General features: G+C 47.5%; 1 protein-coding gene across 9 annotated transcripts; it reads left to right on the forward strand.

The window, feature by feature from the left end:
* The first annotated feature begins 126,160 nt into the window (after positions 1-126,160).
* On the forward strand, positions 126,161-486,039 carry LOC138467448 (zinc finger protein 567-like). 9 transcript variants are annotated; one of them, XM_069607441.1, is made up of 9 exons: positions 126,161-126,277; positions 237,768-237,894; positions 288,864-288,977; positions 289,142-289,258; positions 329,789-329,896; positions 378,010-378,108; positions 435,339-435,434; positions 445,556-445,651; positions 482,437-486,039. In XM_069607441.1, exons 1-9 carry the CDS (start codon positions 126,248-126,250, stop codon positions 483,423-483,425), a joined length of 1,776 nt encoding a protein of 591 aa, XP_069463542.1. In that variant the 5' UTR covers positions 126,161-126,247; the 3' UTR covers positions 483,426-486,039. The 9 variants fall into 9 exon arrangements, with proteins under 9 accessions (XP_069463542.1, XP_069463543.1, XP_069463545.1 ...); XM_069607442.1 differs by having other exon boundaries at positions 378,013-378,108; XM_069607444.1 differs by having other exon boundaries at positions 329,789-329,878.
* The last annotated feature ends 74,077 nt before the right edge of the window (positions 486,040-560,116 follow it).

Here is a 560,116-nt window from a genome sequence, read left to right on the forward strand (position 1 = left end):
TCATATCTCTAGTCGGTTGCAAACATCCTAGAGAGACCATCAGCATTTTGGTGGTGACTTCCTGCTCTGTGCTCAATGGAAAAATCAAATCCTTGCAGGCAGATTGACCATCTGAGTAATTTTGGGTTTTCCTCTTTTATTTGCATCAGCCATCTCAAGGGTTGGTGGTCAGTCTGAATAGTGACGGTAGATCCATACAGCTATGGTCTAAACCTCTTCAGTGCCCACACAATAGCAAAGCATTCTCTTTCTATTGTTGCCCACCCTGTCTCAGGATCCTTTAACTTCCTGCTGGTGAAACAAATGGGGTGTCCCCTACCTTTCTCATCCAGTTGACTAAGGACTGCACCTATACCTACATTAGAAGCATCCGTTTGTACAGTGAAGGGTTGGTGATAGTCAGGAGCTCTTAGGACTGGAGCTTGACAAAGGGCTTTCTTTAGACCTTCAAAGGCTTGATTGCACTCCTCATTCCACCTGACCTTTTTAGGAAATTTGGGAGAGGAGATGACATTCAAAGGAGAAGCTTTGGTCCCATAGTTCTCTGTGAAGTTCCTATAATACCCAGTGAGACATAGGAAGGCTCTCACTTGGGTTTGAGTAGTAGGGGTGGCCCAGATTTGTACAGCTTGTACTTTGCTAGGCAATGGCCTTATTTCACCTCCTCCTACCTCATGTCCAAGGTAGACCCTCTGAACTCTGACCAATTTGACATTTGCTTGCCTTTATGGTCAGATGGGCCTGTTCAAGAGCCTGCAATACATAACCTAGATCATGGGTGCACAACATACGGCCCGCGGGCCAGTTGCGGCCCGCCATGCCCTTTTGACCGGCCCGCGAGGCACAAAGACTTTCCTATTGGAGGGAGGCCCGCGCGGCCGCCCTCCATTAGGAAAGTCTTTGTTGACTTCCGGGCCGGTGAAAACACTGGCCCTCATTGGCTCAGCACACACACGCATCACGTCGCTACTACGAGCCACGTAATGCGTGTGTGCTGCACCAATGGAGGGCCAGCACTACGGCTGGCGTGGTCCACAAGGCTTGATGCCGGAAGGCATTTCAGCCTTGGACCACGCCAGTCGTAGTGCGATTCCAGCGTTCCAGCTTACCTGCCTGCCTTCCAGCACGTCTCCGGTAAGTGGTCTGTTTGTGTTTGTGTGTCCGGTTTGTTTTGCTTCATGTTTGTGTGTGTATGTTGCGGGGGGGGGGTGTCGGATGTGTATGAATGTTTGTGTTTGAATGTATTTTGTGTGTATGTTGAGATGCGGGGGTGGGGGATGTGTCGGATGTGTATGAATGTTTGTGTTTGAATGTATTTTGTGTGTATGTTGAGGTGCGGGGGTGGGGGGTGTGTCGGATGTGTATGAATGTTTGTGTTTGAATGTATTTTGTGTGTATGTTGAGGTGCGGGGGTGGGGGGGTGTGTCGGATGTGTATGAATGTTTGTGTTTGAATGTATTTTGTGTGTATGTTGAGATGCAGGGGTGGGGGGTGTCGGATGTGTATGAATGTTTGTGTTTGAATGTATTTTGAGTGTATGTTGAGATGCGGGGGTGTGTCGGATGTGTATGAATGTTTGTGTTTGAATGTATTTTGTGTGTATGTTGAGATGCGAGGGTGGGGGGGTGCGTCGGATGTGTATGAATGTTTGTATTTGAATGTATTTTGTGTGTATGTTGAGATGCGGGGGTGGGGGGGTGTGTCGGATGTGTATGAATGTTTGAATGTATTTTGTGTGTATGTTGAGATGCGGGGGTGGGGGGTGTCGGATGTGTATGAATGTTTGTGTTTGAATGTATTTTGTGTGTATGTTGAGATGTGGGGGGGTGTGTGAATGTTTGTATTTGAATGTATTTTGTGTGTATGTTGAGATGTGGGGGGGTGTGTTAATGTTTGTATTTGAATGTATTTTGTGTGTATGTTGAGATGCGGGGGTGGAGGGGTGTCGGATGTGTGTCGGATGTGTATGAATGTTTTGATTTGAATGTTTTTTGTGTGCTGAGTTGGGGGGTGGGGGTTCGGGTCTGTATGGGTGCTTGTTTGAGAGTTTGCTGATTTGGGGGTGGGGGGTTCGGGTCTGTATGGGTGCATGTTTGTGTGTGTGCTGATTTCGGGGGTGGGGGGTTCGGGTCTGTATGGGAGCATGCTTGAGTGTGTGTGTGCTGAGTTGGGGGTGGGGGTTTGGAGTTGGGGTGGGGGGTTCGGGTCTGTATGGGTGCATGTTTGTGTGTGTGCTGATTTGGGGGGTGGGGGGTTCGGGTCTGTATGGGTGCATGTTTGTGTGTGTGCTGATTTGGGGGGTGGGGGTTCGGGTCTGTATGGGTGCATGTTTGTGTGTGTGCTGATTTCGGGGGTGGGGGGTTCGGGTCTGTATGGGTGCATGTTTGTGTGTGTGCGCTGAGTTGGGGGGTGGGGGGTTCGGGTCTGTATGGGTGCATGTTTGTGTGTGTGCTGAGTTGGGGGGTGGGGGGTTCGGGTCTGTATGGGTGCATGTTTGTGTGTGTGCTGAGTTGGGGGGTGGGGGTTCGGGTCTGTATGGGTGCATGTTTGTGTGCTGGGGTGGGGGGTTCGGGTCTGTATGGGTGCATGTTTGTGTGTGTGCTGAGTTGGGGGTGGGGGTTCGGGTCTGTATGGGTGCATGTTTGTGTGCTGGGGTGGGGGGTTCGGGTCTGTATGGGTGCATGTTTCTGTGTGTGCTGAGTTGGGGGGTGGGGGTTCGGGTCTGTATGGGTGCATGTTTGTGTGTGTGCGCTGAGTTGGGGGGTAGGGGGTTCGGGTCTGTATGGGTGCATGTTTGTGTGTGTGCTGAGTTGGCGGGTGGGGGGGTTCGGGTCTGTATGGGTGCATGTTTGTGTGTGTGCTGAGTTGGGGGGTGGGGGGTTCCAGTCTGTATGGGTGCATGTTTGTGTGCTGGGGTGGGGGGTTCGGGTCTGTATGGGTGCATGTTTGTGTGTGTGCTGAGTTGGGGGGTGGGGGTTCGGGTCTGTATTGGTGCATGTTTGTGTGTGTGCTGAGTTGGGGGGTTTGGTTGGGGGTGAGGGGGCCATGGGGCATAGTGTTTGTTTGGGGGTGAGGAGGCCATGGGGCATAGTGTTTGGTTGGGGGTGAGGGACATGGGGCTTAATGTTTGGTTGGGGGTGAGGGGGACATGGGACATAGTGTTTGGTTGGGGATGAGGGGGACATGGGGCATGGGGCATAGTGTTTGGTTGGGGGTGAGGGGGACATGGGGCATAGTGTTTGGTTGGGGGTGAGGGGGACATGGGGCATAGTGTTTGGTTGAGGGTGAGGGGGACATGGGGCATAGTGTTTGGTTGGGGGTGAGGGGGCCATGGGGCATAGTGTTTGGTTGGGGTGAGGGGGCCATGGGGCATAGTGTATCTAGGGTCAATAAAATATATATAAGATAATTAAACAGGCGAGATACAATAACTAAATAGAAATAAATTATAACAATGGAAAATGTGTAGTTTCAAATGCAAATAAAAATCGTTACCCCTCAAAAACATTTTTTTCCATGTGTTTAGTACAAATTGGGGGTTTAAAAAGCCTCCTGCCACGCCCCGCCAACCGCCCCGCCCACATTTACTTTTCGGCCCACTATAACCCTCATGTAAGGTACTTTCGGCCCTCTGTCAAAATCAGTTGTGCACCCCTGACCTAGATGTTCAACATGTTCTTTCCATGTAGGGCTGAACACAGCAATGTCATCCAAGTATGCCATGCAGAAGTCCTCCATCCGATTCAGAACTTGGTTGAACATCCTCCGAAATGTAGCAGGTGCATTCTTTAGTCCAAAAGGCATCACCTTGAATTGGTAGAGGCCAGCTGGGGTAGAAAATGTAGTTTTCTCCTTGGCATGGTCTGTCAGGGCTATTTGCCAATAGCCTGATGTTAGGTCAAATGTGCTGAGGTACTTGGCCGCACCAAGTTTGTCCACCAGCTCATCTGTCCTAGGCAAAGAATTGGCATCAGTCGTGGTAACTGCATTTAGAGCTCTATAGTCCACGCAGAATCTCAACTCCTTGGATCCTGCCTTTGGTACAAGCACAACTGGGATAGACCATGGGCTAGTAGAGGGCTCTATTACCCCGAGTTCAAGCATCTTGTTGACCTCATTCCTTATGTGGGATCTGACATTGTCTGACATTCTATACCCCCCCATTTTCGACAGGCAGTCACCAGTGTGTATGCCATGCTGGCCCCAAGGGGTCAAGCCTGGTGAAAGTGAGAACAGGCAGGCAAACTGATTTAACAGTAACTTGCACTCATCCTGCTGGTCAGATGTGAGACTGGAAGAGAGATTAACTCCTTCCACTTGCTCATCTAAAGGTAAGCCTCGGAGGAGGTCAGGTAGAGGTTCACTGTTCTCCTCCTCCCGAGCTGAAGCTAGAAGCAAAGCTCCTATGTCAGGTCTAGAGACATAAGCCTTTAAACGGTTGGTGTGAAAGACTCTGGGAGCCTCCTTAAGATTGCCTAAGTCCACCAGATAGTTCACCTCTCCAAGTTTACCCACAACCTTGAAGGGTCCTATCCATTTGTCCTGCAAGGCCCTCTGCCTTGTGGGGACCATAACAAGAACAAGCTGGTCTTGAGTAAACTCAACCATGTTAGCCTTCTGGTCATGCCAATGTTTGACCAAAGTTTGACCAGCCTTCAAGTTATCACTTGCTTTTGCCATCATGTGTGACATTCTCCTCCGGAGACCTATCATATAGTCAGTCACCTCTGACTGGATGGCCATAGCGAAGTTCGAAGGGACTGAATCCTACTCCCTCCTGAGGGACTTCTCTATATGCAAAGAGAAGGCATAGCAGTAGAAAGTCCCATTTTCTTCCAAGGGGTTCTTCTAAAGCACCTATCATGCCCTTCATTGTTCTGTTAAACCTCTCTACCAGCCCATTGGTTTGGGGGTGGTAGGCAGTTGAGAACTTGTAGGTGACTCCACAGGTTTTCCACATGGTTTGCATGTAGTGGGACATAAAATGTGATCCCCTGTCAGATATTACCTCCTTAGGAAAACCTACTCTGGTAAAAATACCCAGTAGGGCCTTAGCCACAGCCGGAGCCGTAACAGTCCTCATAGGTATGGCTTCAGGAAATCTAGTGGCATGGTCCACTACAATCAGGATAAACCTGTTGCCTGAAGTTGTGGGAGGGTCAAGAGGACCAACAATGTCAATCCCAACCCTCTCAAAAGGAATTCCCACCACTGGGAGAGGCACTAAGGGTGTCACATTATTGGATCCACTCTTGCCAGAGGTTTGGCAAGTGTGGCAGCTTCTGCAGAATTTGTCTACTTCTGTACCCATCTTAGTCCAGTAGAAGTGCAGAGATAGCCTTTCTTTGGTCTTCTTAAAACTTAAGTGATCAGCCAAAGGTACCTCATGGGCTAACTGCAGAAACTGGAGTCGGTTCACTAGGGGTGCTTCAAGTCTTTTGTAGTCTCCAAGGGTCGACTCAGTTGGTTCACTGTAGAAGAGGCCATCTTCCCAGTGCAACCTATACTTCCCAGGCTCAGTCCCATTGAGCTGAGAAGCTGCCTGTTGGCGAAGACCTTCCAAGGTAGGACACTCTCTTTCTTTGTCCCTTACTGAAATCTTCCCTGTTGGGTCCACCTTCTGCCAGTAAGGACTGCAGCTCAGATGGTCAACAGGGTCAAGATCTCCTACCAAGGTAGGATCCTCTTCCAGATCTGATTCCTCAGTATCTAGTTTGACCATACAGGGTTGAACCTCACACTCAGCCTCAGCTGGTGTGGGAGTAACAGGTGTGACTTTGGACAGTCTCGGAGTTGTCCTTCTGGGCAAAGGAGTGCTTGCTGGTTTTTTGCTGGCAGACTTAGGTTTCCCCTTTGTCTTTTCTTGTCCTACAATGGAAGTAAGTAAGTCCTGTGGACTTGGGGTGATAGCTTCCTCTATCATGTCCCCAGGAGAGCCTCTTAAGGTTCTCTCCCTTGCAGACCTTGTGACCTCCTGCTTCCTTCTGCTGGGGGGCGCGGGGTTCTAGACACAACTCCAAGAGTTTTAAGGTCATTACCCAACAGGACCCTCCCAGGTAAGTTATTTTGCACACTTAGAGGTATTCTGACAGTAATGTCATTACACTGGATGAGAGCTGGTAACTGGGGAACCATTTGCACAGTGTTTGGGTGCCTTAGCAACATCCTCCACTTTAAAAAAACATTCATCAACCACAGTTATGCTGGCTCCAGTGTCTCTGATGGCAGGGTCTCCTGACCATTCACAAGAACACTATAATTATAATACTCTTTAGTATTATCTGGGATTCAGTTATAGACATCTAAGTTCTTTTGTTCTGAAAGACCCAAGGACACTAGAGAAACACTAGCTAAGACTCTCATGGGCTCATCAGCTAGTAGCTGAAAGTTTCCACTGGTCATAGGTACTTCATCCACCTGGGAGAAGGCTAAGGAGACAGTGTTGATCCCTGAAGGTTTACCCTTACACTTGGGATCTCCTTCCACATGGCCAGGCAACCCACAAACAAAGCATTTTCCAAATGCTCTCTGGAATGGGGGATTGCCCAGCCCTCCATCTGATATGTAACCAGGTGGTACACTAGCCTGATTCGGTTTACCTTGTGGCTTACCCTGGTTATGTTTGGGGCCCTCTTTTGGATTGGAAGTATTGGAATTCTCTTTGTTGTCTTTCTTTGGCTGCTTCCCCTTATCCTTCTTCTGAGTAGCCCCAGAATCCTTGTGAGTGGCCCTGTTGGCAACCCAGAAGTCAGCAGCCTTAGCTAGCTTCTTAGGATCTATCTCCTTTGAATCAGCCAAGTGCTGTCTCAGCTCAGGAGAGCAGACATCAAAAATAGACTCCAACATTACAAGATTCCTCAAACCTTCATAAGTGTTCACTTTGTAACCCTTAACCCAACCATCTAAGTTTTTCAAACATTCACACACCCAGGTAGCCCAAGGGGTACCATCATGCTTTTTGAGTGTTCTAAACCTCTTAACATACTGGGAAGGGGTCTTCCCAAACCTAGCTATTAATGTTAGTTTCACACACTCATAATCCTGTTTATCCTCCTCCAACTCCATTACAGCATCACTTGCAACAGGGGGGAGCCTAGAGAAAAGCCAAGGAATCAACGGATTCCCTGAGATACCTTGAATCCCATGATTGTACTCAAACATTGCTAACCAATCCAAAATATCAAGTTTAGTCTCATACATACCAATCATTTCCTTTGGCATACGGGGTCTCTTAGGGCTGGAAGACCTAGAGGACTCTAGGAGAGAAGCATTTTCTAGAGACAGTTTCTTCATTTCTAGTTCCTGGTTCGGCTCCATTTCTCTGAGCCTTAACTCTTGATGTTTCATGGCAGTTTGTGCATCAATACGTTTCACTTCCAATTCAAGTCTCATTTTCTCAAGTGCAATAAACTCAGGAGTAAGTTGAGGGCCTGTGGGGGTCCCTGTGGACAGAGGTTGTGCATTCTGAGCAGGCAAGGGAGTTGCAGGGTTTCCTAGCAAGGACTCATCTACTTCTTCATAATTAACACTCTCAGAATCAGAAACATCAAAATCCACATCCTTCTGACCCACTCTCCAGGCTTTTTCTCCATTAACTTTGCAACCAGTTCAGATTTCTTTCCTTTACCAGAGATATTCTTATCCCTACACATGGTTCTCAGAACCTCAGCAGTATAGAGTAAAATACTCTTCAGTGTAGCTTTCCATATTTGACATGATTTCTTAGTTAAATAGAATTAGTGATGTTATCCTTGTGGTTAGTTGAACTCAAGCAATAGCAGCACTCTAAGTGTAATCACTTTACTTCCAAATCCTCACCGCTGTACACCAGTGTTAGGCAGAATCCTGTGCAGTGCCCTTAGGGACCACTACACACAATTAAGACTACAGGTGGCAATACAAGATTTACCTTTGGTACAAGCCTGTACTACTATGTCAGAGTGGTAGCAGTGGCTGAGCAGCCAGGTTTATCTCAAGAGTATATGAGCAGTAGCAGAGATTACACAAAGGGACCACAATTACTGTGACTCAAGCAAACATTGACTCAAGGTTTCAGGTAGAAAAATATAAGTGCATTTATTTTTAAACCATTCCTTATAAACACAACACTTCTATTAAACTTCAATAAAAACCACACATTAAATATACTACAACTAACCAATTCACTTTGTACAGTAAGTCTCAAGGTAAGTACCCTGTGTTTGAATGAACTGGTGTTATGAACAAAACACATTACCGCAAATACAATTGCAATCACTTTTTGACAGTTCGGTCTACTAAATAAATGCGTATCTGTGACATAAAATGCTACCGGGGAAAAACACACTTAGCACCTGAGATACCCAGAGGGAGTCGGAGGCAGAAATCACATGCAATATTTTAGTTAGGCAGGCAGAATCAAGAAAGACTCAGAGACAGGAGTTCGAAAGTCAAAGGGCCGGAGCCGGGGTCGAAAGACACCGGGGCCTGTTGCCGAAGATCACACAGTCAGTTCACGATTCAACATAGCCAAAAGTACTTCGATATTGTCAATGTTCGGAAGCAATAGTTATAAGAAGGAGGGAAAACAAGGGCAAGCCTTGGAAATTAAGAAAAAGGGATTCACCCAGTTTCATCAAGCAGAACACAGTACCTTGTTTCAATGGTACAGCTGGTGCCCTGGCAGTTGTTGCTGTTGGTTTCCCGCAGACCCACGATTCCTGGAGCTTTGTTGTGAAGGAGGATGTCTGAAGGGGGTCTGCACCACACGGGGATGAAGTCGGCAGCAGCAACGAGGAATAAAAGGGTTGCTCCTTAAAGACAGGAGAGGATCTTCAGGTGGCTATCGGGACCACTACAGCAGCGTGCAGCGATTTCGACCAAGGAAGAGGATCCTCTGGCTGTAGAAGATGAGCTGGTTATCCCCACCAAGCTCAAGGGAAGAAGACTCCGGACTAGATCTTCTCTAAGTCGTTGGAAGGGCAGATAGCTCAGGACTGCAACAGTGTCAGGATTAGTCAGGCGAGTACAAAGGCAGCGAATATGGCAAGGGAAATGTGCACCCAGGAACTACGACTCAGGTATGCTAGAACCCAGGAGTGCAAATAGAGTGTGACATCAAAACCAATATATGAAAAGGGATGTGGGGTAAGCACCTGACCGCGAGGAAAGTCGGCAAGCGCCTTACCCCAAATTGCTGTTACAGGTACTGACAGCGCTAAACCCACGTGGAGGGCAAGCAATGACAGGATCTGTGTACTAACACTCTTGATGGTATTACATAAGGGAACTTAAGAACTGTACTCACGAGGACGAGATAAACCTCTTGAATGTCAGCTAGCCCACGAATCCTGTTGAAGAAACTGGGACCCCGAAAGGCTAGAACAGCAATGGAAGGAAAACTAAATACCTAAATGGGAATAGTGTTTGCAAAATAGTGAGGAAAACATAAGCATTCACACAGGAGCTAGCTACTACCGCACACCACACCTAATAATCAAAGGGAAAATAAATGCAGAAGTGCAGTGGAAAACATGGAATGGATCCTCTAGGAAGTAAGGATCAGGAGCAGGGAAAAACGAAATAACCTATGCAAACTTCTCCCTACCCCTCCAAGGAAAAGACAGGAAACTAAACTAAGAGGAAGGCTAAGGCAAATGGGTAACAGCAGCAAAGGACAGAGTCAAAGAAATATAGAACACAGACAAACTGGGCTGCATCTAAAAGGGGAAAGCACTGAAAATTGCTGCCTGCAAACAGAGGAAGACAAAAAGGGAAATCAAGGGAGCAGAAATCAATTAGCGCATGAATCCGAAATTCAGGGCGGAGGAAACAAGAAAACAGGAACAAGGAAGTAGGTACAAAGGCAAGGAACCAGGAACCAGGGACTAGTCAAAAACAGGAACACTGCAATCGATGACCAGCGCTGGACTGAAGTAAGACTGAGGCTTTTAAAGCTGCTTAACGAGCACACGCCTCGGGTGTGCTGATTGCTGCACCTGCCGCCACAGCTGTACCTATCCTCCACCCAACCTTGTGTTGCAAGGGTGGAGGTGGAGCAGTGGGCCAGGCATTCTGGGAAGCATAGTCATTTGGTTAAAGAAGCATGCTGGCTGCCAAAAACCTGGAATGGATCCGGAAGGGAAGTAGCTGGGAAAATAGGGATTTAGCGCTCCCAAATCATCACAGCACTGTAGCATAAGGTTTGGAGGAAAGGTCCAGTAGGGAATAAACCCCAAATCATGCCCCGAAGTGGTGGGAACGGGAGCGAAGGGAGCGAGTCGTGACAGTATACCCCCTCCTACGGCCGGCTTCGGGTGCCCGCCACCCGCACGAGACATCTTCTTTCCATGATGGGAGTGCTTTTTCTTTGGAGGTGGCACTGATGGAAATGGTGGCCTGTGGGCAAAGGCAGATGGACTTCCATGATAGGAGTGCTTTGTCTTTGGAGGTGGTGCTGATGGAAACGGTGGCTTCTGGTGAGGAAGAGACTCATGGTTCGAAGAAAGGCATGAAGGACTTGCAGGACCAGAAGCAGAGTTGGAAGGTCCAGGAAGCTCAGTCACTGGGAGTGGACCCTTATAAGTCTTTGAGGAGGGAGGCAGGCTGGTGCAACATGCCTTAGGCAATGGGAGAAGCTCTGTTAGCCTTTCTGCCGAGAGTGGACATGCGGGAGGTGTGGAAAATGCTGGCTTCAGGAAAGGTTTATGCTCAGCCATTAGAGAAGGTGGTGGCTGAGGTAGAGGTTCAGATTTCCTTCTGTCATCCATCTGGGAAAAGGCTTTTGGTTGAAAGTGACTTAGGTTTGACTGCACATGTTCTACGCCTTGGAGACCTGAAAGTCCAATGGGTTGTACAAGGCTAGTACTCCTGGTGACAGTCGTGTAGCCACTTTGTTTCACGTGGGATACCACAGCAGGGATGTTTGGCATCCTGATAGGAGTGATAGACGCAGTACTTGGTATTTCAGGCAGACTCACAGAAGGAGCAATAACAGACACATCTTGAACTGCAGCAGTCATTCCCTTCCTTTGGCTACTAGCACCCGACTGGTGCTTCTTGGCGGAATTCTGTTGCACAAGTCCTGTAGGTAATACGCCGGTCTGCACCACCCCTTGTGCACACCCAAGTGAGTGGTTCTGACTCACCACTTGGTCCAGCTTGATGACTCTGAAGCGGGAGCTGTCAAGTCTCAAACTCTGATGCTGCATCTTTAGGAGGCTCTGATGCTAAAGTGAAGCAGTTGGGAGAATCGTCTTGTGGAAAAGGCAGGCATTCTGGTGCTCCTCCTGAAGCAAAAGAAAGGCAGGCTAGACGTTCATCGACTGTAAATGGTTGGGATTCAGGAGGAATCGCTGGAGCAGAAGAAAATACAGCAGAATCTGATGGTGTAGACAGGTATACCTCTGATATTGGCAGCGAGGTTATGCAGGATACAGGCGTCTCATGAACTGAAGGCAAATACTCAGTATACTCCGGGACTGAAGACATGCTCTTTTGATGGACTTCCGGAGGCTCTAAAGCTGAAGGATGATCTGCAGGATGAGTCACTGTAGCTGAAGACAGGCAGGTCAGGGGAAACCTTGAGGCTGAAGGCATGCAAGCTGGAGCAATCTTGGTTGCTGGATACAAGCATGTCCAGGTCTTTGGGACTGGCTCTTGAGTAAATGGCAGACATGGCAGCGGTTCATTGGTTGAAGACAGGTGTGCCAAAGATGACTGCAGGGCTGTGGATTGAATCATAGAAGAGTCAATGGTTGTAGGAGGACAGACAGAAGTCTCAGAAGTTGACAGACCCATCGGTGGCTCAGGAATGAAGGGCACCTTTAGGGCAGTAGACTCCTTGGCACCAGTAACCAAAGACTGAGCTGTACCCTTGCAGTCCCTTTCTTTAGTGGGTGACACAGAGTCTTTTTCTTTGTAGAAGTCAAAATCAATCAGTGGAATCACCATAGTAAAGTCTCTGTTAATCAGGATTTCGTCTATTGTCCATTCCTCTGTTTTAGCTTCTGAAAGAGGTAGATTAACAATCAACAGTTCAGGAACCGCCTGACGGTTCTTTGGTTCAGTATACTGTGGAATGAGTCCATCAGAACATGAAATCTGTACTGTCTCTGACTGTTCGTATTGATCAGAAGTGGCAGAAGGAAGAGTGAACCCAGAGGTAACATTGTTTTCCACATCAGCTTTAACATCTACTTCAGTCTCAGCAGCTGTATCAAGAGCAGGGCCTAAGCCTACGGTAGTGACTGAATCTGTGTATGCCACCATTGTGGATTGTGTTTGGAAATCAGAAGTTTGTATGTGTGCTAGCTCAGAATTATGACAAACTGCTACACAGGGTATTTTTGGTAAAGGAGTGGCTTGTAACTCTTCAGCTAACTGCAATCCCTGATAAACAGCAGAACAATGGTTAGAACCTGTGCCTAGATTAAGCGCTGTGCTAGACGTAAGACCTTCACTCCCAATAGATCTAACATATCGACAAATATCATGGTTTACCAAAGTCTCTGCACTCAGGGGCTGAACAGTGTTCACATCCTCCACATCAACAGATAAAGTCTGAGGTGTATTCAATAAAGAGTGTAAGGTTTTATTTTCCTCTTGTGCAGAAATGAGTTCTTGTCTTAACTCCTCAAGTTTAGCTCTTAGCATGCCCTGCATTAACTGTAAATCACTATCAGTAGACACAGGGGGAAGCATAGTGGCATCAGGGCTGGATCCTGCACTAGCAATCTGGATGTGCATCGATTGTACATTGTCCTCTACTGCTTGCAGGTTCTGTGATTTATAGTTTATCTTTCCAACTTGGTCTGTGTTTCCCTTAAACAAACTATTGACATTAGACCTCTTGGCATTAGGGACTACAGTATGTACCTGTGCAACGGAGTATGCGTTAGACTGAGGGTAGAAAACAGAAGTTATGTAAGAAACCCCTCCATTCTTTATGTTGGTATCATGAAACTGTTCTATCTGAGGTGAAGCACAACTGGAATCATGGGGTTCAACAACAGAGGTACTCTCGTATAATAAGTCTAACAGTGTGTTGTTTTCTGCGGCTAAGGCTTGTGCTGACATAGAATCGGGATCAAAACCAAAGATAGAACTAGGATCAGGCCATGTAGGATGTGCCATCCTATGGCAAAAATATTTTGCACGTAAATGCCCATTCGTGACAAGGAGTTCATTGGAGTCAGGACTAGTGATTTGATTGTCACAGGTAAATGTAGGGGAAGCTTTCTGTACAAACTTGTTAGAGGCCTTGCTGCCTTTCTTTCTTAAACTTGCCATATTCAATGGGAATTTTGGGCTGGTCATACTGTCAGGATTAGTCAGGCGAGTACAAAGGCAGCGAATATGGCAAGGGAAATGTGCACCCAGGAACTACGACTCAGGTATGCTAGAACCCAGGAGTGCAAATAGAGTGTGACATCAAAACCAATATATGAAAAGGGATGTGGGGTAAGCACCTGACCGCGAGGAAAGTCGGCAAGCGCCTTACCCCCAATTGCTGTTACAGGTACTGACAGCGCTAAACGCACGTGGAGGGCAAGCAATGACAGGATCTGTGTACTAACACTCTTGATGGTATTACATAAGGGAACTTAAGAACTGTACTCACGAGGACGAGATAAACCTCTTGAATGTCAGCTAGCCCACGAATCCTGTTGAAGAAACTGGGACCCCGAAAGGCTAGAACAGCAATGGAAGGAAAACTAAATACCTAAATGGGAATAGTGTTTGCAAAATAGTGAGGAAAACATAAGCATTCACACAGGAGCTAGCTACTACCGCACACCACACCTAATAATCAAAGGGAAAATAAATGCAGAAGTGCAGTGGAAAACATGGAATGGATCCTCTAGGAAGTAAGGATCAGGAGCAGGGAAAAACGAAATAACCTATGCAAACTTCTCCCTACCCCTCCAAGGAAAAGACAGGAAACTAAACTAAGAGGAAGGCTAAGGCAAATGGGTAACAGCAGCAAAGGACAGAGTCAAAGAAATATAGAACACAGACAAACTGGGCTGCATCTAAAAGGGGAAAGCACTGAAAATTGCTGCCTGCAAACAGAGGAAGACAAAAAGGGAAATCAAGGGAGCAGAAATCAATTAGCGCATGAATCCGAAATTCAGGGCGGAGGAAACAAGAAAACAGGAACAAGGAAGTAGGTACAAAGGCAAGGAACCAGGAACCAGGGACTAGTCAAAAACAGGAACACTGCAATCGATGACCAGCGCTGGACTGAAGTAAGACTGAGGCTTTTAAAGCTGCTTAACGAGCACACGCCTCGGGTGTGCTGATTGCTGCACCTGCCGCCACAGCTGTACCTATCCTCCACCCAACCTTGTGTTGCAAGGGTGGAGGTGGAGCAGTGGGCCAGGCTTTCTGGGAAGCATAGTCATTTGGTTAAAGAAGCATGCTGGCTGCCAAAAACCTGGAATGGATCCGGAAGGGAAGTAGCTGGGAAAATAGGGATTTAGCGCTCCCAAATCATCACAGCACTGTAGCATAAGGTTCGGAGGAAAGGTCCAGTAGGGAATAAACCCCAAATCATGCCCCCAAGTGGTGGGAACGGGAGCGAAGGGAGCGAGTCGTGACAAACAGGGCTTCACTGGGACGGGGTAGTTGCAGCAGCCGTCATTCGCTCCGCTTCTCTTTGGTTCCTTGTAGTTCCAGAGGCAACTCTGACTTCTAGCCCAAGAGACCTGCCTTTTATGTGAAAACCCCCCATTCACACAGCCTGGCTGTCAATCACCCAGCACGGGGGTTGTCCAGCCCGGACAACTACCCTGGCCAATCATGACAAAGTGCGACTTGGGTTTCCTAGGATACCCGGTGCAGGGGGTGACGACACCCCTCCCTCACATTCAGCCCACCCACACACCCAGGCGCCTTGAGGAGGGCTTCTGAGCAGAAGCCCGCCAAAAGACAGTGAACAAAGAAGGCAAACCTAGTTTGCCGCGCAAAGTAAAACACAAGAAGGACTTTAACACAAAGAAATGGCGAATAAACCCAACCGGAGCCAAAAGAAAGACGATTTGGTCAAGCGGGTTTATGTTCGAGGCTAATATAATAACCAAGAACAGTAGCACGTTTATCTAATATAATCACGGTAGAAAGGTTAGGGTAGATACCACTGCCACCAGCTAAGTCTAAATGTTAAAAGAGCGAAACAATGCTCTAGGAGGTACAGATAAAAAGGGATACAAGTTAACCCTTTCCAGTACTCCAGGGCAGATGGGGTGTACTGGATCTGTGGTAGATTGACTAAGTAAAGTTAATGGTAACTTTACCCTTTTCTGGGGGGCTGTAGTCGCCTCAGAAATGAAGTCAAGGGAAGTCTCAAAGACAACCCTGTGCCACGACACTGAAGGTGCTGTGTGACACACAAAAAGAAGGGGGCTACTGAAGTGGTGTACTTCAGAGTCCACAATCACTAAAACAGATAGCAACACATAGCAAAACACAGGTAAGAGTGGGGGAAAAGCATTCACTCTTACCAAGTGGAAGAAAATAAACTCCAGAAGTCCAGTAAAAGTGCTGGGTGACTCACTAGGTGAAGGAAATTAGCCATAGATGAGAATTCTCCCTAACGGTCTGTCCCTGCAAGCTGTTCTTGTGGGGGGGTAGTATGAACCTGGCGGGGGATCCGCAGTGCTGTCCTGTGATGGCATGGCTGAAGTCTGGATGTTAGGCCCCATCTGACACTCTGTGGCGCTGGGCTTAGACCCTGCTTATTTTTCCCCCATGCTGTGCAGTCTGACCTGCGTAGGTGCAGCTGTTGTAGGGCGACTCGTCTGTTCTTGGCTGGTGCGCCCGGGAGTGCGGTCTCTTTAATGTGCACTGCGTTCCTCTTTGGCTTGCCGTCTGTTGGGGTAGTCCCCACCTTTGTCTGTGTGTGTTGCCCCTCACTGGGTGTTGGGGCGATGCAACGAGGTTCCTGGCGGCTGTTGTGCCCAAGCTGTGACTTTTCTATGCTGCCATAAAGGGGTGCGTCTGTGTGTTGGGTTCCAGGCCCCCCAGGCACTCTGCGAGTACTGTTGTTCACCCAGGTTGGGTTGCTTCCTATGACACGGTCTCGCTGAGAAGTCTGTGCAGTCCTACAAGGCTATCCCTCCTGTCCCAGGTACCACGCCGGGGTATGCCTGCTGCTCCTGTGTGCTGGGGATTCTTCTTGAAATCAATGACTGTAGTGGCAAGCCCCGTAGCGCTAGTGATTGGGCCTTTCCCCTTGCGTCCATGCATGGGGGCGCCGCTGGATGGTTCCCGGGGGGGCTCGTGTGTGCTGCACCCCTCAGATCATGGGGCTCCCCACCCCCGTACGGGAGCACAGTGTATTAATTCCAATCACCTGGGGCGGGGCTATGTTGCTGAGGTGGCGTTCTCGGTGCTCGAGCCTCAGAGCTTCCTTTCGTCAGTGTTCTGTCCACCCGTGCTTATCCCCTATCTTGGCTTCGGAGAGACTCTGCCACACCTGCCGGTGTATCGTCGAAATCTGCTCAGCGTCGAAAAATGCTTAGGGTGCTTACTGCGCATGCGTTGTGTTGGTGCGCATGCGCAGTAACAAACTGACAGGAAAGCATTTTTCGACGGGCAATTTGACATAATTTCGCCAAGGATAGCGCATTTTCCGACGTTACACCGGCCTGTGAAGAGATCTCCCTCCCTCCCAGGGAGATGCAGGGCCTGTGAAGAGATCTCCCTCCCTCCCAGGGAGATGCAGAGTGAGAGGGAGGGAAATTCGAGGGGAAGCGAACTGGCAGATAGCGGTGTAACGTCAAAATCTGCTCAGCGTTGAAAAATGCTCAGGGTGCTTACTGCGCATGCGTTGTATTGGTGCACGTGCGCAGTAACAAACTGACAGGAAAACATTTTTCAACGGGCAATTTGACATAATTTCGCCAAGGGTCTAGATGCTGTTGGTCATGGGACCCCGCCGCCTCTCCTCTGTGCCACGGGACCCCTATGCTCGTGGGTCCCAGCCATCTGTCGACTCGCTCTGCCTCCGCTGCCGGTGGGGATGTGTGCCTTAGCGTGGAGCATTTATAGTACGCGTTTCCCCTGCGAACAGACTCCTGCTGCATTGTTGGCGTCCTCGCTCCAAACACATGAGAGAGTGCCTGTGTTTTTGCTCATGTTTGAGTTCAGTTCCCCAATTGCATATCCAACTCAGCAGCATGTGATCACTGCGGCGTTAGATTTGTGGGAGATAACACTACAAAGTGGCCAGAGTCCATGGCTTATGAATATGTAACCCAAACAGGATTCTGGCTTTCCATTGGTCCAAGTAGTTTTTAACGGCACACCAGAGTCCTTTTTGAGTTACAACATACTAAATCGTAAGCTTCTAGGCAATTACCCCATCCAATCGTCTTTTTCCTGGTTGCTACGTGATCTGTTTTATATCTGGAGATATTTATATCAAAATCGTCCTCGTCATCATTATCCATTCTAACCGCTATTTGCACATTAAAATCCCTAGTCAGGCGTTTATTATGCCATGATTCCATGATTTCATCCACCCTGCATCTCAATATTGATGTAATTTCAGCTTACTGGGGATCATAGATATTTACAATTAGTATACAATGATCCTTATATTCAGGATGAGTAATGACAGCAGGTAGGATGCAAGATGAAACCACCTCTGTATTAAATGGGGCAAGTAGTATGCTAGTTCTAGCCCTTATAGCCAAACCACGCATTGGGTGCCCTCTGGATCCACGCTTGGCAAAATTGCATAATTTTGTTTATTTTGTTTTTATTGAGTTTTATTCAGGCCTTTCTGAATTTTATCAAGATTTCGAACAAAGCTTTGTTTCTACACTTCACACCCCCCACCCCAGTCCACTGTCGAGTCCCTCTGAATTATCTTTGATGGTCAGAAAATTCCCTCTTCACCAAGGTCCATTCGGTGAGTCTCAGTTTGACTGGGGAATCGATGAAATCGATGCCTGGTTGATCTGCTGGAATGCTAGTTCTATTAATTTGACCATGGCCACTGTCCATCTGGTAGTTTCTCCTGAGATTAGTCTGTTCCACAGATCATCTTCTTGTATCATCCAAGGGTTAGTTATCAACGGTAGGAGATATGTACTTCTGTTTTGTTTGGTTTTAGGGCAATCTATTACCAGATGTTTCAGAGTTTCTATCACTTCTGCCTTTTTACATAGGCGACAGCAGTTTTCACTCTTCGATCCCCAGCTGGTTATAATTTCCTGTGTTAGCAGCAAATTTAATCTAGCTTTCATGAAGAGATTTCTCTTCCTTTTTTCCGGAAATTTGGCACAATAGTTTTGTGGTCTTTTCAACTTGTTAAAGGTCGGAGGAAGATGCGTTAAAAGTTTGTTCCCTGCTGCTTTTTCAACCGTGTTGATCCAGTCCATCTCCTTCATTTTTGTTTAATTCTATCCGGATTTTCTTTTAGCTCCTTTTCTGTGCAGGCTATTTCGATTAGCTTCTCTTTTCTGTTATCTACCCATTTTTTTAGGGCTTCACATTTTCCGAATTCGATTTCTGCCATAATGATGTTATATGCGGGTAATGTGTCTGCCATGATGATTTTCCTGTACAGTCTCATGGCACTTTGATCGACCATGGATACTAGTGAGAGTAGGCCTGATTCCTGTCTGATGGCCTGCATGGAGGTCGACTTTGCCAAGCCTAAAACTGCTTTCCAAACAAGACCCTCCAGTTTGTTCCAGAGCGGACGTGGGATATTCAGAAAGGCTTCCATTCCATACGTCAGTGCAGGAACAACTTTGGTCTTGTAAAAGTTTAAAGCAGGGATTAGTGAGAACTTCCCAAACTTGTTGTCAACTGCTCTCGTTTGCGAAGTTAGTCGTTTGGCTTTGTCCCACAGCATATCTTGCATAGACTGAGCTGTCAATTTGAACTCCGAGATATTTGATGTTTTTTACCATTTCTATTTTGGTATTGTCAAGAAACCAATTCAGCTGTTTGGTTAGTTTATTTGGTACTTTCTCGATTGCCAAGATTTTCATTTTCGTTTTGTTTATCTCTAGATGATTATTACCAATATATTTCGCCAGGTTTGATAGTTTGCGTTGCAGCCCAATTATCGTCTGGTCTATAAGGATAACATCATCTGCGTACAAAGGTCTTGGGATGAATGTTTGACCAATTTTCGACGGGAATGTCCTAATTTTTGCTTCAGAATGCTGGTAATCTCCTAAGAACGCAATAAATAGGGCCGGGGCCAGAGGGCATCCTTGTTTGACACCTCTGTTTACCATGATCTCATCCGATAGTATGCCTTGGTGGTTTAACTTGACTCTTATCTTAGTTTGCGAGTGGAGAGCTTTTATTGGATTGAGCACCTTTGTTGGGCAGTTCCAACCGTGTAATTTCGACCACAGCTTATTTCGATCTATCTTGTCGAAGGCTTTCGAGAGATCCACGAAAGCCAAATACACCTTGGGCGCTCCTTCCTTCACTTTCGCTTTCAGGATGTTAATTAGCATGATGTTAATCGTTGTGCTGCCATTTTTCTGAAAGCCCGTTTGTAGGTTGTCTTTTGATGGGCCATTTCTTTCCCAGGTCCTGAAGTGTTCGAGCAGGTGTGTTGCGTATATTTTACCTATGATATCCAGCAGCGCTATCGGCCTGTAACTCTGGGGGTCATCTCTACTTCCCTTCTTATACACCGGTACTATGACTGCTTTCTGCCATGTTTCTGGAATCAGTTTTTTTTGCTACATTCTGCGAAGATCTTAACTATCACTTCCGACCACTCTTTAGGAAACTGTTTGAGATCCACATTCGTCAGTCCATCGGGACCCGGAGCTCTAGATGTTTTCAGCTTCCTAATTGTCGTTTCAATGTCCTCAGAGTTGGATACATCAGCCCAAGTTGATTTGAGATCGCGCTCCATCACCGGTGTGGTTGGCTTTGGACCGTCAAATTCTGTCGTTAGGTAGTTTATCCATTTTGGTTCCGATACTGCATTGCTCTGCGTCACAATAGGTGTGTTATTCATGGTTTTTATCAGTGCCCAGAATTCACTAGATTTTTTTGTCGATATTCTTTTCATCATCTCTTCTGCGTCGTTTTCGTATTGGGCTGCTCTATGTTGTTTCCGCCAGCTGTTGTACCTTTTCACTTCTAACTGCCATTTAACCCAATCTTCTTTGGCGTTCGTTTTCTTAGCTATTCTTCTCAATCTCCGCCCCACTCTTCTTTGTTCCACTACTGCTTTGTCATACGTGTGCTTTGAGTGATTTGGTTTAGTGGTTTTTCCTGACCCTGGCTTTTGATATGCCAGTAATAATGGTAGATAGTTTGGTCTTTCGTCAGCCTTGTTAGACAAATTGCTAGCGACTCTCCTGACCCAAGACTTTTTCATTTTCTGAATGTCCGCTTCTGTTAAACTGAGCCGTGTTTGTTGGGTGTTAACTTCAGTGACCACATGATAATTCAGTTTTTCAGGTCTCTTTCCTTGCCAGGTACAGGACAGTAAGTTGTGGTCACTGTGTATTGTTCTTTGAACTTTAAAGCTCGCAGTACTTGTTATTAGACCTTCTGTGATGACAATGTAATCTAAAGTTGCTTTTGAGGACATTCGTTCCCAAGTCGGGATGTTATTTTGCTCCGGGAACAGCGAGTCTATGTTTAGGATGTTTCTTGCTCTGATAACTTCTTTCCATGCTTTTCCTTGGTCCTTAGCTGCTTCCGTTCCACCGTTCCGCTGGTCTTCACTCGGCTTCACCTCAAATGAATCATTGCATTTCGCATTGAAGTCTACACATATGATGATTTCATTATTGTTGAAATCTTCGTACAGCTGATCAATCGTTGCTCCCATGTTGGAGCAAAAGGTTTTTGTTAACATGCGTTGCGGGTTCCAATAGCAATTTATTATTTGCTAGATGGTTAAATTGGACACCTCGCTTCTTCACTCAATGTTGTGACCATGTTGTCAGAATCACAATCATTTCATAAGCATCTTTCCACTTTCAGGGTTCCGTTAGGCCCAAGCCCGTTTTGATTGCCGTTCATAGACCCGATGATGGTCTGCCAAAGAGGCCCTTAGCTGCTGGCGATATTTCCACAGTAAACCCATCGAGCGTGGGTTTGTCCATCAACCATGTCTCTTGCAAACAGACTGTCATAGAGGCCTAAATTCACGTCTCCCACTGTCGTTAGATGTGCGTGGCCTCTCGTATTCCAGGATCCTAAACTGTATTTTTCCTTTTCGGGCCACTCCTCTCCATTTTTTGAGTCGTTGGGCTGATCGAGGGCCCGCCCTAGTCTGTCATGCCTGTCGCCTCGCGCTCATCCAGCACGTCTCTGGTTCCTAAACGCTCCCTCTTACCTGCACACTCGGCCTTCAGATCGGCCAGGCCATTCTACACATGTTGGAGGTTGTCTGGGAAGGGTCATTTCTAATTACATTTACATGCTCTTGCTGACGGTGTTTGGGATTCTATGGACGCATTCACGTTATTACGATGGATCATGTGACACATATCGTTCCAGGATGTGAATCCGTGCTTGTCACGTGACACGTACTTAACACAGAACCATCAAGCCCGCGGCGCTTCGTGTAGTTTCCGATCCCTCAGCGTTCCGGAGCTTGGAGTCTGTGTTCCAGTAGACTCTGCGCTTACCAGCTGTGGCAAGTTCCTTGCTTATATCCTTGGCTCCAGTCCCGCTCAGAGAGGTTGCTTCCCGCGTTCCTTCGCAGCGTTGTCAGCAACTTCCCGCTCCGAGATTCCATCGGAGCAGCTTGCCGAATTCCATTTCGGCATCTTTCCTGAATCGCTACTCTGCAGCTTTCCTTCCGGATTTCACTATGCTGCAAGCCTCTTCATTCCCTTAAGCCTCCAGTCAGTTTGGGCAATTTCCTTATCCAGTGACCTTACTCCTTGTCACCAGTTGTTACTACAGCATATTCCCTACAGTCAAGACTTAATCTGCTGGTTTCTTTTGCTATGCTGTTATGAGTTTAAATTCCTAAATCCTCACAAATCCTTTTCCATAAGGCTATAAAAGGGCTTACCTTTATGGAACAAGACCTCCACCATCCTTCCTGTTTTCATACAGAATAGTGCACTGAACTTGTTGGACGCTATCCTGTGTGCACCAACCCGACTCTAGTGTGGCCCTCGTTCCGCCCGGGTTAGATTCCTCTACTAACTCCCTTTCCTGGTCGTTGTTTCCTTTGGATTACCTCCTGACTTTTGGTTGGACCTTCCTGTGGCTGTGCTGATCAACAGGTTAGTGTAACTAGATGGGCCCTTGTTGTTCTGTTGGCTTTAGTCCGGTCCTAATATTTTCCTTTTTGCCAACAGCCTGGTGAATCTTGTTGCCATACACGCCCTTCCCACCAATGACTGTTTGGCTGTAGGTTTTATTAGTCAGAGAGTGACATTGGTTGGAAGGTTTATTCTTGACAGGACATCGTTCTACTTCAGATTAATTGTTACCTCTGGAGCAGCTACGAGTGTATCCTTTTGGCTACCAGTCTGTATCCTTTGCTTATTATCTCATGTATTCTGAGTCATAACAGTCATACAGTGTTCCTTTTGGCTACCTATCTGTATCGTTGGTCTATTGTCTCCTATATTCTGAGTCGTAACATAGTCGCTGCTATTTGCCGCCATTCTTATTCCAAGTTGATGTTAGCCACTTCCATGGGCCTTTCGATTGGGGAGACCTTATCATTTTCGCTGAATAAGTCTCCTTTGAATTGTTATTTCGCTCTTGTGTTTTGGAAACTGACTCGGTTTGTATCCGCTGTTCATTATATTCTTCTCTTCGACTTCTAAATGAACCACGGGTGTAATCGGGATATATCCTTTTCGGGTCAGTCTGTTGCCTATTTTTTTCCTCTTCTTCTTTCCAATTTTTGTCGCTTTGTCGTTTGCTATTTCTTTGTGTATGATGGTTTGCCCACCAGGCTTCTTCCTCTGCCTTTGGATTCTTCCAGCGATTGTAACGATATAGGTCCTCTGTTTTTGAGTGGAAATGCTTTACGTATTTTGACGTTTCTTTCTTTTCAATCTCCTGCTCATTTCGTCCCCTCTTTTTTTATCTCAGTCAGGCGAAAGCCCATTTGCTCAATTTCTTTGAATGCAGACTGGTCGATGTATTTGATTCCAGCTGATTTTACATGAAGATATGCTTTGGCTCTTTTTTCGCTGTGATATGGTTCCACTAATTTGAGATCTTCAGTTCTGATTTTTCTTAACGTTTTCATTTTCTTTGTTATCTGCAATACCTTTGGTCGATTTAATATTAGATACTCTTCTTTTGGTTCCACTTGTTGTAACTTAAATATGCGTGTCTCTTCTTTTGTGTTAGTTTGCCTTTCATCTTCCTCTCTTGATGATCGATGTTGCCTAGGGCTCCATCTAGTTCTGGTTCTTTTTATTTCTTTCTTTCTTATATTGCTCCTCACTTGGGTATCGTTGGATTTTATGTTGGGGGTCCTTTTTCTTCATCCATAGAGAGCGACTATGGTCGTTGTCGTACTGAGCCTCTTCATTTCTTGCTTTTCCTGCATCACTTGCCCCTTTTTTCTGGATGTTATCATCACTACTTCTGATTGACCTTATGTCATCCTCCTTTATCTCAATCACATTTTTTCCAAATGTTGCGATATGTTCATTAAGTCGGAATTTATCATAAAATCCTCCACTGTTCTTGGCGATCTTGTTGTGTGGCTCTCTGCTAGGCGGATACTACCGCTATCTTGCTGCTCCATTGTTTGAGGCCCCGTTATCTTGGGTGTTATTTCAGATGGTTCCAGTAACACCTTTCTTTCTTCATTGGGCTTAATGTTGGCCTCTATACGCTGTGCTATTTTTTGGAGGTCCCTTGTTTTGTTTGGGAGTTGATTGTCTTTGCTTTTCTCTGCTACAGGTGCTGAGATTGGTTTTTCCTTATCCCTAAGCTGTATCTGTGACATTAGAATGGTCTTTGATGCTGTAAGTTTTCTTTTTATTTGTTCCATGGTTTCAATCTTTCTTTCTAAGGATTCAATTTTACTTTCCCAGTTCTTTTGCTGACTGCTTGTTCTGTCTTCCACCGCCGTTATGTAGCTTTCCACGTGTGACATTTTTCTTATCATATTCGTAAGAATTGCAGTGTTATCTTGAATCTCCTCTTTTATGGCTTCATAGAGTTTACAGAACAGCGCTAGTACAATGGTCATCGCGGACATGATAGCGAGCATGTCTGGCTTCTTGTTAGGTGATTCTTTTTGCATTGATGCTGCGATGTCACTTAGCCGTCGGTTATTCGGGGATAATTGTGTTTCTTCCGTTCTCCTAGAGACAACCTGTGATTCTGGTCCTGAGCTGTCCATAAATGACCTTTGATCCCGATCTATTAGGGCTAGACACCCTGATGACCTTTTGTTCATTCGATGGTTATCCCATTTGCCTGGTTCCTCATCTGTTTTTTTCGATGGTGTCGCTCTTAGCTGACCTGTCGACAAGTGCTGCTTGGTCCAGGCAAAACGATTCTCTCTTTCGACCTGTGTATGGTCCCGCTGTTGGGCCTCTGACATTATTTGCTCCGCCTGCGCTATCTCCAGCGTTTGCCCATCCACTCTTTCTTCTGTTTCGCCTGGGTTGGACTGCGCCCCTTTCTTTAGTTGTTGGATCTGCTCGTTGTATGCTTTGAATCGGGGATACCTCCTTGAGTCTGTTTGGTTAGTAGACGGAAGCTCTAGCCCCTTCGGGTCTTCTTGTTTTTTTCTCCTTCATAGTTACTGTTATTTTGCTTTTCTTGAGGTCTAGCCTCTTCAGCGGCCGGTTTTGCTTTTAATATACACACCAAGTCAGTTTTTCTCTGCTTAGGACATGGCAGAGTTTCTTGTGCCACCTTTAGCCCCTCACTTACTTTTGGTTTTGCCTTTTTTTCTTTAAGCTCCATAAGTGGGGGTTTGTTTGTTGCTCTTGTTTTCGAATAGATTTTAGCCCCTGGTTATGTTGATTTGACCTCCATTTTTGTTTTGTTTCTTTTTTTCTTTTTTTCCCTGGATGCCTGTAGTGATACACAAAATTGCAAATTTGCCAATCAGGGCTTTAGATGACAGCATTAGCTGCTGAAAGCCAATAGTTTATTCAAAGTATGTGCCAAAAATGCTGACAGTAGTCTGTTGTAGCACCTCTGTTACGCAGTAGTGAGCTACAAGCAATATGCAGGCCTAGTAGGAGTGGTAGGTCACATTATGCATTGTAGATAGACAGGCAGGGAGAAGGCCCCAGTTCTGTAGCTAATAGACATTATTGGAGTGTTTGGAACATTATGGCACCTATATAGCGCTTAGATAGCCAATCTTAAGCGTTATGAACACTAAGTTATGAGTGCATGCCTTTTAGAGCTTGCTCATATAGGTTTAATTCATCTCGACTTCTCTTAGAATATTCTGCCTTTCTAACTGTAGCCCTGCATGGTTTCGTAAACAAATCCTCTTTTCTCTGGGAAGGCACTGATAAGACATTACTGAGTTTTTGCGCAGATGGGCTCCAAGCAGGGAGGGGCACAGAAAAGGAGCACAGTGGAAATTCACAGATTTGGGTTTTTCCATGTGCATGCCTATATTTTGCACAGGGAAGGCTCTGGAACTGTGCGTCATGGACTGACAGCACGAGATTATAAAAATGCATGCCCACATGACTCAGGTGGGAGATCGATCTGTGGACTTGGTTCGAGCAAAATCAAGTGTCCGGAACCTGCTGCTCTGTCGGCACCCTGCAGCGCTGTCCTCTGAGCGGGGTTTGCAACAGCTAGCTTATGAGGGCCAGGGTCTCCCAGTGCTGATTGAAGGGACGCAAGACTGTGTTTCTCTATGTTTCTCTAAGTTCTATGTTTCTCTATATTTTGTATTTCTCTAAGTTTTGTGTTTTGTAATCTTCTCTAACTTGAATCCCAAGATGTTCCTGAAATTCACTGTTTAGAATAAATGCTAAAACTTTTTGAAGGTGTCATTTGTCACTAGCATGAGTTCACTGCTCGGCACAATAGAACCTGTATTTTGGGATGAATTGGGTCATTTTTGCTCTCAAGGGCTGGTCCCGGGGAAGATTTTCCCAATATCAAGACAATGCCGTCTTTAGTTGTTCCCCATCCGTCTCCTTGTTGTAGTCTTCATGTTCATCTTCCCTTTTACTTTCTGTATCAGTATCTCCCTCTTCCGATTCACCTTCTTTTTTACTTTCCGTATCCGTTTTGCTTGCTGAAATATCTATAATGTTCTTGATATCCTTTACTGTCCTTTTCTCGCTGGTTGCAGGATTTACCCAACCTGGCGAATTTTCCTGGTGCTCCCTGTTGTTCGTGTGGATCATAGCCATTATTTCTATTTTATTTTGGAAGTTTTCCACTTGTTTCGATGTATTGTCCGGTACCTTTTTTACATCGTTTTCTTTGCTTTTTTGAAGAGACCCAACCTCTTGGCTTGGGGAGTTTCCCATGTTTTCTCCCAAATTAACTGCCCCCTCGGGCCCCTCTACGCCTTGGACCTAGGCGTCGGGGCCTTTCTCTACTTCCTCGGTGTTGGGGTTGGCCATTCCTCTGCCTGTCTGGAAGGGGGAGGCTTTGTTGCACTCCGATCCCTCTTGGCCCCCGTCCACTGCATTTCTTCCTTTGCTCTCTTCCCCACTCTCTTCCCCGCTGCTGGGATTCCGCTTGGCGTCTGGCGGGAGCCGTCCTCTGACAGCTCTCGCACGGGCTCCACTCACCTCACCAGCAGACGGCGGAATACCACTAGCAGCGAGTGCGGAGGAAGACGGGGACATTATCTCCTCACTGCTGCTCGCCTCGTGTATTCGGTCGCAGGCCTCCAGATTCCTCGGGTCCTCTCTCACATGGCCCTGGTCTGGCTGGCTCTCCTGTCCTGGACCTCTCGAAACCCGGGATCCTCAATTGGAGACATTGTTGAAGACGACTCAGGTAGGGCTGCTCCTTCTTCAGCTTCTTGTTCAGCTCTTTCATCAGCGGGTCTGTAGTTTAGGGGCCCATTCAAAGCTCCATCCCGATCCGCAGTGCGGCCAGGTCTTTCCGGGTCCATAAGCTCATTCACTTCCATGGCTGTGGGTCTAAGAACCGACCCCGTATCCAGCTTGCCCCTCTCTTTTCTACCTCACGCCTTTGGACGCAGAGACTTTGATGTTTGTTTAGACAGTCTAGACGGTCTCACTTCTGGATCCATGCGGCTCTGGCTTTGCGTCTGCAGCGGACTGCTGCAGGCTGGCTCACTACCTCGGCTCACCAGCTCCACTCACCGCTCCGCGGTGTGTTGGTGTTGATATAGGCAGCTCCCACGAACAACGATGTGGAAATGCACTGCTGCTGCAGACTGGCTCACTACCTCAGCTCACCAGCTCCGCTCACTGCTCCGCGGTGTGTTGGTGTTGATATAGGCACCTCCCACGAACAACGATGTACAAATGCACTGCTGCTGCAGACTGGCTCACTACCTCGGCTCACCAGCTATAATATGTTATAGCCATTAATGCAAACATTATCCATTAACCAAGTCTCCTTGAAAAGGAACACATCACAAGTTATTAGTAAAGAAAAGCCATCTAGATTAGATAAACAGGAGTTAAATCTGTGTGTCTTACAACAAGACCACTTGTGATGTTTTTGAGATGAAGGTCAATGGGTGAACGTATCCAGGATCCATTGGTCAGTGCCCTTTGTGCAGCAGATGAAGTGTTTAGGCTTGCAGTGGTTGCAAGCAAGCATGTTCTTTCCTTAGTTCGATGATTTTGAGGCTTTCTTTGATCAGTAGGTCCCTCTATGTTTCTATGGTATCAACATTAATGGTATGCTTCCAACAAACCGTCAGCTGATAGCCCATTTCGCTGAGCTCCAGTTGGTAGGCACTGATCAATGATGTCACAAAGGGCGAGATAAATTCCATTACGCCCCAGTTGGTGGGGCTGTCAATTTTGGGCAACTCAACGTGGACAATATCTCAGAGGTTGATGTTTCTTAGAGCCGGAATAGTCGTGAACAGGTTCATTATGAAGCAGCGATTCATGAATGGGCTGCAGGGACATGGATCAATTTCCTCTAGTTTTACCCACTTGCCCAATGGCAGAGCAATATGTATCGTCTGCTTCATTGAGGGCCCTCACGTTGATGTATCCGTGTTGTTGTTCCAAGATGTATTATTAACAGGCAGTCGTCCTATTGGCACATCATTGGTGTTGTGTGACGTTTGATTATATATTTGTCTAGGATTATTCTGCTTGCTAGAAAGGGTTATCCATATTCGTCACTGCAGTATCTCTTATAGGCACACTCAGTAGATTTACTCAGTCGATTTTGTATGTTGTGTTGTATCAGTGGTCTGTGGCATAATATCTTTGTACCAAGTGATATTCCATCTGTTATGTCTGCCATGGTTATTTGCTGCTGTTCGGGGACCACTTGTTGGGCAGTATCTTTATAGAGTGGTGCCTGTGTCACCCATGTTGTGCTTTTAGAAGGGCCGTTTGGCTTGTAGCCATCTGTCAATAGGGCCATGCAATTGAGCTTCTTGTGCAATGCCATCAGTATCAGTGAGGATGACTCTAGTGGTTCCAGTTGCTGAGTTTAATTTTCGAGTGACAGTGGAATGACAAAGTCTCTTGGGGTGCAGGACATTTGATTTGGAGAGGCGCCCGCACTATCTTAGCCTTATGATAGTGAGACGCAGGTTTGTGTGTATCATAAGGAAGCTGACCTGTACAGAGTCTATTTCTCCTTGTGCTTTTGGTCGTGAAGGTGTCCGACTTATACTCAGTGTCATTCAGTACATCTTCATCGTCATGCACCGTAAGTAATGACATATTAAAAGCAATGTCAGTGTTAGAATTAAGGCGATCACATAGTGCCTTAGTGGTGTCAATCAGTTCTGGTGCTTGGGTTATTAGGTCCACAATTATTTGAGGGGGTGATATCACACCACTTATAATGTTGTAAAGAGGAGCAGCGAGTGGTTATTGCTGGCCACTTGCTGTTTGCTCTGCCTTCGCCATATGCGTTTCTAGGATTACATCAACAATCCGCGCTAATATGTATTTCAATTCTTGTTACTCTTTAGCTATGTTGGAACAGAGGACCAATAATGCCTCAATCCAAGCAGGCATCACGTTTGTGGGTGCATTGAGTAGTAAGCCCTCCTCAAATCTGTTCTGCCTCGATGGTTCAACAGGGGCAGAAATCTCAGTCAAGATCACTTTCGCTTTCACTCTGACTGTAGCGTGAACCAGAAGAGCTTGTAGATGACATAATTTTCTCCAGATCAGGAGTGGCCGACAGTTGTGTGCCTATAACTTTGTCATAGGTCACGGAAGAGTTACGTGCTCTGCTTCTGCATCCCATTGAATTCCTTTGGAAATCTAATCATAAGTTTAGTAGCAAATTGTTATTGTCAATGGCCGGCGAAGGTGTAGAACTTTTTTCTGGTAATGAAACGTTAATAATGTCATCAATTTCAAGGGTATCAGCAAGAATAGAAGGGGCTGCGACCTGTGTTTGGGCTGTTGTCAATGTACCATAATAGCCAGTGATTTTACTCTGAGACGTATTTTGTAAGATGTCATGCTTACTTTTTTTATTGCCGGAAGCGTCAGTTTTTCTCAGTTCTTCAGCTGGGGGACTACGCTGTTGTTTCCCGCACGCAGGATGTCACTGCGTAGTTTAGGCATCATGTCAGTTCACACACACTAAATCAACCAAGCACTAGGATGATGTACTCACCGGTCCACTTAATCGATGGAAATCGGTGCGTGCACTGTTGTGCACAGTGTACCAGTGTTGTATGCTATCCTGCATCCCATGGTAGCTGTTGTGTACGTCCACCACGTGGTGACGTAAGGCGCCATCCAAATAAATGCCCCGCCCGCTACGCGAGGGCTGTTCCCGGCGCACATGAGCATCAGTGTGTCTGCATCGCTTTTGCCCACTCCAGCTGGAGCCGGAGCGAGGCCCTGGCGCCGAGGGCCTCCCACTCTGCTTCCCGCCGGACGCATCGGTCTGGAAGCAGGATAAAACAGTAGCTTGTGGGACGCAGTGTTCGTCAATCTTCAGAGCCACGCTTACTTGGATGCCCCGCCCACCCACAGATGGCTACGCCATACAAAAAGCGTAAAAATGAAAAATGAGAAAATACAGTGGCATAACCCACCCTCCAACAGCTCCTCCTTGGATTGGCCTATGATGTCTTTTTAGCTCCGCTCCTGCCCATTCCTGTCATCTGTGGGGATGCAGAATCTGCATTTTGTTTCTTCACAGTGTCACAGTCCCTCAAGACACACAGCCTGGTAATAAACCCAACAACATGTTTATTTTTCTTTTGTCATGGACATCCGAGGCTTGCTTATTCATATTGGTGACTTTCCAACTGAAAGACCACCAGTCACCTTGCAAATCTGTTACAGTAAAAGTGAGCAACACGATAAAGCACCCTTTTAAAATGTGTTCACGCCCATAATGTCTAATAGCTTGATATCCTAAAACGTAAAGTATGCTTTCATGTCCTCAGGTGAATGTTCTTAAAACCATGCATAACACCAAGCTGAAGGTTTGTGAAAAATCTCCAAACCAAAGTGAGTTTTTTAGCCTTTTTTATTGTGTGTCATAAAGCGCTGAAAATAAAGTAAGTACATAGATATTTTGCCTCTTGCATCTTATAGTTTTCCATTCAGGATGTGGAAAATAAAGGTGCACCGACATTATTTTGGCTCACCATGCTGCTATAAGTATTTAGATGTTGTCATGATGCTTTACTATGCAATTTGTGGACTTTGCAAGTAAACTCTATAGAACAATATTATTGTAGGTCTTGACACCCAAAACTTAAATATTTGTCCAAGTAAAGTGTGGAAGAAGATGGCCGTGCCCACATTTAAGAGTGGATTAAAATCCCTACTTCGCTGTTTAGCGTAAGTGTGTGATCCTGGGCAAATATTGTAATCTCACAATGGGCCTCATTACAAGTCTGGCGGTAACCCTGCCGGTGCTACTGGCACGGTTGCCGCCGGACTTGCAGTATTTAGTGGCACCTGGCTTGCCGGAAACACCGGGGGATTACAACCCCAGTGTTCTGGGAAGTCAGGCACCGGTAAATGGTGAATCCCCATTCCCACTTGAGTCTCGTAGGACTCAATGGGAATGGGGATGACGGAAGCACCAGCACCGTTAATAACGGTGCTGGTGCTTCTGTGAAAGTATATGGGCGGGTGCCGTTCCGCCCGCCAGGTCTGACCCTGGTGGGTGGGACAGCACCCGCCCGCAGACGCGTAGTGTGCCGGTATGGTAACAATGGACCCGATTCATAGATTCCAGGGCAGAAGCAGCGCCGTGCGCCAAGAGGGAGCGTGTGCCAGCTTGGGCAGAAAGCAGCATCTGCGCGCCATGCGTATTCATGGATTTCCCGAGCCATTACCAGCCGTGGAACAGTGAACATCCATCTGTGCCAGTAACGCCCCCCGCCATCCGTGGGCCAGCACACAGCCCCGTCCATTATAATCGTGTGAAAAATCAGAGCGTACCCCGCTCGCGCCAGCCAAAATGTGTGAAAAGGCCCTCACCTACCCCTGTGAAATCTCCTACCTCGCTCGCGCCAACCAAATCGCATGAAAAGGCCCTCGCGTACCCCACTCACGCCAGCCAAATCGCGTGAAAAGGGCTGCGCGTGCTGCCATCAGCTCAGAACACACCCCACAGGCAGCCCACACCACAAGGGATCCCCCCATCACCCCTGACCATACCTGCAGGCAGCCCACACCACAAGGGACCCCACCATCGCCCATGACCATACCCGCAGGCAGCCCACACCACATGGGTACCCCATCACCCGTGACCATACCCCACAGTCGGCCCACCCATGACCATACCCCGCAGGCAGCCCACACCACAAGGGACCCCTCCATCACCTGTGACCATACCCTGCAGGCAGCCCACCCGTGACCATACCCCGCAGGCAGCTCACACCACAAGGGATCCCCCATCACCCATGACCATACCTGCAGGCGGCCCACACCACAAGGGACCCCACCATCACCCCTGGCCATACCCGCAGGCAGCCCACACCACAGGGGACGCCCCCATCACCCGCAACCAAACCCGCAGGCAGCCCACACCACAAGGGACCCCACCATCACCCGTGACCATACCCCGCAGGCAGCCCACCCGTGACCATACCCTCAGGCAGCCCACACCACAAGGGATCCCCCCATCACCCGTGACCATACCCGCAGGCAGCCCACACTACAAGGGACCCCACCATCACCCCTGACCATACCCGCAGGCAGCCCACACCACAAGCGACCCCACCATCACCCATGACCATACCCACAGGCAGCCCACACCACATGGGATCCCCCATCACACGTGACCATACCCCTCAGGCAGCCCACACCACAAGCGACCCCCCCATCACCCGTGACCATACCCGCAGGCAGTGCACACCAAAAGGGACCCCACCATCAACCCTGACCATACCCGCAGGCAGCCCACACCACAGGTGTCATGATGCCTACTCCCGGAGAACCAGTCCAGGACCAGCGTCCCCGGAAGCAGACATCATGTTCCCGGGGAAAAGGCCAGCAACCCCTAATAGGGGCCCTTTGGACACTGTCCTGGCGCCTATGGCGCCAGGCTCATTTTGGACCTCAGTCCTGGCGCCATAGGCGCCAGGCTCATAAAGGCTGTGTTTATGTGAACTTACCTGATGCAGACCGTGCTGCCAGATCCAGACCTCTTTGAGGCCTGAAAGGGACTATTTTACCTGTGGGACTAATTTGCCACTCGGGCGTGGCCGGGGAAGAATACGTACCTGGAACTACTTTGGGGGCTATTTAAGCCACGCCCAGACAGCAGCTCACGCTTTGCGTTGTTCTGCACCTAGCAGCTGGACACTCACCGTGTCTGCTCCTGCATCCTGACTCCAGCCACGCCCGCCTCCATCCTGGAACACCTGAAAGGAAAGAAGAGAAGGGAAAAGGTGAACAGAAGAACATTACCTGCTTCTACCCGGAGTCTGGAGTCATCACGCCGGCGATCCTAAGGGAAGACATTTATTTTAAAGACGCATCGCGTTGCTCGCTGCAGCGCCGCGTTCCACTCACCTGTTCACGAGGCATCTCCGTGCTCCTTAGCGACCATCTGCACGATCCGCCGCATACCTGCGCCCAAGGGGGAAGAGAAGAACAAAAGGTGAGCAAAAGGAACATATTGAGGAAAGCCAGATTTGCGCCATAAAACTTACCTGATTATTGTTGGGAGAATCTTTCCTCATCTCGGGTCAGCGCCGCTTCTTCGGCAGTACCGTACCCCGGCCCCCATGGGGAAAAAAGACACACGCATTAGTGGGTGAATATAAGGACATTAAAGGAACCAACCATCATAAACTCACCTGAGTTTACCTTCGGCGAATTGTTTCCTCTACGCGAAATCTTCACTCAGCACCTGCGATAAAAGGGATAAGAGACGGACTACTGAATATAAAGGCAAATAGAAAAGGAGGCCAACTCTTGAACTTTTACAACAGTATACTTACGGCACCTTGCCAGGAAACTCAAGTAAGCTTGGATCCTCACCAATCCGAACACCAGTGAAGTAACTGGATATAACCGCACCCCTGCACCAGAAGCAGGATGGAGAGCTCGTCCTTTCAAACCTTAAGGTGAGAGTTAACGGGGAATTTCGGAGGTGGTCTGAGGAGAGTGAAAGAGGGAAGTGGGAGGCTGACGCGCTACTCCGCAGGTAGTTAATCCCCTTTCTCCATCTGCAGAAGGATTCTCCTGCAAGTCAGACAAGCGAGATTTGGGGGTCCTGTGTCACAATCACTCCCTGGGTCAATCGACTCCTCACCACTATCCAAAGTGACCCTTATGCCCTCCTGCTCACCTGCCGTCTCTTCTTCTGTTTGGAGTCCAAATCTCCTTCTTCTCAAAGCCTCTTCTCTGGAATGCAGATGGGGTCTGCCTCGAGAGGAAGCCACCCTGCCCCTCTGACTCGGGGCCTAGGGGGGCCCCCGAAACGGGGCAGACCAATGAAGGGGAAAAAGCCAAAAGGCACAAAAAACCCCTCTTGGTTGAGTACGATGACAGGATGCCAGGCCGAAATGATTGGAATGAGAGGACCCAACAGAATGAAAAGCCTACCCAATGAGGGTAGGATGGGAGTGGTGAGTAACAATCAGACAGGGAAAGAAAGGGAAGAAATGTTGGAGCTAAAATTGTAGCGAAGACGGAAGGACTGCAGAGGAAGAGGGAAGCCAGAGAGGAACGAGAGTAGCCGAAATGGCAAGGCTGGACGGCACAAAACCACAGGAGAAGGTAACGGGAGAAGGGCAGAACACAGAGGAAAGGACTGGAGCGTACCAACCCGGAAGCCTAACGCGAGTAGGTTGCAACGCGCGGGCTTCCGGGTTGGCGCTCGTAATAAAGTGCGCCGCTGGTCCGACAGCGGAAAGCTGGACCACGGCTGGAGAACGTGCAGCGGCGTAACGGCCATTTCAATGGCCGCTCCAGCGCCAGCGTCTCCACAACTGCCAGCGGCCGCCGTGCGTGACAGTATGCCCCCCTCCAGATCCGACCCCTCCGGGCTTCCCCGGATGTGTTCGGTGAAAACTCTTAAGCAGTCGAGGAGCATGTACATATGACCTGGGTTCCCAAGAATCCTCTGAACTGGGATAGTTCTTCCACGAAACAAGGTATTCCAATCTGCCTCTACGATATCTGGAATCTAAGATAGCAGACACCTCATATTCTTCTGGTATAGACTTGGGATTACTCACTATACCTGTAGCTTTTCTAGCAGGGGTGCTTGAATCAACTGGACGGAGGAGGGAGGAGTGAAAGACTGGGTGTATCCGAGACATGGACTTGGGAAGTTGTAATCTATAAGCCACTGGGTTAACTCTCTTGATTATTTTGAAAGGTCCGAAAAACCGGGGGGTTAGTTTGGTCGGGTGTACCCATCTAGGCAAATATCTAGTGGACAACCAGACCCGCTCCCCCTCCTTCCAATCAGGACCTGGTAAACGACCTCGATCAGACAAATCCTTGTACCTGCGACTGGCAGATACCAAACTTCGTTGGGCGGTAGTGTGGGCTGTGGTTATTTGATCTAAGGTGGATTCGATGGTGGGTATATTAGTGGGTGAGGAGAAAACCGGTAGAATACCGCGAGGGTGGAAACCATAAGAACAAAAAAAGGGGCTGAGTCCCGTTGCCGAGTGAACAGCGTTGTTATACCCGAATTCGGCGGTGGGCAGAAGACTCACCCAATTGTCCTGATTCTTATTGACATAACATCGGAGGTATTGCTCCAGGGAGGCATTAAGGCGTTCTGTCTGACCATTAGTCTGAGGATGGAAACCGGATGACTAGGCCCTCTCTATACCTAACCGTTGACATAGTGCGCCCCAAAATCGAGAGGTATATTGAGTGCCCCGGTCAGAAATGATCTTATCAGGCAGACCGTGGAGCCTAAATATGTCCCTAAGGAAAACTTTGGCCATTTCAGTAGCGGATGGCACTCCTTGCAGCGCTGAGAAATGAGCCAGCTTGGTAAATGTATCGATGCTAACCATAAGACATGTCAACCCCTGGGATCGGGGCAGGTCTACTATAAAGTCTGTGGATATTTGGGACCATGGCCGGCTTGGCAAGTCCGGTTGCATCAGCAACCCATAGGGCTTGTGAGTGGAGTTCTTATTTCGGGCGCACACCATACACGACTTACAATGTTGCTTCACGTCGTGAGAAAGAGAAGGCCAAAAAAAAGAGCGAGAAATCAACTCTAATGTACCTTTGACACCCCTATGTCCGGCGGTAACATGGTTGTGACCCCATTCCAGAACCTTCAGTTGTAAGGACTTAGAGGGAATGTACAAACGCTGTCCCACCAGTAAAAGACCTTCAGACCAACAAAGTTGAGGATGTAAGCCACCCGGCACAGTGGTTGCCAAATTAGGTTGGGTTGCTGTCTTAACCTCTTGAAGGAATGACGAGATTATCCCCACTATTCGGTTCCTGGGAAACCTAGTATGACTAATTGAAGAAGAGTGATATTCGGAAGACTGACACCTCGACAGGGCGTCCGCCAAGCTGTTTTGGGTGCCTGGAATGTAGGTGATAGAAAAGTCATACTGGCTGAAGAAATGAGCCCAGCGCACCTGCCTTGAGTTGACACATTCCATATTTCGGAGAATTTTCAAATTCTTATGATCAGTACGTAAAGTGAATGGATGTGAACCGCCTTGAAGCAGGTGTCTCCACTCTTCACATGCCACCTTGAGAGCCAGAAGTTCCTTTTCAATAACAGAGTAATTCTGTTGACTTGTGGATAGAGTCTTAGAAAGATATGCGATAGGATGTTCCAGTCCATCCTTGAGTTGAAGAAGTACTGCTCCTAAGGCGCTAGCAGAAGCATCAGCCTCTACTATAAAGGGCTGATTCTGATCAGGTTGGGATAGAATCGGTGCGGAACAGAATCTCCTCTTTAAATCAATAAAGGCTTGATTGGCTGTTTCCGACCATTGAAATGGCTTGGCATCTTTCTTAAGTAATGAAGTAATGGGCAGCACTATCTGCGAAAAATGTCCGATAAACTTCCTATAGAAGTTGGCTAGTCCCAAGAATCGTTGGACATCTTTCAAAGACGTGGGTGGGGGCCAGTCCAAGATGGCAGACACCTTCCTTGGATCCATGGTTATGCCTTCATGGGATAAGATATAACCCAAATAAGGAACAGAAGACATATAAAAAAGGCACTTCTCAGGTTTAATCAATAGGTGTTGAGATTGTAGCCGATGCAACACTGTCTGAAGATGCGATGTATGTTCGGAGGAGGATTTTGAAAAAACCAAGATGTCATCAAGGTAAACTATGATACAGATGAATAATAGGTCAGAAAACAGGCGATCCATGAAACGCTGGAATATGGCCGGAGCGTTAACCAAGCCAAATGGCATCACTCGGTAATCAAAAAGGCCAAACGGTGTCCGAAAGGCAGTCTTCCATTCATCCCCATCTCTTATCCGGAGAAGGTGGTAGGCACTCCGGAGATCTAATTTAGAGAAGATGGTTGAGCCCTGTACAGCTTCCAGTATGTCTGCTATCAAAGGCATTGGATAACGATCGCGTACTGTGACCTTGTGTAACGCTTACCTCAGAAACTCTGCGGGAGCACTTCTCTGGAATTCTGTTTGGGCGCTATTCTCAGGGTGCGTAGCTAATCTATGCAGTCTGGTTATCTACAAACAAGAACATTCAGTAATCCTTAGTCTACTAGTCGAATGCGCCCATTCAATAATTATCTCTCATACCCATCAGGAGGCGTTATCTGTAGTTTGTTTTTTGGGAGCTCTCCATCCTGCTTCTGCGCAGGGGCGCTAGTTCTGAAGAAGGGAAAATGAAATGCGATTTTCTGAGGGAAGGAAGGATGGCGGGAGTGTGTGACTAGTAAATAATGGGAATGCTAGGAATTGATAAGGAATTGGATACTATTGAGAAGCTGTTCCTCTATATTGACGAGAATGAACACCTAGTCACATGTAATCCAACTATGAGGAGCAACTCAATCTGCGTGTGAGCTATTGGACAGAAAATTGGTTAACTGCAGAGACAAGTAATATTTCTTTGTCACTTTAACATGTGGTGCATACTAGCTTGTGAAGAACACTTTCCACAACCAACGAAATAGCTCTAGTGATTTAGCTGACAGGAAGCAACTGTAACCTTTCCCCAGAATTGACAACTAATGACCTTGTCACCAAAATCGGAGCCCTACCTAGCATGTGTGGAAGGGCGGACTGACAGGAGAACAGCTTATTACTGTAGTTACAAACATGAAAACTCCGCTGACTGAAAAGACACGCTAAAAACAGGTGCGCTATAACATAACAGCTAATACTTGCGGTAACTGTCGCTTGACGAAAAACAACACAGCTTCGAACTGCTGAAGGAGATTTGCGAATGTTCCGCTGACAGGAATGAGCGCGGTAATGTATGAGGTAACTGTGAAGGCACTTACTAAAATCTAACGCCAGGGAAATACTGTGGAAGTGACAGGAAATGTACTCTAACTACAGAGGGAAAACCATGGAACTATGACAGGAGATGATATGAAATGGCTGAGGTCAACTGTGACGAGAACGGAGACGCGGTAAGCGTACACTGCGAAGCAGACGACGCGAAGCGCGGAGCAGGTGAGAGAAGGGACTTATATATGCAGTGAGTGTGAAGCACTAGACCGTGACGGTCACTTTCCATAGAACCCCTTAAGCCGCCATCTTAGGTGATGAGGAAGTGTCTTTCCCCTATAGCCCAAACATGGTTCTTTCCGTGTTACGGACCAAGCATGATAAGCCATGGTCCACGAATTCTTAGAGGCTAATCTAGGGGCACGACCCAAGCTCATGACAGTATTCCCCCCCAAAACCCCTCCTAAGTCAGGATTCCCCTTGGTGGGCTTGCACGGGTTATTTCTATGAAAGGCTCTCAACAATCTAGGCGCATGTATATTCTCTTGGGGTTCCCATGTTCTATCCTGAGGACCATACCCCTTCCAGTCCACCAAATAGAACAATTTCTTGCGCACCACCTTGGAATCCAGAATAGCCTTGACTTCATACTCTGGCTGATCAGTCTCAACTTCCACTGGGGGTGGAACTTCAGGAATTCTGGTATTCGGGCTGACTGGCTTCAACAGGGAAACATGAAACACTGGATGGATTTTCAATTTTTTTTTTTGGAAGAGTCAACTTCAAGGCCATAGGATTAATCACTTTTTCGATTGGAAATGGTCCCAGAAATCTTGGAAGGAATTTTCGTGACCCCTTCAATGTTAAGTTTTTGGTAGACAGCCACACTAAATCTCCAACCTTGTAATCGGGAGGGTTTTTTATTTTGAGATCAGCAAATTTCTTCTGGGCCTCTTTGGCAGCTAACAAATGCTCTCGTGCCTTGACCAATGCGGTGGCAATTTTTTCATGCAGGGTTTTCACAGCTGGCATTTCTAAGGATTCAGGAGGATCATAGACAGATGTCCGAGGGTGCCGGCCATATAAGGTAAAAAATGGACTTAAACCTGTAGAGGCGTGCACAGAGTTGTTGTAAGCGTATTCAGCGACCCACAAGATATTATACCAGGTGTCTTCAGACTGATGCAACATACATCGGAGGTATTGTTCCAAGGTTTGATTAGTTCTCTCGGTTTAACCGTCCGTTTGGGGATGATGACTGGTGGACAAGCGAATCTCCACCTTGGCCAGTTCGCAGCATTTTTTCCAGAATTTAGAAACAAACTGGCTTCCTCGATCAGACACTATTATTGATGGAAAACCATGGAGTTTTACTATATTCTCCAAGAAGGTTTTAGCCAGAGCCGATGCTGTAGGTAACCCTTTCAAGGCTACAAAATGCGCCATTTTTGAAAAAAGGTCTACCACCACCAAAATGGTATCAAATCCCTCGCACATGGGTAGATCTGTGATAAAGTCCATAGAGAGAGTATGCCAGGGAGCAGGTGGCACACTCAGCGGTTGAAGAAGACCAGCAGGTTTACTCTTTTGATTCTTGTTTTGAGCACAATTTCCGCAAGTGTTCAAGAATTGAACTACATCTTTTCGCCATGTGGGCCACCAATAAGATCTTTTCACTTTCTCCAGGGTTTTGGCAATTCCAGGATGACCCTCCAGCAAGGCTCCATGATAGTTGGAAATTACTTGAACTCGCAACCTGTGCGTGGGCAAATACAGGCGATTCCCATAGAATGGCAAACCATCCAGAACACTAAAATTTTCACCCTTTGCCTCCCATTTCTGCAGTTCGTCAGTGTTCATGCTGATTTTGATTTCCTCTCTCAGTTTCTCCCAAGACGAATCTGTAGCACCCACAACTCCAAGCACTTTTTCCCCAGGAATAATTTCCACAGGAGTGGGAGGCACATAAGCTTCTTCAGCTTTTCCAATACGAGATAGGGCATCCGCCTTTCCATTTCGTACACCCGGCCTAAATGTGATGACGAAGTCGTATTCGGCAAAGAAGAGGGCCCAACGTAGTTGACGGGAGGATTGTGCCTTAGCCGAACAGAGGTACTGCAGGTTGCGGTGGTCCGTAAAAATGGTAACGGTGTGTCTTGCCCCAAGGAGGTGATGTCTCCATTCCTTAAGGGCACACTTGATGGCCAACAATTCCTTATCCGTAATTGTATAATTGAGCTCTGTAGAGGAGAATTTTTTAGACCAAAAGGCCACAGGATGCAATTCGTGGGAGTCCGGATTTCGCTGTGATAACACTGCTCCCATGGCCACATTTGAAGCATCTGTTTCCACCACAAACGGAAGGTCCGGCCGGGGATGCTGGAGGACAGGGGCTGCGGTAAATCTTTCTTTTAATTTTTTAAAAGCCTCATCTGCCTCTGTAGACCAATTAAATTTTGTGTTCTTCTTGAGTAAAGATGTGATGGGATGAACCAATTGTGAGAAATCGGACACAAACCGTCGATAAAAATTTGCAAACCCTAGGAAACTTTGAATTCCCTTAACTGACGTGGGTGCAGGCCAGGTGAGAATTGCATCAACCTTTCGGTTGTCCATCTTGACTCCTAGCGCCGACAATATGAACCCCAAGAACTCAACTTCTGGAACGTGGAAGTGACATTTTTCCAGTTTAACATATAGAGAGTTTTCCTTGAGTCGTTGGAGAACAGCAGTTACATGCTTGACATGTTCAAGAGGTTCATCAGAAAAAATTAGAATGTCGTCCACATAAACCACCACAAAAATATCCAACATATCTCTGAAAATGTCATTCATAAAGGATTGAAAAGCTGCTGGAGCGTTGCACAGCCCAAAAGGCATCACCATGTATTCAAAAAGCCCGTATCTGGTTCGAAATGCAGTTTTCCACTCATCTCCTTCCTTTATGCGAATTAGATGATATGCCCCTCGGAGGTCTAGCTTGGTGAAGATCTGCGCCTTTTTTACTTGGTCCAACAATGTAGAAATGAGTGGAAGAAGGTAGCGATTCTTTACAGTGATTTGATTTAGAGCTCGGTAGTCTATACACGTTCTCAATTCTCCTTCTTTTTTGGGGACAAAAAATAGGGGCGATGCTGCCGGGGACTTAGATGGTCTGATGAATCCATTAGCCAGATATTGATCCAAATAGGTTTTTAAATGGACATTTTCCTTTTCTGTCAAAGCATAAATTTGACTGCACGGAAGCTGAGATCCAGGAATTAAATCAATTTGACAGTCGTAAGGTCTGTGAGGGGGCAATACTTCGGCTTGTTTTTCTTCTTGGAATACATCTTGAAATTTCCGGTATTCATGGGGCAAGGAGCCTATAACATCTGCGGATCCCTCCTGTGGCATCATCTTCACTGAACCTTCCATGGAATGGCAAGAGTTTTGGCAGTCAAGAGCAAAGGTCAAGGTTCGTGTTCGGCAATTGATCAATGGGTTATGCTTTTCTAACCACGGCATTCCCAAGATAATCTGGAACTGGGGAGCTCGAATCAGGTCAAAAGAGATCCTCTCTCTGTGTTCCTCCTGGCAGAGCATAAATAGATTGTTAATGCATTGTGTAACCGGCCCTGACACTAAGGGAGTGCCGTCGACCCCGGATACATTTTCTGCCTTTAACTTATCCGTTAAGGGAAATCCCAATTTGCTAGCCAGGTGAAGATCCATATAATTGCCCACAGCTCCACAGTCAATATATGCAGTCAACTCATGTCTGATTGTAGGAAACTCAGGACTGAATAGGATGATTGGAAACACAAAGTGGGAGGTCATTGCAACCTTATTCACGCTCGACAAGCTGGCCTCTAAACTTGCCGGGCACTGGAGTTTTCCGAATTCTGGTCCTTCTGATCTTCCCCCACACCTCCCAAAGGTTTTCGTGCCGGTTTCACTGGGCAGTCCTTTAAAAAGTGACCCGCCTTACCACAATATAGACATAGCTTCTGTTGACGTCTTCTCTCTCTCTCCGTCTGGGAAATTGGGCCTCGAATTCCCCCCAACTGCATGGGTTCGGAGTGAGTTTCTGGGCCAGATCTTGCAATTGATTCTCTAGGGCGAACCACATACGCTCGACTGTCTAGGCGAGCGCGATCTGTTCTACGATCTTGTAGCCTGTGGTCTAACTGAATAGTCAGATCAATGAAGTCATTGACATCCTCCGGAGGGTTCACCACTTGTGCCAAAACGTCCTTTAATTCACTGCGCAGACCTCGGTAAAATAAAGTCGTTCTTTTTTCCGTAGGCCAATTGGTTTCTGCCACTAACCTATTAAATGTGGCCACATAGGCCAGCAATTCTTGATTGCCTTGCTTCAATGACAACAACTCACCATCCAATGCATGCCCTTGAGTGTGTCGAGCAAAAAGTCTTTCCAACTCTTTCTGAAATTCCTGGAAGTTTTGCAACACCGGATCATCCCTATTCACCAGGGGTATGGACCAGTCGGCCGCATAGCCGCCCAAATAAGATAAAACGAAGGCCACCTTTGATTGGTCTGTGGGGAACACGGCCGGTCTGCACAAAAAATGTAGTCTGCATTGATTTAAGAACACCGCAAATTTCTTTGGATCTCCGGTGAAGCGCTCAGGAGGAGCTAACGGAACATTTCCAGGAATGACCACTTGGACTGGAGCCTGGGGCATCGTAGATGCAGAAGCCTGGGAATTATTTAATGGTAGCGGTACCTGACCTGCTTGAGTCTGTAATAGCTGACGAGCCAATTCTTCTGTTCGATCCTTATTCACCACCAGCTCTCTTCTCAGGGCATTGGTTTCCGACCGAGCTGCGTGGACTTCAGCTCGTAATTCCCCCAGAAGTTGAGTTAACTGATCCATTTCTGTATTTTCCATGAATGCTCAGGCAGAGTATAATTTCAGCACGGCTTCGCGTTCTGTAACGCTTACCTCAGAAACTCTGCGGGAGCACTTCTCTGGAATTCTGTTTGGGCGCTATTCTCAGGGTGCGTAGTTAATCTATGCAGTCTGGTTATCTACAAACAAGAACATTCAGTAATCCTTAGTCTACTAGTCTAATGCGCCCATTCAATAATTATCTCTCATACCCATCAGGAGGCGTTACCTGTAGTTTGTTTTTTGGGAGCTCTCCATCCTGCTTCTGCGCAGGGGCGCTAGTTCTGAAGAAGGGAAAATGAAATGCGATTTTCTGAGGGAAGGAAGGATGGCGGGAGTGTGTGACTAGTAAATAATGGGAATGCTAGGAATTGATAAGGAATTGGATACTATTGAGAAGCTGTTCCTCTATATTGACGAGAATGAACACCTAGTCACATCTAATCCAACTATGAGGAGCAACTCAATCTGCGTGTGAGCTATTGGACAGAAAATTGGTTAACTGCAGAGACAAGTAATATTTCTTTGTCACTTTAACATGTGGTGCATAGTAGCTTGTGAAGAACACTTTCCACAACCAACGAAATAGCTCTAGTGATTTAGTTGACAGGAAGCAACTGTAACCTTTCCCCAGAATTGACAACTAATGACCTTGTCACCAAAATCGGAGCCCTACCTAGCATGTGTGGAAGGGCGGACTGACAGGAGAACAGCTTATTACTGTAGTTACAAACATGAAAACTCTGCTGACTGAAAAGACACGCTAAAAACAGGTGCGCTATAACATAACAGCTAATACTTGCGGTAACTGTCGCTTGACGAAAAACAACACAGCTTCGAACTGCTGAAGGAGATTTGCGAATGTTCCGCTGACAGGAATGAGCGCGGTAATGTATGAGGTAACTGTGAAGGCACTTACTAAAATCTAACGCCAGGGAAATACTGTGGAAGTGACAGGAAATGTACTCTAACTACAGAGGGAAAACCATGGAACTATGACAGGAGATGATATGAAATGGCTGAGGTCAACTGTGACGAGAACGGAGACGCGGTAAGCGTACACTGCGAAGCAGATGACGCGAAGCGCGGAGCAGGTGAGAGAAGGGACTTATATATGCAGTGAGTGTGAAGCACTAGACCGTGACGGTCACTTTCCATAGAACCCCTTAAGCCGCCATCTTAGGTGATGAGGAAGTGTCTTTCCCCCATAGCCCAAACATGGTTCTTTCCGTGTTACGGACCAAGCATGATAAGCCATGGTCCACGAATTCTTAGAGGCTAATCTAGGGGCACGACCCAAGCTCATGACACCTTGTTCAGACCCCGATAGTCAATACATGGCCTTAATTCTGAGGAATCCTTTTTTGGTATGAAAAATAAAGAGGCTCCAGCCGGTGATTTGGAGGGACGAATGAGGCCATTTGTCAGATGAGAGTCCAAGTAATTTCGAAGCGCCCTCTTCTCCAATAGAGACAAGGAAAACATGCGACTAAACGGAACCAGGGCATCTGGCACCAGCTCGATGGCGCAGTCTTCCGGCCGATGCGGAGGGAGATCCAAGACAGGTTTGTCTTTAAAAACTCCTTTGAACTTAGCCAATTCTGAGGGAATTTTACAAACTTCATGTACTCCTTCTTGTTGGGGGGTAAGGACTTGTACCAAATCTTCTGAGGCATGGAGTAAACAGTTCTGTTTACAATATGAGGAGGTAAAAGCCAGGGTGTTCTGTGCCCAATCGATGAGCCGGTTATGCCTCCTTAGCCAGGGAATTCCCAGGATAACCGGGAAATGGGCTGCTCGAATTAGGTCAAATTGTATCTGTTCCGAATGCTGGAGAATGCACGCCTTCAAGGAAACAGTGGAATGGGTGATAGGCCCCGATGACAGGGGAGAACCATCAACTCCTTCTACCTTCTGGACCTCTTCCAGTTGCAGCAGAGGGAGACCATGTTTGTGTGCCCACTCGGTATCCATAAATACTCCTGCGGCGCCACAATCCAATAGCGCCATGGTGGTGAAGGTTTTTGTCGGGTTTCCAACAGGATGGGAACGGCCATAAGGCGAGAGTCCATGGTGGTGGAATGAGAAGCTACAGTCACCGTAACATAGGGACTTGTGGTCGGACCTCGGGTACTCGTCCCCTTCATTTCCGAGGTCGATCGTTTCCCGAGCGTCTAGGCGGAACTTCAGTACAATTCCGAAGCAAGTGGGAATCGGATCCACAATACATGCAGAGGCCCGCATCCCTCCGACGTCTTCTTTCTTCGGGTGTCAAAGGGGATCGTGCGGACCCAACTTGCATTGGTTCCTCCTTATTACTGGAGTGAGACAGTGAGGGCATAGGGTAGGCACTAGGTAGAGGGGTGACCGACGCTTTCTGCTTCTTCTTTTCAGCCTTGCGTTCACTAAGGCGGTAGTCGATCTGTGTTACAATGGAGAATAAGTCCGACAGGGTAGTAGGACGGGCTATCCTGGCCAGCTCATCCTTTATCTCCTCCTTCAATCCTCGACGGAAAATTGTATACTGGGCCCTTTCTGGCCAACCTGCCTCAGAGGCCAAACGTTTAAAGGTGGAGAGGTATGTCAGCAGGTCACTGGAACCCTGTTGCACATCCAATAGTTCTTCTGCCGCCACATGTGTTATCTCGGGTTGTTCAAAAGTCTGGCGCAGTAAGGTCAGAAAACCCTCATAATCTCTGATAATAGGGCAAAATAAATGGAACAGGCTTCCAAGAATTCTTTTAAGCGCTTTGGGGTGCCGTCATATTTGCCTGCGGATAAGGTCATGGGCGGTAAATCGGAATCTCTAGCTTCCCGATTAGAGATCATCTGCCTCAGGACCGCATTATCTGCCTTTACGTTCTGCAATTCAACATTAATGGCCTGGACCGCGGCCACTAATTCTTGTATCTGCTCGGGGGAGGCCATACTTCTTCTTTGGCGTTGCAAACTGTCACAATCACTCCCTGGGTAAATCGACTCCTCACCACTATCCAAAGTGACCCTTATGCCCTCCTGCTCACCTGCCGTCTCTTCTTCTGTTTGGAGTCCAAATCTCCTTCTTCTCAAAGCCTCTTCTCTGGAATGCAGATGGGGTCTGCCTCGAGAGGAAGCCACCCTGCCCCTCTGACTCGGGGCCTAGGGGGGCCCCCGAAACGGGGCAGACCAATGAAGGGGAAAAAGCCAAAAGGCACAAAAAACCCCTCTTGGTTGAGTACGATGACAGGATGCCAGGCCGAAATGATTGGAATGAGAGGACCCAACAGAATGAAAAGCCTACCCAATGAGGGTAGGATGGGAGTGGTGAGTAACAATCAGACAGGGAAAGAAAGGGAAGAAATGTTGGAGCTAAAATTGTAGCGAAGTCGGAAGGACTGCAGAGGAAGAGGGAAGCCAGAGAGGAACGAGAGTAGCCGAAATGGCAAGGCTGGACGGCACAAAACCACAGGAGAAGGTAACGGGAGAAGGGCAGAACACAGAGGAAAGGACTGGAGCGTACCAACCCGGAAGCCTAACGCGAGTAGGTTGCAACGCGCGGGCTTCCGGGTTGGCGCTCGTAATAAAGTGCGCCGCTGGTCCGACAGCGGAAAGCTGGACCGCGGCTGGAGAACGTGCAGCGGCGTAACGGCCATTTCAATGGCCGCTCCAGCGCCAGCGTCTCCACAACTGCCAGCGGCCGCAGCCGCCGTGCGTGACATCCTGTCCAGTCGGTCTTCCGAGTTCTGCACATCACCTTAGAAGAGGCCGCAGCAGTCCAGACCTGGTCAGCGTCTCCGTGGGAGTCAGGTGAGCGTTACAGAACGCAAAGCCTTCCTACAATTTCCCACCCAGGCGCTATGGAGACTTCAGAGACTGGTCAGTTGGCCCACTTATTGGGGGAATTACGGGCCGAAGTGCATTCCGCTCGTCAGGAGACTAACACTCTCAGGAGAGAACTAATTGTATCTAAGGAACGAACTGATGACCTTGCCAGGCAGCTATTGCAAGGTCAGGCTGGACAAACTCCCCTACCAGGTTCAGGGGGTATTCCCGCCCCAGTGGTTTCAAGTAACCCAGTGCAAATTAATCTACCTGGAAATATGCCGTTGGCCCCACCTGAACGTTTTGCCGGGGACCCCAAAAGATTCGCCGTATTCATGAATCAATGCCGATTGCACTTCCTCTGCAGACCTGGGGCCTTTCCTAACGACCAAACCAAGGTAGCTTTTGTATTATCATATCTCAGGCGGCTGTGCTGCGATTGGTCAGTTCCACTGGTTACTCAAGATGACCCAATACTCCGGGATTTTCAAGGCTTTCAGACACGCATGGAAAGATTATTTGCTCGGCACTCTCAGGGACAGGCCCTGGACAACGAACTTCTGTCCCTACGACAGGGTAACCAGGATCTCTTAGCCTATATCGCAACCTTCAATAGGTTGGTTGTGGAGACCGGGTGGCCAGAGGATAAAAGAATCACGTTATTTCATCGAGGTCTACGTGGAGAACTTAAGGATGTCCTGGCCCAAGTTGTAAATCCGCCCCAAGACTGCATGGAATATATAGACTTAGTGGTCCAATTAGATCAGAGGCTTCAAAACAGAAAGGCAGATCGGTCCAAGTTTGAGACACGGGTGTTGGTCAAGACTCACGTTAACCCCAAGGGTGCCGATGTTTCTGAACCTATGCTAATTGCAGGGGTTGAAGGACCTTTAACTCAAAAAGAACGTGAAAGAAGACGGCAGATGCGATTATGTCGTTATTGTGGGGCTTCTGGACACTTTTTACGAGATTGCCAAGTAAGCCCAAGAAGGCGGTTGGAGCCGCGGATAAGAACCATATGGAACCTGATTCGGGAAACGACCACGCCCGACAAGCGTAGGGGTCCGCTTGCCGAGCCTGAAAACTAACTCTCAGTCCTCGCACTTCATCATCCCAATGGTCCTCGTAGATCCGGAACAGCCTGGGCGGTTGCATGCAATAAAGGCATACATCGATAGTGGGGCTATAGGAAACTATGTGGATCGTGAATTGGCTTCCAGGATCAACCTCCCTCTTCGTCCTAAAACCAGTAAAAAGGTCATCACCACAGTAGATGGAACCGAAATCGCCTCTGGGCCGGTAACACATTCCACTGCAGAGGTGACACTAGTGGGTCAGGACGGGTATCGGGAGGCTGTTGTGTTTGACGTAATCAAGGCTCCACAGTTTCAGGTAATTCTAGGAATCCCTTGGTTAGAAACACATAATCCTCGAATTGACTGGCGAGCGAAGAGGATAACCTTTCCGGATTGTGCACAAACCTGTTATCCAGGGAATCCAAATATAGGCCTGGCTACAGTAACCTCTGCCACTTTGCAAATACCGCCGGAATACCAAGAATTTCAAGACGTCTTCCAAAAGGAACAGGCCAACACGTTACCCCCTCACAGGTCGTACGATTGCCAAATCGATCTGATGCCCGGTGCACAACCCCCTTGTAGCAGGATTTATGCTCTTACTGAACCCAAGAATCTTCATTTGCGACAATATTTAGATCAGTACCTAGCCAATGGTTTCATTCGCCCGTCAAAGTCTCCTGCATCCTCGGCTTTGTTCTTTGTGCCAAAAAAAGAAGGCGACCTCAGAACTTGTATCGACTACCGCGCATTGAACCAGATAACTGTTAAAAACCGTTACCCTTTGCCTCTGATCCCTGAACTTCTTGACCAGGTGAAGGATGCCTGCATATACACCAAGTTAGATCTCCGGGGGGCTTACCATCTGGTGCGAGTAAAGGAAGGCGACGAATGGAAAACTGCCTTCTGCACCAAATATGGACTATTCGAGTACCAGGTGATGCCTTTCGGATTGTGCAACGCACCTGCTGCCTTCCAAAACTTCATTAACGATGTCCTTCGGGAACTCATCGATGTTTGTGTTGTCGTATATATCGATGACATTCTTGTGTACTCCTCTTCGGAATCTGATCACAAAAAGCACATCAGGGCAGTTCTTGAGAAATTGCGCCAACACAAACTGTTTGCAAAACTTGAAAAGTGTGTTTTCCATACCACAGAAGTCGAGTTTCTTGGTTTCATCCTGACACCTAAAGGAGTCCGAATGGACTCGCGAAAAGTGGATGCCATCCTCAAATGGCCATCGCCTAGCTCTGTGAAAGGCGTTCAAAGCATGCTTGTCTTTGCCAATTTCTATCGCAGATTTATCCCGGAATTTTCACGTACTGTACAACCCATCACTGCACTCTTGAGGAAAAATAAACGCTTCGAATGGTCTGAGGAAGCCGAACAGGCCTTTCAGGAATTAAAAGCTAAATTTACCTCCGCACCCGTATTGAAACACCCGCGTCCAGATCTCCCATACATAGTCGAAACCGACGCATCCAGCTTAGCCATGGGAGCTGTCCTGTCTCAAAGAGATCCCGAAACTAACCAACTGCACCCCGTAGCATTTTGGTCCAGAAAATTCTCGGCACCTGAGGTCAATTATGTAATCACCAACAAAGAGTTATTAGCCTTTAAGTCCGCTTTTAAGGATTGGAGGCATTATCTTCTTGGCGCTAGACATACCATCACAGTGATCACTGACCACCGGAACTTACAATATTTGAAAACTGCCAAAGCTCAATCATCACGTCAGCTCCGATGGGCTTTGTTTTTTGCTGAATTCGATTTTGTAATTACCTACCGTCCTGGCAGCAAGAATGGCAAAGCGGACGCTCTATCCCGAATAGGAATGGGAGAAACAGATACAAACTCAGAACCTGTACCGATAATTCCCGAACAAAGAATTCTGGGCATGACCTCTTTACAAACACTGGAAGACATTCAAGCTAGAGTTAAACAACTCCTGGACCATACAGCCTTGCAGGATTGGATTCAAAAGGGGTCTTACTTTACTGTCAATGATGATCTACCTTACTTCCAAGGGCGCTTATTTCTACCATACAAAGAATTACAAGAACTGGTTATTTCTCGTTATCATGATACTCTAATAGAGGGGCACCCAGGTATTGCCAAGACGGAAGAAAAGGTTAAACGACAGTTCTGGTGGCCCTCTTGGCGAAAGGACATTAAATCCTTTGTGATGTCCTGTGGTGTTTGTGCCCAAAATAAAGGTAAAAAAAAAGACCAGCCGGCCTTCTTCAACCCTTAGATATTTCACCGGCACCTTGGCACACCTTGTCACTGGATTTTATTATGGACCTGCCTCCTTGTTATGGATATAACACTATTCTTGTTATTGTGGATTTATTTTCCAAAATGGCCCACTTCATTCCATTTAAAGGTTTACCTTCAGCTTCTATCCTAGCCAAGGAATTCCTTGAAAATATCGTTCGTTTACATGGATTCCCGTCCATACTAGTCTCTGACCGGGGAAGCCAATTCATTTCCCATTTTTGGAGAAAGTGTTGTCAGCTGGCACAAATCGACGTAAGATTATCAACCAGCCACCACGCTCAGACCGATGGTCAAACAGAGAGGACTAACCAGACCCTTGAACACTATTTACGGTGTATGTTGCATCAATCTGAAAGTAATTGGAAGGATATTCTTTGGATTGCCGAATATGCATACAATAATTCGGTACATTCTGGAACTGGGCAAAGTCCTTTTTATACCTTATATGGGCATCACCCTCGAACCTCAGATCTTGACTCGCCTCAAAGCCTCGAAATGCCCGCAGTAGACCATCTGCATTCTACAATAACTCAAGCTTTCAAAGAAGCAACTACACATTTACAGCAAGCCAAGAGAAAACACAAGAAGAATGCTGATCTCCATCGAAGTGAGGCACCTCTATACCAAATAGGAGACCAAGTATGGCTGGCTACCAGACACTTATCGCTCAAAGGACCTCAAACTTTTAACCCAAAATATTTGGGGCCTTACTCAATTACGGCCATAATCAACCCGGTGGCCGTCAAACTCGACCTACCAGCTAATATGCGGATTCACCCTGTTTTTCATGTATCACTTTTGAAACCAGTACAACCTGGAACCCGATTAATCAAGCCACCAGAACCTATCCAAATAAATGGAGAACCTGAATTCGAGGTGAAGAACATTTTAGATTCCAAGGTGTCAAAGTCAAAACTTTTCTATCTAATAGATTGGAAAGGATAGGGGCCTCAGGAAAGGTCTTGGGAACCTAGTGACCATGTACATGCACCTCGGTTAATAAAAAAATTACACCGGAATTTCTCAAACAAACCGAAACCCCCAGAGAGAACAATCTTGGGAGGGGCATTGGGGGGGAGTGCTGTCATGATGCCTACTCCCGGAGAACCAGTCCAGGACCAGCGTCCCCGGAAACCGACATCATGTTCCCGGGGAAAAGGCCAGGGAACATGAGGCCTTTGGCGCCAGGCTCATTTTGGACCTCAGTCCTGGGGCCATAGGCGCCAGGCTCATAAAGGGAGTGTTTATGTGAACTTACCTGATGCAGACCGTGCTGCCAGATCCAGACCTCTTTGAGGCCTGAAAGGGACTATTTTACCTGTGGGACTATTTTGCCACTCGGGCGTGGCCGGGGAAGAATACATACCTGGAACTACTTTGGGGGCTATTTAAGCCACGCCCAGACAGCAGCTCACGCTTCGCGTTGTTCTGCACCTAGCAGCTGGACGCTCAACGTGTCTGCTCCTGCATCCTGACTCCAGCCACGCCCGCCTCCATCCTGGAACACCTGAAAGGAAAGAAGAGAAGGGAAAAGGTGAACAGAAGAACATTACCTGCTTCTACCCGGAGTCTGGAGTCATCACGCCGGCGATCCTAAGGGAAGACATTTATTTTAAAGACGCATCGCGTTGCTCGCTGCAGCGCCGCGTTCCACTCACCTGTTCACGAGGCATCTCCGTGCTCCTTAGCGACCATCTGCACGATCCGCCGCATACCTGCGCCTAAGGGGGAAGAGAAGAACAAAAGGTGAGCAAAAGGAACATATTGAGGAAAGTCAGATTTTCGCCATAAGACTTACCTGATTATTGTTTGGAGAATCTTTCCTCATCTCGGGTCGGCGCCGCTTCTTCGGCAGTACCGTACCCCGGCCCCTATGGGGAAAAAAGACACACGCATTAGTGGGTGAATATAAGGACATTAAAGGAACCACCCAACATAAACTCACCTGAGTTTACCTTCGGCGAATTGTTTCCTCTACGCGAAATCTTCACTCAGCACCTGCGATAAAAGGGATAAGAGACGGACTACTGAATATAAAGGCAAATAGAAAAGGAGGCCAACTCTTGAACTTTTACAACAGTATACTTACGGCACCTTGCCAGGAAAGTCAAGTAAGCTTGGATCCTCACCAATCCGAACACCAGTGAAGTAACTGGGTATAACCGCACCCCTGCACCAGAAGCAGGATGGAGAGCTCGTCCTTTCAAACCTTAAGGTGAGAGTTAACTGGGAATTTCTGAGGTGGTCTGAGGAGAGTGAAAGAGGGAAGTGGGAGGCCGACGCGCTACTCCGCAGGTAGTTAATCCCCTTTCTCCATCTGCAGAAGGATTCTCCTGCAAGTCAGACAAGCGAGATTTGGGGGTCCTGTCCAGTCGGTCTTCCGAGTTCTGCGCATCACTTTAGAAGAGGCCGCAGCAGTCCAGACCTGGTCAGCGTCTCCGTGGGAGTCAGGTGAGCGTTACAGAACGCGAAGCCTTCCTACAATTTCCCACCCAGGCGCTATGGAGACTTCCGAGACTGATCAGTTGGCCCACTTATTGGGGGAATTACGGGCCGAAGTGCATTCCGCTCGTCAGGAGACTAACGCTCTCAGGAGAGAACTAATTGTATCTAAGGAACAAACTGATGACCTTGCCAGGCAGCTATTGCAAGGTCAGGCTGGACAAACTCCCCTACCAGGTTCAGGGGGTATTCCCGCCCCAGTGGTTTCAAGTAACCCAGTGCAAATGAATCTACCTGGAAATATGCCGTTGGCCCCACCTGAACGTTTTGCCGGGGACCCCAAAAGATTCACGGTATTCATGAATCAATGCCGAGAGTTAACAGGGAATTTCGGAGGTGGTCTGAGGAGAGTGAAAGAGGGAAGTGGGAGGCCGACGCGCTACTCTGCAGGTAGTTAATCCCCTTTCTCCATCTGCAGAAGGATTCTCCTGCGAGTCAGACAAGCGAGATTTGGGGGTCCTGTCCAGTCGGTCTTCCGAGTTCTGCGCATCACCTTAGAAAAGGCTGCACCAGTCCAGACCTGATCAGCGTCTCCGTGGGAGTCAGGTGAGCGTTACAACAGGAGACCCCCCATCACCCGTGACCATACCCGCAGGCAGCCCACACCACAAGGGACACCACCATCGCCCGTGACCATACCCGCAGGCAGCCCACACCACAAGGGATCCCCTATCACCCGTGACCATACCCGCAGGCAGTCCATACCCCATGGGAGCCCCCCTCATCACCCGCGAGCATACCCTGCAGGCAGCCCACACCACAAGGGACCCCCATCACCCGTGACCATAGCCCGCAGACAGCCCACCCATGACCATACCCACAGGCAGCCCACACCACAAGAGACCCCCCATCACCTGTGACCATACCCGTAGGCAGCCCACACCACAAGGGACCCCGCCATCACCCCTGACCATACCCACAGGCAGCTCACACCACAAGGGACCCCACCATCACCCGTGATCAGCCCACACCACAAGGGACCCCCCCATCACCGTGACCATACCCCGCAGGCAGCCCACACCACAAGGGATCCCACCATCACCCATTACCATACCTGCAGGCAGCCCACACCACAAGGGACCCCACAATCACCCCTGACCATACCCGCAGGCAGCCCACACCACAAGGGATCCCCCATCACCTGTAACCATACCCACAGGCAGCCCACACCACAAGGGACTCCCATCACCCGTGACCATACCCACAGGCAGCCCACACCACATGGGACCCTCCCATCATCCGTGATCATACCCCGCAGGCAGCCCACACCACAAAGGACCCCTCATCACCCGTGACCCTGTCATGATGCCTACCCCCGGGCGTCCGGATCAAGCCCATCAGCCCCGGGAGCAGGCATCCAGATATTTAATAAAACCCCAGCATCCCCGGCTGGGGGCTGTCTGGGTTTTGTCCTGGCACCTTAGGCGCCAGGCTCATAATAGAAATCAGTCCTGGCGCCATACACATCAGGCTATAGACTTTACTTACCTCGTGCAGGCCATGTTACAAATGAATCAAAGCCAACGTGAGGCCTGGATGGTACTATTTTACTACAGGGACTATTTTTTACTCGGGTGTGGTTCTAGGGACTTCTTACCTGGAGATACTTTGGAGGCTATTTACACTACGCCCGAACAGCAGCATATGCTTCGCGTTATTCTGCATCCAGCAGCGTAACGCTCACCGTGCCTGCAGTCAGCATCCAGTCTTCAGCCACGCCTGTCTCGAATCCAGAGCTCCTAGCAATAGAAGAAAGAAGAAGGAAAGGTTAGAATACAGATATTATTTCAATCCTTACCTGAATTCCGGATCCATCACGTCTTCGAACTTGAAAAGGACATTATTCTTCACGCGTCGCATCGCCAGCTGCAGCGCCGCGCCATACTCACCAGTCCTCACAGCATTTTTCGATCCGGCGCAGCCTCCATCATTTTCTTCGCCGAATTCCACCATCTAGGGGACAAAAGAAACATAAGGTGAGCCGAGAGAGCCAACAAATACAACCTCTCCACCATAGACTTACCTGATTAACAACCGGAGGCATTATTCTGTAACAAACCGCAACTTCTTACGCCACACCTGTAAGGAGAGAGAAACCAGCAATTTAAATACACAAATTTTTTACCGGACAGTGTTGGGTAATACAGACTCTTACCTGAACACCATCAGCTGCCACAAGACAATCTTCCCTTGGATCCAGCTGCAACACAAGAAAGGAATGTACAAGAGTGAACATCGGACATATTGAACTCTTTGAACTTTATACTTACGGGTTCTCGCCTGGAACCCCGGAGACAATATTCATCCGGAACTCTTACAATGCCTTCAAACCAGTGAAGTAACTGGTATCGACTCGCCCCTGCATTCCACGCAGGATGGAGAGCTCATCATTTAAAAACATAAGGTGAGCTTACTGAAAGTGAATATCGGTGGTGATTAGTGGGGAGAACAGTGGGGTGCCATTACTAGAATCCATGGGTGGCTAAATCCCTTTCTCCACTTGCAGGAGAATACTTCTACGGGTCAAGCAGACGAGATTAGGCGGTCCAGTCCAGTCTGTCATCTCTGCACTACGCTTCACGTTGGAGGAGGTCGCAGCTGTCCGGGTCCGATCGATGCCCCTGTGGGAGCCAGGTGAGCGTAACAGAACGCGAAGCCCATCTACAAATCCCCACCTGGGCGTTATGGAAACCTGTGAAACAGACCAACTAGCCCAATTATTAGGGGAACTTAGGGCGGAAGTTCACTCTGTGCGCCAAGAGACTAATGCCCTCAGGAGAGAACTGATTGTGTCAAAGGAACGCACAGATGATCATGCTAGACAACTGCTGCAAAATCAAGCTGGGCAAGCACCCCTACATGAACTCGGGGGAAACCCAGCACCTGTTTCATCGAGCAATCCTGTGCAAGTAATCCTACCAGTGGCTATTCCTTTAGCTCCACCCGAACACTTTGCTGGGGACCCAAAAAGGTTCGCAGTGTTTATGAATCAATGCTGCTTGCACTTTTTATGCAGACCTGGAGCTTTTCCAAATGATCAAGCCAAAGTAGCCTTTGTACTATCATATCTTAGTGGCAGCGCAGCTGACTGGTCAATCCCACCTCAGGATTACGCAGAATATATAGACTTAGTGGTCCAGTTAGACCACCGACTTCAGAATAGAAAGGCTGATCGAGCTAAGTTCGAGAGTCGGGTATGGGTTAAACCCACTGTTACCCCCAAAGGAACAGATGCATCAGAACCTATGCAGATCGGGGGGGTTAAAGGACCCTTAACTCAAAAGGAAAGAGAAAAGAGACGGCAGATGCAATTGTGTCTGTACTGTGGAACCGCAGGACATTTTCTACGGGATTGCCCTATAAAACCACCCAAGAAAGTAATAGGAGTTGCTGACAAAAGTCAAATAGAACCTGATTCGGGAAACGACCACGCCCGACAAGCGTAGAGTCCGCATGCCGAGCTTAAAGAAGGACACTCAGACCTCCCACCTAATTACACCAATGGTCCTAATTGATCCAAGGCAGCCATCACGTATGCACGCAGTAAGGGCATACATTGATAGCGGGGCCATAGGAAACTACATCAACCACGAATTGGCCTCAAGGATGAATCTACCCCTTTGCAAAAAGACCGCTTCGGATGTCATCACCACAGTCGATGGAACTGAAATTGCCTCTGGGCCTGTAACTCATTCCACTACTGAGCTGACACTGTTGGGTCAAGATGGGCATTGAGAAACTATTGTGTTTGATTTAATCAAGGCCCCGCAATTCCAAATAATTCTGGCAATGCCATGGGTGGAAACACATAATCCTTGTATTGATTGGCGAGAGAAGAGAGTGACTTTCCCCGATTGTGCACACACCTGTTACCCGGAAAAAACCTTGAACAAAAGCCTGGCCACCGTCACTAATCCAGTTGTGCAGTTACCTCAGGAATATCAAGAATTTCAGGATGTTCTTCAAAAAGAACAGGCAAATACCTTACCACCTCACAGATCATACGCTTGTCAAATCGACCTAGTACCTGGTGCACAACCTCCATGCAGTTGAATCTACGCCCTTACGGAACCAGAAAATCTTCACCTACGACAATATCTGGACCAATACCTTGCTAATGGTTTCATTCGTCCATCCAAATCTCCTGCATCCTCAGCTCTATTCTTCGTGCCTAAAAAGGAAGGTGACCTTAGAACGTGCATAGACTACCGCGCATTAAATCAGATTACGGTAAAAAAACGATACCCATTGCCTCTGATCCCCGAATTACTAGACCAAGTAAAAAATGCTTGTATCTACACTAAGTTGGACCTCCGAGGGCATATCATCTGGTACGTGTAAAGAAAGGCGATGACTGGAAGACTGCCTTTCGCACCAAATCCGGGTTATTCGAATACCAGGTGATGCCCTTCGGGTTGTGCAATGCACCAGCAGCCTTCCAGTATTTTATGTACGATGTCCTTCGTGAACTCATTGACGTCTGTGTTGTCGTATACATAGATGATATTCTAGTGTACTCCGCCTCAGAATCAGACCATGTGAAGCACGTTCGTGCATTCCTTGAGAAACTACGCCAGCACAAGTTATATGCAAAATTAGAAAAATGCGTTTTTCATTCTACAGAAGTTGAATTCCTGGGATTTATCCTGACTCCAAAAGGAGTTTGAATGGACTCTCGAAAGGTGGACGCAATCCTCAAGTGGCCATCACCCAGTTCAGTTAAAGGGGTACAAAGCATGCTTGGATTTGCTTATTTCTATCGCAGATTTATTCCTGAATTCTCACATATTGTACACCCCATCACAGCACTTTTGCGAAAAAACAAACGTTTTTTGTGGACTGAAGAGGCTGAAAGAGCCTTCCAAGAGCTAAAATCAAAATTCACGTCTGCACCTGTCTTAAAACATCCACGCCCTGAGCTTCCATACATAGTTGAAACCGATGCATCCAGTTTAGCCATGGGAGCTGTCCTGTCCCAGAAGGATCCCGAAACCGGTCAACTTCATCCAGTAGCATTCTGGTCAAGAAAGTTCTCAGCACCCGAATTAAACTATGCGGTTACTGATAAGGAGTTATTAGCCATCAAGTCCGCCTTCAAGACTTGGCGGCATTATCTTCTCGGTGCCAGGCATACCATCACTATAATCAACGATCACAGGAATCTCCAGTATTTGAAAACAGCCAAGGCCCAATCATCGCGTCAACTTCGGTGGGCATTATTCTTTGCCGAATTCGATTTCCTGATCACTTATCGACCAGGTTGTAAAAACGGCAAGGTAGATGCCTTATCCCGAATAGGGATGGGAGACGTATATTCGAACCCGGAACCGGTGCCTATAATTTCAGGACAAAGAATTCTTGGCATAACTACTCTACAGACTCTAGAAGACATTCATTTAGAAATCCAACAACTTTTCGATCCAGCAGCCCTGCAGGACTAGGTAAAGAAAGGCCAAGATTATTCAGTCATCAATGACGTACCTTACTATCAAGGACATCTATTTCTACCACACAATTATCATGACGCCCTTATGGAAGGAAACCCAGGTATTGCAAAAACTGAAGCTAAAATTAAAAGACAATTCTGGTGGCCCACCTGGCGAAAGGACGTAAAGTCATGTGTGATGTCTTGTGGTATCTGCGCCCAAAACAAAAGTCAGAAGAAAAAAACAGCTGGCCTTTTACAACCTTTGGATATTCCACCTACACCATGGCACACCTTGTCTTTAGACTTCATTACAGATCCACCTCTGTGTAATGGATTTAACACCATTCTAGTTATTGTGGATCCTTTTTCCAAAATGGCCCACTTTATTCCTTTAAAAGGATTATCTTCCGCTTTGATTTTGGCCAAGGAGTTTCTCGAAAACATTGTTCGAATCCATGGATTTCCTTCCGTATTGGTCTCTGACCGAGGTAGTCAATTCATTTTTGCAATTTTGGAAGAAATGCTGTCAATTGGCGCAAATCGACATAAGGCTATCAACCAGTCACCACCCCCAAACTGATGGTCAGACGGAGAGGACCAACCAAACTCTTGAAAAATACCTATGTTGCATGCTACACCAAACCGAAAGCAATTGGAAAGATATTTTATGGATTTCCGAATACGCGTACAATAACTCGTACAATGTACATTCAGGAACCGGACAAAGCCCCTTTTATACCATATATGGACATCATCCTCGAACCTCAGAACTCGATTTGCCTCAGTGTCTCAGTGACTCATCTGCACTCTACTATTACACAAGCCTTTAAGGAAGCAATAGAACACTTGAAATAAGCAAAGGAGAAATACAAGAAAAATGCTGATCGACATAGAAGTGAAACTCCACAATACCAGATTGGAGATCAAGTTTGGCTGGCTACAAAACATATACCTCTAAAGGGAACTCGAACTTTCAATCCTAGATATTTGGGACCTTACACCATTAAGGCCATTATCAACCCGGTGGCCGTCAAATTGGAATTACCCTCTAATATACGGATTCATCCTGTCTTTCATGTTTCACTTCTAAAACCAGTTCAACCTGGGACAAGATTAATCAAACCACCTGACCCCATCCTAATAGATGGAGAACCTGAATTCAAGGTAAAAAATATCCTGGACTCTAAGATGGTTAAATCAAGACTTTTTTATTTAATCGACTGGAAGGGTTACGGACCACAAGAAAGGTCATGGGAGCCTAGTGACCACGTTCATGCAGCTCGGTTGGTGAAGAAATTCCATCGGAACTTCCCAGACAAACCCTGACCAAGGGGAAGAGCAACTTTAGGAGGGGCCTTGGGGGGGAGTGCTCTCATGATGCCTACCCCCGGGCGACCGGATCAAGCCCATCAGCCCCAGGAGCAGGCATCCAGATATTTAATAAAACCCCAGCAGCCCCGGCTGGGGGCTGTCTGGGTTCAGTACTGGCGCCATAGGCACCAGGCTCATAATAGAAATCAGTCCTGGTGCCATAGGCGCCAGGCTCACAGACTTTACCTACCTCATGCAGACCATGCTGCAAATTAATCCAAGCCAACGTGAGGCCTGGATGGGACTATTTTACTATAGGGACTATTTTTTACTCGGGTGTGGTTCTAGGGACTTCTTACCTGGAACTACTTTGGAGGCTATTTAAACCACGCCCAAACAGCAGCACATGCTTCGCGTTATTCTGCATCCAGCAGCGTAACGCTCACCGTGCCTGCAGTCAGCATCCAGTCTTCAGCCACGCCCGTCTCGAATCCAGAGCTCCTAGCAATAGAAGAAAGAAGAAGGAAAGGTTAGAATACAGATATTATTTCAATCCTTACCTGAATTCCGGATCCATCACGTCTTCGAACTTGAAAAGGACATTATTCTTCACGCGTCGCATTGCCAGCTGCAGCGCCGTGCCATACTCACCAGTCCTCACAGCATTTTTCGATCCGGCGCAGCCTCCATCATTTTCTTCGCCGAATTCCACCATCTAGAGGACAAAAGAAACATAAGGTGAGCCGAGAGAGCCAACAAATACAACCTCTCCACCATAGACCTACCTGATTAACAACCGGAGGCATTATTCTGTAACAAACCGCAACTTCTTACGCCGCACCTGTAAGGAGAGAGAAACCAGCAATTTAAATACACCCATTTTTTACCGGACAGTGTTGGGTAATACAGACTCTTACCTGAACACTATCTGCTGCCACAAGACAATCTTCCCTTGGATCCAGCTGCAACACAAGAAAGGAAGGTACAAGAGTGAACATCGGACATATTGAACTCTTTGAACTTTATACTTACAGGTTCTCGCCTGGAACCTCGGATACAATGTTCATCCGGAACTCTTCCAACGCCTTCAAACCAGTGAAGTAACTGGTATCTACGTGCTCCTGCATTCCACGCAGGATGGAGAGCTCATCATTTAAAAACATAAGGTGAGCTTACTGAAAGTGAATATCGGTGGTGATTAGTGGGGAGAACAGTGGGGTGCCATTACTAGAATCCACGGGTGGCTAAATCCCTTTCTCCACTTGCAGGAGAATACTTCTACGGGTCAAGCAGACGAGATTAGGCGGTCCAGTCCAGTCTGTCATCTCTGCACTACGCTTCACGTTGGAGGAGGTCGCAGCTGTCCGGGTCCGATCAACGCCCCTGTGGGAGCCAGCTGAGCGTAACAGACCCTTGCATACACCCATGAAATTGCTTAACCCGCTCGCGCCAGCTAAATCGCGTGAAAAGGGCCACGCGTGCTTTCATCAGCCGAGAACACACCCAGCAGGCAGCCCACACCACAAGGGACTCCCCAATCACCTGTGACCATACCTGCAGGCAGCCTACACCACATGGGACCCCTCCCATCACCTGTGACCATACACCGCAGCAGGCCCCTGGCTCATGTCCCCCGACCCCCACCAGTGACGGGAACCATGGGTGGCTAAATCCCTTTCTCCACTTGCAGGAGAATACTTCTACGGGTCAAGCAGACGAGATTAGGCGGTCCAGTCCAGTCTGTCATCTCTGCACTACGCTTCACGTTGGAGGAGGTCGCAGCTGTCCGGGTCCGATCGATGCCCCTGTGGGAGCCAGGTGAGCGTAACAGAACGCAAAGCCCATCTACAAATCCCCACCTGGGCGTTATGGAAACCTGTGAAACAGACCAACTAGCCCAATTATTAGGGGAACTTAGGGCGGAAGTTCACTCTGTGCGCCAAGAGACTAATGCCCTCAGGAGAGAACTGATTGTGTCAAAGGAACGCACAGATGATCATGCTAGACAACTGCTGCAAAATCAAGCTGGGCAAGCACCCCTACATGAACTCGGGGGAAACCCAGCACCTGTTTCATCGAGCAATCCTGTGCAAGTAATCCTACCAGTGGCTATTCCTTTAGCTCCACCCGAACACTTTGCTGGGGAACCAAAAAGGTTCGCAGTGTTTATGAATCAATGCTGCTTGCACTTTTTATGCAGACCTGGAGCTTTTCCAAATGATCAAGCCAAAGTAGCCTTTGTACTATCATATCTTAGTGGCAGCGCAGCTGACTGGTCAATCCCACCTCAGGATTACGCAGAATATATAGACTTAGTGGTCCAGTTAGACCACCGACTTCAGAATAGAAAGGCTGATCGAGCTAAGTTCGAGAGTCGGGTATGGGTTAAACCCACTGTTACCCCCAAAGGAACAGATGCATCAGAACCTATGCAGATCGGGGGGGTTAAAGGACCCTTAACTCAAAAGGAAAGAGAAAAGAGACGGCAGATGCAATTGTGTCTGTACTGTGGAACCGCAGGACATTTTCTACGGGATTGCCCTATAAAACCACCCAAGAAAGTAATAGGAGTTGCTGACAAAAGTCAAATAGAACCTGATTCGGGAAACGACCACGCCCGACAAGCGTAGAGTCCGCATGCCGAGCTTAAAGAAGGACACTCAGACCTCCCACCTAATTACACCAATGGTCCTAATTGATCCAAGGCAGCCATCACGTATGCACGCAGTAAGGGCATACATTGATAGCGGGGCCATAGGAAACTACATCAACCACGAATTGGCCTCAAGGATGAATCTACCCCTTTGCAAAAAGACCGCTTCGGATGTCATCACCACAGTCGATGGAACTGAAATTGCCTCTGGGCCTGTAACTCATTCCACTACTGAGCTGACACTGTTGGGTCAAGATGGGCATTGAGAAACTATTGTGTTTGATTTAATCAAGGCCCCGCAATTCCAAATAATTCTGGCAATGCCATGGGTGGAAATACATAATCCTTGTATTGATTGGCGAGAGAAGAGAGTGACTTTCCCCGATTGTGCACACACCTGTTACCCGGAAAAAACCTTGAACAAAAGCCTGGCCACCGTCACTAATCCAGTTGTGCAGTTACCTCAGGAATATCAAGAATTTCAGGATGTTCTTCAAAAAGAACAGGCAAATACCTTACCACCTCACAGATCATACGCTTGTCAAATCGACCTAGTACCTGGTGCACAACCTCCATGCAGTTGAATCTACGCCCTTACGGAACCAGAAAATCTTCACCTACGACAATATCTGGACCAATACCTTGCTAATGGTTTCATTCGTCCATCCAAATCTCCTGCATCCTCAGCTCTATTCTTCGTGCCTAAAAAGGAAGGTGACCTTAGAACGTGCATAGACTACCGCGCATTAAATCAGATTACGGTAAAAAAACGATACCCATTGCCTCTGATCCCCGAATTACTAGACCAAGTAAAAAATGCTTGTATCTACACTAAGTTGGACCTCCGAGGGCATATCATCTGGTACGTGTAAAGAAAGGCGATGACTGGACGACTGCCTTTCGCACCAAATACGGGTTATTCGAATACCAGGTGATGCCCTTCGGGTTGTGCAATGCACCAGCAGCCTTCCAGTATTTTATGTACGATGTCTTTCGTGAACTCATTGACGTCTGTGTTGTCGTATACATAGATGATATTCTAGTGTACTCCGCCTCAGAATCAGACCATGTGAAGCACGTTCGTGCATTCCTTGAGAAACTACGCCAGCACAAGTTATATGCAAAATTAGAAAAATGCGTTTTTCATTCTACAGAAGTTGAATTCCTGGGATTTATCCTGACTCCAAAAGGAGTTCGAATGGACTCTCGAAAGGTGGACGCAATCCTCAAGTGGCCATCACCCAGTTCAGTTAAAGGGGTACAAAGCATGCTTGGATTTGCTTATTTCTATCGCAGATTTATTCCTGAATTCTCACATATTGTACACCCCATCACAGCACTTTTGCGAAAAAACAAACGTTTTTTGTGGACTGAAGAGGCTGAAAGAGCCTTCCAAGAGCTAAAATCAAAATTCACGTCTGCACCTGTCTTAAAACATCCACGCCCTGAGCTTCCATACATATTTGAAACCGATGCATCCAGTTTAGCCATGGGAGCTGTCCTGTCCCAGAAGGATCCCGAAACCGGTCAACTTCATCCAGTAGCATTCTGGTCAAGAAAGTTCTCAGCACCCGAATTAAACTATGCGGTTACTGATAAGGAGTTATTAGCCATCAAGTCCGCCTTCAAGACTTGGCGGCATTATCTTCTCGGTGCCAGGCATACCATCACTATAATCAACGATCACAGGAATCTCCAGTATTTGAAAACAGCCAAGGCCCAATCATCGCGTCAACTTCGGTGGGCATTATTCTTTGCCGAATTCGATTTCCTGATCACTTATCGACCAGGTTGTAAAAACGGCAAGGTAGATGCCTTATCCCGAATAGGGATGGGAGACGTATATTCGAACCCGGAACCGGTGCCTATAATTTCAGGACAAAGAATTCTTGGCATAACTACTCTACAGACTCTAGAAGACATTCATTTAGAAATCCAACAACTTTTCGATCCAGCAGCCCTGCAGGACTAGGTAAAGAAAGGCCAAGATTATTCAGTCATCAATGACGTACCTTACTATCAAGGACATCTATTTCTACCACACAATTATCATGACGCCCTTATGGAAGGAAACCCAGGTATTGCAAAAACTGAAGCTAAAATTAAAAGACAATTCTGGTGGCCCACCTGGCGAAAGGACGTAAAGTCATGTGTGATGTCTTGTGGTATCTGCGCCCAAAACAAAAGTCAGAAGAAAAAAACAGCTGGCCTTTTACAACCTTTGGATATTCCACCTACACCATGGCACACCTTGTCTTTAGACTTCATTACAGATCCACCTCTGTGTAATGGATTTAACACCATTCTAGTTATTGTGGATCCTTTTTCCAAAATGGCCCACTTTATTCCTTTAAAAGGATTATCTTCCGCTTTGATTTTGGCCAAGGAGTTTCTCGAAAACATTGTTCGAATCCATGGATTTCCTTCCGTATTGGTCTCTGACCGAGGTAGTCAATTCATTTTTGCAATTTTGGAAGAAATGCTGTCAATTGGCGCAAATCGACATAAGGCTATCAACCAGTCACCACCCCCAAACTGATGGTCAGACGGAGAGGACCAACCAAACTCTTGAAAAATACCTATGTTGCATGCTACACCAAACCGAAAGCAATTGGAAAGATATTTTATGGATTTCCGAATACGCGTACAATAACTCGTACAATGTACATTCAGGAACCGGACAAAGCCCCTTTTATACCATATATGGACATCATCTTCGAACCTCAGAACTCGATTTGCCTCAGTGTCTCAGTGACTCATCTGCACTCTACTATTACACAAGCCTTTAAGGAAGCAATAGAACACTTGAAATAAGCAAAGGAGAAATACAAGAAAAATGCTGATCGACATAGAAGTGAAACTCCACAATACCAGATTGGAGATCAAGTTTGGCTGGCTACAAAACATATACCTCTAAAGGGAACTCGAACTTTCAATCCTAGATATTTGGGACCTTACACCATTAAGGCCATTATCAACCCGGTGGCCGTCAAATTGGAATTACCCTCTAATATACGGATTCATCCTGTCTTTCATGTTTCACTTCTAAAACCAGTTCAACCTGGGACAAGATTAATCAAACCACCTGACCCCATCCTAATAGATGGAGAACCTGAATTCAAGGTAAAAAATATCCTGGACTCTAAGATGGTTAAATCAAGACTTTTTTATTTAATTGACTAGAAGGGTTACGGACCACAAGAAAGGTCATGGGAGCCTAGTGACCACGTTCATGCACCTCGGTTGGTGAAGAAATTCCATCGGAACTTCCCAGACAAACCCTGACCAAGGGGAAGAGCAACTTTAGGAGGGGCCTTGGGGGGGAGTGCTCTCATGATGCCTACCCCCGGGCGACCGGATCAAGCCCATCAGCCCCAGGAGCAGGCATCCAGATATTTAATAAAACCCCAGCAGCCCCGGCTGGGGGCTGTCTGGGTTCAGTACTGGCGCCATAGGCACCAGGCTCATAATAGAAATCAGTCCTGGTGCCATAGGCGCCAGGCTCATAGACTTTACCTACCTCATGCAGACCATGCTGCAAATGAATCCAAGCCAACGTGAGGCCTGGATGGGACTATTTTACTATAGGGACTATTTTTTACTCGGGTGTGGTTCTAGGGACTTCTTACCTGGAACTACTTTGGAGGCTATTTAAACCACGCCCAAACAGCAGCACATGCTTCGCGTTATTCTGCATCCAGCAGCGTAACGCTCACCGTGCCTGCAGTCAGCATCCAGTCTTCAGCCACGCCCGTCTCGAATCCAGAGCTCCTAGCAATAGAAGAAAGAAGAAGGAAAGGTTAGAATACAGATATTATTTCAATCCTTACCTGAATTCCGGATCCATCACGTCTTCGAACTTGAAAAGGACATTATTCTTCACGCGTCGCATTGCCAGCTGCAGCGCCGTGCCATACTCACCAGTCCTCACAGCATTTTTCGATCCGGCGCAGCCTCCATCATTTTCTTCGCCGAATTCCACCATCTAGAGGACAAAAGAAACATAAGGTGAGCCGAGAGAGCCAACAAATACAACCTCTCCACCATAGACCTACCTGATTAACAACCGGAGGCATTATTCTGTAACAAACCGCAACTTCTTACGCCGCACCTGTAAGGAGAGAGAAACCAGCAATTTAAATACACCCATTTTTTACCGGACAGTGTTGGGTAATACAGACTCTTACCTGAACACTATCTGCTGCCACAAGACAATCTTCCCTTGGATCCAGCTGCAACACAAGAAAGGAAGGTACAAGAGTGAACATCGGACATATTGAACTCTTTGAACTTTATACTTACAGGTTCTCGCCTGGAACCTCGGATACAATGTTCATCCGGAACTCTTCCAACGCCTTCAAACCAGTGAAGTAACTGGTATCTACGTGCTCCTGCATTCCACGCAGGATGGAGAGCTCATCATTTAAAAACATAAGGTGAGCTTACTGAAAGTGAATATCAGTGGTGATTAGTGGGGAGAACAGTGGGGTGCCATTACTAGAATCCACGGGTGGCTAAATCCCTTTCTCCACTTGCAGGAGAATACTTCTACGGGTCAAGCAGACGAGATTAGGCGGTCCAGTCCAGTCTGTCATCTCTGCACTACGCTTCACGTTGGAGGAGGTCGCAGCTGTCCGGGTCCGATCAACGCCCCTGTGGGAGCCAGCTGAGCGTAACAGACCCTTGCATACACCCATGAAATTGCTTAACCCGCTCGCGCCAGCTAAATCGCGTGAAAAGGGCCACGCGTGCTTTCATCAGCCGAGAACACACCCAGCAGGCAGCCCACACCACAAGGGACTCCCCAATCACCTGTGACCATACCTGCAGGCAGCCTACACCACATGGGACCCCTCCCATCACCTGTGACCATACACCGCAGCAGGCCCCTGGCTCATGTCCCCCCACCCCCACCAGTGACAGGAACCTGCAGGCAGGCCCCGACTCATGTCCACCCACCCCCACCAGTGACGGCAACCTGCAGGCAGGCCCTGAATCATGTCCCCCCATCCCCACCAGTGACGGCAACTTGCAGGCAGGCCCCGACTCATGTCCCCCACCAGTGACGGCAACCTGCAGTCAGGCCCCGACTCATGCCCCACATCTGTACACCATGCAATCATGTAGCAAATGTCCACCAAAATGACACCACATGCTGCCCCCCCCCCCCCACAGTGCAACTCAACGCCCATCCATTGGTCCTACTCCCCAGTACATGCCCCATGGCATGTGAATCACAAATACACACATGCATGTTTGCAAACAGATGAACAACATTGCTCAACAGCAGGGACACGTAACAGAGCCAATGAAGAGTGACACATGCACCAAACCATTGAGAGCAGACACCACTTTGATTTTAAGGAATAAACATTTATTAAGTACCAAAAATCACAATCAAGCTAACCATGAACATGATAATGAATCAAATGCAAATGAAAATGAAATTTGAAACAAAAAGAAATGTGTTATTAAAAAAGTTGAAACTCCAAAAAGTGGTCTATGTCCAATGATTGTCTTCCAATTGCAATAAAAACGTGTTCAACTATGTACAAAGCTGAAGGGTCCATGATCCCTAAATCCAAATAAACATCCTAAAAAACCCTAATAAAAAACTACTCACAAGATGTGGTGCGAAGTCCATGAACTTCAAATCATTCAAAAAATAAATGAAACCTACCACTAAATAACTATTTAAAAAGGCAGCGGGCTAGTCCTACGACTCACCATTTACCCAAGTGTTCCTGCGAGATTATCATCGAACTCTGCTTCTATTTCCTGGAGGCGGGCCTGTGCTCTACCCTCGAGGGCCCGCAGGGACTGATCCGTGGTCCGCTCAAACACCCTGCGAGTCTCCTCGAGGAACTCCACACACCTCTCTGCCGGATGCAGGGTGTTCGCAGCCGTGGCCATGGTGAGTCATGCCCCCACTGCCGCTCTGCCCCGATTTGCTGGCCAATTTGCTGCAACACGGAAGACATCCTTGTTCCAAGGTCCACGTTACCCTCCTGCCCGATGGCCGATACCTGCCCCTGTGATGTTGAAGGCCCTGAGTCCTGTCGCCTTCTACATCGAGCCTGCTGCCGCCGATAAGCCCTGTGCCTGCACCTCCAAGAATGCCTCTGGGATGATGACAACACCCGGGGCATTCTTGCACGTGCCCTGCTGCACTACCTCCATTGCCACTGGTCCTGTTGCTGGGGTGACCACCTCTGCTGATCCTCCGACTCCCGACTGTGGCAGGGATGTGGTCTCCACCAGACTGGCTGCCGTGGTTGGGACAGGTCCACAGGGGGCCCTGATGTTAGGGGGTCCTGGTGTTATCTGGGCCGGAAGACGGCAGGGAGTAAGACTGGCGCACAGGGGAGGAAGAGGAGGAGGGGGGTCACATGAGTGGCCAGCACACACAGAAAACTTGCGACAACGAGCTGAGCTAGCCAGTTCATGAGGCTACAGACCTCTTTGTGATGTCGTGCAAGCCCCCAATTGGAAGCCTGCACGTCAACCCGAATTGGGTCTGTCGGCCTCGCGATCCTGGCTAGCATGGGCTCCACCCTGTCACGAATTGCCTCGTCCGCAGGTAGTGGAAGATCAGTTGACCTGGATACATCCGCTACCTGCGGACAGGTCTGGCCTGAGGCATGCCCGCAGGTGCATACTGATGCAGGCGCAGCTTCAGGGACAGGATTAGGCACATGCCCCTCCACAGTGACCTGAACTGCCTCCTGCCCCTGACCCTGGACTACATCAGTTGCACCTCCCTCATCACCCCCGCCAGACCCCATGTGCTGGGCTGATGTGGCTTCCTCCTCCTCCTCGTCCACCACCAGCCTGGCTGACTCCCCACCGTCTTCCGCATCGGATTGCACCATTGGGGGCTCACCTGTCCCTCCCACTGCAGAGCAGCCCACAACCAACTTCACCTTCTTGGGCCTCCCCTCAGCAGCTGCGGCCGATGACTGATGCAGCACCATTGCCCTCACTCCTGGCCTTGCGTTGGTCCCTGGTGGAGGCATCCCTGTCGCGGGGCTCCACAGCGCCACCTCCGCCCTATTCCTCTGTTGTCGCTGTGGATAGGGAGACATTGAACACAAGCATCAGTGTACCGAATAAATGTCTGCTTGGAACAAAGCAAATGCACATGGTTGGCACTGTCAAACGTCACCACCATCACCCCCCAAACACACAGATTAGTGCAAGCAACACACATGCACAATCATGCATGCCATGTGCAACTAACATTCACATCCATGTACAAGGCACTACAAGTATATCAGAGGAGGGGCTGAACCTCACATGCATCATGGTACATGCACATCACATAAACACACATCACCTGACAGTCAAGCATCAGGCCATGTAGATCTCCCGTCAGTGCACTTGGGGACAACTGGGCCACATGAGTAAATCACGCATTGAGATGCTCATGTGTCATGCATTCATGGGGTTGGCCAGTCACACACTCAATACTCAGACACACACACATGTACACCATGCATGTCCATGATGGTGACATTAGCACCCATGTGTCACACCTCTCGCATGCCCCAGTCCAGACACAGGTATGAAAACATGTGCACCTCGTTACATGCCAGTGTGCATCACGCATTGCAACACAGACACCATTGAAGTGGGTCAGGCTTGAATGGACTCCCATTCAGCACTGTCAGGGACATACACACAGACACCTGTACAGGAGGCATGCCAGACATGAGGCCAAGGTCCACACTCCAGCCACACGTCAACATACACATGCACTATGGGGACAAGAACACATGAATACTTACCAGTCGACTCCAGACAGAGCACCAAATCCAAGACCTGGGCATGCAGCGCTGGGTCGATGCGCTCCAGGACCTGCCTCACAATGGTGGACAACCGGCCCCGGCGCCTCACTCCATCATCAGCAGCCTTGAGGAGGTGCTGGGCCTTGTTGAGGGTCCTGGACCTGACGTCTTCCCAGCACTTACGGACATGTCGGTAGTCATGGTGTGCCAACCCCTCCGCGTAGATGGCATCCACGATGTCCGCCCAGATCTTACTCCGTCCTTCCTTGTCGACGCGGGATGGTCTGATGAAGAGGGCATCATAATGCCCCAGGACTTGCTCCATCAGGATGCCAACTTCTCTGGAAGAGAAGCTGACAGTCCTCTGCCTCTCTGCCGGGGGGTTGCCAATTACCTCAGATGGAGATGGGTCAGACATGGCAACCCCCGAGGCAGGAGTGGGGGGGCAGGTGGTCCTGGGGCTGGGCTGTGGAGCGATGGAATGGCAGTCGGGAGTCTTCAGGATCAGCAGAGGTGGTCACAGCAACAGGATCACTGGCAATGGCTTCAGAGCAGGCACCAGAGTGGGATGGCAGCAGCAGATGGCTCTAGGAGGCAGCTCGGGCAGTTGGAGACAGGTAAATGGCCTTGGGGGCAGGAGCGTGGGTCTTCCGTGTGCTTTCACATGGCTAGCCGGATGCAGATTGACCCCACACGTGCGGAAACAGCGCGTTAGCGTGTAATCCAAGGAAAGGCCTTAAGCGTGTAAGTTATGTGACGCGTTCTGGACGTTGGGCATTGCCGTTCAGTACAGGTTAAAAGTCCACGTAGGACAACAGTGCACTGTATGTGCTTTTCGTGGAGACCGACGCGTGAGATTCTTCTTTTTGTGGGTGCACACACGAATTGATCACTACTGTGGCAGTGCGTACTTCTTGTTTTGGCGGGGGAGTTGCCTATGCGCACATGCGCTTGTGTTTTTCTTCATTTTTCCATGCAGACGGTGAGTTGCGCATGCATTTCTCCCATTCTGGTTGCCCCTGTGTGTCGCGTACCCCATTTTTGAGGTAACAGTAGCCTACGTGTTCCCCGCTTATGCATTTTCTGTGTTCCTGGGTGCCACAGCGTACTGCGGGATGTTTTTTCATCGCACGTGGGCTACTGAGGGGTCACGTGCACATTTGTTTTTGTTTTTGGGGTGCCTTAGCGTTGCGTGACCCGTTATTTTACCCCAGGGGTCACATACAGCCTTGCAGGAGCACAGGGGTACGTTTTCCATCACGTACCCTGCCCCCTTCACCCCAATTGCCCAGGACAATTGTTGTCTGCACCTCATATTGCGCTAGTACATCAGTGCCATGACTGGGAGGGCAACAAGTGGTAAAGGAGGCAAAGCTGGGCGACCTCCCAGAGGTGGCTGTGGTGGGGGACGTGGCCAGGGTGTCCAAGGTGGCCAGGGTGGCCAAGGTGGCTGCGGTGGGCAACAAGGCCAGAGTGGTCCATGAGGGCACGGTGTCCAAGCACATGCAGGGACAGCTATGCCCCCCACAAGAGGGTCAGGGAGATGCTGCTCCCATCCCCAGCACCCATCAGACCCGACAAGCAGTGCCATCTGCTGCCACAAGCAGGCAGGGTGTGGAAGCTGCAGGGGAAGCTGCAGCTGACACCACCCCGGCTCGGAGTCAGCCAGCCCGGACTGGATTGGTCCTGGAACAGGCACAGGATGACTCACAGGCCGATTTCCGTGTCGGGAAGGCCAAGGCACGTGTGGTGAAGGTTGCTGTCACCAGGTTACGTGGATCTGGGGGCAGCACTGTCATCTGCTGCCCCGAGTAGCCAGCGTGTGGAAGCTGCAGGGGCAGCTGCAGCTGACACCACCCCGGCTCTGAGTCACCCAGCCAGGATGTGTTGGTCCTGGCCCTTGGCAACGAGGTAGGTGCGGCGCAGGGTCCTGGCAACAGCACCCAGCTGCCAATACCTGCAGTCCGACCTTCGGTCCTCATGCCATTGCCTGCTTCCATTGGCCAGTCCATGTGCGCTTCAGCCCCTACTGACCAGAGCGGCACAAGCCACTCAGGGTCTGCACCAGCTCCCAAGAGGAAGAAGCGTATTCCAGCAGAACAGGCTGGGACCCCAGACACGGCTCAGCCCTCAAACACGTCAAGAAAGCAAAGTTTCTGTAATGCGGAACTGGACGCGCTTGTGGACTACGTGTTTGAACACGGCCGCAACATGCTGGTGATGGCAGGGAGCAAACATATGCCTGCTCAGCATAGGGCCCACTGGCAGTGCATTGCGGACGATATTAGCGCCCTGGAATATGAGAGGCGCACAGAAGATGATGTGATGAAACGTTGGAATGACCTCTGACGCCGAGCAAAAGACAAGCTGGCTGCAAAGTTCGCCTCTACTCTCTGGTGACTGACAGTGGGACACCACCAGAGGACAAAGAACTCACTCCACATGAGGAGATCACTGGTGATTTTATCGCAGTGGAGCAGGTCCAAGGCATGGGAGGGCTTCCGAATTATTAGACTATGTCCGGTTAGTGGTGATGCGTGTGTGTCCAGGCCATGGTTATGTTGCTTGGGTGATATTTTATGATTGTCTGCCAGTTCAGACTACATTGACATGACTGCCATGTGTGCCCATGTGATGTTGGACTGATACGTGCTTGTTGTCATGCAGACTGCATACAAACCATGTCCTGCGCACAGAGGCAATCCTCATCTCCACACCTGCTCCCTCCTTCCATCACAATATCTGTGCAGCCTCTCTTGGCCCTATACTTGCTACGACCTATGGTTGCGGATACCCTGTGATTATCTTCCACTCAATACTCACCTTCTATCGTCACATGACTGACTTCTCTGTGTGGTCACCCTGCGAGCTGTTCCTCCTCTGAGGCATTTTTCCTTACCTCTCCATCCCCCAGCAACTCACTGGCTCCATGGGACTGGTGATTCCGATGGCAGACTACTGCAATGGGCAGTACCCGAATTTCTGTGAATATACACTCTCCCCTCTGCAACTCTTCCAGACCTGGACTGTGTGGAACGTCCTTTGGCCTTGGTGCAGGGTATCTCACTCGGACTGTGCGGATGGCACAGGCTCAAAGTGGCTATGAGGGTTCATTCCTGGACCCTGTGCATTCCCAGCAAGTTCATATGGGTCCTGGGCAATCAATTCATTTAACTCCATCTCCAGTATTTGCTTCCTTCTCATGGTATTTCATCATCCCATTCCTGCTCACTCAGGGTCAGTTGCTCCTCATGGCCATTAGTTTGGGGTTCTCGTCTGTGTCGAGCGTAAGCCTCCCTCGGTTACAGCCTCCCTGCCTTTATACAACTGCTGTTGTTGCTTCTCCGGGTCTGGGGACACTTCTGATGCTTCCTCATGTGTTGTTCTTACTGTCCTCCTCTCCCCTGCTGTAGTCCCAGATGACTGAAAGAATGCAATTGACACCTGCCCACACTGCTACGATATAGTACTCTGAGCAACCATTTTGAGCCATGCACTGCCTCCAAGCCATCCCCTGCCCTTGGGGGTGGGGTTTACTGTATCCCTACAACCCATTACCAACACTTTACACAGAATGACTGCACTTGCCATTACACTGCCATCAGTCCACAGCATTCACATTACTGCCTATGTGTTCTCAATAATAGTTGACGCTGTACACGTGTACTGCACTGCACCCACATACTTCTGAGCCCTGTTCTCCCCTTCCACATGCATATTCACTTGCGTCATGTCAAAGTGACCTGCAATAATGAATCCATGTGCCTTCCTTCACAGTATTTCAACACCCTAGCATTGTTGCAGCCTGTGACACGTGTGTTTTTATCATAGTGATTTCAATGAAATGTCAAATGACATGCATTGTACATGGCTCATGGACAGTAGTATTGAGCTTCCATCTGAGTCTGGTTGGCAGTTCGGGCATGGCTATGCTACGTGCCATCTGTGTGATGGCATCTGTCATGTTTGTGTAAGGACTATGCCAGTCACAAGCTTGTGTGTGATGCAGGTGCTATGCACCATGCAGAACATGGGTTTTATTTGGCCATTTGACACGTACCCATGTCTGCTTTCAGGTTCCCGTTCCATTACATTGGCACTGCGTGCATGCCTGAGTTTGTGTTATGTGTCACATGGCTGCTTCATGTGTTGGCTGTCAACATTGTAATACCTATGTCTGTGGCCTATGCTGTTAACATGTGTGGTCATGTCTTCTTTTTATTTTGTGCAGGTGATGAGGCACTGGAAGCAGTGGAGGAGGAGGAGATGGTGGAGGGGGTGGAGTATTCAGAACCCCAACCAGGCACCAGTGGAGGCCATGCAGTGGTAGCCCATGAACATCCATTGGTGCTCCAGACCATCCTGGCCAGAAGTGTCTCTGAGTACACTTCTGAGGAACCCTATGCCTCTGGTGCGGAATCGGAAATTGACCCCTCATTGCTGTCACAGGTGAGTGATTCTGCTGTGGATGCTGTTCTGTCCGATACATCTGCAGTGGAGGTAGCGGCCAGTCAGTGTTGGTATGTCCGTCTGTGGTGGTTACGGATGCAGGGTCACGTGCCACACTACTTGCTCCTGTCCCTGGGGCAGCTCAGCAAGGGAGGAATGCAGTCCTGCAGCCACAGGCAGCGCCAGCGCAGCAAGGGCCAGGTATCCTTGGGGCCGACAGGTGTGGTTTCCGGTAACGTGGTGGCTGTGTGCCACCCGGGAGTACTGTGTGGGAGAATTCCATGTATGCCATTGCACAGTAACAGGGGGCATCATGTGAGATGATGGCTCACGGCGTGGAAAGGGTGGCCAATTCCATTCTCCCCCTGAAAGGCAGATGGAGCTCCAGCAGCAGGCAGTGCGGTCCACATGCCGCTCGCACAGGCCGGACATGTTGGCCGCCAACAGGGACCGTCGGGCTGAACTGGGGGCTCTGCGCACAGCCCTGGCTGCAGAGGCAGAGGACCACAGGGATGCCCTGAGGGAAGAGAACACCTCCCTCAAAACTACTCTGGCTGCACTCCATGCAACCCGGAAGGAGATCCGTGCATCATGTGAGGCCTTGCATGTGGAACTCCATGCAACCCAGGAGGAGATCTGTGCGTCACATGAGGCCTTAGAGGCGGAACTCTGTGCAACATGTGAGGTGCTGCATGGGGACCTCTGTACCGTAATCATGCACGCTTGCTGCCATTGAGGAGCATACAAGGGCTATGCGTGGTCAGCCTCCCTTGTCACGCTCACCTTCTAATGTTACATCAGAGGGTGCCGACTGCGCGAGAGCTCTCCCACTATAGGCTAGCCTTGCAGGGCATGAACGCATGGAGAGTTTTTGTTTTTTTCTCAACATCCACGCATGTGGGTGTTGAGGTGCACCCTGCACCTCCTCTCTCCTGGGTGGTCCCCCCACCCTGGTCCACCATGGGCATTTTTTAAATTTGTTATTTTTTATTATTTTTCTATCTATTGTGCATTCATGTAACAGTATGTTGCTTTGTGTGGCACCCGTAGGCATCCACTGTGTGTTCCGGCTGGGCCCATAAAGGCTTGTCTCGTGTTTGTGTTTGTGGCTTGGGGTCCAGACACATATGCCACTCCTGCTTCCCCTTTCCATGGGCTTGCAAGGAGGGCAGCGTGTGAGAGTAACTTACACAGAGGCATTGGGCTTCCATCATTTCTGTGGCCAGTCTGAAGTCCAACCTGTGTATACACCCCTTGTGGGGATTCATGATTGTTTGACCAGTGCATGTTTAGCATGCATTTTGCTTTGGATATTGGTAAATGTGTATTTTATGATGTTACATCTTCATGTACTATCTTGCCTGTCTCCATCATTGATACCCTTCATGCTGTATGCGTTACCCTGCCCCCTTTAGCTAGCAGAGACCCACTCAAGATAGGAAGGGGTCCATGTGGTGGCTTTGTCACATTCAGGCACTTGTGCTATTATGATTGGTCACTGTCTGATATTGTCACTGTTGGGTCCTGTCATATGATGGCTTTGCGTATCCACTTTATTAGGTACTGTGAGAAACCTGAGGGCGTCCTCCTTGGAACCTCTTCTCAGGTGGCCTGGAAAAGGCCATCACTCTTGGATTCCAACCATGGGGTCAGAGAAGCGAGGGGGGAGCACCTGCGTGGAGAATACTTGGCGATTGGAGATGAGATGTCCTCAGGTGAGACACACTATTCCACACTCCCTTCTCTCAAAGAAACCCCTATCCCAAACGCAATCATGGGATATTGTTACCCCTATCCCATTGACAAAGAAAATGATAAAAGATTTTGCTAGTCTGGAGGCAGCAGGAGGATGGGGAAAAGGGTAGGGGTAAAATTGGGGTATCCCTAGGAGGGAAATGGTATCCCCCTTTCCCTAAAAATGACCTCCTAACCCTCCCCCAACCTTTATGGGCTACTACAAGACTGCTCCCATCGTTTCCCTACATTTGACTGTTAAATGTTCTAGTACGAGGAAGAGGAGACAGAGTAGTAAACCCTATACCTTCCTTTTGCCACTCTGGTACTGGGACGAAGAAGATGCCTGCAGAGAGTCAGGCATGTCCCTTTAATCATGATCAGGCAAACCTAAGTAAAGACACACACCTGTAACCTGTTGACTAGTTGCAGGTGTATAAAATGAGGGTCAGAGAAGCACAACAGGGAGGCTCTGTGGGAGAGACCAGCAGAAGAAACCAGGTCACCGGAAGAGACCCTGAAGAACTTGTGTGTCCCAAGGCAAGTCGGCCGTGTTGCGGCACAGGTTTGGGAGCCTCCAATGCAGAGTGCGAGCTGAAGGGGCTGTGGGAGAAGCCTGGAGAGAGAGAACACCGTCCGCATCGGGAGAGAAATCCTACGAGTGAAAGGAAGACTGCCAGCAGGCGAGCAGGGATTGCATCAGAAGGCCTGCCGGCCTCATGTCTAGAGAAGAGCTGCCATCAGCCAGTGCGTGTTAGAGGGAACACTTGGGCACCGGGGCGCTCCGAACAGACCGGAATTGTTAACAGTCTTTGAAACAAATACAATATATGCATATTGAATACTGAACCGAGCAGAAACTTGAAAGTACATATGAGTGCATTATAAATACCGAACTGCATGAACACTTACAATTGAGCATAACAAATGCATTGTAAGTACAGAACTGAATGAAAACATCAAATTAAGCTTCACAAATGCATTTTAAACACCAAACTGAATGAAAAGGCAAAATCATACATAACAGAAGTATATTAAATACTGAACTGAATGAAACCCTAAACTAGATTACTTCAATACTGAGTGCTTTAAAAACTTTATGAACAAAGCAAACCTTGAAGAACAATTAAAGTACCCATCTGAAAATAAACTACAGGAAAAGGGCATAAGTGTGAAAGAGTGCCACAGAAGGTGGGATAGGAATAAAACCCAGCAAAGGTGAATTTTTATGAATGAATAGAATGCGACAAGGCCACAGACTGGCGCAAGGTGTTTGACACATGGTGACAGAATCAAAAGGTTGACAAGGAGGAGCCAAAAAAGTGTCATCTTGCATTTAAAGCCAAGAGGCCAGTAAAGTGGAATCAAGTCAAAGTGACTTGGTGCACAGGGGGTGGAACTGAAGAACCTGTGTGGCCTAGAACCTAGGGATCCTGGTTGCGCAACCTGTGATCAGTGAATTGTGTGGTCTGACAAATGCACCTAGACCAGTAAGCCCTGAATGAATTGGGAAACAAACCAAAGAGAAACATTGTGAATAAACTGGTGAAGCCAACCAGAAGGAGGACTCAGTTGACCTTGAGTTTTGTTGCACTTTTGAAAAGACTAAAACAAACTTGTCGGAGATGAAGTCTTGGGAAGTGTACCCCGAGACGTGAGGAACTGTACATGCTGCCTTGAGAACAAAGCCTCAAGACCTCTTTACTTTGTGAACTGTGTTGCCTGGAACTTGGGGAAGGGAGCTCCAAGGATATTTGGAACTCTGTTGCTTGAGACTTTTTGTGTGACTTTCTTGCACTTGGGAAAGGGAAACTGAAAGAAGGCTGAGAGCAGCTGGAAAAAGCTCAGACTTTGAGTGAAGCACTGTTTATTCTGTTAATAACATCCCTACACATTGTTTTGTTTTAGTTGTGATGGCAAGAATAGGTTTTGGACACAGACTGACTTTTAAGTCAAACTCTTTGACTGAGACTTTCCTTAGTTTTGTTCAGGTAGGAAAGTCCAGTTTAGTATAGGACACGTTAGGGACCTGACTTGACTGGCAGATCTGGTTTCTTCCGCTACCATATGCCGCCACACAAACAAAGACTTGGTTCACTCGCATGCCAAGTACTATGCTTATAGGTTTTGCTCTCCCAGTTCTCTTTATAGTCTCATGCTTTGAGGGGCTGACTTTGTTTGTTTTCTGACCAAGAACTAGCACAAGTAAGATCAGGTACTCTGCTTTCTTGTAACCACAAAAGTGATGGGTGGAAGGTTTTGAATGAATCTGTACCACTAGCATTGCTCTGGACAACCTTTCACACCATAATTTTTTTGCCCGTAGCGCAATTGCAAAAGGGGTCCATCCATATACAAATCATTCAGGTACTGCCACCAATGGTAGCAGCCCAGCCCGTACTGCTAGGCCGTGTCCCCTCTACACAGAAACACAAACAATGCCAGACATGTTTCGGCCTTGTTGGGCCTCCTCAGTTAGGTGCAGACTGGTTCCCTACGGCGCAGCGAGTAAGGGACCCACGTCTGGCCATACCTAACAAACTATAACCACAAAAGTGATGGGTAGAAGGTTTTGAATGAATCTGTACCACTGGCATTGCTCTGGGCAACCTTCCTCTCCACTGTTTTTTAGCCCGTCTGCACCATTGCAAAATGGGTCCAGCCATATGCAAATCAGTCAGGTACTGCCACCAATGGTAGCACCTCCATATCTCACTAATAAATTCACCCTGAAATCCTCTCCCAGAATCACAAGAAACTCCAATACCTTATGTCTGGTGGTGCCCAGATTCACCCTAAAAAGAGCTGGAGGAACCAGCTTCCCGGTTCTAGCCTCCCAACTTTGGAATACTCTACCATTGGACATCAAATTCATCTCCACCTTTCAATCATTCAGAAAGCATGCCATTACATGGTTACTAAATAATAATCTAACATTACCCAACTAATACCAACTAACATTATCTATCTCTCACCCATGTGCCTCGACTGTATTGCCTTGTGTGTATATACTATACAAATTGTATAAATTGTATAATTCGCAAAATGTATAAAATGTAACCTGCAACCATTTACCTAAGTGCCCTCTTACCTCTGGGTCTGGCGCGCTATATACATAAAATAAATAAACAAACAAACCTCAGCCGTAGGTGTGCCTGCTTTTTATTTTATTTTATTAAGAAACTGTGTTAAACTGACTTGAACATACGATTGATCTTGCACTAGGAGCTTGAAAAAACTTATTTTAATTGATTTTAGCATTTTAGTATCTTTAATAAGTTTAGGGATATTTAGCTTGCAATTGTTGAAGTTGCCGAAATACTTATTTAGTGAATTTCACTACGTTGCTCTTCCTACACGCTGCCCGTGTGATTCTACCGAGTTTCCTCGGCTTATACGTGCAAACGCCACCAAAGAACTACATTACCCATCAGCACTGTAGTTCTTTGGCAGCTTTATTCCGTCCTCAGGCGCGAACGCGCCGGCGCGAACGGAACTAACGGGTCTGTGCGGGTCCGTGCTGAGACGCGCTGACGTGCCACTGATCTTACTTCCTGGTACTCTTTACAGATGGCACCCCCAGGTAAGGACTTGCGTCCTATACAGAAACGAAATACTGATAAATATATCCCACGCCTTCCCCTTGACCAGGAGCCTGAGTCTTTACTGAAGGTATCCTTACTCAATACTCGCTCCGTAGCCAAACATTTCTTGGATATACATGATTACATACTGGAGCACCAATCAGATATCATGTGCCTCACTGAGACATGGCTTACTGACTCTCATGGACCTACTATTGAGCAGGTGACCCCCTCAGACTATGGGCCTCATTACACGGTAGGCGGTGAGCCATGGCGCTATTAGCGCCATGGCTCATGCCGGTAAAATACCGGCACCGCCTTGGCGGAAAGGGGATTTACCGCCCCATTCCAAGGTTGGAGGGGCGGTAAATCCCCTTTCCGCCATTGCCCTTCCCCATTCCCATTTCTGCCCCATAGGGCTCTATGGGACTGGGGAAGGCGCTAATTACGGCACCGCAATTTTGCGGTGCCGTAATTAGCTCTGAGGTCCCTTAGCGGGTTGGATTTTAACGCCTGCAAGAAGCAGGCGTTAAATCCTCCAACCCGCAAAGGGACCTCGTAGTACAGCGGTAAGGGTTAACGGTCACCGTTGCCATTAACAGTGACCGTTAACCCTTACTGCCGTCCGTGTAATGAGGCCCTATATCTTATTTGGGAAACATAGAGAAGGGGCAGTGAGAGGAGGAGTGGCTACTATATGCAAGAAATCACTAGGATTTTATGAAGTTCAAATCGAATGCTGTGGGACTGACATGATACATGTCAAGATGACTGTAAACCCTAACTTTTCCTTGAACTTGGTTCTCCTTTACAGACCCCCGGAGGATTCTGATAGATTTAATGAGGACCTAGTCAACCTTGTTTCTCCTATGCTGACTTCCAACACTGGTTTGGTCATCTTGGGGGACTTCAACCGTTGGAAAGGTGACAAGAGAGATAAGAAAGCCCTATCATTAGAAAAAATGTTGGCAAATCATCAGATCATCATCCATAACATTGACCCAACGCATAACAAAGGCCATACTCTAGATTGGGTCGGCAGTTGCAATATACCTGTTGATAATATCCTGACCACACCTTGTATCTGGTCCGACCACTTTTTTATCACTTGTGTCCTGCTGCTTCCTGCCTGTGCACGCAGAGTACATGCTCCTACATACCCAGTTAAAGGTCGAAATCTGAAGAACATAACTACATCCGTTCTGACAGATTATCTGTCTTCTCTAATGACGTCAACTAAGGACACTGATGACCCTGAGTCTTTGATAGATAATTACAATAAACTAACCACTGACATGCTCGAAAAATTCGCCCCTTTGAAAGACAAACTGGTCAGAGACCTACCAAATCGTCACAGATGGTTCTCGTCTTCCTTGGTTGATCTGAGAACTAGCAAAAGGCAGGCCGAACACGCCTGGCGCAAATATAGTTCTATGACCAATCTACTGGATTGGAAGCGTAAGGGAAAGCAGTATAAACTAGCAATTCTTGAGGCTAAAAAAACTCACTATAATAACCAAATTAGTTCCGCTGGGGACCAGTCCAAGGAACTTTTTCGCCTCTTTAGATCTTGGGAAAAACCTACCGCCTGTGGCACTTCCATCAAACCCACTGCTGAGGATTGAGATCGAGTACAGAAAGCATTTGCGGACAAATTACGCATAGCCCAGGATAAAATTAAACAGGAAACCCTGACCCCCTCCCCCCTTACAGTCAGGCCTGTATTGTTACCTAATAAGACGTTAGCATCTGACACGAAATTGATTGATACGAAACAAAACCTCATGCCTAACACTGCAACTAAAGCAGACCCCGCCTCTGGCTTTAGTTTCAAGGAAACTACTGTAGTGGACATGATAAATATACTGAAATCTATGCATCCTACCAGCTGTCCTGGTGAACTTCTCCCAACCAAAATTATTCTGGAGCACAAAGAGCAGTTTGCGCCTTTTCTATGTAGATTCGTAAATGCTTCTTTTCGGTTGGGCAAAATTCCCCAGCCGCTGAAAAATGTTGTGGTTTCACCATTATTAAAAAAAGTTGGATTAGACCCTTCTGATGCTGCAAACCTCAGGCCAATCACGAATACTTTGTTTTTACTTAAACTTATAGATATGATAGCAACCATTCAACTGCAGGACCATGTACAAACAGCTGATATACTTCACACAAAGCAGTCTGGTTTTAGAAGTTATCATGGCACTGAGAGTGCCCTTTTAGATCTACAGACCTTTATGCTCTCTAAGCTGGAAGAAAGCACGTCGGGGCTGCTGATGCTGCTGGACTTATCGCCAGCTTTCGACCTGCTTGATCACAACATCCTTCTTGACAGAATGCAGTCGGTCGGGGGCCTCTCTGCTAATGCCATAGCTTGGTTAAAATATTTTTTAGAGGGTCGACAATCTCAGGTATACTGGGGGGATTGTGCCTCTGAACCACAGATACTGACTTGTGGAGTCCCTCAAGGGGCATGTCTCTCCCCTTTATTGTTTAATATTTATATCCTCCCCCTCTGTTATGATTTAGAACTTTTTCAAATTTTCTTCTGCAACTATGCAGATGATTTTCAATTGGTCCTTGACATCACTGGAAATCATGATACCGACCAACACCTGGTGGACACGGTGTATCAACTAATAAAAAAGTGGATGTCTACCAACTGGCTCTGCCTAAATGCATCAAAAACTGAGCTTATGCTTTTTGGACCCGCCCAGGCACTAACTAAACTGGACCAGGCGTACTCGGGCTTTAGGATTGATGGCAGTGACATAAAAGTTGTGCAGAAAGTTAAAACGCTAGGTACTTACATGGAGAGCAGCTTAGATTGTGATGCTCACGTTACAGCTATTTCTAGGAGAACTAACTACCATCTTAAAGTGCTGAGACAGGTTGCCCCACTTGTCTCTATCGAAAACCGCACTAAACTTGTGAGAGCTGTCATTTTACCTCGCGTGGATTACTGTAATGCACTTTTATGTGGGGCAAGTAAAGCTGATCTCCTTGAACTTCAGAAAGTACAAAACAAAGCCATCCGTATCATCTTTCAGATGAAAAATTCTGAATCGATCACTGCTGCCAGAATAAAACTACACTGTCTCCCTGTAGAGGCTCGCATTCAGTTTAAGCTACTTACCATTTGCCATAAATGTATTTATGGGTCTGCACCTGGCTACCTGAAAGACGTTATAAATATCTATCAACCCACAAGAAGACTCAGATCAGCTGAAGATCTTCTATTAGCCCACCACCGCGTGAAACGAGCCCGTGGGCTTGGAAGAGCATTTCATATCCAAGGCGCCAAGGCCTGGAATGCCCTGCCAGCTACTTTGCGTAAAACCGGGGACCTATTTGTGTTTCGAAAACTTCTGAAGACTCATCTTTTCTATTAATACGTTTCCATTACTGGTGGCCGCCAACTTTTCTGTCTCTCGGCGCCTGGATGCCTACGGGCTTTGGCGCGGTATAAGAAAAATAACATAACATAATATAACAGCCACAACTCAAGGCCAGGTCCCCTCTGCACAGAAACTCTTCCTTCTTGATCTACCTCTGAACTGTAGGGGTCCCAGACTGTGTTCTGTGTGTAATTGGCCTTCGTTATGTTCACAGGGCTCCCAGCACCTCCCGTTCTTCAACATACCTTGGTTGCTGGTGCGTGATGCTCTTGATGCTTCCTGCATGCCTGCCATCAGTGGTGGGTCTTCCCCTGCTTCATCTCTCCTCTCTGGCATTTGTTGGCTCTGTCGCACCAGGTTTGCTCCCGTCAGCGCGGGACTGTCTGTCCCGAGTTGCTGACCTTCAGGGTTGCCAGGAGCGCCTCCCATGCTGCACACCACACGGTCTCTGCACACCAGCAGGCTCCACAGCTCCCTGGTCTGCCTTCCTTCTTCCCTGAGTGTTCTCCGACTCGTGTTTACTCCAGGGTTGCGGGCTTCACACTTTGTCAAGTCCCTCTTCCTTTTTAACTTGACTTGACCGGTTGTCAAGAACCTCTAGAGTGCATGTTCTGGTATCGATAGGCACTCTATATTGCTCTGTGCCTCCTCCTCGTCCCAGTACTGAGTGGGCCATGATGTTGTGACTCACTAGGGATTTCTCTTGTCTCAGTACTCTCTACTTTGGTTGGTATACCAAAACACATAGTGTAAGAAGATAAAGGTGTAGAGAGAGAGAGGCTAAAGAAGAGGTGGGGTCATGGTAGGCAAGAGTTCTAGGGTCAGGTGATTGGTGGGGATACTACATTCTCCCAGGGTCATCACTGGTCTCATAGTTGGTCTCCCTCCCCATGCAATCCTCTCGCTGAGTAGCAACCCCTCGGGGACTATCGGGTAGTGGACTCACCCACCTGGGCTCATGAGAAGGTGCTCCCCCTGTGGAAGCAGTGACGACACCCTGAGATTTGTCACAATACATTGAAGAAAGGTTTGCTAGTATGTGATGGCTCTGTGCACCACCTGTGAAAGGTACATAGCAGACTCACTGACATATGATTGTTCTTTATATTAACTGTGATAGGGACATAGCCGACAGACATAATGGCTTTGTGTACCACCTTTGATAAACACATTGCATAGACACTCGCTGATGTTTGGTGACTTTATGCATCACTTGTCATAGGTGCATAGCAGAGAGACTTGCTACCTTGTGATATTTGTTTGCATATACTGCGATAGACAGAAAAGACTTGCTGACCTGTCAGTGCCCCTGTGTTTAACCGGTGATAGATAAAGTGCAGATGGATTCACTAATGTGGGAGTGTATCATCTATAATTGGTAGAGAGTAGGCAGGCTTGCTGGCAAGACAACTCTTTGCATTCCCTTTGACAGCCACATAGCAGACAGAGTCGCTGACATGAGAAACCTATGTACATAACATGTAATAGTTATAAAAAAAGAGAGACTCACTGACTTGCGATGGCTCCATGGTCAACCTGTGATAAGGTTCAGACAGATCTACTAATGTGGGTAGGATCTGTACCTGTGATAGGCACAGAACACACAGACTCGGCTAACACATGATATCCTTGTGCATAACATGTTAGATACTACTCAAGGACCTGGCCTTCTTCTCCTGTGCCGTGCTCTTCCCCCGGGCTCAGTTTCAGATTGCCAGCCCAGTCGCCTCCAGCCCACCAGCCAATCACAAGCCGCATGCCCTTCCATACAGCCAGCCTTGCCTGGGTGTCTTCATTGCTGGCATCCTTCGCTAAGGACAAAGACAAGAACATTACCTGTTTGTAATGGCTAGGGAATGGACAGGAGAAACCCCTGGTTTTCCAACAGGCAGACATTACAATGTGTCTTCAACAGCCACAGTCCATTCCCAAGCTCATGAGGACACAAACTCACAAACTCTTGTTGCGTTATTGAGCCGCAAATCATCTCAATCTCAGCCACGTTCTCTTTCCCTCGTTAGGGTATCATCTGCAGTATCCTGGCTCTCTCACCACATAATGCTTATTAATTCAAACCAGTCCATCCACCATGCTGTTGACATCACCAACCTCATCACCGCAAACAAAGTCAATGCAACATTTATCTCTGAAACTTGGCACTCCCTTTACCAATGTCTTTGATGTTCTCCTCTCACCTGGGTACAGCATTCAAAATGTTGGCCGCACAGAGAAGGTAAGGAGAGGTGTGCCAGTTATCCACAAATCAGACTCAACCTATACCATACTCAGTTAAATGGCCATGAAATCCCCATTGCTTCTTTCTTGCCACCTTCTAGCTCTACATATAGATATAATTACATTTCATCTGATTTATCACACACCTCCTCTAAAACACTTCTGACGCCATTACCTCAGTATCAATTGCAAATATCTTCCTTGGTGTCTTCACTAACATCACTGGGAGTCTAAACTCTACCTCATGAATCCCCTGGATATAAAACAATGAATGGTAAACCCCACAGACATCATAGGATATATACTCCACCTTGTCATCTCAGCATCCTTCCTATACACTAGTGTACTAGAGAGACCCCCGACCGGCCCATAGAGGCAAAGTTTGCTCTGTAGTACTTTAAGACGAGATAGCTGCACCTTGAGGTGGATGGGGGTGCAGATTTTCTTACTCCAACACCAATCAATAAGGACAACTCAATGGTTTGGCAAAGGGGAGTCCGTTTAATGACAAGTACAAAAAACGTGGAAACGTGGAAATCAACAGTGATGCGATAGCCCGTCTCTCTTCAACTCCCAACAACTTCATACCAAGTAACATTTATACCCAAAACTCGTCATCGTTGACGTGTAACACTCAAAAGTTAACATGCAATTCTATTGGTTGGAAAAGGTAACTTAAATATAGGTGCTTTATCTGTATATGGTAACAGAGTGCGGGGATTGGATAAACACTATTAGGTGGGCGTCTAAGCCCTTCCTTCAAAAATGACTACAGTGGACGTCACTAAAAGTACGACGTCCCATTGGTTTTACTATCTATAGGACCCTAGATTATTTGGTCCATTGTGATTGGGTTGGCTTCAACCCCATGCATAAATCTCCACTTTAATTAGCAAGTGTTAATTAGCAGCACGCAGAATGGTCAACCAGGTGCAGGATGCCCCAAGATTCACCCGCCCTCCCTTCCATCAATCAGTACTTTAGTGGCTATGTGTCAATTAGTTGGCTATGGTCAGCCTCAAAACTGTAGCTTCTTGTCAGAAAAAGTTATGGTATCTTCTGTTTGGGCGACAGCCAGGTGTAGGTGCCTCTTTTCGCTCGGCTGGTCACGTGCTAGCACACCGTGAATCTGCTTAGTTTTCCTTCTATTTGCGCATTTAATTCTTATTCGGCTTTCCACCTGGCTTGGCCTCCTTATCTCGGCCTTCCTGCGATAAGCTGTTCTGTTCTTAAGTTTTGATCCCGCGAAGCTACTGTTCGCGCCTTTTCATGGTCTGAACACGACCTCCCAGGCACGAGTTGCTCTTGCTGAGTTTTGATTCAGCCGTCTCTTCTCGTTTTCGCCTGAATACGAATCCTGTCCTGTTTGACCCCTAGTAACCTGAGTTAATTCTGCTTTTTTGTAAAGTGGACTCGCAATTATATAGTGTGCTTCGTTGAGGTAGATATGTATAGGTGGCTCTTGCCGCTCTGTTCTTCTACTAAGCATAGTAAGCCACACTGTTTTCTTAGCTTCTTGAGGTTACAAGCATATGTACAGGCGTTAGCTGGTTGAATGTCTTCATCCTGCTTACGGCTTAAGTTTCTTTATATTTCAACATCGTCTCTCCTTCTAAGCTCACGATAACCTTGTTCATGGCGTTTCGTCTGTGTGTCATCTTTTGGTTGTCATTTCTTTCATCTGTGAGTCTGTCCGGGCCCTCGTGTTGTCACCATTTGTCTTCAATTAAGGCCTTTTGAGTTTCTTCTGGGACAGTATTTAAGCAATCTTCATTTTGTTTCATTTGCTGGTAGGGTTTTCTTAATGGGTATCTTACTGTCCATGGTTGTCGGGTTATAGGTATTGTTCTTCTGATAGGCACTGGGCAGAGCCCTACTGCGGCTCTCTGCTGGTTTATTTGCTCATCATACGTCACATATCTCGGTGTGAACGTTCCTGGTACTTCAAAATGGGCGACTGGCGTGCAGGCCATATTTGGGACCTCTCTACACTGTCTTAACCCTATTCCACATGACTGGACAGACCACGCTGCCAACCTCATCCTCCTTACTTCTAATGTCCCGTCCAACAAGGGTCATTGTCAAACGACCATGTCCTTGAGTTTCTCCATTGAGGACTTCCCCTTGGAAGCACTAGACACAAACTAGAAACTCTAACTCCACCACCCTCCAATGCTTACAGTCCCTTATTAACTCTCAAACAACTATAATGCAATTGGTTGATGCCCATGACCCCTTTTAAACTGCTTCACATCAGGGAAAAACTCACCATCCCCTGGTACACTGAAGAAATAACCAACAATAACCGTACTATCCAGTCACTCAAAAACACTGCTATAAAGCATAGAGGAATAAAGCCCTCCTCAACTTCAAGGCTTTATGCAGTACTTGCCTGTCTTTTGTCAAAGCCCAAACTGCTTATTACTCATCAACTATTTTGTCCACCACCAACAAGAGTATAGCTCTCTTCACAGCAGTCAAAAACTCCTCAACCCACTTCCTGACCCTTTAATCCCTGACTCTAAAGAAAAGTGTAACGCCATGAACAACCTTTTCATCAAGATAACATATGGCAATTGATCCATACCCCAAACTCGTAGTTCTCCACGGCTCTTAACCCCACTGCTTATAACACAATGCAGGACCACCTTTACTCCCGTTGCCCTCATGCCACTTAAACCAACCATATAGCATACAAATATGAGCCCCCGTCATTTGTGGTGGCAAGGAATGATGAGACAGACCAAGTAGTGCCATAGTGATTGATACAGACTTTTATTAACCACAGACAAAGCCTATCTATCCCTATTCTATAGGCAGTTTCCCTACTTAAAGAAACTAAACTGAGGTCTGTCAGGGTGTCTGTAGTGTCCAAATGGTAAAGTTGTTACCGCTTCACTTACCTGTTGGAGGGGGCGCACCTATGGGTCCCGGCGCGCCCCATCCTGGCGCTGTTTCCCCGATACCGGCTGGGGGGACCGCGGTCATCTGCGGCTCTCGGCGCTTCCGGGGTTTCTGTGTCTCGGGGTTTGCGCATGCGCGGAAGGCCGCGTTTTGGTCTTCACGCATGCGCAGTCCGCGAGACGCTTGGGAAGCCACAAGCTTGCTTCCCAAGCCTCGTTTTGGGCACGGTAACACTCGGGGATAGCACGGCTTGCGTTCCAAGCCTCCCGAGTGCTGCCGGCCCTATTTAAGGGACGGAATCCTGAAACTCACCGCGTCTCAACGCGGTTTGTTTTCGGATCGTGTTTTCGCTCCTGCAGCCCCCTGCAGTTCCAGTTCCCTGTTGGTTCCTGCTCCTCCTTCCTCTCTGTTTCTCTTGGGGTTGGTTTCCTAGCCCTCCAGCCTTACCCTACTGCCTTGCCTGCAACTGCCCTGCCTGCTTCTGCCTTCCCTTCAGCCTTGCCTGCTACAGCCTTGTCTGCTACAGTCCTGCCTGCTTCAGCCTTGTCTGCTACAGTCCTGCCTGCTACTGCCTAGCCCTTCTGCCTAGTCCTACGGTCTTGCCTGCTACAGTCTTGCCTGCTACAGTCTTGCCAGTTCAGCCTTGCCTGCCTCTGCCTTCCTGCAACCTAGCCATATCTTGTTTTGGACTTACATCCCTGATCTGCCAATTTGTTTGCTGCCTACCATTAGCCTTGCAGCCTCAGTTTTGGACTTCCTACTCTGCTCTACGATCAACCTCAGTATACAGTCCGCAGTTCCACCTTGCTGACTGCCTCGGCGCCACACGAATCAGGAAGGAGCACACTTGTGGCGTTGGGAGCTGGTCCACCCCTAGCCCTGTTCACATCAGGGAGAGGGCTGCACCGGTTTCTCGCGTTACTCTTTCTACAGTCACCTGTCGGACAGCCTGGCGACCTCACCACGATCAACTACCGGAAGTTCAGGTACTCTGCGCCCTAGAGACGCCATCTTTAACAAAAGTTCTGTCTTGGTCAAAACCTCTATCTTTCCCTGTCGCTACACCAAATAATAACTAAAGTTCAAGCAATTTCTGAGCCCAGGAGAATTGGTCCCTTTTCCTGGATCTGAAAGTCTTTCCAGACAAAAGTTCTTGAAAGTTCTAGCAACCAAACAAGCTCCATGAAAAGTTCTCAGAAGGGCTACGAGAAGGACTCCCTTCTCCTAGCTAGTTCCTCAATGTTCTGCTTTTTTTTAATCAACTCTTGTAATTTGCTTTCGGAAATGTCAATATCTTCTATGTTCTTTGATACTTGAAATTGGACCCCACTGAGATGAGTAAGATGACCCCTTAGGTGTTCTTGACTTTCCAGGACCACGCGTTTGTGGAACTGCCCAGGGATTTGCAGACAAAAATCAACTACTTTCTCAAGATACTTCACCGTCTCAACTCTTCCCGGCCTCCTCCCGGACTTATCTTGGTTCCAGTTACCTTTCCCCGGGGAACCTCTTCACTGGTTTTGCCAGGGGGCACAGGTTCACTTCTTCTATCACTTTACTTCCACAATTTACTCCTCTCTGCAGCCAACTCTTATGCTTGAAGCTCTCGGCATAGTTGTTGGGCCGCTTGGTCCACCCACGACAGGGTACGCCACCATCTTAGTCTTTCTCCTTCTCACTGCTGTCACACGGCTTCACGTTAGACTTGCGGTTTCAGCGCAATTGTTGGACCTAATTATCCACCCGTTACAGGTCATGCCACCACTGTTGCTTCTCTCCACTTTCAGTATGCTGCTCTCACACCGACCTGCAACAAACATTTCAGGCATCCTGCTGCTCACCTCTGCTGTCTCTTTATAGTCCCCCAGAGCCCACATTCAGCTTCGCAGGCTCGCCGGAGGCCCTCTTGCTCGCCAGGTCCTCCTCCTCTTTGCAAACCGCAGTCGCTCGGGTCCAGCCGGATGGGCGACACTGCAACAAAGATCACTAGCTTCCACTCTCATCATCGGGTGGCGAGAATAATGTCCTTCTTTGCTGTTTAGCTTAAGGAGCGGGGACAGCCCCAGCGTAACATTGGTCCAATTGCTTACAGCTGGTGGAGTGTTGTTCCTGCTTGTCTGTTGCATTTTACGACTTTTCTTCATCTATGTATTTATCTTAATAGCTTTGTCAGGAATGTTACAATAACATATTGTTTCAGACTTCACCATATATCCAGTGAACTAGGGTATTGGTATCAGCCCAGGGGGTTGGGAGATAAAGGGGGCGTATCTCAGACCCGCATCCTTATCACCAGGAAGGGAGTCTGTAGAGAATGTTATGTATGGAATGCTGGGCACGCAAACCAATCTCCTGGTTTTCTTACGGAGCTTGGTTCGCGTGACCCAGTGAACCGTTGGAGGAGTTGAGGGTTAGATGGGCACGGCGGGCCCCTTTGAGAATAAACGTACCTGTTCCTCAATCCATCCTGCCTCTGGCTCTTCTTACATTGGCGACGAGGACGAGCGGGCCCGCCAAGGCACACAGACGGTCCGCGGCCCGCGGCGAGCGAGAAGTAAACTCGCTGTCGCTGTAAGAGGCCGCCCGCAGCGCCACCCCAGCCCCTCCCTGCCTACAGGGCCTCGCCAGTGCAGAAGGCTAGAGGCCCAGGGCTGGGTGGAGCAGCAGCGCTGGTGAAGCCGCCGGAGCCGCAATCGGGACCACGCAGGGCCGTTTGATCAGCTGCGTCCCCCTGGCAGTACACATAGAGGTGAGGAGGAGGGGAGGCAGGGGCGGATGCAGGATAGCTGACGGCTCAGGAGCCCAAGAGGGATACGCCCTGAGCACGAAGGGAAAAAACAAGCCCAACCGGCCCCAGACAGACAAAAAAAAAGGATTTGAAGCCGGGGAGCTTTATGTGAAACTTTCACAGCACATGAATGTGGAAGCTGCTCACAGCTGGGAAGCGCACACAGAGACAGTGTTGCGATTAAGTATCAGAACGCCGTGGTGAAGGCATTTAGAGACAATTACAAAATACTTTTTTGGGACTGACAAGCAAGGTTGTCCGGCTAGGTGGAGGAAGTGACAACCTATATTCATCATGGCTGCAGCTAGCATGGCCCCGCCCCCACCTTTCCTATCTGAGCCGGGAGCACCACCAATAAGGTGGGACAGGTGGAAGAAGATTTTTGATACCTACCTGGTAGCAATTGGGGGCGACAAATTTGCTGCAGGAAGGAAAGAAGTGATTCTTCTACACAACCTGGGCACTGAGGGTCGTAGTGTCTATGATGGGTTGCCTCAGCCTCCACTAGAGGGGCAAGGTGATATGGATCAATACGTTATAGCTGAAAGAAAACTGGAAATCCACTTTGAGGCAAAGAAAAACACTACATTTGAAAGGCACAAATTCTTTCAAAGAATTCAGGAACCACAGGAGCCAGTAGAAAATTTTGTGGCAGCACTAAGATCCTTAAGTCACACATGTGAATTCGGAGTGCTGACCGACTCATTGATACGGGATCAAGTAGTACGTTGCACGAGCAACATGAAAATACAAGAGAGGTTGTTAACCAAAGATGTGACTTTAGAAGTAGCAATTGAGATTGCAAGGGGAATGGAACAGACACACAAATACATGTCCAGGATGAAAAGTGAAAAAACAGAAGGTGAAGTAGCAGCTGTGAGAGCATTCAAGAAAATGAATTTGAGTAGGGAAGTCAAATGCTACAAATGTGGCAGCAATCGCCATATCTCTACGAGCACGTTTTGTCCTGCAAAGAACATTTTCTGCTTGAAGTGCAAGAAAAAAGGACATTTCGCCAGAGTGTGTAGAGAATCAGGGCAGGTGCAGTGCATAGGGTCTAGTGCAAGAATCTCGGAGCAAGAAGAAAACGCGGATGTTGCTCAGCTGACTCAGACCAAACACGTGCTGGAAGTATCAGAAGTATCCGGCAAGCAAAGTGCTCCAACCGATGAGTTTATGATGAACGGAAGAGTGGTGGCATTAAAAGTGGATAGTTGCTCTCCATGGACGCTGATCTCGAGGAAAACATATTAAGTCTGTTTGCAAAGGAAGGTAGAGGATTTGAAGGAGCACGGCATAGAACCATATGTCTATGGAAATGTGAAGATAGACGTGTTAGGCAAGTTCTAAGCAATGATTAAATATAAGGGCAGAAGTTGTGATTCAGATGTATTTGTCACACAGGAAGGCTTGTCTTTGTTAGGCTGGGAGGAACAGCGCAAGCTTGGAATCAGGATACAAGCAAGTGCCGAAGATCCAGTTTCTGTAGCTGAGGTTCATAACAAATGGGAGGAGGAGTTCCCGGCAGTTTTTAAAGGAGAATTGGGAATGGTGAGAGACTTTGAACATGAGATTCGCTTAAAAGCAGGAGCAGCTCCCAAAGTGCATAAGGTGAGGCCGATACCTCATAACCTAAGAGAGAGAATAAAGACTGAAATTGAGTCCTTATTACAGAAAGGAATTATTGAAGAAAGTGAAAGTTCAGAATGGTTATCACCAGTCGTCGTGGCAGCCATTGCAAATGGTGATATAAGGCTTTGTGTTGATATGAGGGACATCAACACGAACATTCTTGTGGACAGGCACCCTTTGCCGATAATAAGTGACAAGTTGTCAACTCTCGATAAAGCCAGAGTGATTGACCTGTCTCAGGCTTATCACCAGATACCCTTGAAGGAGGAGTGCCAGCATTTGACGGTATTCATTACAGTTTTTGGAACTTTCAAGAATCGAAGGATGCCATTCGGACTTGCCTCGGCAGCGTCTGTATTTCAGAGAGTTATGGACAAAGTGATGGAGGGTGTGAGGAATGTTGTAGTGTTCCAAGATGACATGCTTGTGTTTGCAAACTCTAAGGCTGAACATGATGAAGTTTTGAGGCAAGTGTTGGGAAGGTTGTCGGAAGCCGGAATGACTGTGAGAAGAGACAAGTGTAAGATTGCAGTGAGGAAGGTGGAGTATCTCGGACATGAGATTGATGAATTGGGTGTGAGACCAAAAGAATGTTTAGTAGAAGCCCCTGTAGCGACGGATAAGGACCAAGTGAGGTCTTTTTTAGGCCTTGCAGAATATTACCATCGTTTTGTGAAAGATTTTGCAATAGTGTCGGCCCCAATAAGAATGATACTTAAAAAGGGGTTGAGATTTGAGTGGTCTCCAGAATGTGGGAAGGCATTTGAAGGTATCAAAGAAGCAATCAGTAAAGCACCGTCTATTGGGAGGTTTAATCCATGGATAAAACAGTTCTGATTGTAGATGCTGGCTTGAGGGGGTTGGGAGCCACATTGGTACAATTGGATAAAGAGAATAAGGAGAGAGTTATTGCCTTTGCCTCAAGAGCTTTGAGGGGGGCAGAGTCCAAGTATTCAGTGATCGAGAGAGAGACTTTGGCCATGTTTTGGGCTGTGGTGCATTTTAAATTTTTCTTGTGGGACAGGCGATTTGTAGTTTGCTCTGATCACAAGCCATTGGTACAGTTGTTTGAGAGTGGAAGGTGGGCTTTGGGTTCGCCAAGGATAAGCAGGTGGGGCTTGGGTCTTCAAGGGTATAATTTTGACCTGAGTTATCTGCCTGGGAAGAAGAATGTGGTAGCGGATTGTCTATCGAGGATGCCTTTAAGAGAAACTGAGATAGTGGAGGATGAGACAGTGGAAGAATCGGTGGTATCTGAGGTGAATGAGGCAGTGGCTCAAGAAAAGTGGTTACACGGAGAGGATTCTGATGAAGAACTCAAGTTGATCAAAGAATGGACTGTGAAGGGATGGACCCACAAGAATAATTTGGATAAGAGTTTTAACATTTGGTGGGAAGTTAAGGAGGAGCTGAACATAAGTGATGGCAAATTGAGGAGAGGATGATGTGTGGTACCTCCAGTGGCGATCCAGCAGACTCTTTTGGAGTTGGCTCATGAGGGTCACCCAGGGGAAAGTGCGATGAAGAGAAAACTCAGACAGAATTTCTGGTGGCCGCGTATTGACAAAATGGCAGAAAGGTGGGTGAAGGATTGCATAGAGTGTCAATTGAGTGACAAAACAAAAGTGACGAGGGAAACACCGTTGAGTTTTAACACAGTGCCAGAGCAGCCGTGGTCTAAGGTTGCTGTGGACATTATGGGACCCATTATGGGATTAGGAGATGGATTGAAATTTCTGTTTGTGTTGGTGGATTTCCACACGAAATGGGTTGAATGGGAAGCAGTAAGAGAGGTCACGGCTAGAGAGCTCATTGTATTTTTAGAGAAAATTTTCCTAAGAGAGGGGGTGCCCACTGAACTTGTGTCGGATAATGGCGTTCAGTTTGTCTCGTCGGCAATGAAAATATTTCTCAGCAGTTATAGCATTAGACATGTTAGAACTGCATTATATCACCCAAATGGCCTAGTGGAGAGAGTAAACCATTTTTTGAAGGAAGGCTTGCAATTAGCCATGAGGGTAAGGCAGCCATGGAAGCAGATGTTAGAGATAATGACATGGAATTATCTCACTACCCCGCATTCAGTGACAAAGGTATCACCATTTGTTTCTCTTAAAGGAAGAGAACCAGGAACTAAATTGTGTCCAGAGCGGTTGGGAGTAGCAGGAGTAGTTCAAGTGGATAGAAAACAGATAATGGAATGTATCAGGGAGAGCCAGGAGAGGAACAAACTGTGTTTTGATGCCCGTGAGAAAGTGAAAGAGCGTGGGTGGAAAGTAGGAGAAATGATATACGTAAAGAATCCCAGACTGGTGAACAAATGTTTGGACAGCAAGTTTGTGGGTCCAAAAAGGATTTCTGCAGTAAGGAAGAGTGTGGTTATATTAGAAGGAGGAGAGGTCTGGTCCAAAGGGAGGATTGTGAAAGCATATGGCGAGGATAGGAGAGTAGAAAAAAATGAGTCAAATTATGACAGCAAAAAGAAAAGAGATGAAGAGAGTGGAAGTGTTCAAGGTGGGAGTGAGAGTGCCCAAGGCAAAGGTGCTCACAACAGTTCTGATGGAAGTGTTCATGAGGAGAGCGAGAATGTTGTTGGTAGAGATGTTAATGACAGTTCCGGTAGTTATCAGAGATCCAGGTCAAAACCAGTGTGGATGAAAGACTACGCATCGTATTGAAAGAGTGTGGTTCATCCGTGCTTAATTTGAAAATTTGTTAGTGCTGACAAAGGTTACTTAAATCACCTTTATAAATGCATTAGGAGTCAGAATGAGTTCAAATGTTTTAATGCAACTTTTCTCCATTATACAATTTAAGTAATATTGTAAATATTAGCTTGGTTATGTTAATTGGATACGTTTCTTGTTTTTGTTAAGTAGGGCGGTGTAGAGAATGTTATGTATGGAATGCTGGGCACGTGAACCAATCTCCTGGTTTTCTTACGGAGCTTGGTTCGCGTGACCCAGTGAACCGTTGGAGGAGTTGAGGTGTAGATGGGCACGGCGGGCCCCTTTGAGAATAAACTTACCTGTTCCTCAATCCATCCTGTCTTCTTACAGAGTGTCAGAATGTACCAAAGTATTAACCGAAAAGGATACGATACTCAAAAGGATACAGGAGGTAGGGTCTTCCGGATCCCTGTTCACACGATTTGATAGTCGTGAAGTCAATAAAAGACCTTCCAAATGATACAACCCTCTGGCTGATAAAACAGGCAGAGCGATGGATCACTGGAAAGGGCGTGGGTAAGGTATAGTAATCCAGCCTAGGACAAATTAAAGTATCATGAATAACTGCTCCAACCTGAGTATGATGAATTAGATAATGACAGGAATGTTCACACTGACCTTTAGATTTGGGTAGAATAATCCAGAAGTCTCTTGATGGATTTGAATGAAGAACAAACGACAAGGAAGGGAAAATTAGTAAGGGAGACTTATCCCGAACGGAACGAGGCTCACGCTAGATACGGGTTGAATTCACCACAGGATAGCGTCCAAAGTTCAGTTCAATGTCACCTCCCAATAATCCTTGAAAGGCTTCCTTCCCACTATAGGGATCAATCCTTCTGTTAATTCCACAGATGCAGGAGTTAGAAGTACACGCGGTTATAAACAGCCGCGAAGAAAATAACGTTTAAAGACAACGTGCGCGTGTGGATTTTACACGCGGGCAGGATTCGCGCAGTCTGGACCAGCCGCGTGTGAAGACAACATGCGCGTGTGGATTTACACGCGGGCAGGATTTACGCAGTCCGGGCCAGCCGCGTATGAAGACAGAGAGCGCGTGTGGATTTTACACGCGGGCAGGATTCACGCAGCCTTGGCCAGCCGCGCTTGAAGACAAAGAGCGCGTGTGGATTTTACACACGGGTAGGATTCACGCAGCCTTAGCCAGGCGCGCTTGAAGACAGAGAGCGCGTGTGGAATAACACGCGGGCGGTGTTCCCGCAGTCCGGAACAGCCGCGTTTAGAGACAGCGTGAGCGTGTGGAATTACACGCGGGCAGGATTCCCGCAGTCCGGACCAGCCACGCTTGAAGACAGAGAACGCGTGTGAATTATCACGCGAAGGGATAGCTCCAGGAATCAGCGTGTGGCGGAACACACGCTATCGAAGGCCCAAAAGTAGCTGTAGAAATATGCCAGGATGCAGATCAGAGGTTCAGCTACACAACGCCAATAGAGACGATCAGAAGCAGCGAGTGAAGTTTCTACGCTGCTTAAATACGTAATACCGTAGTTCACGTGACGAAGCAAAAGTCACGTGAAGTTAGCGACGTGAAAAGTGCAAACGTCGTTTTCCCGGTAACGTATCGAATAACCTCCATTTGGAGTAGAATGGTCTAGCTGTTCTACGAGCGTAGCGTCCAGCATGCATGACAGTGCCATCCCCCAAAGGGACAACCTCTCCCCTTCTTGTGTGAAAGCGCTTCAATAAAGCAGGAGCATGAATATTGGAAAGAGGTTCCCAGGACCTATCTTCGGGACCATAGCCCTTCCAATCCACCAGATAATATGGTCTACCAGAACGTAGTTTCATATCCAGTATGTCTTGTACCTCGTACTCATCAGACCCCCGCACAGAAATAGCAACAGGCCGTACAGGCAGTCTAGTAGCTTCAGAGAATGGCTTAATGAGTGAGACGTGGAATACAGGATGCACCCGCCATCGTTGTGGCAAAGCCAGACGTACAGCAGCAGGATTAAGAACATGGAGCACTACATACGGACCGATGTATTTAGGCAACAATTTCTTTTTGCCTGGAATTCTTAAGTTCTTAGTGGATAGCCAGACTTTCATACCAGCCTTATAGACAGGTGCGGAAACTCTATGAGCATCGGCATAGAACTTGTCACGTCGTTTAGCCTGCTCCAATTGCTGCTTCACCTTTCTTTGTAATCTCTTCAGATCACGAAGAGTACGGCCTGCGGCAGGCGTGTCCAAGGATAGACCGGAATCCAGAGGTATTGATCGGGGGTGTTGTCCATAGAGAGCATAGAACGGTGAAGTGCCTATGGCACTATGATAAGAGTTGTTATAGGCGAATTCAGCCGCCGGCAGTACCGTGAGCCAGTCCGATTGGTATTGCAAACACAGACACCGCAGATATTGTTCCATAGTACAATTGACCCTTTCGGTCTGTCCGTCGGTTTGAGGATGATAAGCACTGGACATTCTATCATCAATTAGTAATGCAGAAGTTAAAGCTCTCCAAAAGCGTGACGCAAACTGCGAGCCCCTGTCAGTAATGATTACTGATGGTAGACCAAAGAAACGAAATATATGTTGGATGAATAGTTCAGCCAGAACAGTAGCAGTTGGTAAACCAATACAGGGAATAAATAGAGCCAATTTAGTGAAATAATCCACTACGACCCATATGGTATCATATCCCTGATTTGGGGGGAGTTCTACCACAAAGTCCATAGATATCATGTCCCATGGTTTGTTAGGGACAGGTAGGGACTGGAGTAAGCCCACTGGTTTACCAGGAGTATTTTTACATTGGATACATACAGAGCAAGAAGATACATAGTTTATAACCTCTTTTGCCATGGATGGCCACCAGCACCACCTTTTGAGCAGATCCAGTGTTTTCTTCCGTCCAGGATGGGCTGCAATCAAGGAATCATGGTTCCATTTGAGGGCTTTATTCCGCATTGAAGGAGTTGGTAGATAAAGTACTCCTTGTGTGAATGGTAAACCGTTATGCACGTCCAGATTCATATCCTGGACTACTTGTGGATGATTTTTTACCCACTCTTGTATTTCGGTTTTTAGGGATGGTTGAACCGAACAACTACAAATTACATGATCTGCCAACAGCTGAATCTGTACTTGTTTTTCTTCCTGCGCCTCTTTACTCATACGGGACAAAGCGTCCGACTTAACATGTTCTCGGGTGACCTGGAAATCGTATTGGGCAAAAAAGACATGCCATCTGGCCTGACGGGCCGTAAGGCATTTCATGGATTTGAATGCTTGGAGATTTCTATGGTCAGAGTACACCAACACCTGTTGTTTGGCCCCAAGAAGATGATGACGCCATTCTCGGAAAGCATCTTTGATAGCCAGTAGTTCCCGCTCAGTGACGGTGTAGTTCCGTTCATATGAGGTGAGTTTGCGAGAGAAGAAAGCCACTGGGTGTTCCTCCTTGGTTTCTGTGCAAACTTGTGAGAGCACTGCACCAATAGCGACACTGGATGCATCCGCTTCAACGACAAACTGGCGATCAGGATCCGGATGTTGAAGCACGGGTGCAGTGGTAAATGCTTCCTTCAGCTTTTCGAATGCTGCTTGGGCATGTTGGTTCCAACAGAAAGGAACTTTGGAACTAGTTAAAGCCGTCAAAGGAGCTACTGTTTTGGAAAAGGAATGGATAAATCTGCAATAGAAATTCGCAAAGCCTAAGAAAGACTGTAGTGACTTGACGTTATGCGGAATCGGCCAATTCAAGACGGCCTTTACCTTGGAACGACTCATTCGAGCACCTAGATTGGTAATGTCGTAGCCAAGGAATTCCACTTCCTGTGAATGAAAGACACATTTTTCGGCTTTTACATAAAGATGGTTCTCCCTGAGTCTTTGTAGGACTGTAGAAACATGTCCGACGTGTTCCGATAAAGATGATGAGTAGATCAAAATGTCGTCCAGATAGACAACCACAAATTGGTCCATTATGTCTCTGAATATATCATTCATGAAGAATTGAAATGTGGCGGGAGCATTGCACAGACCAAAAGGCATCACCAAATATTCGTAAAGACCATACCGTGTCTTAAAAGCGGTCTTCCATTCGTCGCCTTCACGAATGCGAACCAAATTGTATGCACCTCGCAAGTCCAATTTGGTGAAATAACTGGAAGTGCCTAACTGATCCAACAGAACGTTTATTAGTGGTAAGGGGTATTGGTTTTTGATGGTGATATCATTAAGTGCCCTGTAATCAATGCATGGTCTGAGATCTCCCTCTTTCTTAGGAACAAAGAATAGAGGAGATGCAGCAGGAGATTGCGAGGGACGTATAAAGCCCATTGCTAGCGCTTTGTCAATGTATTCTTTTAACACGACATCTTCTTTAGGTGTTAATGAATAAACACGGCCTGTAGGAATTTTGGCACCAGGAATCAATTCGATAGGACAGTCGTACTGTCGATGAGGAGGTAATTGTTCTGCCTGGCCTTTATCAAAGACATCAGCATAATCAGCGTATTCGCATGGTATGATATTGTCGCATTGATGTACAACGCTGATAGTAGAATCCTCCACCATAGAGGCCAATATGTGTGGTTTATTTGACACCTCCTGACTGGTAAAGCAATGTTCATTGCAATGAGTCGAAGGATATTGGAGCGATCCCGAAACCCAGTCAACAGCAGGATTGTGAAGGGTTAACCATGCAAGACCAAGTATGATCTCGTACTGCGGAGCAGCAATAACATCGAAGATGATTTCTTCTGAATGGTTATTTGATAACGTCATCTGAACAGGTACCGTCTCCTGGGTTACCATACCAGAAATCAAAACAGATCCGTCCACGGTGTTCACCGTTTCAGGTCTTTTTTTGTTAACAAGGGGTAAGGAACAGTTCTTGGCATAAGTGATGTCTATGTAATTGCTGGTGGCTCCAGAATCAACCATGGCCTTGGAAACCACTTCTCGCTCATCACAACGTATCGTCACCTGAACTATTACAGGCGCATGTTTAGGAATGGTACTGGAGTCCGATGAAACACTCGACATAGGGACTCCTGCTAATGTCGAGTTTTGGCGTTTCCCGCACGCTTGATGGGTTTTTTAGGACATGTTGCCAATAAATGCTCGGAAGAACCACAGTACATACATAAGTGGTTTTTTCTTCGGTTCTCCCGTTCTGCATTGGACAATCGGCCTCTCACGGCGCCTATCTGCATGGGTTCAGGGTCGTTAGAGATGACTGCTGGTGTCTCTGACCGCCCCGAGACTGGCATGAAGGGCTTTTTCTCTCCCTTTCGAGCATTCCTTCGGGCGTCGATTTGTAGAACCAAGTCGAGCAGCTCTGGGAAACCCGTAGGAACCACAGGAACTGTAGATAAGGCATCTTTCAGTTCTTCAGAAAGACCCTTGTAGAAAACAGCCGTTTTCTTGCTGTCAGGCCATTGGGTTTCCGCCGTCAGTTGATTGAACCGGGCAACGTAAGACATAAGGGGTTGGCTGCCCTGTTGTAGGTTAAGCAACTCTAAATCTGTGGCTTGAGTAGAGTAACGCATGTCAAAGACTTTACTCATAGCAGTCAAGAGATCGTCACAATCGTACAACAAAGGGCTATTTGTTTCCAACAAAGGGTTAGCCCAAGCAGCAGCTGTGCCCCCTAAATGGGAAAGCACGAAGGCTGCTTTTGTGGTTAGATCAGGAAAAGATGTAGGACGGCAAAGAAAATGGAGTCGGCACTGATTTACAAAGGTTCTATAGGTTTTGGGATCACCCGTGAACCTTTCCGGAGGGGCCAAGGGAAACTGAGTGGGCATAACCACATTAATAGTTTCCTGTGGGGGTGCCGTAGTCCCAGATCCAGATGCAGTAGCCATCGGCGCCTGTGCTCCCTGAGGACTACCATGTAGGGCGTCTTGCATAACGTCCATACGGTGCCGTAACATGTCCTGTGCTGTAACCATTTCATTTCTCAAATCGTTGATCAACTGTGTCAAAACAGCTAAAGGATCCGTACCCTCCATGGCTTCTGATTCTGTCAGAATGTACCAAAGTATTAACCGAAAAGGATACGATACTCAAAAGGATACAGGAGGTAGGGTCTTCCGGATCCCTGTTCACACGATTTGATAGTCGTGAAGTCAATAAAAGACCTTCCAAATGATACAACCCTCTGGCTGATAAAACAGGCAGAGCGATGGATCACTGGAAAGGGCGTGGGTAAGGTATAGTAATCCAGCCTAGGACAAATTAAAGTATCATGAATAACTGCTCCAACCTGAGTATGATGAATTAGATAATGACAGGAATGTTCACACTGACCTTTAGATTTGGGTAGAATAATCCAGAAGTCTCTTGATGGATTTGAATGAAGAACAAACGACAAGGAAGGGAAAATTAGTAAGGGAGACTTATCCCGAACGGAACGAGGCTCACACTAGATACGGGTTGAATTCAACACAGGATAGCGTCCAAAGTTCAGTTCAATGTCACCTCCCAATAATCCTTGAAAGGCTTCCTTCCCACTATAGGGATCAATCCTTCTGTTAATTCCACAGATGCAGGAGTTAGAAGTACACGCGGTTATAAACAGCCGCGAAGAAAATAACGTTTGAAGACAACGTGCGCGTGTGGATTTTACACGCGGGCAGGATTCGCGCAGTCTGGACCAGCCGCGTGTGAAGACAACGTGCGCGTGTGGATTTACACGCGGGCAGGATTTACGCAGTCCGGGCCAGCCGCGTATGAAGACAGAGAGCGCGTGTGGTTTTTTACACGCGGGCAGGATTCACGCAGCCTTGGCCAGCCGCACTTGAAGACAAAGAGCGCGTGTGGATTTTACACGCGGGCAGGATTCACGCAGCCTTGGCCAGCCGCACTTGAAGACAAAGAGCGCGTGTGGATTTTACACGCGGGCAGGATTCACGCAGCCTTGGCCAGCCGCGCTTGAAGACAAAGAGCGCGTGTGGATTTTACACACGGGTAGGATTCACGCAGCCTTAGCCAGGCGCGCTTGAAGACAGAGAGCGCGTGTGGAATAACACGCGGGCGGTGTTCCCGCAGTCCGGAACAGCCGCGTTTAGAGACAGCGTGAGCGTGTGGAATTACACGCGGGCAGGATTCCCGCAGTCCGGACCAGCCACGCTTGAAGACAGAGAACGCGTGTGAATTATCACGCGAAGGGATAGCTCCAGGAATCAGCGTGTGGCGGAACACACGCTATCGAAGGCCCAAAAGTAGCTGTAGAAATATGCCAGGATGCAGATCAGAGGTTCAGCTACACAACGCCAATAGAGACGATCAGAAGCAGCGAGTGAAGTTTCTACGCTGCTTAAATACGTAATACCGTAGTTCACGTGACGAAGCAAAAGTCACGTGAAGTTAGCGACGTGAAAAGTGCAAACGTCGTTTTCCCGGTAACGTATCGAATAACCTCCATTTGGAGTAGAATGGTCTAGCTGTTCTACGAGCGTAGCGTCCAGCATGCATGACACAGAGTCCCTCCTTATGAGATCCTCCCGCATGTTACCACACCCAGGGTGACTACTGGTTAGAGGTCACACCTCTCTGGCCTCATGGAAAGGGGCTCCCCTCTCAGGAGAAGTGACGCCATCTGAAGGATCGTCACACATCCAAAAAGATCAAGGGGAATGCCCTTATCCTCCCTCTTTAAAACAGTAAATACCTCACTCACACAAGGCATCTTTCAAAAGGACCCTAAAACAGAACTCATCCTCCCTCCTACAAAAAAGTACCTTGAACCCTGACAATCTTGTAAGCTACTGTCCGATTTTTAGCCTCCTATTAATTGGAAAAATCCTTCAGTAGCCAGTTGCCAACCAACTCCATGATTTGATTAACTAACACAGCCTCTTGTGATTAACAATCTAGTTTCGGCACTGAAACTGCCATCATTCAGGTCATACATGATGCTCTTAAAATCAGTCACTTCTCTCTGCTGGAACAGACCAGACATTTCTCGCTAAGTCGCAATTCAACCATAAGTGATGTCTTCACATTTATCTTGGGGTGTTCTTAGGCCATTTATTTTCCCTCCTTTCCCACTGCATTATTGCCCTGGCTGCACCATCTCTTTCATCTACACAGGCAGCTTGTTATTCAAGACCCTTTTAGTGGCTCTACATTCTGAGATCCCCTTTTGGAAGTTTATGTCATGCAAGAGCCCAAGGTACAAGTGGCTTCATTCAAACATCGTCCGAAGCTCCAGAAGAAGCATAGCTCACTGACAAAATCTGGAGACCTTGGAATGTTTGCACAAACTGAACAATCCCCTTGTGAGTTGCATTTCCCCTCCACACCTATTCCTGTGGGGGCAGGTATTGGGCAACTCCTCTAATAATGGTACCACAGTTTTTTCACACCATTGAATTGTCTGCGCTCCATTTGGACGTTGACAGAGAAGTCGGGAAAGATGCGGATTTTCTGGGACTCAAATTTCAGTTCGCCCTTTTCTCGAGCCAAACGTAGAATGTGATCCCTATCTCTGAAGCTGAGAACCTTGGCGATGAATGGTCTGGGGAAATCGCCCAGCTTGGGACGGGGGGCCAGTGCGCGATGAGCGCGTTCAATAGTGAAAAATGGGGAGAGTTGAGGATTGCCCAAAAGGTCTTTCAGGAGATTCTCAACAGCATGTTCCATTTTGCCCTTGAGGGCCACCTCTGGGACACCCACAATGCGAATATTGTTCCTGCGGGATCTGGACTCTAAGTCGTCGCACTTCGCCTTGACCTGCTTCATGTCGCGCCCCAAGTCAGACACCGTGCTCTGGAGCACGTGCACCTCGTCCTCATTGGCCCCGATCCTGGTCTCGGCCTCAATCAGCCTAGTGCCATGCTGGTCCAACTTGGTGCGTAGTGAGGCTACACTGGCGTTGATTTCATCTAATTTTTCATGAAACGACGCAAAGTTCTTTGCCATAGACTCCATAAATGTTGTAAGGTATGGCTGAGGGGAAGATGAGGGAGCATCAGGGTCGTCCTGAGGCAAGGCGGCCCCTCCCTGCTCTTGTCTAGAGAGGTTTTTGGCATATTTGTCCATCGCCCCAGTTTTGTTGGTCCCGCGTGACTTGCCAGACATATTTGGCGACACACCAAGATCCCAGAGGGCAGTTAAGCAGAATGCACATACCTGGCCACAGGGCAGTTGGGGGCAGGGGCTACAGGAGGGGACAGGCCACACAACCCCCGCAGGGCCAACCGCCATATAGGGATGAGAGCGAGGTGTACAGTAGGCAGGTGCGTTGCGGGGTGAGGTATCACTGTAAGAAAGAGCAGTGCGTCCAGCTGGCAGGAGTGGTAGGGGATTATAGCGGGGAGACCACCGAGACAGGCACATCAAAGATCCAGTCGGGTCGCTACCAGAGAGTGCCCGCCGTGCAGCGCTACACGGGCCCAGGGCGCCAGGCGGGCGAGGGGCGCTGGCAGGAGGATGTTGTACCTGGGACAGCAGGCAAGGTGCCCCAGGCGGCAGGATGAGTGGGAGAGGGCAGCAATGGGAACAGCAGGTCCAGAAGAATGTCCCGCGGGCCGTCCGTAGTGCAGGCTCAGCAAGGTTTCAGGCCGATAGTCTCACAGTAGTCAGGCAAATGTGGGGGAACTAGTGCTCCGCAGGGCCGCCACCCCCAGGATTGATAAATTGGAGAGGGCGGTAAGCAGCAGGGATGGGCCCCCACTCCTCACCTGTGATCAGCAGTCTGATGAATATGGTGCCGGCGGCGGGCCAAGTCCAGCACGGCCCCACCAGGATATGTGGGCAGCCCAGGAGGAACCAGCCGTAGAGCCCCGTCACCACCGGAGGACCAGGGCCACCTCACAGGGTCGGGGAGCCCGGCGGAGAAGCCGCCCGATGGGAGGGCCCGGAGTCTGAGCCGCGGGGGTCCACCCCAACGGGCCCCGCAGTGTGATGTGTGATGGGCTGCGGCCGGAGGAGTAGCAGGAGGAGGGATGTCGTGCATGCAAAGCGAAGGTGCTGGGCCGCAGGGAGAGCCGGTCGGGGAAATGAAGGCACCAGCGCTCCAGGGCCCGAGATCACAGCACCGGCGGGAGGAGGAGCCGGGCAGCCCACGACATCTGGACGGGGGACCACTGGTTGTCAGGGCCGCAGGTAAGGACACAATCGAGGAGGCCCGAGGGGGCACAACAATCCGGCAGCCGGAGCGAGAGCGGGGCGCCCAGCCCGCGCGAAGGCAGCAGTCCAGCGGGGGGGACTGCTCCGGCGGCCCCCGCAGGTCAGTGTCAGCGGGCCTGCCCACCCCCATTCCACTCGGGAGGCAGGCCGGGAAGAGGAGTCAGGCCAGGCCGGCGGCGGCACCAGGTAGTAGGCAGCAGTGAGAGCGGGGACGGGATGAGGAAGCGCCGCCCCAACGGCGGGCGAGGCCCAGTCACGAAGCCGGGCAGCCGGGAGAGGCTCCGGGGCACCGCTCAAGCGCCAGGATCCCAGGCAGCAGGGCAGCCAGACGGCCAGGAGGCCCAACCCCCGGAGGGCCCCACCGGCCGGAGCTGCGGTTTGATCAGGCGGCAAATGAGGCCTCAGCCGTCCGGCGAGCTCCACAGCCCCAGAGCAGCCCGGAGTCCAATCTTCATTCAAAAGACATCGTAGAGTTGCCAATTTCACCGGCAGCGCGATTCTCACACTCTCAGCTTCGGATGAGATATAAAACCGCTGATATAGGCGGATGAACAGCGGCCAGGCCACGGAGCAAGAAAGCTAAGCAGCCATCTTGCAGGCTGCTCAACAGTGCCCCCAGTGATCGGGTTTTCTGAACTGAAACTACCAACAGAACATCAAAGCTCTCTTGCACTTTTCTCTCATGCACACTAACCTTCCCAACCACCTACCTCTTCAGAGTCGCCTGAGCGCATGGAGACCATGAAAAATGGCAGCACTGCACAGTCCAGGTTCAAATAAAGTAACAGTTTTTGTTTTCCCCACTATTGCCAACAATTGCTTTTATCAGAGAACTGTTACATTTCCCAGATAAATGCAGTGCTGTGGGTTATAGCTACTAAAGAACAATTAGATACACCCTTTAGCCTTGATGAGATCGCCTCGGTCATCTCCGGCCCTCCCTAAGAGGAAAGCTCCCGGCCCAGAAGGCCTAACTGCCGAGTTCTATCAAGAGCACGTTGCCCTTCTTGCCCCGTGGCTTCATGAGGTTTGGGTCGAGTCGCTGCGCCTCGCCACCCTTCCCCAGTCCCTGCGTGAGGCTGTCATCACCGTGCTCCGCAAGCCGGGTAAGCCTCTTGATGAATGCGGCTCCTACGTCACACAATTCTAAAGCTATTGGGCACACTTCTAAATGCAACATTCACAGAGAGTCTATTGGGCACACTTCTAAATGCAACTTTCACAGAGAGTCTATCAGGCACACTTCTAAATGCAACTTTCACCGAGAGTCTATTGGGCACACTTCTAAATGCAACTTTCACAGAGTCTATTGGGCACAATTCTAAAATCAATTTTCACTTAGAAGCTATTGGGCACACTTCTAAATGCAACTTTCACAGAGAGACTATTGGGCACACTTCTAAATGCAACTTTCACAGAGAGTCTATCGGGCACACTTCTAAATGCAACTTTCACCGAGAGTCTATTGGGCACACTTCTAAATGCAACTTTCACAGAGTCTATTGGGCACAATTCTAAAATCAATTTTCACTTAGAAGCTATTGGGCACACTTCTAAATGCAACTTTCACAGCGAGTCTATTGGGCACACTTCTAAATGCAACTTTCACCGAGAGTCTATTGGGCACACTTCTAAATGCAACTTTCAGAGAGTCTATTAGGCATACTTCTAAAATCAACTTTCACAGAGAGTCTATTGGGCACACTTCTAAATGCAACTTTCACGAGAGTTTATTGGGCACACTTCTAAATGCAACTTTCACAGAGTCTATTGGGCACAATTCTAAAATCAATTTTCATTTAGAAGCTATTGGGCACACTTCTAAATGCGACTTTCAAAGAGAGTCTACTGGGCACACTTCTAAATGCAACTTTCAGAGGGTCTATTGGGCAGACTTCTAAATGCAACTTTCACAGAGAGTCTATTGGGCACACTTCTAAATGCAACTTTCACTTAGAAGCTATTGGGCACACTTCTAAATGCAACTTTCACCGATAGTCTATTGGGCACACTTTTAAATACAACTTTCACAGCGAGTCTATTGGGCACACTTCTAAATGCAACTTTCACCGAGAGTCTATTGGGCACACTTCTATATGCAACTTTCACAGAGAGTCTATTGGGCACACTTCTAAATACAACTTTCTCTTAGAAGCTATTGGGCACACTTCTAAATGCAACTTTCACAGAGAGTCTATCGGGCACACTTCTAAATGCAACTTTCACGAGAGTCTATTGGGCACACTTCTAAATGCAACTTTCATAGCGTCTATTGGGCACAATTCTAAAATCAATTTTCACTTAGAAGCTATTGGGCACACTCCTAAATGCGACTTTCAAAGAGAGTCTACTGGGCACACTTCTAAATGAAACTTTCAGAGAGTCTATTGGGCATACTTCTAAAATCAACTTTCACAGAGAGTCTATTGGGCACACTTCTAAATGCAACTTTCACTTAGAAGCTATTGGGCACACTTCTAAATGCAACTTTCACCGATAGTCTATTGGGCACACTTTTAAATACAACTTTCACAGCGAGTCTATTGGGCACACTTCTAAATGCAACTTTCACCGAGAGTCTATTGGGCACACTTCTATATGCAACTTTCACAGAGAGTCTATTGGGCACACTTCTAAATACAACTTTCTCTTAGAAGCTATTGGGCACACTTCTAAATGCAACTTTCACAGAGAGTCTATCGGGCACACTTCTAAATGCAACTTTCACGAGAGTCTATTGGGCACACTTCTAAATGCAACTTTCATAGCGTCTATTGGGCACAATTCTAAAATCAATTTTCACTTAGAAGCTATTGGGCACACTCCTAAATGCGACTTTCAAAGAGAGTCTACTGGGCACACTTCTAAATGAAACTTTCAGAGAGTCTATTGGGCATACTTCTAAAATCAACTTTCACAGAGAGTCTATTGGGCACACTTCTAAATGCAACTTTCACTTAGAAGCTATTGGGCACACTTCTAAATGCAACTTTCACCGATAGTCTATTGGGCACACTTTTAAATACAACTTTCACAGCGAGTCTATTGGGCACACTTCTAAATGCAACTTTCACCGAGAGTCTATTGGGCACACTTCTATATGCAACTTTCACAGAGAGTCTATTGGGCACACTTCTAAATACAACTTTCTCTTAGAAGCTATTGGGCACACTTCTAAATGCAACTTTCACCGAGAGTCTATTGGGCACACTTCTAAATGCAACTTTCACCGAGAGTCTATTGGGCACACTTCTAAATGCAACTTTCAGAGAGTCTATTGGGCATACTTCTAAAATCAACTTTCACAGAGAGTCTATTGGGCACACTTCTAAATGCAACTTTCACCGAGAGTCTATTGGGCACACTTCTAAATGCAACTTTCAGAGAGTCTATTGGGCATACTTCTAAAATCAACTTTCACAGAGAGTCTATTGGGCACAATTCTAAAATCAATTTTCACTTAGAAGCTATTGGGCACACTTCTAAATGCAACTTTCACAGAACATTGCTTCTGTCCCCGCCCTTGCCACACTTACCTTATTGTCTTCTTGCTTCTCCTGCTGATACCTGCAGATACGACCTGGCGCCGCCTCTGTAGAAGCCGCCTCTGTCTCTGTCTCTGAAGTTAGTGCTTTTCCCAACATTTGAAGGGTTAGCCCTGTCTAAATATTAGCCTAGGTGCACCCCTGGATGTGTGCACTTATTTTGTTAGGCAGAGAGCTGAGCGAAGCCCTTCCCTGAAGCTGGCAGTGTTTAAGCTTTACTGTTCGTTGAGAAAAATGTTGAACAAACAGTAAATCTTTAAGCTGCCACTTTCACGAATGACTTCCATCACCTCTCTGCATATTACGCTTTAAAATATACTATTAGATAGTTGGTCTCCAGACTGTGGTAGACTTGGGCAGAGCCTCCAAGTGTGCCCCGTCTATTTTCTGAAGTTGCCCCTGCCAGCCCCGTCTCTCCCTTCCTGCATGCGCACTTGGATGAATCCGGCCAGACCATTTTGCTTTGACCTGAGCCCTGGGGGTTTAATGGTCGGGTCCCACACCCATCCCTTGGGGCCCTGTCCTGATGTCCTGGCATTTCTTCTCCTTTCTACCTCCTACTGCATCATTCTGCCCTGCCTCCCTTCTTGTTCACTTGGGCCGGGTTGATCATCTTATTCCCCTGGGGGCCTCCCCTTTTTTTAAGCCTTTGTGTACCACTCTGAGGCCCCCACTCCCCTGTTCCCGACCTTGGGTGGGGGCGGGGATTACTTTGGCTGGGCAGGTATGTAAGTGCATAGAAAGAAGAGGAATCTTGCATGAAGCACTAGCTAAAATGGTGGTAAAGTGTGTTGAAGGCATTTCGTAGCCAAGAAAGCAGAACAGAGAGCACACTCACAAACGGAACCTGGAAGGTAGGCAGTGACCACACCAGTAAGTGGCAGACTGCGATATCAGGAGTTGTGACCAAGGAGCCCTGTGCTGTTGCTACTAGACCACCAGGTACATATGGGGATTATAGAGTGATGGATGAGGAGGGGCGCTGTTTAAATGTGAAATAGCAATGCAGAGAGATGCATACAGACGTTACCAAGCTTGGGGTAAAGTGTACACAATTTACCCAAGTAGTCTGTTCTTCACTAGATTACCATTTCCAGGAGTGAGTTGGTCTCCTCCCCCACCCCCCAAGTTAGCTACATTGTGTATGCTTCTGTAGTTTCCTACATTTATTAATTGATGCAGTCTTGTGTGTCCCAGTCACCTTTTGTGAACAGTCATAGATTTGTATGGAGTTCAGGCCTAAGAAAAAAAATTCCCCCTAGTCACTGCACATTAATGCCACCTCATAGACCTCTATATACCAATATTTCCTGGTCTTCATTGGTGTATTGTCAATAAGCAGCAAAACCAGACTATCAGAGGTCCTGCTGGACCAACCAGTACTAAGACTTCAAAGAGCTGAACTAAAAGTGGGGAGGCAGGCAGAGAAGAGCCACACCAGCCCATGTACTTCGAACTTCAAGTACATGGGAAAGGAATCCCACTAATTGCAGAGATTAATGTTTACACACTTGGCACTACTCTTACTATCTGGTTGGCATTTTAAGAGCATTGCCAGGAGGGATCTTTATTATGTTATGAATAGTACGATGTAGCCACTTTCAAAAGCTCAAGTTATGATAAGTTTTAAACAACTTTATGTTCAATTGCATAACTAATATATAATGTAAGGTCATGTCAGGAAGGGTGGTTGAAGTTGTTCATGCTGTTTTCCAGGTAAGAACAAGGTGCCTGGCAGTGGCAGAATTCTTCCCATCGATCCTATAGTGAAATAATTCAGAAGGCTGGCTACTTAGTGAATAGATTGCTGCGATGCACCAACGTATATACATAGGAATTAATAGAACCTGGATATTCCACAATGCACTTTAGCAAGGCTTGGAACCCCACGATTGGAAAGGATTAAAGTGTGGCACAGTTGGAATTAGACTGCTGGCGAAGGAGAAGTTCGAGAAAGGCTTGGCTGGTCCAGCACCAATAAGTCGAGGCCACAGCGAGTTGGGCGCTTGTCAAAAAGGCTACAACGAACGTGAGAAAATAAACTTCTGTTTGAAGCAGAATGAAAAAACACTGGAGGCATCAAGAGTTCATCATTTAATAAAATTAAATGCAGCAAAAAGCTTGAAAGAGTGGTCTCCAGTCAAATGATCAAGATCGAAATAGCTTGGGTCAAGCTACGCCAAAACCAGAAGACAAGACTATGCCACACTCCATTTAATTCTCAGGCACAGACAGCTTCTGCAAGGCCAAGTTCAAAGCCTTAATTGACTGGCAGACTGTAGGAGTGATGATAGATGTGGGGCTGATTGGTGGGGAGGCAAGAACATGCCAACCCTCCAGGCACCTGTGATGTTAGCCTGCATTTTGCTAGCATGGGGAATATTCCAGAAGGTTACAAGTGTGCCAACCAATTCTAAAAGTCCATGTAGTAAAGAGCCCTGTAGTTTGGCATTCAATAATGCTCGCTTTATTTTCAAGTTCCTTTTCCTTGTAGTTCAACGTTTGCTCACAGTGTTCAAAACCCCTCCCTTTGGGTTTTCCATCACTTGCAAACTTACTTCAGTTCATCCGGCATAACATATGCTCTTTAGTAGCTCCAGGAGTGCCGCAGTACAAGTCTTCCCTCCGATTCACACACTGGTCCTAAGCGGCTCCACCTGGCATCCTCTTTGTTCTTGGCTCCACGCACACTTCTCTGGAGCTCTGCAAGTAGCTCTCGCCTCTTAGATATCGCGCTGTGGGTTGCCGGTAGCTCTGCTTGTCACGCATGGATGCTACCGGTGGCCTGCAGCATTGGGAGGGGGGATCTTCCGTGCCCCACAGCTCTGGTTGTGGGCACCCGACGAGAGGCTCTGGCAGCTTTGACCCTATCATGGCCCTCATGGGCCCCGGCGTTCCAGGTTCTCCTTGATAATTGCTGGCGTCCTGGCCTCCAGGCAGGACCCTTCTCGGCAGCTCTCATTGGCAGGAATTCTCCCCTCTCAGGCCCATCTCTCCTAGCCCGGCTTCTCTGGATTCTCCCTCCTTGCTAGCGGCTCTGACTTTTATGCACCTGTGACCTGTTAACAGGTTGGAGGTGCGAGCCCCTTCACTCAATTGCCTGACTCCAATTACATATGTTCTTGGGACATGCCCGTCCCTTGCAATAGTTTTCAGGCCTCCTCATTGTCTCAGTACGAGAGCGGCGTAACTGAATGTTAGTGTGCACAACTCCTAGTCGTCTCTTCCTTGTCCCAGTACTAGAGTGGTGTGACTGAGGGGAAATAAGAGGAGAGGACTAGCTACAACCTATGAAGGTAGGTGCAGGAGAGGGTTTGTCATCACAATTTATATTGCACCACTCACCCAAAGGCCTCAGGGCACACAATAGAAAGGGGGATACCATGCCTCACCTAAAGACACCCTCACCCTGCTCCAAGGACCTGTAATATAGTTTGCTACACCAAATATCTAGACATTTTGCATGCATTTACTGTATCCCCTAAACTTCCATGTGTTACTCCTAGCCTCCTCCGTTGCCCAGCTCCTCCCTCACATTGCCCTATCTGGTCGGCCAGATATCAAGCCCTTAACCAATGCATGCTTTTGATTATTATATCATTTTTCATGACTATCATTAATCCTTGTTTTGAGAATTTGTGGTAATTCCCTTAGCCTGTCAGTGACCTCACCCTGTTTGTTTCATGGAATCCTATGTTAACCCGAGTTCTGTCCCTACCACTATAAAATAAATACATAAATCAAACAAAGGTACACATAGGCCCTTATCCCTAGAACGTGAATGGTGGCTGGTTTCTGACGCTCACCCTTGTGTGTCTTTGTCAATGGTGCTGCTCTGCCCCAGTGCACATTCTAAACAAGTAGGCTGAATGTCTCTTCAACCGCTCTCTCTTCTGTACAGTTCAATCAAGTCCCATGAATGTCTCTTGTCTTTTTTTCCCACTGGGGAATGTCGGATTTGTGGCTCCCTCCTTGTTAGGGTGTTCTGTGTATTTTTCACCAGGAAAGTTCCTGGCATTCCCACGGCAGTTTGTGGTTTTCACCCCGCCTTGTCGTTTTGTTTTTTCATCCGACCATGTGCTCTGTTTTCTCTCTCCCCACTTTAGATTCTGGTTTCTCTCACCCCGCTTTGAGGTTTCGCTTCTCACATTCCACCTTAGGGTCCGGTTGCTCTCACCAGACCTTGGCGCAGCTTCCTCTCACATCGCCTTGGAATTTAATAGGTCTGCATAATACCTAATGGCTGTCTGAGGTTTTAAGTGTTTGCTGGAGTCATTGTTCAATGACTGTTGGTGGTCTCCCAGCAAGAGGGTCTGTGTTTCCATCTTGTGTGCTTAGTTCAGACTTGAAATTATGATTGTTTGCGGATTTGCTCTCTTCTGCGCTCTACGTCCACTGAATGCTTGCAGTTCACTGTCTCTCTACAAATTAAGTGTGTTACAAGTTTGCGGTTAGATTCTACTCTTTGCCTGGAGATTCTTGAATACTTGGTTTTTCATTTCACTCAATGACTGTAGTTTATTGCCCATTTAAAGTCCAATTCTTTTGTTATGTTACTTGTTATGTTATTGTCATGGGCGCTACTCCCGAGGGGCCAGGACTGGCCCAGCGCCCTCGGAAGCAGACCCGTCTTCCACTACTCCGGACCCAGCAGACCCCTACAGGGGCCCTTTGGACTGTGTCCTGGCGCCATAGGCGCCGGGCTCATATTTATAAACAGTGTAATAATGCTTGGGTGGACTTACCTGAGGCAGACCATGCTGCATATTTACCCAGAACAATCCAGTCTGGTTGAAGTCCCCAGCCATCAGGGCTGGGAGGAACTATTCCCTCCATTCAGGAACTCTTTTCTTACCTGGGTGGAACCGGTGGAAGAACACACACTGGAAGCACTTCCCTGCTATTTAAACCACGCCCGATGGAAAACACGTGCTTCGCGTTATTCTGCAGCAGCAGCAGGACGCTCACCGAGTCGGCTCCTGCATTCCAGGTCCATGGTCATCTTCAGCTTCCACGCAGCAACCTGTGGATGAAGAAAGACACAGAACAATACTTACCAGATCCCGGAATCCAGTCACCGGCAAAACCTGCAAAGAATAAACATAAGGTTAGAAAAGTGCAACTCGCACGCAGCCGCGCCCGCTTAACTGATCCATCCGTGATTGCAATGGAGCTAACCGCGGCCTTCTCTTCGGCAGCTTCTCTGCACCTAAAAGGCAAAGGACATAATTAAAAAGGGGTTCGGGTGAAGGCAGTCGCATTCATCTTAACTTACCAGTTTTTGCATGCGCAGAAGCGGCCGCATCATCCGCAGCATCCCGGCACCTGAAAACTAGAAAAAGGACATTATTAGAGGTGCCATTAAAAGCGGCCAACGATCATTATACTTACGTGCATCGGCACGTGCGGTGGCAACGGATATAAAGCCCGCAGCATCCCGGCACCTGAAAACTAGAAAAAGGACATTATTAGAGGTGCCATTAAAAGCGGCCAACGAACATTATACTTACGTGCATGGGCACGTGCAGCGGCAACCGAAAACTACGCCCACAGCATCCCAAGGCCTGAAACAAAGGAAAAGGGACATTATTGAGGTGCCCATCTTTTAAAGCCTAAAGACTACAGTATACTTACAGGCATCCGCTCGTGCAGTAATGGCGGCATCGCTCTTCGGCATCCCAGCACCAGTGCCACAACTAAGGCCGCAAAAGACTTGAGCCTCAACACTGAACTCATCCAGTGACGTAACTGGAATCCATGCACCCCTGCACCAGACGCAGGATGGAGAGCTCAGCATTTATACGCCTAAGGTGAGAGCTCGCCGAGACAAGTAGAAAGCTAGGCTGTGGGAGAAACTGGCGATTGGTGGGTGAAGGAATCCCATCAAACGGTGATTAACCCTTTTTCTTCCACCTGCAGAAAACTTACCCTGCAAGTCAGACATTCGATAAGAGGAAGCCCAGTCCTGAGAGTCGTCCGAGCTCTACGCTTCTCAATTGAAGAAACGATAGCAGCCCAGCCGGGATTAGCGCCTCCGTGGGAATCAGGTGAGCGTTACAGTTATGTTATGTTACTTGGCATTTATATAGCGCCTTATGTATCACTGGTATGACCTCAAAGCGCTGGTAGGTTGAACGCTCTGGGGAAGCGTAGTTCAGGTCAGTAGAGAGTGAGAGTGTGTCGTATGGTGCGTGGGTGCACCGGATATGTGTGCAGCTGGTGTAGTTGTTGGATGATAGCTGCTTCTTAGCGATAGGTGTGGTGCTGAGGAAGTCAGTTGGATGTGTTCAGTCTGGTGGGTGGACGCCCAGACTGGGTTCTGGCTGCGTTAGGGCTGAGGAACGCCTATGCTAGCTGGAATGTGCTTCAGCTAGCTGTGTTTTATTAGGGTGATGAGGTGTTCGTGGGTCTTGTTTGTATGTGAACAGCTAGGCCGAATTATCAGGGGTATAGCTGTGTTCTAGTTGAATGATGGTGTGTAGAAGAGGGTAATCATGGTGGTGAGATATGGTGGTCATCAGTATAAGCGTCTGAGACCATGCATCTGAGTAGGACAGTGGGGACGTACAAAGACACATACAAATATATAGCGACAGGGTGGATAGAGGTCTAAAAGGGATACAGGTATATGTGGGGATACAGGTGCATAGGATATATCCGTGATCCCATTGATCCATAGCTGCAAAATCCAATCCTGGAGCTCCACTCTGGACCGTCACATCCGCACCATCCATCACATCTGCATCATCCTTAACATCCGTACCATCTGTCGCATCCGTATCATCCATAGCATCCGCACCATCCCTAACATCTGCACCATCCCTAACATCCGCACCATCCCTAACATCCGCATCATCCTGTCACATCCGTAGCAACCTGTCACATCCGCAGCACCCATGACATCTGCAGCATCCTGCAACATCTGTAACATCTGTAACATCTGCACCATCCGTAACATCCACAGCATCCGTAACATCAGCAGCATCCTCACCATCCGTAGCATCCGCACCGTCCATAGCATGCGCACCATCCATAGCATCCGCATCATCCATAGCATCTGCACCAATCCATAGCATCCGCACCAATCCATAGCATCCGCTCCAATCCATAGCATCCGCACCATCCGCACCCTCTGTAGCATCCGCACCATCCGTGGCATCTGCATCATCCATAGTTTCCGTACCATCCGTAGCTTCCACACCATCCGCGACATCCTTGACATACGTGACATCCGTGACATCCGCGATGTCTGCTTCATCCGTTCCGTCCACTTCGTCCGTTCTGTCTACTTCGTCTGTTACGTCCACTCCATCCGTTCCGCCCACTCCATCCGTTCTGTCAACTCCATCCGTTCTGTCCACTCCATCCGATCCGTCCACTCCATCCGATCCGTCCATTCCATGTGATCCATCCACTCCATACGTTCCATCCACTCCATACGGTCCATCCACTCAAACCGTTCCTTCCACTTCAACTGTTCCTTCCACCCCAACCGTTCCATCCACTCTATCTGGTCCATCCGCGTCATCTGTTCCATCCGCTCCTTCCGGTCAATCTGTACCTTCCGATCCATCCGCTTCATCCATTCCATACGTTCCATTCAGTTTTAGTCACTCAATCCGTTTTATTCACTCAATCTGTTCCATCCACTTCTTATTTTTTTACCAAAGGATGGATACATATCTTTGGAGGTAATTGGTGTTATGGGAAGAGCCACGTTTTCAGTAGTTTGCTGAATGATAAGTAGTCTTCGGTGAGTCGGATGTGGGATGGAAGCGAGTTCCATAGAGTGGGGGCCAAGGCTGAGAACGAGGATCCTCCTATCCTGACTGAGTTGGTGTTTGGTTTCACTAAATGAAGGGTGGAGCTTGATTCTTAAAGTGCGCGGTGGGTGGTATGGTTTAAGCTTGTCTTGGAGGTATATCAGGCCGGTTTTGTGCACTGCTCGGTGTGTGATGCATAGGGTTTTGAGTGGCCCTTTGTCCGACTGGGAGCCAGTGGAGAGTTCTGAGAGCTGGAGAGGTGTGGTCTCATGGGCCCAGTGTTAGAAGCATTTTGGCCACAGCGTTTTGTGCTCTTTGTAATTTAACGAGGTGGTATGCCCAGACTCTGAGATAGAGGGAGTTAGCATAGTCCAGTCTCGACATTACAATAGATTGAACAGTGGCACGTCGGTTAGGAAAGGAGAGGTAGGGAAAAATGCATCTAAGAATTTTGAGGTGGTAATGACAAGACTTAGATACGTTGTTGATTTGGCGAGAGAGGGTTAGGTCAGAGTCGAGAGTGCATCCAAGGTTTTTTACTGTGGCCGAGGTGGTGGTTGGATTTCCCATGGATGTGGGCCAAGGTAAAGGGTGGGGAAGAAGCTCTGTGTTACAGCATACCATGATTTCGGTTTTAGTGGCGTTTAGGAGGAGGTAGTTTGTAGTTTCCACAGTTTAACTCTAACCATCATGGAATTTGTAGTCCCTGGTCATCATTGAGATCATGGAATCCTCCAAGTAGGTATTGAAGCACTGTGCCTCGGAGGTGAAGACAAGTACATGGAATGCCACTCCAGCCACCCATCCACCCTCTGGGAAGCACATTGTGTAGTTGTCATGAACCATCGGACTCGTCCCTTCTGGACTTTCTGGGACCTTGACCCATAGATGTTTACACTCAGTAGTACTCCCAACATGGCCACCGAACGCAGAACGATGTGTACCAGTTTCTGCGTCGTATGCATCACGTTCTATAAAGCAGACATGCCCCTGCGGCTCTACGTGTCTCCATGCTACCGCTTACTGTGGCTAGACGTGTGCTGCCGGAGTTCGCTCTTGTTACCTCTTGTTTCCTGGCTCCAGGTCCCCAATTGTTACCTCCACATTCTTCCCTTCCCTTTGCCCTCTCTTGCATCCCGGACCTCCGAGTACTCGCTGCCGAGTGCACGCTTTGCTGTTTCCAGGACTTCCCGGACATTCTGAACGATCCAGGACTCGGAATGCTGAACGCACGCTGGAACACGAGGACACTTGCACGGGGTTATACAAGACCCACAATGTGTGCAGGAAGACTCTATCAAAGAAAGAACACAGGCAGGTGAGAAGGGGGGAAACATGTGACAGTAGTGGCTGGACCAATCCGGTGCTGTGTGGCCCTGCCTCCTCATACGAAATAATGGGGAATTCTTCCAAACCATCACAGGAGATAACAGCCACAGAACTTGCAGGCTAGAAGCAGGAAAGCAGCAGGATCAGGAACTTGGATAACAGTTGCAGACCTGACTTAAACTAGTGCCCAGCTCCTTTCATGTTTGTGTGTAGCCAACACTTGTTAATTAGACTCTGAAGTGCAGTGCAGAAGAGAAAGCCTCCAGATGCTATTATCCACGTGGATGCCACCAGCCTGATTCCCACGTTTGCCAGGGAGAAAGGAGGAGCAAAGGATGCTAACAAGGGAGCTGACGAAGAAGAATGCTGAGGAACATCATACATCTTGACATTCTGATTTGTGTCACTCTTAGACGTATCAAAACAGCGTGATTTGGGTGATTTGCTTGAATGAATGGAGAGAATGTCTGGGACAGCAAGACAGACACCAGGAGAGGATGATGAATCCAAATCCAGAATGTTGAACACCATATCCAGTGTTTCATCACACAGCAAAGGACGGTTAAGAAGTAATCTAAAAAAAATACATCATGGCCACTCTTGGTTATAAGAGACCACGGTAAAATAAAGGAATTTTTTAATAACTATAGGTGAAAAATTGTTTTAAAAGATATAACTTTGGTCCCAAATATCAGAAGAAAATGTAATGGCTTTGGAGGTGAAGAACAATGGTGCAGAGTTTTGCCCAGAGCAATGCAAGAGGTTAAGATTAATTCTAAACCTTCGAGCTATCACCTCTTTTGTTTTGCTATAGTCACCCATAGTGGGATGGGTATGCCCAGAAGTGGGTCTTGTGCCTGCTGGGCCTGCACTGATGAGGCCGAAGCATGTCTGGGGATGCTTGTGGTCTCGTGCAGACGGGATGTGACCAAGCAGTTCTGGCTGGACTGCCCCTTATGGGGTGGGACCAAGCCTGATTTGCATATGCTCTTTCCCCTTTTGTAATGGCTTGGCAGACAAAGAATGATTGATGGTCTGGGGGATTGCCCAGATCAATGCCAGAGGTTAAGATTCATTCTAAACCTTCCAGCCATCACTTATTTTGTTTTGCTATAATCACTATGAGTAGGACGGGTATGCCCAGACGTGGATTCTGTGCCTTCTGGGAATAGAGACCCAAGCTACGGCTCACTGATGAGGCCCAATGAGGCCGAAACATGTCTGGGTATGCTTGTGGTCTTGTACAGAAGGGATGTGACCAAACAGTTTGGCTGGAGTGCCCATTTTGGGGCAGGACCAACCCTGATTTGCATATGGTCTTTCTCCTTTTGTAATGGTTTGGCAGACAAAGAACGTTGGTCTGAAGGGTTGCCCAGAGCAATGCCAGAGGTTACAATTAATTCTGAGCCTTCCAGCCATCACCTCTTTTGGTTTACTATAGTTTCATACAATTGACATTTTCAAAATGGCATAAAGGTCAAATTTAACTGCCCATGCATCTTTACAATGTATATTATCAAACTGACTTCAAACCAATCCAGCGCTGTGATACTTATGGATTTGGGTGCTGTAAACAAATACAATAGATAAATAAACCCTGCTTGCATCAGTTAGGAAACAACTCATAAACACTCACCAGCCACTGATCAGCCCAGTGTACCCCCCCTTGTTGACTGTATATGTCAACCCTTGACAATCATAGCATAATGAATAGCCATGCATTACTTAATGCTGCCTTTAGGGTGCTCCTGATACCAAGGCCTCATAACCACCTGTCTGGCCTACCTCCCTTGGAGAACTTTTGGGTACCGCCTACACTTTTCTCTTGACTGGCCATCGGACTGCCTCTTACTCCACAGCCTCTGAAGCACCTTTCTGACCCGAATCGCTCACATCAATTTGTTTCACTTTAGCATGTATCTCTTTCACCTCTGTTTGGTCTTCCCCTTACTCCTCTTCACTCCATCTTTCTCCTCTAGGTTGTTCTACTCCCTCTGTCTTCCAAAGGTTTTCCTTCCCTTTCAGAGGTGCTTTTATAGTTGCTATAATTAGCCATGGCGCAAGTAGGTGGCACTTTTGGAATAAAATCAGTTTTGGCTCTGGCTGGCACTGCTTGTGCCCAACTCTCACTGTTGACCAATGATCGAAGTGGGCGGGAGAAGAGCTTTTTTTTAACGTTTTACTGTTCCTATACTTTTATTGTAAAAAGAAACTGTTCTGGAATGGCTTTGTTTTTAATATAAAAGTGTTGGAAAAGGTTTAAACTTGCACTCAGTGCATGGCACTGAACATTCCCTTTGTGATGTCCACATGACCGTGGTCATGTGGACACTCAATAAAGACGAGCGCGGAGCCCGCCGAAAGGCAGTTCCCGCTCAGACACCACTGCCGACAGTGTCCGCGTCCATTTGTCCGTGCAGCGCGCGCTACGCAGTGAGGCCTAGCCCCTCCCACCCCGCACGGGCATCACACTGGCGACGAGGCGGGATCTCGCGGACCCGCCAGGAAGAAGGCCGGGCGAAACACGCTCCCCGGCAGCCCAGGCTCGCTGAGACACTCGCGCCGGGTAGTGAAGCTGGGGAGCACGGGGAAAAAAAAACGCAACATGCCTCCTTTGCCGCCTGTCGTTGCAGGCCATCAAGTAAGTGCGGCGCCCTACCTGTAGCCACAATCACGAAGTGGAGGTGGCCCAGGGAGGGGGCCCAAGCCGCAAGCGTCATGCGCCCACACCACGCTGCTACACAGGAAGAGACCCTGCATGGCCCAACCTGCACAAGAAACGAGCAGCAGCATACGCTCGTGAAGGCCACACCACACCCCCCCAGTGACTCAGCAGCATCTCAAAGGTGTTTGCTACACTAAGGAGGGCCGAGCAATACGAGGAGACAGCCAACCACACTCACATGTGCACAACCATTCATCCAAAAGGCTTACACACAAGGGGTAACACCCCCAACAAGGGTGACAACCTTGGAAGCTACAGTCCAAGCCAGCAGACACCCACAAGAGCGAAACCCAGAAGAGAGGAAAGAAAAACTCACCAGAGACACGTCCCACAAACAGCCGGAGGCAAGACGCACCACTGAACCACTGCTGCAGTACAGTATACTCACCGCACCCAGCAAGAGCAAGAGGACCCACGGAGTCACAAGCGTCAAAGACGAGTGGCGGCTCCCATCTGTAAGCGCGGAACCAGGCGAGAGTTAGCATGACGGACATCACAACGCCGCAAAGACTGCAGAGCAGGAACCCAGACACCAGCACGTGGCTGGACACAACACAAGGCACGTTCATGCAACCCTTTTAGCCCTTTAGCGCCCGCACTGGCCTCCGGTGGGAGCTGTGGCTACAACAGTTTGAGCTCTCCCTACACACCCGCAAGATCGAAGATGACGAGATGAAGAGAGCATTCCTCACGCTCAACTTAGGCACCATGGCCCTACGCATCTTCAATGCCTTGCCAAAACGAGGGACAGACGATGACTACGTGACAGCCACGGAAGTCCTCACGAGAAAATTCAAGCCAAAAGCCAGCCACGATTTTGAGAGATTCACCAGAGGAAAGCATAGATGACTTCCACAGTCGGCTGAGAGAAATGGCTCTGTCGTGTGACTTCCCAGATGAAGAGTTTGCAGTAAGGCAACAAGTCATTCACAGGTTGTCCTCAGAGAAGCTAAGGCGCGCTGTCGTCGCCGAAGAAGACCTCCCGCTTGACACCATCCTGGCCATGGGACGCTTACGAGAACGGACCGATGAACACGCAGCGGAACTGGAGCAGATCATAAGTCGCCTGCCTTTAGATACAGACCTGTCGAAAGATAACACCCCAACAGTCAATGCCCTGCGGCAACACAAGCCACGAGAAGGACCACCCAGCACGAGACCAAAGGACTGCATGTGGTGCGGGGGACGACATCGCCGGGGAGAACCATGCCCGGCGTATTGCACCACGTGCCACAAGTGTGGGAAAGTGAATCATTATGCAGCGGTGTGCCTAAGCTCCAGACGGCCCAGGGACACTAACCGCAAAGAAACCACTGTGTGACACGGGGACAATGAAGGAAACCGGGGCCCTGCCCGGCACCCGGAGAGACAACAGCACCGCCAAAGACCGGAAGAGAGGGCCCGATACAGCAGGAGCGGGCGCGCCTGGGCCATTGGTGGCGAGGAAACAGACAGCGCGAGCAGCAGCGAAGAGAGTCAGTCCAGCAGAGAAATGTCTCCAAACTACACCAAACGGTCCCTTCACCGGAGAAGAGAAAAGGTGCACATGATCTCAGCTGTGAAGCCAGGGGGCAACAATGAACGCAACAAAGCCAAGTTACGGCGATGCAAAGTACTCGTTGGAGACGTCCCGGTCACCATGATGATAGACACCGGGGCCACCGTGAACGTCATGCCTGTGTCCAGGTTCAACAAATTCGAGCCCCGGCCGACACTTCGGCGGCTTTCAGTCCTGCTCTACGCTTACGGGTGCAAGAAGCCCCTCCCGGTGGTGGGATACTTCAAAACAACACTCTCACATAGTGGCATCAGCTGCAAGACCCGGATCTACGTTGTGGATGCCGGCATCGAAACTCTGCTCAGCTGCACTACGGCCGAGCGCCTCAAGGTCATACACTTCAACCTGGCAGTCCAGCCAGGGAACATCCAGCGGCTCCTCAGAAAGCATAAGAAAATCTTCAATGGCATTGGATGCCACAAAGGCCGGTCGGTGAAGCTCCACATCGACCCGATGGTTGAACCCAGAGCAGTGAGACACAGGAGGGTCCCCTTCCACATGAGGGCAGCTGTGGAGGCAGAGCTTAAGAAACTAGAGGACCTGAAGATCATCGAAAAGACGTCAGGAGCCACCCCGTGGGTCTCTCCCATGGTGGTCACGGCAAAGCCCAAACAGCCCAATGCCGTACGCATTTGCATTGATATGCGTCTTCCCAATGCAGCTATTGGGTGGGAGAGGCATATCACACCGACGATTGATGAGCTGATTGTAGACCTCACCGGTGCAACAGTGTTTAGCAAGCTCGACCTCCAGTCTGGTTACCACCAGATCCGCCTAGCCAAGGAATCCCGCTACATTACCACATTCTCATCTCACCTGGGGCTCCGGAGGTACCGTCGCCTCAAATTTGGAATCTCCTCAGCAGCGGAGGTTTTCCAAAATGAAATCCGCCAAGTGCTCCAGGACCTGCCAGGGGTCACAAATATCAGCGACGACATCCTGGTATATGGAAGAACAGAGGAAGAGCACCTGGCCTGGATGGCGGCGACACTGCAACGCCCGGAAGAATCAGGACTCACGCTACATGACGAAAAATGCGAATTTGCCAAGAAGTCGATTCGTTTTTTCGGCTATGTGTTTAATGAACAAGGCGTCTCCCCAGACCCCAGTAAAGTTAGTGACGTCAAAAATGCTAATGCCCCCACAACCACCTCTGAAGTGAGAAGCTTCTTAGGCATGGTGACCTACTGTGGCCGGTTCATCCCCGATCTCGTCACAATTGCCGCTCTACTGCGGGAGCTCACGAAAGCCAACGCCACGTGGCAGTGGGGCATCCGGGAGGACCAGGCATTCCAGAAGATTAAAGACTCACTTTCCGGTGACGCCACCATGGCATTTTTTTACATTAACCGCTCCACGGAACTGCTCGTGGACGCCAGCCCTGTGGGGCTAGGAGCGGTGCTGACACAGAAAGACAAAAATGGAACAGTGTACACTATTGCATTCGCAAGCAGAGCGCTCACGTCAGCTGAGAGAAATTATGCTGACATCGAGAGGGAACCATTGGCCATCGTCTGGGGGTGTAGGCACTTTCATGTGTATATTCTTGGACACCCAATAAAAGTACTCACAGACCACAAACCCCTCATCCCCATTTTTAGTGGCTCAGCACCACACCCACCCGCAAGGATGGAAAGATGGCTACTGCAAGTACAACAGTTCGACCTACATGTGCAGTATCGTGCAGGAGCCAACAACCCCGCAGACTACTTGTCACGCCACCCACGACCAGCCACGGCGTCGGAGCGAGAGGCGGCAAAGATCGCGGAAGAACATGTTTGCCACATCGTCGAGTTTGCCAGACCGAGGACAATGACGCTGGAGGAAATCCAGTCAGAAACAGAAAGCGACACATGCCTACAACTTGCAAAGACGGCCATCCTGACAGGAGAATGGAAAACCTTTCTGTCGGCTGTCTCCGGGAGAACACAGTCAGCCCAAGAACTGTTATACGCGCTGTTCGGGATTCGTCACGGGTTGTCCATTTCAGAAGAGGGACTGATACTGAAAGGCCACAGGATGGTACTCCCTGTATGTTTGCATGAAAGAGCAATCCAGTTGGCGCACGAAGGGGACCATGGGGTCGTAAAGACTCTAGCATACCTTAAATCACGTATCTGGCTGCCCCACATGCAGCGTAAAGTACTAGCTCTGGTAGAAGCCTGCAACGCCTGCCCGTCGTCACGTCGCCCTGGACCACTGGAGCCAATGGAATGCTTGCCGCGGAGCACCCGCAGGTGGGACTCCATCAGCATCGATTTTTGCACTGTCACCAATGAAACCTACCTGTTGGTGGCGATCGATGAGCACACAAGGTACCCCGAAGTGGAACCTGTCCACTCCACAGAGGCGGAAGCGGTCATCACGGCACTAGAAAAAATGTTCGCGACACATGGCGTTCCGTCAGCGATCCGCAGCGACAACGGCCTGCTATTCACCATCAAGGAGTTCCGGCGCTTCAAGGAGGAGATAGGAATCCGCCACCACCACATCACGCCCTACTGGTTACAAGCAAACAGAGACGCGGAGCGATTCATGGCATCCATCAACAAGACCATTCGAATTGCGAAGAACAAAGGCCGCAGGTGGCTCCCTGAACTCTAAGGGTTCCTACGCACATACAGGCTCACGCCACACTCATCGACACAAATCAGCCCAGCAGATCTGATGTTCCAGGTCCCCATTCAAGGGGGTTTGCCCATGCACTACTCCTGGAAGCCGACCCCGGCTGACGGGGAAAACATAGAGACAAAACGGCAGCTACACAATGCCATAGAGGACCTGTCCAGGGGAGCAGTGGCTAGTGACATTCAAGTCGGCGACACAGTACTGGTGAGGACCCGGAAAGGAAAGATGTCAATGCCCTACAAATCAGAAACGTGGACAGTGTCCCGGCGAAATCATGGGCTAGTATCGGCCACGCAGGGGCATGAGTCAGTCTCAAGGAACGCCTCACATTTCCAGAAAGTCCCGCCGATGATGTGGGAAGAAGGACAAGAAAGGAACAGCCCCGGAAGAGACCAACCCACACAAACAGATAAACCCCAAGAAAGTCAGAGAGAAGAACAGAGCTCAGAGTCTCCGCCCCCTCCGGCAGGAAAAGAGAGAAGTCAGGGCACACCTCACACCCATCAACGAGAAAGGAGTGAGCGGTATGCACTCCGCAGGCATCCAGTACCGTCAACGAAACTAAAAGGCTACGTCCTCAACGGCGTATACGTTCGACCTTGGTGAGGGACTAGAGACTAACCTCAACACAAGAGGAGGAAAGCAGAGTCAAGGGTCCGAGCATACAACGAAGCCAGTGACCCTCCTCCCAAGGAGGAGGGCAAGAGGCAGCGAACAGTGAAGAGGCCAGTGAGGACCAGTCAATGTGTTTGTGACCATGTCAAAGCAAATGTTCTTTTTTCTTTCATGTTTAAACAGTAACCTAAAAGTTGGTGACGGATGTGACGTCAATAAAGACGAGCGTGGAGCCCGCCGAAAGGCAGTTCCCACTCAGACACCACTGCCGACAGTGTCTGCGTCCATTTGTCCGCGCAGCGCGCGCCACGCAGTGAGGCCTAGCCCCCCCAGCATCACACCCTTAAACATCAGATGTGCTTGTTTGGGTGTTTGGATTGGGAAGGTGGATTGTGGGGAGCAGGCCAGCTGGGAACATAGTTCCATTACTTCTTTTTGTACACTTCGACCACTACTTGACGCCACAGATTTTCCCGTAAAAAAACATTCCCAGCACTTTACTACAAATCAACATAGAAAGTTCCCAGTGAACAGGGCTACTCTCGTCTCGGGCTCACAAAAACGATCTTGCCTTAACTCTCTTGCTCAGATACGGACTTCCTGTTCTCGTTAGTGATGATAAGGACCTAAGCAACATAGTATGTATGGATGGTACTGTAAGTGAACAGTCCACATGAGAAAAGTATTGTAGGTTTAAGTGCGTTGCTCAAAAACGTAACGTCTAAGTCACGTGATGAGTACGCGTTGCTAGGTCCGTTCTTTTAATTGATCTGATCTCTGTCGCGCGGGGAAGCTGCTTGTATTGTTATTTTTTTTCCGCCTGTGGATACCACATATCTACCTATGATTATGCTTAACACAAGAGAAGGAAAGGTAAGAACGTCGTGGATATAGATTGTTTGATATCCAAAGGGAGACGTTGACGAACAACTTAATGAATAACGTATTGTAGTCAGGGATTTCAGCAACGACTTTTGGGCTTTACTAATTTTTTTGGCTCATCCCATTCCTTGGTCCTATTCCTCTCTGGCGCACTTTCTGTTTACAGCCGAGGGACAAGGTGTACGAAACCTAAGAATGTTCTACTGTCGTTATTGGGCACTTTTCACGTGCTCCCTGCACAGCTCCAGATCTGTCTCTGAACAGTATTGTGTTTCTGCCAGTGGCTATTCTTGTCCAATTAAGAGGGCTTTCCCGCCTTGAGACCCGCAGTGGTATAACGCGACACCTCCCGAGATTTGTCTGGAATCTATGTAAAACAAGGCGGCTCTTCCTGACGTCAAATAAACAAGTATTTGTTTTATGATAGTCTTAAAGAGCTTCCCAGACGCACCGAGGTAAGAACAATACAAAATAGAAACTCTTTTGTTGCCAATTTTACTTTTTTTTTATTGCAAGAAACTGACATAGTAATAGCTGTACAAAAACTTTGGGTGTTGAATTTTAGTTGATTTAAATATTGTAATTCCAGATGCCCTGGCCCTAAGGGTTGACTAACCACATTTTTAAGAGGGATATTACTGCACAGGTCAATATACTATATCTTTTATTTAGAGATATTTTGGCAGTCTGAAGCACTCCACCCTCTTGGAAGCTGTCCATCATTATTCACCTATTTAAGAAGGGAGATAGGCCTTGTCCTGCTAATTACAGGCAGATCACCCTACTTTGTTGGCAGCAAAGTTTGCGCCAAATTAGTACTCGAAGAGCTAGAAGACTGTGCCGTCTCATCTGGCGGATTCTGAAATTTCAAACTAGGTTGCCTGTTGGAAAACGCCTGACATGTGGTTGTGTCATCCCTCAATGTGGCCTTGATGGAATTCACGCAGGCGTTTGACTCCGTAAATTGTGAGATTTTGTGGTCTAAATTAGAAAAATGCAAACTTGCATCTTCCATCCTTGCAATTCTTAGGCATTTTCTCCAGGACCTGTCTAAACGGGTTCGGTTAAATGGGCAGGGTAGCTTTACGAAGCAAATCTCCACTTCTAGAGGCCTCTGCCAAAGTTGTATCCTTGCTCCCTGCCCCTTCGACCAGTACATTTCTGACTTGGGTGACTATCTTAATAAAGTGATCTTCACCAGACCAAAATGTGTTTTTCTGGATGCCGATGACGTAGTTCTAGCAGACCATACGCTTCTGGGAATACAGCATCTCATTGATGCAATTTCAAATGATGCCATCGATTATAAACAAAATTGAATCTAATATCATTTGTTTTAATAGAAATGTGTGCAAACTGGATATTTTTGAAAGATTAATAAAACCGATTTAAAAGATTAATCGGTACCGATGAGGAACACAATTTACCATGAGCTAAAGACTTGGTTAACACTCTCCCAGGGGCCATCCACCCAAGAACAGGTCAATGGGCTGTGTTCGTGCTGGTAGAGAGTTTCCCAGACACCCCTCTGTTTTACAATTTACCCAGGGTTTGAACTTAATGCAACCCTGAATAAGAGCCGGGTGGTATCCAGCGTGAAAGCTAAGGCTGACCTATACATGTCACAAATGAAGAGAATCCATAATAAATATTGCAGATTTACGGCTGTGCCATTTATTGAGTTTGTGGGGGTGGATCTCCATAACCCAGAGTGGGCCCTCTTCCTACGAAGTGAGTATGTTGTAATGGGTTATACATGTGGCGCGTGTGGAATGTTATTCCGTGTTCAGGAATCGACATTCCACACGGGCCAGTTGGATTTATGCTGCATCCGGTGGCGGTGCCTGCTCCGAGGGTCCAGTGAATAAAGAAATTATACACATACCTTGTGTCAACTTACTTCATTGGTTACGAGGATGGACCCCCGTCCCCACGCGTGCGGGTGTTAGAGTTCTGGCAGCCCCAATCCAGACAGCGGCAGCAGCGTGGAATCGCCTCGGAGCCTGATCGGGTCAACGATCATCCGAGGCCCGGGACTGCGGCAGTCCGCCAGGTCGGCGTAGTGAGCTGCCACCTGGAAGGGGGGGAGCAGCGGCTCTTTCTGGCGCAAGTCTTTCCCTGCCGTGTTCCGCCAGTGGACCCTGGCAAACCGCTAGGTCTGTGTGGGGAGGTGGCCACCAGGAAGGTAAGCGCGCCTGGACTGCTACCACAGACGCGACCGTTGCAGCCGCAGGGTGCCGCCCTTCCCCTGCTACAAGAGGTCTGTGGGCGTGCCGGCAGACTGTTTCTGATAGCGCTATTGGCTCCGGAGACCCCAGGACGTGTAGGGCGGCCTCGGGGGTGTGACCGGTGGAGCCCCGGAAGGAAGCCATCATAGAGTTTGTCGTCTCTGCACAGAGCAGCGGGCGGGACCAGGGAAGGTCCCACTGGTGTGTGATGCGGTCCCTGGGGGCGTGGCAGATGGAGGCCTGAGGGGAAACCCTTGAACGGGACGTTGCCACGCCTCTGCATGTCGGAGGATGGGGCTGGCATCAATGTTTAGACGTGGACACAATCCTCCCCACGGGTGTCGGTGGCAAATGTTGTTTTGACTCTGGTGTCTCGGTTCTTAGGTGCACGAACTCGACACCCAGGGTTGAGTGTTCTCAGGTGAGCTGGGCACGACCTCAAGTGCAATCTACATTCCAGCAGGTGAGCTGTGGTGCGTTTGCTGCAAAGTGACAGTTGCTGAACAAAGTGTGCATTGTGTAATTGTGCACTGCAATTGACCTTGTGAATTCTGTGCCATAAACATGCTTCATATGGCGGCCAGGCCCCCACCTGCCTTCTTGCCGACTCCTGGTGAGCCGACTGCCCCTTGGGACCAGTGGGTTGACTCTTTTAAGGTGTATTTGAGGGCAGCTGGTGGTGCCAAGGTCACTGATGACAAAAAAGAGGCAGCTTTGCTGAACTGCATTGGCACTGAAGGATTGGGGGTATTCCAGCACTTGCCTGGTGAAGATGTAACAGTTCCTGGCAGCGGGGAAGGAGAAAGAATAGTGAGTGCGTATGAGACTGCTTTAAGAAAGCTGGAAGTTCGCTTTGGAAAAAGGATTAATGTGGTACTGGAGTGATATAAGTTTCTTTCCATGGCACAAGGTTCAGGGGAGTGTATTGATGCTTATGTGACTGCATTACGTGCTCTAATGGCTACTTGTAGGTTTTCGGGGAACTTAGACAAATACATTACAGACCAAATAATGATGAAAACAAGCAGCCAGAAGATTAGGGAGAGACTGGGTAGAAAATGACCCAAAAGTGCTGGAGATTGCCAGAGCAATTGAAGCCTCTAGGACAAGTAAGCAAATTGTCACTGAAATTGTCACTGGAAGGAGAGAATTCCAGCGATGGAGTTCAAGCTGTTTTGCCTCGGAAAAGGGGTGGGGGAGTTGAAAATAAAAAAAACTGGGGAGAAGAATGGTAATCAAAAGGGAAGAGGGCCTAAGGGGAAAGAATTTTCCAAGAAATGTGGTTGGTCAAGCCATTCTTCTGACTCGATGGTGTGCCCTGCGGGTAGTGTAGAATGTAGAAGGTGCAAGCGCTTTGGACATTATACCCGCATGTGTAAATTTAATGTGGTGGCCAATGTGACATCTGAGGAGTGTGCTTTGCTGCAAGAGGTTAAGTCTGCCAACAAGCCCGAGCAAGGTGTGATTCTGCATGTTGAGGGGATGGCTCGCAAGGGCCCGTTGGTTTGTGTTGGTGGATGATCATCCTTTGGAAATGTTGGTTGATTCGGGGTCGCCATATACTTTGGTGGCTCCAGAAGGTGTATGTGGAAAAGTTGGGTAAAGAGATCTTGACTTTACACGCGCCTGATATTAGCCCCAGTGCTGCCGTCAGAATCCCATTGAAGTTTTGGGTTATGACTGGTCCAGTTTCAAATTCAAGGGCCGACAGGCCACCGGCAAATTATATGTGGCGCGCAAGGGTACGAGTATCTTGGGTTGGGAGGAACAAGCGGCTTTGGGCATAGAGATATGCCCGGAGAAGGAGATTCCTATACTTGGCATTATGGACATGGGGGAGGAGTGTAGTCATTTGACATCTGATTCTCTCAAGGCGGAGTTCCCCGAGTTGTTTTCCGATACCTTGGGTAAACTCAAAGGGTTCTCGCATCACATTATTTTGAAGAGGGGTGCTGTATCCAAGGTGCACAGATTGAGAGGTGTCCCAGTTGCGGCGAGGGAGGGCTTAAAAGGGGAGTTGAACAAATTAGAGAATGCAGGGATCATTGAACCTATTGAGTCTTCAGAGTGGTTACTTCCTGTGGTTTTGGTTAGAAAGGTGGATGTGAACATCAGGATGTGTGTGGACCTCAGAGAATTGCATTCAAGTATTTGGGTGGATCGCCATCCATTGCCAAATATTAACGAACTGCTGTTGACCCTTCCATGTTTGACTTGTCAGCAGCATACCACCAGATTGATTTGCACGTTGATTCCAGACCACTTACTTCATTTGTGACTCCTCTTGGGGCATATCGCTTTTGTCGTATGCCGTTCGGACTGGCATTGGTGTCAGCTGTGTTCCAACGTTTGATCAAAGAGCTGTTTGGTGGTTTACCCGGGGTGTGTTACTTTCAAGATGACATTCTGGTGTGGGGTAGTTGTAGAGAGGAGCATGATGTCAGGGTTTGGGATGTGCTGAACATTTTGAAGGAAAAAGATCTTACTGTGAAACCTGTCCGTGTCAGGTTGGAGTGAATAAAGTGATATATCTAGGTCACACTCTTGGTGCGGGAGGTGTCAGTCCAAAAGCTGCATTGGTTCAGGCGATAAAAGATGCCCCAGTCCCCATCAGTAAGGATCAGTTGCAGGAGTTTCTAGGTTTAGCGGAATATTATGTTAAATTCATACCTAATTATTCCGAGAAGACTGTAGCCATGAGGGCTTTGGTGAAGAAATCCGCCAGGTTTGTGTGGTCTGATAAGTGTGGTGAGGAGTTGGATGCAGTGAAGAGAGATATGGAGAATGCCCCATGTTTAAGGTCTTTTGATCCTAAATGCCAAACCATGCTCACTGTGGATGCTAGTGAGGTAGGTTTGGGGGAGGTTTTGGAGCAATGCTGTGAAGGGGAGCAGAAACCCGTGGCATTTGCGTCCAGGACGTTGAAAGAAGCTAAATGTAGATACTCTGTGATAGAAAGGGAGGCTTTGGTGGTGGCTTGGGCCTCGAAACATTTCAGAACGTTCCTGTGGGGCATCCCATACGTGGTTAGGACAGACCATAAGCCTTTGGTGCAGGTGTTTTCCACTCGGGGTATTGTAGCTGTATCTCCAAGGATAGCTAGGTGGTCTGAGTTGCAAGAATACAACTTCACCATGCAATATGTTCCAGGAAAACAGAATGTTGTAGCGGACTGTCTGTCCCGTTTGCCCGCATGTGAGCGCGTTGGGTGCTATGAAGATGAGGTTAAGAAAGAGGAGGAGTTGCAGGAATATCAGGTTGGTTGTATTATTCCTGCTGTGTCAGTTTGGGACACAGAAAGCGACGCTGATGAGGAGTTGAGATGGATTAAAGAAGGTCTCAGCAAGGGTTGGGAGGCGGTTAAGAATAGACCGGAAGGCAGAGGTTAAGCCCAAGTGCTAGAAGAGTTAGCCAAAGGCCCATGGGGTATATCTAGGGGAACAAGGTTGGTGCTGCCGGTCAGTTTAAGAGATAGAATGGTGGAATGGGCCCATGTCGGACATCTAGGCCGTTCATTGACCAAGAGGAGATTGCGGGAGGAGTATTGGTGGCCCTCCATGGATCGTGATGTTGAGGCAGTGGTGAAGGAGTGCCAGGCATGTTCTACCAGTGATAAGAGCAAGGTGGTACATCCCCAGCCAGTGCATCCTGTTGAAATTCCTAGGGAGGTCTGGTCTAAGGAGGCTTTAGATATCATGGGTCCCTTTGAGTGTTTGCAAGCAGAGTGCAGGTTTTTGTTAGTTTTGGGAGACTACACATCCAGGTGGATTGAGGTGGCGGCATTTGGGAGAGTTACCACCGATTGTTTTATTGCTTTCCTGAAAAAAGTTTTTGACCGGGAAAGGATACCGGCTAGTTTGGTCACTGATAATGGCGTGCAGTTTACCTCGAGGGCCTTATAGGAATTTTGGGAACAGTGTGGGGTAGAGCACCATCGCACAGCTTTGCTAATCCTAATGCCCATGGCCTGGTGGAAAGGGCGAATGGCACCATCAAAAGTGCCATCCAATTGGCTCTGGCTAATGGTCTGGATTGGCAGGAGGTTGCGTCTAAGTATTTGGCAGCATATCGTAGGACCCTGTCGGTTTTCACGGGGAGGTCACCCTTCGAACTCATGAGGGGAAGAAAACCTGGCACCACTCTCAGGACATTGGCGTTGGGGGGGGGGCGGGGGGGTGGCGGTCCGTGTGAGCTGGACCTGGAAAATATTCATCACAAGGTTTTGGCATTGCAGGAGGCAGTGAGATTCTCTAAGGGGAATAGGAAGGAGTTGCAAGTGGCGGTAGGTGACATGGTTTGCATAAAAAATCCCAGATTTGTTCAGAAAGGTGGAAGCTCATTTTTATCTGCCAGGAGGGTGCTCAAAGTGGGCAAGGGTCATGTACGGTTGGAAGATGGTTCGACCTGGAGCAAAAGACGTGTAGTAGTCTCAGGAGGGAGAGGGGTTGAGGCCAATGAAGTTTAGGAAAGTGATGTGTTGGATTTTGATCCTGTGAAAGTGGATGATGATGATGGGGCGGAGATGTTGGCGGAGGTACGAGTGAGGTAACGGTGGACCAGGCTGGGGATGGTCAGTATCCACTGGAGTGAGAGTGTGTTAATGTGGGACGTCCTATTAGACGTCGTGGACCCCCTGTAAAACTTAGAGACTATGTGTTCTGGATTGACATATTCATTGTCAGGTGTTGCCAAGGTAGCACCTTTAATTATCATCAATTTATTTCAGTTGGTGATTTCAATGTTGTGCTTCTGTTACTTTTATGCTCATCGCATTTCGTGTTCACATTGTATTTGGTTTTATTTGTATAGCTATTGCTATTCTACATTGCATTGATATGTTATTTCTTTTCGTTGCATTATTGTGTAAGGGAAGAGGATATGTTGTAATGGGTTATACATGTGGCGCGTGTGGAATGTTGTTCCGTGTTCAGGAATCAACATTCCACACGGGCCAGTTGGATTTATGCTGTCTCCGGTGGCGGTGCCTGCTCCCGGGGTCCAGTGAATAAAGAAGTTATACACATACATTGTGTCAACTTAATTCAGAGTGTATGTTTGTCCGTAAAGAAAGTTTATTATACAAATGGCGAGGAGGAACTAGATGACACTGTGGAGTCAAACTAACCCAAGTCTCAAACCACACAAGCTTGCACATTTTATACATTTTGCAACAGTTAAAGCACTCCCACGTATGTTGCTACAAATCCTCCCCCCAAATCGTCCCGGGAGGATAGCTCGGCGGCAACATGCTTGCCTTGGAAAAAAGACGACACGAAGCAACACAGGTTCATTCCCCAGGTCCGCGGTTAGAAACCTACCGGGTGTTAGTTGTGTTATAAATACGCAACTAAGACATATTCCTGTAACATTGCCTTGATGCCCCCGGGCTGTGTGAGCACTTTAAAAATGCAAAAAAGAAAAAAAATCAAATCCAATCACCTTTTGGTTCCCACCTTTTTTTTTTTTTTTTTTTTTTTTTTTTAAATTTTTTATTTTATTTTATTTTTTTTTTACACATTTATTTAACTACCATCCCAACTCAACATACATTTGTATCGTCTCATATTTACAGCATGCCCCTTCTCAGGGTACTTCCGCAGTTTGGTCATGATGCCGTTACATGGACCGAAAAACAAAAAAGATTGATTAGAAAGACTGCTCTGTGACCGCACAGAGCAGTGTTTCTAAATCGAACTAGCCCCTGCCACACACTAGTGCGTGCAGTTGCTGACACGCACGGCGTGACACAGAGGAGTTGTCGCGGACATGTCAGGGGTGTGTGTGTGTGTGTGTGTGTGTGTGTGTTCGTGTACGTATGTGTGGGGACTTGGTGTGTGTTGTGCGGGTGGTGGTTGGGGGAAGAGGTGGTTTGGGGGTGAAGTACCCCCAGGCCCTCCGTTTTACATAACCAGTGGAAGAGGGTGTGGGTGGGGAAGGGATCACCTTGGGAGGGTGGGGGTGCGGGCGTATGTCATATTTTGTCATTTTAAAGCTGACGCAGAAACGGGCGTAAAAAAAAGTGTTTTGTGTTTGGCTTTAAAATGCAGAACTATGACATAGAACCCATGGTTACATATTCACACAAACATAATTCATTACGGATACCATCTGGTTAAGGACCTCTAACATCAGTCGTGATATACATGGTCTTTGTAAGGCAACTTCATCAATAAAAGGAGGGAGAGAAAGAACAAGTTCCACTGAACTGGCGATAATTATCTTATCCGCCCAGACTTGGTGGTGTCCTCATTTCACACTAATCCATACAACCACCAATTCAGCACGCATGGCCTCTGGACGCATCCGGAGAAGCTGATCGAAACTCATAAACCATTTGTCAACTCTGCCCTTGAGCATCCCTTCTGCCATCTTTATTATTTGGTCTCAATTGATTATACCAGATGCCTAGACTTCCCTGGACAATGAATAATGGGCTAATAGGCTCCCATTTACTTTAAAAGATTGCATCTCCTCTTCACACAATAGTATCAAGACGTAAAAACCTGAGCCTGCTTGTAGCTGACCATCTGATGATCTCGCAGCTGCTCGCTGCCTTTCCTCAACCTTGCTCAACCAGCTTTCCCTGTCACACAGTGTTTCTGGCCACCTCCGGCTTCTTGTCCTGCACGATCCCTCGCTATGAGAGGCCTTGCGGCATACAGACTTGTGTATTTGCCATGTACACCAAATGTCCCAAACATTTTTCCCTAAAGATCTCTATTTATGTATGTCTGTGCATGTATGGTCAAGACTACCGCGTCCTCTCGCAATAGTTTCTCCAGAAATCTCATATGAAGCTCCTTGCTGTCCAACTTTTAGGCACTATGTGGCACTACACACACTACACTGTATTTATATTGCATCAGCAAATTTGACATTATCTTCCTGCATGCGTTCATATATAAAATGTATCCACTTAAACACAAAGTAACACTTACGCCGTCCTTATTAACTACATTAGATGCATGCTAAGTCGCGACATCGCGTTAACATTGACACCCCCCCAGTCACCAATATGGTGTGTACAACGCAAACCCCTCTTTCCCATTGGGAACTTTATCGCCCACCCCAACATTTCCCCCCCTTTAGTTAATACATTAAAGGTTCTTTTAGACCATCTTATCAAGGAAATAAAACCGTACAACCATCTCTCACTGTTAAAACGGATTTCTGAACTCTGTCCTGGTGGCGCAGAAGTTCAGAAGGCCAACCTAATTACTTGGAACAGGGTAACCTCTGGACGAGCCAGACCAATCAAGGTAGCGATCGCGGCGGTCAAGACTAGGTCTCAAGAGGGGTGAGGGTGACTGAAAGCCCGCAATGAGCACACAAAGCAAGATCACTCACAAACTACTCCAAACAGTTGTTATATTAAAAATATGTACACATTTATTTCAAGGCCTTTAAGACAATGACCGTAGCGAGAAAATCACAATAAAACAATATTAAACCAACACATACCATATCAACACTATATATACAAATACGACAGTCGCAAGCGTTATATGCACGAAATGTGTAGTCCACCTAAAAGGGAGGGAAAACAGGCAGTGCGAAATAATGCTTGGACCCAGTTCACCTTCAGAGGCACCTAACTAGATGGAAGTCCGAGCCCTGCGAAGAGTGGAGCCTTGTGCTCAAAAGTACCTGCACGCGCTGGTGCCAACGGGCAAAAGGAGAAGCTCTTCGAGGGAAATCAGTGGGCAGAAGCAGAGCGCGAGTACGGAAAAGGGTGCTGTTTTACACAGCGGGGAAAAGCAATGGGCTCCTGCAGGAGGGCGACCAGATCCTAGCTATGCTACTCACCGGTCCCCGATGCAAGCAGACCCAGGCTTCTCCGCGTCAGTTTCAGCAGCTGGCAGGTTCAGAAGAGCAGGGAACGCCTTGTCGTCGTGTTGAGAAAAAAGACGTCCCAATCGAAGAAACCCGCACAGTTTGTTACCACAGCAGGGCAACGGAGCGGCCGTGTGTATCTGAGCCAAATGTACACTACTCACTTCAGACCTGGGAACGCCAAGTGTACGAAGCGTGTGAGAGTGACAAGAACTCGAAATACTACACAACCTGGCGGCGGTTACAGAGCAAGACTCCCGTGTAAGCTGGTCAGTCAGCTGGATGGCCCAGAGACGCTTCCGAAGGCTTACTGGCAGGAGATGGTGAAGATGCCGAGAATAGCTGTTCCCGCTATTCCAAAGGGTCGAAGTACCAGTACAGGCCTTCTGGTTCGATCAAAGGTGAAAAGGGTTTCACAAGGCGACAGCAGTGCAGAGGAGAAGTCCTTCAGCGGGTCACCAGCGATTCCTCGGTCCAGCCTCTTGGTTGCAGGATACTTGGCTCCTGTATTCCTTCGTTCTGTCGAACTCAGGAGATCGACATGCTAGTGGTGTTTCCAGCCCCCTCTTATCCACGGTTCCCTTCGCGCCAAAACGGAGGGGACCCAATGGGAGATCTGCTCATCAACACTCACACCATTTGTGGACCAATCACAGACCACGGTGGTCCCAGGCATTCACACCACCGTAGACTCTCTGGCACCCAGGATGTGTATTGGGACCAGACATCCCAGCCCACATCCTGGAGGCACACACAAGACATGTAGAAGCCCGCGAAAGCATCCGTGTTTCGCGGGAAAGTACATGCCCAAATAAGGAAGGCCCCGGGTCGGCTCGATCTGGGGAAGGTGAAGGGAGCAAGACGGTCAGCGGACAGGACAAAGGAGCCTCGTGGTCTGGCCATTTTGGGAGCCAGGCCACCATTTTGGGTTAAGCGCGGAAAACGCGCTTAGAACGCCAAAAGGAGCTCAAAACACAAGAAACGATCGCTGCCACCATTCCCGTCCCTGAATCACTTGCACCGATCAGATACAATCCTAAACAAGTATCTAGGGCCTGTAGAAGGCTAGAGACCCAAGAGAGCTGTAACTTCTCTTACAGTGCCCTCTTGTGTCATGTTGCACGAAAGCCGCAACATGATAAAAGAAACTACGGGAAACAGCGTTCCCCGGTACTGACTGTCTTAAGGGCATGTCAGTTTCCCCGTAAGAAAGGAGCGAAAGCCCAGAGGAGTGCGGCAGAAGGCTGCACTTCTCTGGCAAAGTCGAGAACAAGGTGAAAAACAACAGCAAAAAGTTTAGGGGTTGCTACATGGAAGGAAAATTACCTACAATTACGAAATCTTTCCTAACACTCACTATGGGCATACTCCTCCGCAGAACAAAGCCAACTCATCCACCCACCATTTCCGCAATCTACACGCTGCTCCACGCAAATATTCCTAATTTGGTGGAGGACACAAGACTGCCTCAGAGTACCCATGAGATCTGAAATGCTTGTGGTTCTAGCCTTGGACAGGGTCACAGTCATCATGGCAGCTGCCTTTTGGTATCTTAGAACAACATCTTAAGAGCATCTGACAGGAACAAAAGATAATAAGAAAAAATGGGCATTAAGATCTTGACAGCTAAACTCACCTAAGACGGTACACAAGAGAGAGTCCAACAACGGGTCTTTTGTAATTCCAGCTTCGTTCTCCATGACCACCCTAAGCTTATGCAATGCGACACTTGACTAAGTCAAAGTTCACAAACTCTCATCAATTTTCTGGCACCCCCCCACCCCCACCATACCTGTCAGGAGGTCGAGGATGTCCCTATTGTTGTAGTGCTATGAGCCTCAAGGCCTGCAGTTCTTCTTTGATTGCATTAAAAGTTGCCTCAGAGGAATCCCCAAACAATAATAGTTCGTAGAGGGTGACCTGGAGCCACTTGCGTTCGCAATAGCTTGAACACCAGGTGCCAAGAGATTAAAAGAACATTTCAGTTTGACTGAACACTCTACTGCTCAGGAATGTCCATCAGAGCCTTTGAAGACGTTGCCAAGATGTAATTGGACCGCTTGGTCCGTTTAAATAGTTCCTTTTCACGGTCAGGCCAAGTCATTGTTTTGTTGATTTACGATGAAGCAAGAGGCACCGATGTAGCTTTGGGGATTGGGCGGACAACTACCAAATGTTCCTGAGGGATGACAAGGACATGCACATGCAACGTAGTGTGACTGCACGCACCTCGCTGGAGATAACTGTCAGTAAGAGAACTGTCCACAAGACCAAAACATATCAAGAAGTGCAGATGTACCTCGGCCAGATCAGTAATGCGAAGCGTGTGGCTGCATTTCCCATTTGTGCCACTGGGCACCCGTGCCATCACCCTTGAAACACCGAGAACAATGTCTAAGTAACTGGGTCTTAACAGGTTTCTTTGGCTCCTTAGCCGTGTCAGATATTAGTACCAGTTCCGAACCTTTGCACACTCTTAGTTAATTTGTGCCACCTCTTCTCCTACACGTTTTGGACGAACTGGCTTTAAGAATTCCATTCAACCGCTCCACGACCCCTTTGGTCCCATTGTCCGACTTCAGGCCTTCACAGATTTCCCACTGTTGAAATACCTCTCACCAAAAATTATGCTGCAGACTTGAGCATCAGGGTGTGTGCAGGGACCAACCTTGAGTCATCGGGAAAATGGGCACACGACGATGAGTTAACAAAAATTCTTACACCACTGAATCATATCTATAAAATCAATATGAAATGGCCCAGTGTGCCGGGGGCAAAACTCCTTTTACCGTCTTCATGGTGTTTCCAGGATTATCTACAAACTATACAATTCCCTACAAGTCTACTAACCTGTTCATGAGGTTTGGTATAAATCATTCCTCCTGGAGCTCTGAGGCAATTTGTTGACGAGAAGTGTCCGATGGGTAATGTAGTTACTCTAGAGCTACAGGAAGCAGCCCTACATGCATTACGACTTTTCCTGTAAACTCCTGCCTCCACAGCAAATCCTTTGGCGAGAGGGCCCATCTCCTCTTTGCCCAGAGCTCCTTTTCATCTATAAGTGCTCTTTCCTGCATTTCCACAATCCTGAAGCAAAGGGACTGCAGTGTATGGGTCTGGCAACTGTACCTGCTGTGACATGGTTTTTATTTTCTGGGAATCTGTAAATGGTAAATATATGTGGCTTCTTTCACTGCTCTGTGGCACCATTTCCAAGTGCTGTTCGGTCAGTATGGTTAATATGCGCAGCACACTTAACTTCCTAACTCTGTGGACTAGTGTTAGTGCTTCAATCAGTCTGGTTAACAGCGCAGCTTGCTGGAAAGGGGTCCCATCAGAATTCCTAAATCCTTGTGTCTGCTACCTTGACAAGCCTGAATGTACAGTGGAGGTTACAAACGCAATCAGAATAAATTGTGACTGCCTTCCCCTTACTCATTTCCAGCACCTCCTATAAGTGCCACTAGCTTCTTCACTCTGATCTGGTATTCCCCCATCCACAATGCCCACATTGACTGCACCCGTATGTCTCTCACCAGTGTCCTGATTAATTGCAGAGGACCCATCAGAAAAGAGTACCTCACCTACCTTCATGGCATTCTCCTTGTCGTCCTCACTTCCTCATAATTCGCACAATCGTGGAAAATGCCATCAGGTTTCACTGGTTCGGCTATTTGACTAGGTTACACCATACTGCATGTATGAAGCATTTGATAGGCTAACTTCATACCCGAGACTCTCTGGGTTGTGAACGTCCATTTGGACTTTTCCAAGATCGCAAAGATTGCATGCGCCATGTACAGTGTCTCTGGGCAACCCATGGTAATGGCTGTAAACGTTTGATTCCCAAAAGCCGCTGCTGCTAGAGTTTGTTCACACGGGAGTTGACCCTGCATAACTGGGTTTAGGAGTCTGCCTTAATAAGTCAAGGACTTATGCTCCAGTGACTCTGGGCCAGGACCACTGTCATAACCTGTCTGTCTGAATGAGAACATCGATAAAATGGCTTTCTGTAATTCGGGGGCCTCAAGATTGACCGCTGCCTTGAGTTCCTGAAAACTGGTCACTACCTCTTCGGACCAATATATTGGACCCTTTACCTTCTATGCACCCTTAGGTTCTTGCATTAAGGGCCTTGTGTAACTAGAGTAGTTGAAAATCCATGATCTACAATAGTTAGAGCCCCAAAAACTGCTGCATTTGTTTCACTGTGACTGGCTGCAGCGTATTTTGAACTTTCCTTTTCTTTCTGCATGCGTAATCACTTGCCCCAAAAATACTACCTCTTTCTGGCCGTAATGCAGTTTTTCTTTGTCCACTTTTTACCTCTTCTCTGCAAGCAGGATGAGGAATGTTATTGAATCTCCTTGACACTGCTCTTCTGAAGCGCTACAGACTAGTACATTGTCCACGTACTGGACACATGTAAATTCCCCAAATCTATCTGAACCATCCTGTTGAAAACATTAGGAGATTAACAGTACCCCTGGGGCAACCTTGTGTGCTCGAATCTCAGACCATGATAGGCACTGAGAATCGGGTTGTATGGGGACCAAGAAAAATGTATTCTTTAATCAGTCACCGTAATGGTAGCAGGATTTGGTACCACCAGGAACTCTGCTTCAGCAATGTTATTCAGAGGGCGCAAATCCTGGACCATCTTCCAACTGGGCCCCTTTGCTTTCTTCACAGGGTAGATGGCTTTGTTGCATGGAGATAGAGAAGGTTGTATTATGCCTTGATTCAACAACACCATAGTGGTCTCATGAATCCCTTTCGTCAGCTTCTCTAGACATGGGGTACTGCTTGACACGTGGTAGTATCCCGCCATGTTTCAATTTTATCCGTACTGCTCCAACAGTCTTTAACAGCCCCACATCATGAGGATTGTTGGTCCACAAGTGGTCCGGCACTTTCTCCAAATCCTCCGTCCAATATGGTGATGTATTTCTAGCAATGAGCATGGTCTGTGGTACTTTCCTTTGCTCTCGCTATCTGGCAAGACACCCCAATCTCAAACAATTTCTCCTGTGTCTTCGAACAATTGTTCGTCAGACATGCCCCATCGCGATTAATGTTGGATCGATGCACATGACTGTGCACCACTCTCGCCTTCCTCATCAGTGCCTGAGAGAACCAACATGTCCTCCTTGATAACTACTGCTTCTAGGAGAACTATGACTATGGTGCCTAGTGTTACCTCCTGCGACTCAGCAGGCCGAAACAAAAATTAGATGGGTATCCGCCATGTCTGATCTCTGACTCCCGGGACCCAACTCAACACAACATTACTCCATAAAGGAACAAAGCTGAATGTACAAGTACCCTCTCCCCCCACCTTATCGCGCTATCACTAGTGTATGCATGCAAACGTGCTGCTTCTCTTACCGGATAAAAACCTGGAGTCGAGCATATTATACCTTTCTCTGTGAAAGCAATCGTTAGGTGAAGTTTACTAAGGAGATCTCTGCCCAAGAGATTTGATGGGGTATCTGCACAATACAACAAGGGAGAAGATATATGTACTGTAAGGAAGGCATGGTGTCAAAGCAAGACCGATACAAGGGATCACAGTTCAAGGGTGTTTGTTAAACTGTGAAATTGGTGAGATAAACGCCTAATCTAAAATGGGAGCAAGCTACGACCATCAAATAATAATACAGCCCTAGTAGAGTCTAGTCCAATTCAAAGGGCCTAAACTATTGCTAATCCTTACTGCTATACTACAAAATAGTGTGGGTTAATGTTTCACAAGAAAAGAAAGTAGTGTTCCCCAAATGATAAGTCAGGCTGTTATGGCCGGGGTCTCCCCGCCCCTTGTTTTTAGCATAGGACGGGACTCTTGAGCACAGTACACTCCTGGGTTTCACTGGTACAAGCTTACAGTTCCTTTTCTCTATATTAGGAACTTCTGCGTTCAAGTCTCTTTTCATGCAAAGTGTCTTGCTTTAGAGGGCCTGATATGACAAAACAAACAGCTCCTTCTTATAACCTTCACGTCTGGTGATTATTCTTTGCCCTTGGATCCCCCTCAACCGGGCTTCGATCCTTCTTGTCAGCGTCAAAGTACTTGCCAATTTAAACCGAGGCTTCCGAAGGGCGATAATGTGTTGCTGTGTCACTGTTATTCTATGGCAAGTGCATGCTTCACAATATCACAGTTCGTAGGGCGTTCCCCTCTGACTGGTGCAAATGCCAGTTTCACAATTCCCTGAGTCGGGTTCACACTTTCCACAGTTGACATGACCTTCGATTGTACAAGGGGTTTCGCTTGACCCTTGTATGCCCACCATGACACCTCACGCCAGCCTTCTTTACGGCCTCTTGGTACTTGTAGTTTCACTATCCTTCAGTTCTATACTTCTTTTTGTTCTGATTGGATATTAAAATGATCAATTAATAAATTATTCATTGACAATACACCCGCTTGGTTCCTGGTCTGTTGTGAAAAGGGGTGCTGATGGAGGTTTGGTGCTAGACGGGTTGGAGGCCTACTCAAAAGAATTCATAGTATATTAAAAATAAAAAGCATTTTATTGTGCGCCACATTCATTGTAGCCAGGGAAGGAGTTCCCTGGCTGGCATGTGCCGTGTAATAAACCATCACATAGTGAGGATTTTTGTAAATGTCTTGGAATCTACATTTAGTAGGGCTATGTGCCTATCAGATTAGCAATATTTAGGGTCTTTACTTGACTTTGGTATTAAGGTAACCTGGGCTTCCCTCATTGAGGCTGGTAAATGGACCACATTGCTCATTGAGTTGAACAAATTGGCGAGGGGTTTGGCATGTATCTGGCTCAAGGACTTGTAGAATTTATCTGTGAGGATGTCAGGGCCTGGGGCCTTGTAAGCTTTCAGGGTCTTAATGGCTTGGATAATCTCCTGTGGGTCAATCCGGGCTTCCAAAAAATGCTTTATTACTCCCGCCCCCACCCTCAGCCCCTGTCAGACTCCACCCCCTCTGTCAGACTGGGCAGATCCACTCCTTTCCCTGGGAGTCCAGAATGGAGTGGATAAATGCTCTGCTTGTCATTTGCCTGAGGAGGTGAGCCAGCAATGTTCCCGGCACAGTGCCCTGTTCATAGAATTTGTGACGAGCCCGGAGCATAGCTCTTTCAGCCTTTTATGTCCTCAGTAGCCTCAGTTGGCTCTTGGCTACAGTCTGAGTTGTGTCCTGGTGGGAGTCGCAGTGTATGATTCATTTGCTCTCCATATCTCTCCCACTTATTGCTCTTCCGTCAATCGCTTCGCCCGCTTGAGCGCGGCTGCACTAGCTGATAGTACCCCTCTAGCAACCGCTTTCAGTGCATCCCAGTGGATGTGGTGGTTGTTATGAAGGGATTCCTGAATCGCCCCTCTTCAATTCCTCTAAACATCCTGGATCATGGAGAACCTCTGGTGAGAGCCGCCACTGGTAGGTCCTGCGATGTTGTGACCAATCTTTCATTCTCACCCTTACCATATCATGGTTAGACGGTGTTATGGGCTGAAAACTCTGGAGAGGACTGAGTTATTCCAGTCTGGATGAAGATGTAGTCGATCTGCAACGCTGAGTGGGGCACGTGTGAAGTGTAGGTATAGGCAGAGTTTTCGGGGTGTAGCTGTTGCCACTCCTCGACCACATTTAAGGTCAGCCTTGCCTTTTTTGGGTGGAAGATGCTGAACCCGTGGTTAAGTAGGAGGACCGAGCAGTTCTATATTTGATGCCATCCATTACCAGGTTCATGTTCCCCATTGAGTTTTCTCTTGTCCCTTCTTCCCAACCTCCTCCTGCAGGCGGCGCATGTAAGGTTCCTGCGCAGAATTAGCGGTGTAGAAAGCATGGTGATTCGCCTACCTTGAAGCTCCCCTTCAACTATTATGTTTCTACCCTTTGTGTCCTTCCTGGTTGCTATGTAAGTGAATCCTACATCCCTGTGAATTAATAGTGAGACCCCAGCCCTTTTACTGTCTGACGATGAGTGGAACTGATGCCGACAGGATCTATGCTTGAGTCGTCACTCGCCCTTTTTCAAAAGGTGGGTTATCTGAAGCGCTACTCCATGCAGCTGGAACCTATTCAGCTGCCTAAAAAGCTGTGCGCGTTTACCCGGTGTGTTCAGGCCCCGGGTGTTAATTGTGCCTAGATTAATCACCATAGTGCTCTACGTTGTGTTCCTCTACCCTCAATTGTTGACCATAGTGTACTTTTTTCTCTCTGAATACTCCCATGCAGGATTCTCCCTCTGGAAAGTAGTGTTACAATATTGTGAAAGACATTCCCCATGCCCCTTGCTAACATTAACTTTCTGCCCCTTTGGTTCCTCCAGAGAATTATATCTGCCAGTCAACAAGATACCTGACCTGGAAGGTAGATGCACCCCCCCCCCCCCTCCCCTCTATCCGGTTCCCCCTCCCATCCGATTCATCCTTGCGATAAAATGCCTATGCATGGCGAAAAGTAAAGTAATTACGAAACTTGAAATATAACTATGGAGTTGGACCCAGGGAACCGGTTGATTCTCAACCATAGCGGCTATAGCTTTTGGCCATTTAACTTGGAGCCAGTATTCTCCAGGCTTCTGGACAGGGCTTTCGCCCCTGGGCACTATAGTGACCCATATAACCTCAGGCATGTCTGGATTGTCAGCTCTGCCTGGCTCCTAGTAGAAGAAAAACAAATTCTGGTCTTGGACCTTCTATCGGTCAGCTTTTTTTTTTCCCCTGGTGATACTGTGCGCCGGGAGCCCTCTCCTCTGAGGTACGGAGGTGCGGGGGGTGGGAGGGGCGCCAGTAGCTGTGGCCCTTTGCGCTGCATCTTACTCACTTAATGTTTTCAGCAGTCGGGCTCCTTCCTCTGCTATGAAAACCGTGTGTACAGCATCTCTCCTCTTTAACTGGAGGCCGAACGGATAGGTCCATCTGTATAGGATGTCTTGCCTCCGCAGTTCCTCAGTGATGGGTTTAAGGAGCCTTCTCTTTGCTAAGTTGGGCTGAGCGCTGTCCTGGAATATCTGGACTATTGAGTCCCTAAATTGGATGCAATTTGCTTTTCTTGCCTCCCCCAAGATAGTTTCCTTGACTTTATAGTCGTGGAGTTTCACCACAATGTCCATAGGGGATGGACGGGGGCGATTCTTGTCTGTCCTTGGGCCCACTCTGTGCATCCTGTCCATCTTCATGTTTTCGAGGGGGTTGCCCGCCGTGACTTGCGACATAAGCTCATGGATACAGCCTCAATGTTTCCCTCAGAGCCCTCTTTCAGAAATGTCACCCTAAGGTTATCTCGCCCCTCTCTGTACTCTAGGTCCTCACACTTCGTCTTGAGAAACTTGTGGTTGTCTGGAAGGCTCACCATATTTCTTTGGATCTCTCTCATGTCAGTGTCAAGTGAGGTAAGAGGGTGGACCATAACGAGTGCTCCATCTACCAGGGCCACTACCTCTCCCCTGATCTCTGTGGTGGACTCTTTTTCTGGAGCTCAAATAAGTCTGAGCGCAGCAAGCCCTTTGTCCTTTTGAGAGAAAGTCAAGGGATTGGGTTCGGCATTCCGGTGTAAGAAGCAGCCCATTGGGTACAGGGGGTGGCTCCATTGATGTCAGCGGTCATGCTTTGCTATAGTAGGTCGACTGAAAGGCTTGTATGCTGGAGCTTTGAGATATTTTTGAGTCCTTTGGCATTCTGCCTCCCCCCCACTCTCTCTCTGTTGCAGGTACCTCGCTCCTCACTCACCAGGGATCGAAGGAGGCCCACTGACTGTAATTTTCAAAAAGCCTTGGTAGTAGCTTGCGGGACCCTTTCACATTTGCATGCCACGGTGCCCCTCATTTCACTCCTGTCTCACTGAGCACGGACTGAAGTCCTTAACGCCACTCACTCTGATGGTTCCCAGTCATCGCCCCCAGCCAGGGCGCCGGACTCTGCAGCAACGGGAAAGGGAAACTGTCAGTTCATGCAGCCTGCTGGATTGAACCCCCATGCTCTGGGCCCTTTTCCCCACAGCTCTTAACAGCGCCCCTCCGCTGCCATTTATGTATATGTATGGGGTCCAGGTAGCCCCTACAGCCCCTCAGACTTCCTGCTTTGTGTTTTGCAGGCCTTGGAGCTCTGGTGCAGATTCCAGCAGGGGGTGGGGAGGCGAGGGACGAGCTGCACCATAGTGAAGCTTGTCACCTTCTCTCCACGGGGGAAGTGATTTGCAGTCCCATGTAGCTTGCCGTCGGGGCCTCTGGTCCATTGCCGGGCTGACCAGACAGCAGCGCCGTTCCTAGTTCCTCCTCAATGCCATCAGAGTGCTCTTCACCCAGGTTGAGGAAAACTTGATTTTTTTTATTAGATGATTGCTTTTTCTTTTCTGAAAGTGGTAACGTTCGGCTTTGCTGTGGCGGTGTCTGGAGAAGATGGACTAAAAACAAGATCGCGCAAATGTGATTGAATGCTGATGGATTGGTCGGCCTGTGACTGCGTGATAGTGTAGATGCACAAGGCCCAGTTATCTGTACTTTGGCTGAGATATTATGCAGGCTTGAGTTCTCCGGTTATCAAAGATGGAGTCTTTGGGAGCTTGAGGTCCCATAGACAAACTGACGTTAGCCTTATTTTGAGCCAAAAGAAAACCTTCCAAAAAGCAGAGTTTAGCATGCATTGAGTTCAACGTAATTTGGTGTTCTTTTTTTATTAGAATTTACGTTCTCGTATAAATTCTCCAGAATTTCAGGGAAAGTTTAAAGATGCGATAGAGATCTGACCCAAGTTAATGTCCAGTTGTGGGGGGCTTAATCAATTATGGGGAATGCAGGGAAGTAGAGCTCGAAATAATTGAATCATTATAGGCAAGACTGCCAGCGTTAATCGTATTAGCTTGGCAGGATGTACCGCTTGCAGCATACACTCGGCATCTTGTTGTGTACGCATGAACTGTGTGTTTCTACACTAGCTCCTATAGGTGTGGCGGGTTTGCCTTATCCTTTCCTTTTTCCTCTGTTCAAGATCCCTCACCCCTTATCTGTTTAACTGCCTTTCTCATTTTTTTCCTCCTATTGACTAGTTCAGTCATATACATGCTTTTGAGACCACGGTAGGTCATTCATTTTTGTGGGCTCCCAACTTAACATACTCTTTTAATAAGCCCCTACATTCAATATTCGAGGGATCAATCTGCAACTGCTTTGAATAATCCACATTTATTTTCCTAACCTCTTGTTCTTTCAGTCATAGACTAATTGCACACCTTCCCAACTTTACCTCCTCTGTTTTTTCCCTCTGGCAATTGGCTCCCCCCTCTCTGAAACTTATGCCCAGCAGGTTGTGATCACTAAGAGTCTGGGGTCTGACCTCAAAGCTCTCTATCCTCTCTTTTTCAGATTTTCTGAGATGAACCAATAGTCAATACAAGACATCAGGTTTCCACTCCTCCATGTAGGCATCCAGGGATATCTCCCTCTGTTTGACCATTAACCATATGCATTTCTCTCAATTCCATATTCAACATCCATTCCTTCTCTTTCATTCCATTCAGTCTTTTCACACACTCTTCCTGTTTTATCAAAGAGCCTAATGTTAAGATCACCACAAAGCACGATCTTGACCTCTTCCACCTCACAGATATCATCAATCAGGCTTGTTATAGACATCATAAAATCAAAATGTTCCCCATATTGACTCTCCAGGTCACATTAATCAGGACCAAGGAGAAATCACCAGAGTCCTGCTTGTGCTTCAAGTATTAGGCCTGGACATATGTATTTGGACATTTAGAATCAACCACCGACCAACCCAGATCATTCTTCATCATCATCAGCAGGCCTGAAAAAGGACTACCCATCAGCCCCTTAGCAGCCGAATTTAAGAACACCATATATCCATCACACTGGGGGTGGGGGGGGGGGGGTTCCTTAGCCAGGTCTCCTGGAATAGGAGAATATCAAAATCATCGAAAGCAATCGCCCCTCCAGAGAACAGGTTTTGAAAGCCTCTAGTGTTCCAGCATCCCAGCCTCAGGAGGTTCTGGTTATTGCCCCCTGGAATCTAGCATCCAGAGGGACAACCCAGAGCCCCTACATTTGTATTTATTTTATTTATAACGTGCAACCCGCAGGCCCGGAGGCATCAGGGCGCCGTTTATAGGGTTACAGAGATGCATATATACAGGAATAGCAATGCATAAATTTACAAAGGAATAACAATACATGAAGTGAAACAGGACATTCAGTACGAATAAAACAGTCAGCAAGTTAGAGTAAGTAAGACAGAGGTGCTGTGCAGGACTTAAGGCTGGTCGAAAAGTCAGGATCTAGTATTGGCTTTGAAAGTGTGAAAAGACTCTTCAGCTCTGATTGTAGCAGGGAGGGAATTCCAAAGCTTGGACGCTAGAACCGGGAAGCTTGATCCCCCTGCTTTTTGGAGTTTAAATCTAGGGATAGCTAGACAATGGGACTGGGCAGTTCTTAGAGGACGGGAGGTCGAGTGTCGCGACAGTTGACTGCCGAGATAGATGGGTGCCTTGTTGGCCAGGCATTTGTGCGTAATGGCGAGTGCTTTGAGTGAGATTCTTTGCTTGACAGGTAACCACTTTAACTTTGTTCTAGTTTCTGAGATATGGTGGTTACGAGGGATGTTTAAGGCGGCACGAATGGCATTGTTTTGTGGAGTTTGGAGTTTATTTAGGTTCTCTTGACTGGTGCCTAGTTAGAGGGCACTGCAGTAGTCTATTTTAGCCATGATGAGGGTTCTCGCTAGTGTGACAGTGTTGGAGGTGGTAAGGAAAGGTCTGCAGGCTGCAATGAGTTTGCATGTGTATGCCGACGCAGATCTGACAGCATTCGTTTGTCGGGTTAATGATAAAGTAGCGTCAAGGTACAACCCTAATGTTTTAGTGTCTTTTGAGACTCGAATGCTATTGCCGTCTATAGTGAATGATTGATATGCCGGTTCAAGTCTGCTCAGGCGTTGTGCAGTGCCGAAGATGAGAAGCTCTGTCTTATTGTCGTTTAGGCACAGCTGTTGTTGGGCCATCCAAGCTTGGATAACCAAGTAGACATCATTGAGGGCCTTGGTGTCAGCTAGATAATCACCAGTGATGGGGATGAGTATCTGGGTGTCATCCGCATAATTGCTGTAGGAAACACCCAGATAGTCAAGCACATCAAAGAGTGGTTTTGTGAAAATGTTAAAGTGTAGGTGACACCCAAGAACCCTGAGGTACGCCACAGTGAATTGGGGAAGGGTCAGCGGATGGAGATGGGGCAAAGACTCTCATGGATCTGTTGCTCAAAAAGGATTTGATCCATGCTGCAGCCGAGGATGAGAAGTTAGCAGCGGAGTGGAGGTGCTTGCAAAGGATTTGGTGATTGACCAAATCAAAAGCGGCCGAAAGGTCGAGAAGTAGTAGTATTGCTAGCTTGCCCTGATCCTTTAAGACCTCGATTTGGGTTTTGAGATCAATTAACGCAGTCTCCGTCCCGTGTCTGGGGCGGAATCCAGATTGTCGTAGACCTAGCATGTTATTAGATTCCAGATGGTTTTGAATCTGAAGGTATGCAGCACGGTCTAAAATCTTAAGCAGAAATGGTACTGTTGTAATAGGTCGGAAATTAGTAGGAATGCTTGGGTCGAGGGATGGCTTTTTGAGCAGAGGGATCACCCAAGCGTCCTTCAGGTTATCTGGGACAATACCAGTTTTGAAGGACGAGTTAATGAAGGCAGTGATGAATGGGGCCAACTCATGCGCCGAGTCCTTAATAATAGGGGCTGAGCATGGATCACCTTGGAAGTTGGAGGGTTTGATTCTCAGAATTATGTTTTCTACCTCAACGACGGTGAGAATGTAAATGGTGTGGTGTTAGCAGTGCCTGGAGTGGGGGCCTTGGCAGAGGAAAGAGCGCGGTTATCGCGCTTCAGGCTATCCTGCTTATCTTTAATTTTCGCTTGTAGTGTGGACATTTTATTTAGTAAGGCTGCTTGGATGTTAGCACACCATTTACTATCTTTCAAGCAGGTGTCGGGGGGGGGGGGGGGGGGGTGACTGGGGTTTCAAGCTCTTTTAGGATTTTGAAGAGTCAGCTTGCATAATGCGGTTGTTGAGGGATTCCTTTTTTGCAGTGATGATGGCATCTTTATAAGAGTGAGGCAAGAAGGAAACCATCTTTGTGCTCGTCAGAGGGATGGCTTTTCCATCGATTTTCGGCACAGCGTTTCGCTTTACAGAGAGTTCTTAACTGTGGGGTGAACCATGAGTTAAGATGAGCTAGTAATTTGGCCTTCCCAAGTTTGATAGGTGCTATAGAGTCAATAGCCGTTGGCATAGTTTGGTTGTACGTGTCTGCTAAGGACATAGGGTGAGGGCAGCTGTTGATGGCTGCATCAAAGGTTGGGAGTAGCAGTGGGAGGAGTTTCTCCTTAGTTATATCTTTTTTGCTTCTAGTCGGGAGTGCTGGTGCTATTGGAGTCGGGATGCGTGGGGTAGCTTCAATGTTAAAGGTTATGACGTGGTGGCCAGACCATAAACAGGGGGTTTTGCTAAGAACCTTGATGTTGCAATTGGAGCCAGCTAACCAATCAAGTGTTCTACCTTTTGATATGGGTAGGTTCTTGGATGTACAAGGTGAGGCCAAGGTCAGTTAGAACATTCAGAGGGACAACCCAGAGCCCCTGCTAACCATGCCCAGGAAGCTACATTCTGGCTATGGGCGCTTGCATCATTGGGCCTTCTATAATTTGCGACAGTAAATTTCTGGGAATGAAGATAGACCTTATTTATGGGCGTTTCCACCACTTAGTCCGCATCTTCATTTGTTCACTTCCACTTTCCTTCCTCTTTTCTGGTTTCAGAGATGATTTTTCTGGGCTGGTCGCCCTTTAAGAAGTAACCTTTTTCCAGTTTACATTCAATTGAGTATGATAGTCCGACAGTTCATACCCAAAAGACAAACATTTCCCTTTGAAAGCCAGAAGTGAATCCTTTTTTCCTTGGGAAGAGAGGTGCATTATGACCCAATCGTTCTTCTACAAACTCCCCGATCTTAATGTTCTGGGTTGCGAATTTGTGATCCGGGATTATGCTGTTCAACAGTCTCATAACGTTTTCAACAGCGGCATCTTGGAGTCCCTCTCGATCCTTCCTTTCCAAGTATACCTTTGAACTTAGCTCTTTCAGTTTTTTCAGCCAAGGATACTTAGCCCTCCCAGCCCACTTGGCGGTTTCAGGTCTAGATTCCTTAACTTGCCCTTGATCTTTGCCAAAACCATCATCCTTGTTCCCATTCCTGATCACAAAGCCCCTGCTTCGCATTTCCTCCAAAGACCTTAGGCCTAGTCTGATTTCCTTATTCTTTCGTTGTTTCCATCCAGTTTCTCTGGTTCTTTGATTAGAAAATTGGACATATCGTCCCTTCTTTGTTCCAGCGTTTTGAAAGTCAACAGATCTTTTTCCAACTTGGAGGAGTCTCCCTTCTTTGGGGTAATAGTTGCATCAATGGTCTTTCTTTACATTCCGTTTCCTCGAATCGGAGCCGAGTTCTTTACAGGAGTGGGGGCCCTAGAAGACTTTCCTTTTTTTAGATGAGTCTGGCATTGAGGCCCACTTTTCCACCACTCCCATTAGACCTTCCATGGTTTCCCACTCTGAGTTGCTTATGTCTTTCCATTGGGTGTCCTCCTGCGCTCTCTCGAGTTCTTCCACCAGCAAACTCAGATCACCAACAGAGGTGTCTGGTCTACCCAGCTGGTCTACCACCACCTCGTGAAGTGGGGGTAAGTCTCTCCTGGGTTTCTTTGATGCCGGGAGGTTTGACGGCATAGGTGGAGATCTAATATTCGTCAAGAAAGCCTGGGAGCCCTTTGCCTTCCTCCTTGTATTTGCTGTCATTTTTTTTTCTTTGCCAGTTTAGGTTCATACTTCTTAGGTGATACTGCTCGAGCACCTACCGGGCAATCTTTCCTGGTTCCTTCTTCAATCCGGGGCACAGATTTTGAATCTTTTTTTAAGGTTGAATAGAGAAAAGACGTTCTTAGTGACAGATTGTCTTCTTCCAATGTCGGGTCTAACGTTGGCTCTGGCAGTCCGGCACAGTGGGAGGGGCATTGGGAGGTTTACCCAGAGTACCGTTCAAGGGAGAGCTCATCCTAATCTCACCTTTGATATTCGCCCTCATCCACTTACAATCTTGCAGAAGAGCCTCCATCATAAGAGTCTTTATTACCGTCTTGCCAAATCGCATAATCTGTTTCTGCCTCTGTCTAGTCTTTTATCAACTCTTGTGGCAAGAGCCTCCAAACCTTGGATTTTTTCCAAGAGGCCACCTATCAGTGCAGATTGGGTTTGGAGGGATTTCAAGCTCTTATACAGTTTTGTGAAAGGCCCTAAAGAAATGGACAGTGAGGCCATCACTAGTTTCAGCAGATGCTTCAAATTCACCCCCCGGCCACCATCCACACGCTTATTTTATTTCTTTATTTTTTCCCTCTCTGTTCTTGCAGCCTCTGAGAGTAATGGGCCAACGAGCTCCCAGATGTTGAAGAATTAAATACCTCCCCACTCCGAGAATCCTCTAGCCGAATTTTGCGGTTTGAGCTTGTTCCATTAGCGGGCGATCCCGCACCGTCCACCGGTAATTCATCCTGGTCCTGCTCCTCATACCTCTCCTTGTCCTTCTCTGGGTTATGGGATTTCAAACCCCCTCCACCCCCTAATCGTTTCAACTTTAGAGTGACATCCGCCTCTCCACCAGTTCATCAGCTTTCAGGAAGGATTTATCCAAAAGTCTTGGGCATTCATTCACTCGAGACAAACTCGATCGTTTCTGTTTAGCTATTTTGAGTGTTAGGTCCGACAGGTCATTTCCTAGCTTACTGGCCAGCTCCTCATTAGCCCCTCTGGAATCAGGTTTTTTATCACTTAGGATGGCCAATTGAGGGGAAGCCCTAGCGCCAATGACGGGAGTTTAAGATTCATTGGCAGCCTCCACCCCCTTCAATGATCCGCTCCTTTGCTCCCCATCAGATTCTTCATTGAAGTATGATGAGTGTTCCAGACATCTGGGTATTTGAGACTAATCAAGATGGTGCCCTCGGGAGCCCAGCCCTTGTTACCTTAGCCGCCAAATGCACCTCACCCCCATCTGGCGCCGGAGGCGCTATATCCAGAGCATCTGTGGCCACCTGGGCCAGCCCTTGTACCAAAGGATTAGGTGGTGGAATGCCCCTCTGGAGGGCACAGTCAACGGGGCATATCTTCCCCCCCCTCCCCGCCTCTCCTTACCCGCTGCGGCGTTCTTGCGTAATACAGCGAAGAGGATCTAGGTTTCTCCATCCACACCAAAGGTCAATGATGACCACCTTCACGCTGCGGCTCAGCTGCCTCCCGCGAACTCCTACCAATTCCACTTGCCTCCACTTCGCTGCGCTTCGTGGACTAAGCAAGGTTAAGTGGGAGTGACTTCCTGGCAGGAGTGGGGGAGGGGCTCACTGTGCTCTATTTCTTAAAGGGGCCACGCTGAATGCTTTTTTTCCAGTCTTCAATGGCACACGTAGAGCCGATCCAAGCTCTAGCAGCAAAAAACACTGAGCCAGTCCTCCTGCCCAACTCCAATTGCCTCCACTTTTCGCTGGATTATTGCTGGACGTTAGGTCTTACAATGTTATGCCTTACATTTGCACACATGTCCGGGGGAGTACTGGCGTATACAATGCTTATGCCTCGGAATTAATCTCTATCCGCAAATTAAATCTTGAGAGCCAGAGGAGGTATAGGTCGTGCATTGGGGAGGTTCAGGTTTTTTGGACAACAAAAGCCTGTTGAAACAATTTACCATTTGATTGTACCTATCTCAGCTCCCAACGTCCGACATATTTTGCTATATTTTAAAAGATTTTAAAGATATTCAGGCAGGTTGGTTATGGCAACATATATTTCTTTTGTAGCAGTCTTTTAAATGGTCCCTGGCATCATACGTTTCATACAAGAGGTTCTTGCCAGAGATGCTGAAGTAACCCATACGGAATAAGTCATTGAGGGAACTTGATGAATTGTCTTCACTTTTTGTGAAAACATATTGTGTTTTGAATAGTATATTAATACTGCTACATTTTATTGGTTTAGTATATTGTTGATTGTGTTTTAATGTCACTATCTCTTTTGATCTGTTTTAAACGTGAAAAGTTCCATGTCGACTATAGCAGGAAAAACAAGGAGTAAAATACTCCCACTTTCAAATCTTATCTGCAGTACTGGCAGCAGTTACTGTCAGACGCTCCTGGGTTATTGCCAACTAATGAAATCTGCAATATATTTTTGCGAAACCCTTAGCACAGACTGTGTCCTCGCTTGCGAAGGATCCGGAACTTTAGAATATCTAGCTCAAGTCTGATGGAGAGGGGGAGGCTGTTCAGAGGGAGGCGCCAGCCGAGTAGAGGGATCTACCTCCAACTTTCTGCTTGGAGAAACATTTGACCTGGAGCCAGAGAACTGCAGGGTTCTGGCTGGGGCAATATTTAGGGCTGGAAAGCTGGATGTAGAGAGGTCATAGGCCCCAAACAGCCTTGTGGATGATGCAGAGTGTTTTGAATTTGATCCCTGCAGTCCCTGGGAGCCAGTGTAGAGATTTTATGGCTGGAGAGATGCAGTCCTGGGCTTCATGCCAATGATATTGTAGCCCTATTCTGGATTAGTTGGAGGGTGCCAATGGAGGAAAGGGGAAGGTTTAGGAAGAGGCTGTTGCAGTAGTCCAGGTTAGAGAGAACCAAGGCTCTGGATACCTTGAGCTTCTGGGGGAAGGCGAGGAAAGGTCAAAGGCCCCCGAAGAGATGGAGCTGAAAACTGGACTTCTTGGCAAGGTCGGTGATCTGTGGAGAGGAGAGAGTAGTCGATGATGATCCCAAGGTTTTTTGCCTAAATAGTGGGTGAGGGGGGGTGACCCAAGCAGTCTGGCCAGAGAGAGGGGGGGAAACTGGGAGCAGGTGCCTCCCAACCCCCCAATGAGAAGGATCTCAGTCTTGATGGCAGCGAGGCAGATATCATTGGCAGAGCAACATGCCTGAATAGCAGTAGCAGTAGCAGTAGTAGTACCCATTTGAACTTGGGAGGGTCTGTTAGAGAGGAAAGAGGTAAGCCACGCCAGTACATTGCAACCATCGCAACATTTTCTTTTTTGCACACAATTGCACTCTTCCATACCCCACCCTGCACCATTTTACACTTGACACAGAGTTCGAAATTGGTGGGAGCTATTTAGCTCCTGTTTCCACCATGGGAGAGTCTGGTTAGCTTTAAAACCAACAATTACCAGGAGCTACCTTCTGGATCCCAGGCAATTTGGTGCTTTACAAACATGAATATGTGACCGCTTGAAAATGAAGAGTTCCGACACATCTATCTAGGGCACCTTTAAATATAATGGAGCATACGTTCTGGGCAAAAGGTTAGTGTGCATCATATGTAGAAGTTAGATGTGCAGTCCACTGGTACACACTCCTGGTTCCCTAGTGCTAGCTCCTGTCTATTTTGTGATGCCAGATGCACAGGAGCTGGGTTTAGCCCATGCTCATTGAATCTGAATTCTGAACCCTTTCGAAGTGACTTGATTTCTACTCATCCATCAACCTTATTTAGAACTTTCCATACTTGGACTTTGGTCCTGAGGGCGCTCCAACCACAAAGCGCATTGAGGCGATAAACATGGGGAAATAGCGCTATAGAAATAACTACAATACAGCCTTCTGCTGAACACATGTAGCTCACTCCCCCAGAACAAGTACCACGCCCTTGGGACACTCTCAAGCTCCCTTTACAAGACGGTTAGTAAACAATGTTCCATTGAGATGCTCTCAACAACAAAGTTAGGTATATATTTTATTCAGATAAGATCTTAACTAAGTTCATAAGCACATGTCTAAAACATTGACATCATAAAAAGTCAGAATCGACATAACCTCAATGCACTAGAGACTCTTCTAAAAAAAAAACGCTCTTACAAAATTCTAAGTATACATAAAATCTTCGTAAATTGTGATTCTTAGACAAGGACATGACCTCCCTATGTTTTATTTTTAATAAAATGTGGTCTAAGCCATCTCCTTCTAAAATCTGTAAACAAAATGTACAAACGAATTTTAAAAAGCATGTTGTCCTTGTTTGCCCAGGCACACATCTTGTCAATTACCAACCAACTTATTCAGGCCTACAAGGGGTGCACGTTTAATCGAAATCAGAGCTGTCGTCCTGCACTTGTTCTACTTTTAAAGTTAGATATGACATTGGTTTCCCCTAAATCCACACATGCTTTACTATGTATACAATTCTAGTGACTGTCATGTCGATTCTGTAAAACATTATACAATGCCCTACTTCTACAGCTCCCTTCTTTTTAAAGAAGGAGTTTACGTTAATTCTGTGACACCCCCCCCCCCCCCCCCCCCCCCAAACCACAACTCTTCAAGTCAATCCTGCTTGAATACCTACAGAACGTTTGCTGTGCGGGCAAAGACCACCTCTATAAGGGCATTGCCTATATTTTGATTAAAGGAGGGGTCTAACTGCATTTTAAGAAATTATTCTAAAAACCTTCTTTGTGCCTGGCAGGTTAGGCTAAGAATACCTACCTTGTGTCTCAAAGCAGCTCCAAGAGTGGTGGATGGTAACCCTTCAACATTCTTCAAGAATGTGTTCTGCAAAACCTCTAGTTCTGCCCCAGATCTCACACCCATGCAATGCTGACGTCTGGGTTTTCACCTCCAACACTTACCAGCATTTGTATAAGATTGCATCATCGGTATATAGCAGAGTAATGAGTCTAGTCCCTCCCTCCCGTTTTTTTTTTATTTTTTAAGGGTTGATGCCTATACATTATCTTCATGGTAAAACTTGTTTACAACAGAAGAACTTGTCAACCCCCATCCTTTAACCCCCTAACAAACGTGGTCCAGTTCTGCATTGACCTCTTTTATGGTGCTTAGGGAGGCATTGCTGTGTCTAGCTGCATGTTTCAGCGCCACCTCTCTGTCCTCTGTCTTGCTCACTGTGTTTTAGTTCAGGAGTGCCCTGAGTAGTCTTGGTCTGAAGTGTTGGGCCTCTCTGTCCTTCACAAACTATATAAGGGTCCCACATTGCCAGAAACTTCTGGTATTTCCCTTCTATTAATGCTCCCACTTTCTCCATCGCCAGTATGTTCATATCTTGAGCCGCAAGCATGCAATTATAGGGCCATCCTTATTTTTCCAACTTTGGCCTAGGGTCATTCTTGCCGCCATTAGTAGTTGTGTGATGAGGGCAGCCGTCCTGCCGGGTAGACCCCTTCTGCCACTGCACCTAATAGGATCACTTTTGTATCGTGTGGGAGTTGACTCCCCATTATTTCTTTTATGTGCCCCAGGACTGACTTCCAGTGTGTTATATTTTTGCTTTGGGGCATTCCCACCACATGTTATACAGGTCTACCTCTATGTCCACATTCCCTCCAACATGTGGGGGGATAGGAGGCGTTCATTTTATGTAACCTACAGGGCGACATGTACCATCTTTAGCATAGTTTGTTGGTCGTTTCTTTGACTGTCGTACACACCAATGTTTTCTGCCCTCTCCTCCATATTTGCCCCCATTCTTCCTCTGTAATGGATGTGCCAATTTCCTGATCCCAATTACCGTTGTATGCTAGGGAGTCCCCCATTTGTGCATTATCCAGTAGTCTGTATATTTTGGAGTACGCTCTCGCTGTTGCTTCTCCCTGCAGCGTCAGTCCAGGCCCACCGGATTTCTGATGGCCGCTCTCTTCACTTCCTTCTGAGATACCCAGTGTCTAATGCGCATACATGTGTAACGCTCTTTCTCGCCCACTCCGAATGTCTGCTTACATTCCTCAAACGAGAGGGTGTTACCTGCGCAGTATAAATCTTTCAAGTGGAGCGTCTGTGGTTGTGACCAGTTCGCCCAGAATCTGTTTTCTTTCCCCAGGGCAAAGTCTTAGATGTGCGCCATCGGGGTAAACGCACCCAGTCCCAGGGTTTTCTGCCGCCTCCTGAGTGCTTTGTCCCAACCTCTCAGTGCCACTCGGGTGGCCTCTAGGAACTGTCCCTCAGCCTCTATGGCCCGCGGGCGTAGTGCATGTAATGTGCTCAAGGGTATGTTAGTTACTGTGTTCAATGCCCACCCAACCCTGTAGCTTATTTCCACCTGTCCACTTCATCATAGATGCCACCTGGGCTGCTAATCTATATATCTCCCAACCACAGCAGTGGTGGTCTGGTTAAGATCCTTTTTTGTAACCTGTGTTTTTTCCCATGCCATATAAAATTAACTATCTCTTTCTGTAAGGACCTGGACATTCCAGGCGGAATCTCCACCGGGAGGGCACTCGCCACAAATAGGAGACAAGGCAGTAGTGTCATCTTGATCTCAGCGATACGGGCAAGGCCGGAAATCTCAGCGAAGGCCTGTAGTGCACCTAGGGCCTTGGGGAGAGCTCTACTACTATCTCTAAGGAACAGCAGGATATCATCAGCATATAGCACTATTTTATGTGATGTATCCCCCTCGAAAATCCCCTGTTACCTCTGGGTCCTGCCTAATGATATCCGCTACTGGCTCCATTGCAATCGCGAGGATAAGGGGTGACAATGGGCAACCCTGCTGTGTGCCCCTCTATTTCAATTTTCGCGGTTGTGCCCTTATTAAGTTTGAAGGTTGCGGAGGGGAGTTGAAAATTAGTCAAGACCAATCCTACTAAAGTTGGGATCGCAGCCAAATTTCTGCAGGGCAACGCCAGGTATGTCCAATCCAGGCTGTCGAAGGCGCGACTTGCGCCACTCTTGAGAACTTTTGCCCCGTTCTTTTACCGAGGTCAATCGCATTGACCGCCCTCCTGACGTTATCTTGGGTATGCCGCCCCACTATAAAGCCCGCCTGGTCCCCATGAATAATTTTGGGTAGGCCTTTCATCAGTCTAGTAGCTAAGATTCTGGCATACAATTTCGCATCAGTGTTTAGGAGGGCTATCGGACGGTAGCTGGCGCACTCGGTGGGGTCCTTGCCCGGTTTTAGGTCTAGGATCGTAGTTGACCGCCCCATGTCGGGTGTGACTGTGCCACTCTCCTGGATATGGTTGAAGAGCCTTGTTAGTGGCCCCACCAGTTGGTTCCTGAACGTCTTATAATACCCGTTCCCCAGCCCGTCTGGTCCAGGTGACTTGTTTAGGGGTAGCTGTGTTAAAGCGTCCCCTACTTCCTCTGCAGTTATGGGGGCTTGTAACATGAGATTATCTGTTTCAGAAATTTGTGTGAGGGCGACTCTAGACACATTTTAATTTGAGAACATAGCAGGAGGTCCTCTTTCTCTAGGAGGTCCTGCTGAAACTTTTCCATTATCTCCAATCGATCTTTCTCTAGCACGCGCCCCTGTGATTTTAAGTCGCACTGTGTGGTTACGGACGCTTTGCTTCTTCAGCTTCGCGGCCAGGAACCTGTTGGCTTTACCCCCGTGAGCATAGTATGACTGTTTGGTGCGAAGCAAGGCTTGTGCTGTGCGGTCCACTATGTGGGCTTCTATTTGGGCCCTGATTTTTGCAGAGGGCTCTCGGTGCCTTTAAGGTGTGTTTCTGCTTCCTGAACTTCTGCCTCAAGTCTTTTTCCTTATGAGCTCCCTCTCCCACGCATGTGTGCAGCTCTTTGTGATATGAATGACCCTCTGACCACTGCCTTCCTTGCGTCCCATATTATTCCCCAGACCGTAGTCCAGTTATTTTCCTGTAAGTAATTGGAAAGGGTTTCTTCTATGTGTGCCCTGATTGCGATGTCTTTCAGTATTTAATTTAGTCTCCACTGTCTCCGGAGTGTGGGAACATGCTTCTCCTGCACCATCTGTATTAGGACGGGGGCGTGATCGGAGAGATATGTAGGCTCTATTTGCACCTTGCTTATTTGGGGGATTAGCATGGCCGAGACTAAGATCATATCGATCCTCGAATACCCCCTGTGGGCAGCTGAGTAGTGTGTAAATTCCCTCTCCTGTCGTGAAAGAATCTCCAAGTTTCTATCACCCCCAGATTCCAGAAGTGCCTTCCCAAAGCCTGCCTATTCCTGCTGTCTGCATGGGTGGGTTGGAGTGTCTTGTCCAAGGTTGTTTCCATTACGCAGTTTAAGTCTGCCCCTATCACGATTTGGCCGGGGGAGGGGGGATTGTCTGGTGTCACCACACCGGCCAGTAAGGTCTACTTCAGTATTTGGATCCTTGTCCACGCCGGCTATCCCCTCCGCCTGGAAGTGAGCTCTTTATTGCACCATCTGTTCCTATGCACTATGCATACGGATTGTGCTGTTTCTCCTCAATCCTTAGCTGCCAGGTCCGCTTTCTGCCCTCCCCCGGGCCCCTCTCCTCTCTTGCGCCCCTTGTCTGCTCCGTTCTGGGGAGCTTTGCCGGGCCGCCCTTGTGGTCTGCCTTCTGAGCTCCCGCTCTGGATCCGTCCTTATGTACCATCTAAGGACAGGACTGCCAGTGGGTGCCGATTTTCTTAGTTTTGCTGCTCGGCGCACTGTCTCCACACTCCCTACTATTGAAGCTTGGGGAGCTCTGTCTTCTCCTCTGTGGCTGGTGCTCCTTAATCTACCGCCTGCTGCCCAGTTCTTCCTGTGGTCGGGCCCAGAGGCATCCCCTGTGCGCCAACAAATGCTGCACTGCAAGTATCCATTTGGGGCTCGTAGTTTACTACACTTGCTAGCTGGGTCTGGAAACCTCACCCATCAGTCAGCCGTTGCTATGAGGCGGACCTCGGGTGGGGGGCATCCTTTCCTCGCGTCAGTCTGTAGAGCCTGCCAGGCTCACACGCAGTTCTCCACTCCCAGGCAATACGCCATCGTGTTGCCCGCTCCTCCAGGCGGGTCCCGGGCTGCTCTCCGTTCACCGTTGTGCGCTGCGTCCCTCTCCGCTCCCTCGGAGATGCAGCCTCAAGGTCTGAAGCGTGGGAGGCCAATGCTCAGCTTCCACCCGCCACTCCTCACCAGCCTCCAACCATGGGGGATCTCGCCACCGGGATCGCTGTCGTCTGCCTCCGACCACGGATCCACCTCACTCCTCCGTCACGGGGAATCTCCAGCCCCCTTTGGGTCAGTCTGTGTCCTCCGCAGTGCCGCAATTCACTCTGCTCCTCTGTCCATGCACACCTCACTGCTCACCGGTGCCCCACTCTCAGTCCAGGGGAGCCCGGGTCCCACTTCCCACAGCTGTCGGGGGTCTGCCGTCTCCCCAGTTCCACTGAATTTGTTACTGCCGCTTTCCCAACGGGGAGCATCAGTCGGGGTCCGTGCTGCCCCTCCACCAACCGGCAAGTTTACCCAGCTTCACTGCCCAAGCTTCTCAACGGCTGTCAGCCCTTACACCATACAGGTCGTTTGATTGCTCGGACGGACTCTTCGGAGACTTCCTTTTCCACCACACTTCTTACGGACCTTTAAGGTGACGATTTCAGGGTTCTGGTTGGGAAACTGCGAATTTCTCCTTTAGAACTTTCCCGCCGAACTGAGTGCAGAGAGAGTGCGTCCTCAGCAGGTTGCGGCCATCTTGGAATCCTTGGCTAGTCCCATTTTTAATAAAGGTGGGTGGGATAAGCATAGCTGATGAGTTATGTGGTTTCACATCTGATAAAAACAAAATAACTGGGCAAGCGGCAACCTTGTTTTAATCCCCTCCCCCCTCCCCCGGTTTGTGGGGAAGTAATTATTTCTTTTAGAGCAGTGGACAGCTGCTGTGGTATCCTCCATACAACAATCAAATTAACTTAAGGAAAGCCTTGTGGTACACCAATACAATCCAGCTTTTTCCATAACTGAGCATGGTCAATGGAGTCTAAGACCTTACAGGTCTAGGAAGGCTGCATATCCTCGGCCACTCGTGACTTTTGTATATTCTTTCTAAAATGATTTTAGACAGCCATGATCCCACTATAGAAAAGCCACTTCTGAAGCCTGCCTGGCGATCCGACATTTCCTATAGTCTTTTCTTCCAAACTCGTAACCAGACAACTTGCAAAAATCTTGCTAGAGACGTCCAGGAGCAACAGCAGATGATAGCAGTGAGGATCTCCCATCGGACTAGGTTTAAACCATGGGACCAATAAACATCTTTCAGGATGTGGCCTGGTATGGGCCTGCACTTTTGCATTAAATACATGTTCCAGAACTGGAGACCACTGGTAAATCGTATCATATTTTCTGAATGTGCATAGCAATTTCTTCTTGGGTGGAACAGCTTCACCAGAGCCAGGAACCCCTCGCCCATCCAAATTAAAACCGTAAACAAAAAGGGCCACTTTACAAAATAGAACACCTTCTCGGCATCCAATAGTGCTGCCTTTTAAGGGGGACTGCAGGGTCCACAGCCGAAAGTAACCCAGAAATACATTGCAACCCATACGTAGTAGACCTACCTGGTATAAATCCCGAATAGTTTAATTTGACACAGCGAGACATCAAGGGCTCTAGCTTGGCAGCCAACATTTTAGCCAGTATCTTATTATACAGATTAATTTGTGAAATAGGTCAGTAAGCGCACTCATCTGGTGCCTTCCCCGGTATTAAAAGGACCGTGATGACCACTTCACGCACCGTACTAGGAAGCATGCTGTCAACAGCTTGTTGAAACATAACCAGCATATGGGGGACAAGGATATCTGCATAAGCTTTATAAAATTCGGCTGTGAAGCCATTCGGCCCTGCTGCCCTGCCCGCCGTAAGTGTCTTAATTGCCTAATGTACCTCCACTTCAGTGATGGAACAATTTAACAATGCTCTGTCTTCTATATTATACCAATACAGTGCAATCTGGTCCAGAAACTGGTTTAGTTGTGGCTGTTGTGCCTCACAGTGTGATGGCTATAAATCAACAAATAACTCCTGCAACACTCACAATCCGTATACATAGCCACCCCTAGCGTATCCTTCACGGCCATCACGTGCATCCTGGAGGACTCCACCTTTGCTGTCCTTGCCAGTAACCTCCCTGGGCATTGTCCTTCCCCACCCATATTGTCTTGCTGCCACCTGTTGTGGCAAAAACTGCACCTCCATCGCAGCTAACCCCTGGAACCTGTCCAGTGCTTCACTGCAACATCACCCCAAGTGCCGTGTCCCCACCTTGATCTAGATGTGTTCCCCCCCCCACCCCTCTCACTCTCTGCTAGCTCTTTCCCTATCACCAGCAGGATGCCTGCTTCCTTCGAGATGCATTACCCCCTAACCACACACTTGAATGCCTCCCATAATACCCCTGGGGACCGAACAGACTGCTTATTCTCTGCAAAAAAAATAACAATCGCATCCGAGATGTCCTTACGAAACCCACTGTCAAAGTTCTCACTCTTAAAGACCCATCCCTTCTTGGGTGCACGTTTCGCCAGAATATCCACTCCCAACAACACTGGCACATGGTTCGACAGGGTTGGAGTTAACATTGCACATTCAACCACCCATCCCGAAATGTCCTCGGATTCAGTCAGGAGGCAGGCTGGGGCACAGTAGTGTTCTCACTCTCGACCCTCAAAATATCCTTCGACGCCCAGTCCCACACAGCCTCCCTAATTCCTTAGTAGTCTGGGTAGGCGATGTGTGCCCCCTTCCACCATCCCCCATGTCCTAGTCATCCCTGTGACCATCGCCTCGTATTAGTCTCCTGCCCAAATTATTAGTCCTGGCGAAAGCCCAGAAAGCTGGGCCTCAATCCACTGCAGGGAATCGGTTGAATCATTATTCTGCCCATAACAGTTGAGAGTAACCAGCTGTCGCTGCCTGTGACCACCAAACCCCTCCAGTCATCCTTTCATGCCTACAAACCAAAACCCCACCGAATCCTTGACCAGAATGTATACACCCATAAGAGTAGTTGGAATATGATGAACAGTACCTGTGACACCCCCATGCTTTACATATGTGACTCCCCTTCAGGGGAGTGATGCAGCCCTTGAAGGAAGGCGATAGCCACACTGTGGAAATTCAACCCACTCACCTTTCAGGACAGTAACCTCATTCCTTTAATAATAAGGGCCCATCTTTAAATATCAAAACTGGAGCAGAAAAGACTAGAGGCCCAATCACTTATACAGTCAACTGATATGCCAATTTTAGGCATGCATTATCTCTAGGCAGATCGCAGCAGTGGGTGTATTGCGTGGGTTATACTACTCAACACACCACATTAAACAACATATGAAAACACAGATACATTCATACAGCGTATATGTCAGAATATGAACTGCTTGGTCGCATATAATTTGAGTTTTGGGTCAGCCTGACACGTGTTTCGAGCAACTGCTCTTATTCACAGGCCTGTGAGCTCTTCTGTTCCTTCACGTATCACTTGGTATTGAAGGTCACAGTAAACAATCTATATATCCTCGCAATTGCAGTTGAATAAATATCTTACGATGTGTTAGGCTGACCCAGAACTCAATAAATTATATGCGACCAAGCATTTAATATTCTGACATATGCGCAGTGTGAATGGATCTGTGTTTTCCCATATTTAAGTATCTCCCTCCATTTCCAAACCACTGGGGCCTGTGCGTCGAGCCTGACATTGTGTCCAAGGAGCCAGGTGGGCAAACTGCAAACCTAAACCCCACAAAACCCCATAGAGCCCCCAATCTGCCACCCATGACTGCAAATGCATGAGGAACCCCATTAGCCCAAAAACCCTGCAGCCCTGTATAAACATGCAGCACTCTGCTGTGCTCGGTCATTACCCCTCTCACTGCTGCGCCCCTACTGACTGGGAGCATGTGGCAAGGCCTCCGAAAAGCTGTTGACCTCTGGGGACTGGAAGAAGAGTGCGTGCCGGTGTGTTCCACCCAGAGCTTTGCAGGGAACATCACAGCAGATTTCAGGCACCTATCCCGGAGCCTTTTCTTATTGTAAGTCTGCTGTGATGCCTGCACTTTGTTGTAGGAATCAGGGGGCGGGGGGGGGGGGAAATGTCCTCTTTATGTTGAGGCCCCCTTTTCCCTCGCTTTACGCAGAGCCAAGTCTGTGTCTTTATAGTTCAACAGTTCCGCAATTATTTATGGGGGCGGGGGGCATGAGCTCCTGGGATCGGGTGTCCCCTGCTGAGAATTCGATGCGCTCGCTCTACAATGAAGACGGAGGTAAATCCCTCAGATCCCAATGACTCCTGTATAATAGATTCAACAAGAAGTTCCATCGCGTTTTTAAAAATTTATTTATTGAATTTTCAAATGGACCTAATGTAAATCAAAAGTAACACCAATTCCCATAACCTAAGCAGGAAGACCGCTGATGAATTGCGCTGCTCCTGCTGGTCCTCCGGGCCCTTTTTCAATACTTTAGCAAGGTCCCTCAGGCCCCCGCTTGCCTCCCTTCCCCACACCGCACCCTCTTCCTGATTCTGTAGAAAGCTGAATTTAGAAGCGCGCCCAATAGCCTCTCTGTGAAAGCTGATCTTAGAAATCCATACAAGACTTAAACTTAGAATTGTAACTAATAGCCTCTGCGCAAAGTTGACTTCAGGATTGTGTCTAATAGCCGCTCTGTGTAACGTTGAATTTAGAAGTATGCCCAATAGCCTCTATGAAAGCTGAACTTAGAAGTGTGCCCAACATCCTCTCTGTGTAAAGTTGAATTGAGAAGTGTGCCTAATAGCATTCCTTAGTCGAACTGACTTGCGTCCCTAATAGTCTCCCTGTCCAAAGTTGAAATTAGAAATGTGCCTAATAGCGTGCCTAGGGATGTAACGGTATAACGGTATACCGTTAAAGATAATGTGAACCACTCAATTGAACAATAATAACCGTCACATTGTTCATACCGGTATACCATGTATACCGTTAAGTGTGCTTTTCAATCTGATTTGGAAAGCTGCAGTAAGCAAGTGCTGCGCAGTCTTGGTCTTGCACTGTTGGATGTGCCATCTGCCAAGTATTTTCATAAACTACACGTGCCTGACACAAAATCAATATGTTAGCAATAGGAAGAATAAATACAGTGCCAAGAAGGAAAAGGCTTTACTTTGGGTTGGCGGCTTTGGGGTTTATATATTTATAATGTATAATGTATAATGTTTGCTAAACATATGACAATGGGGGATGTCCCTGGTTCTATCATTGAATTAACATATAAGTCACACTGCGAACTTCACTCATCTCTTTGGGTATTCCCTGCTGCCATACCAAAGGGTGACATGTCCTTGATTACTGAACACCTTTTGGCCCACAAGTAAACTAAAGGCTGTAACGTAAAGAGAGCATGCATGTGAGTGTGTGAGTATGCGCACAAGCATATACTACCATTAGCCTCCATTGATCTGGTGCATGCATGTTATAAATATGGTAACATGTTCATCTTCCCCAGTAGCCAGTGGGGGAGCTAAAAGCCTAAATGACCACTTAAGAAAAGCTATTCCGTTTGCTTTGCCAGTCGCAGCAGGGCTCTCCCCCTCCTCCTCTCCACACATGTTTGAGTTTGGAAGCAAGGGGTGGCATTTCAGTGAAGAGTATGTTGAAAAGCCCAATTCTGACTCTGGGTGACTGATTTTGTTTGTCATGATAAATCTGACAATTTATGACCTTTTAGAAAATATTTGTTAAGATTGGTTAACTCCACCTGCTATACCGCGATAACCATGATATACCGTCATTTTGCAAGAAGGTTATCGTACCGTCATAAAACTAATACCGTGACACCCCTAAGCGTGCCCTGGTTGAATTCAGAAGGGCGCCCAATAGCCCACCCTGGTCGAATATTGGAACAGAGCCCAATTTCCGCTCTGTGTAAAATTGAAATTAAAATGTACCTAATAGCCGCACTGTGCAAAACTTGAAATTAGAAGCGCGCCTAAATATCCCTTCTTTACAAAGTTTAACTTGGAAGCATGCCTATTACCATCTCTGTGAAATGTAGAATTTAGAAGTGTGCCTAATAGTCTAATTCCCCTCTGTACAAAATTGAATTTAGAAGTACGCTTAATATCATGTGTACAGTTGAACTTAGAAGTATACCCAATATCATCTCTGTGTAAAGTTGAATCTAGAAATGTGCCTAAAAGCGTCTTTGTAAAAAACATGGATTTAGAAGTGTGCCTGAATATACCCTCTGCCCGAAATTGAATTTCAAACTGTCCCTAAATATCCTCTCTGTGCAAAGCTAAATTGAGAAGTGGACCTAATACCACACCTTACCCGAATTTGGAGCTGTGCCTAATAATGTGTCCTAGCTGATTTCAGAAGTATCCCTAATACCCTCAATGTGCAAATTGAACTTGAAAGTGTGCCTAATATACTCTCCGTGTACGTTGAACTCGGAAGTATGCCTAATACCCGCTCACTGTACATAATATCCCTCCCTCTGCAATAGTGTGCCCAGTAGCGTTGAGTTATTAGCTGAATATAGAAGCATCCCTAATTTCCTATCTGTACAAAACTCAATTTAGAAGTGGGCCTGAAGCGTCCCTTGTTCGAATCTAGAAGTGTACCTGATAGCGTGACCCCGTTAGAAAGCCCTCCTAAACTAAACCAAAAAGTCCCCCTAAAACAGTGCCTGTGGCATTGCTACATTCAATTTCGCCCTAATAGGTTACCTATAGTCCAGTTTACTAGAAGAAAGCATACCCAACAGCGCAACTGTGCTGTAGTTTCAACTAGAAAGGCCACCTAATCGGCATATCATAAGGTCTAGCTAAGGTCTAGTCCCACTTCAAAATGGCCTTATATCTGCAACCTAGTACAACTAATACACTAAGACCTAGAATAAATGAATATCACCCAGTTTAGTGGAACTCTGTAACCAAGACTAATCTCACCCAGTGATATAGCTGAACTTATAAAGTCCAATAAAGTGCATATTGCACCTGAAACTACCCCTAATAGCTCGTACTAACCATGAGCGCACACACTCCACCAGGGCTTGCCGGAAATGACCACCGTAGACCGCCTCCACTCTCCGGTCTGCCTCGCCTCCCGTCCGCCCCTTCTCAAAGCATCCCATCCTCCTTCACATCCCCTACCCTTTCCCTATCCAAACACCAAGCCAGAGGGGCACGATGGCGAGCCACCCACCCTAAGACCACTGCTCCCCTGAACCCCCCCCACCGACCGGCCCACGTTGATCACGCCCGCTCCGCTCACTATCGTACCGGGCACACCCCACCCGGCAATCATCCACCCCCCCGCCTTTCCCACAAACCCCCACCATCTCCCCCAACCACACCCTTTCCCCTCCCTAAAAACTGCACACCTAGCCCTAGCAAGAACAGAAGCTTCATCCCTCTCCCCTTCTAACCCCCCCAACGCTCAATCACACACCAATCGCAACAAAGACACTAAAGAGGAAATGTACCTGGTCCCCCTCAATCTCTCAGCACTCTTCGCCTCCCTTGTATCGACCCACCATCGCTTTCCCCCAATCACCACCTTCCCCCCTCGCTTTACCCTTTCTGAAACCCCTCTCCCTCAATTTCTCACCAACTGCAACCGAAACTCCTAATCGCCCACCCCCTGGGCCAAAACCAGTCATCCTAACACATGCATCTACCCACTCCCACCCGAAACACGCCAAATTATCTGCTCGCCCACTTTTCCCATCAATCATCAACCAACCTACCTCCCTCCCTCTCTAGTTTCCACTCTTCCCATTCACCCCCCTGGCCCCCACCCCCTTCCGCTCCAGCTCGGACACCAACCTCATCCACCGAAGTGAACTGCATCCTATTTATGCGATCCGTAGCAAAAAACAGACACTGCATCTTTGACCTCCTCGCCTCTGACAAACCAGACCTGGTTTTCATCACTGAAACTTGGTTCTCTGACGACTTCGCCCCAATCGCCTATGAAGCCTTCTCCGCTAACTACTCCCTCGTCCCACTGAACCGTCCCTCTAGAGGTGGGGGAATAGCATTCGTCTTCAAGTCTCACTTCCACGCCTCAATCATTGACAACCAACCCTCCATTCCTTCCTGCGAATCTCTCCTCGTTAAACTATCCATCTCCCCGTCGATCTCACACAGCTTCCTGATCTACAGACCCCCCGGCTACGATGGACAATTCTCAAACAACCTCTGCGACTCTATCGCCACCCTCCAACTAAACCACCCCAACCTCACCCTCCTTGGAGATTTCAACATATGGCTCAACATCCCCACCAACCCTATGACACACTCTCTGGTCGACGGTCTAGACGCAATTAACCTCCAACCCCACATAAGCGGCGCGACTCACTATAAAGCACACACTCTTGATGCCATCTTTAGCTCCCACAACCAGATACATCTAAACCCCCCCACACCCGTATCATCTGGTCCGATCACTTCATTGTTTCTTTCACCATCCGCTCCCCCGACCCCCTTCCCATACTCGAATCTGAACCTCCGGAGCTTTGCAAATGCTGGAACAAACTAAAATCGTTCCTGACCTAGCCGACGCACTCCCCCCAGACTCCACCTCCTACCTGCCATCTCAATAAACAACTAACCCCTGACGTCTTTGACTCATGGCTCAACACCTCAATAATGCGGCTCACACCCTCTTGCAAACCATCAGCCCGCAGTGGCCTCTTCCCTAGATGGTTCACACCGGAGTTGAAGACCAATAAACAACTATATAAATACCTAGAACGCAAATGGCAGAACGACAAAACCCAGGAGAGCAGAGCCACCTTGGCCCAACACCTTCATCAGTAAAAGGCCGAAATACGGAAAGCAAAAAAAAGCCCACTACAATCCTAAACCCCAAAAACCCCAGCAAAGAAATTCACAAAATCCTCTCTGAATTCACCAAACTGGCATGCTCTACGACTGTTCTCTTTCTCTTTCTCTCTTTCTCTTTCTCTTTCTCTTTCTCTCTCTCTCTCTCTCTCTCTCTCTCTCTCTCTCTCTCTCTCTTTCTCTCTCTCTTTCTCTCTCTCTCTCTCTCTTTCTCTCTCTCTCTCTTTCTCTCTCTCTTTCTCTCAAATTTTTGCTTCCACCTGCGCAGGAGAACACGCAAGATCCATCATAAATGACTCCTTTTCCTCGGGTACCTTTCCCGACGCATTTGAAACGGTTCATGTCAAACTTCTAATAAAAAAAATCGTGCCCAAAAACTACTGCCCCATCTCAAACACCAGGTTCCTTGCCAAACTCATTGACCGAACCGCCTACTCCCAACTAAATGCCTTTTGTCGAAGCCAACAATCTCCTAGACCCGCATAATCAGGTTTCAGAGCCCGTCACAGAACTGAAACCACCCTAACCTCAATCTGGGACAACCTTAAAATGACAGCAGACTCGGCGGGATGCGCGGCATTAATCCTTCTTGAACTATCCGCCGCCTTCGACACAATCAATCACTCAACCCTCCTTGACCACCTCCACTCCGTAGGAATTAGTGGAACCGCTCTTAAGTGGACGGCCTCATTCCTCAAAGATGGATAACAAATAACGATACTCTCCTCCTATTCCTCCCAAGCCCGACCAGTCGATAGGCATGCACCTTGTGGGACACCCATATCTGCCCTCCTGTTCAACCTCTACTTGATCACCCTCCCACCAATAATTCGCTCACACAACATCCTGTGTTACAACTACGCTGACGACACCCAACTAATTCTAAAACTCCTGAACTCAAAACCCAGCTGCCGACCTGACCTCGCCTCCTTGACATAGAGCTCTGGATGACCCAAAGCCACCTCTTGTTAAACCCCTCTAAAACTGAAATCATGGTATGTGGCAACTGCGAACTTCTTCCACACCCAGGCCTTCCGCCATGGGCAACGCACTGACCCCCTCTAACTCAGTGAAAAACCTCGGTTGCACCCTTGACTCTGATCTAACACTCACACCAAGTCAACAACATCTCGAAGTCCTGCCACTACCACCTTAAAACCCTTAGGTGCATATTTCCATATCTCTCCTTTTCCAACAGACTCTCCGCGGTCCAATCAATTGTTATATCAAGACTGGACTATGCAAACCCCCTCTACCTCGGAGTCCATGCTTACCAACTGAATAAACTTCAAAGGGCACAAAACGCTGCAGCCAAACTGCTACTTGTGCTTGGCCCAAGAGACAACATCTCCCCAGCCCTTAAGACTCTGCACTGGCTTCCAGTGGCCCGAAGGGTGACTTTCAAAACCTTATGCATCTCTCATCGAGCATTGCATAAAACCAGACATCAATATCTTCAAGACAAGCTAAAACCCTATCACCCGCCACGCACTCTAAGATCAAGCTCAGCCGGCCTCCTAGTCATACCTAAGACAAACTCAGCCAGGTTAGGCGGATCATCATTCTCAGCCTTGGCCCCCACACTATGGAACGCACTCCCACCCCACATCCGCCTAACTGAGGATCTAATGTCTGTCCGCAAACTTCTGAAAACCTGGCTCTTCCCCTAAAACCAACCTATACGCAAACTAACCCAAACGGAATAACAGCATCTCAACGACACCAATCCAACAAACTACTAGATGCGAGAAATTGACATCTAACAACCACCAATACAAAATAAAAGGACAAACAGGATAGAACGAGTAGAGTAGAACAAAGCAATGAAGTGGATAATAAGAATAAATCGTACGAAAACAGTAAGGAGATATAAATTAAATGGATGCAATGCATGATAAACGAATGAAGTGGATGAAATCTTTAGAATGGATGAAACGTGTGGAACGGATGAATGCGCCGAGCGGATGAATGCGCCGATCGGCTGGGTGTGTGGATCGGCTGGGTGTGTGGATCGGCTGGGTGAGCAGGGCGGATGAGGATGTAAGAGTGGAGGTGTGTGTAGAGCGGATGATTACCTTTAACAGACTAGTGGGTAGAGCCGACGACCGACGAGTGCAAATGAGCGAATGCGTGCGTAAGAAAGGAGGAATGCATATGAGCAAGTGAGTGCGTAGAGCGAGTGAGTGCTGAACACGCAGAACGGGCGAGTGCCTAGAGAGGGCGAGTGAGAGTGCCTAGAGAGGATGAGTTGCATAGAGAGGATGAATGAGTAGAACATGTAGATCGGATGAGTGCCTAGAACGTAAGTATGCATAGAGCGGTTGACTGCGTAGAGCGATAGGAACGTGTGAAGTATGTGGATGGAATGGGTAACGTATATGGACGAAACGGGTGACTTATGTAGACGGTTGACGTATGTGGATGGAACAGGCGGCATATGTAGGTGGATCGGGCGACGTAAGTGGATGAAACAAGTGTATGTGGATGGAACATGTGAAATATGTGGTCGGAGCGGGTGAAATATGTGGATAAAGTGCATAAAACAACTCCGAAAACACGGAATGGATCGTAGTAAATAGAACAGATCCGAATGCGTGGGGCGGACCAGAGCATGGAACGGATTGGAGGGCGTGGGTCGGACTGAGGGCGTGGAGTGGACCAGAGTGCATGCAACGGATTGGAGTGCAGAGAACGTCTCAACGAGCATGTAACCCATCATATCACATCATTATGCTTACTCTCTTCTTTACACCACCACTCAACCAGAACGCAGTGATACTATGAAACCATTTGGTGTAACTGTTCTCATACCAACATCTGCCGCATACGCCCCATCACTCTAAGTAAACACCGCTGGTTACACACCCCCAGTCAAGCGTTCTCCTCGGGCCTAACGCAGCCACTTTCGGTCTGGACAAACCCTGCCAGAACGAACACATACTCCTGATCTCTCAACCACCACACCTACCGCTAAGAAGCAGCTATCACACGAATGCCACACCAGCTGCACACACATCTGGTGCTCACACGCACCTTTGACTCTCTCTACTGACTTGATCTTCGGTTCCCAAGGGCGTTCAACCTACCAGCGCCTTCAGACCATGCCAATGGTGCATAAGGTGCTATATAAATGCAAAGTAACATAACAAAATCCCTCAGCGCCCTGCTTCTCCTCCCTGCCATGTACAGTGGATTATCAAGGTTCTCATTAAACTCAAAGAATGTTCAGTAGTCACAGATTTTGCAGGCAATGCTGTTCCATAAAGTCCCCATGTAAAAAGTCCAGGATCATAGCCCATTCCGTTGAAAATCTGGCTTGTTCCCCTTGGATTGTGTATGTAATCCACTCCAAAAATACAAAGTTCCACATCTTATAGTACCAGTCTTTTATATGTGGGGGGGGGGGGGGGGGGGGATTTGTGACTTCCATTTCTGAGCTACTACTAACAATGCGGCCAACTGAAGAATATAGAATGCATTGTATTTCGGCCACAGTTCATTATCTTGTGGTGTTGATCCTATTCGACTTTCCCCAAGAGGTCTCCTCGTAAAACCAAACATCTTCATATTTGCCTGCACATCCTCCCAAAATTGAGCCAATTTAGGACACGAACACCATGCATGTAGCCAATCCCCCTTCCCACCCACAATCCCTCCAACAAGAAGCCGGAACCGATGTAGAAATGTGTGTAATCGTTCAGGGGTATAGTGCCACTGATACATCAGTTTAAACCAGAATTCCCTACTTTGTATAGACCATGTCATTTTCGGAATATCTAACCATAAACGGGACTATGATTCATCTGTAGCCATATGTCTCAAGGTCTTTGCCCAGGTTAGTTGAAATGTAGGAACACTTGATTGGGGGTACATCCACCAAGGGCTTGTATGATCTAGAGATTAGATTTATCCCTCAAGCTAGAGATTACAAACTGTTCAAACGATGTGAGTGGTCTTTCCGCTGCAGACCTATTAGATGGGGCCATTAACCAGTGGCGAACTTGAAAATATTGAAAACGGAGCTTCTCCTGGAGGGCCAATTCCACTTTGCATAGCGCAAAGGATTTAATTTCTTGATCCAAGAACATGTCTCTAAACTTTATACAACCCATCCTTTTCCAGTTAGAAAATGAGCTAGCTGAATTTCCTGGAATAAATTGGGGATTTGCAAACAAGGGGGTGAACAGGGAGGGAAATGTTGTAAACCACCTGATCCCAAGTATCCTCCACCACTGCTGTAATTACACTTTGATGAATATTCTGGGGTCTGTCAGATCTAGGTAACCATAGTTCCCTCCCATTCTAGGACCCACTATAGCTCTTTCCATCTGTCTCCACTTTTTGTTGGTGTCCTCTCTAAACCAATCCTTCATAACCCGCAACTGTGCCGGTCGATAGTATTCCCTAAAGTTAGGAAGACCTACCCCTCCTCGGTTTAAAGGAAGCATTAATGTTTTCAATGTCATGTGTGGGGATTTATTTTTCCATATATACTTTGACAGTATTTTGTGCAATGTTTAAAAAAAGGAAGCTGGAATTCGAATGGGGAGAGCTTGAAACAAATCCCAACTTGGGTAGGATCGCCATTTTTATGGAGTTAATTCGGCCCGGTCACTATACCATTAAAGGGCTCCAGGATTGGACTAGCTTTTGAATTTCAAACCGTAGGGGGCGAAAGTTGTCCGTAAATAATTCTCCAAGCGTACGTGTTATATTTACCCCAAAAACTCGGATGTTCCTTGGCATCCATCATACCTGTGTCTTCGATATTGCTTCAGATAATTCACCTGGTTTTAAGGCCCAGATTCAAAATGTCAGATTTTGCAATATTAATTTTAAGCCCAACCCTACCAAATTTTTATAAATGTTCAAGGGCCACAGGTACTAAGATGCTAGGGTTACAGATTGTGAGGAGCATATTGTCCGCATAAGCCCTCAGCTTGTGAGTCTCTCCTCCAAAAGAAATACCTTCTATTTGTTTGGATTGTTGAAGCTGCGACAGTAATGGTTTGAAGTGCAGTGCATATAAAAGCGGGGAAAGAAGACAGCCCTGTTTGGTACCCCTACTAAGAGAGATGCTTGGGTAGAGTTGACCATGCTTGGGTAGAGTTGACCATTGATGAGTAGTCTGGCAGAAGGGTACATATAATTAGATTTAACCATCGCTATATATTTGGAACCAAATCCCATGACTTGTAAGGTGTTAAAAAGGAAAGACCACTCTACTCGGTCAAATGCTTTTTCAGCGTCTGAAACAAAGAGCGCTGCATCCCCAGTTTTGGTTACTTTTTCCATTAGATGACAGATCGCCATATATTATCATGGGTTTGTCTCTTTATAAATCCTGTCTGGTCGGGATGGATTAGGTGAGGCATAAGGAAGTCGGTTTGCAAGAATTTTTGTATATATTTTTTGCGTCAATATTTATGAGCGCAATCGGACAGTATGAACCACATTTAGTTGGATCCTTGCCCGGCTTTGAAATTAAAATTATTTTAGCCTCTTCTATTGAGGCTGTTATTTTACCTTTTTTGATAAATAAAGGAATTATAGAAGTCTGTCAATTTAGGAGCCAAGATCACACAACATTTTATAAAAGGAGGCAATATACCCGTATGGTCCAGGGGCTTTATCTGTCCGCTTTCTGCACTGCCACCCGATGAACACTTTCTGTCATCAAAACGTGCCAGCACTTCTTGCCTGTCCGGTGCGCTATGTTTTCAAACGCCGTTAACTCTATTTCACCGCATTCCGCTTCAGATGGAGCACCGAGCTCAGTCTCATCGCAGCGTGGCGGCCATCTCTTTCCATGGCATTTTGATTAGCCGACTCTGGGATACCCACAATGCATAGATTTTTCCACCGGGACCGGAATTCCAGTTCATCTTGCTTATCTGGTAGCTCCTTGAGCATCCTCTTAATCGGGGTGAGATGCCTCATTGCCGTCGCCGTTGATTCGTCCTCCACCGTTGACAATCTGGTGTCCGCCTTGTCCAATCTTTCCCCATGTTTGTCCAATCGGACCTGCATGTGGTCCGCTTTACAGGTTAAAGTATCAATTTTCCCATCAAGCAAGTGAATCCCGGCCTGGACATAGCACAAATATCATTCTCATTGGAGACAGTAGTCCCGATGGATGCTCACCTCTCATGGGCAGCTCCACAGCCTTGGCCTTCTAATTGTGCAACAGAGTTTCCAACTGCAGCTTGGACTGATTCTTCTCCCCCTTCGGCATCTTGGCCAGCTGGGGGGGGGCAATAGACACCACCAGAAGGGAGCGTGGCTACCCAGTGACTGTGGTCGTGTAGGCTCTCTCAGGTCTCTGCTTAACTCCTCCCTCAATCGGACCTCTGGGCCCCAGGGTTCCCCAAGGGAGGCAGTTTGCCTTCCGTCCCTGCAAACCCCTCCCAAGGGATCACAATGTGCCCCTAGTGCAGCGGCTCTGGATGTCAGAAGAGGCCCCACTGGTGGCACAGTGGTGTGAGGATGTATGTTCACCCCCACTCTCTCCCCAATGCACACTGTCCTCCTCTGTGGCCCCCCGTCTGCCAGCACACCCCTTCTCCAACAGCAGCAGCCAAACTGATCCCTCTAGGCATGAGAGAACTAGCCTCACCATGCTATCCAAGCAAGGCCAGGCAGGAGCCTTCTGAACCCAATTGGGTAGCCAAAAGAAGCTAGCAGGAGAGGTTGTTTCCCAGACCACTGACATCCATTTCATGGGTTTCCCACACCAGAGGGCAGCACTATTTCCAGCAGTAGGGTCCCAAGTCAGTAGGCCAGCGGCTCCTGTCTCTGCAGCCCGGGGTCACGAAGCACAGGCATCTGCCTTCCACACTGCAGATCTGCCCTGTGCACCTCGCAGGTAGGGCTGCCAGTGCCGACCCCGTTCCGCTCACCTAGCGGGACTTTCTGTTTGTGCCTCCATCTCCAGCGTCCTCTGCTGCAGGGACACAGCACTCCTGTCCTGATCCCAGCTATGCTGCCAACTGTGAGCCGCTTCTCCTCAGCCTGATCAGCTTAGCGCCCGGCCAGTTGCACTCCCTGCCCACACTGTAGCTGGGCCCAGGGCACCCCGTTCAGAGATGGACCTCCATAGCTCACCCCCCCACTGCTCGGCCAGTGCTCCTAGTCTGCAAGTATTCTTGGTGAAGGGAGCCATTTGGGTGTTGCTGAATTGTCCCAGCTGACACCTCAGACTCACTCAGCAGGTTTGCTTTGCACTCTGCAAACAGCCGGGCACCATCCTGTCAGCAAAAAGCTATCAAACGGGGCTGCAGACAGCTCACAGACCTGCAGTCATCGCGGTTGGGCTCAATAGCTCCCCTCCATCCCTCAATTTATGCCTTGGAAAAAGAAAACACCTCAGAAATGTTCTATCCACACTGGCTGGTGAATAGCCTCCACATCACCCTCCTCGTAGCCCCTGTGAGAAACCAGAAGGTGTCCTCACCCACTAGTCTCCGGGGGATCTGTTATCCAGGTGGCCAGGATACGGCCATCGCTTTCGGATCCAGTTCCAAGGGGTGTTCCAGTGGGGATCACCTGGGTGAGGGGTCTTCGTGGAGTGGGAGTGGGGCATCGGATGGTGAGAGGCAGTATGCCCTTCCATGTAACCCCTTTACCCCATCATATAAGGTAGGAAATTCAGGAACCTTATTCCCCCCCACCCCTTCATTACAACAGTCTCACAATGGTCAGGGTTGGTGTCTGGAATTGAGTCTGCACTGTACTCTATAATGCTAATGGAATCTAACCCCCCCCCCCCTCCTCCTCACCTGAGACAATAGTGGTGTCCTTACTCCGTTTTTCCTTTTTCTTCTCATCTTTGTCTTCGGTCGAAGAGAAAGGGTCTCCCTCGGTTAGAAGCCACTCTGCTGCCTATCAAATGACGGCACGCAGGAAGGGCCCCCTTCCGTAGGAGTCCAAAAAAGAGGAAAAAGCCCATAGGCAGAAAAAACCTCTTGGAGTAGGTAGACTCGAGGACAGCAGGGGGATGTATGTTACAGGGATCCGGTCTTCCAGCATGCAGCAGGAATAGCAGGTGAAGACTCCGATAGCCAACGTCCCTGGTAAGCACGTTAATTGAGGTAGGTAGAAGGAATCCAAGGAAGGCTCCGCAGGACGTAGGACTACCAGGGGATCACTCCAGTCGACGACAGAGCAGAAGGAGCCAGGAAAAGAAACCCAGAGCAGGGCAAAGGCAAACAGGAAGTCAGGAGACGAACGGGAGAGCAAAGAAAAATGGGGAAAAGGAACCAGGAGCAAAAACGAAAGAAGGTTGCAAACGGAGCCGGTGGGCCCTTCCGAGAAACAAAGGACGAACTGCAAGTAAAGGGGAAGAAAGAAACCCAGACAGCGGGCGAAAAGAAGCGGACTACGAGGGAGAGCAGAAAACAAGCATCAGACTCACAAAGGAAGCCTAGTGAGTTGCAACGCAATGCCGGACAGGAAAGGCAGGGGCCAAAAGCAGGAAGTGGAAAGAAAGACTAGACCTACAACCGAACCAGGAAGGGAAAGAGAATCCTACCGGCGAGTACAGTCGCCTGCTGGGCCAAAGACGCCAGGTGAAGCGGCGCGTGACACAGACACTTTCTCATGGACAGCCCGCTATGTTAGAAAACAGACTAACACCCGAGCAGTAAACCTGACGTGTCCCAATAAAATGGTAAGTCAATTACTGACCATCACACACACCTGCCTTCCATTAAGTTTCCCCACATGGATAAAAGGCGGAGCACAAGAGCACACTGAGCGAGGCAAAGCACACAAGGAAACAGTTTCGTGACAGCAGCTGAACGAGAGAGGAAAGACGGCAAAACAGAAGGTGATCACAAGGAGGGAAGTTCCTTTTAACCTTTTCGACAAGGAACCGTTACTTTCCAGGAACCTTGAGAATAGAAAGCATAAGACCAGACCACCAGGCTTAAGAATCCTGCAGTGTGTGTCAGATACCAGAGTCCCTCCCACATCAAAATTCAAGGCGGGGAGAATCGCCAGCCGCCGTGATACCACCCTTCGCTCCAAGAAGAAAGCAGCTTCAGTGAAATCGACACAGCTGGTGAGTTGGGGAGTCCGATACAAGACTGGTCTATGTTGAAGCCAAGGTTGCGAGCAGCAACATTGTATGGCGAGCGCTGGAACGAATGTTGTTTTAAATGCGTTCATAAGACGCAAGTTAAGTTGAATTGCTGATAAGTGATACAATACCTTTTGACGGAGTGGTCCGGCACCACATGGGTGCTCGATCAAAGTCATTGTAAGGTATCCAGCTGGGAAGTGGCAAAAGTGAAAGTGAGAAAAGGTTACATCAAGAAGAGAGAGAGGGAGAGAATGTGAATTGACGTGGCCCTGTGACGGGTCAAGCAAATTCCTGAGCACAGTTGAAAGTCTTCGATTTTGATGAAGTGGAGACATTTTGTCCGAGCCCGGCGGAGGTAGACCAATTGAAGGTTTTGTGTCAGTGGGTCTGAGCCTGGCAGAGCGGGACCAGAGGTGAACAAGAAGTCACCCGAGAAGTTGTATATGTGAAATTCTAAGAGGAAATGCTCTTTAATGTTTGTCGTGTTGCATCAGGCCATCTGAAATGATAGACTTTGGCACAGAAGGCCCTGATGAACTGCAGCCTCGTGCTAGAGGAGCCAACGAGTGTGCTAAGCTCAAATGTGCCGACATATCATTTATTGAACACTTTTCTTTTGCATAATATTGTTTCCCACACCATTTGTATTTAGAAGTAAGGATTGGCGATAGATTTATTAATATAGGCCCTTTTTATTTTGACAAACTCGACTAGGACTGCGCTATTATTTGATGGTCGTGGCTTGCTCCCATCTTTAGACTTGGATAGGCGTTTTTTCAAACCCATTTGAAGTTAAATAAACAGCATTGAATTGTGATCACTTGTTGTCTTACTGTTTGATACCATGCCTTGCTTACACCACTTAAAACCAGTTTCCAAAATATTTTGGGGTTCTTTCACATACTGCCTTGTCTAGCACCTCCCATTGATGTTCTATTAATGGATTTCTGTTTTTATTTTAGTATGCAGTTTTCTATACAGTTTTGGTTCTTCTTTGCATACAGCTGCCCTGTGTTCAGGACACTCTTTTGTTTCCAGATGCAGGCTCCATTTTGAATGCCTGTGTTCTACATCAAGCCAGGGTAGATCCTTTGCGCCGTTACCTTCTTCCTCTTTAAGCATACTGGAGTAAACGCTTCTTTATAATAGACATAACTAAGAAGGCGTTCAAATGATGATACCACTACCCCAGGGGTACAACTATTGCAAAGAGTTTCAGGTTGGGTCAGGACTTCTGCATCAGAGTATGCATGCAACGTTATCTTGGTCCGCCTCCCCCGATAGGCGGGAGTGCATTCGCTCACTCCGATTTTGTTTGTGAGGAGCCTCCAGCATCCATTCGAGCACCAGAGGGTTGCGATTGCTCTCGGTACATTCTACAGCCCGTCCTTGACCTTACAGAATGAAAAACAATCAACTAGAGTGTAATCTGTTAATGATTTCCCGGTCCCAAGCGTACAAGTTGGTTTGGGGGGAATATTCCCCCCCCCCCCAGCCCCCTTAAATCTTGCATTAACTTCACATGCAAGTGGTGACGCATAATACCTAGAATACTGCCTTTGGGATATTGCCCAGGATTCGAAAGACTTCTCTTCGGGATTCCACATGTTTCTTCTATTAACGCTATCGCTTTAGACCCAGTCGGTATATTTCCCTATTTAGCATTAAATCTATAATTACCTCGTCAGGCAATATTTTAGGGAGAATGCTTCTGTCCCTAAATAGGCTTAATTGCTTCACATTAGGAGGGATAAATAGATTCACCACCCCCAGTTTTTGTGAGGCTGAAGCGGCTAAAATAGCTGCACAGATGATTAGCAGTTCTGAGTTTACTGAATTTAAACGTACTGCGTTTTGTCCCAGTACCTAAACTGGTAGAGCCATTTGCAGAATGTCGTCAAACCCTTCCTCCCTCGTCCCTTTAGGGATTTTTCAGCGTTTGCCAAAAAAGCAACAAAATCTTTGAAGCTCTCCTCCAAGCAGTAGTCTTCTGCAAGCCACGTTTCCGGAAGACAAATTATTTACAACATGCTTAGCTACTGGATCCATGCAACATCGTACAACTTATTTTTAATAACTCCTGTTTCGGCTAATTCTCACAACATTATATACCCTTCCTGGACAGATTCAGACACAACCCCCTGCCCCCACCCCTCCCCCCCACACTCACTCCCCCCCCCCCCACCCCCTGCCGATTAGGCTCATTGCTGAAAGCTGCAATGGTGGCATGGGAGGAATACACTGGGACACTCTCTGTAGCATGGCTGAATACAATTCTGTTAGCTACGTGATCTTTCCTCTTAGTGCCTGCTCCAGGTCTGATCTAGTCGAGTCAATGATTGAGGACTAAACAAATGCAACCCTGGTTTTACAGTATTGCAAAAGCAGTTTCTCGTTAATGGACTCCAAACAAGCATTGTGCAAATGACACATTCTAAAACTAGTCTATAAATACTTCTACTCCTTTTTGTGTCAAGAGCATCCTTGCAATTAAGCAAATCCTAATGTAGGGTTTAAAAAACCAAACAACACATGCCGCTGCAGTACATGGTCTAATGGAATACGAATCGTCTTTAAATATATTATATGATCCGGTTTACCCCTAACCTTTCCAAAAAGCGCCTTCACAGGGGTGTGCTTACATACATATGTATTTCCAATGCATGTCCCCCTTTAACGTACATATCAAATTCAGGTTTCACCAGTCTTCTAATGCATTGACGTGAGGAGTCGCCACAGTGTCCCAAGGGCAAGTGTCCTGAATGTGGGCACCTAGTTTGTCGCCAATTGAACGTGGTTGATGGAGGGAGTATATTATGTATGTTTAGCTTCCTTTACTTTCCCGTAGAAGTCTGGCGCCCGACGGACCTCAAAATGGATTTCCAATGCGTCAAAGGTACAGATCTTAGAGGGTGCCAAGAGATGCAATCCCCATGCGCCTCTAAAAATCGATGTGCCTTATTCATTGAGGGGAACTGGGGTAAGGGGCAGCCTCTACCAGAACTTCCTTCTGACTCTTCTCCATGTAGTTTGCACGCTCCCTCTTAGTGTAGGGTTTGCCCTGCCAAGGCATTGGGCAGCTTCACGTTGTCTGGGAGGCTGCGGCAACAATTTCACCTTCCTATTTTTGCACCAATTGTGATCTCCCAGTTCCACGGGCTATTGCTTTATCAGCGATATGATTATTTTGATTAATCAGTCCAGTCCCCATTCCTTACTTCATTCAGCTCTTGTACCTCTTCTTAGTTCTCTAAGGGATAGATCAATGTTTGCTGATTGTGAGAAAAAGAGGAACATGGGTTATCTCCTCCATTCTGTTCTAAGAAACTGGCCTCAATTAGACCAGGGCTCCAGGGGGCCAACATCTTTTTACTTGAGGCGCGCTGCAGGCTTGCAATTTGTTGGTTTGATATGTTTATGGGGGCCTGTGAATTTGGAGGTAACCGTGCCTCCTTACTGCTTGTACAGTACTTAATAGGCCCAACAAAATACTTAATTGTAACATAATAAAGCTTTTGGATGGACTCAATAAGTCGCACATGTGCAAATAATTTCATACTCCAACACCATAGGATACTCCTCAACAGCATGCTTTCTAAAAAACCTAGTTTGTTGTGTAAAGTGCTTAGTCTCCACAAAAGTTCTTGTTCTCTCTTTAGAAAGTGCTTGAATCAAGTCTGTTGTGTGTAGATGAAAATGTAATTCCACAACTTCTTACTGTAAAGCAGCATATGTTATTTAACAGCCATCAAGCTGTTCAACTCTGTACAGTTAAAGTGGAGCACAAACTGATCCTGCAAGCCACAACGAGGACGAGTCTCGGCTGCTCCTACAGCATACCTGATGCCCTTGCAGGACAAGGCCACAGTGTTGAGCAACCCGTATGTGCAGGAGACTCTGCCTGTCGATACGTAATACGTTGCGCCTACGTACACGCAGCCAAACCTTTCAGACTCAGAGCCTCTGCACCAAAGCCCTCACAGGACAACGCTGCAGTGCATCTCTTGGTTCGCTTATGCTCCTCCTCCTCGCACCCCCCATGGTGCTTTCAGTCTCCCCTATCTTCTCGAACTGCTACTCCATCTCCTATCCTATCACTAAGTCAGGAAGGAAGTAGTTCAAGCGGGACATCCTGGTCTCCCAATCCAGGCCGCCCTATCGCTGATACCTACAGCACTGTTTCCTCCAGACAGATTTACTGACATCCTTTGTCGTTACCTCTCCAGAACTTAGGACTCCTCAAGGTCTCTATTCCCTCTCCTTTTTCCTCCTCTCCCATTAATTGTGGCACTTGGTGGGAGGTCGTCTTGGACTCCTTCCACTTTTCCAAGACCATCATTAATGTCGATCTGAATGGCACTGTCTTGGTCCAGGGCCCTCAGCCTAATCTCGTCCTTTCCGACAAGTCTCTCCCGCGTCTACCTCCTTCCTTCTCCTGCTTCTACTAACAGCACCTCTCTGGCACCCTAATCTTCTTTGGCTACCTTGCCATCTTCTTCCTCCTCTGCCCACTCTCAGGTGTTGGGGAGAATTCTCAGAAATGTTCTAATTCCCTCCACCTTAGAGACCCCCAGCAAGTTTGCTGGATTTTGAGGACTTGATTTTTCTTTAACCTGGAGAGAGAACCTTTTTTCTCACTCTTGTGTATTTTAATGTGATTTCTGAGCTTTGTGTTTCTTTTGGTCATGGTGTCTTACAAACTCCATAGGCATCATCTTTTACACTGTGTCCCACTGCACCTTCGGTGCAGTGGCACAGGAAATTCTTTCAGATTTCCCAAAGGTTTTAAATACCTTCTCTTGGATAGACTACTGTTTCTCAGAGCAGTAAAGTGAGATTGACTTTACTTAATTTTTAACTTTCTATACCCAACAGACACTATCTTACAATAGGGTGCTGGAGTGGTTACCTAGTATCCCCTTTGTCTAGCTTCTCATGTAACATTTTTGTTAACCTTTCCTCACTGAATGGCTGGTGGCAGTGGTGTGCATTTACCGTGGCCTGCGTACGCAGCTGCAGTAAAGCACCCAAGGGTGCCATTTTTGTCAAAATTGCCCCAGTCTTCTTTTTTCGCTATTCCTTTGTGGAAAGGTCCTTCTTGAAATGTACTCTGCGCGCCAAACCAGGCTTGGTCCCAATGTTCGCTTTGCCTTTGGCGGTATTCACGAGTGAAGCCCGCCTCTGGCTCCAGGGTGTCTGGGGTAGGCAGGAAGTGAGGGAGGTGCTCGAAACTCCCTGTGCTTAGCCTCCTAGGAGACCCAAATGCACTCTGTAGTGATTGGCCGGCTGATTGTCCAGCAAGGACAGCCACCCTGCTAGGTGACTGACAGGCTGGAATTAAGGCGTGGCTTTTGGCTTAGAAGGCAAGTCGACCACTGGACGAAGGAACCGAAGAAGAACTTAAAAGAGGACGCATGCTGCAACTCCTGGACCGTTGGTTTGCCCGGTGAAGCCCTGCTGCTGTGCTGAAACTCCAAATTAGTATCGACAGAGAAGCCCCTGCAAGGACAACTTCTCCCCTTGAGTTGGTGGGACCAATCAACTCTAAAGTAAAAAGTAAGCCAACTGGACATCCTTCTCGGAGCTGGTTGAATTTCCACAGAGTTGCTGCTGGAAACCGTATAGCCAGGGAGAGGAGCACCAGATTGTGTGTGTGTTGCTTTTAAGCTGGCCTAAAGCTTCAGGAAGATCCTCTGGACTCCCAAAAAGCAGGACTGGCCTGAGCCCCCTCAACAGAGTGCGGGACCCCAGAAGCAAGGAAAGCCCATCTTGACAGCCAGGAACCGTGATGTTGCGATTTGCGGTAGACGCGAGGAGCTGAAACCCTGAACAGCTACTGATTTGAAGATTGCCGGTTGCGAGCGGTGACCGTCCCATTGCAGTGCAGGAGTCCCCCAGAAGTCCTCCCTCTTGTCCCCACGACTGAGGCCCAAGAACAGTGAGTGCTGCACAGGAAAAGGCATCTGCTGTACTTTTTCTTCAGATCAACGGTACTGTACAAAGTCTGAGAGAAATTAACTCTTGCTGTAGAGTTGCTTGCACCTTCTACCCCTCACAAGTCAGCTTGAGGCCCTACATTTGATTTTTCTTTTTGTCAAAGACTTCTAAAAGACTTTTTTTCTACTTGCCTACCAGAAGTGCTTCATCCTATATAAGACTTTTACCCATTGACTTTGGCCTAGCATGTTATACTGAATGACTCTGCTGTGGGGATCCAAAAGTATTTGCCTGCTTAAGAATATTTGTGGTCTCTTGTTCTAATAATCTTTTCCTTTTACCAACTTATAACCCTATTCTAAAATGCAACGAGTAAGATATTAATGTCCCGGGCACCTGAGCTGTTGAAGTTACCTGAGGGTGTAGGTTATGTCTGTGGGCCATCCCAAAAGGTTCTTTACTGATTTAGAAAAAAAGAGTGTACAGTATTGAAGTCTATTTGTGTGTTACTATTATATTGCTCCCTTCTGAAGAAGGCTTCTTCTAACTAACTGATAAATTAATAATTGTTTATTCAAGAAACCTTGAGTGTAAGAATTTATTTGAATACTTGTCACTGTTAACCTGTGAACTCCCCAACAGCTCACATTCGCCCCTCTTGTGATGAGCCTGGCTGCTCAACACGCTACCAAAATTGTGTAGTACAAGCTTATACCAAAGGTTGGGTTTCCTATACCTGTAGTCAGAGTTGTGTGTAGTGGTCCCAGAGGGTACTGCATACAAACTTTGCCTAAGATCAGGCCCCTCTACCACCTCCACAGAAGTCTTTCAAATGTGGCAACCTGCTACACCTCGTTACTCTTGCTCTGATGTTGAACACCCCTCTGACATCTGCCACCTCCTTGATGAACTTGACTGGATGTCCTCGCTCCCAACGAGGCATGGTTCACGGCCAGTTCTGTCACGTGTTTGACACTCTTCTCCCTGATGACTTCTCTAAGCCCAGAACCACCCGCCCCGGATGTGGAGTACCCTGATCTTTCTAGAGTGGGTCCCTGCTACTGTCTTTCCTACGCAGGCCTACTCCTTCAACTGCCTAGTCTGCAGACTGTCTCCTGGCCTCTTACTGTGTGCACCTTTACAGGCCACCGGGCCAGGTGGCCCTCTTCCTCTGAGTGGTTTGACCTCTCCTCTCCTTGCCTGTATCTCTGAAATTCTCCTCAGATTTCAACAAACACCCACCTGTAGGCTTCAAATCACTCCTTGGGGCTCTTGCGCAACTTGTGCAACACTTTTTCCATTCTACCCTTTGGTCCGACACTCGGCCGGGCACACCTTGGATGCTCTCATCTCTTCTGATATCCCCCTCTCAAATACTCTTGCCACTTCTCTCTCATGGATTGACCACTTTCTGCTCTCCTCTCACCTGAACCTCTGTCTCCCAGGCGAAGCCGACCCCCGCACTGCCACATACCTATTCGGCCCATGAAGCGTCTCAGTGGAGGCCTTTGCTACTACTTTCTCTGCACATTCTACGCCTGTGGCTGACTCATGCTTTGACACAACCCTCTCAAACCTGCATCTTTCTATCTCCAACACTTCGATGTCCTTGCCCCTGTCGTGAGAATCCGTCTGAAGCTTACCTCCATGTGCAACTCTTGGTATGACTCCGACCTCGCCAGCCTGAAATGCAAGTGTAGGGGGGGCTGAGCGGAAGTGGAGGGCATGGGGCGCATCCTCTGACAAACTGGTTTGCCGCGTCCTTCAAAGGCAATACAGACTCTGTCCGGTCCAAGAAGAGAGCCCATATCCAAGCCTGCGTCTCTGCGGCCTCTACACAGCCAAACTATTTCAAATCTGCATGGAGTTGGCCAATCCTTCTGCAGTCTCCACCTCTCCTGTTCCCTCCCAGGCTCTCTGTACGATTCTGGCTTCTCACTTCACCACTAACACTCATGACATCCTGTCCTCCCTCTCCCTCCTCCTTTCTCTTTCTCTCTAACCACACCTGATGATGCTTCTAAACTAGTCCGATCTATGAAAGTGTCGTCCCTGCTTCTCCAGAACCATTAAGGATCACATTGACACCCTCGCTCCAGCCTTGGCTGATTTCTGCCATCACTCTTGCTACTGGAACTTTTGCCTCTCCCCTCAAGCACTCCATTGTGCACCCCCTTCTGAAAAAGCCTTCTGCTGATCCTGTCTGGCAAACTACCCCCCGATCTCCATTACTCCTTTCCTGGGCAAACTCCTGGAAAACCCGCTCATCTCCCAGCTTACTCTCCACTATGAATATGTTAGTTGTCTCCATGACCATCAGTCTGGCTTCAGAGCAGCCAGAGGTACGGAAACTACTCTCGTGAACACCTGTGAAGTTCTGCTCCATAATCTTGATTGTAGCCTTTCTTCTGTCCTCATCCTCCTTGATCTCTCCTCTGCTTTTAACCGGGCCAATCATGCCATCCTAATCCACTGTCTCCGTGAGAACCTGGGCATTACAGATCAGGCCCTGGCTTGGTTGACCTCCTTCCTCATGGACAGACCCTCCGAGGTCCAACTTGAGACCTCTTTTCTTCCACCACCTCTCCCTCTCCACATGTGGTGTTCCCCAGGGCTCTAACATCTCACAGTGGCTCTTCATTCTCTATGTGGCCCCTTTGGCCCACCTTATTTCTACCTTCTCTAACTTTGTGTTTTGCAGATGACACTCTGCTCTCCTTCAGGCTCCCCTCAGACTTCTCTCCTGCTCATTTCTGAATGCCTATCCACGATTCAGGAGTGGTGCGCCTCCAACGATCTCTGCCTTAATGCCAGTAAGACTCCGATCCCTCTCATTGGGACTCCAGCTCCCGCTTTCCCTCTCACTCTGCCCGCCCTGCTTGAGCCCTCTTCTTTCGCCTTCCTGTGAGGCAAAAAACCTTGGTGTCATCTTAGACTTCATTCTCTCCTCACAGACCTTGCCAAGAATGCCTACTACCAGCTGCACTTCCTCAGAGGTATTCTTCCTTTTCTCACTTAACCCCAGAAGCTCACTGCCTCCAGAGCCCTTGATCTCTCTATGCTGGACTACTGCAACAGCCTCTTTCTCAATCTGCTTTCCTCTACTCTCGCTCACTGCAACTAATCCAGAACAGGACTGCAAGACGTCCTGAAATCTCTCCACTGGCTCCCAGTGGCTGCAAGGATCAAGTTCAAGACCCTCTGCATCTTCCACAAGTGTTAAGCAGGGCATCTCGCTGGCGTTCCGATGTTCCTGGAGAATACAGTGTTGACACCAGGCTGTCCTGAGTAGATTAGGCAATGCGGTAAACCAACCCTGGAACCACCAGAATGCGACTAAGGAGTCCTGAATCAGCCCCCCATGCCACGGGACGGCTCTTCCCAGATTATCGTGGCTCAGGAACAGTGCAAGCACTGACTGGGAAGGCAGGTGATGACACAGTCCGAGGTTCGGGTCTCGCAGGTGGTAGTAGAAAGCGCGTGCTGATCCAAAGTTTGTCAGGGTCCCAACCAGGAGCTCTGGGATGGATGACAGGCTATGACTTCCAGAGGCAGGCAAGGGAATGGTTGCAAGGAGGAAGACCGGGCAGAAGGCACTGGCAGGAAGGAAGACTAAAGGAACCAAACAAAAAGGAACGGAGTGGAGCAAAAGCAGAAAGAAAGAAAGAATGGAAGGCAGGAGGACAAGGCCCCCCCAAGGAAGGGGAACCTAGGACAAAACAAGGAAAGGCACAAGGGCTAGCAATGCTAGGACAGGAATGTTCCTGGAGCGTAACGCATTGAAACACACACACATTAAGACGCGATGTCTGGTGCCTCTCCAGAAAAGGAACCGGCACCACAACTAGGCTTTAAATGTAAACCATTGTTTAGCGCCCTAAACATGGCACATGTGCGGAATGAAGGACACGGCAGTGAGTGGCGATCCCAAAATGGCCAAGCCAATAGTTCTGTGACCCTGCACCGCGAAGCCGCCAACGCGGCTAGAGGCGCTGCATACCAGCGAGAAGAAAGGCACCGCTGCCGGTTAAGTGGTGCCTCGCCATGGGTGCAGTGTGACATCAAGGCTTTCTGGGGTCGGTGCCGCACTACATCCAACTCTCTTCTTAAACGCCTTCCTTCTCAAGGTGTGTGTGTGTGTGTGTACACGTGTTTTTACAGATACCTTCCTGTCCCTCTCAAACTGTATCTGGAACCCCTATAGTCCCCTGCCTCCTTGCAATTACCCAGAGCGGGGCTACCCTGGTTGCACGTACTCGTAGCAATGCCGCCCTGATTGCACTTTGCTCTCCCTCCCTTGCACTCTGCGTTATCACACTTGCACAATCTGAATGGCACAAGGCCTAGTAAGATGGTTTGTTTTGTCGTGTCGTGCCTAGAAACACTTGTGTACAGGCGCTTTTATTAGTTACTTATCATAATGCCTCATCTCTACAAGTGCCAAATGCCTTATTCATTTCCTCTAGACCTAGGTATGGTGAGGCGAAAGACAATCCCCTCGTCATCCCACTAGATGCGCTGAAGAAGGGGAGTAGTTGGGAGAATTAGGATTTGCCAGAGATCCCTGAAAGGATTCCCTTCCCTTCAGTTTAAGCAGGGTTGAATTCTTTCTAAATTCATTCTTTCATCTGTATTGGTAAAAATTAGGTATTTTCTTCAGAAGATCTGAGCGCTGTGCAAGTGTCCAATTGTTCCCCAATCGATGTTGTTTAGATATCTGATCAATGGAAAGTGTCCTCCTTGTTTCGAGTTTCTATCAGGTTTTTTGGGGTAACCTTTATTTCTAAATTATAGAAAAGTACAAGAAGAGGGATCCTTACAATTTTTAATGGGATTTAAGGGGGGGAGGAGAGGCAGGATGCACAGTTACTCATTGTTCATCGCTTATATAGTTTATAGAAGAATGAGCAACCCCAAGAGTTACTCCATTACCTGGGCCATTCCTTCAATAGGTGGAGGGATCTGCTTGCTGTCTGGCACATCAGTACTAAGGTGCTTGGAGAACATTTCTGACACAACAGTTTATGGGTGCTTTTCTCCTATTGACCAACTCTCACACTGTTGGAGGCGAAAAGGCTGGTTTCATAGAATAGGCTAACAAATCTGTCTGTCCTCTGGCTAATGCTCCAGTATAAGATCCCAAACAACTAGAGGGCACACGCCTATTAAGCATTCTAGGTGAAGGCTGGGTAGAGTTATACAACGAATGCTGGAAACGTGCATCTGGTGGCAGAGAAGAAAAAAGCACTAGCATTTCCTATGTGAGCCTGTAAGAACAATCTTGCAGAAGTGTATACTATCCATCAATGAAGTGAATGTAATTCTAATAACCTACCTGATCCTTTACTGGAACCCCAAAGACACTCTGGCATTGAGTTGAACATTTCCCATCAATGAAAAGGAAATTTTGAACATAATTTCATATTTTGCTTCATTTTTGTTGCTTTCTTCAATAATGTTGGTTATAGGAACTGATCACCTTTTTGTTTTTGTTTAACACCTGCCCAGCGCACACCATTACTTTGGGTCTTGCCTTTCCATTGTAGCCTCCAAACACTGACTCCTACCTCTGTCCTGACTCCCCTCTACCCCCCCCATGTCACGAAACACAGCCAATACTTGATGGATGGACTTGGGTGTTTTTACTCCCTATTATTTTAAAGTTGGGAGTAAAATTCTTTTTTTTTTTTTTTAGAGTAAAAATGTAAGCCCAATTCCCAATGAGATTGTTTTATAAGTGAGTTAAAATGTTTTCACAGAAATCACTGAAAAACTGAATGTTTTTGTAATATTTATTTCTTTGCACCTAGTTATTCATGCACATAAAAATATACATGTTTACTTCTTCCAACTGGGCAGCTATATAAATTCAATAAACATAAAATAATAGTTTCTTCCTGTGGTACTACGTGTACAAACCTATCCATGAAGCTGCGAGGGTGAAAGCAGGGTTGCAAGATGCTACATGTATTTTCCTATTTGTACTCCCAATTTGTATTTTTTGGCAGCATTTGTCAATTTCTTTTAAGAGTAAAAGTGGCTGATATACCACATATCTGTAGGGCTGGCCACACCCATCAAACACAGCCAATACCAAGCGCATTGATTCTACCACCTCTTTAAAACCAACCCCTACAGCTTACCGTTGTGAAGTTGAACGTGCTTTGTGTGTGTGTGTGTCTGTCAGATGACCAAGTGGGGCCTCGCAGTCCCAACCTAAAAAAGCAGAAGGAAATGAAGTGTTTGGGGCAGGGAAAGGAAGTGACGGATGTTGTAATTTGGGCATAGGAGATAGACAAGTGGACCTGACTGAAATTAAAACTCCTCTAGACCCCACTTCTGTGGTGCATTCCCTATGCTAAAATAATAAAACCAGAGCTAGAAGGGATGTTGGAGAAATTAATTTGGTCCTCTGTCCCAAACCTAACCTACCAAATATTATATCACCATACAAAAGCAAGCAAAAGAGATTCTAAACTTCAACTTAGGACAGGGTTACTCTCCTTTGCTAAAGTGTTGTCTGGCTTTTTTATTTATTTTTACTTCCGCCCAAATTGTTCTTGCTGTCTCTTCTGCTCCTCTTTGTAGAACATTCCTCAAACAAAAGAAATGTCTCAGCTTCTCTGGTTAAAATTATGAAACTTTTAAAGCCACCTCCGTCACGCTCATTGAAACACATTGATTTTTTTAGAGTAAAAATGTAAGCCTAATTCCCAATGAGATTATTTTATAAACGAGTTAAAATATTTTCACTGAAAAACTGAATGTTTTTGTAATATTTATTTCTTTGCACCAAGTTATTCATGCACATAAAAATGTACATGTTTACTTCTTCCAACTGGGCAATTATATAAATTCAATAAACATAAGAGTAGTTTCTTCAAGTTTCTCCCAACTGCAAGAGTCCCATGGCTCTCGCCAACCACTATCACAACAGCCTCCTAGATGCTAGACCAACATGCTTCCTTCAAAAACAAATCTTTGAAACCTTTCAAACCCACTAACATCTGGTTCACATGTGAACTAGTTCTGCTCCGCAGGCAGAAGAGCCACTGTCTCGGGAGGATAGCTCAGGAGCAATGTGCTCGCCTTGGAAGCAAGACGACACGAGCAACACAGGTTCGATCCCCGGGTCCGCGCTTAGAAACCTCTGGGTATTAAGCGCGTTATAAATAGCCTATCATATCATATGATATATATCATTGAGCATCTACATATACACCCCACCCCCAAGAATGTCTCCCCATCTCACCACCAATTACAAGTCCTAAAAGGCTTCTATTTTTGCAACTAAAGCTGCCTCCTATGACAACAGAATTAGCACAGCAAGCTCTAACACCAAGGAACTCTTCATCTTGTGCGTATTAGAAAACCCTTGTGCACAAACCTCCTTAGTTCAGCCTGACAAAGCATGGTGCACCACTTTTCAAACTGCTCTAACTACCAAAATCTATTAACTCTAACAAAATAATAACTAAAAGTGCCCAAGCCTATCTCCCCCCCCCCCCCACCCCCACTCCCTCTGGGGCCAGTCCCTAGCTTCTCCTTTCAACCTGTATTCCAAGTGTCTGTTCTGAATACCATCCAAGCCCTCAAACCGTCCAACTGCAAAGTAGATGCCTGCTCTGCCAACATCATAAAGCTCTGCGCCCCAGCCCTACCCCCATCATTACAGAATTCTTTAACGTCTCATTCAATTAATGCGAAATACACACTACTATTAAAGTAGGCTGGGTCACCCACCCCTACTTCAAAATCCTCCTTGGACCCGACGGTACGTACCAACTACAGGCCTGTGCTTGGTTACAATGCTAGCAATTCCTAGAACACTCTCCTTGGCGTCAATCTGGTTTCCGACCGAAACACAGTACTGAAATGCCCTTATCGAACTAAAAATGCAACTTGACAGCATTAGAGATGCTGGCAGTGCTATCATCCTGCTCTTTCTAGACCTCTCTGCTGCATTCCATCTTGTGGACCATGACCTACTCTGCCAAAACCTTTCTGGGATCTTCCACTTCTCACCCAAGGCAGTCCGATGGATCAAATCTTTCCTAAGTGACAACATCCACAGCATTAATTGATAACCACTCGGGCGATCCCATCCCTGTTCATCTTGGTGTCCGACAAGGCTCTTGTCTTTCCCCGACCCTCTTCAACACCTGCAGTAAACCCCTCTTTGATATACTTGACATCCTAGGCATCACCTACACCAACTTTGCGGACGACGCGCAAATTCTCGTCCCCACTCCGGCAAATACACAAATGACTCGAACACCATTAACAAAGTCTTCTGCTTCATTCAGTCTTTGATGGTTGCCCATAACCTTTGCCTTATTCGTTGTGGGCTCACCCGCTCGCCACAAAGCTCTCAACTCCCTCTTATGCCTCCTTCACCATTGACTGCGCTACCATTCCTCTCCTCAAACATGCCAAAACCCTGGGGGTTTACCTCGATGCAGAATTAACCATGACGAGGCATGCCAATGCTCTGGCATACTCAACCTCCCACACCGCCAAACTTGCATCATTAAGCAAACAATTCCTAAGTCCCAAAAATTGCCTCTCGCTCTCCAAAGCCATTATCCTAAGCAAATTAGACTATTATAATGCCCTATTCAAGGGTACATCCGTCTAACTAAACTACAGCTGCTTCAAAACAAAGCCCCCTGGGCAGCTCTGAGTCTCTGGTGATCAGACCACATTTCTGCAACTCGACGAGAAGTCTATCGGCTACCAATAAAAGCACGGATTGACTTCATAACCTTGACTATAGCGCTCTGCATCTACAACGAAGCCTCCATATACTTGAACCATTGCATCACAAAGAAACACTGTTGCTCCTCTGACCAGCTCACCTTAGCTGTTCCATGCTTTAAACTAGCCACAGCAGGAGGGGTTAGTTTCAGCACCACAGCCCGCCCTGTGCATGAGCCCTCCTACCCAGCATTCAAGCGACTGTTGAAAACTTGGCTGTTCAATAAGTATGACTTAAGCATGAACTGTCAACTACTTTGCCCATATTACTTTAGTAACTGAAGGATCTCGTTGCAGTTTTTACTCAAGTTATTACCCTGTACCAATGCTGTGATACCTCCCTCTCTTCCCCCCTCCCTCTCTTCCCCCCTCCCTCTCTTCCCCCCTCCCTCTCTTCCCCCCTCCCTCTCTTCCCCCCTCCCTCTCTTCCCCCCTCCCTCTCTTCCCCCCTCCCTCTCTTCCCCCCTCCCTCTCTTCCCCCCTCCCTCTCTTCCCCCTCCCTCTCTTCCTCCTCCCTCTCTTCTCCTCCCTCTCTTCTCTCCCTCTTCCCCTCTCCCCTCTCCCCTCCCTCTCTTCCCCTCTCCCCTCCCTCTCTTCCCCTCTCCCCTCCCTCTCTTCCCCTCTCCCCTCCCTCTCTTCCCCTCTCCCCTCCCTCTCTTCCCCTCTCCCCTCCCTACCTTCCCCTCTCCCCTCCCTCCCTTCCCCTCTCTCCTCCCTCCCTTCCCCTCTCTCCTCCCTCCCTCTCTTCCCCTCCCTCTCTTCCCCTCCCTCTCTTCCCCTCCCTCTCTTCCCCTCCCTCTCTTCCCCTCCCTCTCTTCCCCTCCCTCTCTTCCCCTCCCTCTCTTACCCTCTTCCCTTGCCTCTCTTACCCTCTTCCCTTGCCTCTCTTACCCTCTTCCCTTGCCTCTCTTACCCTCTTCCCCTCCCTTACCCTCGCTTCCCCTCTAAGCCTTAGCCTATGTACTGCGGTTCGTTGTTTGTAACTGCATATGTTCTATCATTCCATTGAAACACGTTCTCAGCCCAACTGTTGCATTGATACACTGTTTAGCTTAAAGCTTGCTCTGCCTAGTTTAATCTGATGTACGTAATTTATACTAGATAGACTTGCAATTTAGCCCAACGCCGCTGTATTGAAACCTTGTTTTGGCTAAAAGCTGCTTTATTGCATTAATACCATGCTTTTTCTAGCCTGATAAGGGAACATGGCCCAGTCGAAACAGAACCAGCTGTTTAGTCAAACCTACTTCCCAGGGGCTCGATATTCACACATGCGTTCTATTGCGCATACTAGCTTCCTGAAGGCAGTGCCAATGGTGGCCATACCTGCCCCTCCCCCCACCAACGCCACAGCATCAGGCAAATCAGACTAGCAGAACTTGAGATCTAGGCAGGGCCCATAGACTGCCCAACTCTGAAGACATTCCACCCACCCACTCCCTTTCTTCCTACCTTCCTTCTTCAGCCTCCACCTTAAACTACACGCCCAGAAACATCCCGCCACTGATCACACCATGGACTATATAGCACGTAGATTATCCATGCTGAGGTTTCGAACTGAGCCTTCCAAATGTGTCCCAGGCCACCTTTTCTGTGAAACCAACTGCTAGGCCTGTGCTCATCTCACCTCAGTCGTCACAAAACATATGCCGGACACACCATCCCCCACCTACCACATTCTCCCCGCGCCTCCCATTACCAACAGCGCTTGACTGATCCTATTTCCTAGGACACCCAATACTAATCGGAACCCTCCCATCCCAGTCCAATGTGCCTTCATAAACGCAAGATCGCTCCCAGCCCACGCCACAGAGATCCGGGACCTACTCACTGACCTTGACGCTCTCACCATCACAGAATCCTGGCTGCATGAAGCTCCCCAGCCCTCCCACCAGGCTACACCTTACTCCTGCAGGACAGATTGCTTCCAAAAAGAGGGGGGGGGTAGCACTCGTAGTTAAGGAATCACTGTCAGACAAATCAATGCTCCACTAGGGGGCAATGCAGATGCCTTGACTGTAAAACTCTCCCTCTCGCCAAACTGCACGATTGCCATCCATATTATCTACCGGCCACGAGGCCCATTACTTGACTTTCAGGAAAACCTACTCCATATACTAATGGAGAACCTATAAAACACCACCAAATCCATCCTGCTGGGTGACCTAAACCTTGGCCTTAATGATCCTAAAGACAAACCAGCCAAATCTATTGCCAAAGCACTCCAGGACTTGGGATTCCTTCAACGAATCACTAACCCCACTCACTCTTAAGGACATACTCTAGATTGGGTTGCTGACCACAATTGGGCAGTTGACATCGGCTCCAACACCCCATGCCCCTGGACAGACCATCACCTCATTCATTTCTCCATGCCTACCACCCCCAAACCTGTTAAACCGATCACTCCTTCACCTCCAGCATTAGCTAGAAGCGCATGCAACCAAACTAAAGACAAGATCCTATCGTTCCTGCCCTCAATCCTCATTTTGCCAAAGACAAGAGATAAGACTTCGTCGTCTACTTTCGGAACGTACGTGTTAATGAGTAGAGTAGGCCGTCTGTGCAATTCGCTCCAGACAATCCCATATCTGCCAAGCGGGTCCACAGTGGTTTCAGAGACCTGATAACCCAATGTTTGATGGATGAGAATGACCCCCCTACACTGTGAGGAGTAATCGGTTGCATATTTATGGGGGCCCCAGCTGCGTGCAAAGGAGTCGACTACTCTGTTCAGCGCATGGGTCTCTTGAAGCATCAAGATTTGTATTCTGTGTCTGTTGGCATACAATTGTATTTTCCTAGCTTTGATGGGATTATTCAGACCACGGGTATTCCATGTAAGCATCCTAACGGACTGACTACCGCTCCCCATCATGTAACAGTAAGGAATCTATTTCCCTGATGACCATGTGACAGCTGACCAACAAATACTCCCCACATCTGTCTTTTTTTTTTTTCAACCTTTTAACTTCCCAACACCCACCCTCACTGTGCTTCAAACTTGACAGTGTTGTCCCATAATAAAAAAATTAAAAACATCTTTAACAGTTGTAGGCGTCCTGCGAACATCAGCAAGAACCTTGGAGAATTGTCTAGTTCTCCGGCGTACCACCAAAGGGGAGATTCCAAGGCATATTTTATGGTATAGTGGTGAGATAAGAACCACATCAGAGTGTTGCATCTTGGCAGCGATCTTGGGACTGGCAGTAGCATTCAGACATCAACAGTTAAACAGGGCCAGGCGACAGTGTGCCATGCAGGTTAAGTCCATCAGTGTCAGGAGGCATTGGAATGGTTTGTTCTATGTAGGATGAGACCTCCTCTGGAGTTTCAAAGAAATGGAATCTTCCTGCATGTTGTATCAGGAGTTTGGTGGGGAAAATTATAGCAGTATTTTCATGTAGAGTACGCTGGACTTGATCAAAGTTGTGTGGGGCTATTTGGACATCAGATGAAAAATCTGAATAGTTAAGGAGGCGAGCAATGATTGTGTGGGGGGGGTAGGGACTGGTTTTGGGAGTGGAGCCAGAGAGCAGTGTGCCCTTTCCACCAGGAATTGCACAGAAGATTGTGCCTCTGAAAACAAGGAGCGCAGCATGTCCTCTGCAAATGTATCCATGGGGACATTTAGCAATCTTTTCGGACATGCCCACTATTCTGATTTTATTGCGGCGCAACCTCGATTCTAGGTTGTCACGTTTCACTCGTTTCACTCGGACAGCTTTAAGCTCTTACTTGATGTGATCAATATCCTTTCCGTGTATGGTGACTGTCTTCTAGGTCCCCTACCTGACCTACCGCTTGTGTGATGCGGCCACTTTCCTCAAGTTTTGCCTTTAGTGAATTCACAGTTGAGCCAATATCAAGCTTGGTGTTCACTGACGTGAAGCACGCCTGCATTGTAGCCATATATGAGTCCCATGTCTGTGTTTGTGGATGAGCTGGTATCCGAGGGCTGGTCTTTAGGGCCCACTGGGTCAGGCTAGGCCGAGATGCGTCTGCAAATCCATCTATGGGGCCTTTCTTTTCCCCCTGGGCTCCTCCTCGGGTCATTCCCAGCAGGATATCCCCCAGCAGCAGACACTTAATGTTTTTTTTTTGTATTAATTTTATTTCAACAAAAAATACAAACCAAACTTGCAGTGCATATAGTAACATTTTAAATATACATCGCTTCATCATGTCCACTGCTCTCCCCCCCCCCCCCTTCGAGCCCACTCCCTTACATGTACTATTTCTGCGCCTTGTAATAGGGATTCCTAATTGTTTCCAGACTATCAGGGTCTCAGCCTCCTCCTCCCGACATTACTTGCTTCTTGCCATACCGTAGTTTCTGCTTCAGCCCATTTCTGTAGATCTTTCCACCATACTTCTATTCGTGGTCTATGGCATGCCTTCCACCCCATAGCAATTCTCCTCTTTGCAAGTGCATACGCTAGGTCTTTTAGTTTACTTACATGCTTGAGTTTACGTGGTCTAGGGAACCCGCCTATCAAGCAGGCCCACACTGTGTCCACCACAATCTTGATTCCTTTTTCCGCTAGCCTGTGTGCCACTTCACCCCAAAATCGCTCAATGACTGGGCATGACCAGAACATATGCACCATTCCAGCATTTTCTTCATCACATTTGGGACATGCTTGTCGTCCTACGTTTTTGAATTTGGCTGTCCTCTGGGGTGTCATATACGCCCTATGTGTTACATATAATTGTATCTGTTGTAGTCTAGCCTTCCTTGACACTTTTTTGTGGTACCCTTGGGTTCGTTCCCACATCCCATCACTCATTGGGGCTCCCACTTCCTCTTCCCAGTCCTGTCTCAGTTGTGCCACTTCCTTCCCCACTTTGGACATCATCGGCATATATATTCTAGATATCTCATGTCCCCCCTCTGCTATGTCATATATTGTATCTGGTTTATAGTGAAAAGGTCAAATTTAAAAAAGTTGAATGTCAAAATCTCGAAAAAAAAATCTATACCATTATATCTATGGTGGTGTCTGGTTCTTCTAGGACCATGTCTCCTTGATTCTCCGCACCACTCTATGGTATGTGGCTCACGTGTAACCCGGTTTCCTCACCCAACACTTCAAAGTCCCTTTATATTCCCCTCCTGCCATATATCGCCCATTGTTGCTATCCCTACCTGTTCCCAGTGACTCCTAATCATCATTCTTAGTTGCTTTTCTCTACCCGCCAGCGGCACTAGTGGTACCTGCGGGGAACACAGGAATGGATTCTCCATCAATTCTCAGGCCCTGCGCAACATCCTCCACCCAAGTATCGTCCTCTTTGGACGCCCTTCCATGTCTGGCTTAGGCAGCCACCTCATTTCCTTTAGGAAGAATGGGGCACAGTCCTGTCGGAACAGCCTGGACTCCGAGGTTGACTCTTCAGAGAGCCATTTAGCTACATATTGCAGCTGGCTTGCTATGTAATAAATTTCATAGTTTGGCAGTTTTATACCCGCTTTCTCATGTGAGTTTTGTAGTTTCCAAAGGGCCACTCTGTTCCTCGTCCCATGCCAACATGCCATCTATCCTAGCAAATAATCGCTTTATCAGGTATGGGAAGTTCCCAAAATAGTGCAAGAGTCTTGCTAGGACCACCATTTTCAACATTGCCCCTCGCCCCCTCATTGCCAAGGTGAATCGCCTAACATTATTGGATATGTTCCTGTTTGGGACATAGCCCGTCTGGTCGGGATGTATTAGTTTACCAATAACCCTCCTCATTCTATTTGCTGAGACAGCTGTCAATATTTTACTCTCCTGATTTAGCATTGATAGGGGTCTGTATGAGCCGCAGTTGTGACCAGGTTTATTAGGTTTGGGAAGCAGTATAATTATCGCTTCTCGGAGGGAGGCTGGTAGCCTTCCCACTTCATATGCTTCATTCAGCATCTCTAAAAGTGGGAGGAGCACCTCGTCCTTGTAGGATTTATAAAATTTGCTTGGGAGTCCGTTGGTCCCCGGTGTCTTGCTGGTGGGCAACTGCCTCACTACCTCTTCCAATTCCTCTAAAGTAATCTGGGCATCCAGCTCCTCTCGTTCCTCAGCACTGATCTGCGGCGGTCCTATGTCCTCCAGTGTTTCTACTATTTCTTTACCATCCCTTTCCTCATCATCTCCATACAGGAGTCTGTAATTCTCTGCAAATTCCTGGTTAACTCCTTCTTGGGTATCCACTATGCTCCCATCATCCCTCGTTATTGTTCCGATTGTGGGCCTGGAGGTCTCACTCTTGTATAACCACGCCAAGACCCTCACTGGCTTGTCCCCACCCACCCCCCTGCATGCTGTCTCTATATACTTTTTATAGTTAAGATTACACAATCTCTCCCAGTGCCCCGCACGTTACTGCTGCAGCCTAAGTATTACTTCATTATCTTCCTTGGTATTACCTCCCCCACTTAACGCTCTTTCTAGCTCCCTCTCCATATCTTGCAGTTCAGCCAGGATCCCTCCTTGTAGCCCCTTGGACTTCGCTATAGCTACCCCCCTCATCACCACTTTGAAGGCCTCCCAAAGCGTACCCGCTGTCTCTAAACTGCCTGTATTAATCTCAAAGTAGTTTATTATTTCCTCCTTCATATCCTCCCTAAAAATGGTGTCTTTCGGCGCCTCTGCTCTGAGTTTGAAGTTTAATTTATTTGTAAAGCGCAAACCAGACCCAGGGGCAACCGGCGCGTACTCTTGAGGACAGGTTACAACAATCAGTAGGCACATAATGAATTACACAAATATACACAATATACAGAAGAAATACCATTGGCAGATTATAATACAAGTACAATGAGAGATGTATATACACATAACCTATATTACACGTGGAGAGCAGAACTGAGTGAGGAGCCTCCTAAATCGTGAGAGAACAGCCAAGATTTGGCGGCGTTCTTGAAGGTTTGGAACGATGGTTCAGTTCTGATGGGAGTAGGCAGAGTGTTCCAAAGTTTCGAAGCTAGGACAGGGAAACTCACACCACCCGCTTTTTGTAGTTTGAATCTGGGCAGGGTGAGGCTGTGAGTTTGGGCTGATCTAGTGGGTCGAAAGGAGGTGTGGAGTGTGGGCCGAGAGGAGAGCTAGGGTGGGGCATTGTTGTTCAGACATTTGTGGGTCAGGGCTAGAGTTTTCAAGGCAATTCTTTGTTTTACCGAGAGCCATCGTAGGTCAGATCTTGACGGTGGAGATATGGGAACATCTTGGGATGTTTAAAGCTGCCCTTATGGCATTGTTTTGTACAGTTTGCAACTTATTGAGGTTGGACTGACTGATCCCTAAGTAGAGAGCGCTACAGTAGTCAATTTTGGCCATGATAAGAGTTCTGGCGAGGGTGATGCAGTTAAGAGAGTTTAGAAAGGGTCTGCAGGCGGTGATTAGTTAAGTGTAGGCTGAAGCCGACCTTACTGCATTTGTTTGTCTGTTCCAGGAGGGCGTGGAATCCAAGTAGACGCCTAAAGTTTGTGTCTTTAGAGACCTTGATATCATTGCCGTCGATGGTGAAGGACTTGTAAATTTGATCTAATTTGTTAAGACGATGGCTTGATCCTAGTAGTAAAAGCTCAGTCTTTTCATCGTTAAGGCAAAGTTTGTCATGTGCCATCCAGGCCTGAATGACCAGGTAGACTTCATTCAAGGCTTTGGTGTCGGCAGTGTAATCACCAGTGATAGGAATGAGTATCTGGGTGTTGTCTGCGTAGTTGGTGTAGGAGACACCCAGATAGTCGAGCACATCGAAGAGGGGCTTGGTGAATATGTTGTACAACGTAGGGGACACACAGGAGCCTTGAGGAACGCCACAGTGAATGGGGGAGGGGTCTGCTGATGCTGTAGGTGAGAAGACCCTCATGGATCTGTTGCTCATGAATTAATGGATCCAGGCATTGGCAGAATCGGAGAAGTGGCCCGCAGATTTAAGATGTTGGCAGAGTATTTGGTGGTTGACCAAATCGAATGCCGCAGAGAGGTCAAGGAGAAGGAGTAGTGCTAACTTTCCATTGTCCTTTAGTGTCTCCATCTGACTTTTCAGATCAATCGGGGCTGATTCAGTGCCGTGTTTAGGAGGGAATCCTGATTGTCTTAACCCCAGAAGATTGTTGGATTCAAGATAGTCTTGAATCTGCAAGTAGGCTGCACGATCCAGGATCTTAAGCAGGAACGGCACCGTAGTGATAGGTCTAAAATTAGTTGGGATGTTAGGGTCAAAGGAAGGTTTTTTGAGAAGTAAGATTACCCACGCATCCTTGAGGTTATCTGGGACTATACCCGTCTTGAAGGAGGCATTTACGAATGCTGTGATGAAAGGGGCTAGGTTGTGAGATGCTTCCTTGATGATAGGTGCCAGGCAAGGGTCACCTTGGCAGTTGGACGGTTTGAGATTGTTTGATTACTTCTACTTCAAGGGTGGTGAGCGGGGAGAAGGAGAAGGGTTTATGAGAGGGATTGGCTTGGTGAGTATTAGGTGTGAGTGTGGTCAGTGGTTGGTCAGGCTGTAGGGATTTTTGTTTCTCTCTAATTTTGGTTTGTAGGGTGGCAATTCTACCCAGGAGTGCTGTCTGAATGTTAGTGCACCAAGTACTATCTTTGGTACACGAGTCAGGGGGCGGCTGCAGGTGTCTCGTTCCTTAAGAATTTTAAAAGGTTCCTTGGGGTTAGACTGGGCTGACACAATACGGTTGTTGTAGGAATCTTTTTTTAGCCTGGAGTAAGGCTTCTTTATAGTTAAGGGTGGCTAATAGAAGACCGTCCTTATGGGCGTCAGAAGGGTGACTTCCGATGTGACTCTGCAATACGTTTCTCTTTGCGTAACACTCTGAGCTGGGGAGTGAACCACGAGTTGAGGTGAGCACGTTGTTTAGGTCTCCTAAGTTTGAGCGGGGCAATAGAGTTAATGGCTGCAAGCAATGACTGGTTGTAAATGTTGGCTAAGGTGGGAAGGTAAGGTAAGGAGGCGCCATGTCGGAATCTTTGCTCTCTGGGGTCGATATTGCCACCCCTGGATTAGTGGCGAGTGGTCTGAGAGGACCCTCGCTTTATATTCCGTCTGCGTTATCTCAGTCATTAACTCCTGCGTAGCAAACATATAGTCCAACCTAGTATATAGATTTTGTGGAGCTGAATAGTGCGAATATTGTCTCTCCTGGGGGTGATGTGACCTCCATACATCCTCAAACCCGAATTCCTCCAGCAGTGTCTGCAGTGCTGTAGCGGCTGGGGTGGGTCTATCCATTTTACCATCTGATCTATCTACCTTGGGGTTTAACATGCAATTAAAGTCTCCTCCCCAGATCACTGCCCCTCCCAGGCACGTGGCTAAGTTGGTTACATAAGGTTCTAAAATATGCCGCCGTGTTTTGGTTTGTGGCGTACATGCTTATGATGCTTATCTCCCTGTTTTCCACCAGCCCTCTCATTATAACCATCCTCCCACCTGCCTCAACTGTAGACTGTAGCGGCTGAAAGGGGACATGCGGCGCCACCCAGATGATCACCCCCCTTAGCATAGGCCGAATATGATGCACCCACTGCGGTCCCCCTCCATTTCTTCCGGATCATCTCCATCTTATTTTGCGTAAGGTGAGTCTCCTGCAGCAGGGCTATATCTATTTTCTGTCTGCGTAGATACTGCATGACCTTATTCCTCTTCAGATAGCTATTGAGCCCTCTGACGTTCCAAGTAATTATTTTAAGATCCCCCAGTGTTCACTTAGCGCGCATATTTATATGGCAGGTGGCCTGTGCCCTGCTACCGTTCAACTCTAACTATCCATGCCCCTTCCCTCTTGTACAATGTCATCCCCCCCCCCCCCCTTTGGCCCCCATGTCACCAGATCACTTAGCCTCTCCATCCTGGTCCTGGTCCCCCTCCGACTCCGGGCATCCGTACGTGTCCATCCAGCATGTCGCTTCCTCCGGAGTCTCAAAGAAGTGGGCTTTACCCTTGTGCAGGACTTTCAGTTTCGCCGGGTAAAGTAGCATGTATTTCATCCCCGCCGTGCGTAATCTCCTCTTAACTGCCACATAGCTATATCGTTGCCTCTGCACCAGCATAGTATAGTCTGGGTAGGCCGTGATCAGGTTAGCCACTTGCTGTTTCAGTACCTGCACCTCTTTTGCATTAGTGGTGCTTAGTTCCTCATTCTTCTTTACTGCGCATTCCAGGCTACTGGTTCGGTCCGCCAGTGCCCTCGCATGTTGCCACAGCAAATTAACATCTATCCCCACTGTGTATCTTTTTTTTCTAGCGCTTCCCTGAGTTCGGCCATTGCTGTGCCCCAGGAGGATTTCAGTTCCGTGATAGCCTCAAGTATCCGCTGGTTGTCTCTGTGTGCTCTCAGCCTCCTGCACCTTCGTCCCGAACTGTGCTGGGGGGTTGTGGGCGTTTGCGTCTTAGCAAATAGGTTTATGGTCGGCTGCTTCACTTTGCTTTTGATTCCCTTTTTGGCCATTTTGTCAACGTTATGGGTGCTGTGGGTTGTGCAGGTTTCCGGCCTCCGCTTTGGTATGTTTTACTTGCAACTTACGCTGTGCTCTCCAAGTGTTGCACCGTGTGGGTCCCGCCACCTGGGGTTGCCTTGCTTGCCTGGGCTGCTTGTTTGTGGGGGCTGCCAGATTCAGTTGTCTTAGAGGCACTGTCCACCCCACTGCAACTCCATGCATGGGGTTATTTCTCCCCCCTCTGCGTGGCCGGGTTATGTCTGGCTACCTTTCCTCCCTTTTCGACTATTGTTTGCGCTTCCCGTATTCTGTGGTGGTGCGCCACTTCTCTCCGCTCACCAGATCCAGCACCTTGTGGCAGTGTGTGGGGGTGCCTGCAGCCCGCCACCATACTGTCAACAATTTCCTCCACCATGCATCCTCTGTTCTGTGCATCTGCTCACTTGGAGTAGTCCTGCCTGCCCTTTTAATACAGTCTCAATTTTGCCAACTACATGCCACGTGCTTCAGTGAATGTATATGCTTTGCACCCTTATGATGTCACGTATTATGATTGCTGAGGGTGTTTTGCACAGTTATTCCGGACATCAGGCTTCCATTATGTATCTTGGGTCAAAGTACATTAAAAACAACGTGCTTCACGCACCTTCCTCTTCTGGGCTCGCATCCTGTATCTTTTCGCCTGCATCTTGTTGCTAGTCATGCTTCTGCCTGCCCCAAGCAGCAGTATTCTCACACGGCCGCTGTCCGGTTTCCAATTACTGAGGGCTCCTGGTCGTGTCATCGCCACACCCTCCCGCTCCACGTTGTGTGTGCGCCAGCAGCCTGCACTTCATATGTTGCTGCTTGCGGCGTCGGTTTCCGATGTGTTCCTCAAGGGCCTTTCTGCCAACTCGGAGCACTGGTAGAGGTGCGGTCCGCGCCGCATATGGTAGCCGCGTCTACGGCAGCCCCCCGATTCGCTCCTTTGGGGAAGGGGGGGCCCAGCCGTTCTGAAATGTCTGGGCTGTGCGCTCTGCGTTGTTTGCACAACCGCGGCTTCTTAGTGTGAACACTGGCCGCTCCTGAGCTGTCGGCAGTGCTTATTTTGATTATTATCCCAGGGCCCGTCGACTACTCCCTCTTCAACGGCGGGGCTCCCAGTAGTTTCAAGGATCTCCAAGGGTACCTTTGTTCCCAGCCACTGACATCTTTATATTTGTTCTTCTCTCCGGGTCCGAGATACAAAGTAGCTCAGCTATCGCTACAATGCTCTGAGCGTTCCATCAGCAGGCTCCTTCGCTCTCCAGCATATTAATGTGCTTTTAGTGTGCTTTTGGGACTGGAATCAGCCGTAAAAAGACACGCGCTGCACGGATCAGGGTTACGGATCTCGGAGCTCACAGGAACTGCCTAGCCACGCCAGCAGGCACTCATGTTATTGAATGTGCAGTATTGTTGGGGCTCTATTCACAGCTAGGGCCAATGTACACTCCCCGTCCTGTAGGAAACGCATTCATAGGGCTAGGTGATAATGGTTTTGGGCCTGTGTACAGGCTTGGTTTTCTCTCGCTAGGTAACTAGCACGCAACATATATGCAGGGATGATCCACCTTCGCCCTGTCACTACTGTGCTTGGATGAGTCTGAGCTGGGGGCTGTGCTTTGTGGCAGTGGTCTGCCTGTGGTTGGTGGGCTCAGCGGGTCTCCAGGTGGGTCGTCGTATGCAGTGGGGCCTGATATGCTGGTGGTTTCGGGTAGTGCTAGCGGCAGGCGGGTTTGTGAAGATCTGCCTCACCGCCATCCACAGTCCCGCTTTTCAATGTCCCCCCGATGTCGACTCGCCTGTGCCGGCGCAGTCAGCGTGTGGCAGACAAGGCGGGTGTGTAGAGGACAGCCTCACTTCCGTCTTTGAGATCGGAGGCAGTGAGGCCGCACTAGCGGCTGAGGGGAATTCCGTCCACAAATAGTGATTCTTGGCAGTACTGCGTTTGGCTCAGATATTTAGTACCTTGGGGGGGGGGGGGGGGGGTGGTAGAATTATTTAAACGGGCCATCTCTGGTCGCGGAGCTCGCGGGTTAGGCAGCCATTGTAGTTACTGCTCAACAGCGCCCTGACATTTCATAAGAGTTCTTAGTTTTTTCCCAAGGAGCCGAGGGAGACCCTTAAAACTTGGTGAACAGGGATGAAGGAAACAAGAAAATGCTTGCCAGAAGGGCCCGTGCATCAGGAGAGCAATGCCTTGGGACTGGGTAAGGGGTTCTGCAGGATATGGTTGCTTCAAGGCTTGTTCAGCAACCACAATATACTACAACATTGACACACTGATGCAGATAGGTTCCCCAGGCTTTCTGGAAGCACCATTACTCTCGATTTGGAGATGTCCCCAGTCGGGCTCAGATCCACATGAGCAAAAAGGAGAGACTGCTGTGGTGGCCAATGATGCAGGGTTCCCATCATCTTAGGATGCAGTAGCCGGCTTCTGGATCGGACGTTCCTGCACAATTTCATCTTTTTGGGTTTGGTTTAGGCTTTGGGTCTTGCATCTGGTCATTTTAAAATACTTAACTCTGTAGCGTTGACTGGACATTTTGAGATTTATGGGTATAAATATAGATGTCCTGCTTGAAGTACTGTTTCACAGTAAAAGCCCTACCTTACATTTAAAATAGAATGAATGTAAAGATTACTTATAACCATCAGTTACGCATTGTATGACATACTCTGCTTTGGTTCTCTTTGTAGTACTGAATGTGCAGCAGAATTTCATCAAAGACACCTAATGAACTGAGGGATGCCATTTGCCTGTTTAGCACTGAGTAAAGATGGCTGAATGGATATCTTTACAGGACACTTTTGCAGCTGCGAAACAGTCTGGTTTTTGTTTGCACCCTTCAATGGCTTTTGGTATCCTTTCACAGGTTTCTTGAAGCACTTCCGCATTCAGGTTTACTATTTGCCATCTTTGCCATTTTAACTAGCGTATGCATCATTTCTAACCTCTACTTATCTGAAGGGGAATCCCTCATTTTTGCAACAGTTTAAAAAATGCTGGTCTTTTATTTAAACATAAGTGATTGCTTAAGGTTTTGGCTGTTTTGCGTATTCAAAGAGAATTTTTGGGAAGATGAGGATGACCCAGGAGCTTTATATCAGTTGTTTCTCTGTGAGAGTTGTATGACTGAATCACTAAATACCTAAAGCACTCTGGGTTTCGTATTTCGTAATAACACTTTTGTAAGTATGAAGCATATGACAGCTAAAGTCTTTGATGGCCAAACCTGTAGAGTGGAATGACTGCTAACAGCTTAAAATGAGTGTGTTGTGAATCAGCCAGACTCGGAGCAACACCATTGGCTATATATTTTAAAAATGACAACCAGTAAATTGAAAATAAACTGCAATAAAATACTGCTCCTCTGGCAATCATCCGCCCTAGGCCTGGGCTTAGTTGGCCTGGTTGTAAATTGGTCTATGCTCAGGTCCCCAAAGAACATAATAAAGATTTTCCATAATGACTGACTAGAAATTCTTGATTTTATTAAAGACATGGAGGCAAACATTATGCTTCTCTTTCTTTTAATTAATTATTAAACAGAAGCTCAGCAGCAAGGTATTTCCGCACTTACATGTAACAAACTCATATTGGAAGTGCTAGGAAAAAAATACATAACAGGAAAATAACATAGAACACACAAAGTCCTCACAATACTAAGTAGGGAAAAAAACTCCAAATCCCATGATGCCCAGTAGTACATTGGTGCCCCAAAGTCACGTGAAACAGTTCCTCCAATAAGTGTCGAAATGTCCCAATAAACAGTCCTGAATAAGAAACGACTTTCTCTTTCGAGGCTGCAAACTTGTTGATATCGTTGATGAACTTTAAACTGGCCCAACGAGGTAAGATCCATCACTGTGCATATCAGGTGGACTTGTCTGCGGGAGCTATCAAGAAAAGATAGAATACGTTAGCTCTTGCGTATGACAACCCTAGTTCTCAAGAGGGCAGGAAGAAAACCTCTGCATTTCATTACAGTGTAAACAAAGTTATACTGGCAGATTGAAACAGGTTGTTCTCCTGGTTTCAAGTAGAATTGCTTAAATATGGACTCGCCTGCCCAGTCAGCCATTCTCATGATGTCCTCGAGACGGACGCCAACTTGAAAAGCTTTAGAAGCCATGGCTCCCCTGACTGAATGGGCTCCGAACTGCAATGTGTCTATTCCTGGCTGAGACAGCGTTCAACCCACCCACCCAGCGAGCTAAGGTAGGGGCCGAAACTGCTTTGTGAGGATTACGAATATCTATAAGGAGTTGCCCGTTTGGAGAGAGTCTAAGCGGAGCCGTGACTTCCTCATAAGCCTTCAAACACCGAACCACACAAAGCTTGGGTTGTTCTCTGAATGCTGGGTAAGAGATTACTCTAAAATCACATTTAGTCCTCCTTTGTATATGAAAAATGAAACCGTCCTGGAAAAAAGACCTACCTTCTAGGTCTAGAGCTCTGACGTCAGATACTCTCCTGCAGGAGATCAGACAAAGTAGTGTCGTAAGCTTGCCGGATAGTGCCGTACGGGATGGCTCCTCATTATCCGGGCAGGAAAGGAAGAGATTAAGCACTTTATTGACGTCCCATAGTTTATTGTAACGGGATGTAGGAGGCACTGTAAGGCGGATACCCTTCATTAATCTATGTACTAGGTGATGTTCTCCCACAGGAGCTCCCTGTATATTGTGCCCTGCAGAAATTGCTGAACGGTAAGCGTTCACTGTTCTACAGGCTAAACCCTTCTCTACTAAAGATGCTTAAAAAAAATTGGATTTCATCTAACGGCGCTGAAATTGGATGCACGTCTCGGTCCTCACACCACCGCTTCCATGCATTCCAGCAATTGGAATACTGTTTGCGGGTGGCAGGGGTCCCAACTCTCCTCAATGAGGTGAATTGCCGTGCTGGACATACCCAGAGTTCTCCACCTTGCCCTGAAATCCTCCACGCTGCCAAGGTCAGGGACCCAGAGATCAGTAGAGGGTGAACTCGTCCCCATGGATCTGACAGGAGATCCCGACACTGGGGTAGAAGGATTGGAGAATCCGTGGAAAGTTCCTGAATAACTGGATACCAAATCTGAGCAGGCCATACTGGGGCTATGAGGACTAATTCTGCTCTGTCCAGCTGGGCCTTCGCCAGGGTCCTCGCTATCATCGAGAAGGGGGGGAAACGCATAGACTACCCCTTGCGCCCAAGGCTGTAGAAATGCATCCGTCGCTGATGCTGCTGGATCGGGCCTCCAGCTGTAAAACACTGGCAGCTGTGTGTTGAGACGAGACGCGAGGAGATCTATGGACAATGGGCCCCAATGTTGCTGTAAGCGGAAAAATATGTTTTTGTCGAGACTACAGTCGCTGGAATCAACGTAATGGCGAGAGTGCCAATCCGCTATTACATTCTTGAGGCCCGACAGGTACTCCGCCGTTACTGAGATCTGATGATCCAAGCAGAAATGCCAGAAGTCTTTGGCTAGCTCTGCTAGTGGACGAGACCTGGTACCACCCAGATGATTTATGTATCTCACGGCAGATATGTTGTCTATCTTCAGTAGGATATACCAGCTCGCTTTGTCTTTCACGAAAGATTGTATTGCGAAAGATCCTGCGAGGGGCTCTAGGCAATTGATGTGCATATCCAGCTCCTGTGGAGACCAGGTAGCTCCAGTGGCGGCTGCGCCACATCTTGCCCCCCATCCGGAACGGCTGGCGTCCGATTCTATGATGATATCAGGAGTGGAACCGAAAATGGATCTGCCGTTCCAGGCCTCCATGTGCGCAAGCCACCAATTCAGCTCTGTCCTCGCTTGTGATGATAGCGTCAGCCTTTGAGAGTAAGAGAGGCTGCGGCGCAAGTGTTGACCTTTCAGCCTCCAACTCCCGGTAGTGTAGAGGGCCCGGAAAAATCGCTTTTATGGACGAGGACAGGAGGCCTATTACTCTCGCTAGCTCCCGCAGAGAGATGAGATCCTTCTGCAAGAGCCTGCAAATTTCTCTTTTGGTCGAGTGTATCTTGGCAGCCGGAAGATGAAGCTGCGAGTTCTGGGTGTCTACAATGAACCCCAGGAATTCCAAATTCTTGGAAGGGCACAGAACCGACTTCTCCCAGTTGATGAGGAAACCGAGACTGTGAAGCAAGTCTATTGTTAATCTGGCCTGATCCTGTAGTAGCTCTCGAGATTGGGCCTTGAGTATGATATCGTCCAGATAGATTATCAGGCGGACGCCTCGTTCTCTTAAGTGAGCTACCACGGGTCTTGGACCTGGGGTGAATCAAGTCCTCTGGATCGAACATTCCCTCCGTAGGGTGTTGTTCCTTAATGTTTGCCTTGGGGACGGGGGCTGCCGCATTCCCCGAGGTCGAGGGTTTTATTCCCCATCTCTCTGTATCTTCGTCTGAGGAGGTATGTTGCGATTCCTCATATACAACCGAGTTTGTATCCTCTTCAACGCCCTGCTGGTCTTCCTCCGGGCTCGAGGGTCTAAAACCCCTTTTTTCCTTCTCTGGGTTGGAGGGTCTTTCAATAGGAGGGTTTACCTCTCTGGTCATGAAGGCGTGTTTCAGCCTGGAGAAGGCGTCCGTCAATGCAGCAGTGGCAGGTATCAATTGGCTCGGGGGGGTCTCAGAGCTTTTGCTCCTGCGAGCCGAAGTACTTCCCCCTTAGGTAAGGTGTTTTCTCTTGCGTGTCTTCTTACCTCCTTTTGGAGAGGTATCTCGCAAGCGTTCCTCCATCTCCTCCAAACGCTGCTGTATGGGAATAAGCATGCCTGACACGGCTTTCTGTAGGCTGCTTTCTACAGCGGACCCTAGGGCCTTTTGCAGGCTCCTTTGCATAGCCACTTCGTCCATGAAACAAGTGTCCTCCTCTTCCTCAGACCATTCCTGGTTTGAATGGGGACTATATTGTGCTGCCATAGTGTCACACCTTACCCTTTTTTTAGTTATTTATTTTTTTATTGGGCTGACCACCTTCTCTCAATTGCCCAAAACTCTTTATCCAGGTAGGTATGGTATTATATATTTTTTTTGTGCTACCCTGTGTGGCAGGGGCTCATGAGTCTCACCTCCTTTCAGTACCTGGTAGACAGCAACGCAGAGCAAGCTCTGTGTACAGGAACTGCTAGTGGCTGAATGATTCTCTCTTTGCGTTCGTTCGTTTTTTTTTTTTTTTAATGAAATGAGAGGAAAGCGTTCGCTCCAGTGCCCGTACTGCATCAGCCGTTAGGAATTTCAACGGAAATGCTCGTACGAGCACCGGAGCTTGAAGAAAGGATCAGTGCGTGCAGGGGCTCCCACTTGCGCTTCACGGGTGCGTCGCGCCTGCAAGCGAGAACCAGAAGGCGAGAGAAAACGAAGAAGGTGAGAGAAAACGAAGACGCGCGATAGCTCGAACGCTTGTGTAAACAGAACGCTTCTGTTTACACAACGTTCGTTTCATAAGTAGCGAACCCAACGGCAGCGCGGCTGCCGTCGGTGAGTAAACAAACACAAATATAATGAAGCTGTATCTACGTTTACTCAAGCAATCACGCAAATATAGCAATAGAAAATATTGGACATGAAAAATCATTCTGAATAAGAAATGACTTATCTCTTGCTGTGAGCAGCAAAGAAAGAGGACGTTTTTTCTTATTCAGGACTGTTTATTGGGACATTTGGACACTTATTGGAGGAACTGTGTCACGTGACTTTGGGGCACCGATGTACTACTGGGCATCATGGGATTTGGAGTTTTTTTCCCTACTTAGTATTGTGAGGACTTTGTGTGTTTTATGTTATTTTCCTGTTATGTATTTTTTTCCTAGCACTTCCAACATTGTTACATGTAAGTGCGGAAATACCTTGCTGCTGAGCTTCTGTTTAATAATTAAAAGAAAGAGGAGCATAATGTGAGCCTCCGGTCTTGACATAGAATTCAGTGGCTACCCAGGATAGGTGTCAAATTTCTCTAGCTTTCTTGAGGATCATTTCTTTCAAAGGCAATCTCCAGGAATTCTTTTATGAATTGGTTGTGTTCTTTGCCTCATCTGTGGTTAGGGATCTAGTGATTCATGGTCTCTTCATTTCCAAAGAAGTCTGTCTGGGATCCAGGTTGATCAGGCCATTTTGGATAACTTCAGAAGGATTGCCTTGCTCAATATATTTTGAGCAAAAGCCAACAATGTTGTTTTTTCGTGTGAACCTTTCTTTAGAGAGTGCGAAAGAGCTTCTCATTTTGATTTTTTTTTTTTTTTGTTTTTGTCATGCGTATTGGTCATTCTTTTCTTGGGCAGCCATTTTGGAAGGAAGTACCAGTTGTCTTTCCTCATAGTTGAAGTTCTTGATTTTTAATGTAATCTAGAAAGACGGTGACCCTCGTCAGCATTTCCAGAATTCTTATTACTCTAGTTTGGGATTCCTCTTCAGTCCACCTTCTGATGAATGGTAGGTTGAGTGGGTTCAGGTTCAATTCCTGCAGCCTGAGGTGCCTTGGTTTTAAAGTCATGTTTTGTTGAGGTCTGAGAGGGAGGAGCTCAGTCTTTAGGCTTCCATCTCTGTGCCTCATGCTTCTAGAAGGGCTGTCCTGGAAGGACTTTTTAAATGCTAGTGAAGCCCAGAGGTGACGGGTAACGAGCTTGAGGTCGTGGAGAGGCCCAATTAAGACCGGTCCATTTTGACAATTTTAGTTTGGGACACTTTGTTAGCCCTTTTTGTAATAATCCCCCTAAAAACGGTTGTTCAACTTGAGCATTTGGCCTTGGTGTAGGTCTTGGTCCCAGACAGCCATGTGACAAGCCTTTTAACACATGGACGGTTGTATTCACTGGTGTTTCAGAGCTTTGTATTAAAGGTGCTAATTCAGCTCCAGATAGGGGGGGCGCACCTACTACCTTGGATAGTAAGCAAGAGGAGGGTGGGGGAAAGCACACATACACAAACTGCAGCCACACCATGAAAGAAGGCCTCGCAGGGAAATACAGGGGTAGGGATGCACTGTATACGATCGGCCCAGGGAAGGTTTGGATGTCGCTACAAGATAGGGAATAAATCGCAGGTAAACCCATTTAGCAGGGATGCCCCCAAGTTGGGCCTTGCCTGGCTGGGAAACCTGCTCTGAACACACAACCATGACCATGGGCCAGGGAGGAGGAAGCCGGAGCTCAAGCTGCACGTCAGCCAGACCGAAGCAGCTAAAACAACACTGGTGACAGGGTGGCAAGCCAATCCTATGGGCACTCAGGGGTAGAGTGGAGGTGGACTTGAGCCACCAAACTGCTCGCATAGCCACAAGTGCCTATAAGCAGGTGGTTATGGGAAGCTGAAAAGAGTGGCGTGCCTGGGAGGACCAATCCGAGTTTCTAGGTCCCTGGTAGGTGGCCAGCCTTCATCCACCTCAAGGTTTGTGAAGGTAGTTATCCAGCAGGGACTGTTTGAATGTCTCCATTCTTGCCAGAAGCAGGTTGTCTTGTTTTCCTTTCGCAATGGTGCCGACCAATGGGAGAATAACGTTCCGGCGGTCAGCACAAATGTTATTTTAATAATTGCAAACTGTCCCCGGGAGGAGTGAGAAGCGATGTGGCACCAAATGGGGAGGCGAGGAGTTGGGATACCGTTGCTCTGTTTGCTTCAATCGCATTTCACTAACATACGTTTAGCACTAAGGGGATATGACATAGCCTGGCCTATTGATATTCTTGGGGAAACATCAAAAATATGAACATCCTGAGTTACAATTGTTTCTAAGTGTCTTGTATTTTGTAGTGTAAAACTAATGTTCGCTGTATGCCCAGATGTCATTCCTCATCAAATCCGTTCTGTTTGGTGTGTACCTTCCCTGCTGTAGTAAATGGCGTTCCTTGTTGCCCGGTGTGTGCCCTTTGTGATCACGTTTTTTATTTGTTGGGATTGGAGGAACCCTGATAACATTTTTGTAGGCCCCAGCGAGATCCTCTGTTCTCCCGGTTAGCTGAGGGTATCCATGCCGCCCTACCTCGAGGCGCTGGTCTGTCGACCGCAGACCTGACCAACGCGCATCACTGAGGAGACACTTTAGACGTCGCGTTTATAAAGGATTGCCTGGTCCTCAGCGCTGCCGGTGGAAGTGGTGAGTTTGTGCTGGGGGTTGGTGCCGAGACGACTCGAGGATCTCTAGGACGCGAGTAGAACTATGAAAGAATGCGCTGCATAATGGTTGCATGCCCACAGCGGGGGAGGGATAGATTTTTATGGTGTCTAGGACGCATCCTCAAGGAGGGAGAACGATCGGCTGTAGTAGTAATAGAAATTAGTGCGTACCACCCAATAGGGAGTGGACGCAAGTGTGGGACACCCGCATTAGAGCGGGAGAGGTGCGTCACACAGGAATTTGGTGTAGCACCGGCGATTGTTTAGTTGTTATTGGGATTTTTCTGTTTCATGGTTATAGAGGGACATACCTGTGGTATTTGGTGCTGTTTTATGATGTGGACTTGTGGTTGAAGAGTCGCCTCATGTAAAATAGTGCGCTTATCATTGTATTGGCGGTCGTACGCAGACAGCGTGCAGGCACAACACCTATTTGTTCTAACATAGGGAACACTGGAGAGGGCCGGTGGATACCAACCCTGAGTGAGTGGTCGGGCATGTGGAGAGGGTCAGCGTGAACGTGAGCTTCAGAAAGGGAGTGGGTGTGACTGGAGAAAATGGGGAAAAGAGCAGAGGAAAGGTGGGAAATATACCCAGGGAAGTTGGGATGAAATAATGAAGGGGGATAGCCTGAATAATGGCCTATTTAGATAGCCCCCTGTATCATATGTGCTGAGAATTACCCCAGTATTGTGATACAATATTAAAGTACAATTTTCCATGGGCTGAGGAGACTGCAGGTCATTGTTTCCATGCATGGCCCGGAGAGAGATCATGACGGAAAAATAATAGAACATATATTCTCATACTTATTAACAAAGTACAAGGGCTGAAAGCAGACGGAATATATTGGGGCTCTGGAAATTATACAAAGAAACCACAAGGGGGGGGGGCGATGAGACTACAGGAGGGGAAGGATTGAGGGCTCTATCACCAGCCCTTGGGGTCTCCCCTTCACTACAGCCTGCATCTGGGTAAACCAACCCCCAGCGGGAAACCTCGGGAGGGGTTTGCATAAAAGACTGGGGAAAAGGACCGAGACACACAAAGGGAGGAATTGTGCAGAATGGGAGAGAGAAAGTACCTAGTGAACATAGAAAAGAATACACAACAGCAGGTGGATGCGTATTTCTATGAGGCAGAGAGAGTGATGGAAGAAGAGGTACGGAGGAATAGTAAGGGAGATGAGGGGAATGGCTATCGGGGAGAATAAAATTCAAATTAGACGAAGAGGATGAGGACTGAAAGAAGAAAGAAGCAGAAGGAGGTGACCGGGACGATGCAGCCTCAGACAAGGGACTGCTAGGGGAAGAATAGAGTGATGGGGACAGCGACGGGTGGACGCCTGACAAAATGAGGGGGAGAAATGCGTGAAAGAGACAGGACAGTGACGGAAGTGACAGGGACTGGTCTACCTGCCTCTGCAGCAGGCTAGGGAAGGTGAAAATGGGATTAACTCAGGCCACCAAATGAGGAGGAGGGATAGGTGCAAAGACACAATGCCATTACTGCAGAAGGGGAGAGGGGATGCAAATTATGAACCATGACAAACGATGGACAGGGAAAACCATTTGCAGCCTGCCCTCCCTCGTGGTCGGGGCCAGTAAATGGCTACAGTGCTCGAGAAAAAGATGGCAGGGGTGACATTGGCCATATGGGATATGAAAGGTTTATTCACAGCAATCTGTCAATTCAATGTATACAGAAAGAAATATCCATAAACCACAATTATAGAAAAAAGAATATGCAAAACAATGCATAATAGTGGTTAAAAAGCTAATGGATGGCAAGATTTATATTCAAATCATCATTAAAAGACCATTAAAAAAAAGCTCAAAACTAAATAAAATACACAGGTTCATTCTAATTACAAAAAACAATGTTCCGCCAATACCAGATTATTCATAGCTTTTCTCGACTTTCCTAACGTACAATCAAGATGCAACAAATGTGTTCCACCGATACCAGGCGCTTCTTAGGTAGGCTACACATCCCCAAGCCACAGGAGTGGTGGCTGCCGCTAATAAATAAAATAGAGCCGGTCTGACCTGAGAAAAACCAGCATTTCTAAGCAGTGGTAGTAATGATTTGCTTCTTAAGTCCCGGTAGGCCGGGCAGAGCATTAGGAAATGTAATAAATCCTCCTCAGGCCAATCACAGCAGGGGCAGGCTGTGGATTGTTCACCATTTGCCCAGTTTTTGGTTTGCGCCCCAAGCCAGAGGGAGTCAGAACGCACTGTAGTCCGTGCCCACTGATCAGAGGGCCTATCGCTGTGCAGTAAGTACGGCTGAATTCCTTCTGTAGTTGTTATATGCCTTCTGTTCGCGGCTACCCTCAACGTTTCTTTGTTGGTCACAAGAATTGCATTATACAGTCTCTTGTACAGTACAAGATGACAGGAGGGACATACCAGACGCTCTGCATTTAACTGAGCCAAGGGATTTTATGTTTAGTTGAACTTAGCTGCCAACGCTCGTATAATGTTATGCGTTAGCGTGGCTTTAGGCTTTGACCATACCGCCAACCAGTGAGAAAAAAAGTTGTCCCCAATATGGGGCATCCAAGTTCCAATGTGTGGCATAATTTGGAACCGACTCTGGGAGGCCAATCAATTTTTTTCAAAAAGCTGTTCTCTATAGATTCTATACAAGTGACCTTCTCCATACCCCACAGTGCAGCCCCATAACTGGTCGCGGCTTTGGTTTGGCCTCTACAGACCTCTAAAATTGGCCTATTAGCTTGCCCTGAACATACATTTTGGAAACGAGACAGACTCCCAATGGCCTGCCTCATTCTCCAGCTCTGTTTTTCGATATGGCCAGACCCCCCGCCATCTTTCATTGAAAGAGACTCCAAGGTATTCAAATGTACTCACCCTTGGTATAAGTTTACCCCCACTTCAGATTCTACGCATCTTGAGTGGGCTGCCTCTCGTCCCTCTACATGCCATCACTGCCGACTTCTTGAGTTTACTACCAATTTAAGATTGGACATGAACAAAGTGTAGGCATCAACCAAGCGTTGTAGGGCCAAGGGGGTGCGTGCAATTTAAAACCATAGCATCAGCATAGCCCAAAACTGGGAGCAGTAATCCACTCGCCCCAATAAAATCTGCATTGGTTTCCACCAATGCCTGGTACACTCCGTTAATGTAAAGGGCAAATAGCACCAGTCAACCCTGTCGGACACCCAAAAAGGTTTCAAAGAAAGCTGTACACTGTCCCTGATTGCCAAATCTGACACAGGCTGACGTATGTTCGTGAATCAGCTGGAGCGCCTTTACCAACTACCCTGGGCAACCCATGGACCTGAGCACAGCCCAGAGCAATGCTCTGTCCACTTTGTCAAATGCAGCCATGCTCAGATCTATGAATGCCAAGTAAAGTGGTTCACCCCTCACAAAAATTGACGAGGCACCCACCAAATAAAGGTTCAGGACCTGATCCTGGATCCCCAGACCTGGATGAAAGCCATACTGGATGTCTACTAGCACCCCCCGAATCAGAAATCCATTGCTCCAGATGGACCAGTACAGCCCGACCAAATATTTTAAAAAGTGTCCAGCAGAGAAATTGGTTTATAGGATAGGGGGCTACCTGGGTCACCCTTTTAAAATATTGGGTAGTAATTGCTTGCCGCCAAGAGGTTGGATATATACCAAGTTCTGAAAAAGCATTAAAGCAATTAGTGAGCAGGGGGGCCCACAAAACTGCTGTGTCACAGAAAAGATCTGCTGGGATAGCATCTGGGCCTGGTGCTCGATTGCGGAGTTATTTGTTTACTGCAACTTTTACCTCTTCAACCGAAAAAAAACGGAGAGTGGTACCACAATTCCCTGAAAAACTGATGGGGGCGTCAGCCTTATAAAGAGATCTGAAGTGGTCAGACCATGCCTTTGCGCTTACATTGTTCTTCCTACGAGTTCTGGTTCTAGCATAGGGCCAGCCACCACAAACTCCCAAAAGGTTTTAGAATCCCTCTGCTCCACAGCCTGCAACAGTTTGTCCCAAGCCAGTTCTTCCAACTGAGTTTTCCGTTTTAAGAGTGCAGTTTTATAATGGGCCCGAGCACTGACGATTTCTCGTTTCGTTCTATCCTTTGCATGCAAAAGCCCTTTAAGGTTACTCTGAGTAGTGCGACAATGCTCATAAAACCAGCTCTGCTTATTCGGTCTCCCTGTTCTGAAGTCCCGCTGAAAAAGCTCTCAGGGACTTCCATATTTCTTGTGAGGCCAGAACTATGGAATTTGGGTTCGATCCATGCTCAAGTATGGTAACAATTTGTTCCAAATTGGCGTTGCACACCTTATGCTGTGTGTACATGGGGTCCATTTTACCCCATTTTACTTGACGCTTGCACAATGGATTAATTTCACACTGATACAATTGTGGCAAGCTACCGTGTAGAACCATATTCTGGACTACTCTTAATACCAACCTAAGGGGGTGGTGATCACTAAATATTTTATAGAGTAGCTCAAAGTCTATTATTAAGGGCCAATCCTTTGCAAACATGCATAAATCATCTATTGGGGATTACTCTTGGGTACCATGAAAGGTGGGCTTCACCGGTCGATCCCGGCCATTCGGGGAGCGAATACACGTTTCCAGAAACCACTTGGTGAACTGTAAACCCCTTGCATGCAATCTTTTGTCAACCATTTGGATTGGTTCTATCCCATATGCAAAGTCCCAGGATCTGCCATCTCAAACGTCAACCCCAAACCCAACTTGGTGTTATCCCCCCCACCCCTAAAACTAGGATCGAGTCTTGACTCCCCCTTAGATGTAAGCTCAGTCAATCGGGTCCCTCAGTGCCCCAGGGCACCCGTGATTCAGAATATGAGGGCTATTATAAAAATTCATTAAAATCAATGTTCGGCCCTGTTCAGGACGTGCACTGATGCACTGAAGGCTCAGATTGTTGGTTTCACTCACTATTAAGGTGCGATTTAGGGAAGACTTTAACATAATTGCCATGCCTCCAAATCAACGGCCTCTCCCGCTCTTCTTAGCAGCTATGCACTTCGAGACATAGCCATCCATAGTGACTGGAGAAAGAGCCCAGGTCTCCTGGAGGAATATTATATTGTAAGTCCAAAGGGCTAACGCTACTTCGTTCTAACCAAGTTTAGAGGTTGTGCCTGCTATGTTCCAACATAAAAAGGACATAATGGTTTGTGGTAGGGCACGCTGAGGTTCACTACCAGTTAACCTGGTAGGACAATCCTGAAGGGGTTGCCCTACGTGATGAATCTCCTCCCTTACTACAGCAAGTTAATCCAATTCCTCTATTTCCCTGAGGGCCTCAAAGCGATTTGCCATGTCTGCAGCCCCCACTGGGTCCCTTGAGGGGCCTGTACCCGTTCCAGTGTTCCAGGCCTAAACCCAGGGGGGGGGGGGGGTCGGGTCTCGCGCACCTCCACTGTCCTGGGAAAATCGGCACGGAAGACTGGGGAGGTATAAAAGGCAGCCAATGGGGAAAAGGTCAATCTTTTGGGTATGATTTTTGTTACACTGTCATCCTGGATTAAGGGAGGAAACCAAATAGTTGAGCATAGCCGGGGCAGTCCTAGAGACGACCACACAATCCCCCTCAACCCACTTAGTTTCCGTCCCCACCATGATACCTTTCTAGCCATCAGAAAGCCTCTCGGGTTAACCTTCATCCCCGGAAGAGTGTCTGTTAATCCATTGTGCAGTTTTATTTAGGAGGGAATTGGTGGATTCAAATGTATCGTGATCCAAATAAGGTAGGCCTGTAATTACGCCCACCAGTGGTGCTGCCTCTGGGGGCAGATTGAGGGTCGTTTGCCAGGAGGGTGGTCCATTACCCTTAAAGATCTTATGTGACCCTACTGCAGAGGTTACCCTGAATCCAACGTTGTCCCACCCTGCACACCCTTCAGTGTGGGCAGCGCTCTGGTTTGCTGGGGGAGGGGAGGGAAACATGGGATGGGTACCTGGGACTGCTGGCTAGCGGAAACTCCCATTGGAGGGTTGTTAACAATGTTTGCCGATATGGGGAATTGGGTTGTTACAACCGTCCCATTAACTACAGGACTATTACGTTCTAAAACCAGACTTTAATCTCTAAGATATCGTTTTCTAGCCCACTGATTAAGTTGTCTATCATACAGAGTGAAGTACTCAATGTGGTTTTGAGGGCCCAACAGGTGCTAGTTTTTTATCCAATACTTCATCCAATATTTTGAAGTCACTGGATACCGAGTCCATGGAGTCGTTCAAAGAAATAGTGGCTGGCAGGTTTCATACTGTTCGCCCCGGACCGCAAGTTGATGGCCTACACCTCGGCCTTCTTCAAGGCGCAGCATGCCGACAATTCGGTTTATTTGTTGGCCGTTGTTGGGGCTGGCACTCGCCCATCTATGCCTGTCGACCACTGACTTCTTCATTCCTGAAATTACTGACGCGAAATTCATAAGAAATTATGCTGAGGTGCAGAATATACTGTGCAACGCCATTGGACCACAGATTGCTTGGACTGAAAATTACAAAGTTGGTCACGCTCTTCATTCTTCTCCAATGCTGAGTGTCTACCCTAGGACTTTCTCAGAATGCAACTATGCACCGGATGCAATTCAAGATGAAAGGGCTTTTAAATTAGGGTCACCATGCAATGGCTGCCCAGAAGATGAATGTCTGGACAGTATATGCCGTGTTAACTGGAGTCCTGCTTGGGATTCCTGGTCAGAAGTGGTCTTCATGCAGCTAAATGGGGTGCCTCAGATGGTTCAACTTCAACTTTTTTGGCGATCAAATGCTGATTTACTTCCTTGTTTGTATTGGTATCATTTTTGTTCTTTAGTGGGTCTAACAGCCTGTAATTTCTACAAATCATTTCTATATATTTAATTACCTAGAATCTAAACGACTTGTTTGCATCTTGCATGATGAAAATAATTGATTTGCTAGAATTTTGTACTTGAACAGTTTGCAAAACTCTTAATAAATGTACATTTTATTAATAAAGTTGTCACTTGAGTCTAAAAAAAAAAGTTGATGGCCTACCCTTCTCTGGATCAATTTCCCCACCCACAGAGCCAACCCCTAAAAAAAAAAACCTCCCTCATTAGGGGCCCCTTCAAGACCGCTGCCATTGGCGGTGTTATCTAAGCAGTACGAGAGGCTTGACAGTGATGTGTTTGGGGATCTTAAGGGGCGCATTATGGATTCACGCTCTTCACTAGAATGGAGGATAGCAACCTCAGTGGCCCTTTCTGTGTGCTGAATCCGCTACTCTATCTTACCCGCTATTTGTGTGAGGTACTCTTTTAAAGTTGTCTGGCCCATTTTGGTTTAGACTTTTTGGGGATATTAACATCAGGGCCGGTTGTTGTGTCAGGCTTACTCTTTTTGGTTTTGTTGGCAACCAACTGTGGGGCCTTGGCTTTACGTTTAGATATACGTAAGCATTTCAAGCAGAGGGACGGGGGGTGGCTACCAAAGTGCGTGTGTAACACCAGCTAATATTAATCGAATAGCAGTAAAAAGGGTTCACATGCAATAGAACCAATATAGCAACCATTAAAAGGTGACACAAATATCACAGCACCAAGTTCAAAGGGCCAAAAAATTAAGTCGGGTATTGACAAACAGAAACCATAAGTGAATAACTGAATGAGTGAGCTTCCAAAAAAAACATAAATATTAAAAAATATCTAATCTGTTTTGTAATCCTGAGGCGGGAGAGAAACTCTTGCAGCCCGACCCCCATGTTACAGTACTATACAGCTGGCTATTTCGAGCCTTCAGTCAAGTTTTAAAAAAGTATGCTAATACTCTAATAGTCCAGTCATTTGCACAGCTGGAACAATCTCCAGGAGTCCTGTACCATAGAGGAACACGGCGTGCACCCTTCTCAGAATGACAAACCTAATGTTTACAGTTGATTTCAAGGGGTGCAGAGTTTTTTGTCAGGACAAGCTGGTCCCCTGCGCAACAAGTTGTCGGTGGTCAGTGTTTGGCCTGCAGCCTAGCACATGGTTTTGTCGGGGAGCCAAACTCTAAGGTTCCCGGGAGGTTTGCAAATTCTTGGTGGGGTGACAAAACCTTGTTAACGGCGCTGGCATGGAGCTGGTACTCCAGTACTGTCAATTTGCTTTTTAAATTCCGCTTTGTCTCTACCCTACTGTGGCCAACCATGCTGGAATGCCATACGATTATCTCTACCACTATATTAAAAAAAAAAAAAAATGCCATCATACTGTGCACTCTCACTTCACCTCCCACTCACTAACACTCACCTCACACAGCCTTGAGAAAGACTTCGGTTGAAACGTGCGTCGGCTGTGTTTTTTTTTCACCATCCGGGCACAGTGTGCCACAAGTGTTATGTTGCACCTGAACCAATAAATACCAATGCACAACCATAACTCGGGACTGAAGTGTGAATACCTATTGACAGTACTGGAGTACCAACTCCCTGCTATCACCAGTAACTAACAAGGTTTTTTCACCCCACCAATAATGTTTACAGTTGTTCAGAAGCATTGAGCATTAAGACCATAACAGAGTAGAAACAGCAACCCCAAGTAGAGGGCACGCCCGACAGCTTAAGGAGCTACCCTAGTCCGGCTATAACCTCCCCCCACAACCCACCCGTCCATTGGGGTGTACACTTATGGGGGAAATATGTGGATATGAGGGAGAAATAACCAAACACTCTTGTGCTCTTCCGCTCTTGCACAGATGGCCTATGAGTGGAAATGTCCAGAGAGAGGCCAAGTTCCAATCCATTCCAAAGATCAGAGTGCATGTAGAAAGACTCAACTCGACAAGCGACTAAATATTAGTGTTCCCAGTACTCAAGGGCAACATACACGACGAACAGAGTGTGGCGTAGGTATGGACTTGCAGTTCTGGTCGCATGGAAAATGTCCAGATTGCCAACGTTTCCCCTCCGTGGTAACGGGTAACTCAGAGTGCAGATGGTGTAAAACAAATACAGCTCCCACCTGCTCAGTAAATATTGCCACACAGGCTGCCTACAGCCACTGGACGGCTCCAGACATCAGCGCCCTTAATGCCTGCGGGCTTACACCGCAAGGGCTTGCTACTGGAGGTTTTGTAGGCTGTGCTCCTTCCTCCGCCTCCTCATCCTCCTTCCTTCCTGCTCCAAAGGGGGCGCGGCCAATTTGCAGCAATTCGCAGCAATTTCCTCCGGGACAGATGGCTCCAGACCAGCGCCCTTAACGCCAGCATGCTTAAAATCATAGGAGAGCAGGCAAACAAAATATGGATCCATGCAGGGTACAAAGGGCAGACATTAAGAACAAATGCCCATGACGGAGCTCAATTTAACAACTGTCGAGCACACGCCAGGGAGGTTCTGAGAAGAATGTATCCTGACAGTTGGGATCTACGGACTGTAATGGCTCATAAAATGAAAGTCGACGCAGCAGATTATATAAAAAGGGCACTGGACATACCCCTGTTACATCACATATTGATAAAGGGACTGCTGGAAGAAGTACAAGCATCATTAGATGAGATTGTGGGCATCAAAGCTAAGGGCTGGCCTGAAATGCAGGCAACAATAGTGCATTAGTGCAAACAAAAGCAGAAAACAAACTGATGAAAAAGAAACTAGCAAAGTACACTGTGAGAAGGGCAATGCTTGTGCTTGATGCCGCAGCAGTGGTGCATGCACCACAGGGAGAGGTTCCCTCGGGAAACACGCCACAGCAAGGGAGCTAAATGCAGCCGCAATATACGCTACAAGGGTAACTCCACCACAAGGGAATTGCATGCACAGGGATTCTGTCCTTTGTGGAAAGGTTACTGAGAACCAGGAAGAGGGTGATGGAGGATCAGGGTACAGGCTCTTTTCAAACCGTGCTATATATGCCAGAGCATGGGGCACCTGGTGCGCAGTTGCCCTTTCGTGCAGCATACAAGTGGCACAACAGCGGTTCGTCACAGTACAACCACAGCGGCAGCCAGATGCAGCTTCTTCAAGCACAGGCGCAGATGCTCACCCAGCAGGCTGGGACACAGGCACACAGAGGGGCAACGGATGGCAGGATAGCAGCCTCCAACTGCGACGCAAACTCCAGCAGTGGCGGCAGGGCTACAGTAATGCTAGGGCAGTAAGTAGGGCCCCACTACACCGGGGTCAGCATTGTAGGGGGAAAGCCTTCGTTTTCCACCAAGTAACCTGCAGCAATATGGGGCTCACAGAAAGATCGGGTGTATCCAGTCCTAGCAGTATCTGACAACCATGAAGAGGAACCTAAGGTAGCAGTGAAAATAGGACCAAGAGAATTGTAATTTCTTACAGATACAGGAGCATCCAAATCCTGCATCAGAGCGGGGGAATTTCCATTATCAAAAAAGGTGGATACGCAGGGCTACTCTGGGGCAGTGGTCACTGTTCCAGTATCATGATATTGACCACTAACAATAGGGTCACAACACATTGTAGCACCCCTAATATACTAAAAAAAAACTCTAGAGAGAGATTTGCTCAGCAAGCTAAATGCAACATCTCATTCACGGAGAACGGGATGGTGTGAACGCAAGGCATTTATTTCACACGAGTGGCTGCACTCCTCTTTGCGGCACACGCACAGACCACCCTGCAAGCACAGCCCTGTACCCAAGCATGTTCCTGTACGGGGTCGAGATCCTACTTTGATGGGTCCCGGGGATACAAGGGAAGGTGTTCCGATTGGCCTCAGAATTTCTGTTCGCACCACACTGCCAGAAGGATGATATGAAGGGGACAACAGTGGTGGGGCAGCTAGAGGCGGTAGTGGTACGCAAAGGCATGGTGATCTGTGTGGGACAGACTGATGGCATGGAATGGCGCACAGTGCTAGCATCAACTGTACACTGATAATAACAGGAGTATGGGATGAAATACTTTTCTCCAATGAGGGATCAATTATATTTCAGGTACAGATACCCTGTCCAGTTGAAGTAATGGCAAAACTGGTACCAATACTAACACAGTTAGTGAAGAAGGGGAACAAACGCACAGAAGAACTCAATGTGCAAGATAAATTATGGACCAAATGGCCCCATGATGTGGGGGTACTGAAAGGAGTGGGGGCAGTGAAGATAAAACTGAAGGAAGAGGTACTATTGCTCCGCGCAAAACAATACCCATTATCCAGAGAAGCAGATAAGGGAATCTACTCTACACGTACGATGGCAGCACAGCATCACCCAGACATCCTCATTACGATGCAACACAGCGACATACCTGATAAAGAAATCAAATGGGGGGGGGGGGTTCATGGTGATTGACCCAGGATCGGCGCCCTCTAAACGATGTGGTTGAGGCAGAATTTCCCTTGGTCCCAAACCCTGCCACAATATCATGCAACATCCCGATAAAGGCGAAGTACTTTGCAGACATTGACTTGAACACTTTCTTTTCTATTCCATTGCACCCAGATTCAAGATATTTGACCGGGTTTACGTATCGTGGATCAGATTTGAGCACACTTGGCTGCCCCAAGGGTACTGTGAGTCAACTAGCATCTTTAATAGAGCGATCCAGATGGATCTGAGCAATGTACAAATGCCAAGCAGTGTTGCAGTATGTTGACAATTTGCTGATATACAGTGAGATGGAGGAAGAGTGTAGAGCAGAGTCAGTGCACCTTCTGACATTGCTAGCAGACAAGGGATACAAGGTGGACAAAGCGAAATTGCAATATTGCCAAGTAGAGGTTGTGTACCTGGGACAAATAATATCAATTCAGGGGTGCAGAATAACAGGGTACAGGCAGTTTACTCCACAGCTTGCCCATGCATAGCAAAGGAAATGCAGAGGTCCCTGGGACTATGTAACTATTGCAGGGCATGGGTATTTGATTTCTTCACTTTAATGAAACCCTTACTGCATGGCCTTAAGAGAAGGGGGGAACTGAAATGGACCTCTGAAATTAATAGGAGTTTCACAGAGCTAAAAGAAGCGCTGGCCCATGCGCCAGTGCTGGCCACCCCAAACTACAGAGAAACATTCTACTTGTTCTCACATTCATAAGGCTCAGTGATGACGGCGGCCATCACACAAAAGAAGCCCCAGGGACACAAGCCTGTGGCATATTACAGTAGTATTCTAGACCCAGTGAGGCAGGGACACTTCCCCCTGCGAACAAGCGCTCGCGGCTTTAGCATTTGCAGTAGGGAAAGCAGCGACTATCACCATGGGGTGTCCCGTAGTACTCTATGTGGAGCACTCAGTATTTTCCATCCTCAAAAAATCAAAAAGCACATTAACCACACAAAGGGCATTTGGCTACGAAATAATGCTGACAAACCCAGCATTTGAGGTGGTAAGGTGTTGTGGTCCACCCAGCTACATACATAGCAGAACCATTAAGGGAAGGGGACTACATGATTGTGCAGCGCACATGACCGAAGGGTACATGCAGGTAAAGGAAGAAGAAATAGCAGGGGCAGACATGGTTTATATTGATGGGTCATCTAGTATAGACCCAGAGACTGGAAGACGGCATACTGGAGCGGCGGTAGTGTGCTACATAAAAGCGACTACCTGCGCACTACTCCGCACCGGCAGCAGAGTTAGTGGCAGTGATAAGTGCGATGAACATGATGGAAGTACATGCAGTTTACATATTTTCCTTATGTTGCATTAACAATACATTGTGTTGGTGCGGTGGGAAAGGAGAGGTTCAGAAGAAGTGACTGGTGTGTTTTGTCATTTTAAAAGTGCTTTCTGTGGAGAAGAACGTTCGTTTTTGCTCACCTGCCCAATCCTGCATTGCGAGCTGACAAGGGGCTCTTGCAGGGGAGTGAACGCTGTTTGCTGGAGGCGGGCCTTCCACTCGGCACGTGACCATCACGTGACTTGCCTCAGTGCTAAAGTGCACTGCGAGCCACCCTTGTGGCGTTAAGCCCGGCGGTGACAAGGCCGCTAGCTGTGCTGTTGTGCGGCTGTTTGGCGCTGAGGTGCACGAGGTGCCCTGGTAAGTGCCGGCAATAGGTGACAGCTAGTAATAACATTCATAAGTGAATTGTGGACTGCCTTATTAGTTTCCTAGCGGATTTAACTAAACTCGTAGTCCTCTGAACAGTTTTTATATTATGCAGTCACTGCTGCCTTCAATAACAATGGGCATGCCCCCAAAATCACAATTGGTACGCAATTCGTGTTCACGAAATTCAATCGTATTAACTGTACATAAACAACCGCCATTGCCTTTGTGTTCTACGCCAATAGCTAGTAGAACGCGTAAAGGTCGCAAGGTTGCTCATAAGGGGCCCCCATTGCAGGATATTCAACAATTCTATAAAGGCTCCTCAAAGTGGCCAGCATCAAGTCTCTCAAAACCTTCTCCTTCTATTCACATGGTCCCTGATCAAATTTCTGTTTGTTTGAATGTTCCTCCTGCTTTGTGTAATGGCACTAATGATGTGGCAATGGCCACTAAGATAGTAACACCCTTCTTGCCTGGGCCTGTTCAACGTGTTTCTCTCTCTGACAGTATATTATTACACAATATGCCACCTTCTGCTTCCACTCAACCAGTGGGGGTTCAAATTCCTCATGCTCCGGCAAAAATTGTCACTGCAGATCTGGATCTGAGTGCTGCTGATCTTTCCTCTCAATTACTTCCTGTGAATGTTCCTTATCGCCTTTCTGAATCTCCCATTATGTTCTCAAATTCTGAGCCGAATTGCTCTGCTATTGATATTTCTTATCTTGCTCCTACCCCTCGACAACGTGCACAGTCACCAGTTTTACCGTGTAAGGTGGACTCAGAAATGGCAAATAAAAATTTGGTGAACTTGACATTAGCTGCCATGCATACCTCACTCCAAACACTAATTAAACCCTTTGATTCGTGGACAGGCAAGTCCGCAGAACACACTCAAAAATTAGATAAAATCTTGGAATGGCAAGAGAATGTACCCACTCTATTTTGCAAATATGCTAATGTGAAGAAATCATGTGATCCAAGTGATACTCCTGTAGTAATGAAAGCCTCTTTAGGAACACAGACTTCTGTGCTCTTGCAAACATCTGTGAGTCATCCTACTGGGCACATTACTCCAACCAAATCTTCTCTAAATACAGGAGTTCCATACATTGAAGGCATTATTCGTAGTGTTGTGGTCCTTCCTTGTGCATCTGTACCAGGTCAAGCAACCACTCTGCCGGCCACTAATGCTCCTTATGAAATATTCACTGACAAAGCGCAGACAGCTGATGGTAAGGGGGTTTCTTCAACGAGGGTGGGATCAAAAACAATAAAAACAAAAAAAAAAACAAATAACTAGCAAACAAGATCAGTCATCCAAAACTAAAAATTGTATTCATCAGATTCATCTGCCGAAGACAAACACTCTAATTGCTTCCTCAGCAGTGTCTAAAAAATATCAGCAAATGGCCTTGTTGCGCAACTCGACTATTTCTTTGGCTACTAATCCTATGAGTGCGCCAGTTCTGTCACCTTATGCCCCATTGGACGCTCTGGTGGCAGCAAGTGATGCTTTTAAACCCTCAAATTTTATACCGTCAGAGAAACAAGTAATCCCCCCGAATCCTTTATCCTCTAAAGTAAGTAGTCCTTCTTCCGAGCTTCATCGAATGGAACTTCGACGGGCTGTTCATGCCTATATGTCAGGTCAAGGTTTTCGCAAGCATGAGCCTTTTCCTGTAACGCAAATAACCCAGAATAAACATGCAATGACCGTGGTTGAACAAGATCCTGAACCTTTGAGTAACCCACTGTCTGCATTAAGTGAGCCCAAGGCATCATCCATCAAGCACTGTCCTGACACTATCATTTTGCCTAAGCCTCTACCTGATAATCATAGGCAATCACTCTTGGCTGAAATTGTCCCAGAACTATTTGATCTACTTAAAGCCGCCATTTCCAAGGATCTCAAAATTTCATCTTCTACAGCTTTGACTAGTAATAAAAAACCTACTTCTAGTCATTCGGTTTCCTTGGTTACTAATAACAATCCCATAACCACTCAATTTACTCAAAAACGTTTAGCTAATTTCTGTCTAGTATTAAAATGTAGATCTTTGCCATACAAGCAGTTTGTACTGAACAGAAATTCCATTTTGAACATCTTTGCAGATGTAGCGGCACTTGAGGATATTAGTTCGGATGACTTAACATTGGTAGATTTTTTTGATAAACCCAATTTACATATTGTGAGACTCTGGATGGAATCTCGTGTAATCCAAAACGCAATATGGTTAGCAAGGAAGGGTCTGTTTGACCTTGGCTTTGAAGTACATTCTGAATCCAACTCTAACTCACAGGTTTCCCAACAGCAACATCTTCTTAGTCAGCCGAAACATGTTACCTATGAAAGCCATTCGTGTGGGTCTAAAGAGCTCAGAGCCCCCACTGAATCTGAACACCAGCAGTAACTAGATGAAGCTCTGACACCAAGTGAATTTATATTTTTAAGCTGGAACTCTAGGGGCTTCTCTCATCTTTTGAATAACGATCTTAGTTCATTAAGTAAATATAATCTGATCTTGTTACAGGAAACTTGGCTAATTTGCACGCCAATCTGGGATACACATGATGTTTTAATTAATGCAGCAAGCAAGAGATCTTGTGGTAGGCCATTTGGTGGACTACTAACAGCCATCTAAGAGAATATTAATACTAGCCTCACACCTTGGTCATCACCCAACCCCTTTATTCAAATGTCACGTCTTAAATTGGTTGATACATCGTATGCCATTATAAATGTATATTGGAACCCGGCGGGGATAACGGATGAACGCTTTTTAAAAACGTTGAGTGATATGATTAGCATCATTTTTTTAGATAACACAGTACACTAAATTTTGATTGCTGGTGACTTAAAACTGGATTGTATAGCTAGTAAAATCTCAAACACTCCAACTCGAATTAAGAAATGGACACAATTCGTAAAATATCATAATCTTTACAGACTCAATGGTGCATTCAAATCCGATATCCCCCGGGCTCAACGTGGCATAGAGGGAAGTCTTCCTCCATCATTGATTGTATGTATATGAACCTTAGTTTTTTCTCTGATGTGTTAGACTTTGAAATTGTAAATTCCAACGTGAGTGATCACAATCAATTGACGGCTAAACTGTTGTACAATGGTGACCCAAATATGCAGAGAGATAAATATCATCATTCTCAACTGATTTCTAACAATGCAGGTAATAAATTAAGATGGACAGAGAGAGCTTTAGACAGCTTACATACACAACTGAATCATGAGGTTAATAAAACCCAACTTAACTTGGCTAATTCTAACATCTGCTATTCTGACATGATTCAAGATTTTTGGCCTTCATTGTCGGGTGTCTTGGCCAGTCTGAAGACCCGACCTTCCTTCCATCATGGTTTTGATCTCGAAGTTAGAAATCGAAAGAGATTATTTAGACTTCAAAAGAGGGAAGCTGTGAAACTACCCCTCAGCATACAATATAGTCAGCTATCAAAAATTAAAACCAGCTATAGAAACTGGATTAAAACCAGACGTGCCAAATTATTTCACATTGACAGTCAACTGTTACTGGCCACTATTCAAAGTCAGAACGTTGCTAATACCTGGTCACTGCTCAATCAAGCCATTACCGGGTCACAGGCAATAGTACAGGCCAATGAAGTCTCTGAGGCTGACTGGATCTCCTAATTTTCAGCCTTATATAGTATCCCAGAAGGGGGCTCTGTATTAACATCTGTCAAATGCACGACAAATTTTCATCTAAATTTTGATTTAGATGACATTCGCCTGTTCATCAAGAAGGCCAGTCGATCTGGTGCATGTGGCCCCGATGGATTATCTAATAAAATGTTGAAAGAGAATCCAGAAATTTGGTCAAAAATACTATTTCAATTTTTTTCAATCATTATTAAAACGCAAACTCTCCCCCCTTCTTGGACTCACTCAATAATTGTTCCCATATTTAAAAAAGGGAACAGGAAAGATCCCACCTGTTATAGACCCATAGCGTTATTGGACACTCCTGGTAAAATCTTCTCTCGTATAATTCTAAGAGAATTTAAAAAATGGACTATGCAGGCTGGACTTAATGACCCCTTTCAAGCAGGTTCTGTGGCACAGGTAGGCACCATCCCTAATATCTTCACTTTAAATACGCTTCTTTCTGAGTATGCTGCTCAGAGACAGACTTTGTTTCTAGCCTTAGTTGACTTCAAAGTCTCCTTCGATTCAGTCGACAGATCTCTTCTATATTCAAAATTAATCAAATATAATTGTCCATCTTCTTTGACATCTTTAATAGTTCTGCTTCACACAAATACCACCATACAGGTGAGACTTGCTTTGGGGGGCGATTTGACAGCTAAATTTAAAACATACAGAGGATTGAAACAAGGGTGTATTTTGGCCTCCTCCATATTTAATTTCTTTATTTTTGATTTGGGTAGTGCTCTAAAGCAGATGAGCAGTGATTCTCCGACTATGGGTTTGACTAAAATCCAATATCTCCTTTATGCAGACGATTTGATTCTCATTTCGAAAACTCAAAGTGGCTTACAAAATCTTTTAAATGGTCTGGAATCTTATGTGGATACAAATCATCTAAATATAAACAAAACACAAACCATGGTCTGCAAATGGCACTCAGGAGCGAAAGTTAAACCTTTTATATTGAAATTGCATAATTCTGCCCTTGTTAAGGTATCCTCCTACACATATCTGGGGATACTGATCACTGATACCCTTGCAAACCCCAGTCAAGACATAGAAATAAAAGGCAAATTACAGTCTTTAGTTGCTCAGGCTAAATTATGAATGGGTAAATTCGGAAAATTCACAACAAAACATGCGTTAACTTTCTATATGCAGAAAGTCCTTGCAATCTTAACATATGGGTCAGAAGCCCAATCCCCCAAAAAAGATCTCTGGTGGGACAGATTTGAACCATCCTTCTGGAAGCAAGTATTACATTTACCGACATGCACCCCGTTGCCATTGATCAGGTTTGAATTGGGCTCTCTCTCCATGTCTTCTTTTGTTACTTGGAAATACTGTGCATTTTTTCGAAAATTTCTTCTCTCTCTTGATCGTTCAGATATTTTGGACAAAGTGGCTGTCCATCTACTAAGTAGAGATCGAATGTTTTCCCAAAAATGGTGCAAGTCAACTCTAAATGCACTAGCTGATGCATCAACCTCGCTGGAGCTTCTTTTATCAAATGAAGGCAGTACAAAAAAGAAAATTCAACAGTATGACTGGTGCACCAACCAAAATAAATGTCTAGATTATAAGGACTTTGAACAGAATTTATTTGGTCATAAGCGTCATAGTATTATGGCTGACTATTTGGTCAAATTTCCATGTCCAAAAATACAACAAAAGCTTCTTCTCTTCCGCCTGAATTTGTGGCCAACTCCAGATGTTCTTTCTCGTAGAAATTTAATTCCGAAGGTTGACAATTACTGCCGATTTTGTAAAGCCTTAGATCAGAAAGAGACTTTGGAACATTGTGTGGTCTTTTGTCCTCAATTGGAATCCACTCGTAAATTGTATTTCAAAAATCATCTGGAAGAACAAAATATGTATATTCATAAGGATCTGTGGCAATATATCTTCTCATCACCCAATCTATTTATAAAGATAGCCACGATTCAATTTTTGGATGCTGTATTTCCTGATGAATGCTATAAGCATCAGCCAAACTCTATTGAAATTTAAAAAAGAGCACCAACTGAGAAAATTAGACTGCTGAATCTATTTACTGTAATTGTTGTATAATTCCGCTGGTGAACAATCATGAAATCTAATTCTTTAAAATGTTATTGTTGTTTTGTATGGTGAAAATTTGAAAGGTTGATTTTATTAACCAAACACATAAATAAAAAAAAATAAAAAAAGAAGTGACTGGTCCCCTGTGCAACATGCAGAGTTGCTTACAGTTAATTGGGGCTCTAAAAATACCAGTAGAAGTGGCGATAGGAAAATGCGCCACCCACACACGTAAACAAGACAGGATATCGTTAGGAAATGAAATGACTGACAGAGCAGCAAAAGAAGCAGCTTCATACCCGAAGGAAGTACAAGACGGTACCAAGGGGCAAAGGGAAGACCCCAATTTATGGCAGAAGAAATTAAGGTGGGTGGGGAGGATGAGGGGGGAGGAGAGTTTCAACACAATACTCAACGTCCAAATTCTAGAGCTGCAAGGAGAGGCACCAAAAGAGGAGAAAGATTTAGGGGTACGGCGTGGGTGCTCACTTACAATTTCTGTCCGGACATATTTTGAAAACCATCAGGGGAACAATATCTCGACTGGAAGGGCCCTTCCAGCACTTGCATATAGACTATGTTGACATGCAAGACAGATGTGCCTCTTATAGGTACATGATCACTGTTTGTTGTGACGGGTAGGAGAATGAATGCGCCTGTCCCTCCTGCACATTGAATTTCGGATACTTGCCCTAGCTCAGAGATCCTCAGTGACGAAATGAAAAGCTATTTAACCGAAATGACAAATGTGCTCCGCTACATCTCCCGCCAGGTTTAGCGAACTACATATCAGCTGACCAACGTTGAAGAGCACACCAGTGCCCGCCAGGAGGAGGACTTTCTGCAAGCAGTCTCTCTATCCTGGAGACAGAGTTCCCGTCCGCATCGTGGTGAGGCAGTGGAAGGAAGCAAGGTTCTTTGGTACATTTATAGTTGTCTGCGCAACCCGAATGGCAGTGAAGATAAAAGAAAGGAGGGCATGTATCCATATAGCTGATGTCTGTCTGCAAAGACAAACGCAACACAACGGAAAGACAAGAGGGAAGCGTCACCTAATGGGAAATATTACCCAATTGTCATTGACATTGTGTACTGCAATAAAACTCTAGAAGGCTATATGAAAGAGAAGACGGGCAATAGGATACTTGGGGGGGGGGGGGGGGGGTGAGAATGGGAGGAGAACAAAATATGATGCAAATTTAATAGGGGTTGGATTGTTTTGTTTTTCTGAATTCTCCTCCTCCTCCTGTTTCCTAATGCATAGAGGTAGTAAGAGTATGCCTGCTGATGGTGGAAGGTAAATCCACACGAAAAAAAGTATATCTAGTATAGAAGGATTTTATAATGATATTGGATAGGGAGGGGACCTTGCATCTCAAAATGTCTGGTATGAGGAGGGTAAGGCGAGGAAGCACCAATGGCACATGCCATCATCCCACATCTCGGAGGGACACCAAAACCATTCCTGCCACAAGAGGTGACCGTATAGGAAAGGGCATGTCTGATGCATATGTCTCTGTGCAAAACAAGGGGGCTTTTCCAGGGGCACACAGTAGAAGTAAAATGGATAGATGAGGGGGGGGAGGAGGTGTACAAAGATAACTATATACAATTAGAAAGCATGGCCCAGGGTAGAACTACCAAGCAAGCACATGATATTTGAGTATAACACCAAAGGGGTGCATAAGGGGGAAAACAGGTGGTCACTGCCCACAAGAATATTCTGTAAAGATTCAACAGGACCCAATATACTCTGGTGCCACACCAGACCCTTAATGCAAATGCAGGGTTCGCTGTACCACAACCAAAGAAATGGGTAAGAGGGATGGTACAATGTTGCGGAGAAGGGTTGGTGGGATTTGAAGAGATGGTGGTGAAGAGAATAAATGCTGGGTGCAGGAGAATATGGGATGCCAATGTACATGCCTTAACATGTATAGATGAGAAAATCGCCCATTCTATATAAAACTGCTCACACAGTATTCTTAGTGTTTCAGAGCAGACGGTGGCGCTGGGGAAGAACACCGGATGCGAGAGGACCATGAGCATTGCGGCGTTGTAGAAGGGATGGCGTCAGTAATGGACGTATGGTGGGCCTGTGGAACGGGCGTGTACGCCCAGCTACCACCAGATTGGGGAGGAATATGAGCAATGGTGACCCTCCACAGCCCTGCATTGGTGGTGCCCGTGCAGATTTCATGCCATTCAATGACCTATCCACCCAGAAATGGAAGAATAAAGCAAAAGGGCCAACAGACACAAGGAGAACAGCCAAATATCCCGCCTTATTTAAGACTCTTCAGCAAGGTGTCTGTGTTTTTCAGCTTGCTACTCCTTCCCGGGGTGCAAACAGCAGCTAACGTGAAATGGATTCAAAGAACGCATTAGGAGCTGCTCCAACTGGCAAATGCTACCGAAAAACGACAGACCAGTGTGGCAAGAGCTCTGTGCTTTGCGTCTGATGGCCCTACAGAACCGTTACATTTTGGACCTACGTATTGGACTTTATGACTACAATGGAGGGTGGCGTGTGCCACAAGAACGGGAAAACATGTTGCACCGCAATACCAGCTAATGAAACGCCATCGAGATCACAAACAGTACATGAAAGAATGATGGAGACGCAGGACATCACATCAAACATCTGGTTTGACTCATTTTTTGCTTGGGTTCCCAGATTGGCTGGCAGCAATATTCAAATTAACTACCCCTGTTCTTGTTGTGATGCTCGTCGCCATCTGCATTGGTCGGTGGGTCATCGGCCAGTGCAACTGCCACCAGAGAAAGCGTGTTACATAATGTTGGAAAATAAAATTGAGCTTGGTTAAGCGTTCAGTCAGGAGCCTCCAAGCGTGAATGAGTGAGGATGAATCTTTGCAGTGCCCCCACAAGATTTAGAGAACTGCGAAGCACTCTGGGCTGAATGCTCACCAGAAGGGGAAAAAGATACGGGTGCTCGGAGAATATCTAGACTGGTACAAAGGGGAAAAGGGCAAGGAAATGAGCAGAAAAGGGATGTCCATCAAAAGATTAATCAGGGCTGTGTCTTAAAGGTGTTAATTCGGTGCCAGATTAGGGGGGGGGGGGGAGTGTACCATCTTCGAGAGTAAGCATGGGGGGGATAGGGTACCTCCTGGGAGGGGGAGCACAGGGCACACAAACTGCAGGCACCACGAAAGAAGGCCTTGGTATGGCGGTGGGGGATTAGGGATGCACTGTGTACCATCAGCCTAGGGACCCTTTGGATGTCAGTACAAGATGTGGAATAAATCCCAGGTAAACACACTTAGCAGGGATGCTCACAAGTTGGGCTTCGCCCGGGAAACCTGCTCTGAACACATGATCAACTCCACACGAGCCAGGGAGGAGGGAGCCACAGCTCAACCTGCATGTCTCAGGCAGACCAAAGCAGCTATTACAACACTAGGTGATGTAATGACAGGGTGACAAGCCAATCCAACGGGCACTCGGGAGGTAGATGGGAAGTGGACCTGAGCCAGCGAACTGTTCACATAGCCATGAGTGCCTATCGGCAGATGGGAATGGGAAGCTGAACGGAGTGGTGTTCCTGCAGGTACCAATCAAACAGTACTTTTCTATGTCCCTGGGAGGTGGCCAACCTTCAGAGTATACACCACAAGGTTTAAGGTCGTTATCCAGCTGGTACCAGTGGACAATCTCCCTTCCCACCAGAAGCAGGTTGTCTTGTGTTCCTTTTGCAGTGGTTCTGACCAATAGCAGAATAATAAAGTTCCGGCGGTCAGCACAAATGTTATTTTACTAATTGCAATCTGTCCCCGGGAGGGGTTAGACGCGATGTGGTGCCACATGGGGAGGCGATGGGATACTGTTGATGGTTTTCTCCAGTCGCGTTTCACAAACATAGCACTAAGGATATGACATAGCCTGGCCAATGAGGTTCTTGGGGAAACATCGAAAATATGAACATCTTGAGTTGCAATTGTTTCTAAGTGCCTTGTCCATTGTATGTTTTAGTTTAAAAATAATGTTCCCAGATGTCAGCCCTCATTAATCGGTTCTGTTTGATTTGTGCTCGCCCAATTGTAATAAACGGCGTTACTTCTTGCCTGGTGTGTGCTCCTTCTTTTTTTATTTATATGGTGTGATGGGGGCCCCCTGATGCAGCATATTGGTTTTTTTTTTTGTTATTTAACTTCACTTGAACTTTAAAAGTGTGAGGAGGCAAAGTTTCAATATTGCACATTGAAAGTACCCCTGGCTATCTTTGTCAATGCAACGAGTAAATGGGACATCTATGACAATCCTGGGGAATGATAAATTGGTGGGACCAAGCGAGTGCAGATCTGTTGCATTCCTCTCTAGCAGCAGTGCTCTTTCTGTGCTTCGCAGGCCACTCTGCTAGGGATTGGGAAGGCAGCCGGTTTTCATTGATGGAGGTATTGGTTGTAATGTCAGTGTGACGTTTGTTGGCAGAGTGAGATGGAAGATGGTTGGGTGGAAATTGGTGATGCATGTGAACTATTTCTATGTTCAAGTGGCAAAAAGAAGTCCACTCTGCTGGGAATGTTTTAGCCTTTCATAAAGACATACATAGTTTGATGCCTATTGGTGTGTGTGTTTTCTTTGATTTATTTTTTGTTAATGTAAGCTTAATTTCTGTATTTGGTCGATGTAAATGTAATGTGCTACTTTCTTTTCCAGGCATCCGTTACGTTCCACGATGTTGCTGCATATTTCTCAGAAGACGAGTGGAAGCCATTACCTGAATGGCAGAAGGAACAGTACAAGAATGTGATGAAGGAAATTCACCAGGCCTTGATTTCTCTAGGTAGATACACGCTCCCCTCTTCAGTCTGCTCTTTTACGTTAAAAACTCATTTGGGTCATGCCAACCCAGTGCATCTACTTCTGCAACATTTACCGTTCACCCTGCACAAGCAATTGTCATTGCCAAAGATGCACTACACACCATTATTACATATACCAGCTGCATATGTGATGCCTTAATGCACGTACACGTGCTTGGCTACAATTTAGTCCCAATAAAACAAGCAGCACTGCACTGCATACAAATGACAGTGTAGTGTTCTAAAACTAACCCTGTTATATTATACTTATGTGATCCTGAAGATAGCTGTATTTTGCAATTGGCTATGACGCACCATTATTCCATTATGCTATGGGACACTGCAGTTGTTTTACGGAGTAGTAGGTCCCTCTGCTTGGTGACTCCGATTGAATATTCAAAACTCACACAATCCATGTCTTCTTGAATTAATGAATCTTGAATTAATTAATTGGCTTAGAAAACGTGTGTACAACTGTTGGTGCATCTATCATGCATGCATGCATTCTTACAGGCAGTGTATACATTACCATTTTGGGAATATTAAAGAAAGAGGTGCTAAATTGGGTTTTGAACTAAGTCTATCTTTGCATTAACAAAATGTTTAAAAACCAGGGGTGTTAACATCCTTTAGAAAAGATTTGATGAATACCACAGTATGTGATTAATTGCTTTAGATGTTAGAAGGTATGTCATGTTACAAGATTATATTCAAAAATTTAAATTGATACACGAATTATTAAACGTGTAGTACATAGTATTTTGGTGAACCTGGTATGAGCTTGGTGAAAAAATGGGCATACCTCAAAAGAGGATAATTGACCTGAAATATTCATGGAGGACTAAATAAGTACAATGCCATTATACATTATGCTGCTAACTAATTTACAACACTTCCTGCAGTTGCCTTTTATATCCCACTTGCACCTGTGAATAACATATATAAATAAAATCTATTTAGCATGTGTGGTAGATTAGAATAGGGAGACAGAGTGGCATTTTTGTGAAATATTCTTGTATTGGATTCATGCGCTTAACTCTCTTTATTTAAGGATCAAGTTCTTTATTTTTATAAGCTTTTGATTATATTACAACTGGTGGTTTAACAATTATATAATTGATTTTCATGTTCTGCTCCATTTGATAATTGTACAATTATGACAATAATTGATTTTGCTGTGACATTTTATACTGTTCAATTGCTCTCTGTGTTAACCTATAAAGATATAACCTTTAAGTGTTATGTTGTGCTGGATACGCTGCTTAGGACTCTCTGCCTCCTGCTTTGCCTGGCTCTGTGTGTGTGCTCAAGAAGATTTACTGCCTGTCGTAACGTGAACTGCGAGCAGCAATGTTGGACGTTGAACTCTGAAGTAATAATTAGCTTTTACCTTATGCTATTTCAACGTGAATCGCTCTGTTTTCTAAGTTCTAATTTTCCTGCTTCTTTGCTTTCAGTGCCTCCTGCTGGCCCCGCCCACTTCCCAGAGGTCCTACTTTACCTTGGTGCACGCGCCATGGGCGCCACGCCCCCCAGGGTGCCATATGCCCCCACCACACCAGCTTGGGGGAGTCTTTCTAGGGCTCGCCCGAGCTGGCGTTGTGGGAGAAGGCGCGGCAGGTAGCCTTTTGCTGTTAAGAGCGCACGTCACTGTGGGTGCTTTAACAGCAAAATGCGCCATTAGTCCCCCACCAGGCCATTCAATGACCATGGGGTTTTAACACGCCCTATTCACACCATTACCTCCTCACAGAGCGAGGAGGTTTAAAAAAAAACAAAGTGGCCCCTCCTGGCCCTGCCCTCTTCCGCCCCGCCCCCTGTTAACCAGGGGCGCCGGAGGGCGAGGGGGGGGGGGGGGCGCCAGTTCGCCCAGGGCGCTGCTGCCCTTAAGGTCGGCCCTGGTTGTGCTGTTAGGTTCTGCGGGGGCGCGTGGAGCGCGGTTTTTGTGTAATTTTATTTATTTTTTGGTCACTACAACTATGTCATCTATCTTTGGATTGCTATTCTTTCCTAGCTAAGTACGCTAGAGTACAGAAACATAGACACATTTTTTTTTGGAAAATTCTTTATTGGTTTTTTAACAACAAATAACAAACAGCGCATTTGCAGAGCAATGCAGTATGTATAATAATAGAACATCAACCTTCCCTCCCACTCCACCCCTCCCCCCTCCCCCTGAGAGCGCAGTAAAAACCTCAGTCTTCTATAGGGACACGTGCCGAGCAGGGACTGCCGGAACTGTTCGATGTGCTGTCCAGCGTCGCTGGATGGAGAAGTGGCTCTGTCAGCTCTACCCAGCGGAGAAGGTCCGCACTGGAGTCCAGTTTTTGTACCTGGATTGCCATTTCCCAAGCCGCCGTCTCCGCGGCGATCCATCTCTTGAGGTCATACCACCAAAGGGCCTCGCTTGGACCCCATACGCTCTTCCAGCCCATGGCTATGCGCCTTTTCGCTGTTATGTAAATCAAGTCTAGAAGTCTAGTTAGGGGCTTGTTCTTGCTGCTTCGCTTGTATGTCCCCCATATGGAAGCTGCTGGTTCATGAGTTTCCACCTCGATCCCGGCCGTCGCCACCCTCTCTTTCACTTGGGCCCAGAACCTCTGGACCGCGGGACAGCTCCAGAACATATGGGTCATGCCTGCCCGCGGCGCGTGGCACTTGGGACATGTCTGTGGCGTGGCCCCTTTGAACTTTGATATGGCGTCAGGCGTGAGGTAGGCCCTGTTGGTAATGTATAGCTGTATTAATTGGAGGCGAGCATTCCTGGAGGTCTTTTTATGGTAGTGGGTTATTTTCTCCCATGTATTGTCCTCAAATTCAAGGCCCAATTCACACTCCCATCTCCTTTTGCATTTTAGTTCGTTCATTGTCGTGGCCAGTAATAGGGCTTCATATATTCTGGAGGTTTTGTGGCCTCCTTCGGCAGTGTCCAGCAATGTTTCGATGGTTTCGTTCTCAATGAATTGGTTGTCTGCCTCCGGCCATCTCTTCCTCAAGGCCAGTGTTACTGCACTGTGGAGCAAGAACTGTCCAGTGGGCAGGCCAAAAACTCGCAGAGGTCGGGGAATGTCAAAAGTTTGTGTTCGTGCATGAGGTCGCCCAGTACTGCCACACCATAAGGCTCCCACACAGAGCGAGTTGCAGTGTGCCCCCAAGAGGGTTTCACCATGACTGCAGCGATGGGGATCTGCAGGGAGTACGGGTCCCTCAGCCCCACAGCTCTGCAGGCCCGCTTCATGAGCTGAGTTCCAAGCCTGGTCAGGTATGGGTGATGTTGTGGAGCCCCTTTCTCGACCCACAATAAGTCTTAAAGTAGCAGTCGCGGCAGGGCCGGTTGGAGAAGTCTGGTGTCCGTGGTGGTTTCATCTGCCATCCAGTGTGTTACGTGCCTCAATTGGCTGGCCAGGTAGTATAGTTCGAAATTGGGGACTTTCAGTCCGCCCCTCTCGTAGGGCCTTTGAAGGATGTCAAGCGCCACCCTATGCCTGCCTCCTTGCCACAGGAATCCTCTGCAGAGTTTGTTCAGGTCTCTGAAAAAGGCGGGGGGGATGTTGTAGGGGACATTGGTAAAGCAGTGCAGTAAGCGTGGGAGCGCTACCATTTTGAGGAGTCCTGCCCTTCCTGCCACTGAGAGAGGGAGTTTTCCCCAGAAAGCCATGGAGTTAGCGAGTGCATCCCTTGCTCTGACTGTGTTGAGAATGTGTTCTGTATCCGGGTTAAGGTGTATGGTAATACCCAAGTATTTGAAGGATGTCACCTGCCACTGGAGAGCTAGTGGGGGCAGGGATCCGCGCTCATTGCTATATAGTGCTGCGAGGGGGTAGAGACAAGACTTGTCTTTGTTTATCTGGATGCCTGTATGTTTTTGGAAGCAGTCTAATGTCTCCAAGATGTAGGGCAGAAGATGCACAGGGTTATGTAGGCCACCCTATGCCTGCCTCCTTGCAACAGGAATCCTCTGCAGAGTTTGTTCAGGTCTCTGAAAAAGGCGGGGGGGATGTTGTAGGGGACATTGGTAAAGCAGTGCAGTTTTTGGAAGCAGTCTAATGTCTCCAAGATGTAGGGCAGAAGATGCGCAGGGTTATGTAGGTAAAGAAGTGTGTCATCCGCATACATGGAGATGAGGTGAGTCACTCCATCTAGTACGATGCCTCCCCCACCGTATTCCTGACGGATGTACGCGGCCACTGGCTCTACGGCAATGATGTATAACATGGGGGGTAGGGGACAACCCTGTTGTGTGCCTCTGTGGAGGGGCCATTTGTCAGAGTAGGTCTTGTTGGTGCGCACTCTAGCCATGGGGTGAGCGTAAAGCAATTGGGTCCATTTGAGGAAGGCGGGTCCAATGCCCATCTTGACCATGGTGGCGTATAACCATTACCAATTAACCGAATCAAAGGCCTTGGTGGCGTCAAGTGACGCCACCGCGTATTTCTGGGTATCTCGCTCTGTGCAGTATATGATGTGGTGCAACCTACGTAAGTTTTCGGTGATAGAGCGCCCAGGTACATAGCCAGTTTGGTCTTGGTGAATTAGCAGGGGAATCACTCTGCGTAATCTATTGGCGAGGAGTGCCGACAGTATTTTGCCGTCGACATTTAGCATAGAAAGAGGTCTATATGAACCGCAATCCGTCCCATCTTTGCCAGGCTTAATCAAGGGGATTATTATTGCTTCTCTTATGGAGTCTGGGAGTGAGCCGCGCTCAAAAGCCTTGTTGTATACTTCTGCCAGCAGTGGGTCAAGGGTCACCTCATATATCTTATAGAATTCCCCAGGAAGGCCATCCCTACCTTGCGCCTTCCCAGAGGGTAATGATCTAATGATTGCCTTGACTTCATCTGGGGTAATCGGGTCCTCCAAGGCTACGGCCAACTGTGGGTCTAGCTTGGGTAACTCTATGCAGTCTAGGGCGTCCTCGATCCCGGTATCTGACGAGGGAGGGGTTTTGGAGTATAGGTCCTGGTAGTACTCGGAGAAAACCGTGTTAATCTCAGCCTGGGTGTGCACCATGGTGCCATCTGATCTACGAATGTGGCAGATGGGGGTCCTAGGGGTTTCTCTCTTGTACAGCCAGGCCAAGAGTTTGCCAGGCTTGTCTCCCAGGGCTTGTCCTTTCAGTGTGTTTGGCGTAGCTTAGTTTCCCCAGGGACTCCCAGTGCGACAGACATGCTTGTCGCTGTGTTATTATTTCCCGTATATGCTCAGGAGTCGAATCTGCCTTGTTCTCCAGCTCCCCCAGCTTCCTTTCTGCTCCCGCCAAAGAGTTCATAATGGACCTTTGGGCTCCCCCCACTGCAGCTAGCATGTCCCCTCTCATAACCACCTTATATGCCTCCCATGCGGTGCTGATGCATTCCACACTGCCTAGGTTGTTTAGCCAGTATTCGTCTGTACTGTCTTGTACGTGGTCCCTGAAGGCTGCGTCCAGCAGTGCCTCTGTTCGCAGTCTCCACGTGGGAACCGGGGGTCTGGGCGGGTACTCCTCCCAGGTGACCGACAAGGGTGAGTGGTCTGATAATACTCTGGGTAAATACTGTGCCTCGCTGAAAGTGGCTTGCTGCTTCTGACTGACCAGCATGTAATCCAACCTGGTGTGGACGCTATGTGGCGGGGAGAAGGAGTACTCGCGTCGCTCCGGGCTCAGTTCCCTCCACAGATCGCAAAGTGACAACTGAGTAATCAGTTTGGATAGTATCTTGGCTGGGGGGGATGGGCGGGAGTGTTTGGTATCAGACCTATCTTTGAGAGGGCCTAAGGTGCAGTTGTGGTCCCCACCCCATATCATGATGCTATTTACGTAGGGGCCTAGTCTAGAGTATAGGGAGTGGAAGAAAGTCGTGGCGTCGTGGTTAGGTGCGTAAGTGCTAATCAGGCACAGGTCTCTTCCCTCCATGGTACCCTGCACCAGCACCATCCTGCCCTCGTCATCCTTCTTGGTGTCCATTACCTTAAAGGGGACGGTTGGGTTGATCCATATCAGACCCCCTCTAGCATATGAGGAGTTGGAGGATCCTACCAAGGTCCCCGGCCAAGTTTTGGCTAGCGCCGTCAGTTTTTCCTCTGTTAGATGTGTCTCCTGGAGCATGGCAATTCCTACCTTGCAGCGTCGCAGGTATGCCTGGATCCGTCGTTGTTTCACATAGCTATTCATGCCTCTGACGTTCCACGTCATCACTTTTATTCTCTCAGCCATAGGCATGATGGTGTCCTCTCTCCTGCCTCGGTCTTGGTCGAGGTCCCGTTAGAGGTGCTACTGTAATGAGGATATCCTGAGGTCTCGGTATTTTAGAGTTCCCAACTAGGGTGCGGGTTCCCGGCTTCCCTTTCCCTAAGAACAAACTTCCCCAACAAATAACTGGTCTGACAAGATACTCCTCGTCGTGACTGTCCCGTTTCCGCTCCTTAGGACCAGGCATGGTCTTCGGGTGCCCTACGGGTGGGTAAACTTACCCTGAAAACAGAAAAAACAAGCTCCAGGGGGTTGAGGGAGCTGAAACTTTGCTGTTTCGCGTAATAGGATCATCACAGCTGCTCTTAGGGTTAGGTGTATCTGTTACTATGCTCTTGCGGTATAATTCGCTCCTGCTGTCTCTGGTAGGTGTATCAGTGCGGCTTGCGCCTCGTGCCATCCATGTCCGGTAGTTGCTGCTCATCCATCCAGTCCCGGGCTTGTTCCGGGGTGTCGAATAGGTGGGCTCTGTTCTTGTGTATCACTTTTAGTCTTGCGGGGTATAGGAGCATGTATTTCAGTCCAGCGGCCTACAACCTGGCTTTAGTGTGACTGAGCTGAGCTCTGTTCATCTGTACCTGAAAGGTGTAGTCAGGGTAAATTGCGATCTTGGCTGAATTGCTCAGGATCTGGCCCCCTGATCGTGAGTTCGCTAGGATGACCTTGCGGTCTCTGTAGTTTAATACTTTTGCTATCAGAGGCCTGGGTGGGCCTCCTGGCGGGGGCCTCTTGGCGAGCGACCTATGAGCCCTTTCGATGGAGAACCCCTGCAACAGTTTCTCTGCGCCGATCTCCTGCAGCAGGAGGTTTTCAACGAGGTTGGTGGGGTTCGAGCCTTCGATGCCCTCCGGTAATCCGAGCAGCCGGATGTTGTTCCGGCGGGCCCTTCCTTCGGCCTCCTCCACCCTGTCCTCCAAGTTCTTGACCCTTTGCTGTGGGCCGTCCATGTCGTGCAGAAGCTGGGTCTTCGCTTCCGTATTCTCACGTACTTGGGTCTCGAGCGCGTCAGTTCTGCCAGCCAAGGAGCGGACGTCCTGGTGAAGGAGTCCCAGATCTATGGCCACAGCGTCTATTTTATTCACCATAGTTGTTTGGAATAACGTGATGGCCTCTAAGAGTTGGGAGTTGGTGGGTTCAGACGTCGATGGTGTGGGGCTTATATCTTTTCCGGCAGTTGCCATAGTTGGGCACTCTTGGTTGGGGGGCTCATTGGCTGTGTAGGCGTCTAGGGTGGTCTGTCGCTGCTTGGACCTAGCCCCCCCTCCCCGTAGACTTATCCAGGCTGGACATCCTCCCAGCTCTGCGGGTTTCAAGCGAAAATTGCAGTTGACCGCTTACGATTCTCCCAGCACACTTAGGGCTGTAGTCAACCACGCTCTGGGCCCTCTGGCGGGGCGACAAGTGCACCAGCACCGCAGGGGGCCGGTCACCCAGGTCTCCGAGGCTCCACGAGGTGCAATAGGTCTGCCTTTATGCCAACTCAGGCAGTGTAAAGAAGAGAGGTGCGTGTGTAGATTGGTGAGGCCCCCAGTGGTGCCCCGCTGCTCGCAGGAAGTCTCTCCCCAGGGTCGCGCAGTCGCGGGCCGTGCCGTGCAGCGCGGGCGTGTCAGCAAGGCCCCCACACACACTGCCAGATAAAGGCCGTTCTCTCCGCCTGTGGTTGTGGCTCCTCGTGGGCCCTCAGTAAGGGGGGGGGGGGCAAGGGGCCCAGACAGCGGGGGGTGGCCCCCCTCTTGGTTACCTGCCCGCTCCGAGCGTCGCGGTCCGCAGTCTCCTTCTAGTCTCTGCAACCCACTTCCAGGGCGCCGGGGCCACACCGGTACCGCCCGCGGTGCGATTCAGGCAGGGCAGATGGTGTACGCGGCTCCAGCAGCAGGACCAACCAGGGGCGGCGCAAGGCAGTCGGCGTTCGCACTCGATATAGTGCGCAATCCCCAGGCCTTGATTTAGGCACTCCTCTCCCCTCGCGGGTGGGTCCGGCCGGTCCTCAATCTCCCTCGATCCTCGCCGCAGGGCCGGCAGGCACCTTCAGTTGTTCTGATCGTCCTCGCGTCTTCGAGTCTGGAGTACCCTAGGGCTTATCGCAGTGATCGCTTTACGAGCACGGAGGGATCAGCCGGGGCACTGTTCACACCCGCTCCGTTCTGCAGCATAGGGCAGCCTTCTCCATGGGACACTAGGCTGACGCCGGGCTCTCCGGGCTCAGCGAATGGAAGCCGCCATCTTGGCTAACCACTCCGTCAAGTACGCGATCCTCGCGGCGCGGCTTCTGGGCTTCCAGCCTCGCGTGTGGGGAATCCAGGAGGCTCCCGCCGCAGTCAGCAGCTCTCGGGGTGGTTTGCAGGCACCAAAGACGATTTACAATGTTAGAGAACAGCTTATCAGTAGCTCATCATGCGGAGCTTGCCGAAGTTGCGTCCGCTCTACATGGCGGTCGCCCCGAAACATAGACCCTTAATCAGAGGTGTTGCATATTGAAAGGTAAAGTTCTTCACACGATTTGTCCGGTAGTAAACTGAAGTACCGGTCGGACACTGTTGGAAAGTGAAAACACTAGCCCTGGCTTGTTAATTACAAAGCTGAAGCAACCTGTGTTATGCGCTGTTAACACACTTGTGCTCTCTGTGTCTGTCTGATGCGCTTCGCAAACGTGTGCGGCATATGCAAAATCAGTTTAATATGCTCGCTTTGCCATTGACACTCTGGGAGCGTTTGGATCTAGATGTGCTCTTTTTTTTTTCTTTTCTCTTCTCTCCTGCTCTATATTGAAGGTGCAAGGCCCTGAAATTGCTCCTGTATAGTGACCCTCTCTCCTCCCATTGAGTTTGGATCTCTTTTTCACTTTTGTATGAAATAGGCACAATAGTTAAACCTCTCCAGTGCACTTTTTTACTGCAAGCTTTCAAAAGTTCTGGCTTTTCATTTCTGCATTATGAATATGCATTTTAGAAGTGGTTAGCGTTTGGGTGAACGCTGTATAAAATCTTGAGCTGCTCTGCCCTTAGTCCCCAATGCAAACTAGAGATCACTTATGTTCCTTTGTTAATATTGGTTTCTTATTGTTTTTGTTGTAGCTCTTTCTGCTTAATCTGACATATATATATTTATGGTTGTGTTTTCTTTTCTATTGTTTCTTTTTGGGGGGAAACGCTATTTTTGCAAACCAGGTCTTGTAGCATGGTGGGGTCCCTTTGGAGCGGTAAACTTTGCAATATCTCTCCTGATAAAAAGTGTGAAAAAGAGTTATAGACCGAAAGGCTCTAATCTAATCGGGGCGGATAGCAATCCTTTCAAAATGCATCTAGAAATGGCAGAGCCCACCTTAGAATGCTCTATCAATGCTGGTACTGATAAATCTGTACAGGATCTTGCTTCTTCATCCAATTACATGCAGGACCCACAGCAATTAGATATCGGGGTGGAAAAGATGTTAGCTATATCAGCTAAACCGTTGCAGGAAGCAGAACTTCCAGAACAAAGAAGCTTCTTGAGCATGCAAGAAACCATGCTTCAATCCTCCGCCTCTCTGGAGGAGGATGAGCCCTTATTTAAACCCTTGAATGACACGTCTCTATTACCACCTATTGCTCTGGCAGAACTGGACAAAAGGGTATGTATGTCATGGGGTCCATCTACGCCAATTAGAGCTGGGGTGGGGAGAACAGGACAACGTTCATTTACAAAAGGGCCACTGCTGTGAGGAGGCTTCATGTGGGCCTGTCGGGTATCAGATACCAGGGCAGTTGCATGAATTACAGAGCATTAACACACAGGAGTCGGAAGGATTAGAGAACAAAGGGAAGGAATTGACTCCTTTAGAACCTCACAAATGTTCAAGCCCCGCTGCCTCCAATCAATTACCTATTCTCGATGATCATGAATCATTCCATTCTGCTCCCTCGACGGATGGGCCTACTCCGGAAGATCTGTTATCTGCTTACATGTCATTCTCTGTGCTGACCCGGGTCCTTAATCTTAGACAAGGGCCACGAAAGGACTCATGTAGAGTTACAAGAACTTAGATTATTTATAATTGACAGTGCTGACAAACTAAGCAGACTTGAGGGGTATATGTATGCCCTTGAAGCACGCTATGCGTCTGAGGTTATGGTCCCTGGCATATCTAAATCCTCTCCAATGACCCAAAGTACGCAAACTATACAAAATATAGCAATAGTGATTTGGATAGCCTGCAGAAGATTCCCTCCAGGAATGTGCAGTTGGAGTTGAAGTCCTATGCTGAAGTAGTAAGCTATGGATTGTCAGATCAGAAGATAGATAAAATCGATGAATTAAAGATAATGGAAAAAGTAGTTAAGCTCAATATAGAGACAAGATTGAGCGCCTAGAGGGCGCAATCAAACTAATACAATCTGATTGGGATGCAGAGCGCTTGAACTCGTATACATTGATCCAATCTGGGGCTAATTCCCAATTGGAGAATAACTCAGTCCATCTGCCCTTTTGGAAGTGATGGAATTGGAATCAAAAAGGATTTCTGATTGCGCTGATAACCTTGAAGTGGCTTCCACTTTGGGTCAAGATACACCTATTAAACAATGTATTTCCCGGCGGGAGAAAAAGATGTGTGCCAGGGCACTAAAACTAAGAGCTATTAAACAAACTGATGAAGCCCAGGCAGGCAAAAAATGTACCACCTACAAAAAATAAAAAATCCTGATTCTAATACCAAAGATATTGGTACCCTATTTGTGGGAGAAGGCGCCTTAGACTTGACACAGCTTGATGAAGAGAGCAAAAAGGCACTAGAGCTTAAAAAACTCTTCAAAATACAAAACGAGGATCATACTAAAAATAGAAATAAAAAAGGCTCACACAAATGGCTTGAAATTAAACGTAAGAGTGATAAAATCAAAATTGAGGATGCAAATGACGGTGACTCCATCACTGAAACCGCGGCTGGTACAATAAGGAAACTTGAACCAATGCTGGGGAAAGGAAAGAATAACTCCTTTCGTAAATCCTGGCGTAACATGATAAACAAAAACAATGGATTTAAATAGCTGTGAACACGAAGCAGGTACGGAGAGAACCATAGATCTGAATGAATATGGAGAAGAGGCAGACTCCTTGTCAGATGCTATGAAACATAAGGGCAAAGTACAGAATATAAACAAAATAATACAAAAAAATAAAAGTAATCTCGGAGAAAGCATTAAGGGTAATGACAATATAGTAGATGGATCGAAGGTGGGAATTGGTATTCAGCAATTTTTCACAAAAAACGTCAAGGCTATTGGAAATCTCCTTACCCCCCCATTGCTACTAATGATAATTTGGAAACTTTAGGTAGCCCTAAAAATCAACAAACAGTCAATGATTCTAAAGCTAAGGTAATGACTGTAAATAACTTGTGTTGCAAGGAAGACCTGAGCAAAGAAGTAGAGAATACTGCTACTGCTGTTGAGAATGGTAGTCATTTTTTCCCTAGTGAGGATATTAGAATTTTGGTACAGCAAGCTCTGATTAATCTACTTCAATTTCTTTCAAATCGTGGAGCTCTTCAGCCCCTACAATTTGAGAAGGCTTTTATTAGAGAGAATGAGTGAACTAGTAATAGCCTTGCTCCTCATGAGTAAGAGAATGCAAGGATTTCTATAAATACTCACACTTTGTGCACTGACAACAATATCACAAATAAATCGGTGAATGCAGTTTGCGAATTAAGAAGAGATGCAACAGGCGACAACAATGCAGAGGACAAATCTGTATATGCAGTTTGTGACCTCATAAGAGGGATCTGGTGCAATGAATTCGGGGTGGTCCAAAGATACAGGAAGAATACATCAGAACAGGGAGTGGGAGGATGGTTATCTGGACAACAGAAATGGGGAATTCGGAAGATCCGATGTCACACAAAGGGAGGCAAGAAATCTGACAGCAGCTACTGAAGAGGGGATGCTGAGGAAGCCTCATTTTATAGATCATTCTAGAGTTACTGTAAATGATCTACTTCCCAATGGATGACCCTATTCCCTAACTCGTGGAAGGATCCTCTCCCTCTTTAATGAGGTTCCCCGTCTATCCCTTATTTCATCTAGGGACATCAAGTTAATTGATTTTATTCACCCTGCCAGATTTCATTTAGTAAGGATTGTTTTATTCGCGAGCTATTTATGAACTTATTCTCTCAGAGGGTGAATCATTTAACAGATTTGGCTATGATTTGCTGAATTATAGCAAAGGCCCCCTGAAACCATGGGGAGGTGATCAGAGAGATCAGAGAGAAATCCCTGGAAACGTGTTCAATCCAACTAGTGATAAAAGCGAGGAACCCATTAAGCCTGCTGGCTCCTCTACAGAAGCGGAATTGAGATTGCTGGCACTGACCTTAAGAGACTCCATCTCTAAAATCCAGGGGCTTAAGGAGAACTCTTAGCATCACATGAGGTCAGCCTGATCTCTTGGAACTCTAGGGGAATCATGGTTTTTAAAAAATTCTACTGAATTGTGTAATATACTCTCAACCTGTAGCTTTGTCTGTATACAAGAAACCTGGGTCACTCACCCGCGTTCTCTGGATGGCTATATGTTGTTTCAGGAACTTGCTACTAAGAAATCAAAAGGCAGACCTTCAGGTGGGCTCTTGATCGTGGTTAGAAATGGCCTCCAAGGGAAATGCTGGAAAAACTTAACATAATTAAAGGGCTCACCGCTGTCCTTTTTGAGTTTAGTAAATCGAAGCTCCTAATATATCTACTGATTGTCAATATATACTGGTCACAAGATTCTGATTTGAAAAACTATAGGACGCATAGATCGTGTCATTCTTTGATGTGAAGAACTCTACTCCAAACTGAATATCATTATTTTGGGTGATCTCAATTCGGAAATGGGAACTAAAGTAGGGAACTGCCCTAGTATGGACAACTCTAACAAGAATAATAAACGGGTGGAACAGGCGTATACCCACAGGGGTGGTACCATAAAACGCATCCAGGGTGAGATCTGGTTTCAATTTTTTGAAGACTGGGATTTGTACTGTGTGAATGACTTGTTAAGTGATTGCCTTGCTTTGACCAGTAGAAATTCTCACTCAATTATAGATTACGTTTTTGCCACCGAGGGGTTTTTCAACCTCGTTAAAGAATTTATTCTCATTCCTACGCAGAAAAGTGATCATAAGATCCTTAAGGTGACCCTTCTTTTGGACCTTATTAATTCCACAGGTGGGCATTTCCTACTTAGGTTGGATATTAATAAGCCCTACAATCGTATCACATGGCATAAAGGGAACGTTGAGAAAGTAAACAGTTTTTCAATATGATTTTCAGAATAGTGAATTTAGTAAGAAATTGATCTTATGCATATATAACCCCTTCGAAGATTACATTGAAACCGTAGTGAGGGACACGTGTGGAGGTAAGAAGCTTAGCATGTCCAGCAGGAACCACATTCATACTGTGAAGCAATAAGTGATCTTAAAGGAAGGAACGGGAATTAAGAGCAATTTGTAATGTCTCCCTTCAGAAAGATTCCAATCCTGCTCTAGTCAAAAAAATAAATGGGAAAAATAGAGCAAAGCAATTACGTGCAAAACTGTACCAGAATGATGGCGAAGTAATGTTGGCATCTCTATCCGACTTCAGTGCACGCAAGTTCTGGGCTTTGATAAATAGACAAGCAGAACTTCAAACAATAGCACAAACACTATCTGTTAGACCAGAGGTATGGGAAGGACATTTTGGCCAACTTTATGCTCCTTCTGCTTCGGAGTGGTCAGTTCCTCTGCATATACAATGCTGCCCCTGGAATATTGCTTTTGGGCAGGCAGAGATTAACAATCTAATCTCCTGTAGCTCCCCTTCCTGCACCCCAGTTCCTAACATGCTTTCTAATGGAAGTCAATTCATCATTGGTCCAGTATAGTTCATCTAGTGACCTAATTCCCTGTTTTTGTGATTCCTGAAATCTAGGTTTCAGCTTTATATTTGTCTGTAACATTTATGCATTTATTTGTTCAGTCTTTCTTTAGTACTGTCCTTTTAAGCTGTGTATTACTAATATTAAAATAAGCTACATTGTGTTACGGATTTGTTGTGCTGTGTTCTTGTCAATTTGTGATCACTGTCATGTGTATGTTAAACAACTTGTAAAAACCACCCCATCTCCTCCTTCCAGGCTGGTATAGAGGGGTAATCAATTCTTCCTTTTGTGTTCAGACTATATTTATACTCCCGCTTTAGAATTCATCCTCCTACAACAAAAAACTAGGGAGTTTACCTCTTCTTTTTGATATCTTTTAGGGAGGAACCATGGACATCTGTGCTGCTAACTATTATAAAATGAATATATTGCAGCTTTCCTTGGCCAGATGTTAACCCAATTCAGATGAGGGGGGGTCACAGTGGGTTGCACTATGCCCCCCCAATGACTAAAAAGGCCATGTTACCGGTCAATAGCTCTGTGGGCTGTCTCTCTGGGCCACTAGGCAGTTAGGATGCTGCAAGTACCAAGTCTGTATATATTCAATCTGAGGATGTTGCTCTGTAAACAAGATTACAATACAGTGGAAAAAAAATAGGTAATCTTTTTAATCGCCTACTATCTCCTCTTTTGCACACCATTGCCAGACAAGCAGCCAGATGTCCCCCTCGTCATCACAGTGGTCCAGTTGATGCTGCACTCGTGTATCCCCCTGACCATGCTCCCTTCTGACCTTGACAGCCCGATGCCCTCCAGGTGAGGTTAGGTGACTGGGGTCACATGACACTCTGTGTTTATACCCTCTCGGAGGCGTCCTGGCCCGGACATCCTCCTTAAAGGGAATCATTTAAGGGTACTTCTCTACCATGTTGGACGACTGGTCACATTTGGCCTGAGTCCTCTATTACATCTGGACTTTGTACAAATATAATATACTGTGAGATGAGACGTGTGCATGAACATAGGAATCACAAATGAGAGACATGACTGAGTCCTACACGATGGCATACATTCTGTACAACAAAAGGGAAAGGCCCAACATTTCAACCCCCCCTCTCTCCCCCCCCCCACACCCTCCGCGTATTCGACTCCTCCAACCGTTTTGCTGCTGATCAATCAAACCATTGTTAATAGCAAATAGAAGTGCTGCGTGAGCTTGAACACTATCGCAGGGTAGTTCTCAGCGAAGTCCATGAAAGGCTTTCACACAATGTATTTGCCACATCATCCTTCACACAATGCAGTTATTTGTACATTTCTGCGACCGTGATGTCCCGTATTTTACCCATCTGGGCCATCAATGAACTTCCAAGTACGGGCAATAGAATAGTCAGCTTTGCTGCCAAGCGAAGATGCCCAATCAGAGCTGCCATTGGGCCCTTTAAGGGGAATAACCCATCACCTGTGTCACCCAACACTAGGGGAATTGAAGAGACAACCCTGTGATGTCTTTGATTTTGGATAGTATGTCCTTGGAGAAAAGACCCACCTTTCCAAACGTCCATACCATATGAAAGAGAACCTATAGTGGCACACCCACGCTAGCAGTATGTCGAGTAATCAGCGGATATACAGTGTTGTTTTTCCGGCGTGAGGTACCAACAGTAGCAAAATTTGTAGGAGCATTCACCATCTGTAACACACCTGGAGGACTTAAGAATCCGCTCCCCATATACTCGGCCAAGCAGCCTCTGTTGGTTCACCCAGGTCGTCCTCCCACTTGCACAACTGGGTCCCCTGTTTCCAGCAGTTTGTAGAGTTATGTGAGACTGTCCTGAGAGAACCCCTCTTGAACTGCCAGTTTTAGAGCATTCAGTGACATGATGGCCCCCCGTTTTGTGAGTGAGAAACCCAGTGGTGCAGTTTAGCATATCGAAACCGCTCGGTTTCAGGAAGAGAGAATGTTTCCTTGGACTCATTGAGTCATTGGACAGCCCTCTTTGTATAACTGATGAAGCTTGCCAAACCCCCAGCCACCCACGCCCCAAATCTCCTACTATCGCATCTTAGTTGGAAGCTGGCGTTATTCCAGATGGGTGCAAGTATCCCCACCCCCAGTTTCGCGCCCCATCTGCGAAGTGCCCGCCCCATGTAGTAGAGTATACCTCTAGTTGTAGCCAACAGGGAGAAACCAAACTCCTGGCCCAGGCCCCTCTTTTCCATGTATGGGAGCTGACTCCAACTCACAGCTGATTGGGTCTGTTTTAATTACTTTCCATTTCAGTTGCAGATTAGCATCTCCCCAGGTAATATGGGAAATCTGCATAGCCAAGTTATAGCGGAATAAGTCAGGGACTCTCAGGCCACACACTCCAACCGGCCTCAGCAGTACCTTCCTAGAGATCCTAGCCCACCTATTGCCCCATATCAACTTGATAATCCTTCTTTGAAGCGTGCAAAGCTCCAAGTCAGGGACCCTAACAGGCAGCACCGCGCAGAGGTAAAATAAGTAAGGAATGTGATTCATCTTAACCGTAGCAGTCCTGCCAAGCCAGGAGATTTCTAGCGGACCCCACCAGAGTAGCTCCATAGACCAATCTTGGCACAAAGGCAGAAAGTTGAAATGAAAAACATCAAACTGTACTGGGGGGGTACACACCCTCCCCCCTCCTAACTAGGGGAAAGTCCTGCCAGACCATTGTATCGGGGCTAAAGCGCTAATTGAGATCCTGCCTTGGGGACCCAGGGAAACACATAAGCTGAGCAATTTTTCATAGTTGTCTTTAAAACCAGAAATCCGACCAAAATCGGCCAATTCCCGTAACACTGCAGCCAATGAAGGACACAGGTTATGCAGAGTGTGGAGAACCTAATCCGCGTAAAGAGAAATCTTATAACTAACCCACCCCAACTGGAAACCCCTCTATGGGTGCATTCTTCCTAATACGGCAGGCAAGTGGCTCCATCCTCAAGGCAAAATCAGCAGGTACAGCGGGTAGCCCTACCTCGTGTCCCTAGTTATAGGCAGTTATAGGCAGGTTAGACAACAGTCCCCCATTAACCCAGAGGGAAGTAAACTGATAGCCATAACCCATTTGATGAAGCCCTGTCCAAACCCGAATTGCTGTAAGACCTCCGGGAGATACCCCCAAGCAACCCTGTCAAAAGCTTTATGGGCATCAACGTAATTATCCCCATCTCTGCCCCTGAACGTTGCCAAACCTCGAACAAACCAAGGACCCGCCTCACTGTCATGGGTACCGCGTCCCAAAATAAAGCCAGTCTGGTCACCATCAGCAATTCTGGGGAGGATATCCATCATCAGCTGGGCCAGAATCTTGGAGAAGATTTTTGAGTCTATAATGGATGGTAAGGGTGAAAGGGCAGTATGAATCACAAAGCTCTGTGTTCTTCCTTGGTATGGGAATCGGGACAGTCATGGAGATATCCATAGAGGGGGGGTGACTTTATCGGAAACCTGAAATTAATTGAGATCCACTAGAGGAGGAACCAGGAGAGAGCAATATTTTTTTATAGAAGGGCGGCCGTGAACCTTATGCTTCAAAGTCTTACTAGCCTATTCAACTTCCGCGGGCAGAATCTGGCCCTCCTCAGCAGATAGTCTTGGCAGGTCTGCATCCCTCAAGTATTGATCCTGAACGCCAGTCTGGGCAGGTTCTCCCTGGAAAACTGCGTGGCCGCGAATATTCCCAGTGAAGCCACCTCACTCCTTTGCACCACATCCTGATTATCACATAGTGCCAATACCTTATTCCGTCTGTGGCGTTTCTGTAACAGCCATCAGGAGGCGGTTGGCTTGTTCATATAGTATTGCTTGGTCTTCAACATTGTTTGGGCCGTCCTATCGGCAAGATGCTCTTCAAGATTCTTACGCGCCATTCTTGGATCCCGTAGCGTCTTACGTGACCCTACCCTCTTGTGCACCTGCTCTGCCTGCCAAATATCCCCTTACATATTTAGCTTAACTATAATGCTCTCTATAGTAAAGGCTGCTGATTTACTGATTAACTCACCATGAAAAATACCTTCATGGCATCCCGAACAATCCTGAGTGCAGGGCCAGAGTTGCTATTTTCCTGGAAATAGTTGGAAATATCTCTCGAGATACCATAGATTCTCAGAGTGCTTCCAGGGGTGTTGGGGTCTCTCAGGCCTACCCACAATTGACAAGATAAGAGACAAGGTTGCATGGTGCGACCATTTACGGGTGCCTATTTCCACCCTACAGAAACATGGGGACAATTCACTGGGTATGAGTATGAGAGCCGATCTAGAGAAACCTCTGTGAACATGCGAGTGGAAAGAAATGGCTTTCTCCTCGCCATGGCAGAGCCGTCGGGCGTCAACCAGTCCCAATTCCCGAAGGAGTGATCTAAAGGCTATGGCATGTTTGAAATCTAGCTTGGTAGGTGTTGGTCTTGTCCACCAGGGGGTTTGGTACCAGGTTGAAGTCACGCCCTACCAGAATCTGCAATGGGAAGCGCCTGCAAGGAATGAACTCCAAGAATACATCTTGTACCACGTTGGGGGGCATACAAAGGCCAATGTAATCATGCGTTCCGAAATGAGGCTCTTAACAAAATCCAATCTCTCTTGGGGATCACGAAGGACCTTGACCTTAGAGATCGGTGTCTGCTCACTAATCAGTATAGCCACCTGTGGCTTCTTCTCACCCCAGAGGCAAATAATTGCCTTGGTAACGTTCTGACCTCCATCCGCTTCTCATCCTGCGCAACCAGGTGTGTCTCTTGCAAGAAAACCACATATCCCTTAACTTAAATAAGATGGATTTGTTTTCATCTGCGAATTCAGCCCCTAAACGTTACACGTGCCCATCACAACCAGCTCTTCCTGTGCCACATCAGTTGCTACATTAGCCAGAACACCCCTTGGGTCCAAGCCTCCACCCACCCACACTCCTCCACTCCCCTCCTCCCCTCATCACATCTCGATGTGTACCTCCCTGAGAATTGCAGCTCCAACGCCAATCCCACAGCAAACATTTATAAACCAACCACACATCCCACGCCCCCACCCATTGCCCCCCCCTAACCCAACCCCAAACTGTGCTGAAACAAGAGCAAACAGACCTCTTTAGAACCCCAATGGTGGATCTGGCTTGGAAGGTAACCTAGTCGCACTCAAACCATACTCCCCAATTCCCGCCTCCCTCTCACGAGTGACCCTAAAGCACTGCATCCTGCAATACTAGCCTGGTGAGCCGAAATCCAAAAAGTAGTGACAGCAACCCCTAAAACAGCCTCACTGAGTGCCAAGTTGTTCAAGACTTATGTGCCGGGCCCTTCACTTTACTCTGCCTACCAACATTCATCTGCCTCTGTGAGGCCTCTGGTCTGGGATCCAGACTCAGCCCTTTCTCCACCTCAGAACCCCTACTAGCCCCATCCCCAGCTTTTAGCATGCACTCTACCTCTTTTAGAGACTGAACCATCCAGTGCTTCCCTTGATAGAAGTGGAGCACCCTGGGAAAACCCCATTTGTAAGACACCTCCCTATTGAGTAACCATTTAATCATTGGCACAAGTGCTCTTCTTTGCCAGGGTTGTAGAGGCTAGATCCTGGTACAGGGAAAGTAACATTGTGAAAGGAGACAGTCGGCAGGAGTCAGGCCACCGCTATTATGCGTTCCTTCAGTTTAAAGTGCACACAGGATAATACATCTGGAGGTCTGTCTTTGGTTGAGGCAATTTGGGTCCTGACCCCGCGAGTCCTGTTCAGTTTGAAAGCAGAGGCTGCAGGCATGTCTAAAATGTATCGAAAGATGTCGGTCACAAAGTATGGTAGTTGGTCTCGTACTGTTAGAGATGCCCTGGAGATTATTCCTCCGAGAGCGATTCTCCCCATCCTCCTGCTCATCTTCCATCGCAGCGTACCTCCAATCTGTTGGTGCACTCACCCACTTTGTAATACTACTTGCGAAGTGTATCCTCCACGTCAGAAAACCAGTTTAGTTTCTGAGTCCTTTATCTAGCGCCAGGATCTTGGAGAGTTCCTCTGTGCTATTTTGGATTTCCTTTTTGGATTTCCATTGACAGTTCTTGAAGATCAGCTTTGATAGACATCTGTGTCTACCAAGGCTGATCTAGGCACCCAGCTGAAAGTGGGTCAGCCCCATGGACCAGGACCGTCACCCCCTTACTGTACTTGTCTTTGTCAGCAGGCTGTAGCATTGCAGAGATATACCCCTGCTTCCCCAGACTGGGTGTTTTAGCCATCATGAGCGTTGAAACCAGAAGCGCCTGGTGAATGATGCACACAAGACGCCCCACAATGAAATGCGCAGCAACCCCAGAAACTTGAATTGTGCCCAAAAGGAAGTTTTATCAAAGCAGCCACTCCTTAGAGATGCCACTGACAGCAGTGCTGGGCACATATAGGTCACAATTAGACTTGCCCCCCCCCCACCAGTCTGATGGAAATCACAGAATACCGTAAATTAAGAGTCCTGGTAGTGCTGTGGCATGTGCTCCTCCTCCAAATGATGTTGCTGTGAACTGCAGAAGAAGTGTTGCTCCTCAGGCATGAACTGTGCCCAGGGTGTGCAACACACAGTGATGAAAATGTGTTGGCAGTAAGGACGGCCCCACCGTCAGCCAGGCTCTGACTGGCCTTTAGAGCAATAGGGCATTGCCCAAAACAAAAATGCGAAATGCTAGTGTGGGCCAGTTTTTTTGGGGTCAAAGTAATCCACGTTGATAAATTACTTGACCATGTGGCTAGTAGTTTTGACCAGTGTTTACTGAATAAATATTCTTTAAAATGCACAATTTGCATCACAATTGATCATTTTATCAAAAACCTTCCCCTTGGGTACTACTCAAAAGGAATGAATTGCCATTTGCCGCTGTGGGTCACTTTTTTTATTGGTGCCTGAGACAGTTACAATCCAGTCCGTCCCGGCCCTGCCTCCAGCTTAGGTAATGGGGAGAGCCTCAACAAGCTGTGAATGTACCAGGCAGTGATGGGGTTAAAAAAGCGACCTCCTTACAGTGCAGACGAGCAGAAGAAGCTCCAGTAAATGCAGGCAGTGCGTGTGTTCAACTGTGCACTGAGGGAGCCTGCTGCCTTCCCTAAGGCCAAAGTCACACAGGATATTAAGTACACAGCCAGAGGGAAGGAAACAGCACAACTCGCCGTAACGCAGCGATGGTGATTGCAGCTTAAAAGCTGCGGCAGTGGAGGCATCTGCACTGCCCGGTAGGGCTGCCGTCACTTTTCTGAAGTCTCCGCAAGAGCGGAGTAGCTGTTGGAAGCAACCGGCTGCACAGAATCGCTGACGGCCGGCAGTAAGAGGCGACTGGCCCATAGCTGCTAACTCGGTGTAACGTGCCGGGTCCACTAGTCTCCCTCAATGCCGCACCTCCCACCGCAGCGTGGACAGTCACTCCCCGAAGGTGCGCCCTCGTATGCTGTCATCAGGCCCGGTCTGCAAGCGGCAGGGCAGCCATCAGAAGCGGGTGGAGGCACGCTGCATTACGGATCCGTTCCCAGTCACTAGGTCCAGGCCAGGATGCACCATTTGGTGGGCAAGGGGCCAGTCCCTCATCCCGCTAGTTCTCTGGCTCACGGGCACCTTCAGATGTCCGAGCGCGGAGCAGCAACACCTATACACACGCTGCTCATGCCTGCTTCATATCACCACATTGAGCTGCAGGAAGAGGGGGAGATGTGCCTTTCTCGCCTTCTCCATGTTGGAGGCTCTTGGGGACTCTGGGGGAACAATCTTGAAAGATGACAGGCCTAGCCCAGTCCCCTTGCGTTTTTTCATTCATCATACTGGTTCCGCCTCCCACTCTAATTACTGGCTTTGTGCATACATCTTTTTACCCTTTCCTGGCACTTTATTTTTGTGATTTAGTTTGGTACAATTCTTGTTGCACGTTAAAAACAGCTGCACCTATGTCCTTTTTGCGCAGCCCACTTAGGGGCTTAATTCACTCAGCAGAAAACGCTATAGTGAGAGAGTTATCAGTTTTGACAGTACCTACAGTAAACATTCCTATTTGAGAATCACTCCATTTTGTTTCTATTCCTCCCCAATGTCACTGTTACCACTTGTTTCTAGTTCTCTCACTATTTTGTCTAGAAAGTGAATTACTGCACACAGTAGTGCTCGTTTCCTTCCCTCCAAGAACACGATCCACCAGTCCTCTGCTGTCAAGGACTTGGACCCTTTGATGTATTTGGCAAGGAGCAATGTTCTATCTTCTGTCACTGCTGGGCATAGAGTTATCAAATGATTTACTGTTTCCAAATTTCCTTGGATGTTACAAAACCTACATATTCCATTGTTCCTCGTTTCCCCCTTGAGTGGTGATATTAATTTGTTGGGTAAATATTTAACCTTATCCGAAGAAGTTGGTCTCAGTGATGTTTGCTTGGAAATTTTCATAGGTATTGAGGGATTGTTTCTCATTCAGTGATCTTGAGCCATGTTCAGTAAGGATTTATATTGTGTTTTGGCTTTAAGAGTATTGATCCAATCGTCTCTTTTCAACTTCTTTCACTCTCTCCGGATTTGTGATCAATGCATCCAGAGACGAGTCTAAGTACAAAAGATGTTTCTCACATTTTTCTTTCCAGCTGTTTAATGTTGTAGAACCTTTCCCATGCCCTGTTGATTTTAGAATTCTGTACGCAATCACTGGTCCGTCTAGTGAAATTTTCCTTAGCACCCCCAGCGATTTTCACAGTAAAATACAGCGTAGTGATGCAGGTCTAACTCTGCTCCAATTGCTACCATGAGAAGATATTTTGGGAGTCTTAACAACGTTTTCTAAAATCTACTTACCAAAGCAGACCAGATCTTCCAGGACCGATTCAAACTTGCCTCTCCAGTGTAGGTGAGAATAGGGACTACCTTTTGCACATAAAAAGACTGCAACGTATTTAGTGCGACTTTTCCATATCGTCAATGTAGTATGGCGCCTTGAGAGGCCAGCCTTTTTACTTCAGTTCCATATGCCAACTCTTTTCTGCTATCGAGATGTTGAATTTTATTCCCAGACATCTACTATTTCTAGTTTCTCATGACCAATCTTCCACTTAAACGATTTGGCGTTTTTCCTCGGATTACATCCTATTGGCATGATCTTTTTGCTGTTTATAACCAAGTCGTTAACTTGCTTTTATTCCTGGAATTTATCAAGCGGTTGATGTAGATTGAGCTGGGTTTGAGCCATCAGGACCAGATCTGCATAGGTTCCGACTGATATTTCCTCATAATTCAGCTTAGGTGGAAAATGGTTTGTATGTTTTATTGCCTCAGGTAAGTCTGCAAGGTACAATTTAAAGGGGGTGGGTGCTAACGGGGACAGCCTTACTTGACTCCTCTTTTGATGTCAGTTGCTGCTAACACTCCCCTCGTTCTCCAGCCTTGCACACATTGTTGTATTTCTGTGCAGTGCTTCAATTCAGCATAGAAGCTTGTCTAGACATTTCCAAGCCCGTAGTTTGGTCCACAATTTCCACCTGTTTACCCCGTCAAAAGCTTGTTTCAGGTCGATAAAGACGATGTAAAGTTTGCCCATAACTCTTACAGTGTCTAGTTTTAGTAATGAAAGTATAAACTGGTTCAATTCGGTCCCCATGCCCTTCATGAAACCAGTTTGTCGCGGATCAGTTATTTTAGCACGATCTGGCCGCTGCGTTAATCTCACTTGAAGAATGGAAGCGAAGATGTTCCCAATCCCAACAAACAGGGCTGTCGGCCTGTAGTTATCTGGATCGTCTCTCGAGCCCTTTTTGAAGATGGGAACAATTCTACTTGTTGTCCATGGGGCTGGTATGGTTCCACATTTCTCGACGTTCTTGAAGATGGTTGCTAGAAGTCTTGTCCATGCCTCCTGGGTCAGCTTTTAACATTAAGTTGGTTAACCCGTCAGGCCTTGCCACGGGTGAGTTTTTAAGTTTTCTTATCAATTCTTCAATTTGACAATCTTCGACTCTCAGATCCCATTGCTGTTGGATTCCTGCGCTTTAATTCAGCATTTCTCTAACAGTACTGGCAAAAACCTTTGAGTAATGGTCTACCCATTTAATTTTTGTCACTCCACTGCTTAGATGGCTCTGTTGGTTTAATGTGGTATTATTTATGATGGACAAAGGTTTGGAACAATACACCAATATCAATGAACATTAGCAACATAAATCACGTAACTCTGTGGGGGCCCTTTTAGGGAGGGTCACCACAGACCGAGGTGGGGAGAAATCCTAATATACAAGGTGCATAGAAAGGAGACAGAAGGAGAGCGATTAGTTCTAACTACCAAAGCCTGTGTGTCCTCTAATACTAGGAGGCGCTGGTGTGCCGCTTATCTAAAAGTGATACGAAACTGAATTGGAGTATCTACCAATTTTAGTATGCACCTGTAAAGAGATGTAATTTGGGAATTATGATAATCTCCCAACCAAAGTCAGACACACTGCGTGAACCGTGCAATGTGTGAATTGACTTAGCAGTAAAAAGGAGCAAAATGGCTCAAAACATACACCAAATCAGTCTACTTACGGTAAAAATACAATTTAATAACCTGTATTCTAATAACCTGGGGTCTGGTATGAATTCACATGCTCATGAATATTCCCGTCGTCAGGCTGGGAATCCTCGGTAAAGAAATCAGTTTGTTTCGTTTCTGAGCTGTCTTTCTACTAATAACCAATCACTGGTCTCTGGGTCATACTGCCCCCAGCCAATGACTGCCCTCTACCTAAGCCCCTCCTCTGGCAGCCATCTTTAGGTTTTTACCACACGTTCAAGTGCTGGGGGGAGTCCTGCTGTAGTTCTTGAGCTTTTATTGCATTTTTCCGAAGAGTTAACTTTTTTTGGGTAATTCGAGCCTCAAGCTCCACCGATTCTTCTTCCGATCAACGGGGACCCGTTCCGGAATTTTCTTCGCCCCTGGAGTATTCCGGAAGACCTTTGAGGCCTACCCTGATTCGGACATGGCCCAGGACAAAGGAGATTCGACAACTACTGGATCCAAACTGTTCAGGAACGGCCCAGGATGTGGATTACAGAATGTCTTCAAGAAAATGAGCACTCCCGGTGCCTCTACTTCCTTCACGCCGACAAGTCGCATGTGGAGGAGGACTGTGCGTTCTGTAAGAACATGTCCGTCCGGACCATGAAGGACGGTCGTAAACGATTCGTTGACTGGCTGGAGGCGAAGAGCCCAGCAGCAGGTTAGAAGTAGTCAGAGTGGTCTTCTAAGACCTTAGAGGGTGCTCCGGCGACGGGGGCCCAACAAAAAGCAAAGCACTGCGAGTCCGCGGACACTGGGAGCGCCGTTGGTTCGGGCTCCTCGGCTGCCAGGCAGGGCGCAATGTCACCGGCACCATCATCCATGAGCCAACGCTCTGGCTCGGGGGAAAAGGAAGTCGGAAAAAGCCGGGTAAGCTTCGGAAGAAGCCCTGGTCGAACTCAATGGAGAAAGCCAAGGGCGGGGGGGTGAGGCGTTGGCCCTCCCTCTAAGGTGAAGGCCTCAGACGCGCCTAAGGTCGCGAAGGCCTTGATTGAAGTTGTTGTGGCGGCCCTTGCAAAGCCTTTGGAGGCTACCCCTGAGGGGACGACTTCCGGACCTAGAGTTTCCCTTCAACCCCAGAGGGAATCCTCTTTCCAGCCTATCGAGAAGACCCCAGAGAAACCCCAGGACGAGAAAGGGGGGGGGAGGGGTGCACGGTAGCCATAACAGACACAGACACAGATACCACCTCCGAGGATGAGCTGGCTGGCATCAAAGCTATCCCGGACAAGAAGTTTGAGGCCCATTGAAGAGATCCCGATGAGATGGACGTGGAGAGCAACGGTGGAGCCGCGGGCCGTGGAGGAAACTGAGGACCCCGCGGCCCAGCCGTCGCTCCCGTCGCAACTGATGCCTACGCCACAGGACCATTCAGGAGCAATCTTGATGGCTTTGCTGCAGACCCTGTGTACGGAGATAAGGACAAGGTTGCCCTTACCCCCAGCAGACGATCCAGCGGCGCCTGGACCGTCGGGGAGCCCACCGAGCAGGCGGGGGCGAATTCAGCCTCCATCTCCCTTCCATCCTTCACCTCCATCCCCTCCACCGAGGGATGAGACGAGAACTGAGACGGAGACGACTAGGACGACGACGGTGGTGACGACGAGACGGATCTCCCATCACCCCCTGCCCGGTCCCCCTCCCCCATACCCACCCCTGACGAAATTGGCTCCTTTAATGCCATGATCGCCAGGGCATCAGAGCTTTTCCAGCTATGCCCCGAAGAGCAGAAGAAGCAAGGTTTCCTCTACCAACGACGGAAGACCGTCCTCTCAGTCCTGTTACTGGACGACATCTGGGACGAAGGATTGTCCATGCTGAAGAACCCGTCCACAGCCCCTGCGAAGAGGGAACGATACGAGAAGTAGTACCGGGGCCTAGACTCTGCTCCTATGTGCCTCACAGGACAACCGTCCCCGGATTCGGTTGCATCCACGGCGACCAAGAAGAAATCGGCAGGGGCGACGGCATGAACTTCCACTTCCCCACCGGACGGTGAGGGGAAGAAGCTGGACGCCATGGGACGACAGGCCATCTCGTCGGCAGTGAGGACAATCAAGGCGGCCAACGCCCTCTTGATCGAGGCACGTTACGACAGGGAGCTGTGGTTCAAAACACTCCCCCATACCCCCCCCCCCTGGACTTCCTCCCAGACAAGAGGGCGGAAGACCTTGAAATCCTGCAGGAAGTCGAGGTGGCTTCAGACCACGCCATCACGGTGGCCACGGACATCACCGGCTTTCGCCAGATGGGCAACAGCGTTTGCCTGCACTGGCGCGGTTGGCTCAAGGCCATCTATTTCCATCAGGACGTGAGACCAGGGTACTGGACATGCCCTTAGATGGAAACAACCTATTCGCGAAAGCAGTGGACGAGTCTCTACAGGCCATCAAAGCGGACACCAAGACGGCCCGTGCCCTAGGCACTCTTCATCAAAGACAGCCGTCATTTCGGACCTCTGGAGGCAAATCTCAGTATGCCTCCAAAGGATTCGGCGGCAGTCCATTGTCCTACTGCCAAGCTGCCCGTTCCTCGTCGCAGGAAGCTTAGAGGCCGCAGCAAGACTGGTGGATACCGTCGTCGCCAAGGAGCCCAGGGTGGCAAGGCCTCAGCGAAACAGGATTGAACCGGCTGTGACGTCGGGCCCCCACCTAAGCACCCCGGTAGGAGGCCGGCTGGCGAACTTCATTGGCATGTGGGAGTCCATCTCCACCGACCGTTGGGTGCCAGATGCCCTGGCCCACGGGCACACTCTGGGGTTTCAAAGAAAGTGCCCCCATTTCCGTCCTGTGGCCAGGAAAGAAAACCATGTTCCACAGCTGCTTCTGGAGGTATGAGCCATGCTGAGAAAGGGCGCGATAGAACTTGTCCCAAAGAGGCTCCGGAGTATACTCACGGTACTTCCTCGTCCGAAAGAAGTCCGGCGGCTGGTGACCCATCCTAGATCGTCGGCGCCTCAACAAATACATCAAAGCTCAGAACTTCCGGATAGTTACCCTTCAGCATTTACTGGGACAGCTGGAGGAAGGCGACTTCCTATCGTCGCTGGACTTGGAGGATGCTTTCACATCCCCATACACAAAGGACATCGAAAGTTCCTATGTTTCGTGGTCCAAGGGCGGCACTACCAGTTAAAGGCCCTGCCCTTCGGGTTGAAGTCGGCTCCAAGAGTCTTTACCAAGTGCCTGGCACCGGTGGCAGCGCGGCTGCGCCTGCAGGGGATATACGTTTACCCTTACCTGGACGATTGGCTCATCCTAGCAAAGTCAAGAGAACTTACTGTCGAGCACACAGTGAAGACCCTCCGCCTGCTCACGTTGCTGGGATTCTCGATCAACTTTGTGAAGTGGCACTTGGTACCGTCGCAGGACGCCCTGTTCCTGGGAGCCAGACTGGACACAGTGGCGCAGTTGGCTTCACTGTCGGAGGAGAGGACGAAAGCCTTCCTTGGCAAGGTACAACGGCTGTTGACCCTGGAAGTGGCCACGCTGAGGTCCACAAAGTCCCTGCATGTCATCTTACATCTACCTCGTGCGCCTGTGCAGGCTGCGGATGCGCCCACTGCAAGAGTTCCTCGATGCCCGTTGGATGCAAGTGGCGGCGAGCTCCGAAGACCACATCTGCCCCAACGAGACCTTCCGTCAAGCGATCCGATGGTGGGACACCCGCGTGCATCTCGTGGCGGGCATGGACTTCCAGACCCCAACGCACCAGGAAACCGTGACGACGGACGCCTCCCTGGAGGAATGGGGAGCGCACACTGGAGATCTCCACGCAGGAGGCTTTTGGCTCCCGGAGGAGAGGTCACTGCATATCAACGTCCTGGAGCTCCGGGCTGTGTTCTGGGCCCTCGGGTCTTTTCTTCCGTCCCTCAAGGGCAAAGTGGTACGGATCTTCACCGACAACACCACCACGATGTTCTACATCTGGAAGCAGGGGGCACCAGATCCCCAGCCCTATCCGTGGAAGCGCTGGATCTGTGGCACTGGGCCGTCGTCCAGGGGATGTTCCTGGTACCTTTTTCATCTGGCAGGAGTGAAAAACACTGTCGCCGACTCACTCAGCAGGGAGCTGCGCTCTTGCCACGAGTGGGAGGTTCAGCAGGATCAAGTGGATCTCCTATTCTGACGATGGGGCATTCCCCAGATCGACCTGTTCGGGACGGCGGTGAACACCAAGAGCCGGAGGTTCGCCAGCAGGTTTCCCCAGCCGGGGAGTATGGGCGATGCATTCTCCTTCCCCTGGGACGGCCTGTCCTGTACGCGTTCCCACCGTTGCTTCTGCGACTCATCAGTCAACTCAGACGGTCCCGGTGCAGGATGATCCTGGTCGCACCAGTGTGGCTGAGGCAGATATGGTTCCCGGTCCTTCTGGACTTGTCAGCGTCGCCCCCCCCCCCCCCACAGTCAAACTGCCGACAGACGCGGATCTTAACGGCAGGGAAGGATGCGCCATCCTACATCACGACCCGGGATCTCTGAACCTGCAGGCCTGGCTCCTGCAGCACTAGAGTTCAGAGGCTACGATATCCCAGTGAAATGCAAGGAGGTTCTTACAAAGGCCAGGGCGTACTCGACTCTTATGTGCTATGGACATAAGTGGAAGAGATTCTCTGTCTGGTGCCATGCACAGAAGATCAACCCTCTGCGGATTACGCCCCCTCAAGTGATGCCGTACTTGCTGTCGCTGGCCAAGGCAGGGCTGGCACATGCCTCCATCAAGATCCACCTGGCGGCGACAGAACTTCGGGGCGGTAGTCGCTGTGGTCTCACCACCTGGTGAAGGAGTTCATGAAAGGATTGTTACGCTCGTTCCCGCCGGTGAAGGCTCCGGCCCCAGCATGGGAGCACAACGTGGTGCTGACCAGGCTCATGGGTCCCCCATTCGAGCCCTTGCATTCAGCACTGCTGAAGTTCCTATCGTGCAAGACAGCGTTTCTTGTGGCCATCACGTCCGCACGACGAGTGGGAGAGATCCAGGCCCTCTCCTGTAAACCTCCATATCTGACACACCTGCTCAGGACGCACCCCTCTTTCATGCCCAAGGTGCTGGTGGACTTCCATCTCAACAAGCCCTTGGTGTTACCCGTTTTCTTCCCGTTGCTGGCTGAGAGGACTTTGCACTCGCTGGATGTGGCTAGAGCGCTGAAGTTCTACGTGGACCGCACAAAGGGTTTTCGGAAGACATCACAGCTATTTGTGAACTTTGGACCTGTGAACCAAGGGCAGGCCCTCTCGAAGGCTTCCATTTCTAGATGGCTCTAAGGCTGCATCATGCACTGTCACCGGTTGGCAAACCGACCGTTGCCCGGCTGTCCGAGAGCCCATTCAACCAGAGCGATCGCTGCTACTACAGCGTTCCTGTCGTCTTTGCCCCTGCTGGAATTCTGCAGGGCTGCTACGTGGAGGTTGACGCACACCTTCACGCGATTCTACTGCGTCGACCGGGATCCCAGGGAGGAGTCCAGAGTCGGCCAGGGAGTGCTCCGCAACCTGTTCGTTTGAAGGTGAGCCTGGTGAGGAGGTAAGAGATGCTTAATGTTGAGTTGTTGAAATGCTTAATGTTGAGCCTTGCCACCTCCCATGGTTGTGCATGTGGGTACTGCTGTGTATTCTTGTATTCATGAGCATGTGAATCCATGCCAGACCCCATGCTGGAGAAGGAACAAGTTACTTACCTGTAACTGTTGTTCTCCAGCATGGGTCTGGCATGGATTCAAATGCGAACCCTCACTCCAACCCCTCTGCAGCTCTTCTCTTGGTCCTACTGCTACTTTACGTGCTGCCAAATCTGAAGATGGCTGCCAGAGGAGGGGTTTAGGTAGAGGGCAGTCATTGGCTAGGGACAGTATGTCCCAGAGAACAGTGATTGTTTATTAGTAGAAAGACAGTTCAGAAACGAAACTGAAGCAGATTTTTTCGTTACCGAGGATTCCCAGCCTGAGGATGGGGGAATATTCATGAGCATGTGAATCCATGCCAAACCCATGCTGGAGAGCACAGTTACAGGTAAGTAACTAGTTCCTTATCACCTCTATGATTGGGGGAGGGGTGGGGGTGGTAAAGGGTTGGGAATGTTTTATAATTGAAGAAATGCTTGCCACGCGGCTGGGAATCTGAGTCCCTGAATCCTTCCATATTGGTCCTGTCAGATTGAGGCCTTGGTGCGTCTGGTCTGGACCATGTAGATCATTCCCCGGCTGAAGTACTTGCTTATTGTTGCTGATTTACCGTTCCAATGGCTGATGACAGTCTTATATGTATGAGCTGGAATGTCAGGAGGCTGGGTAACCACACTAAAAGGCAGTCATACATTGAATGGCACAAGTTTAAATTGCTTTTTCTACAAGAAACGCCTGCTTCCAGCGGATGTGAGGGGTTCGCGAGATCATGGGGCCCCGAACACTATTACACCCCCTTTTCCACCCACCCCATGGACATTATGTATTACTATTTGGGACCCTGTTGGGCAGAGAAGTCGTGTTACTGATCATATATGGCCCCAACATCGATGATTCCGACTTTCTGGGATGGGGATGTCAACACTATTTTGGACAGTAACTTCGATAGATCGGGCTCCAAACCTCGCCAACTTTCCAAGGTAGCCAGAACCATCATAGAATTGCAGGCCTAGTTTAAAATGTTGGATACATAGCGGCTAATCCACCCTGACTCCTGAACATTCTCCTTTTACTTCTCGGTACAAGATTCCCACTCACGTATAGACTGATGGCTTATCTCTGATACTTATCAGAACCATCACTCAAATGTCTGTCCTTCCCAGAACATTCACAGACCCCTCCCGGGTGACAGCATCCCTGAAGTGGAATGCAGATGATCAAGGGTTCGCTTGTGAAGGTTGAAACCACATTCTCTACTGGATATTGCCTTTTGAGACTGAACTGGGACGACTTCTTTGCACTAAACACTGGTTCTGTGAAATCACAAGCCACACTTTGGGAGACATTCAAAGTCTATATCGGGGGCATCGCAATTTCCAAGGAAGTGGGGGGGGGGGGGTCCTTAGAGTAATCCAGAGAGACATTGCTGAGAGTGAATCTCTACTTGCCCTCCTTGAGGCCCAGTATGCTTCCTCTGTCGCCCGTCACTCTTTCCGATATAGGCACAGAATTGGATGCATTACGCACCCACACGGAGCGTGAACTGAAGTTCCCAGATGACCCCCAGTCTGCCCGTAGGTATGTGGAAGGTGTGCGCCCTGGTCGCATACTGGCTAGAATAGTTTTTCATGAGAACGGAACATCACACAGCCCGGCTATCTGATGGCGCTCTGGCTCTGTCATCGCAAGATATTAATACTGAATTTCACTCCTACGAAACTGTTTATTCCAACATGGATAGTGTCCCCACCGCCGACATAGAAACATTCTTGGATAGCCTCCCGCTCTCGGTCCTTTTCCCCCAGAGACTAGAGACCCTGGTCACACCCGAGGAAATATCCAAGGCCATAAACTCGCTGGCCTCTGGGAGGGCTCCTGGGTCCGACGGACTTCCTTTTGAATTTTATAAACAATATAAGACCCGCCTGGTCCCCCAATTGTCAACCGACTGGGAGGAGGCCTGCGGAAAGGGCGTCCACCCCCCCCCACCCCACTGCCCTCCCGTGTTACTTAAACCAGGCAAGCCTTCCACACAATGTAGCTCATACTGCCCCCTCTCTCATCAATTGCAATGTCAAAATCTACGCTGAGGTGCTGACCCTGAGATTGGCTCCTTATGTCATACATTATTCACCCGGACCAGTTGGGCTTCATCCTGGGGTGCTCCACTTCTCTTAATCTGCGCTGTCTATTCAACATACTTCCCCGTGTTGACCCAGGTACACAAGCAATTGTAGCTTCCCTCGATATGCAGAAAGCCTTCGACTCGGTTTCCTGGAGAAATCTCTGGCAGGTCCTTGAAAAATGCAACTTTGGTCCTCCTTTCAGATCCTGTATTCATCTCCCATTGCCAGGGTTCGCACCAAAGACCGGATGCCCAATGCCCAATTCCCAATGGCGAGAAGCACAAGGCAGGGCTGCCCCTTCTTGCTGCTAATTTTTGCCCTGGCCATCGAGCCCTTGGCTGAAAGGATATGCCAACAACATACATACAGAGGCATTAGATTGTCCGGTCCACCCGAGATCTCCCTTTACGCGGACGATGCTGTTCTCTTCATCTGGTCCCCTGAACGCAACCTGGCCCCAATATTGGAGGATGTTATACGCTTTGGTGAGCTCTCGGGTCTCCCAAGTAAATTGCCCTAAGTCTATTATTTCCATTGACCAAAGTCCCGTCCCCTCCCCCCCCAAAGACCCTCTCAGATTTGCATGTGCGCAATCCTAGATTACCCATCTTGGAGTAGTGGTTACACGTCAGCAGAGCTACTTGTATGAAACTAACTTTGGGAAGTAGCTTACCACTCAAATGAAAGTGCACAGGCTGGGCTAGATTACCGATCTCTCTGGCTGGTAAGATTGCCATCCTTAAAATGGTGGTGCTGCCCCAACACCTATACAGATTCCTAAATGTCGTCCTATTTCCAGGTCGTGAATTCTTTACAATACTTACTCAAACCATCAATACCTTTTTGTGGCACTATGGCACGGTCGGCATGAAATTGGAAACACTAACATCCCAATGTTGAGGGGCGGATTCAGCACCCCTAACTTTGAGAGGTACTGGATAGCTGCTCAAGCCCACTTTGCATCGCACTTGTTTGTACCTACCGACCCTCCTCACCATGTTAAACTCTAATGCCCTGCCACGGATGGTTGAGATATTCGCTCCTTAGTTCTCCCCACCCATTACATCAAATTTGTACCCCTTGGCCCTTTTGGGTCCACGGCACTAGCCCTGAATAAGTTATGGAAGCAGGCCAGCACCCTTCCCCTTTGGAACTTTTTTTTCCGGAATCCCCCCCGTGTAGAGACCACGACGATGCACCGTTGGTCAGGTGTGGTTCTTGATACTGTCCGAGATGTTTTTGACGAGGACATCTTCCGTGAATGGTCTGACTTACCAGAACCTCTGCGAGGCAGGCCCTCCCACTGGCTTCACTATGCAGGCCTGCGCTGCTGTCTCAAAAATAGGTTCCCAGACTTCCCCCTCAATCCCTCCAGATGACTCGATATTATCAGAAATTCTGAATACCACGACCTTCAAGGGAAAAGTCTCTAGATTGTACACCATCCTCCACCGCAAAAGCCATCTTGGATTTTAGTTAATAATGGTAGTAGAACACCATGTGTGTGTTTTTTAATTTTTTTTTGTTTAACCGCCAGCGTAACAAAAGGACAGAGGATTTGACTGGGATAACGCTCAAAAGGTCGAAGGGATGACAACATGAACATGGCAGAGGGCACTAAAGGGGTTACAGAATTTATGTCCCGGAATTTCTTTTGATGGAAATAAATAGAAGGGTGAAGCAATTCTCTGGCGAAGATGTATAGTGAAGAACAGTCATTACCTACTACCTCAAGTAGAGCAGGTAAGAATGTACTTCTCCAGCATTGGATCTTTCATAGATTCAGATTCTTGAAGATTCCCCGTCGTCAGACTGGGATTGCTCCCAGTCTGACGGGGAATCTTCAAGCATCTGAATCTATGAAATATACCAATGCTGGAGAAATACAGTTACAGGTAAGTAACTAAGACATCATGATCATAATACACGGGATCCGCTAAGTATGCAACACATGAAACTTAGTAAAAACCCAATGACCTAAACCTTTCCAACTAGGCCACTTTGCTGTTATCACGGTTAGTTCCTTTATTTCTATTGCTTCTTATTCTACCGCTTTGATGATGTAACAATTTAACTGACCTCCTTCTCTAGGCTCTCAGATCATTCTACAGGAAATTAACTGGCTGGCTGTCATTTGAAAGACTACATAAGGTCATTGCATCAGCAGGCATTCTAATATTTCTGGCCCTGAAGAGTGGTCTCGGGTATTATATTGGGCAGATCAATACAACGTGGATAATATTTTCAATTATATCAGAGCAGAACTGGCAAACTGCCTTATCTTTGCCATTCCACTTGTTACATAAGCTCGACACAGGTAATATTCCTAAACACAACTTAATATAGAGGGGTCTCCTTTGCTTTGGGCATACATCATCTAGATGGGCTTCATATCCAAACGCTTGTTTCAGGCCCCAGTACCTTATTAATTGGTTGGATTGGCTAATTTAGTAAGTTCATCGGATTCCATCTTATCTATATAAGCTTTTTCTTATGTTTAAACATATTTTTATTAGTTTCTTAATGTGCAAGAAAACGAATTGAACAATCCACCCCCCAACCCTTTCCCAGCCTCTTCCCTAGCCAGAAGTGCAGTCCATCCTTTAAGTAGCATGGGTTCTTTTAGATTCCCAGTATCCTGATCTTGTGTGGGCACCATTGCACCATGTAGTCTCTTTGCAGATGGCTTAATACCGACCCCCAATCCTTTTTATTCCTTCTTGATCTCCCTGAATCCTATATGTTAACCATTCCAGTGATACAAAATTCCAGACTTTCTGTAGCCAGTCTTGGAGTGTGGGTGGTGCTTGCTGTTTCCACCATTGTGCTATTGCCAACCATGCCACCAATAATGGAATCATGAATCCCAGTTTGTGTACTTTTGTTGGTGTTTTTGACCCGGGTTCCCACATCCAGATCTTGTCCCCGAACAGCCCCACTCCTTGGAACATCCCTTGCGTTTGGGCTTTCACTCCCTCCCAGAATGGTTGTAGCACTGGACATTTCCTCAAAAAATGTGTCCAGTCCCCCTCTGCCTTACATCCCCTCCAACATTGATCAGCTGTCTAGGGGAACATTGCATGCATTCTCTCAGGGGTGTAGTGCCATTGTAAAAGGATTTTAATCCACATTTCCATCACCTGAATGGAACATGATCATTTTGGGATGTCTCCTACAGATATTTCCACTGTTTCTTTGAAATTGTCTCCCTAGGGTTTTTTCCCATTTCTTCATGTAGTTCCATTGACTAAGCTCTTCCTGGTCATTCAGGTATCTATAGAGATTTGATACTAAACTCTGTGACCCATTGTGGGTCGCTATATGTTTTTCAAATGATGTTGGCTGTCTCGTAGCTGCCTCCTTAATATCTGGGGTAGTCGGGCAGTGTTTCAGTTCGTTGTAGTTGAACCAGTCATTGCCTGTGAAACCAAGCTCCTGTACACAGTCCTCGAAAGTCTGAAGGGTTTGTTTCTGGTACATATCCCGTATCTTTTGACAGTCTACTATTTTCCATTTCTTGAATGCCCCCTTTTCCATACCTGGCCGTAATTCTCGGTTCTCAAACATGGGATAGAATGGGGATGGTTTCACCGCGAGCATGCCTCGTTCGATTGCAGAGTCCGAGAATTACTCCCTTACACCAATTATCTCACTTATATTTACAGTAGGGTGTCTGTTTTGTTTAACCACTTGAGCCCTGAGAGGTGTGATCCCGCTACCGCCCTGTCTTGTCGTGCCCATATTCTGTGTAGACATTCGGCTGACCATTCTCTCATAAACCCGTATCTGAGCTGCCTCATAATATTCCAGACGTGGACCCCTTGCTCACTGTGCTCAGAGAGGCACAGCTCCACCTCGCTGATGAGACCTGACTAGGCCGAAACACGTGTCTGGTGTTGCTGTTGGTACTCTAGTTCAGAGGAGATTTACCTAGCATTTTGGTGCTGGACTACCTTCGAGGGGGACAAAGACTGATATGCCTATGGACATTTATCCTCCGTGAAAAGCACAGTGAGCTAAAGCATGGTTGAGACTCCCGGGGGCCATCCACCCAAGAACAGATCAATGGGCTGTGTTTGTGACGTTAGAGGGACTCCCAGACCCTTTAATTTTAAAAGAGGGCTAAGCCCCCCCCCCTTGTTCTTTGGAGCTGTTGGTGTCGAAATTGCTACTATTACAGGGTCTTTTCTTCCAGATATAAAAGAATATTTCCCTGTTGAGAGATTTAAAGGTGGTCTTTGGGACCCTTATGGGCAATGCCTGAAAGTAATATAGCAGTTTTGGTAGGACTGTTGTCATTCTCGCCCACCATGGTACTGTGAGGGGGGTTCCATTTCTTGAGTTTAATTATAACAATTGTGGGTAGTTTGTGCTATACAGTTGCCCTATATTTTTTGTGAGGGGTATGCCTAAATATGCTATAACCTTTCCACTTTTTTTTCTTTTTCTTTTTTTAGTTGTGTACTTGTTCCCAGCCTATCCATCACTTCCGGGTCTACCGATAGGTTCAACATTTCCGATTCCTGTCAATTTACTTTTAATCCCACTATCGCTCCATATTTATTAGATTTCTTCATTAATACCGCCATTGATTGTTCTGGGTCAGTCAATGCTACCAGTATATATAGCTTTGTGTATTTCCCCTGCCATTTCTATTCCCCTGAACCAGTTTGTCTTCCAAATCTTAACCAATATAAGTTCTAAGTGGATGGCATAAAGCAGCAGAGATAGGGGCAGCCTTCAGTGCCCTGTCCCAGTGTTACCTTCCCTGTAATTGTTCCATTGAGGGTGATGAGGATTGCCGGGTAATTATAATTAGCCCGTACGATTTTGAATGAATTTCTCCCTGGACCCCATATCTTCTAGTATGTGGTACAGCAGGGACAATTCGACCCTGTCAAATGCTTTTTCTGACACTAAAATTGCTGGATGTTAGGACACTGCTATCTTCTCTATTAAGTGGCTTACTCTGCGACTGTTTCGAAATGTTTGCCTAGATGGTATAAAGCCTGATTGGTCCTGTCCTGTTAATTTTGGGAGCATGGATATTAATCTGTTTGCTAGTATCTTTGTGTATAGTTTTGTGTAAGATTTATTAACGCTATTGGACAATGTGACCCTGGGAGTATTGGATCTTTGCCCTGTTGTGGAACACAGCAGTTTGGCTTCTTTCATTAATGGGGTCTAATGGCTCCCTTAGTCCTAAATGTATTAAATAATTTCGAATGGAAGGGGGGGCCAGGCTATTGTGATCTTTTCTATAAAAGATCGCCAGGTATCCATCGTGGCCCAGGGCTTTGTTTAATGATAGTTCTGTAATGGCCTTTTTTTTTTTACCTCTTCTTCCCTTTTTTCTTCTAAGAGTACCCCCTCTTCCAATATCTGCGGAAGCGAGAGCTTTGTTAGATATTCCTCCTGCCCCCTCCTGATGGGTTGACTGATGTGTATAACGCTTGATAATATTACCTAAAGATTTCCCCTATATCCTCATTTGCCGTCGTTTATCTGCCCTTGGTTATTTTGTAGATTTTATGGTTGTCGGAGTGCGTTTATCGCTTAACTGCCTATCCAGGTTTCTGTCCATTTTATTGGCTTTCACATGGTGCCATTGTTTCAAATTATAATAGTCACTTCTCGGCCTGCTTCGTTCTGAGCACTGCCAATTGTCCCTGGACGTGTATTAATGCCCATCTTAGTTTGTTGTGATCGCACTCTGCTTCTCCTCTAGTTCCCTTTCCCATTGGCATCTGTTTATCCCTCCTTGCCTTATCCCTCCTTGCCTTAAGTGCTATCATGTGCCCCCTCATTACTGCCTTGAATGCGTCCCATACCGTTTCTTGTGTCATGTCTGCAGTCTCATTCTCTCTAAAGTATTGATTGATCTTCTCTGTAATATTTTCTACCTGGATCGTGTCGTATAGGACCTCCATGGGAATTTCCATTTCCAAAGTCCTGTTTTCCTGTTCGTGGTAATACGCATCCATAACGGGGCATGGTCTGATAGTGAGATTGAACCCAACTCTACATCCCTTACCTTCCACAGTAGCCCTGTTGAGGCCCAAATGTATACTATCCTAGGCAAGGAGGAAATGTACATGGAGAATGTGTAAAACCCTCCTCCTGTCCCCTAACTACTCTCCAAATATCATTGAGGTTTAATGTGTCCGTCTTCTGCTGTAGTACCTTGGATGGGGCCCGCATTCCCAGTGAAGTAGTCCTGCTCCTTTGCTGTGTGGGAACCCACACCATGTTGAGGTCCCCTGCTAATATATCTCCCTTGGTGAAGGTTTACAGCTTCGACAGGACTTCTCTCAAAAACCCATCTTGGCCTATGTTCTGAGCATAAACTGAGGCCAGTGTGACTAGAAGGCCTCCCATAGCTACATTAGGGAACAGATACCTCCCGTCTTTGTCCACCATCAAATCCTGGACTTGTACTCCCAACTCGTCCTGGAATGCTTTCAGCGCACCAGACTTCTTTTCTCCCGCATTCACCTGATGTAACTGAGCATATCCTCTAATTCGTAATGCTCCTTTATCTTTTTTGCATATGTGTTTCTCCTGAAACATGAGAATATCAAACAACCCAACACAGAAAATGTTGCACCTTTTTCCTCTTAACTGGGGCATTCTGTCCCCTTACATTGTATGTTAGTACCTTTTTAAGATGTTTCATTTGAGTGCTCCCCCTGCCTCTTATGTGTGTGTTTTTTTCTTTTTTTTATGGTTGCCTTAGAATTTTCATCCATGCTGTTGGGCCTGCTCTAGTAATCTCTCGGCCCAATGTCCTGAAGCTCCCTTTTTTATATTTTCAAGCCAAGGGAAATGCGTACCACCCTCATGTGCCATAAGATTTTATAATTGTCCAAACTTTCAGTGGACCAGATCCTTGCCTTGTAATATAGTGGCTTGTCCTTGAAGATTGTCTTTATTCTTTGCGTTTAGCTTCTAGATAAGCACACCCAACCTTCCAGTTTATCAGTAGTCCTGAGATATTCGTCAGATTCTCAATAACTGAGAGATCCCGATAATTAAGTTCGGTATAATGCCAGTTGCCTGGCCTGAGTCTAGGGAAACCCTAAATTGAGAATGTATTGATGAATTGTAAAATTGTAATAATGTGAGTGACATTACGTTAAATAATTAAATGTATGAAAGAATATATATTTCTGATGTTTGTTAATCTGCTTAGAATCACATGCTGTGCATAGGTCCGACATCCAGTGGTCACTGCGGAGTATTGCATTTTGTTTTTCGTAGTCGAAAAGGGGACGTCGACAAGGCGTGTCTGAAACACTATCCCTATAGTGACGTGCGTTGTACCCACAAGCCCTCACGCGTCGAGGTCCCTCAGATTGTTTTTTTCCGCCCAGCTTCTGGTCGCCTTCACGCGGAGCTCCTCGAGAGACATTGCAACTCCTCGACCTTTGGTCGTTTTTTCTCTAATATTAATAATCCCTCCCTCGACGCAGTTGTAAGCTGTTCTCCGCCGAAAAGAATCTTCGACGGAGGGTCGAGCGGAAGAAATCCTTCGGCGCTGCCGAACACGTGGCCTGGCCTCGCAGGCCATATACAGTAGGGAGAGTGGGGTCGTGGGACATCTCTGGGTCTTTTCTGAGAATGCCTTTCCCTTTCCCCTTCCTTTCCCTTGGGGTGTTTATCGCGATTTATTGCCTCGGCTATGGAGAGGACACCGTTTAGGTTTTGCCCACTTTGTAAAGGCAAATTCACTTGGAAGGACAAGCACTCGCGGTGTAACCGCTGCTTGCCCCTCGATCACAAGGAGGAAAGGTGCGCGGCTTGTCGGCTTCTTAAGCCTAAAACTCTAAAAGACCGAAGGGTTAAAAGGTGGGCGGCCTACGCGATGTCGAAGGCCGAAGGTTCACCCGCCGCTGCTACCACCGACAGTGACGAGGAACGCGATAACACGACCTCCGCTACGGAAGTCGAAACCCCCTCTAAGGAGCGCTTACGCGCTTCGTCGTCTGTCCCCGGCCCCGACGGGCTCGGCTCACGCCCTGCTTATGGGGATGAACACCCCGGCGACACAGACGCACACAAAGATCCACATAAACACACAACCCACGGCTCTTCTTCGACGAAGTCGAAAAGACCTTCGGCGCCCAAGGAGACGCAGGTTCCACCGGCGGCCTCCTCGGACCGTTCGGGTTCGAAGCCCCTCTCGCAACCGCAGCCGAGACCTGCGACTGGGCTTTCGGCAAACAAGGGCGCTGCCACCAAACCATCGGCCGGTGCGCATCAACTGAAAGCGCAGACCGCCGTAGAGCGTTCGATACCCATAGCGTCGAAAACTCAAGCTTCCGCCGACAAACGAGTCGCCGATAGCTTAGCAAGGATCGCTGTAGCCGACGCCCAAAAGCGTACGCCGAAGATTACGTCGAGCGTTACGCATAAGTTAAAGGATACGCCGAAAAAGCCCGAAGGGAAGCAGGGACTACCCCCTTCAGTCAGGGAGTCTCCCGACACACCTGAAGGTTTTTCGGAGGGCGACGGGACACTTTCCTCGACGCTTTGGGAGAGGTCGAGCCATTTCGAGTTAGATAACCCTAGGTTTCCCCCGCCAGACCGCTCTGGGGTACCCCATGAAACAATGGAAAGCCTCCACCTCTGTATGGAGAGGATGGAAAGGTTCATGAGCACCCAGGCCTCTCAAACTCACAAGAGGACCAGAGAAGGGCCTCAGGAGGACCCCAGGGCCAAAAATCCGAGGCTAGTCGATCCCCAGCTGGACACAGCCTCAGACTTCCAAGATGTATATGACCTCACTGGGGAGGAACAAGACTTCGAGGAAGAAGATGATTTCATGGACAATGAAGAACAGAACCAGGAGGAATGTCTGGAAGACGGAACAGACATTATAGAAGAAGGCTTCGGGGTTAACCCAGAAGAGGGACCTTCACACCCCTGGCAATCACCATCAGTGTATTCCGACACTGATGTCCTAAACCTAACTCCTCCGGACAATTCTCCAGTTAGGAACACGTCTCCAATTGACGATCAGCCCACGTTCAATGCACTGTTGCGCAAAGCAGCAGCGCATTTCGAACTCGACACCGGGGAACTCTCTCCAGAATTGGACTTTGTAGAAAGAGTGATTAAAGAAAAACCCCCGGTCAGCCAGACCATTCCACTCCTCGCTTCAGTGAAGAGAAGGATCATACCTTCGCTGTCCACTCCCGCAATGATCAGAGGGGTCAATCCACGGATTGAAAAACTTTTCACTCCTTCACCCTCAGACCCCCTCTACATTAGGGGACATTCCATTCCGGATTCCCTAGTGGTATCTAATACTAGAAAGAGGGCAGGGGTACCACTTTCCACCAGTGAGGCACCCCCTGACAAGGAGGGCAAGAGGCTATATGCCCTTGCAAAAAGAGTTACTTCCTCGGCTGCCTTCTCAGCAAGAATTGCCAACAACAATTCCTTGCTTGCAAGCTACGCAGACGCGCAGTGGGCCAAACTGCGAAAAGACGCCGAGGAAGCACCGGAGCCTTTACGTACGCGCCTACTGTCAACTATTGGCGAAGGAACCCAAGTGAACCAGAGCATTGTTAAAAACTCTCTGGACGCGGCAGAAACAGCAGGACGTTCCTTGGTACAAGGAATACTCCTAAAGCGCCATGTATGGCTGCGCAACTCAGGCTTTAAACCAGAGACACAGGCGTCTTTGATAAATAAACCTGTCGAGAACGCTAACCTCTTCGGAAAAGCGGTAGATGAAGCCCTAGAGATGGCTAAAAAAGAGTTCGACACTATCAAGACTCTTGACCAAATCTCTAAGCCCACTACCAGGCGCGGCTATGGCAACAAACGCTTTTTTCGTGGCCAGCGCCAACAACAACAACAAAATCAACATCAGCAATACCCTGCCACCAATTACCAAACCAATAGTGGGCAGTACAGCCAAAGAGGCCAACGCCGGGGCAAAGGGAGGGGTCGGGCATCCACCCCCAGAGGCTCCCAAGCCCCCAACAACTCCAAGTGACGCGAAGATTCGCGTCCCCTCCCATGCAACACCGGTCGGGGGCCGGATAACATCCTTTCTTCCTGCATGGGAGGAGATAACGTCAGACCGTTGGGTACTGTCCACCGTAGCCCACGGATACTGTATCGAATTCAACAGTTCCCCATCCTACAGACCCCCGAGGGGACGTCGCATGACACCGGAACATCTTGCCATCCTTCTCCAAGAAGTACTACAACTGCTGGAAAAAGGAGCCATAGAGGTCGTGCCTCTATCTCAGGTAACGGAAGGTATTTATTCAGTGTACTTCCTTGTACCCAAAAAGGATCTAACCATGCGCCCTGTATTAGATCTGCGCCCAGCGAACAAGTTTATCAAACCCCAAAAGTTTCGTATGGTAACCTTACAGGAAGTAATCCCACTGCTTTCTCAGGGAGATTACATGACAACATTGGACATGAAAGATGCATACTTTCATATTTTAATGTTGCCAGCGCACAGAAAATACCTCAGGTTCATGATAGAGGGCAAACACTACCAGTTCAAAGTGCTACCCTTCGGCATAGCATCAGCACCAAGGGTATTCACGAAGGTGCTGGCAGTGGCAGCGGCCCACCTGCGCAGGTTGTCCATCCCAGTTTACCCTTACCTCGACGACTGGCTCATAACAGGGGATTCTTACGAAACATGCTTCTCCAATACCCAAAAGACAGTAGACCTTTTGTTCCAGTTGGGCTTCTCCATCAACGAAAAGAAGTCCAGTTTAGACCCCAGTCAAATCAAGCAATTCCTAGGGGCTCTAATTCAAACAAAGGACGGCCTCGTCTTCCCCTCCAAAGAGAGGGTCCAAAACATGCTGTTTCAAATCCCTCAATATGTAACCGGTCGAGAGGTGACGGTACGCAAAGCAATGCGCTTGCTAGGAATGATGGCGTCGTGTATTTATTTGGTACCTCACGCGCGCCTGCGCATGCGCCCAATGCAAGAGTGGCTCAACAGCCAGTGGTGTCAGGCCAGCGGACTATGGGAGGATCTAGTTGTGGTCTCGCAGGCCTTAGTTCTCTCGCTACGGTGGTGGACAAAGGAAAACATGGAAAAAGGGAAACCCTTTGCCACACCCGCGGCGGAAGCCACTCTAACCACAGACGCATCCCTCACAGGATGGGGGGCGCACCTATCCCATCAGACTGCTCACGGAGTGTGGACTCCGAACGTAGCATCCAAACACATAAATCTACTGGAGCTACTAGCTGTGTTCAAGGCGCTAAGAGCCTTCCAGGAACACCTACAAGGCAAAACAGCAATGGTCCTTACAGACAGCACCACAGCCATGTACTACATCAACAAGCAAGGGGGCACCCACTCTCCAGGCCTGTCCAAGCTGGCCCAGAATATATGGAAGTGGGCTCTCAAACAGGACATGTTCCTACTATCACTACATGTACCCGGGGAACTCAATCTGCTAGCAGACAGTCTCAGCAGAAATTTCCCCCTGCCCAAAGAGTACGAATGGCGCCTGCACGAAGACATCGTCTTCGACGTCTTCACACAATGGGGATTCCCAGAAATAGACCTGTTCGCAACCCTGGAAAACTCACAATGCCTAAGTTACGCCTCCAGGTACCCCCAGAACCAATCCAAGGGGAACGGTCTGTCGATGCAATGGTCAGGGAAATTTGTTTACGCTTTTCCCCCCGACTCCCCTTCTCAACAAAGTGGTGCACAAGATGCACCAGGAACAAGTGACCATGATACTAGTGGCCCCATTGTGGGCACGACAACCATGGTTCGCTCACTTGATGGAGATGTCTCTATCCCCCCCAGTAAAACTCCCCTTCCCGTACAACATGCTGTCTCAGGACAAAGGCAGGACTCTGCATCCATGCCCCCAGAACATGAACTTAGCAGCTTGGCTCCTGAGATCATAGAGTTCGGACATCTACAACTCCCGCAAAGATGCATGGACATCCTCAGGGAAGCCCGAAAACCGAACACTCGCCACTGCTATTCTAGCAAGTGGAAAAGATTTGTCATCTGGTGCAGGAGTAAAAGCATCAACCCTATTGACTGCTCTCCCACACATGTGGTCCTATACCTGACCCACCTATTGGATTCAGGTCTAGTGTTTAACTCCATTAAAGTCCACCTAGCTGCACTTTCTGCATACACCACTTCCCAACTCAAAGTGTCGTGGTGGAGGATCCCTGTTATAAAGGCCTTCATGGAGGGAGTAAAGAGGATACACCCCCCGATAGCTGACCCAGCTCCCGGATGGGACCTTAATGTGGTACTTACCAGACTCATGGGCTCTCCATTCGAACCCATGCACAAAGCATCTCTTAAACACCTCACGCTTAAGACTGCTTTTTTAATAGCTATCACCTCCATCAGGAGAGTAAGTGAACTTCAGGCTCTTTCTATTCTAGACCCCTTCGTTACAGTTCACAAAGATAAAGTGGTTCTACGCACTCACCCTAGATTTGCTCCGAAATTTATTTCTAAATTCCACGTAAACCAATCTATAGAACTACCAACGTTCTTTCAAAATCCTTCCAATTTGGGAGAAAGGACTCTGCACACACTAGATGTACGCAGAGCGGTCATGTTCTACATGGAAAGAACCAGACCACTGAGGAAGACTAATCAGTTCTTCGTCTCGGTGGCAGCAGGAAGAGAAGGAGATGCAGTTTCAAAATCCACTATTTCTAGATGGATTGTTCAATGCATCACTCTCTGCTATACTCTTGCTAAGAGAGAACTGCCCTTTAGGCCAAGAGCACACACTACTCGAGGCACGGGGGCATCCATAGCATTCATTGCAAATGTTCCCCTTGAGTCCATCTGCAAAGCGGCTACCTGGAGTTCTGTGCACACCTTTACAAAACACTACTGTCTAGATACACACTCTAGATCTGACTCCCAGGTGGGACAGGCAGTATTACGACACCTTTTCTCTACTGTTCCTTCTCATAACCCACCGCCAACTCCGGGTACTGCTCGCTAGTCTATGCACAGCATGTGATTCTAAGCAGATTAACAAACATCAGAAGAGAATGCATTACTTACCGTAAAAGCATTTCTGATGATTGTATCTGCTTAGATTCACATGCGCCCGCCCTTCCTCCCCGCTCGGATGGAAGGAACATAGACTTCCTTTATATATCTCTCTCTTTTCTGTACTCACTCACGTCTAGAAGGCTCCCTCAGGGCAGAAAAATACAAACAGGGACCTCGACGCGTGAGGGATTGTGGGTACAACGCACGTCACTATAGGGATAGTGTTTCAGACACGCCTTGTCGACGTCCCCTTTTCGACTACGAAAAACAAAATGCAATACTCCGCAGTGACCACTGGATGTCGGACCTATGCACAGCATGTGAATCTAAGCAGATACAATCATCAGAAATGCTTTTACGGTAAGTAATGCATTCTCATATATATATAGATTAAACAGTATATGCCATGAATTCATATTGGATTATTTTGTTTTAATTATAACAAAGGGTGTGTGACCTATAGGAGTGCAGTTGGGATCCCCAGGAGGTTCTATGGGGAAAGCTTCGTTTTTGTCAAGGGTTTTTATTAATGGGATTTTAGTACTGACTTTAAGACTGCAGATTTGTGTACTGGGTTTCTCTGATTGGTCCCTCAACGTTCTGTGCGCTCCCTCCACCCTAACCCAGGCTTCTGTCCCCCAAGGTTAGGTTGAACTAATGGAGAGGGGGTGGGGGGGCGGAGAGGAGAGGTTGGGTCATTGCAATGCAAGGTTATGTCAGCCCCTCTCAGCCCTGAGCCCTTCCCATGCACGGACAGTGGAGCATTCTGTCGTTTTGGATCTCTGGTGTTACGCTCGCTGTGAGCCCCAGTAAATTATGATCATTTCTGTTTCTGGCCAGCAGCAAAGTTGGTCTCTCTGGGCTGTCCACATTCTTCAGTGGTGATCTGGGCTTTCCTGTTAATGCATTGTGGTTTATGTACTTCTGCAAGACCAAGAGAACTTTAAGGTAGAATCTGCTCTGGCATAAACCCTGGTTGGCCACATAACCAAAGTCGGGAGGGTCTCCTGTGTCTCCCTCAAATCCCCCTTCACCTTCAAAGGGCAAAACCCTTGGCCTGGTCACAACTGGCAACTCTAGAAACAATATGGTATCCTTACATTTAGGATACTCTGTCTCCTGCACACCATTCAACTGAAATCAGTCAAATATTTAAGCTGTATTATATGAAATAATGTAGTGGTATTGTCAACAGTTTGTATAGTTAAAATATTCAATGGATTCGAGTGCCCTTATACATTACTTGGATTTGTACATATTAGATTACTATCAATGTACAAAAGAATCGCTTTAAAGAGCAATGATGCAAATTGAAGTCCATTCAAAACAAATTGTTTTTTTATAATCAACAATTTCATGTAGAAGGTGATCAGCTCAACATGTTTGGTGATATCTGTTAAATGCTATACAGATAATTTAAATTATGAATCCTCGAAGATAGTCAATTTGAGCAATTACTAATGCATTTCAATGTTGGGGAAAATTCACTTAACATATATAATTTATGAAAAATATCAAATGATCTTTATAGATAATAAACAATAGGTACCTGATGGATTATTTTTCTTTAGGGTAAGGATTGTCCTCTCAAGAATAGTAATCAGTCATAGGTAAGCATTACACTTAAAGTAGTTTAGTGTCGAAAAGAACGATCTATTTAGATTAATAAGGCAACTTTGACATTTATGGACTGATTTCAGTTGAATGGTGTGCAGGGAAAACAAGTGGTGATGGCTGGAAAGTTTAGAATTAATCTTAACCTCTGGCATTGCTCTAGGCAACCCACAAAAGGGAACATCATATGCAAATCAGGTTTGGTCCCACCTCAAAATGGGCAGTCCAGCCCAAACTGCTTGGTCACATACCTTCTGCACAAGCCCACACGCATCTTGGGAGTAGCTTGGTGCGCAAGGGACCGGAGCATCTGAAGTTTAAGGATACTAGATTTTCACATTTGTCCCTTATCCCATGTGTCGGGGATGATCCCCCATATCGCCACATGCATTGTAAAAGCTCAACATCAAGAGCATAACATGGTATCTTATGAAACACGATTGGAAAACACCTTTGTAATCACACATTTCACATGCCAGAAGAGCAAGAGTCATTTTTCAAGGCATCGCCCTGTGTAGACTGCAGGTATATACTGCTTCCTTTATCTGCTCCTGTCCCACTTCCCCCAGATCCTCTAGTTTCCTATTTCCCAGGGCATCCTCTAGCATTGTGTACTCTTTTCTCCAGGGCTTTGCCTCAATCCAGTTCTGCAACCCATGTCGACAGTTTCAGGCCGGTTGACACCCTCCATTTTGTCACCACTGTCTGTTTCATCAAACCAACTGCTGTAGACGCAAACAGTTTATCATAATGGGTAAAACCAGTCTCTCCCCACACCCCCATGAGCAGTAATGCAACCATAATCACCTCAATAATAATATAATTGTTTTGTTTAACTTCTTCAGATCTTCCTTAACTTTGGTGTGTGTTGGATCTCGCAGTAGCTTTAACTCTAGATTACAATACATTCCCTTTTTTAGTTAGTCGTGCCTCATCCTTCATATTAGGGTATATGATATGGCATTTATAGCGCGCCTATACACAAGTGTTTCACATATGGTGTAATGGAGGCATGGTTATCAGAAGCACGACAGACACAAGGAGTACAATCCAAGGGTGTTTATTAAATAGTATAAGGGTGAGAAAAACGCCTAATCTAAGCCTAAATCTAAGATGGGAGCAAGCGACAACCATCAAAGTAAAGAAAACGTCATAGTGGTGTTATGTCAAAACAAAATGGCCTATACTAATAAACCTATTGCCAAGTCCTTACTCTAAGTGTGGGACAATAACAAGTGTTGTGCCAACTGAAATGTCCAAAAGAGTTTTGTTAGTTCAGGACTGCCGAAATAGTGTACTCCCTTCCCCACGTTGCATCACGGACAGTGGCATGACTGTGAGCACCCCTTGAGTCGATAAGCGTCAGGAAGCAGTTTCTTCAGCAAAGACAGAATCTCTCGAATCAATGTTTTTTGCTTGGCATCACAAGACCTTTCCCAAGTTCTCACCATGCAAGATTCCCCTCTTCCCTGGCTTCCTCGTGATACCACTTTGTTGGGTTCACCTTCGTCTTTACACCACTGTCGGACATTTCACAAAATACGGAATTCACTTTCCCTTGCTTTCAATTGACTTCCCTCTGCCGGGTTCATGGTAGCCTTCAAATCACAGTTCAGTTAACTCTATCAGTTATTCTAGCTTCTAACACTCAGGAACTCTTAATGTCTTTTTAAACAAATATTTTGTGTGGCATCCGTCCGTCGGGTTGACATTTGCCTACCATCTTCATCACAATACAGGATTCACTCCCCTTAGCTTCCTCTTGGCATCCCCCTGTCAGGTTCACACTTGCCTTTACAACATAGTTCACTTAGCTTTACTTTACTATTGCTCACTTTGTTTCCCACTTGTCAAAGACTTACAATTGTACGAGGACTTTGCTTGCACCTTCGTATCACCACTTTGACTTTCTATCACTTTGGTTGGCCTCTCCTAAGGCCTTCTGGTATTTGCAGTCTTTTCCAATTATCTTACTTTCAATCTAATAGTTTCATCCTGGGTGCAGAGCCTTTTGAGAAGGTAATATTCTATTACCGGACCACTCCGTTTCCTTCCAATGTTTCAATCTTAAACAGATTTGCAATGTTGCAGGCTTCCCTCGCTTTTTTCTATGACATGTGCAGCTTCTGCATTCATTCTCTTGCTTACAATGTATTTCTGCTTGCGATTTCGCGAAACACTGCGAGCCTCATCAAACGCTTTGGTATCTTTCACTCCGACACCAGCTGGTTTCACAGTTCTCTTACTGGTAGCGCTAGATACCATTTATCCAGCGTTTCCTTGAAGCTAAGGCTATCCGCACAGCACAGCTTGCCTCCTCCCAACTCCACTGTTCACCCGAAGGGGGACCCGCCTTCACCTTGTGCATTAGCGGGGAGGTTTCCTTTGAAAAGTCCGTGCGACCTTCACTCTGCAGCTGGCTGGACCACAGCCTTTCTCTCGCCTCTTGGTCCTTTCTGCTTTGCTTCCATGGTCGCTCCAATTACACAGGATCTATTCTCCTGCCGCTCTGCTGGTTCAGATCGCCTTGTTTGCCTCTAGCCTTGCTCGCTGGGTGCTCTCAATCTCTGCCTTTTATACCAGTGGGGAAAGGGAGCAGGATTCAGGTGCGAATCATCATGGTTAAGTGCCTGACCCTGATATTGGGACATGTCAAACAGACTGGTTGTGTGTGAGTCAGTCTTTCTCTGAATCACTTTGTCTGTGCAATCGCTTTGTCCGTGCAGCAGTGTGCGTGTAGGAAAGGGGGGGGGGGGTGGAGGAGAGGATAAGGTTCCTAGATAGTATATAGAATGAGGGTGTACTACAGGGAAATGGGTGTAGGGATACCGTGTCTTTCGTATGCCCCACTCTCCAGGGACCCCACCCCGGGTGATCAAGAGGTCAAGAGATCAACTGTAAGTCTCGTCTCAGGAGGAAAATTGACATGTTGCACTGTTACAGGTATTGTGTAAATTGGGGGTGATCGGTCTGTCACAAATGCTGGAGGAGAAGGCATGCCACTTCTCACCCAAAGGCCACCATGTCAACAATTTTGTGGATTACTCTCATTGGATAGTTGCAAATTACGATCTCCCCAATCTTATCTTACAGTTCTCCCTCTTCCTCCCCACCCCCCTCCAGTCTCCCTAGGCAGTGGGCTTTAAGATTGTCCATGGGGGTAGTGGAGACATTATTGTAGCTCACCTTCGCATGCATTGCTACCTTGTCTGTGCCTCTGGGTCAGACCGAACCCTCCCCCCCCACCACCCCTTGGCTGATCATTTATACCCTTTATGCTGGTATCCTTCCATTTGGTTCCCCATGTTTTCTTTTGGCAATTGAATAAGAAGTTGGTACTGTGTTATCCAAGTTAGAAGTCCTTCTACATGTCCTCTGTTTACAATGATCAACCTTCCATAAACTCATAACCAGGAGTATATAAAAAAACAATACATTTAATGGTTCCCAGTGAAGGATTTAAGGGTCGAATGCACATGCAAATGTGGCAATGAAATGCAACCGTATTTTTTTTTTGTTTTTTTTAGCCATCATTTTTGATACTTTTTCCAGATTTTTGCACTGGAGTTTAGAATTAACTACAATGGGTAAGAGATGTATGCATTTAGTGTATCTCTAGGTGCGAGAAGAACTCTGAAAAACTATTTTGTAAATAAAATAGCGATTATATTCTTCTAGGAGGTATTACAGTCCCTAGTTTTCTACAGTGGTTTTCCAAATGTTGCATCTTCGAAACATTAATAAAAGAAACTGGGATTCATTCGAGATTTTACTCTAGTTTTATTTTATTTTTTTTAATGAATATGGAGCAGCTGGTAATGTGCATTAAAATTGTCAAATTTGTTTTCTTTCTCTTTGTAACAGGTCACAACATTCTCAATCGCGACACCGTACTGCAGATCAAAAAAAGAGATGAGTTGCATGTTTGGGATCCCAAATACTCAGAAAGAAGAGCAGCTACTAATGATCTGTCTTTGTGTAAGTGGACTTGAATCCTGATTTCTCAGAAGGTGCTCATAAAGTGCAGGGAAACATTGTTCCTGCAACCTGCTCACCTAAGGTTTAGCTAGTTATATACAATAATCCCTAAGACGAAAATCACATGCCGTGCAAGTGACACCATACTTTGTTTTTGCTTCTAGCTAGTTATCCAACTGTCACACCTGATATTTTCTTGAGAATTAAACAAGAGGAAAATGTACCCTACAAAGATGGGAAAGGATCAAACGAAATGATATTGAGTAATATCCCTATCAGAGGTGAGTTTGATATTCTTTAATGACTTCATTAGTACAAAATAGACCTGCTGCTTCCCATAAACATTATTGTATGACTTCAAGAAATGTGTAGTTTTTGAGTTATATCATGTTTTAGTTTGTTTTATTCATTTAGTATTGACTGTGTTTTAGCAGCTCTCTTTTTCAACTTCTTTATAAAGGATCTTGAAAACTAATTGAAAAATGTCCTTGACATCGCAGTCTTGGGTGGTCGGCTGAAAGCTTTGTGCAATTTGATAGGTTTACTTGACACTTTTATTGTTAAGAGGAGGTCTGTCAATAAGACCAAATCAAACCTTATGGCACTGAACTATTAAGAAAACAGCAGAAATGGCAAAATGATGCAAATGTGGAAGACTGAAATTGGGTTGACAGTTACGAGGACTTGGGCCTTTATGATGCCTACCAACTTGATGTGCGGCAGTCCGGTGCCCAAAACAGTCATGAAGATAAAGCAGACTAACACTGATCTTTTCCGCACTGGGCAGCATCCCTGTCCAACAGTTGCCTAAGGCTTGCCAAGACATTGTGGATAGCAGCCTTATGGAGCTGGAATTTGTGGCATCTTAGATGTGCGACCACTAGCGATGGTGTTGAACACGTTTGAGGAACATGTCAAAGGGTTCCACCCAATTGTTAAACTCGTTTATCATGCATCATGAACTTGGTGTTTGTTGGGGATTGCCTGACAATTCAATCACTCTTATGATGTTCAATCTGGGTAAATCCGGCGTAGAAACTATCCAGACATATCATGACAAATCTAACTGAAAGCCAAGTAGCTCATTGCATACCCTGGTTGGCTGCACGAGTTAAAAAGATGATGCTGAATTTTAAATTGATAGAACATTTTTGCTTCTTCAACAGCCATTGAGCGAGGTGGGGGGACAGACTGAAGCCTGATTTAACACACCATCAGATGTTACTATCCACAAATAAATGACAATGGGACTTCAAGCCTACTTAAACTGGTTTAAACATATGCATTCACACGCAGTTCCTAGTGTTTGCATCGACAGCTAAACCATCGACAACCATACCATTGACAAAAAAGCATCTAAAAAAAAATTAAACTATTCGAAATGCATTTTATTTTACATTTTTTTATACGGGGGTTACCCCCAACCCCCCTTTTTAAACCATTAAAACACATTTTGCCAAACTAAACCCTTTACCATTGAAAAAAATGCATTGAATGGGAGTTTTTTTTTATGCATTTTTTTCATTGGTATGGTCTGTCGATGGTTTGTATTCGATGCAGTGACCCTATACCCTCACACGCACTGTAACAAAATGTAGACTTAACATACCACCATTAAATGTCATGAAAACCTCATGGGTCAATGGCTCTTCTGCGACCGAACTATGCACTTACGGTTTAGTGGTACTGGAAAATTGTTCAGACATTGCTATTGCAGGCCAAGAATATATGTCCTCCTTGCTGATTGTGCTCTCCTTGATTTTTTTTTTTTTAACAAATTACTTGTTTACCTATCTTTGTGTATTTAGTTACAATATACTTATAGCCAAACTAGGCTTTGTAGATCTAGTACACAAAACATACATTATCATGAGACACCAATTATATCAATATAAAATCCCTACAGATAGTTCACATAATTTCCATGATCACAATACAAACCTAACCATATGAAACGTGAAATGTACATTACCATCCAATAGAACCCTCCATAAAACCTCGGGTTCATAAAAATTCATAGTATTATACAATTTCAAGTGCTTATTTTCTAATATAGTCAAGGCTAACACATGTACATATTAGATGTTCTTTAGAATCAATAACCGTCTCCCTGCACAACCTACAAAGGCACTCCTGCTGAGGTATTTTCAATTTCACACCCTCCATTTCAAGTGAAGATACAATATTGTTTGATCTAAAGATGCTGCCTTACTATTACTGTTTGGATATGCATCTGTATATTTGTGAAGCTTTACACAACGTAACTTTTATTGAATACATTTCCACTGTTAACATTTGTCGCCAATTTCACCATATCCAAATCTCAACTATAGTGATTGGTTTGTGGTTACGGTAGGGTAAGATGCCTCACATCCCTGCCACGTATTGTAGGTTACAAACACTAAACATCCAAACATCACACTGTCACTCGTGCCCAAAAAAGATTGGAAAACCTGCAGTATCGTTGTCGAGTTTCATCAAATTCACATAGCACATTGCCAGTTTGTAAATTACTTCTAAAGGTGTGCTCATATCAAATCCAGTTGTATAAATTCCAAGGACACTGTTTTAGGCAGTATTGAAAAATTAGAAGACAAGATCTTGCACCATTTGTTAAGTGCTTTTGGATATTTGTACCCAGACTTCTGTGCCATAAAGCCTACACAGTACATGTTTTGCGATATAAAGCAATAAAACAATCTTCAAGGAATAACCACCATGTTCGTCAATAAATGTACTCCGAGCATATGTTTCTCATTCTTGTAGCATTTGTATATTCCCAATGCATAGACCATCTAAGTTTGTCATCAATTAACGGCCTAGGTATTTATAACATTTTACTTGCTCAGTTGGCTGATAATTAAGTTTCCATACAAATGTAGATGCCAAATTTCTTGCTAATGCAAACACCATGGTTTTATCAATGTTAATGCACAATACGTTTTCAGATGCATATTTGCCTAAGGCATTAAGTTGCATTTGGAGTCCTTTTGGGGGAAAGATCCAATAATTGATCATCCGCATACCTGAGCCATCCTAAATTTAGCTGGGAATGTAGTTGGAATAGCTAAAGCTTCACTTAAATCAGCAAGGTACAAGTTAAAGAGGTTTGGGCCAAAATACAGCCCTGCTTAACAACCCTCTTAATCTGTATCCGTTTGGTAACCCACCGTTGTCCATCTAGCCGAATTCGAACCCTGGTATCGGATAATCATTGACAACAGGCCGTTAAAAATATTCAACGACACTAGTTTATGCCGTAAGTGTTGAACGTGACACTGAAGTTGATAGCAGTATACACAGGCAAGTGATGTCTTAGGCAGGCATATTCCACAACCGACGCCAATTAATCCAGATGGTGAACTGTGCTAGTTTGCCCTTGAAACCCCATCTGGTTAGGCGGCAGAGTTCTACTAGAAACGATCCATTGTTTTAATTCATCCAACAGCACCTCAGCGATCAATTTGGCAGGTATATCAAACATCGCTAACAAGCAATAGTTACCAGGGTTCTTCCAGCAGCCTTTTTTATAGACTGGCAAATATTACTCTATTTCTAAGAGGAAAGTCAAACACCGATTTCAGACATACCAACAAATACAATGTGCAGCCATGCCCATTGTTTGTTTTATTGGGGCATTTTAAGTCCACAGCCCGGGATGAGTTCAACTTTCCAACTTTCATCTTGTTGTTTCCAACCCTGGTAACTATTGCTTGTTACATTCAATGCTTTAAGAAATATTATGTCGGCTACTGTACTCTTGCAAATAAAAACTTCCAATTTGCTAGGCTTGTATACATCTTCTAACAAATCAGCTCCTCAGGTATTCCCTATGTAGACTCTTGAATCCTCATTACATACGCTATTAATGAGTAGAGCCTCCCACCCCCCCACCATTAATTGCTAACCATATACGTCTATTATAATTCTGCCTAGCGTGATGTGCCAGCTGCTTCTAGATTTCCATGGGACAGTCCCTAAAATGATTCCGTAACCTATTATGGTATTAGTCTTTCAACCTTTTAATCTCCTCAGATAACTGGACAATGTCTGAGATTATGCATTTGTTTTAATGTGGGCATGGCACAATTGTGTTTTGGCGCTTGCACTCTACCCTCATATCTTGCAATCCGCTCTGTTCCATCTGTCATTGGTACTCTTATAATCTGTCATAATGCCATCATTAATATATTTCACCATAGTACCAAAATCATGGATTAGGGTTACTTCATCTTTTGAAGTTCCCACCCAGTTTCTTTTTTAATTTTTTTAAAAACTTTATTTTAATATGCTTAACATTACAACTGAGGGGTAAGCAGTGGATTACATTCATTGATTTCAGCAGACAACATACTTGTAATGTGCACTTACAATGACAAATGGAACCGGAAGAGAATCACATTAGTGGTTAGTCGCTGAGCATACATAGCATGACAAAAATATAGCTAACATTCAAGAAGGATTGTTCTGTGGGGAGGACTGTGCAGGGGAAGAGGTATTTGACTCAGTGGATATAGCTGCAAGATAGGAACGGAACCTGGACCACACATCCCTAGGTCTAGTTGCTTGTGGCAGTTGGAATGACCAAGCCTCCTCTGTGTCAGAGGCCCAGGTAATGGCTGATGGCCACTGTGCATGCGTGGGTGTCCGGGGCCGGAGCCAACACAACAGAATACATCGTACTTCTAGTAGCATACATTGCCCAGCAAGCTTTTGGGAATCTCGGTGGAGGCCTGGGAAGCCATGGAATAGACATTTCAACAGAGAAGGGGTGAACTTGTGGTCAAGGATTGATTAAGTTGTGGAGCATACATCCGACCAAAATTGGACAAGGGAGGGGCAGGTCCACATCCTATGGATATAGGTTGCTTTGTTAGACTTACATCTGGGGCAACAGGGTGAGTGGTCTGGGAACATGCAGTGTAGTCGTAATGGGGTGTAGTGGTATCTGCGTAGAATTTTAAATTGTATCAACTTGAAGCAGGAGTTGAATGAGACTTTGTGGGTGCGGGAACACATCCGCTTCCAGCTCTGGTCGGTCATCTCTAGTTCCAAGTCCCCGGCCCAAGATTGTCTCAGCGCATCGAATGGAGGGGAGGTCGTAGATTGTAATAGAGTATAACCTGGAGATTTTTCCTCTAGTATTCATGGTATTCAATATTTCAGCAAGAATTGGCTCATCGACGGGTATGATGGGGAATCTAGAGTATTTCTTCTTAAAAATGAGATGAAGGGCTGAGTACTGGAGCCAGACCGGTGAAACTCGCCGTAGGGTTATCGGCAGATCCTCCCACTCAATAAAGGGGTCTTGGTTGATGACATCACAGATGTTTTCAAAGCTGGCTTCCGCCTACCCTCGCGCCACTTGGAGGGAAACTGCCTTGATTCCTGCCCCCAGCCGTCTGAGACATCAGGCTGGAGCCAGACCACCATCCCCTATATGGCCCTTAAGGGCCTCTCCATCCTACCAGAGACCCGCTTGGAGTCAGACCTGGCGCCTGTGGCGCCAGGCACACACATGACTCTAAAGAATCACTTGGCATTGAACTTGTAATGTATTGTGGGCAAGATGGATGCCCCCACATAACCCAGTTCCTTGAACTGAGTATGCGGCCTAGCCTTTTGGGTGTGGTTCATCCCAGGGATACCTGGGATACCTGGGATACCTGGAAGCTATTTAAACCACGCCCGGCCCGAGAAACACGCTTTGCGTTTCTCTGTACCTGCAGCGTGACGCTCACCGTGCTCGGATCGGTCTCCTGAATGCCTTCCCCTTTCCTCCGCATCCTGCGCACCTGCAAGAACAGCATTAATATTATACTTACTTTGGGGAGCAGTCGGCTTCCATCCATCGCCCCTCCGGTCCTGTGGGCAGCTACGGCGGTGTCATCTCCATCTTGGCACGCCGCATCCTAAGGGAGGATAAATGAAGGGAAGAAAATACATTGGAAAGCATTCTTCATATCTTGGCTTACTCGAAAAACTGTAAGAGTGAAACGCTTACCTGAACTCGAGCCGCTTAGGTTAACTTCAGCTCCGGAGCATCTCATCGACCTGCAAGTGGAAAAGACATTCCAGGTTAGCACAGAAAGCATAAGGAGGCGCCGCACATTGCGCTTACTCACCGCACCTTGCACTCTCAGCCAGCAGCCACGCTGGGATATTGCAGCACCTGAAAGGGACACAGACAAACATTGGTCAATACAAGGAAGAGCGGGCAGCATTGCGCTCTCACTCACCATTAGTGCTCGGCTCCCCATAGCAGCATAACGCCATCTCCGACCCTCTCCAACACCTAAGGGAGGAGAGAGACGTTAAGGACAGTTCATAAGAATCGTTCAACCTACCGGTTGGGCTGAAGTTACAGCAAGCCCAGTCCGTTGGGCCTGCGCCAGTGAAGCAACTAGGCAGCATAGAGCCCTCACCAGTCGACGCACCCCTGCACCGAAAGGCAGGACGGAGAGCGCACCACACAAGAAAGCAAGGTGAGGAGTGGACAAAGGGGAAGGTTTGGTCCCCAAGGGGGGAGAGGGAGTCAAGCAAGCAGAGACAATAGAGTTACTCTGGCAATCCTGTGTTTCAGGCCCAGTCTCCAGTCAAACAGATTCCAGGGAATGGTTTGAGGTCGTAGTAGATCCACACAAGCTGAGTGGCGTCCCCGTGGATACCAGGTGAGCGTTGCAGGAAAACAGGGGAATCCCGGTGAGGAAGTTCCAGAGAGGTAGGCCGCCGTGGAATGGGTAGGGGTTATCGGAGAGTGTCCCTAGTCTGGCGAGTGCCTGAAATGTGACGTCTACCGGATCAAGAGGATAACTATTACGGTTGGGAGGAGAGAGCGTTAAGGGGCGGATAACACGATTAACCCACCGCACGACGCTTCAGATGTACGGGTGACAGAGGATTAATGGTGGAAAACCAATACGAGGCAAATTGTGCTTGGGCGACCAGCCAATATTTCTCAAAATTGGGGGCAGGCACCAAAGCCCCCATGTTCCGAGGGCGTAGCTAGGGTGTTATATTTGAGGCGGACTGCTCCAGAATGCCAAAGGAATTCGTCAAGTATGCAGTTCAATGATCGAAAGAATTCCCTGCCTGGGCACAAGGGGAGATCGAGGAAGCGATAGAGAAGTTTCGGGGACCAGCACCATCTTCAAGACACCAAGTTTACCAGCAAGAGACAATGGAAGTTTAGCCCAACCCTGGCATTTTCGTGTAAGCACGGTCAAATAATTCTGGTAGTTGGCTTCATAGACTCTGTTGTGCGCACGCCCCACAACTGCACCGAGCTATGTTGTTTCTGATTGTGCCCAGGCAGAGCCCATGAGATGGGGGTGGGGGGAAGAGGGGTAGCGTCAGTTAATGAGAAGAGTGTTGATTTGGTGCAATTGACCCTAAGGCCAGAGAGTTCCCCGAAATGTACAACTTCTTCAAGGTTCGTGGCGAGATTATGTTCAGGCAAGCGGATGAAAAGCAGGGAGTCCTCTGCGTATGGGGAAATAATGTCAGACGTATCTAGTAGACACAGACCACGGTGTGAATGCACCTGCCATATTCTATCCGCTAGGGGTTCGATGGCAATGGCAAAGATTAGGGGAGAGAAAGGACATTCCTGTCTTGTGCCTCGATATATACGAAAGGGGGCGAGCACGTACCCTCTGTGCGAACCCTGCCTACAGGGTTTAAGTAAAGTAGTTTAACCCACGAAAGAAACCGGGGCCCAAAGTTGCATTTCACAAGTAACCGCCAAAGATGGCTCCAAGACACGGAATAAAATGCCTTCTGCATATCGAGAGCTGCCGCCACGGCATGAGTGTTTGGATCGATCCTGCTGATGAGGTTAAAAAGGTGACGCAGATTTAGAGAAGTGGAACGGCCCGGGATAAACCCGGACTGATCTGGATGTATAATGTGGGGCATGTAGGGAGTTAGTCACATGGCAAGCACCTTAGCATAGATCTTGACGCTGCAGTTTGAGTGAGAGAGGCAGATATGATCCGCATTGGGTGGGAGACTCACCGGGCTTAAGTCATTTGGTTCTCCAGCATGGGGTCTGACATGGATTCACATGCTCATGAATATTCCCCATCGTCGGGATGGGAATCCTCGGTAAAAGAAAAAAACTTTCTATTAATAACAAATCACTGGTCTCTGGGTCATACTGCCCACAGCCAATGACTGCCCTCTACCTAAGCCCCTCCAGTGGCCGCCATCTTCAGATTTTTACTGCACGTTCAAGTGTTGGGCGTCCTCGTGCTACAGCTCTCGAGGTTTTGCTGTGTGTTGCGTTTTTCCAGAGAGTTTACTCTTTGTCAGTCAAATCGAGCCTCAAGCTCCACCGATTAATCTTCTGATTAACGGGGACCCGTTTCTGAAATTTCTATGCCCCTCAAGGGCACATTTTCGTCGAATTTCACTTCTTGGAGGATTCTGGAAGATCTTTGAGGCCTACCCCACGTGGACATGGCCCAAGACAAAGGAGGCTTGACTCCCGTTGGATTCAAGCTGTTTAGGATCTGCCCAGGATGTGGCCTACTGAACGTCTTCAAAGGAAGATGAGCACTCCTGGTGCCTCTACTGCTTTCACGCCGACAAGTCGCACGTGGAGGAAGACTGTGCTTTCTGCAAGAACATGTCCGTCCGGACCATGAAGGTCCGTCGTAAACAATTTGCTGACTGGCTGGAGGCGAAGAGCCCAGCAGCAGTTGAGAAGCAGTCAGAGCGGTCTTCTAAGACCTTTTGAGGGCTCGCTCTCTGGCGACGGGGGCCCAACAAAAGGCAAAGCACAGAGAGCCCGCTGGCACCTGGAGCGCCGTTGGTTCGGGCTCCTCGGTGTCAGCCAGGGCGCAATGTCACTGACGCTGTCAACCACAAGCCAATGCTCCGGCTCGGTGAAAAAGAATCTGAGCACCAAGGTAAGCTTCGGGAAAAGCCCCGGCCGGTCCTGACGGAGAAAACCAAGGGGGAGCTAGGCGGTGACCCTTGTTGGGGAGAATTCTCTCTTTAGGCTGAATTTCCTAATCTAGTGAGTCCCCCAGCAGCTTTGCTGGATTTCTGGAGTTTGTTTTTTCTCCTGCCAAGAGTGAGACTCTTTTCCTCACACTCTTGGACATGATTTGAGGGGTTCCTTTGACTGTTAATGTGTTTTATGGGCTATGGGGTCTTTTACTCCATAGGGTCTCATGTGTTTTTACTATGTTACACAGCACCCTCAGTGCAGTGACACGGGGGTGTCATAGTGACACCCCACCATAGACTCCATACCCTGGGACTGACTACTGTCTCCCAGGGCATGTAAAGTCACCATTGGCTTTACTAGTCCCAAATTTAGTAACAGAACCAGTACAAACCGTCATAATGTGGAAGTACTGGTAGGGGTAATTCGATTGCCTCTGGGTCTGTTTTTCGAGGGGGTACTGTGCAGTCCTCCCTCGTCGAGTTTCTGGCTGGTGGCAGTGGTTACCACGCGGAATATTCCGTAAGAATATTCTCTATGGGATTTTCCCATGTATTTTAAACGCAGCACTTTTTGGTGCAATGCTAGAGTTACCGCCGGCTTATTTATTTAATATTAATTCACCGGTAGGGTCTTTTTTGCCAGAACTCGGTTTTAAAATGGCGTTTGTGTTCGTCTCTGTAACTCCAAACCAAAGGTCGAGCCCTTTGTTCCACTTTTGGCGGGCTTCTACACAGAAGCCCTCCAAAGTGGTGCCACTCTGTCTGGGTACCACAGGGGGTGTGGGAGGGGGTTTAGGCACCTTGGACTAGGTTGCCTTGCCAACCCAAGTCGCACTCTTGCGTGATTGGCCCAAGTGGTGAGCCGCCCCGCTCACCACTTAGCATGTTTGATTGACAGCTAGGCTGAATGAATGGGGGTTTCTTGTATAAAAGCAGGGCTTTTGGGACTGGAACTTCAGAAGTCGCCACAGGACCTGAAAATCCGGAGAGGGAGAAGCTGAGCCGAGCTGCAACGACGACACCATCGGTGGAGCCCTGCTGAACCGTCTCACCACTTCCCGACGACAGAGATCTTCTTGCCGGAGAGTCTCTTCCCCTTGAGCTGGTGGGGACAACCAGTTTGCTTTCTTTTTCGCCTACCAGGAAGTCTAGTGGCCGAATTGCCTGTGCCATGCACCCCAGCAACCGGATAGCCACTTACCACTGAACCGCGAATAAAAGGACCGCTCCTTTTAATTGAGAACTCCGCGGCTGGTTTCTTCCCTGGCAGTGCAACGACCTTCTGCTTTCCTCCCCAACGAGAGCTTCTCTTCCCCCGGACGAAGCACCGACTTGCACTCGTTGCTAGGAACAACTGCCCCCGCTGGAGCGTTCTCACCATTTCAAGGTACTGTGTCCGCCTGGCCTCCCTTTCTATAGATTGCTACAAGGTGACAGTAAATCCTTAACCTTCTAGACTGGGCTGGTCTCTTGACCATGTAACTGGTCCCTTTCTTTTGGTCCAACTTCTTTCTGAATCTTTTCGAGACTTTTGTGCACTTTTCAACCGTGTGACCTTGGACACATTTCGTTCTGATCCTCTTAAAGTGAATCCGACTTTCTGAACTCTAACTTCACGGTTTTATTCTGCCTTCCTCTCTTGCTGTGTTCTTCTGAAAGTGTTGGGATCTGTTTCAATTTATGCTCTGCCTTTGCTCTCCCTTTTAAAACCGAATTATTAGAGTGCCATCTGCGTTAAGCGCTCACCGCTGTCTGAAAATAAGTGGGGCTTTACTTAAGACTTGTCTAATATTCTTTTAAGGGAGTGTATATACTTTAGTGACTGTGTTTTTGAACTTGCTTGATATTAGTGCCAGTGTGTTTTTATAGATGTGTTTTTAAATAAATAATTATATATCTTTTACACCAAAGCTCTGGTCAGTGTTTGCTTATTTTACTGTGTCTATCTGCCCTATTGTGTATGCTCTGTATACTGCCTAACTCTTCTTGAGAGAAGTCTGACTGCTCAGCCACAGCTACAGGTAAATCTGGGTGGTGCAAACTGCTACCAATTGGGTTTACTGCTAACCTGTAGTCTTAAACTTTTTGCAGTGGTCCCTAAGGGAATTGCACAGGTTTCTGCCTAACAACCCTCCCCCCACGGTGAAGGCCTCAGATGCGCCCAAGGTCACGAAGGCCCAGATTCACCCGGCTAAGGCCTCGATTGAAGGAGTCGTATCGGCCCTGGCGAAGCCTGCAGAAGCGACCCAAGTGGAGACTGCCTCCAGGCCTAGAGTTTCCCTACCATCCCGGAGGGAATAGTCTTTTTAGCCTATCGAAAAGACCCCCAGGCTGAGAAAGAGGGGGGGGGGGTGGTATTTTTCTTATCATACTCGGATACCTCCTGAGGACGAACTGGCTGTCATCAAGGCAACCCTGGACAAGAGGTTTGCGGAGGTCAGGGCCCGCAGGAAGGATCCCGATGAGGCGGACGTAGAGAGTGAGGGTGGAGCCGATGAACCAGACACAACACGCCGCTCCCGTCGCAACCAATGCCACTGCCTACGGACAGATGACATTTTGCTGGCACTGCACACCCTGTGCACCGAGATGAGGACGAGGTTTCCCATGCCTCCGGTGGACGATCCAGCAGCGACTGGACGGTAGGGGTGTCCGCCACCTAAGCGGAGGCGAGTCCATCCTCCTGCACCCTTCCATCCTTCACCGCCAACCCCTCCACCGAGCGATGAGACGGAGATGACAGTGGTGACGACGGAACAGATCTCCCATCACCCCCTCCCCGGGCTTCCCCGCCCGACGAAATTGGCTCCTTTCACGCCATGATCGCGAGGGCATCAGATTTTCCAGCTATGCCCCGAAGAGCAGAATGAGGGGTTCCTCTACTAACAACGAGAGGCCAAGAGGAAGACTGTCTTCTCAGTCCCGTTGCTGGACGACATCTGGGACGAAGGACTGTCCCTTCTGAAGAACCCGTCCACGGCCCCTGCAAAGAGAGACCGGTACGAGTAGAAATACCAGGTCCCAGACTCCGCACCTATGTGCATTGGGGTGCAGCTGTCCCTCAATTGGGTGGTCTCTGCGGCGACCAAGAAGAAATCGGCAGGGGCGATGGTATCCACTTCCACTTCTCTGCCGGAAGGCGAGAGAAAGAAGCGGGACGCAATGGGATGACTGGTCATCTCATCGGCAGCGACAACCATCAAGGCGGCCAATGCTTTCGCTGTCGTGGCCCGCTACGATAGGGAGTTTTGGTTTAAATCACTCCCCTCCTGGACTTCCTCCCAGACAAACAAGAGGGCAGAAGCCCTTGAAATCCTGCAGGAGGGCGAGGTGGCGTCGTGGCGTCTGACCACGCCATCACGGTGGCCACAGACATCGCTGACAAAGGTTTTCGCCAGATGGGCAGCAGCGTTTGCCTTCGCCGGCGCGGTTGGCTCAGGGCCACCGACTTCCGTCGAGATGTGCAGACCAGGGTACTGGACATGCCCTTCGACGGGAACAACCTGTTCGGCAAGGCAGTGGACGAGTCACTGCAGGTCATCAAGGCGGACACCGAGACGGCCCAGGCCTTGGGCGCTCTCCATCAGCGAAGGCCGTCCTTTCAGACCTCTGGAGGCAAGTCTCAAGGTGCCTCCAAAGGATTCGTCAGCAGCTCCTCGTTGTACCGCCAGGGGGCCCGCTGTTCATCGCAGGAAGCCTACAGAGGCTGCAATAAGACCGGTGGACACCGTCATTCTCGCCAAGGGGCCCAAGGTGGCAAGCCCTCGGTGAAGCAAGACTGAACCAGCCGTGACGTGGGGCCCCCATGCGAGCACCCCGGTGGGAGGCTGGCTGGCGAACTTCGGCGTGTGGAAGTCCATCATTACCGGCCGTTGGGTACTGGATGCCCTGGCCCATGGGCACACTCTGGGGTTTCAAAGAAAGTGTCCCCACTTTCCACCAGTGGCCAGGAAAGAAAAGCACATTTCACAACTGCTTCTGGAGGTACAAGCAATGCTGAAGAATGGCGCGATAGAACTCGTTCCAAAGAGGCTCCGGAGTATACTTGTGGTACTTCTTTGTCCGAAAGTAGACCAGCCACTGGCAGCCCACTCTAGACCGCCGACGCCGCCACCTCAACAAATTCATAAAATCACAGAAGTTCCGGATGGCCACCCTTCAGCACGTACTGGGACAACTGGAGGAAGGCGACTTCCTGTCGTTGCTGGACTTGGAGCATGCCTACTTCCACATTCCCATACACAAAGGATATCGAAAGTTTCTATGCTTTGGGGTGCAAGGGGGCACAATCACTTCAAGGCACAGCCCTTCGGTTTGAAGTTGGTGCCAAGGGTCTTTACCAAGTGCCTGGCACCGGTTGCGGTGCGGCTGCGCCTGCTGGGGATCCACGTCTACCCCTATCTGGACGATTGGCTCATCCGAGCGAAGTCAAGAGAACTTGCCGTCGACCACACAGGGAGGAACGTCCGCGCCTGCTCACAGAACTGGGGGTTCTCGATCAACTTTGGGAAGTCCTGCTTGGTGCCATCACCGACGGACGCAGATCTTCTCGCCACGGAAGAAGGCGCGATCCTGCATCATGACCCAGCATCGGTGAACCTGCAGGCCTGGCTCCTGCAGTTATCGATATCCCGGCGGACTGCAAGGAGGTACTTGCCAAGGCCAGGGCGTCGTTGACTCTTAAGTGCTATGGACATAAATGGAAGAGGTTCTCTGTCTGGTGCCGTGCACCGAAGATCAACCTTCTACGGATTACGGCCTCTCGAGTCTGCCGTACTTGCTGTCGCTGGCCAAGGCGGTTCTAGCACATGCATCCATCAAAATTAATCTGGCGGCTATTTCCCGCTACACCAGAACTCCGGGGCGGTCCTCGCTGTGGTCTCACCGCCTAGTGAAGGAGTTCATGATAGGACCGTTTCGCTCGTTCCCGCCAGTGACGGCACTGGCCCCGGCGTGGGAGCTCAATGTGGTGCTGACCAGGCTCATGGGCCCTCCAGTCGAGCCTTTGTATTCGGCACCACTGAAGTTCCTATCGTGGAAGACAGCGTTTCTTGTGGCCATCACCTCCGCACGAGGAATGAGAAATCCAGGCCCTCTCCTGTAAGCATCCATATCTGACATTCCACGAGTCGAGGGTAGTGCTGATGACGCACCCCTCCTTCATGCCCAAGGTGCCGTCGGACTTCCATCTCAACGAGCCCTTGGTGTTACCTGTTTTCTTCCTGTCGCCTTCGTTGCCGGCTGGGAGGACTCTGCACTCGCTGGATGTAGCTAGAGCGCTGAAGTTCTACGTGGACCGCACAAAGAGTTTTCGGAAGTCATTGCAGCTGTTTGTGAACTTTGGCACTGTGAACCAAGGGAATGCCCTCTCCAAGGCTTCCGTTTCCAGATGGCCCTCCTGCTGCATCATGCACTGTCACCGGTTGGCAAACCGACTTGCCCGGGCGTCCAAGGGCCCATTCAACCAGAGCGATCGCTGCTACTACGGCGTTCCTGTCTGGTGTGCCCCTGCTGGACATCTGCAGGACATCTGCAGGACTTCTACATGGAGGTCGACGCACACCTTCACGAGATTCGACTGGGATTCCAGGAAGGAGTCCAGAGGTCGGCCAGGCAGTGCTGCGCAACCTGTTCGCTTGAAGGTGAGCCTGGTGAGGAGGTAAGAGATGCTTAATGTTGAGTTGTTGAAATGCTTAATGTTGAGCCTTGCCACCTACCGTGGTTGTGCATGTGTGTACTGTTATATATTCTTGAGCATGTGAATCCATGCCAGACCCCATGCTGGAGAACGAACAAGTTACTTACATGTAACTATTGTTCTCCAGCATGGGCCTGGCATGGATTCACATGCGAACCCTCCCTCCGACCCCTCTGTGGCTCTTCTCTTGGTCCTACTGCCACTTTACGTTCTACCAAATCTGAAGATGGCTGCTAGAGGAGGGGCTTAGGTAGAGGGCAGTCATTGGCTGGGGGCAGTATGACCCAGAGACCAGTGATTGGTTATTAGTAGAAAGACAGTTCCGAAACGAAACAAACAGATTTTTTTTTCTTTTACTGAGGGTTCCCAGCCTGACGATGGGGGAATATTCATGTACATATAAATCCATGCCAGGCCCATGCTGGAGAACAACAGTTACAGGTAAGTAACTTGACTGAGTGACTGAGGCTTTAGTTTCCAAGAGCGGGATGCAATGTGAGCCACGCTCCAGGCGAGGGAAATGGTCACAGGGGAGTGTTCAGAATGAGTTGTGGGAAGAATTAGCATTTGAGTGGCATTCCTGAGTAGTGTATCTGAGGTGATCCATCTGTCTAACCTGGAGTGAGAATCCTGGACAGAGGAGTAAAAAGAGTAAATCCGTGAATTGGGATGTATTATTCTCCACGCATCGGAGAGCTCTAGCTGTGGCAGGGATTCTAGGATGACCTTTGCGGCTCTGGAGAGTTGGCAGGGCCTGGTGCCCAACCTGTCAGTCGACTTCCAGGATCGTGTTGAGGTCACCACCCCAAAGGATGGGAATTGGGGGAAACCCAACTAGTAGTGTGATAAGATACGAATAGAACTTGGGGTCATCAATGTTGGGTCCACACACATTGAGAAGTATGATCTCATTACAGTTCAGACATCCATGCAGCAGAACATACCACCCTAAAGGATCTATGGAGGAGATGAGATGGAATTTACTCTTTTATGAAGTAAAATCATGAGACCCCTGTTCTGGGTAGAGTAACCTGTAAAGAATCTCTGTGTGCCCCATGACTTTGTGTATTTTAAGCATCCCTGTGACCCGGCATTCGTCTCCTGTAAAAAAAAAGAATCTTAGCACCATGACGTTGTACGTACAATTGACAGTCCTAATTCTTTTGTAATTTCCTAGTCCCCTCATATTCCAGTTTACAAAAGGTCAGATCATTATCAGCCATTATAGATATTCGAAAAGAGATGTACCATGCAGTGACCAGGCCACATATTATGTGCCCAGTCAAATTGGCATAAGAAGGGTCCACCCAGCACAAATGTCCAAAATGGCATAGTCCCACGCACCCCCCTCCTTTGCAGAAGTCAAGCATTTTCCTGCATAACACCTCAATACAACAACATCCAACGATATCCCTCTCCCAGCCAGAGGGGTAATATCCCTCTTGCCCACCCCACCCACATCCCTCCCCCAAACGGAAGAATAAATCCCATCCCCTTATTAAACCAACACTTAACCTATGGTAACTTTGTCTGGGGGCCTTAGCGACAGTCGAACATGAGCATGCTCGTGCTGGGATAGTAACTAGGTCGCTGTGGCACATGAGTACTGAGACAATAAACTATTTCAGAAACTAAGCAGTAGCCGATGAGATCTGTTCGCTGCACAAAGGGACCAGAGCAATAAAGGATACATGGCTCAGGCCTCCCCGGAGTAAGAACCATGGGGAGGGGGGCATTAGCCTTGTAGGTAGCTGGGAGGTTGATCTCAGTAGCACCCCCCTCCGCACAGGGGTCCCGTACCAATAGAGTGCCTGAGAGGAGCAGCATGTGACCAGTACAGGGGAAGTGAGCAGGAATGGATGTGTACACCAGGGTGTCCATTATGCCGAGATCAACCATGGAAGTGTTGTTCTATGAATTTATTCGCTTCTTCAGGGATAGTGAAAAAGAGGATCCGGTTTGCGTGTTCAATCCGGAGCTTGGCGGGGTATAACATGGAGTATTTCACGCCAAGGTCACGCAGTCTCTTCTTTACTGACAAAAAGGGCTTATGCTCTTGCTGGACCTCAGTAGACCAGTCCGGGTAGAGGTAAATTCTAGAGGATCCCAAGAGCAGTTCGCCCTTGGCTCTCGCGGCACGTAGCAAGGCGTCCCTATCACCGTAGTTCAGAACTCTCGCAATGATAGGATGGGGAGGGGCGCCAGGTTTGGGTTTAGCAGTGAAGGAACGGTGGGCTCTCTCAATGGCGAACTGTGGAGACAATTTGGGGGAGTCCGAGAGGGTCAGGAGAGTTTGTTCTACATACTCCTCCATAAATCCGCCAGTGTTGTTCTTGGGTACCCCAATAATACGAATATTGTTTTTTTTTTTTCTATGAAAGATCCTTCGATCGAGATGGCTTCTTCATCGGCTCCATCTACGCCCCGATCTGGGTTTAAAAAATGCCGAGATTGTGGGGCAAAAATGTCCTTGACAGACCCACACAGGGCCTGTTTATGGTGCCTTGGGGCAGAGCATCCATGCTCGGAGTGCAAAGAGTGTTTGTCGATGACGGCGAAATCCTTAAGAGAGCACAGAGGGAAGTTGGAGAGAGGTAAGCCCCAGAATTCCATTACCCCTACCAAACGCACGTCACTTGTCAAGACCGTCGTCTCCTCGACGTAAAAAACACTCCCGTTCACGATCTCGGAGCGGATTGCATCATTCTTCCGCTTTGAGGCATAGTAAGAAAAGGCATCATAGACTGCCTTCCTCTTCATCCTTCAGTTCACTGGGGAGAGTTACATGTCCCACCGAGCACAGCTCCCCAGCTCAGTGGGAGGAATTTCATAAAAAGATTTTAAAGGTGTTCGAGAACGTGGCATTGCCCCCCTCGGAGACACCTAGATGCGATACCCCAGGAGAAAAACCTGGTAACATAAGAGCCGTGAGTCTTCGACCTCGGCAAGACCTACTTCTCGAGAGCGTGAACAACCCTGGAGTCAAGAAAAAGCCTCTGACCTACAAGACGTCGTCACTGTCGACTCAGATGCAGAAGGCTGTGTCATCAACACCCTCGGCGACTCCCATCGAAAGAGAGGTCATTGACTCCTCGAAAGTCGACTCCCTCGATGCAAATCGGTTCATTACCCTTGACGACTTCATCGAAGATGTCGCAGTTGGTTCTATTGACTACCTCAAACCCAATCACAATTCCATTGATGCCAATAACGTCCACGTTGACGATTACAAGTATATCCACCTGTAGTGACTGCTATTGCCCTTTCATTAGGAAAAAGTTGTCCCGTTCAGATTACTTTAAAACCTTATCCTCCATTTATGAGGGAGGAGAGGATTCTGATGCAGAAAGACCCTTTGGTCTGGATTGTGGGAGGCCTTCCACACCAAAAGAACTGGTCTCAGAAGTGACCAGATTGAAAGACCTGCAGCACTCCTTGCAGGACGCAAGCAGGATTGATACTTCCCCAGAGGTTGAGTTTAGTAAGCCTGAACCAGGGGATCATGCAGAGAGTAATTACAGGACACTTATGAATAGGGTGATGGAATATATACGGTGGTCTAGGCCCCCACCTATATATGAGCAAGATGACCTTACCAACCTACTTGATAAGGGACCACAAGAAGATCCTATCGTCCCCTTTCACAAGGCCTTACAAAAGAAAATGTCTACCAACTGGGAAACGCCAGAGGTGATCACTGCAGTCAGCAAAACACTGACAGCAAAATACAGGGCATCAGCTGCAGATCCTCTATACATGTCAAAACACCCAACCCCAGAAAGCTTAATAGTTCAAGCTGCAACTTCTTCAAAAAAACAGACTGCATACCCTACAGTCCTGCATTGTGATGATAAAAAACTTGATGCCATGGCCAAGAAAGTTTTCTCGGCATGCAGCATGGCCTTAAAGTCTGCTAATGCCACATGCATGCTGGCAATATTTAGTCACACCCTTTGGGAGTGTGCTTCAATGACGGCTGACCATCTCCTTGAATGGGAGGGGAGAGCCGGTTTCTTGAACATTATCAAGGACGGAAAGGACCCATGTGAGAGTCCCTCCAGACTGGTCTCTACTCTGTTGACAGCATCAGCAGAGCCATGGCGGCTAGTATGACAATCCGCAGATTTGCGTGGTTGTGGAAGTCTGGATTTGCTCCTGTCATACAGTCCAGAGTTCTGAATATGGCCTTTGACGGCACTCATCTTTTTGATAAGAAAGCTGATGACAGTTTGGAGAAGTTGCAAACTTCGAAGGCGGAAGCCAAATCCCTTGGAGCTGCGATAAGACAAACTCTGAACTGCCCCACAGGTGTTCCCTGGAGTGGTGGGTAGGTCCTTTCGCTATTATTCTGCATTTGGAAAAGGCAGAAGACAGCCATCTGAAAGATGCCAGAGACGTTCCCCCATGGTGGATGGGGTAAAGGTACTAAGACCGCAACAGCAAGTGCTGCTGTACCCTCAACATCTGCGTCAGCCGCCCCAAAACCTCTGAGGTCTTACATCACTAGGAGGCAGGCTAACTCAACATCTGATAGAATGGCAGGCTATTACTTCAGATGTTTGGGCATTGGAAACAGTTGCCCAGGGTTACTGCCTGCTTTTCCTGCGCACGCCTCGGAGTCATCCACCGGGAACCAACTGTTTGATGTTTCCAGACCCGCTCCTTATGCAGGAAATCCTGGACCTGCTAGAGAAGGGTGCTATAGAACCGGTACCTGCAGCAGAGAGGAACAAGGGTTGGTACTCTCCATATTTTCTAATTCCGAAAAAGGACAGAGGAATGAGACCCATCTTGGACTTGCGAGAATTGAACAAGTTCCCCAGGAAAGACCAGTTCAAGATGGTTACACTTTCAACTTCAAGATTGGTTGGTGTCGCTGGACCTTCAGGATGCTTACTTTCATGTGCCAATACATCTCGAGCACAAAGTACCTGAGGTTCGCCATTGTCAACTCACGCTATCAGTTTCGGGTTCTGCCATTTGTGCCAACCACCTCCCCAAGGGTTTTCACCAAGTTAATGGAGGTTGTGGCAGCAAGTCTCAGGAGAGGGGGGGGGGGGGAATTCACGTCTACTTCTACCTAGACGATTGGTTGATCAGGGCGGGTTCCCCGGAACAAGCTCTGGATCATCTAAACTGTTTGCCACTCCATCCACAAGCTGGGCTTCTCCCTCAGTCTCAAGAAGTCCCACATGATACCATCACAAAAACTCCAGTTTATTCGAGCTGTCCTGGACACATTCCTGGTAAAAGCCTTACCACCAGAGGAGAGGGCTCAAAACATTCTTCGGATGGTGACAGAATTCCAAAATGCCCAATATCTTCCAGCCTTGGATTTTTGATGTTGCTCGGCCTGATGCCATACTGTATCTTTTTGGTTCCACAGGCCCAAATGTGGATCTCTCCAAATGAGATCTCTCCAGTTGGCTCTCAAGACCCAGTGGTCACAGCTCTCTGGAAAGATGTCAGATCTCAATTCAGATTGCGAACACTCTCCCACTGAACCTTCAGTGGTGGGCCTGTCGGGAAAACATCTTGAAAGGAGAACCTTTTTGGCAACCAATGCCGGAGATGATAATGGTAGTGACGGACGCCTCACTCAAGGGGTGGGGAGCTTATGCCATTGATTTGACCATCGGTCGTTGGGCTCCATCTTTTGGAGCTGAGAGCAATAAGTGTGGCGCTGAAGGCTTTCCGGCCGTCTGTACAGGGAAAGAATGCCCTGATAATGATGGAAAACGTGGAGGCCATGTACTACCTCAAAAAGAATGGAGGTGTAGGGTCCCTAGCACTGTGTAGAGAGGCAATGCAGCTCTGGTTTTGGGCAATACAAGGAGTCCCTCTATCGGTAGGGCACCTAGCCGGCGAGATCACTACGACAGCGGACACTCAAAGCAGGCAGAGTGCAGTCTCCCACAAGTGGGAACTAGCTTAGGAAGTCCTTCAAGAGATCTTTGCCCTTTGGGGAACCCCTCAAGTAGATCTGTACGCAACAAATGGCAACAGGAAGTGTGAGCTGTACTGCTCCATGGAATTTCCCCCGGGAGGAGCTCTAGGTGGCGCGTTTGTGGTGGATTGGGAATTTCCACTCCCCTACGCGTTTCCTCCAGTCCCCGTCATCCCTCATGTAATAAGGAGGTTCAGGAAAACCATGATCATAATTGCCCCTGAATGGGCCAGCAGAACGTGGTACCTCGGACCTTCTAGACATTTCCATTTGTCCATTGATTTGTCTTCCACAGAGGATCTACTCTCGCGGGAGGGTCCTGTTCTCCATCCGGATATCAGGACTCAGCCTTCACGCATGGTTTCTGAAAGGCTGAGGTACAAAGATTGGGACTTCCCGGACAACGTAATGGTGTTACTTTCGGCCAGAAGGCCAGCAACCAAATCCTTATACTGGTGCCGTTGGAACAAGTTCTGCAGCTAGTGTAGGGACAAGGATGTTAACCCTTTCTCATTTAATACACCAGTGGTGTTATCTTTCCTTTTACACTTAGAAAATTTAGGACTCCAGGTCTGCACAATTCGGGGTTACCTAGCAGCGCTGCCCATTTTTAAGCGCACTGCTGAGGAACCCTCATACTTTAAAATGCCCTTGGTAATTCTACTTTTGAAGGGTTTGACCAATGTTTACCCCACAACTCCTTTTCAAGTTCCATTGTGGGACTTAAATGTAGTCTTAACATTTCTAATGGGTAATCCTTTTGAACCCCTTCATTCATGCCCGTTGAGATTTCTTACCCTCGAAACTGTCTTTTTGGTGGCAATAACTTCGGTCCAAAGGGTGAGTGAGTTACAGGCTTTATTCTGCATGTCACTCAAAAATAACCTCGTCTTTTTACCCTCCTCCTCCTCATCTGGGGAAAGAGGAAGAAAGACTGCAGACTGGACCCAAAGCGTGCTTAGAGTTTCTCTATTAGGAGACTAGCAAAACTAAGACAAACTGACCAACTGACCAATTGTTTGTGGGATACATGCCATCACCAAGCAAACCATTTCTAGATGGATCATTCAAACTATTGTCGAATGTTACAAATTGGTGGCAGTTAAAGCCCCCCCTCCTGTCACCCCCCTCTGAGCATCTGAGGGCTCATTCAAACAGGGTTATCGCAACATTGTCAGCTTCCAGTAAAAGACATTTCTGCTGCTGCCACATGGTCATCTGCACACACCTTTACAAGATTCTATAGCTTGGATTCCTCAACTAGCCAAGAAACTAAATTCAGGAGGGCAGTATTGCATTCTGTGCATACTTAAAGAATTACATTTTTATCGTGTATATACATTAATGCTTTGGGAGTCTGTCAAAGATAAGGAATACGTGGGAGGACACAATCCATTCGAAGAACAAGTTACTTACCCATGGTAACGTTCTTTCGACTGGATGTACCTCCCACGTATTCCTGATCGCCCCTCCCATTCTTCCCTGCAATCAAAATTCCCTTGTAATTGCAGTCTGCGCTCTCTCAAGGGTAGTGACTGTCTCATCCTGGACAATGTCTAACACTTCAAAATGGAACTGAGCAACAGAGGCCTCCGAGGGACATTGACTCGGCAGATGTCACGTAGTGACCTCTACTGGGAAAAAAACAAAACACAGTCCGAAGCAGCAAGCTGGATATGGTAATATCAAAGATGAGGAATACGTCGGAGGAACATCCAGTCAAGGAACGTTACCATGGGTAAGTAACTTTTTTCTATTTTGTGTAGAATGTGGGTTGCCATGCTTTCCCAACTCACCAGGAAGTTTACTAATGTGCAGCGATAATCTAGTTTAAATATGTCCTCTTCATACTGCAATATAAAGTAAAGCATGGCCTCAGAAGAGAACCAAACGTTTGATGTAGGTGATGTCACGTTTTCTCTCTGAAACCAGAAGGTGTCTCACTCACTAGTCCCTGGGGATCTTTCATCCAGGTGGACAGGAGACGGCCCTCGCTTTTGGATCCAGTTCTGGGGGTGGACCAGTACAGGAGGATCACCTGGGTGAGGGGTCTTCAGGGAGCGTCAGTGGGACACCAGATGGTGAGTTGCGGTAGCCTCTTACTTATAACACCTTTACCCCATCCTACCACGTAGGATATTTAGGAACTCCAAACCCCCCCGCCCCCCTTTTATTCTTTTTACAACACAAACACTTTCTCACAGACAGCCTGCTATGAGAGAAAACGGACTAACAACTGAGCTGTATACTTGATGTGCCCCAATACAATGGTCAGGCAAGGCCAGGCAATTACTGACCATTGCATGCACCTGACTTCCATTAAGCTTCCCACAAGGATAAAAGACAAAGCACACTCGGAGCAAAGCAAAGCACATGAGGAAACAGCAATTCCAAGATGGCCGTTTAACAATAGGAGAAAGACTGCGAAACAGAAAGGGATCTTTTCGACAAGGAACCATTGCTTCCATGTACCCTCGAGATTGGAAAGCGTAAGACCAGGAAAACGGGCTGAAGAATCCTGCATTGTGTGTCGGAGATGTACAGGGTACTTCCGCGTCAATCAAGGCATGGAGAATTGTCAGCCACCATAGTGTTGTCCTTGACTCCAAGAACAAAGCGACGTCAGTGAAATCAACACAGCTGCCGAGTTGGGGAGACCGATGCAAGACCGGTCTGTGTTGAAGCCAAGGTTGCAAGCAGCAACATTGTATGTGAGCGCTGAATGAACATAGTTTGAAATATGTGTGATAAAAGATGCAAGTAAAGTGGAACTGCTGATCAGTGATTGAACTTTGAAATGAAGATATGTTAACTTTAATAGAGTTGTCCGGCACCACACTTGTGCTCAATCGAAGGGCTCTGTAAGGTATCCAACTGAAAAGTGAAAGATCTGTGGAGAATACTGAATCGGTGAGCCTGTGGCAGGTCATCCAAAATTCTGCACACAATCGAACGTCTTCGATGTTGATACAGTAAGGAGTTTTTGGCAAAGTTGATAAAGTTGGTCTGAGGATCCCTTCCCATGACAATTCTAAGTACTGAGAGTGAATGTACTTACCTGAAATGTATCTAACTTTGACTTATTAATCATAACCACTAGTATTGCCAAACTCTTCATTAAACCTACATTTGAGCAATGCACATTGGAACTGCTGACTTTTTGGCACAAGGTCCCAAATCATCTTGGAGTTGGACTTTGTAAGAGCTAGGAACCTGTTCAATGATTATGCAGAAGTGTTTATATTTCTCTTTTTTTAAAAAAAAAAAAACCTTCATTTAAGAAGACAAGCATATTACTCATTACTTCACACAGCCAATTGCAGCTTTTAGCAGAGGTGTGCAGGTCAACTTTGAATTTGTGCATATATTCAACTGTACAGGGGCAGAACAGCATGCAGGCAATTTACATCTTGTAATCCCTCCCTGGGGCCCCTGTAGCCTCATCCCTCCCCCTGCTCAGTTCATGATAGGAAACCGCGTAGCGGGCTCCAAATGTCTTTTGTCTGCTAGTTGCCTCCACAGTCCTCGCATATTCCGCCTCTTTGATATGATAAATCATTTATAGATGGACATAGATTAATTCCTTAAACCATTCTGAACATGCAGGAGCCATCTTCGATTTCCAGTATTTGAATATGCATTTATTTGCAACAATACATACACTGTTAAAGAATCTGCAAACAGTTATTTAAACCTTGATTTTTATTCCAGAAGTCTCTCCTTTTATCTAGTTCCAGCACTCACTCCTCTGAAATCTTTCTCAGCAGTTTACAGAAAGGGAGCATCAGGACAGCCAGACCCCCAGTGGGAGCTGATCCATGCAGGCACTCTCGGCAGACAAAGGACAAGGTGGGTGAAAAACTCCTTTGCCACTTCCTGCCCAGACACTCTGGAGCCTAGGTGGGGACACCAAGGGTTCCTGCCCAAGACAAAACACACACACAGGCCTCCCCGAATGGTAGAAGAAGGGCTGGCAAAGGACAACCATGCTAGTAATGGCAAAAAAAGAGCGGTGGGCCGAAGTTAGTACATGGGAAGCCCTATTGTGCACTACCGAGGCTATGGACGTAGCCTGCGGCAGATAAATCGCACAATAGTTGGTAGAACACGTCCACTGCCACCAGCCATGTTAGGCAAGATTGTATGCAGTACCTTTTGGGTGCACTACAACAACCCTGAATTCATGGCAATAGCAACCCAACCTTTGGTATAATTCTGTACTGCACATGTTTGCTCAAGAGGGGTCAATGTGAGCTGTAGGGGAGTTGCACAGAGATTAAGCGACAAGTATTCAAATAAACTCTTACACACAAGGATTCTTGATTAAACATTTATTAATTTAAGTCAGTTTGAGTAAGCCTTCTTCATTAGGGGCAATATAATTGTAAAACACAAATTCACTCTAAAATACACACTCTTAGTTTCTCTAAAGCAGCAAGTAGCCATATAGGATGGCACACATACTTCCTACACTCTCGGGTGACTTACATAGCTAGGACACTGTGGACATTTAACATATCGCTGTTGCATTTAGGGAACTACTTAGGAGTATGTCAAAGAAAGATTATTAGAATAAAACAATAGATCTCACAAATATTCTGAAGCAGGCAAGTACCTTTGGTAACCACCAATGCAAAGTAAGTTAACCCCTTCCCAAAACAGAATGTCAGAGGGAAGAAGAGTTATTCAGGGGGCCAGGCCAGGCCAAAGTCAATTGGGCAAAAGTCTAGGTGAGCTGAAGCAATTCTTGCAGGTAGGTAAAAGTCTTGCACAATGTTTTAGAAGTCTTTGTAGAAAAGAAGAAATCAAAGTAGGACCACAGACTGGTTAGGCTTGTAAGGTAAAGAAGCTGTTAGCAACTCTACAGAAGCAACCAAGACAAGTCTCCACTGAGAACAAGTGAGGTCACACAACAAAAGGTAGTTCTCTTTGACTTTACAGTACCTTTGGTTAGAAGAAAAACTGTTCTAGCTGGCTTCTGTTCCTGCGCAGCTGTGCAGATCCTGTGTTCATGGGCCTCAGTCGTGGGGACAAGAGGGAGGACTCCTGCACTGCAAGGGGATGGGACGGTCGGCGACAGAAAAGGACCAACGTCTATTCAGTGGCACTTTGCGGTTTCAGCGCCTCGCGTCTCCGCAAATAGCACCACAGCAGACTCTTGGCTGTTGAGATGGTCTTTTCTTGCATCTGGGTTCCAGCACTCTGTTGTGGTGGCTCAGGCTTGGTCAGGCCTGCTTCTTGGGAGTCCGGAGGATCTTCCTGGAGCTCTTGGCCCCAACTTAAAAACACACACAATGTGTTGTTCCTCTCCCTGGCTCTTCGGTTTCCAGCAGAAACTGCAGTGGAAATACAACCAGCTTTGCGAGTATGTCCAAGTGGCTTACTTTGGAGTTGATTTGGTGCCTCCACCTCAAGTGGAGAAGTCGTCATTGCAGGGCTTCTCTAGTTGAGAGGAATACGGAGCTTCAGCACAGCAGCAGGGCTTCACCGAGCAAACCAACGGTCCAGGAGTTGCAGCAGGTGTCTCTTCCAAGTTCTTCTTCTGATTCCTTCGTCCAGAGGTCTACTCTGCCTTCCATTCCAAAAAGCCTTGCCTTTTATGCAGCTTGCTCCCATTCATTCCAGCCTGTCAGTCACCCAGCAGGGTGGTTGTCCTTGTCGGACAGCCAGCCGACCAATCACCTAAAAGTGCATTTCTGTCTCCTAGGAGACTAAGCACAGGGAGTTTTGGGAACCTCCCTCGCTTCCTACCCCTGCCAGACACCCTGGAGCCAGAGGCAGGCTTCACTCGTGAATCCTGACAAAGACAAAAATAACAAAGGGACCAAACCTGGTTTGGCGCGCAGAGTAAATCTCAAGAAGGACCTTTCCGCAAAGAAATGGCGAAAAGAGACTGGGGCCGTTTTGACAAAAATGGCACCCTTGGGTGCTTTACTGCAGCTGCTAAAGCAGCATGCTGTAAAAGCACACCACAGTAGTTAACCACTGCCACCAGCCATTCATCGAGGAAAGGGTAACATAAAAATGTTACATGAGAAATTAGACAAAGGGGATACTAAGTAACCCCTTCAGCACCCTATTGTAACATGGTGTGTGCTGGGTCTAGAAAGTTACAAATGTAAGTAAAGTCAATTTCACTTCACTGCTCTAGGAAACAGTAGTTTATCCAAGAGAAGGTATTTAAACCTTTGGTAAATATGAAAAACTTGCCTGTACCACTGAACGTGATGTGTGACGCAATGTAAAGATGATGTTTATGGAGTTTGTCAGACTCAGTACTTAACAAAGAAACAGAGTTCAAATCACATTAAAAATACATGAGTGGGAAAAAGGGTCTTACTCTCTCCAGGTTAAAAACATTAAAAGTACTAAAATCTAGCAAAGTTGATTTGGGGTCTCTAAGTTAGAGAGGAATTGGCACATTTCTTAGAATTCTTCCTAACAAGCCATACCTAGATCGTTGTTTGTGACATAAGTCACAGGAGCAGAGAGAAGGGGGATACTCTGTATCCTTTTGGCACTCCACATACGATGGTGTGTGCCACACCTTCAGTTTCTCTCTATCCTTAAGAGCTGTAGTTACTCTGTTAAAGAAAAGAATCTCAAAGGAGGACCCTCAGCAACACTGCCCATAAGGAGTTGCGTGCTGCAATAGTAAAATACAGATGCCTTTTAAGAGTTTTGGAGGAGAATGGACTCAATAGGACAGGTAATATACAAAGAATAGAGTTCCAAATGACTGATCCTATAAGAATGCATTCAAAGACTCCACTCATTCAGGATTTCAGAAAAAGGTCCAGAAGTCCAGCAAAAAGTGCTGGGGGTCTCACTAGGAGAGGGGATGAAGCATAAAAATGATACAACTCCCTAACATCCTCAATCACCGGGCTCAGGCTCCGTTCTGAATCCTGTATATATAATAGCGTGTTGTCTGCATATAGCAAAATAATCTGGGGTGGCTCAGCTATCCTTATCCTCCCTGACTAAGCCGCTTCCTCACCAGAATTGCAAGTTTGTTTGTTTTATTCACTTATAATGCGCACCAGACCCGAAGGAAGCCGGGCGCAGCAGAAAAGAAAATGCGAAGCTTGAGTTACAGGGTCAGGTCATGGGATGCATACAGTGTACAAAAACAAAATACAATATATCACAGGTAGGTGGCACTTGCAATTTACACGCAAAATACATACAAATACAATGAAGACAGTATATATACAGACATTAAGTGGACAATAGCTCATCGGCCAGTTAGGCAGAGTAAGGGGGTCCATGAGAACAAAGGTTAATAGGATAATGTGTATATGCTGGGGTTGTGTGAGGATAAGTGGGCGCCTAGGGCTAATCGTTGGCAGACCTCAGCAGATTGATGTAGTTGGTTCTGAATTTCGGAAAGGGCTGCGCCTCACGTAAAGTGTTTGGCAGTGAGTTCCAAAGTTGGACTGCTTGAACCTGGAAGCTGCTACCCCCTGCCTTAGATGGCCTGAATGAGGCCATTGGCATTTGGAGTTCTGGCGGGGCGTGTGTGGTTTCTTTTTGTGAGTTTGTTACAAAGATAGCTTGGTGCGGCGTTGTTCAAGGCCTTGTGAACCAGGGAAGCTACTTTTAAATGGATTTTGTTTTAGTAGTTTGATTGTAAGAACGAACATGAGGGGGGGGGCAGAGGGCATCCCAGACTCGTCCTGCGGCCCGATGGGAAGGGCTGCAACATTGTTCAGCTGGTGTGAACCCCGGACCGCCAGCCATAGGCACACAGTCAATAAAATATCCTCCAAACTGGTATTGCCCCAACACACATAATAGAAACTTCCAAAAGATGGAATTTAAAGCTTTTTCCGCATCCAATGATGTGCCGACTGCATTGGCCAGCCGGTCAATCTGCGAAATTATGCAGTACAGCCGCCGTAGGTTCAGCACAGTGGGTCTATTGGGAATAAACCCGATTGGTTGTGGTGTACAAGCAGCAGCATGTAATCGAAGGAGTGGGGTCAGTAATACTTTCCTCCACTCTTAAGTGCCAAAGACCTTTGTGGGAGCGCTAGTCAAGAAAATGTGTTGTCTCAAATTATTGAAAACCAAAAGCAATTTGATACTTTTATTAAGCCAATTATATTCTGTTTGGCAAAGACTGGTAAGTGTTGTCTTATTTTTTTGTAAGAGACAGTCCTGCTATTACATTACTAAAACATTACATTATGTAATGTACAATTACAGTATTGCTACTGTAAAAACACTTCTCTGATTTTCAGTAAAGTTTGTTAGTGTATCTAAATCTCCGTTTCGATTCAATTTCATTTTGTTGGGGAGGGTGCATCAGATTGATGAGCGAACACTTTTGAAAATGTCCATGATCGCACAGCCAAATGCTTTTGAAGGAAAACATAGTTCTGTGACCTGCTGGTGGAATTCATCTGTGCAGCTGGTTCTCCATCCATGAGCTGATCCCAACTTTCTATCTTATTATCCTTTTGCCTTAAACCATCTACTCTGAAAGTGAGACGGTTGAAATCTACAATATTCCACCTAAGTTACCCAGTTCTCTTGTTGCTATGCTATCCACTCTGCTTAGTGTCTTACTTTCTTGCCTCTTACATAATGAATACACAAAGCAAACTAGATGTAGTAATCAATAGTTCATCCAGTCTGTACATCTACATACTACTACAAAATCATACACTGTACTTGTCCTCCAGAGCTCACGTGGCTCTACATTTATGATTGCATAATATATTAGTACTTACGGTAGAGAGTTGGCCAGTCTGGGGGCCACAAATGCAAGCAGAATTTGCAAGTAGCCACCCATATTTCATCGTGGGGCACTGCGTCTGTGCCCAGCCTTCACCTTGTTTTTGGAGGTGGTACCCCAGCCAGAGTCTCCACTTGCGTGGTAGTTTGACCCCCCCCCCCCCCCCGCCCCTGCTCACTCACCTGTGCACCGCCTGGCTCACCTTCAGTTCCTGGAAATAGTAATAACTAATGGCGGCCATATGTGCAGTTTCTTTTAAATGGACACCTGGATTGTGCAAGGTCTGGTTCCCTTAAAAACAAAAAAAGTATCAGCACCTTGGATTGCAGCTCCGAGTGCTTGTAGCAATAAACACTGCTTTCATGGGTGCACAGGGCTAGGATGCTGTGCTTGGGGCTAGCTTGCTGAGGCTTGAGGACAGTTGGCTACCCTGCACTCCCCCGAAAGTGACCTTTAACGCTATACTGAAGATGGTTCATATCACTGTGGCCAGGGTAATTGTCAGCTTCAGGTAGACAAGCTGGCAAATGCCATCTTGTGCGCCTAGAGCTGACAAACCCTCCCTCTCTCAACACCATACTATGTACTTAGTCTCAGACTGTTTTTTTCTTTTAGCATTCAGAACTTTTTGATTTATGAAACTTCTGAGCAATTTCTTACACAGAATTGTCAAGTGTACAATATACGGGGCACTGCCCTGTGCAACACCGACTGCCCAGAACCTTGCACTGAAAACTGTTTTCCGACCCTTTTTATCATATCTATCTATTTGTGTCCTTTCATGAAGCTAACCGTTACATTTTACTGACTCATCTCACTAATCTTACTTCATCGGTACACAGAAATGCTGTATGTTGCTAGTCTTATGTCTTGGGTACATAAACCTATTGACATTAAAAATGAGTTCAAAATTGCTAATCAGATAAGTTTGTTTTCTATTCAAGAATATTTTAATTGGCAAACTCTGCTAATCAGTTTTTGAAAACTAACTTATGCCTTGGGGTACGTTGGTAGGACTGCGCGGGGGGAAAAGCGCAAGAGAGCTGTGATGTACTGTTGGCAGCTTCAGTTCGGTTGACACCGTTCACTGAGTGTAGGTGTGTTTTTCAGTTTGTAGCTGCAATGTGCTGTTGGGCGAGGCTATGTAAGGTCTGTTTCGTTGGTGAAGTGCGAGCAGTTTTTTCGTGCTGTAGAGTTATGGAAGCATTTAGTTACGCATTTTGAGAGGTGTATGCTGAAGGGTGAGGTTTTAGTATGGTTGGTTAGTGGCAGTACCCTTTCCGACCCCTGCTGTTCTCACTGTGACCCACACTTAGCCCTGCAGTGTATGCATAAGTGTGGGTTTTTAGTGTTGGTGGCAGTACCTTTTCTACCCCCAATGTTCAGACTCCGTGCCGCCCATATCCCTTCCCCTTTCGTATATTATGGTGTGCTGCAATTCCCCCCCCCCCCCATCCCCCCTGATTCCTCCTGGGGATGTGCCCTGCGGTCCATCCGTTCTGAGATCAGGACGCCTCTCTCCCCTGTTTCCATTTTAGACCCTCTATAGCACAGGTGCACGACATACAGCCCGTGGGCCAAGTGCAGCCTGACATGTTGGTTTTCCTGGCCCGCCAGGGTTAACGACTTTACTAATGGAGGGTGGCCTGCAAGCAGTAACAGCCTCCATCCATTAGAAAGTCTTTGATTGCCAGGTCGGGGGAAAAATACGGACCCTCCATTGGTTCAGTGCATGCAGTACGTGACCCTTCTAAGCCATGTAGTGCGTGTGCTGCACCAATAAAGGGCCTGTACTGTGGCTGGCAAGACTAAAGGCTTGTTCCTGAAAGGCATTTCAGCCTTGCCACGCCAGCCACAGTAAAAGCCTGACCTCCAGCGCACTCACCCACCTGTCCTCTCGTCAGTGCTCCCAGGTAAGTGCATTCTAGTTGTGGGGGGTTGAGGGGGGTGAGAAGGCATGGGGATGGCGTTTTGTTGGGTGGTGGGGGGACATGGGGAGGGCGGAGGGCCTCTTATTGGGGGAAGTCCAAGGGGTAATGGGGATAATCATTTTGTTGGGGGGGGGGGGGGTGGGTTGATGAGGATGGCATTTTATTGTGGTACAAGACTTCCTCGAACCTTGATTGTGCTTATTCCTGGGGTCGTGCAACCCCCCAGATCCCTCCCCCGCCAGAGGTCTTGGTATTCTGGAGTTGCGTCCGTCGAATTCTCCCGGAGCGTGTTAGCCTGCCACTAGTGACCAGAACCTCTCCTAAACCAGTCCCAACAGTTTCATTTTCTTTGGGCATCATGCTCCTGTTGAGTCTTTTTGTAGGAACTTCATCCCAAGTCCCAGTCCGCTACACAGCCTTGATGGTTTCCCTGTATGGAGTATGTTCCCCATTCCATAGGGGCGAACTACCAGATTTTGCTTATCCATTCGTGCTTCTTCGCTGGATCTCTCGACCTTTCATTTCTGGGTGATTACTAGAACCCATGATATCATTAATATCACACACATTGCTTTGTGAGCAATTTTTGAAAAAGCGTTGGTGGGGGCGGGGGGAGTCTCAACGCTGCCTTCTGTATCTCTGGCTGGAGTAGCCACTGGCGCCTTTGCATGTATCTGAACCTCTCCTCTTCCCCCAGGGAGAAGTCCACTTTGCACAGATTAAATGGCTTAATTTCCACTCCCTCAAACATGTCTCTTATCTTCAGAGATCCTCCCCTTTCCCATCTTATAAACACTTTCCGCCCTTCACCTGGTGCAAATTGTGGGTTGTAAAAAAATGGGGGTAAACGGCGAGGGGTATGTCGTTAGCTCCAGTCTAGCTCCTTGTTTGTCCCCTACTTCACCCACCAGGGATCCTATTGTGCTCCTGTACAGGTCTTTGGGTCTGTCACCCTTGGGCATCCACAGCACTGATTCCAGGGGGCCCCCCCACTAGTGCTTGTTCCATGCTTCTCCACCCTTTGTTTCTGTTCATCACCCAGACTCGAATTACTGATTTGGGCGGCCTAGTAGTATGCTCTCATGTCCGGGACCCCCATACCCCTCTGTTTCTTGGCATTGTCCATCAGGCTCCTCGCCACCCTGGGCTTTTTATTGTTCCAGATAAATACATTTCCCTATGGATTCTTGGAAAGTTCTGAAAAATTATTTGGGGACTTTCATTGGGAGTAGCGTAAAATAGTAAAGAATTTTGGGATGTATAACAATCTTTATTACGTTAATCCTACCCAGCCATGAGTTCCTCAGTGGGCTCCATTCCTGTAGAAGTGTTTTAATGCGGGCTAGCAGGGACGGGTAATTTTCCTGATAAAGTGAGTCAATCTTTTTGGGGATGTTAATGCCTAGGTATCTTATCGCCGTAGGCTCCCAGCTTTATTGGGATGTGTTTTTTTATCTCCCGTTCCGGCTCTATCGGGACCTTTCAATTCAGGGCTTCTGACTTATTCATATTTATTTTTAACCCTGCTGACCCTCTGAATTTTCCTAATTCTCTTTCTAGTGCCCTGATGGAGTTTTCTGGGTCTGTGAGTGTTGGCAGCATGTCGTCTGTGACGGCTGTATTTTGTGGGGCTGCCCTCAAAATGGAATGCCTGTTATGTCTTGAGTAGTCCTGATCGTAGCCAATAGCGGTTCTAGAAAGATCGCACACAACTGGGGGCAAAGAGGGTAGCCTTGTTTTGTGCCTCTTGTTACCTTCATCGGCCCAGATACCTTCCCATTTATCAGTAACCGGAGGGATGGATTAGCGTAATTAGCCCTTACCCTACTCTTTATTTTCTCCCCGAATCCCATCTTTTTCATGGTATGGAACACGAACTGCCATTCCACCCTGTCAAACGCTCTCTCTGCATCTAATACCAAGTCTAATTTCCTATCCACTCAGAATTGCATTACCCTAGCCAGAGACCCTGGTTTATCGATACTCAACTATTGTAACGCCCTTTATGTTGGAGCCAATAGATTACTAACAAAATCCAGACCCTGCAAAATAATGCCCTTAGCGCAGCGCTTAGCATCCACAAGAGAGCTCACATCTCCAACATCAGGAGATCTCATAACTGGCTCACCACCACCGACAAAATCTGGCTCAAAGTAGCCTCCTTAACACACAAATGCCTCAATAATGCAGCCCCCGCTACTTAGCTGACAGAATAAAAAGATACTCCCCTAACAGGCCCACCAGAACCTCCAATGCTAATTTGCTTACAGTTCCCAGGTTCAACCGATCCAAAATGGGCGGGAACAGCTTCCAGGTAAAAGCAGCCCAACACTGGAACTCCTACCACTCGCTCTAAGGACACCCCAAACCTACCCCCTCTTTAGACGTAACTACATTCAGTGGTTAAAGAATAATGACCAATAACTGACCTGCCTCTGCATTTTATGCTTCTATGTATATATGTATATTTGTAAACTGCATATCATTGTATCTTTCGCAACTGTATTAACCTATGCATATACTGTAAACTAGTGTACAGCATTGTAACAAAGCTGAGATTAACCTTACTGCTCCTGCGCCCTCATACCTTCGGGTCTGGCGCGCAATATAAATGAATAAACTAAACTAAAGAGAAGCGCTGGCACCTTTTTTTTTATGTTGACCTTTTCTACTAGATGTGCTACCCTTCTAGTGTTGTCCCGGTCTGTCTGCCTCGTATGAAGCACGATTGGTCTATTCCAATGAGTTTCGGTAGTAGGGGGGGTGGGTCTATCCTAGTGGCTAGGATTTTTGTGTTGATCTTAGCATTTGTTTATTAACGCAATCAGCCTGTAGGATTTGCAGCTTTCAGGGTCCTTGCCCGGTTTGGGCAGTACCACCTTAGCTACCTCCATAGTTGGATTATTCTCCCTTCTTTACCGAATTCATTATATAATTGAACTAGGTGTGGGATCAGATCTTCTCTAAAGGTTTTATTAAAGTCGGCAGTAAAGCCATTGGGCCCTGGAGCTTTATTGGGCAACAAAGAGATTGCTCTGCAGACTTCCTCAGCTGTTATTTCTAGATCGAAGACCTGGGCTTCTTGGGTGGTTATGGTCAGGAGTTGAGTTTTCCAGATATTGTATTCTCTCCTAGTTTCTCTACTAGCCCCGACCCCCCTTTCGAGACATGACCTGGGATTGGCCTCTGATTGTTGCCTTAAAGTTGTCCCACCTCGAGTTATGGCTTGTGTCGCCTAGCTTGTTGAGTAGGAATAATTTTTCTAGGTCTTTTTATTTTTCTCGTCCCAAATTAGCCCACCTTTGACTATATCTGATGGGACTTTCCACCTCCGAATCCCCTGGGAGTTGGTCTCTTCTTAATGTAATTGTCAGAGGGGCATGGTCCGATAGGGCTATTGCTATTAACCTCTGTGAGATCGATATGTAATTGATACTGGAGGAGTACCTGTGAACGTGGGAGAAGACAGTGAACCCCTTTGCGTTGCCCCTTTTGTCTCTTAAGGCATCCAGTAGTGGTAACCTGTCTAACTTATCCTTCAGTTCCTTGGAGGGTCCACCCTGGGATCCCGTTCTACCTCCACTCCTATCCTTCTGTGGGTACCAGGCTAAGTTAAGGTCCCCTGTAATGATGGGGGGCCCCTGGCGAAACCCTCTAACTTCAGCAGTTTCTGTGGTATGAACGTATCCTGTCCGGAGATGGGTGCGTAAATGGTGGCTATCTTGTGGGCCTCTCCTTCCATTCGCATTCTTGCGGCTAGATACCTTCCGCTATTGTCCTTTTCCCACTCTGTCACTATCTCGTTAAGGGAGGACCTTACCGCTAGGAGGACTCACCCTTTTTTCCTATCCTCGTTGACTTGGAATACTTTATTATAGCCTTGGATTCTAATCCTTTGTGCGTCCCTTATTTGTATGTGTGTCTCCTGGAGTGTCACTACGTCTGGTTTCTCTCTCTGCAGAAACCTCTCCAGTTTTTTACCTTTTTAGAGGGGGAGTTCAGTCCCCTGACGTTTAACGTCATTATGGATAACTTGTTGTTCTTATCCGACCCCATTGAGGTTCATAGGACTCTTTATGGCATTATTCATGGTTTGGATTGCTTCCCGCCCCAGCCTCTTTCCTCCCTCCCCTGCTGCCCTCTCCCCAACTGGGTGGGCTCAACCAGCCTCCAGCCCTTCACCCCCCCCACCCCCTGCTGTGGAATCGTGGGTGTCTAGTCCTTTCCTTACCCCAGACCTACGAACTACGGGCTGTCCCCAGACCATATTTGGTTCTCAAGTCCCACCTCCCCACCCCCTGAGAGATTCATATTGTGATGCTTACCCTCCCCGGGCTTTCATTACCCCTTTGTCGTGTCCTCCTGGGGCGGGTGTGTTGGTTCTGGGCCTTTTCGGGCTCCTCTTTGTTGTTTTGCCTTTCACTTTTGTCCATTCCCACGCTTTCCTTGTTTCCAGGATGTGCACTCCCTCGTTGCAGATTGTAATGCAGTGTTTTCCCTCCCACTCGAACAACAGGCCGAAAGGGAAGATCCAACGATATCTGATGTCCTTCTCGGTTAGGGCTCTTGCAATGGGGCCCATTCTCCTCTTTTGTAGTAGTGTTGTGAAGGAGAGGTCCTGGCAGAGCTGAACCTCAGCACCGTTGTATTTTATTTGTTCTGCCTTCCTTGCTGCTTGGAGGATCTCTTCTTTCTGACTGTACTCCTGGAGGGCAGCCAGGGTTTCTTTGGGCCTTGCTCTCGGTTTTCTTCTTATTGGGCTCACCCTGTGGACCCGGTCTAGTTTTAGCTAGATTCTCCCTCCATGTCTTAGGTCCGCAAATATTTGTCTCACCGCCACCTTGAGATCCTTGTCTTGGACATCTTCAGAGAGGCCTTTTTTCTAGATATTAGACCTCCTGGAACTGTCTTCCAGATTTTGTGTAGCATTCACCGTCTTCCTTGCGTCCTACGCCAGTTCCTGCAGTGTTGTTTCTTTTGTGTCAGCCCTCCAGTTCGCTAATGTCTCCTTTCACCTCGTGCAGGGCCGTTGCCCAGTCCCCTCTGATCTTGTCCAGTTGAGTTTCAAATGTTCCTGCGATTTTATCCCCAAAGTCCTGCAAGTACTTTCTGAGGAGTTCCTGTGTGACTGGTGTGCCTGACACCACCTCGTCTTGTTCTGACCTGGCATCTTGGATCTCTGGGCCCCCTTCCTCCTCGACCTGGGCTTCCGAGTCTTTCCTACATATTTTCCGGATGGGGCCCTCCAGCCTCCTCCGGACCACTTGGGTGGGAATGCCCCTTTGTGTTTGTTGTGCTTGGGTCCCGGCCCCTGTTATTGTGGTGGTGAAAATCACCTATGCTTCAGACCTGTGCCGCCCTCTTGTGTGGGCCTCTTGTCAGAGCTTCGTGGTTCACCTATTTGTGGGGATCCCGAGGGTCAGGCGCCGCGGGAGGTTTCCCTTTCCCTTCCTCTCCACCACGGGATTAGCTCGCCGGAGACCGGGGTCCCACTACGTGTCCCCCTTGTTCTGTGGAGTGTCTCGCTGTTTCTCTGGGTTCGGGCTTGGCGCAGCACCCCCCCCTCTCACCCCCCACTTGCTGGGAGGATTTACTTTGCAGATACTTCCACAAGTGGTAAGTGTAGGTGTGGCCTCCTTTCCTGGGGTTTCCTCCCTTCGCAACTTTAGTTGAGACAGTTGGTTGTGCCTTCTTTGAGTCTGTTGTTGGGAGCCCTGCTGGCTTATTCAGGCATCTAGGCTTGTGTGTCTTTGCCCCGTATGGTCTCACCCTTCTGGGTGTTAGGTGGGGGTGTGCTTCCACAGACCGGGGAGGAGCTTCACTGGACCCTAAGCGTTCCTAGAGCTGGTATGTGGGTTCTCCCCCTGGACCTTATGCACAGAAGAGGGGGGTGGGGTTCGTGAGGAGGGCTGGACCGCTTACCTTCTGATTTCCCAGCTCTCCACTGTGGTCCACAGCTCCCGGTGGACTCCAGTGCTTCTCTGCCTCTCCCGTTATCTCTGCCCTTGAGGTACTTCTATGGAGTTCTGAGGGATGCATCCTCTCTTCGGGTGCTGCTGCTGACCTGCCCATCCCTGGCTCCCTATGCCCCGGCTCCTCCTCCCCAGAGTTGCCTCCCAGTCTCGTCTCGTCTCTTCTCCTCCACTGGCCTGGGTCTCTATTGCCTCCTTGGGCCGTTCCCACGGCGGATGCTCCCCAGTGCCCTGCTAGCAAAAGCCCTTATTTTCGCTGGCCGGGTCCGCGGGTAGCGTTTCCACCTCAGAGGTGGCTTCACTTGCCTTGCCCTCCATTGCCGGCGCTCTGGCTCTTTCCTTTTTATCTCGTGCGGGTGTATCCCTTTTGGGGTCTGCCGTGACCGCTGCCGGCAATGTCTCGAGTGGGTGGGGGAGCGGGTGTGCCACCTCCTTCTCCCCTCTTTATTTGCCAGTGCCTCTTGGATGCATTCCGGGCCGGCGCCACAGGGTAATGGTGTGCCCCCTTTCAGCCCTCCTATATTCTCACTCGGCGCTGGTGGTGCTTCGCTGGATCCAGACTGCGCTCCTCCGATACTATTTCTTTGTCGTGATTACTTTGATTTTCCGCCCCTGGCCTCTCTAGAGGGTAGCTTCACTCAGCTCCCACGAGGTACACCTGCTTCGTGCCAGGGAAGGAGCCACCATGCTGTTATCCTGATCACAGGGGTTCAGGAGTACTGCCTTCAGGGTGCTCCCCCTACGGCGGCCATATTGGGAGTCCATGGTGGTGGCATTTTGTTGTGGTGCTCATGGTGATGGCATTTTGTTGGGGGTGGGGGGGTAATGCGAATGCCTTTTGTTGGGGGTATGGGTATCATGGGGCAGAGGGTTTGGTTGAGGGTGGGGGGGTCATGGGCATAGTGTTTGGTTGTGGGGCTGTTAGGGGGGGTCCAGGGCCATGCCATGTGTGGGGGGGGTCCATGGCTATGCCATTGGTGGGAGGTGGTTGGCTTTGGTGGGGTGGGGGGGGGTTTGGAGAGGGTCTAGGGCCATGCCATTGTTTTGGGGGGTGGGATAGGGTGGGGACCAGGACCATGCCATTGGTGGGGTGTTTGGGGAGAAATGGGGGAAACCAGGGGCATGCGTTGAATAAGAAATGGGTTTGAAAAAGTGTCCTGCTCACCCCTTCTCCCCCCAGCTATCACCCATCCCCAAACAGATTTACTTTTCGGCCCACTGAATGTAGGGTGCATTCGGCCCTTTGCCAAAATCAATTGTGCTTCACTGCTCTATAGGGATAGTCTCAAAAAACCACCCCACCCATTCAGACACCTCTTTTCTTCCCTGCACTCCACTCCAGAGCAGCTAAGGTAGGAACACCTAGATTTGAAACACAGTAGCAGTGTGGAGACCTCTAGAACTTGCACACAGCTCTACAGGGGAACAAACGCCTACATTTGAGACAGAACAGCAAGTAGGAAACAGCTATATTTGAGATATACAGCAGGAAATGGAGAACCCCCTACATTTGGGACACATCAGTGATTGGGAAACTACTTACTAGCTGGCTAACATCAGTGTGCTATGCCATGTAAGGTTATAGATTACCAGGCGAACTTGGGCAAACACTAGCTGGAGCTGCTTCTTCAGGAGCTACCTTTTGCCTTGTGGCCCTTAGCCAGTGGCTGCCCGGGCAAGGCTGCCCTGGATGGTGAGTCTAAATGTGGGCGGGGGGGAGGAGTGCGGGTAGGTTGGATGTAGGTCCGTGCATGGGGTTCGCGGTAGGCATGGGGAGTGCTGCTGAAAGCACACAAACGCACTAAAAACCACTAAAGGCACGCAGCTGCACTAATGTGTTCACCTTACCTGCAGGCACCAGAGCTAAAATGGCGTGCAGGTCACCCAGAACGGGCCTAGCATACAGGCCGCTGGTGTTTCATTGTTTTGACAAAGTAAATTACTTTGTGGCAGTTTTCTTTGCTGCACTTATTTATTTTTAAAGGTCTTTATTGGCATTTAGATGAACAAACCATCAACCCCTCTTTCCCCCCCCATGCTCCCTCCACCTCACAGCTCTCCTTCATATTGTTCAACATATTTAATCTTTCTCATCCATACACATTCCCGTCCTAATCCTCAAGCAACAACATCATTACTTCCATTCTCCTGTTGTAGCCTTCAACAGTTGTCCCAAAATGTTCTAGTTCTAAGGCTATAGATCACCAGAACGGTGTTTAGCTCATTGAGAAGTACACCCCGTTCCAACTCCATGTCACTCGCCTTACTTTCTTGCACTTCAAATAACTTTCCTAGGAGGTGTGTTTTTTAGGAGGGTTCAGGCATCGATGGTAGTGAAGGGGCATGGCGGGGCATGGCGGTGGCCTCCTCCATAAAAAGTTGAAGTGCACCGAATTAAATTACAATGTAATAATTTAATTGGTTGTAACAGAACCCATGTTCTTATTGGGTTTATTTAGGCAGTGATGGAAAGAACTTAATCACAGGTCGAACCAAGGAAATCTATCTTATTTGTTTTCTTAATGTTTATTATTTGATAATCCTGTTCAACATCAATGGTCTTTTATTATGCAGATAGGGCATATTAATAAATACAGGGAAAATGTCACATTTACATCGTGACACCTATTGAGAGCACATTAAATGTATTTAGACAAGCCTGTGGTTACCCAAAATTTGTTTTGTTAAACCATTTCTTTGTTCTCACTTTAATACATACTTCTCAGCACCAGTACATTCAATACATTATCCAAGGCGATCTCTTGAGTTACTAAACTTTTCCTTTGCTCATTCCCATTCCGAGGCAAATAAGCAGTAGATCAACAGTAACTCTTAACTGCAATCCCCATATTTCCCCCCTTGACCCCTCTCCTGTCTAATCCAGGCATCTTAATGTCCACACAGTATCCTCTCTGCCTCATAATCTTCCTCCTCCAGTAGGATGCCAAGCAGTTGTACTCTTGTCGGATATAAAGCTGGTTAAGTGACCAAACCTTGCTTCCCCCGTTCACATTGTCTCAAACTACCGCTGTCATCTTTTCTATCCTGAGTTTCCCAAATTGCCTAGTACCACTGTATCAGTGAGGTTCTCTCCTTCATTAGCCACTGTCTTTGGCAAACAATGTCAGGTTTGCACACAAATTCCCTGCTCTCCCTCACAGCCTAGTTTCTCCTATAGTTGGAATATTAAGAAGTGGCAATACCAAATAGAACCCAAACTCAAAGGTAGGTCATTTTTTTATTGAGGGAGTAACTAGTGCAATTCAGGTGTCACATTCCAGCAGTCCCCTAAAACTAAAAAAACACACACTTCTAGCAATCTCTTTTCTGGAGAAAATTGCTGAGTCTTTGTTTTTATCTTCATTGCGGCCTGTGTTTAAGGCCCAGGTTTCTCTTGTTCTAGTTGACCCACCCTCTCCAGTTCCATTCTGTGGGAGTCCCAAGCTAACACTGCTGGCTTATAGTTAAGCAAGTAGCTGATGTGAGTTTCTTGTCAAATTCATAATGTTTGTTTTGCAGTACATTTCCTAGTGGCACATCTATTCTTTTTCTCGTTTCAATATAGGCCCCTCTGCCACCTCTTTCTTTTGGAAAATTAAAGAAGAACAAGAGCCATGTCCTGTCGACCAACATAACGGGGAGGAAAAAGGAATGGGTAATGTTTTTAAGACCAGTGAGTAAAACATGCTATGACATGTCCTGTTACTTTTGTAAGAGAAACTTTTTCTGACTGTTATGCAATGGGGTTGTGAATGGAGAGGAGTTTATTTTTTTATTGTATGCCCAACACCCATTATTTCACACTGATTTATTCACAAACTTGCTGTCACCCTCCGTCACTTCATAGACTCTCACCCATGGCACTGGTGAATTACTGGTCCTTCAATAGTCCCAAGTAAACACGTGTCTGTGCTCTGTGTCCTGTGTGAAGAATCGAAGGATTTTGTCCCTTCTTCCCCAAAGGGGAGGGTGGGGAGGGGTGGTCGGCACCTCCTTTGGGACTAGTGAGGAGAGCCTGCTACTTTTAACTCTGGCCAAGGGACTGGGCCATTGGGATACCACTGAAGATGACCCCACCTTTAGGGACTGAAAATCCCCACAGAGGAAAATGTTATTCTTCCCTACCCTCATATCTTTGTCTGGGAGGTGAAACATATGATAATACGTAATTATGTCTGGTTTGGTTTTTGGCCTCAGTAATCGGCGAACCTCGCCTGAAACAGCAGAACAGTGGATGGCCAAACCCCCTGGAGGAGCATCGGATAAAGAGCCAATCGGAAGTAGCAAGAGGGAGAATCCCATATAGCCTGAGAGCTGGGAAGACGATTCTTGGGTTGTGTGGCAAGGCAGTGTGTGAGCGTCAGGTGTGGCGTCCCCACAGAGTGTCTGAGCCGCAGAGGTTGCAGCGTCTGTGCAAGGAGTCTGAAGGGCCCCGGCTAGAGGAGCGAAGGAGAGTTAGCACTTGCCGAGTGCCTGGTGTGCAGGGAAGCTGCTGCCAGTCCTGCCGAAAGCCAGCGGAAAATGAGTCGGCTGTGTCTGAAACGGAACCCAGATGACGTGTCGCGCAGAACTGCATCAGGCAGACTCATCAAGCCCCCCTGGGGACCACTACCCCAAAGACTGCGGTATGTGGTGGCTCCAGGGAACCAGGGGAGGCAAAGCAAGGAGAATACTGAGAAACCGGAAGGCAGAGTGAGTTCAAAGACGTTGAGGTGGAGTGAGAACCAAGAAGCCCTAAGGTGGGGTGAGAACAAAGCCCTCCCAAGCCCCCAACACCTTAAGGTGGGGTGTGAACAAAAGAATAGGACATAGCAGGCCTCCCTCACTGTTTCAAGTTATACCATCGCCTGCCTCGTTTTACTTCCTACTTAAGGTCTATCAACTTAATCATTGACAGATATTGAAACAAGGACTTAGTGAAATGGTAAGGCATCCGAGACCAACACAAGTCCAAGATAACTTTTCCTTTATTATGACCATCAAGATTGGGGATTTTTTTGAAGCAGGCTATACGTTGACTTGTTAACGCTTCATAGTACAAAAGCAGATGTTGAAGGGATTCACTATCTTTCAAACAAAATCTGCATCTCTCATCCTGACATTGTTTGACCTTCCATTCGAAGCGATTAGCCCTAGATGGCAGAATATCCAGCCTGAACTTCAGTATAGTTTCACCTACTTTCCAGGAAGGGAATTTGCAAAGATATTGTGCTCAAACTCGTGACCCAGGGTCAAGTTCTGGTACCTCTCGTATGCACTCACTTTATCTCTAGTTCTACACCAGTCAGTATGCCATAACCTTTATATGTTCCTGGGATTTCTGCAAGAAGTTCCCTGTTCAAACCCCATTGGTACAGTTTATCTGTAGTTTTAACTACCAACATATTATCTACGTGGTCCGCATCCTCTTTAAAGTCTGTGAGCAACGTATTCGTGGGAGGGGCCTTGAATTTGACACAGGATTCTCGTCCATAACATATGTACTTTGAGAGATGGTAGTCCCAATTCGAACCTGATAACACTAATGGGGATGGGCTGGGTCATTTAAGTATAACAACCCTTCAAGATAACTATGTCCAACAAACTATGATGGATTTCAAGGCCACAGATCAACATCAGCACAATGTTGACTTTATAATTGAAAACTTTCCATATTTAGAGTAAATATTTCTCATTTGGGCACGCCTTCAAAGCTTTGCTATATAGGCCTTCCATAATATTATTTTTCCTCTGGGTACTAAATATATCCAAACACAGATATTTAATGTTGTCTAGTTGGGTAACCACCAAGCGCCCCCCCGTGCCCCAAGCAAAAGGAATCTTTCCTTTTGCCCACTGTAAACTTTAGTAGTCTGGTTTTCCCTAGGTTCAGCACAACATCATTATTCTTGCAGTACTAAAAAAAAACACCCAAAACACTTTGGATTGCAACCTTTGTGCAAGGCAACAGAATGTCATCTGCATAACTTATCCAGAAAATAGGGGGCTCCCAGAACTTGGGGGTACAATAAATTAATCCTTCTTGAGACGCTACCCCAGGTCTGACATATATGCATTAAATAAAAATGGAGCCAATATGCGTCCTTGACGGAGACCACTACTAGTGGATGTACTTGAAAATGCTCCCTCAAGGTTCAATCTGATCGTTAATTCTGAATGTTCATGCATATTGTTAAGTATTAGTGCAGTCCAACTGGTGAGGACTTCACAAGACTTATCTGCTTGCTATTGGGTAACCCACTTTTTAATATAGGCCTGTACTACACATGTTGGTAGTGTTACTGAGCAGCCAGGCTTATCTTAAGAGGGAGATTGTGAGCTGTACAATTTAAATCCGTAAGTACAAGTTGCCAAGTAACACTTACACACAGTTATATGAATATCTATAATATAAACAAGGTTTAAATGAGCATTCTTTAAAATGTTTTTTTATCTATTACTAACTTTTAATCAAAATTTGGATTCAGTTTGCAAAGGACAATAAAAGTTAGTAAATACATTATGCTAACACATTTTCCAGCCCACGTGTGACTTCAGTTAAGGTCAGTATTGCACTTATTTTCAGTTACCATTTCAGTTATTGAGTTGTAAAGGAAGGAAAGGTTTATCAGATTTAGAACATACTTTCCACAGTGTAAAACAATTACAATCTCCCAAAGGGAGGTAGAGGAGCTTTTATCCCAGCAACAATAGTATCCACAATTATAACCTATGAGGGAGTAAGTACTGACTATCAAAGGCAATAGGGGTCAGAAGAGTGTCTTTATGGAGCCAGGACAGCCAAAGTTAATGGACAGTCAATAGTACTGATGCACTTCTTCTTAGATAGTCTTGACAAAGTTAGTAAGTGTTGGGGAGAATTCTCAGAAATTTGCCAATTCCCTCTACCTTAGAGACCCTCAGCAGCTTTGCTGGATTTTGAGGACTTGATTTTTTTACCTTGAGAGAGTGAGACTCTTTCCCACTCTCTCATGTATTTTAATGTGATTTTGAACATGGTTTCTTTTGGTTATGGAGTCTCTCAAACTCCATAGGCATCATATTTTACATTGTCGCACAGCACCTTCAGTGCAGTGACACAGGGAAGTCTTCCAGATTTCCCCAAGGTCCAAATACCTTCTCTGGGATTAAATGTTTCCCAGAGCAGTATAATGAAATTGACACTTATATATATAACTTTCTAGACCCAGCACACACTATCTTACAATAGGGTACTGGAGGGGTTACCTAGTGTCCCTTTTTTCTAGCTTCTCATGTAACATTTGTGTTACCCTATCCTCGATGAATGGCTGTTGGTAGTGGTTTACTTTTAACTACTGTGGTGTGCATTTACCGCAGACTGCGTTCACAGCTGCAGTAAAGCACCCAATGGTGCCATTTTTGTCAAAATGGCCATTGTCTTTTTTTTTCGCCATTTCTTTGTGGAATGGTCCTTCTTGAGATTTACTCAGCGACCCAAACCTGGTTTGGTCCCTTTGTTCGCTTTGTCTTTGGCGGGATTCACAAGTGAAGCCTGCCTCTGGCTCCAGGGTGTTTGTGGTGGGCAGGAAGTGACGGAGGTGCCCAAAACTCCCTGTGCTTACTCTCCTAGGAGACCCAAATGCACTCTGTGGTGATTGGCCACCTGACTGTCCGGTAAGGACAGCCACCCTGCTGGGTGACTGACAGCTGGGCTGGAATGAATGGGAGAGAACTGAATAAAAGGCAAGGCTTTTGGCTTGGAAGTCAGAGTCGACCACTGGATGAAGGAACCGAAGAAGAACTTGAAGAGGACGCCTGCTGCAACTCCTGGACCGTTGGTTTGCCCGGTGAAGCCCTGCTGCTGTGCTGAAACTCCAAATTCGTATCGACAGAGAAGCCTCTGCAAGGACAACTTCTCCCCTTGAGTTGGTGGGACCAATCCACTCCAAAGTAAGCCATCTGGACATTCTCTCTGAGCTGGTCGAAACCGAAACTCCAGGGAGAGGAACACCCGATTGTGTGTGTCGCTTTTAAGCTGGCCAAGATCCTCCGGACTCCCAGCAGGACTGACCGAGCCTGAGCCCCCTAAGCAGAGTGCGGGACCCCAGAATCAAGGAAAGGCCATCTCGACAGCCAGGAACCACGGTGTTGCCATTTGTGGTTGACGCGAGTCACTGAAACAGCGAACAGCCACTTGTTTGAAGATTGCCGGTTGCGAGCAGTGCATTGCAGGAGTCCCCAGAAGACCTCCCTCTTGTCCCCACGACTGAGGCACAGGAACAGTGAAATCTGCAGAGCTGCTCAGGAACCGAAGTCATCTCCTGTGCTTTTCTTCAATACAAAGGTACTGTAAAAGTCTGAGAGAACTTACCTCTTGCTGTAGAGTTGCTTGCATCTTCTACTACACACAGGTCTAACAGCTTGTGGCCCTACATTGAGTCTTCTGTTTCTCCAAAGACTTGTAAAACATTGTGCAAAGGCTTTTCTTACTTGCCTGCAAAGAAGTACTTCAGCTAATGTAGACTTTTGCCCATTGACTTTGGCATAGCCTGATCTACTGAATGACTCTTATTAGGGGATCTGAAAGTATTTGCCTGCTTAAGAATGTTTGTGGTCTCTTGTATGTTCTAATTACCTTTTCCTTTGGCTCACTCCTAAATGATTCTAAATGCAACAGTGATATATTAATGTCCCCAGCACCCTAGCGAAGAAACTCACCTGAGGGTGTAGGTGGTTTCTGTGGACTGGCTGCTTTAGAGAGATTACGAGTGTGTATTTTGTAAAGTATATTTGAGTGTTAGTGTTAATTATATTGCTTCCTTCTGAAGAAGGCTTACCCTAACTGAAGTGAAGTGTTTATTCAAGAAACCGTGTGTGTAAGAGTTTATTTGAATACTAGTCACTGTGAATCCCTCTTTAACTCCCCTACAGCTCACATTGACCCTTCAAGAGATAAGCCTGGCTGCTCAATATGCTACCAACCTGTGTTAGTACAAGCTTATACCAAAGGTTGGCTTCCTATTGCCAGGAGGTCATGGTTGTTGTAGTGCACCCAAAGGGTACTGCATACAATCTTGCCTAACAGGAAGTTCCGAATAAATCACAGTAACTTAAGCGAGCTACTTTATAGAGAGCACAAGCTGTTAGGCCGTGTAGGTGAGTTGAGATCAACTCCAAAAAGTACTTCGCAGGACAGGAAGCACAATTTATGGCTCAAGGTGAACAGCCAAAGCCCCACAGTACTTGTTATTCAAAGAAAAATGTTCCGGCTGGATTCCTTCTTGCTACAGCTTGGCAGAGAAAGAAAGGTTGTCTGGTGGGCTCCTGCGGCAGTACTCTGGAGAGGAACGCCTCAGCTACGGATCACCTTTGTTTCAGTGGCACTTCAATATTTTGGTGCCTTTTCCTCACGTCAATGAAGAACGAATATCTGTGGTTGGAAGAAGCTTGCTCCCTCGGTCCTGAACTCTGGTGAGGGGCCTCTTGATCAAGATTTCCCATGTCTGTAGGGTTCTCGGGATGCCCACAAAGATTTGGCCGTATTCGGACTTAGCAAGACGATGCACTCGTCAATGGTCACAGGACCCCTGGCATTGGGCTTCTGCAGCTCTGGTGGGGGACAGCAAGTCACAGGATGCGCCAAATGGAAGCTTGTCTTGAGGCTAGTTGGTCCCACCAGCCCAAGGGAGGAAGTCGCCCTGTACGAGTCTTCCTAGCCGATATGAAAATGGGGTCAGCACAGGCGGTCCAGGGGGGTGCTGCTGGCGTTGCGTCGTCTTCTTTGGATGTTCCTCTCCAGTGGTCGACACTGCCTCTAGTCCCAAAAACCTCACTTTTTATGCATTTTTATTTTATTTTTTGAAATTTGTTTCCCCCTGCCCCCTTTTATTCACAGCCCATGCTGTCAATCACACAGCAGGGTGGCTGTCCTTTCAGGACTCTGGCACACCTAGAGACAAAGGGCAGGGAAGTTTGGCACCCTCCCTCACTTATTGCCTTTCCAGACACACTGGAGTCTTGGCGGGCTTCGGAGCTGAAGCCCGCCAAAGGGAAAACACACAAAGGACTCAATCTGCCAACCTGCTTCAACTAACAGAGTACAAGCCCAGAAGAAACTAACCAACAGAAAATTGTCAAAAAAGACGGGCCATTTCGGAAAAATGGTCACCCATGAGTGCTGTACTGCAGCTGAGGGTTCAGCCTGCAGTAAATATGCACACTGGTAGTAACAACTAAACCAGTGCCACCAGCCATTTAATGTAGGTTAATAAAATGTTACATGAGAAGTGGGAACGGGAATAACTAAATAACCCGCCAGAACTCCACATAGGGTGGTGTGTGCCGGCCCCACAAAGAGAAAAGTAAGACGGGGACCATTTTACTATTCTTGGGAACGGTCGTTTACCCAAGAAAATGTATTCAAACATTCAGAGAAGTCCAAGTGACTTTTCAGTGGCACTGCACCGAAGGTGCTTTGTGTCACTATACAAAAAGCAGATGCTTTTGGAGTTTGTCAGACTCCATAAAACAGTAAAACACAAAAATCCAGGTCAAGAAAAAAACTCCCACTCATTCAGGTAGAAAAAGTCACAAGCCCCAAGTCCAGAAAAAGAGCTGTGGATCTCTAAGGTTGAAGGGAATTAGCACAAAAATGAAAATTCTCTAACCCATATGAATTAAAAGTGCCAGTAGCCCTCTCGGGATTCCCCAATTTGATAATTTCTTCCACAGTGTATTCCTATTAACACGATTCAAAGGCCAGAGACAGTCTGCTGATAAAATATACACATCCCTATAGACGTCTTCCCAAGCTAATCGTTGCACACGGTTATCACCCAACCTGCCACCTTAGTGCCTGCCCTAAATCCTAACTGGTTAGGTTTCAGGATTCCATGTGTAGGGGCCCATCCATTCAAATGGGAGGGCAGTATCGTTGCAAATATTTTGGAGTCTGCTTCCAGTAGCTCAATTGGTCTGTAATTTTCGGGAGCATCCTGTGCCCCCTTAAAGATAGGCAGGATGTGTGCCTCCTTCCATGTCTTTGGAGTTTGCTTTAGGTGAGAAATGGATCGAAACATATTATGCAATAAGTTGGCCCACAAAGCCGGTTCCGCTTTGAACATCTGATTACAAAGCCCATTCGAGCCAGGGGCCCTAGAACTATTTGCGTAGGCGAAGCTTAAGACTCTCCCAATTTGCTGATTATACAATTTTACATAATGAGATGCCCGTAGTGATTCCGGAATTGGATTGGTTTGTGCTACACCCTGCTGATCATTAGTCGATTTAATTAATTTCCAGTAATTTTCACTTTTTGACTTTAAACTTGGTAAAAAAGCCTTAATTCTGTTCTAGTAGCTATAGCTCACCTGCATAGCTGGGAATATGTATGCCCCTCCGGGTAATTTTCCTAAGCTCCCTCCTGCATTCCCTTTTGATACATTGACTAGCAGGGCTATAATTATACTTGCGCGAATACACTTAGGGTTTTCCTGGTCTCAATATATGTTTTATAAGAATGGGTAGATATGTTGCAATCCTTACCGGATTATCTAAAATTCTCTGATCACCTACAATTTCTCTTTCCAGCTTCTTGTTAAATTCCTGTATGTAAAGATGACCCTAGATCAGTCGATTCTTAACCCGCATTTATCATGACATCCTGCATTCTATTCTGGGTCCCGCGCAAGTTGGAAGACTTAATTCCACGGTCAATTGCACATGATGGCTCAGAAAACCATTTTCTATTAGAGTATTTTCTTCCGACCACAGTTCCTCGGAGACAAAAAAAAGTCAGTCATTTATGATTTAGTGCCACTCTTCCCAGTGTCCTGATAATATTTCCCTTTCACATGCTTAAAGGTCAATACACCTGGGCCAAGCTATCAAAGCAGTCCCACCATCTCTTCCTTTTTGCATTTTGAAGAGCATATGTTGACTGGCAAGCTAGCAACTCCTGATACTTATAGGATTAAGGCAGCTGATGTTTAAGTTACCTGCAAATATAATCAAACCCGATGGATGTACTTCCCTCCAATACGTCAATATGCCATCAATGTGTTCAATAAAGGCCACTAGGCGCACATCAGCATAACTACAATATACATTTATAATATGCATAGTGACAAGTACATCTTTCAGAACTACATGAGTTGCCAGGACACATTACATCAAATAGTTTAAAATGTTCACATTTGAGATGGCGTCATTTTTTATCCCTGTCGGGAGTCCACCTTTGAGGCAGCCCATCGTACATTTGAGTGCCATCTGTTGGCAAACAGAATAGCCGTCCATAATTACTTTCTCGATCATAAATGTTTCTTGCAACATCACCAGGGAGTGACTACTTAAATCGGCGCTGGAGACCACAGAATTGAGTAAATGCTGAAAGCCCCGGGTATTCCATGAGCAGAGGTTAACAACTCTGCCCTAGACCTCTATCATCCCTCAAAGCATTTTCTACAGGTTTAGCTTACCAAAAGCAATCATGGTTCCTTATCATATTCTCATGTTTCTCAGTCCCGCCCCTCCCACACCCCCAAGGAGAAATTCCACTCTGTTCAACATTGTTAGACCAAGCCTCGTGTTGGATGGCCTTTGTTTTTACCCTAAATTGGTGATCGCACAGGAGGTTTTTGATTGGACCCTCTAAGGCATATATGTCCAAACCGCTTTGTCGTATCCCGTTAGCTGATGAGACAATCAAATCCCTTATGATTTGTGAAGGTGTTACTTTTGCCACGTCCATCGTTCCCAGTCACAGAGCTCCATTCTATCAATGGCTCTAGTACCGATCCCCCCTCAAACTAGGTAGTTCATGTAAAATTGCAAGGATCATAGGTCTTGTCAAAAACTTGAGATCTGGATCACAAAGATGGCTTTCATTACAACTTTCCCAGGGAACATATGATACCTTTGTTGTATTTTCATACTTGGATCGTAATCCATCCTTACAATTCTTTCCTCCAGTTAGTAAATTATTCATGTTGTGATTTTTCTCGGGAATATCATCCATCGCCCTCTTTCCTTTCCTTCTCCTGCGCCATATGCTGCCATTAGTAGTTGAAGCGGCAGCTATGCATTCTGCCAGACTTTCCCGTTTACTTTGGTTCTTGTAACCACTCCTGGGAGTCTATATCTAACTTCTCGGGCACTACAAGGATACTATCTGAGTCTCAAGAGCACAAGCACCTTATCACAACTCTGTGTCAACCCATAAGCCCATGTATTCATTATTGTCACTACTCTTGCAGTATGGCCCTCGTATATGCCCGACCATCTCCTTATGTGGACCAGTAGGAACTACCAAAGAAAGTTTGTCACTTTGGTCACTCCAATTATATAGTTCTTTAGGAGGGTTAGCACATGAGGGATTCCAGGGTGCCCTACCAATTACTTCCCAATTCTGGTCAAGTACTTGTTCAGTGTTTATTCCCTGATCAATGTTCTGGGCCGATACCTTTTGAAGTAAGATGAAACGGAGGACTCTCCACCAGGTTTTTATCATTACTTCCTGAAGGTGCTGCCCCGTCATTATGAAACAATCTACGGCCTTTGTCATTCAAGAAATATTGTGATGCACTCTCAAAGTTACTAACCATCGTTTCATGACCACCCCGCTTTAAAGATATAGGGGCGATATTCATTCCCTTTCTCAAGTCAACTGACTTGTCGTTAGAATCATAACTCAGGGGAGGGGGTATATTTAATGATATTACAAATGACCGAGAGGAGTTACTATTGGTCTTCTTACAGGTTTTAATTTTTGATTATTTCTTTTTTTTCTTTTTCCTGTGGACAAGATCTGTTTTGCTTGTTTCTCCTTGGCTCTATTTTTTTTTTTTGCTAGCCCACCATCACAAACCACCTGTGGACCCACAGTATTTATAAACGCCTCTTGGTCCACGATATCTACAAACCCATCTAGATCAGCCTTCACTGTTCTAATCTAAGGAACTGAAGTGCTTTGAAACACATTGGTATAGGCACTATATAAATAAACTATCATAATATGTTCTTTGTCCGGTGGAGTATCCCAAAGGGGGATAACGCCCTCCCCTCCGGTGACCCCACCCACCCCCATCACAATCATAATATTAGGCTCCTTTATGGAATTTTTACCTGAATAATCTAAGTTGCTTACAGACAGAGAAGGACTTTTAGATGTGGACCTCCTCCAGGTGTTTTCCTTGTTCGGAGCCGTAAAATGTAATTGATTCTGTATGTTTTCTATATTTCTCCAGCATTGGATCTTTCATGGATTCACATGCTTAGAATATTCCCCGTCGTCAGGCTGGGAATCCTCGGTCAGTTATATAGACATTTTCCATAGGAAACATTCCGACACTTGTGTGTCCTATCTACGTCGTTTTGGGCCGCGCACGCCGGTGCCACTTGGTCGTAGAGGTATATATAGCTCCGCCCCCGCGGTTCCCTCAGATTTCAACCGTCTTCCAAAGTGGTGGGATTACCTCGCGTATCTGCTATTTGGTTAGGATGTATTTTCTACTTCTACGACTGTTTGTTCTTCTCAAGAGAATGTCTGGAAAGGCGTTGTTTCGTCTGTGTGCTACATGTGGTCTTAAGAAGGTGTACGAAGGGGATGGTTATATGGACTGCATTTACTGCCTTCATCCTCACCACACGGCGGACACTTGTGAAATCTGTCAGGGTTTCTCCCAGAAAACCCGCAAAGATCGAAAAAGACGCCTTGTCGATTGGCTCAATGACGGGGCGGGTGCGTACCCGGCATCGGAGGTGGGCTCCACGGCCTCAAGAAGTAAGTCGGAGCCCCCGACGAAGAAGGCACGTGCTGCCGAAAAACGACCCTCGGAGTCTGCCGAAAAACGACCCTCGGAGAAACATTCGGAGAAACATTTGAAGGCCTCCTCTTCACACAAGACGCCGTCTTCTTACTCCTCATCTAAAAAGGAGAGAAAAGAACCATCTAAATCCTCCTCAGGAGACCGTCAGAAGTCTACCTTGAGTCGAGAGACCGCGGCCAGCAAGTCGGCCCCAAAAGCGGCCGGAAAAAACCTCAAGGCCCTGCGCCACTGGCTTCGTCGACGACCTGTGTCATCGCCGGCTCCTCCCACGTTTCAGACTGCGGCGGTAGGAAACATATCGTCGACGGTGGTTCCGTCGATGGGATGGCAACCGGAGGTTTTCGATCCCGTTCCGCCGGAGGCCCTGCTACAACCAGAGGCGACTTTCTCCATCTCGTCGGCTGATGAGGAATGCAACACGGTCACGCGCCCAACCGTTCTGGGGCTGCAGCCGACCAGCGCGATGTCGCTCTTGGGTGGGGGTACCATCCCTACAACCTCGTCACTACTGAACCCCCAGGCGGTTCTGTCCTTGGAGGTGCTAAATACGCTACAGAAGCTTTTACAGCGTTTGGACACACAAATACCCCAGCCTAGTGCCCCGGCACGGCTACAGTCTATGCCATTCGTCGACGAGCCGGGCCCGGCCCCTCGCTCGACGACCAGGATTATGGCCGCTTCCCACGCGGCGGAAGATTGCCCTATCCCACAAGGAGAACTACAGGACTCTGACCGTGAAGGATCAGGTTCAGACATCTCACTATCCCCCTCAAGGGACCCAACTTGGGACTCTGAAGCAGAGATGGAAGCTCCGAGAAGCCCGGCGCAGCCATCACCACCTGAGGACGTGGGTGCATTCCATGCCATGATGAGTAAGGCGTGTTCGGAGTTTGGCCTAGTCCCTGAAGAGGAGAAAAAGGAATGTTTTCTTTTTGATCATATGGGCAAGAGAAGGAAATCCATATTCGCCATCCCGATTTTGGACCATGTCTGCAAGAGGGCCTGAAGACCATGCGTCACCCGTTTTCTGAACCGGCAGTGAAAGGTCGTTTGGAGAAGAAGTTCAAGTCTCTGGAATCGACTCCCAAGTGCCTGACGTCTCAACCTTCGTCGGAGTCGGTGGTATCTGAGGCGGCGGCTAGAAAGGGCAGGTCTCAACATAAATGCACGACCCCGCCAGACAACGAGGCCAGGAGACGGAACGCTTTCGGCAAGAAGGTGCTGTCCGTCGGCGCGACTACAGTTAAAGCAGCCAAATCCTTGGCGATTATGTCTAGGTATGACGGGGAAATGACACCGACTGGCTCCTATCTTGGAGCATATGCCCGAGGAACATAGAAAGTCTGCCATGTTGCTCGTACGGGAAGGAGAGGAGGCCTCCAACCATGCTATAAACATTGCCGTCGACCTAGCCGAGTCCGGTTTTAAGCAAATCAATAATGGCATAGTTCTACGTGACAAGCCTGGCTCAAGTGCACTACGTTCAGACCGGAGGTGCAATATAAAGTCTTGGATATGCCGTGTGAAGGGGAACAACTGTTTGGTGAAAAAGTTGATGAGGCCTTGAAGGGCATGAAAAAGGATACTGACACGGCGCGGTCACTCGGAGCCCTCCAGAGTGGTAGGAATTTTCGTTCCTTTCGTCCTTTCAAAGGGGCTTCTGGTAACTCCCGGTTTGGGTCATCTAGAGACCGAGGTTTCAGCAGACCCTCCTACTCGTCCCAAGGCTACAGGCATGCGGCCCAATCTTCTCGTAGATGCAGAGATTACCAAACCTCCAGATGGCGGGGTGCCTCCCCTTCGTCGACGAAAGATAAACAAACCAAGAACCAACAATGACAGGTTTCAGGACGTCCTGGGGAGCCGAGTGTCTCGTCGCATCAATGAGTGGGAGCGCATAACAGACCAATGGGTTTTGGACACGATTCATCTGGGCCACTCTCTACAGTTCAAGGACAAGCCACCACACATTCCACCGGTGTTCTCGGCCCAGCCCCACCTTCGAATACTACTGCAGGAGGTGGCGCTTATGCTGCAGAAAGGGGCTATAGAACTGGTCCCGGTGGCAGAAAAAGGACAGGGAGCGTACTCCCGGTACTTTGTCGTCAAGAAACCAAATGGAAAATGGCATCCCATTCTGGATCTACGAGCGCTCAACAAACTGCTCAAGAATTTAAAATTCAAAATGCTGACGCTTCAGGAGGTGATCCGACCGATACAACCCGGAGATTATTTGTCGTCGCTAGACCTTCAGGACGCATACTTCCATATCCCGATGCGTCGATGGCACAAAAGATTTCTGCGGTTCGTTGTCGAACGAACCCACTATCAGTACAAGGTCCTCCCGTTCGGTCTAAAATCGTCCCCCAAATGTCTGGCTCCAATAGCAGCCTGGTTAAGGAAGGAATGTCACCATGTGTACCCTTATTTGGATGATTGGCTAGTGAGGGGACTGTCTCCGGAAAGGGCAAGCCAGAAAGCCCTAGATGCCACTCTGTCCCTCCTGCAACGTTTGGGCTTTGCAGTGAACTTGGACAAGTCCTCGTTAAAGCCATCCAGGACCTTGGTCTTTTTGGGGGCAGAGTTCCACACACAGTCTGGGCTGGTGAAGCCATCCCTCGAAAGGATTCACAGACTGCAACAAAAGGCATCGGAATGGGAGGTCGACACCAGAGTGTCAGTACGAAGGTACATGTCCCTGCTGGGGACCATGTCGTCCTGCATACCCTTGATAGACAATTGTCACCTCTTCATGTGGCCTCTTCTGGAGTTCTTGGCGGCTCGATGGGCACGGAGCCAAGCACGCTGGTCGGACTAGTAGACCATCAACGGCCAGCTCGTGCAGGCACTTCAATGGTGGAGAACCTGCGTTCCAGAAGACAGTGGTGACGGATGCTTCTCTAACTGGGTGGGGAGCTCATCTGGACTCCTTACATGTTCAGGGTCGTTGGTCATCGGAAGAGTCCTCCCTCCACACAATCTGCTAGAGTTGAGGGCGGTGCGTTGGGCCCTAAAATCCTTTCTGCCCCAGATAAAGGGCTTAGTGGTGAGAATCATGACGGACAACACAACAACAATGTTTTATCTACGAAAGCAGGGAGGAACTCGCTCCAGGAGCCTGTCGACGGAAGCCCAGGAGATCTGGCGTTGGGCCCTACAACATGGCATACATCTGTTGGCATTCCACTTGCCAGGAGTAAAAAATGTGCAAGCAGACGCTCTCAGCAGGGAGATGAATTGTCTACACGAATGGGAACTGAACGACCAACAACTGCACCGTGTCTTTGCGGAATGTGGTCATCCGGCCCTCGATCTCTTTGCGACGAGAGACAACAAGAAATGCTCCCAATATGCGAGCAGGTGGCCACAACAAGACTCGCTAGGGGACGTGTTTCTGTATGCCTTCCCCCCATTTCCTCTCATCCGTCGGACTCTGCAATGGATCCAATGATATCCTTGTCGGGTGATCCTGGTGGCCCCGTATTGGGCCAGACAAGTGTGGTTCTCCGATCTACTTCACCTCTCAGCGGCAGAACCAATGAGGTTCCAGAAGATCCCCAACCTTCTGTCTCAGGAGAAAGGGGTTGTTTGGCATCACCACCCAGACAGCCTCAGTCTGACGGCCTGGCTCCCGATTTCTCCGAGTTTGGTGCGTTAGCGATTCCAGCGGATTGTCGCATTTTGCAAGCTGCAAGGGCACCTTCCACGAACACTTCATACACATACAAATGGAAAAGGTTCTGCATATGGTGCGCAGGTCAACCAGGTCTGGTCCCGCTGGCGATCACACCGGAACAACTCCTACCATACTTGTTGCTCCTGGCAAAAAACGGTTTATCTGTTTCATCCATAAAGGTGCATCTAGCTGCCATCTCGAGATTTACTCGGAGAGACATTCCACTCCATTGTTCAGTGACCGCCTAGTTAAACACTTCCTTAAAGGGTTGTTTCGAACCTTTCCTCCCACGAAGAAGTTTCCTCCGATCTGGAGTCTGAACCTGGTCCTGGCAGCCCTGATGAAACCCCCTTTTGAACCAATGTCGTCAACATCATTAACATTTTTGTCTTGGAAATTGGCTTTCCTGGTGGCCATTACTTCTGCTCGACGCCTGTCAGAAATACAAGCCCTAGTGATCGACCCTCCGTATTTGAGGTTTTTCAGTAATAAAGTTGTGCTGGCTACTAACCCGCATTTCATACCTGAAGTGCCTTCCATGTTCCATAAACACGCTTCTATAGTATTGCCTACATTCTTTCCAACACCGTCTTCAGTGACAGAGAAGACTCTCCATACATTGGACGTGAAAAAAGCTTTAAAATTTTATCTCCATCGCACTCAAAGCTTCAGAGGCACGAGACAACTCTTCGTAGCTTATGGTCCTGCGGCTAAGGGTAAAGCGATTTTCAAAACAAGGACTATCCAGATGGGTGTCTTCGGCCATTTCTTATAGTCATTCTAAGGCCGGAAAGCTGCTAGAAAAGCGTCCAAGGGCCCATTCGACGAGATCTACATCGTCGTCGATGGCTTTGTGGTCCGGAATTCCGCTGGGGGAGATCTGCCAGGTGGCTTCCTGGTCAGTACCACACACGTTTACCCGACATTACTGTCTCGCACAGCAACATGCTGAGGATACACAGATGGGGCGGGCAGGACTACGTCACCTGTTCCAATAAGGTAAGCCCCAAGTGGGGTTACATCCTTCGGCAACTATGCTTTAAAGTGTTGTCTTTCACGGTTAACATGCTATAATGTACTGTGTTGCCATAGTAAATGGGCATTGTGATTATTGTGATGTTGGTTTGCATACACGCCTCCAATGTTGGGGGATACTGCTATACAATCTATTCTAAGCATGTGAATCCATGAAAGATCCAATGCTGGAGAAGGGAATAGTTTCTTACCTATAACTCCATTTCTCCAGCATTGGTATCTTTCATGGATTCACATGCACCCGCCGGCCTCCCCTGAGCATGCAAACCAGAGATCCCCCCCATACTACTTTGGGGGCTGAAATCTGAGGGAGCCACGGGGCGGAGCTATATATACCTCTACGTCATAGTGGCGCCGGCGTGCGCGGCCCAAAACGACGTAGCTAGGACACAAAAGTGTCGGAATTTTTCCTATGGAAAATGTTTATATAACTTACCGCGGATTCCCAGCCTGACGACGGGGAATATTCTAAGCATGTGAACCCATGAAAGATACCAATGCTGGAGAAATTGAGTTACAGGTAAGAAACTATTCCCTTATAGCGTATTCTAATATTTTTGTATGAAACGGTAAAGTAAATTCTTGTTGAATATCCACCAACTTTGCTACAATTCCCAACACTTCATTAAAAAAATATATTTCACCTCCTTTCTTCGGAATACACTCCATATAAGGACCTATAGTATGCAACTGTTTGGAATTTCTGCTAATATCTTCTTTCAAGATTTGAAAGACTTTGACTAATGATATACAAAATTCAAAGCTGCTATAGTGTTTGGCCCCAAGTCTTGTCTCTGACGGTAAGGGAATTCAGTTAAAATAGGGGAGCGCAAACAATCACTCGCCCCTGAATCTGATACCACTATCGGAGTGTCAAAAGTTTAGAAGTATTGGACAAACAATCCTGAGGTGGGACTTTCCTCCCCCCCCACCCCCACCCATGCAGCGTCCGGCCAGTCGCCAGTCCTCCTCACAATCTCTTAGAGAAAAAGACACATTGGAGGCAGAAGTAACTTCCATACGTTCTTCCCGGGTCCTTCCTTCAAGGCGTCAGTCATTGCCTCAGTCAACATTATGTTGCAAGGAAAGTGCTCCCCAATTTTTATTTGGATTGAGGATGTATTCATGGTTAAATCTGAATTTGAAGACTTCTCAAAGGGATCAGTTTCTGCAGGCAGCGGGCCTGCCATTTCCAAGGTAAAAACAGCGCCAGCTCTATAATAATCAGTAGGAAGGTCAAACTCCCTGCAAAATGCTTCCATTTCGGTTGGGCGCAACACGCAGAGCTGATCTTCGTCTGAGGTCATGTTGCCTTTTGTGTGGCTACGCATATTCATTATTACAATGTTAAGCTCGTACCACAATTCAAACCAGTCACTCGATTTTGCGCGAGGACGTTATGTGGCAAAACTCAGTCTTAAAAAAAGAAATACTGAAAAAATGTATAAACGGCACCCTCCTCTTTCCTGTGTAGCTAAGAGGCTATGCCGTCAGTAAACTCAGGGTCACATCTGTCGGTGCAGAGAAAGACCAGCAAAATGTAGCTTAGCTGGCAGCAAAAAGAGAGTTGTCAAGCACTGCCAATAGCCAGTGAAGCAGGCTCCAAGCGTACCCGCCTTGGTTCCGCTATGACCTCTATCCGCTCTTCACTGCAACTTGGGCTGGGAGGTGGGGGAGGGAGGAGCTCCTAAAATCTGTCTACCAGGCCAGATTCTAGAAATCCATCTTAACGGAGGGGCGAGCCTCCACCCATAGCAAGCGGGGGGGGGGCTATATCACCAACTAGTTCCCATGTGGGAAAAGGGAAAACGCCAGTGTGGGGAACAATAGACTGAGACAAACTACGTTGTGGGGGAGAAAGAGTAAACCCTCTCTGGGAAAAGACCGTGGCAGCAGAGACTGAAAGAAGTGATGACCTAAAAACCAGAGTTGGAAATGAAAGACTGAAAAGACACTTCTTCAAGAGCAAAAACAGACTGGAAAAGAAAAATGAGACAAATCGCCGAATCTCTCTTGTATACTCCAGTGATAGTCAATATTCAATAGTACGCCCACGAGTCAATTTCTAATGAAAACAATAGATCATGTTGATAAAGTGTTAGGGTGAGAATCTCCATTACCAATAGCCAACTGGATGCGACCCCACATCGAAGACAGTCAATTGTACTGTTTAATATCCTAGTAATTATGGTGAAATGTGTTAAATAAACCCTTACACATGCATAAAAGCCTCTTCGTGCCGTGAGAGCCCAATGACCCTAAAGGGCTTACCTGGGCTCAATGCATGAAGCGCAACAGGTAAGGAGATATGTAGGAGAATGAGGAACCAAGTCCTACAGAAATTCTGTCAGTATCCTTGTTTTGTTAATCACAGGCCTCAAGTACTTTCCTCTAGCAAATAATGTTTTCAATATGTTCCTATGAAACATTGCAGGATTTTCTCTGAAAATTAAGAAATGGAGCAATGAAGTTAATAAATCCATTTCAGAATGCACCTTTCCCCTCGCTTCATTTTCTGCCATAGAAAGCCTGCAGGACGCCTTAGATAGTTCGGCCCACCACTGAACACTTGCAAATTACATCCGGCCCTCCAGCAAAGCCAGTTGTGCACAAGCCAGCTGCCCACCCTGATTCTTTTAGGGTCGCGCCACCACCAATTCTTCTCTCAGGCTCTCGGGTATGGTGTGCTGAGCATTCAGCGTTGGTCTGCTTGCTTCCCAGCAAGTTTGAAATTCCCAGGTTCTGCATCCTCCACTTCCTTGACTCGCATCAGCAGTGACCCTCCCCTGCCTGGAGACCTATTGCTCTGTCTCTCTCTCTACGTCTATTTGACGAGTGTTCTCCTTTCCAAACACTCGTCTTGGTGGATTGGTTAGTTTTCCTTAAAGAGAACTTTGCTCTTTCTCCTGAAGAATAGCATCTCTCAGCCTCTTCTTCGGTTCAGTCTTGATACTTGAAAGGATTAGGTAGTCTCATGTATACCACTGTTTTTTTTTAAATTATTTTTTTTTCGGCCCAACAGAGGTATTTATTTATGTGGTGTTTTGTGTTGTGCCACATCCATAATGTTTCAGGGAACCTAGAGCAAAATGGGGAGAGAGGGAGGGAGAGGGCAGCAAGGGTCTGTACACTTTCATGTGAATGAGTAGAGAGGAAAAGAAAAGAATCAGTTTCCACACCCCAAGGCTTCCTGTTATCCGGTATGACTTTTGAACATGGAAATAATTTAACACACCGACGACGAATCAAAAAGACAGGCTGCAATCAAGATTTCAACTTGAATACAAGAGCTAGGGTGGAGTTGATAAGGAGTCAGTAGCAGCAGTGGATTGCTTTATGCAGGAAAATAAGTGTTTTCAGGCTTGTATGAAATTTAAGGTGATCCTGTTCCAGTTTCTAGGTGAATTGGGAGATTGTTCCAAAGTTCCGCTCCTGCTAATCACCCCACTGCTAATAAGCCTCCTGCCCTTAAGTCTGGAATTTGGTCGGGTGACATTTTCTTGGGTCTATGGATCATAGAAGTCTTTTAGTACTTAATACCCTGTGCATTGTTAGCTTTGTCAGTGTTGCATAAGTTTTAAAAATAGATTCTCTATTGAATGGGAAGCCAATGTAGAGTTTGCAGGGCACTTGTGTTGCAGTCATTTTCTTTTATATTTGGGGTGAGGCAGGCTATCTGGTTCCAGATCCCTGCTAGCATCTCAATAGCCTTCTGTAGAGCACCAACGTACATGCCATTACAATAGTTTGACAAGGTGAGGGATTGAAGATTCTTGTCTTGCAAGTCCAAATCTGGCAGGAGGTGTCTGAGCATATGTAATTTCAAAACCTTCTGCTTTCGGGGTTCTCTTTTTAACAACCACCCTATCTTCTAGTTGGTCTGCTGTCCACAATCTGGCCCTGTCTTTCCCACTCAGGAGTTGTTGGATACAAGGAAGCTTTCACATGGTGCTTTAAGGCCTGCCCCCTTTCTCTGCGGTGGGGCCAACACGGAACAACCATGGCAGCTTGTGTTGTACAATGTTAGTCATTGTTAGGGGTTTGCGGCCTAGCCACCCCAAAGATGAATAGTCTCTCTTTAGTGGGGTTTTGCTCTGTTTTCTTGGTGGCCTAGAGGTCGTGCACTGGTCTCATTGCGTGTGGTTTGAGGCTGGCGTGCAGTGATCGCAGCAGGCATGTAGGACCTCCGATTCCTCGTTCAGTTGCTTGTCTTCACCAAGCGGTATCTGTTCGCCACTCACATAGGACTCCTGATCAGTAAGTAGGATCTGTGTTTATCTTCCCACGGACTCGCTCTCTCTGGTGGGTTTGTTAGAAAGTTTTCTGTGGGGCGCTGATGGTTTTCTGTCTTGTGGATGGTCTTCCCAGGGTTTGTTGTTTCTTGTGATTCTCGATCATGTCCGCATGATGCACGACAGTAGCAGAAGCCCCTATATACCACTGTTTACTGGTGAATTGAGTTCTTCACAGGAAAACGAGTCCTTGTCCCGAAAGGGGGAGTCTCTCCTGGTGAGGTCCCACTTGCTTTAACCCCTTGGGTGTTGCGGAGCATGCACTCCTCCCTAGCTTCAGGGGGAGGGGACTTCCCCTTGTCGGAGAAATTCCCTTGATACATCGCAGCACATGGGCAAGTAACCAAAAACCCATAACCCAAAAGGTTAGGGGTATAAAAAGCATCCCCATTGTACTGCAAGGTGCTGTTTCCAATTGGCAAAAATGCAAGACTCCAAAAGAGAGACCAAGTTTCTCAGCACTGATCGATTGAACTAGTAAGTTTCCCCATAACCATGAGCAAACGGGAAGGGAAGTGAAGCTGAAGGCTTTGCTTCACTTCAAAAAGGCAGGACCGGTTCAAAAACAAAACAAAAAGAATGGGGTCCCATAGAAAACTGTGGAGTGAAGTTGCAAAAAAGAAAATCTTTCCTAACACTCCTGATTTTTATTATTTGCACAAGCGCCTATTGAAATGTTCAAGGATATGCTATGATATAGGTTATTTAGAACGAGCTTAACACCCAGATGTTTCTAAGTGCGGACCCAAGGATTGAACCTGTGGTGCTCGGCGACGTCTTGCTTCCAAGGCAAACCTGTTGCCCTAAGCTATTCTCCCGATACTATGTGTACCTTTGTGCCTGAAATGTTAATAGGAGAGTATTGAGACCAGTAGGACTAATGATGTATGCAGAGTCTGAATTTTGGTGTGCTCTCTGGGTTCTGATGTGATTTGCCCAGCATTTCTGTAGGTCCGGGGTCTGCAACCTTTGGCTTACCAGATGTTTTGGAATACAACTTTCACCACACCCAGCCATCCTAGTCAATGGTGAAGAATCATGGGTGCCACTTTCTCACCCTCCCCATCCCCCTCTTTGCTCACACCCTGACCCCTTTCCATGCTCCACTCTGCTATAATCTGATGCTCTCGAATTTCTTGCCACTGTCATGAGGATCTGCTTGAAGCCCAAGGCCAAGTGCAACCCTTGGTATGACTCGGACCTAGTCACCCTTAAACACAAGTGCAGAGTGGCTGAGAGCAAATGACGTGCTTCTGGTACATCCTCTGACAAACTGGCCTGCCGCCTGCTCCAAAGGTCTGTCTGCACCAAGAAGAGCCCACATCCAAGCCTGTGTCTACGCGGCATCTAACAACTCGGCCAAACTCTTAAAAATCGCCAACGAGTTGGCCAATCCTGCTGCAGTCTCTACCTCTCCTGTCCCCTCCCAGGCCCTCTGCACAGCCCTGGCCTCTCATTTCATCTCTAAAACTCAGGACATCATGTCCTCTCTCTTCCCCCTACCCCCTGCACTTCCTCTGGCCCTTCTTCGGCCACCTCTCCTCCCTCCTTCTCTGCCTTTTTCCCTGTTCTCCCCAGATAAGGTTTCTAGACCAGTCCGATCTATGAAAGTCTTGTCAAAAGATGTTCACCCCTGTTCCTCCAAAACCATCAAGGACCACATTGACACCCTGGCTCCTGCCCTGGCTGATTTCTGCAACCACTCCTTTGCCACTGGAGTCAGAGATTCTCCTCATCTGCACACCTGCTCCCTCCTTTCCTTCATTCTCTGGCCGGCCTTGTTAAAGAGAATTCTCAAAAATGTGCTAATTCCCTTCACGTTGGAGACGCCCAGAAACTTTGCTGGATTTTGAGGACTTGATTTTTTTACCTGGCAGGAGTGTGACCCTTTTTTCCCACTCTTGTATTTTGATGTGCGTTTTACTCTTGCGTTCTTTTGATTATGGAATTTTAGACAACTCCATAGGCATTCTTTTCATTTATCACACAGCACCCTCAGTGCAGTGGCACAGGGAAGCCTTTCAGGCTTTCCCAAGGTTTAAATACCTACTCTGGGATAAACTACTGTTTCCCAGAGAAAGTAAAGTGAAATTGACTTTACTAGTCTTTTTAAATTCCTAGACCCAGCACACCCTATCTTACAACAGAGTGCTGGAGGGGTTAGTTAGTATCCCCTATGTCTAGATACTCCTGTAGCAATCAAATGCTATCCTTTCCTCTCAAAATGGCTGGTGGCAGTGGTGTTGCAACAAACTACCATGATTTTTCCCAACCGCGAACACCAGTAGCATTAAATTGCAGGAGCCATGTTTTTCAAGATGGCGTCTGAGCCCCCTTTGTTTAAACAGGTCCCAGTCTTCTTTTTTCTCCATTTCTTTTTGGAAAGGTCCTTCTAGAGTTCGTCTCTGCGCGCCAAACCAGATTTGGTCCCTTTGTTCCATCGCCTTTGGTGGGCTTCAGGACTGAAGACCGCCTCTAGCGCCCGAGTGTCTGGGGTGGGCAGGAAGTGAGGGAGGTGCCCGAAACTCCCTGTGTGTAGTCTCCTAGGAGACCCAAGTGCACTCTGGCGTGATTGGTTGGCTGGCTGACTGTCCGGCAAGGGCAGCCACACTGTAACGCTCACCTGATTCCCGCAGAGGCGCCGGTCTTGACTGGGTGCATGCCGTATTTTCAAAGGTGATGTGTAACACACGGTTGGCTCTTTGGGCTGGACCTCTGTGCACTGTATGTCTGACTCGAAGAGTAAGATGTCTGCAGATAGAAAATATGGGATTAATGAACTGGGGTTATTGGGTGCCTCTCTCCTCTTCCCTTTCTCTTCTCCTGTAGAACCCCAAAGGTTAACGCCCTCACCTTAGGTAAGTGAACGCCGAGCTCTCCATCTGCCTCGGGGCAGGGTGCCGTAACCAGTTTCTTCACTGGATAAGGGTGCAGGCCTCTTGACCTCAGAGGACTGCTGTCCGTCGTTAACTGCACGAACGGTAAGTTCTGGGCACTTCAAATGTCTTAAGTCTTTTGTAATAATATCTCTTGTTTTGCAGGGTTCCGGCGATGGCGGATGGCGGGCTGATGAGAGTTGAGGATCGAACCCGCGTGAGGAATAGAAGCGCCTGGAAGCACGTAAGTAAGCGCTTGTAGCCTGCTTCACGATGCGCACTAACTGTCCCTTTTATCTTGCAGGTACAAGTTCGGAGCTTTAGAGAAGCTGAAGGGTGCTGGAATACCCACTGGATTCGGCGTGGGAAGGAGTAATGGCACGTGAGTAATAAAGTTTCCCAATGTCTTTAAACGCACCTTCTTTTGTCTTTCAGATGCGCGATGCAGCACCGAAGGCCTCCGGAGCGTGCGAAGAGTAGGTAAGCCTTTGTCTTTCAGATGCCGGAATGCAGCCCGAGGCGTTGGTGACAGCCGATGGACCAGGTAAGAGATGCGCTGCCACTGAAGACCGTAGTGCTAACCTGTTCTTTCTTTGTCTTTACAGGTGCTGCTGAAGACTGGATTCCAGGATGGTAAGCCTTTGTTCCCTTAGGCCCAGGATCAGAAGCAGAAGACACGATGAGCGTTCTGCTGCAGAGAATGCAGAATAACGCAAAGCAAGATTCATCCATCGGGTGTGGTTTAAATAGCCTCCTGTAGTGCTTAGGTGTCTCCTTCCACAGCCACGCCTAGGTAAGAAAAGAGTTCCTGCTTTCCAGAAGAGTTCCAGTGTTCTGAACCTAGGGAGTGGCTCCTGCCCCACCCAACAGGAAAAGTAGTCCCAAACAGAAGAGGATCAGGGGTTCAACTGGCAGGTAAGTAAGCAGCATGGTCTGCTGCAGGTAAGTCCACCCAAGCATTATGAGCCCGGCGCTTCCAGCGCTGGGACTGGGCATCTTTATGAGCCTGGTGCCACTGGCGCCAGGACAGGGTCCAAAAGGTCCCAATTGGGACTGGCTGGCACTCGGAACCGGGGTTATGGGTCTGCTTCCAAGGGAGTCGGGCAAGTCCTGATCTTTTGGAAGCAGAGATCATGACACACACCCTGCTTGGTGAGCGGCAGCTAGGCTGGAATGAATGGGAGGAAACTTGATAAAAGGCAAGTCTCTTTGCTTGGAGGGCAGAGTTGACCCCTGGAACGAAGACGAGCTTGAAGATGACGGCTGCTGCAACTCCTGGACTGTTGGCTTGCCCGCTGCAGGTCCGAATCGCCAAGTTCATCTCGACGGAGAAGCCCCCACAAGGACGACGTTTCCCTTTGAGTTGGTGGGACCAATCAACTCTAACCGTAAGCCACCTGGATACTCACCTCAGAGCTGGTTGACTTTCCTCAGAGTGCTGCAGGAAACCGTAGAACCAAGGAGGGAGACACCAGTTTGTGTGCTTGACTACAGCTACCGGAATCTAAGATTTGCCAGTTGCCAGATTTTTGACCAGTCCTAGTGCAGGAGTGCCCTGACGTCCTCGCTCTTGTCTCCATGACTGAGGCACAGGAACAGCGAAATCTGCAGGAACTGCCAGGAACAGAATTCATAAGCTGCATCTTTTTCTTCAATTGTAAAGGTACTGTAAAACCCAACTGAGAATACTTCTCTCGCAGTGAAAGTGCTTGAAACTTTCCCAACTCACAGGCCTAATCAGCTTGTGACCCAACATATAATTCTTCTTGCTATAAACTACTCCTAAGGACTTGTGCCGAGACTTTTCCATTTCACTACCAGAACTGCTTTGTCCTATCCAAGAATTTAACCCATTGACTTTGGTCTAACCTATTGAATCAAATTGACTCTTCTGGTGAACTGTAAATATTTGCACTGTCTGAGAATAACTTGTAACCTTTCATGTTCTAACTAACTTATGCCTTTTTGCTCCTCCTTCAAAGTAGTCTGAATGCCTCACTTATATTACTGTAGTTTCTGATGCTTGTTAATCTGCTTAGAATCACATGCTGTGCATATGGTCCGACATCCAGTGGTAACTGCAGAGTATTGCATCTTGTCTTTCGGGGACCGAAAGGGGACGTCGGCATAGGCGTGACTGTAACACTATCCCTAAATATATCCCATAAAATAATTTTGACAGCGCTTCCTGTACTACGCCGAAGACTGCGGTGGACTTTCGATGCCTGCTATCCGGCGGCAGAGCCCTCCACGTGGCCGGGCCCTTTGGCCGGCCTACACAGTAGGGAGAGGGGGTCAGGGTGGCCATATCCTTTCAGCTATGTCTCTCCTCTTTTCCCCTCTTTGCCCTCTAGGCCTGGTCATCCCCTTTATTGCCTTCCGCTATGGAAAGCACACCATTTAGGTTTTGCCCCTCTTGCAGGGCCAGATGCTCTTGGAAGAACAAGCACTCCAAGTGTAATAATTGTCTACCCCGTGACCACAACGAAGCACGGTGCATGGCCTGTAAACTCCTGCACCCTAATTTGCTTAGAGCGGCGCGTTAAGAGGTGGGCGCCCAATGGCATGTCGCGGGCTGGATCTTCTTGCCCCACCGCCGCACCTGCCGAAAGTGACGAGGGTACGAGTGATGACCAGGCAACCGTGTCGGATGCCATCGACCTCACGATGGACCCTTCTGGGCTGCCACGCCCATCCCGCTAGGCCTGATGCGAGTCACGCTATGGGGATAACACACGGCGACAAGGGCGTACAAAATCGGCACAAACGCACAACCCCAACCCTGGTTTCGACGTGTCGAAACAGGAGAAAGCGCCAACAGGACAGCCGAAAATTCCTACAGGATCCTCTGATCTTAAAGATCAACAGCCTTCCGCGCATCCGCAGCAGTGTTTTGCGACTGGGCCTTCTAAACCAAAGGGCGCTACCTAAAAAACACATCCTGCCGTCGAAGCGCGCGTAGCTGACGCTCCGCCCCCAGCTCCCGGAAAAATCTACAGCTAGGCCACCTAGTCAACCCGCACTTGGCCCCTCTTCACTGAACATCGCCGAAAGCGTCACTAGGATTGTTTCGGCAGTGGGGCTGAAGGAGAGGTCTAAAGAGACGACTAAGCGCGGGGAGCGGCCCACGGACACGTCGAAAGACGCGCCCAGCACCCCGATGCTTGCGAGGACTACATAGAGTCCTGTGTCTTTGTCTAGCTGTGTTGGAGACAAATTAATTTTGCCACCATAGGGAGGAAAATGAAAATGTTCTACCCTTCTGGTTCATCTAGATAGACCGGAGAAACATTTGAAGGGTGCATGGACAGGTTGGAGAAGTTTGTCTCCGTTTCAGAGCACCCTACCCCCAAGAAACCTCGGGAGGACCCTCCCTCTGTGCCTGCTTCTAAATTTCTTACAAATGTAGGACCTTCTTAGGATGATTACACTTCCATACACGAGATCCAGATGGACACGTATCAGGACATTTATGATGATGAGGAGGATACTACCTTCCTACAAGACTACACTGTGGATGACCAGGCGGATCCCACGGGAGGCTGGGAGGACAGTCACCAGGTTGAGATGGAACCATGGGCGCTCACAACCAGGACCCTGATGTCCTATGTTTGGATTCCCCTCCCTCCACTCGGGCTCGCCAGGCTTCCCCAGTGGATGATCAGATGGCGTTCAACGCCATCTTGAAAAAGGCGGCTGAATATTTTCAAATAGCCACTCAAGAGGCTTTGCCTGAACAGGACTTTGTGGAGGATATCCTCAAAGAAAAGCCCCCGTCCAGCCAAGCCATACCTCTTCAGAATTCCATTAAGAGGAGATTGGCTCCTTCCTTGATCACACCAGCCCAGGCAGGTAGTAAATCCGAGGGTGGAAAAATTGTTTTGCTCATCGCCTACTGACCCTACATACATTAAGGGCATGCCACCCCTGATTCACTAGTGGTTACCACCATCTGAAAACGGGCAGGGGTACCCCTTGCTACAGGACAGGCGCCTCCCGATAAGGAGTCAAAAAGGCTGTATGTTTTTGGAGAACGAATCACTACGGCAGCTGCCTTTTCCACGCTACAACCAAATTACTTGCCGTTGTGACCAAGGGCAGACAGGTCAACCAGAATGTACTGAAAAACACTCTGGATGCTGCGGAGACGGAAGGAAGATCGCTAGCTCAAGGCACGCTTCTCAAACGGCATGCTTGGCTCAGCAACTCGGGTTTCAAGTCGGAAACCCAAGCAGCTCTTACTAATAAGCCTGTTGAGGGGACTGATCTCTTTGGAAAAGGCAGTCGACGATGCCCGCGAGACTGCCAAAAAGTATCATGAGACTCTTAGTCCCTTCAGCAAATCACCCAAACCTCCCCCCCATAGGGGAAGCGGTTCCCGCAGGTCCTTTCGGGGCCAATCCCGTTCCACACAAAACCTGTATAATACAGGAAATACCTGGAACTCAGGACAGGCATCCAGCACCTCTGCCGACTATCCACAAAGGCGACAGCGGCGCGGGGAAGGTAGAGGCCCCAACTCCAGGGGAGCCACAGCCTCTGGTCAGAAATCACCTACAGATCCAGGTCCCCTCCCATGTCACCCCGGTCGGGGGGCACTTAACATCTTTCCTTTCACCATGGGAGGGGATAACATCAGACCAGTGGGTTCTCAAGACGGTCACCCACAGGTACTGTATGGAGTTCACCCGACCACCACAATTCAGACAGCCCAAAGCACGACGCCTGACGCCAGACCATCTGCGAATCCTGATACAAGAGGTGGAAGCACTTCTGGAAAAGGACACCATACAAGCCGTCCCTATTCTTCAGGTAAACAACGGTATTTATTCAGTGTACTTCCTTATACCCAAAAAGGACGTCACCATGCGCCCTGTTCTAGACTTTAGCCCAGCAAACACATTAGTCAAACCTCAAAACCTTTGTATGGTAACTCTGCAGGAAGTATTCCCACTGTTGAAACTGGGGGATTACATGGCGACACTGGACATGAAAGATGCATACTTTCATATTTCAATGTTGCCAGCGCACAGAAAATATCTAAGGTTCGTGATAGAGGACAGGCACTATCAATTCAAAGTACTCCCCTTCGGCCATTGCCTCGGCACCAAGGGTGTTAACAAAGGTTCTGGCAGTAGCGGCAGCACCCCTGCGCAGAATATCCTTCCTGTTTACCCTTCCCTCGGCTCATAATAGGGGACTCTTACAAAAAATGCCTATTGAACACTCAGAAGACAATAGACCCCTTGTTCAGTCTGGGTTTCTCCATCAACGAGACGAAATCCAGCTTAGACCCCAGTCAAGTCAAATAGTTTCTCGGGGCTCTAATTCGGACCAAGGACAGCCTCGTCTTCCCCCCCGAGGGGGTTCAGAACATGCTGTTTCAGATCCCCCAATATGTAGCCAGTCTGGAAGTGACTGTACGCAAGGCCATGCGACTGCTCGGAATGATGGCGTCATGCATTTTAGTCCCTCACGCGCGGCTGCGCATGCATCCCATGCAAAAGTGGCTCAACAGCCAGTATTGTCAGGCCAGCTGACAATGGGAAGATCTGGTAGTTATCTCGCCAGCCCTCGTTCTCTCCCTGCAGAGTTGTCGAGGGAAAACCTCTTGAAGGGGAAGACCAATCCTGCAGTAAAAGCCACTCTCACGACACTCATCTCTCACGGTGCAGAGGGGGGGGGGGGCCCTCATCTGCTACAACAGACAGCATATGGAGTGTGGTCCCCACAAGTAGCGTCCAAACACATAAACCTGTTAGAGCTATTGGCAGTATTCAAAGCACTGAAGGCCTTTCAGACACAGTTACAGGGGAAGACAAGCCATGTATTACCTCAACAAACAGGGAGGGACACACTCTCCAGGGCTATCCAAGCTGTCCCAGAACATTTGGATGTGGGCTCTCAAACACAAGATGTTCCTGCTGTCCCAACACGTTCCCGGCGAACTCCACCTTCTGGCGGACGTGCTCAGCCGAGATCCCACCCCTCTCCCCCCCCCTCCCCTCCCACTCAACACGATAATGCACAAGATGCACCAGGAACCAGTCACAATGATATTGGTGGCTCCCAGGTGGGCCCGCCAACCCTGGTTCTCTCATCTGATGGAGATGTCCCTCTCCACTCTATGAAGTTGCCTTGCCCATACAACATGTCTCAGGACAGAGGGAAAACACTACACCCATGTCCACAAACTTTGAATTTAGCGGCCTGGCTCCTGAGGTCAGAGTTCGGACACCTTCAACTACCTCAGAGATGCATGGACATACTTAGGGAAGCTAGGAAACCTAACACCAGTTATTGCTATTCCAGTAAGTGGAAACGCTTCGTCATCTGGTGCAATACCAAGGGAATCGTCCTATTGACTGCTCTCCTACCCACATTGTGTTGTACCTGTCCCACTTGTTAGATTCAGGACTGGTTTTTAATTCCCTAAAAGTTCACCTAGTTGCTCTCTCAGCCTACACTATGTCACAACAGAAAGTGTTGTGGTGAAAAATACCTGTTCTGATGCTTGTTAATCTGCTTAGAATCACATGCTGTTCATATGGTCCGACATCCAGTGGTAACCGCAGAGTATTGCATCTTGTCTTTCGCGGACCGAAAGGGTACGTTGGCATAGGCATGTCTGTAACACTATCCCTATCGTGACGTGTGGTGTACCCAAAATCCCTCACGCGTCGAGGTCCCTCAGATTGTTTTTTTCTGTCCAGATAACTGGTTGCCCTATAGCAGACCTCTTACTAGAGACATTGTTTATCTTTACCGAATTGTCGGTTTATTCCCTGTTAAGTCACTTCGCCCAACAAGAACATCTTCGCCCAACAAGAACATCTTTGACGAAGACTACGGAGGAATCGTCTACGGCTCTGGATTTCGGTGCCTAAGATCCGGCGGCCTAAGACCCTGAAGGAGCGCCGTGTAAAGCGGTGGGCTGCATACGGTATGTCACGCATGGAGCCCCTTTTCCACCCACCGCCACGCCAGCTGAAAGTGACAGGGGTACTTCGGATGACCAAAAATCCATTTGGGAAGTTAAAGACCTTCAGGCAGACGCTTCTAGGTCTGCCATGCCCGTCCCCGACCCTTTAAGGCTCGGCTACGGTCTTGCTACAGGGACCACACCCGGCGACAGGGGCGTACAAGCGCATCACACTAAACACACAACCCCTATGCCAATTGCGACATAGTCTTCGAAAAAAGCGAAAGCACCAACAGGGCCGCCGAAAACTTTGCCGGATCCAAAGCCTTCCCCGCATCCGCAGCAGCGTTTTGCGACTGGGCAATCCAAATCTGATAAAGGCGCTACTCCCAAACCTACATGCGTCTAAGTGCGGGAGTCAGACGGTTTCTAAGACCTCAGTAGGCCTGAAAACTACAGCTAGGCCTCTACCCGAAAAACCGACCGCTAGGCCCTCTAGTGCCGCGGACGGTATTACAACTGCCGATAAATCATCGGAGCGACGATTCGGCGACTATCGAAAGTAGCATCGGAAGAATTACAGCAGTGGTGGGCCTTACTCCGGTTCCGCCTAAGGTTATGGGCCAATCCGCGGAAACTTTTTTGGCGGATTGGGTTCCCGATTCCGATGAGGCTTAAGAAGTTAGTCGAGAGCCTCTTTCCGACACTCTGAGGGGTTCCTTTCGACGCCGTAGTGCGGAGAATGTTGTTTCTCCTCACATAGGCCCGTTTGGATCTTCTAAATGGACTACAGAAAAATTCAAAAGGTATATGGATCGGTTGGAGCGGATTATCAGTTCTTCTGATCATCCGCCCCCGAAAAAGGCTCGGGTAGACCCTAACCTCCAAATTCAGGAAGATCAGAAGCTTCTTTTCTGCAAAACTATGAGGACGATCACCATGATACTACAGACAACTGGGAGGAAACCCAGCAGGAAGGTCAAGACCCATGGACACAGCAAGATCAGGACTCTGATGTTTTGTGCCTAGACTCTCCTCCGTCCACCCCGGCTTGCCAGGCCTCTCCTGTAGATGACCAAATGGCATTCAACACCATGTTCAGCAGCTGAATACTTCAAAATTGCCACGCAAGAGGCGGTACCTGAGCAGGATTTCGTGGAGGATATCATTAAAGAAAAACCTACGGCTAGTCAATCCATCCCCCTCCTTAACTCTGTTAAGAGACGGGTAGCTCCGTCATTGGTGTCACCTGCTCAAATACGGGCAGTGAACCCGAGAGTCGAAAAATTATTTTGACCTTCTCCTTCCGACCCTCTATACATCAAAGGGCACGCCATCCCAGATTCACTGGTAGTGACTACCACTCGAAAGAGGGCAGGGGTACCCCTTGCCACAGGAGAATCACCACCGGACAAGGAGTCTAAGCGGCTGTATGCCCTGGGCAAACTTGTCACGTCAGCAGCTGCATACACCATACGGGTTGCTAATAATACTACTCTATTAGCAAGCTATGCTGATGCCCAACCTAATTTGCTCCAGGAAGGCCACCAAGAGGTTGCCAAACCCGCTAAATCAAAACTTCTCACCATTGTACCGGAGGGAAGATTGGTTAACCAGAATGTGGTGAAAAACACCCTGGACACTGCGGAAACTGCAGGCATGTCTCTGGCTCAAGGGGCTTTACTGAAAAGACACGCTTGGCTGCGTACATAAGGGTTTAGACCTGAAACTCAGGCCTCCCTCATTAATAAACCCATTGAGGAGACTAACCTCTTCGGGAAAGCAGTGGATGAGGCGTTGGAGACAGCCAAGAAGGAGCATGAGACTAAAAGGTCTCTGCATCAAATTACACAGAAACCCTCCTCCCAGAGGGGTAATAACTCTCGGTGGTCCTTTCGAGGGCAAGCCCGTGCTGGTCAAAACTACAGCACAGGTAACTTAACACCAATCGGACATCTGGAAGCCCCACTCAAGGGGTCAGAAACTCAGCAAAGGTAGAGGCAGAGGCCCCAGTCCCAGAGGAGCCATGGCCCCTGTTCAGAAATTACCTCCAGGTCCCCTCCCATGTCACCCCGGTCGGTGGGCGATTAACATCTTTCCTCAGGACATGGGAGGGGATAACTTCCGACCAGTGTGTCTTGAAGACTGTCGCCCACGGTTACTGCGTGGAATTCGCCCAACCTCCACAGTTCAGACCGCCGCGCTCACAACGCCTTTCACCGGACCGTCTGGAAAACCTTATCCAAGTGGTGGAAGCACTGCTGGGAAAGGACGCCATAGAAGCCATCCCTATTCTTCGGGTAAACTAGGGTATTTATTCAGTGTACTTCCTTGTACCCAAAAAGGATCTCACCATGCGCCCTGTTCTAGACCTGCGCCCAGCGAACAAGTTTATAAAAGCCCAGAAGATTTGTATGGTAACACTGCAGGAGGTGATATCATTGCTGAAACAGGGGGACTTCATGGCAAAATTGGACATGAAAGATGCATACTTTCATATTTCAATGTTGCCAGCGCACAGAAAATATCTGAGGATCATGATCCAGGACAAACATTACCAATTCAAGGTACTCCCCTTTGGCATCGGCTTGGCGCCACGGGTGTTTACCGAAGTCCTAGCAGTGGCAGCAGCACACCTGCGCAGACTATCGGTCCCAGTTTACCCTTACCTCGACGACTGGCTCATCACGGGGGACTCGTTGGATGCTTGTTTTTCGAACAACCAAAAAACAGTAGATCTCCTTCAGCCTGGGTTTCCCGATCAACTAAAAGAAATCCAGTTTAGTCCCCAGCCAAGTAAAACAATTTCTGGGAGCTCTAATTCGGAAGGAAGATGGTCTCATCTTCCCCTCCAGCGAGAGGGTTCAGAACATGCTTTCACAGATCCCTCAATATGTAGCAAGTCGGGAAGTGACGGTACGCAAAGCAATGCGCTTGCTAGGAATGATGGCGTCATGCATATACTTGGTTCCCCACACGCGGTTGCGCATGCATCCCATGCAGGAGTGGCTCAACAGCCAGTGGTGTCAGGCCAGCGGACAATGGGAAGATCTGGTAGTTGTCTCGCCAGCCCTCGTTCTCTTTCTGCAGTGGTGGTCAAGAGAAAACCTCTTGAAGGGGAAGACCTTCACCACCCCTGCAGTGGAAGCCACTCTCAGGACAGACTCATCTCTCACATGGTGGGGAGCTAATCTGCTTCAACAGTCAGCGCACAGAGTTTGGTCTCCTCAAGTAGCGTCCAATCATATAAACTTACTGGAGCTGTTAGCGGTGTTCAAAGCTTTGACAGCGGTTCAGGTGCAACTGCAAGGGAAGACAGTGCTGATTCTGACGGACAGCACTACAGCAATGTATTACCTGAACAAACGGGGGGGGGCACGCATTCTCCAGGGCTATCCAAGCTGTCCCAGAACATCTGGATATGGGCTCTCAAACCCAGGATGTTTCTGTTGTCCCAACATGTTCCAGGGGAACTCAATCTTCTAGCAGACTTACTCAGCAGGGATTTCCCTCTGCCCGAAGAATACGAATGGCGACTGCACGAAGACATTGTGTCCAAGGTCTTCGCAGAATGGGGGTTCCCTTAGATCGACCTGTTCGCTACTCAGAACGCCCAATGTCAAGACTACGCCTCCAGGTACCCCCAGAACCGATCCAAGGGGAATGGTCTCTGGATAACATGGTCTGGGAAATTTGTCTGCTTTTCCCGCGACTCCCCTTCTCAACAAGATAGTGCACAAAATGCACCAGGAACCGGTGACCATGATGCTGGTGGCCCCCATGTGGGCTTGCCAACCCTGGTTCGCTCACCTGAAGGAAATGTCCCTTTCCCCACCAGTCAAGCTACCCTGCCCGTACAACATGTTGTCTCAGGACAGGGGGGAGACCCTACACCCATGCCCACAAACTCTGAACTTAGCAGCCTGGCTCCTGAGATCATAGAGTTTGGACACCTGCAACTCTCTCAGAGGTGCATGGACATACTCGGGGAAGCGAGAAAACCTAATACATGTTGTTGCTATGCCAGCAAATGGAAACTTTTTGTCATCTGGTGCAATTCCAAGGGTGTCAATCCCATCGATTGCTCATCCTCACACATTGTGCTGTACCTAACCCACCTGTTGGACTCTGGGTTAGTCTTCAATTCCCTAAAGGTTCATCTGGCTGCTCTGTCCGCCTACACCACATCACAACAAAAGGTATTGTGGTGGAAAATACAGGTGATTAAAGCCTTTATGGAAGGGGTTAAGATGATTTATCCTCCCATCCCCCACCCAGCCCCTGGATGGGATCTGAATGTGGTTTTGACCAGGCTCATGGGAGCTCCCTTTGAGCCTATGCATAAAGCAAGTCTGAAAGACCTGATTTTATTAGACAGCCTTCCTAGTGGCTATCCTTTCTATCAGAAGGGTTAGCGAACTACAGGCTTTTCTGTTCTAGACCCCTTTGTTACAGTCCACGAAGATAAGGGAGTTCTGCACACATCTCCCAGGTTTGCGCCTAAATTCATCTCAAAGTTCCATGTGAACCAATCAATCGAACTACCCACTTTCTTCCAGTACCCTACTAACATGTCTAAAAGAAGCCTTCAGACACTGGACGTGCGCAGGGCAGTCATGTTTTGCCTGGAAAGAACTAAACCACGAAGGAAGACTAAACAATTTTTCATTTCAGTGGCAGCTGGTAGAGAAGGGGATCCTGTCTCTAAATCGGCTATCTCAAAGTGGATTGTCAAATGCATCACACTGTTTCTCTCTTGCTAAGAGAGAACTGCCCTTCAAGCCTAGAGCACACTCTACTCGAAGCACTGGGGCATCCATAGCATTCATTGCAAATGTTCCTCTTGAGTCCATTTGCAAAGCGGCAACCTGGAGTTTTGTAAACACCTTTACAAAACACTTGCTTAGACACTCATTCTAGGTCTGATTTTCAGGTGGGACAAGCAGTACTAAGACATCTTTTCTCTACTGTTCCTTCTCACAACCCAACTCTGGGTACTGCTCGCTACTCTATGCACAGCATTTGATTCTTAGCAGATTAACAAGCATCAAAAGACATGCATTACTTACCGTAATAGCATTTCTGATGATTGTACCTGCTTAGATTCACATGCGCCCTCTCTACCTCCACGCTCGTGGTGGAAGGAACATAGACGTCTTACTACTTTCTCTCTTTACGTACTCGCTCACTATAGCCTTGGGCTCCCTCATGGCAGAAAAAATACAATCGGAGGGACCTCGGCGCGGGATTTTGGGTACACCACACGTCACAATAGGGATAGTGTTACAGACACGCCTATGCCGACGTCCCCTTTTGGTCCCTGAAGGACAAGATGCAATACTCTGCTGTTACCACTGGATTTCGGACCATATGCACAGCATCTGAATCTAAGCAGATACAATCATCAGAAATGCTATTACGGTAAGTAATGCATGTCTTATTAAGGCCTTTACTGAAGGGAATAAGAGAATTCACCCCCCCCCGTTTCTAACACAGCTCCCGGATGGGATCTAAATGTGGTATTGACCAGACTCATGGGGTCTCCCTTTGAACCAACGCATAAAGCAAGTCTAAAAGACATTACTTATAAGATGGCCTTCCTACTGGCTATGGCTTTGATTAGAAGGGTTAGCGAGCTACAGGCCCTTTTTAGTTCTAGACCCTTTTGTTACAGTCCACATGGATAAGGTGGTTCTGCGCACTCGTCCTCGGTTTGCGCCTAAATTCATTTGGAAGTTTGATGTAAACCAATCAATTGAACTACCCACTTTCTTCCAGAATCTCACTAGAATGGCCGAAAAGAGCCTACACACACTAGATGTGTGCAGAGCAGTCATGTTTTACCTGGAAAGAACGAAATTACTGAGGAAGACGAACCCGTTTTTCATTTCAGTGGCAGCTGGTAGAGAAGGGGATCCTGTCTCTAAATCGGCTATCTCAAGGTGGATTGTCAAATGCATCCCACTATGCTATACTCTTACTAAAAGAGAACTGCCCTTCAAGCCTAGAGCGCACTCTACTCTGGGCACTGGGGCTTCCATAGCATTCATTGCAAATGTCCCCCTTGAGTCCATTTGCAAAGCGGCAACCTGGAGTTTTGTACACACCTTTACAAAAAACTATTGCCTAGACACTCATTTTAGATCTGATTCTCAATTGTGACAAGCAGGATTAAGACATCTTTTCACTACTGTTCCTTCTCACAACCCACCTCCAACTCCGGGTACTGCTTGCCTTCCTGGTGGCAATCGCCTCTATATGGAGAGTTAGTGAACTGCAGGCCCTTTCAGTTCAGGACCCATTCGTCACGATTCACAAAGAGTTATTTTTCCATGTAAACCAGTCTTTAGAACTACCCACCTTTTTCCAGAACCCACTAACTTGGCGAGAAGAAGCCTCCACACACTGGATGTAAGGAGAGTGGTTATCTACTATCTGGAAAAGACAAAGCCGCTAAGGAAAACAAACTAGTTGTTTGTTTCAGTGGCAGCTGGTAGAGAAGGGCACTCTCTCTCTAAATCGGCTATCTCTTAGTGGATCGTAAACTGCATCGCACTGTTTCTCTCTTGCCAAGAAAGATCTACCCTTCACGCCTAGAGCACTATCTTCTTTCTTATGATTGTATCTGCTTAGATTCACATGCGCCCACCCTGCCGCCCTGCTCGGGTGGAAGGAACATGGACGTCTTGCTACATTCTCTCTTTATGTACTCCCTCACAATAGCCTTGGCTCCCTCATGGCAGAGAAAATACAATATGAGGGACCTTGGCGCGTGAGCGATTTTGGGTACACTACACTACACTACACGATAGGATGGTGTTAGACACGCCTATGCCGATGTCCTCCTTTCAGTCCCCGAAAGAAAAGATGCAATAGTCTGCGGTTACCACTGGATGTCGGACAATATGCACAGCATGTGAATCTAAGCAGATACAATCATCAGAAATGCTATTACGGTGAAGTAATGCATGTCATATTTGTGTATGATAAGTAACTGCCTCCTTCTATTGAATGTTTTATAACTGACTGTTGAATACATTAAGTTTTTAACAAGAAACCTGGAGTGTAAGATTTTATTCGAAAACCTGTGATTGTAGACCTCTGTGTAACATCATTACAGCTCACATTCCCTCTTGAGATAAGCCTGGCTGCTCAGCTCTGCTACCAAACACTCTGTAGTACCAAACTTATACCAAAGTTTGGTTTTGCTTACACCTGTAGTCTTCGTTGTAGTGGTCCCGAAGGGTACTGCATACAAACTCTGCCTAACGGGCCTCTTGGCCATCTTCCTGTTCCCATCTGTGAGGCTAAAAACCTCGGGGTCATCTGACTCCACACTTGCCTTCTCTCCTCACATCTCTGACTTTTCTAAGAAGTCACACTACCAGCTGCTCCTACTCGGAGGTATTCTTCCTTTCCTCGCCTTCCCCCAGAAGCTTACTGTCTCCAGACCTCTGGTTCTCACTAGGCTAGACTACTGCAACAGCCTCTTTCTAAATCTGCCTGCCTCTACTCTCCGCCCTCTGCAACTCATCCAAAACAGGACTGCAAGACTTGTCCTTGGCCTCAAGCCCAGGGATCGTATCTCTCCAGGACGGAAATCTCTGCCCTGGCTCCCAGTGGTGGCGAGGATTAAGTTCAAAACCCTCTGCATTGCCCACAAGGTCCTCTGGGGCCAAGTCTTTTTTTCCTAAATATCTTCCTTCTCAAGCTCTTCCGCCTACAACTCCCTCAGGGTCAGTCCCTTCTCTAAGCAGCAGAGTTGGTGGTAGATCTTTCTTCTGCTGGCGCCTCCATCTGGAGCAACCTCCCTGCCTCTCTGAAACTTGGAGAACCATCTCCGGATCCGGAAGCACCTCAAGACCTTCCTCTTTGCTTCTGCATTCTCTCCTCCTCTCCCCTGCTGATCTCCTGGTTGAATTTGAAATTACACTGGTTACCTGCCTACCCTCTGATCTTGGGCCCAGGTCACATCCCCGCCAGTTGCACACCTGCACTTCCCCCTCTGGCAACCCTTGCACTTGGGGACTGTTTATTCATCCCTACAGCCCCTACTAGCATTTGACACCTGATGTCTGCACTTGCCACACTCTTATTTATTGTCCTATTTATTTTACTATTTTCCTATGTACTGCACTGCCCCCGCCCTTTCCCCCCCGCACTTTCCGCCCCCCTCTGCACTTGTGCCATCTCAATGCCACGTGGCCTAGTAGGATCGTTGTCTGTCTTCCCTCTGTTTTCCCCTCCCTTGCCTCATTGCGCCTTGAAACACTTGTGTACAGGCGCGTTATTAATGCCGTATCATATCATAATGCCCCACTTGGGGAACTCCTTATAAAGTGACCTTTGTTATCACAATCGCATCTATCAGAAGAATCGTTAAATTACTGTTTAGTTACCCTATTTCGGAAATGTTTTTAATAATACACAAACGTGAGGTTGTGTTGAGAACACACCCACTTTTTCACCAATTCATCTTGCGTGCCAATCTATTAAATTACCAGCTTCCAAAATCCTCAGAGTAGAGGAGAAAAAGCATTACACACACTTGATGTTCGTAGAGCTGTAATGTACTATACAGATAAAACTAAATGAATACGGGCAACAGATCAATTTTTCATGTCTGTGGCAACAGGAAGTGAAGGTGATCCAGTCATCAAGGCAACTATAGCAAAGTTTGTTTTATTGATTTTATAAAGTGTGCCACACCCTAGGGTATCTGTGCACATTACGAGACAGCTTGGAGGTCAAATATTTGATACATACATAAAAATGTGATGCATACAATCAGGTCAAAAAGGTCCTAAGATCTAGATACATACATACGAGACACATGAAAGGGGGTATAGGCTTATAAACAGGCTGATTCAGCAGAAAAAAACAGGCACGTGATCATATATAACACAAACTTTACAGAGGTGGAAGGACAAGTGCATAATCAGGAGAGGCCTAGGTAGGGGTCTTCTGAGCATTTTAGACACTATGGTGAGACGTGTCATTCATGCACAGCCATTTTTTGGTATTGGACCTAAAGCATTGGAAGGTCTGAGTGAAGCGCAAGGGCAGACAGAGGGTCTTCCAGGCTTGGGCGGCTAGGACGTGGAAACTGATGCCCCCAGCTCTTTTTAGGTTGAATCGTGGGACTGTGATGCAGCAGGAATTATGTCCTAGTGAGTCGAGATGAGGTTTTAGTAATTATTTTGTCTTTTAGATATTGTGGTGCTGCGTTGTTTAGGCATTTATGTGTGATTGCGACTAATTTGAAGAAAATCCTGTCCTTGATGGAGAGCCATTTGTGATTCCTTCTAATTTCAGAGACGTGATCTCTCCTTGGGATGCTCAAGGCGGCTCTGAGAGCATTAGTTTAGTTTATTCATTTATATGATGCGCACCGGACCCAGGGGTGTCAGGTCGCAAGAAGTACAGACAATGCGAAGCTTAATTAACAAGTTACATTGTTATGCACAGATAATATAATGCAGAGTAGTGCATAGAAAAGGCATAATTGGGTACATAGGTATGCTCTACAGGAGTAGGTAGACCTGGCAAATATACAAAGAAAAATATACACGGGTATGTTTTTGATTAGTTATCATTTGCCTTGAGCCAGTTGATATAACTGAGTCTAAACCTGGGGTAGGATTTCTCCGCTCTGAGATGGTGTGGTAGGGAGTTCCAGAGTTGGGCCGCTTTGACCTGGAAGCTGTCCAGTCCCATGCCCCCACCCCACCTCCCCCTAAACCCCTGTCCCCCCATCCTGGTTAGTCTGAATCTCGGAATGTTAATTCATTTGGCATTGGTAAGTCTTGTTGGTCTCGTAGAGATTCTTCTTTGGACTCTGTTTGCAAGGTAGCTGGGGGCAGCGTTGTTCAAGGCCTTGTGTCAAGGAGGCAGATACACCTACTGCCACTCTAAGGGCGTTGTTTTGAAGAATCTGAATTTTTGGGTGATAGCTTTGTTGGCACCAATATATAATGCATTACAGTAGTCAAGCCTATATCAGATCAAGGCTCTGGCTTGGGTAATGCAATTATCATCTGATAGAAAGGGTTTGCCCGTTCTAATCAACTTGCATGTATATGCTGTGGCAGAGGCCAGGGTAGTAACTTGTTTAGTGAAGGATAGGGTGGAGTCAAGGTAGAACCCGAGTGTTTTCACCTCTTTGGCCACCCTAATAGTATTACCATCAATAATGAATGATGTGTAATTCGGTCCTCATTTTATTTTGGCGTGTGTACCCAATATGATTTCTGTTTTTTCATCATTCAGGCATAGACCATGAATGGCCATCCATGAGTGGATGATGAGATGCAACCTGTTCACCAAGGCCAAATCCTCTTCGTAATCCCCGGAAAGTGGGAGAATCGGAGTATCATCTGCATAGTGGGTGTAGGTGATACCAAGAGACTCCAGATCAAAGAGGGGCTTGTTGAAAATGTTGTACAAGGTGGAGGGAGACGCAAGATCCTTGGGTAACACCTCATGTGATGGGGATAGGGTCTGCTGCTGCTGAGGGCGAGAAGACCCTCATAGTTCTGTCACTCAAGAAGGACTCAATCCAGATGATTGCCTCTTTAGAAAAGTTGACAGCCGTGTCTAGGTGTCTGCAGAGGACCTTGTGGTTGTGGTCTACCAGGTCAAATGCAACTGAGAGGTCTAATAATAAAATGAGGGCTGTTTTCCCTTTGTGTCTCAGCTCATCTACCTGTGCTTTCAGGTCAATAAAGGCCGTCTCTGTTCCGTGTTGGGGTCGGAAACCTGATTGACGAGCACCAGGAGTTTGTTCTTCCAGAAATGGTTGGATCTGGAGGTAGGCCACTTAGTCGAGGATCTTGAGCAGAAAGGGTACGGTGGTGATGGGGCGATAATTGATTGGAATTAGTGGATCTAGAGTTTGTTTTTTTTTAGTAGTGGGAGCACCCATGATTGTTTAAGATTAGCTGGGACAATTCCTGAGGAAAATGAGGCATTAATCAGTTTAGTGATGAACCGCGCAAGATCTCTTGCCGCATCTTTGATAAAATGAGCCAGACGGAGGTCTCCTTGGTAGTTGGAGGGCTTGAGTGATAGAATTACTTTCTCAGCCTCAAGGGTAGACATTTTGGAAAAGTAGAAATGGGGAGCGGCGGGGGGGGTTAGGTTAGTGTCTTTAGGCGGGGCATTAGCGGGGGTATGGTTAGGTGAGCGGTTAATGGATTGTTTTTTTTTTTAGCTATTTTGTTTTGAAGGGTAGTTATTTTATTCGTTAAGGCCTGTAGGCCTGTTGTATCGCAGAACACCACATTTTGTCGTTAATGCAAATTTCAGGTGTGGTGGTGGGGGATTCTAGTTCTTTGAGGATGGAGAATAGTTCTTTGGTACTGGAGTTGGCCCTAGCGATACGTTTGTTGTAGGAGTTGCGTTTTGCGAGAAATCTTTTTTGTATTGCAATGAAATCTGAGTTTTATTTGATTGGTGGTAGTTGGGAGGAGTCTCCATGTAGTTTCACAGTTCCTTGAGTCTAAGGTCCTTGAGTTGGGGGGTGAACCATTTATTGAGGTGTGCTTTAGGTTTGCTAGGTCTGAGTTTCAAGGGTGCAATGCTATCCAGTGTGGTTAGCATTATTTTGTTGTATTCCTTCACAAGTATGCTTGGGTCAAGATTGTCATCTAAACGATTTAAGGTGGGTAGGATAGCTGGTATTACAGTATCTCTGGTAATGCTTTTTTTATTTCTGGTTGGACAGGGGGGGTGCAGTGGGTATAGTGGGCAAGAGTGGTCTAGTAGTGAGAAGGCCAGGAGAAAATGACCGGTCCATGGATAGGGCGTAATGGCAGTGATATTGGCAGAGCAATTGTATTCTGCCACCCAGTCCAAGGTTCTATCTTTAGCGTGTGTGGGCTCATTAACTTTTTGGGATAGTCCTAGTTCAGATAATGAGTTAGCTATAATTGTGGCCTGTTTATCAAGGGGGGTCATTAAAACCTAGGTTGAAGTCGCCTAGGACAAGTCATTGGGACGTAGTTTTAAGATTGTTCGAGAGGAGGATAAGGATGTCCTCCTCAAAGGTTTCATTGGGCCCTGGAGGTCTGTAAATGAGATGGATAGTTAGTGTTTGGGAGTCAGTTAGAGGGAGTTTTAGCTGTGAGGGTTTCACACGAGAGTAAGTTATGGGTTTGGGCAAGTCTCATAGCGAGAGTGGTTTTAGCGATAATGGCAATTCCTCCACCTTGTGCATTTACTCTGTCTTGTCTAATTATAGTGTAACCATCTGGGACAGCTACGGCAAGTAGGGGTCCTGCAGCCTCATGCAACCAAGATTCCGTGATGGCTAGGAAGTCGAGATTGTTAGTTATTATTAGGTCGGTGATGTCTGTCGCATGTGCTGTTAGAAACCTTGCGTTTATTAGTGCTGCTTTAATTTGGGGAACAAGTTGAGATTTGGTGATAGTGGAAGGTGATGGCTGTTGGTGAGGGCTTTTAGGCTTATTATCGATGTCTGGTTTAGTGGCGGTATGCTCTGGATAAACAGTCCTAGTATTTGTCTCATTGGGAGTTTTGTGAGTAGAGTGGGAGCCACTTCTGATGTGTGCAGGAGGTAATGATCTAGCAAGTTGGTCGTGTAGTCTGCTGAGGCGTGCGCAGAGTCTAACTTTTCTAGTCGTTAGGGTGCAGGGAGTGCTGTCGTAAACATTGGTTCCGAAGTTCCCTGAATTGGTAGTTAGTAAGGGCTTGCTAAATATTGGATGGCACGTGATTGCTGAGATTTGTAGAGTGGCTAGCAGGAGAGGGAGTAGGCGTAGGTTAGTGAGATTCGTCATACGAGTGGGCATCGTGAGCAAGGGCTGGCTCGGTTTGTTTAGAATGAGTAGGGTCTCTCTAGTTAACTTTGTGTAATACTGTGACACGGTGGGGCGCAGTCAGTGGCAAGGCTGCATGTTTTCAAAACAGGCAGGGCTGGGTGTAGTTTACCAAATGCAAATACGGGCATAGGCTAGATGTGATATTTCTAAGAGGGCGCAACATTGACTAGTTGCAGAATTCAACCAACTAAGACTAGAAGCAGCAGTTAAGTGGGGTGCTCAAATAGGCTAGGTTCCAAAGTCATGTATGTTGCACAAGTGGGCTAAATTCCACAACCAAATATTGTTTTGTAGTATTTGGAGTTTGTTTAGGATTTGTTTGTGCCTGCATATAGGGTTTGCAAGCATGTATAAACTTGCACGTGTAGGACGTGGCTGAGGCAGTCGCATTGACTTGTGTTCGAAGGGTCAGTGTGGAATCTAGGTAGAAACCCAAGGTTTTAGTTTGCTTAGCAGTTTTAATAATGTTGCCATCAATACTAAAGGAGTAGTATTGGGTGTTGAGCTTATTAAGGTTAGTGGAGGCGCCTAGTATTAGGATTTTGGTCTTATCATTCAGGCAGAGGCTGTGGACTGCCATCCAAGCGTGGTTAATGAGGTACATTTTGTTTAGTAGGGCATGGTCCGCGTCGTAGTTCCACGAGAGTGGTATAAGTATCTGAGTGTCATCTGCGTAGTTAGTGTAGATGACACCCAGATGATCCATTTTTATCAAACAAGGGTTTGGTAAATACATTAAACATTATACATGGTTGGGGAGAAGCACAAGCCTTGCGCTACTCCGCATGTAATGGGGGTCGGGTCTGCAGCCGCAGGAGAGAAGACTCTCATTGATCGGCTGCTTAGACAGGATTTAATCCAGTCAGCAGCTTCTTGTGATAAGTTTGCTGCCGTTGAGAGGTGTTCACACAGAATGTTGTGGACTACCAAGTCAAAGGCAGCCGAGAGGTGCAGTAGTAATAGCAATGCACATTGTCTGTTATTTTTCATTTGATCAATTTGTAGTTTCAAGTCAATCAGGGCAGTTTCAGTTCCGTGGAGCGGCCTGAAGCCTGAATGTCGCCTCGAGGTATTGCTGTATGTGGAGGTAGGCCGTTTTATCGATAATTTTGAGGAGGAACGGTACCTTCGTCATAGGCCTGTAATTAGTGGGGATGGTTGGGTCTAGCGAAGCTTTCTTGAGTAAGAGCAGAACCCATGCATCCTTGAGGTTAGTTGGAACCTGACCGGTTTTAAATGAAGCTTTTATGAGTTTAGTTGTAAACGCGGCAGGATCCCTGGCTGCTGCTTTGATAATTTGGGCTGGGCATAGGTCACCTTGGCACCTTGAATGTTTCAGAGAGGCAATCTTTTCTACCTCGGCGATGGTGACTTGGGCAAATTTGAATTCTTGGCGTTAAAGGGTGGTTTTTTTGGGGCCTCTGGGATGTGTCTGATTTGGGAAGATTGAGTCTTTTGGCTGTTTTATTTTGGAGGGTGGTAAATAGCAAGAGCATTTTGTATATCTGCACCATTCTTTGTTTTTTAGGCAAGATTCATCAGGGGTGATTCTAATTCCCTCAGGATTGCAAAAAATTCCTTGGTGTTGGAGCTGGCCTTCTGAATCCTATCATTTATAAGTTGCTTGTTTCGTTCTAATGATCTCAGCTTTGTAGTCGGCAGATAGTTTACCTTATCTTTATTTTCTTTAGAGGATAACATTTTCCAGGTGGCTTCCATTTTCCTTTTTTCTAGTCTGAGAGCTTTCAGATGAGGGGTGAAGCAAGTATTGAGATGAGCTTTTGGTTTACTATTTCGAAGTTTGAGTGGTGCGATGGAGTCAAGAGCTTGGGTCATGGTAGTGTTTAACACGTCAATGAGTTTTGCTGGGTCTTGTGATTTGGACGCCTTTAGAATAGGTAACATGATAGGCATCACCTTATCAGTGGTCTTTTGTTGATGGTTAGGAGGGGTGGGAGCGTGAGTTTTGTTTTATTGGCTGGCCGGCTGGCACAGAGAGGAGATTAGAGAGTGGTCTGACCAGGTCTGGGGTTCGATAGCTGTGATGAAGGTTTCGCAGTTGTGGCCGGCTACCCAATCTAATATTCTCTTTTTTCGTGGGTCAGATGGACTATTCTTTGTGTGAAGTTTAAGTCAGTTAGTGAGTCAGCAAGTAGTATAGCAGGAAGGTCATTTGGGTCTACGAACCCTAGATTAAAGTCACCTAACAGTAAAATTTGAGAGGTAGGTTTAGTATTGTTTGACAGTATGGTATTTATATCCTCCTCAAATGAACCAATGGAGCCAGCAGGTCGGTATATTAAGTGGATAGTTAAGGTGCTAGTTTTAGAGGTGGCTAATTTGACAGATTAATTCACATGATTTGACCAAAGGGACAGTGGTTACTCTTATAGCTAGGCTTGTCTTGGCGATGAAGGCGATCCACCACCTTTTGAGGTTTCTCTATCTGCTCTTGCCATGGTGTAAGAGTCTGGGGTGGCCAGGAGGAGAGATGGTCCTGCAGCCACATGAAGCCATGTCTCTGAAATAGCTAAGAAATCTACATCTCCCTTGATAACATACGCTATGTCAGTCTCATGTGCGATGATGGATCTGGTGTTAATTAGTGCCTTTGATGGGAGCGTTTGAGGCTGGAGGTGGGCTTATGATGGTGGTCTCTGAATTCCTGTTAGATTTTTTAGTCTGAGGTATCTTGGCTGAAGAGCGCAGAGGTTGTTGAGGCGGTGTGGAGCTCGGAATAGCTTTGTTGAGGTCAGGTGGAGTAGTATCTATCACCAGAGGTGTTTCTACTGGTATAGAGCGTCTAGTAAGTATGGAGCCTAGTCTTTAATAATAATAATAATTTGGCATTTATATAGCGCTACGAACCCTCAGGTATCTGAGCGCTGCTTATTATTACCCACGGTGTGTGGTGCTCATTTATCGACCTCGGAAGGATGAAAGGCTGAGTTTGGCCTCGCCGGGATTCGAACCTGGGTTAGCAGGCTCTGCACGGATGTCAAAGCGAGCGCTCTACTCGCTGTGCCACTTGACCAGCTTCTAAGGTCCCCTCTGCAGGGTTGATTAGCTGTTGGTTTAGATGCAAATAGTTTGATCCATTGGCTAGAGGTTGGCACGTCTATGAGGTTAGACGGTCTGGTTTGTTTTGTAGTAGCTGCCAGTGCTTGGTTTGAGGTTCGTGAGAAATAAAGTAGGTTTAATGTGAGGCTCTCTTAGACTATGTTTCAGAGCCGGCAGGAATTTCGTGGGATTAATCTTGGAGGAAAGAGGTAGGTTCATATTTGGGCTATAGGGTCTGTTCTAGCTGAATGAGGCCAGTTAGTAAGGCAAAGAAGAGGATCAAAGTTAATAGAGGATGGTAATACACAGTGTGAGACTCTGTGGGCCACATGCTATGGTTGGAGCGAAGGCAGGTAGGATCGATTGGTGGTCCGACTGGAGGGTAGGGTCTATGTTGAAGGCCTAATCATTCAATAAGTGGTATGACTAGCTGGTACATACAGAGAACTACAGGTAGGCCTAAAAGCAGTGTGCAAAAATATTTGAGTGCGAAAAAAGATTTTGGTAAGCCTGGTCTTTCATGGGAAAGAGGGACACAAGGTGAGTCATGCGCCACGTGCTAGAGGCCACATAGAATACATTACAGCTCGATACAAATCATTAGGTAAGCAGTAAATGAAATTTGTAGCGGGACACAAAGTGCATCTATGTGCTGGTATAACATGATATGATGCCAAGAGGAGTAGCCAGGTTAGGAGGCCACGGAAAGTTCGGTTTAAAGCAGGTTGCTAACCATATATAGCGCAACGTGACGTTGAGGAAGTAAATGCAGGAGTCTGTGGTCAAGTTCAGAGTGAAATGGCATACAAGGCTTGCATAGTAAGGTGATGCTCAACAGTAGGTAGGCAGTAAATGCGAGACGCAGCGGGACCCTCTGTACATCTACGACCAAGATGAACGTAATGTTATCAGCATGTTTTCTAGATTTCGGTGGCTAGGTTCATTGGATTAGACTTAAATCAAATCAGAAGTCATAGAGCGGCAAGGCGCTGAGAATCAATGGTCAAGATCAGGTTAAGGGTGCATGCATTGGGGAACACAGCGGAGCGATACAAATTATTGAGCAAGCATTAGATACGAACGCCGTAGGGCACAAAGCATATCGACGCATAGAATCAACAAGATCTGTAGCATACGTTGGTAGTAGTATACGCAGTACTTACCGTGCGAATGAATCAATGTGCACTGGTCATGTCAGTTACATTGTGGATAAGTGGACATTTGAGCGTTGTTGGATTGTTAGATGTATTACAATGAGCTACTGTATAGCAAACCAAACACTTCATATACCCCTGTGGCACTTTCTACCATGAGTCCGTGAGCTACATTGGTTTTCTTTGCTAATGTTCATTTGAAAGACATTTTCATGGAAACTACATGAAGTTTGGTTGACACAATCTGTCGTGTTGAAACTCGATCAAAAGCAGATCCTCGAGTTGGACAAGCAATCTTAAAACACTTGTTAAATCTACTCGTACAGCTCACCCACCACCTTCTCAGAGTGTGGTTTGCTAATCGATGGAAAGCATGTGAATCTAAACATATTCACAAGCCTCAGAAGGCAAAGACAAATATTACCTGTAATCTGCTTTCTGTGGCTTCCATCTGCTTCGTCACATGTGCCCACGCTGCTTCCCCACAAGGAAGCAAAGATGTTTATAAAAAATATATATATTTTCAAGTAATATAGTTTCACATACTATGTCAGACAACCATCTGGACGTTGACACATGAAGGATCATGGGTACTCACACACAGATGGGGATAGTATTGCAGGTACACCCCTGTAGATGCCCACTTACAATTTCAATAAACAAGGTAATCCTCTGCATCAACTACTAGATGCGTCCTATGTGAAACATGTGATTCTAAGCAAATGCAAGCCACAGACAGACTTGCTCGATTACTGGGAAGTAATATTTGACATATATCGATAGTCTGGTCTATCTTTTGGGTGGAACACTGAAAACCAATATGATAGTTGATTTTACAGCTCTCACCAGAGGCCTCAGCAAAAATCTCCCTAAAAGGTTCATAAATGTGAACATTCTTTTGAGCACCTCCAAACTGATTGTGCAGCGCATTGTCCTTTACATCGTATGCATTGTTGCCCTATGTGAAATTGCCGTTCATGACAATTCCAAACAGAACAGGCACTTCAATGTTAATATTTATTGGTGGAAAATGTTTTCCTATTGGTTTACTGCAGACAGTTGTCTCCTTTATTTAGATCAAAACTGTAATCCATTGGTGAGAAGGGAGGCAAGATATTTATTGTGCCTTTTGGTTTGTTAAAGCAGATGATCCTGTTATCACGTCTGTATTTTCACTCAATGTTGAACATGAGGAAGAAATGGGTTTGCTGAAAAAGCCAGAACTAAAAGAAACTGCACCTTGTGAGTATTAACCCTTAAGTTACACATTGGGGTGATTGTAATTTACTTGCAACACATTATGGAAATTTGCCAGTTTGTGGTTTAATTGTTAAATGAAAATGTGCTGTGCTTTGTGTTTAGTGACATTGACCATCAATGTCGTGTAGTCTTGAAATGTGTACAGCTCTTGTTTTTGAGGATTAATGCTTTTAGCTTTGGTAGATTTGGAGACCTTCACTTGCATGAAGGTGACATAATAAGGTGTCATCACAAAAATGTTTTCTTGAATGTACACATCAAAAATATGCCATTTATGTATTTTGGGGTTTTTATTCATTATTTGATGCAGTAAACACATGAAATATGTATTGCAATAAAATGGACGAGTACTTTAAAAGTATCAATCTCAGTACTGAAGACTGGTTGGCACATTACCTTCCATATTTATTACCACTAAAGTTCAGTATAGTTCAGACCTTTGAAATGGTTCCTTAATGTTCTATTTTTCTGTTAAACCATTGTCCCGCTCAAAAAAATTCATAAACTGCATTGAGCTGGATCCCGCTCTCATATTTATTTTTGGAACTAATTTTGTCTGCTGAGACTTACACCCATGAACAAATTGTACTCATTTGCGCGCACCAGCCGAAGTACCAGGAAGTGCCGCTCGAAAACCTTGTATCTAGCAGTTATCATTGAAGTGATTACTATTGTCATCCTTTTGATCCGAGCATTAGCTCCACCCACAATTCCCAAGAACTCCTCATTAACACCAGTCCACACGAACCAGCCAAGTACCAGGAAGTGCCACATGGCAGCGAGGCAAGCGAGCGGTGAGCAAAACTTTCGATTTATCACACGTTGTTATGCAATGTTTGAATAAATAGCTTATATTTGTATACCCCAGGGTTCATATCATCAGGCTCAATTACTTTTTAGGTAGCCTGTGATAAACTACACATTGAGAACTGTGTACACTTTGAAAACTGGCATGCCTTCTCTAATTGATAACGCTAAAACCTCTGTGCAAACTAAGGGCTCACTACATTGAAGAAATCCCGCCGGCATGCCAAGTAGTAAATCCCCATTGCCAAGCTCTCCCTCACGCAAGGAAAAAAATGCATGCTCAAACCCACAACATAAGACCATTCTGTCGAGTGGGCGACTCTAAGACTCCAACAACTCAAGCCCTCACCTCGAACTGCCCAGTTGCAAGTCTGCTGATTTGCCCAAAACAAATTAGTGTGATTGTGATTCCAGAATCACTGGTGATTGCTGGATTCACAGGCACTCCGTCTGATTCGTCTCCAGTTGAAACATTGACCGCAACTAGTCAACCTTTCACAACAGTTTCGTCAGTCGAAATAGTGAAAGCTAAGCCTCCAATTCAGATTAGAAACTTACCTGACCGTGTTCTTCAGTCCAGTTCTGCTTTATTTGAAACTATTCCTGCAACAACACATGATCGGGACTCTTCTACCCCGCTCTCCATGAAACCACTCATTATACTGAATACACCTATGTTTTCCAAACAGGTACGGAATAACAATGATACTATTTACCACAAAATAGAGTTACAAGAACGCACCTATGGTATTCACCGTATATTAAATATGGTTTTTATGTCTACTACATACGACTTACAGTGGCCAAACCAATAGAGACTTAACTGGGACTTTCAAGAACCAATTTACTGAAACTGACCAGACTTGTAGGTAATTTCCAATCATTTTAATTTTACTAAAATGATCCATTTTTGAATGGTCCCTGAGTAAACCATTATGGCACGTCTGATTCTCAAGCGTGACTTTCACTGGCTATATGGGCAAAAGGGCTCATTTGCAGGGTAAATTTGTGCTTAAAATCGCAAATACAGCTAATTATTTATCAAAATACCTTATTATGTGAACCAGTCTTTGCTAAAAACTCTGACAAATTGATATGAATTATATTTAAGCAATTGTTACTGGTATATTTTAGGTTTAATAACTTTGTGTTGTGTCAATTAACAGTGCCAGATCTAGCAATTTGTGTGAACAAATAACGCACCAAAAATGATTATTTCTAACAAAGCCTTCTGTGTTTTTTTCTCTGTGCGTCCTCTCCACCTCTCCCTCTGCCCCATTTTTTGTTTCCTTGCGCTCAATATAGGGGTACTATTCACTGATAAATTCTGATAGAAATAATCAGGCTTTGCTTTAGAATTTTAACATAACTTGCTGAAATATTATCTTGTCATACGTCTGAGGACAACCTTTTTTTTCTTTTTGGGTCGAAACACGTGTCGGCGTGGTGTATGTGCTTTTCACATCCATAAAATAGACGTGATATATGTGTTAATCTCATCCATAAAGCACGTTGTAGATAGAACTCATGAATTAGATCTTGCCAAACTGTATGAAGAACAATACAGGCATAACATGTTTGTTGACTCTGACAATTGCTAAACTGTATGAATAATAATACAGTTCAACATGTTTGACTATAACAATTGTTAATCTGTATGAACAATAATACAGAAGTTCAAATAACTACCTTGGCTATAAAACCTTTCTTTTAAAGGCAATGAGTGGATGGTAGTGCGCAGCCTGTGAGGTCAATTCTCTTTCTACACATGTATATTACATAGGCGGTAGTGGAAAATCGCCTAACTGGCCACACGACTGCAGCCACTTTTGCAATATATATATATATATCAGTTTCGATTTTTTTTACCCTAGATGTGTGCAAACCCACCTTAGGGGACTTCTGTTTCCCCAAATCTATATAGTAAATCGGCATACCCCACAAGATAGAGCCGACAAAAGATTTGATGCTATTTCTAAAAAGATCTTTTCAACATGCAGCATGGCACTGAAGTCTATTAACGCCACTTGCATGCTAGCGAGATTGTCGCACACTTTGGGAGTGCGTTTCGTCGGCGGCTGACTGTCTCTCAGAAGGGGAGGAACGAGATGCATTAGAGGGAAGGATGGGAAGGATGCGATGTGCGAGTCCCTCCAAACAAGTCTCAACTGCTGACAGCATCAGCAGAACCATGTGGGCGAGTACCACAATCCGCAGATTTGCGTGGTTGCGGAAATCTGGTTTTGCTCCCGATGTTCAAGCCAGGCTTCTGAATATGCCCTTTGACGGTACCTCACTATTTGGAAAGAAAGCTGATGAGTCTGGAGAAATTGCAAACCTCAAAGGCGGCGGCAAAATCTCTTGGGGCTGCAATTCGTCAACCTTCAAATCGCCCCACAGGTACGTCCTGGCAGGGGAAGCTCTTTCGTTTTTACTCTGCATTCAGAAAAGGCAGAGGGCAGCCAGCTCAAAGGGGCCAAAGACGATTTACCCGTGGTGGACTGGTCAGAGGTACAAAGTCCACATCAGCAGGTGCTGCTTTACCCTCAACATCTGTGTCAGCCGCTTCTAAACCCCTTTGAGGTCTCCCCACACAACACCAGTAGGAGGCAGGTTAACTCAACATCTGGTGGAATGGCAGGCTATTACGTCAGATGCTTGGGCATTGGAAACAGTTGCCCAAGGTTACTGCCTGCCTTTCCTACACGCTCCTCAGTCAATCACTGAGGAACAACTCTTTCCAGACCCGCTCCTTATGCCGAAGATTTTAGTCCTGCTAGAGAAAGGTGCCATAGAACTGGTACCTGTAGCGGAGAGGAAGAAGGGTTGGTATTCCCCCAACTTTCTAATAGCAAAGGAGGACGGAGGATTGAGACCCATCTTGGACTTGCGAGAATTGAAAAAATTCCTCAGGAAGGACAAGTTCAAGATGGTAACCCTTTCTCAGATCATTCAGGCCCTCCAGTTTCAGGATTGGTTGGTATCTCTAGACCTTCAGGATGCTTACTTTCATGTGCCAATCCATCACAAGCACAGAAAGTACCTGAGGTTCACCATTGGCAGCTCCCACTATCAATTTTGGGTTCTGCCATTTGGCTGACCTCCGCCCCAAGGGTCTTGACCAAGCTAATGGCGGTTGTGGCAGCAAGTCTAAGGCGGGAAGGGATTCCTGTCTACCCCTACCTGGACGACTGGTTGATCAGCAGTGTCCCCGGTACAAGCTCAGGTCCATCTTGATTATGTTTGCCACTCCCTCCACAAACTGGGCTTCTCCCTCAACTTAAAGACGTCACAGATGATACCATCACAGAAACTCCAGTTCATTGGAGCAGTCCTGGACACATCCTTGGAAAAGCCCTGCCACCAGAAGTGAGGGCTCAAGATATTCTACAGATGGTCACCAGATTTCAAAATGCTCAGCGTCTGCCAGCCTTCGACTTTTTGAGGTTGCTCGGCCTCATGGAATCCTGCATTTTTCTAGTGCCAGAGGCTCGCCTGAGAATGAGATCTCTCCAGTGGGCGCTAAGGACCCAGTGGTCACAATTCTCAGGAAGAATGTCAGATCTTCTACAAATCCCGGACAGAGTAGCACGAGACCTTCAGTGGTGGGCCTGTCGGGAGAACATCTTGAAAGGAGAACAGTTTTGGCAACCATGGCCGGGGATAACTGTAGTCACAGACTCTTGACTCACTGGGTGGGGAGCCCATGCCAACAATTTGACCATCAGCGGTCGTTGGTCTCCATCGGAGTCCAGACTACACATCAACCTATTAGAGCTGAGAGCGATCAGGCTAGCACTGAAAGCTTTCCTGCCATCAATATAGGGAAAACATTTCCTGATAATGACGGACAACACAGTGGCAATGCACTACCTCAACAAAAGAGGCGGCGTAGGGTCACTGCCACTGTGCAGACCGGCAATGCAGCTCTGGTTCTGGCCAATTCAAGAAGGAATCTCTCTATCGGCAGTTTACCTAGCTGGGGAGGAGAACACAACGGCGGACACTCTGAGCAGGCAGAACAGTCTCCCACGAGTGGGAACTAGCTCAGGAAGTCCTTCAAGAGACTTTCACCCTCAGGTGGATCTGTTTGCCACCAGTATCAACTGGAAGCACGATCACTATTGTTCGAGGGAATTTCCCTCGTGAGGAGCTCTAGGAGACGAGTTTGTGGTGGACTGGGAGATTCCACTTCTTTACGCGTTTCCTCCGGTCCCAGGTATTCCTCAAGTGATCAGGAGGTTGAGGAGATTCGGAAATCCATGATCCTAATTGCCCCAGATTGGGCCAGGTGTGGTACCTGGATCTTCTAGACATGCTCATCTGTCTTCCGATTAGTCTTCCACAAAGAGAGGATCTTCTGTCGCAAGAGGGAGGTCGGGTTCTCCATCCGGATATCGGGACTCTCAACCTTCACGCTTGGTTTCTGAAAGGTTGAGATACAAAGATTGGGACTTCCCGGATGACGTAATGGAGGTGTTGCTTTCTGCCACGAGGCCAGCAACTAAATCTTTATACCGCTGCCATTGGAACAAATTCTGCCGCTTGTGTAGAGATAAGAATATTGACCCTTTTCCAGGTAGTACAACAATGGTGTTCTTTCTTACTATATTTGGCAAATTCAGGCCTTCAAGTTGGCACAATCAAGGGTTACCTCGCCGCGCTGTCAATCTTTAAGTGCATGGCTGAGGAACCTTCATATTTCAAGTTGCCCATAGTCATTCAATTCCTGAAAGGATTGACTAATGTCTTCCCCCAACTCCTTTTCAAGTTCCCCTGTGGGATTTAAATCTAGTCTTAACATTTCTAATGGGTACTCAATTTGAATCTCTTCATTCCTGTCCATTAAGGTTTCTCACTCTAGAAAACAGTCTTCCTAGTGGCTTTAACTTCTGCTAGAAGAGTGAGTGAATTACAAGCTTTATCTTGCAAACCTCCTCATACAGTCTTTCACAAAGATAAGGTAGTTCTTCAAGTGAAGCCAAATTTCCTCCCAAAGGTCGTCTCAGAATGCCATATCACACAAAAATAACACTACCTTCATTTTACCCTCCCCTTCATCCAGGGAAAGAGGAAGAGAGATTGCATAGGCTGGATCCAAGGCGTGCCTTGAGTTTTTACATTGAGACTTGCAAGGATTAGACAAATAGATCAGTTGTCCTCAACATCAGCCGATGCCTTGTAATTAAGATCCAAATCCTATTGCAGAAACCTATAACCATGAGACCAACCATCAACACATTCAACGTCATCTGATTGAGATGTCGTCCGGCTCCATACCCGTCCTATGACCTTAATAGAGGGTTTATCTTAGCTATATTTGCGGACATTCCAAGCCTAGAGGACATAAACTCCTCTGGCCTTGACCAAATTGAATTCCTTGACCATACGGATTTATCCATAATCGGGCTCTGGGTTAGTTCAGGAGTGGTCCTCAATGCTATCTGAAGAGCCAAATAAGAACTATGGGCTCTGGGCTTCATTATAGTCTCTGGCAACACTTACCTTCTTTCCTACGAACAAGCCATATGACAAATACCAAAAAACGTATGAATGACAATCCGTGCATGCCAATGCAACTCACTGCTTTCAAATCTACACCTGCAGTGCTGAGGGCTAATGACCTGATAACCAACACCCCCTTGATGTGCAATTTCAAGAATCGTGTTCCATAGCAATCCAACCCCTTTTCATTAGCAAGCTGGAACACGAGGGGCTTTACCCATTTCTTGACTAGCCCTGATAATAAATTAAACAACTTACCCAGGTTTCTTGTAAAGCAATTATGTCAAACAGATGCACCCTCCTGGGACGATCATAACACTATTCTACTCTCAGCTAAGCATGCTTGCAGAGGCTGATCAACGTCTGGACTTCTGATGGCTGTTAAAATGAGCACCGGCTTCAGGGTTCTGCCTTGGGCATCCCCGAACCATCACATGTAACTAGTCAAAATTCAATCCTCCTCTTCTCACATTATCGCCTTGATCAACATTTACTGGAATCCTGTGGGAATATGCATAGATACCTTCTTCTGCGACTTAGATTAGCTCGTAAAGTTTCTCTATCAGTCAACTGAAATCACCAATTTGATACTTACAGGTGACTTAAATCTGCATTGCTTAATTAATGACCAGCAATCACATAATACAAATAAACAGATGGACTTTATGGAAGAAAGAAATATGCTCATGACTAATGGCTCTGTTCCAGGCGACATTCCACCTAAGAGTACTTTGAAAAGAGGTCCTCTAGCGGCCATCATAGACTATGTATATGTACACTCCACTTTGTTCGCTCAGGCCATCAGCATGGGAGTCCTCAAACGGTGATCTCAAGATGCTAACCTTGACGTGGTCCAACTCCATAACCAAAAACCATTTAACCAAAACCCAATATAAGGGTATTCTTATTCTTAACGGCCGCAATAGTTTCCGATGGTCTCTATAATCTTTACACAATTTGAATAATTGCCTCGTACAAGCATATACTTCTACAAACATATTGTACCATTTTACAATTGTTCAAAATCCATGCTACCAGAACAGGGAAAAACCTTCACAAAAACATCACACTTATGATCTACAGTTGAGAGAAAAAAACTCAATAGTGAAGTGTGAAGAGAGCAGTACGCTTCCTTCCAACAAATCAAAAAAGGTGACGCCCTTAGAGCCATTAAGACCAGGTATAAAAACTGGCTTTGTTTCCGAAAAGCCGATGAATTCCAGATAGATGGTGAAACCATGTTGAAGGCAAATGCCCAGAAAAATTCAGCTCAGACCTGGTCACTTCTTAACCAGGCACATTTTATATCCCAAGGATCTGTTCAAATGAACAGAGTATCTGAATCGCACTGAATTGCACTTTTTACAGATTTGTATGCCTGTCCCTCGCAAACTTTAGCATACCTGACGCCATCTAGAGATTTCTTTTTTAAATCTCTGAAAGTGACATTTTACACTTTATTCATAAATCTAGTCATTCAAGTGCCCCTGGTCCAGATGGCTTATTGAACGTGATGTTCAAAGAACACCCAGAGACTTGGGCCAGAATTCTGCTTGACATATGCAGACACATTATTCAGACCAAGCATTTACCATCGTCTTGGAATCGTTCACTAATAATCCTAATTTTCAAAAAGGGTGACCGACAATCTCCAGAAAACTCCACACCAATAGTCCTCCTTGATGCCCCTGGCAAGATTTTCGCCAGGTTTGTGTTAAGAGATTTTAATGAATGGACTTTAAAAACACTGCATCGATATCCCTTCCAAGCATGCTTCATTGCTGGGTTAGGTACCAGTATCAACCTCTTGACCCTAGTGTTAGGCAAGATTGTATGCAGTGCCCTTAGGGTGCACTACAACAACCTTGACCTCCTGGCAATAGGAACCCAACCTTTGGTACAAGTCTGTACTACACAGGTTGGTAGTGTGGTCGAGTAGCCAGGCTTATCTCAAGAGGTTTCAATGTGAGCTGTAAGGGAGTTAAGAGATTCACAGTGACAAGTATCCAAATAAACTCTTACACACAGGGTTTCTTGAATAAACAATTATGCATTTTCAGTCAGTTATAGTAAGCCTTCAGAAGGGAGCAATATAAAGCAACACACAAATGTACTTAAAAAAATACACACTTAGTTTTCTTAGTGTCAAAGAAAAGATCAGAATAAAACAAGTATTCACACACTGATTCTAAAGCAGGTAAGTACTTTCAATAACCCCTTAATGCAAAGTCGGTTAACCCTTTCCTTTAAGGAAGGCAAAAACACTTAGACAGAGGAGAAATGAGTCCGGGCGCCAGGCCAGCAAATGTTTTTAAGCTGGCAAAGTCAATGTGAACTGAAGCACTTCTTGCAGATGAGTAGAAAGTCTTTCGCAATGTTTTAAGTCTTTGCAGAATAGGAGAAATCAAAGTAGGGCCACAAGCTGATTAGGCTTGTGAGGTAAAGAATCTGACAGCAACTCTACAAATGCAAGCAAGACTCCAACGAGGACAGGTGGGTACACAAGAGCTAAGTAGTACCTTTTGGTTGAAGTAAAAGTGCAGCAGATTACTTCTGTTCCTGTGCAGCTCTGCAGATCTCGCTGTTCCTGGGCCTCAGTCGTTGGGACAAGAGGACGGACGTCTGGGGACTCCTGCACTGCAATGGGACGGTCACCGCTCGCAACCGCCAATCTTAAGTGGCTGTTAAGTGTTTCAGCTCCTTGTTTCTACCGCAAATGGCACCACCGCGGTTCCTGGCTGTCAAGATGGGCTTTCCTTGCGTCTGGGGTCCCGCACTCTGTTGGGGCTCAGGCTTGGTCAGGCCTGCTTCTTGGGAGTCCGGGGGAATCTTCCTGGAGATCTTGGCCAGCTTAAAAGCGACGCACACAAACTGGTGTTCCTCTCCCTGGCTATCCGGTTCCAACAGCAACTGCAGCAGAGACTCGACCAGCATTGAGAGGATGTCCAGGTGGCTTACTTTGGAGATGATTGGTCCCACCAACTCAAAGGGAGAAGTTATCCTTGCAGGAGCTTCTCTGTCGATAAGAATTTGGAGTGTCAGCACAGCAGCAGGGCTTCACCGGGCAAACCAACGGTCCACGAGTTGCAGCAGGCGTCTTAAAGTTCTTCGGATTCCCTTGTCCAGTGGTCGACTCTGCCTTCCAAGCCAAAAAAGCCTCTCCTTCAATGCAGCTGGCTCCCATTCATTCCAGCCTATCTGTCAGTCAACCAGCAGGGTGGCTGTCCTTGCCGTACAGCCAGCCGGCCAATCACCAAAGAGTGCATTCCTGTCTCCCAGGAGATTAAGCACAGGGAGTTTTGGGTACCTCCCTCACTTCCTGCCCCCGCCAGACACCCTGGAGGCAGAGGCGTGCTTCACTCGTGAATCCTGCCAAAGGCAAAATGAACAAAGGGACCAAACCTGGTTGGTGCGCAGAGTAAATCTGAAGAAGGACCTTTCCACAAAGAAATGGTGAAAAAAAGACGACCAGGGCCATTTTAACAAATATGGCATCTATGGGTGCTTTACTGTGGCTGCGAACGCAGCCCGCGGTAAAATCCCATAATGGTAGTAAAACGAAAACCACTGCCTCCAGCCATTCAGTGAGGAAAGGGTAAAATAAAAAATACTACATGAGAAGCTAGACAAAGGGGATACGAAGTAACCCCTCCAGCACCCTATTGTAAGATAGTGTGTGCTGGGTCTAGAAAGTTACAAATGTAAGTAAAGTCAATTTTAGTTTACTGCTCTGAGAAAGAGTAATTTATCCCAGAGAAGGTATTTAAACCATTGGGAAATCTGAAAGACTTCCCTGTCTCACTGCACTGAAGGTGCTCTTTGACGCAATGTAAAAGATGATGCCTATGGAGTTTGTCAGACTCAAACACCAGAAAATCATATTAAAATACATGAGTGGGGAAAAAGGGCCTCTCCAGGTTAAAAAAAAAAATCAAGCCCTCAAAATACAGCAAAGCTGCTGGGGGGGTCTCTAAGGTAGAGGGAATTAGCACATTTCTGAGAATTCTCCCCAACACTTAACTATTATAAAAGCACATTGTATACAAACAAAGCAATCATTGTATCTGGCTTTCGTCGACTTTTGCTCGGCCTTCGATTCCATTTCAAGACCAATGCTATTCGATAAGTTGAATCGGACCAAATGCCCGTCTATCATTACAAATTTAATTTACTGCATTCATCTACATCTATTCAAGTACGACTGGGGCTTGATGGCTTTCTCTCTGTTCACATTCCCACCTATAGAGGCATAATACGGGGATGTATTTTGGCCTCAGCACTTTTTAATTTCTTTATTCCAGACGTGAAAGAGAAATTTTACAATAAAATTACGGATGCCCCGAAACTCGGAATGCAAGCTATTGCATGGTTACTACATGCAGATGAACTGGTTTTATTATCTAAAACACCTAAAGGTCTCCAAAGATTACTTGACGAACTGGGTTCTTATGCCCAAGAGAATCAATTTCAAATCAACCTGTCCAAAACTTGTAAACAAAACTCAAGTTGGACCCTATAAGCCGAGCATTTACAAGTGGTGCATAAATATACATATTTAGGTATTAACATAAACGACCGAGCCAATGATGACCGATATCTCGCTGACATTGAATTAAAACTTGCGACAGCCATATCGCAAGCAAAAACTATACTTGCCAAATGTGGCATATTCTCCTGTCTTCCTGTGCTTGCTTACTACAATCAAAAAGCTGCACCGATTTTACTATATGGCTCCAATTCTAAAAAAATATATATATATATATTTCGAAAGACGTTCTGGGACAAATTTGAAGGTTGTTTCTGGCGACGAGTGTTGCAACTTCCGAACTGTGTCCCAGTGGCAATGGTTCGATTTGAACTAGGCTTAATTTCCTTGAATATTAGCTATTCTTGGAAATAATACAGCCTTTATAGAAAATGTGTTTTGGCTCCCAAAACACACACATTGCTTGGGTTCCTAGCCCCTCGTGTACTGAACTCGACAAATTAATTTGTATTTAATTGGCGATCAGCAGTCTTACCTGTTCTATCTGCAGCAGACATTCCATTAGACCTGCTAGTGAATAATCCATCGCAAGCCAAACAAACTTTACCAGCATGATTGGATCAACACTCGGGAAAAGTGTGCTTCATATTTTCATTTTAAAAATCACCCTATTGTTTTTAAAAAAGTGCATTCAGTAGCCAGTTATCTTATCAGAAGTTCATCTGTAGCATTTAGAAATGATTACCTAAGGTTTAGATTAAACTTATGGCCGTGTAGGTAGAGATGTATTATCCATACGAGATATTATTGATAATGGTGACAATTGTCAATTTTTCAAACTCAATCTTCCTGAGAGCTTAAAACCTCTGCTAACTGAATGTACTATGCTTGACGAGAAACGTAACAAACTCAATGAAACGCTGTTCTAATGATTTTACAGTTCCAGATTCAATCATGCTTTGGTAGCTTGTCTTTGTCACTCATCGTATAACTGTCAGAATAGCTACAATTAGATTTTTAGAGGCTTTAAATATGAAAGACAATGAATCTTAATGCTATTTCTCTTATAAGGTAACACTGTGGCAATAAGACCCGAGGCGGCAGCTAATACCGCCCCAGGTAATGCCCCCAGGGCCGTAGCGAAGCCCCCGTGGCTGTTAACGAAGCCCCGGGGGCATTACAGTGCGCAGTATTGGCCCACCGCCGAGGATCTTATAGCCATTAGTACCCCAGCCCGTTAGACCGGGGTACTAATGGCATTTTTTTCTGTTCCAAAACGTTACCGCATTTCGAAACAAAAAAAAGGTCCAATAAAATGGCCGCCGGGAAAGGGAAAACGTAGTCTGTTTTCCCTTTGCATGGCGGCCACCTGGAACGGGCTCGCTGGGATCAGAAGTGTTCCCAGCGGGCTTGCTCCTGAGAAAAAGAAAAAAGAAGATAAGTGGGGTTGGGAGGGGATAATTTGCAAGGGAGGGGGGTGGAATGGGGATGGGTGAAATGGTGCCAGGAACAAACGCTGGCACGCTCGTACGTGTCGTGATTCCTGCCCCTCATGTCCCCAGCCCTCCAAGATGTCAGGCTGGAGCCAGGCCACGATCACCTACATGGCCCTCAAGGGCCTCTCCATCCCGCCAAAGACCCACTTGGAGTCAGACTTGGCGCTTGTGGCACCAGACTCACTCACTCCCATAGGATAACATTGGGGATTGGACTTGTAGTGCATTGATGGGGACAAGATGGATGCCCCCACATATTTCGGTTCCCAGAACTGCATGTGCAGTCTAGTCTTTTGGGTGTGGTTAGCCCAGACACACCTGGGATACCCAGAGACTATTTAAGCCACGCCCAGGCTGAGAAACATGCTTTGTGTTTTCTGCACCTGCAGCGTGACACGCGCCGTGTTCGGATCGGTCTCCAGTAGGCCTGCATCTTTCTTCTGCGCTCAGTTCCTGCAAGAACACTGTTGGGAACAGCCTTACCTTGCAGCGCTTCTGCCCATCATTCATCGCTTCTTCTGTTCTGCGGGCATCTTCGGTGGTGGTATTCACATCCCGGCACGCTGCTTCCTAAGGAAAAGGGAAAAGAAAAGAAAAAAGGCATTAGTAAGCATTCAGCAAATCTTTGCTTATTTTTAAAGCCTTTACGAGCTTCAAACGCTTATCTGAATCCAAGCCCCTCTGGGGGAACTCTGTCTCTGGAACTTCTCATCCATCTGCAAGAGGGAAAAGACATTCCAGGTTAGCATGGAAACATCTAGAGGCGCCGCATACTGCACTTACTCACCGCATTTCTTCATAACTGGCATCCACGCTGAAAACGTTGCAGCACCTAAAAGACACAGAAAAAGAACTCCAATACGAAAGGGTCGCATCGCGCTCTCACTCAACTTCAGCGCTATTCATCTCAGCAGCACGTCGCCATCCCCGGATGCCTGCCATCATCTAAGGAAGGAAAGAAACACAGTTAGAGAACTGTTCAAAAGACTCATTATACTTGCCTGTCGGACTCTTGCCAGTGAAGTAACTATATATATAACAAAGGGTGGACCAGTAGAACGGGATGACACCATTTACTCTCAAAATCTCAATTTTAATCATTATTCATATAATTTTCATGTATAGTTTAAAAAGATCAATTCATTTAGTCTACATCTCTCTGACATTCATTCTCAAACCCATATTTCCTCATTCAAACCTCTTTAACAAAAAAAAATAAAACCAATTTGGCATTTCATATACTGTCTTCATGCTCTTTACACAGAACTTTCCATAGATTACAATCATATATTAGTGACCCAGTCCTTAATATCAGGTGTCATATCAAGTCTGGTTTCTAATTTCCAGACAATTTAGATAGTCGTCGACACGTGTTTCAGTCCGGTTAGAGATGATTATCGCCCTTCTTATAAAGACCTTCTTCAGGACGTAGGGCAGGATATACTTGATCCACCCTTCTGGAATGGTATAGGCCAAATTCAACTCCCCAATATAAGCTCTAGGGAAAGCAGATGGGTAGATGGAATCAATCCTCCACTGGCAGCCAAAAAGTAGCAGAAAACATACTCCACTTTATCGATATGTGCAATATTCCTCTTGCGCAACACTCAAGGAAAGGCCCCTGGCCTCAAACTCCACAATCCTCGATACACTCCTGTGTGGGAGCAAACGAAAAATAGTTGATCCGTCTGATATCGGATACTCCAGCCGATAATTTTGGCAATGGATTCCCGGTGTATTAATAACTTGCTGCCGTCCTCGCCACTGGTACAACGCCGTTCGTGGGAGAAAAAATTGAGATTTTATGAGTAAATGGTGTCATCCCATTCTACTGGTCCACCCTTTGTTATATATTTTCTGCAGGATGACCTGACTGATATCCTGGACCAAGGTCCTCCAACTGACCCTGTACTGCCATTCCATATGGCCTTGCAGTGAAGGGTGGCTGCGGCTTGGACTGCTCCAGAGAGTCTCCCAGCAGTGAGCAAGTCCTTGTCGAGGAAATATCGCCCAGCCAGTGGCGACCCCTGCTACTTGACCACGCACCCTACTCCGGAAAGTTTGGTTGTGCAGGCTGCTACGGCCCCCGCAAATCAGCCGTCGTACCCTACCATCCCTCCTGATCGGGACGACAAACGTTTTGACGGCTGGGCGAAGAAGGTATTTTCTTCTGGGGGTATGGCGCTTCAGGCTGCCAACTCAGTTTGTGCCTTGTCTCGTTGCACGCACTGTGGAACTGTATTTCCCTAGCGGCTGACCATATTCCCGAAGTGGAGCAACGGGATGGTTTCCTTGCTATCGTGCAGGATGACAAGGATGCCATATGTGAATCCGTTCAGTCACGTCTGGACATGGTTGATTGCGTCAGCCGGTCCATGACGGCGAGCACGGTAATGCGCAGGTTTGCGTGGTTGCGGAAGTTGGGGTTTGCTCCGGATGTGCAAGCCCGGCTCCTCAACATGCCCTATGATGGTGACCATCTTTTTGGCAGCAAGGCTGACGAGAGTTGAGAGGTTGCAGACCTCCAAAGCTGCAGCGAAATCGTTGGGCGCTGCAGTTCGCCAAACTGTCTTTTCGTCCTAGGGGACAGCAATGGAGGGGAGGTTCCTTTCGATATTACTCCTTTAGTAAATCGAGAGGAGCTGCAAGTCAAAGGGGCAACCGTAGGAGTGCCAGAGGTGGAAAACAAGGTACTCAAGGTGCCAAGGCCGCGCAAGCAGTTGCCTCTTTTCCCTCAGGCACTGCCACAGCCGCTTCAGCTCAGTCATGAGGCCCATGCTTCTCCGGTTGGGGGAAGGCTGGCGCTGCATCTCGTAGAATGGCGTGCCATTACGTCAGGTGTGTGGGTTCTGGAGATCAAAGCCCACGGCTACTGTCTTCCTTTCCGTCAGAGGCCTCACGACAATCCACCAGGGAACCTCTCTTTGAAGAGTCTGGATTTGCTCCTTGTGCAGGAAGTTAAATCCCTGCTGGAGAAAGGCGCCATAGAACTGGTGCCTGTAGCGGAGAGGAACAAGGGATGGTATTCCCCTTATTTTTTGATTTCGAAGAAAGACAGAGGATTGAGACCCATAATGGACTTGCGCGGTTTGAACAAGCTCCTCAGGAAGGACAAGTTCAAGATGGTTACTCTTTCTCAAGTCCTCCAGGCCCTTGAACTTCAGGACTGGTTGTTGTCTCTCGACCTCAAGGACGCTTATTTTCATGTGCCGATCCATCCAAAGCACAAGAAGTACCTGAGGTTCGGGGTTGGCGACTCACACTTTCAGTTTCGGGTCCTGCGGTTCGGATTGACCTCCGCCCCGAGGGTCTTCACCAAGCTCATGGTGGTGGTGGCAGCACATCTCAGGAAAGGGGGATTCACGTCTACCCTTACCTGGATGATTGATCAGGGCGCGCTCTCCCGAGCAAGTCCTGGATCATATGTCCATCACCTGCCACTCCCTTCACAAGCTGGGCTTCTCCCTCAACTTAAAGAAGTCTCACTTGACGCCATCTCAGCGGCTCCAGTACATCAGAGCAGTGCTCGACATGTCCCTTGGGCAGTGTTTTCCATCCCAGGTGAGGGCTCTTCACATTCAGCAGATGGTACACAAGTTTCGACAATCCCAGAGTCTCTCGGTGTTCGAGTTCTTGAGGCTGCTCGGCCTCATGGCATCCAGCATTCTTCTGGTGCCAGAGGCCCGACTGCGGATGAGATCTTTGCTGTGGGCTCTCAAGATGCAGTGGTCAGTCCTCCGGCAGGATGTCGGACCCCGTTCAGGTGCCGTCCTCTGTCGCTCAGGACCTTCTGTGGTGGGCTGACAAAGGCAATCTGATGAGGGGGGCCCTGGCCGGAGGTGACGATCGTGACGGACGCTTCCCTCACGGGATGCGGAGCCCATGCCAACGAGCTGTCAGTCAGCGGTCATTGATCTCTGGTGGAGTCCAGACTCCATATCAATCTGTTGGAGCTGAGGGCCGTCCGGCTTGCCCTGAAGGCTTTTCTGCCGACTGTGCGAGGAAAGAATGGCCTGATCCTGACGGACAACACAGTGGCCATGCACTACCTCAAAAAAAAGGGGGGGCAGGGTCACTTCCTCTGTGCAGGGAGGCAATGCAGCTCTGATTCTGGGCCAACCAGCAGGAACTTTCGATCTCGGCAGTTCATCTGGCCGGAGACCAAAACGAGACTGCGGACGCTCTGAGCAGGCAGAGCGCGATCTCTCACGAGTGGATGTTGGCTCAGGAGATTCTCCTGGAGATCTTAGCCCTTTGGGGGACCCCTCAAGTGGATCTCTTCCCCTCCAGTGTCAACTGGAAGTGCGAAAGGTTTGGCTCGCGGGAATTTCCTCCAAGAAGAGCCTTAGGAGACGCATTCATGGTGGAGTGGTCCTTCACACTGCTGTACGCGTTTCCTCCAGTCCCCGTCATCCCGCAGGTGTTGCAGAGGTTACAGAGGTTCGGTTCCCGCATGATCCTCATTGCTCCGGCTTGAACCAGGAGGGCGTGGTACCTGGACCTTCTCGACTTGTCCATCTGCCCTCCACATCGTCTTCCCTACCGAGACGATCTGCTCTCACAGGAGGGGGGGGGGGTCAGGTTCTCCATCCAAAGGTCAGATCCCTCAACCTTCACGCTTGGCTTCTGAAAGGTTGAGGTATAAGGATTGGGACCTTCTTGAAGACATGATGGAGGTGTTGCTTTCAGCCAGACGGCCGGCAACAAAGTCCCTGTACCGTTGCCGTTGGAGAAAGTTCTGAGACTGGTGCAGGGTTAAGAATGTGGATCCTTTTTCATGTGACATTCCTGTAGTTCTGTCTTTTTTGCTTTCTTTAGCCCACAGGGGCTTGCAAGTGGGTACCATTAAAGGTTACCTGGCGGCGCTGTCCATATTTAAGCGCTCGTCTGAGAAGTGTTCTCATTTTAAAAATCCTTTAATTTCTCCGTTTCTGAAAGGGCTCACTAATGTGTTCCCTCCGTCGCCTTTCCAGGTGCCCGGTTGGGATTTGAACCTTGTTCTCAAGTTTCTAATGGGTGCTCCGTTTGAGCCTTTGCATTCTTGTCCTTTGAGACTGTTAACCCTTAAAACTGTATTTTTAGTTGCGGTCACTTCCGCTCACAGAGTGAGTTAGTTACAGGCACTTTCAGTTAAGCCACCCTTCACTGTGTCATAAGGACAGGGTTGTCCTTCGAGTTCGTCCTTCCTTTCTTCCGAAGGAGGTGTCGGAATTTCATATGAGCCAGAAGGTGGTTCTTCCGGCATTTTATCCTCCTCCGCATCCTGGTAAGGACGAGGAGAGGCTCCATAGGTTAGATTCTAGGAGAGCTTTAAGTTTCTACATTTTGCGCATGTCCCGGGTCAGAGTGGGCGATCGGCTCTTTATTGGTTACGCTGGAAGGCGTTTGGGACAATCTGTGACTAAGCAGACTTTGTCTAGATGGATTATCTTGGCAATTTCTGAATGTTACCGCCTGGCAGGTAAGGATCCTCCTGTAGGCTTACGGGCCCATTCGACTAGGGGTATGGCTGCCCTGCAGAGGGGTGTTCCTATTCGTAACATCTGTGATGCAGCCACTTGGACTTCGGTCCATACTTTTTTACATCACTACTCCCTTTATTCTATCCAGGGGCAGGATCTGGCCTTTGGCAAGGTGGTCCTTTACTCTGCAATTTTGATTGGGCATTCAAAATGTGTATATTCTAAATTCTTTTCCCACCTACTTACGTTGGTACTGCTTTGGGAGTCTGTCATAGATATGGAATACTTCGGAGGACCCAATCCCCTCCAACAGGTTGCTCTCTTACCTGGTAACGTTCTTTCGATGGGATGGTCCGACGACGTATTCCATATCGCTCCCTCCCTGCTTTCCCCGCTACAGAATTTCTTATGCGATTGCAGTTTACGTTTCCACAAGGCTTTCTGTGGTCCTATTGGCAGTAGATTGGTGCCACACGTTCTGGGAAAAAACTACAACTGAGGCTACGTGCGTCCTACTTATAACATCCGGTGACGTCGGCTCGACGGAGGCCCTCGAGGACGGCGTATCGACGTCATCAACGCAGGACGCAGACGCCGAAAGATTTTCCGAAGCAGCACAGCTGTGGTGATTAATGTCATAGATATGGAATACGTTGTCGGACCATCCCATCGAAAGAACGTTACCAGGTAAGAGAGTAACTTGTTCTTTCTATGTATGGATAAAAAAATTGAAACGTTGAATGTTATCCAACCATATAAAAAAATCGCAAAGAATCCCACCTCCACTTTGCAAGTTGGAGATTTAATAAATCCCACTTGGAAAGTGATGTGAATTACTAAAAAAAAAAAAAAATTCCCACAAGCAAGTTTCTTGCAGAGATCTTGTCCTGGGCAAGTCCAATCTGAAAATACTGCAGTTATGCGTGACCTTTGTTTTTTTTTTTATTTTTATTTTTTGCTCCATAAACAATTGTGACTTGTGCCAGGTTCGGACTGGGGGTGCTGCTCTTGACCACTCAGTTGGCTGCTTCCACTCTTGCATTGGTTTCTACAAATTGTGTACAGTCTGCATTGCTGCAGTGCAGGCCTTGAGTACCACTACCCATTGTGTATTTTGTGAAACATGTCAACATATTACCGTATCTGGTTTCTTCTAAGTACAGTGGCCGATGGTGCAAGGGTTCTGTGATGCCACATCAGTTTATCCTTAACATTTTTTTAAAGTGCCTGCGATTCACATTTCACTTACTTTCTCTACTAGTCCACAATTGTGTGATCGTGGCAACATATATTATCAGTTTAATCTTTCTCGTATGCAAATGTGGGAATGATTAGAATCCAAATGAATTCCAGGATGACTCGCTGTATTAAATATAAAGTCCTAGAAAGATTTGGGTGTGGTGGGGAGGGAGGCCTGAGGATAGGGGGTTGTTAGTGAAGCATCATATTGCTATCCAAAAGACTTGGATCATAGTAGGGGTTTACGTTATTTGTCAAAAATGGGGGAGAACCTGGGCAAAACGCATTCTCGCTTATCTGCCAAATGTGTTTGCCATGTAAAGAAATGTCTGATGCTTGTGAATCTGCTCAGAATCACATCTAGTGGAAATCGCAGAGTATTGCATCTTTCTTTTGAAGATCGAAAAGGGACGGCGATATGGGCGTGACTGTAACACTATCCTTAACTATCCTGTATGTGATGTGTAGTGTACCCAAAATCCCTCACGCATCCAAGTCCCTCAGATTTTTTTTTTTCCCGCCAACCTAGTTGGTCGCTTATGTAATGCTCGCAAGAGTTTATATTGATAACTTTGTCCCCACAACCTTTTGGTCGTCTAGTCTCCTGACTAATCTTCTCGATGACTACCTCATGGATTGTCTGCTGCTGAAGAAATCTGCGCCTGCTCGTTCAACTGTTTGACTGTCGACCGCGTGGCCTCAGGCCTCCGGCAAGGCCCTTTTACAGTAGGGAGAGTGGGGCCCTGGGTTTATTCTTCTCTAAGAATTATTTCCTTTACCCCTCTTTCTCTTCTTGGTCTGGCTGCTGCTACCCTCTGCTATGGAGTGGACGTCCTTTAATTTTTGCCCATCGTCTAATCGCAAGTTTCCTTGGAAGGACACCAATCATCCAGGCAATCAGTGTTTTCCTCGAACATGACGTGCGCTCATGCAAGTCCTGTAAGCTTGTAAGCTCTTTCGACCGAAAATGTTGAAAGACAGACGGACTAAACGGTGGGAGGCCTACACTATGTAGGCCGAAAGCCATTCCCCCATTGGCACAGTCACTTCGGACGATGGGGAATCAATTGGCAGCCATAGCTCCGAAATGGAAGCCATCAACCTCTCAGCAGAACCTTCAGGCTCACAGATGCCCAGCCCCGACACAGGCCCCCGCCTCTGTTATGGGGAGTTCACACCCAGACGACAAGGGCACCCACGCACCGCAAATTGAAAAACACACAACTCCTAAGGCCTCTCAGACGAAGTTGTCGAAGCGCATAACGCCAACAGGGCCGCTGAAAATTTCGGCGGTGCCTTCCGAACCTCACAGTTCAGCGCTCTCCATGCAACCGTTTTCGCGGCATGAGACTGGGCATTCACCCTAAAAAAAAAAGTCGCCCACATACCGTCCAAGGGCGCACAAGCACCTAAGGCTTAGGTGGACTCATCTATTAGGGTGAATTCTCAGAAAAGTGCTTATTCCCTCCACCTTGGAGACCCCCAGCAACCTTTCTGGATTTTGAGGACTTGTTTTTTTTTCCCTGGAGAGCGTGTGAGCCTTTTTTCCCACTCCCTCATGTATTTTGATGTGTGGTTTACTCTTGTGTTCTTTGATTATGGAGTTTTAGATAACTCCATAGCATCATCCTTTTATTGTTGTCACACAGTACCTTTTAGTGCAGTGGCACAGGGATGTCCTTTGGACTTCCTAAGGTCTAAATACCTTCTTTGGTATGAACTACTGTTCCCCAGAGAATGTAAAGTTAAATTGACTTTACTATTCTTTTTAGAATCATAGACCCAGCACACACTATCTTCCTGTAGAGTGCTGGAGGGGTTACTTAGTATCCCCTATGTCTAAACATTCTTGTAGCTGTCAACAGCTACCCGTTTCCTATTGAAATGTCTGGTGGCAGTGGTTTTAAACCAAACTACAATGATTTTTCCCGACCGCGAACACCGGTAGCTAAAGATCGGGCCCGCCATGTTTTTCAATATGGCACCCAAGACCCCTCTGTAAAAACAGACTCCAGTCATCTTTTTTTCGCAGTTTCTTTGTGGAAAGGTCCTTCTGGTGTTTAACTCTGCGCACCAAACCAGGTTTTGTCCCTTTGTTCGTGAGCCTTTGGCGGGCTTCAGGACTGAAGTCTGACCCTGACGTTTGAGGGTCGGAGGTGGGCAGGAAGTGAGGGAGGTTCCAGACTGCTTGGTCTCCTAGGAGACCCAAATGCATTCTGGCGTGATTGGCTGGCTGACTGTCCGGCAAGGACAGCCACCCTGCTGGGTGAGTGACAGCTAGGCTGGAATGAATGGGAGAAAACTGTTTAAAAGGCGAGTCTCCAGGACTGGAAGGCAGTCGACCACTGGAACGAAAGAACCGAAGACGAGCTGGAAGAGGACGGCTGCTGCAAACACTGGACCGTTGGTTTGCCCGGTGAAGCCCTGCCGCAACCCCGAATAGCCAGATCTCCATTCGACAGAGAAGCTCCTTCAAGGACAGCTTCTTCCTTTGAGTTGGTGGGTCCAATCGGCTCAGAAGACACCTGGATACCATTTTCAATGCTGGTTAAGGTTTAGCCAGGGAGAGGGAAACCAGTTTGTGTCCTGATTTCTACTAGTGAATGTTTTCTAAATGACTGTGTAAATAAATGTGTTGGTATTTTTACCAAGAAACCTTGAGTAAAATTGTCCACTTGAACCACTGTGATTGTGATACTTCTGTGTAACTTCTTCTACTGCTCACATTCCCTCTTGAGATAAGCCTGGCTCCTCAGCTTGCTACCAAAAGTGTGTGGTACAGACTTGTACCAAAGGTTAGTTTTTGCTTACACCTGTAGTCCTAATTGTGTGTGGTGTTCCCAGAGGGTACTGCATGCAATTCTGCCTAACATCGACCACGACCGCGCCCGTAGGCGCGTCGAGACCTTCCATTCAGCTACCGAAAATCCACAAAAACCTTGCAGCTATCATTTCAGCAGCCACAGAGCGCAAGGGCACCCCCACTCTCCCCCCTCGCCGGGAGGAGTATTTTGAAGCCCCACTGCCTCTCTAAGGCCTTATTTTGAAAATCTTCCCCCTTCTGGGCTACCTTTTCCACCTTCAGACCCTTCTGCCTCCTCCCTATGAACTAGGGAGCGATTTGAAAAATACAAAATGGCTGTTAATTGACTTTTCTAACAAGGTATATTACACCCAAAAGGCCCAGGAAAGGAGGACTCCTGCCCCATTCCTTACAAAATGCAGAAATTCCCAATCTCTGCACAGGGACACTAGGAGGATATCTTGGATGTCCTAGAGAACCCAACACAGGAAGATACCTATGAGGACAGTAATTCCTTTGCATAAGACACAGCTGATCAGGACCCAGACAGGGATTAAGATCAGGCGGGGGATCGGGGCCCTACCACTCAGAAAAGGGCGGGGGTTCCACTGTCCTCGGCGGAAGCTCCTCCAGACAAAGACTGTAAAAAGCTTTATGCTCTGGGTAAACGGGTCACGCCTCTGCGGCCTACTCTACTAGGATCGCAAACAATACAACTCTCCTGGCAAGTTACAGCGATGTCCAATAGGGCCTCCTGGCAGTCGTGGCTGAGGGCAGACCGGTTACCCATAACATATTGAACAACACTCTTGACTCAGCTGAGACCCCTGGGTGCACCCTAGCCCAGGGGAACCTTACGTAAGACATGCCTGGGTAAAAAACTCCAGCTTTAAATGCAAAACTCTGGCCTCTCTTATCAACAAACCAGTTGAGGACTCCAATCTTTTTGCAAAAGACGGTTGATGACGCCCTGGAGACTGCAAAAAAAGTACACAAAACTCTAAAGTCGCTCAACCAGATCAAGGCTAAGCCCTTCCACCAGCGTGGAGGCTCTAACTCACACAGGTCCTTTCGTGGGAAATCTTTTTTCCCGCTCTCCCCATGGACAATATGGCTCAGGGAGCACCCCCTGGTCTTCTGGCCAAAGCTCTTCTAGTAACTACCAATATCAACAAATAGGCCCTCGTAGAGGCAAGGGTAGAGGCAGGAACTCCACTCCTAGGGGCTTCCTGGCCTCCACCTCAGTGACTTGGTGGTTTGGGTCCTCTCCCACACTTCCCCGGTTGGGGGTTGCTTGTCATTCATCCACGCCTCTGAGGGAATCGCATCAGACCAGTGGGTGGTAAAGACTGTTGCCCACGACTACTGCATAGAGTTTTAACTGCCACCTCGATACCACCCACCGAAAAGCTGACTCCTATTGCCAGAACCCCTCTGCATCCTGCTGGAAGTTCATGTCCTGCTGGAAAAGGGCGCCATAGAAGTCGTCCCCATTCTCCAGGTAAACAAGGGCATTTCTTCAGTGTACTTCCTTGTACCCAAAAATGATATCACCATGCACTCTTATAGACCTGCGCATGGCAAACAAGTATGTCAAACCTCAAAAATTCAGGATTACCACGCTGCAGGAGGTAATCCCACCGCTGCAGCGTAGGGGATTACATGGCCACATTGGACATGAAAGATGCATACTTTCATATTTCAATATTGCCAGCGCACAGAAAGTACCTCGCATTCATGATAGAGGACACCCACTATCAGTTCAAGTTTCTCCCCTTCGACATTGCCTCAGCACCATCGGTATTCATTAAGGTACTGGCGGTAGTAGCTGCTCACCTGCGCAGGCAGTCACCCCAGTCTATCCTTACCTCAACGACTGACTCATGACAGGGGATTCGTACCGAACATGCCAAACAAATACCCAGAAGACAGTAGATCTTCTCTTCAACCTAGTTTTATCGAGAAAAAATCCAGTCCAAACCCCAATCAAGACAGTTCCTGGGGGCTCTGATTTGGACCAAAGACGGCCTTGTCTTTCCCTCAAATGAGAGGGTTCAAAACATGATGTTCCAGATCCCTCACTATGTAGCCAGTCAACAGGTGACCGTACGCAAAGCCCTTGAAACACTTGTGTATAGGTGCGTTACAAATTCCACATCATATATCATATCATGCGACTGTTTGGGATGAAAACTTGCTGCGTCTACTTAGTTCCTCACGTTCGTCTGGGCATGCGCCCCATGCAAGAGGGGCTCTCGAGCCAATGGTGTCAGGCCAGCGGCCACTCGGATGATCTACTGGTTGTCTCAGCAGCCCTTGTTCAGTCTCTGCAGTGGTGGTGAAGGGAAAAACCTTCTGCATGGGGAAATCCTTCACCACCCCCTCAGTAGAAGCCATTCTCACCAGACACATCTCTGATGGGGTGGGCACTGGGGGGGCGGCTCACCTCCTTCAACGCACGGTGTGTACGCCCCAGCGCTAGCATTCAATAACATTGACCTATTGGAACTGCTAGCAGTGTTCAAGGCCCTGAAGGCCTTCTAAACACACCTCCTGGGGTAAACGGTTCTAGTCCTCACAGACAGTACTACGGCCATGTACTACTTAAACAAACAAGTGGGCACTCACTCTCTAGGGCTGTCCAAACTGTCCCAGAACATGTGGAAATGGGCTCTTAAACACAAAATGTTCCTCCTTTCACAACATGTTCCAGGGGAACTCCATCTTCTGGCGGGCGGACTCAGCAGAGACTTTCCACTACCCATAGACCGCGAGTGATGGCCACAGGAGCACATTGTACGCAATGTCTTTGCAGAATGGGGCTTCCCAGAGATCGACTTGTTCGCCACTTTGGGAAAACACCCAATGCCCAGATTATGCCTCCAGGTACCCTCAGAACTGCTCCAAGGGCAACGGTCTTTGGATAACATGGTCTGGAAAATGTGTCTGCTTTTGCTCCCCCGAATCTCCTGCTCAACGGAATAGTGCACAAAATATACCAAGAGCCAGTCAGGATGATTCTCGTGGCCCCTATGTGAGCTCACCAGCCATGGTTCTCATCTCATGGCATTGTCCCCTCCCAGGCAGCTGCCGTCCCTGTACAACATGCTGTCTCAAGACCAGGGGGAAACGCTACATCCATGCCCTCATGCCCTCATGCCATCCACGTACACCACCTCCCAGAGCAAGGTTTTCATGGTGGAAAATTCCTGTAATTAAAGCCTTTATGGAAGGGGTAAAGGGACTTCATCCCCCCCATTTCCAACCCAGCCCCCGGGTGGGACCTGAATGTTTTTCTCACCAGACTAATAGGGCCTCCCTTTGAACCAATGCACAAGGCTAGCCTTAAAGCACTCACCTACAAGACCGCCTTCTTGGTGGCAATCACCTCTATGGAGAGTTAGTGAACTGCAGGCCCTTTCAGGTCGGGACCCATTCGTGACGATTCACAAAGAGTTATTTTTCCATGTAAACCAGTCCTTAGAACTGCCCACCTTTTTCCAGAACCCCACTAACTTGGTCGGAAGAAGCATCCACACACTGGATATAAGGAGAGCGTTTATTTGCAATCTTGAAAAGACAAAGCCACCAAGGAAAACAAACCAGTTGTTCGTTTCAGTGGCAGCTGGTAGAGAAGGGGACTCCATCTCTAAATCAACTATCTCCAAGTGGATTGTAAACTGCATCACACTGTGTTTCCCTCTTTCCAAGAAGGATCTACCCTTCACGCCTAGAGCACACTACTCGGGGCACAGGGGCTACCATAGCATTCACTGCAAATGTTCCTCTTGATTCCATTTTGCAAAGCAGACACCTGGAGTTCTGTACACACCTTTACACAATACTATTGCCTAGCTACACACAGTCTGGTTCTCGGGTGGGAAAAGCAGTGCTAAGACATCTCTTTGCTACAATTCCTTCTCACCCCCACCACCATCTCTGGGTACTGCTCGCAAGTCTATGCACAGCATGTGATTCTAAGCAGATTGACATGCATATGAAGACCTGCATTACTCACCTGCTTAGATTCACATGTGCCCACCCTACTCCTACGTCCCGTCCCCTTTCCTCCATACTTACGGGACATCTCTCCGTCCTGTGAGACGGGACCGGAGCACTTTGTAAAAAGCATCCAAATTTTTTCAAAAATGTGTCCTTCCTCTTTGTGACCCCGCCCACCTTGTCTCCGCCCCGTGCATCGCCCATCAGTCCTTTTCTCCGCACGATCGGGGCCGGACGCCCTTGCATCCACGGAAGACTTTCTTCCCTCTCTGGCTCTCGCTAGCGCTCATTACTAGTCTGTCTTTTAAACTAGATTTTCCAGACTGTTCATCGTGTCACCGTCGCTTTGCGAGGGCGGATCCCCATCCCCATCCTCTTTGTTTAGAGTGTTTGGGTCCGGAACACCGTTGGGACTCCTGTTTTTACTGTGACTCCTTTTCGGTGTGGGCACTTCAACATTGGTTGGAGTGGTGGGAGGAGGTGTTCGGACGGACTCCTCCTTTGCATTTTCAGGCGTTCATCGAAAAGAAGAAAAAACACCCGGTAAGTTCTTTACTTTTCAGAGCTCCCCGGCCGGGGGATACCTTTCCGGGTTCCTCTCGAGCCGGGAGGGGCGTTGATCACTCTGTTACCGGGGTTCGCCCTGAGGTGCCTGTCGGGCCTAATAATTCTACCAGAGTTTTCTCTGAGGGTCTTCGTAAGGGGCCTGTGTCCACCGGAGTACGCTCCGAGGCCCCTCCTATGGGGGCTGTTTGTAGACCCAGTTCTACTGAGTCGTGGGGTACCAGAGCTTGCTCTGAGGCCGCTCTTTCGGCTTCCCTCAAAAACAAAACCGGGGTGCGCCCCGAGGTCTTGGCTGGGCTTGAGGTTACCGAACGGATGTTTGAGGCCCGTGCCGATAAGGCTTCCACCGGGCCTAGGTCCGAGGTCCCTCGTACAGAGGCTAAGGATACCAACAGTTCTGAGGGGCCGGGCAAGGCCCTGTCGGTGAAAGCGCACCGTTCCCACTCTTGTGGTGACACCAGATCTGTTGAGGGGGCAAAGAATAAAGTTTCTTCTTTTACCGGCAGTGCCGAGGCCCTTCCTTCGAAGGCTCAGTTGGCGGTTGGTATGTCGCAGAAACATTCCAGGCCTCATAGTACCGGCTCTGCCGAGGTTCCTTACGTTAAGGCTAAAATTAAGACCCCTGACCCATCGACGGGGACCCCTGCCTCACTTCCTCACGTACTGCAGTTCCCCACAGATGAGGACAAAATGGCGGCCGTTCCCGCCACGACCACGGTGGCCATTTTAGGTACTACCCCCTATAACTACGCCATCGGCCCCTGGTGTAGGGTTCAGTCCTTCGGGTGAACCTAAGGTCCCTTGTGCGCATCCTTACCGGCCGGTTTATGATTGAAATGCCCGGATGCCTCTTCCGCACAATGTTTTGTTGCCAGTGGGGGCGGCTCCCTTGATTTATGTGGATTCTTCGGTGGAGAGGTCGGTGTGGCACCCTTCTCCGTTACGTCCCTGGATTTGTCCACCTCATGAGAGGCCTCCTCGGGTTCCGAAACAATTTCCTGAGGACGCTTTTTTCGGTAAATTTCAAGCACTTCTGCGCACCGAACCCATGAGGGAATATTTCAAAGGGCTTTTCAAGGAGATATGTACACCCGCGCCTCCGGCTCCACCCGTTCCAACGGTGGTCCCGCCGGCGCCTCCCTTGCGTGTGGTTCCTCCCACTGCGCTTCCGCCTGTCCCACCATTGTCCCCAGTGGACAAGGCAGTGCCTGACACGGCTCAGCAGGATCCTGACCTGTCAGATGACCCTCAAGGCGATCAGGACAACTAGGACCTTCCCCGCTCTATCCGAGCTTTCCATGAATGGGTGCTGGACATGAGTTTCTTAGATGTTCTGGTGCCCGAGGCACCTGCTCTGCAGGAGGGCGTGCTTTCTGGGGCGTTCACCTTGTCTCCTTTGTAGCGTACCAGCCTGTTCTTGCAGAAGGACGTTCTAGCCGAGGTCCGAAGAGTTTGGGAAAAGCCACACTCTGGACTTTTTGTCAATAAAAGGATTGACGCGAGGTACAGGCTGCATTCTTCGGAAGAAGTGGCCTTGTTGTCTTGTCCGCCTCCCTCCTCCACAGTGGTGGCTGTGGCTACGTTGCAATCCAGGCCTGCAGCATCCTCCTCCTCCTTGACGGCTACTCGGGTCTTGGGAAAGGAGGACAAGATCCTGGACTCCCTAGGGAGGAACATCTTTGCTAATTCGGCCTTACAGCTCAGGCAGGCCAATGCAGATTTGATTTTGGCGGGAGCTAACCTGCTGATGTGGAGAGGGCTGTCGGAGTTTGAGGAGCACATTCCGGTCGAGAAGTTGGAGGATTTCAGAGGAGGCCTGTCCGATGCCGGGGTCTTGGCCCAGGATCTCCTGGAGGCTGTGGCTCATCACGTAGACACCTCGGCTCGGGGTCTGATGCTTGGGGTTGATACCTCGCGGCAAGCCTGGCTGCATGGCACTAAGTTCTCGAAGGAGGTGCAAGACAAGGTGCTGGACCTTCCATTTGATGGTAAGAAGCTTTTTCACTCTTCTACTGATGTGGAGCTCACCAAAACCAAAGATAGCACTCAGACGGCTAAATCATTGTCTGTTCTGGTTAAAGCTCCCTTCAAGTCTCAAAGGCCGTTGTTGCAAGGTCGACCTTCCTCTGGTTTTAGGGGCTTCCTCGACCGCAAATCTCGCCGGAGTGGATACTCCGGCGGGGAATAACCGCCGTAGACAACAGCGTACGTGGTATTTCTCCCGCTCCTCAGCCTCATCAGGTTCAGGTGGCACCGCCACCGATAAGCCTGCCAAATGAGGGTTTTCTGCGCTCGCACGAGACCCCGGTGGGAGGACGCATTGTGTCTCATTGGGAGGCGTGGCAGGCCATCACAGAAGACAGAAGGGTCTTGCGAGTCGCTCGAGCGGGCTTCCGCTTACCTTTACCCCCTACCCCACCCCTCAACCCTCCTTTTCAGCTGTCGGGCTCACCCTCCCTCAAGGCCGAGGTTCAGAAACTTCACCTCAGAGCTGTGGAACCCGTTCTCCTTGGGGAGCAAGGGGAGGGCTTCTACTCCCGGCTGTTTACGCTGCCCAAACCCAACCAGGTTGGCCTGCGCACCATCCTAGACCTTTCCCAGTTCAATCTTTTCCTACCCCAAGAGAAATTCAAGATCACGCCCGCCCAGATTCGCTCCTCTTTGCAGATGGGTGATTGGCTCAGCGTGGTGGATCTTCAGGATGCGTACATGCATATCCTGATTTGGAATCCACACAGGAGATACCTCTGCTTCTCTTTGGGAGAGGAGCACTTCCAGTTTCGGGTGCTTCCTTTTGGCCTCAGTTCGGCGCCACGTGTCTTCACGAAGATGTCGGTGATTGCGGCCTAACTTCGTCTCCAGGGTATCCATGAGTATCCGTATTTGGACGACTGGCTCTTATAGCCGGGGTGCACCCCGAGGGCTTGGTGGGGCTTTGTGCTACCGAACGGATGTTCGAGGCCCGCGCGAGTAAGGCGGTTACCGGACCTGGGTCCGAGGTCCCTCATACAGAGGCTAAAGCTACCAACATTTCTGAGGGTCTGGCAAGGCCTTATCGGTGAAGGTTGTTTCTCACCGTTCCTGCTCTTGCGGCGACACCAGATCTGTTGAGGGGGCAAAGAAGGGAAATTCTTTTTACCGGCAGCGCCGAGGTCCTTCCTGAGAAGGCTAATTTGGCGGTTGGTATGTCGCAGAAACATTCCAGGCCTCATAGTACCGGCTCTGCCGAGGTTCCTTATGTTAAGGCTAAAGTTAAGACCCTTGATCCATCGACGGGGACCCCTGCCTCACTTCCTCACGTGCCGCAGTTCCCCTCAGGTGATGACAAAATGGCACCCGTTCCCGCCACGACCGCGGCAGCCATTTTGAACGCTACCCCTACAGCTGCGCCATCTGCCTCGGGTGTAGGGCTGGGTTCTCGGCCTTGTGCGCATCCTTATCGGTCAGTTTATGACCGGAATGCTCAGATACCCCTTCCGCACAATTGTTGCCTGTGGGGTGGGCACCTTTGGTTGATCTGTCCATCCAGATATAGGAGTGGGCCATGCTTCATGGCGTCTGGCTGCTTGCGGTGCACATCCCGGGCCAGCTGAATGTCACAGCGGATGCCATCAGCCGGCGGACAGTGGTCAGCTGCGAGTGGGAGTTGAAGGCGGAGGTCCTCTCATGGATTTTCTTGCGTTGGGGCACACCAGAGGTGGACCTCTTCGCTACGGTGGTAAACAAGAAGCTTCCTCGGTATGCCTCCAGAGGGGGGCTGAGAGCCTCCTCTCTTGGGGATGCTCCCGAGATTCCATGGCACAACATGAGAGCTTACGCCTTCCCGCCTCTGCCTCTAGTTCATCGAGCAATTGGGAAGCTGAAGAACTCTGTGAACTGTTCCCTTCTGCTCATGGCCCCGTGGTGGCCGGCCAGGTTTTGGTTCTCAGAACTTGTGGCACCCCTCCCCACAATTGCTCAGCTTGGCGGCATGGTGCCTGAGTTCAAGTCTTAAAGCATTTTAACTTGTCTACGGATAACATGCGTATTATCCAGGCAGCCAGGGAACCCTCGACCAGATCCCAATACAGAAGTAAATGGCTCCGGTTCTGTAGTTGTTGTTTGGAAAAGCAGTTGGATCCAAGGGTGGCTACGATTGACACGGTGCTGTCCTTCGTGTCCTCCCTAGCAGAGTCGGGTGTTTACGTTCTGTCATGCAGAACTTACCTTTCAGCGGTTTCCGCTTATCTTGCTATAGACCAATGCTCTTATTCTCTGAGTAACCCAGTGGTTAAGAGGCATTTTGCTGGCTTGACACGCCTCTACCCTCCGGTTCGTAGTCCGCACCCGCCCTGGTACCTAAATGTAGTACTGACGGCGCTGTGCCATAAACCCTTTGAGCCAACGGCTATGGTTGACCTCAAGTACGTGTCCTGGAAAGTGTCCTTTCTGGTAGCCGTTAAGTCAGCGAGGAGAGTGAGTGAGCTCCTGGCATTGTCGGTGGAGCATCCTTTCTTGGTCTTTCACAGGGACAAGGTAGTCCTTCGGACGCACCCAGCTTTCCTACCAGAGGTAGTGACCGAATTCCATCTGAATCAGTCAATTTCCCTTCCGGTCTTTTTTCCGAACCCTGCCTCGGAGGCGGAAAGGGTTCTATACTGCCTGGATGTCTGAAGAGCTCTTAAGTTCTACCTGGACAGGACTTTTGTGACCTTCGGTAAGCCTCAGGGCAGGCCGGCATCTAAGGCATCTATTTCCAGATGGATTACCGCCTGTATCACGGAATCTTTCACCGTCCAAAAGCTGAAACCTCCTAAAGGTATACATGCACACCAGGCGCAAGGCAGCCGTGGTTGCTTTTCAGAAGTATGTTCCCTGGGAGTCCATCGCTAAAGCGGCTACTTGGGCCTCCCCATCTGCTTTCTGTAAGCATTACTGCCTCGATATGAGCTTTAAAGCTGACGCTCAGTTCGGCTAGGCTGTGCTGAAGAACCTGTTTCAGTAAGGGGTATTTCCATCCACCCATAGTTCCTGTAAGGAGTGCTTGGGAATCTCCCATAAGTATGGAGGAAAGGGGACGGGACGTAGGAGTATTACCAGGTTACCCACCGTAGTGACCACCTTACGCATAGTCCATAGTCCCCTTTCCTCCATACGCCCACCCGCCGTCCCCTCTAATAAGGTTCCTCTGTTATTGCTAATGGGTCTTTGACCCTGCAATAGAAAAGGACTGATGGGCGATGCGCGGGGCGGAGCCAAGGTGGGCAGGGTTACGGCTGCGTGCCGGGCCCCGCGCAGGAAAGAGAGGAGGGACACATTTTTGAAAAATATGTGGATGCTTTTTACAAAGTGCTCCGGTCCCGTCCCACAGGACAGAGAGATGTCCATAAATATGGAGGAAAGGGGACTATGGACTAGGAGTAAGGTGGTCACTACGGTGAGTAACCTGGTAATTCCTCCCCTCGTGGAGTGGAAGGAACGGTTCCATGTAATAATGTCGCCACAAAAATATCGCCATACAAAAATATTGCCGAAAAATGGTCGTTTTTTTGTGGCGACATTATTGCATGGAACATGCGGGGGACACGCCTGCAACCCCCTATTTTTTATTTATTTTTTAAAAATATTTATTTTTTTGCTCCTATCGCCACATATTTGGTCACCCAAATAATATTGCCACGACATTTTCCCGGCGATGTTATTTACGGCGACCATATATGTGGCGATATTAATACCTGATACCGAAGGAACATAGACCTCTTACACCTTCTCTCTTCTGTACTAGCTCAAGCTGACTAGAAGGCTTCTTCGTCGGCAGGAAACCCACGAGCCAGTCAACGAGATTATTATTCTGGAGACTAGCCGACCGAAGGTTGTGGGGACAAAGTTAGCAATATAAACTCTTGCGAGCTTTGCACAGGCAACCAACTAGGTTGGCGGAAAACGCAATCCGAGGGTCCTAGACGCGCAATGGAATTTGGGTACACTACACGTCACATTGGGGATAGTGTTAGTCACGCCCATGTCGACGTCACCTTTCGATCTTCGAAAGAAAGATGCAATACTAAGTGAGTTCCACTAGATGTCGGACTATATGCGCAGCATGTGAATCCAAGCAGATACAATCATCAGTAATGCTTTTACGGTGAGTAATGCATGTCATACCCTCTGCGCATTAATGGGCAAATGTTTCCCTCCCATGTTGTAAATACATTATAATGTGAGAGAGCCTGTCATTCTGTCACGATCCACGAGTAGCTCCTCGGTTCTAAACTGATGATAAATTGGCTCCCTGACTTTTGTATTCAATTAAGCTTGTGTAGTGTGATTTTCCTCACCCCAAGCGTATGGTCATTGGAATTCTTTAATCTTAAGGTTTTCTCACATTTGCCTCAACATTTGTAATTTACCACAAACCTGCTTCGCTGGTCATATTCCTCAGTCAGATAAAACAGCATCTACTAATTACACCCCTATTGTCCTTTCTATATAAAAATGTCGGTCATAAGAATTCCGAAGTCTGTATGTTGCTGTGTGGTGCAAACCATTCTTCCTCTATACCCTCAAAGGTTAACTGCATCCCGACAGCTGCTGGGTCACAGTCCCTGCAGGCAGAGTTAGGAATTTAACTTCTGCCCCTCTATAATCTAAAATACAATAGTCTGCCTCAATCTGTCTGGTGGCAGGTACATCTACAATTATAAGCCATGTTTGGCATGGTGACTGATATGAAAACATAATTCTAATTCACAGCATTCGGCCAGCATCCCAGTGCCAACTCTGTGAGCAGACTGCTACTGTGACAGGACTGTTGTGTATTGGTGTTTAGGTTGAATGTCTCCACAGTTGCCTTGTGGAACAATAGCCCGGATACTGCCTCTTTTGATTCTCCAGTTGCAAGGCAGCTTCAGAGACAGCACTGATATAACAAAGCCACCCTGACACCGGGCTGCTGATTGCTAGAATGCCTTTGAAGCAAGCAGGCCTGCAAAGGGGTTGGAGCTATAGAGTACACAGCGAAGGAGGGAAGGCTTGGCGAGAGGTTCTACCATCGTACTTATTGTTGGGGCTCTTCCTTTTTCCTGTCCCCTCGATTTCCTGCAAGTAAGGCACTCTGGGTGTGATATCAGCATAATGCACATCTTATAACGGGGATTGGACCCCCTTATTGAACGCCTGTTAGGGACTTGTCCCCTGTGTCAGTTTGCCTCTACAATGAAAGCCCCCCCCCCCCCCCCCCCTCGTTCATCGAATACACTTTTGGATCTCTGTTGGGAAAACAGTCTCTTCCAAAGTCCTCTGCCAGGGAGGTGAAGACATAAAACACCCTAGGCAGAGAAAAGCTCTGCTCCCTATCCATCCTCGGAGCATGTGTTGGGGGTGAACTGATTTTTTTTTTTTAACTTTGTTTATTTTAAATCAAGGCAGAATGATAAATACAGACATTATATGCAAGGGTTATCTCAGCAAGTTGACCCCCAGTCTTTAGACCCCCCCTGTGTCTTCTCTCTCTATCCTCCTCCCTGGGTTATCAGTCCCACAGGCTCTGCGAGCGGGCTCCTCCCGCCCGGGCGGTCCGGCTGGAGCCTCAGCGGTCAGGAGTCTTCCTCCAGGCTCGCCTGGTTCGTCAAGATCCAGAGGGCTCTGGCGGGCCTATAGGTCAGGGCGGGGAAGCGCTGGTCGAATTCCAGGACTGGGGCCCAGATGTTCTGAAAGCGGTGTAGCATCCCCGCTCGTGCTGCCGTTACCTTCTCCGCTATCAGAATGTCCCATACTTTGGTCCACCATTGGGCAATGTGGGGGCCTTCTGGGGATTTCCAGGTTCGGGCCACCACCGTTTTCCCTGCCAGTAGGCAGTGAGTCAATAGTTTCGCTCTGGGTCCGGAGCGCGGGTAGATCCCGGGAATTGGAGCTCCTAACAGGATCGGTTCCGGTTTCGAGGGAATCATTGTTCCGGTAATCAGCGAAATAGACTCTAGACAAGCTTTCCAGAATGGTCGGATCTTCGGGCAGTCCCACCACATATGGAAGAAAGAGCCAGGGAGGCTGCATCCTCTCCAGCAAGCGTGGTCTATCTGGGGGTTCATATGGTGGAGTCTGAGGGGCGAATAGTACCATCGCAGCATGATTTTGTATGCGCATTCTCTGTTGGTGATGCAGGTGGATGCGGTATGTGTTCGGGTCCATATGTCCACCCAGGTTTGATCCTCTATCGGGTGTCCTAGGTCCGCTTCCCATTGAGCCATACATCGGGCTCTTGTGGTTAGGAAGTCGCTTAAGAAGCGTCTGTAGAGGGTGGATACGCTGCCGCGAGTCGGAAGGTCTCCTAGGGTGAGTTCCAGGGCAGTGGGAGGACGGGTCGCTGCTTGCAAGGTTTGGGGGTGTGAGCACCAGTGGCGTAGTTGGATGTAAGTAAATCTGTCACATTCCCGAAGTTGGAACTTCTCCTTACATTGGGCAAAAGTGAGCGGTTTCTCCCCTGTATACAGCTGGTCTATGGTTTCTAGCCCACCCTTGGTCCAATTTTGGAAATTGCGGGGATGCATGCCCGGTGCGAACATTGGGTTGAGAAAGACCGGGGAGTGTGGGCTCAGTCCTCTTGGCACTCCCTTTCGTTTCAGCGCCCAGTCCCAAGTGCTCAGGGTGTGTTTGGTCGACAGCAGGAGCTCTCCCCCATGGGACCTGAGGGGGGGGCGGGATGTGTGGCAGAAATCGCAGAGGCAGGGGGGTCCGCGACTGTTCCAGCTCCACCCATCTCGGGCGGTCTGTCGTATTTTGCCAGGCCTGGACCCGGGCCAGTTGGGCTTCCACTCTGTAGGCCTGAAGGTCTGGAACTCCCAGTACCCCCAGTTTGGGACTCCCCAACATAGTTCTGAGAGGGATTCTCGCTTTCTTACCTCTCCAGATAAAGTTCAGCATTTTCCTCTGGATCCCTCTGAGAATCGGAGTGGGGATTGCCACTGGCAGTGAGGCGCATATGTACAAAATTCTCGGGAGAAGGTTCATCTTGCATGCCGTGATGCGTCCAAGCAGCGAAATCTCCTGGGTCCCCCATCGCTTCAAGTCGCCCTCCAATTCCTTGAAAAATCGGGGAAAATTGGATTTGTACGTCTCCTTTGGATCAGCCGGAATGTAAACCCCCAAATAGGGGATGGCGCTCCTTTCCCATACTATCGGGCACATCCTAGTCAGCGGTTCTCGCTCTGCTGGGGTGAGGCCAATGCCCAAGGCGGAAGATTTATCGAAGTTTATGGTGAGGCCCGAGACTTCGCCATAGCTGGTGATTTCGCGAATCGCATGTTCAAGCGATGAGGGGGCCTCCGAGATCGTAAGTAAAATGTCATCCGCATATAGGGCAAGTTTATGATGTGAAGGGCCGCTTGTTATGCCCTTGATTTGGTCAATCCGCCTAATTTTTTGTGCGAAGGGCTCCATGGTGAGTGCAAAAAGTAAGGGCGACAGCGGACAGCCCTGCCGAGTCCCGCATGACAAGGGGATTGGAGCCGAGAAGTGGCCGTTGATCCTCAGGCTTGTTGTAGGTCAATCATAGTTGGCCAGCACCATCGTTCGGAACGCCGGTCCGAAGCCGAAGGCCCCTAAAGTGTGTCCCATAAACGTCCAATCCACCCTATCAAACGCCTTGGCTGCATCGAGGGCCACCAGGATTAGTTTTTGGGAGTTCCGGGAGGCGAGGTCCACCAGGTTCGCCTGCGGTCCGGTGCCGGATAAACCCAGCCTGGTCTGGATGAATGATGTTCGGCAGGATGCGATTCAAGCGGGTCGCCAAAATTTTCGAGTAAATGTTCGCATCTATGTTCAAGAGTGCGATGGGTCTATAAGAAGTTATGCTTCTTGGGTCTTTTCCAGGTTTGGGCAGAAGGATGGTGGTCGATTCCTGCATCGATGGGGTCACTGCCCCCGTTTCCCTGAAGGAGTTGAGTAGGGTGGTGAGATGGGGGGTCAGTTGCGACCTGAATAGCTTGTAGAACCTGGTTGAGAAGCCATCCGGGCCAGGGGCCCGTGTTTTGAGAGATTTAATGGCGTCCTCAATTTCCTCCCCCGTGATGGGCTCCTCCAGTTCATCTCTCATTGCGTCGGAGAGCTGGGGCACCTCTGCCTGCCAAAGGTATTCCTTCTGTTGTGCTGGGTTTCGTGGGGTTGCCTTCACGGTTTGGGCCAAGTGCTCAATCGCGAGGCGTTGCTTCTCGGGTTCTGAGTATAGTATGACCCCGTTGGTGTCTCGCAGGCCCATGATCGCGATGCTGCGTCTCTGCTTGGCTAATTTGGCCACCAGGAACCTGTTCGCTTTGTTGCCCTTCGCATAATACGACTGTTTGACCTTCGCCATTAGTTGGGCGGTTTGTTCCGCGTAATGGGCTTCCAGTCTTTTCCGTGCCGTGCGAATGGCCCGTTGTGTTCTGGGGGACCAGCCTTTCTCCTTGTGGAGTGTCTCGGCCTCTCTCAATTCAAGCTCCAGGGCCGTCCGGGTTCGTCGTCTATCTCGATGGTAGGCCGCACCCTGGGCTATCAGGGAGCCCCTGATTACTTCCTTCATGGCGTCCCAGTTGTTTGCTAATGAGGTGTCTGAGGCCGGGTTTTCCACAAAGAAGTTCTTTATTTCCGTTGCAATCTTGTCTCTGGTGGCCATGTCGTTGAGGATTGGGTCGTATAGCATCCATTTGCGCGGGGTGGTGGGGTCAGGGTTCTGAACCCGAAGCTCCAGGAGCACTGGGGCGTGGTCGGAGATCGCTCTTGTGCCGATAGTGACCTTCTTAACTGAAGGGAACGAGTGAGGTGAAATCAGGAATAGGTCAATCCTTGAGAAGGTGCGGTGGACATACGAGTAAAAGGAGAAGTCCTTATCATCAGGGTGAAACACCCGCCATGAGTCTATTATCTCCAGGGTCCTAAAGAGACGAAGGAGGCTGAGTGCTTGGGCGAAGTCGCCTGGGTTCGGGGGGTGTGATCGGTCTTTAGTGGGGTCAGGGACCCCGTTGAAGTCCCCACCGACGATAGTTTGGCCCTCCACGAAGTTGGCGAGCGATGTGCCCAAGGCGTCATAAAAATGTGATTGTCCAGAGTTGGGGGCGTATACTGAAATGAGGGTATACAAGTCTCCCAACAGGAGACATTTGATCGCTATAAATCGGCCTTCTGGGCATGTCTTTGTTTCCAGAATCTGTGGGTTCAAGTCTTTCCTGAAGAGAATCGCCGTGCCTCCTTTTTTGCTTGTGCCGGAGGCAAAGAATTGAAGCGGAAATAGCCGAGACCGAAGGCGGGATACATCAGCGGGCAACAGATGGGTCTCTTGAAGCATGGCGATCGCGGCCTCCTCGTCGCGGAGTTTTAATAGAATTGCCTTTCGCTTGTTGGGAGAATTCAAGCCATTAACATTCAGGGAGAGGATCCGAAGCGACAAAGTCCTCTGAAGGCTCACTCTCCGTTCCCTGCGTTAGGGGGGTCCTGGGGTGGAGGTTCAACTGCCATGACTGATGGAAGCACTCACAAAATCATTCTGCACTTGAGGTTTTAACGCGAAATCCCAACGGGGGATCGCAACTTTAACAGGGCGGTAGACCGACTTTGTCAGTACGGTTGTACCTAAGGCCAACAGGGCCAATTGTCCCATACTGTGGGTTCCCAAGGAACAGAAGATGGAAAGTATCCTTGGGGTGGGTATGAGCCATGGGAATGCCCCGCCGTCGTCGTGTACTTAAAAGAGGTTGGCAAGTAGGTAGCGGGTTCTAATTCAGACGAGCATATATGTGTCCCGGCTAGCTCGTTGACGGAGCCTGGGACCGTGGAGGCGTCCACGTTCATCACTTCTTGTTTCGTTGTATCGACGACCAAGGCGTGCGTTTAGCTTTTGGGGAGGGAGGCGGACCAGGGTTCTCAGTCCCTTCTAAGAGTGGCGTGGGAGGGTCCCGGGGAGCGGTCGAATGCAAGATTTTCTCCGCGTCTTCCAGGTGGCTGATTCGGCGTAGGGTGCCATTATATGTGAATTGAAGAGCTGTCGGGAACAGCCATCTGTAACGGATCTGTTGCTCCTGGAGGAATAATGTCAGAGGCCGAAGTGCTCTTCTTTTCTGGAGCGTGAGTGCCGAAAGGTCCTGGTAAATTTGAAGAGGGGTGCCCTGGAAAGTGATCTCTTCATCTTGACGGTTGATCGCTGATATCGCTTCTTTCGTTGTAAAGAAGTGGACCCTAGTGATCACGTCTGGAAGGGGGTCCGAATCTGTCCCGCGGCGCTGGCGAAGCCTGTGGGTGCGGTCCAATATGAGCCGAGATTTGTCCAGATCCGGAAGTAGAGCCTCATTGAAATTTGCCACGTAGTCCGCTAGCTTATCGGGGATGGAGGATGGGATGCCCCGGATGCGGAGATTATTGCGCCGGGCCTTATTTTCGAGATCTTCCTGTTTAAATTCCATGATCTCGCATTTGTGATGCAGGGAATCGATTGATTTTTGCATTTCCCCCAGAGCGGTGGTGTGCTCCTGGGCATGATCATCGATCTCTCCAACCCTCTGCTCGAGTTCTGTGACTCTCTGATCTGTTTGGTCAACTTTGGTGGCGAGTTCCGAGAGGCAAGCGCGGAACTCAGATTTGATGTCCGCCATGAAGGCTATTAGGTCTCCTTTAGTGGCAAGCTCGCCCCTGTCCTCTTGCTGCTTCTGTGGGGTCAGTTTGGGAGGTTCCCGTTTCTTGGGTTTCTCTGTAGCCGTAAACATGGCGGAGATATCCGTGCCTTTGCTCACTTTTGTTTGTCTCGACATGTTGCTCACGCCAAACAGTTCCAGTCGGGAGACTAGCGGCAAGGCCCAGGACGGTGGGAGATGGCAGCTGGAGAACTCCGTCACCCTGGCCTCCGCTCCGGGTCAGGTGTAGGTGGGTGGGCAGGGGCGCCCCAGGAAGGGTGGAACGGGGAGAAGGACCTCGGTAGGGCTGATCCAAGATGGCCGCAGTGGTCCCGACTTCATCTGCAAAGTAGAGAGAGGAGTGGGGACCTGCTCTCGGTAGCAACCCAGGAGGAATCCAGGCTGCCCAACCGAAATCAGGGGATTCTATATTAGGTACCGCTCCCCCTCTCCGGTTCTTCTGCCTCCCAAGGTCCCGCTACCGACCGGTGCGGAGCATGCTGCTGAGCCCCGGTATGGCGGCCATCTTAGTTTCGTCCGTCGGGTACGGGAGAGAAGTTCAGCTTCAAATTTCTAGTAGAACGCCGCCATGGTCGAAGACGGTGTTTAGCCAGGCTATGCCATGTCGGTTCCAGTCGCTGTAGATGGCATTAGCGACACGAAACCCCGCCTAGAACCACCAGATTTCGACGGCGGCGGCGGACATCCCACGGGCGGCCTCAGAGGAACGACCACATCGATGGCGCTCCAAGCCACGCCGGGTGAACTGATTTTTGACCAAGGTGTCCTTTTAGCTGCAATAGAACACCGGACCCTTTCACTGAAGGCGAAAGAACCCCTTTAGGTGGCGGGACTCCCCATGTCCTAGAGCCCCTGGGTTGGGATTTGCAGCAACCCATAAGTCAGAGCAACTAGAATCCTGTTTCACTGCCTCAAGCCGTTTCAACAATTTTTCACAACTTTCAAACTGATGCAGAACCGGAGGTGCTGCTTTTGGCATACCACAAACTTCAAAATGCTTACTAGCTTCTTCAAACAATCTTGACACCCTCTCGCACCAGTGAAGATCATCACTGTTAGGCAAAGTTTGTATGCAGCACCCTCTGGGACCACTACACACAACTCTGACTACAGGTATAGGCAACCCAACCTTTGGTATAAGCTTGTTCTACACTTTTGGTAGCGTGTTGAGCAGCCAGGCTTATCTCAAGAGGGGAAATGTGAGCAGTAGTGGGCTTGCACAAAAATTCAGTTATAGGTATTCAAATAAACTCTTACACTCAAGGTTTCTTGCATAAACATTTATTTATCAGTAAGTTATAAAGCCTTCTTCAGAAGGGAGCAATAGAATAGAAACACACACATACACTTCTGTACACTCTGAGTTTCTGAATCAATAAAGACCCTTTTTGGGATGGCCCACAGACACAACGTACACCCATAGGTGACTTCAATAACTAGGGTGCTGGGGTCATTAATATCTTACTGTTGGCATTCAGAATACTCTTAAAAGTTGGTAAAAAGCAAAGGTTATTGGAACAAAAAAAGACCACAGATATTCTTAAGCAGGCAAGTACTTTTAGATTTTCCTAGAAGTCATTCAGTTCAATAGGGTCAATGGGCAAAAGTCTTGTATAGGATGAAGTACTTCTGGTAAGTAAATGGAAAAGTCTTTGCACAAGTTCTTAGGAGTCTTTGAAGAAAAGAAGAATCAAATGTAGGACCACAAGCTGATTAGACTTGAGTTGTAGATGTTACAAGCACTCAAGATGTTTTACAGTACCTTTTAAAGATGAAGAAAAGATGCAGCATATGACTTCTGTTCCTGTGCAGCTCTGCAGGTCTCACTGTTCCTGGGCCTCAGTCGTGGGGACAAGAGGGAGGACGTCGGGGGACTAAAGCAGTGCACTGGGACGGTCAAAACTCGCAACCGGCAAACTTCACTTTCAGTGGCTGTTCAGTGTTTCAGCTCCTCGCGTCTAATGCAACACTGCGGTTCCTGGCTGTCGAGATGGACTTTCCTTGCTTCAGGGGTCCTGCATTCTGTTGAGGGGGCTCAGGCTGGGTAAATCCTGCTTCCCGGGAGCCCGGATGATCTTCCAAAAGCTCTAGGCCAGCTTAAAAGCAACACACACAATCTGGTGTTACTCTCCCTGGCTATACGGTTTCCAGCAGCAACTCTGTAGAAATTCAACCATCTCTGAGATGGATGTCCAGGTGGCTTACTTTGGAGTTGATTGGTCCCACCAACTCAAGGGGAGAAGTCGTCCTTGCAGGGGCTTCTCTGTCCATGCAAACTTGGCGTTCCGGCACTGCAGCAGGGCTTCACCGGGCAAACCAACGGTCCAGGAGTTGCAGCAGGCGTCCTCTTCAAGTTCTTCTTTGGTTCCATCGTCCAGTGGTCGACTCTTCCAAGCCAAAAGACTCCTTTTATTCAGTTCTCTCCCATTCATTCCAGCCTAGCTGTCAGTCACCCAGCAGGGTGGCTGTCCTTGCCGGACAGTCAGCCGGCCAATCCAATCATCAGAGTGCATTTGCATCTCCTAGGTGAATAAACACCAGGAGTTTCAGGCACCTCCCTCACTTCATGAACCCCGCCAAAGGCGAAATGAACAAAGAGACTAGACCTGGTTTGGCACGCAGAGCAAATCTCAAGAAGGACCTTTCCACAAAGAAATGGCAACAAAAAAAAACGGGCCCCATTTTGACAAAGATGGCTCCCGTGTATGCTTTACTGTAGCTGCGAATGCAGCCTGCGGTAAAGGCACACCATGGCAGTTCAAACGAAACCACTGCCACCAGCCATTCAGTGCGAAAAGGGTAACATAAAAAATGTTACATGAGAAACTAGACAAAGGGGGGGGATACTAGGTAACCCCTCCAGCACTCTATTGTAGGATAGGGTGTGCTGGGTCTAGAAAGTTACGATGGCAAGTAAAGTCAATTTCACTTTACTGCTCTTGGAAACAGTAGTTTATCCAAAAGAAGGTATTTAAAACTTTGGGAAATCTGAGAGACTTCCTTGTGCCACTGCACTGAATGTGCTGTGTGACACAATGTAAAGACTCCACAACCAAAAGAGTTTTCAAAATCGCAATAAAATACATGAGAGAGTGGGGGGAAGGGCCACTCTCTCTCCAGGTTCAAATTAAAACAATCAAGTCCTCAAAATCCAGCAAGGTTGCTTGGGGTCTCTAAGGTGGAGGGAATTAGCACATTTCGGAGAATTCTCCCCAATAGTCACCTCGACACGAACACTGGCCCAGCACTGTGAAAGTATAAAACTCTCTGAATCCTGAGGGTTTATCCAACAGAAACTCAACTCGACCTGGCCCGACAGCTCCGTTGACTTGCTAGAAGCCATCTCGTCACTTGCCAACTTGACTCAGTGAATGCATCTTTTTGACTTAACTCTACCTCTGAATCTTCTCGAGCTCTGACGCAGAGCCCAGACTCTGCCAACTCTGATCTACATTACTCGACAACAAATCAAGAACGGCAAGTCTCATAGAAGCCCAGTTCGACTGTGTTGAGCACTCAAGACAAAGGCATAAGATGCTATGTCCCCCAGTCCACTTTTGCGACCATAGTGACTCCTAATCCCCCTTCTCTGCCTTTCATTTTACCAGACATTTTCTTTAATACTGACAATGTGCCAATTGAGTGCCTGAACACCCCTGCTCATCTACCTTAAGCTCTATTCTGCAGAAGCTTGCATTTCCTGTTTCTTTTCAAGGGTGAGTTTTTGCTTGTTTTTAGTTGGTTATTCACCTCTTTATTGTTTAATTCTTTTGTGTATAACCTTGATTGGGCATACTTTTATTTTGAAGTCTTTGTACTATTGCTATGTGTGTTGCTACTGTTATCAACTCACACTCCCTCTGAATCTATAGCCTACCCTCGGCCTGCACTACTACATTAGGCGTATGGCGGGTATATGTTTGGGGCTGTAACAGTTTCACTTGCTTGTTTAGTGGTAATGTGGGGGCGAGTAGGCAGTTTAGCCACTTGTCATTCCTGTACTCCTGCAGAGCAGTCATCATTGCATCACACGCCTACACAAGGAATTGGAGCCACACTGTCCCAGACATGCATCTGCATATGCCTGTCAGAACGGTTTTAGGTTGACTATAGCCCCATTCCTGGTATACAGGCATCAAGTGGCCCATGGTGGCCACTTACTCTCTGACATAGAGGGACAAGAGATAATTGTGACCCCCTCGCCCCACACTCACACCCGGCATCATGTCTTTAAAGCAATTAAAAATAGAATAACCACCACCAGCCTAGCCACTTGATTTAACAGAGTGTGGGTACTCTGTTTGGGAAATGAAGGGCTGGGGGTACCTCTTCCTTTGGAAGTCAGAAGGACTCATTAGGCAGAGCTTGTAAAATTAGAGACCTACTTTTAGTCAGGCTTTGGATGAAGCCTGGCTGGCAGAAAAAAAGTCTGAAATCCAGATATGTCAGCAAAAAGTACAGGGAACAACTATATGGTAAAAAGTTTCAGTGATAAAGGAAGCAGTAGGGGAGGCATGACGGGATGGAGGTGGTTGCAGGAGGCACATCTGGATTGAGTGGGTGGTACTTCGGGATGGAGGGGTTGAGGGAGGCATGTCGGGATGGAGAGACGGTCAATGGCGACAGCAGGCAGAGGTCACATCTGGATGTAGGCTGTGGCGGGGAGTCGGGTTGTGAAGAGGCAGCTGGGGGGGTGGCAAGACAGACGGGAGGGGGGAAGGCATCGCGAAGGAGACGATGGGAGGAACAAGGTTGCGGGAGGCAGGCGAGGGGGCAGGGACGGAGGTGGTCAAAACATCAGTAAGTAGATACAGATACAGTACATTACAGCAAGGTGCCTGAGGGCTTGTTTTGCCAAAGGCAGGTTCTAGAGGGTGGAGGAGCCTAGTGTGGCATCGATTGGGGGTTAGTAGGATGGGCATAGAGGCAACCCTAATGCTAGAGGTCCTCGCCCTAAAGGAAGTACAGATAGATAGGGCCCTGATCATTCTCATAGGGTATCTGGGCAAGTACCCATCTTGCGAAGCGCCTGATCCTCGCTGAGAAGTCTCTGCCAACAGTTGGTGTAGAAAACACTGCGAGAACAGCAGAAAAGTGTGTGGGGAAACCCTAAACCTATTAAACCAAACAAGGCAAAGAGCAGGTATTGAGCTGAACCGACTGCATTGTGACTTGTCAGTACAAACTTTGCAAGCCACTCCCTGCTCTGAACTGTAAGACAGAAAACGTTTGTACCACATTTTTTGTATCCCGTTTTTCTTTGTGCCATATTTGTGCAGCCCACTATGCTACATGACGGTACCCTTATATAATCGAAAGATGGCAAATGTAAAAGTTCTGGATTTAAGGAACAAAATGTGGGCTCTGGGTAGGTGACATTACAAGTACATGGTAATCTACTCAAATGTGGGAATAGTACTCTTAGGTGACAATATTCTAAAAGTAAGTTATTGAGCCCTAAACACTGAGTTGCAGCATTGAATGCAGAAACCTCATTTCACCAACCCTTGACCCCTGATGACATTACAGGAAGTGAGGTCATTTGACCCTGCCCCCAAGTGACATCACAGGAAGTTATAGCAAACGACCTTCATATTTTTCAGGATTGTCTAGCATCCATGTTTCCAGGCACACTCATTTGAGCCAGATATAAGAACAGATTTGGGGAATGTCATTTCCAGATTCGACGTGGGGTGTATATGTAAAACGTACATAATGCAGTAATTATAACAGGGTAACCGAAATCTCTAATGCGGGCTACAGCAAGTGTATAAAACATCTATAGATCAATGGAAACAGAAGTACATGTTCACTGTGGCATTGCTGTGTTAAACAAGCCAAAAAAGCGCTGATCTGGTGGCGAGTGCGCTGCTGTTTACCCAGGAGAGAGATGCTGCACGGGCAAGGCCTGAAAATTAAATCATTGACCAGGATTTAGTATCAACAAAATTCCCTGGGTATAAATGGATCTGTGAGTCAGCTATGACTACGACAGAAGAAACCTATTAGACTGGTCTGCATGCGCACATGGGAGTGCACCTGATAATGCTATCTTTGCTGGAGTGGAATGCCTGGGAAAGGTTATTTCAGTATACCCAAGATCCCCCCCATAGTTTTTATTTGTGTAATAAAATTTTAAAAAGATCCTTTTAATGTAATATTGCTGCGCACAGAAATCCATGGCACCACAGTTATTTTAAATTGAAAACACCCATGAGTTGCTTCTCACCCGGGGGGGCGCTGGCAGACTTCCTATGTCAGACCCAGTGGTGCCCAATGGCGTAGCACAGCATTTGTTGGCTCCCTTGCAAGCCATGCCGTGGGCCCCTCCTTCCCAACCCAAGTTCCTTAACAAAGCACTAGGCACCCCACACCCCGGGCTGCTCCAGATCACCAGGTATGCGCAATGTTCATGATTATGCTGCTGCAGGGGCATGTACTACTGCAAGTGAATGAAGTAAATGTTTTTTAATCAAAGCTTAAATGTTTAACTTAACATTGAAAAAATGGGGCGATGCCTAGTGCACAAATATACCAAGTATTTTTTTTTTTTTTTTTTTTTTTGAAGGGTGTAGATATTTGCCACAAGTATTTGATTGCGACCGAGCGTAGTGGGGAAACCCGAACTAACGTAGAATAGCAGGGGGTGACTTGCCCGAAGAATTGAAAGAAAGCGCTGACGAGGCTTTCCAACAAGAGTGCCCTAATGAGGTAGAAGAGAATCAAACCACCCACCAATTCCAGAATATCCCCTCGGAAATGAAAAATACCATTGGATGGATCAGTCAAAATCAATGGGACAGCTCGCATTAACAGATCATTCCCCGTGAACGCCCTACATTAAATTCCTCCACTCAGAAATTTGGTCACAAATGACAGAGTGGATTAGATTGCCTAACACGAATAACAACAGGATGCTGTCTAAAGTGTCTTCTCCCATAATTGCTGAACTAATGTGGGATTACCAAAGTGATCTTTCGATCCTTGGTCTGGTTATGGTTGGTTTTCCACAAATAAAAATTGCTATGGACTTTCTGGAATACCAACCACCTCCTCCGAAACTAAACAGGGACTCCACAGATTCTCCATCTGTAGATAATGCATCGAACAAAAACATGTCGGAACAACTTTCTGCCCTGACTAATGCCCTAAATGGGCTTAAATGGCTGGAGCCTCTCATAAAGTCTGCTGTCAATATAAGCACATCTACAGCCTCTTCATAAAGTTATGACCTTACCATTGTGTCGTGAAACTGCTGTGGGCTACTTAATTTACTGAAATGGAGAAGAGCGGTAGAACATAAAATCTTACCTAACATTCTATTTATTCAGGAGTCTATGGCCACGAAAGACATCCAATTTGACGGCTATAAAACCTATTCCCACCATGCTAAAAAAGGGATGAAAGGGAGACCTACTGGTGGCATTGCGATCTTGATTGACACCCGTCTAAATTTTACCATCAATAATATATATGAATCGGATATGTTCATCATGTTGGATATTTCCTTCTTGGTTAAAACGAATGAAAATCTATTGTTGGTCTCCCTTTATTGGAATCCCGCTCAACTCCTAATTGAAAAAGCGGTTGAGATCTTAGGTGATGCTCTTAACCGTGCACTCTGCAAAGCTCCACATGCAGAAATCCTTATTGGAGGAGATTTTAATTCCCATATGGGATGCCATGGCATCTCTAAGAGTTCCTACTGACACCATCACCATGCCTCTAGTCTAAAAGGAAAGATTTGGTGTAAATTCCTCAAAACCTGGAATATACACTTAATTGACCACACAGATACTCATTGTAATGTCCCTTGGAAAAGGGGTAATGCAAGTTCATGGATCGATCACATGTTTGCCTCAAATGGACTTTCTCGTTCTATGACTAAAACAAATACCCTTAGGACTGATATGGGCGATCATGTGATGATCACTACCTCAATTCGGAAATATTTTACCCTGTGTCCTCCAGTAGCTCAGTTAGCATTAATTCAAAGTCACAGACCAGGTGCCTCAATCAACTGGTCTCCTGCTACATGCAGAGATTTCACATTCATTGTCAATAGAGACCTCTGGAAAGACAATGCACAAAATGGTATGTTTAATTCTGCAATCCTAAAATGGAATTGTGAAATGATTGCCACACATTTGGCGAAGGGTGTTTTTCGTAGGTCTGAGAAACTCTCTTGTGAATATAACAGAGATGACTTTTGTGCTAAGATAGCAGTTTTAAAAAGTAAGAAAAACGCTCGCATACGGATGTTAAAGAAGTCTACGTTGTGCTTCAATGCCGAGTATTTTGCGCTAAAAAAAAGTTCTATTTTCATATAAAAAAGCAGTAAAGGAGATTCATGATGCTAACAAACTGCTTCAAAATCAAAAAATAGTAACTCTCCTTTGCAATCGCAAGACTAAAGACCTATGGAATACGATAAGATCTCTAGACAAAGAACCATCGCGTGAGTTTGTCTCTGGCATTGATAGTGCAACCTGGACTTCTTTTTTTCTCGCCAAATATGCTCTCCCAGAAAATGTCAGTGTGCTTGACACTCCACCTGATTGCCATCTACTTCCTAATGTCTGTCCTTGGGGAAAGAATGACATACTTGAGGCTATCCAGAAATTAAAAAGCTCTAAATGTGCAGGTCCTGATGGACTCCCTCCTTGCTTAATAAAGGATGATCCTTTATTCTGGCACCCTATTTTTCTTACGATTTTCCAAGAGATATTCAAATACAAAAGGATACCTGAGTCTTGGCTTACTTCAATTATCATCCCCTTACATAAAAAAGGCTCAATTGAAGACCCAAATAATTATCGTCCTATAGCAATCATTGATGTTGCTGCGAAAATATTTGCTTCTCTAATTCTACAAGAACTTGAAATTTTCGCACGCAATCACGATTCTTTGTTCTTCGCAAGTGGGTTTTCGCAAAGGGATGGGAGCCCCCCTTAATGCATGCTTGATGGCTCATATTATATCTCATGCCACATGCCCGTCTCATGGCCCCGTCTTTGTTGCCTCCTTAGATCTGAAAGCTGCGTTTGACGGGGTTATTAGAAGCAAATTATGGGAAAAATTGCAGAAAGCAAAATTCCCCCAATATCTCATTCATATTCAAATGTTGCACTTTAGAACTAATTTCAAAGCTAGAATCAACAGGGAAGGGTCTCTAACCCAAGCTATTCCATCTTTTACAGGTGTTAAACAAGGCTGTAACTTAGCAGCGATACTATTCAATCTCTATCTACAAGATATAGAAGATCTATGGAATGCTAAGAAGTCGTTTGCAATTCGCATTGGCGCCTTTACCTTGTCTTGGTTAGCGTACGCAGACGACATCTTATTTTTCGATCGGACTCAGTCAGGTCTTCAAGCTAAACTTGATTGTTTTATGCAATATTGTAGCTCTAATAATTTGGTAGTCAATCCTCAAAAATCTAACATTATTTTCTCAAATAAGAAAAAAGTACGTACATTTGTATGGAAAATTGGTGTTTCTCCAATTACAATCAGTCCCACTTTACCGTACTTAGGATTGAGGATTGATTCGCTCAAAGAATACCTCCTATAAATTCATGAAGGAACAATTGAATGCGAAAATGTCTCCATTAAAATGCCAAATGAAAATCCTACTAAAGAAAAGCTGCAAATTTTCTCTATTGCCACTTTTGGAATTTTATTCAAAAAAAGTTGAAGCCATTTTATTATATGGAGCTGAACTTACCATACATGACTTAGGGCCAATATTGGACCAACTTCAAGGGCATATTTGGAAAGATGTATTAGGCTTACCTTTATCAATGCCTAATGTTGTGATAAGACACGAATTGGGGATTAATTCCCTCTCCTCCAGATACAATTGGCGCATGCTAAATAATTTTGCTAAAATATTATTTCCTATTAGAAACTCGCTCTACATAGGGCTAAACAGAATGCTAGCAGATAACAACCCTCCCTCTATGGTGCAATTTAAAGAATGCATGCTAACTTTACTGGATAAGATCAATCTCCCAATGGAAGACTTGGAACTCTTTTAAGAGAAAATCAAGAAAAAGCTATTGCTTCAGGATTGGGGCGATACCTGTTCGAAAATGGAAATCTACCCTTCTTGTGCGGAATATCGCAAATTTATTAACAAGCAGAAACCACGTATGTCTTACTTGATACTTTGTCCCTGCTCTAAGGTCCGTCGCACATTTATGCGCTTCAGGCTAGATTTAATTCACACTCGATCTAGAACGAAATACTGGTCTAAAGATACATTGGCTCACACTAACGAGGTATGTCGTTTTTGTAATCAAGCTCTGGAGACCTTAAAACATCTGTTTTTATATTGCTGTTATTTTGAAAATATACGATGCATTCTTATAAAGTCCTTTGTGCAAGCTAATACGATTCTAGCTAGAGAGTGGATTTGGACTAAATGTATGTGGGGATCAACGGACACTTCTGTAGTAAAAACAACGAACTTTGTAAATATTATCGAGAAAGAATTGGAAAATGCGTCTCAACTTTAGAGAACTAATGAATGTTGATAATTGATGGTGCTCAAATCTAGTGTACTCTTGTACAGATTTTAATTTATGAATTTGACATTTTATGTTCAACATGTTACATCGATTGTGTTCATATCACAATATCTTATGTTTGATTTTAACAATTTTGTATTGTCTGAAAGAATCGCAAATTATTTGTAAGGTCTACATTTTTGACTAAAAACAAATTTAAAAAAAAAAAAAAAGATGGCGTTTGGGGGAGAAACCGGGGGAATTCTTCTCCCTCCCCTGAGAAAATGTTTTGAATAATGGTGCATTACACAGCACACTCTCTGGAAATTTGGGTAAAAGGCCAACAATCTGTTTTGTGTAGGGTAAATCATGAAAGAAATCGCCATAGATGCAAGTCACCCAAAGTGCCCAGGGCATTTCCCAGTGCCAATATCATGCCGGTCCCTGCAATATATGCCAGTATGAAAAAGATTTTCATGCTGTCTGTGCCCATACATTTCCATGCTGGCTCCACCCACATGCTAGTATTCCCATATAAGACCGTACTCATGTTTGCTTTGAGTTTTTTTTTTTATAGCATCATTATTGCCACTGGGTGGCAGTACTCCTATATAAGAACATATTCCCGTTGTTTTGGCCATTAAAAGTGACATGTCACAATATGAAAACCTGTCCAAACTGGTTCTAATGCAAGCCAGTCTAGACCCATAAGAACACTTATGCTTAATTCATCACAGATGCCCAGTTAATAGTCATGCTACAGTAAAATAAAATATTCAGGCCACTACACCAAAACGTCAGTCTAGCGAGTTAACACTAATCATGCTTGCTTTTTTAAGGATGCCAAGTAATGTCATGCTACAGTAAGCAATGGCTAGACTGACTACTCCAAAATGCCAGTCTAACCAGGCAATGACACACATGAACTTTGCTCAGCCCAAAAATACCAGTAAAACATGCAAAGTCAATAAAGGATGTGGCAGAAATGCGCCAGTCATTTTCCCCCCCAAAATTGTTTCTACATCTGGCGATCACCTGTTGGAGTGCGTTTTTCATCCTTTTCAATCACCTACTCATTGAGGAGGGCGTTCCAAGATGGCGGCCCAGCCCGCACTGGAGTGCTGGATCCTGTAGCAGGTGCCTGATTGGGTGAGGCCCACATTTCATCTGCCTATCTGGAGCCGGCAGGCTTGGCCAGCCCCCCCAACCAAAGGCCCACTCCTGGCCCCTGCATCCCTTGCCATTTCTCTCTATTCCCTCTTCACCCAGCCAGAGCACAGCACGCTGGCCTGCAGCATCGCCTCCCTCTAAACCAGGAGCCAGCTGATGCAGCACGAATCATCATGAAACGAAGGTAAGCCCTTTAGGGCTTTGTCAGCTGTGCGCACGTTTGTGCTATTTATTTCATTTCAAATCCTTGTTGGGCATGAGCGTTCTTGTGGCAATGCGCTCCACAAGAAAATTGTTTCTACATATGGCAATCACCTGTTGGAGCGTATTGTTCATCCTTTTCAATCATCTGCTCATTGAGGAGGCCATTCCAAGATGGCGGCCCGGCCCATACTGGATTGCTGGTGCCTGTTTGGGTGAGGGCCCCATTTCATCTGTGGTATCTGGAACTGGCCGGCTTGGCCGGCCCCCCACCAAAGGCCCACTCCGAAGGCCCCTGTCTGCTCCCTGAACGCTACTGGAGGTACTTTCTTGCCACCCCTGCAATCGAACTTCCTTGATGTGCGACCTCACTCTACTTTAAAATCTTGACTTCCATAACACTCCTCCATAACTATGGGTACATTCCCTACTCTGGACATGCTTCTACCTTCACGCCTCAGCCGCCTCCTCTGCTTGTTCCCCATGTTTGCACCTCTGATTACACTGCGTGTTCACACCCACTACTAGCTTCTGTATCTGGTTGCAACTCAAATTTGGCTGTGATTTTATGCATTTAGCTTGGTTGCAATCATCCTATTGCCTATCCTTCCCTCCTATCCTTTCTGTAACCCTCCTTTGTTGCCTGTTGTATCTCGCCCCCACCAGTTTATTTGAGATGTCTGTCTACTTGAATCCCTCTTCTTGCTGTTCCCGCCTCTCTGCTCTCCCCCTCCATTCACTGTATGATTAGCACTTACTCTATTAGAAATGTTGCCTGACCTGTATAATAGCAGCTTGTTTGTCTCCCCCCGCCCCCTCCTGCGTCCCTCCCTTGTCAGGCCTAGTACAGTAGCCACTTGTCTGTTCTCATTCTCCCTCCCGTACCCTCCTTAACTTAGTCATAAGCTCTTGCAGGATCTGAAATATCGCTGGCCAAGTAAAATGGTTAATGTCACATTCTTAATGTTTCAAGGACTTGAAAGAATGTCACTGTGTTCTCCCTTGTTCCCTCCCTACCTTGAAGTGCTTTGAAACACATTTTGTATAGGCGCTATATAAATAATCAATCTTTCAACAGACTGTGATCCAGCAAAACACAGGAACTCTCCTAAAACCTACCACCTACGTACAAAGTGCCAACATGTAGGAATCCAACACTCACCCACTTGTTTAATGGAATATTTCCTGTGGACTGTTGACTATGATTAGGTTGTTACGTGTTGAGGCCCATTAGCATCTATGTTTCAGACATCCAGTGGTGTCAAGCAGGGGTGCATACTGGCCTTGACTCCCGTTCTGTCAGCGATTCTTCAACCCAAAGTAAGATGTTCAGTGAAAGTAGGAGCTCAGAAAATTGGTTGGCTAAATTATGGTGATGACCTGCTTTTACTGGACTATACCCCTAGATGCCTACAAGATATGCTTGATGCCCTTGGTGAATGTGTGAATGAATGGGCTTTGCATCAATATAGAGAAAATAAATTGGTTGTTTTCAGGGTGTAAAACATCAAAAAAGTTGGTTTAAATAATAGCTGGAAATTAGATGAAACGTTTGTTGAAACGATAGAATGCTAAAAGTATCTATGTGATTGACAACAAACTTAGATGAATGACTAGGTGGGAGGCAAATAAGGCGAATTGTATGAAAATCATGTATTTCTTGAGTGTATTTATTAGCAGGCAGGGTGGATGTTCAATCAAAACCATACTATTGCTATATAATGCCAAAATGGTTCCCTGTATAATGTGCGGTGGTGGGAAGAACCCTTATGGGGGAGAGATCCATATTTGAAGATAAGATTCTTCAAATATTGTTTAGAATGCCACAATTGATTTCGATTGAATATATATTTTTAGAATTCTAACTTAAGCGAATCTCAGCAATATTAATAGCAAACTTAACTTGGGATATTAGAGTTTATTAAAGTTAGAAAATGAGACCATTATGGTATATTTTTTAGTATACAGAAATATGGATGGATGAATGAGATTTGGTTCATTAGGAAGTATGCTATCTGCATATAAGATCTGGATCCTAGGCTATGAACATCAGTCGGAGCAGTCAGCCAGAAAGGGGTTGAAAAAATGGGTTATGGAGAAAAGTCAACAGTACAGCAGCTGATTTTGTATGATTAGCATCAACTGTTAACAGTGGGCCCTTTTATTCAGTTTTGGATTGAATGTACTACCATTCCAGAATATCTTGAAGCCTTCACTAACAGTACCATAATGAGGCAGTATCTTCTGCTAAAATTCAATAGAACCCAGATACTGGAAATCGGGGGAGCAAAAAGGGGAAAACCTTGTCTAGAGCGATTGTCGACTGTGTGGGGAAACCACAATTGAATCTGCAGAACATGAATGTCGCTGTCTGAGTCTTAAAACGATGAGGAGCAAATACATGAAAGCCTACTGTAGTGAGATAAAATGTGATGCAACACATCTGGGGTGTTTGCTGTTACAGGGCACCAATGTTTACCTGATCTACCACATGGTTAACTATTACTCTCTATGTATGGAGATATTAGCAGACTTATCTAAAGGGGTCTTATCATTGTGTTGGGAAATACTATTGTAGTAGATCTGACACCTTTTTATGTATTTCATTTTTTAATGTACTCGCTGTATGTTTTTCTTGTTTTAATGTATGTATATACAAAGCATGTATTGGCTGTAAGTATATTAAACCAAATACATTTTCTTAAAAACCTTACCTTTTTCTTGCATCTTCAGTCTGTCCTTCCAGGCCACTCTCTGCTCATCCATGCTGCTCATAAACGGGAACTAGGACGCTGCGAGAGCTTCCTGGTTCCTGTATGTGAGCTGCCAGGAAGCCGAGGGAGAAGGGGTTGGAGCTGAATGTGGCATGTGCCAGCTGTCCCGGTCAGCTCCAACCCCTACTGTGCACCTTCCCGGCGCAGCCTTCACCCTGATGGGTGAGGACTGGGCCGGGCACCCACCAGACCTGGTCTAGAAGGGCCCCATGAATCGTGTGGGGACTCCCTCTACACCAGGCGATTTATTTATTTTTTTTGGTTGAAAACAATGTTTTCTTTATTGAAAAAAAAAAGTTGGGCGTCGCAAGGGAGTTCCCAGGGGTTGCAACTGCATCCCCCAAGGTTCGTAGTTGCGACCCCCAAATCACATCCCTCACTAAATGTGGGACCTGGTTTATAGTTATAATGTAGAAAAAAAATGTAGAAAACAATGTCGAAAACCTATACATATAATGAGTCAATTTTTAGAAAATAAAATGTTGAAAAAAAGTCAATTAGCGCTATCAATAAATAAATAAACAAGAGTATCATTTACTAGGGGGTGTCCCCCCGGACACCCGCCCACCCCCCCACCACCCTCTCACCCCACATACTCAACACATTTTAATTATATATATATATATTTTTTTTAAATAATTCGAAAAAAATCGAAAAAATTCGACATTATTGTTTTTCGAAATTGTTTTCTAAAAAAAAAAATTAGACATTTTGACTTTCTACATTATGACTGACCACCGTGGGACCTTTGTGCGTTTGGACATTTCAATCCTGACACATTTGTTTGCAACCAATTATGTAAATGGTAACCGGCTGAAATGTGCATTATTCTTACACAAACCTGTGACCATATCTTAAATTGCAGGAAAACACCACTGTTGGGGAGATTTATCATTATTGTGCTTCATCCCTTCTTCTAATGAGACCCCCAGCACTTTTTGCTGGACTTCCGAACCTTTTTCTTCTAATCCTGAATGAGTGGGGCCTTTTTCCTCTCATTCATTCTTGTGGACTCTGTCTTTTGGAACTCTATTCTTTGCATTCTACCTGTACTATGGAGTCTGCTCTATAGCTCTTAAAGGCATCTGTGTTTTACTACTGCAGCACACAGCACCTTAGGGGCAGGGTTGCTGGGGACCCTTGGGGTCCTCCTTTAAGGTTCTTTTTCTATATCCTCAAGTAACTACGGTTCTTAAGGATAGAGAGATACTTGGTAGCTCTCCCAAAACTATATAGTCTGAGATTGGGACACACCACCTTCAGTGGAGTGCCAATAGGATACTTAATATCTCCTTTCTCTCTTTTCCTGTGACTTTATAGTCACAATCACCTAGTTATGGCTGGTGACAGTGGACGTGTTCTACCAACTATTGTCTATTTATTATACCGCAGGCTATGTCCATAGCCTCTGTAGTGCACAATAGGGGCACACAAGTACCAACTTGGGGCCTCCCTTCTTTTTCCGCCATTACTAGCGTGGTGGTTGTTTGTTAGCCCATCTACCATTCTGGGAGAGGGCGGTCTGTGTGTGTTTGCCTTTGGCGGGAACCAGTAGGTATCCCTGCCTAGGCTCCAGGCAGGAAGTGGGGGAGGAGTCTTCCACCCCTTGTCCTTTGTCTGCCATAGTGCCTGCATAGAGCCAGCTCCCACAGGGGGGGGTCTGGCTGTCCTGATTGGACAGCCAAACTTCCCTTTCTTTAAAATGTTGAGAGATTGCAGAGGTGTGTGTGCTGGAACTGTATAAAAGGTGAGGATTCTTGAGTGTAAAGCAAGTTGACCACAGAAGTAACCGAGCAAGACTACCAGAGACGCCTGAAGGCCCTTTGCAAGACCTTCAAGCTACCACTGCTGTCCTGACCCCAACAACCAGTCCAAAGACTTACTTTGAAACAGGCCATCTCCTGAGGTCCGAGAAGCTTTCAGAGCTGCGGAACCCCAATAGCAGGAGACCTGCTGCCCATTTCGAGTGCATTGTTGTGGAAAGGCTGAATCCGTCAATCTTTGGTGAACCCACAAGGACACTCCAGTGATAAGATTCCAACTTGCCCAGTACCCCTCACCAGAGTGTGGGACTGCAGGAAGCGAACAAAATTACCTGGGTGATACGAGACCTTAGTTGGTGCTGCTGAAAAGGCACCAAAACCGCAGAGTGAACCAAGAAGTTGCTGAAAGACGTGCTACAGGTCCTCCCTCGAGACTGCTGCTGAGAAACACTGTCCATTGTCCTGCCTTTCATCACCGGACAAAGGAATCCCGAGCTCGGGGTCCAGAGCTGCCACATCACGGAGGAGCCAACACAGTTTCTTCAAAGCAAAGGTACTGTGGGGGGAAAAAGGTATTGCTTACTCAATTCCAAGAATTGGCTCCAGAGCGTTGCAGTGCACGTAGAGGTGTCCAGGGCCTCCCCCATTTACCTCTGAGCCAAGCTGCTGCTTGTGTTCCCTTCTCAAGTTCGTTTTAGGTCTCCTTTGTTAGTTGCTAACTTGCTGCTTCAATAACTTTAGACACGGGAAGAAAACTGCAGCAACTCTTCATCGTTTGCTGTTTGTCAAGATTTCAAGCACTCTCCGAACTGCCTTTAGCTATGTTTGTGTTTTTTTACTACAGACTTGCCAGGCGAAGAAACAGTCTCTAGAACCTTGAACTAAGCTCACGTTGCACTAACCACTTATTTTCCTCACTTTAAGTGACTTTCTTATGTGTTTGCAGAGTAAATGCATTACTGTATGAGTGCGGGATTACCAATAATACGATAACCTTATCTTTTCCCTTTCTAACGTTGCTACAAATGTAACCTTGAGCAAATACTAAAGTGCCCTTCGAAGTGTATTAGCTAGTATTCTTAAGTGTTCTACCGTAAACATCTGAAGTAGTGATTCTGGTGTAAATATAATATATTATATTTTATATAAACGTGTAAGTGCTTCTTTGATGTGTCTAGATTCAGAGTACTTACCTACAGCTCACATCTTCCTCTTAAAATGAGCCTGACTGCTCTGCCACACTACCAAGGTCCTGAGCTAGTACAGACTGATATTAAGAGTTGGGAATCTACAAACCACTGGGATAGCTTACTAAAGTCTTACTGCCAGTAGGACTTTAGTAAAACTCCCGTAACACCCACTTAGTTATGACACGAAAGGCAGGGCTGGGGCATAGAAAGCTCAACGTGGAAGTTAATAACCTATTGTTTTTTGTTAAATCATGCAAGCTCAGGAAGACGCAGTGTTTCAGTGAATAGCAAGGAAGGTGTACCTCATTCTTAACCTTTAATGATAAGAACCATTTGACATAGATTTGTGAATGCAGTGCAATGAATCCATGTGTTTACACCCCCTCATGCAAGAACTAGAATCAAATAGTTCTACACCTGCAGGCAAACCCATGATTGGTCTGTCATAAGCGATAAACCATACACATAACCTTCTTTTGCCATCATCTGTTGGAGCCACCAGTTATGGAATAGACACCATAAAGATGCTTTGTAAGAAAAGACATATTTGCTTGATTTCGTATAGGCATAAAGATTAGCCTTCATGTATTTCCTCTATTTGCAGCTAATCCTGTCATCACGTCTGTATTTTCACTAAATATTAAATGTGAAGAAGAGACCCATTTTGAAAAGGAGATTAAGACTGTGGGAACAGCTACAGGTGAGAATAATTTATTGTTGAATGAAGTACAGAAACATTTGTGACTGCTGCAGAGGCTAAAAGGTCACCTTAGTTTACTATTTCTTTATATGCAGGTTTTAAAAGACATGACATTCGAGGGGATTGGGTCCTCCGACGTATTCCATATCTATGAAAGTAATCAACAAAGCTGTGCTGCTTCGGAAAATCTTTCTGCGTCCTGCGTCGATGACGTCGATACGCCGCCCTCGAGGACCTCCTCCGACGGCACTGGATGTTATAAGTAGGACGCACGACGCCCGTAGCCTCAGTTCCGTTTTTTCCGCGAACGTGTTCGCTTCGGGAATCTCGACACGCCTCGACTCTTTGGAGTTTCTGTTGCTTTCTCGGTTCTTCGAACCTGTTTGTGACATTTCTTCGTGAAGATGTCTACCTCGTCTTCCACACCGCGTCTGGGTTTTAAGAAGTGCGGGGACTGTGGGTCCAAGATGTCGGTCACAGACTCTCACAACGCCTGCCTCTGGTGCCTCGGGGAGGCCATGAGACGGATGACTGTGTCGACTGCCAGTTGCTCACGTCGAAAGCCTTGCGGGAGCGCAAGAAGAAGTTATCGGTAGGTAAGGTGTCCAAGCCCCGAGATCTGCGGGGCTTTCGACGGACGACTCGAGGGGCGACTCTCTGCGTTGTTGTTGGAAGTCCAGTGGGTCTCGGTCCCGGAGTCGGTCTCACCACTCCTCTGCCTCTTCGAGGCACTCCCGGAAGCGCCGTCATCGGTCGCCTTCCCTGTCCTCATCCAAGGACTCTGCCCATCGGCGGGTCGCTTACCCCACCAAGCATGCGACACCGGGGAATGGGCTTCCTTCGGGAAGAAAATGTTGGTGATTCTCGAATCTCAGGCCACTGGTCCGTGCCCGCCTCCGAGTAGGGTCGGCCGTGATCAGCCGAGAGATGCCGCTCGCATGCCTTCGGGCTCGGGTGGTCGTCGCGATTCGCAGGAAAGGTCCCGCTCGGACAAGGGGAATCGTTCTCTGCATGCCTGGTCCAGGTCCCGGTTCTCGACACGCTCGAGACCGCGTGAACCTGTGAAGTCTTCGAGGAAGTTGTTGACGGCTTCGGCACCCAGGATGTCGAGGGACACGCTCAGGGCTCCGCCTTCGAGGCCTGTGTCGACGCCGTCAATGCTGTCGGCGCCACGTCTGTCGTTGACGCCGATTCTCTCGGTGCCGATTCACTCGACGCCTTTCGGGGCTGTGTCGACGGGGGTGCCCCGTGGCTCGGGGGAACCACCTAGAAAGGCTCTGGCCAAGGTCAGTGTAAATTGGGTGTTCCTGTCCTCTCTGATTCCGTACTGCAATTGCTTTTGAGCAGTTTGTGATTTACACCTTCCAAAGGGACCCATGCATTAGTGATAAATCCTAATCATGAGGTGAAGAAACAACCATTAACTATGACTGGTTTTATAGAAGCCTCTTTATTATTTTGGTGGCTAATCTTTAAAAGTTTTTTTCTTAAAAAAGAAAGGATCAAATGTTCAGATAAAACAAAACAGCACAGAGAAACACCATGATTTTAACTTGACATAGCTATGTCAAAAACAGGTCAACAGCTGTGTGTATATGTGCAAAGAAAAAGATGAACAATGCAGAAAGAGTGCAATTCTTCTCAGGTCTGTACAAACAATATGCAATGATTCTTTGTAATTGTTATAATCGAACTAGAGGTGTACACAATATTACTTCATAGAGGTTACAATCTCATAGTTACAATGCTGTGTAGTATTGTATTCAGTTCCTATTTTTTCTTTTCAATAAATTCAAAATGACCGGTAAGCACAAAGTCCTTTTTGATATGAGGCATAAGTGTTATGCCCTAACCGGATTATTGTGGAAAGAGACTATTATGTTTGTCTATGTGACAATGGTTAGAAAATGTGGTCAGCTGTGGCTGATTCCTGACCAAGAGAGACTGGTTCTTGACGTCTATTAAACAGTGAAGAAAATTCAGTGTGGTCCTTGGATGTGGTGTGTAATTAATTTCCCACGAGGATCACTGACGTTTCGATTGTTCTAATTCACAATCTTCTTCTGGGGCCTTATATATGCAGGTCTCCCTAAAGATAAACAAAGACAAGAGTGTCCACTCAGAAGAGAGTACCAAATGTTTCTATAGGAATAAAAAATTGAAGTGGAAGGATAAAAAGCATCATATTGCTGCTGCTACAATAGATAAGTGAAGGGCTGGGGGCCCTCAAAAGTCCAGTAACTGACCTGTCCTAGAAGCTGCGTGGAAACTCCTGTGCTTCCAGAGATCTGTGGGGGTGGTTAAGCATAGGCTGTGCGTAAGAGTCGCAGGCTGTAAATAACATCCCAGTGGTAGCCTGAGTATTCGGGTCGATTCAAGTGGCCCTGTGTAAAAAGATGTAAAAGAAAGGCAAGGTCAGGCTGTATTAGTAACTGACATTGCCATGTGTGGAGCTAGTGCTGCTTCCCCAGGTTCACTGAGAGAGGAAATTGTTAATTTCCTGAAAGGAGTAGCAGGGGGGCTGGAGAATGCTCACCTGTATATAACTTAATGTGGATAAGGTTGGGGCAGCTCCGCCGTGCGCGTAGAGTCAGGTGAGGTGCCGTAATGGACTAAAATGGAGCTGCTCGTAGTGTATTTAAAAGCGCATGCGCGCATGGACAGTGACAGGGCGAGCGCGCATGCGTGGAGCGGGGCAGACAAGTGTCTGTAGCACGCGCGGTATGGTGCCCAAGAGTACAGCGTCTTGTGTGACGCTGAGCTGTGGCTACTAGCCTGTAAATGGATGCGTAGGCGCAGGGGGCCATGTGTAAACGGCATCGAGTCGAAGCCTGGAAAGTTACCAGGTGGGTACATGGGGTACAGCAAGAGGGTGGGGCGGCAGGTGAGCCAGAGAGCAATTAAAGCGACCTATATATGTTGAGGATGGTGGGGTCGGAGTGATGCTAAATAAGAACAGGAATGAGTCCTAGCTGCTGGGAGCTGGGGGTGATGCCTAACTCGAGGATGTGATGATACACATGTATCTAAGGACCAGGAGGGTGGCTACTGGTCCATCAGGGTAAGAACCTGGACCTGCCATGGGAGACCAGTGCTGATTGGTAGAGAGCTCAATGGAATGCAATGGTTGTGCATTCAGGTTGTGGCTTGATAGTCCATAGGGGCTGCTTCATTGAGACCGTTAGTCAAGGTCTGTCATTTGAATATCCACCAGGATTCCTTGTATTTAAGTGAATTGGATATATTGGTGGTGCCTAGGACACGGTCAATCACCCACCATTTGAAGGAGTCATGGGCATGTTGTAGTTCCATGAAGTGTAAGACCAATGGCGCATTGTGTACTTCGCACCTTATCCTTGATTTATGTTCGCTTATTCTTTTGTGCACAGGTCTGGACGTTTGTCCCACATATCTGAGTCTGCAGGTGCACTCAATAAGCTAGATCACATTGGTTGTTTTGCAATTGTTAAATTGTCTGAGTTCCCATTCCCTGTCTCCTATAGGGAAGGTCAAGCATGGCTTCGGTTCCAGTTCTGTGCCTTCTTACCTCCATCTGGAGTTCATTTCAGAGGTGGAAGAGGGCTCCGATGATGGCATGGTGCCTGACACGGTGCCTGACGAGATTCTCTCGGGCCATAGCCAGTTTGAGGACCCGAGGCAGTCCCTGCATGATGCTAGTGGGCTGGACACCTCTCCAGAGGTGGTTTTGTAGGCCTGAGCTTGGCACTCATGCCGATTTTTCGTACCAGCGCCTTATGTCACAGGTCACCGAGTACTTCAGTTGGTCTGCTTTCCCAGGGGAGTTTGTTCAGGATGACCTTACGGATATCCTCGACATTGGTCTACCAACTGACCCGGTACTGCCGTTTCATATGGCTCTACAGAGGAGGGTGGCGGCGGCTTGTACTGCTCTGGAGAGTTTCCCGGCAGTGAGCAAGTCTTTGCCGCAAAAAATACCGCCCAGCCAGTAGTGTGCCCTGCTACTTGTCCAAGCACCCTACTCCGGAGAGTTTGGTGGTGCAGGCGGCTACGGCCCCGGCAAAGCAGGCGTCGTACCCTACCATCCCTCTTGATAGGGACAACAAGCGTTTTGACGGCTGGGCGAAGAAAGTGTTTTCTGCAGGGGGTATGGCGTTTCAGGCGGCCAACTCCATTTGTGCCTTGTCTCGTTTCACGCACACTCTGTGGAACTGTTTCCTTGGCGGCTGAACATATTACCGAAGGGGATGAAAGGGATTGTTTCCTTGCCATGGTTCAGGATGGGAAGGATGCTATGTGTGAGGCCGTTCAGTCGGGTTTGGACATGGTAGATTGTGTCAGCCGGTCCATGGTGGCGAGCACCGTGATACGCAGGTTTGCGTGGTTGCGGAAGTCGGGGTTTGCTCCTGATGTGCAGGCCCGGCTCCTCAACATGCCCTTGGACGGGGAACATCTTTTTGGCAGCAAGGCTGACGAGAGCCTTGAGAGGTTGCAGACCTCAAAAGCTGCAGCGAAGTCGTTGGGCGCTGCAGTTCGACAACCTCCGCCTTTTCGTCCTAGGGGACAGCAATAAGGGGAGGTTTCTTTCGTTATTACTCATCCTTTGGTAAAGCGGGAGGAGCTGCCAGTCAAAGGGGCCACCGTAGGAGTGCCAGAGGTGGAAAACAACGTACTCGAGGTGCCAAGGTCGCTCGGGCTGTTGCCTCTTTGCCCTCAGGCAACGCCGCAGCCGCTTCAGCTCAGTCATGAGGCCATGTCCCATGGTTCGCCGGTTGGGGGAAGGCTGGCGCAGCATCTTGTAGAATGGCGTGCCATTACTTCAGATGTGTGGGTTCTGGAGATCATAACCCACAGCTACTGTCTTCCTTTCCGGCAAAGGCCTCAAGACAATCCACTGGGGAATCTCTCTTTGAAGAGTCTTGATCTGCTCCTTACGCAGGAAATTCAATCCCTGCTGGAGAAAGGCGCCATAGAACTGGTGCCTGTAGCGGAGAGGAACAAGGGATGGTAGTCCCCTTATTTTTTGATTTCCATGAAAGACGGGGGATTGAGACCCATCATGGACCTGCGCGGTTTGAACACACTCCTCAGGAAGGACAAGTTCAAGATGGTTACTCTTTCTCAAGTCCTCCAGGCCCTTGAACTTCAGGACTGGTTGGTGTGTCTCGACCTCAAGGACACTTATTTTCATTTGCCGATCCATCCGAAGCACAAGTACCACCTGAGGTTTGCGGTTGGCGACTCGCACTTTCACTTCCTGGTCCTGCTGTTCGGGTTGACCTGCGCCCTGAGGGTCTTCACCAAGCTCATGGTAGTGGTGGCAGCGCACCTCAGGAAAGGGGCGATTCACGTCTACCCTTAACTGGACGATTGGTTGATCAGGGCGCGCTCTTCCGAGCAAGTCCTGGATCATCTGTCTGTCACCTGCCACTCCCTCCACAAGCTGGGCTTCTCCCTAAACTTAAAGAAGTCCCATTTGACACCAACTCAGAGGCTCCAGTACATTGGAGCAGTGATCACACGTCCCTGGGCCAGTGTTTTCCTCCCCAGGTGAGTGCTCTTCACATTCAGCAGATGGTGCACAAGTTTCAACTTGCCCAGAGTCTCCCAGCGTTCGAATTCTTGAGACTGCTCGGCCTCATGGCATCCTGCGTTCTTCTGGTGCCAGAGGCCAGGTTGTGGATGAGATCTTTGCAATGGGCACTCAAGCTCCAGTGATCTCAGTCCTCCGGCAGGATGTTGGACCCTGTTCGGGTGCCATCTTCGGTCGCCCAGGACCTTCTGCGGTGGGCCGACGAAGGCAATCTGATGAGGGGGGGGCTCCATTTTGGCTGCCCTGGCCGGAGGTGACTATCGTGACGGACGCATCCCTCACGGGATGGGGATCTCATGCCAACGAGTTGACAGTCAGCGGTCGTTGGTCTCTGTCTGAGTCCAGACTCCATATCAATCTGTTGGAGCTGAGGGCTGTCAGGCTAGCCCTGAAGGCTTTTCTGCCGACTGTGCGTGGAAAGAATGCCCTGATCCTGACGGACAACACGGTGACGGTGGCCATGCAATACCTCAACAAAAAGCGGGGGGCAGGGTCACTTCCTCTGTGCAGGGAGGCGATACAGCTCTGGTTCTCCAGCATGGGGTCTGGCATGGATTCACATGCTCATGAATATTCCCCGTCAGGCCGGGAATCCTCGGTAAGATAAAACCAGTAACAGTTTCGTTTCTGATCTGTCTTTCTTAGTAGTAACCAATCACTGATCTCTGGGTCATACTGCCCCCAGCCAATGACTGCCCTCTACCTAAGCCCCTCCCCTGGCAGCCATCCTCAGATTTTTACCGCACCTTCAAGTGTTGGGAGTCCGCTTGTTTTAGCTATCGAGCTTTTACTGCGTTTTTGCGCTTTTTCAGGAGATTTTTCTCATTTTTTCAGTTAATTGAGCCTCACGCTCCACCGTTTCTACTTCCGTTCACGGGGACCCGTTTCAGAATTCTTCTACGCCCATCAAGGGTGAAGTTTTCGTCGAGTTGCGCTTCTTGGAGGATTCCAGAAGATCTGTGGCCTACCTCAACAGACATGGCCCAGGACAAGAGAAGCTCGACGCCCGGATCCAAGCTGTTTAGGAGCTGCCCAGGATGCGGATTGCAAAATGTTTTCAAGGACGACGAGCATTCGAGCTGTCTCTACTGCCTTCATGAGGACAAGACGCACGTGGAGAAGGACTGTGCGTTCTGCAAGAACCTGTCGGAACGAACCAAGCAAGATCGTCGTTCCCGCCTCCCCGCCTGGCTGGAGAAGGGCACAGCAGGTGAGAAGGCGAAGAAACAGTCTGAGCGGTCTTCTAAGTCCTGTGAGGGCGCCTTGGCGACGGGGGCCCAACAGAAGGCCAAGCACCACGAGTCCGCGGGCACTGGGAGCGCCGAAAGGTCGGGCTCCTCGGTTGCCAGGCAGGGCGCGACTTCCCCGGCACGATCAACCACGAGCCAGCGCTCTGGTTTGGGAAAGAGTAAGTCCGAAAACCCGGGTAAGCTTCTGGAGAGGCCCAGGTCGATCTCGAAGGGAGCAGAGGGGGAGCGAGGCGATGACCCTTCCCCCAAAGCGAAGGCCCAGCACGCATCTAAGGTGGTGAGGGCCTTGATCCACCCGGCAAAGGCCTCCATCGAGGTTGTCGCAGCGGCCCTGGCGAAGCCGGCAGAAGCTACGACAGTGGAGGCGGCCTCGGGGGCCCAGAGTTTCCCTGCCACCGCAGAGGGAATCCTCTTTCCAGACCATCGTTAAGACCCCGGCGGATAAAGAGGGGGAGGGGGAGGGGGCCGGTGGCCATTACGGACTTGGATTCAGCCTCCGAGGAGGATCCGGTGGAAACCATGAAAGGCCTCAATGAGAGGTTCATAGGCCTCAACGAGAGGTTCATAGGCCTCAACGAGAGGTTCGATCCCAGGGGAAGGTTCCTGCTGATGTGATCGAAGATGGCCCCGTGGAGCAGCCATCCCGTCCGTCGCAGCCATTACCCGAGCCCCAGGATAGCTTGGCGGCCATTTTGTTGGCGATCCAATCCTTATGTACTGAGATAAGGATGAGGTTACCACGGACCCCCACGGAGGATCCAGAACCAAGCCCGTCGGGAAGCCCTCCGAACAAGCGGCAGAGAGTCCACCCCACTCCGTCCTTCGTGCCCGCGAGGCCTGCGAACACCTCATCCCCCTCGCCAGACCTTCGGGAGGATACGGCGATGGATACAGCGACGGGGACGGACGACGGCGATGACACTACGGACATCCCGTCATCAACCCCCCCTCGGCCTCTTCGCCCGACGAAATTGGCTCTTTTCATGCCATGATAGCCAGCTCTTGCAGCTCTGCCCTGAGGAACAGAAAAAGGAAGGTTTTCTTTACCAACGACGAGAGGCCAAGAGAAAGACGGTCCTCGCGGTGCCGTTGCTCGAAGACATCTGGGACGAGGGGTTGGCTATCCTCAAGAACCCTTCCACGACACCCGCCAAGAGGGACAGGTACAAGAAGAAGTACCGGGTACCCGATGCCGCCCCCTTGTTCCTCAGGGCCCAGCCCACGCCAGACTCTGTCGTCTCGGCAGCAGCCAAGAAGAAAGCAGCGGGTGCCGCGGCTTCAACTTCCACTTCCCCGCCGGACCGCGAGGGAAAGAAGTTTGCCTCCATGGGACGACGAGTCATCTCGTCGGCTGCGACGACGATTAAGGCGGCCAATGCCTTAGCGATTGTGGCCTGTTATGACAGGGAGCTTTGGTTCAAGATAGCTCCTCTGCTAGACTTCCTACCGGACGACAAGAGGGCGGAGGCCCTAGAGATTCTGCAGGAAGGAGAGGTGGCGTTGGATCACGCCATAACGGTGGCACCGGACATTGCCGATACCAGATTTGGCCAACTGGGCAACAGGGTTTGCCTCCGACGACGAGGATGGCTCAAGGCGACGGACTTTCGCCAGGACGTCCAGACCAGAATGTTGGACATGCCGTTTGACGGCAACAACCTGTTTGGAAAGACGGTAGATGAGTCCCTCCAGGCCATCAAGACAGACACGGAAACAGCCCGAGCCCTAGGAGTCCTTCAGCAATGGCGCCCCTTTCGGAGCTCTGGAGGCAGACGGGGAGCCTCCAAGGGATCCAGTGGCGGCGGCTCTACTTACCGCCAGGCGGCCCGCTCCTTGTCCCAAGAGGCCTACAGAGGTCGCGGCAAGCAAGGAGGGTCTTGCCGCCGTCGGCAAGGAGGCCAAGGCGGCAAGGCCTCTTCCAAGCAGGACTGAACCGGCCGGGATTTGAACCTTGTTCTCAAGTTTCTGATGGGTGCTCTGTTTGAGCCTTTGCATTCATGCCCTTTGAGACTGTTTACTCTGAAAACTGTATTTTTAGTTGTGGTCACTTCCGCTCGCAGAGTGAGTGAGTGACAGGCACTTTCAGTTAAGCCACCCTTCATTTTGTTTCATAAGGGCAGGGTTGTCCTTAGAGTTCGTCCTTCTTTTTTTCCGAAGATGGTGTCGGAATTTCATTTAGGCCAGAAGGTTGTTCTTCCGGCATTTTATCCTCCTCCACATCCTGGTAAGGAAGAGGAGAGGCTCCATAGGCTTGATCCTCGGAGAGCGTTAAGCTTTTATATTTCACGCATGTCCCTGGTCATAGTGGACAATCAGCTCTTTATTGGTTACGCTGGAAAGCGTTTGGGACAGGCTGTGACGAAACAGACTTTGTCTCGCTGGATTATTTTGGCTATCTGAGTGTTAGCGCTTGGCGGGTAAGGACCCACCGGACGGTTTACAGGCTCATTCTACCAGGGGTATGGCTGCCTCTACTGCCCTGCAGAGGGGTGTTCCTATTTGCAACACCTGTGATGCAGCCACCTGGGCTTCGGTACATGCTTTTGTACGTCACTATTCCCTCGATTCCATCCAGGGGCAGGATCTGGCCTTTGGCAAGGCGGTCCTTTACTCGGCAAATTGATTGGGCATGCTAAATTTCTGATTTGTAAATTCTTTTTCCCACCTCCTTGCATTGGTACTGCTTTGGGAGTCCGTCATAGATATGGAATACGTCGGAGGGCCCAATCCCCTCGAAGAACAAGTTACTCTTACCTGGTAACGTTCTTTCGATGGGATGGTCCGACGACGTATTCCATATCGCTCCCTCCCTACCTTCCCCGCTACAAAATTTCTTATGCGATTGCAGCTTACGTTTCCGCAAGGCTTTGTGTGTCAGACTGGCAGAAGACTGGTGGCACACTTTCTGGGAAAAAACTACAACTGAGGCTACGGGCGTCGGGTGTCGTGCGTCCTACTTATAACATCCAGTGACGTCGGCCGTCGGAGGAGGTCCTCGAGGGCGGCATATCGACGTCATCGGCGCAGGACGCAGACGCCGAAAGATTTTCCGAAGCAGCACAGCTGTGGTGATTACTGTCATAGATATGGAATACGTCGTTGGACCATCCCATCGAAAGAACGTTACCAGGTAAGAGAGTAACTTGTTCTTCTGTGGGACAGAAAAAGGGCCTGGCAACGTAGCTTGAAATTGTCATTTTTTTATTTAATTTGGCTGCTTCTCAGCCGCTTAAGTAAAAGTGTTTTATGAAGATGTTGTTTCATATTTTAATTTTGTACCACAATTGTCCAAATTCCAGGTTTTCAGGTTGACAAGCCTGCTTGTTTGGGAAATCTTAAATACCTGGGAGGCACACAAATCAAGCAAGAACCCTTGACTGAGGGAGAGACCGCAAGTAAGGAGTTTGAGATTTCCTGTGAAGTATAGAGTGCAATTTCACATTTGAGTGCTCTCTCTGTGGTCCGTTACATTTCCACCATCACAAAGCCATGGATTCTCATTATTTCGTAGTAATATTTGTTGCATTCATTTTTTGTTAATCTGTTCGCATTTCCATCTAGGTTTACACAGTATCCTCAACAGATAAAAATCCAATTGAAGAAACTAATTGCTTGAGGAGCAATTCTTAGGTGAATGAACATGCACAAGATAATGCTCTGATATCAAACTTTCTTAAACGGCCAATCAAGTGGAAACCATGAAGATGTAAACATTGATAAGTTGTTTTATGTAGTATCCTTTACTTGTGTATTTAGCGTTTCCACATGTTGTACTCTTCACAGTCAGCAAATGTAGAAACATACTTACCAAGAGCATTGGAGTCCGTTCTAACTTTTGAATGTTAGGGTACACACTGTTGAATATATAAAGCAGCAGCACTGTCTAGAAGTGGTTTTTACTCCTACTCGGTGACGATTAATTCAGTCATCTTCGCTGAATAGGATTACCCAGCTCGGCCTGCTGATGTGTCTGCACAGTTCATAGTCCACATTTTGAAACTATTTATGGGTGGAGGGTCAGGATTTGGGTGCCATTTAGCAACTGGTAAGAACAAGGTGACAGGCAGAAGGGTGACACAATAGGGGGGCTTGGGGAATGTGGAGAGGGCACAGAAGAGTGTGGATGGGGTTCAGGGGAATGTGGGCAGGAAGTAGTTAGGTGGGGTAAGGTAGGTGTCTGGCTGTGGTAGGGGTGGTATTGGGGGCCCAGCACCCTATTGAGTTGCATTTCGTAGACTAGTGAATGGGGACTGGGCGACTCTGCTGACTGCCACCAGTTGCGTGTTTTTTTGGCTACACAAGGGTTGTGTGTGGAGCCCCTGCACCCTTGTTCCGTCCCTAGCCTTGTGTGTCAAATATCTGAACTTGTTGGGCCCCAGAGACCATTAGTGCATATTGAACCCCACTATAATCAAGATCGATTTTTAGAATCCACCCTTTGGACAGATTGAGAGACAACCATATTCTGGTGAACGGGAAAAGACACCAACGTCTAGGCAAACTGTCAAGGTTGTGTGTCTGGGCAGTAAGACTTAGACTTGGGAAAGTGGTGAAGGGTTCAGTTAAGTTCACAAAACTCTTAATACAATTTTAGGTAAATTGTATGAAAATACAGTTTATTTTGGCCTTTGAAACTCGGCAATTAAAAACATCCACAGGTAAGTATTCTACAAAACATACACTACTATTCCCCAGTATGGGGTCTGGCATGGATTCACATGCTCATTCCGTTAGGCTGAGAATCCACTGTAAAAGAAAAAACACTAACTTTAAAACTGTATTTCGAATGGATTGTCCTCCCACCTATTCCTCATCTTATGATCATTCTCTCTCCAGCTGCTTTTTTTTTTTTTTTTCGACAGAGGGTACTGTGTGCAGTGTCTAGTTGATATCCCTCGAAGGCCTCAGTTCGACAACATCATAATCAGTAGAAGTAGGGCATTCAGAGCCCATTGGCTCCAGTTCTGTTTTTCCGAGCTAATTACGGAGCTCTTGAGTGAAAATAGTGATTTTTGTTTGAAAAATATCATCTTCGTCGACTCCCATCGACACCCAAGTCGGGCTTTAAGAAGTGCCAAGACTGTGAGTCGAAGATGTCGATCACTGTACCCCACTGCATATGTCGGTGGTGTTTGGGTTCCGGGCACCGTACTTCTGACCGTGACTCCTGTCAGGCGATGACCGAGAATGCTCTCAGGGAGCGTAAAGGTAAACTGGCGGTGGGGAGTTTAGCTTTGAAGTCTCCTTCGAAGAGGTCAAAAAAGACAGATGAGTCGAGGGATTCTTCCTGATGCGAAAAATCTCGATTGAGAAGTCGATCGTGCCATTCTTAGTCTTCGAAGAAGGCAAAGGGGCATCATCGGTCCTCTTCGACCTCCAGTGATTCCTTTACAGAGGTAATCGGGCCTCCATACGAAATCCGATTTCCCTGCAAAATGGGATGCATTTCGTAGTGAAATGCTGTGAATCTTCGAGAATGCGGCCTCAATCCCCTCGGACAGGCAGAAGAGCCATGCCCCAGTCGCTCTGCATAAGGACAACAAAAGGAAGTCGAAGACTAAATCTTCGAAACCAAGCTTGAACCCGGTGTTGCATCGAGAAAGTTCTCGGATCTGACAATAAAATTGTTGAGGGCATTGAAGAGTCAGGAACCTAGCCCATCGAGGGTTCCGTCGAAGAAGCACAAGACGTCAAACTTCGACACCTTCACCGACCCTGTCGGCATCAGAGCCGTCGACACAGACTAAATCGGCACTGATTTCGAAGCCGTAGTCGACGACTACTTCGACATAGTCGGAGCCTGTAGTGTTACAGGAAAAGGTTTACAAACCTTTACCTAAAAATGACTATTTTAAGTCTGTCAGCCATATGTGTGTGGAGGAACCTCCCTCTTATGACAATCCACCACCTTTTGGACTACAGTTTGGCACTCCTAATGTTCCAGAGGAACTAATATCTAAGTCCAGGCTCAGAGATTTATACAATAACCTTCAGTCAGCCAGTGGATTGGACACCTCAGCAGAGTTAGTTTGGCGAACCAGACCCTACTGAGCATGCTGACTCATACAGAAAACGTATGGGAAAGGTTATCACATTTTTTGTATGGGGTGGGCCCGCTCCATCTTTTGAGCAAGATGACATGATGGACATCTTGGACCAGGGTCCTCAGAAAGACCCAATTTTGCCCTTTCACGTGGCATTACAGGAAAGGGCCTAGGCAAATTGGGAGACACCAGAAACTGCAGCTGCAGTAAAACTTTGCAAGGAAGTGCAGACCATCCAGCAGTGACCCAGAGTATCTCACTAAGCATCCCACACCAGAAAGCTTGGTGTTTGTCTACTACATCTACCAAGCAGTCAGCTTACACAAAACGGGAGGAGGGGTCTGGGAAACTCTCTACCAGCACAAACACAGCCCATTAGCTTGTTCTTGGGTGGACGGCCCCTGGGAGAGTCTCAACCAAGTCTTTAGCTCACTGTTCTTTTTACAGAGAAGACATTTCCCCGCATATCAGCCTTTGTCCTGCCCAGGGGCAGTCCAGCACCGAAATGCTAGGCAGTGAGCAAGGGTTCCATGTATGGATTCCCCTGGTAACTTAGAGTGAGACCCAAAGTTACTTGGTATGCAAAACAGAGGGGGGTCTGGGAAACTCTCTACCTCGCTGCTCGGCACAGCTTCACCTCACTGATGATGCCCAACTAGGCTGAAACACGTGTATAGGGTTGCTGTGGTACTCTTGTTCAGAGGAGAATTGCCTAGCATTTTGGTGCTGGACTGCCCCTGGGCAGGACAAAGAATGATATGTGGGAACATTTCTTCTCTGTGAAAAGAACAGTGAGCTAAAAGAGACAGCTTCCTGGCAATCATCAAGGATGGTAAGGAGGCAATGGGTGAATGTCCCCAGTCAGGTTTGGATACTGCGGACAGCATCTGTAAATCCATGGCTGCTAGCACAGAGTTAGGAAAAGCTCAGACCTTGAAGGCAGCGGCTAAATCCACTAGACAGTCTCAACAACCCTATTCGGGCTCATCTGCCTGCAGGGGTCAGTTCTTTCGATTCTACTCCTCATTTGGAAGAGGACAAGCCGGTCAAAGAGGTCAGAGAAGATTCCCTCGTTGTTGACGAGGGAGAGGTGCTAAGTCAGCCCAAGCATTGGCAGCCCTGTCTTCAGCCGCCTCTTAACAACTCTGAGGTCTTGACCCACAAGATCCCGATGGGAGGCAGACTTGCTCGGCATCTGAACAAATGGCAGGCATTACTTCAGATGCTTGGGCTTTGGAAACTGTGGCCCACGGTTACTGTCTTCCTTTTCAAAAAAGGCCTACCGATCATCCACCAGGGAACAACTCTTTCAAAATTCTGGATCCGCTCCTTGTGCAGGAAATTTTGACTAGAGAAGGGTGCAATAGAACATGTACCTGTAGCGAAAAGGAATCCGGGTTGGTATTTCCCATACTTTCTGAGCGCCAAAAAGGACAGAGGTTTGAGACCCATCTTATAGAAACTTGAACAAGTTCTTGAGGAAGGACAAGTTCAAAATGGTTACCCTTTCTCAGATCCTCCAGGCTCTCCAACTCCAATACTGGTTGGTATCATTGGACCTTCAGGATGCTTCTTTTCATGTGCCAATCCACCTCAAGCACAAAGTACCTGAGGTTTGCAGTTGGTGGTTCTCATAAATTTTGAGTTCTGCCATTTGGGCTGACCTCCGCCCGAGGGTTTTCACAAGTTGATGGCGGTGGTGGAAGCAAGTCTCGGGAGAAGGGGGATTCAGGTCTACCCCTACCTTGACGATTGGCTGATCAGGACTCGTCCAACCGAGCAGGCCTGGGAACATCTCAGCATAACCTGCCACTTTCTTCACAAACTGGGCTTCTCCCTCAATTACAATAAGTCTTACTTGATACCATCCAAAAGACTCCAATTTATTGGGGCAGTCCTGCATACTCCTCGGGGAAAGCCTCGCCACCCAAGGTGAGAGCTCAACAAATTCTGTAGATGGTTACAAAATTTCAGAATGACCAGCATCTCCTGACCTTTGATTTTCTGAGGTAGCTCCTGCATTTTTCTGGTGCCAGAGGCTCGCCTGAGAATGAGATCCCTTCAATGGCCTCTCAGGACTCAATGGTCCCAATTCTCGGGCAGAATGTCGGACAACCTGCAAGTTACGAACAGAGTGGCTCAGGACCTTCTGTGGTGGGCTTGCAAAGATAACATTCTCAAGGTAGAATCTTTTTGGGAGCTATGGCCTGACATAACTGTAGTGGCGTATGCCTCACTCACTGGGTGGGGAGCCCACACCAGCAATCTCACAATCAGTGGCCGTTGGTCTCCATCAGAGTTCAAACTATATTTCTGATGTTTGTTGTTCTGCTTAAAATCACATGCTGTGCATATGGTCCGACATCCAGTGGTAACCGCAGAGTATTGCATCTTGTTTTTTGAGAATCGAAAGGGGACGTCGACATGGGCGTGCCTGTAACGCTATCCCTACGTGACGTGTAGTGTACCCAAGATCCCTCATGCGTCTAGGTCCCTCAGATTGGTTTTTTCCGCCCAGCATACTGGTCGCCTTATGCGGCGCTAGTCAGACATTGCTTATTGTCCCCTCGACCTTTGGTTGAATATATTATATAAAATAATTCAGATCACCCTATCCGTCCCTTTTATTTCGACAGTATTGTACGTTTTGTCCGCATCCAAAAGTTTGCATGGACAAAAAGTCCTAAAAATGCTACCACCAAAGGTTCGAACACCAAAAGTTCGAACCTTTGGTGGTAGCATTATAGGTAAGTATAAAAAAGGCTGCAGGGGTGTCCCACGCAACACCCCGCTCACTATACTGTGTGGTACAGTGAGTGGGTTGTTGCGGGGGACACCCTCGCAGAACACCCGAAAAAGAAAACGGGGGCTGCGGGGGTGCCCCCTGCAACACCACGCTCACTATACTTTACAGTATAGTGAGCGTGGGTTGCAGGGGAAACCCCTGCAGCCCCCGTAAAAGAAGAGGACCCTGCAGCGCCAGTTCCCGATCACGGAAGTGAAAGGTTACTGGTGCTGCAGGGACTCAATGTGAAGAAAAAGGTAAGTAGGTAAGTTTATGTGTTGGGTGGGTGTGTTGGGGTCTGTCGTGGGTGTGTTGTGGCTGTGTTGTGGGTGGGGGGGTTATGGGTATGTAGGGATTGTGTACGTGTGTTTGCATGGGAAATGTGCGAACCTTTGGTGGTTCGCACATTTCTCATGCAAGCTTTCCAGCCGCTGGAAAATCACTTGCGGTCGGATCACGTAGATCCATTTCGACAGCTGTTCCATATCTCCGCCAAAGACCTTCAGAACTTCGACAGACGGTGATCCAGTCTGCGCTGCAGACCACGTGGCCAGGCCTTCAGCCGGCCTACACAGTAGGGAGAGTGGGGTCAGGGTGGACATTTCTGTACAATCTGAGAATGCCTTTCTCTTTCCTTCCTCTTTCCCTTTTGGTCTTCGTCACTTACCCATCCTCAACTATGGAGAGGACTCCATTTAGGTTTTGCCCCATTTGTAAGGGCACATTTCCTTGGAAAGATGAGCACAAACTGTGTAACCATTGCTTGCCCCTCGATCACAAAGAAGGATGCGCGGCTTGTAAGCTTCTCCGCCGACATTGAAGGAGCGCAAAGTCAAGCGGTGGGCGGCCTACGGGATGTCCAAGATTGAGTTCTCCCCCGCTGCTTCAGCCACCGAATGTGACGACGGCGAGAGGTACGATCAGACCTCTGAACCGGAGATTGTTGACCTTTCGATGGAACGCTCTTGTTCCGCATAGTCTGTCCCCGGCCCCGCTAGGCACGGCTCAGGCACTGCTATGGGGAGGTCACACCCCGGCAACAAAGACTAACAATTACACAGCACTAAACACACAACCCCAGGTCAATCTTTGGCCAAGTCCCTGCAGCCACATATGCACCTAGTGACCGGGCCATCAAAGACAAAGGGTGCTACCCCTAATATAACCGGTTCCGTCGAGATGCCTGACAAGAATGCGTCCGGCGACCTCAGGGTTCCGGTTTCGCTGAAGAAGGCGATTGCCAAAGACAACACCGCCACAAAAGGCTGCCGCCGAAGACAAGGCCTCAGCTCTGCTGAAAAGGCCCCCTTCACAATCGCAGGCTGAAACTACGCACCTCACATCTGCGGAGGAGGTCGCCGACAGCTTAGCAAGGATTGTTTCTGCCAATTCTCAAACGGCAGTCAAGGGATTCTTTGAGGCATACGGTAAAGGCCAAGGATCAGTCGAGATCCAAGGATAGCCTAAGGGGAGTACCTGAACCCTCCCATAAGCCGAAAGAGAGGCACAGTGACGTCCCACCTCTGTCGGTCCCCAGGAGGAATTCTCTGAGGGCGAAGAAGGGATGTCTTTGACGTTGAGGCAAAAACTCGAAGTTTCGCAACAGAAGAGCGTCTTCAAGACCCTTTTCCACCTCTAGACCATTCTAGGTCTTCTTTGTGGACTAGAGAGAAGTTTGAAAACTGCATGGAAAGGCTGGACAGGTTTGTTTCCCGTTCAGAACAACCTACACCAAGAAGACCACGGCATGAGAGCCCTTCGAGCCCTGTAGCAAAATTCCCAAGGCTCTTTGACCCCTCTCCGGAAGAGGACATATACAACTTTGACCTAACTGAAGAAGACATTCCTGCAGACACTCAGCATGATCAATTTACCATTCCTGAGGGCATGCAGTATCCCATAGAGGGATGGGAGGAGAACCCGGATATGGGTGACCCTTAACCATGGCAGTCTCCAGATCCACAAGATCCTGATGCCTTATCTTTGGATTCCCCACAGACCACACCCACTAGACAACCCTCACCAGTGGATGATGAATTGATGTTTAACGTCATGTTGCATAAAGCAGCTGAACACTTTGATTGCCACAGATGAAGCTGTCCCTGAAACTGACTTGGTAGAGGACATCCTCAAGGTGAAGCCGCCGACCAGCCAGGCTATTCCTCTCTTCAATTAAGAAACGTCTAGCTCCCTCCTTAACACCTGCCCTCACAAGAGGTGTTAACCCAAGAATAGAAACTCTTTCGTCCTTCTCCCTCAGACCCTCTGTATATCAGAGGTCACTCCACACCAGACTCTCTGGTGTAGACTACTACAAGAAAGAGGGCAGGGGTCCCTTTATCAACTAGTGAGGCACCCCCTGATAAGGAAGGTAAGACTTTACTCCCTTGGGAAGAGGTTGCAGCAGCGTTTTAAACACGTATCGCCATCAACACGACCTTGTTGGCCAGCTATGCCGATGCTCAGTGGGCCATACTACAAGAAGGCATACAGAAGGTTCACGAACCACTGCGTACTTTTCTCCTAACCACTGTCACTGAGGGCAGACAAGTGAACCAAAGCATACTTAAGAACACTGTGGATTCTGCCGAGACGGCTGGTCGGTGCCTGGCTCATGGAATACTCCTGAAGAGACAATCGTGGCTACAGAACTCTAGATTGAAGCCAGAGACACAGGGGTCACTTATAAATAAACCTGTGGAAGAATCCAACCTGTTTGGGAAATCAATCGATGAGGCCCTCTAAACCACAAAAAAGGAGCATGACACCCTAAAACACTAGACCAAATTACACAGAGACCCTCTACAAGACGAGGATCTGGGTTCAGACGGCTTTTTTGTGGTCAATGCTTCCCTCAACAATACTCCTCGGGAAGCAATTGGAATTCTCCACAGGGAACCAGCAGATACACCACCCCGTATCCCCAAAGGGGTCGGTGTCGTGGGAAAGTAAGGGGCCAGAACTCTAGCCCTAGAGGCTCCCCGGCCTCCGGTTCAAAATGACCCGAAGTTCGAGGTCCCTTCCCATGTCAAGTTGGCCAAAGGACAGGTGAAAATCTTATGGCATTGAAGTATATGGTACTCTTAAATGGCATTGAGGCAAAATTAAAAAGTACATGCAAGAATAAACAGTAGAAGAAATTCACTGACACCAGCCCGTCTTGGACACATCGTGCAAGTAACCGCAAACTTTCCAAAAAGAAGTTTTGGGGACACAAAATATTCCTGCACTTCACGGTAAGGTGATGTGTGCAGTTTAAAATAAACCGGGAATTTCAAATTGGGTGACAATCTCCCTGCAGTGATAGCCGTTAGGACAGATCCGAGCCCCAAAACAATCAGCTTAGCAAGACAAATGAAGTAAAAAGGCTCTACTTGCCTCCAAAAGTCAGGACCGGTTTAAAAAGTGCGTGTGGAGCTCATAGATGTCTAATCATGACACAACATTTTCCATGCAGTTGTCACCTATCTGATTCCGATACTAGCTTTTCAATGGTAGGTGTGTACTTCTTTTCAATTTATGACTAGTTCTCATCACAAAACATTTAAAATGCATCAAGTAGTTTCAATAATGACATTTATTTGAACAATTTCCACTGCACCATCTGTATAACGCAGGGTAGGCCATGGTTAGTTGATCATTTGCAGATCAGCATTTACCTTCACGAGGGTCAACCACCACATCTATAAATAAGCTAAATCACACTTGAGCAATTTTGACTAACCCCTTTTTCTGGGCTATTCTGCCTTATCTTCATGGTGCCAACCGTTTCTAAAAAACAGGCCTACTGCTTGAGTAGAAGACTGTTCTGAGCTCTGTAAAGGAAATTAAGAGCTGCCCTGCATGAGAATGATCTACTTCTGCACAAATAGTCTAAACATCTGATCTATCATGTCGGATCAATTTGTAAACCAAACGTGTGCACTAAATGAAAGAACAGCAGTACTATCGTAATCGATAACAGTACGAATGGGTAAGAAGTGTGTGTTTGGAGGGGTGTTGGTTCCTGGCCATCTGAAATGACTGAACTGTCATCACTACAGATACCAGCATCCTTAGAGACTCTAATTGAATAACTAATTAGCAACCCCTGATAAGGTACACAGCCTCCCTGAAGATTGTTTGAGACAAGAAAGTACTTGGAGGAGAAAAGCAACAGAGGAATTGAACAGCAGCACATGGGATTCAACCCTGTTACCATTGCATATTGTTGGGATTTAACCCAGTTACTAATTGCATCAAGAATTTTTGACTGGGAACTAGAGTGCGCGCCTGACTTTCTTTTTTCATTTCTCTACTCAAATACAGTGGTTCAAAGGTGTTACCCCTCACATGCATGCCTGCTAGGAGGCTGCATAAAACATTTCACTGATTTATGGAAGGGCATAACATCAGACTGGTGGGTGTTGGGCACAGTGGTCCAGGGATTCTGCATCAAGCTACTTGCTTGCAGCCTACCTCCGCAAGACAGGAAAATGTCAAAAGGCCAAGAACTACTAAAGGATGTCGAGAACTTACTACTAACGAACACCATTGAATCTGTACCTCAACATTAGGTAAACTAGGGCATTTACCCACTTTATTGTTTAGTCTCCAAAACTGACAAAATAAAGACCAGTACTGGATTTAAGACCAGCAAACAAATATGTGAAACCCCCAAAAGCTTTGAATGACTACCTTTCAGGAAGTAATTGCCTTACTGAAAAAGGGTTATACATGACGACTTTGGACATGATAGATACATGCTTTCATATTTCCATGTTCCCCGGTCACTAAAGATTCCTAAAGCTCAAGGGGGAGAGACAACACTTCCAGTTCAAAGAACTAGCTTTTGGAATAGCATCAGCACCATGTGTTCATGGAATTTCTTGCCGTAGTGACAGCGCACCTATGCAGAGAGAGGACATACCAGTCTGTCTAGACAAATGGCTCATGGCAGGCTAGACACTAGCCGTGCCTCGAACGCACATAAAACACTAAACCCATTTCATGTACTAGCATTCACTGTCAATGAGACAGTTAAGTCTAGTCCCACCTCTGAAGAAACCATTCCTAGGAGCACCACGCCTCGGAATAAGCACTAGCTTACCCATCGGAGGAAAGGGTGCAGCCAACTCTTGCATAGAATCCCACCTACCAAGGTGGGTGCAAGGAGATCAGTACAAAAGTTAATTAAATTGCTAGGCACGATGGCTTTCTGCAAATACTTTGTCCTTGCGCACACCTCAACATACGTATTGTACAGCAGTGACTCTCAAGCCAGTCGTTGCAGATGGCGACTGGGGTGATCTAGTGGTTATAACAAGAGGTCATAAGTGTTCTGCCATGGTGGACAAGGCAAAACCTCTTAAAGGGAAGACCATGCAGACAACCACCAATATGGATAATATTGACTAACGACACATCACTGGTGGGATACGGAGCGGATTGCCCAGAGCTGACAGCCCAGGGAGCATGTTCCCCGAAGGAAAAGGAGAGCCATATAAACATACTAGCTATCAGCATGGCATTGCTATCTTTTCAGACATGATTAACCAACAACAGTGTGCTAGTTCATAAGGACAACACCACTGCAATGTCCTACATAAACAAGCAGGGGCGGGTGCGCGAATACTCTAGTTATATCCCTTCTAGCACAGAACATATCAAGGTGGCGCATCAAAAGGAATTGATATCCAAGCACGTAATATACCCAGGGAATTAAATACAAACTCATTCTAACAGATTTTCAAGAGATGGGAGCACCCCACAGTGGACATTTTCGGATTCAGGTTTGGTTTACAACTTAATCTAGGTACAGCTGGCGGAGTTAGCTGCCTATTCTACCTCTCAACGTAAAACAACCTGGTTGAGGCTACCAGTCGTTATCCTGTATTCAGGGGTTAAACTCATCCACCCTAAGGTAGCTCGTCCGATTTAGGATTGGCACCATAATACAGTTTTTAAAAAGTCATGAGAGTGCCTTTTGAACCTATGCATATAAGGCTTTCCTAAGAGTCCTCACTTGTAAGCTGGCTTTCCTACCTTACATCCGTTGGAAGAGTAAGTAATGTAGAATCACTAGCGGTTACATGACCATTTGTATCCATTCCCAAACATAAGAGTATTAATAACGCATCCATGATTTCCACCCAAGTACATGTTTAAATTCCATATCAACCAATCTAATTACCTTGTTTCCTCCCTGACCCTCAGAGTAGGTGAGAAAAAAACCTTACACACATTAGACCTGCGCAGAGCAGTGATTTTTCTAACTTAAAGCAAAAAAAATGAAAATAAGATATATCTTTGTTTTGTTTGCGGCAGGCCGAGAAAGGATTCCCATCACTAAGACCACTATATCAAGATGGATTGTCAAATCTATTTAACTGTTACTCACTAGCACATAAACCACTACCAATAACTCCAATATCTCACTCCACCTGCAACACTAGGGCAACATTTACCTTCATTGCTAATATCCCTCTAGAAGATATCTGCAAAGCTGCACCATGGAGCTCAGTACATAACATTTGCCTGACACTGTTGTGTAAACACCCAAACAATAGCAGATTTGATTGGGGCAAGCAAGTCTTAAACATTTATTCTTTTCTGTTCCTGCATCTCACCAACCACCTGACTCAAGTACTGCTTGCTAATCTGTGCATAGCATGTGAATATAAGTAGATTCACAAGCTCCAGAAAACCAATGTTACTTATCAAGTTATCCTTTTTATGTAGCTTGTCTGCTTAGAAGCACGTGCCCACCCAACCTCCCCGCAAGGGAGAAGTGGAACAGTGGGTATAAAGAATATTGCTCAGTTGCAGTAGAAATGACAGGTCTATGTGATATTACCGCATTTAAAAGGACGAACACAAAAAAGACGGATTTCTTTCGACTGTTTTTGTGTTGGCTTTTAAATGCGGCAATACCACTCATATGTGGCAGGGGTTGACAGCTCAATTTAGAATGACCGCTCTGTGCGGTCACAGAGCGTTCATTCTATATTATCTTTCTTTACACAGTTAGGACCGAAATAACGTACTTGGGGCAGAAAAAACAAACCATCTGATGTCGGAGCATGAAGGAATGTTCGTCCCTGTACACGCAGGATAGGCATGGTGTTATAAGACTGCCCTTGTTGATGCCCAGGTTTTTGAATTTAAAAAAAAAGTAATCCTCCGAGCCAACTACTAGATGGTGGACTCTGCATTGAATGTGATTCTGAGCCAATACAAGTTACAGAAAGAAGATTACTGGGTAAGTAATATTTGTCATATTAGGTACGCCCAGGTCGGCAAGTTGACCTTGTCAAGAGAGGATGGGAACCCCTCTCGACTTGGGGGGGGGGGGGGGGGTGGGAGGCCAACCAAATTAGAAACCAGAGCCAGTCCTACCCTAGAGTGGGCAAATGGCAGTTGGGAGGGATTCAATCCTGGTCTTCATATAGTGCCAGTTTGCCTGTCTAAAGTACCAATGACCATCCCACAATACCTTTCTCGCATGATTCTGGCCAAGTGTTTTTTTCTGAGTAAACTACATCGGTCCGCATCCCCAGCGAGGAGAAGCATCTTTACCGATCAGTTTCCCCGAGTGAGCGAGAGCCCGATAATAGCAATTTACCATATTTTGGAGATTACAGCGATCCATGACCTGGGAATCAGCAACTCAACAGAGGAAAGCCGCTGCATGAACCAGAAGCAGCAGAGGACAGTATGCGCACAGAGTACTATACTATGTGGTGTCCCTGCTTACCTGGGAGAGAAATGTGGAAGGGATCCCCAGTCAAAGCAGCGAGTGGACAGGCTGACCATGCCCTCACACAAACTGAGCTTTAGACTGCATAACACACCAATGAGGCCGCCATTGCCTGAAATGTTCCCACTCTTATCCCTCTTTTTATACCACCTCCAGGGTAGGGAGAACGGGGGGATGTTTGGCTCACAGAATAAGTGGGGAGGGATGACCAATGGGTAGATAGAGGGAAGTATAAAAGGAGAACTTGGCGACAGGAGGTTGTGGCTTGTTTCAGTGAGGGCTGAAGTGGCGAGGAGACGAGCTGGAGAAAGCATGTTGCGGAGGGATGTTGTGGATTATACAGGGAGACGGAGGTGGTGCACGGTGAGGTATTGTTGGTGCGATCAAGTGGTGCTGGAAGTCAATGTGTAGAAGTAGAGTTGTGGGAGAGTGTAAACAGTGAATGAGAAGGCGCATGATTTCCCACTGACAGATTAAACAGCCGCAAGAAGGTGCACCCCTGCCTGAAACCTCGCTCAAGTAAAGCTTCTTTAGACGATCTACCATTTATTCTGATCCTTGTAATTGAGTTAACATAGTTGGCTAGTACCACACATTGTCTTCTCCCCAAAATGCTGCAGTGTCTGCTCTATTAAGAACCAGTCTACCCTGTCAAATAGTTATGCATGGGCTGGCAAGAGCAGGGGAGATGGGCCAGAGGAAAATCTCATCACACCCAGAAGGTGGGCAATCCCAAATATATTATCAAATTTTTGGTGTCCAGTCACACACGAACTGATCTTCATGAATGAACTGTGGTAAGATTTTCTTTCTCCCCTAGATGGGAAAGAAGCTTGTTGGTATATACCGTAACACCCATGTTCAGTACAGCTGTAGGCCCACATGTCTGGCTATTCTACTGCTTTCCCTATTCGGTAAGAGCCTCTGATATTGTCTATGAACATTCCTGATCATTGGAAAGAGTTAACCTCCTTAAGGAGGGCAATAGGGTATTTAGAAAGTCTTTTGTAAAAGTCTGTAAAGCCACCTCACCCTTGAGCTTTATTCAAATTAAGCTCAGAAATACCATAGATCACCTCTCTGCAATGGGAGCTGAGCCATTCCCTCTGTTTTGGGATACTATTTGTGAGGTCTACTCAGCCCTACAGAATAGGGGGATATTGGGCATTTTAAATGCTCCCAATAAATAATGAACCTTGGAAATGGACGCAAAGGAACATATCCCCCTGCTTTCATCCACACAGCTCCATAGATGTGTGGACTAGTGCCACAAAAAGAAACTTCCATTATTCCTACCTTAACTGAAGAGGTAACATTTTATATTTTAACGTGCATGAATACAAAACATTTCTTTTTGAAAGTTAACAGTTTTACTTGCTTATTAAATATTCCAACATGGGACTAAGACTTACTTTTTTATTCCCTATAACATCATTTTACTCCCAACTTTAAAAAACAATAGGGAGTAAAATACTCCCACTTCGAAATCTTATCTGGAGCACTGAGTCTACTGCATAAAGCTGTGTACTCCTGTTGGTGTTTTGTCACAGTGCTCTGCTGAGTACAGGTCTATCCCCTCAATAGCCCTGGTTGATGGTACAAAACATTTGCTGGTTCTTTAAGTTGATTAGTTGAAAGACCGTCTGATTTGTCTCCCTTGTCCTAGGAGGTACATTTTTTATTTTAAATGTTTCTCTCTGCTCTATTAATTTATAGTGTTGCCATCTCACTTCTGCATCCTCCCGAATGCTTGCTGAGAGCTGGTTTCCATATAACTGGTCTCTAAGCATCTCAGTTCAATTTGTAAGCCTTCACCGCCTATTAACACACTTTTGTGAGATTTGTAGCCGCACCAAACAAACTGCCTTTTGTGGATGGTTGGAATCCCTTCTGGCATTTAGAGGTTTATGGGGTATTTAACGAGAGACAATCATGAGAAACAATATCGTCCACCAGCGCTCTATCCTTTAACATATATAGGAGTAGAGACCAGCACTTACACGTCATCTATAGATAAAATATGCCATATTTATTGGGCGATGTTTGGACATACAGGCTGCCATGATAGTTCACATAGGGGTAGTATATCAGTACTTAAACATTTTCTGGTATTAACTCTTGTGTACAAGAGTTAATGGTATAGTCTTTGACCTCCAGTCGGTAGTCTCTCCAGGTACAGCCCCCACCCCCAACCCTGCTGGTGATTAGTGCTCCAGATACGATTTTGAAGTGAGAGAATTTTACTCCCTACTTTTTAAAGCTGGTAGTAAAATTATTTTTTAGGGCATGAAAAACTAAGTCCTATTCAGAACGGCGTATTTTATAAGCGAGTAAAAATGTTTTTACTATAAAATAGCAATGTTTTGTAATAAATATTTCTTTGCACCAAGTTATTCATTCACATTAAAAAGATATATTTGTTTCTGATTGTTAATCTGCTTAGAATCACATGCTGTGCATAGACTAGCGAGCAGTACCCGGAGTTGGAGGTGGGTTGTGAGAAGGAACAGTAGAGAAAAGGTGTCTTAATACTGCTTGTCCCACCTGTTAATCAGATCTAGAGTGTTCATCTAGACAGTAGTGTTTTGTAAAGGTGTGCACAGAACTCCAGGTTGCCGCTTTGCAAATGGACTCAAGAGGGACATTTGCAATGAATGCTATGGAAGCCCCAGTGCCTCGAGTAGAGTGTGCGCTTGGCTTGAAGGGTAGTTCTCTCTTAGCAAGAGTGTAACAGAGGGTGATGCATTGTACGATCCATCTAGATATAGTGGATTTTGAAACTGCATCTCCTTTTTCTGCTGCCACCGAGACAAAGAACTGATTAGTCTTTCTCAGTGGTCTAGTTCTTTCCATATAAAACCTATCAGCCCTGTACACATCCAGTATATGCAGGCTTTTTTCTCCCAAGTTGGATGTCGGACTATGCACAGCATGTGCATCTAAGCAGATACAACCATCAGAAATGCTTTTACGGTAAGTAATGCATTGTCATCTCTTCAGATCCGGCAGCAAGACTAGAAGATGTTAATGTGATGTCATTGAGTGTACTACTGGTCCAAAAATATCCATCGAGCTGTGTGGATGAAAACGGGGGACAGCCTGTGTGTCAGTTTTCCATTTTTGTTGGAAGTATTTTGAATCCCTATTTTTATTTTTTGAGAGTATTTTACTTCCTAAAAATAGGCAAAGTAGCCGATACACCCCTTATCTGTAATGCTGCCGGTGATGACCTCTCCAATAGTACCTGGGAGGCTGCATTATATTTCCTGTTTCTCTCCTGAGATCCCCTTATTTAAATCACTTCCCAGAATGTCCCAACCAGTTCTAACAAAAATAGATCTTACCCGTAGTTGGGTATATACGCTCTTGCGAGTGGCAGCATTACCAGTTAAACAACCTGAGATAAAGGCAAATTTGTCTTTGTGCAAAAGGGAGGGTTCCAATCTAAAAGATGGGCTTTCATTAATACAAATAGAAACACCAACTCATTTGGAGGGAGTGAATATAAAAAAAAACAAAAACAAAGTGAAGTGTTTGTTCCAGAGTTGTATCTGGTCTTTTTTTAATAAAAAAACTTTCTTGAATAAAATCAACCTCCACCTCTTCCTTCAGTAGGTCAAAAAGCCTAGTCCAGCTACTGAAGTTTAACGTTAAGCCTTAGAAATTTGACAATCGAATGAAACTAAAATCCTAATATGTAACTAAGCCAGGTGGTTAAAATCAGTGAGTCCACCTGGATTGAGCAGAAGACGCTCCCCCCCCCCCACCCCCCACAGCAGACTACCGCTCTGCCCTTCAACTCGAACAGATGCAACATTGCCGAACCTCTTCCCAGCATGACTGAACACAGACAACATTATCAAATATTCATTGTACCCTGTCAATAAAAATCGAAATTGAGTCCACTATCCTCTGGGAGGAGAGATGGGAATTGATCTCGGATTAGCTTTTTCAGGTCTAAACCCTCCATTCTCTCATTCAAGAACTTCAAATGCATATTACCCCTCCAGGGTCTGTTTTCAAAATGTTCACAATGATCAATCATTTGGGTGGCCAGTGATTGGAGAGTTGATATTTCCCCTTGTTTCTTGGGGATGCCATTGGAGAAGGCTGTGATCGCTTCCAGGTTGAAACGGATTCTCTTGCCCAGTAACTTAATCGCTTGATAGACTTCCCCCTAAACTTTGAGTTCTTCTTTGAAGGCCAAAACCCATTCAATTATTTTCCACAGTTCACCCAGTTAGACATCAAAGTATTCCTTTGTTTATGCAATTTCCCTACCTGGATGTACCTATGCTTTTTATGTAATCCGCACAGGGGTCCTTACAAGTAATGTTGCTTGTGGTAGCATGTTCCTTGGACCCCTCCCAGGATTCATTGGTCTAAAACTGTCCATAGAAACACGCAAGGACCTCCTAGTGTCTTGTCATAATTCCACTTGGCCTGGGTGGCCCCTGCCTTTTAGATACTTTGTTCTCCAGTTTTTCTGACTGTAGTCACATGTTTTGTCCCAGACTCCCAAGTGATTCTTTTATATATATCAAAGTGTCAGAGGGGGGAGTATGAATCTGGTTTTCATAGTTTAACTTGGAAACCCTCAATTAGGCTTCGGATTCCCCACAGGCCCCCAAGCAGCACTGCTAAGAGTGTAGTACAGCACCTGGTAATGGAGTGGCCCCCACCCCGTTCCCGAGTACCGTTGCTCCATTTCTACCAGGAAGTTGTGCATTGGTTAAAAGCAAACCTGCACATTTCAATGGATTGCCTTTCTCCCGCAGACTCCTCATCTGATAGATATCCTCATCCAGCAATGCTGCTCGTAAAAAGCTACGACAGGGGCGCAGTGGACCTCAACTCAGCCGTCAACCACCTTGCCCTGTGCTTGATTGCCGGCTCCGGACGTGATGTCAGTCGTATATATACTGCGTCAATACGCCCTGTACCTTTTTTCCACACACTCAACACTCTACTCTTGAGGAAAATAGTGTTGGTATCGAGTCCTCGACTCTTATTGACATTTTCGTCAGTCTGTATTTTTTTCTTAACTGAAATGTCTGCGCCTCGGATTTCAGAATTTAAATGCTGCCCTGACTGCAACTCTAAGATGTTGTTGACCGACCGACACGACCTCTGTGTGTGGTGCCTCGGCACAGGTCACAAAACTAAAGGGTGTGCATCGTATGGAAAAAGAATCCTAAGTCCCTGTGTGAGTGGGCACCCAACCGTGCCGTGGGCCGACGGCCGTCTAAATCACCTGGGCGATCGACCGTTCGGTCCTCGGAGGCCGAAACGGAGGGGCCTACCCGTCAGAAAGAGAAGCGACATCAGCACAAGATGAAGAACCAGTCTTGCTCAAGGAGCCACTTGTCCTCATCGTCTCATAAGAAGACGTGCCACTGGCACAGACGTGATTCTTACTCTTCGGAGAGAGGTAAGTTGTCTGCTATGCTGACCATTTGACAGGAGTGGGACTGATTTAAATTGCAGATGTTTGAAAAACTGGCAGCTGTAGGTGCGGGTGCTCCCCCAAGACAGGAAGTCCTGTGGCGGCGGCAGCGCTTGGTGGTCCTGACCCCATGCTAACACCTTTACTGATGCCATTGGCGTCAAGAGAGCCTTTGGGATTGATGCCGGAAAAGGCAACTCAAAGCCAGGGCCTTCCTGTTAGCCTCGGGGGTTCAGGCCTTCCTGACGCCTCTTCAGTGCCCAGGCCTCACTTGACAGCCAGCCCGTTGACATCAAAGAATTACTTCGGCTCCATGGTGCTGACCGTGGGTTTGATCATGGAGATGTAAACCCTGTGCATGCAGGGGCTGGTGGCGTCTAATACTTTGAACAAGCAGAGCTCCTAGCCTTGGCACAGGGGCTGCATACATCCCCAGATGTAGCATTACAGTAGGCTCAACCTTACACCCATGCCCATACAGAGTTTAGGTCACTAGTGGATAGGGTGGTCGACACTTTGGGGCTGAATGCTGCGGCAGTTGCAGTCCAGAAGTTTAACAGGCATCTTGGATGACCAGGGCTAGAGCTGGTCCCTCGAACCCTTGTCGTCCAAGATGTCAGAAAGACACATGCCACTGAACCCCTCTATAGCCGATCCAGTCTCCTCCTTGTGGCAACGGCCCTGCTCTATCCCTCCGATCAGCTCCACTGAAACCGTTAAATACAGGCCCGCAATAGAAGTTCTGTCCTTTTTGTACTCTCACCCTTCTCCGGAAGGTCTAGTTGTGCAGGCAGCCACGGTTTCCACCAGGGCAGCTTACTCCACCTCGAGCCTGCCTCCTGATGGATGGGCAAGAGGCAGGATGCAATGGTGAAAAAGGCCTTCACATCGGGCAGCATGGCCTTGAAAGCAACTAACGTGGCCTATGGGTTTGCTAAGAATTCTTTTGATCTCTGGAAGGTGGTAAAACACGCAGCCCAATACATCCCTGAAGGGGAGCTGAGAGAGGTTTCATACAGCTGATGGACGTTAGAAAGGAAGTGGACAAGCATTTGCTGCAAATGGGCCTGGGCATGGCAGACGGCATTGGCTGTTCAGTTGGTCCGGCTGTTGTACTGAGGAGACGGGCCTACCTGCGTTCCTCAGGTTTTTCACCAAACTTCCAGAATAGTTTACTGGACATGCCCTTTGAGGGAGTATTCCTTTTCAGTCCAAAGGCCGATGACTCCTTGGAAAAGTTCAAGGGGTCAGATTGCAGCAAAATTGCTTGGCCTAGCTTTGCAGCCGTCCAAGGCCGCCTTCAGCTTTGCCTCTAGCGGCAGGGGCTACATGTGTTATGTACCTTACGGCAGGAAGGTGCATTTCCTGCAAGCCAAGCAGAGACAGAAGTTTCTCATGCTCCGGAAGGGGGCAGAGAAGGCTTCTGCAGGCAAGCAGGCAGTGTCAACAGCGCCCTCAAAGCCGCTTTTGATTTTCCTCTGCCCACAACTCACCAGTTGGTGGATGACTGTCGGAATTTTGGCCCCAATGGTGGGAGATTACCTGCGACGCCTGGGCCCTGCAGCTCGTGCGGTGGGGTTGTCTGCCCTTCTTAAAGAAACATCCGGACAGACTCCCACCACCTCTTCGGAACAGGAGCTCCAGGAAGAATTGCGAACCCTGTTGAAGGGTGCCATGGAAGAGCTACCGCCCGAGCAGAGGGTGCCGGGCTGGTATTCCCGGTATTTCCTGGTACCCAAGAAGGGAGGTCTGTCCTGTTTTGGACTTCAGGGCCTTGAACAAGTTCTTGAGGAAAGACTACTTCAAGATGGTGACATTGGGAGAAATTCTCCACGCTCTCGAATTGCAGGACTGGCTGGTGTCCATAGATCTGCAGGATGCTTATTTCCATGTGCCGATGCATCACAGGCACAGTAAGTTCTTGGGGCTTCTGATAGGGGACAATGCACTACCAGTTCAAGTTGCTTGGGTTGACCTCCGCTGAAAGGGTCTTCATCAGGCTCATGGCGGTAGTCGCAGCTCACCTCAGGAGATCAGGAGTTCATGCATTTCTGTACCTGGACGACTGGGTGATCCGAGGGAAGACTGCGGAGCGGTTTTCGTCCCCCCTGAAGGATGCTGCTCACTACTGCACAGGCTGGGCTTCTCCGTGATCTTGCAGGAGTCCCACGTGACCCCAGTCCAGAGGCTCCAGTTCATCAGGGCAGCCTTAGACACTCGGGTAGGGAAAGCCTTCCCTCACGAGGAAAGTCAACGGCATCCTGCAGATGGTAAATCTGTTCCGGAACCACACTGCTTTACCAGAAACCTCCTCCCTTGCCCTCTTTGGCCTCATGTCCTCCTGTGTTTGTCTAGTGTGGGGCCAGTGGTCCCATTACCTCCGAACCCTCATGGATTCCCTCAGGGTGTCCAGGTCAGTGGCCAACGACCTTGGTCGGTGGGCCAACAGCAGCAATTTACTGGCGCGTGAACCCTTCTGGCCAGAGTGATCACAGACGCATCTCTGAAGGGTTGGGGCCACTCACTGCGAGGACTTGCAGGTGAACGGCCTTTGGTCAGCAAGGGAAGTGAGGTGACACAACAGGCTGGTGTTGCGAGCCATCAGTTTAGCACTGAAGGTGTTTGCTTCGTCTCTGAAGGGGAAGCCTGTCCTGATCATGATGGGCCATGCACTACCTGAACAAGCAAGGTGGCAGGCGCTCCTCCCCCTCTGCAAATAAGTGATGCAACTGCGGTTCTGGAGAAACTGATCTTGGCATTTCCTCTGGTGTGGACAGAACAGTTTGGTACATTCTTTGAGCAGGCAGAGCACTAGTCTTAGACTAGTGGGAAGTATGCCAGGAAGTCCTAGAGGTGGTCTTCTCTCTCTCTGGGCTACCCCAGCAGTAGATTAGACCTGTTTGCCACGGGATCCAACAGGACGTGCGGAAAGTTTTGCTTGAGGTACTTCCCAGTGAATGGTGCATTAGAGGAGGTTTTTCTAGTGGATTGGACCTTCACTCTCCACTACGCCTTCCCATTTCATCCCCAACATTGTTGGGTTCTCAGGAGGTTTCAAACAACCATGATCTTTGTCGCCCTGGACTGGGTGAGGAGGACATGGTGCTCGGACCTTCTGGATCTGGCCATCTGCCAAGCTCTCTGATTGCCTAGTCGCCTGGATCCCCCAACCCAGTGGGAAGGCCGGGTGCTTCACCCGAACTCTGAATCCCTCAACCTAGATGCATGGCTCTTGAGAGGAAGATGTGTGACTGGGACCTCTGACGAGGTGCTCACGGTGTTGCTGGCTGCATGCAGACCATCTAAAAGATCCCTGTAATCGTGCAGGTGGTGAAGATTTGAGGTGTAGCGCAGGGAACGTGAGATTGACCTGATCTCTTGCCCCACCACTGCAGTGATGGAGTTCCTTCTGTCGCTTGTCTCAGCAGGCCTTCAGGTCACCACAGTCCAAGGATATTTGGTGGCCTTGTCTGTGTTCAAGAGGTCCCCGCACCAAGGTTCCTTTTTTACGATCCCGGTTATAGCCCAATTCCTGAAAGGCCTTGTGAATAAATCTCTGCCAACTCCCTTTGTTGTCCCAGATTAAGATTTAAATCTGTTTTTTATTTTCCTGATGGCAACTCCTTTTGAGCCCTTGCACTCTTGCTCTCTGCGGCTGCTTACCCTAAAGACAGCCTTCTTGGTTGCCATTACTTCCGCTAGGTGGTTCAGTGAATTGCAGGCCCTTTGTTGTAAACCCCCATTTTTGCAGTTCATTCGAGAGAAGGTCTCGCTTAATGTAAGGCCAGGATTCCTGTCTAAGGTGATATCACAGTTTCACCTTTCACAAGCCATAGACCTGCTGGTAGTTTACCTACCTCTGCACCCCTCTAGGTAATAGGAGCGCTTCCATCGGTTGGATAGCAAAAGGGCCATCAGTTTTTATTTCGCAAGGACGTCAGAATATCGGCAGACTGATCAATTATTTGTGGCCTGCTGTCTAGCCAGGAAAGATCTAGCTCTGACTAAGACGCTGTCCCGATGGATCATCTTATGCATTGCAGAATGCTATCCGCAAACAGGGAATTGCCTCCTAGCATCAGAGCGCAAGCGACCAGAGGCGTCTCTGCATCTACATCCTTTCAAAGGGGGTCCACGTTGGGGGGCATTTGCCGAGCGCCACCTTGGTCCTCACTCCATACTTAAACGAGGAGCTACAGCCTAGACATCACTTGGGTGGCTGTCCTGCGCTTTGATAGGGTGGTGCTGCAAACCTTATTGCAGTGAACTTTCTCCCTTCCTCGATTGGTCGGATGAGGAATCTGCAGGAGAAAGGCAATCCATTGAAGTAGGAATGACTTACCGTAATGTTCATTATATGGATTCTTCTCCAGCAGACTCATCACCCCTCCCATCCATGCCTACTCGGAAAGCATCAGCAGTTGGTGTGTGCCTGTCTTGGTCAGTAGACGTCTGGTGAGGGTGCTAGGGTGACAATTTTTTTTATCTAGTAAGCTGCGTGTCTTTCTCAGTCTGTTTAGAAAAAAAAATGTTCATTACTATTGTGGAAGTGTTTTCCACCAGTCTGTGTATCCACTTGGGATACTTGTTGTTAATCTCCCATTGGCTGTTTGGCCGTCTTCTCTCGCTGTTTTTCTTTGCAGCGGTCGAGCATGGGGGGGGGGGGTGCTGAGGTACAGGGCGTAGTGACGCAATCTCTCTCCCTCTCTCTCTATATATATTTCTGAGGCTTGTGGAATCTGGTTAGATCACATGCTGTGCATAAGCCGACTGTTAAGCAGAATCCTGTGCAGTTCCCTTGGGGACCACTGCAAGAAGATTAAACCTACAGGAGTAAGCAGTAAACCCAATTGGTAGCAGTCTGTACCACCCAGATTTACCTGGTAGCTGTGGCTGAGCAGTCAGACTTCTCTCAAGAAGAGTAGGGCAGTATACAGAGGATACACAATAGGGCTAAAAACACAGTAGAGCAAGCAAACACTGACCAGAGCTTGGTATCAAAAGTATATAATTATTTATTTAACACACACTTAAGGAACTACACTAGCACTATAAATCAAAGCAAGTTCAAACACAATCAGAAAAGTATACACACCTCCCTTAAGAATTATTAGACAAGTCTATGTCAAAACACCACTATTTGTAAAAACAGATGCAAGCGCGTAACTTAGATGGCAACCCAATAATTAAGTTAAAGGGAGAGAAAAAGGCAGGTCATGAAAAAAACCGTTCCCAACACTTTTCTAAGACCCAAACAAGTTAGTGAAGGCAGAGTCTACTGTAGAGCCAGAGTTCATAGGCCAGGCCCACTTTAAATGGAGCAAGGTGAAATGTGCCCAAGATCACATAGTTTAGAAATGCATTCAAGTCTTTGTAAAAATGTTCAAAAGAGATTGGGTTGATTCAGAAGGTAAAGTTAGAAGGTCTGGGGCCAACCCAGTTGGAAAGCCAAGGATTTAAGTGTCACCTTTAGCAAACCGTAGAAAGGGAGGCCAGGTGGAACACAGTACCTTTAAAGTTGAGGAAGCTCCAGCGGTGGCAGTTATTCCTGGCAGCGGGTGCAGTTCGTGGTTTCGACCAGGGTAAGAGAAGATCTCATCGAGGAGGAAACTTGGAGTTGTTGCCCTGCCCAAGGGAAGAGACCAGCCGCGGAGTTCGATCGGTTAAAAGGTGCGTTCCTTTTATTCGCGGTCACAGTGGTGAAGCTTGGCTATCCGGCCACCGGGGTACTTGGCACTGGCGATTCGACCAAGAGACGTCCTGGAAGGCGAATGGTGAACTGGTTGATCCCACCAGCTCAGAGGAAGAAGACTCTTTCAGCTTAAGATCTTCTCTTGTCATCGGGAAAGTGGTGAGGTCGTTGCAGCAGGGCTCCAACGGTGGTGTCGTCGTTGCAGATGGCTCAGCTTCTCCCCTCTTCGGATTTCTTAGGTCCTGTGGCGACTTCTGAAGTTCCAGTCCCAAAAGCTCTGCTTTTATGCAGAAAAACCCCCATTCAACAGCGTAGCGGTCACTCATACATGCTAAGTGGTGAGCCGGGCGGCTCACCACTGGGCCAATCGGAACAGAGTGCGACTTGAGTTGCTAAGGCAACGCAGTCCAGGGTGCCAATTCCCCCTCCCACACATCCTGTGGAACCCAGACAGAGTGGCACCAGTTGGAGGGCTTATGTGTAGAAGCCTGCCAAAAAGTGGAACAAAAGGGCCCGACCTTGGTTGGAGTTAGAGACGGACACAAACGCCATTTTAGAAAAGAGTTCTGGCGAAAAGACCCAACCGGTGATTTTATATTAAATAAACCAGCGGTATCTTTAACATTGAACCAAAAAGTGGTGCGTTTAAAATCAATGGGAAAATCCCATAGGAAATATTCTGGTGGAATATTTTGTGTGGTAACCACTGCCACCAGCCAGAAACTCGACAAGGGGGGGACTGGTCAGTGCCCCCTTGGAAACAGACCCAGGGGCAATCTAATTAACCCCTTCCAGTACTTTCACAATATGATGGTTTGTACTGGTACTGTTCACAATTTTGGACTAGTAAAGCCAATGGTGACTTTACATGCCCTGGGAGACAGTAGTCAGTCCCAGGGTATGGAGTCTGTTTGGGGGTCACTGAGACCCCTGTGTTACTGCACTGAGGGTGCTGTGTAACACATACACTAAAACAGATGATACCCTATGGAGTAAAAAGACCCCATAGCCCATAAGCACACTAAGTCAAAGTCATACCTCAAATCATGCCTAAGAGTGGGAGAAAAAGAGCCTCACTCTTAGCAGGAGAAAAAAACAAACCCCAAAAATCCAGCAAAGCTGCTGGGGGACTCACTAGGTTTGGGAAATTACCTTATAAGAGAATTCGCCCTAACACCGACATCTAGTGGAGGCTGCGGAGTATTAGTTTGTTTTTCGAAAATGGGCGTCGAGCTATGGCGTGCCAGTAATACTATCCCTAGTGTGACGTCCACTGTACCCATGATCCCTCACGTGTGTAGGACCCTCAGATTGTTTTTTTCCACCATACTTGTCGGAAGCATACTTGCGGAGTTCCCTGGCTTTCAGCCATTTAATCATAACTTAGCAAAATTTCCCCGTTCTTTAACCTCCACGTCAAGATCTGAAGATCGACGCCGATCCGAAGAACGAAGAGCCATCAGGACTGCACGACGGATTTGGGCCTCGGAAGGCCTCCGGCCTCGGCCCGGGCCTCAGAAGGCCTCTGGCTTTGGCACTACAAGTAGGGAGAGTGGTGGGGGGTGGAGACACACACTCGCACTCGTTATTTCCTATACATACTCGCCCGCTGCCATAAGACAACATATGGAGAGTTCTGCCCCAAGAGCAACCACAAGTTTCCTTGGGTGGATAAACACAACACGTGTAACCTCGGTTTGCCTAGGGATCACCCCGAAACTACTTGCAGAGCGTGTAAGCTCTTTAAAGCTAAAACTCTAAAGGACCGCTCCACTAAACGTTGGGCCCACTACGCCAGGCAGCTCGAGGCCATGGAAGTGGTGGGTTCCTTCAGTGATGGCAGCAACGCTGATGTTTCGGATGGCGAGGGCACAGGGGCGTTGAGACACCCAAGTGCAAGTCCCTGGCCTTGGAGGTCTGTCCGGCGGGGCAGTTTTGGGGGCTACACCCGGCGACTCTAGCACTACCCACAATACTACACCTAAGCACACCAAATCCAGCCGGGACTCGACACACGTTTCCAGTCACCGAAAAAAGGCGGCATGAAGAGAGCGGTCCACAGAATCTGTGTCCTGTGGGTGCTCAAGGTCTAGATCGCTGCATGACACAAGGCAACCGACCACGATTGCCAAGAGTGCCTCACTCCCCAAAGTTAGTGGTAGGCTCGTCGGGAGACTAATCCGACCTCTATCCCCAAGCAGCTCGCCTACAGTCGACTCCGGTAGGCATTTCCTCGTCTACCTCCGAGTCTCGACGCACACACGCCAAAGCTTCTGAAACTAGCCATACCACCCCCGAATCTCGACGCCAGGTGTCGAAAGATTCCGAGAAGGCCCCAAAATCAGGAAAACATACCTCTACCCAAGGGCAGAGTGGGAAACAGCAGAAACAATCATTAGATAAAACTTCTGCACCCCAAGGCCAGAAGCATAAATCCTCAAAGTCCAATCTAAAACCCCTGACCCTGTCACCAGGCCCAAGATTGTCCCTCCCACGCTACAGGAGATGGCAATAGAGGAGGAGCCTCAGCAGGAGGTCCTCATTCCCAGTTCCAAAGAGTGGAGTTCTGAGGACATCGACAGGGTGATGCGTAGAATGTCATTTATGGCTAATTTCTACAAGGAAAAACCCAGACTATTTTCTAAGTTATCAAAATACCCCTGTCACCTCTACTCCTTCAGGATCCAAAGACCCTCAGCCTCCCAGTAAGAGACCTCGGAAAGAAACTCCAGTTCAACCCTACCATCAGAATGCTGAAGATCCAGACATACAAGTACTGGACGACCAAACAGGGGTCGATTACTACGTAGACGATGAGGACCAGGAGGATGAGGCAGAGGCTTATAACCTAGACTTGCCTATCCACCTGTCGGTGATTCTCGTGTGGATAATCAGCCACTTTTAAATGAGATCTTAGCAAGGGCAGTAGAGCACTTTCACATAGACACTCAAGGAGCTCAGGAAGAGAAGGACTTTGCAGAAGAGATCATGGGGGACAAAAAGTCAGTTGCGCAAGCCATCCCAATTCTCAAGTCAATACAACGCAGAATTGACCCCTCCCTTCTCACCCCTAATCTCACCCAGGCAGTCAACCCCAGAATTGAAAAACTATTCAGGGCCTCTCCGATCCTCTTTACATAAGGTCAGCTGAAGCCTGACTCTTTGGTAGTTACTACCACCAGAAAGAGAGCTGGGACTCCCTTAGCATCATCTGAAGCTCCCTCAGATAAGGAGAGTAAAAAGATATACAGTCTAGGAAGGAAAATGGCTTGCACTTCCGCTTACCAAGCAAGAATTGCAAATTCCACCACTCTGCTGGCAAGTTATAATTGCCACCAGTGGGAGCAAGTAGCTGGCCTCATTGCCTCCGCACTAGAACCACTAAAGTGCCAATTAGCCCAAATTGCGTTGGGAGGGTAGGCCAGTATCCAGGTGCATTCTGAAAGCAACTTTTGACGCTGCAGACAACGCAGGCCGGCTCATTGCAGAGAGCACTGTCCTAAAGAGACACGCTTGGCTGATAGTCAGGGTTCAAACCCGAGACCCAGGCTACACTTATCAATATGCCGGTTGAACCGAATGTCTTGTTTGGCAAAGCGGTCGAGGAGGCACTCAAAACTGCCAAGGAGGAATACGATGCCCTAAAGTCCCTGGGACAATTGACTAACAAACCATAGAGGGAATCATTTTTGTCGCTCACATGGACAAAATTCCCAGAGGGGTTCCAATTACTTACAGGGGCAAGGTACATCGTGGTGTGGCAACCAACAAGGTACCCAAAGTTACAGTAGAGGTAACAAAAGGGGCCGCGGTAGAGGGAGAGGCAGCCCAGGCAGAGGCGGTATGCCTCCCACAAAACAGTGACGCTCCGCTCAGGGTCCCTTCCCATGCATCCCCAGAAGGGGGGTGCATTTCCAACTTCACCCAAGCATGGGAAGGGATCACCTCGGACAGATGGCTGCTGTCCAGTGTCCGCGGGATACTGCATCGAACTGCTGGAGGGCCCCCGCAATCACCCTCCGAGACAAAAAATACACTGCCTGGACCACCAAAGGATCCTCCTCGAGGAAATCGTCAATCTTCTCGCAAAGGATGCGATAGAACTCGTCCAGGTCAACCAGGTAAACAAGGGTATTTATTCAACTTACTTCCTTGTGCCAAAAAACATTTAACAATGCGCCCAATATTAGACTTGCGCCCTGCAAACAAGTATGTCAAGCCCCAAAAATTTTGCAGGACTACACTCCAAGAGGTAATCCCCTCCTAAAAAAGGGAGATTACATGGCAACATTGGACATGAAAGATGCTTATTTTCATATTTCCATGTTCCCAGCGCACAGAAGATTCTTGCGCTTCAACGTGGACAGTCAGCACTACCAGTTCAAGGTGCTGCCCTTCGATATAGCCTCGGCTCTAAGGGTATTCACCAAAGTACTGGTGGTGGTGGTGGAGGCGCACCTATGGAGGGAGGCAATCCCAGTGTACCCTTACCTGGACGACTGGCTCATCACACTGGTCTCAGGCAAGTGGTCAGTGGGACGATCTAGTGGTCGTTCCTCCAACACTAGTACAGAGTCTTCGCTGGTGGACAAAAGATAATCTTTCAAAGGGGAAACCCTTTTACGATCCAGAAATACAGGCCATAGTCGCAACAGACACATCCTTGTCAGGGTGGGGAGCTGTTATAATTCCTGTCTCAGGTACATGAGAAACGGATTTGGTAACTACAATAAACCAACAATTGTACAGAATATCAGCATTAAAGGATACGTGTAGGGTAGATTTTACCAAAAGGATACACGTAGAGTCTTCCGGAGATGACTCGATGTACCTCGTATCTGTTGAATAGCGACCTTCCAACTGACGGCACTCTTTAGACTGTTAAAGAAACAGCCCAAGAGATGAATCGGTGGAAAGGGCGAGTAAGTACATAGGAACCACCAGCCTGTTAGGAGAAGGATAAGGAAGATATTAGGAGCTGATGGAAACAATATAAAACAGTATGTTTCGGTTCGAAAAGCCACTGACCTGTTTTCTTTTGAAGACGAAAGGTATGTAGGAACGATCAACCTGCTACTGTTGTGTCTTTAGTAATCCCCACAATAGAAGACTCCTAACCAACGACAGGGAAAGGAAGGTTAGTAGGGGAAAACTAACCCGCACGAAACGAGGGCCACACTAGATTCGGGATGGTGCACGCAGGATAGCGTCCATAAAGTCTCAGTGCACTTGATGTATGAAGGTGAAGAACAGAGACAAAGATTGGAGTAACAATGGAAGTTCGTGGGATGAGAAGAACCGAAATACAAGCTGGTAAGTCCTTTGCAGGCATTGCCCTCAGGGGTTGTACAACAGAAGAGAGTAGATGGAACCTCTCTCACCTTTGAAGGAGTAGGAATGTTCGCTCCGTGAATAGCTGGTTGGAGACAATGGAGAGGAATGGTGAATCCAGAGCGCAGCCCCTCGGAAAGAACTGCAGGTACAACAATAGGAGGCTGCAGAGAGTTTGGAATATTCAGGTGGCAGTCGCAGGGTAATGCGGCCAAGACAGCGGGGGCAGCCAATACCCGGATAATGGCCCCGTGGGGAAAGACTGCAGGTGCCGCTTCGGGAGGTTGCAGAGTTCGGAATATTCAGGTGGCAGGCGCAGTGTAATGAAGCCAGGACGGCGACTCAATAGGAGATCGAGTAGCCAGCGTATTCCGTGGAGGAGCAAGGAAAGAAGCAAGAGCAACGGCTCCGGAACGTAGAACTAACGACGATCAGAAGCGCCGAATACCGGAACTTCCGGGTTTAAGTACGTGTCAGCTGATCAGCGTGTAACACATGACCAACGCATTGTCAGCTGGCTATCGCGTATGCCGGAAGGTCCTTAAAGAGGCACTACGCACATGAAGGCGGAATAGTAGGAAGGTATGAAAACAAAATACAAGTCATAACCAATCTTGCGAATAATGTCAATGTATTCTTTTGCCGGGTAGTTTAATAAACAGCCGCCAGCGAGTGTAGAACGGTCTAGCCGTTCGCTGGGCTGAATGACAAGACGTCGAGGAGAAGCCATTGGCAGGCATGACAGGAGCACACCTCCTTCACCACACAGCTCAGGGTCTCTGGTCTCACACAGTGGCTCAGAATCACATCAACCTGCTAGAACTTTTGGCAGCCATCAGAGCGCTTCGGGTGTTCGAACCCCACCTATCCAACCTGTAAGTGCAGATCCTAACAGACAGCACAACGGCAATGTTTTACATAAACCAACAGGGGGGCACTCGTTCGCCAAATCTGTCCAGGCTTGCACAGAAATTTGGATATGGGCACTCAGACGGAACATTTACTTGTCGTCTCAACATGTTCCAGGGGATCTCAATTCACTAGCGGACGCTTTGAGCAGAGATCTCCTCCCAGAAGAACATGAATGGTGTTTACACAAAGAAGTCGTAGGAGAGCTCTTCTCTCAGTGGGGTTTCCCCACTATAGACCTATTTGCCATAAGCGAAAACAGACGATGCCCAGAATTCGCATCCAGGTTCCCACAGCCAGGCTCCAAGGGGAACGCTTTATGGATGAACTGGTCAGGGATGTTTGCCTACGCTTTTCCACTAACCCCTCTGATGAGGAAGGTGGTCAACAAGATACACAGGGAATCAATGATGCTCATCCTAGTTTCTCCTATGTGAGTGAGAAAAACACGGTTCACGCACCGGCGCAAACTGGCGGTGTGCGAACCCATCAGACTCCCGTGCTGGTACAACCTACTCCCAGCACGGAGGACAAACCGTGCATCCTCAGCCCAACTCGATGAACTTGGCAGCATGGCTCCTGAAGTCATAGTTTGGCCATCTCAATTTACCACAGAGATGTATGGACATCTTAAAAGAATCAAGAAAACCTAACACAAGGCACTGTTACTTTTATAAGTGGAAAAGATTCGTTATTTGGTGCCAGAATAAACAAGTCAACCCAGTTGATTGCACTCCTTCCAATATTGTCACCTACATGCTCCACCTGCTGGACGCAGGGTTGATATTTAATTCGCTCAAGGTACACCTGGCGGCGCTGTCAGCCTACACCACCTCCCATAACAAGGTGTCATGGTGGAAAGTGCCAGTTGTTAAAGCCTTTATGGAAGGGGTAAATAGACTCCACCCTCTAATTTCTAACCCACCTCCAGGATGGTACCTTAATGTGGTGCTTGCTAAACTCATGGGCCCCCCCTTTGAACCCATGCATAAAGCTTAATCATAAACACCTGACTTATAAGACTGCCTTCTTAGTAGCCATTACATCCATAAGAAGGGTTAGTGAAATTCAGGCTCTGTCAGTCAGTGCAGGATCCTTTCTTTACTATACGCAAGGATAAACTGGTTTTGCAAACTCCCCCTAGGTTCTCACCTAAGTTTATTTCAAAATTCGATATTAACCAGTCAATTGAGCTACCAGCCTTTTTCCACCAAGAACCCGAAAGCTCTGCTGAGGTGAAACTACACACACTAGATGTGAGAAGAGCGGTCCTCTACTATGTAGAGAAGACCAGACCTCTCAGAAAAAAGATCAACTGTTTGTCTCCGTAGCTACAGGCAAAAAAGGAGATCGCGTCTCTAAAGGTGCCATCTCTAAATGGATAGTTAAATGTATCCAGCTGTGCTACTCCCTTTCAGAAAAGACTCGCCAAGGGCCCACTCCACAAGAGGTACTGTGGCCACTCTGGCTTTCTTTGCAAGTGTACCCCTTGACACCATTTGCAAAGCAGCTACTGTAACGCTCACCTGACTCCCACGGAGGCGCTGACCTGGTTCGATCTGCTGTGACCTCTTCTAAGGTGATGCGCAAGGTTCGGAAGACGGACTGGACCGGGCCCCCAAATCTGGCTTGTCTGGCTCGCAGATGTATCCTTCTGTAGGCGAAAATAGGGTATTAACTGTCTGTGGGGTAATGCAATCGGCCTCCCACTTTCCCCTCTCACCCTCCTCGAAACCCTTCTATGATTCCTCGTAGCGTCTCACCTTAGGGTCTGGAAGGACGAGCTCTCCATCCTGCTTCTGATGCAGGGGCGCGTTGGTATCCAGTTACTTCACTGGATTTTCGGATTGATTAGAACCAAACTTGCTTGGCTTCCAGGTAAGTTTTTTGATAAGAGGTTCCCCTTGTGTCCATGCATTAATGTACTAATGCTAGTGTCTTTTTCCCCATAGGGGCCGGGGTATGGAATGCCGGGGAACAGGCACCGACCCGAGATGAGAGGTGAAATCCTTGTAGAAAATCAGGTAAGTCTTTAATGAGCGTTTTTTGGTAATGTCTTTTCATTCGCTTATTAACGCTGATGTCTCTTTTTCCCCTTAGGGGCCGGGGTCCGGAAATGCCAGGATGCGGCGCGGACCCGAAATTAAGAGGGAATGAATCAACAGGTAAGTCTTAACATGGAGCTTTAGCTTTCCTTATTCCCTTCTCTCTCTCACCTTTTGTTCTGGTCTTTTTCTCCCTAGGCGCTGGGGCGTGACTGCGAATCCGGATGATCGCTGCTGAACATGGAGGCGCCCTGTAAAGGTGAGTGGAATGTGGCGCTGCAGCGATCGACGCGATGCGCTTTTAAATAAGTCTTCCTTTTCAGGATTGTCAGCGAGATGTCTCCGGGATGCGGATTTAGCAGGTAAGGACTTTTCCTTCTTCTGTTCTCTTCTTCTCTTCCTTTGCAGGTGATCCAGGATGCTGGCAGGTGTGGCAGAAGTCAGGATGCAGGAGCAGACACGGTGAGCGTCCAGGTGCTAGATGCAGAACAACGTGAAGCACGTGTGGCTGTTCAGGTGGGGTTTAAATAGCCTTGGAAGAAGTTCCAGGTATGTATCCTTCCTCCAATCAGGTGTGTATCCTTCCCCGACCACGCCCGGATGGTAAATTAGTCCCACAGGTAAAGTAGTTCCTTTCAGGGCTCAAGGAGGCCGGGATCCTGCAGTATGGTCTGCATCAGGTAAGTGCACCCAAGCACTGCCATAATGAGCCTGGCGCCTATGGCGCCAGGACACTGTCCAAAGGGCCCCTATATGGGGTTGCTGGGTCCTTCCTTGGGGACTGGATTCCGCTTTCGGGGACGCAGGGCTTGAACCGGCTCCCCGGGAGCGGGCATCATGACAGCTACATGGAGCTCTATTCACACCATTACTCAGCACTAGTGCATTGACACTCATTCCAAGACAGCTACTCAAGTGGGACAAGCGGTTCTAAGACATTTGTTCGCTCATGACCCTTCTCACATCCCACCTCCTTCTTTCTTCTAACACTGCTCGCTAATCTATGCGCAGCATGTGATCCAAGCCGATTCCACAAGCCTCAGAAGGGATGCATTACTCACCGTAATCGTATTTCTGATGCTTGTATCTGCTTAGATTCACATGCGCCCGCCCTTCCTCCCCTCTGAGAGAAGGCGCATGGATACTTGTAGTCTTATCTATCTGCTTGGATACTCTGTACTCGCGCTACTCCTCATGCTACCTCATGTCAGAAAAAATACAATCTGAGGGTCCTACACGCGTGAGGGATCATGAGTACAGTGGACGTCACACTAGGGATAGTATCACTGGCATGTTCGCCCCTTTTCGAGTTTCGGAAAACAAACTATAATACTCTGCAGCTTCCACTAGATGTCAGCTTATGCACAGCATGTGAATCTAAGCCGATGCAAGCATTAGAAATACGATTACGGCGAGTAATGTATCCCATATATAACGCCTGACGTTGCTTCCGGAGTTGACGATTGGGCACTAAGCAAAACGGATCAATGGGCGAGTTGAGGTCCACTACGCCCCCTGCCAAGTGATTTTTTTTTTTTAAATTATTTTATTTTTTCCGAGCAGCAGAGCTGGATGAGGATATATATCGGATGAGGAATCTGCAGTAGAAGAATCCATAGAAACTTACAGTAAGTAATTTCTCCTTCTCTCAGTTGGGTCTTTCCCAAAAGCCTTAATGTTCATATCATCCCGTAAAGGGCATGAGATCCCACTGTGTTGGCTCTTTCTGATTTATTTTTATACTTGAGGTTTGCCTGGGCCTGCCCTTTCAGCCAAAGGGTGGCCGCACAGTGTGCATGGGTCTGTCCTGTGAGTCTCATCTTGCTCGCTATACTCCTGGCACCTGTCTGCTTATAGCTTGCCACTCCCTGCAAGAGCAGAGCCCCCCCTCATCTGGGTGCACCCAAGCTGCTTCAGTGTGCCGCTGTGTACCCAGTGGTCCTGTTCTAACCGGCTACCCCACACCAGACCCAGCACAGATGTTGCAGATATCCACTTCTCGCTTGGAGTTCACCGTAAGGGCAGCAAGCAAATCCTGACCCTTGGCAACATAGCTTTTCTGCACCTCTCAACTGTGGCAAATAAGTAAATGCCGGGGTGTTCCTATTGGAATACTTAGGAAACATGTTTTTCTTTGTGGGTTGTTTCATAGGGGATCTTGTTAAACAAGCCGCCAAGTGGTCTGAAGTTCTTTTGCACCCAAAAGCACACCATACTCAAAATGCATGTAGATACATGAACAAAACTGCAAGAATAACATGATTCAAAGCATTATACAAAAGAGAGGATTTGTTGCCGTTTTTTATTGCCAAAGAAATATTTAAATTTACAAAGACTGGGTCAAACAATGTACAAATGTATTGTAAAAAATTAGCTGATTCACTAAACTAAATCAAACAAAAATAGCGATGGCAGAGAAGATAAATCCATAAGAAAAAGTTTAAAGAAGGAGAAGTATAAATCTGTACAATAAACCTAGGCAAATATACTGCATTTTAACTGCAATCATGCAATAGTATTTGAAGTTCTCGCACAAATAAGCGGATCATGTCCTAATTCTGGGGCTGCTTTTGGTGAGCTTTTATTTTTTAAACCACTACTTTCAGGGGCACAACTCTAGGATGATTGTCACAATCCGCACTCCATATCAAAGTCTTGGTGTGCAGTTGCCTGAACTGCTCAATGTTATAGTCCGCTGCCCTACTCGCTCTGGACCCTCTCCTTTTCCAGGATCACTGTTGGGTCCATGGAAATTGAATTTACTTTTGCCATCGGGCAAGTCAGGCTGTTCCTCGGGAGATGCTGTTTTGGCCAGGCCAGAGCAAAGCATAGATGTGACTTGGTAGGCCATCATCTTGGCCAAACCCACCTCTTCTGTATGTCAACTGTTCCTTACAGTAATCTCCCAACCTCCTTGGTTTAAGTCTTACTGCTCAGTCACTATACTAGGTAAGAGTTTGATTAGACTTTTGTGTTAAACCCTGCAGGTCCACTTACGTTGGCTTCCCAGAATGATATAGCGGATCTGAAAAAGTCTTCTAACAGAGGATAATGAGGAGATGGAGCACTTCTCTTGCAACTATGAGGTTTATAAGGGAGTGGTCTCCCTTTCTTCTGTGCCATACAGCTTCTGAGAACCAATGAAAAGCGAGCGCTTTTTTAAAATTTTATTTTATTTTTGAATGGCTACTTTTTAACAGTATCTTACAAACCTGATCAAGTTCTCCCTAAGCCACACATTCTTTATTGTTTTCTTTTTTAGAGTCAGTTTATAAACAACTGCTTCTGTTTAGCAATCTTTTATGAAGTCTTAATTCTTAGATCGTTTTTATTTGTTTTAAATGATCTTGATTATGATTTTCATAAGAATTGTATCGCCACTAGCAGCAACTATATTTTTTTTCCAATTTCTTGTTTTGCCATAATATTGAGGTTTTTGTGTAAATCCTGTAAGTCAAAGGATATGAGCAATCCATTCAAAAGTGCAGTACTCTGAAGAATTGATACAAGGTTTTTTTTTGCACGGTTTTGAATGTGGCAAGAACCACTTGGGTTTATCAAGCTGATTTCTAACATGCTTACTTTTCATGACTCATGAAATATGAGGAAACAGTTGGGTAATATCACGCAGTAATAAATAAATTGAGAGCTGGATAAGTGGTTTCCACAGCCAGTTCCATTATTCTACAGTGAGGTGGCTGCCATTATTTTTTACTGCTTGTCAATGTAATGCAAATCTGTACATAATCAGCAAATCCTAGTTTTAGAATTATTGCTGACACGGGAGAGGTGGTATCGTTGGAGATGCTTTTGAATTTAAGATATGCATAGGGTAAATGTGTAAAGTGATTTCTTAACTGCAAAGAGAACTGTAAAACTTTATCAAAAATGCATTGTACAATGATAAAATCGGGACTCAACATTTGCACTTGCCACTAGACATTGGCTTGCGATAATTGACTCTTGACTAGTAAAGTGTGTGCTGTGTTTGTTTCGAATGAGGTGTGACTGACTTTCTACGGTTGGCAAATAGCTTTCAACTTGAATTTTTTTACCCCTGATGAAATACTGTGTTTTCGGTATAGTTCAAAATGTATTTTTTGTTGGAATACTAGTTAAATAACATGTAGAGCTACCAAACAAAAGTTTAAGAAATAAATGTTAATGACTAAATCCATTCTAACCAACAGGTGCTGCAGACAAAAGACAACTTGGAGATTCAGCCAGATATACAAAGAATGTAGTACCATACAAAGATCTGTCTCGAAAAGTGAAAATGGAGGTATTTCATAGCCCCGAAAAAACAACAAACACTGGCAATTTCCTGTGGTCTGGAAGGAGTCAGCAACTGGGAGGAACTACTGACACTAAATGTAGCGCTAGCAAGCCAGCAAGTTCTAATCTACACCCAAAGATGGAGCTAACGGACACATATGATGAAAATGGAGGTAATCTAAGAAATGTAGGCATTCTGACATGGGTACCAGACACGCCACAAATGTGGAGACCATTTAAATGTACTGAATGTGAGGCCTACTTCAGTCTAAGTGAAGATCTTTTCAAGCATGAGCAAACTCATCCACAGCAATCATCTTATAACTGCAATGAATGTAAAAAAAGATTTGTTCGGAAAGAAGATCTTGCTACACACCAAAAGATACACGAAGCACTTCAGAAGAAAAAAATAACTCCACTCAGAGACTTTAAACTTGAAAGGACTTCTACAGCTTATCTGCATCAGTGCATGCAATGTGAGAAAAGCTTCATATTAAAAGAAAACCTTATCTTGCACTTAAGAACACATGTACACCCAAAACCTTTTAAATGTACGAAGTGTGAGAAAAGCTTTAATCAACATGAAATTTTTATTAGGCATCTAAAAACACATACTGAAGACAAATCTTACACATGTACATGTAATGATTGTGGGATAAACTTTTTCAATAAGCTAGGTCTTTTAATGCATCAAAAAAGACGGCTATGCAAGAAATCATTTCCTTTTCCTGTGTACACAAAATGCTTTGTTTTGCTGGGAGATCGTATTTCTCTTGAGGAGATAAATGATGGTAAGCGAAAGAACACTGGCTCCAATGCATGGATACCTTATCAGTGTCCTGAGTGTGGAGGAGGTTTCAGTCGTAAAGTAGACTTTAATGAACACGGGACTCATACTGAATAGAACTGTATCATTTCACTACCCGAAATACACTGGAACCTCATTCGAAACAGAACAATATAAGTTGATGGAGGTGTGAGAACAAATGGCATCCCATTATCAAAATGTAGCAAAAGAAGCTATTGCTAGGATGATAGGAATTTTGTTGACAAGTGATTTTGCATCCCTGCCTTTGGAAGGAGAAATTTTAAATATGAGCCAATGCAATCGGAGGCTACCAAAATGTGAGCTACCTGCTTTGGAAATCAGTTGTCAAAGGAGTTGTAACAGACTTTAAAATGCACATTGGCATGTTGCCTATCAAAATTACTTCATATGAACACAAGAAACAAAGCATCTGACCAAGTGTAGAAACCAAGAAGTGCAGAGGTTGCTGGCCATTGATTCCACCAAACATTTTACAAAATAAAATACTTGCATGCTCTTACTTGAGTGGGATTTTCTCCCCGGACACTGGATTCATGGGTGAGGGACTTAATGCGAAGGCTATTGGCTGAAATAGAACTAAACGTGTGGGGAAAACAAGTCCCAGAATGCCAAAAGGCAGCAACCCTAATGTAAACTAATCTGTAAAACTCTCCTGATGTAGGAGCGGAGGATTTAGTAAAAAAAGACTAAACTTTGACCCTTAAAAGGATGGATGGTTTATCATGGCAGTGGTAAATCTTATTATTTTTCAGAACTTGGGGACATGTGAAACATACTTTAAACATTCCGGGGTTCTTTATGCACTGATTTTACTTACCACAATGTTTTAGAATCAACAATTTTATTTCCCTATGCTGTGCTCCAAGTCTAATGAATCACTTCAAATGGGCAGTTTGCCCTCTTAAGATTTTATTTTGTATTTGTCACCTACCATGCTTCACTTATGCAACAAGAGCGTATTATGTTTTTATATTTATTTACTTGCCTTGCTATAACAGGGGCATATTGACACTGTATGTCTGTGTATATGTATGTACAGAAAACAAAAACTGTGTTCTGGCAGTTTTTACATGAAGGTTGTTAGTTTGATTTAACAGAGAATATCTGGTCCAGGAGAAGGTCTTCCGACAGAAGCTCTTTTCTCGTTAATTGTTCCACATGAAGAGCTCACAAATGTTTTTGAACAGGAATGCCGAAAAACAGTAAAATTACAAAAAATGTGAATGATTGCAAGATCAGTGTTCCAGATGCCTTGCTAAGTTACAATCTATTGACCCTTGCCCACATTAAAAAAAAGGGTTAGAATGGCTACGCCCTATTCTACAAACGTGGTTTTTTGTTTGTTCTTTGGGATCCTATTATTTTGTTTCTATATCCTTATAATACAAAGAACTGCCTTTCCGAAACAGTTTTCTGGGCAGCCATTTATAATTGTCAGTTTTTGCTATTTCCTATGTTGGTCTACTGTGTCACCCAATTAACATTTTTATAGTAAACAAACCCTCCTGGGCTGCTTATTTAGGTTGAGTCAAAACAATGCAGACAACACTTGTGACTTCAACAATTCTTATGCAAATGTAATATTTATTACCCTATACTTAAAACAGTGGTATTTACACACATAACCAAGACAACAAACATTACATCAGTACATTTTTAAAACACTTATAATAAAAACCAATATTAAAGTGCAATGTGCCAAAATGCACACACTCAGTGCTACCAGATCTATGCACCTCTAACTGTGCACTTATTGCAACTTTTCATAATATCCTGTTATGGATCATCATCCTTACAATGCCTAACATGTTTCATTCTTCTTAACTCTGACCCAATCCATGGAACTTCCTCAGCGGCTTTCTATACATGTTTAATGCCTAGGGTGATCTGTGACCTTCCTGCCATTATTTATCCAACAGGTGGTCACTGCGCTATGCTGCTATGAGCCGTACAATCTTACCAATCCGCCTTTTCTGTAGGTCTAGATTGTGTATTTTGACTTCTCTCTCTATATACCCAAGGTACACCAATTGTAACCTATCTTACTCTTTTTCTATTGAACAGGATGCCACTATTCACAGCTAGACTTTGTAGACCGTTTCAGTAGGCTCTCCATTGTGAGACAGTGACCAGCTTCTTTCTGCTTGCTGTTCGTGATTCTTGTCTTTTCAAACTTTCCATTTTAGGCAGGGGCAGTAGTTTTCTCTCTGCATCTATACTTGAACTTGTGTGTGAGGTGCTTTACTTCTCCTGCTGTGTGTCACTGCTCCTCCCTGAGATATTCCTTTTTTGGCAAAATCACTAGTAGTCTATAGTGCTGGACTTGATAACGTTGACTCTTCTGTCTGTTATACAGTTTCTGCTTATACGGCATGGGCTCAGATGTGAGGTTCTGACTTTGAAAGTGTGCCACTTGCTATAGCTCCAATAGTTTCTGTCTCCTGGAAGTATAGAAGTAAAGCACCTTGCATACAAGAATTTAACTGATTGAATATTAAATTTGCATAACAATCGATAGTCACAAGTGTGGTCTATAAGTCCTGTTATCTCCCATAGTTGAAGACCCAATTAACACTTACCATGTTAAGTTCTTATCCATTTGTGTTCTAACTCTAGATTATTTGTATTGGTGTCAGAGTTTGAATTATGGTTTGCAGTGAATGTTCTTCATAAATTTGTTTTATATTGACCTGGTCTCTCCATTTTCTGTAATGCAATGTAAGTGTCTTAGTGATATTTTAAAGTGTGCAGGTTTGCTAATAGCCCAATATTTCTTCTTTCTTTGCTCTGATTTCTACTGGCTATACATAAAGAAATGTCTTTAGTGTCTATTGTAGGCGCTGCCATTTTAAAACTTCATAATCCTTCTGATTTTTCTATGGCTGACTCCTGAGACCAAAACATAAGTTTGTACCATAGCAAATTACATATCCTGGAACTTGTCAACCTCATTCAATCAATCATTTATATAGCGCAAACCCTCACCAGTGGCATCAGGGTTCTTCTAATGCCGAAGGAAAGATTGAGCAGGCTTCTCAAACAAATGGGTCTAGAAGCTGACCTTAAAAATGTTGAAGTCCTGAGTTATACATGAGGAAAGAGGAAGTGAATTCCAATGTTTGGGGCGGCTATCAAGAAAGCACGGCCCCCACTCTGTTCCAGTCAATGGCTTGGGACTTTAAGGAGAAATGAAGATGCAGATCGCAGAAGCCAACGAGGGAAATAAGGAACACCATTTTTCTGTAGTGCTTGGCAACCTTTGTCTGGATGAAAAATGCCAAGAAACATATGATCCAAGCCTTAACAGAGAACCAGTGTAAGTCATAACTTGCAGATTAAACTGCCCTCCCATAAGGTTTGCCCTTACCTGGGCGCACTGTGGCATTCAGTAGTGCCTGCAATTGATCCAGCCAATAAGTTAGTTGGGCCAGCAATATTTTGCAGTAGTCTAGGCAGCTGTTTATCCTGGCAGTGACAACCAAATCATGAAATCAACTGGGGATATAAGGCAAAATCTTTCAACTGTTTGAGTTTAAGGAACCCGTTAGAGCAGATGGAACTGACCTGGGCCTCATTTAAAAACGAACACTGACAATCTCAGTGCTTTTCAGTAATAACTAGGCATTTTCCAACATCTACATGGAGTTCCATAGTTTATTGGGAATTGCCATATAATTGCATTGGTTTTCCGAGGCTGTTACTAAGACATGCCTGATAGTGCCATCAATTCCCAGGTACTTATTCACACCTTTGTCAAGTATTGGCAACCAAACACTAGGGATGCTCACCGGTGCCGTGCAATGCACATGTATTCCCATTAGTGTCATGGTTATTCTTAATTGATCTAGTAATGCCAGGTCCGGTTGACATAGCACAGGCAGATTCCATAATCCGCAGTTAGCACAACAGTGCTGGATTCCATTATGCCCAATAATTTGGAAAGAATAATTCACTTTGCAGGTGTTGTGAAACTGGCACAGTTACCCATTAGGGATGCCGGCCATCCAACTCCCCATGATTTACTAAATCGTGCTCAGAACCTCAGTTCTATTTTCCACACATCCTGAAGGGATAGCAGAGCACAGCTAGCATGAGCTAATTTTCAAATGTTTGTCCTGTTTTTTTTCCTTGCAATGGGTTTCTTTGGACAGTGTCCTTTTTCTCTAAACTGTGCTACTTTTTTAAGTGTGTGTATATTATATATATATTTGAGGTTTGTGAATCTGCTTAGATCACATGCTATGCATAGGCTGAGATCTAGTGGTAGCCATAGAGCAGGGGTCTGCAACCTTTGGCTCTCCAGATGTTTTGGACTACAACTTCCATCATCCTTAACCAGCATAGTCAATAGCCAGCCATCATGGGAATTGTAGTTTGAAACATTTGGAGAGCCACAGGTTGCAGACCCCTGCCATAGAGTATTACATTTTTTTTGTTTTCGAAACTCGAAAAGGGACGTTGACCGGGCATGCCAGTAATGGTATCCCTAGTGTGACGTCCACTGTACTCCTGGTCCTTCACGTGTCGAGGACCCCCAGATTGTTTTTTTCCACCATCTTAGTCGGACGCGTATCGCAGAGTTCCTTCTTGGCTGACACCATTACTTATTAAAGTTTAAACTGTTTTTCTCTCTGTCCTTTGAACAACTGTACACTGCAAGACCTCCGGCAACGGCTTTTGAGGATAAGACAATCCATAGATGACAGCGACTCCCGTCTCGAACTTTTGTCTGCAGCATTCTAGGCCCTGCCCTGCACATTAGGGAGAGCGGGGGGAGGTTCATATTACCTCTCACTTATTTATTGTTTATTTGTATAGCACCTATACACAGAAGTGTTTCAAAGCGCTCAAGGTGGTGGGGAGGACCGTGGGGGAAAAACTGTCATTCAGAGCCCTTGACTTTCTGAATGATATAGGCCTGCACAGAGCAGGGTAAGTGCGGGAATAAGTGCAAGTAATACATATAACAGTGAAGATAACTCTTTCATGTCCAACAACACTCCTTCGTTTTTCAAAGTGCCTTACACAAATAGGGTAAAGGTGGGTGGGAGGGGCAGGGTTGAACAGACAGGCCGGCTACAGTACAATGCTAAATTGAAGTGGATCATGCAATTATATAGAGACGTAACAAAAATACAGTGGAGGGGGGTGAGAGGGGAAGGGAAGAGGAGTGAAGGAAAGATAGACTACTGGGCATTTCTACGCTCCGAGTAGCTCAAGTTTTAAGGTATAAGGAAATGGCCAAGTAGGGTGAAGGGGAGAAGAGAGTGGGGGGGTGAGAACAGAAGGAGGGGACAATACACAATAGAAGGAGGATAGAAGAAGAGGAAAGTGCTAGCAGAGGGTGCGGGAGGAGGAGATGTAATGGGGCAGGAAGAAGAGGTTGCACATGGCATAGCTAAATTTATTTTTGGCAGGGCAAGGTGAAACGCATTCAGCAACTGGGCACAGCTACATTTGTGGGATTCCAAGTGAGAGGTGGGACAGTTCCATTTGTGAAGACAGAGGATCGATGAAGTTAGTTGAGGGAACTGACCTTCAGAGAAATGTTAGATGCTCCATAAATTCAGTATGTCCTGATGTCCTGAATGTGTGGAGTTCCTTAGCCTCCATGTGCATGTCGGGAGGGGTGTAGGAGCAGACCCACAGACCTGGCCAGGCAACAGACAGGAGCCATAGAAAGAGGGCCTTGGGGAGGGGGCCAGCGGTCGCCTGCCGGCTTCGGATTAGCCATTTTAAAAAACAGAAAGGCACATCACACAGCAGCATCAGGCTGCTGCAGGTACTGCTTGGGGGAGGGGGAGAAATCTTTGGGCGGCCATGTTGGAGATGGATACACATGGATGAATATGACCAGGCATGAGCAAATAATGCCCATGGAGGGCACTCATGAACATAGATGGTAAAAGTTCAAAGTGATATTGAGGCAATGCACACTGATTTGTTTAACACAGAAAAGGTGCCCCTCTGGCAACAAGCTCCAAGTGGAGCATTCCTGCATGTAAAATGATGGCTGCAGTCCCCAAAGTGCAGCGAAGCCTCGTGTTGTTGGCAGAGGCTCTGGGCGGCCCACAGAGGATGAATCTTCAGGTTCTGTGCAAGCTCAGGAGGAAGTGTGTGTGGGGGGGACCCAGACAGAGCCTTAGAAAGAGGGCTTTGGAGAGGGGGCCGGCGTTCACCATCCAGCTTTGGATTGGCTGTTTTTTAGAAGGGGGAAAGGCCAATCATGCAGCAGCATCAGAATGTATAGTCTCCTACACTCTCATATATTTCACCAGGCTGCCGTCTTTATACACAATGGAAAACTCCTTTTAAATTCTGTCCTTCCTGTAACGGGAAGTTTCCCCTGGAAGGATTTGCACCAGGTGTGTAATCTTTGCCTTCCCAGGGAACATGCCGAAAAACAGTGCAAGTCTTGCAAACTGTTAAGGCCGAAAAGTTTAAAGGACTGTAAGTCTAAACGCTGGACCCACCGTGCCATGCAGGCCGAGGCTGCCATGGACGTCGAGGGAAGCTCCAGCTATGGCAGCGTCGGCATCTTTAGTGACGCCGAGGGCGATTGGTACTCGATGGATTCCTGCATGCGAGCCCCCGACTCACAGGCTGGCGGTTCTTTTACGGAGGCGACACCCGGCAGCTCGGGCACCCCCAGTTCACACCACACCAGGCACACATACCCCATGGCCGTAAGTAGACAATGCTGTTGACCGATGGGCCACACATGGTGTCGAAGGGAAAGTGCAAACATTCCCTGTCCTCTGGGCCATCCTGGTCGCGATCACCACATGACAGGCCCCTGAAACAGACGCCAAAGTCAGTTTCTGACACTGCATCCAAATCTGGGAAGTCTTTGGGTTTCGACAGCTCCAGGAAAAGGCTCTAAACTGAGCAACTTAATTAAAAACCATGCCCCAGACACCCTAGTGAAGGCCAGAACAACTCTAAATCTTCTATGCCCCAAGTCTCAAACTCACAAGGTACAAAAAGTAGGTGGTGTTCTACCCCAGAGGACACCCTTTCAGGGGCAATGCATCATAAACCCCTGCCCCAAAACCCCCACCTACACCTGCTCCCTCAGTGTTGCCAAGCTCCTCCCAATGTACCTCAGAAAAAGTTGATAGGGTCATGAGGAGAATGTCCAGTTTAATACAATTCTTTGATGAACACCCAGATCAACTCCGCAAGCTTCAGACCTCCCCCACCCCCCTCAGGGTGAGGGCACAAGCAAACAGCCCACCATCAAGAGAGCCCGCCTAGACGCCACGCAAGCTTCTACCTCATATCAAGATGTAGATCAAGACATATTATTATGACACTCAACGCTCACTTGACCCTGGCTCTTATTCAGACCCAGTGGACCAAGGGGACACAGGATGTAGACAAATACTATGATGATGACTATGTATACATCATCCAATCCCCAGACCACACCGGCAAACCAGTGGCTGACACCCTGGTAGACATCCTGACCTGCCCCTGCAGAACATTTTAACATAGATACACAGGAAGATCTAATTGATAAAGAATTCATAGAGGGACATCCTTGGGGATAAAAAATCTGCAGCACAATTTATCCCTTTACGCCTCTGGGCTGATTGAAGCATTCAGCCCTCACTGCTTACCCCCAATCTGACGAGGGCGGTCAACCCACGCATCGAAAAGATGTTTAGACCAGTCCCTTCAGACCCATTATACATTAGGGGCCAGCTAAAGCCTGACTCTCTAGTAGCCGCCATCACAAGAAAGAGCAGAAACGCCTGTAGCTTCTGCCGTAGTCCCTCCTGACAAGGAGAGTAAGAAAATCTACACCCTGGCCAGGAAATTTGCTTCCTCGGCTGCTTATCAAATAGGAATAGTTAATAATACCGCACTATTATCCAGCTACAATTGCCACAAGATCTCACAACACATAGACTCTGTTCCAGAGCCCCTAAGAACACAGCACTTAACACACCATCGCTGAAAGGAGGCAAGTAGCAAGCTGCATCCTGAATAATAACATGGTCCAAACAAACAGTGTAAGGCGAATTGTGGCACAAGGTACACTAATCGAACCCCATGCATGGCTCCGTCGATCGGGTTTCAAATTACAGACACAGGCTACCCTTTTAAACATGCCCATCAAGCCCAATGCTTTGTTTGGTAAAGCAGTTGAAGACTTGTTAAAAAGCGTGAAGGAGATTCCAAGATGGCCGTCAGTGGATAAGGACCTGTTGTCCTTAGCGCCGCTCCTAGTTGATGAAGCAAGCCTGCCTGCAAGGATTGGAGGCAGGCTGGGTGACGGCGCAAGACCCCCATGACTAAGGATGAAAGCAGAAAGCTTCAGTGAACTTTGTTTGTTCCCCTTTCCCAGTGTGCATGTAAGTTCCAGCGTGTGGGGAGAACGAGCCGTGGCTGGCATTTTGTCCCGGTTAATCGAGCACCAGATTTTAGAGGTGAGCTGCGAGGTGGTGGGAAGAGTCAAGAGGTGTTCCCGACCTCGGATGCTGCCGGACTGGGACAATTAAAGGATTTGCAGCACTGGAGGAAACGTGGACAGAAGACGTGGACAAGTGACATTGGTGGGGGCTGAAAGTTGGGAGGAGGCGAGAATCCCAGGCGCACAGAGGGAAAAAAAGAGCCTACTAAGTATATCATTGGGAATATAACTGATGAGCAAATGTGTGGAAACGGCTCGCACCCTGGAGAGGAAAACACAGCTAGGCTAAGAGAGGCTGAGGAATGAATATTATGTATGATGTCTCCCAGATGCCAAAACACAAAGAAAAGGGCACCTTGTTGAAAGAAAACAACCCAAAGTGAGCAGGAAAGTCAATTGGAGCAGTGTTGGAAACAGACATGCGAGGTAAAGACAGTGGCCAAGAAGAAAGTAGTAGTGGAAGAGAAAGGGGACACCCTGGAGAGTGGGGAAATGGCTTTTAGTAAGGAAGAGCTAAAATAATGCCTCAGTGAAATGGAAGGCAGAATCGGAAAAAACAGGTTACTTCATTAAGAGAAGATGCAAGAAACTCCTTGATGGAAGTTAAGGGGGGGGGGGAGAAAGAGTGGATGTTACAGAGCAGGGCCTAGTGGAAATGTCGGATAAGGTATGGCAAAATAGTGAACTATTTGACCAATTGGCTAGAGTTTCACATAATTTAGAGTTACAGGCAGAGGATTTAGAGAACTGCTTGAGGAGGTATAATATTAAGGTGAAAGGCTTAAGCAAGTCAATACTGGACACGGATTTGAAGGGTACGGTTCAGCAATGTTTTGGAAATTTACTAATGGATATACCGCCGGAAGACATTGGAATCTGCCGAATCCATATGTGCCCTAGGAGAAGAGAAGCAGGTACTAGACCTAGAGATTTTCTGGTTGCTTGAACATTTTACGTGCAGCAAGAGCAGATGGGAATATTACAGTGAATGGGTCACAAGTGCAGCTGTATCAAGATCTGGCTCTGATATCGCTGCAGAAGCTAAGAGATATGGGTCAGGTCACATGCTGTTTGATCTCAAAACAGATTCCATATAAATGACGTTTCCGTTTGCACTGCTTTTTACCTTGGAAAGGGTACAGCATTGTATAACCTCATGTGCGGAAGGGTTGGCACTGCTGAATTTGAAAGGAGGAGGAGGACATTGAGAGAGATGTTTGAGGCCCTCCTCCCAAACTGGAATGCGACCATGGGCCTGGTCTATGGTGCAAAGGAAGAAGGGAGGGAGAGAGGTGAAACTGAAAGGTCCTCGGGGACAAGGAGATGGTGCCAAGGGGGAAGGGGAGGGGGCCTCCTAGGAGTGAAAGGTGGTGGGCAAACAAAAAGGGGGGTTGAAAGACAAAAGGGGTTGTGATTTTTTTTTTTTTTTTTTATCAGGGATGCCAGGAGGGGAGACATGGCGGATGTCTTGGAATCTAAGGAAGGTGTTAGGATGCTTCCCAGAGGGAGTGGCCTCGGGTATTTGTCTGGGCCCATGCCTTGGGGATGGTCCCTGAGGGTATTGGAGGTTCTTGGGTCTAGTCTTGAGAGATTGGTGGGGGGGAGGGGGCGAAGTGAGGAAATGGCCACTACTAAAGCTAAGGAACAATTTCAACATGTCAGTGATTAGCTTAATACATGTTGTGCATTCAAATGAGTATCTTTATAATGTTAGGGGTTTACATTCAGGCTTTGTTGAAAAAGGAAAAGGTAGATGTCATCGGACTGCAGGAGACGCATATTCAAAAGACAGGAAGTAGGAGTTAAGATGTGGTTGTTCTGTCAAATCTATCAATCTAATGCAGTGGGGAAAAACCTCAGAGGTTATGCTAGGATTCAGAGATACCCTTAGAGTCACGGTAGCCAGTCCCTGGTGGATACTGAGGGGAGATATCTCTTTCTATTAGTACAGTTGGAATATAAACAATTCACCATGGCAACGGTGTATGCATGGAACACAGGGCAGGTTGGGTTCTTAAGGGAGATGGCAGCTAGGTTGGAAGACTTTGCAACATGGGAAATAATATTCATGGGGGATTATTTGGCGTGGGACCCTATGGTAGATGGGAATGGGGGTGCAGGGAAGGGGATAGTGCTCCATACATAGGTGCTAAAGAAAAGTTTGGGAAGCCTAACATTGCGTGATGTTTCGCGGACTAAGAGACGAGATGAAAGTGGGTATACGTTGTTCTCGCATATATACCAATCCCTGTCCAGAATCGACTGTGTGGGTAACGCCTAGCTTAATGGGGGAGGCTATGGAAATAGATCTGGGGTCCTTTTCACTGTCAGAGCATACCCCTTTAATAGTGACATTTAAAGATGTGGGGCTGCGAATAGGGTTGTGGACATGGAAGTTTTCAGCTGAATAATTGAATGATGTAGTGGTAAAAGTGATACGGGACAAGATAGAAGGGTATTTTACTGTTAATAGTAATCATATGGTCTCACTTGAAGGGACCGGAGATGCCTTTTAAGGTAGTAATGCAGGAAGAACCTATTGCATTACATGCCCAGCGGGAGGAAAAGGGTGAAAATGGAAGGGGGCTTAGAAGATCAATTGCGAGATACCCAGAGGGCTATAGTGGAACACATGATTAAGGCTCTAGTTAAAAGATTGAAGGAACTACATGGCCAGTTAGAACCATTACAAAACCGAAGGGCTAAGAGATCTCTGTTGATGACCAAACTGAGGTATTATGTATGGCTAACAAGGCAGATAAGCTCCTGGCTCGACAGTTGAAGGGATCAGTGGAAGCTAAGACAATCCATCAGATCTTGCAACCAGATGGTTTAACTGAATCGGTGGCCATAACAGAAACCTTTGCTCAATTTCATGAGACATTGTACATGTCAAATCTTCCTGATTCTCGGGAGATACAACGCTACTTCTTAGATATATCTTTGCCAAAGGTAACTGTTGCAGAGTGGGAAGAGCTAGAAGGATGATATCAAGGAGGAGGCAATGATAGCAATAAGGGCATTGCCGCTGAACAGAGCGCTGAGACCTAACTGGTTCACAGCTGCTGTTTATAAACAATACGCAAGACAACTGGCCCCAAGATTGGCAGAGCTGCTTAATGCGATAGTAGCAAACGGGAAGGGTGGAGCTTTTGGTGGGTTACACTGACTATATTTCAGAGGCGTAAGTGGTGGTGTTCGGGAAAGCAGGCAAAGATCTGATGAACTGCAGATCATATAGACCCATCGTATTAATGAATATTGATGCAAAATTATATACAGGTGTTTTAGAGGCGAGATTGGCACCTCGCCTCCCAGACTTGATAAACGCGGATCAATCGGAATTTACCATAGGTAGACGAACCTCAGATAATTTTAGGAGGGTGATACACCTGTAAAAGGAAGTTAATGCTAGACAAATTCCATCAGTGTTTGTGTCATTGGATGCGGAAAAGGCATTTGACTGCGTAGAGTGGCCTTTTTTATTTGCAGCTATGGAACAGATGGGAATGGGGACTAAGTTCATATGGATGGCACGGGCGATCCTAAGATACGGTTGGCGGTTAATAAACAAGTGTCCTGTATTATAGAAATAAGAGGTGGAACACGGCAGGGATGCCCACTGTTGACGCTTCTTTATGCACTGTATTTGGAACCGTTTCTGCATAAAATTAGATCGGATGCGGGCCATCCCCCTGGGAGGAGAGGACGATAAGAGTGTCGCTTTTGTGGATGACATGTTAACGATGACACATCCTGAACAGTCAATACCAGCATTGCTGGTGGAATTGACAGATGCAGAGGTTGTTACAGGTCTGAAGGTTAATATGGAGAAGTCAGAGATTCTAGAATTGGGACTTATTACAATACGAAGGAGGCTTTACCCTCCTATTCTCTGTTTGCTATTGTAGATAGATGTATTAAGTACCTGGGGATTGATATAACTAAGGTGGTTTTGCAGCTGTAGAACCATTACCTGCAGCTACTACAGAAGGTAAAGGAAGATTTAGGGAAATGGACAATCCGTATCAAATGGTTAGGAAGAGTAGCTTCTGTTAAGAAAGATGCTGGTACTCCCGTGACGGCCTTACAAGTTTCAGGCTCTTCCAATATTGGTTCCACATTCTTTTTTTTTTTTAAAGCACAGAAAAGTGGTCTTGAGATTCCTCTTGTGCAATCGAACCCCTAGAATTGCATTACGAACGTTGGTGGCACCTAGAGAAGGTGGGCCTACCGAACTTAAAATACTATGAGGCAGCACAGCTATGAGTAATGCTTAAATGGTTAATGGGAAATACCACAAAACCCTGTGTAAGGATGGATAGGGCAGTGGTGGGGTGTCCATTGGAAGGGGGTCCTCTGGCTATACAGACAAGATAGACCACCCAGTTAAATGTGAAACTGATGGAAGGGGAAAGTGAACAGATATAGGGATATATGCATAAGTGGAGAAGATTTTAGGCATTGACTTACCTAGGGATCACTGGGTAAATGTATGGACAAACATTCCCAAACTGACTAGGTGTTGCGCTCACCTGGTCCCTGCGCGGGCGTCGGGGCATGGTTTGAGCTCCCCCTCGACTTGGCTCCCCTGTATCGGTTATCTTCCCCAGCTGCTGCAGAGTATGCTGTTCTGGATGCTGGTATTGCCCCTGGGAGAAGATGAGGGGCAATGAGAATGGCGTGGGCGTGTCGCAAATTCCCTCAACCCTTTTGTGCCAAAATGTAGTGCGCAAGAGTTTTCCCATGCAAGCTCACCTGTTTTGTAATGCTGAGCTCTCCGTCCTGCTTCCTTCAGCAGGGGCGCGTAGAGGGGACCTAGTTGCTTCACTGGCCCGAGGAAACAGCGATCCAGACTGGCTGCGACCAGTTCACTTGGAAGGCAAGTCGTTTGTTATGATTATTGTTAGTTTATGATAATGTGTTTGGCAGTGAGTCTTTTGCTTTGATTGTAAAATAATAATTCTTCTTACAATGTCTCTTCTCTTCCCAATAGGTGTGAAGATAGTAGATCGGAATCGTGGATTGGTTCCGGGGATTCCCTTGAGGATGATGAAACTCTGAAATTAACAGGTAAATTGGCAGTTATAATGGAGTTCTAAACTCGGGTATAGAGTGGCCAAGTGTTCGTTATTTATACGTTTTCTAACATGTTGTGTTCTTTTTCCCTTGCAGGAGCGGTCTGGTGGCGTGGAGCAGAGTCTGGATGCTCGAAGACCGTTCCGCGGCCCGCATGAAGATACTGCGAAGATGAAGAAAAGAAGAGGAGCTCCTGCGTCGCTGGACGTCTGGATCGGGTGAGGAAAGGCTCTGACTCCGATGGCGATGGAAAGCAGGTAGGATGCGCACACAGAGATGGAGCGGCTGTAATCAGGTAAGATGCGCCTTCCGCAATGGAGTTGCAGGCTTCAGGTAAGATAGTCTTCAGAGGTGGAGTAACTGCAACCGAGCGGAGTAACAGCGGTAAGCGTCACGCTGCAAAGCAGAATAACGCGAAGCGGGTGCATGTGGTTGGGCTGGCCTTAAATAGGCTGGCTCTGGCCGCGCCTTGTGGCTCCACCTTGCCCCTGCCAGGGATTCTTGCACGTGCCTCCCAATGATGTTCGATGGCCATGCCCGGCCCTGATGCACGTGCCTTAAGCACAGAGTGTGCAAATCACACTTTTCTATGAGTCTGGCGCCAAAAGAGCCAGGACTGTATCCATTTGGGCCCTGAAGGTGAGGAAGGCTTGGGCCCCTGCCCAATGGCCATGACAGCACTCCCCTGCGAGGCCCCTCTCACGGGCGTCCCTCTCCCTGTTCCAGGTTTGGTGGGATTGTTACGGTGAAACCGCCTGACTAGTCGAGGTGCACGGACAAATTCCACAGCTTCCCAAGTACGATCTTGAGGCCCATAACCCTCCCAATCAAGTAGTACAACTTTGATTGTACCATTTTCGAATCCAGGATGTCCTTAACCTTGTACTCAGGTTCTCCTTCGATAAGTTCTGGTTCCGGTGGCTTTTTGATCCTAGTCTTGGGCTTCACAGGCTTCAGAAGGGAAATGTGAAACACTGGATGAATTTGCATGTTGGCGGGTCGGTCTAGTTTTACCGCGGCCGGGTTGATGATGGCTTTGGTAGGATAATGTCCAAGATATCTGGGACATAAGACTCGAGGTACTTTTAATTATAGATTACTGGCAGCCAACCATACTCTATCCCCAATTTGGTAATGTGGGGCTTGCCTTCTATGCCTGTCAGCAAACCTCTTTTGTTGTTCCTTATCTTTAGTTAAATTCTTGGTTGCTTCTTTAAGAGTTTGCGTAATAGTTTTATGTAGAGAGGTGATTACCGGCATTTCGAGGGGATTGGGTCCTGTTACGCTCACCTGGCTCCCACAGAGGCGTCGATCGGAACTGGACAGCCGCGGTCTCCACCAATGTGACGCGTCGGGTTGAGATGATGGACTGGACTGGCACACCTAGCTTCGTTTGCTTGGCCGTAGGACTATTCTTCTACAAATGGAGAAAGGGAATTAGCCACTCTTGGAGTTGAGCGTAAATCCCCCCCACCCCCGCTGTTCCCCCCACAGATCACTGTTGATGTCCCCTCTTATAGTCTCACCTGATGGTTTGAAAAGATGAGCTCTCCATCCTGCATTGAGCGCAGGGGCGCGTTGATAACCAGTTGCTTCACTGGCTCGAAGGAATTGGTGAGTTCAGAACAATATTGACTCCGAGATTCCTGGCAAGACGCCCTAAGTATAAAGTTCGTAAGAGTTCAAATGCCTGACTTTCCTCTTGTCCGATTCCTTGCAGGTTGCAGCTTGACCCTAATGAAGAGTTCCTCGTGGCAACCGGTAGTATTCTGGTAAGGATTTGTATTTTCCAACACAGTTCGATAAAATAATGTCAATATGTAACCTGTTGCTTTCTCCCTTATTCAGGCGCTGAAAGTATGAAGTCTCGGGGGAATAATACCTCCGGCGGTAAGTCTATTGTGGTGAGGAGGGTTCCCTTTGTTTCACCTTGCTGTCCTTTTGTTTCCCCTTAGGGGCCGGGGTTCGGCGAAGATGCAGTGGAAGCTGCGCCGACCCGTGAAGAGGAATGGTACCCCCGGTGGTAAAATCAGGTAAGTCTATGGGGGAGTAACTAATATTCCTCTGTGTATTCCCTTGGCTCACCTTGCTGTTCTCGTCTTCTCCTTAGGTGCCGGAGTGCGGCAGGAACATGCAGGAGGATGCGGTGGAACATGAAGATGCTGCGAAGGCCGGTGAGTTCAGCGCCGCGCTGCAGCAGGCGAGGCGACATGCATAAAATAACTTCTTTCTTCCAGCTCAATCTATGAGCCTGGTGCCTATGGCTCCAGGACGGACTCTCCATATGAGCCTGGCGCCATAGGCGCCAGAACTGGACCCAAATAGCCCCTAGCAGGGGTTGTCGGGCTTGCTTAGGATAACTTGATGCCTGCTTCCGGGGTTGCTGGACTTTGTCTGGGTCCCCGGGGGTAGGCATCATGACAGGTCCTCCGACATATTCCCCATCTATGACAGTAATCACCACAGCTGTGCTGCTTCAGAAAATCTTTGGCGTCTGCGTCCTGCCTCGATGACGTCGATACGCCGCCCTCGAGGACCTCCTACGGCAGCCGATGTCACTGGATGTTATAAGTAGGACGCACAACGCCTGTAGCCTCAGTTCGGTTTTTCCACGAACGTGTTCGCTTCGGAGATCTCGGTGCGACTCGACTCTTTGGAGTTCCTGTTCTTTCTCGGTTACGAACCTGTTTTGTATTGTGAAATCTTTCTTCGTGAAGAGGTCTACCTCGTCTTCCACACTGCGTCCGGGCTTTTAAGAAGTGCGGGGACTGTGGGTCCAAGATGTTGGTTATGGACTCGCACGACGCCTGCTTCTGGTGCCTCGGGGAGGCCCATGACACGGATGACTGTGTCGACTGCCAGTCGCTCACGTCCAAAGCCTTGCGGGAGCGCAAGAAGAAGTTATCGGTAGGTAAGTTGCCCAAGCCACGGAAGTCGAGCTCTGTCCAGTGGGTCTCGGTCCCGGAGTCGGTCCCGCCACTCCTCTGCCTCTTCGAGGCACTCCCGGAAGCGCCGTCATCGGTCGCCATCCCTGTCCTCATCTGAGGACTCTGCCCGTCGATGGGTCGCTTACCCCACCAAGCATGCGACGCCAGAGGAATGCGATTCCTTCGGGAAGAAAATGTTGGCGATTCTCGAATCGCAGGGCACTGGTCCGTCCGCGCCTCCGAGTGGGGTCGGTCGTGATCGGACGAGAGACACCGCTCGCACGCCTTTGGGCTCGGGTGGTCGTCACGATTCACGCGAGAGGTCCCGCTCGGACAAGGGGAATCGTTCTCGTCCTGCCCATTCCAGGTTCCGGTCCTCAACGCGCTCAAGACTGTGTGAACCTGTGGTGTCTTCAAGGAAGACATCGACGCTGGTGGTGCTGGGGTTGTCAACTGACTCTTTTGAGGCCCCGCCTTCGAAGAAGTCGATGCCATCGGTGCCCCGGCTGTCGAGGGACATGCTCGGGGCCCCGGCCTCAAGGACTGTGTCGGCGCCATCGATGCTGTCGGAGCCGTGTACGGCGTCGACCCGGATTCACTCGACACCCTCGACGCCTTTCGAGGCTGTTTTGACGAGGGTTCCCCGGGGCTCGGTGGAACCGCCTAGGAAGGCTCTGGCAAAGGCCAAGCATGGCTTTGTTCCACATCTGTGCCTTCTTTCCGCCAGCTTCAGTTTATTTCAGAGGTGGATAAGGGCTCTGATGATGGCATGGTTCCGGATATGGTACCGGACGAGATTTTCTCGGGCCATAGCCAAATTGAAGACCTGCGGCAATCCCTGCACGATGCCAGTGGGCTGGACACCTCTCCAGAGATGGAGTTTTGTAGGCCTGAGCCTGGCACTCATGCCGACTCCTCGTACCGGCGCCTTATGTCCAGGGTCACCGAGTACTTGGGATGGTCTGCTCCCCTAGGGGATTTTCTTCAGGATGACCTTACGGATATCCTTGACCAAGGTCCACCAACAGACCTGATTCTGCCGTTCCATATGGCTCTACAGAGGAGGGTGGCGGGGGCTTGGACTGCTCCGGAGAGTCTCCCGGCAGTGGGCAAGTCTTTGCCGTGAAAATACCGCCCAGCCAGTAGCGACCCCTGCTACTTGACCAAGCACCCCACTCCAGAGAGTTTGGTGGTGCAGGCGGCTATGGCCCCGGCAAAGCAGGCGTCGTATCCTACCATCCCTCCTGATAGGGACGACAAGCGTTTTGATGGCTGGGCAAAGAAAGTGTTTTCTTCAGGGGGTATGGCTCTTCAGACGCCCAACTCTGTATGTGCCTTGTCACGTTTCACCCACACTCTGTGGAACTGTTTGCTTAGCGGCTGAACATATTCCTGAAGGGGATGAACGGGATGTTTTCCTTGCCATAGTTCAGGATGGTGAGGATGCCATGTGTGAGGCCGTTCAGTCGGGTTTGGACATGGCAGATTGCGTCAGCCGGTCCATGGCGGCGAGCACCGTGATACGCAGGTTTGCGTGGTAGCGTAAGTCGGAGTTTGCTCCTGATGTGCAGGCTCGGCTCCTCAACATGCCCTTTGACGGGGAACATCTTTTTGGCAGCAAGGCTGACGAGAGCCTTCAGAGGTGGCAGACCTCCAAAGCTGCAGCAAAGTCGTTGGGCGCTGCAGTTCGCCAACCTCTGCCTTTTCGTCCTAGGGGACAGCAATGGAGGGGAGGTTCCTTTCGTTATTACTCATCCTTTGGTAAAGCGAGAGGAGCTGCCAGTCAGAGGGGCCACCGTAGGAGTGCCAGAGGTGGTAAACAAGGTACTCGAGGTGCCAAGGCCGCTCGGGCTGTTGCCTCTTTGCCCTCGGGCGATGCCACAGCAGCTCAGTCATGAGGCCATGTCCCAAGGTTCGTCGGTTGGGGGAAGGCTGGCGCAGCATCTTGCAGAGTGGCGCGCCATTACTTTAGATGTGCGGTTTCTGGAGATCATAACCCACGGCTACTGTCTTCCTTTCCGGCAGAGGCCTCAAGATAATCCACCTGGGAATCTCTCTTTGAAGATTCCGGATCTGCTCCTTGCGCAGGAAATTCAATCCCTGCTGGAGAAAGGCGCCATAGAACTGGTGCCTGTAGCGGAGAGGAACAAGGGATGGTATTCCCCTTATTTTTTTATTTCCAAGAAAGACGGGGGATTGAGACCCATCATGGACTTGCGCGGTTTGAACAAACTCCTCAGGAAGGACAAGTTCAAGATGGTTACTCTCTCTCTCTCAAGTCCTCCAGGCCCTTCAACTTCAGGACTGGTTGGTGTCTCTCGACCTCAAGGACGCTTATTTTCATGTGCCGATACATCCAAAGCACAAGAAGTACCTGATGTTCAAGGTTGGCCACTCGTACTTTCAGTTTCGGGTCCTGCAGTTCGGATTGACCTCCGCCCCGAGGGTCTTCAAGCTCATGGTAGTGGTGGCAGCGCACCTCAGGAAAGGGGGGATTCACGTCTACCCCTACCTGGACGATTGGTTGATCAGGTTGCACTCTCCCGAGCAAGTCCTGGATCATCGGTCAGTCACCTGCCACTCCCTCCTCAAGCTGGGCTTCTCCCTCAATTTAAAGAAGTTCCATCTGACACCAACTCAGAGGCTCCAGTACATCGGAGCAGTGCTCAACACGTCCCTGGGGCAGTGTTTTCCTCCCAGGTGAGGGCTCATCACATTCAGCAGATGGTGCACAGGTTTCAGCTTGCCCAGAGTCTCCCAGCGTTCGAGTTCTTGAGATTGCTCGGCCTCATGGCATCCTGCATTCTTTTGGTGCCAGAGGCCAGGTTGCGCATGAGATCTTTACAATGGGCACTCAAGCTCCAGTGGTCTCAGTCCTCCGGCAGGATGTCGGATCCTGTTCAGGTGCCGTCCTCGGTCGCCCAGGACCTTCTGTGGTGGGCCGTTGAAAACAATCTGATGAAGGGGGCTCTGTTTTGGCTACCCTGGCCGGAGGTGACGATCGTGAAGGACGCATCCCTCATGGGATGGGGAGCTCATGCCAACGAGTTGACAGTCGGTGGTCGTTGGTCTCCGTCGACTCCATATCAATCTGTTGGAGCTGAGGGCAGTCAGGCTAGCCCTGAAGGCTTTTCTGCCGACTGTGAGGGAAGAATGTCCTGATCCTGACGGACAACACAGTGGCCTCAACAAAAAGGGGGGGCAGGGTCACTTCCTCTGTGCAGGGAGGCGATGCAACTCTGGTTCTGGGCAATCCAGCAGGAAGTTTCGATCTCGGCAGTTCATCTGGCCGGAGAGGAAAACGAAACGGCGGACGCTCTAGAGCGCGATCTCTCACGAGTGGGAGTTGGCTCAGGAGATTCTCCTGGAGATCTTGCCCTTTGGGGGACCCTTCAAGTGGATCTCCTCACCTCCAGTGTCAACCGGAAGTGCGAGAGGTTCTGCTTGCGGGAATTTCCTCCAAACGGACCTTAGGAGACGCGTTCGTGGTGGAGTGGTCATTCCCACTGCTGTACGCGTTTCCTCCAGTCCCCGTTATCCCGCAAGTACTGCAGAGGTTCAGTTCCCAGATGATCCTCATTGCTCTGGCGTGGTTCTGGAGGACGTGGTACCCGGACCTTCTCGACTTGTCCATCTGCCCTCCATGTCATCTTCCCTAGCGACACGATCGCTCTCACGGGAGGGGGGGGTTCAGGTTCTCCATCCAGAGGTCAGTTCCCTCAACCTTCACGCTTGGTTTCTGAAAGGTTGAGGTATATGGATTGGGACCTCCCTGAAGACGTGATGGAGGTGTTGCTCTCGGCCAGACGGCCAGCAACAAAGTCCCTGTACCGTTGGCGTAAGTTCCGCGACTGGTGCAGGGTTAAGAATGTGGATCCTTTTACATGTGAAATTCCCATGGTTCTGTCTTTTTTGCTTTCTTTGGCCCACATGGGCCTGCAAGTGGGTACCGTTAAAGGTTACCTGGCAGCGCTGTCCATATTTAAGCGCTCGTCTGAAGAGTGTTCCTATTTTAAAATTCCTTTAATTTCTCAGTTTCTGAAAGGGCTCACTAATGTGTTCCCTCTGTCACCTTTCCTGGTGCCCGGTTGGGATTTGAACCTTGTTCTAAAGTTTTTGATGGGTGCTCCGTTTGAGCCTTTGCTTTCATGCCCTTGGAGACTGTTAACTCTTAAAACTGTATTTTTGGTTGCGGTCACTTCCGCTCGCAGAGTGAGTAAGTTACAGGCACTTTCAGTTAAGCCACCCTTCACTGTGTTTCATAAGGACAGGGTTGTCCTTAGAGTTCGTCCTTCCTTTCTTCCGAAGGTGGTATTGGAATTTCATTTAAGCCAGAAGGTTGTTCTTCCGGCGTTCTATCCTCCTCCACATCCTGGTAAGGAAGAGGAGAGGCTCCATTGGCTTGATCCTAGGAGAGCGTTCAGCTTTTATATGTCACGCATGTCCCGGGTCAGAGTGGACGATCAACTCTTCATTGGTTATGCTGGAAAGCATTTGGGACAAGCTGTGACGAAACAGACTGTCTCGCTGGATTATTTTGGCTATCTGAGTGTTGCCGCTTGGCGGGTAAGGACCCACCGGTCGGCTTGCGGGCCCATTCTACCAGGGGCATGGCTGCCTCTACTGCCTTACAGAGGGGGGTTCCTATTCGTAACATCTGTGATGCAGCCACCTGGGCTTCGGTACATACTTTTGTACGTCACTACTCCCTCGATTCCATCCGTGGGCAGGATCTGGCCTTTGGCAAGGCGGTCCTTTACTCTGCAATTTGATTGGGCATTCTAAATTTCTGTTTTCTAAATTCTTTTCCCACCTCCTTGCAGCGTATTGACATCATCGAGGCAGGACGCAGACGCCGAAGATTTTCTGAAGCAGCACAGCTGTGGTGATTACTGTCATAGATATGGAATACGTCTTCGGACCATCCCATCGAAAGAACGTTACCAGGTAAGAGAGTAACTTGTTCTTCTAGTTCATCAAGCGGGTCAAAGGAGGACATCCAGGGATGCCGACCAGTCATGATATAAAATGGGGTTTGTCCAGTACTAGTGTGGACTGAGTTATTGTATGCAATTCAGTTAACCAGAGAATGTCTTTCCAGGATCCTTCGGTCTGCTGCAGCATGCATTGCTCTAGCATCCGATTAGTCCTCTCAGTTTGACCATCGGTTTGGGGATGGTGACTGGTGGAGAGACGAAGATCGATCTGCGCTATCTTGCAACTCCTCCTCCAGAATGCTGAGACAAATTGCATTCCTGATCAGAAATCAATACCGAAGGGAAACCATGTAGTTTGATTATTTGTTCTAGGAATACAGTAGCCAGAGTTCCAGCAGTAGGAAGTCCCCGTAGGGGAAGGAAGTGCGCCATATTGGAGAATAAATCTACCACCACTAAGATTGTGTTAAAGCTGTCGCAGGGAGGTAAATCTGTAATGAAGTCCATGGATAATGTATGCCAAGGGACTGGTGGTATAGCGAGTGGACGTAATAATCCTGCGGGACTTGACTTTTGGGATTTTTGTTGTGCACAAACTCTGCAGGTTGTAATAAACTGGACCACGTCCTTTCTCCAATTAGGCCACCAATAATTCTTCCTGATTTGGCTCGTGCGTTAGTAATCCCGGGATGCCTTCCACTAATGACTCGTGGTAATTTGCAATAATCTTGTTTTGAATTTCTTTGTCTTTGATGTATAGCCTCCCCTGGAAATAGGGAACGTAGTAGTGGTTTCCCCTTGTTTAACCATTCTTGTTGAGCGGCTTGGTCCATCTGAGACTGGGGTTGATCTTCAAATCTTCCCAGCAGGTGGTTACTGTTATCTGATTTTTGAATTCGCTCTTCTGGAATGATGGGTACTAGTTCTGATGATATAAATGCGTCTTTATCCTCTCCCATTCGCGACAGAGTGTCTGCCTTTCCGTTACGCACTCCAGGTCGGTATGTGATCACAAAATCTTACTCCGCGAAGAAAAGAGCGCAGCGAAGCTGACGAGAAGATTGGGCCTTGGCAGTTTTCAAATATTGCAGATTACGGTGATCTGTGATAACGGTGATAGTATGTCTAGCTCCTAGAAGGTAGTGTCTCCAAGTTTTAAGAGCTCCTTTGATCACCAGTAATTCTTTGTCAGTTATGGCATAGTTCTTTTCTGGTGCTGTAAACTTACGGGACCAAAATCCTGAGATGTAACTGCCCTGTGTCTGGATCCTTTAGCAATAATACTGCCCCCATGGCCATACTGGAGGCATCAGTCTCTACTACATAGGGCAGCCCGGGTTGGGGGATGCTGAAGGACTGGTGCGGAGGTGAAAGCCGATTTCAATTCCAGGAAGGCTTTTTCGACGTCGGGAGACCAATAAAACTTCTTATTCTTTTTTAATAAACAAGTGATAGGATGAATGATTTGGGAAAATCCTGGGATGAATCGCCGATAGAAATTGGCAAAGCAGAGTACGCTCTGCACTCCCTTGATCGATGTCGGGGATGGCCACTGAAGAATATCTTCCACTTTACGAGTGTCCATGTGCACCCCTTGTGGGGTAAGCATAAAGCTCAAGAACTCGACTTCCGTGACATTGAAGGAGCATTTTTCCAATTTAGCAAACAACCAATGTTTGCAGAGTTTCTCCAGCACGGCTCTTACATGGCCCACGTTAACTTCCTTGGATGCTGAATAGATGAGGATGTCGTCAATGTAAACTAGGACACAGACTTCCAACAATTAGTTGAGTATATTGTTCATAAAGAACTGGAACGCTGCTGGTGCGTTGCATAACCCAAAGGGCATGACCTGGTACTCAAAGTCTGTATTTGGTTCGGAATGCCGTCTTCCATTCGTCGCCTTTTTTCACTCTTACCAAATGGTAAGCTCCCTGTAGGTCCAATTTTTGTATAGATTCGAACATCCTTTACTTGGTCAAGTAGTTCGGGAATGAGCGGCAGAGGATACCTATTCTTCACAGTAATCTGGTTTAATGCCCTATAATCTACAAGTTCTGGGGTCCCCTTCCTTCTTTGGCACGAAGAAGAGCGCTGAAGAGGCTGGGGACTTGGACGGACGGGTGAACCCATTAGCTAAGTACTGATCTAGGTATGTTCTTAGGTGCTGATTTTCTTGCTCAGAGCGTAGAGTCTGCTGCAGGGAATTTGTGCTCCTGGGACCAGATCTATTTGGCAGTCATACGTTTTGTGGGGAGGCAGGGTATTAGCTTGTTCCTTTTGGAACACGTCCAGAAAATCTTGATATTCGGAAGGTAATGAACCAACAATTCCTAGGATGGGTTTCCCCTTGAGTTGTAGTTTCCTCCCGTCCCTGTGGTAGCAGCTTTTTGCACATTCTTGAGGGAAGGTCAGCTTCCTTGTGCGCCAGTCAATCCTTGGGTTATGGGTTTTGAGCCACAGCATTCCGAGGATCATTTGGAACTGGGGGGCCCCTATAAGATCAAACGAAATGCTTCCAGATGACCATCCTGACATGTCAGCATTACCTTATCGGTGTGTTGAGTTACTGGCCTAGAAGACGGCTGTGAGCCATCCACAGCGGTGACGTTTTCTGAGCGTGGTTTTTGCTGAAGTGGAAGGCCTATCCGTGCGGCCAAATCCGGATCGATGTAGTTTCCCACCACACCACTATCTATGTAGGCTTCTAGAGCATGGACTCTTGATGGTGGTTGGTGGTGGGTTATTAGTACCGGGATGACCAGGTGGGAGGTCTGTACAACTTTTTTAATTCCGCTCGACAAGTGGACTCCTACACTTGCGGGTTGTCCGAGTTTTCCTACTTCTGTTCCTTTTCTTAGTTACCATTCCCTGTGGCACCTACTATTTTCTTGGGTGGTATAATAGGGCAATCTCGCAAAAAATGTCCAGCTTTTCTGCATTGTAAACAAAGTTGTCTCCTTTTTTTCCCCCTCTCATCCTTGAAAATGGGAACTCGCAATCCCTCAATTTGCATAGGTTTGGTAGCTTCTTGAGCCTTGGTTTGATTGATTTATTTATAGAGCGCTTTACACCAAGGCTGTCCCGAGGTCGCATGTAAACCTTCCGCCCTTGTGCGGTCCATTTTTCTGTCTTGTAAGCGATGGTCCAATTGCACTGTCAGGTTGATAGATTCCGTACAACACTCGGGCGGATTGACCACTTGAGCTAGTACATCTTTTAACTCACCCCGTATCCCCTGGAAAAAAAGTGTGGTCCTTTTCTCCTCCAGCCAATTAGTCTTCGCTATGAGGCGGTTGAAGGTGGCAATGTAAGTCAATAAATCATGGCTCCCTTGTCTAAGAGATGGTACTTCATTGTCTAATGCTTTTCCTTGGGTGTGCCTGGCAAACAGCTTTTCCAGTTCCTGTTGGAATTCCCCAAAGTTCTGAAGTATTGGATCATCCTGGGTTACTAATGGGATGGACCAGTCAGCTGCACAGCCTCCCAAATAGGAAAGTACAAAAGCCACCCTTGAACTGGTTCATGAACACAGCGTAGTTGTTTGGGTCGCCAAAGAAGCGCTCTGGAGGAGCCAGTGGGACTGCCCCCGGAAGTATCACTTGCACTGGAGGTGAAGGTGGTGGCAAAGGAGTTGGTGTAATCCCGGGTAACGCAACCTGTTCTGCGTGTGCTTGGAGCATTTGCCTTGCCAACTCATCCGTCTGATCTCCGGCTTCTATTAGGTCTCTTCTCAAGGAATTAGTCTCTTGAGGCATGCACTTCAGCCTGAAGCTCCCCCAGTAATTGGGCTAACTGGTCAGTTTCAGAGGTTTCCATTACACCCAGGCAGAGATTTGGAGAGGCTTTGTGTTCTGGTACCCTCACCTGGTCTCTGCGGGGGAGTTGGGGCACGGTTGGAGCCCTTCCTTGACTTGGCTCCCTTGTATCAGCTATCTTCCCCAGCTGCTGCAAAGTATGCTGTTCTGGATGCTGGTATTGCCCCTGGGAGAAGATGAGAGGCAATGAGAATCGTGTGCGTGTCGTGAATTCCCACGACCCTTTTGTGACAAAATGTAGTGCGCAAGAGTTTTCCCATGCAAGCTCACCTGTTGTTTTGTAATGCTGGGCTCTCCGTCCTGCTTCCTTCAGCAGGGGCGCGTAGAGTGGACCTAGTTGCTTCACTGTCCCGAGGAAGTGGCGATCCAGACCGGCTATGACCAATCCACTTGGAAGGTAAGTCTTTTGTTATGATTATTGTTTGTTTATTATAATGTCTTTGGCAGTGAGTCTTTTGCCTTGATTGTAAAATAATAAAGTTTGCAATGTCTCTTCTCTTCCCAACAGGTGTGAAGATGGTAGATCGGAATCATGGAGTGGTTCCGGGGATTCCCTTGCGGATGATGGAACTCTCAAATCAACAGGTAAGTTGGCCGTTATAATGGAGTTCTAAACTCAGGTATCGAGCGGCCAAGTGTTTGTTATTTATAAGATTTCTAACCTGTTGTGTTCTTTTCCCTTGCAGGAGCAGTCTGACGGCGTGGAGCAGAGTCTGGATGCTGAAAGGCCGTTCCGTGGCCCCAGATGAAGATACCGCGAAGATGAAGAAAAGAAGAGGAGCTCCCGCGTCGCTGGATGTCTGGATCGGGTGAGGAAAGGCTCGGACTCCGATGGCGATGGAAAGCAGGTAGGATGCGTGCACAGCGATGGAGCGGCTGGAATCGGGTAAGGTGTGCCTTCAGCGATGGAGAGGCTGGGATAAGGTCAGGTGCGCCTTCGATGATGGTGTTGCAAGCTTCAGGTAAGATGGTCTTCAGAGGTGGAGTAACAGGAACCGAGCTGAGGAACAGCGGTAAGCGTCATGCTGCAAAGCAGAATAACATAGTGGGGGCATCTGGTTGGGCTGGCCTTAAATAGGCTGGCTCTGGCCCCTCCCTTTGGCCCCGCCTTGTGGCTCCACCTTGCCCCTCCCAGGGATTCATGCACTTGCCTCCCAATGATGATCTATGGCCAGGCCCAGCCCTGATGCACATGCCTTAGGCACAGTGTGTGCAAAGCACACTTTTATATGAGCCTGGTACCAGAGGTGCCAGGACTGGGTCCCATTTGGACTCTGAGGGTGAGGAAGGCCTGGGCCAGTGGCCATGACACCAGGTCGATTCAGGTTAGAGAAGACGGGTATAAGATCATGGTTCAATGGCACTACACCCCTAAAGACTGCATATAATGTTCCTGACAACAACGGAAACATGCTGGAGGGGTTGTGGCATGAAGGGGCACTGGACAAAAAAAACAAGGGGGTGGGGTGGTCCTGAGAGTCCCTCTGCCAGACATTGGATTTGGTTACAAGGCCCTTACCCAGATTTTTTAGCTCACTATCTTTCACAGAGGAGAAATATCCAAAGTATATCAGTCTTTGTCCTGCTGTGGGGCAGTCCAGCACTGAAATGCTAGGCAATTCTCCTCTAAACAAGAGTACCAACAGCAACCCCAGACACGTATTTCAGTCTGGTTGGACCTTATCAGCAGGGTGGAGCTGTGCCTCTCTAAGATTAGTGACCAAGGGGTCCACGTCTGGATTCCCCTAGTAACTTAGTGTGAGACCCAAAGTTACTTAAAATCTGCTCAACCAGGCCGAAACACGTGTTTGGGGCTGCTGTTGGTTCTCTTTTTCAGAAGAGACTTGCCAGGCATTTCGGTGTTGGACTTCCCTTGGGCAGGACAAAGACTGATATGTAGTGGAAATGTATCTTCTGTGAAAGGATGGTGAGCTAAAGACTCTGGTTCAGACTCTAACCCGGGATGTAGGCCGGTAGTAGAGAAACTCCCAGAACCCCCCTTGTTTTTTGCATGAAGGAGGGCTGGAGCCACGTATGGTGGGGATTGCCAAAGTATAGGGAATTTCTGGTAGGATGTTACAAATCAGATAGACGATATCCCCAAAGGTGAATTTGACACCTAGGGAATAGATGTGTGGTTTGTTTAACGCCGAGATACACCTTTCAACTAAGATGCATAGTAAAGCTTTTATGTTAATGGTGATTGCTGCATGGTTGGTGAAAGTGAGCTGTTGGAAACAGAAGATACCACTAACGATAAGGTATTGGCTGTTTAAATTGTGGGAGTTCATGACAATGGAGTGGATGATGTATATTTTGCAAGGACAATTTGAAAGATTTCAACAAGAATGGGCATTGATCTTGGACTTTTTAAAAGGTGACTTTGTACAGCAATGGTGTCCTCATAAGCTGTGAATATTGAACATTATGTAACTTAGAACAAAAGATGCTTAACTTTTGCAGTGGGGAGACTGGTATCACAACTGTGCCTGGAGGGAGAGGGGGGTATTTTGATAACAGGGGAAAGGAAAGGAAAGGGGGGGTGTAAATGTTATTTTAATTGAAAATACAAATACAAATATTTGTTAACAAAAAAAGCACGAAGGAGGAATACTACACCCTCCAATCCCTGGGCCATCTCGCTAACACGCCCTTTGGGCAGAGAGGGAGCTCAAATACACGCAGTTTTAGAGGACAGAACTCAACGGTCCTCCAATTACAACCATTGTGGGCAGAGTTCGTCACAAGGGCAGTCCTACCAACAGGGCTTTTTTAGGGGCAGATCCTCCTCCTCAAGAGGGGGCTCAACCCCTCCAAAGCAATGACTACCCGCTACAGGTTACCTCCCATGCATCTCCAGTAGGGGGTCGGATTTCTCACTTTACCCACACATGGGAGGGCATCACGTCGGACAAGTGGGTACTTTCCACTGTTGCGGGGGGCTATTGCATAGAGCTAATACAAACACCAGCCAACCACCTGCCAAGACAAACTACACAGGAAGAACAATGCATCCTTTTAAAAGAAGTCAAAGCACGGCTACTAAAGGACGCCATAGACATTTTCCCGGCGAACCAGGTAAACCAGGGTATTTATTCAATGTATTACCTTGTGCCAAAAAAAGACCTAACAATGTGCCCTGCAAACACCTATGTCAAGCCACATAGATTCCACATGACAACGCTACTGGAAGTAATCCCACTGCTAAAACAGGGGGACTACATGGCAACCTTGGATATGAAAGATGCATACTTTCATATTTCAATGTTCACAGCACACAGAAGATTGTTGCACTTCAAAATAGTGAACCAATACTACCAATTCAAGGTGCTACCCTTCGGCATAGCCCGCGCTCCAAGGGTATTCACCAAGGTACTAGCAGTAGTGGCAGCGCACCTTTCTGGTGGCCATCACCTCCATAAGAAGAGTCTGTGAACTACCAGCTTTGACAGTGCAATACCCTTTCTTTATTGTCCACAAAGACAACTTGGTACTAAGAACACACCCTAGGTTCTCACCTAAGTTCATATCCAAGTTCCATGTCAACCAGTCCAATGAACTACCTGCTTTCTTTCAAAACCCTTCAAGCTCCGCTGAGAGGAACCCCTATACACTAGATGTAAGGAGGGTGGTTCCTTACCATGTAAACAAAACTGAACCGCAATGAAAAACACCAACTTTTTGTCTTCGTAGCTTCTGGCAGGGAAGGGGATCATGTTTCTAAAAGCGCCATCTTCAGATGGATAGTGAAATGCATACAGCTCTGCTACTCTATCAAACAAAACTCTGCCTTTCACTCCAAGAGCTCACTCTATCAGGGGTACATGAGCTACTTTGGCCATTATTGCAAACATCCCACTGGACATCATTTGCAAAGCAGCTACATGGCGCTCTATTCACACTTTTACTCCGCACATATGCATTGACACACACTCCAAAGCAGATTTGCAGGTGGGACAAGCAGTGCTAAAACATTTATTTGCTGCTGTACCTTCTCGCAACCCAGAGGCGTTGCTAGGAGGGGGCTATAGCCACTGGTCTTTCGGTTGTAGCCGCAGATAGAATCTCAGGAGCTACAACCAAAATGCTAGCTAGCCCCCAGTTCTGACGGTTCCGACATTAGTGTAGCCCCGGATCCTTTCCAGACCTAGCAACATCCCTGTCACAACCCACCACCTACTGCAGACACTGCTTGCTAATCTATGATTAGCATGTGATCTAAGCAGCTCAACAAGCCTCAGAAGGGATCATTTCTCACCGTAATCATATTTCTGTTGCTTGTACCTGCTTAGATTCACATGTGCCGACCCTTCCTCCCCTGTGGAGTAGAAGGTGCATAGATGTTTTCTGGCTTGATCTACTCTTATCTGCTTTCACGATGGAAAACACTCCTTTTAAATTCTGTCCTTCCTGTACACGGGAAGATTCCCTGGAAGGATTCACACCATGTGTAACCTTTGCCTCCCTAGGTACCATGGCGAAAAACAGTGCAAGTGTTGCAAACTGTTCAGGCCAAAAACTTTAAAGGACCGCAAGACTAAACCCTGGGCCCAACATGCCATGTAGGCCAAGGCCCCCATGGACGTTGAGGAAGCCTCCAGTGATGGCAGCATCGGCATCCTAAGTGACTCCAAGCGCGATCAGGATCCTTCAGATTCCCACGTGCGAGCTCCCGACCCCAACAGTTGGTTCTGCTATGGGGATGACACCTGGGGGCTCAAGCACTACCAAGTCACACCACAACAAGTACAACCCCATGGGCGAAAGTAGACCATAGCGTCGACCAATAAGCCGCATGCCGTGTCGAGGGTCAGGTCCGAGCATTCCCTGTCCTCTGGACTGTCGTGATCACCACACGACATGCCCCCGAAACAGACGTTAAAGTCTGTTTCCGACACAACGTCTAAATCTGGGAAGTCCTTGGATTCCGGCGAACGGGCGTTGAAACACGTGTTGGGTGGGCAGAGCTGTGGGGGGAGCTCAAAGTTAAGCGAGTTAATTAAAAACACGTTCCTGATGGCCCTACTAAAGGCCTGAACATCAAAAAAACAAATCTTTGACACCCCAGGCTAGAATATTAGTCTACTAATAGTAGGGATTACACTACCCCTGAAGACCCTCTCTCAGGGGTGCTGCATCATAAGCAGACTCTGGTCTCAGTACCTACAACTACACATTCCCAACCTACTCCTACCCCCTCTGTGTTGCCAAGCTCCTCCCAATGGACGCCTAAACAATTCTATAGGGTCATGAGGAGAATGTCCAGTTTCATAAACTTCTTTGACGAACAGCTCCAAAACGTTCAGGTGCCCCTGCAAAGTGGGAAACAGGCACACAGCCCGCAGCATAAAAAGCCTGGCTGGACACCACGCGGGCTACCACCTCATGCTGTCAGGACCTAGGTGAGGACACTTATTATTATGACACCCAAGGCTCACAGGACTCCGGCTCATATGCAGACCCAGAGGGCCAAGGGGACACAGGAGACTGAAATCAATATTATGATGATGATGTATACATCATCCAATCCTCGGACCACGCCGACCCACTGGTGGCTGACTCTGCCTGGTAGACAAGCAACTGCAATATAATGACTTGCTCCTAAAGGCTGCAGAGCACTTCAAATTAGATACCCAGGAAGCCCAGGTCGGTAAAGAATTCACGGAGGACATCTTTGTGAATGGAACATCTGCAGCACAGTTTATCCCCTTCAATCGGTTCAGGGGCGTATTCAGCCCTCTGCTTAACCCTAATCTGACACGGGCAGTCAACCTGCGCATCGAAAAGACGTTTAGATCAGCCCCCTCAAACCCTTATACATTAGGGGGCAGCTAAAGCCCAAATCGTTAGTGGTCACCACCACAAGAAAAAGAGCGGGAACCCCTCTGGCCTCTGCCGAAGCCCCTCCTGACAACGAGAGTGAAAAGATCGACACCCTGGGCAGGAAAGTGGCTTCCTCGGCTGCCTACCAATCTAGGATAGCTAATAATACCACGCTGTTAGCCAGCTATAATTGCCACAAGTGGGATGAGATTGCACAACAAATAGACTCAATCCCAGAGCCCCTAAAAAAAACAGCTCTCTCACCATCGCTGAGGGGAAACGGGTAGCAAGCTGCATCCTTAAAAATACCCTGGATGCAGCAGACAACACAGGATGAATCGTGGCAGATGGCACACTGATTATAAACGCCTTGCATGGCTCCGTCAATCTGGATTCAAACTGGAAACCCAGGCTACCCTCTTAAGCATTTCCTTTGAGCCCAACGCTTTATTTGGCAAAACAGTTGAGGATGCACTTAAAAGTGCAAAGGAGGAATATGATACCCTCAACTCCCTGGGTCAGCTCACTAACTGTTACGCTCACCTGGCTTCCAGAGGGGCGTCGATCGGACCCGACAGCTGTGGTCTCCTCCAACGTGGATCGTAGTGCAGAGATGACAGACTGGACTGCCTAATCTCGTCTGCTTGACCCGTAGAAGTATTCTCCTGCAAGTGGAGAAGGGAATTTAGCCACCCGTGGATTCTAGTAATGGCACCCCACTGTTCTCCCCACTAATCACCTCCGATATTCCCTTTCAGTAATCTCACCTTATGTTTTTGAATGATGAGCTCTCCATCCTGCGTGGAATTCAGGGGCGCGCAGATACCAGTTACTTCACTGGTTCGAAGGCGTTGGAAGAGTTCCGGATGAATATTGACTCCGAGGTTCCTGGCGAAAACACGTAAGTATAAAGTCCAAAGAGTTCAATATGTCCGATGTTCACTCTTGTCACATTCCCTTCTTGTGTTGCAGCTGGGTCCAAGAGAAGATTGTCTTGTGGCAGCTGATGGCGTTCAGGTAAGAGTCTGTATTACCCAACACTGTCCGGTAAAAGATGGCTGTATTTAACTTGTTTTCTCTCTCCTTACAGGTGAGGCGTAAGAAGTTGCGGGATGTTAAAGAATAATGCCTCCGGTGGTAAATCAGTTAAGTCTATGGTGGTAAAAAGAGATTGTATTTGTTGGCTCTCTCGGGTCACCTTATATTTCTTTTGTCCCCTAGATGCTGGAGTTCGGCGAAGAAAATGATGGAGGCAGCGCCGAATCGAAAAATTCTGTGAGGACTGGTGAGTATGGCGCGGCGCTGCAGCTGGCGATGTGACGCGTGCAGAAATAATGTCTTTTCCAAGTTCGAAGACGTGATGGATCCGGAATCAGGTAAGGAATTAAAATAATGTCCGTGTTCTAACCTTTCCTTATTCTTTCCTCTTTTTCTAGGAGCTCTGGATTCGAGGCGGGTGTGGCAGAAGACTGGATGCTGACTGCAGGCACGGTGAGCGTTACGCTGCTGGATGCAGAAAAACGTGAAGCATGTGCTGCTGTTCGGGCGTGGTTTAAATAGCCTTCAACGTGGTCCCAGGTAAGAAGTTCCCCTAGAACCACACCCTAGTAAAAAAGTAGTCCCTGAAGTAAAGTAGTCCCATTCAGGCCTTATGTTGGCTTGACTTCATTGCAGCATGAGGTAAGTAATGTACATGAGCCTGGCGCCTAAGGCGACAGGACTGATTTCCTCTATGACCCTGGCGCCAATGGCGCCAGGACTGTACCCAGACAGCCCCTAGCTGGGGCTGCTGGGCTTTTAGTAAGCACCTGGATGCCTTCTCCTGGGGCTGATGGGCTTGGTCCGGATGCCCGGGGTAGGCATCATGACAGCAAAACCCCCCCCCCCCCTCCAAGGCCCCTCCTAAAGGTGTTCTTCCCCTTGGTCCTGGTTTGTCTGGGAAGTTCCAATGGAATCTTTTCACCAACCGAGGTGCATGAACGTGGTCACTAGGCTCCCATGACCTTTCTTGTGGTCTGTAACCCTTCCAGTCGATCAAATAAACAAGTCTTGATTTAACCATTTTAGAGTCCAGGATATTTTTAACTTTGAATTCGGGTTCCCCATCTATTAGGATGGGGTCGGGTGGTTTGGCTAGTCTTGTCCCGGGTTGAACTGGTTTCAGGAGTGAAATATGAAAGACAGGATGAATCTGCATATTAGAGGGTAATTCCAATTTGACGGCCACCGGATTGATAATGGCCTTAATAGTGTAAGGTCCCAAATATCTAGGATCAAAAGTCTGAGTCTCTTTTAGAGGTATGTGTTTTGTAGCCAGCCAAACTTGTCCCCCAATCTGGTATTGTGGAGCATCACTTCTATGTTGAGCAGCATTTTTCTTGTATTTCTCTTTTGCTTGTTTCAAATGTTCTGTTGCTTCCTTAAAGGCTTGTGTAATAGTAGAGTGCAGATGATTCACTGCGGGCATTTCTAAGTGTTGAGGCGAATCGAGTTCTGAGGTTCGAGGATGATGTCCATATATGGTCATACATCTGGTTCCTGAATGTACAGAGTTATTGTATGCATCTTCAGAAATCCATAAAATATCCTTCCAATTGCTTTCGGTTTGGTGTAGCATGCAACGTAGATACTGTTCAAGAGTCTGGTTGGTCCTCTCCATCTGACCATCGGTCTGGGGATGGTGACTGGTTGATAACCTCACGTCGATTTGCGCTAATTGACAACATCTCTTCCAAAATTGCGAAATGAATTGACTACCTCGGTCAGAGACCAATACAGAAGGAAATCCATGTATTCGAACAATGTTTTCGAGAAATTCCTTGGCCAAAATTAAAGTGGAAGGTAATCCCTTTAAAGGAATAAAGTGGGCCATCTTGGAAAAAAGATCCACAATAACTAGAATGGTGTTAAATCCATTACAAGGAGGTAGATCAGTAATAAAGTCTAAAGACAAAGTATGACATGGTGTAGGTGGAATATCCAAAGGTTGTAAAAGACCAGCTGGTTTTTTCTTTTAACTTTTGTTTTGGGCGCAGATACCACAAGACAGCACAAATGACTTTACGTCTTTTCGCCAGGTGGGCCACCAGAATTGTCTTTTAATTTTAGCTTCAGTTTTTGCGATATCTGGGTGTCCTTCCATCAGAGCATCATGATAATTGGAGATAACTAGTTCTTGTAGTTCCTTGTGTGGTAGAAATAGACGCCCTTGATAGTAAGGTAGGTCATTGCTGACTGAATAATCTTTGCCTTTCTTTACCCAGTCCTACAGGGCTGCAGGGTCGAAATGTTGTTGGATTTTTAAATGAATATCTTCTAAAGTCTGTAGAGGAGTTATGCCAAGAATTCTTTGTTCTGAAATTATAGGCACCGGTTCCGGGTTCGAATATGCTTCTCCCATCCCTATTCGGGATAAGGCATCTGCCTTGCTGTTTTTACAACCTGGTCGATAAGTGATCACGAAATCGAATTTGGCAAAGAATAATGCCCATCGAAGTTGACGCGATGATTGGGCCTTGGCTGTTTTCAAATACTGCAAATTTCTGTGATCAGTGATTACAGTGATGGTATGCCTGGCACCGAGAAGATAATGCCGCCAAGCCTTGAAGGCAGATTTGATGGCTAATGACTCTATCAGTAACTGCATAGTTTAACTCGGGTGCCGAGAACTTTCTTGACCAGAATGCTACTGGATGAAGTTCACCGGTTTCAGGATCCTTCTGGGACAGGACAGCTCCCAAGGCTAAACTCGATGCATCCGTTTCAACTATGTATGGAAGCTCAGGGCGTGGATGCTTTAAGACAGGTGCAGGCGTGAATTTCAGTTTTAGCTCTTGGAAGTCTCTCTCAGCCTCTTCAGTCCACAAGAAGCGTTTGTTTTTTCGCAAAAGTGCTGTGATGGGGTGTACAATATGTGAGAATTCAGGAATAAATCTGCGATAGAAGTTAGCAAATCCAAGCATGCTTTGTACCCCTTTAACTGAACTGGGTGATGGCCACTTGAGGATTGCGCCCACCTTTCGAGAGTCCATTCGAACTCCTTTTGGAGTCAGGATAAATCCAAGGAATTCAACTTCTGTAGAATGAAAAACACATTTCTCCAATTTTGCGTATACCTTGTGCTGGCGTAGTTTCTCAAGGACTGCACGAACGTGCTTAACATGGTCTGATTCTGAGGAGGAGTACACTAGAATATCGTCTATGTATACGACAACACAGACGTCAATGAGTTCACGAAGGACATCGTTCATAAAATACTGGAAGGCTGCTGCTGCATTGCACAACCCGAAGGGTATCACCTGGTATTCGAATAACCCGTACTTGGTGCGGAAGGCAGTCTTCCATTCATCGCCTTTCTTTACACGTACCAGATGATATGCCCCTCGGAGATCTAACTTAGTGTAGATACAAGCATCCTTTACTTGGTCTAGTAATTCGGGTATCAGAGGTAATGGGTATCGTTTTTTTACCGTAATCTGATTTAATGCGCGGTAGTCTATGCACGTTCTAAGGTCACCTTCCTTTTTAGGCACGAAGAATAAAGCTGAGGATGCAGGAGACTCGGATGGACGAATGAAACCATTAGCAAGGTATTGGTCCAAGTATTGTCGTAGGTGAAGATTTTCGGGTTCCGTAAGGGCGTAGATCCTACTGCATGGAGGTTGCGCACTGGGTATGAGGTCGATTTGACAATCGTATGATCTGTGAGGTGTTTGCCTGTTCTTTTTGAAAAACATCCTGAAATTCTTGATATTCCTGAGGTAATTGCACGACTGGATTAGTGACTGTGGCCAGGCCTTTGTTCAAGGTTTTTTCCGGGTAACAGGTGTGTGCACAATCCGGGAAGGTCACTCTCTTCTCTCGCCATTCAATACAAGGATTATGTGTTTCCAACCATGGCATTCCCAGAATTTTTTGGAATTGCGGGGCCTTGATTAAATCAAACACAATAGTTTCTCGATGCCCATCTTGACCCAACAGTGTCATCTCAGTAGTGGAATAAGTTACAGGCCCAGAGGCAATTTCAATTCCATCGACTGTGGTAATGACATCCAAAGCGGTATTTTTGCAAAGGGGTAGATTCATCCTTGAGGCTAATTCGTTGTCCATGTAGTTTCCTACAGCCCCACTATCAATGTATGCCCTTACTGCGTGCATACGTGATATTTGCCTTGGATCAATAAGGACCATTGGTATGATGAGGTGTGAGATCTGAGTGTCCTTCTTTAAGCTCGGCAAGCGGACCTCTACGCTTGTCAGGCATGGTCGTTTCCCGAATCGGGCTCTATTCGGCCTTTGTCAGCAACTCCTACTACTTTCTTGGGTGGTTTTATAGGGCAATCCCGTAGAAAATGTCCTGCGGTTCCACAGTACAGACACAATTGCATCTGCCGTCTCTTTTCTCTTTCCTTTTGAGTTGAGGGTCCTTTAACCCCCCCGATCTGCATAGGTTCTAATGCATCTGTTCCTTTGAGGGTAACGTTGGGTTTAACCCATAGCAGATTCTCGAACTTAGCTCGATCAGCCTTTCTATTCTGAAGTCGGTGGTCTAACTGGACCACTAAGTCTATATATTCTGCGCAATCCTGAGGTGGGTTCACAACTTGAGCCAAAACATCTTTGAGTTCTACCCGAAGTCCACGATGAAATAATGTAATTCGTTTCTCCTCATGCCATCCGGTTTCCACCACCAACCTATTGAAGGTTGTGATATAGGTTAGCAGATCCTGGTTACTCTGTCGTAGGGATAAAAGTTTGTTATCCAGGGCCTGTCCCCGTGAATGTCTGGTGAATAGTCTTTCCATGCTCCTTTGAAAACCCTGAAAATCCCGAAGAAGAGGGTCATCCTGGTTGACTAGTGGAATTGACCAATCAGCTGCGCTGCCACTAAAATACGATAGTACAAAGGCTACTTTGGCTTGGTCATTTGGAAAAGCTCCAGGTCTGCATAAAAAGTGCAAGCAGCATTGGTTCATAAACGCTGCAAACCGTTTTGTGTCCCCAGCAAAGCGTTCGGGTGGAGCTAAAGGAATAGTCCCTGGTAGAATTACTTGCACAGGATTGCTCGATGAAACAGGAGTTGGGTTCCCCCCGAGTCCAGGTAGGGGTGTTTGCCCAGCTTGGTTTTGCAGCAGTTGTCTAGCAAGATCATCAGTGCGTTCCTTTGACACAATCAGTTCTCTCCTGAGGGCATTAGTTTCTTGGCGCGCGGACTGCACTTCTGCCCAGAGTTCCCCTAATAATTGGGCTAGTTGGTCGGTTTCTGAGGTTTCCATAACGCCCGGGTGGGGATTTGTAGATAGGCTTTGCGTTCTGTTAGGCTCACCTGGCTCCCACAGGGGCATCGATCGGACCCGGACAGCTGCGGTCTCCTCCAACGTGAACAGTAGTGCAGAGATGACAGACTGGACTGGCCTGCCTAATCTCGTCTGCTTGACCCATACAAGTATTCTCCTGTAAGTGGAGAAAGGGATTTAGCCACCCGTGGATTCTAGTAATGGCACCCCATTGCCTCCGATATTCCCTTTCAGTAATCTCACCTTATGTTTTTGAATGATGAGCTCTCCATCCTGCGTGGAATGCAGAGGCGCGTAGACACCAGTTACTTCACTGGTTCGAAGGTGTTGGAAGAGTTCCGGATGAATATTGACTCCGAGGTTCCTGGCGAGAACCCGTAAGTATAAAGTCCAAAGAGTTCAATATGTCCAATGTTCACTCTTGTCCCATTCCCTTCTTGTGTTGCAGCTGGGTCCAAGAGAAGATTGTCTTGTGGCAGCTGATGGCGTTCAGGTAAGAGTCTGTATTACCCAACACTGTCCGGTAAAAGATGCGTGTATTTAACGTGTTGTTTTCTCTCTCCTTACAGGTGTGGCGTAAGAAGTTGCGGGATGTTAAAGAATAATGCCTCCATGGTAAATCAGGTAAGTCTATGGTGGTATAAAGAGATTGTATTTGTTGGCTCTCTCGGCTCACCTTATATTTCTTTTGTCCCCTAGATGCTGGAGTTCGGCAAAGAAAATGATGGAGGCAGTGCCGAATCGAAAAATGCTGTGAGGACTGGTGAGTATGGTGCGCCGCTGCGACGTGTGCAGAAATAATGTCCTTTCCAAGTTTGAAGACGTGATGGATCCGGAATCAGGTAAGGAATTAAAATAATGTCTGTGTTCTAACCTTTCCTTCTTCTTTCCTCTTTCTGGGAGCTCTGGATTCGAGGCGGGCGTGGCAGAAGACTGGATGCTGACTGCAGGCACGGTGAGCGTTACGCTGCTGGATGCAGAATAACACGAAGCATGTGCTGCTGTTCGGGCGTGGTTTAAATAGCCTTCAAAGTAGTCCCAGGTAAGAAGTTCCCCCAGAACCACACCCGATTTTAAAAAAATAGTCCCTGAAGTAAAGTAGTCCCATTCAGGCATCACGTTGGCTTGACTTCATTGAAGCATTGTCTGCATGAGGTAAGTAATGTACTTGAGCCTGGCGCTGATTTCCTCTGAGCCTGGCGCCAATGGCGTCAGGACTGTACCCAGACAGCCCCTAGCCGGGGCTGCTGGGCTTTTAGTAAGCACCTGGATGCCTGCTCCCGGGGCTGATGGGCTTGGTCCGGATGCCCGGGGCTCGGCATCATGACACTAACAAACTGTTTGGGTAGAGAGGAGGCTCAAACTCACTCTGGTTTAGAGGACAACTTCCAGCGGTCCTCCAACCACAACCAGCGTGGGCAAGGTTCGTCCTGGGGTTCGTCACAAGGACAGTCCTTCCAACATGTTTTCAAAGTGGCCCAAAAAGATCTAGAAGCAGGGGAAGATCCTCCTCTGCAAGAGGGGGCATAACTACTGCTAAACAGTGACCACCCGGGACGGGTTCCCTCCTATGCCACTCGTATTTCACACTTTGCCCATGCACGTGAGGGGATTGCGTCGGACAAGTGGGTACTTTTTACTTTAACGATGCGCCCTGTCCTAGACCTGTGCCCTGTGAATACCTATGCAGCCACAGAAATTCTGCATGACAGCACTACAGGAAGTAATCCCTCTGCTAAAACAGGGTGACTACATGGCAACCATGTACATGAACGATGCATACTTTAATATTTCAATGTTCCCAGCTCACAGAAAATGTCTGTGCTTCAAAACAACCCACCAACACTACCAATTCAAGGTGCTACCCGTCGGCATAGCCTCCATGCCAAGGGTATTCACCAAGGTACTAGCGGTAGTGGCAGCACACCTACGCAGAGAATCAATCCCAGTGTACCCTTATCTGGACGACTGGCTTATGACGACGGAATCCCCCGAAATCTGCAAGCGAAATTCCCGGAGAGCAATCCATCTCATGTTCCAATTGGGATTCTCAATCAATGAGAAAAAATCAAGTCTCATTCCAAGCAAGATAAAACAGTTGTTAGGAGCTGTCATAAAGACAGAACAGGGTCGTCTTTCTATCAAAACATTCTGCTGCAAATACCTCAGTATCTAGCCGTTCACCAAATAACTACGCAAAGCAATGTGCTTGCTCAGGGTGATGGCATCCTGCATTTACCGGGTTGCGATGCACGGCTGCACATGCACCCAGTGCAGGAGTGGTTAGCGAAACAGTGGTCCAGGCAAGCGGTCAGTGGGATGATCTAGTGGTTGTTTCGCTAACCCTAGTTCAAGCACTACGCTGGTGGGAAAAACCTTTTCACAACCCTGCAGTGCAAGCAATTGTCACAAAAGACTCATCACTCACCGGGTGGGGATCCCATTGCCTTCACTACACAGGGCATGCATGGCCTGTGGACACAGATCACAACCCAAAATCACTTTAACCTGTTGGAGCTGCTACCAGTGCTCAAGGTCCTGCAAGCTTTCCAAGTCCACGTAGGACAGTACAAGTTCTTGTGGACAGCACCACTGCCATGTTTTACACAAACGAGCAGGGGGCCACACACACTCCAAATCTGGCATGGCTATCACAAAAAATGTGGAAGTGGGCACTCACGCTGAGCATGTTCCTCCCGTTGCAACATGTTCCAGGGGAGCTCAATTCTCTGGCAGACTCATTAAGCAGAGATCCTCTACCCAAAGAGCACGAGTGGCAGCTTGACAGAAACATCATAAATGTTACCTTCTCTATATGGGTTTACCCGCCTTTAGACTTCTTCGCCACAAGCCAAAACATGCAATGACCAGACTTTGCATCCAATATTCCCCAACGCGAATACAAGGGGAACGCCCTGTGGATGAACTGGTCAGGGAAATTTGCCTATGCTTTTTCCCCAACACCGCTACTGAGCAGGTTAGTGAACAAGATGCACCAGGAACAAGTGACACTAATCCTAGTTGCTCCTATGTGGGTGAGACAACCCTGGTTTCCACATATGCGCAAATTGGCGATGTGTGATCCAATCAAACTCCTGTGTCCCTACAACATGCTCTCACAGCACGGGGAGGACAACGTTCCACCCACAGTTTATGGACGCCATTTGCAAAGCAGCAACTCCATACATACTTTTACTCAGCACTACTGCATTGACACACATTCTAAAGCAGATTCACAGGTGGTACCAGTAGTGCTAAAACATCTATTTGCTGCTGTACCTTCACACAACCCACCAACTTCTCCAGGCACTACTCGCTAGTCTATGCATAGCATGTGATCTAAGCAGATCCATAAGCTCGGAAGGGATACATTACTCACCGTAATCGTATTTCTAATGCTTGTATCTGCTTAGATTCACATGCACCCGCCCTTCCTCCCCTGTGGAGTAGAAGGTGCATAGATGTTTCTCTGGCTTTATCTACTCATCTGCTTTCTTACATCTGTACTCACGCTACACTTCATGCTACCCCATGTCAGAAACAAAACAATCTTTGGGACCTCGATGCGTCAAGACCATGGGTACAGTAGGTAACGTCCCTTTTGAGTTTTGAAAACAAAAGGCGGGGGTGGGGGGTGTACACAAAAGGAGATGTGCGAAGCATGTCACAAATGCACTCCTCCACCATACATTAGCACAAACTTCTACGAAGGCAATTTTCATGGTGGCACAAAATAATCCTTCCTTTGTTTATGGATCTCAGCAGGGACAGCCAACCACAACACGTTTCGCAATGACTTGTTGCTTGTTCACATTCAAATCAAAAGCACAGTGTGGATCAGCTCTTAGAGTATATGTGTTCTCTCTATGTTCACACTGTATAGAACAGCTCGGTCCGTTCTCTGTGTTGATTCCACTGAAAAAATAACTTTGAAGACATGTGAAAGCTGTTGGCCATGTTTTCTGTGTCCCTTATATCCGGGACAAGTATGTATTAATTAGCAGAATAGAAACCATAAAGTGATCCAATTTGCATTGATTTGGCTAGTGCAAAGATGCTTTTTACTTCCAACATACTAGTTGACGGAATAAAGTGCTTAGTGCTTTCACAAATGTAAAAATTTGTTAACAATCATACCGAGCTAGCGACAAGAATAAAGTGTTTAGTACTTTCAATGTCACTTGCTGGGAAAAAAGAAATGGTGAAATGACATGGAATTGCATACATCATATAACTAATGCTGCGCACATATGTTAATGAAAAACCCTATTGCAACGCCAATAATATTAGATCAATGATTCCATAATGTTTCATCATCAAACAGGAAATACAAAATACGACTATGTTTCATGTTGCACATAGAATGGTTGTTAGGGTACTTGTCCAGAACAACATGATGCCAGACTCTGAATCTTCTGAAGGATATAAAGTGCATGAATCACAGACTCCTGTTCAAGTCCAATTTAAAGTGCAAAGTGCTTCCTCAAAAGTATCTCGTAAAGTGCAGTGAATTTTGCCTGAATTAGATTAGATAGCGCATAAAGTGGCACGTGCATCCGGGAGACCAGACCAAATAAAGTGCAAATGCTCAAAAAAATCTTAATCATTGGAACAGTAAAGTCCCTTGATGACATGCTGGAACAGCAATATTAAACCACCTAGTGCAACATAACATATTCATCGTGGAGAATGCTGGTTAATGATCCTGGAGAAAGGACATGTATATTGGAATGGCCTATGGATCATAAATGGCAGCGATGCAACACTGTAATTTAACAAACCAGGTTATGACACGGGACAAACATATTTCTATCTAGCAGAGTTAGGTCACTCATCATTCTATGCTTATGAGTCCACATTGTGCAAATAACAAAGAAACCGATAAATAAAACCAACATGAACAACTGAGCTCAAACTTAATTCTATCAATAAGAAAGATCAAAGGGATCCAAAAACCAAAACATCAAAGGCCTCTTAGTTCATCAAAATCCATCTCAAAATACATATTGAGGTTAAATTACAGACAATGCCATCAGTTCCATGTTGAAAAAAGATTTTTGTTGTAAAACAGATATTATAAAAGGGTAAAGGAGGTATGTCTGAAGCGGCTGCTACTGTGGGTGTGTGTGTCCTGTTGTCTGCTGGCAGTGCGGTTTGACACAGGTTTCGATACGGACCGACACAGATTGTTATGTGTTGGGCACGTTTCCACATTTGCTGAGGGTCCTTTCCTCAGACCGCAGTATTGTTCCAGCGTCTGCAGATTGCCTGCCGGGTCGCTGCACGTCTAGATCCAAGAAATAAGAAGACGGAGTGATTGGTGTGCAGGTTTAGCTGTGGACACTGGCGCAGTATCAGGCCAGCAATTAGCTCGAGTGGAGAGCCATTGTTGGTGAGTGTGGACACAATAGCGGGCGCCCGGCGGTGAGTGCATATTGTACCCTGCATGGCCCTCGCTCGGCTGTAGGTGGAGGCGATTCTCCGCTGCTTTGTTTTCATCAACTATCCTGTTCCATCTTTCAGCCTTGCACACTCTCTCTCTCTTCCCCCCAAACCCCTTTTCTATTGCCTTTTTGCTGCGCTTCCAGTAGCTTTTTACACTACTGGAGCCCTCTCTAAGTACTCCGCTGGTATCGGCAGCAGGCAGGGGTGGCTCTGGTATACAAGGTTTAGGGGAACTTAGGAGATCTATTTGAGGGAATACATATGTGATCAAACGAAAGACATTACAAGTAAATGGTATGCTCCTGCTACTAGGAGATTAATAGCTCTGCTTGCAATTTCTTCTGTACAAAATCACATTTTAAGGTTTTAAAACTGGCCTTTATTTTTATTTATTATAATGCAATGCCATTTTATTAAAGATGAAGTTAGGCTTTTCACATAGTATGAATGGAATGCACGAATGATTGACAAATCCTTTTGCACAGCACATAGCACTTTCTTAGTTAATTCAATTGTAGGTTTTACATTCACGATTGTTTTAAAAATGACCTGTTTTTCTACATTGTTTTGTATACTTGGACATCTATATATGTGTTTTAAATGAATTTTGATAAAAAAAACGTTTTAAAATCATTTTTGTGTACAATAACATTAAAATATGTACTGATACGACACTGATTGGCTCAGACTGACGTTTGACTGTTTTTGGACTTACTGTAGTTTTCCTTGCAACAGAGTTGTTAATCCAAAAGCATTGTTTTGTTTACAATTTGAAAGGTTGGCTACCTTTAAGAAGGATTGCTTATGGGTTTTTTTCCCCTCAAACCTCTTGGTGTTATTGTAATGCTAGGAAAATGCAAACAGCCCCGCAGTCTTGTGCATGCCTCTAAAATCACTTGTGGCCCCAAAATAAAAAGGGGCAAGAAGGACACTAAGGCAGACATGACCCAACAAACGAAGATAATGGATTTTTTTGCCGGCACAGGATCAGCAACAGTAAATATGGAAACTGATAGAACTATGGACCAATATGTAGATCCGGTAAACGTGCAAATACAAGCCAATGGAGGAGAGAAACTAACAGTATTGGAGGGTGAACAATCTCCTTTTAACAAGGGCTCATTGGACAACAATGGGTCGCTTTTGGCCTTGTGTAAACGTGGGAAGGAAATCAACAGAGCGCGGCCTACAGAGAGAAACAGTAGAGAGACCAATTTTATAACCTATCAGCAAGTCCCAATATGGACCTTATGGCCTCGCCAATGCAAAAACAATGACTTTGGTGCCAACGGATTGGCTACAGACAAGAGGGAAAGAGACAGATGGCCGTTTACCTCTGATAATGTTATGCCAGTTATCATAGAGGCATTGATGGAGAAAGTGGAAGCTCTTTTCGCTTTCTGTTCGGTTATGGCATCCGATCAGAAAAGACGTTATTCTCTTACTACCAAGCTGATCTTGCCAAACATTCCGGGAAGATCTCAAAGTTTCCAGTCTGTTGTACCGGGCAAGGTTAAACAGCAACTAACAAAAACAATAGACGGAACCGAGGGGCAGCCTCATACTATAACTGAAAATATGTGTTCTTTCCTGCAGCCAGTAGTAAAAGCCAACATTTTTATGATACTGGCCACAACATGGCAATCCCAAGATTTAGTGAATATTGCGGCAGAGACAGAGGAGGATGCCATGGACGCTCTGTGCAGAACTCACTCTGATGGAAGCTGTGACAGCTGAGGGCAAAAAGGACACACAACAAGCAGTTACACAGCATACTACCCAAACTGAGTCGAGAGTAAATAGGGAAAACAGCGACAGTGGCCAACCTAGTATAACTTTAGCCCAGAACCTTGAATCAGGCCACAGGGAATTTACCAAGATACACCAGGATGGTACCAGAAGATCTGTGGTGTTAAATGGCCCTTTAGATAAATGGGTCCAGTTTCAAGTTCCTTAAATAGGGAACTCAAAGAAACCACAAGTACTGATGTCAAATAGAGGGAAACAAGGAAAAATTGACCCTCCTGGTGTAAGATTGAAGAGGGACCAGGTGACTGGATTGAAAGACGAGGAGATGACTACCATATAACAAAAAGATTATAATCAAGGTGTATCGGTTTGCCATCCTTCTGGCCTGATAAATTGCATACACAAACATGTGATACAAACTAGAAGTCAATATTCTCCAGCATGGGGTCTGGCATGGATTCACATGCTCATGAATATTCCCCGTCGTCAGGCTGGGAATCCTCGGTAAAGAAAAAATCATCAGTTTCGTTTCTGATCTGACTTTCGTAGTAGTAACCAATCACTGATTTCTGCATCATACTGACCACAGCCAATGACTGCCCTCTCCCTAAGCCCCGCCTCTGGCAGCCATCCTCAGATTTTTACTGCACGTTCAAGTGTTGGGATCCTCGTGCTATTTCTCTCGAGCTTTAGTGCGTTTTCGTGCTTTTTTCATAGGAACATTCTCTTTTTTCGGTCAAAGAGCCTCAAGCTCCACCGTTTCTATATCTGATCAACGGGGATCCGTGTCAGATTCTTCTACGCCCCTCAAGGGTGAAGATTTCGTCGAGCCACGCTTTGGAGGACTCCAGAACTTTCTCAGGCCCATCTCGGAATGTCTTCAAGGAGGACGAACACTCCCTTTGCCTCTACTGCCTGCATGAGGACAAGACGCACGTGGAGAAGGACTGTGCGTTTTGCAGGAACATGTCGGAGCAGACCATAAAGGACCGCCATCTGCGTCTCGCCAACTGGCTGGAAGGGAAGAGCCCGCCAGGCGAGAAAAAGAAGTCTGAGCGGTCTTCTAAGACCTTTGAGGGCGCCCCGGCGACGGGGGCCCAACAGAAGGCCAAACACTGCGAGTCTGTGGGCACCGGGAGCGGCGAATGGTCAGGCTCTTCGGTTGCCAGGCAGGGCGCAGCCTCCCCGGCGCCATCAACCACGAGCCAACGCTCTGGCTCGGGTAAGAGGAAGTCCGAGCACCCGGCGAAGCTTCCGGAGAGGCCCCGGTCGAGCTTGAAGGCCAATTCGGAGGGGGAGCGAGGCGGTGACCCCCCCCCCTAAGGAGAAGGTGGTGAGCGCACCTAAGGTGACGAAAGTCTTGATCCACCCGGCCAAGGCTGCTATCGAGACAGTCGCGGCGGCCCTGGCTCTGCCTGAGGAGGCTACACCAGCCACCACGGAGGGAGTCCTCTTTCAAGCCCATCGACAGGACCCCTGTGAAACCTCCGACGGAGAAGAAGGGGGGGCAGGAGGCCATCGTGGATTCGGCCTCAACCTCTGAAGAGGAGCTGATCGAAAGTCTTAAGCCACAGCATTGGCGTGGAGGAAGACCAGCCCGTCGGGAGGGACCCCGAGGGGGACGACGAGAACGTCGAGGGTACCGACGGGGTTCCTGTCCGCCCGTCGGAACCCCCTCAACCAGTGCCGCAAGACAACTCGGCGGCCATTTTGTTGGCCATACAGTCCTTATGCTCGGAGATAAGGACGAGATTGCCGTTACCACCGACAGAGGAACCGCTCCCGATGGGGGACCCGGAGCCGGTCCCTTCTGGGAGCCCTCCTCCGAAGAGAAGAAGGATTCATCCTCCACCTCCTTTTCAACCATCACGCCCGTCTCAGCCCTCGTCCCCGTTCACGACCCGGGGGGATGACACGGGGACAGACACGGCCGCGACGGGTACAGACGACGAGGTTTACGGCGAGGATCCTCCGTCGTCACCTCCTCCCTGGGCTTCCCCGCCCGACGAGATTGGATCGTTTCATGCCATGATCGCCAGGGCATCTGAGCTTTTCCAGCTCTGCCCGGAAGAGAAGAAGAAGGAAGGCTTCCTTTATCAACGGCGCGAGACCAAGAGGAAGACGGTCCTCGCCGTACCCCTACTGGACGATATCTGGGATGAGGGTCTCTCCCTCCTCAAGACCCCATCCACAATGCCTGCGAGAAGGGATTGGTACGAGAAGAAGTACCGGGTCCCAGACGCGGCCCCCTTGTGCCTTCGGGCACAGCCGTCCCCGGACTCGGTCGTCTCCGCGGCGGCCAGGAAGAAAGTGGGGGGGGGCATCGGCCTCCACGTCAAATACCCCCCCGGACGGCGAGGGAAAGAAATTGGACACAATGGGACGCAGAGTCATCTCATCGGCAGCGACGACGATTAAGGCAGCCAACGCCTTGGCTATCGTAGCACGCTACGACAGGGAGTTGTGGTACAAGATCGCCCCCCTGCTGGACTTCCTACCGGACGACAAGAGGGCTGAGGCCCTGGAGATCTTGCAGGAAGGGGAAGTGGCGTCAGACCACGCCATTACGGTAGCGATGGACATCGCTGATACTGGTTTTCGCCAGTTGGGCAACGGCGTGTGCCTTAGACGGCGTGGATGGCTCAAGGCAACGGACTTCCAGCAGGACGTGCAGACCAGAGTTTTGGACATGCCGTTCAATGGGAACAACCTGTTTGGGAAAACAGTGGACGATTCCCTGCAAGCCATCAAGGCGGACACAGAGACAGCCCGGGCTCTTGGTGTTCTCCAGCAACGACGGCCGCCCTTTCGGAGCACCGGAGGCAAGCAAAGGTTCCAGCGGCGGATATTCCACCTACCGTCAAGCGGCCCGTTCATCGTCACAAGAAGCCTACAGGGGACGAGGCAAGTCGGGCGGTCCCCCGCCGTCGTCGCCAGGGAGGACAAGGCGGCAAAGCCTCGTCGAAGCAGGACTGAACCGGCCGTGGGGTCGGGCCCCCACCGAAGCACCCCGATGGGAGGCCGGCTGGCAAACTTCGTTGGGTGCTGGATGCCCTGGCCCCGGGTCACGCATTCGAGTTTCTAAAGGAGTGCCCGTGCGTCCCCCCCCCCGTGGCCAGGAAGGAACATCACGTCCCTCAACTTCTCTTGGAGGTAACGGCGATGCTCAAGAAAGGCGCCATCAAGCTCGTCCCAAAGAGGCTTCGGGGCTCCGGAGTTTACTCTAGATACTTCCTCGTGAAGAAGACAGGAGGATGGCGTCCCATCCTGGACCTACGACGACTGAACAAATTCATCAAAGCACAGAAGTTCCGGATGGTCACCCTCCAGCACGTCCTGGGTCAGCTGGAGGAGGGCAATTTCCTGTTGTCGTTGGACTTGGAGGATGCCTACTTCCATATCCCCATCCTGAAGGTACACCGAAGGTTTCTCAGATGCGTGGTCCAAGGGCGGCACTACCAGTTCAGAGCCCTTCCCTTCGGATTGAGGTCGGCACCCAGGGTGTTCACCAACTGCCTCGCACCGGTGGCGGCGCGGCTGCGCCTGGAGGGGATCCACGTCTACCCCTACCTGGACGACTGGCTCATCCGAGCAAAGACAAGGGAGCTCGCCGCGGAACACACGGCGAGGACCGTCCAACTACTCACGGACTTGGGATTCTCCAAAAACTATGCCAAGTCCCACCTGGTGCCCGCGCAAGACGCACTGTTTCTGGGAGAAAAACTTGACACAGTGGCGCTTCTGGCCTCGCTGTCGGAGGAAAGAACGAGGGCCATCTTGGGCAAGGTGCAGCGGATGCTGATTGCGGACGCGGCCAAGGTGAGGTCCATCAAATCCCTCCTCGGAATGATGTCTTCTTGCATTTATCTCATCCGCCTGTGCAGGCTTCGGATGCGACCGTTGCAGGAGTTCCTGGACGCTCGCTGGGTCCAGACGACGGGCAGCTTCGAGGACAGGATCACACTCGACGAGAGTTTCCGACGAGCGATCCGGTGGTGGGGCACCCGCACGCATCTGATGGCGGGCATGGACTTCCAGACCCCGGGCCAGCAGAAGACAGTGACCACGGATGCCTCCCTGGAAGGGTGGGGAGCGCACACCGAAAATCTGCACGCGAGAGGCCTTTGGCTTCCGACGGAGAAATCCCTCCATATCAACGTCCTGGAACTGCATGCAGTGTTTTGGGCCCTCAGGTCCTTCCTTCCGTCCCTCAAGGGCAAGGTGGTGAGGATCTTCACCGACAACACCACCACCATGTTCTACATCAGGAAGCAGGGCGGTACCAGATCCCCATCCCTGTCCAAGGAGGCGCAGGATCTGTGGCATTGGGCCGTCGCCCAAGGGATGTTCCTGGTGCCGTTTCATCTGGCAGGAATAAAAACACCATTGCCGACTCTCTCAGCAGAGAGCTGCGCTCGTGCCACGAGTGGGAACTACAACAGGACCTAGTGGACCGCCTCTTCCGACGCTGGGGCACGCCCCAGATCGATCTGTTCGCGACGGCAACTAACTCCAAGTGTCGGAGGTTCGCCAGCAGGCTTCCCCAGCCGAGGATCATGGGCGATGCTTTCTCGTTCCCCTGGAAGGGCCTATTCCTGTATGCGTTCCCTCCTTTACCGTTGCTGATCCGGCTCATCAACCAGCTCAAGAGGTCACGGTGCAGGATGATACTCGTCGCACCCGCGTGACCGAGGCAGATATGGTTCCTGGACCTTCTGGACTCGTCAGCGTCCCCGTCAATCAAGCTGCCAGTGGACGCGGATCTTCTCTCCAGGGAAGGAGGCGCCATCCTCCATCACGACCCGAAGTCGCCGAACTTGCAGGCCTGGCTCCTGCAGCGCTAGAGTTTGGAGGTTACGACATACCGGCCGACTGCAGAGAGGTTCTTGCAAAGGCCAGGGCATCCTCAACTCTTAAATGCTACGGACACAAATGGAAGAGGTTCTCTGTCTGGTGCCACGCACAGAAGATTAACCCTCTACGGATTACGGCTCTGCAGGTACTGCCGTACCTACTGACGCTGGCCAAGGTTGGACACCAGAACCACGGGACGGACGTCCTTGTGGTCTCATCGTCTGGTGAAGGAGTTCATGAAGGGACTGTTCAGATCGTTCCCGCCGGTGAAGGCGCCGGCCCCGGCGTGGGAGCTCAACGTGGTGCTGACCAAGCTCATGGGACCTCCGTTCGAGCCTCTGCACTCAGCTTCTTTGAAGTTCTTGTCGTGGAAAACAGCATTCCTTGTGGCCATCACCTCCGCACGACGAGTGGGAGAGATCCAGGCCCTTTCCTGCAAGCCCCCATACTTGACCTTTCATGACACGAGGGTAGTGCTCAGGACGCACCCCTCCTTCATGCCCAAGGTGCCGTCGGACTTCCACCTCAACAAACCCTTGGTGTTGCCTGTTTTCTTCCCGTCGCCTTCGTCGCCGGCTGAAAGGACTTTGCAGTCGCTGGATGTGGCTAGAGCGCTGAAGTTCTACGTGGACCGCACGAAAAGAGCTTTCGGAAGACGTGACAACTTTTTTTGAACTTTGGACCTGTCAATCAGGGTAAGGCTCTCTCAAAGGCTTCCATTTCCAGATGGCTCTCCGGCTGTATCATGTACTGTCCTCGGTTGGCAAACCGACCACTGCCCGGCCGTCAGAGAGCCCATTCCACCAGAGCGATCGCAGCTACCACGGCGCTCCTATCTGGCGGGCCCCTGCTGGACATCTGCAGGGCTGCTACGTGGAGGTCAACGCACACCTTCACGAAATTCTACTGCGTCAACTGGGATTCCAGGGAGGAGTCCAGGGTCGGCCAAGCAGTGCTGCGCAACCTGTTCGCCTAAGGTGAGCCTGGTGAGGAGGTAAGAGACGCTTAATGTTGAGTTGTTGTATTGCTTAATGTTGAGCCTGTTGCCACCTCCCGTGGTTGTGCACGTGTGTACTGCTATGTATTCTCTTATTCATGAGCATGTGAATCCATGCCAGACCCCATGCTGGAGAAGGAACAAGTTACTTACCTGTAACTGTTGTTCTCCAGCATGGGTCTGGCATGTATTCACATGCGAACCCTCCCTCCTACTCCTCTGCGGCTCTTCACTTGGTCATACTGCCACTTCACGTGCTACCAAATCTGAGGATGGCTGCCAGAGCGGGGCTTAGGGAGAGGGCAGTCATTGGCTGTGGTCAGTATGACGCAGAAATCAGTGATTGGTTACTACTACGAAAGTCAGATCAGAAACGAAACTGATACTGATTTTTTCTTTACCGAGGATTCCCAGCCTGACGACGTGGAATATTCATGAGCATGTGAATCCATGCCAGACCCATGCTGGAGAACAACAGTTACAGGTAAGTAACTTGTTCCTTGAGGAGTGGCCAGCACTTTACATCTGGACCTACAAGTAGGAATCAAGGATCCTCTAAGGCCAGTGAAATACACATAACACAAGCACCCCTTTTTAAATACGATAAGGAGAGTTTGGGCAGGTCTGTCAGGCTCGACGAGATTGATACCACGGATGCAAGCCCTTTTTTGAACAGATCAGTGCTGCTGCGTTTATGGTTGATGGCTAACCTTAATAACATCAAAAGATATAGCTCAGATTATGTTGCCGGAAGTGGGGAGTACAACAAATTGGGTCGTCATACGATTCAACAATAAAATTGCTGTCTCAATGCTATATGAAAATGCACAAGCATTGTTAAAAATTGGCCCTAGACTAACAGTGTCTCAGGCTAGGTCACAGAATACTGACATCAATATGGCAAAAGGCGATAGCTCGCAAAATCAGAAGATGGTGGATCAGACATATGAGGACTGGCCAAGACTGCCACAAGTGGGATACGAAGAAAGACAATACAATGAATCCATTGCACAAGAGCATGGCTCCATGTCCTGGGTAGCTGATAAGAAGAGTGTGACATATCAAAGTAGGGAAAAACTGCCCCACTGCCACTTGAGACTTGGTAGTAGGAACACACGCATATATATGCACCTGCTGAACAATGTAGAATCAGTACAGCTCTTAAAAACTTATGATATTTTTATGTTGCAAGAAACATGGCTGGTCAGCCCCCTGCATATAGAGGGTTATCATCTACATTTTGAGGCTGCAAAAAAGTAACAGTAGACCATACAAGGAGCTTGTAATAGCAGTAGGTCAGAAATATCGATCTAGGCGTGCATTAACGGACGTGACCAACAACAGTCTTATGGCGGTAGTGGTGGACCAAGAGGACACCGCTGATTGGAAGTTGCTGTTGGTAAATGCCTATGCCCCCGTCACCCCTGGCCTGAAGGGTCTTGAGCATATCCAAAATAGTATTGAAGAGATACTCTCAATACCAAAGGGGGTGGGAAAGACACAACTGGAGATAGTAGGTGGCGATCTAAATTCCTGTTGTGTTGATACCAAACTTAAAGCAAACTACAATAATATTGAGCCAAGGAGTGTGATGATACAGGAGAGAGGCAACATAAAAGGAGATGGATTTCCTTTTTAAATGAGTGGGAAATGTGGATGTTGAATGGTAGAACAGCGGTTGACATCCCTAGAGCCTACACCTGGAGGGGCATCAGGGATGCTGCCACTCTGGACTACCTATTTTGCAACAATGTGTGCAAGTAGATGGTTAATAAATTGTCAGTAATACATACAGTACAGAGCGACCACGAAGCCTTGGCCTTAGAAATTAACCTATATCCACAGGAGAGGAGGATCAGTGGGGTTAAGAACATTGTGGTAAACCATTATGGAAATATGGTATGTTGGACAGAATCTTATGAAGATCGATGATTTATTAATGGTTTATGCTGGTATATGCCCAATTATGATGGAAAGAATGAGCGCGCATGAGATTGAAAGGTGGGTACAAATGTTAACTAAAAAGACTAGGGGTACAAAGAATAGAGGGCCTGTTATTTGTAATAAAAGCATACATAGCTACGATAAGACAATATGGGATGAAAAACTTAGGCCGGGTAGTGAAATACGAAAGCAACGTAGAAATGGGGCTAAGTGTTTGGAGTTGGCTATAACAATGTAAAGCTATTAGAAATAGATACCAACTATGGCTTAGACGCAGGAGAGCCTCCATCCAAAATGTAGACTGGCAGTTAATGATTAAAGATCGACGGAGTAACTGCCCGCAGAAAATTTGGGTGAAACTGTCAAAAGCAAAAGGTGATTTAAAAAAATGGACAGTAACCCTATACAGGAAAAAACCTGGAAAGCCTACTTGGAAGTCGGTGCACTCGCTGAAGCACCAAATGCGCGGCCTGACTCTGAAATTGGGGGCTGGCCTCTCAATTTGTCTAAAGAGCTAGTCAAGAAAGCGATTGTCAATTTGAAAAACACCCGATCACCAGGCCCAAATGGTTTGGCAAACATTGTACTCAAGAAAAACCCGGACCAGTGGTCCCTTTATATTAAAGGTTTTACTTGAAAAGGTTTGCCATACTCGGCGCATTCCTTTATCGTAGCAAAAGGCGATATTAATACCAGTCTATAAAAAAGGGAGATGGGAATCACCCTGAAAACTATAGATTATTATCTGTGTTAAACGTAACAGGTAAGATATTTTCGACCTTTGTGCTGGAAGCGCTTCAAGTATGGGTGAAAGAATCTAAGATATTGCATTTCACTCAGACTGGGTTTCGGGCCGGGCACAAGCCATAATATTAGAGTCCTTGATACATTGATTAGAAGCCCTCTGGACTCAAGAAGTCAGACTCTGTATTTAATCGATAGTGTAGACCGGGCTCGCCTGTGGGAGAAATTACTTGCAGGGGGTTGCTCGTTCAGGTTGATCCATATTCTGAAGGGCCTGCACCAGCATACTAAGGCCGGTGTTAGGCTAACAGACGAAGGTATGGTAACGGCTATGGTAGAAATGCAGAAGGGAGTGAAACAGGGTTGCACCTTAGCACCGACCTTGTACAATCTATACATGTCTGATCTTCTAGAATGGCTAAATCCAGAGGTTGGATGCTGTCCGAGGGTGGGTGTCTGTCCTATACCTTGTCTCTTATATGCGGATGACTTCATTCTTTTAAACCATACTTACTCTGGTGAAAAGGCCATGTTTGAGACTTTGTGTAATTACGCGACTCTTAATAAACTCACCATCAATATGGGGAAGACTAAAGTATATGTTGATTCATATCCGTATTTAGGACTAAACATAAATGGCACTAAAGCATATAAAAGTATCAAAGAAGCTAAGAAGATAAAAACTACAAGGATGACAGTGTAAATATTGAAAATTGCAAGAGATACAGCTGGATATTCCCTAGAGGGTATATTAATGTTATACAAGCAATCAAGCAATGCTTTGCCCCGATGGTGCTTTATGGACTGGAAGCTCTTGCTATGCAAGATACAGCTTGGTTAGACGAGATTGAAGGCGGCTTTTGGAAACGGATGATGAGACTTATAGTGGGGGCATCTATACAGTATATTAGATTAGAAATGGGTCTGACATCTTTGAGAGCGGAATTATGTAGAAAACGGCCTGCTATATATGAAAATTCACGCAGACCCCAAATGTGAGCTGCTTGGTCTATTGGCCAATTTCGGCTATAGTAAAGACAGTTTTGAAAGTTTACTGAATGACCTCTTTTATCAAATAGGTTGGCAGGTGGATTTCTCTAGGGGTACCACCTATGAAACATTGCAGAGTGTTTTAACAAAAAAATAAAGAAATGGGGCTGGGTCGCAAACTATTCTTACGTGGAGACCCTGAGTAGCTATATCTATATGGAAGGGGTATCTCATAGCTATCTTAAACCGCAATTGTATATCACAATGTCAGTGTTTGAAGGTGTGTGCCTTTAGGTTGAGGTTGCAGATAAAACAGCTTCAAGTACTAGCTCTAGTGGGACAACAACTGGATCTACCTCGTAGTGAGAGATTTTGGCGTCCTTGTAATTTACCTGAATACATTGAGACACCAAGGCATATCCTGACTGAATGTGCTACCATGGGTAGTGTCTGTATGACCCTGTTGGGAACCTTTGTGACAAATTATGATTGTATTAAGAGTGGCGATTTCTGGGTATATTGCTTGAATACTGAGAATCAAAAGGTACATATTGCCCTTTACCATGTTTGTGAAATAGCCAGAAAGAGGATTGAGCTTGTTACCAGAGGTAATGCACTTGTATCATAATCAAGTAGAATTAAATAGAAGTTGGAACTACACTGATGAGGTTTTTTAACAAAGTATTACAGATTTTAATAGAATAGATGATACTGTACTTTTACAATACATTGGGATGTTTTAAGATTATGTGAGATCACATGTACAAATATATTGTACACTGTTAGCAAATGAATTAATATAGATATTTATTGCGGAAACTCAACATTAGTAAAATAGAAGACAGTCATGAAATGTATTTCAATCAGATGTAACTTAATATTTTAACACGTTAATATTTTATTGAACTGTTGTAATTTTGATGGTAGATGTTTTAGATCTGATGCTTAAAATGTATTGTGAATGTTTTTAATGAAGATTTTTGTGAAGTTTTGTGCAAAACTAAACAAATAAAGAATAATAATAAAAGGGTAAATTATAAAAAAAAAAAAAGTGTACAGCTCTTCATCTATGTTGTAGCCAAAAGGGAATTGTGTTTCGAAATCCAATATGGTCTTAGTTTCTAACTGGCGCAAACTCAATTCTCGAGTATAGTATAGTTGCAACCCTAAAAAACTTAAAACCAGTCAAATCATTTTGATGTGTGTCCTTAACATGTTTCACCATCGGGTAGGATGGGTATGATGGGTCATTGTTTTCTATGTCACATACATGCTGCAAAATGCGTGATTTTAATTTGCATATCGTGCTTCCTACATACCACTTTTGACATGGCCTCATGAGCACATAGATGACAAATTCAGTAGTGCATTAAATCTCATGTTTGATTTGAATGAATTGTTTTTAAATCGGATGTACAAAAGAAGTGCAGTTGTGTGCAAACTTGCATTTGGTGCATTTGCGAAAGCCATTGGCATTGCTCGTAAGCCATTGCCCCTTGGCTTTTTTGGGCTCCTTTGTCATGTAACTTTGTACTAGCAAATATTTGACCGAAGTGGAACGTTTGAAAATGGTTCTTGGTTTTATGGCCAAAGTGGGACCCAAGTTCTTGTCAAGACTTAACACCTGCCAATGGCGGTTGATAATAGTTCTGATTTTCCTTGAATCCATGTCATAGGTAATGATTAGTCTGGAATCCTCCAAATCTGTTGCTTTTTTGGATTGAAATTCAACATTGTTCAATAGGCTATCTCTGGGCATGTCTCTGACTTTTGCAAATGCATGTTCAATTACCCATTTGGGGTAACCCTGTTTTTTAAAGCCCTGTGCGGTAACTTTGTTCGTCAAAATATGACAACATTGAACAATTCCTCCTCAACCTTAGGAATTCTCCATAGGGTATACTCCAAATTAAATTCTTAGGGGGATTGTTCGTAGCATGCAAGTGAGTGTTGGAACCTGTAGGTTTTCTGTACAAATTTGTTTCGATTTCACCCAATTTTTGTTCCACAAATACATCCAAGAAAACTATTTCTTTGCAACTGTGAGATTCAGTGAATCTAAGGTTAAGCGTATTCTGATTCAAGACCTTCACAAAACTCAACCAATCTTTTTCTTTCTATATATATTGCACTGTTAGACATCTAGCGTTTCCATAACATTGAACAATTCATTTATAGTCTTTCTTTGCCTTCTGTTTTGGTTTTTAGCATTTTTAGCATTTATTGGATTGCAAGCACTAAGCACTTTAGTATATTTTCAATTGCGGAGAAAAAAACAGAGTTGCCAAATAAGATTTCCAAAGCACAACGCACTTTATTGACATCATCATATGTGACTGTACCTCTTGCGTAGCGTTCAAATTGCATGCCATTGATTTTGCAAGCACTATGCACTTCATTAACATCATCATATGTGAATGCATTTTTAGCGCAATGCACTTTGTGACAGCACATGACACTTTATTCAAAATTGCTTGCCATTAATTTTAATATATATATATTGATTTGCAAGCATTCTTGTTTTTAATTACAAGCAATAACTTAAATGACGTTAGCAATATTGTTTACAAGCATCATGCATTTCAGTAACATTAACTTGTGTGATTGCACTTTTTGCGCAACACATTCTGTGAAAGCACATGACGCTGTATGCCCAATTGCACAGAAACATTCTTCAAATTAATTTGCGTTGCACTCATGTGCTATTACAAATATACCATCTTTATATGTCTGTTAAATTATATACACACATATATTGAAGAATGCAACTGATGGTCATATGCATGAATGTCATCAAAATAGAGCAGCAATGATAGCTGAGCATGAGGTTCCATTCAGCTTAAGACAATGGCAACAGATGTTTTTAGGACATTCCAAAGTTAACTCTAAATGGTCCCGTTATGGATGGACAAAAGAATAACATCAAACATGAAATACACGTCCAACATGGTGCCCATGGAAATGAGAAACGAACTTGGTTACACAAACAAACACAAAGAAAGGAAGGAAAGACTTACCTGCTTAATGTTTAAAATGAGAAACCTGTTCTCTATGTTTACAATCCGACGAAGCCCATAAGGGTGAAATGCGTTATTGTTTGTTTTCTCTCTAATTACTTGTCCAACGTTTTGAAAAATAAAGGATTTATGAGATCCTTTTTTCATCTGGTTGATATTTTCTTATGTGGAGGGGAGTGCCGCCACAAAGCTGCAATCTGCTTTTTCTTTTGCCTTCGAGATATATATATATATTTTTATATATATATATATATATATATATATATATATTTCTGGAGCTTGTGGATCTGCTTAGATCACATGCTGTGCATGGTCCGATATCTAGTGGAAGTCAAACGGATGTCAACAGGGCGTGTTAATAATACTATCCCTAGTGTGACGCGTACTGTACCCATGGTCCTTCATGCGTCGAGGTCCCTCAGATTGTTTTTTTGCGCAATCAAAGTCGGTCGCAAATGTGGAGCTCTCTTCCAGGCTGATGCCTTTTGATTACCTAAAGTTTTAATGATAGACTTTCCTTTATTGTTCGCTTTGCCGCACAACCACCTAACTGTTCGATGGGGCTCGATGAACACCCTCATCGACGACTGACTGATTGGCGAGCAGACGCAGCCTTCACAGGCCTCGGCCAATTACAGTAGGGAGAGAGGGGGGGAGGTTCTTCATACTGAGCTTTTTAGAGAATGCTTATTCTATTATCCCCTTTCTTCCTTTCTCGCCAGTCTGCCCTTTTAAAACATAATGGACAAAACCCCTTTTAAATTTTGCTCTTCCTCCCACTGAAAATTCCTGTGGAAGGACACTCACTGAGTGTGCAATCACTGTCTCCCGAGGGATCACCCCGAAAAAGACTGTAAATCCTGTATGCTTTTTCAGCCAAAGACCATAAAGGATAAGCGGACCAAACGCTGGACCACTCGCGCCATGCAGGCTGAGGTCTCCATCGATGTAACTGAAGACTCCAGCAAGGGCAGTATCCGGGACGTGAGTGACACCAAAGGTGACCGGGGTCTGTCGAAACCCCATGGGCGGGCCCCCCAGCACCAAGAAGCAGGCCGGTGGCTTTGTGATGGAGAAGACACCCAGCAGCTAGGGCACACATAAGCACAAACACGTTAAAAAACATACCCCACGGCTGACTCAACAGGTCTGTCTATCGTCAAGGCCCATGCGGTGTCCAGGGACAAAGCCTCAGGTTCTTCACTGTCCTCTGGGACATTGCGTACTCTTTTGCCTCACAACAGTTCTTCAAAAGCAAAAGTCTGTTCGAACACCGCACATAAACCGAAGGGCATTTCGGCGTCCCCCAAAAAAATGCAGAAGATGCAGGAACTAATTAAAAAACACATTGGTGCTTCCTTGCTTAAAGCGAGGTCGCCGAAAAATACACATTTTTTGACACCCGTAGCCCCAAAAGAGACACAGACGGGGTTTTCTACCCCCTTAGACATTCTCGGGGGCTATGCACCACACGGATGTAACTCCCTCCCGGGCCACCTCAGTCATGTCAGGCTTCCCACCCTCATTCGAATATACATCTGAACATTCGAATATACACCTGAACAGTTCAATAGAATTATAAGGAAAATGTCTAGTTTCATGGACTTCACCCTAACCAATTGACAATTCTTAAAGATGCCTCACAGCCATGGGCATCAGCACAGCAGCCCCCCTGCCAAGAAGTCTTGTCTTGAGCCACAGCCTAGCACCCCTGCTCTAGGCACTCCGGCCTCAACATACCAAGACCCCTCTCAGATATACCAAGACCCCTCTTTGGACTTGTATTATGACGACCAGGGGGACCTCTATGGCCAAGACCAGTTTTAGGACAGCATTTACGTGATCCAGTGGCCAGATCAACAGGACCGGCAGGTAGCAGTTTCGTCTGTTGACAATCAACTTCAGTACAATGAACTGCTACTAAAGGCGGCACAACATTTTAATATCGACACTCTGGAGCCACAGGTCGACAAGGACTTTGCTGAGGATATTCTGGGGGACATAAAGTCTGCTACCCAGTTTATCCCACTCCTGCACTCTGTCCTAAAACACATCTAGCCATCCCTACCGGCGCGTAGTCCGACGTGGGAGGTCAACCCCAGAATAGAGGGACTATTCAGACCCACGCCCACTGATCTCCTGTATAATAGGCGCAAGTTTAAACCAGATTCCCTAGTGGTCACCACCACCAGAAAAAGGGCAGGCACTCCCCTGGCATCGGCAGAAGCCCCGCCAGACAAGGAAAGCAAAAAGATATATACTTTTGGGAGAAATGTTGCCTCCTCTGCAGTAAACCATACCAGAATCGCTAAACACTACACTGTTAGCTAGTTATAGCTGCCACAAATGGGATGACCTAAAATGTCAAATTGAAGCCGTACCAGAACCACTAAAGGCTCAATTACTGAAGATCATCTAAGAAGGCAAGCAGATCACAAACTGCATCCTAAAGAATAACCTTGATACGGTAGACCTGCAGGACGCATCACAGCAGAGGGAATGCTCATCAAGCACCACAACTGGCTCAGACAGTCTGGGTTTAAACTAGAAACTCAGATAATCCGCTTAAACATGCCAGTGGGGCCAAATGTGTTATTCGGGAAGGCCGTAGAAGATGCGCTAAGAGTGCCAAGGAGGACTACGACACTCTTAAATCCCTTGGGCAGTTGACCAACCTTATACCCAACGGAGCTCCCCAAACTCTAGGAGATTGCAGGGCCAGGGTGCTCAACGTTCCTCAGGCTACACTGAGGGTGGGCAGTCCTCGTCTGGAGGCCAGTCGCAAGGCCAAGGTTCCTCGTCCAATTTTCAAAGAGCAAATAAAAGGGGCATCAGAAGGGCCAGAGCCTCACCTGGGAGAGGCTCAAACCCTCCCAAACAATGACTCACCATTGTAGGTCCCCGCCCATGCCACTCCTGCAGGAGGCCGAATTTCACACTTCACCCACGCATGGCAGGGGATAACATCGGACAAGTGGGTGTTGTCCACCGTAGCAGGCGGGTATTGTATCGAGTTCCTACAACAACCACCCTACCGTCCGACAGGACAGAAGAAAACGACAGCAGAAGAACAAAGCATGCTGCTGGAGGAAATAAAGGCGCTGCTGGAAAAGGACACCATAGAGATCGCCCCGGAAAACAAGGTAAACACGGGTATTTATTCAACATACTTCCTTGTGCCAAAGACATTACCATGTGTCCAGTACTAGATCAGCGAACAAATATTTCAAAACCAAGTTTCGTATAACCATGCTCCAAGAGGTGATTCCACTCCTAAAACGTGGAGTTTACATGGTAACTTTGAATTCATACTTTCATATTTCAATGCACCCTGCACACAGAAAATACCTGCGTTTCAAAATGGCAGGAGTACACTACTAGTTCAAAGCACCGCTATTTGGCATCACCTTGGCACCAGGAATATTCACAAAGGTGCTTGCAGTAGTGGCAGCACACCTGTGCAGAAAGTCCATCCCAGTATACCTTTATCTGGATGACTGGCTAATCATCAGGGAATCTCCTCAAATTTGCTAATTAAATATGCAAAAGACAAACCTTCTCTTCAATCTGAGTTTCTCCATCAACGAGAAGAAATCCAGTCTTGTCCTCAGGCAAATAAAACCAATTCTAGGGGCTATCCTAAACAGAAAAGAGGAGCTGGTTTTCCCCTCAAACGAGAGGGTACAAAATATTAATTAATTTATTTGGATTTGTATAGCGCACTGCAGCCCGCAGGCATCGAGGCGCTATATCAGAGTTTAAGAAGGCTTGATTAAGGGTTACAAAGAAGCCACCCAGTGAAAAACTTGTTTATATTGCAGTCAGTGGTTACATTGTATCACAGAATACAAGTTTATACAGTCAAATAGGTTTGTTTTGATGGCCTTGCGAAATGCTGAGTGGGATTCAATAAGCCTGATGTGGGGTGGCAGGGAGTTCCAGAGTGTGGAGGCCACCGTTGGGAAGCTGGAGCCACCAGCACGGGCCTTACGAAATCTGGGAACGGATAACCGGTTGGAATAGAGAGAACTGGAAGGTCTATGGGTGGTGGGTTTGGTGATCCTAAGTGCCAGATATGGGGGGGCCAGATCATGGAGACACTTGTGAGTCAGGATGAGGGCTTCAAAGATAATTCTTTCCTTATCAGGAAGCCAGTGGACCTGTCTTCTAGGTTCTGAGATGTGTTCTGTACGTGAGAGACCAGTGGCGGCTCTGAGCGCGTTTTTGTACAATCTGAAGCTTGGCAACATTCTTGGCAGACATGCCTATGAACAGAGAGTTACAGTAATCAAGCCTGGAGCCGATTATGACCCTGGCGATGGTGAGGCAGTTTTGTTTGGACAGAAAAGGTCTTACTGAGTTGATGAGTTTAGAGTGGTAGGCAGAAGTGGAGACTATGGCGTTAACCTGCCTGTTCAAGGTCAGGTCAGGCTCAAGGTCGACACCTAGAATTTTGATGGTTGGTGACACGGTGATGGGGATATTGTCAATGGTGAAGGAGGAGTATTGGTTGTCCAACTTGCTGAAGGTGGAGGGTGAGCCAACCAGCAGGAGCTCGGTTTTCTCACTGTTGAGGCATAACCAGTTTTCTGCCATCCATGATTGGATTGTTGTGTTTATGGAGTTCCAAGCGTTCTGGTTGGACAGGTAGTCACCCGAGAGGGGGATGAGTACCTGGGTGTCATCTGCATAGTTTGTATATGAGATGCCCAGGGAGTCCAAGATTTTAAACAGTGGCCTTGTGAAGAGGTTGTAGAGGGTGGGGGCTGTGCATAAGCCTTGTGGGACCCCGCATTTGATGGTGCTGGGGTCAGTGCATGCGGAGTCAGAGGAGACCTTCATTGCTCTGTCTTTTAGAAATGAGTCTCTCCATTTGCAGGCCTTGTCAGAGAAGTTGGCTACTGAAGAGAGGTGCTGGCATAGGGTTTTGTGGTCGACCAGATCAAAGGCTGCCGACAGGTCCATGAGCAGAAGGAGCGCGGGTTTGCCTGCGTCTCTAAGGTCATCAATCTGGTTTTTCAGGTCAAGGAGAGCCATTTCGGTCCCGTGACGTGGCCTGAACCCTGATTGTCTGAGTCCTCGGAGATGGTTGTCTTCTAGGAATTTCTGTATTTGCAGGTAGGCTGCTTTATCCCGAATTTTGAATAGGAAGGGGACGGTAGTGATGGGCCTGTAGTTACCTGGGATGGAGGGGTCGAAGGAAGGCTTGTTAAGGAGCGGACAAACCCATGCTTCCTTTAGTCCCACTGGGACGTAGCCAGAGCGAAAGAGGCATTGATAAATGCAGTGATGATGGGGGCTAGGGAGGGTGCACAATCCTTGATGACTTGTGGTGGGCAGGCATCGCCTTTGCAATTGGAAGGTTTGATGGATCGGAGGAGTGTAATGACCTCTGTTTCACTCATGTCTTTAAAGACGAACGAGGGGGAGTGGCTGGAGTTGGCTGCTGGCGTAAGGTTACCTTGACTGCTGGCGACCAGTTTGGTGAGCTCCCGTTGGTGGGCGAGGATTTTGGCCTGTAAGGTTTCCAACTTATTTAACATGGCGGACTGGATGGAGTTGCACCAGGGTTCGTCTTTCACAATGGGTGACAGAGGGGAGGAAAGGGTCTCAAGCTCTCTGAATATGGCAAAGATTTCTCTTCTTCCGGATTTAGCATTGGCTATCCTTGTATTGAAGGAGGTGGCTTTGGCATTGGTGATGGTGCTTTTGTATTGTTTAGAGATAAATTTAAAGGTGATTCTGCTAGCCTCAATGGGATTGTTAATCCAAGTGGTGAGTGCAGCCCTTTTTTCCCCATGCATCTGTAGGAGGTCCTGGGTGAACCAGGCATTAGAATGTTAATTCTTTTTGGCTTTTTGAGGGTGAGAGGTGCCACTAGGTCAACGGCCTGGGTGGTGACCCTCTTGAAGTCGTTGGCAAGAAGTTCAGGGTCGTTAGAGAAGGGTGGTAGCAGAGCGGGCACCCTAAGGTGATGGGATAGGTTGTTGTGTGTGAGCAGTTTTGAACTACGGGAGAGGGCCACTGGAAGAGGGATGGTGGTGAGTTGAGGGCCTTTGGAGGTGATAATGTTGAAAGTAATACAGTGGTGATCAGACCATGGTACAGGGGTGATCGTAGGGAGGCTGGGAGAGCAGTTGTGGTGTGCAACCCAGTCTAGGGTGCAGCCCTTAGTGTGAGTGTGGCTGGAGATGGCTTGAGAGAACCCTAAGGTGGAGAGGGCTTTATTGAGGGCTTTTGCGTGTAGGTCTTTAGGGTCATTAAGGCCTAGATTAAGGTGCCCCAGGAGCAAGATTTTGGGTGCTTTTTTAGGTTGTCTGAGAGGGAGTTGGTTAGAGCATCCTGGAAGTTGCTGGAAGGGCCAGGAGGTTGGTAGATGAAGTGGAAGGCAAAGGTGCAATTGTGAGAGAGCTTAAGTTTGAGTAGAAGGTAGTCTGAGCTCTGATCAAGGTCCCTCTGTATTGTCCTAATTGATAAGGATTCTTTGGCATTGACGTCTACCCCAGCCCCTCTGTGGGAAGAGTGGTCCGGTCTGTAGATAGTGTACCCAATGGGGATGGCTAGAGTGAGGGCGGGTCCAGATGAATCAGTCAACCAAGTTTCGCTAAGGAAGAGTAAGTCAAGGTTGTTGTTGCTGCTGATGAGGTCATGTACATCTAATGCATGAGCTGGTAAGAATCGGGAGTTGATGAGGGCACATTTTAGGTGGACATCAGATAGGGCAGAGGGAGTGATGGAGAAGGGGGTGTAGGAATCAGTGCAGGGCAGAGCAGCTGACGGCACAGTATTTTGAATTCCAACACATTGCTATGGAGGGCATGTAACAGGTAAAGGCACGTTAACAGTGGTGACAGTATCATTACATGGCAGTACTACAGTAGGTATAATATTCTGATTTTCAGCACATTGCAATGGGGAGCATGAAACAGGTAATGGCACGTTAACAGTGGTGGTAGTATCAATACATGGCAGCACTACAGCATCCACGTTATATGTGGGGGCTTCATAGTTACATGACAATTTGTTGGTGGTGCCCCCTGAGTGAGGACTGGTGTGCATCACACTGTCTTTGTAGATGTAATTGTTCAGAGCTGACCGATATTCCGGTGAGTCAAGGGTTAATCTAGTGGGCGGAGCCACTATGTTGCAGACAGGGAAATGCAGGACAGCAGACCTGATGCATGCTGCGGTGTGCAACGGACTAGCATGTCTGGGTAGGAGCGGGCTAGCAGCTGTGATAAGGATTGCACAGGTATGGCTGGGTGGATTGCTGGTGATGGGCTTAGTGATAATGGGAGGACGGCGTAGGGAGGAGGCTTGCTGTGCATAGTCAGCACATGCGGCAGTGGGCAGGCCCACCTCTCCTGCAGGGGATCGGGGTGTATGTGAGTAGGATAGCTTTAGGAGCCTTGCCCTGAGACTCAGCAGTCTGAGAGCAGTGCTCTGGCAAATGGCAGGTTCGATGGTCCTTCTCGTGCGGGCGCTGAGTCGCTTGTTTCTTTGGGCAATTTCTAGATTACATATACCACTGAGACAGTGCGTAGAATCGAGGCTCTTACCTAAGAATTGGAATGGTTTACTGGCCTTCTGCGCCTTCGAGCAGCGGACAATATGCTGTTGCAAGTACCTCACTACAAGGTCGGTTGCCAGATAACACTATGCAAACCAATGCGCTTGCTCGGGTTGAATAACTCATGAATTCACTTGGTTCAACACGCACGCATGGGTCCAATGCTGGAATGGTTAGCGAAACAGTGGTCTCAGGAAAGCGGACAGTGGGACAATCTGGTGGTTGTATCGCTAACCCTGGTTCAGGCTCTCCGCTGGTGGTCGTCCAAGGACAACCTGTTAAAAGGATAACCTTTTCGCGCTGCGCCAACACAAGCGATCCTAACTTCTAATGCCTCACTCACGGGATGGGGGAGGCCCACTTTCTTCACCACACAACCCACGGCTAGTGGACACACTCTACTGCCCAAAGACATATCAACTTCCTAGAACGTTTGGCAGTCCTCAAGGCTCTCCAGGCCTTTCAGCGACATCTCAAAGGTCAAACCATGCAAGGCTTCAGACAGCACCACAGCCATGTTCTATCTGAACAAGCAAGGAGGCACACACTCTCTCAAAGTCTATCCAAGCTATCCCAAAAAATATGGAAGTGGACACTCGAGCGGAACATGTTCCTAACATCTCAACATGTTCCAGGGGAACTAATTTCTCTGGCAGACACTCTAGGCAGACATCTCTACCAGAAGAACATGAGTGGCAACTCAACAGATATCCTAGACAGAATATTCTCGTAAGGGCGTCACCTTCCCCCCCGTCCCCCATTAGACTTGCTCGCCACAAACTTTGACGCCCAATGCCCAGACTTTGCATCCAGGTTTCCCCAGCCAGGATCCGAAGGGTAACACCCTGTGGATAAACTGGTCAGGGAAATTTGCTTACGCTTTTCCCATGATACCAATCCTCAGCAAAATAGTGCACATGATGCATCAGGAACAAGTAACTCTGATCCTGGGTGCTCCTATGTGGGCGAGACAGCCTTGGTTTCCACACCTGCTCAAACTGGTGATGTGTGACCCAATCAAGTCCTGTGCCCATACAACATGCTGACACAACACAAAGGGGCATCCCTCCACCCACGCCCACATTCTATGAACTTGGCAACATGGCTCCTGAAGTAAGAGTTTGGCCACTTAAATCTTCGACAAAGGTGTATGGCTATCCTTAGAGGCACATAAACCCAACACCAGGCACTGCAGTTTTAAAAAGGGGAAGAGGTTTGTGATATGGTGCACACCACAATCAATACACCCAATAGAATGTTCTCCAGCTAACATTCTACACTACATGCTTTACCTACTAGACTCTGGCCTAGTATTTAATTCCCTAAAGGTGCATCTGGGGGCCCTGTCAGCTTACACCGCTTCACAGAACAAGGTGTCCTGATGGAAAGTCCCTGTCATTAAGGCATTCATGGAAGGGGTAAAGAGGCTATACCCCACAATTTCCAACCCTCCTCCGATTTGGGATCTCAATATTGTGCTCTCCAAGCTCATGGGTCCACCCTTTGAGCCTATGCACAAGGCCAGCCTAAAACATCTTTCTTACAGGACTGCGTTCCTAGTAGCTATCACCTCAATAAGAGTCAGTGAGTTACAGGCTTTCTTCACAAGACCGTTTTTTTATTATACACAAGGACAAGGTTGTCCTCCGAACACATCCTAGGTTCTCACCTAAGTTAATTTCAAAGTTCTATGTAAGTCAATCCATAGAACTACCTACCTTTCACAATCCATTAACTGCCTGGTTGAATGAAAAGAAATGGCCTTGTGTATGGTTGAAATCTGCTAGGATATAAACCCCCCACAACACCCATCCAAAGGTTCATCTCCAGTGAGGAGGTTACTAGTAACTGTTCTCCACCGCACATGCTGACCCAGAGTGTGCCACAGTTGCAATAATTTGTAGTGATCTTTGTTGCTCAATCCTCACTCTTCCTAAAATCTAGGAATGTCTTAATTTCTGGGCCATTGAATACTGTATCCACTGCAGTGATTCCTCTATTCTTCCATTCCCCTGCCCGCCTCAGGTGCTGGATCCCTTTTATTAGTCTGTTTTCCCTGATTGGTCACCACAATGTTAACCACTTTGCCCATCCTAGGTGTTTGAATCTGAAGCCATGCCCTTCCCACCGCCTTAGTGACAGATGGGATACTCTGTCCTCTGGCTTCAGATAAAGAAGTGGTTCCAATCCATGTATCCCACTTAAGTTTAGCTCCCTGTCCACAATGTTGTAACTGCCCTTACGGTACTGCCATTCATGTGCTATTGCTAGTTGTGATGCCCAAAAGTACCACTTTAACTTCAATAACCCTATTCCCCCCCCACCCTTCCCATTGCAAATTGTACAGTGTCCAGTCCCACTCTGGGCGTTGTGAGAAACCTCAGGGTATTCTCACTCCTGTTCCCCCTGGGCCATCTTCTCAGGTGGCCATTGGATTGCAATCGCTGTTGGATCCAGAACCTGGGGGTGGACAAGTGGGGAGGATCACCTGGGTGGAGGGTCCTTGGGGATTGGGAGTGTGGTATCCACGAGCGAGATGAGTTATCCCAACGAGACGGGAAGGAGAGGAACTCCCGGAAGCCTTTATTGGATATGCTGAGTCCCTCATCCAGGTCTCCTTGTCCCTAATTCAAGTCCAATTATCCATGACCCAATATGTAGGAGGAAAAGAGTTAATTACCTAAAATTGGATGAGAAAAAAATACAAATAAGACAGAACTTTGATAATAATATCCATTCATCCTCTACCAATCTAGACCACAGGGTAGATTATCAAGACCCATGCTTGTATAACAGAACATCAGGGATACCAAAAGGGAAAGCCATCCCATTAAATAAAAACAAGGCTAGAGGATGTCCCTATCCCCTAACAATATTCCAGTAAATAGATCTAACCTCCAATCGCCTCAACTCCCCTCCCAACTAATACTGGGAAGAAGAAGAGGTGACGAAGAGCAATGAGGATTACCCATAGAAACAACATAGCAATACAAAGTCTGGCCTACTATGTAACACTTTTGAATTGTCTCACTAATAGTCAGGCAAGGTCAGGCTCCAACTGTGCACACCTGACTCTCACCTGCACTATAAAAAGGGCGGGTCTGACAGAAGCATGGACCGAGCTAGGGATGCTGACTGTTCCAGACTAGCCAAGGAGCAGGGAGCTGCAGGAAGAGAAGCCTGGAGGATCCGGAGGAGAATGGAATGCCAAGAAGCTGGCCCAGTGTTTGTGAGAGGCTGCAGCGTGGCTAGTGAGCTGTGTCTTCAGAGAGCCGGAGCGAGGCAACCTGTATCCTGCTGGCGGTGTTGAGGGAAATGCTTGTTCCCTTGGGACGTGTGCTGGTGAAGGGTGTCTAAGGGGCAGGTGGTGAGACCCTGTCCTTTACCCAAACCCATTTGACCTGCTCCCTTGCTCTGCGCTTCTGTTGGTGAGTTTCATGAGACAGAGAGAAACTTGGTAGCGTGCGGTTGGGTGGAGTGGGAGCAGGAGTATTGTTGAAAGAGCCCGGTGAGCGAAAGCACAACAAAAGCAAGCGAATGCTGGAAAGTGGTGAAAGAAAGCAAAGCGAAGCAAGAGAAAGGTAAAAGCGGTGAAAGAAATCAAAGCAGAATGACAGAAAGGGTGCGATAGGGGTGCAGAAGTAATGAAAGATAGCAAAGTGCGACTGCAACGCGGAAACAGCCAAGACTGGGTGCGAAAGAGACCCAAAAGTAAAGAGAGGGGTGCAGGCGACCCAAAACAGAGAGATACAGCAAAGAGACAGTGAGAAGGAAAACAGACAGTCAAAAGAAGGGTGCAAGTGACCCGAAAGAAATACGGAGTGCAAGAGACACGTTAAATGGCAAAGGAATGTGCAAAAGAGTACAGTGAGAAACTGAATGTGCAAGTGTGCAGGAAGCATGACAAGGAAAAGGACAGGTGCAAGTGTGCACAATAGAAAGAGGGAAGTGTGCAAGAGGTAAAACATAGAGAAAGCAAAAGAAGGTGCAAGTGTACCTGACAAAGGTAAAAGAAACCGGTAAAAAAGGGGTGCAGGAAGCACCTCACAATAAAAGGTCAAAAGGAAAACAAGTACAAGAAATAGAGAGGGGCTAAAGATCAGAGTGGCCATGCTTCATAGGAGCAAAGAGCCTGGCGTTTTCAAAAGTCTCTGATTCTACCCCATGAAAGGATTGTATGTGAAAGAAACTATTTATAAGTAAAAGGTACATCCTGACAAACTGAACTTGTGTTTGAAACTAGGAGGGCCTAAGCTTGGGGGAGAGAACCCTGAGAACTGTTATATTTGTTTTGTCTGTTTGAGACTAGAGGGGCCTAGGCCTGGGGAAGGCAACCCTAAAAGGCCCACAACTGTGTGACGAGAGGCCTAGACTTTGAGAAGGGAACTCTGAGAGGCCTAACAGGAACTGTGTTTTTTTGTTTGGAAGTGGAAGGACCGAAGCTTGGGGAAGAGGAGACCCAGAGACATTGTTAACTCTATTGACTTGCTGCAAGAGCCCTACGTGGAAGGTTCCAAGGGCAACCCTGTTGAGATTAACTATTTTGAACTGGCGGAACTGCACCTATTGGTAAAACTACCTGAAATCAGATTTGGTTTACATTTCCTTTTGAATCACCATTTTTCCTTTAAGACCCCCTATCACATTTGGTTTAAGAGTGAGGGCAAGCATAGGTTTGGACACTGACGAACTTTGGTTTTGGACTTAGAGACATCGACAGCACTTAGCAACATCAGTTGAGGGAAAAACCTCCTTAGAGTTAGGGCCAGATGGGCATTACACCAACCCCACAGAGTGTGATAATAAAGGTTTTCAAACTATTAGTTTTGATCCTGTGTCTCTTGATACCATGCCTGTCTTTCAGCGTCTTATTTTGCCAGAAGAATGCTGGCAGAAGTTTGTCAACTATGTTGAAGATGACCATCGATACCAACCTCTGTGCCCGTTGGATTATGCACACCAGTCTGGGAAGCATTATTTTGTAAATTGCTGCCCTCCCCAACAGGGACACTGGTAACAAACACAAATGCTTAATGCCTGCTTCATTTCATCTGATCGCAGGCGAGAAGTTCAGCTACTCATAGAGGGATTCCTCTTCTGAACAAATATCCCTAAGTAACGAAATCCTGTGTTGACGGTTTCCATTTGAAGCTGAGGCCTCCTAGCGCTCCCCTGCCATATGATTGGATATTTGATGTCGCAGTTAATCTTGAGACCAGCATATCTACCAAACGGTGGGAAAAGGGTGCGAGTATTTGCGCCTGTTTGGGTGTTCATGCCCAACGGGTTGCTTGCTACTGAACCTCCTGACGCTACTCCCCATTTACTGACAGTTGTACAACTTTGATAGTTCCCGTTCTGCACAGACCCTAGCTGGAATGCTGGATCAAGGTCATCTGAGGACTCAGGCGAGAGAGCCAAGGCGAGCGGGCGGGTGAGCACCTATTTTATTACTTTGGAACAACCTCTCGGACAATAGACTCAGCGGGCACAAAGTGGGAAATGGTCTTGTGTACTGAATATTTTTAAAACTGCTTTGAACAGAACAATCAGTGAATCCAATGGTTAGGCCAACCCTCTTACTCCTGATGTGCTAGCAAACCCTGCACCCGTGCCTGAACCTGCACCCAAACTTCAACGGAAAATGTTAATAGTAAAAAGGAAACTCCCAGCATCAGACGGACTGACTACTATGCATTACAGAGCCCAACCCCACGAATGCCTTCAAACCAACTGTTGGAGATTATTATATCATCGGTGAGATTGACTTTTTTAGGTTCATTTGGCACCCCAATCAGCTTGGATCCATGGGGAGGGGGAACATCCGCTCAATTCACTGCTGCTAATAGCACATTTGAAAATGCTGGATTTCCGTGCCCACCCAACGAAGATATTAGAACTGTGTTGCTCTCGATGTCGTTGGATGCTCTCCCGTGGGCGGGAACATTGTTTCTGATCCTGGGACTTCTATTTTTTCCAGCTGTACAATGAACCCTACCCAACCCCCGCAGCCTTAGATGCCTCAGACGTTCGACTTTCAAGCAACACATCCCCCTTTTCTATTCCATCAACCTGGAGTAGGGGTAACTTAATGTAGTTTAGGTAATTTGATCCTGATGAATCCCCCTGCACCTTGCCGCACAGAACTGACTAACTCACTCAGCTGGCCACGGAGGGTCCCTAATGGGCCACAGGTGGGCAAAGAAAATGCTGGGAGTGAATAGAGGGACCGTAGAAATGGGGGCACAGATGGTGTTGGCAGGGGCTGTTGGTGATTTACCTTCAGAAAAAGGTCCATGTGTTTTTTCTCCCGCTTGCATGCAATTGCTAACACCACATCAACCCACTATGAAGGGGGGCTAGGCGGTCAATGTTTGCCAGTGCAGCATGGTTTTGGCCGAAATATTGACACTTGAAAAACTAGTTTTTCATTTGATTGAATTGGTGAGCAGGAGTATCTGTAAGGAGGGGCAACTGACTAGCCAGGGTGGGGGGGGGGGTGACGGAATCGGTCAAAGGAGCAGTCCATGAGAAAACAGCGAACAGTGGTCCACCTGTGCCTGAAATTAACCCTGTCAATGTTGGCACTATCCAGGGTGATGGTGGTTTTTTCCAATGGGCCCAAAACAAGTACCCTCATTTCAACCAGATCAGCGGGCAAGAAGGCATGGTCTATGATAGCTGTTAATAATTGCGCCCAAAGCACGAATGGTCATTGCTTTTCCCATTGCCTTTCCCAGTCTTCACTGTTTCAAATCTCAGGATCAGTTGGGGCACACGCGGTAACCACTACCTCTGGAAAAGTAGTACCTCGGTCGGGCCATGATTCTGGTAGATCAGCTGTTAATCACAGTAGGCCCATGGCACAGAGGGAAGGGAGGTCACTTTACCTCCACAAGGTTCCAAAGCTTGCTCTGAACCACCATGAGGCCAGGGATGCTCTTTTAAATAGATGTATCCATTGAATCTGGGAGGTGAGAGGCTGTCTATTCGTGAAGCAGGAGCAAATAATGGGCTGTACCAGGATATACCGATAGGAGCCAATGTACATGACTCTATCAGAATAGATTTGAGAGATTATGGTTTTGCTGAGGGCCTATTAAACTTCGATAAGTCATGGTGACCTTTATCCACTCCTTAATAGAACTTAGCCACCTACCCTGTGAAAATATCCTCCAGAGGACTGTGCTAGTAGGAGCAAATATTGCTCCGTTGGGGAATAGGTCCCAGCATGAGGCCCTTTTGTCTAATCCATAAAGGTTCACGGTCCATTAGTTGCACTCGGACGCTACTGGGCCCTGCCCAAAGTTGTTGGGATGAACTTTGATATTTATGTGATACTTGGAATACTTTCAATCTAAAATTGTATCAAATCTTAAAGGGATCAAGGGGTGTCAACCCCCTCTCCCGAACCACAGAAGCGGAATAGTTTGACCATCACACCGTGGTTGGCACGGGCACCTGAATATGGATATCACAGGTCACCACGCGGCAGCCAATAGGGGGGAAGAAGCAAGTTAGGGAAATGGTGTGGGCCGATAAGGGAAAGGTAGAGACAAAAGATCAAGTAAATACATATAACCATAAACTGAATAGGCTACTTGATAACTTGCAAACCTATACCAAATCTTCCTACACCTAGTAACTCTGACTGCAATGACAAACCTATCACATGAAATCACCCCTACTCATCTCGCATCCTTGCTCAAGATTGGTCAATCATAAATGCACCTATAACATGATTCTGATTCTTGGACACAGAAATCCATAGTATACCTAACATATAAATGATAACATGTACAACGAAAACACATACGTTGAACTGTACGCGGAGTGGCACATATAAGGGAAGTTCCCTGTTATGAAAAGACAGTACACATCGACCATGGGGCTAGCAATAGAAAACGATAGAACAGAACATTCAGCAGCGTTCTTCTGACTCATTCCCTAAGAAGAAACACCCCTATTCAGCATGTTCTGTTTTGTTGATATCAGCACCAATCCACTTGCTGTCTAGTTTTCAAACCACGTGGATAACCTCATACAGTTCCCAATTTTAAATGGTATGCTCATAACCTCCTTAATACGTGGGGTCTGTAAGAAACTCTCGCCCCCAACAGCTACATGCCGTTATTTCCTCATAGCATAGCGAGCGTACAAATAAGCTGATAGCACAATCATTAAATAGCCACTTATCTGAGTGCCTCATAATGACACTCAGGCGCAGTAGAGCTGACTCCTTATCGCGAACAGGACCAATGCTGCTCACTGCCGCAGCCCGGGAAAAGCCTCATAAATCTCCCAATCGGAGACCGCAAAGACTGCTGCTGCTACGGTTTACTGCCGCCGACTGGGCATAGTTCCAGCATTCCTTCTGCCTTGTAACACACCAGAGCTTCGAGAAACAAACGCTGACCGCCCGTGCTGTAATCTTCAATTATCCGCACCTGAGCACGGGCGACCAACGGTCTTTAATAGCCCAGTCAATCACACACAGCTGATTTCCACGCGAGATGCTGAAACTACTCAAAGTCCGTAGGCTGCTGGGAATTGTAGTTCGATGACTACTTCCTAACTATTCGTAGTCTTTTTAAGCCCCAAACCCTATTCCTGACAAATTGTCTCTAATTTGATTGTCCATCTGTAGGATTTTTTTGTAAATTATTTTATATTTGTATATTATTGGATGTTTTGTTGTAAACATTTATGGCTCTTAGCAAAAATAAACATATGAATTGATTGATGTCTGCCAAACTCTTCCATTCCATTATGTACATAGCCCTCAGTATCTATGCCTCCAGATTCGTCAAGTATAACAGGATGTCATCCGCATAGAGTGAGATCCTTTCTAATGGATTGTATCCTTCCACGTATTCCTCATATTAGATATTATTTATTCTCCTGCTTTGCTGCTCTCAGAAATGTTCCCAGCAGGTGGCGTAATGCACACTGCCATTGATGGCCATTGAGTCATCTTCGTGGCCGAACGTGATGTTGATGCGGGTACAAATAGGGCGCTCGGTTGTTAGTTTCTGCATGCCCAGAACGCTACTTGGGAACTACACTTCAGAGAAATGCTCTGACATAGTTTTCTTTAAAAACTATCCAATTTTGGTAGATTTTGCCAACATGTCTACTCCAAAACCATCAGTTTTTCCAAAAGTGCAGTGATTGCATCACAATAATGTCACTCGCCCAGCCACATAGGTTTGTCTGTGTTATCTCGGTACCAGCAATTGTGCCGGATTGCGGCTCATTTCGGGTTATGACACCAAAAGCCTTAAAGGCGAGAGCCTCCAAATTTGGCCCTAGGTTGCTAGTCCTCTACGTTTCCAAGTACAACACCACTGAAGATCCAACCCGATGAAAAAGCTCAGTGTCTGATAAATCACCCAAGAAGGAGAAAACAACTGTAAAAGATCTCACTTGAGCGACTCCTGTCGTCATTCTTCCTCGTCGAAGAAGAGAAGGAAGCATTCGTCATCTGACTCACGCCCAGAGAGACAGGTACGATTCCAGTCTAAATACGCCTCGGTGGAGAAGTGGGAAGAGATTTACATCAAAACGATACAGGTCTTCGAAAAAGCAGGTCTGCCCATTCTCTCTGCCTCTGGGAAGTAGACCGTCGAGCGCCCCGCGCCCGACAACGGCAGCAGGTACTAGACTCACCAACCACCTTGTGCGCCTAAGAGCCCGAGACTGGTGAAAGTGGCGATGTGAGGACTATTAACCCCAGCAGCGGCTGATGTGTTCTTTGTTCCATCAGCACCAACAACACCACTGAAGAATCCATCAAAGACAGTTGAGGATCCCTCGAGTAGATTCACTCCAAAATCGATAAGGGATTTATGTCCTCTTTTCTCAATTTTTTATGAGGATTGTGGCCCAGTTCCCTTCGAATTTAAACCCGTGGCCCTTCCTCGAAATCCTGTGGAGTTTCAGGAAGAGGAAGAGGGGCTGTCTGATTTAGCCTTATCTGTACATGAATTTTTAAAAGGCCTAACACTTTCCTTCCAACACCCTTCATGGTACCGGCATGGGATTTGAACTTGGTGTTAACTTTTCTCGTTTGAGCCTTTACATTTGTGTCCTCTGAGGCTACTATCTTGGAAGACAGCCTTTGTAGTCGCTATTTCCTCAGCCCAGAGAGTAAGCAAATGGCAGACCCTGTCCTGTTAAAGGATAGTTCCGGGACTTTTTTTTTATTGTCTCTACGGTTCGGCCATGTGTTTTTAAGCATAAATCGGTAGATCGTAGAAAACTTTCGTATGGACCTTACCCGACTTTTCGTCCATTAACGCACTCGAAATCAGCCGCCATTTTCTGATAATCCTATCTTTTCCCCCATCGCCCTGGCTCACCTGCTTTTGCGGCACTAAATCAAATCCCCCGCCCCTGAGCCTGACATCAGCAGATGCGTACCGCCCATTTCCCAACACCAAAGCACGTTTCGTGTCAACAATCGCTGCGCCTCAGCTAATGAAGTGTCGCCATGGAAATGGCAGGACGCCTCTTTCCTCAATAAGTATAAACACACCGTTTCACAACACACAGCAGCAGATTTTCGATTCCATTTTTCTCTCTGTGTTACTTTGAGTATTCTGTGACTCGTTTCTGTGCTCTGGTCAGCTACCTTCGCCGCTTCTAGGCCTTGTGAACACCTGTACCATCTCTGTAAATTATTTTACTTTATTTACCACACAATGGCTACAATAATGCCGTATATGTACGAGCCCGAGTACACCGAGGAAGAACTACTGGAAAGGCAAGCACGCGGAAACGATGGGGATTCGGACGGCAGTTGGGAGGACCAGTCAACGGATGAAGAGCCTGGACCATGTCGCATGGACGGCGTCTCCACCTGGTGCACGTGCAATCGGTGCAAGCTAATGCCAACTGAGGAGGAGAACTGCTGCTGCGGTGAAAATTCCGGGTGCTTGGCCTACATTTCGGAAGGCGAGCCAAGTCCGCAATGCATCACCGAGCTGCCAGAGTTCAGGGAAGCCTGCCTCTCACGGACCGTGTTGAGGATGATGATGGTGCTTATGCACAAACTTCGCGGCACTGTTCGTCCGCGTAATCCGAGTAACGAGTAAGTATACTCTGGTTGTGATGTCAGTGATGCCACTACTATTTCATGGTCGTCTCCCACATATAAAATTACATCTACATATCATTCGAATGCATGTAAATTGGTTCCATATTGTGCATTTTCTAGATAGAATTTTCTTCAAAGCAGAATGAAATTTTTTACCTGAATCGACAGTGATAAGAAAGTTTTGTCATTTTAATACAGTTTGCATCTTTCATTTTCACAGGTGGTACAGGCTGGTGGCCTATCGTTGCTTCACTTGGTGGCCCGGACACCGCGTTCGGAGAGTAATACCTGCCTGTGCGGTACTTACCATTAGACAACATTTCCCCAGCGACAGTGGACAATGGACAATACCGCGGATTTTCCCTGGATGTGCTGCAACCGGAACTTTACAATGTGTAATGTTTATTATTTATGTTCAATTGAAATTAAGATCTAAAATAAAACCCAACATATATTTTAACAATGGTTGTTTTGATTTTTTAAATGAATCTAGTGTGTCTCCATTGAATAGTCTTCCTGTGCCTTGTCTTGTCACACCACATGTCTCCGGCCATCATCCTCCCTCACGCTGGCCGCCCACCTTCAATCCACATAACCGTTGAACCCATATGCAGCAGACATACATATGTTATTTTGCGGGTTGGCATCAAGCCTCCCGGCCTTGCCTCCTCCCCCAAAAATACTTACCACACCACTTTGTTCAAGCGTTGGCAATAAAAGGCCGTTGGATTTTATTGATACAAAACATGGTTAAAGGTAAACAATCAATATGGTTGATCATAATAAATCATCCTTTTGGGCACCGGGTACCGAGATGACCCCCTCTGGCCCGTGCCGCCTTGCCACCACAGGCCAGCCTGCTGCTGACTAACTGCCTAGGCATCCAGGGTCTCCAGGGTGAACTGCACCCATATACTCTCCTGGGAGGCTGAGGTATTTATAAACTCACCCCCCTGCCTTCCATGTACTAGATCCTGCAGCCTGCCTCTTACATGCAGTTAGATGGCCTCTCCTTGGTGAGGCCCTGCGGCAAACGAGTCTTGTCTGCACGACCACCGC

Source organism: Ambystoma mexicanum, chromosome 4q (assembly GCF_040938575.1).
Source record: "Ambystoma mexicanum isolate Mex_15411 chromosome 4q, UKY_AmexF1_1, whole genome shotgun sequence".
Classification (NCBI taxonomy): domain Eukaryota; kingdom Metazoa; phylum Chordata; class Amphibia; order Caudata; family Ambystomatidae; genus Ambystoma; species Ambystoma mexicanum.

Excerpts from the sequence above, each read along its gene's own strand:
- LOC138467448 (XM_069607441.1), top strand. The coding sequence starts at position 126,248 with ATGATTATGCTTAACACAAGAGAAGGAAAG. Across the intron at positions 237,895-288,863 it reads CCAGGCCTTGATTTCTCTAG|GTCACAACATTCTCAATCGC; the intron begins GTAGATACACGC and ends TCTTTGTAACAG. Across the intron at positions 435,435-445,555 it reads GACTGTGGGAACAGCTACAG|GTTTTCAGGTTGACAAGCCT; the intron begins GTGAGAATAATT and ends TCCAAATTCCAG.